Raw genomic sequence first — 492446 nt, forward strand, 5'->3', positions numbered from 1 at the left:
TCTCCGTGGGCTGCGTGTGCTATTGCAGGGGGGGGGGAGAGAAAGATCTTGTATGCAGAAGTAGTCTGGGGGGTTTAGCTGTGAGTGGGGGTGGGGGTCTCTGCCTTTCTGCCTTCCTCCCTCTGGGTTTTTGGTGGTTGTTTTTTTTTTGTCGGTAGGGCCAGGATGTGCTTACAGAGTTTTACTGGAATTTCTTCCTTTCTGAGGAGCTGCCGCAGCTGAAGCAGATTTTTCGGTGGTGGTGTTTTTTGTGGGGTTTTGGGATTTTTTTTTTTTTTTGGTCTGATGCAGAATCCTAATAGCTAAGCAGCCTCCCTCTTTCCTTCCTTCCTTCTACCTCTTCGGTATGTAGGAAGGCAGAGGCATCAATGGAAAGGCTGAAATACGTCTAGAAGGACTTCTAAATGCCCTTTTTTTTTTTTCCTTTTTTTTTTTTTGAAAGAGGAGGATAAATCCTGGTTGCCAGTCGGTTGATAAAAATGGGGTTCACTTCCTCCAGCTAAATCTTTGGACCATTTCAGAGAGCTGCTATAGTGAAGGATTCACGGTTTTTTTGCATCAGAGGAGCTGCATTGATGTTAACCATTTTTTTGTAAAATGGAGAATGAAATATTCACACCCCTTATGGAGCAGTTCATGTCTAGCCCTCTTGTCACTTGGGTAAGCATTCGTTTTTCCTCACACGTTATTCATTTATTTGTTCATTGTTTGAAGATAAATGCCTAGTGGCAAAGAGTAAGGTGGAGTTAGTGTCGTGGTGATGGTTATGTTTTAGGTTAAGACATTCGGACCGTTAGCTGGAGGAAATGGGACCAAGCTGGAGGAATATGTGGCGCTGGTGGATGGCGTGTTTCTGAACGAAGTCATGCTGCAAATGTAAGTGTGTGCAAGCAGCGCCTTTGTTGGTTTTGTTTGGTTGGTTTGGTTTGTGTTGTTTTTTTTTTTTTTTTCTCGTTTCTCTTGAATGTTTTGCTTTCTTCTGAAATCTTCTCCTCTCCCCCCCCATACTTGTCTTAGTAAACATTTCTTTTATACTTGCAGTAGTCATATGATCAGGTAAGAGGAAACTTGGGAACATTGCAGATACTCTTTATAGTTCCATGTCGGAGTGATGTGTTTATAGGATGTGTAGGGTAATACTGGCTGAATCATGATACGTAGAACTTACTGGAAAATTGAATGGCTCTAAATAGTTTAAGAGATCTCCAGGAAGAAGCATAAAGGTGGATTCTACTGTAAGTCATGCTCACAAACAAAATTTTGAATACGTTTTGCTTGGCTAGTAAGATTTTAATACATATCTTGATTCATGTGACATACAAATTAAGGATCATACCTGAGTTGCAAAATGTTGCTCACTGAGCAAATGAACCATCTTTTAACGCCTTCCACTTTTTTTCACAGTTCCAAATTAGAGTGGATAGCAGTTGTGCAGTAAAGCTGATAGTTTAATTGAGAGTATAGAGTGTTTTTTTTCTCCATGAACCACAGAAGAAACGTTTTTACATGGTTTTATAAATCGTTTACTGCAAACTTGTGATTGTTAGAGAAATCTCTATAGTCAAAGTTTTGTTAATCGTAATTTTGACTGGAATGTTGCTAGCTCCTGTAATGCCAGAGTAACACATTTCTCAAGTGTGTAGTGATATAAGTATGTTAATAGTGTAAAAATATTTCTTCATACTTTTTTTTTTTCTTTCTGATATTTTAAGTCTTGACAGAGAAGTGCATCTTTTGATTGTATGGGTATGAAAAAATGTAGGCTTATGGATGACTGGATAGACACATCAGTGTGTGAGCTGCCTAAGTTGACAGCTGTTCCTTAGGAACACTGCTCAGTGATGGGCATCCCTTTTCTCTGTTTATAGTTTTTATTAATATTTAGTACTTCTAAACCTTTTGCTATTCACTATTCAGCTTGTGTAACCTATGTAAAAAGATCTACATGTTACCGCATTTAAGTTTCAATTTTCATCCTTTTGAAAACAATGTTTTCTTTGTCACCTACTTCTGTGCAACTAATACTTCCAATTAATTCATTTCTGTATTACTAAGAAACATGTCAGACTTGGTGGAACTGAACTTTTTAGAAAAAACCCTGAGTGAATTTTTAGCATATTTTAGTAAGAATGTAAAGTGATGCATTCACTGAAGCATATTAATTTTTTTTCCTTGGATTACAGTAAGTAACTTGTCAGTTGCGACCATACACTTAACATGTAGAGCTTCTGTTTGGCAAAAATGTTGGACAGCTGGAAGGCAAATTTAGTACTGGAGCAAAGTGATTTTGAAGAACATATTCTTGTAACTGATTTTTGTCAGTAATTTTTTTGACTACTAAGAGTATAAATTGAATGTTTAATGCAAAGCTTCCAAGAGGGACTTTTTGCCTTCTCAAGACACTGTATATTGAATCTGGCTTTGACTTTGTACATCTTTGACCTCACATTGTGATTACTAAAGTTTACTTAGGAGGAGCTGTGTGTGCATATATAAAAACAAATACAAGAGTTGTAAATTCAAAATCAAGAGAACAATAAAAAACTACCTTAAATTGGAGGTGCATTTAAAAGGCACAATAAAGTTTGTGTTACAAATATCTAACTTCACTAGGAAGATGCATTTTATTTAAAATAAATTGTACCAGGGGATGGAAATGTATTCTTATTGCATGCTATTTAGTATTGATGTTTCCAGAACTGTATTCTTATTTTGGATGAGTTTAGTTGGTTTTGGGGTTTTTGCCAGGATTGAAAGAGGGGAAAAAACGTTTTATGCTTTGCAGACAGATTCCGTCTCTGGTGAAGTCACTGTGGAAATGTGTGTTAACTTCTAGTCACTGAATATCCTACTAAACGTGTCTTCATTTGCAAACACATTTAAAAGATGCAGCTCCAACTAATCATCAGTGTAAATTATTTTCACTGTTTGCCATTTTATTAGTATTTATTTTTTCCCTTTCAGTCCTAACTAGCGTAGGTTGAGGAAGCGTTATAGTCTTGCATCATGGGCTTTGAAAAACAAAACATTTTTCTTCAGAATGTTTTTTAAGCTCTCTGTGACTTGCTTCATGTCAGAACTAGGGATCTGTGGATAGGGGCTCTGATGCTCTTAGAAGTTACAGAGAAATGCTGTTCTTGCAGAAGTCACCAGGCCAACTGTTCATAGAAATACATGCAAAGCACCATTAGAAGTTTTTTTTTAATGTGAGTTGGGTCGTTTGGTGGTTACTATTTGCAATAGTTTTGAGATATTTAAAGCAGTTAATGTTTTGGTGTGAGAACAGAGCTAGTGTGTGTGATGGTGGTGTAGATTGGTTCCTATGACTGAAAACCCATTGCAGCATTAGATTCTCTAAAAGGTGTTGAAAGCATAACAAGTGATGGCTGTTAGAGGTGCTGTGGTTGTGCTTTATGTATACATTAGTACTTTATTTTTGCCAAATGTGGAAATAACAATTTTTGTGACTACAAAAGTGAATGTTAGTAATGCATTCAGAATGATTTGTAAACAGTAACACAATCCAAAAAAAGTGGCATTGTTGCTTACAGAAAGATTTTTGTTCACTTGAGGGTTAATCGTGCCTTCTGCCAGCTACAAGTGAGAGTTTGGTAGTATAGCATTTGTTTCTCCTTGTGCTTGTCTAGACCAAATTTATTTCCAACAATTGTAATGATCCAGACAGGGGGAATAGATGTCAGCCTTGCAACAGCCTCAAGATAATGGTACTGAGATGGTCAGGTTGTCAGACTTTGTAGTACACATGAAAATTACACAGATTCCATTCGGTGTCCAGTTAGATCTGAAGAGCTCTGACTTTGCTGGACATGCTACAGACCAATTTTATTATTTTAAAAATATAATTTTTATTTTTAATCAAGGAGAGTTCCAGTGTTAAAATATTAGCTCCTAACTTGAGAAAATATCAGTTGCTGTTTAAATTAGGTCCAGTTCTTCAGAAGTATTTGGTTACCTACCTTATGCTGAGATAGAAACCCATCTGTTTTGCTAAATCTGAGCCTTTATCTTTGTGTTCTTTGATACAAAAAGGGGTCATGCTTCTTGGAAATAAATCAGAATGCAGTAGATCACTACAGTGGTGTTCTGTCATGGCAGGGAGGTGGCAGAACATACCAAGAATACTTCATACCTTTATAATACTTATATTATAATTTATGTCTTTACTATACCTCTGCGTCCTACTACTGAATTGGACAAATTTGTCCACAAACTGTTTGACAAATCCTGTTTGCAGAATCAGTGATGTGTAGAACCAATATCTGAAAAGGAGTTAATTTAATCCACTGTTGACTTTCATTACAGTGTCCATTCATAACTTATTATTGAATATATTAAATGGCTGTATCATCCAGACATGCTGAAAAACCCTTTTCTTTTCCACAGTGTGTATTTCACTGTCTGGATCCACATGCAGGCCTCTCATGCCCAGAGAATTTTCCAGGTGGACCAGCTGATTGTTTCCTTCCACCACTATGTTGTTATGTGCCTAGAATGTGGAGACTACTTCATTGACTCCTTTTCTGAGCCCTTGGTCTTTCGTTGTATGGTTTTATTCCAAGTAGTTAAGTATGCCAGCCCATGCTTCTGGCTTGCCTCTATCTTTCCCTGAAAACTGGACTCCATCTCTAGTGCCTGAGCCAGGTGCCTGGCTCTGAGAAAGAGCACAGGAACATGCACCCCAATCCTATTAACTCTTTCTTTTCGGGAAGTCCACAAAAGGCAAGTGGCAGCTTCAGCCAGGCTCTGACTGGGTGGGGAAGTGGAAAGAAGTTGGGGTAAAATAAAATTGATGAGTTTGGCAGTAAAACTATGAGTTTGTATTTTAGTAAAAAGTTAAATATTGTTAAGTCTTCACCTTTCTCACTTCCTTGAGGCTAATAGCTTTGATTTATGCCTTTCAGATGTGTTCTGTTGAGCTTCCATGGATGCAAAGTACTTGCTGCTCTAGTAGTTTGTGAGAGTTGTTAATCTTTAGAGTGTTTCTGCAGCAGTAGGGACTAGATTTTTTTCCTACAAAAAGCTGAATTTCTAACTTTTTTTTTTCTTTAAAGAAGCAAATTCCTTACAAAATTCCACTCCACTGAAACGTTCACCAAGGTCAAGATTGGAATTAAAACCTTCTGATTGCAGAAAAGCAAAAGAGTTTTTATAGGGTAACAATGGTTTGAACATCTACCTGCAGTGAGCTTTGATCTGGGTGGATGAAGTGGACATAGGCTGACAGCTGGCTTCTGAAGTGCTTGAGGTTTTGATAGATAAAGGTTGAAAAAGTACAGGTTAATTGTGGAATGCTAGGAGTGTTTGGTTTTTGCTTATGTCTGTATAACTAGGTGTTTCATGTTTGGTTTGTGGTTTTTTTTGTTTTGTTTTTTTTTTTTTTTCCGCAGCTGATGTCCATTCTCCTTCATTCTGTCTGCTCTGATTTATTTCTGTGTAGTAAACTGTTCTGGGGTTCACTGTTGTTTCTTCCACTATTTAGTAGATTAGGACATAAATTATCTAATCTTCCTCTGCATGTATACATCCACTTCTTTGTTCTTGTCTTTGTGTCCTTATTTCTTTTGGTAGTGTATCATTTATCCCATCCTTAAGTCTAGGATAGTAGGTGGGGTCAGGGAATAAAAGCCGAGTTAAAATACATTTTTTTAAAATATGTGCATACATTTGTAAAATAAATGTCTTAATACATATGGAGCCGCTCCCTTGAGCCTACCTGCTCCATGAGTAGCAATCACTGTTGCTTTATAGTTTTATTTTCAGAATATTTTGCATTTCACTCCTATGTGCTGTGGGGAGTGCCACAAGCATGACTGCAGGCCAGGGGAAGACCTCTCCTGGATTCACCACTGTGCTGTGTCCTTTGCAATTTAGAGCTGATGTCCAAGTGGCCTATCTAAGCATCATTGGCTCTTAATGGCACCCAGTGTTGAGGCTGTGTGAGCTTTCTGGTTCTGTTTATGGCTGACTGAACTATTTCTGTTTGCGGGGCTGACTTTACTCTTTACCTGCCTCTGCTACCACTGCCCTGGCTCCCTGTGTTGTAAGGAAAAGCAACACACAACATGTTTTGCTCTAATTTTTATACCAGAAAGGTCAGTTTGCCCAGATGGCTGAGCTGCTTTGAATTGTCCTACAGCATTGTCATATTTCTTAGTAATACAGCAGCAATACATTCCAGAGTTTTAGGTTAGCTACAAAGACTTAACTTGGACTGATCAACTTGTATCTTTCCTCAGCAAGGCTGTGTTTCGTGGCTGGTTTGGGGGATCTTTACACCACAGATCTTTGCAAAATATTGCTGTGCTCTGATCTTTTAAATTAAAACTCGTTTAGTTAACTGAGAGATTGGTTGCTGAATCAAGCACATTTTAATCCTTTAAGTTTGAGAAGCTTTCTTCTAGATTTTCCTCATTTGTTTCTTCTGTTAAGAAGGGATTTTTTAGCTTTGTGTTCTTTCCTATGTTAGTCTTATTTTAGTTCCTCCTCATTTTTCTCTAAGTAGCTGTTAGTTGCCTGACTTGTCTTTCTTACTGTACTGCTTTTCCCTATGTGATCATTATTTAGGGATCAAGACTTTTTTCTTTTTTTGGAATGCTGCCTTGTTAGAGCACATGACCTCAATGATCAGAGGTTATTTGGTAATAAGTGTCTGTGTTTGGTTTTTTGCTTAATTTTAAAGAGTCCTATATTTACGTCTTAAGATGCTGCAGAGAGGCACGACCCATTATTAAGCAGTATTTACAAAATACCCCCACATGATTTCATTGGTAGTAAGGCATTGAGTCAAAGCAAGGCCACTGCTTGACCCAGACTCCATTAATGGAAATTATTTGCTTACACTGAGGAAGAAGCAAAAATTACCTTATTGCATTTTTGTATTAGAGATAGTAAGGAATGAACTTGTAAGGAGCTTGTATTGTATTTCTGGCTGTTGAGTGAATCTGTGTGTTGGACATTCAGACGTATTTACAAACTTGCTTCCCTTTTTATAGTGATAGGAGATAAAGTCTGCTTAGGTTTATTACAGAATTTTATCTCATTTTAAGCTGCAGGGAAATGTTTGCTCTAGTTTTTGTCTTTGTTTTACAGACTGGTTTGAATCTGTAGGACTAAATGAGAATTCACAGCTTCAGCAAGGTTCAAAGTAAAGAATGAAATAAGTGAACATTTTCCCAAGTATTTCAAAGGAAAAATGGGTTTTGGTAATAGTAGAATTATCAAGTAAAGCAAAGTGCACACTACGTGGTGTTGGAAGCTGGTTAGGGTAGAAGAGAAAAACTTGCTGGTACAATCTTACTCATCTCTTGAGAGGGCTTTTTAAGCTTAAATAAAGACGACTGCATAAATGTGTATTGCTTTTAAATCCTACGTGTGTTATTTTTTCTTACATTAGTATTTTAAATACTTGGAAAGCACGTTAGCTCCACAGATGTCATTTACGTAAGGGCAGTATGTGTGTGTTTGCTTCTGCCCTGTACTTGCTTGCTGCTTCCTGTCTGTGGTGACAACTTTCTGGCCCTGTTCTTTTTGTGTAACTCCTTCTGATGTTTCTTCCAAATGACTACCCGTAGGTTTGCAGAATGTCGTAAAGGCTCTCACTTTAACGCCCTCTGATGTTTGGTATCAAGTCATGCTGCATCTTGTGATCCAGCTCTGTGAGTGCTTTTATAGAAAGAGCTAATCTCAGTGTTGTCACAGGACTATTGAGGGTGTAAATGATAGCAGTGCTTTAATGGTCATTTGCATTGAGGTATTAATTACAAAGTCCAGTAATTTTCAGTTACACTGTTAATTAGTATTGGAACGAACAGATAGTAATTAGAACTCATTTCAGAAGTAAAGGAAGTGCCTAAAGTAGAAAGCAAAACTTTTAGTATCATCGTTAGTACTTTGTTTCTGTGGTATGCCCATCTTCTTTCCTGTTTGTCCTTTGTAGACAGTATGCTTTTGCATCCTGTACCATCTCAGTTTAATTTGAAAAGTAATGCAAGTACTACAGCAGTCTAACTCTACCTTTTCATACAGTATTTGCTAGCAGGAACTGCAATTAAACAAAACACAAAACCAAAACCACAACAAGACAACCCTTGTAAGATACTTAGTTTTATGAAGTTGTAAAGTACGTTTGTCAGACTTTCTGGTTCTCATCTTTTCTCATAAAGGTTTTGTTGGTCAAGTTGTTTCTTCTAGGAATTCTCAATTATTTAATACCCAGGAGCGTTTCTTTTGTGTGACAACATCAAATATTCTGTGATGCTCTGAATCTTATGGAATTTTCTTTCCATCAGTGAAACTTCAGTTTGTGGAAATAAACTCATCTTTCACTAGCTTTGGGGCAGCTCCATGTTCTCATTGATTCCTGTAGAAGCTCACACAGGCTACTCAGTGCAGCGGGTAGTAACTCATTAGGTTCAATGACAATATCTGATAGTCAAGTTGTTTCATCCTATGGTGTGATAAAAACAGCTATTGCTCTGTAAGATTCAAAGTTAGGAACTTTTGGAGGGATCATACAAACAAGACCTTAACAAATGGAAAGGTGAACCATTTTATGTCCTATTTTCTCCTGCATTTTGATCACCTGCATGCATATTCCTTATTACTATTAAGGAAAAGACAGCAAATATATCTGGGCTCTTCTGTAATCTGATTTTTTTTCTTTTTTTTTTTAAACCCAGGGAGGGCAAGACTGAAGATCAGTCACCAGAGTTCTTGAATATACTATGATTTTTGTTTGGCTTTTTGCACATCATGTATAAACCTCATGAAGGGCAAGTGTAGCATCCTGCACTTGGGGAGGAATAATGCCATATATCAGTACAGGTTAGGGGGTGACCTGCTAGAAAACAGCTCTGCAAGAAAGGACCTGGGAGTGCTAGTGGACGAGAAGTTCACAATAAATCAGCAATACGCCCTTGTGGCCAAGAGGGCAAATGATATTGTGCAGTGCATAAAGAAGAGTGTGGCCAGCAAGTCAAGGGAGGTTCTCCTCCCTTTCTACTCTGCGCTGGTGAGGATGCACCTGGAGTATTGTGTCCAGTTCTGGTCTCCCCAGTTTGAGAGAAACGGGAAACTACTAGAGAGAGTCCAAGGGAGAGCCACGAAGATGACAATGATGCAGCTGGAGCATCTGTCTTAAAAGGAGAGGCTGAGGGACCTGGGGCTGTTTAACCTAGAAAAGAGAAGACTGAAAGGGGATCTTTTCAATGCATGTAAATATCTAAAGGGTGGAGGTCTTGAGGATGGAGCTGCGCTCCTTTCTGTGGTGCCCAGTGATAGGGCAAGGGGCAGTGGGAACAAACTAGAACACAGAAGGTTTCGCTTAAGGAGAAACTTCTTTCCTGTCATGGTGGTGGAGCACTGGAACAGGCTGCCCAAGAGAGATTGTGGAGTCTCTTTCTCTGGAGACTTTGAAACCTTGCCTGGATGTATTCCTGTGCAACGACCTAGATACACCTGCAGGGGGATTGGACTACATGATCTTCTGAGGTCCTTTTCAACCCCTACCTTTCTGTGATATTGTGAAGATGGGAGCATGCATGTGAGGGGCTGTCTCTTCACGCAAATAATAGCACTCAAAGTGAGACCATCCAGCAGAGCAGCTGTTGGTCAGAGCGGCCTTGAGGTTGTGAGGCACACAGCAGGTTCATACTGGTGGACAAGGGATAGACAGGGTTACTTGGCACAAAGGCTTGTGGCACTGCTTCAGATGCAGCTATTCTAGCACACTTCAACCTTGAGTAATTAGGTAGCTCCTCCTCTGTGATTGGCAACAAGAGAGCTTAGACACTATACAGCTACCCTGGTCAGATGCTGTAGAGCTAAGGCAGGGAGTTGGAAAGCTGTCTGCATATGTTCTGTATCTATTCGTACATTCTTGGCAGTGTGCCCTGTGATCTCCACCAGCAAGGTGATTTGTAGGCCACTTGGTTGTAGGCTTTTTTGAAGTAAGTGCAGGGCTTCAGCCTCCTGATAGTTCATGATGTTGGACATAATCCTAGGAAACAGGATTCTGTGCAAGGGCCGGAAACTAACTAGTGTGAGGCAACCCCTGCTTTGATACAGTTGCTGAACTTTTTTGCATGTATTGCCCATCTTTGCTAAGTGTAGAATTGGCCAAGTATCCTTAAATTGAGATTTTAATGACCCCTGGTTTTGTGGTAAAGGATATTTCAGCATACATAGTGATATCTTCAGGTGTTTGAGCAGGCTTCTGGAGAGCTACAGGACCATTTAACCTGTGCATTTGTTGCTGCTAGAACAACGTTGTCTCAGGGGTGTTTTAAAAGCAAGAAGCAGATTGTCATAAACACCTACTAAAACGGCAAGAGTGATTAGTAGAAATCACAACATTTATTGCTTATTGCAGGTTAGGATTAGTGTCCTTTTAGTGGATCCTGCATAAGCACAGAAAGACATGTCTAAATAGGATTCAAAAGTGAACACTTGAGCAACTCTAGAGCATACATCACTTACGTCTTCAGCAAGTCAGACTGTGGCTCCCCATTTGTAGTAATCATGTATGCATGGTGTAATATTACCTGGCCATTTCATCATTCAGTGTCATCAATACTTGCAGCCTCAGGGCTTGCATGTCTTGCATGATGCTCTCCAAGATGTGGAAGGATTTATTCTTACCTGTTTTTCAGATAAGATTGTGCCAATTTAGTTCTCTGTAAGATCCAGCAGTGGATGGTCTGTGTCATGAATTATTCTTTAGGAAACCATCCATTTAAGTCTATTTTTTATCAAGACAAATCCTAATGAACATGTGCCAGAGGTATAGGAAGAGTTAAGATTTCTTTTTTATCTTTTTGATAGGTTTAGCATAGAAGTACCCTTTGGCAGCAGAAATTGATTGTACTGATAGTTGCAGGAGGACTTTCAAGTATGCCATCTTGCACCAATGTTGCTAGAACATGCATGATCACAAGATTCAGATAATGATAATATGGTACTTCAGAATCTGCTCATTCTCTGATACTCTTAACTGCTGCAGACTGACCTTTTGTCTACTTTGGACCATGGTTTAGTAGGCACAGCAGTGTTGGATTGGACTTGATCTTAGAGACCTTTTCCAACCTTAATTCTGTGATTTGGCAGTTATTGATGATTTTAAAGTTGATCAGACAGTTCAGTAGTGAAGGCCAGCGCACTTTTTATCCCGTATCAAAGAATCCCAAAATGATGGAGGTAGGAAGGGACCTCTGGAGATCATGTAGTCCAGCCCCTCTGCTAAAGCAGGATCACCCAGAGCAGATTGTCCAGGATCACAGTGTCCAGGTAGGTTTGAAATTTCTCCAGAGAAGGAGACTCTACAACCTCTCTCGGCAGCATGTTCCAGTGCACCAGCACCCTCAGGGGAAAGTCTTCCCTTATATTCTGATGGAACTTCTTGTGTTCTAGTTTGTGCCTGTTGCCCCTTGTCCTGTCACTGGGCACCACTGAAAGAGTCTGGCCCCATCCTTTTGAATTTTGCCCTTTAGGTATTGATAAGCATTGATAAGATCTGTGCTCAGCCTTCTCTAGGCTAAACAGCCCCACGTCTCTCAGCCTCCCCTTGTCAGAGGTGCTCCAGTCCTCTCATCATCTTCATGGCTCTCCATCGGACTCTCTCCAGTAGTTCCTTGTCTCTCTTTAACTGTGGAGCTGGACACAGAACTTCATATGTAGCCTCAAAATATATGCAGAGGTGCTTCTGGTAACTTCATGGTTTTGATGTACTGATTTCTCTGATGTCGCTTAAAATGTTTAAAGAAAATTGGAGATTATCAGTTGTCATCCAGTGAAGGCCCTGGATTTATTTTAACTTTCACAGTAAAAGACACTGCTGTATTAAATTGCATTATGAACCACATTTTCTATATATTATTTTCTTCCTAATAGTAAATAATGGAAACCCTGCCTTATTATTAAGAATTTATTTTAAAATGGTGGTATCAATAATTACTGAAATACTAGGCAAAGAGCAAGAGTGAGCCTGCCTCAGTATTCCAATTAAGGAAAGTTTGCAAAAAATACAATGCAAGCAGCATTTATATGTAGAAGTGAATAGTGTGCTACTGTAAGCTAAGACGCAGAGAGTCACAGTCAATATTTATGGCTCTTTTGAGATGTACACTTGTGTAGAATTTTTTCAAACATTTTTTTTAGCATTTCATTGTACCTAACAAATACATTCAAACAATGTTATATTTAAAATTAGGGTGTCTTATGAGACTTAATGATTAAGTACCGTCAAGGAACAGATGGCATGAGAGGACACAACTGGCTTGCAGTCTGCATAGATTTAAGCCTGAAGCCATTAAGCTATCACATTCCCATTTCTGGTAGATTTTGGTCAACGAAAAATTAAAGACACATAATCCCTGATTATGTGAGGTCTCAATCTGTAAGTCATGACACTGGTAGTATTTCAAAAGCACTGAAGTTCCCTCTGTAATCAGGAGTTTTAAACTAATGCATTATTGGGTGAGATGCTCTTTTCTGTTTTTATTGCTATTGAAATTAATGTATTTTGTCATAAGTAGGTTGCTCTTAAATGTAAAATTGCTTAAGGGTATCTTTTACTGCTCGGCTTCCTATTGACTTCTGGACAGATTTGCCCTATTTTGTTAGGCTGTTTGCCACTGAAGCAGTTGGGTATCTCCATCTAATAAAAGCAGTATGTGTTGCCTTAAAAACGTTTACAGTCTAACTAGCCACTAAAATGTTATGTTTTTAAACCCCTATTTTTTAAACCCATATTTTCATTTGCATCTTGTGTTCCTAGCAGAATGTGCTAGTTTATTTCAGTGGTATTGGATGAAATGTATTATAATAAACAGAATTGTTTAGTATTAATAATATATAATTATTATTAAAAATTCCTGGCAATGAAAAATAATTCAACATGTGGATACAAGGAATTTATTAAAACCTGTAATAAATTAGTTGCCCCAAAACGTGAAGTGATTTAAAGACAGATGCTCTTGAGAGCAATGCAGACTTTGGTCTGATTTGTTTAGAACTTTATCCTTCTATACATATCCTTTATTAGATTTCCTCATTAGTTATTTCAGATGCTCAGTGAGAAACTTAGTATGCCTGTTCCTGGCTTGGTCCAGTCAGACAAAATTGATTATAGAAACCACATATAATGGAAAATGTGTAGCTGACATCACGGTGCATTATCTCCTCTGAGAAGGAGTTAAGAAATCGGTACATGAAAAGATGGATTATATTAACTAAGTTTGTTTATTTATTTCTGAATTAAGGAGACTGCTGAGCTCATTAGTGGGAATGAAGGCAGATTTATTTTTTTACGTAATGAATGTCCTTCTGAAGGACCTAATCACAGTTCTTTTGGTAATAGTACATGGTGCGAGAAGTGATCTCTCAGGCTGGTCTTGGCCATTCTTTGCAGGTCAAAACTGATAGTTCAAACATTACCTGAAAGCTAGAAATCAGTGACTGGATTAGGGTACACTGATAATACAGTGAAGGATTCTTCTACCGAGTGGCCTCTCTTTCAACATGTTGGTAATTTCAGTAAGTAGTCTATTAATACTTGGTATTTATTATAAAATAATTTAATAATACAGTGTGGTTAGAGTTAAATTACCATAGTAGAGAGGTAAGGTCCTGTTTGCACTGAAAGATACTGAGAGCACAGTTTTACTCTATGAAGAGTTAGAAACTACTTTTTTTCCAAGCAGAAGTTATCGTAATCATTGCTAATACATATCCATTGATAGTGTCAAATGCAACATACCTGCTTTGTTTGAAGAATAAGGAGCTAATATTACAATCTTTACAAATAAGTGACAAAATCAAAGAAATAATACTTCTTACTAGCTATAGTGAGTTATTGAGGGTAAATATTTTATACATTAAAAATTATTGTAGAGATTTTTATTGTTAGTACTGATATTTAAGTAACTTAATGTTACTGATCCTTGAGGAAGCAAACTTCTTGTTACCACTATCTGTCTTAAATCTATGCTGAAAAATGTTAAGGAAACTTTGAGGTTTGGGTTTCAGGTGGACCTGTCACCATAATATTTTGGAAAAATTTAAGATTATTTAAATTAGTTTATTCTGTGTACTGGTTGTCCTGAGGCTGACATTCTGATTTTAATTATTGACAGTCTGCATGACAGAGGACCATAAAACTAGAACTTGATTTTTTTCAAGTGGTGAAGATACTGTTTCAGAGCACATCTGTGGGACAGTTTTCCCAGCAAAATTCAGTCTCATTAAATCGTTTCCTGTAATTCATGCCAAAATAAAATGAAAAGTTGAATGCTTTCTGTTTTAAGATAAAGGAATGGATTTTTTGACCCCAAACAGTATAACTTCTATCATAAAAGAAGCCTGGAGTTTCCATAAAATGTAAGGAATATGTGTCAGCCTCTGAGTTGGTTTTTATAGATGAAGTTATGCACCATATGAAAAATAACCTATATGAGTGGAGGGGGATACATGGGGTGAATTGGTGGAAATAAAGGAATGTTGCTTTACTTTGAACATTCGTTGAAAGATTAAAGAAGTCTTTGCTTTGTGTCAGCATAAACTTTACAAGACTAATAAACCAGAATTTCTAATTATCTTCGCTAATGCATAGTTTGGAAGAGTTGATCCATAAGTTACTGGATTTTTAGTGATTGATCACAGAATCCCAGCATGGTGGGAGTTGGAAGGGACCTCTGCAGATCACCTAGTCCAATCCCCCTGCTAAAGCAGGGTCAACCAGAGAAGGTTGACCAGCATTGCAGTGTCCAGACAGGTTTGAAATCGTTTCATAACCTCTCTAAACAGCCTGTTCCAGTGCTCTTACAGGAAAGAAGTTTTTTCTCATGTTTAGATGGCATCTCCTGGGTTCCGATTTGTGCTCATTGTCCCTTGTCCTGTTGCTGGACACCACAGTAAAGAGGCTGGTCCCATCCTCTCGACCCTTTACCCTTAATAAGCATTGTTAAGATCCTCTCTTAGGCCTCTCTTAGGCTTCTCTTTTCTGGGCTAAACAGCCCCAGGTCTCTCAGTCTGTCATTGTAAGATTGATGCTCCATCCTTGCTGCCCTCCCTTGCAACAGTAGTTCCCTGTTTCTATTGATCTGGGGAGTCCAGAATTGGAAACAGTGCTCCAGATGTGGCCTCACTAGGGCAGAGGGCAAAGAGAACCTCTGTTGACCTGGAGGTGAAGCATAAGGATGATGTACTGTGGGACTGTTGCCAGGAATATGCTAAAGTGTTCTAAAAGTGCTCATGTTCTCTTAGCATCTTAGCACATCATTTGAGATGCAAATTCTTCATTTTTGTGCTGTGGGGAGAAAAGATGGTATTCAGGAGTGAAGTCCAGGTACAAGTATAATGACATCCTACAGCTCCTGATCTTTCTGATTTAAAAAAAATAATAATTCATATCATCATACAAAACACAAAGCTCATGTGCTGTATCTTTGGTACATGTAAGTCCCAGTAGTGACATACTGTCCTGCCAAATATGAAGGTGGCAGTGGTGACAAAGGTATGGAACTAAGAATTTGTGTCCTTGAAGTCTTGCACACTAATTGTGCTTTTTGATCCGCACCCCCCCGCCCCCTCCTCCACACAGCTTTCTGTTACTGATAGTTCCTGCTGTTGCTGAGGGGCTTCTTTCTGTGGTAATTCCCATTCACAGCAGTAGGATAGTGATTGTCTTAAAAGTGTATAAAATAGAGTTATGTTTACATAGCATTACGAAGTAGTGCTATGCAAACATTAAAAGTTTTTGTTCTTACAAGATCTGTCTGAAGTTTCTAGTACGGATTTTGAAAAGAGAGTAAAGATTGAGCTTTTATGACATATATTTTGAATTCTTGTGGTTGTACACTGATTTTTGTACTGATACTAAAATAAGAGCTATGAAAATATCTAGGAAACAACCAGTGCCTTCTGTTTTGAGTTCTCTGAAGGGAGGCTCATCTAAAATGTGCATTTGTAGAAATGCTGGTGAAGATGATGAAAAAGCCTGAAGATAATCCGATAGTCATTAAGACAAGAGATTAAGGGCCCAAATCGGCCTTTTGGAGATATGAATGTAGAAATACGAGACTTCAGCTGATCTCTGTGTGCCATCAGGTCAGCAGGATGTATCCTGGATTTTCTCTTCTGATTTTAAGAAATTTGAATGAATTTCAGTTTGGAAAGGAGTTCAGTTCTGTGTATTTTCAAAGCATAATAATTTTTAGCCCATTTAGTTCTTTTTGCAGCTGCAAATTGGCTGAATTAATAAATCCAAGGTGACATCTTAGTCACATAGATTAGGCTGATATATTCTAAAATCTACTTTAATTGTTTATAGTTAATTTTTTTAGGAACATGGTGATGCACATTTAGGAATGAGGCAATTACCTGTGTGAGAATCTGTGTCCTAATTTCCTTAGATTTATATTTCATATGTACAAGAAGAAAGATGATGTGCTTACTCCTTTTCTTTTTACAATGACTGTGTTTGGGGGAGGTATCTTTTATATATGATTTGACTTCTTTTCCCAGGGGTGTTTTTTATATGCTATTTCTATTCATGCATACAAGACAGTAAATTCTGATAGCAATAAACTGAACAAAATACATAAATTCAAACATGTTAAAATGAAAGAAAGCTGTAAAAGGCAAATAAAAGTTTGTTCACATAACTGAAGTTAAAATGAAAAATACACACATTTTGTCTATAGTGGCACTTCTACAAAGAGTATGTGTGAAACTACCAAGCAAAGTGATAAATGGCATCACAATAAATGATGATACTGCTGTGTTCAGTGGAGTAGAGGGAACAGCTCATTTTGGGGTGTTTATTACACCCTGCAATTGAATTAAGTATCCGGACAGAAATGTATGGATCACATGTCTGTCAGCGATCTTGTAGGATGAGGGGTTGGCAGTGACATTTCTTTTCCCTGTATTTGGTTGTGTCCACTACAATACTGAGGTAATTTTTATGTTATAGTTAGTTACTCCTCTTCCTGCATTCCTGAGTATAATCCTTTTACTGTCCTACTGCTGTCACACCAGGATCATTGGTGTGCACTTTTTCAGGGTCATTGTCTCTTACCAGGTTGCCATGGTGTTCTTTGAATTTTTTTTGACTGTGGAATTTTTTTTTAATTCCTCCCAATTTTTGCCAATAGCAGTTCGAGTAAGTGTATTCTGTATTGCATTGTCTAAATCATTAATGACAGTGTCGAATAAAACCAGACCCAGCAGACATACACCCTTGCAGGCACTTCCAGTTTGATAGTGAGAAGTTGGTACCAGCTGCACATTTATCCAATGATAATATCATTAAACAATACAATAATATAATTAACTATCAAAAGTTGCATTCTGCAGACGTATCAAGTATCTCTGTAAAAGTTAAGAAACTTCACATTGGCCATCCTTTATGAATTCTCTAAGCCTTTTGCAGGGTATTGTGGGGAAGTCGCGTTGTTTTTTTTACATCACGGTGAGTGGTTGTCACACTCTCTTGTATGTGGCTAATAATGTGGTATGTTAAGAGGTATTGAAAAAGGGTGACTTACCTGCGTTTCCTCAGATCTTTCTTTTCTACTTTTTGAAGGAAAAAGAGATTGGTTCTATGGTTTCCTCTCTGAAGCCAAAATAAACCAGAGAAAAAGTCTTGTAGTATGAACGACTATGTGATAAAATCCAGTTAATAATCCCTTTGATGACAGATTTCAATACTCTGTAAGGAGATGTAAAATAATTAAGTGTATGTTATCATGATGGGTTTCATAATTCTTACTGTTCTGAAAGTTAAAACTTGATGGTCTAGTGCCTCATGACAGTAAAATAGTATTGTGCAGTTTTTCAGATGTTCAGTAATGTAGCCAGACTGAATTCTGTTATTCTAATTGTCTGCATCAGTGAGAACGATTCTTGATGTCTTTAGTGTGTGCTGGAACGTTGATGTTAGAGCTGTGTTCTGCTTTCTGTGTTCCGTCAGGGATGGATGGGGCTTCTTGCGGAGAAGTGCAGAGCCACAAAAGTTTGTTCTTCTGTAATTGTGATGGGTGCTCCCAGTTACATGTGTTAATAGCCAAAAAGGGTGCTAATCTGACTAGCTCTATCAGAGACACATGGTTCAAGTTACTTCTTTCTGTCTTTTGCAGTCACTCCCACAACTCCTTATATTTATGTGAAGGGGAAAAAAAGGCATGGTAACAAGTTGTTATGCTGGAATATTGACTATATAATTTGTTTTATACAGAGAGTTTTAAATATTAATGTTCACCATGTGTAATTCTTTTTTTCTTTTCTTCTTTTTTTAGTAATCCAAAGTCTGCTAATCAGAAGATAAACAAAAAAGTAAATAATGATGCATCATTAAGGATTCAAAATTTGTCTATTTTGGTGAAACAAATAAAAACATACTATCAGGTCAGTAATTTTAGGTTTTGCCTGAAATTGATTCTAATTATGCTTTATAGTTACACCTTTAAAGGTAACAAAGCTAAGATTAATGCCTTGAGATGATTATATGGATTGTATTTTCTGAATTGAAGCAAGTTTTGAGCCCAGGAGAGAAATTATTGCATGTTTATTTGTACTATCAATGAATCTTTTTAAGACAAAATGGGATTAAATTTATTTGGTTAGAAATTCATTTTCAGTAGGAAAAAATCAATGATGTAATAATCAAACAGGAATGTGATGATTTAATTTAGACTTTTAAAATAGCCATTGAATTTTTGTGGGTTTTGTGTGATAGGGTATAGCTAGTACTGTGCCTTCTAGGTGCAGAGCCTGGACAGAGTCATGTACACATGGATACTCTGTAGTGGGACACCGGAGATATCACCAGCGTCCCTTACAGTGTGGTTTTTTTTAGTGCTCTTCCACACTTGCCTGCTCGTTCCTACCAGGAGAGTCCAGGTCTGGGAGAAAATCCTTTATCTGCCTCTCACAGTGCATTGTGGTAGGGCCTGTACTGATGTGTGCTTTCCCACCCGCATACACATGTAGTATCTGTTTTCAGAAACTCCAAAGTACAGTGAAAATTCCCAGCTGTCACTTAACTGCAGTGGTCAAGCACTGTACATCTTTACAGCTAGCACTTTGCACCTATGCCTGCTTTACATCATTCTTTTCTTGGCAGCTACCATATGTGGTATAAGTGCTGCCTGCTAAGACCCGTATGCTTTCCATTTCCTGGTGGTGGTCATTTTCAACCAGGCATTAGTGTCACTACAGCAAAAGGCACAAGCATTCACAGTATTGGTCTTTATGTGAATACAGAGCATTTTCTGGCTATACATTATCAGCTGGTCCTAGTGCTACAATATTAGCCAGAATCATTTGCATTTAGTTAGCTTAGCTTTGAGTGATTCAGGATTGGGAATGTTGTTCCACACCTTTGTGTTAGAAATAATTTTCTTAATTTTTTTTTTTTTTTGCGCTAAAAACCTGAATTGATAGAATAAAACATTCAAAATTAAAAGATGCTAGATAATGCAAGTTTTTTGGTTCCTCTGTCATCTTTGTTTTTGTCTGTTATTACAATTGCATCTCTTCTTCCAATTGAAGCTGCTTTAATTCTTTACAGCAGCCCCAACCTCTTACTAAGTCCCAATCCAGTCTCTTGAGCTTGTACATTCCCTGACAGCATAAAAGTGTGGAATTGTTCTGATTTCAGAAGAGCTAATCTCCTTTTAAGGTTTTGGTGTGCTTGGGAGGTTTGTTCTATGAGTGCTCTGTCAGCCTCACTTGCCAGATGGTATGTGTTTTTAATAAAACCAATGCTAGTGAGCTCTAAAAGTTTGTACAACAAGGCAGAATTTTGCAGATAGGCTTAATTTTTTTTTCAGGTTAAACAACAGTTAAATGTGTGAATTTTGGGACACACAGGTTCTAATTTCAGCAGTCATTTCAAAAGTAAACACAAATAGAGAGCAGTTGCACTGAGCTTACTGATGAAGTTAACACTGACAGAAAAGGTGGTAGACATCTTTGAAGCAAGGTAGAAGTGGTGTAAGAGAAAAGGTGGTATCATTAGTCTATAGAGGATACGTTTCTTGACAATCCTTGCTTGTACTCATTTATAATAGCATCGTGGAATTATTTGAGCTATCACAAAAAAACCAACAAAACAAACCATAAGCCACCAAGCCTTTTTGAAGTATGTGCTTTTCTTTCATAGTGGCTATAAATACTCACTGAATTCCTTATTTTATCTGTTCTTTATTGACTTAAAATTTCCTGTGGAGCATTTAATCTTTTATTTGAAAATAGTCTTTATCAAGATCTCAGAAGTGCCAAGAGCCAGAGTGTTGACATTCATGATATTTGAATAGATCAGAGTTATTTTCTCCCTCATAATTTGTCTTAGACATTTGCAAAAAGTACTTACAAGTCTGGTATCAATCAATTCATATGTCACTTCTAATGTCTTCAATTTAACTGGTGAGAACTTTCAAGTATAGCTATAGCTAGTAATTTCTAAAGGTTTTTTTCAAGAAATAATGCCATTTTAAAAATTGATATAAAATGGGACTTTTCTTATGTTAGATTTCTAGCTTACAATATGACACATAGTATGTGCCTTTTGGATGTGAAGTGGTGATGGTTCTGGAGTAAGTTGTGTTTGAATATGAATGTATTAATGAATCTGTCACTGTGGAAAAACAAAAAGCCTGCCTTCAGAGCTGCTGATAGGATGGCATCTGCTGTGAGTAAACATCTGGGAACAGGAGAAAGACTATTTTGCTACATAAGAATTAGGCTCTGTCTAGACTGGGGATTTGACCTGATTACAGCCATTAATGGCTGATAGAAACTCCCCATTGGTACAATCTATAGCATAGATAGAGCTGTTGCTTGAGTATGTGGGACTTACCAAACTAAAATTTGCATGCAAATACGTTTTTGTACCTTTGTATTCAGGATTGTCCCAGCATAACTGCAGCAAAATAACTGCAGCTTTCATATCTGTATTTTGGCAAGGCCACCAAGACTACAAATAATGAAATAGAGGAAATTGATCTATTGTAGTACAAATGCAACTTAGATACAATAAAATCAACATCTGTCAGTAAGTTAGAGAACACTGAATATTAATAATTTGAAGTAGTTTTGCTACATTCTGAGACACAGGGGCTTAAGATTCATAAGCCATCTCATTGCTATGAGGGGATTTTACTGTGTTGAGATGCTCTTGCAAACCAATAAAACAGGGCTTTTGTAGAAGTAATTTACACATATAATCTTATTAACTAGAGTCCAAATAATTAATATTGAACATACATGTATTAAGACTTGAAAAATTTTAAACTACTTATGTAATACTTGTTTCTTTTTAGTAGTAGTTAGCATTTAATGTTTGCTTTTGTTCAGTACATATGATTTAAATACTATTTTAATTAACTTTTTTAGGAGACTTTGCAGCAGTTGATCATGATGTCTTTGCCAAACGTATTAATAATTGGCAAAAATCCATTTTCTGGTAAGTTTATTTTTAAAATGAAAATTTATTTCGTTGTAAGAATTTACATTATTTCATTGGAAATAATAACCTTCAGCCTTTCTACAGACTACTTTAAGCAAATAAGTGGTTTGATAATGATGAGTGACATTTTCTTTGTTCACACCAAAGGTCCACACTTTAGAAAAATGTGTTCTTTCCACACCTCGAACACTGGCTGTCACTAGGAAGTTGATACTGAAATGAAGTGCATTTCCCAGCAACCAGTGAGCCACTGATACAGCAAAGTACAAGCTTCGTGTATTCCTAGCTACTGTGCTTTCAGCTTCCTTTACCTAAGCCATCCCTGAGAAAATTGTCAGTTCAGTGCATCTCACTTGATCTAACTCCTGTTAGCTAAAAGGGTTAGTTTGTTTTTCACTCCCCAAAATCCTCCTTCTTATCTTCCATCGTTACCTGAAAAATGTTGCAATTACCTTTTTGCTTTTTCCCCTGAACTGACACTGTCTTCTCCATGCTCCCACCTTCTCTGCTTCCAGCTCTGAGAGTTGCAATTTTCAGACCAAGAAAATTAGCCTGTGTGGACCCAGCTGACTATCCACAGCCACTTGGGAATCTCTGCACCATGCTCTCAATTCCAGAAGCACGGAGCAGACACACCTGGCCTGCATGGAGCCATATGGATTGGGCAGAATTTATTTACTTGGGTCTAATGTGTCCCAGGTGTTCTACTTCTGATGTTCTGAGGTGCTCCTCAGCAGAGAGGTTAGGCACTGCTCTCACAGGCTGTGTAGCTTCCCTTGGCTGTTTTAATTTATTTAAGATGTCTTATATGCCATGCTTTCATGTATGTGAGACAAGACTTTTCTCATAAGCAAGAAGAACCATTTGTGTTACCTCGCTTTTCAATTGCAGGATTCATAACTCTGATACTTTCCATATCTCATCTGCACATACCCCATTTATGTAGGTATCTTGATTTAATTATTTTTTTTTACTTTCTGCTTTTGAATATTGCTGCTTATGCTTCTGAGATTACAACTTTTTTTTATGTGTGTAGATGCTGTAATCTGTCATATGCACCAAGAAGTGTGAATGTGGTCTCTCCTTTTCTAAAAGGACAGAATGCATTGTTCTTTTTTTTAAGGTCTTCAAAAGACTATGGATTTTCCTAGAGATCAGATTTAGTGGGAAAACATGGAACCCTCTGCCAGATCTTAGTATTGTTTCTGTAGTGACATTTTTTAATCTCTTCAAGATACTGAGACAAAACGTGTTTTAACAATATTGAATACTGTAAGATGAAATTTTATTCAAAATGCAGTACAAAACCCAACAAAGATACTTCAGTATTCATTTGTATGCATAAAAATCCTATGCTTTAGTCATTAATAAGAAAAGTTCTTCCTGTTTCAGGACCTGAGATAAGTCTGTGCAGCTTCTGTGGTTTGGCAGCTGGAACCTCTACTGGTGTATGCATTAATGTCCTGAGGGGACATTATTTGATTTGGGAGAAAATAAGGACTTTAGCATAGCCCACATATTAAAAATACTTGTTATTATATGGACAATGCTCTCGAAGATGTTTCAGCTTCCTCTTTGAGTTCATCACGAAGTTTGATCTGAATCAGTAGATGGACTTGTTCTTCTGGGTTCCATCCAGAACCTTTCCCCTTTGAAAGCTCTTGCTGTGTCAACTTGAAGAGAATCTCATCTTTATAGGGATTCTTAAGTGTTTTCTGTTCTGGTGAGCAAGGCAAAAATCAAACCTCAGTGACCTTTTGAGGGACTTGCTGTGTAAATCTTGATCGCGAGCCCCCATAGCACAAGTCAGCTGTCTGATAATGATTTGAGCTTGGTCCACTAAAGCTTAGGCTGTGATTTTTTTTTTTTTTTCTTTTTTGGGTGAATGTCTCCCAGTTTTCTCCCCTTTGCGCTACCTTGCAAGCAATGGTTAGTAGAGAAGTACTAGGAGGTGCCAAATTGCAGAAGGCAAGGGCAGATAAGATTTCGGGAAGAGAACTGTTTCTATCAGAGGCAGTTAGCTAATCAAGGAAAATGCAGAGAATGCTGATTAAAAGAGGTCATCAGAGACTTTACCAAGAAACATTTCAATTGAGCTAATTGGCAGGAAGCCACTTTGAGGAGAAAATGGTAGAAGAGCTACAGACTGTGATCATAAATGTTAAGTTATATTATAGAGGAAAAGGAGAGAGGAGATAACAATGAAGCAAATGTTCTTTGATGGGAGAAAAGGTTTAAAACCAATTCATATTTCTGAGAGAGCAAGCCAGGAGAGGATGGGAGGCTACAAAGGATGTGAAAGTGAAAGGATAAGAGTGAGTGCAAGGAAGATCACAGTATAAGACAAAGTCAGGATAAAGTTCAAGCAGTGAGTTGGAGGGTGTGGAAGAGAATGATCTATTTCTGTATATGTGATGGAGAAAAAGGAAGAAAAGCATACAAGATAGTTGGTAGCAGTGGGTAGCTGAGGTTGTTCAATATTTTGCCGTGTTTCTTAAGGGAGTGTGAGGCAGAGGCATAGAAACAATATTCAGGTAGGCTTTTAAAAGTCAGTCAAGAGATACTGAAGCAGAGTGCAAAGGAGTGTCCCAAGAGGAGTTCAGGCATTGCTTAAAAAAACAAAGTGTGATGAATTTTTTTGGATCAGTGAATGTAGAGTGTGAGATGTTGGGATAGATTCCATCTACTAAAATATTCTGGTTAATGTTTACTGACTAAAACAGGCAGCCAGGTAGAATTCCCCTTCTTTACCTGAAGTAATGTTCTGATGAAACATCAGTGATGTTTCTATTTCTGTGTAAAAGACTCCACAGTTTGGAAGCTTGTATAACTGATCAAAGATCTTCTCTGAAAAAATGTTAATTTGATGTGTTCATTGGGATTGTATGTATCTCCCTCTAAAAGAAGCAGATTGAATCAATGTTGAGAACTCAAGGCTCTCTACTTATTATGATAATGCACGGAGAACTCCTGAAGCCATGAGGAAGGAGGAGAAGCTTAGCATCTGTCTTTCATCTCTGCTTTATGGGCGCAAGCTCGACTCTACTGAAAGCTAGTCAAAATAATTAAGAGTTCAGTATCCTTTTAGATTTTTTCTTGATTTATTTTTATTTTGATCAAAACTCCCTCATCTGTAATGTTTTGAGAAGATTTTTACATGTACTTGTCGTAGAAAATACTGTGGTGGATCAAATCAAAAGACAATTTTTTAATTGCTTGTAAGTGAGTGGTTGCATCTTACGTGAGGATTCATCCAAAACAGACTTAGTTGCTCAGTGTGGAAAAAGAATGAGAGCTGCCATTTCAGAAAGAAGATTCTGGTTGCGTTTTCTTTTAGATGCTTATAATAAACTTGTGATCATTGGAGGTGATCTGTGATTACCACTGAGTCTTTCAGTAACTTAGGTCAGGTTCAAGAGTGACTGAATACTTTAGTAGGTGACAGATGTTTGCTGTTTGGTATGTGGACTGAGACTGAATCTGTTGGCATCAGTAGTAGTTATACCAGTTGTGCTGCAGAGTATGATTTTGCAGAATAAAGGTCAGATTTCTAGCCAGACCCAGCATTATTGTTCTGGTAGGCTAACAATGAAATAAACTGCTGGCTGCAATCCAGAGTATGTTGTAGGTAGCCCAGTGGATAATGTTTTCTGTTTCAGTAAAGCAAAATTATATATGACCATGTAGAGTTTAATTCCACCTAGCCTAAGCATTTTTGCCACCCTTGAAGTGCTTTGCTTTATGTCATTTATGTTCTATGTATGGCATATATTTAGTATGAGGACAGGGAGAATTTGAGTGTGAGAAGTATGAATCATCTATACTAATCTGTAAACAGAGTTATTGTAATTTAAGATTCTTTAGATTAAAATACCAGATTTGGAAATGCATTTTGAATTTTTAGATATGCAGATGAATATCTAATACAGCTGTATAAAGTAAGTTAAATGAACTTGTCACCTAACTCTTACAGCTTGGAGGGTGGCAAATAATGTAAGCAATTTTGTAAATATCTTGAGATACCCAAGATTACAGTTGAAAACTTGATTGTAGGTCACCAAAGCACTTTTGAAAATGTCACACTAGGTTTTGCTTTCTCGAGACTCAAATGATGGTTAGTGATGTAAAGCTAGTTGTCAGTGCTGAAAGTTGGCAGTTAAATGGTAAAAAAGACTAAGGTGAAAGCAGAAAAGATGGAGTTTTATTCATCTTTTTGTTTTCTAAACTAGGTTAAAAAATTACATGAAAATAATAAGAAATGGGATGCTTTTTGAGGACTGGGGGAAGAAACTCAAATTACCATTTTACATCTGCCATGTTTTTTTTTGTTTTCTTCTCAGAGCCAGGTACTGAAGAAATAAAAAAACTCCTTCTGCTTTTACTTGGTTGTGCAGTTCAGGTAAGTTTAATTATACTTACGTGGGCAGGGAATTGTTTAAGTGAGTTTGTGTATAACTTCAACCTTCCTTCCTCTAGTGGTACTATTACATTTCTTGACAATCTGGGTATTTTTCTTCATCTAATTCAACTGAAAAAAATAGATTATTGTTCTAACAACTTAACTATGCATCTTGAACACTAGAGGTGGACACTGAAAAAATGCCTGTGGACCTCGCCGTCATAAAAGTTGAATAAGTAGCTATTTTTAGAACATTTTATTAGTGTCAAAAGTTGTTATAATTACTGTAACATAGCACAAACCAAGTGTTTACTGGTCAACAAAATTACTGGACAGTTGATCGTTGTAATTTCAACTTTATACTTTTTAGCTTGCAAATACAAAAGGGGGATGAAAATACTTGTGGTTTTATGTGTATATTTCTAAAATCATCATTTTTTAGTGTCAGAAAAAAGAGGAATTTATTGAAAGGATCCAAAGTCTGGATTTTGACACAAGAGCAGCAGTGGCAGCACATATTCAAGAGGTATATTGCTATTTTGTTTCTTTTACATTTTTGGGGGTGAAATATTGTATTGCAAGAAGATTAATTGCATTTGTTCAAAATCAAATAAATTAAATATGTGATCTTTATATATATTGTTTTTAGTAAGCAAAAAATGCCTTTATTTTAACTTCATTCACAAAAAAGATTTTGTGATCAGGCTCTTTCAGATTACATTGTTAAAGCATGTTGATTAATGACAGTATGTTGCTCCAAAATTTTCTTAGAATTACATCAAATTTAGTTACAATTCAAATCACATATATGTGATATGTAATAATATATATTACATAAAGTCAACTTTTTGCTTTTTATTTTGCCAAAAGTACATGGTAGCATGTTCGGGTAGATAAGAATCTATTCCATTGCATACAATTCCATCCATTTTCAATTTTTTTTTTTTATACCTTGTCTAGAGAATTTAACCCATAGAGTTAAAGCATTATTTTCTTTATACTTCCTTTCTACTTTTGCAATTAAAAGAAGTTTATTTTTCTCTTTCATTCTATATAGGTAACTCATAATCAGGAAAATGTGTTTGATCTGCAGTGGATGGATGACAGCGTGTTGACACAAGAGTATGTTGAACCTCTCTTGAAAAATATGGCATTACATTTAAAAAGACTTATAGATGAAAGAGATGAGCACTCAGAGGTATGGATGGGATGTGATGCTTAAGAGAAACATAAATATTTTTTTAAAGATTATACAGCTTACTGTTTTTATAACTAATACTTTGATGTATTTTCTGTTAACATACTTAAGCAAGGGTTCCTGACTACCAGAAAGTTTTTTCAGGTAGCTACAGTATGCATACTAGTTGTTGAATAGTGTGACAAACTAGAAAAGATAATAGGTGATGATCTTTCACATGTAACCAGAGTGTAAAACAACTTTAAATAACATTAATCTGTAGTTGAAAACAAAAAATCCAAAACTGTATCAACTGAAGTTTCTAACATTAAGTAACCTATCACTTCGAAAGCCAGTCACTGAAAAACGCCTGTTACATTTCCTATTGTACAGGTTTGAATGATCTGGAACAGAATCTATACTAGGAGTCACAATAGTTGTACTGTGTGAGCATCCAGAAACAGAAATGTGTTTAATAAAAGTGCAAGTTGTAAGTCATCTTTGTGGTCCTAGATTTGTCACTTAGAGTGTGGCTATGTTAATCCCGCAATTATTCCAAATAATTCTTTGTCAGTTAGCAGGTGTCTTTCCAGTTCTCAGCCTCAGTAAGAAAAAAACAGAGGAAAATGTGTGTGGTAATCATAGAATGATCTGGGTTGGAGGTGACCTTAAAGATTATCTAGTTCCACTCCAACTGCCATGGGCAGGGACACCTTCTTTTAGACCATGTTCCTTAAGGCCCTGTCCAACCTGGCCTTGGACACCTCCAGGGAGGGGGCATCCACAACTCACCTGGACAGCCTGTTCCACTGTCTCACCACCGTCACTGTAAAGAATTTATTCCTAATATCCAGTCTAAATCTGCCCTCTTCCAGCTTGAAGCTATTGCCCCATGTCCTGTCACTACATGCCCTTGCAAAAAGTCCCTCCTCATCTTCCTTTAAGGCCTTCCTCAGGTACTGGAAGACTGCTATAAGATTTCCCAGAGCCTTTTCTTCTTAAGTCTGAACAGCCCCAACTCTCACAGCCTGTCTCTATAGGGGAAGGTGCTGCAGCCCTTTGATTGTCTTTGTGGTTCTCTGGACCCACTTCAACATTTTGATATCTTTCTTCTGTTGGTAGCACCAGAACTGGATGTAGTACTCCAGGTGGTGTCTCATGAGAGCAGAGTAGAGGGGAAGAATTGCCTCGTTCATCTTACTCATCACGCTTCTTTTGACAAAGCCCAGGGTACAGTTGGCCTTCTGGGCTGCAAGCACACATTGCCAGCTCACGTTGAGCTTTTCATCAACTGACACCCCCAAGTCCTTCTCCTCAAGACTGTTCTTGAGCCACTCCTCACACAGCCCCAGCCCCAGGGCTGCAGATGCAGGACTTTGTCCTTGTTGAACTTTGTTAGGTTGGCTTGGGCCCTCCTCTCAAGCCTGTCCAGATCCCTCTGGATGGCATTCCTTCCCTCCAGCATGTCAGCTGTCCACACAGCTTGGTGTCCTTCACAGACTTGCTGAGAGTGCATTCAATTCCATTGTCCCTATCACTGACAAAGACGTTAAACAGCATTGGTCCCAGTATTGACTCCTGAGGGCCACCACTCATCGCTGGTCTCCATTTGGACACTGGCAAGTTCCTAATCCAGTGAGTGGTCCATCCCTCATGTCATCCTAGTTGGGTGATTAGGATGTCATCTGGGACAGTGTCAGACACTTTACAAAAGTCCAGATAGAGGACGTTGATTGCTTTTCTCTTACACACTGACGCTGTAACTCTTATCAAAAGAGGTCACCAATTTGGTCAGGCATGATTTGCCCTTGGTGAAGCCATATTGATTACCACCAGTCACCTCTTCTTCATTTTCCCTATGCCTTAGCTTTTTTGCAACGTGAAGGTAAAAGTAACTTTAAAATACAAGAGATCTTCATAACTGCATAACACCAGTATTTATATGACCAAATAGGAATATTCCTGTAGGTCTGATACTTTATTCAGTTGTCAAGGATGCTGCTGCTCACTGAAGAACACCAGTTTATTTAGTGATCTGTATTTATCCTCATGTTCAATTAATTTCTGCCCTTTAACCTCCCAATATGTTCTGAGCACTGATACTTATGTGGACCATGAATCTGTGTAGTGTAAGAGTAGCCAAACAGTACTGTTTCTTAGCTCTGATTATTTATTTGCTTTAGATGTAGAGGTGTATGTAGGGCTTCTGACTTAGGACAAAACTTCCGTTACTCTTGCTTCATTTCAGTCTTTGATTTATTAAGGCAGCGAGTGATTTAGTTTTTGACATAAATGTTTCTTTGTATTCAATTCTATACTTTTTTCCTCTTCTATTTTTTTTAATACTTAGACCATCATAGAACTCTCAGAAGAAAGAGACTGTCTCCGTTTTCTACCTCATTCATCGGCAGCACAATCACCTTGTGGATCTCCTGGCATGAAGCGCACAGAGAGCAGACAACACCTGTCAGTAGAGCTAGCAGATGCCAAAGCAAAGATAAGGAGGCTTAGGCAAGAGCTGTAAGTACATATGGATTGCAGAAGTGTGTTGAGAGTCATGGGGTTTTAAAATATTGTTGATTTCTTATAACAGTAGTACTCCTAGACTAGTTCTTCATTCTTTCAAATGTTGAATTGCAGGTTTAAATGCCTTTTTTTTTTTTTTTAAGTTACTGCACCCCAAAAGAGAGGCTTTTCTTTTTAATATAAGCATATTTGGTGACCAGTGTGACAAATACAGTTTCTCATCTGTTTTTCTTAAGTATTTACTGTCTTGACTATTATAAATTATATCGATGTTTCAACCATAAACATACCAAAATCAGTGAACAAGTGTTGTGGTGATTTTGTATCTTTAGTACTCTGAACTTTCTGAAAAACTAACTATGTCTGAGCAATCTCTGGAGCATGTTACAATACAGTAGTGGGTTCTTGGCTCTACGGAAATATTTTGTCTTTTAGAATACAGCTAATCTAATGCAGTGTTGCCTTTCTTTTATATATTTTGTCCATGTTGTTTGCAGGCAAGTTCTTTGTCTTTCTATTGTTTGTTATCATTAGTCAATGTCTGACTATAGTTTTAATATAGCTGTATTTGTATATGTCTCTGAGAGAATTGGTTTCCAATTGAAGCATTTATGAGGTGACATACTCAAGAAAATTTTCATCAGGCGTTCAGGTAGGGAGTGGACTGAGCCATGTCCTGACCAATCAAGGATGGGTGGCAAAACCATTCTTATTTGAAAGGAGATACTGCTGTACTGATTCCTTAATGGCAGCATAATTGAGTTACCTGTTGTTGGAAAAAAGAGTAGGAAATAGTCATCTATGGTTTAGATTTGTTGCAGATGGCAAAAAACCCCAAACATTAAAATAATTTCCTGTCACCCTACAGCAACGTCGATTCAGCAGAGTGAAGTGTCTGTATTCGGAACTTAAAATACAAGTAGTAGATCTGAAGAGATTCAATATGTATAGTAACTTGCCTGTAGTTCAGAAACAGTATAAGTAAAGACTTTTTTTAATCCAGTATATGTCATGGAGTGAAGAGACAGGCAAAACTAAATTACAAGTTAAAGGTAGCACAAGTCACAATTTTCAGCTCAGTGGTCTGCTCTTATGAGAGTTTGTTGATCTGATCATCTCTAGCTAGCTGGTTTGAGTATGTGGCTGATTTACTCAGAGGATCCCCTTCCCCCACTGTTTCTTGATTTTTCATGAAGAATAGAGGACAAAAAGATACGTCTCTTTTTTTCTGATGTCTGTATTATTATTATGTGTCTGTGAAATCAGCCCGCCCAGGATATTCTATAAACAGCTGCACCGAGAAAATTAGTGAAAAAATTGCTGTTATTAGTTTGATTGACAGTTAATAGATAGCCTAAACACGAACGCTGGTATGTTCTGTATAATTTAGTACAATCCTCTCTGGTCTGTAGCTGAAGCATGCAATTAGGGCAACAGTGATGGCTCAGAACATTTCACATTTTACACTCCATTTGAATTCAAGTTGTAAATAAATTTCATTTACGTGTAGCAATATATTTAAAGGTATTAAATGCTGCATATATTTCATAAATTTAAAATTAGATTACTTGTGGAGTTCAAAATATTCAGCTTAAAATTTATTTGTAATCTGCTGTTGGCAATGAATCTCATACCTGGGTTAATACACACTGCAGCTAATGCAGTTTTATACGGAAAGTCTGTAAGGATTATTTTTTTATAGGATGCAAAACAGTGATTTGAGGCTTGTAATACAGAAACTCCAGAACTGGAAATGACAGACCTAATTTTTTGTATTAAGTCCTGAGTGTTTTTTATGTAGAACAACAATACAGAAATATGAATGTTAATAGTAAAATTAATCTTACCATAATGCAGCTGTATTTGCATATGATTTCTGAACACATATGTAGAGGGAAAGCTTTATATCTGCTGTGGACAGTGGTGTTGCAGTGAGCTATTATACAGAGATGAATATTTGTAGGATGCCCACAAACTTTTCTGAACAATATGGCTGTAAAAAGATTATTTATTGTGAGAATGGCTCCTTTTTAAAACCAACCATTTTGGTTTTATGTAAAATAAATACATTTTTGATAGTATGATTACTTTTAGATCATATTATACATTTCAGTCCACTGAACTCTCTTGTTCCCCCCTTTCTACTATTTTCTTATTTCATACTTGCATTTAAAAATCTAAAAACATGTTTGAATATGTAATGAATATTTTCTCATTATCCACAATATTCGATATGGCAGGCTTTTTCATCAGTGAATACTGTTTGTTTTGAGGTGGAACTGAATTTTGAACATCAGCTATTTTGCGTCTTTGAGGAAATTAAATATTTCCCTTGCACATACTCAGTTGTTTAATGAACTCAATTTTTTATCAAAGTCATTTTTTGAGCATTGAGAAATGTTAGTTGAAAGTTAAGAATGACTCCTGTAAATATTGTAGCATTCTGTATCAAATAATTTTTGTTACTAATTTCTGAAATGGCTAACCTAGACATTGTATTGTTTCCATAAGATTAAAATTAATTATGAATCTTATTAAAGTTAAGATTATTAAGTAATATCTTATTTAATGAGTAAAGACATCTGAAATCCTTAATTCTTCTCTGTAAGGAAAAAAAAATTACAAGAGTGTGAAAATGTTTTTAAAATTAGCTTTACCTGATTTGTGACAGGATGCAGCTGTGGTCATTGATCAGCTCTCCTGGAAAATACTTGGACCTTTTGAGTGTATATTTTGAAATTAATCTGAGTTTACTTTTGGATGCAAATCCCCTGGTACATGTTCATGTGTGTTGTCTAGGTTTTTACCCTAAGAATCCCTTATCACAAAAAAAAAAATCCCTTCTTTTCTGCCCTGCAGAAACAAATATTTAAGGGAATCTGAAAAATCCAACAAAAAGTAGAAACTTAGATAACAAGTGAGACCTGAAAAACATCTAAAACATAATGGCATACCTAAGTTTTACACTGATATTAATGAAATTTTGCATTAAAAGAACAAAGTGTCACGAATGTCAGTATTTTGTTCTCAAGCTGATAGTTACCAAGTTTTGCAGTTACACTTAGCTGTTTTGTGTTTCCTCTTTAAAGTGAGGAGAAGACTGAGCAGTTGCTTGACTGTAAACAAGAACTTGAGCAGATGGAAGCTGAACTAAAGAGACTTCAGCAAGAGGTACGGATTTTGTAAATTTGTTGTTTGAAGTAAGTGCCATCACTAGAATGATTTCCTCACCTCTTTTTTGTATTAGGAAGTATGTTTTCAAGCCTTTTTTTTTTTTTTCACTGTGAACACCATCTTGTGTAATTGATTCTTTTATTTGATGTAGTGTAGTGGAAAAATATTTTGGCTTAAGTTAGTGTTTCTTCTCTTTCTTTTTTTTTTTGTTTCCTCATTCAAGCAATTTACCACCAACGTTTCCCTTGAGCTGTGTATTTCTCAAAAGCAATGCACCAAAATGGTATCTACTTGTGTTTATACTTTGAGTCTGTGTGTTGATAATGAAGGAAAACACCTTATTTGTTTATTGTTAGGATATGAGTGTATAAAATTACTCAAGGTTATTTGAGAATGTTATCTTTAAGAGAAAGGTGCTGTTCTGAAGTTGAGAAATGTTACATCTCTCTCCTTGTAAAATGCCAATGCAGTTTTCTTGGGAATACATCATCTGACTGAAACTCCAAAAATATTTTTTCTTTTACCTTTCTCAAAATTAACTCAAATCCTTCTGCATTAGCCCAGTTTAAGTGATAAAGTAGCTGTTTTCCGTCATCATGTGCTATCTAGTATTCTTACCTTCAATTTCTCTGTTTTCATATTTTCTAGAATATGAATTTACTCTCAGATGCCCGCTCTGCCAGAGTGTACAGAGATGAATTAGATGCTCTTCGTGAGAAGGCAATTCGAGTTGACAAGCTTGAAAGTGAAGTCAGCCGGTATAAGGAAAGGCTGCATGATATTGAATTCTACAAAGCTCGAGTAGAGGTATAGTAAGGCAAAAAACCCCACTGAATAACCATCATGTTTTGTTTGCTGTGGCTTTTTCAGTTATTTTGATGACTTATTGCAGCTTTTTTTTGCTCTGGGATATATGATAGTCAGTCTTCTGTGATCAATTACAGTTTTTAGGTAAGACTACTGTCATGCAGTTTCATTTGAAGTCAGTAGTATTTGGAATCACAGAATGATTTGGGTTGGAGGGGACCTCCAAAAGTTATCTAGTCCAACCCCGCTGCTGTAAGCAGTGACGTCCTCCACTAGATCAGGTTGCTCAGAGCCTTGTTGAGCCTGACCTTGAATATCTCTAGGAATGGGGCTTCAACCCTAGGCAACCTGATTCAGTGTTCCACCACCCTCAGAGTAAAACACTTGTTCTTAACATTCAATCTAGATCTGCTCTGCTCTAATTTAAAACCATTGCCTCCTTGTGCTATCACTCCAGGCCTTTGTAAACAGTCCTTCTCCAGCCTTCTTATAGGCCCCATTCAGGTACTGGAAGGTCACTATTAGATCTCCCTGAAGTCTTCTCGTTCTCAGGCTGAACAACACCAGCTCCCTCAGCCTGTCTTTGAAGGAGAGGTGTTCCAGCCCCTGGTCATTTTATTCACCCTTCTCTGGACCCACTCCATCAGGTCCATGTCTTTCCTGTGTTGAGGGCTCCAGAGCTGGATGCAGTACTCTAGGTGAAGTTTTACTGGAGCAGGGTACCTCTCTTGATCTGTTGGCCATGCTTCTTTCGATGCAGGCTAGGATGCGATCGGCCTTCCGCACTGCGCGTGCGGTCCAGCTTCTCATCCATCAGCATCCCCAAGCCCTTTTCTGCAGCGCTGCTCTCGATTTCATCTTCCCTCAGCCTGTATTGATATCTAGGATTGCCCCAACCGAGGTGCAGGACCTTACACTTCACCATAGCTCTAAGGTAGCAAGATCAGTAGAAGACTCTGTTTAAGATATAGAATGTAGATTGAGAAACTCAAGGAGGAGTTAATTAAAAATATGCTATAAGAGTAATAATAATTTATTTCTTCTCTTGTGGGTCAGCTAAGAGAAGGTAATTTTCTAAGTAAAGTGCTGAGGAAATAGTGACAATACGTGTGAGTGCAGGACAGTGGTGTTCCATGGAAAAAGGATACTAAAAATAGATACATTGACACCAGGCAAGGGAGACATACAGTTCTGTCATGATTTAGGAGTTCAGGAAACAAAGGGCCATCATTCTGTCTATAAATGGCAAATTTGTTGGGAAAATGTCAAGGTGACAATTTGTGAAAGAAACAATTATTTGTGGGAGTCAAAACTAAGGCAAGTTGAAAGATATTTTCAAGATAGTCATTAAAAAAAAGACTCCTAGAAAAGAACTTGAAATGAATGCTTGTTAGAAAAAATACTGTGTTGCCTAAAAATATTTTTGAGATACTGGTACGAAGCCCTGTTTAGGATAAAAATTACCCAAACCCAAGATATGAGGCTGAATTATAACACACAATATTGTTGTATAACTACTTCATTTAACATGGCCTCCTAGATTCACAGGCCTGGATGGGGTCTCAGGAACCATTCCATCAGTCCTTCTGTTTTAAGTATTATATCTTTTAATATATTCCTATACTACTCCAAATGAATGCTTGACATTAATCAGCGCTTTAAGACCTGAGCGAATCATCCACAGACTTTTTCTTCTCTGAAGACTGTGACATGTAATGTGTCTTCTAGCTCTTTGTGCTCTGCAGCCTTGACAGCATTCAGTTTTGTCTGTTCTCTGGGTTCTCTCTTAATTCGCATCTTCCTTTAAATGAAGTCTCTAAAACTGGGTCACGTAATTGGGGCTTTATCAGTTCTGAATGCAGTGGAAAGATGACTTTTCTGTATGCCTTCTTACGTAGTAACTCCTAAGCAACATCTGCTTAGGAGCAGCACATCGTCGTAGACGTGGTAACCTCCATATTTTCTTCTGACTGAACTGCCACATAGACATGATAGAATATCCCAAATATTCTAGTTACCGTGTCTGAAAAGCATCATACTACTGATGACCAACGATAAAGAGTCCTCTGGAAAAAGACTTCTTTTGGAAAAAGACTTCTTTCAATGTTTAGAAGTTAAAACCTTTTAATAAATACATATTTCCTATGTCATGGCATAAGATAGTTACTATTGATAAAAGCTACTGGTGCTGAGAGGGTAAAAACTGGAAAGTGAAAAGGAAATCTTAATGCTCAGTTGTAGATCCCTTATCAAAAACATCTAATAATAGCTGTAGTCAGAAATAAAGCGTATCACCTGACACAGGAGCTGTTAGCTGTGTAATGGGAAATGAGATGTTTTTTCCAAGCGAACTGCAGTGTAAAAATGATAGCAATAGACTGTAGTGAGAGAGAAGGTGTGGAGTACAGATTAAAGCATTGTGAACATCGTCATAGTTCCCAAGACTTTTGTTTTTTCTTCTAAGTTGGCCTGTTCTTAGCCTTGCTTGTGGAAATTAATTTTGTCATTTTACTATGTAATGTGAAATAATCTAATGAGATTAGAAGAAACTTTCTCAAGATAGACTAAATAGAGACCTCAACAGCTGTCATTGAAATATCCATGCCTGAAGAGTCTCCAAAGATGCCTTAAGATATCATTTCAAAACAAAGGCTAGTAGTTACTTCCCAACTCTGGATCTCTTCTTAGTAACATACTTTAAAGATGATACTGCTGTTCAACTTGAGCTCAGTGAGCTCCAGTGCTGTGATACACATTCTCAAACTTCCTCAAAGTTTTTGGCTGTTATCTGTATATGACATCATAGGTTAGCATAGATGGTCTGTTGGAGAATCAAGTCCTGCAAGTGGTGAGCAATCATCAGCCTGCCTCTATATGAGCAAACCTTTAATACATGAGCTATTTGAAAATGATCTTGCATAAATCTTACCTTATAAACTGTGTGTATCTGCTGCTGTTCTAAGAGAGACTGAAAGCATATGGTTAAAAAAAAAATGGGTAACTGAAAAGCAATTAGGTAAAGGAAAAGGACTTGAGAACAGTGGGAATTTCATTTTCATGGAATGCTTAGTAAAAAAAAAACCTAAAATTTGTTTTCACATTTCTTGGGTTATAAATTACGGTCTGATTTTTCAAGCATGCTTGAATAGAGATGGATGTTAATTAATTTTTTAAAATTTGCTTTGTTATAATCATTACAAGTTACCTTAATATTTGCATAGGAAGGAGTATGAAGGATAAATATTTATGTGATATTCACTGATCTTATTTTCAGATTTTGCAGCTGACTGCGTGCTGAAGTTTGAAAGTTCTTTATATCATGAGTAAAATCATTGATTATATGTTTTTACATACTGTGATTATTTCATCAGGTGCCATGAAAAAAATACTCTCTATGTCAATTAAAGCAGTTTAGGACCTTTGGACAGTGGCTGGTTGCATTTTAACAATGCAGCTGTATTTTCAGCATCATGTCCTGACTTCGGGCTTAAGAAGTTTGCCCAGTGGCCTTTACACCTAATTATGGCCTGTAGAAAATTACTCTCTTTTGTTCTCTGTTTCCTACAACCCAAAGTTCAGGGAGCTCATTCTGATACTAAGGTAAGTTCAGGACCCAAAAAGAATATCTCCAGTCTTTGACAGTGGCCAAAAGTAGGTGCTTAAAGATCGTGTAGTCCAACCCCCTGCTAGAGCAGGCTCACCTAGAGTAAATGATGCAGGAACATGTCCAGGCAGGTTTTGAACGCCTACAGACATGACACAGAGACTCCACAGCCTCTCTGAGCAGCCTGTTCCAGTGCTCTGCCACCCTCAAGATGGAAATTTTTTTCCTTGCATTTATGTGGAACATCCTGTGTTCAGTTCTTGTCCACTGCCCGTTGTCACTGGACACCACTGAGAAGTGTCTGGCTCCATTCTCCTGACACCCTGTAGACATTTATTAACCATTAATGAGATCCCTTCTCAGTCTCTTCTGGGCCAAACAGGCCCAGTTCTCAGCCCTTCCCTGTAACTTAAGTGTTCCAGTGATGCTTTCCTACTGTGCTCTCCCAGACGTCAGCAGTCACTGCTCAGAAAAATTGCACTCAGAGGTGGTGCTTTTGAGGATTCTGGCCTTCTCTTGCATGAATTAGGTGACTTCTCAACATATGTAAGCTCTTTGATCTGCACAGTCATGTAGAAGTAAGCTCCACAAACGGTGTGTGAAGTGCTGGTTCTTGTTTGTCTTGAGCCGGACACCTGTAATGTTTATTTGATGTCACCGTTTCTCTTAGCTGTAGTCCCTATACATGCAGTGCATCTTTCCAGATAGCAACTCAAATCACAAAGATGTTTATTGTTTGATGGTAACTATGAACACTATATTTATTCTTAAGAGTTTGGGGACTATCTAATTTCAGTTATGTAAAATTTTCTTCTCATAAAGATTTTATGTGTTAACAGTTATGTGAAATTGCTGTAATTTTTGTTGTTGTTAAATAAAAAGTCTGCTGCAGCTTCCAAATTGATGCTCTGGCATTAAAGCAATGTTTCTAAAACTACTCACAATGTGTATCAAATGTAATATGAATAATGGAGTACTTTTTTTGTGAGGGTTTGTTTTGGTTGCTTCATTGTTGCAGGAGTTAAAGGAAGACAATCAAGTGTTGCTAGAAACAAAGACAATGTTGGAAGATCAATTAGAGGGGACCCGAGCCCGTTCTGATAAATTACATGAGTTAGAAAAAGAGAATCTACAATTAAAAGCTAAATTACATGATATGGAGATGGTAAGTGTAAATGGAGGATGAAAAATATAACTGACATGCATTGAATGTAATTTCCATTTTTTATAAAAGAACTTTGAGTCAGAGGGGAAAAGGAGGAAGGTGTGTCTTGATTTCCTAATGCTTTTCAGATACAATTTCCTACAGTAGCTTTGTTTCTACCTGGGAAAGGAAGAACTGCAAAGGCAGATCTCTTCCTAAAGGCAGTACAGTGTTTAACTGGATAGCTGACATACAATGATAAGAACTATAGAGACCCATTAGTTAGAGCAGTAAGATTAATTTGGTTTGTTATGTCTGTCTGTTTCTTTTTTTAATGTTACGTGTGAAATAATTTTTAAGGAGCGTGACATGGACAGAAAGAAAATTGAGGAACTGATGGAGGAAAATATGACTCTGGAAATGGCTCAGAAACAGAGTATGGATGAATCCCTGCATCTTGGCTGGGAACTTGAACAGATAAATAGGACTACTGAACTTTCTGAAGGTAAGCATAATCACAGAACCACAGAATACATCTGTTTGGAAGAGATCTCAAAGATCATCCCCTCCAACCCTTGAACCAGTACTGAAGGGTCAACACTAAACCATGTCTTTAAGTGCCAGGTCCACACACTGCTTAAACACCTCCAGGGATGGTGACTCCACCACTGCCCTCTCTGGGCAGACTGTTCCAATGTCTGATAATCCTTTCTGTGAAGAAATACTTCCTAACATCCAGCTTGAACCTCCCTTGGTCAGTATGTAACCATTTCCTCTAGTCCTGTTATTTGACACTAAGAAGAAGCTGGCCCCCTCCTTGCTCAAGCCTCCCTTCACGTAGTTGTAGAGAGTGATACGGTCTCCCCTCAGCCTCCTCTTCCCCGGACTGAACAAGCCCAGCTCCCTCAGACGTTCCTAGTAGTAGGTCATGTGTTCCAGGCCCTTCGCAAGCCATACTGCCCTTCTGTGGACATGTTCCAGCACCTCAAGGTTGTTCTTGTAGTGAAGGACCCAGAGCTGAACACTAGTCGAGGTGTGATCTCACCAGTGCTGAGTACAGCGGGATGGTCACCGCCTTGTTCCTGCTGGCAGCCATGTTTCTAACACAATCCAGTATGCCATTGGCCTTCTTGGCCACCTGAGCACACTGCTGACTGTCAACTAATACTCCCAGGTCCCTCTCCAAGTCACAGCTTTTCAACCACACATCCCCAAGTCTGTGGCTCACCATGGAGTTTTTGTGGCCCAGGTGGAGGACCTGGCACTTGGCCTTAATAATGACAAACTGATAAAATAGAAAAATTGAAAGTTCAGAGACTGGACAGCATTAGGAAATTACAGGTCCTTCTAAAGTACAGAGCTTTGTCCTCTGGAGAGATGCAGCAGTTCCAGGCCGATAATGTTTGTTTGTTTTTTGTGGTTTTTACTCAATTTCATGTAGCCTTAGAGATCAGCCTATGTGAAAAGTCACTGTTCTTGTGGTTCTTGTTCAGTTAAGAAAGAACCGTAAAACCCATAAATACCTTAGAGTTAAATCATGCTGCCATTTAAAGTTCTATGCTCTGTAGCACAGATCATGAGTCTTACTTCACTGTTTTCAGAGTTAAGAAAGATTCATTGTGGTTTCTCAGAGTGATTACTTGCAGAGGTATCTGTGGTGAAAAATCTCATTCTTCCAATATAGCGTGATGGTCACATACTGGATCTCATACAAAGGATTTTGGAGAGAGATGATCAGGAATGAGCAGGAAACAAATCTCTGCTATAATTAGGAAATGTAGAACGAATAGAACGTTTATGAATTTGCAGTGTTACCTGTTGAATAAGGACAGCGATTTGTTAATCCTAACAAGCTGTATTCACCAAGAAGACAGTGGAGGGAACATCAAGGGTCTCTAAATCTTCTTAAGTCTAAAAATGCAAAGTCCAAGAAATCCAGGTAATAAATAACCTTTTTTTTCAATATATGTTTTTTTTTTCCTGCAGTGCCACAGAAATCACTTGGTCATGAAGTGAATGAATTAACATCAAGCAGATTGCTGAAGTTGGAAATGGAAAACCAAAGTTTGCTGAAGACAGTGGAAGAACTACAAAGTGCAGTGGGTTCTATAGAAGGCAGTAGTTCAAGGATTCTGAAAATGGAAAAAGAAAACCAAAGACTTAGCAAAAAGGTAATGATCGGGATATGTTTGAATTGTGTAGAAGTTGCCTAGTGTTGCTTGCTGTTTTCTTTCTAGAAGGTGATTTTATGAATTGCTATTATTTTGGGTAATGTATTACTGGGGTCTAAACGATGTTAAGGTGTTTTTAAGTATAAAAGAAAATGGCCTCAGAGAGGTTTTTCTCCTCTAATTATGTTGTGTGGGTTTTTTATTAATGATGTAAGAATGGTCTTGTATACGAGTGAGGGGAAAAAATATTAATATTGGGGACATAGTAACGAAAAGGGTTTTTGAAACTTGAGAATGTCATTTTAATCTTTTTAATGACTAAGCAGGGGAAAGTGTGTGTATAGCCATCATCAGGTCTTCACCTAAGCAGAAAGCTTGATCATATGTCCTCATTCATAACTGATAGAGCATGGGCAGAGGAATTGATGAGCAAGTGAATCAGAGGAGTTTGTCAGATTTATCTGTTCTGATCTGCAATATTTTGGTCTCTGAATTATGTGTATCAAAGAGAGACATTTAGCTAGTGGCATTTGTAGAGAATAAAAGTTGGGGGGAAATGGACTAATTACAGGGGAGTGAAATGTCTAAAGTTTTTGAAACAGCTTTTTCCTTCAGCAGCTATTTCGTATGTCAGACTATTCTTAGAGTGGGTAATGTATTCCATACTTCCATGCTTTTTCTGATGTGTTAAATGTGGTTCCCAGATGAAGGCTGAATACATCCCTGCTGAGGTGACTGAACTAGTTACTTCTCATTTGCAAAAGCCAATGAAAGTTCCAATACCACTGCAAAGCATGTATTAGTCTGCTAAGCAAGGGACCAGGAAAATCTGAATTGCAGAGCAGGAGGGAGAGGGAAGCAAAAAAAACTGGTCAAACATTAATGTTCTCATCTTAAGAAAAAGATGTAGTTCGGGTTCTGGCTTAACTGATGCCATACTTTTTGTGTATTTTGGATCAACAAATTGCTTCACGGAGGAACATTATCTGTTCTGCTACCTTTTTGTGATTTTTATTTCTCAGTATTATTTAGTAGCAATTAAATTTGTAATTCAAATAATTTGGTTTTTTTGGAGTATTGCCCCTGCCCTGCCTGGGGTCCAAGTTATGTCTGGACTCCTCTAGGATCGGGTAATATGGATGATGGACTTAACATAGAATGTAAACCTTCCAGCAGGTGTTTGTTTAAAAATGCAGTATGTAGTGCTTCTAAGTAGCTAATTACAACCTGCAAATGACAGAAATACCGCATTTAGTTATTTTCACATGTGAATAGTTTTGATGTCTTGCAGTATTGCAAGTTGGAACTGTTTGATGAAACAGCATATTTAATTCCTAAAGAATCATCAGAAGTATCTATTAAAATAATTTAATAACATTAAAAAGCATTCAACCCTTATAAGTTAAAAAGGGACTCGGAGGAGCAGTATAAATCTCACTAAAGTGGATTTTTAAGAGAAAAAAAGATGTTTGGGGAAATACACATAGCCTAATAAAATCTGAGCCTTTTTTAATGCAAAAATACTTCATAAAAACAGTATTCTGACCCAGGGAGAAAATTCTGGTAGAAGATAGTTATTCCTAGAAGAGGAGAATTGTTTGAGATAAAGAACAGAAAACTCCATTTTATTCTTTCCTTTAACCTTCTTTATACATTTGTATAAGGGTACCTCCAACCCGGCTAAGAGTAATGCTTTTTAAGTGTGTTTTAAAAAAGTGTTTCTCTTTCCTTAGCTCGAAGAGCTAGAGAATGAAATTAGCCAAGAGAAACAAAGTCTTCAGGACAGTCAAAACTTGAGTAAAGATTTAATGAAAGAAAAAGTACAGCTTGAAAAGACACTGGAAGCGCTTCGAGAAAACTCAGAGCGACAAGTGAGTAGCAGAATTAAATGTCTTAATGGTGCTTTGTACAGTCATTTTCTCATTTATACATTTTTACAAGCATAAAGGGGTTGTAAATGTAGCAGATTTGCCAAAAGGACACATCTGCAGCAAAACAGCTTTAGACGTACAGCCAGCAAGAAAACATGACTCATTTTTAGCTGAGGCTTTACTGTTTGAGAGTGGCTTTCATGTGCTGTGTGTTGGCTGTATTTGCTTTAGAGGGTGTAGCTCAGCCAAAATAGAAAATGGGGAACATTGGAGGTAAGCCAGGCACCTCTCAATGGAGGAAAACAGGTTTGAGGCAACTGGTCAGTGTCTGAAGTAATGTCAGAGTAGTAATGAGAATTACAGCAAGCTGTCCCTCAAAAGGACCTGACAGAAAGCTAGGTTGCTGCTCCATTGCTGACTCTATGCCTCCTGTGTCACTCACAGTCTTGTTTATCTGGGGTAGGAACCACCATATTCACCTGTACTGGAATGTTTTTTTGCTGTGACTTATAGGTGGACAGCAGAATTTATTTTTCTTTGCCAGAAACTGGGGCTTTGTGAAAGGTTTGAGCTGTGTTTGGGAGGATACTAGATGTCACTGATGCGTGGGTGCTGACACCTTCTAAAGGCTTTTGCAGAGCAATTCAGAGGACCCTTGGAAGGTAGCCACTAGGAAAAAAAGAGTTATGGAAACTTCTGGAAATCCTATCTTTAGTAATCAAGTCCTTTAGAAGTAGAACTGTTGTTTCTTGTATAAATTCCATTGATACTTCTTGATGAGACTGGCATAGTTTAGTTAAATTTAAAGTACAGTATTTTGGAATATAGAATATTGTATTTCAGAAATACTGAAAAATTTTTAAGGCCTTATTTAATCAGTAAATGAAATTCCAGACTAAAGAAAGAGAGGAAGAAAAGCTTGGCATTGAAGCTCTACTTTCATTTAAGGAGAACAGGGGGGATAATTTTAAAGAAAACATGCCAGCTTGTCTTGGTACTTTGTTACAGTAATTGATTTATAAATTGCATTAGAAGTGCACTCCAGGGGAAAAAAGGACTAAAACTTTCTGAAATAAGTTGTTTAAGTCTCAATTCAGCCATCAAAGATACATTTTTTTAAAACAGCTAGTAGGACTTCACCTGGATACTGGATACCTGGATACTTCACCTGGACTGTTTCTGCTTTAAAATAATATACTTTGGAGCTGTAATAGGTTAGCAATATCTTTCATGTCTTTTACTGTGCTGAACCTTAGTGAAGGGGTTAATTTTATTTCATCAAAAATTACAGAGGATATTTTTTTTTTTTTTTTGGTTGTTAAGTTTGGATTACAGAAGCAGAATTCTGAGGAAGTAGTAATGCATGTTCAGTAAGTACAAGTTTAGGTAAAGAAGTGTTACAAAGTTGTGGGTTTAGTTTCTCATTAATCATTTCACAGTAGTTTGTCATTGCTGGGAACAGAGCTGTAAATTATGTAATTAGTAGTTACGTTCAAACTTAAATATGAAAGAACAGTCTATGTAATTTTCTCAGTCTGTTTTTCATGGCAACTAGCATTTTTGCTTTTTCCAAAACAGTTTATTGTGGACACATCTCTTATGCTATGTTATTAATGTATTACTTAATATTGATCTAAACAATTTTCTGGATTTCGCAGTCTGTTGTTACATACCGAAATAATTTCAAATGATATAGATTAACTGAAAAACTCAAGAAATAGTAAAAATAAAGATGTATATCCTACCTTTTTCCTTGAAGAAGATCTGGGAATATGTTATCTAAGAAAATAATCCAGTTTAATGCAATTTACTTTTTCTGGTGGCTGTTTGAGAGCAGCATGTCCAAGGGATTTTTTTTTTTAACTTGAAAATAAATGTAATTTTGCGTTTCTTCCCAAAGTGTTCCTGACTGTGATCAGGATGCACTCATATCTCACAAGCCACCTCTGTTTTTTTACAAAGTGAAATAAAGACAGTTTTGTGGCTCTTGTTTCCTTCCATCTCAGGTTTGGTTGAGGACTTCAATTTTATTCTTTTTCAACACATACTTCTGGAAATTTCAGAGTTGAAGAAAAATAATCTAAATCAGGGTAAACAAAAATGAAAATGAAATTGTGTTATTTAACAATATCTTAGAGGAAGAAATGTAAAGAGTCACTTAGATGTATTTTGCTATCCAGCTTCCACCTGTGTACTTATGCAGTGTCTGTAATGCTTCAAATAAATGCCAGCAGAGTAAGAGAGATTTTTTTTAACCTAAATTAAAAGCAAAACCTGGTGTAATCTTACTATCTTAGAAGCTTTCACTTCAGATAGGGAAGTAGTTACTTATTGTTGTTCACCAAGCTTTACCATTTTTCTTCCCAAATTAGGTTAAGCTATTAGAACAAGAAAATGAACATTTGAATCAAACTGTAGCTTCTCTAAGACAACGCTCCCAAATCAGTGCTGAAGCGAGAATGAAAGAAATTGAGAAAGAAAACAAAATCCTTCATGAGTCTATAAAAGAGACCAGCAGTAAGTTAAATAAGATTGAATTTGAGAAAAAACAAGTCAGGAAAGAACTAGAACACTATAAAGAGAAAGGGGAGAGAGCAGACGAACTTGAGAACGAGCTTCATCATCTAGAGAAGGAAAATGAAACATTACAGAAAAAAGTTACTAACTTAACAATTACTTGTGAGAAGATAGAGGCCTTAGAACAAGAGAACTCAGACCTGGAAATGGAAAACAGAAAACTGAAAAAAACTTTGGATAGCCTGAAAAATCTCACTTTTCAATTAGAATCCTTAGAAAAGGAGAATGTACAACTTGATGAAGAAAATTTAGAATTAAGAAGAACAATTGAATCCTTGAAGTGTACAAGCATTAAAGTGGCACAGTTGCAATTAGAAAACAAGGAACTGGAGAGTGAAAAGGAGCAACTCAAAAAAAGCCTTGAACTCATGAAAGCCTCATTCAAAAAAACTGAACGCTTAGAAGTCAGCTACCAAGGCCTTGACACAGAAAACCAAAGGCTACAGAAAGCCCTTGAAAACAGCAATAAGAAGATCCAGCAATTAGAAAGTGAATTACAAGATTTAGAGTCTGAAAATCAGACTCTGCAGAAGAACTTAGAAGAGTTAAAAATCTCTAGTAAGCGCCTAGAGCAATTGGAAAAGGAGAATAAGTTGTTGGAACAAGAGACTTCTCAACTGGAGAAAGATAAGAAGCAGCTTGAGAAAGAAAATAAAAGGCTTCGACAACAAGCAGAAATTAAAGATAGTACTTTAGAAGAAAACAATGTAAAAATTAGTAATCTGGAAAAAGAAAATAAATCTCTGTTTAAAGAAATAGTTGTATATAAAGAGTCATGTGTACGCCTGAAAGAACTAGAAAAAGAAAATAAAGAACTCGTGAAAAGTGCTACCATTGATAAGAAAACCCTGGTCACTTTAAGAGAGGTAAGCAGAAACAAGCCTGTTTGTGACAGAGAGCAATTATATATGTATTTTTTTTAAAAGCGTTTGTATTTTGCATTTTTTTATGCTTTAATCTATATACTGTTCATATCTCTACTGGTTACAGTAAGAAAAGTGTTAGGTAATCAACATTTATGTAACACAATAAATGGAATCATATAACCATATTACACTTAATTCGTGGAGCTGTTAAATGAATGTTGTTCAGATTCTTCACATCAGTATTTGTTCTGGCTGAAACGTTTCCCCTTTACTGGGAAAGGGAAGTTCTGCAGAAAGGAAGGAATGAGCAACTACAGTGGATACCATATTCTAGTTAAAAATGTTACCTGTTATATCTGAAAGCTAACAGCTGGAAGGAGAGTTAACAGTGAGTTGTACAAGTCATGAAGTGATGAAAGACTTGCCTTGTCACTTCTGGAATTAAGACTCCATTATTTTATTATGTGATAATACTGTAATTTCTCCTGTGTAAGGACTTGGTGAATGAAAAATTGAAGACCCAACAAATGAACAATGATCTAGAAAAACTTGCCCACGAGCTTGAAAAAATAGGCTTAAACAAGGAGCGTCTCTTGCATGATGAGCAGAGCAGTGATGACAGGTGAGAATGTAACAGTGTAGAAATGAGAATCATTTTTATACATAAAGATAAAAGACTGGGTTTATGCATACAGATTTTAAGGAGCATTAATAGACCCAAAACAGAACTCAATATTCCTTGCAATTTGTCAGATAATTGATGTGCTTTTCCATTGAACTGTCTTTGAAAGTGAGCAAGTTAACACCTTTTGCTACCAAGAAATCTCTTGAAATATGTCAGTAGATGCCAGGTATAACTAAAATGTTTTATCTTGTAGTTAGCAGTAGGAACAGTATAGCAGTAAAAGAGGATAAGCTCAAAGTGTTTGGTTTGGTGTTGGTTTTTGGGTTTGGTTTTTTTTTTCCCTTTTTGACTACATGACCACACTTTTGTCACATAGTGGTGACTTTAAGCTGTCTGACTCTTTCTTTACAACTACTTCCTTCTCATTTTTCCTACTGAAAGGAAGTTGTTTGCATTCCCACTTAGACAAGGCTGGGAAATATCCAGTACTTGAGCATCTCAAAAACTTCACCCTGGCTCTGTCACTCTACCACACCTGCCACTACACAAAGTAACTGCTGTCCTGACATCTGTTTTCTTTACTGCATGTTGTGTGCTGCCTTTTCCTGCAGGGATTTAAGGAAAATTCATGACAGGAGAAAAGCAGACAAATGTGGGCTTCCTGCCAGTCTTTGTTTCATGATGCTGTTGTCATGATCTGTTGTTACAGAGGATGGTCATGAACACACAGATTGACTGTGGACCTTCTATAGCAAAAGATCACTGAACAACTTTTTTTTTTTTTTCTTTTGCAGTTTCCCTTTCTTGCTGCCAGTCCTCCATTACTGGCATGGTGCCAGAACCCTGTAGCAAGAGTCTGTTGCTACCTTGTGTTTTCTGCTAGTGTGTTTTATCTGCCTTTCTCATCTTACAGATCAGTTCTGTCAAGAAAAGACCTCAGAACTTTGACCAGTGTGATTTCTTACGATTTAAGCATTACTGTGTAGAATTCAGTGCGTAGTATGCTTGAATATGGTTGAATGTACCATACAAAGAAGAACCAGTACTTGAGCTGAGTTAAAGCTTACAATACTTAAGTAAAGAAGTCCAGCCTGAGCAATATTTTTCCTAAATCACATTCTAGATTCCAAGTGGTTAGAATGAGTGCTTCCAGAGAGGGAGAGAATATTATTCTATAAGGAATTTGGGTTTGTTTTTGCAAGTTACACTACATGAAAAGATTTGTGAGTCTGCTTTTACTTTTCAGTCAATGGCATTTGTCCTTTGCAAGTGCTCATACATCTAAAGATCAGATGTTGGGGGCTCACTTCTCATAGGTTAGTTGGCTTGTGACACTATATGAATTGTGACTTTGAACTATATAATACTAGTGTTTCCTTCACGTTTTACTGAATGACTTTGTCGGATCTATCAATTATAATTTGGAAGAAAATTTGGAGTTGCGTGTGTCTGTGGAATGGGGAGTTGCATCTGGCTTTCATTAGATACAATCTGTAAATAAACTTTTAACATACTCATGGCACTAATCATGAACCATTTAATTTCTTCCTTGCAGGTTAGCTGTGTGTGGGAATTACATAAATAAGTTAATTTTCTTTTGTTCTCTCAACCTTTCCTTACTGCTGTTGTAATAGGTGTTCCTTTTTCAAGGAATCGGTGCAGTGAATGTTGCATATTCAGGGCCAGGTATCAGGGTCAAGCATTGCGTACTGCTTGACATGCACTTGGCACATGTCTACTGCTGGCATTAGATTTCTTAGAACTTGGTGCTGCTCAGCTGCACTAAATCCACCTTTGTAGCCTTATCTTGTTGGTAGAAGATACTCAGATATCCAGCTGGGTATGATGTGTCCATTTAGGCTGATCTGTGTGCAGTAAGTATTACAGCTTGAAGCTTACCCAGAACATTATTTAAAGCCTACCTCTGAGCTCAGGTTTACAGACAAATAGTTTTATATGTGAAGGCATTTGGGCTATGCTATTACTTTGAGCTTCTCTTCGAACCAAAATGCGGAACAATGTTTTAACAATTTCATGTATAGCTGAAAGATTGTGAATGGGGAATATTGTTTTTTTAAATGATTGGTTTGAAATTTTGCTTTGCCACTATCTTGCCTTCCTATTATTCTCAATTCTTTTAATTAATCTGAAAGATACCTTATATTATTTCATAGGTGAGGCATTAGCAATTATTTCCTCAGGCCTTTAGAAAAACTAGATCATTATGGCCAAAATTACCACTCAGTGTATTTTTAGTCTGTCTTTTTGCCTGTGTTTTATTGTTGAATATTTTGGTAGCACTTCAGACTTTCTTCTGGGGCCTAAGTTGACCATGTCTGATAAATTGTTTTATCTTGCCTTTATGATGGCTGTAATCTTTAGAGAAAAGGTTGTACATTTTGACTCAGTCAATATAAAATCCCCAAATCTTAATGATTAGGTGTTCCATAGGTAGATGGAGATTTGGTCTCTGTTACTACGTTTTCCCTTCTTTGTTTTCTGCTTAATTGTGTAATTTCTTAGTAACAGAAATTCCTATTTGTAGCTGAATATATGCTTCAGAGCAAGAAGATGAAATGCTATCTATTCTACTACTCCTGGGCTGCCTACCATTTCTTAAGGCCCTGAGCAATTTCTTGTCATACCTTAAAATCAAAGATTCTTACCCTGCTGTGTGATGCTACTGGACAGTTTTCTACTTGTTAATTCCCTTGACATTGGTCTTCTGCTCCAGTTCCTGACTCGATTTAATGCTGTTGTCCATTCAGGAGTCTCTTGCAATCTATTCTATTCGCTAAACTGATAGTCTTCAACAGTCAAGATTACAAAGGAAGATATTAGTGGTTTGGTTTACTTTCTCCTCCTGTGGGGAGGATTGGAATGTTTTCCAGATTCTGAGAGCATGTACAGTGACTGAACTGCTTAAATTTCATTAATGAGTGTGGTTTTCAATATTACCTAAAAAGGACATACTGTTCTGAATTAATATATTCTAAATGTGAGCACTTCTTTCCCAGGCCTGTGATTTGGGTTTTTTATGTTGCCTCCAATGTAGTAATAGTAAATATGGGAAAAAATAGGGGAGTTTTACACATCAGGAGTGGTAACAGTCTTAAAATATCAGCAGCTGGGCTGAGTGAGCAATTTGCACATTCATACATCAAATTAGCATGCACCTGCAAAGTACTGTGTTTCTCCTCCTTCTCTAGTGCCTCCTCTTGTGATCTGGCAGGAAACAGGAATTGATGACAATCTTGCTCTCCAAATACTTCACATTCTAATTTAGTTCAGGTCCCTGCTGGATTCACTGGAGGGGAGCCAGAAGGAAGAGCGCTGTCATCATACAGGTGCTAATGAGCCAAATAAAGCCAGCACCCTACTGGTGTGGTTGAACGTGGCTTTTTGTATGTCTTGTGATTTAAAAGAAGGGTTCAAGAATGTTTTTGACTACCGTCTTCTGTTTGGTTTAGATAGAAGATGACATTAATACCGAGGTGTCCTCATGCTTCTGAATAGTCAGCATTCAAGCATTTTTTAATGTAGCTATGAGAGTGCTGTTTCAGAACATTTTCAATCTAAATACCACCAATATTTTTTTTTAAGTACAATTTCTTTGTGTGTGATGTATTGACCAGTAGGTACAAGCTTTTGGAGTCAAAATTAGAATCCACACTTAAGAAGTCCCTTGAAATAAAAGAAGAAAAAATTGCTGCTTTGGAGGCTCGCTTAGAAGAATCAAGTAATTTAAACCAGCAACTCCGTCAGGAACTGAAAACAGTAAGGAGAATGATTTTTTTTTTTTTCTATACGATTATACTCCTGTACCAGCTGTTGTTATTTCTACATTTGACCTTTTCAGCAGACAGCAAAAGATGGGCATTGTTGGGGTAATGTAAAGTGGGACAAAGGTATGACTGCTTCTTAGGACTGCAGTAATAAAGACCCAGAAATCACATGAAATGTAGAGTTTGTTCATTGGTCATTGAATATGTCAGGTGGATAAAAAAATGCAAACTTGATTTGATTTGGGATGCCAGAAGTAGTCACTCTCAGTTAATATTTGCTGATCTGTCTTGAAGAGCCTGAGTGGATGGGTTAAAAAAAGAAATAAAATCTCCTTGGTGGTAAGAATTTATTATAACATTTTGGGGATACAGTGAAAGCACTAAAATACAAAAGAAAATAGAGATCTGTTGTTCTTTGACAAGTGTTTGTTACGGCTAAGCTATCCCTATCCATAAATAATTTGTCCATCACGTCCCCAAACATATACAGAAAATAAATTTACAAATACAGTAGCACTGTTCTTTGAAAAGTAGTATTGTCATGTAATAAATTAGGATGTAGGAAATGGAAAATTCTAAGCCTAATGTAAGTTGTCCTAAATAATTTCAGGTGAAAAAGAACTATGAAGCTCTCAAGCAAAGGCAAGAAGAGGAAAAGATGGTTCAGAATTCTCCTCCAAGAAGTGGAGAAGATAATCATTCTGTCAATAAGTGGGAGAAGGAAAATCAGGAAACTACAAGAGAGTTATTGAAAGTTAAAGATAGATTAATCGAAGTGGAAAGGAATGTAAGATGTGTTTTTAGTATTACTCTGATTTTAATTATTTGTTTTGAGCCATGAATGATAGTATTATAAGGAAGTATGCCATTTGTCACCTAATTTATGTACTAAGCAGAATCTGAATTAAATCTAGTTTGTGAAGCAGCTGTATTCCACTCTGACAGATGCTGTAAAGCACTTGATCAGCATTTAAAAGGGAACGTGGAAACATGAATTTGCCCTTTTGAATCCACAGATATTTCTTAAATCCCTATTATAAAAGCCTTACTTACATGAGTCATGGAGATTTCTCTACTCTTTCTCCATAGGTAGAATATTAGTTACCCATTTCTTTAGTCTTAACCTGCAGTGCTAATACTACTGTGTGTTACTTTGTTATATAAAGTAATTTACTGTTCTGTTCCACCCTGTAAATTACCAGGGGTCATGCTGCTTTGTTCTGGAGAAACAGAGGTTTGTCTTGAAGTTCAGTAAACAGCTGTGAATTCAACTTGGGTTTTGTTTGTTTGTTTTTAATGTTCCAAGAATGCCACACTGCAGGCAGAGAAGCAAGCCCTGAAGACACAATTGAAACAACTTGAGACACAGAATAGCAATCTGCAGGCTCAGATTCTCGCACTTCAGAGACAGACTGTTTCTCTGCAGGAACAAAATACAACTCTACAAACTCAGAACGCCAAGCTGCAGGTAATATTTTCGTCTTTTGCTTTCAAAAATAAAGCTTTAAAGCTAATGGCAATCAGGTATTGCAAGTCAGGCTTCACTTCTGGTACAGACATGAAAAAGAAAGGAATCTGCACTAAGATAATATTTTGTTAATAAAACACAACATTTCTAGAAGTTGATTTTAATCCTTCATGTGTGTCCAATTTAAACTCTTCTATTTAGGAGAAGAGTAGATTCTCTTAACCGGTTTTCTAACTTTCTGTGAAGAGAGTTTTAAAAAAAAGTAAAAGCCATACCTAAGAGGAAAATCCCGATGTGATCCAGAAGTACAGCAGACTTGAGAAAAACCCTTTGAAAGCTACTTATATATGGGAGGATTGAATTCAGATAATTCAGAGGCAAAAAGGCAATGTGTGATCATGGGAATTATAAAAATGGTTGCCCAGAGAGATCTTACAGCAAAAATTCTGCTCTTCATATTTCAGTGGTGTTATTTAAAACATCTTTTTTTTTCCCCTCTGATAAATTAAATATTAATGGATCAAAAACTTTTTGGAGCTCTAAGAATTAAAGTTATAGAAAGAGGGAATACAAAGTCCACAATTCAGCAGAAATAGTAAACAATGAAACGATGGAGGGTAGATAGAAATGAGAGTGAATGAGTCTTTAAACAAGTAAACAAATAATGTTTTTTGTCAATGCCTCAAGTTCTTAAATCCTGCTTCTTTCTGGAAAGCAGAACACAGTTGTACTGCAGATGCACTTTCAATCTGCCACACTGAAACCTCATTAGTGCACAGTACTCCCCTTTGTGGCTGCAAGCCTGTGAACAAAGCAGAACGTTTGTGCACATGCTGTGTCTTGTCCAGGCTTTAAAAATCAGTGGATGTGGGCACGGAAATACATGATTTTAAACAGATGTGGATATATCCTTGGGATTCAGAACTCTGAGTATGTTGTAATACTATTTGTCAAAAAAATCAGGAATAGCTGTATAGTTCTTTAGTTGCCTCATGAACTGCACAACAATATCCTATCTGAAACCTGTAGAATAAATTCATAGAATCATAGAATCAGTCAGGGTTGGAAGGGACCACAAGGATCATCTAGTTCCAACCCCCCTGCCATGGGCAGAGACACCTCACACTACATCAGGCTGGCCAGAGCCTCATCCAGCCTGGCCTTAAACACCTCCAGGGATGGGGCCCCAACCACCTCCCTGGACAACCCATTCCAGGCTCTCACCACTCTCATGGTGAAGAATCTCGCCACTTCCAGCTTTATTCCATTCCCCCTAGTCTTATCACTACCTGATAGCCTAAAAAGTCCCTCCCCAGCTTTCTTGTAGGCCTCCTTCAGATACTGGAAAGCCACAATAAGGTCACCTCGGAGCCTTCTCTTCTCCAGACTGAACAGCCCCAACTCTTTCAGTCTCTCCTCACAGGCGAGGTGCTCCAGCCCTCTGATGATCCTGGTGGCCCTTCTCTGGACATGTTCCAGCATGTCCATATCCCTCTTGTAATAGGGGCTCCAGAACTGGATGCAGTACTCCAGGTGGGGTCTCACCAGAGCTGAGTAGAGGGGGAGAATCACCTCCCTTGACCTGCAGGCCACACTTCTCTTGATGCAGCCCAGGATCTGGTTGGCTTTCTGGGCTGCAAGTGCACATTGACAGCTCATGTTGAGCTTCTCATCCACCAGCACCCCCAAGTCCCTCTCCTCAGGGCTGCTTTCCAGCCAGTCACTGCCCAGCCTGGATTTGTACTTAGGATTGCCTCAACCCAGATGCAGGACCTTGGTCTTTGTCTTGTTGAACCTCATGAGATTGGCTTGTGACCACCTCTCCAGCCTGTCAGGGTCCCTCTGGATGGATCCCTTCCCTCCAGTGTGTCTGTTGCACCACACAGCTTGGTGTCATCAGCAAACTTGCTGAGGGTGCACTCAATGCCACTGTCCATGTCACTGACAAAGATGTTGAACAAGACTGGTCCCAGGACTGATCCCTGAGGGACTCCGCTTGTCACTGGCCTCCAGTGGGACATGGAGCCATTGACAGCCAGGGTGTGGCCATCAAGCCAGTTCTTTATCCATCTCGTGGTCCACCCATCAAACCCATGTGTCGCCAGTTTGGAGACCAGGATGTGGTGTGGGACAGTGTCGAAGGCTTTGCTCAGGTCCAGGTAAATGACATCAGTTGCTCTCCCCTCATCTCTTCATGTTGTGACCTTGTCATAGAAGGCCACCAGGTTTGTCAGGCAGGATTTGCCCTTGGTGAAGCCATGCTGACTGTACCCAATCACCTCTACACTATTCTTCTGTCTCACTGACTGTAGACATTTGAAAGTATTTGCACGGTGAATTGCTTTCTGCCTTTTTTAAAATGATTTAGTTGTTTTTCTATGAGCTTCATCAAGCAATGCATTTAGCAATGTATTTTTTTTTTGTCACCGAGTATGACTGAATGATGATGTACCCAACAGACTGAGAAAGGGAGGAGTTCTCCTTCCTTGAAAATTCAGCTATTTTGCTTCATAGCTTCAGGCAAGTTGCAAAACAACTGCCCATCAAGTCTAAATCAAAATGAAAGGTGAAATATGTTCATGAAAATAAGAGTGATTAAGTGCAGACTAAGCTGGTACACAGGGGCTATGTCAAAACTGTTCTTGGGCAACTGTAATTGTTCTGTTTCTTAAAATGCCTATAAAGAACATGCAAGAGGGAAGAGATATCTTAAAGGATAACTGGGACTTCTGAACTAAATGAAACTTGGAATTCAGTCTGGGAAGTTTCACAGCATACATTTGCCATCAGACATTGCTTCATTTCCACCGAAAGATTCAGCTTTCTCATCTGTAACAAAGAATGCTGTGGTTCCAACAGAAAGGGATTTGTTCCTTAGTAACAACATGCACTGGAGTGATAGATTTTTTTTCCCCCCCCCTTTAAATAGATACCCTGAGAGTATTAGAAGTCTCAGTAGTTCTTCTTGTTCATCTCTTCAATAGGAACGAGAAGTAAACTAGCTTGAATTCGGTCAGGTGACATGCACATTGGGTATCACCAGTTCTTGAAAGTATCTTTATATTACCTTTAAGGGAAAGCAAAGTTGTTGAAGGTGGTTTTTTTTATCTGTCTAGTACTCAGGGCTTGAATGTATAACTAACCATTAAGTTAAGACACAATTGTTGGAGAAACTACACTTTTCTGCAAGAATACTTTCCACCAGATCTCACCACACATGCATAAAGTGATCAACATACATTACTGTTCTTGGAAGAGAACCATGAATGGCAGTTCATCACTAAAATAGATATGAGTAGTTCCTTCCAGGTGCTATTATTTTATTTCTCTCTGGGTAATGGATGGATGGATCACACCGGCTTAAGTCTCATTGTAAAGGTTGCTTGGTTAAAATAAGTATTTTATGGTGACTGTAGATATTCTGTACAACAAAGATTAAAGAAAAAAATCCATGCCAAAACGAACATTCCGTTAGTCACGTCACAGACTTGGCCTTCATGGTAGGAAGATCACAAGCAACCCATTTCTCTGAAATATTTTGATGATATAGCTGTTGAGAGGAAATTGTGCTTCTCATCTAGATGCCACTTGAACAGATATTTGAAGGTAAATAGTAATTTGATTTCTTGCCTCTCCCCGGCCCCTGCCATTTTAAGCATGTATTAAGTGCTTTATTGCAATACTGCTATAAAAATATTCTTGGACTATTTTGCTTTGGAATTATTTACTGGGAAATAAGAAAAAAAGTATTCCCATTACAGGTTGTCAGGTAATGAAATGGCTAGAAGGTTGTTTAGCTGCTAAGGGTTAAACCCAAAAAATCTTCCAATAGAAAGAGATAAACAAAATCACCCAAATCACCCGGGCTATGACATAATTTCTAGCTCTTTTCAAATGTTTATGGCTGCAGGTCGAAAATTCCACCCTCAATTCTCAAAGCACATCTCTTATGAATCAGAATGCCCAGCTGTTGATCCAGCAGTCTGCTTTAGAAAATGAAAATGAAGGTGTGCTTAAGGAACACGAGGACCTGAAATCATTGTATGATTCCCTTCTCAAAGACCATGAGAAACTGGAACACCTGCATGAACGCCAGGCTTCTGAGTATGAATCTCTGATTGCTAAACATGGAAGCCTTAAATCTGCACACAGAAATCTCGAGGTGGAGCATAAGGACCTAGAAGATAGGTAAATACTCATGCATGGCTAAAATTGGAGTCTGAGTGAAGGGCAAAAAATGCCCATGTAATTGGTATGAAAGAAATTAGTATTACTTAAATATACCATTAAGCTCTTGAAACTTTGAAACATTACTGTTAAAAAAAAATGCATGTTTTCATGTCCTTCCATAAAATGTTAGAAATTTTTTCTGTTTGCAGGTACAATCAGCTGCTGAAACAGAAAGTGCAGCTGGAAGAGCTGGAGAAAGTGCTCAAGATAGAACAGGAAAAAATGCTGCAGCAGAATGAAAAACATGAAACTGTAGCAGCAGAGTGTAAAAAGCTTCATGATGAAAATGAAAGGTAAAGCAAAAGTCTGATATGTGTATTAGCTCTAAGCACTTGACTGTACAATCTAAATAAGTATTGTGTCCCCTTGCATTTCTCAATCCCTGATGCTGCAATTCAGGATATTTATGATCCATACCTTATAGCAACTCCACTATGTTAGGCTGTGGTATGGCTGTTGTAGAAAAACTGAACAGGGGGAAATAAAAGAAAAGAGAATAAAAGAAAAAAAACACAAGAAATAATGATTATATTCCAAGTATATTGAATTCCACGGAGCATCTTGAGCACTGCCCAGCATGCCTGTGAGCTGTAGAGGGAGCAAGCTGCTCTGCATGAGAGGCGCAAGATAACTGAGGTTAGTACCAGCAGGTGTAGAAGTACAGTGAGTGACAAAGCCCAGCTTTGACTCTTGCAGCTGACCTTAGCAAGTGGCATCTTAAAACTCCTTATGATATCCTCATTTGGAAATCCTGCTTTACTTTCAAGTATATGGAGAACCCAGACTGTGTCTTAAATGCAGAATGCATCCTTATGAAAATTAAAGTGAGGTGGCTTCCCTGCAGTATGTGGTACTAAGACATTTTTGTGTGTTTTCTGGAGTAGTATAGAGCCTTGGCAATTTGTGTTTCATCAGGAATGTGGGTCATGAATAGACTGTCTGCATGTATTCTTTTATGATGTCTTTTCATTCCAGGCTTACTCATACGTACAGTCAGCTCCTGAGAGAGAATGAAGTTCTCCAAACTGATCATAAGAATTTGAAAACATTATTGAACAGTTCCAAACTCGAACAAACACGACTAGAAGCTGAGTTTTCTAAACTGAAAGAACAGTACCAACAACTGGATATAACATCAACAAAACTAAATAATCAATGCGAGGTATGTGAGAATTATGCTCTTTTTTTCTGTGACTGATATACTTCTAATATTTGTATATTTTAGTATTATACATATTAGTATTTGTAGATTCCGAACATCATATGAAGTGCCTGAGAACTAGTAATTTAGTTTAGAGATAATGAAGTGGGTCTGAAGATTAAATAAAATTACCTGTTGTACAGGCTTATGTTAGGTAAACTGTTTAAAGTTTTTTAAAGCATCAAAGAGGCTTTTATCAGTTGAGTCATGATCTGGTTAAGTTTCCTGTTTGAATTGACTATCAGAATCCATTGTAGACCTAATTTTTTTTTTAATAATCTCATTATCTGTGTGTAATATGCTCACATCTATATGCATGTACCATTTCATATATTTTAACAGCTGCTTAGCCAGCTTAAAGGAAATCTGGAGGAGGAAAACAGACATCTACTAGATCAAATTCAGACATTAATGCTACAGAATAGAACATTACTTGAGCAGAATATGGAAAGCAAGGATCTCTTCCATGTAGAGCAAAGGCAGTACATGTGAGTTTTTAAAACAATCTAGTTACTGTGATTAGGACAGTTACACTAATACCTTTATTTTTTAGAAAAAGCTTCTGGTTTATATATAGAGAAGTTAACAAGTGTGCTATTTCTGAAATGTTCCTCTTTTTTAAATAAAATGTGAATTACATACGTAAAGAAGATATAATTCAAACTTGCAAACATATTTCTAGTTCTAAAGGATTAGTTCAACTTTGTTACTGATTGTAATTACTGATGATACAAATGAGGAATAGAAATGTTATTTATTCCTCATTCTACAACAAGCAAAGTTCCTAGGCTTGTTTGTAAACTTTTTTTAGTGAATGTGAGAGAAGAGGAAATGTGTTTGTCTAAATGACTCTGTTAGAGCCTATATGCACTCTATTTGAGTTAAAAGGGAGAAAATTCTCTTGTGTAATATAGGCAGATGGAGGGGTTTTTTTAAGTTTTATATTAAACGTGAAACAAAAGATTTCTTATTTGCTGTCTCTCATGGTTTTTTTTCAATAAGATAGAATAGGTAAGAATTCCTCATGAAAAGGGACAACTTTCAGATAAGATATTCAAAGGAGCATGTTCATCACATTACATGTTTTTGAAGCATACATTATTGTTCATTTTCTGTTTATAGTGACAAGCTAAATGAATTAAGACGACAGAAGGAGAAATTGGAGGAGAAGATAATGGATCAATATAAATTTTATGAACCATCTCCACCAAGAAGGTACTGATGAACATGATTTCAAAATAGAGAGATCTAAAGCATGACCTACCTGTTCTGTTCTAGCTGAAAATCAACATTTCATTAAAAACGAGGGTAGCAGAACCATGTCTGTGTTACTACACACAAACTAGGAACAGTCTGAAGGCAGAAGTAATGATTATAAATGTCATTAATATACTGTATTCTTGCTAACAGGAGGGGCAACTGGATTACTCTGAAAATGAGGAAGCTGATAAAATCTAAGAAGGATGTTAATCGTGAACGTTTGAAGTCTGTGACACTTACACCTACTCGCTCAGAATCCAGTGAGGGATTTCTTCAGCTGCCTCACCAGGACAGTCAAGATAGTTCCTCTGTGGGTTCGAACTCTCTTGAAGATGGCCAGACTTTAGGGACCAAAAAAAGTAGTAGTGAGTACTGCAAAGCATCTTCTTTCAATGATCCTTGGCTAAATTATTACAAATTAAGAGGTGCTGGAAGAAGCTATGTGTTTGGGGGGGATTTTAAAGATAATTTTTTGTCTTTAAGAATTAAACCTGAATTGATTTATTAATGACCAATTTATACTGACTTCTTGAAAGTCAATGAGTGGGCAGGAACTATTTTCTAGCATTTCTGTAGCTCTAAATGTTAAAACATATTTATCATGCACAATGAAGGAGGAGGCACTGCTCCTGGGTCAGGTGAGCAGAATTTTAAACATAATGTCGGATGCCTAGTACCCTTTCTTTGTTTCTCCCTCATCCCAGCATGAATCCTTCTCCCTGTCCTGAAAGTGCTTTCTAAGATGTGGCTGTGCCAACATCCTTTAGTTGCTAAAAAGGTCTGTCTGAACGTGTTCCTCCAGCACCTCATAAAACCAACAATGAATGTTGATTATATTTGAATATGCAATATAAAGAGTAAATGTAGAGATATAACATGTTAAAAAGATGTGAATTGTTATTAATCCTCAAGATTAAAGTGGCTGAGAAGGATTACAGAGGTGTGGAGAGACTGAATATTCCATACACATACACATAAAAGAGCCTGACAGCCATCATGTTAGGATGCCCACAGTATAAAAGGCCAGATTCTATGCAGCATGGACTTCATTAACCTATATTTTTTGTTACCCACTATTAGCATGAATCAAACTCTCTAATTTTACACAACTTGAGACATAATCTTAGAGCCAAGTTATCAGGATGTAATGATTTCATTTTAAAATTATGCACCAAAGCATTTTGGCTGTGCATGTAAAAGCATCAGAATATAATGTATTCAAATTCACTTAAAGTCTTTGAAGTACTATTTTAAATTCGATGTCATGAGTTCCAAAAGACAGCAGATCGATATTCTGGGCTTTGTGCCAGCTATGAATTTGCTGTTAGAGATTATTAAAGTCAAGTATGCTACACTCTTTTCTTCTGTTCTTCTTGCAGAAGGTTAGTCAAAGTTAAAACCACCTAAAGACACTATTTCATGGAAACTTAAAATCAGATTTGTACTTTTTTAATAACTGAAGAAAACAGTAAATTTGAGGGTATGTTTTTGTCATTTTACTTGCTAACTTGTCCATTTGGAAAACTTAGCATTTTTCAGTGTAAAGGTCTCTCAAGGTTCAAAATAGGTAGTTTTGACTGTTAAAGCAACTGTCGCTTTTACATGTAAACTGGAAGTCTGGTGGAATTCAGGAGTGACTACAATGTGGGTGTATTAGTTTTAGTCATGAGCATGCATGCTTTGGTTCAGATCATTTGCATCTGTGTCAACGACTTCATGTTCTTCAAGAGCTCTTTTCTCTGAGTTTTCTTTGCATGATACTTGGGACCTTGTAGTGTGCAGTTACCCTCCTCCTGAAGCCATGGTTGAAGTTACAGTGGCTGATCCACAAAAGGTTTGAATTTGGTCAGACCTCATTAATTTTCTACTCCATGGACCTTGTTTATGTTCCTCTTAATCCCAGTGTATTTGTCCACAAACTGGAAGGGCTGATCTAATTCTGGATCCTAACCATCTTCTATTACACATCACTATGGAAAACTGCCATTCAGTGATGACAATCTTACTGAGACAGTTCATGTCTCACAAAGAGAACATCTCAGTGTGAGATTACTGGTAATGGTGCATATTCTGAAGACCATTTCTTCTAGAATGACAGTAAGTCCTGAGTGTTGAAATGCTGTGGCCCCTTTCTTTTCTGTAATGAGTGGCTTGGCAGTGATGGCTTCCACTGAAAGCTACAAGAACTGAGCTACCACCTGTCTGTGCAAATGCTCAGGTATTGTAGCTTTCCACAATGGTTAAAGGCAGTATAGGCTACAGGAAGAGACAGATTCTGTTCCATACTGATCACCTGAATGGTTCTAGAGAACAGAGGTGAAATGTCCTGTGTCCATAAGAAGACAACAGAAGGCAGCTTACATCCCCCCAAATTGCAGTCACACAAATTGGTGATGTTCCCACAAGCTGGAGGACAGAACATCTGATACGGAGTGAACTTTGAGATGTATAGGTTTCCTACCCATCAGAGAATGCAAGAGTAGATACTGATTCCAAAAGGAATTCTCCTGCTGCTCTTACCAATAAATAGACTCTCTATGTCTTTGAAAGTGGTGATGGAGACCCTTTTCCTGATACTCGACATTTTGTCATGCACATGTATTCAAAAGACCTGTGCTATGACAAAAACAGGTGATTTTGGTGCAGAAAGCACTCGTCTTCAAAAAAGGCAAGAAGGAATACCCAGGCAACTACAGACCAGTCAGCCTCACTTCCATCCCTGGAAAGATGATGGAGCAGCTGATCCTGGAGGTCATCTCTAACCACATGGAAGACAAGAACGTTATCAGGAGTAGCCAACATGGATTCACCAACGGGAGATCCTGTCTAATCTGATAGCCTTCTATGAAATTATGACCAAGTGGGTAGATGAGGGAAGAGCAGTAGATGTCATATATCTTGACTTCAGTAAAGCTTTTGATACTGTCTCCCATAACATCCTCATAGAAAAGCTCGGGAGATGTGGCATAGATGGCTGGTCAGTGAGGTGGATTGAAAACTGGCTCCACAACGGAGTTCAGAGGGTTGTCATCAGTGGCACAGAGTCACCTTGGAGGCCTGTGGCCAGTGGTGTCCCCCAGGGATCAGTACTGGGTCCAGGGATCAGTACTGGGTCCAGTTTTGTTCAATATCTTTATCAATGACCTGGATGAGGGGACTGAGAGTACCCTCAGCAAGTTCACTGATGATACAAAACTGGGGGGGGTTGGCCGACACCCTGTCAGGCTGTGCAGCCATCCAACGTGACCTGGACAGGCTGGAGAGCTGGGTGCAGGCAAACCTCATGAAGTTTAATAAGGACAAGTGCAAGGTCCTGCATCTGGGGAGAAGTAACAACAGGCACCAGTACAGGTTAGGGGCTGCCCTGCTGGAAAGCAGCTCCACAGAGAAAGACCTTGGAGTGCTGGTGGACAGCAAGTTCTCCATGGGAGAACAATGTGCCCTTGTGGCCAAGAGAGCCAGTGGGATCCTGGGATGCATCAAGGAAGGTGTGTCCAGCAGGTCTAGGGAAGTTCATCAACCTCTCTACTCTGCCCTGGTGAGACCACACCTGGAATACTGTGTCCAGTTTTGGGCTCCCCAGTTCAAGAGAGACAGAGATCTGCTGGAGAGGATCCAACGGAGAGCCACGAGGATGATTAAGGGGACTTGAGCATCTCCCCTATGAAGAGAGACTGAGATCCCTGGAGCTATTTAGTCTTGAGAAGAGAAGACTGAGAGGGGATCTGATCAATGTCTATAAATATCTGAGGGGTGGGTGTCAAGTGGAGGGGGCCAGGCTCTTTTCGGTGGTTCACAGTGGTAAGACAAGGAACAATGGGTTCAAGCTTGAACATAGAAGATTTCACCTCAACATGAGGAGAAACTTCTTCACAGTGAGGGTGACAGAGCCCTGGAACAGGCTGCCCAGTGGGGTTGTGGAGTCTCCTTCTCTGGAGACTTTCAAAACCCACCTGGATGCATTCCTGTGCGGACTACCCTAAGTGATCCTGCTCTGGCAAGGGGGGGGTTGGACCTGATGATCTCTTGAGCTCCCTTCCAACCTCTGATACACTGTGATACTGTTACTACCCTGTTCTGCAGAGGCAGCCAATGTCTCACAGAGTTTTGGAAACCCTTGTCTGATTCCAAAGGCACTCTGGAAAGAAGGTGGTGCTGGTGTGGCCATTCATGTGTGTAACACAAGTTAGATCCTGTGGGTAGCATGGTTACTGTGTGCTCCTCTTACTGCAGAGATTAACCTTTGTTTTTGTATCCATGTTTGGTGCTTGACTCAAGAGTACCACAGATCTGACATCTTCTTTGTGCACAGCGTTTGGTCTCAGCAGGGATGAGCTTTCACATAGGAAACCCAGGGCAGGCAAGTGGAATTCTTTTTTTTTTTTCTCCAGAGGAAAACGGATTCCTCTTGCTAGCTTCCACATCAGTCATTTGAGATTCAGGAATTCAGGCTATTAGTAAGCCTGTCATCTTTAAATAGTAGTACCTGTAGCAGGCAATCATGTCATTGCAGCAGTAAAAGTAGGATGTTAGGTTCATTTTCTACCAAAATATTTAGAAGATGTCTTCCTAATGTTTTCTTCTGTGCATGACCAAAGGATTTTGAGGATTTGAATACTATATCTATACTAAATTCCCTCGAGTATTTCTGGAAAGCAGGAGGATTACAAAATGGGAGATTCTCTGATGAGTGAAGGAATTCTGCAGTACTCATCATTCATTCTCAGCTCAGAAAGCAAGAACATGTTCATGAACACTGAAAAGAGAAAGAAACATTAGGGTATTATAATTAGGGTTCTTCGATTAGATGATTACTAAGCCCCAAAAGAGTTCTCCTGCCATCCTGTCTTTAATGTCTGTTGGAATAAAGGTGTAAAGAGCTAAAGTTGCGTAAGCTGAACTTTGTATTGTCCATTTTGTTCCTTTCTGTAGCTTCATTATTCCACTGTTTTTGGCAGGACGTTTCTTTAGTCATAGTCTATGCAGAAATTGTTAACGTAATCCTTCTCTCAAGGTGGTTTCAGTTTACTGAGGGACAGGTTTCTGTGTATGATTTTCAGGATATCAATTGCTGCCATGGAGTTTTCAGTTTGGTACTATAGCTGAGAGGCCTATATGACTCAAATTATTCTTAAACATCCTGTGGGTATTTTTTAATAAGATTTGGGTGGACTTGTGTAATTAAGAGGAATCAGTTATTTTGTCTATAAAGTTGGAAACAGAAGTTACAAAAGAATCTTGTTTCCACCGTGACAGAAAGTAAAAAGAGAGCAGGATCACCTCTTCAGTTGGGTGGCATTAGCGCTAAAACTTACTTGCTAGAAAACTAGCTACTCAGATGCTGTGTCTGGTGTTCCTAAAGGGAGATGTATTCAAAGCTGTGCACTGTTACATGCAATTAGATACACACCATTGGTGTCTCTTTTACTGGAGTTTTACCAGCCTCTCTGCTTTTTTTCGAGACAGTCCACATCTATGTTTATGTTGGATTTGGCTTGTTTCCTAAAGATCTACCATAGGAGGAATGCTTTAGTGATCTGAAAAAAAACCAAACTAAACCAAAGAAGTAGTTATTTTGAAGTACCTGTAAGTCTGTGTACATCATTAAAAAAAAAAGACAAGTGAATAATTCAAAGGTGACGTCATACTTGGCGTACTCCTATCTTACACAGGTAGCACATGTGCCCTTTGCTTCTCCCTGTTCTTCCCCACCCCACAGTGTTAAGTACCTGACATAGGAGGGTGTTTACTGTCCCTCTCCAGTCAAGACAGAGTTACATTCTCCAACTGTGAAAACTTCTGGACACTTGTAGCTGTGCCAATCATGCAGTCATTGGAAGTTGTAAAATACAGTGTAAACTTCTTACTCTAAATGTAAGCACAAAACAATATCATGGTGAGGGAAATTTCTTTCAAGGTAGTTCATGTTCACTTGTAAATGCACACGTGTATATACTGCTGTGTAAGTTAGAAACTGCTGTATAACAAGATGAAAACCAAGGCAAATGACAAAGCATGTGTCCCAAAAGTGACTTCAGAGAGATGAAATATGCAGATCTTGGGCTAACAGATGGGACTATCCTGCTTTCATATCTGCATAAATAAGAACTTTGGGGGAATTTCATGGTGCATTTCTTTCTGAATCTTTACATGCCAATTGTTTGCATGTGGCTTCTGGATGCTTGGCAGTCAGCTGATGTCTCAAAGTGCAGGTGTCTGCCAGTCATCAGTTACTAATGCAAAATAGCTGAATCTAAGGACAAGATTAATTTGTCATTTCCGCCTCCTTTACTTTTTAATACTATTTGTAATTTAAACTCTGTTTCTCAGTATTACGTATCTTAATTTTCTCTTCGCCTTCAACAGATGTTACAGCGACACCCATAGCTGGATTTTCTTTTGCTGAATTTTTGTAATATTTGGTATTTTTTCAGAAAAAAAAAATTGGTGCATACCATTTCAGCCAATAAATCTTTATTTTATCTTTCTTACTACAGATTTGAAATGGATCATCTCAACAAAATATTAAAGTCACTGCACACAAACTGTAGATTGAACCTAAGGTCCATGTAATTCTTCTACAAGACAGCAGATGACCCAAATTAGTAATGAGCAAAAAATGTAACAAATTAAGACCAATAATAGATTGTGTCCTACTAGAGATGCAGGGCAAAGCATTAAAATGTGATTAACCTCAAAAAATAATGCTATGAACATAGATTAAGATAGAAGTACTTAGAGTCACTTTCATTTTAAGCTTTTTTTGTCTGATATTTTTTATGTTCAAGAAATGTTGCTTTCCACAGTAAAAACTATTTCTGTAATTATCTCAAAGTGACTTTTTTGTACCAAGAGCTTGGCGGTTAAAACTTCCAGACTGTATTACACTCTTCACCATTATTTCTGGTGCATTTCTGAGTATTTTAAAGTTTTCATATTTCAGTGTAGCTTTCATATTTCATGGTCACAAAGAAGCATGAGAATGATAGCTTTTAGCATAGGATATAGCTTAAACTCAGACATTCATTTCTGTCCTTAGTTTCAACATTTAACTTCCATCTGTTCTTCTCCCTTTTTTTCTTTCATTTCCCTGTTTCCGTTTTTCCTCATGCTATGACATAAAAGTGGTTGCACTGAAAAGACTGCCCTTTTTGAGGAACAGACCGAAGGAAAAAGACAAAATGAAGGCCTTCTACCGTCGCTCCATGTGTAAGACTTTATGACAGTTCAGCTTCTTTTAAATGGCTACACTGGCTTCCATTACTAATTTTTCACTAATCTCTCCCTGGACTGCGCTGTATTTTTCCTCCTATTTTGCAATGTGCAAGTCCTGATACAATACAAGGAGCTGGAGCTTTTTCTCCTTCCCGCCCCCCCTTTTTTCTTTTTTTTAACCTTGGCACTGAATACTTTATATATGTGCATATGTGCACACACGCAGACACATACATCTCGACATGCACAAGCACACTCCCACATATATATATATATTCAGTGCATTGTGATTGCATATATTTGTATATATAGCTGTCTATACACACGTCTCTATGTATATATAAATTTACAATGCACTCTGTTGACCTAAATGGTTCCAAATTACACGTCTCATAAGCCTTTTGTTAAAAAAAATCACTGTAATTTTTTTCTGTTTAAAGAAGGTGTAGAAAATAGTCCAAGGCTGTATGGTGGTCTGTCACTCTTCATCAGTTGTTGCCAAAATGTTGTACTGAGTTACTTTATTGTACTTTTTAATGAGGGGTGGACAGCTTTCTCTAGTTCTGTGAAGTAAAGGTGAATATCATCAGATGTCATCTTTTTCAGATCCTTTATTTGCTACTATGTAAAATGCAATATCCCTGCAGTAACCTGCACTGTACAAGGATCCCGTATCATTGTTGGCATTCTGTTGTATTAGCACCTTTGCCCATTTTATCCTTATTCATCCCATTTTATCATTTCCCATGTTATATCAAGGCTTCTAACACATCACTGCAGCACAAGCATGGCGATTATACCTAATAAAATCAGTGTTAAGAACCATACTGAGCTGGAGGAAGTCTCTGACTTACAGCACTTCTCATGCATTGAGCTGACGGCATGTCGTAACATGGATGATCTTGTGTTTAAATCTTCTGGTATTCAGTGCGCTTTTACTGCTTATAAAACTGTCAAACATTTTGCAATACAAAATAAGAACCAAAGCAAATACATTGACCATGCTTATCATTTGCTTTCATTTGCATCCCAGCCATGAATGACCTGGTGCAGTCCATGGTCCTAGCAGGAGGACAGTGGACAGGTAGTTCTGAACATCTGGAGGGTCCTGATGATATATCTACGGGTAAAAGGAGAAAAGAATTGGGAGCTATGGCCTTCTCTACTACAGCTATCAACTTTGCAACTGTCAACTCTTCTACAGGCTTCAGATCCAAGCAGTTGCTAAATAATAAAGGTATAGGTGGAAGCATTTTGCACTGTGATGTGACTATGTGTAACAGCAATTTCATATAAATAATCATTTTGCTTGTGTGTTTTAAAGATTGCTTTTTGCCAAAAAACTTAATAGCGGACTTGCACTGCGAAGATGATGAAGAGATTTAATAACTGCAGCTGTAAATGTTTCAGGACTACAGAATGTTCCCTAAGTAAAAATGGATTGGTTTAAAAAATATTTTAGTATGTTTTACACATGATAAATATTTCAATAATTTTAAAAAAATCTATTTTTTATTTTACATCTTCATTTATGTCTCTTGTGTATAGATACTACATCCTTTGAAGATGTAAGTCCACAAGGTATTAGTGATGATTCTAGTACAGGATCAAGAGTTCATGGTAAGATGTGAACCTTAATTAAACAAATTTAGGATGTATTATGTGAATGTTTACGAAGTTTGCAAAAAAACAAGTGAATGGCATCTTTAGAAGTGAGCATGCTTTCTGTGATCTGCATATCTTGTGAATGTATAATACCATTTCTTCAGATTATTCTTTTCTTTCTTTACTACTACTTCAGATGTTCTGTATCTCTGATAGAAAGTATCTATGAAGTGCATCTGAACAGGACCAAAACATTTTCCCTTTAAAAAATTTATTTGGAGTTGGTAGTAGAATAAAAGAAGTTAAAATGTCAATCCTAAAAAAAATCCAAAAACATCAAATCCAAATCTGGCCTGATTTTTCAATAGTTATTGTTCAGCAAGACCTAAATTTATCACTATATTCTCTGAAATCACTACATGTTCCTTCAAGCAAAGCTGTGAAGTGAAAGCTGTAATAGATTATTTAGAGGTGAAGTTTTTAGTTTAAACATGAAAAATTAGTGTGAGCAACAAAGTTTTTTCAAGATGTTAACAGTGCATTTCCCTTGTATTGGATAGGAGTACAGGACATTTTCTGTGCAGATGCTCTTGCTCCTCCTGCTCGTGGCATTTCAACAATGTGCAAGGTTCCTTGTCAAATCTGTTGTAAGTGACCTAATCATGAGCAGCTTTCTGCATGCCCATCCTGGTTTCACATTAACCAGTTAGTTTCAATTCTAAACATACACTCTATTTCTCTTTTCCTCTCCCCTGTACCTTACTATTCCTGTAGTGCCCTTTTCTAAAGTGTCCTCTTGGACTGCCTGGAAATCCCTTCGCTTTCTGATCTGTAAGAAACACTTTGTTGACAATGGGCATGCTCAGCCTGTGAAATAGTGCATGATTCCTGCCTCTGAGCATTCTGTGATCAGAATGTAAAGGTACCATGTCATCTGCTAAAATTTTGTTCATCATGCTGTATCCTAATTTTCCATTCAGCTTCCAGACCATCCAGCCTTGATAGTGGTAGAACATCCACTAGCAATAGCAATAACAATGCTTCTCTCCATGAAGTCAAAGGTATGTTGTAGGTGAATTTGCATACATCCCTCTTTTCCATTGTTTGCTCTATTAGATCATGTATATAGGTTATACAAGCAAAAACTGACTACGAAAATCCCTACAACACGCCACAGCATGCTTTTCTTTTAAGCATTTTATAGCCTTCATTCCCCAAGTGAGGAAAGGGTACAATTATTCATAGAACTCAGGTTTTTAATAAATATTGAAAGGGTGATATTATTATGTAAGCTATAAAACGTTTTAAGCCAAACCTGACCTAAGTTAAAATGCTACAAGGAAGGAATTCCCTCACTTTTTTGCTTGGTTTTGAGCAGAGAAGCTGCTCCATGGAAGTTGTTTTTTTTTTTCCCTCCTAGCACCCTAGTCATATGTAGTGCTGATGCAAGGCTGTATAGTGTACAATACAAACAGGACAAAATGGCACATGTAAACTTCTATATTTTGTTTTAAAAAAGATTAATAATGACCCTGGATTTAGCAATATTCTTCACATTACCTTGATATGTTTCTGTTTATAAGGGCTGTTCTAGCTAGAGCCCATTGTACATACTACGCTAGAATGCTGCCAACTCCAGACTTCATTTAGTATTCGTGTCTTGCTTTTATGAAACAGTATCAATTTCAGAATTTAGAGATGAAGGCTAGCTTAAAATTTTTATTAGTGTATTTTCCATTTGATTACTCCCTTCAGTAAAAGATCCTTTCAGATAGTCTTTGTCCCAGTTTCTCTAGAGTATCAGAAATTTCTCTGTCAACGATTTATCTTTCTTCTACTTAAGTTAATTTCTTAGTAGCAACACTAAGTAGGAAGTACTTGATTATTAATCAGTATTTTTAAAGCAATTTAGAAGTACTGAAAAATTAAAAGAACTGGTGTTGTGGGATTTATTTTACGTTTACATTTAGTACCATATGCTTCCTTCAGGTCACAGTTGTAATAAAACTAGAAGTAATAGCAGAAACTGTTGGAGAGGCAATATTCCTAAATAGTTATTGTCAAAGAACTATGTCAAGGAAAGTATTTTCTTTCAGTTCCATCTTTCATATTTCATTCAATGTAAAACTCATTAACACTGTATTAGAGTATGTGCCTCACCTCACAAGAGTGGAGGCATCTCTTTAGCCCCTTGGAATAGATACTAGGAAGGTGGAAGCCCCGATACAAGTAAGAGGTAGTTTTTTATTCAAGAGCTGTCATGACATGTTTAAAGAGATGTAATAGGTAAGTGAGAGGTGTACAACTGCATTAATAATATATTTGGGTTGAGTGAAAAATAAACATCTGGGGGTTTTAGCATTTTGAATTGAATTAACATTGTTAACTGAATCTGATAACATTCTGGATTTGAGGAAGGTTATACTGTTTAACAACTTCCATAAAATGTTCTTGTGGAATACTTAATGCCGTTTACCCCCAAAGCAGGTGCAGTTAACAATCAAAGCAGGCCGCAGAGTCACAGCAGTGGAGAGTTTAGCCTGCTACATGAACATGAGGCTTGGTCTAGCAGCAGTAGCAGTCCTATTCAGTATTTGAAAGGTCATACAAGGTCTAGTCCAGTGCTCCATCAAAGAAGGTCTGAAACACTGGAGGGTCGTGGAAAACAGATCAAAACTGGTTCTCCTGGAAGTGAAATTGTTACCCTGCAACAGTTTTTAGAAGAAAGCAACAAAAGTACCTCAAGCAAGGTTAGTTTAAAAATATTTTAACTACCTATTAGCCCATATATGGGCACAGAATTAGTAGATGACTTAAAGTGAGAAGAATTGCTTTAAAACTTTGTGGGGATTCTGGTTACACCTACATTAAGAAATAGTGTGGGGTTGCACCCTGATTAACTGTACTTGCTGTATTACACACAAAATCTTTTAGAATTTTGCAGTTTGACTCTTTCCTGGTTACTGAATTAGGTAAGAAAATTTATCTCCACTGCACAGAATTGTCCAGTGTATTGATGCACTCAGCAGAGTTCAGATGGAAGGCCAGAAACTCGGAGTAGGTTTCTTCCAGTTCAGTACTTGTCATCAATAAGAACTGTTTTCAGATTTGTCTTATGTCAACAGGAAGAAAGGTGCTTTACTTCATTCCCTGAAAAGAGATTCTTGTCTGCTTCAGTTTCATCTTTTTAACTCTACTGTACAAAAAACCTGACCTTGGAGCTCATTGAAATCTGAGAGGAGTAAGACAGTGTTTCTGTAAATCAATGATAGTTTGTTAGAAGCCCAAAATCTTGTCTATGCTCATATCCAAGTTTCTTCATCACTAATTCATGAGTAAATCTGTCCAAAAGCTAGAAGTGCTTTAGGATAAAGCAAGTTGCTGTGACTAAGGCCTATGAAGAGTAAGGATCAGATTCCATCAATTTTAATGATACAATTAAAACTTAAAAAATACTCAGAACTGAATTGATTAGGGTCATCTGTGACTTGAATCTGATTAAGTTTCTGTATTTATGGTTAGATACTTAAAAAGACCTTTCACCTCTGGTCTCTGACAAGGATTTTTATCTCTTAAGCATTAACCAATGCTAAATCACCCAAGTTGTCTACTCCAATGCTGTTGATAAGTACCAGAATCCATTTTGCAGCATTATAGAATCATTGAGGTTGGAGGGGGTGTTCACGAGGTCTGCATTCAGTCTTTTGCCAAGCATTTCCTTAATGCTTTTAGCTTAATTCTTTCCAAACTGACTCTTTTACCATTTTGAAAAAGACTGCAGTCTTTCTTTCTAGGTCTTAAGTCTTTTCTCCAGATAGAAAAGACAGGAAGCTGGCTTGTCCAGATACAAGTACCAAAGGTGCATAAAGGTTATGTACTTTGTGTCGCTTCCTAAGATTTTTGTCGTTATTATTTGAGTGTTTTGAGAATATAAACTTTTAGCTCCAGATGATCAGTACAAGTTAAAATAGTAGCCCATATGGAATTACTTGGAAGTATTGATGAGTGATGGCAGAGGGCAGGTGAATGAGAAAATAGACTTGAAAGTTTTGATTGTCTGATTTCTTGAGTTAATCAATATTGCAGGAACTAATTCCAGATAGTTGTGATCTTGACACCTAGTTTTCAAAGTACTTGTAACCTGTACGGAAGAGTCATGAATATGTACTGTAAATGTTTAATCTGCTTTTAGAACTGAGAAATTTAAAAAAACAACAGAAAAAACACCAAACCCAACCAATAAATCTTTTTGGAATTGTTTTTCATTTCTATCCACAAAGAGTGCTTAAGAAAAGGTCAAAAATTACAATTGAAAAATTTATAATATGTTTCATATTTTTGACAGTTGAAATCTGCAAGTGAAGAGAATCTTTTAGATGAAGTCATGAAAAGCTTATCTGAGTCTGCAGAGCTGGCAGGAAGGGAAAAGCTAAGAAAACAGCCATCTGCTGGTTGTGGTATTGTGAGATCATTAAGCGTGAAAACTACCGCTGATTTCTCAGATGGACGATCCATTAAACCAGAACAACTTGTAAGGCCTAGCCTTCGTAAAATTGAAGACACCTACTTCACTAGCTCTCCAATAAAATTTACATCAGGCACTCAAGGGAAGGCCAAATCAGTTAAAGAAAAGATACAAGTGACTGTTTCCCAGCAACAATCGAGAGATTGCAATCCTTACGCTACCTTACCTCGTGCAAGCAGTGTGATTTCTACAGCAGAAGGAACTACTCGAAGGACAAGCATTCATGACTTTTTGTCTAAAGACAGTAGGCAACCTGTATCGGTTGATCCAGCACCATCTACCGCTGACAGAAGTGTTCCATCAATCTCCAGTGAGTACTCAGCACACCAGTTACCTTCTTTTTTTCACTGTGTGGCTTACAGAGGAGATTGTGTTCCACAAAGTAATGCAGCTAATACAGTTAAACTACATAATCTAGGATGTAACTCTGATGTAACTAAGACTTCAAGAACAGAAAGGTCAGATATTCATGAGAGAACCTTGCTAAGCACAAGCACGTTTAACAATAAAGTCAGTATGTCTGGTAATGACAGTACACGATCAGTTACTTTGGCTCCACCATTCTTATCCCTTAACACTGAATTAGTTAGTAATATAAGTGGATTGCCTTCAAGATCTACATCAAAAACAACTGATCAGGCAAATCGGTCAGCATTTCAAGCAGTACTGAAAAATCAAGAGCAGTCTTCTGCTAATCCAAAATCTGATCATAGTGACCAACAGCCAGGTCTGACTAGTGAGTTTGTGGCTACCACCTGTGTAAACACCAGTGAGGCTGACTGTCCACTCCTGGTTTCTGAAGATAATCAAACTGTGTGGTATGAGTATGGTTGTGTATGATAAGAAGGTTGTATTATTAAGTCTTCATATGTGATGTATAGGTGTTCTCAGTGTTCACTGGATTTAGAGAAAGCTTCACTTCAGTGAAAAAAATACTTTCATGTTATATCTGTGGGTTGTTTTCTAAGAGAAATGGCATAGAGCTCAGTTTTGTACTCCAGCATGTCTGAATGTAAATTGTAACCTCACCAAAGTTTGCATGAAATATTAATTGCATTGTATATATTTTGCATGCCTTTAAAAGTATTTATAATACAAGCTATATTTTCATTTGTCACACATTACAGGTATTCTGGTTATTTCCTGTACATTACCAAGTGCATGTTAAACCAATCGCATGCTGCATTGCCAGAAATGGCACAGTGAGCAACATCCAGTGCTTTTCAGTTGTGCTCATGCTTTCAGATGTATCAGTAACACATTGATCCTGTATTTGGAGATGATATCCTTTAAAAGTGAGAGGCTAATGAAAAGAAGCACTTAGCTTTCAGTGTCCTACCCTTCTCATTTATGCCATATCCTGGCATAAATGCGTTTTGTACAAGGAACGAGTTACAGACTAGTAATTCAGTGCCTCTGGCGTGCACAATAAATATGAGTTGCTGTTCATACTTATTAAAACATTTTGACATTAATAAATACAGAGACCATTTGTAAGTCTAAACATAAATGCTAATTCTTCTGAAGAGGTACTAAATAGTCACATGGTATGCAGTACTTGTAGTGAAAAAATGAGCCTTTCCACCTTTTCCCTTTTGTATGCTTCGTCTTTCCATGGCTGGTGTACAAATGTGAAGCATATGGTCTTAGCCGAAGTCAAATAAGAGAGTTCTGTGAGACTCCTTGTGTTGTGTGGTAATAAAAAAACCTCTGTTGATTATGGTGGAAATTCATTTTTTCTTCAAGTAACACTAATATAGTAGAAAACAAGATGTATAACAAAAATAACAGAAAGAATTAAATTAACATAGTTAGATAAGAAATAACAAAAATTTTTCTTGCAGAATCATAAGAGTAGAGAAATAGTTAAGCCAATAACTCACTAATTCCAGCTCAAGAGAGGTGTTAAGTAATTGCTTTAAATGCCACTGTTTCTGCAACTGCTTGAAACATTTTAATCATAAAGAGTTTTAAATGGTATTGTACACAAGATCTTAGATATTAGCACCTTTTTTTGCAAGAGGAAATAGTTACTGAGTTATTGTAGGCCAAAATTGCATGTACTGTAAAACAAATGAATAAAACTATACGTAGAGGGAAAGTATTTTAAATTGAAAATAAGTATTAAAAATTATAAATGTCATACTCTGATTTTTCCATCTGAATTTGTTTTGTGGCAATTGTGTTACTGCTGTGTGGGTTGATTTTTAATTCCTGTGCTTAACTAGCAAGAGGTAGGTGTGCTATAAATGCACCATTCTCCAAGGAAAAGCAGTAGACATACCCTGTATTGTAGTCCATAAGGTCTCTATTTCATACAGCAGAACTGGTAATAAAATGCAGAGATAGCCTTTCCAGAGCTCCATCTACGTTTCAAGGTGTAGGGAAAAGGAACAAGAGGAGGAGAAGATGGGATATTCTGTGCAAGGTAGAATTACTGTTTTACAATGTAAAGCAGCCATCCAGACAGATATGCCTGTCTGCAGGCAGCCGTTACTACTGGGCCGATAAATTCTTACTTCTCCTCAGTATTCACAGCATGCTGTTAATTAATGCTGTGTTTCCTCTAGAATTGTCTCACACTAAAAAACAGAAATCCAGATCTGAAATACAACCTTAATTTCACCTGCATTTAGTGCCACGCAGCAAGATCCGTGTTCTGACCTTGGGTCAAGTAATTTGTCTTTGCTTCCATTAATCTGACACATTGAGGTGTGTTTGAATTAGCTTTGAGATAAAGAGCGCTGTTCTCTGAAGTGACGTGTGCATAAGGCATTTTGCAAATTATTTAACGAATTAGAAAACCTTCTTAGCTCCGACAGCGCTTAATAGAAACTCGGGCTGTGCTACCAGTGCCTCTGTTTTTCTGAACTGATGACAAGCAAGGCTGTGTCTTGCATTGAGACTGCGTGTTGTGAGCAGAACATGTTTTGTAGCTAGAGGTGGTGGTATCTTCTGTGTAGGTGAACTGTTCCTCTTGGAGAAATGGGATAAGTGTTCAGGCATGCTATTATCTCCTTTGCCAGCCTTGTCTTGCCTAGGTCTATGCACTGTCACAGCTACAGAAAGTTCAGTATTGTCTCCAGAGCTATTTATTACAAAATCTCCATCATGACCACTGAACCCTGAATGTAATCTTGAGCAAGGCCTAGATCTAAAGAATAATTTTGGAAGTTACCCCTGTAGAGTGAAGGTGAAGCTTGCTATCAAGGCAACAAAGTGTATTTTTCCCAGCTGCTGCCCATGGGACACTTCAGTTTGTATTGTTTCATTTCTTTTCAAAGTACTAAGCTTTAATGCACAAAACAAATCTGACAGTGAATCTGTATGCCTGATATTTAATGCCCTTTTAGCCTTACTCCACTGGGGAGGGGAACAGCATTAAAACAACTTCTCTGCTAAACACAAAGGACTTTGGAATACTTGAGTGTCTTTGAACATTAGTCCCATAGATTCTCTATGGGAGTTCTAGACTAACTTTGTCCAGATCAAGCTGCTATTTTGCATTGTTTTGTAATTTTTTAGTGAATTGTATTTCACTTCTGAGGATAATAACATTTGGTTCTCTTTCTTTAGCTCGAGTTCAGCTGCAGCAGCAAAAGCATGCTGCTAGAGACTTTAATGTTACTGAGAAGTGGTCAACAATTGTTTATTGTATAGGAAAGAAGACAAATGCTTTAATATATAGAAGGATTATTTTTCCTCTGCTTTTTGGTCTTTATGCTTTTAACAACACATACATTAGAGATGTCTCCTTTGGTCTGTGCTTAACTAGTGGAAGGTTCTGTGAAACTCTCTCACTGCTGCCCCCTGGCCATTCAAATAGATGACTGCAAACAGATGGTGCACTCACTCATTCCTTGGTCCCTGCTGTTTTTAAAAATGATACGTTTGGGCTTTGCATGGTGATGATAAACACTAAATACGTGGCTGCCAACCAAAAAAGCTTTTGTGGTTCAGGCTTGGTAACTTGCTTGCAGTTAAAGGTTTGCTTGATGTTTTGGCTTAAAGGAATAGTAAATGGAGATACTGTGTTCTGCACGTTCAAGCTGTTGCATGCAAAGGTCATTTTCTGTTTTGCAGAACTGAATGTGAACATTTCTGTCAGTGTGTTGTAGCAAGTGAAAATGCAAAGATGAGTTAAGTTCTCTGCTAGTTCAGTCAGCCTTGATTACATTTGTTTTTCTTGTCATACAGGCAGAAATTTATGGTTAGTATATCTAAAGGTTAAGCTTTGAGAGTAATACCCAGTTGTTCTTAATGCTAAGATGACTTTTAATGAGTATAGTTGAACAGGCACATCCAGTGAGTTTCTTCTACCCCTTTCCTCTCCCTTTTTCTCTGAAATTTAAAACAAAAAAAGTATTTATATATTCTTTTGCTCTACTAATAAGTAGAATGTATTTTAATGCATGCGGGTTTTTTAAATGTCCTGATAAACACAATGAATAACATGAAATGCTTTTCTCTGCAGATGTGGAAGCTATCCCAGAAAGCAGAAATTCAAAAAGCAGGTCTAGGGAGCAACAAAGCTCCTAATTCTATTGCCCACTACATGAGATGTGGGCCAAGTGGTGAGTTTCCTGCCCAAAACGTAAATGAAATTTCATTTACAACAAACTAACAGTATTACATGTAAGACCAAGTGCATATTGCATTAACCAGATGTAAATACCGCTTGCTTAACTGGCTTTTGTCTTGCTTATTACGTAAGCCAGAACAGGTTGTTTTGCAGCAGTTATTTTGCCTGTTTAGGCAGGGAACTGGATCCTGTTTAGCCTTTTGCCTGTAAAAATTACGTTTATTTCCAGTTTTTAAATCTCTTGAAGAAGAAAGTGTAAAGAAATCGGTAGTAATATTGAAGTCAGACCTTAGAAAGGGACATATAAATCTAAAAGAACAGTTTAACAAAGCATGAAGTATTCTGTTCTACATGGAAGCTGTCTTTTTATAAAGCTTGCCTTTGACATTCTGTCCTTCTCTTGACTTCATTAAAACATCTTTGATGCATGCTATTAGTGCTGTTAGTTCTGTTAGTGACTTAACTCTGTATTTTACATTTCTGCACTTCAAGCTTTTCTTACGTTCTTTTCTCTTTCTACCTTTCATCTGAACACAGAGAGAAAAGTGTCCTTCAGTATCTCAATATGAAGCCTTTATAACTGAAGTAACAAGACAGCGACTGTAGGATTCGTTAATAAAAATTAAGCGAATTTTTTACATTCTTCATGACTAGAGCAGGCAAGAAATAAAAACCTACCTATCTACCTACCTTCCTTCCTTGAATCAAGGAGCTCTACTGGAGTCTACTGCCGAAAATTTGTAGATGATCTTAGGAATTACTGCACATTGCACTGTTAAGGTCTACTGAATAAAGGACAGTTCTCATCTCCCTAAAGACCAAGAATATTAAGGTCTCAAGAATACTCCAGGGGGGGGAGGGTAAAAAAAAAAAAAAGAAATTCCTTTCATCTTCTGTTTAAGGAATTAGCCACTTATTTGCTTAAGCTTCTGCTTAGTAATTAACCAAACCCCCCGTAACTAGCAGTTTGTATTTACTTCTGTAATCTAAAATAAATGCTGTAGTATTTTGTTGAAATTGACTGTATATAAAGATCCAAAACCTCGCAGCTTACTGGCACTTCACGGCCTTATTTGGTTAGCATAATCTGCATGAAATTGCTCTTGAAAAGGTTTATGCTGATTTTTGTTGCGTACTGCAAGAGAAAAATTTGTTTACATCTGTGAAAAAGTTGGGTAACTAACAAAAGTGGGAGCGATGGGATGATCGTATTCTCTAGAAATTGTCATTTGTCTTTTCCATGTTCCCAAGTTACTCTGCATATATATGTATGTTCAGATGTTTCTGACAGGAAATTGTCAGGTATGCTTTTTCTATAACTTTTATTTTAATATAAGGCTGTTTTCATCAAATGGCATTTCCAGATTAAGACTGTCTTACAATGTTTGTGTACGGACTATTTTTTTTTTAATTGTCTTTCAACTTGAGCTAATTCTGGCTTAGGAGGTTTCTTGATGGCAAGGAGAAATGTAAATAATATCACACGCAGTTTACAATCAGTTCCCCTTAAATTTATCTTTTACTAGTAAGATACATTTTATTCATTATTGATTTCTATTAAAATCAACAAATGTCCTTGGTATATTAAATGGTTGTATACCTTTGTTATCTTGAAAGCATTTGCACAGAACTCGAAGTGTATGTGAAAATAGAAGCAGATCCAAAATGAATTATTAGCATATTCATGTATCTGCTCTAAAGGGTTAATTGTATGACATCCTAGCATCCCTTCTTCCAGCAGGCAGGTAGATAACTTCATCTCCAGCTGTCTCCATTCACATCAGTACAGGTAAGCATGACAAGCTAGCAGACTCCTGTAGGCTGATCACATAAGCTGCTCAGGTTGTGTAGTACTGCAGCTTCAACTCAGCAACACTTGATTGTTCAGACATGCAGGTTGTATCATTTTTAAAGTCTTAGGATGCTGAGGACAGCATGAACAGAATCATATTTCACTGGAGCAAAACTGCAGTTCAGAGATTCAAAAGCCATTCTAGCAAGTTTTATTTTCCTGAGATTTCGTCAAAAGGGGGAAAAAGAGGAAAGTTCAACAAGCTTTAAAGGCAAAATTTTCTTTTCTTCCTCAAGGTGATTTCTAAGATATTTTTTGTGATAAAAATATGCTGTATGATCTAGATCTAACCAGATTTTTTGGGTTTTACATTACAAATACTTGTTTCTCAGATTGTTTTCTCAGAAAATGTAAGCATCCATTGGTTTGTTGATGTTCTCCGTAAGTTTTGTAGAGCTTTCAACCATATATAACAGGATACCAAGTTGGAAGGGACCTCAAGGATCTTCAGGTCCCATTTTTTTGACTACACAGAATATCCATCATTCTTCTGAGGATATTTCTGGTATCTTGTTAAAATAATTGGTTTATTTTGAGTTACCATTTGACACATAAACGTTTTGGTCCCTTAGTGTCAAGACTTCCATTGATTTTGGTGGAAACATGGTGAGTTTTGCAGGTTAGCTACACGAATGAGTGGTCCCCAGGGTGATCTGAAGTCCAGCACGCTTCTAAAATCCAACTGTCCAAGATGGTTTTGTAGGCAGCCTGAGTTCAGTTCAGAGTAATTTCTCACCTTGTAACTGGTAACTGTGATATTTTGAGACAGATTTGGGACATCCAAGCCATGCACTGACAGCTATGAGATGTTACTGGAAGGGTGGGTGGGGTCATTGGCAAGGGTTGGAATACCTGGAAGCAATATAAATACGGTGTCTCACCTGGTTTCTGTGCCATTCCTGTACTACAGCATGGGCCGAGCCACAGAGACTAAAGGAATTGTTGTCATTAGAGAATTTCATAGAGGAATCTGGAATGCTGGTAGCCCTTACTAAAGGCAGAGCTGTTAGGGAAAAGAATTGAAATATTGTAATTACTAGGAAGATAGCTGATTTTAAATTATGGTATTTCCAAGATAATTTTGTCACCTGATTGCGACTGGATTCTTACGGTTTTCTTGACAGCAGAAAACTGATGCATTTCAAAGCATTCAAACTATTACACTGTAACCATTCAGTAACATTAGGATTTTTAGAACATGCATTTCTTGAATTAATGGATTTAAACTGTAGTGCCAAATGCTGCTTGTATTCAAAGAATCGGAGCAGCTGTGTGTGTTCAGGTGGATTCTCTGAGGCCCTGGGAATTGGGCAAGATTGCCATGGCATTGCCATGACTGCCTGGCTCTTTCCTAGGAGGAGCATCGCTGGGCACACAAAATCTCCCCTTGCCACAGATAGGCAACTTCTCATGTTTCATTTATTAGCTCAGCTTTTTCCTGTCATTAAGTTGCCCAAGGTTACCTGTAATAACTGCTCTGCTTGCTTTTTGCATATTATTCACACCTTCTTAAAGCATCTGGCAATCAAAGCCAGGGCATAGTTAACAAACTTTTAAATTACTGTTTAACTGAAACAGTTTTCCTTGTGTGAGAGGATCAGGAGGAGTTCAGGAGCAGAATTCACCCTGCTAGGTCAGAGGTGAGCATTAGGTCAGGTTTGTGTGCCAGTCTTAGCTGGTGCCTGTCAAAGCCACTCTGAGTAGGTTTCGCCCAACTTCCATACAGAGGCCAGAGCAGCAGTTGGGGTTCTATGTGCTAGATTAGCCAAAAGCAGCACTATTTGCAGACGTATGTTTGCATTTAAGAGTTCAGAACCTGTCTCTCCCAGCACTTCCTTTGGCCAAGAACTTTCAGAGCAGAAAAGCAGTCAGAAGGTTCTCTGTGCTTTGATGATTTTAAATTTCTTTTGTTCTTTCTTAATCCTTCTGCTCTGTGCCCTTAAGATCAAAATAAAGCAAAAACTAAATTTCATCTGGGATTTGCTTCCCATGTTCTGAAACAGACTCCTGGGGGCAACACGGCAGCTATTGACAGCATACAAGAAGAGTGCACATGGATTTTTTTACGAGAGTTGCCAAGTCTAGTTCAAGATGACAATGGAGGTAGTAGTACTATATAATGTGTGATTTTTATTTACTTTTCCTATCATCTGCTGAGGATTTAGTAACATTCCCAACACATTATTTCTAAGCTGTCTCTAAGACGTGATGCAGCCTTCAAAAAGCAGCTTTGTGTGTGTTTTCTACAGGTAGATGATGTTTATGTAAATAATGCTTTGATATTAATAAAATTGCCTTAAAGGAATGTAACTAGGTGTGAAACTAAAAGCTCTTATTTAAAACTGTAATTTCCTTTACATAGATTTTTTTGTTTGCCATTGTATACATTTATTATGTTATTAAAATGCAAAACCAAATAATTTTTTTCTTGTGTGTACATTTATACACACTTTATCTGGAAATGAATATTACTGGAAGGCTGTTGGTGTTCAGTGATGGCATGGTGGTCAGTTGGTGACATTTTCAGTGTTTCTTCCAGAAGGAAATCCATAAAGCTGTAGCAGATTTTTCCTGGATGTGTAGTTTGTGTTATTTGCATAGACCTGTGTAGCTTTTAACTATACACTGTTTTGGTATTACTTTAAAAAGACACTAATTTCATAAGTAAATACAAAATCATTCTAGGATTTGCCAAATGTAGTCTTTGAAGCTTTGATTTTGCTTGATCATTATTTTTGCTGAGACAGATCTCAGACTCCTTTGAGGACAAAAGCAGTGACATTTTGGGTAGTACAGATTTTGAGATTCATCAAGTAAACTGATAATTGTGCACATCTCTGTGAAATGTGATTTATATTTAAAGCCTTCTGGATGTAAAAACCTTGATAAGTCAAATTTGTGTTTTTTGTTTTGAAGTGGTAAAAGGATTTTAGTTGTACCACAAAATCTCCTTAAAGGGGAGGAAGAGTGAGTGACAGAGGGCAAGATAAATCTTACTTTTAAAGATACATAAGACTGTATTTTATATCCAGCTAATTTAATAATGTCAATCCAGAGTTCATTAATCAACCCAATATTCCTAAATACCAGATGTCTCTTTTATTGAATAACAAAAAATCACACGTACATGGATATCCTTCTAGTGACTCTTTCTATAGCTTCAGCATTTTTAAGTCACTTCTTTCCCATCTGAGCAAACTGCCATGATAGAGGGATTAGTGTCTTTCTGAGGTGGCGGGAAGAAATTAAAAACGGTGCATCGTTAAGTATTCTAAGTTCACATCTCTGAGAAGAGGTGCCAAATCATTCAGAACTGAAGAAAGCTGTGGTGAGGATGTTTGTGAGGTGACTTGCCTTTTGCACTATTTTTTCTTACTCAGTTAATACTAGATGTTCATTCTATAGAAGTATTCTTTATTTCCTTTGTGTCTCAACTTGTATTGACACTGTTGCTTGCCTTTAGGCGGTTTGTACACAACATTTTTGTTCAGCTGTGTTTAAAAAACCCTTTCCCCCATCCTCTCCAGATTCTGTCCCTTGCTTTCACAACTGCCATTTTTTGGCTTTGTGGAGGTTCTTGTTGCCACAGTATGTTTAGTGGACATCATGAAGTTTCTGATGCTTCTGTCTTCAACGTACCGTCTGTCTGAAGGGAAGTTTATTCATGTAGGCAAAAGAGAGGAGAAAGATTAGAGACTTTATTTTGAGAATAGCAGTCTTGTGAAAGTAGATACTTTTCTATACTAATTTTCTACTCCTCAACTGAAAGACAGATCAGCCTCTCCTTAACTTCGTACACACAGGGCTGTTTGTGTGTGCAGTCCTTTTCTCCTGAAGGGAGAAGATTAAGTACAGCTACTTGTAGCCTTCTTTCCACTTCTATAGGTGCTGATTATGGTGAAGCAGAGAGGATGCACATCCTCCATGGTCTGGCTAATCTGCAGAAATTGTGCACAAGAGTTAATACAGTTCTAGGCTGTAGTAATTTTTCTCCTAGAACATATTAAACCTGGTCAGGAACCTGCAGTAACATTATTCTTTGGAGTGTCTCTGCCAGGAGAAAGTCTGGTACTGGGGCTCACCCCTGCCCCAGCTGCTGATGGCTCCCTCCTATCTTCCCATCCTTAGAGAGGCTTTAGAAATAGGTGAAGCACATGCCTGTCTTCATGGGGCCATTGCCAGAAAACTCAGTATTTCCCAAGAAGAGGATACTGTGAAAGTGAAAATGTAACTAAAAACGTAGACAATCAAATACTTTTTCTGTAGTGTAGGTAAGCTGTTTTTTCCTAGCTAAAAATAGTAAAAAGAAAGCAACATGTAGTAAGGGATAAATGGGTACAGGGACACAACCTAGACAACTGTGCATATTGACAAGTATTTTAGAACTTTTAATTTAATTTGTTGTTTCCTAATGATGTTTTAAGCTTAAACCTTCAAGGCCAGTACCACGAAGGGGAAGTTCCAGTTTTATCCATTTTATTAACAAACTATAACATTTTTTAAGTAACACTACCACTACTTACTGGTTTCTTAGTGGTAGACTGCAAAAATGTCTTGTGCTTTTAGAAGTATTCTGTTAAATTTCTAATAGCCTGAAGACAGTATTTTCCCCTGCCAGATTATACAGTATAAACTTACACAGCTGAAAAAAAAAAAATTTTGGTTTTCAAATTTTATTTGTAATAAGATTTGCTTTACAAAATCTGTGTCTAGTAACAGGTATCTACTTAGTATCTTCATCAAAATGTAAGATGATGGGATCGTGGCCTGTTGATCTCACAAACTTCAACAAGTTGTCAGGGCTTAAACCCATAGTTGCAGAATTTGTCATTGGATGAAAATACACCTTTTCGTAGCCACCGTCCAGAAAGCCAGCATCCAGCACAAACCTCACATCCCCCTGGTCGCAGAAAAGGGCAAGGGGGGTCGCACAGCCCTGGCCCACTTTTAGTTTTTCCAGCATCGTGTTTTCATCAGCAAATCTTAGGTTTCCACTTCCAACACCCAATTTTTTAGCAAGGTCGTTTAAATTGATTTGCCGGTTGTGCAGAACACTCACCAACCAGAACCCTTTCTTCTTTTTGTCTTTAAGAAAAAGATTTTTACTATGACCTCCTTTCATGTGTTGGATGTGAGGCATCATTTCTTCAACAGTGACCACCTGGAAAATGCAACCAGTGTAGCATGAGACTCCATGTTCCATTAAACTTTTAGTTGCATACTGGCAGGGATCTTTTGTTAAATACTTAGAAAATACTGAATGTTACCCTCGGCCTACAAACTGTAGCCTTTTGTGAAGAAATTTTAAAAGAACGCCAATAAAATGTTACATACTGCTCCTGCACTGTCTGTCTGATGTATTTGCAGTTTAAAAACGTAAAAGTCAGCCCCGACAACCACTCCTTTTTGCATCTCCACCAGAGAGCTTAGAATGGAGCGCGTGTACTCTTTAACTGGGAGTTAGAAGCCTGGAAAGCATCCTCGATGCTGGTGATTTCATGGTGAAGTGTATGGGTCGTGGCGTAGCTCATGAAGCTGCCAGGGAAGGGGAAAAGGGATATGTGGACTGAGACGTGGAGGGGAAATGACCCACCATCTGCACTCAAAATAGCCCCTAAAAAACCCACGATCGCCTGCCACGCCTAGCACTGTAGGCCCATTTGGCGAGAAATTCCATTATGATAACTACACTACAGGAATCACGTACAAGTCCGAAGCCTGCCCAGCAGTCGGCTCTGCCCTGCTCGCACGCAGAATTTCATTTCCGAATTTAAAAAGGGCCGGAGGGTGCCAAGAGGCCGCGCGGCTCAAGCTGCACCCTATTCACAAGGGCCAAGGGGAAAATGGGGTGTCCACGACCCCTACCTCGGGGTGGTCGGCGGTGACCGTGGCGATGTCCAGGTCCCGTAGTCGCTGTGCCAACGCCTCCCGCAGCTCCAGCGCCGCCGCCATCACTTTCCTGCTCCAGGGGGCCGAGCGGATGGGCGGGAAGCGCCGTCGCTACCGCCACCCCTTCCGTCGGGTGGCGCCACGCCGAGCGGCCCTCAAAATGGCGGCTAGCTGTCGCGGTCTGTTTTGACCAGCTGCTGTGGGAGAGCTGAATGTGTTGTTGCCTTAACAGTTCTCATTTGGAAATTAGTTTGGATCTGAAGTGTGTGAATATAGGGTGTACTTCAAAAAATGAGCAGCCCTGGCCATCAGGTCTCTCGAGTCCTGGTGGATGACAGGACGTTGAGCCAGTAATGTGCCCTTGTGTCCCAGAAAGTCCAGTTGTATCCTGCGATGCATCCAGAAGAGTGTGGCCAGCAGGTCGAAGGAGGTTCTCCTCTGCCTCTACTCTGCCCTGGTGAGGGTGCACCTGGAGTGATCAGTTCTGGGCTCCCCAGTTCAAGAAAAATGGGGAACAACTGGAGAGATTCCAAGGGAGGGCCCCAAAGATAATGAGGGGGCTGGATCATCTGTCTTACAAGGAGAGGTTGAGAGACCTGGGGCTGTTTAGCCTGGAAAAGAGAAGACTCAGAGTGGATCTTAAAAATGCATATGAGGTGCTTGCCTTAAAATCAAACAGTGAAACAGGGTGTCCAGAGAGGCTGCAAAGTCTCTATCTGTGGAGATGCTCCAAACCCAACAGGATATGATACCAGGCAGCCTGCTTTCTGTGATCTTGCTTCACCCAGGGGTTGAGATGGTCTCCTGATGCACTTTCCTACCTCCACAGTTCTGTGATCCTGTCATACACCAGAGGCCAGAGCTTGCTGTTTCCTTATGGGCAGAAAAAGATGTCTGTCCCTCCTATTTTACAGTTCCACAAGCTTCCTACCATACTCCTTCAGGCTCACTTAGCTGGAGAACAACTATGTACTCCGTAACGCTTCTCTATATGACTTGCTATATCTTCCACACAGTTCAATATATTTCATGTCTTAATCTCTTTCCAAACCGATACCTTGCTTTGATGCACCGTTTACATGCAAAGTGAACTGTATTTGGCTCAGATATTGGTTTCAAAATGCACTTATTCCAAATAAGTTCTACTTTTTTTTTTAATATGTGCTTACTGTAATTTCAGATACTAGCTTGTCCATTTGGTGAAAATGCAGCTAAAATAAGAAATATTCAAAGCTAGAAAAATCTAAGATAAAGTATTTCATTAATGACACTAAAAATGAAAACTGTGTAATCGAATGTTTGGTTTTTAAAGGCAAACAATAATAATCAAGAATTGCAACTAAGAGACAAAGCCAAGCATTAGCCACATAGCTAAGTGGAAAATATTTCTACAACTAAAACCTTTGTCCTGACCTATAACATCAGAAATTACTTGTTTTCAGTTTGCCCTTCAGAAAAGCAGGCAATCTGTAATAAACCTTTAAATTAAACCACTACGAATGTATGGTTAAGAGTCATGTGGATAAAATGTGATCCCATGCTAATTCCCAGAGCCTTACAGGAGTTTATAGAAAGATTTCCATGCAGCATCGAGTGGAAGATTAACTCAGAAAGCAGATTTGCAGTACACCCTGGTGACTTTTGCATGCTAAATTTATCTTTTAAATAAAACGTTTTTCAGGTCAATCACAGGCTCACCAGTACCATCCTGTGAAGGACATGTTGCCCTCAGCATGCAGGCTGGCAGCTCTGTGGTGTCCATGTGCTTGTGCCATCTTTCTGCCCAGTTTGTCTCCCTGTGCAGGAACACAGACTGCATTTAATGCCATTTGTACAACCTTTGATATTTAAGATTTTTTACTGTGATCTATTTTTGAAATTAATTTTCCTATCTTATCTTTGGAGATGCTCTTGAGGGCTGTGTGCATTTGAAGATATCAGTACCTGGCACATTCATCAGCAGATGGTGCCACTGAAATAAAGGGCACGGTTTTTGTCAATACTTCGCATGAATGGCCACCTACCAAAGCAAGATACTGACTGCAGCAAAACACATAGTACTGCCTATTGAAAGCATGCAGAAAAACACTGGTGTGAAATACTACAACTCCTGCATTACAGGCAATGCATGCCAAATACACAGAGGAAATTATGGTCATTACTTGGAACGGAGGTCGCTGCAGTAGTGCCATACCACACAGACTCCAAAACTAAACGACATCATAGGATGGAATTTGGGATTATCTCTGAGTTTACAAATGGCATTGAGGAAATATTAAGGATTTTTTTAAAGCTACTTAGAGAGCTTCCTCTTACATCTATCATTGCAGAGATACCAAATTAGAAAAAATCAGCCATGTAAAGCTTTAGATTGGAGGTCGGTGGGGTGACATTGCGAACAAAAGTGACCATCTCCTGGTAGGTAGGAGAACCCCAAATGTAGTGTAGATATATTTAAATTTAAAAAAGCAAACACTAACCCCCCAAAAATCCACCACCACCAAACTAAAGCAAAACCACCCTAGCATGAAAGTCAATCCCCTCAGGCAATGTCCCCGCCCTCTGAGAGGATCTCCCGCCTCCTGTGAGGGGCGACCCCACCCCGCCCAAGGGTCGCCACTGCGCCGGCGCAGTACCCAGTCTTCCTCGGCGCCCGCGCAGTAGCTGCTTACCCCGTGTCAGGCGCAGGTGGGTGTTGGGTGCTCTCAGCGGGTCTGTGACTGTGGGGGCCAGGCCAGGTCGGCCAGCTCTGTCCCGGAGCGGGAGACAGCGACGGAATGGTATGAAAGGGCTGCGGCCGCGGGAAGGGCCGCAGCTGGCAGATCTCGGGGCTTGCTGGCCTCGTTGCGGTGCAGTCCCGCTCGCAGCGAAGTGAGGCTGTTTCTGAGACAGCTTTTCGGTTTTGTCCGTCTCGTCCCGGGTGAATGCGGTTCGTTAGGCGAAGGGTCTGTGAAGGCTGGTGGCTGCTCACGCCAAAACGATGAGCGTGAGAGCAGTATGGGTTAGAGGCGTGTACCTGTCCCGGACACTGGTGACCCAGGGGCCCTGGTAGTTGTCAGCTTAGCATGCATTTCTCCTCTCTCACCTTGACCTTATGTTAGTTTTTGGTGTATGCAGAGTCCGCAGGTTTCTCAGTTTTACCGATTATGCTCCTTTAATTTTTCTTTAGAAGGGAAAAAAAAACACCACCAGCCCGGTTGGTTTGGGGTCATCTGCCCACTTCCTGCAGGTATCTGGATACAAGAGGGCTTTTAAAGGAACGGCAGCCGTTCTGAGTAGGTACTGATAGCATTTTGCTTATTTAGAGCTGCTTGGAAGACGGTAGAAAGGCACCTTTGAGAGAAGACATAAGGCCACCAGCTTCATTCCACTTTCTAAGACTTGCTTTGCTTGCATAATTTTTTCAAAGTGCAGACAATTTTATCTGTCCATTTGAAGCTATAAAGGATTGCAATAAAAAGGTACAGAGAATGGCATAACTGAGCAGAATGACAAAATAGGCAACTGTACGAGCAGAGAAGATCAAATAGGAGACTGTGCAGGACAATTAGCAACATTACTGAAACCAAAGTTACGATGGTTAAAACAAGATGTGGGATGATCTTACAAGATGCATCTTGGAAAGCATAATTTGTAAGTCAGGGCTCGGCCTCAAAGAATGTCCATGTGACAGCATTAGTATTACTACAGTGCTACAGTCATTTAGTGATGGTATATGCTCATGTAAGAGATTTTGCAAAGGTGTTGCACGGGCTTGGAGCAATTGGGTGCAGCTGGATAACTGTCAGTATAGCATGAGGAGGGCCAACGAGGAGTCCCTCGTGTTGAGTTTATGAGGAATCCTTACATGGTGTTAACATGAAGTGGGGATTTTGATGCTTTATATGAAAAACTGAAAATAGGTGAAAGATTGTAAGCTGTGGCAATATTGTATCTGCATTGGGATAATGAAGAAAGGTGGAGCACTTAAGGAAACTGTAAAATTGGAACAGTTACTAGGTAGCTCAATTTTTTTCAGTGTTAAAAAGCCTATTTTGGAATATAGCATTTGTGCCTTGTGTTCTTGTCCCTGTTGGCATAGGAAAGAGTATCTTTTATCTTTGAGACTGATTTGAGTGTGTTCTTTGTGTTTTCAGTAAGGAAATGAATCGAAGGTTGATACTAAAGTTGGAAAATCTGGTCCAGTTACATGGTGCTTGCCGACAGCTGCATACTCTTTCCTACAAAAAACTTCACAGAGCACAATGGAAGCCTGTGCAGTCATCTGCACATCCTGTGTGGTCTGTTCTCCTGTATCCACAGTTCTGGCAAAATGGCAACCTAACCGGTGTTGCCTTACCACAATGCAGACATGTAGCTACAAAGGAGGTAATTAACAAAGCCCAGTAATTTATGTTTTCATGTGAAATTTCCAAGTGCAAGAGATCAATTTGAGAATTTTAATTGCAGAAAAAAAAGCTTTATTAATTAATATAGAGAAGTCAGTATAAATTTATGACAGAATGTACTTAATGTATGACCTATTGTGTCACCTCTTGTGACTCTCACTCAAATGTTGACCTAAAGCACTTATACCAGCAGCGTCATGAATCTTGCAGAGGCATGAAGAAATTATTATAAAAATTAAAATTGTGGATTCCAACCCTGTATTTTGAACAATTAAAAGTGAAAAAATACTTTGTAGTATGCTATGTGTTTAGATACTCAATATGGTGTGCTAAGTCACCAACTTATTGTAATTTGTTAGAACTATAGTCAAAAAGATGTTCACGTCGTATGACTTCAGACCGTTTTTAATATTGTTTTTACTATTTCTTAGTTTATGCTACCTATGTGTTCCTATATACATGTCTAATTCCATGTAGGAGACAAAAAGGAAGAAAAAGAAGATGCCACTGACAAAAGGTGAAGTGGAGATAAGGCAGAAGATGACTATTGAGGAGCTTGCACAAGCTATGGGTAAAGATGTAGGTGAGAGCCTGGTCTGTTGTTTGAGATTGAATGAAACACAACAGTTAAAATTAGTTGCACCACTTTCAGGAGTGGTAGAGGCCAAGATGTCTACAACAACATTAGTGGTTGCTAATCACACCCTTAGCAAGGTTGATGAAGAAAATGTTTGTAGACACAAGGGCAAATTAAAGAGAAAAAAAGCTGGGTCATCAAAATTACTAGTCAAAACACTTTAATGCAAAGAAGCCAGGAGTCTATTCTATCTCCAGCAGAAAGGCTTCAAATACATGTAGGCTCTTTGATAACTGTGTTTCTTAAGTCCTGAATTACTTTGGAAGAAAAAAAAAATGCATCCTGAAACCCTGTGTGTAAAGAATTCATGGCTAAAAAGAGAAGGCACAAAAAAGCTTCAGCCCATAATCCAATCCTTAGATATTCACCTGGAATCAGGAATCTTGGATTCAGGAGCAGTATATATTTCATTTTAAGAGTCACTTGATTAACTGAGAGCAGGCAGGACTTGTCTGGAAACAGCCCCCTGTTTAGGTGGCTAACCTAACACCTGGGTTACAGAAGCAGGTTTGTGCTTTTAACCCCATGAACCATTCCTGGTTCATGGTTGTATAGTGGCTCAGCTTGACCAGTCTTCAGTGATGTAGGAGGATTATTAGCATCTTGTGACTATTGGTACTTGAAATAATCCCATACCTGTATAATACTAATCCCTAAAATCTTTTAATCCATCTCCTCATTGAGGAGAGAAGCAGAAAGGTTTGTACATTTCTTAAATAGATGTGTAATGGTACTTCAATCAGCGTGTAACATTTTTGACTATTGCAATATGTTCTAGAAGAAAGATTAAATAGACACAGTTATCCCATTTCTTTCTTCTTCGACTATTTGATTTAGATGAGTTTCAGTAGGCTATGAAAATCTGAGTGAAAATAAGATTGTAACATTTAAATGAGGCAGTAAATTCCTGTGCAAGACTGTAGTGTAACAGGAATGTCTAGATCAATCTAACTAAAGGGAAAATGCACTGTGATGAAACATTAGCAAAATATAAACTGTTAATGAAAATATCTTAAAGGTATGAAGTGGGTGGATTTTTGTCCCACATTTTTGTGGATGTAATTCTTAAATGCCTTTATCTTTTCAGATCATATTTATGAAGCACTGCTGTACACAGATGTTGACCTTGATTCACTAGAACCAAATTCCATCTTATATGAAGACCATATCAAGCTAATTGTTAAAAAATCAGGAATGAAGTATAAATCAGCAAAACTGAAAGAGGAAAAAGAAAGAGAAAACACAGATGCTGTGAGAAGGTTAAGTTGAGAGCTATTCCTTTTGGCTCTTTTTGTCCTGTTTATTTCTGTTTTTTCATGTACTGTATTTTCTTTTTTCTGGTGGTATGGTGATATAGAATCATTTAGACTGGAAAAGATCTTTAAGATAATTGAGTCCCACCGTTAACCTAATCACAGTATAGTCACAATCTGATAATATTTAAAATGTCAGGTTTACTATTTTGATTTCTTTGATCGTAAAACTGATACTCAGATTTGATTTGTTTTAGAGGAGCTTTTTCTATGACGTTTTCTGAAGAAAAGCCAATTTTTTTTGCTATACTGTATTAATTGATGCAGCAATTAAGATGGAGTGCTAAGAGGGCTGTGTGGCATACCTAGGATTTGTGATCACAGTCAGGGGAAGTTAAAGCTCACCTGTTCATCACCAAGTTCTGGTAGATGGATCTTCGTTAGCAATATTGGGCATGCAGAGAACCCTTCAATATTACAAAGCACAACAAAAGTTGTTGTTTTAATTGCAGACCCCCCTCAGACCCAGCGGTACTAATCCCAAGACCCCCGGTTGTTACTATCTTGGGCCACGTTGATCATGGAAAAACAACCTTACTTGACAGTCTACGAAAAACTCAGGTGGCATCGATGGAGGCAGGAGGCATTACACAGCACATTGGTGCTTTTCTTGGTACAGTTGAAATGTACATGCTTGTATATTAAACAGTTTACTCTCCATCTTCCGTAATGGACTGACTTGCTGCCAGTTCACTGGGTAAAAACGTTATGACGTGAATAGCTTATGTGCAACCAGTGAAAAAGGAAATCATAACTTGTGATAACTGTCATAACTGCGTGGATGGAACTTTGCAGTCTGCACAGTTAAGATTATATTTAGACTATTCTGGATTATGAAAGACCCCAGGACACTTTTCTGAGGAGTTAAAAGCACATTTGTTAAATGCACCATCACAACAGTTATCTGTCTCCCTAAAATATGTTGTTGTTATTATTTAAGAAGTCCTCAAAGGAGTGATGCTTTATTTGCAATAGGTTAAATAAAGCTTTATGAAATGCTGATTTTAAAATATACTGTATGTATGTGTTCACAGTGTGTTTGCCTTCTGGGGAAAAGATAACTTTTCTTGATACACCTGGACATGCAGCTTTTTCAGCCATGCGAGCAAGGGGTACTAACGTTACTGACATTGTCATACTGGTTGTAGCGGCAGAAGATGGAGTAATGCAGCAAACTGTAGAATCCATTCAGCATGCTAAAAATGCAGGAGGTACGGTGTTCAACTTGTTAATACTCCAGTGAGTGGTAAGCCCCGTATACAAAGTTTAGTATACCAGGTGTGTGTTACTATGGAGTTCAAATAATGGGTGCTTTGCAAACTCTTACCTACCTCTCAAAACACTTGAACTGGAATCCAGAGAACTTGGGAAATAACTGTTATAGTCCTCTTCCTTCTTCCTAGGACAGGTGTTTGAAAACACAATGAATATTGCAGTAATACATAAAGATGTTAAAATAGTAATAGTTTTACAGAGCTTTAAGATTTGCCAAAGAAGCACTCATAGGCTATGTGTGGAAGATTTTTCCTTGTGGGATGTTCTCTCTTCCCTACTAGGGTAACTCCTCCAGCTTACTCATGGTAGCTCAGGCCTCAAATAGCAGAGAATAGACACCAAGTGAGATGATTTGTTCTAAGTGGTCATAACATGCTCTAACCTTTCATTGCAGTTGTGCAGGTAGAAGCAAATTTTGTTTGGTTTAGTAATGAGTTTGCTGTCTTTTTAGTTCCTCTTATACTTGCCATTAATAAATGTGACAAACCTGAGGCCGATCCTGAAAGAGTAAAGAAGGAATTGCTGGCTCATGATGTGGTGTGTGAAGAGTTTGGAGGTGATGTTCAAGCTGTAAACATTTCTGCACTCAAGGTAAAGATTTGGTGGAAAAAATGATGGCATCCTGGGTATTTAACACATGCATACAGTTGCATTTTTGTTTGGCAGCTGGAAAATTAGATGCTTATTTTCCTAGTATTGACACCTTACTATAAGCTAACTGCTGCTAGCTATCACCTGAATTATATGAAACATACTCCTGTTGTATTTTGAGGCTTGGGCCTTCACTGACCAATTACACCTTTCTTTTTTTTTCCTGGAAGTTTGGTGGATATTTGTCAGGTTAATCCTAATTGCTCTTCCCTCATTGTATGTACAAAATGGAGGTTGGTGATAATGCTATACATTAAAAGAAAAATTAAAGCGAGGGCAAGTATTTCCTGACATATGACTAATCACAGGAACATAGCTTTGTAGTGGTCTAAAAGATTTATCATCTTACTCTTGCTAAAACTGAATTAAAATCTGAAACTTAGTTTTGTGCTGGGTGGCCAAAGTAGCTTTGTCCAAACTGATGAAACAGCATCTTAGCCTTATTGCTGTCTTTCTCAGTGCATTCCTAGTAATTTCCTAAGATTTCAGGTGATTTTAAGACCTTTTCAAGCCATGCCCTTACACTTAGAATACACATATGTAAAAACGGTTTACATAGGAGACATTGTCCTAATTCTTGTAGATCTGAATCTGCTGAGTGACAGCTGGTTCATTTGATCTATTCTTAAAAATAAAATGTAATTAGAGTAAGAACAAAACAAACAGAAAATCAAACCAGACCAACAGTTTTGGTCTCTTTGATGTTGTGGAGTCTTGAGAGGGTGGTAAATGTCATCAAGTTCCAATTTGACTGTTCAGGTGTCATTTTGGATATTTTTTTTTTTTTTAGTTAGAATTTGAGTATTGCGTTTTATTCTATTTTGTGTGTGTGTTTATGGTTTTATACAGGGTGAAAACCTGATGGTTTTGGCAGAAGCAACTGTTGCTTTAGCAGAGATGTTAGAATTGAAGGCAGATCCCACAGGTCTGGTAGAAGGGACTGTGATTGAGTCTCGCAAAGACAAAGGGAAAGGGTAAGTAATCTGCAGTCTTTACACCTTCAACAAAACAATTTGTAGCAGTACAGAGATACTTACGTTTATGTGCTCTATACCAAAATACTTAAGTTTAACATTGAACTTGTTGTTGTTAGATAAAACGATAACATTTTCTTTGCAGTGTTTTTTAACTAAATAATTTAAAAGTTATTCTACAGCATGAGAGATGGGGAAAAAAAGTTATAAACTGGTAGGGCACAATTCATTGTATCACTGAAATGAAATACTGTAAGCAGAGGAAATACTTTGAAACGCTAGAACAGGTGTAATTTTAGATGTCATTAAAAAGTAGGAATGATGGTTAATAGTCATAGAATCATATAATGGTTTGGGTTGGAAAGGACCTTAAAGGTCATCTCGTTCCAACATCCCCGCCATGGGCAGGGGCACCTTCCATTAGACCAGGTTGCTCAAGGCCTCATCCAACCTGGCTTTGAACACCTCCGGGGAGGGGACATTCACGGCCTCCACAGGTCACCTAGGCAACCATGCATACACAGTCATTGGCAAACTGTGTGTAACATAATATTTTAGCCTTTAAAATACTTTTGTTCTTTTGCAAGTTCTCCCTAAAGGTATATTCTGCACTCTTTAAACATGCATTAACTCAATTCTAGAAAGTTGTTTGGGTTTGGTGGTTATTTTTTTGGTGAGGGAGTCAGTGTGTCAGATGGCATTTGTGAAATCAGTAACTGAATGAAGTTTTGTATTGATCTGCAGAAATGAGCACAGGTTTGGGACTTTATGCAAGTCACATTAAAACCTTTGTTAGTGCTCTAATAAAATGTGTCACGGAGATACTCTACCTGTGATCAATCACCAGTACGTTCTGTTTTGTGTTTACTTAGGTACACTAACAGTGAAAACAGGGAGACGAGTTACTTCTTTTTTTGTTTGCTCTTCACTAGTCCAGTTACCACATCAATCATCCAACGAGGGACTCTCAGAAAAGGCTGTGTCCTGGTTGCAGGAAAGACCTGGGCAAAAGTGCGTCTCATGTTTGATGAGAATGGCAAAGCTGTAGAAGCAGCCTCTCCAGGCATCCCAGTGGAAATCATGGGCTGGAAGGAAGTCCCTTCAGCAGGAGATGAAATCCTTGAAGTAGAATCTGAGGTACATAAAGAACTGTTTGATGGAAAACTTACAATGCAGTAAGATGAAATGGAAGGAGCTGCGTAATTAAAAAAAGTGCTAGCTTTCATTCTAAATATTCTAGATAATCCAATGAAAGACAAAGTCCAGGCATGGGTATTAAGAGAGCTGAACTAGATGTTCTGTAAGAGGAACAAAGATTTGCATATTGCTTATTTTCCACTGCCCCCCATCTCCCCCTGCTTTACAATCACATGAAGGAAGCAGGCTGCCCCTGGAATTAAAGATGAATGACCTTTGATTCATGCTTTTGCTTCTCATGTTCATTCCGCCTTCCTTCATCCTTGTTTGCAGTGTCTGCTGCTGTGAATGGCTTCTGCTGCTGGGGTAACGTGTGATGTGTTCAAACATGTTCTGTTTATGAAGGCACAGAATTCCTTTCTCATGTATATGATCACACTATCACCTTACCTGGAGAACAATAAAGTTTTTAGTAGTAACAGTGTTTAATTTTAGAATAACTAGTTTCTGACAAAATAGTGTGCATAAAATAGAACTTGAAATAGATGTTGCGAGAGCTGGACAAATAGCACGTGAAAGGATGAACACTAATTTATTCTCTTCTGCAGGCCTTTGATCATGTTGTAGCCTAGGGAGGAAGGTGTTGTAGTCCTCTGCTATCCTTGCAGCAAAATCAGTTGTTAAATGTAAAAGAAAATGAGTGAGCCTGTAGAGAAAGTACAAAAGGATGGAAGTGCATTATCGTGGAGGTTAATGCACTGATGCACTGCTTTAAAAGGTGACATGCCTGTCTTTCTACTTAGCAAAGGGCACATGAAGTTGTGTCTTGGAGAACCTATGCTGCACAGCAGGAGAGGATGAAAAGGGATGTGGAAGTTATTGAAGCAAAGCAAAAGGAGCACAGGATGGAATATGAGAAGAAGCAACAGAAGCTAGCCCACCTAACTTGGAGACAGAGGAAGGCGGTGCTGTATAAGGCCAACAAGCATCTCATGTTTTTAAAACCTAAAGAGAGAACAGAGATGGACAAAAATGTGCTGTCAATAATTGTTAAAGGTATGCTGTTCTATTCTGCTTACTGCACCATTGGTCTTGTGCTTCCCAAACACTCAGTCTGAAGCATAGCTCTAAACTATTACCAACATTTGTTACCAGATGTTTGGTCAATTTAAAACTGAACAGATTAGTGAACTCCTCTCAGTAAGTGGATGGAGATCACGAAATATCCAGAAGCCGGGGTGCACTTCCAGCAGGGCCAGAGCAACAGGAAAATTTGAGCCCTTGATCTCTTGAGGTCCCTTCCAACCTCTAATGTACTGTGATAGCCAGGAACCCTCAAGTAACCCAAACAACTGCCTAGATCTATATATAAACTAAAAAATAGCTTTTGAAAAAAAAAGGGTATATAAGCAGCAGTACTTCATCGATGAAATGGAGGACAAGAACAATTATGTGGCAGTTAGAACAAGAGGAACTTGGTTTGACCTCACAGTGATAGAAAAGCAGGGACAGCAGCAGCTGAAAAACTGTGCACTTGATCTGTAAATGATGGCAGACGTGGAGCCACTGGTCCTGTTGTATTCAGTTTGTTTTTGGGAATACTTGTTAGATATGTTTTAATATACTATGGAAAATAAAGTGATAATAATAGAATGGTGTAAGACTTGCATAGTGTGGAGTTGCCATGCTCTTAGTTCTGTTAGATATATACATAAAGGAGTGCTTCATTTATACCCACAGGTGATGTGGATGGATCTGTTGAAGCTATTCTGAACATTCTGGATAGCTATGATGCCAATGATGAATGTAAATTGGATGTGATTCATTTTGGAATGGGAGACATCAGTGAGAATGATATAAGCCTTGCTGAAGCATTTAATGGTGTGTATAAAAATCAATTCACAACTATGTCAAACTATTGAAATGAGTAGGTCTCATTCCCTTTCTTCAAGGGCTTTTATGACCTATTCATTGTGATACAAGTAGCAGTTGACGTGCAATAGTGGGCAAAGTTAACATCTCTCCTTTGAAGGGAAACGGTGGCAAAATGCTGGTTTTGCTGACCGCTAATTCTATCTGGGCTGCAAGTGCAACATAACAGAATAGGCCCAGCAGATGCTTTCACTTACTGTTTAAGGAATTATCTCCTGCAGCCACTGCTTACAGATTGTTTTGTTTGTCAGGTGTTGTATTTGGATTCAGTGTGAAAGCCAATGAAAGTATTAGAAAGCTGGCTGCTAAAAAGGGAATAAAAATTAAACTTCACACTATCATCTACAAACTTATTGAAGACTTAAAAGATGAGCTAAATAGCAGACTACCCCCATCTGTGGTGGAGAATACAATAGGTGAGTCTTCACTGACTGTTAATTCTTTTCCTTCACAATGTAGCATTAAGTTTATTCTTCGGTTAAGTGCTCCTCTTGCAACGAATGTATTTCCCTGTAGCTTTTCTTTTGTTTTAAAGCTTACTTCTATTATTTCCAGTTTGTTATTCTCCTAATACTTCTTTACAACTTTTTTTTTTCTTTTAGGGGAAGCTTCTGTTCTTGACACTTTCTCTGTAACAGTAGGAAAGAACAAAATTCCAGTAGCTGGATGCAGAGTACAGAAGGGGCTGCTAGACAAAAAAATGAAATTTAAGTTAATCCGTAACGGGGATGTTATTTGGAAAGGTAAGTGTAATTGCTACAAATGATGCGTTTTCATTCAACACTACTTGTTCCCTCTGAAGTTAGTGCAAAATGCACATATCTGACTGTAGGGCAATCCCACATGGAATTGCTGCAACTAGAGAAAAGCTGGAAAATGCCACTGTGCCATTTCCCAGACCGTTTTCTGAGCAACTCTGTTGGGAAAGCAGGAACATCACAGGATTCCCCTGCTGAAGAGAACTGATGTCTGCCTTTCAAGAGCTGCACATGCTCCTACTTTGTACATTATTCTTGCTTTCATTTTGCAGCTACAAGGTGAAACATTCTGTAAGAAGGGCAAACCAGAACACCTATATGCTCCAATGTTAGAGGGCTCTCTTTTATTTGATATACTTTCTCTTTATAGGATCTTTATCATCACTGAAGCATCATAAAGATGATGTCCCTGTAATAAAAACTGGTATGGACTGTGGATTGAGTTTGGACAAGCATATAGAATTCAATATTGGAGATAAAATTATCTGTTACGAAGAGAAAGAAGTTGAAGCGACAAGCTCCTGGGATCCAGGATTTTAAAATACATTAACACTAAAGGACATGTACTTTTCCTGGCTGGACTTGGAACTCTTTAAATGAGCTTTCAGAGATGCACATGTGTCTGATTGTAACAATGTTCTGCTTTTCAATGTTGTCAAGCAACCAGCTCACTTCACTGGAACGTGGGATCAACTACAATTCACTTAAACTACAATACTTCTGTTGACTATTGGTTTCAAACACCTGAGCCATTTCTTCCCCTCAGTGCTGCTCTACAACTTCTTGGGATGCAGTTTGTATTGTTAGCAGGACTCTACCACACTTTTCTCCAGCACTGACCCACGTGTAGACATGACTTAGGATCTCTCAATCTGTTTTTCCAGATCGGTACTTTCATGTTTAAAGAGACCACTTACTAGTTAATTAGTGTTACTTTCTCATTGCCATTGCTACCCATTATCTCCTTTGAAGGAGACTTGACTAACCAAAGCCACTCTTCAAAAGCAGCTCCTTCTTGTTCTAAAGTTGAAGTATTTCATACTACTTGGCAGTCAGCATCCCAAGTTTCAGATTTTTCTCAGCAGCAGAGAGTAACTACAGTGCTGCAGGAAGTAGAAATAAATTCTTAAACGACACAGAACTTCAGATTTTTATTTTTCTAGTACATTTACTTATCTTCTGGTTTATTGAAGCAGTATGTCAGACAGCACTTGCCACAGTAGTGTCTGTCAAAATGACTAGCCATGAAGACTCCAGCTCCGCACTCCTCAGAGGGGCACTCCCGGCGCAGACGACTGATCTTGCCATTCTCATCCACCTGGGAAGAGCAAAGAGACAACATCTCATATATGCATACTCTCCACCTTTTAGCACCTGTGGTAATATGAAGTATTTTTCTTTGACAAAGCGTTTTTTGTGAGAGTTACTACATCAAACTGCTTGAGGCAATATTCAGAATGTGTCCCATTTTAACAGTCAACTTTCTCTTCTCTTTAACAGGTGGGACTTTATAAATACACCTGGCTACATGCAAACTATTTACTGGCTTCACATCCCTCCTGGTGAGAGCTAGGGTTCTATTAGGTTTCTCCTAGAGTTACTTCTGCATACCTTATAGTACTTAAGCACAGCAAGCTTAACCTTCTTTCTCTTATGCTTGTTCTTTTTGGGAGTAGTGTAAGACTTCTTCTTCCTTTTCTTGGCACCACCACGAAGTCTCAGCACAAGGTGAAGAGTTGATTCCTATTTGGAAACACAAGGAATAGACTCAAAATGCTTTCTCAAGACAAGAGTAGTATTTACACTTTCTGTAAATAAAAATATTTATCTCAGCTGGCAGGATTCTAAAGGAATTTAAAAGTATTACTAAGTCTGCGAATAACTAGGCTCTAAACAGTGGGCTGCTGCATTTCAAACCCCACAATGTTCAATTGCTGTAAAATCTATTGTAACTATATTCCTCAATTTCAAGTGTGACTGTAGAATTTCATGATGTTACAGCCATGCTGACAGCTATTTCTTGCTCCTCCTTTATAGTGGCACTCACTGGCCTCACTGTCAGATTATCCCAGTAGAAATGAGGACTTTCCATGAGCCCCCTAAAGCAACCCACCACAGTGCTAAATGTCAAGCAACTCTCAGTGCTAGTCTTGACATCAATACTTCCCCACTCACAAATGCCACCCACCCCTGAATCAATCGATTTGGTTGAATCCACTTCAAATAGTTCATAGGCCCATCCACCAGGTCATTCAGCTCTGACAGCACCAGCTAGTTGGTATTGCACTGCTCCAGTCAGCTTTTCCTACTCACTTTCTGAATGTTGTAGTCAGATAGGGTGCGTCCATCTTCTAACTGCTTGCCAGCAAAAATCAATCGCTGCTGATCAGGAGGAATGCCTAACGGTGACATAAATCAACATTAAATGAGAAATGTGAACCACGACATTCTACAACAAAATAATTGGCTGCTGCAGACCATCACATCTATGCACAATATACACCAATGAAACAAAAAAAATATCATCTGTGTATCTTGAACTTACCTTCTTTATCCTGGATCTTGGCCTTTACATTTTCTATAGTATCAGAAGGCTCAACCTGTTATGAAACAAATCGACAGTGTGAAAATCCACTTTGCCTTTTAATTAGCCCAGAAAACACGAAGAACCACAAGGAGCTTCAGGCACACCGACTTCTGCAATCACGGCCATTTCGGCCCCAGTGAAGCAGTCAGTTCCGAGCAGGCCCAGCAAGTGGGGCCTTAAAGGCCCCGCGCAGCAGCAGGGCCGGCAGTTCTCCATTTATCCAGTTTGGGTGCAGCAGAAGTGCACCGCGGCCTGCAGGACACGAAGCAGCACGGAGAACACAGGGAGACCAAGTGGGGTCCTAAAGCCGCACGAGGCCGGGATGCGGCGAGGCCTCGCCAGTGTGCTGCTCCAGGATCACGGTCCGCGGACTCCGCAGGCAAAACCCTCACCGGCGACCGTTCCCGCCCACCTCCCCATCCCCGCTGCGGCAGCGGGGGATACGCGGCGACTCACCTCGAGGGTAATGGTTTTCCCAGTGAGGGTTTTCACAAAGATCTGCATAGCGAGGCAGGCACCTGAAGTGGAAAGACAGTGAGATGCGATGGGGCTGCGGGAGGGAGCCGGCACGGCCAGACGTGCAGCCGTGAAGACTCACACACAACCTGCTCGCGGAATGGCGGCTCCCCAAAAGAGCGCAGCACCGGCCTGCACGGGGTTTCCACCCGCGCTGGAGGAGGGACTGGAGGCGTGGTAGGACTACATCTCCCGGCTCACCCTGCCGCCGCCCGCTGTAGTGGGGCCTGTCGGGAGCTGCAGTTCCGGCCGCGGGATATTATGGGAGGCGTAGGCGGGAGAGGAAGTGGAGCCGTAGCTCCCAATATGCGCGGCGGATCGCCTGGAGCGATGGCTCTGAGGGGAGGGGTGAGGGTGCTTCTGTCTGCGTCAGCCTGAGGGAGAGGTGAGGGTGGGTGCGCCGGCTCTGTGCTGAGTAGGTGTCTCTGCAGAGAAGCTTTTTCCGTACTATGGCTGGGTTTTGTGGCCGCTTTTGGTGCTACGATAGCTGTGAGGTTTCTTTCGGGTGGCTACGTCTTCACAAGTCTGAGCTTCAGCGTAAAATGGCGGAAATCGGTGCCATGCCCTTGGTCCAGTCCTGTGGAGGCAGTTAGAAAATACCTGACTATGCCACCTGCAGATTCCCCAAGATCAATACCAAATTTATCTGTTTCACAAACAGGTGCTGGAACTGAAAAAAATCAAGAGGGGAAAAAAAGTATATCCTTGGCAGAATAAGAGCAAGATCTGCACTTATCAGCCTTGCAAGACACAGATGAAGCAAAGAGAGAAAAGGTGCAAGGCCATGTGTGAAAATATTTCTCATTTAGATGTGTTCCTTATGCCACATAAACTTTGGTTTTTGTCTTGTAGATTGAGGTTCTGTACCTTAGCTAATTATTAACATCGATACTGTTGATGCTGTGGTGAAGATTTCTGGATTTGAGTAGCTGCTTATCAGAGACATCTTTCCCCTAGCCACAGATATGCCAGTGTTTTGTTAGTTGCAAATGCTGGTTTTGCTGGGCCAAAACTGCACAACATTGTCACCCTGCAAGATTTTATCAAGAAAAATAAAGAGGTAAACTCATTAAAAATGAATAATGAGAACAATCAAGAGGGAAAGTATGAGACTAGACAACAATAGTGGACTAAGAGTTTCGTTTTTGAGATGGTGTTTTTTATTCCTGTTTAGTAACTTTGGAGGGTGCTGATGGGAAAATTAATGCTGCAAAAAGTGTTTCTTAATCATCTGCTTGAGATTATTTCAGTTCTTATTAAAAAAAAGTAGGCTCAACCTAAAAAAAAGCATGCTCTGGTGAAATGAGGACTTACTTTTTGTACAACTGCTAAAAAATCTTAACAGCATTTTGCTAGTGACCCCAGTAGGAGATCATGGGGGTCCTCAGATAATTTTAAGGAAGAATTTTCAGGTTATCATCTCTTCTAGTGTTTGTTGGTTTTATAATTTTATAGATTTCTAAAATAATTGCAGCAGGAAAAATATCCTTCGTATGTGTTGGGTTTTGGGAGTTTTTTTAAGTAAAAGTTGGGGTTTTTTTAAATAAAAGATTTTGATGTCACTAGCTTGTCCCCTGTATTCAGGCACATCAGTAAAGATCATTGTGGGGTTTTATGGTGAGGAAAGCGAGAGGTAACCAAGTAATAATGTTGGTATTTCATTTTTTCAGATAATTACTTCTTTCTGTTGGAAAACTGTCCTAGCACAGCATTAATTTGCCATCTCAGTCAATAGTGGATTAGAAAACCACTGGTTTCATTGATGTGGGCTACAATTCTGTCTTTAGTCTGATCTGATCACAAAACCCACATAACAGCCATTTTCCATGAGGAAATGAGCAAGAAAAGTAAGCACAGCAAAAATTTAGTAACAATCTTTCACACCTGAAATTGTCATTCAACTCCCATTTCAGCCTATAAATTACTTTCGACTCAGTGTTTGTAATGTGGACTGAACAAAAGCTTTTCCCTCAGTGGGCTGTACTGTGCATTCTCATGTTTTCTAGTGTTCCCACAGAGATGGGGGTCACAGTGTCACATTTGACAGCCCATCCCACTTGCCCTTACACACAGGTTCAGTCTGTGCTGAACAGCCTTTGAGGCAACCCTGACACTGAAATAGCTGTGCAAGCTCTGTGCTAGTTTCCAGCAGAGCCTGTAACCTGCAACCTCAGCACTAACTGCTTAGAACACACCGAAATAAACAAAGTCCTACTTTGTGGTAAGGTTTGTAAGTTTTCAGAGGGTATTTTTTTTAACAATGCCAGCCAGAAGTTCTCCAAGCAGTGTGAACTCAAGCCTAGAGCAGACAGCTGCAACAAACCACAGGGGCAGCAAATGCTAGGTCTTGAAACTGCTCTGCAGATAGACTAATGCTTATCTGCCTGGAGTCAGTCAGGAAAAATGCTTAAATTTAAAGATAATATTCCTGAAAATCAGATTTTCTGAATCCATGGATGGTTATTTGCATCTACTCTGCATCTCTTGGACTCCAGTGCCTGCATTTCCCCTGTCATTCTCTTGCTCTTAGGGGTGTCAGAATTGATTTTGAGTGCAAGTGGGGATTTTGGCCTTTAAGCTTTTATAATTAAACACTGTTTTTCTTTACAGTTTTTAATTTGATCAATTGGAATAGCCTTTTTTTTCCCCCCTCAGTTTTAGGATTTCTAATCATCTATAAAGACATTGAATGATTTATGCAGTATACTTAATAGGAATAGTACAAAGCTTATGAGGGCAAATGCAGAATCTGTACTTGCAATGTTGGTGTTTTGTTTTGGTTTGTTTTTTTTCTTAGATACATTGGAGCAGGTTATCCTAAATGATACCATCTGTACCTTGGAGAACTAAACCAAAATAGTATTTGCTTGTGTAGAAAATAAGCATGAAAAGTTATCTCAGAAAATGGTGCTGACTCACCTCACGGTGTGATGTGTGTGAGAATTCACTGCTTGAAGATGAAAAAGGTGAGAGGATAAAGGAACCTGTTTTCTAGTAGTTTTTCTGTGTAACAACAGAGGGAGCTTTTACAGCAGTCAAGTGAAGAAGCCTTCTAGCTCTTTGTATGAACTGTAGTGAACACTGGGCATGCAGAAACACTGCTGAAAATTATTCTGGCATCAAGTATCAGTCCCTTTTAATATGTCCATGTGAGAATGTGTGCATGTTTGTATTTTTTTTAACTGAAGATACATTCTTCATGTAGAAGAAAGTTGCTGTATTGTACTCTGGAAAGTTATGGTATGGTAACAGTATGCGTATACTTTCAATCCTGTTCTCAGCTTCAATACATCGCATCTCCTTCAGTGTAGTGCAGGTCTTTCAGGTTTTTCTGGTATTGTTTTGTTTTACTTTCCCAAACGTAATTTAAGATAATCTAACAAATCCTGCTAAAAACAACAAATGTCCACTTAGATCAAATTTAGGCTTCAATTACATGCATCCATCTATTCCGTGGATTGCTATGGGGACTCTGTGATTTGAGGACTATATTGTACTGTAAGAGCCAGTAGAGGAAGAATCATGCAAATCTGTCAAAGACTGGCCAGTTCAGTGACGCTTGAAGTACTGTAGAAAAAGGTAAGTTCTGTGACCCTGGGAAATAGGGCTTTGCCGGGATGCTTTTGTAGTTCTTAGTGGATCACATCTTTTCCTAGGTGAAATTTTTTTAATTGGATGCAGCATTTTTCCCTACTCCATGTGCTATGCTGAGGGGAAATTTCTAGCAGTTTTAAAGGTCAAAGGGCAGTCTATATAATCCTGTTTGCAGGAGAGGGGGAAAAGAGATAATACTGTCAAAAGAATCTGTCTTTTAAAACCTCCATTTTGAAGAACGTATTTAGGAATAAATTACTTAGATGACATCTGTGTATCATTGCATCTGAATTTTGGCCAGAATTACTGAGGGTGAACTACAAATTAAAAACGTAATTCTCCTTTGGGTGCCTTTTGCTATTTGTGTTATTGAAATCAATGTAATCCTGCTGAACATAGAATCATAGGATCATTGTTTTGGTTGGAAAAGACTTCTAATATTATTGAGTCCAACTATCAACCTAACGCCACGATGTCCATTGAACTACATCCCAAAGTACCATATCTACACATTTCTTGAATACCTCTAGGGACACCACCTCCCTGGGCAGCCTGTTCCAATGCCTGGCGACTCTTTACAGAAAGTCCAATCTAAACCTCCTCTAGCACAACTTCAGGCCATTTCCTCTGATCCAGTGTTACCCAGTGTCACAGACGGAGAAGTAGGAGAGCTGTCTGGTTACTCACTAGTAAGAGATTCTGAAACATTTTGGATGCTGACAGTACTCACATTTCTTTTTTTCTCTTATTTAATAATCAGACTCAGAATTTATTGTTTTCCCAGTATTTGGCAGACTTAGATAAAGCAGTGTGGTCCAAAATATAATGAAGTGGTTGTAAGTTTTAAAAACACTTCAAGAATTAACAAAATTTATGGGTACACAGCATCATGGTCCTCTGCAATTTATACTGCCAATCTCTGAACAGTTGACCTAATTCCTATAATTGGCTTAATTGGTGCACTGCACTCATCCCTTCAAATGCAAACTTCACAAAGGGGAGCCACAGTGTTGCACCTTGATTTACTGAAGAAATGATCATCTTACAAGACAGGTGCTGAATGGGAGATTAAAGATACTGGGGGAAGATGAAATGTTGTGGGGTTAGTTACATAGCTTGGTGCCAGGGACACTTACCTGAAGGAAGAAATTATCAGTTGGGCTTTCTGTTTCTGTCTTAAAACTGATTCATCATTCATCTCCTGTCTTTAAATTAATTCATTATTCACTATAAAAAGTACAAAGCCCATCCAGGATCCACTTCCCAGGTACATGCCCTTACATATACAAGATGGTTTTGCTCATTAGAGAGTTAAAGAAGTGACACTAATTTTATTGCATTCTTGTCTTTGTGAAATAGTTTTTACATTGCTCCAGCAGGTTTTACAGAGAGGAGATGGCTGTACCATAGATAGCTTATTGTATGCTCTAATCACAAAACCCTTGTGTGAGATGAAAGTTAGGTTTTGTGAAGTTACCAAAAGTAGAATAAAATTTTGTGATTCAGCTTTCACCAAATGCAAATGTGAGTTCGAGGGTATCAGTATAAAAGAGTTTGTATTAATAAACAGATAATTGATAAAGACATTAATAAGGATTTATAGTGATAAGAGTCCCATCAGTGACAGTCATTAAGACCTTTTAAGGAAAATGAAGCTATTCCATTGTTACATACTTTTAACGTGGTTTCTTCAGGCTTTTTCCATTATTTCGGGTTTTCATTCTAAGTTAGTTGTATCCCCATCAGCCAATTAACAAGTCAGAGAATGGTTGTGAGCAATCTTTCACTGGCAGAAGTTAACGATACTAGCATGATGACCTAGTACAGCAAATGTGCTCTATTTCCATTCTTCTGTAACACCACTGTAATCCGTGAGTCACACCAAGGATGTTTGGCCTTATGCCCTTTCCTGCACTGTATGTTATGACTCTGTGAGCCTCCCTTCTGGTTTTGAAAGCTCTATATACAGTCACCTGATCTTCATCATTGCTGACACGATTAGTCAGAAAGAGCTGCTGAAGAGGCAGCGCTGGATGTACCCGACCAATTAACTAAGCGTTCCCAAGTACAACTACTTGTGTCCTTGATGTATTAACATTGTTTTCACAGATGACTCTGGAACTTCCATATATGTTGAGAAATCCTGATAGTTCTGTTTGAAATGAATTGATGGAATCTGGTGTCATGTCACAGTGTTCCAGACTTCATTAATTAAAGCTTCTCACTGAATTTAGTAAGCCATAAATTCTGAACTGTGTTTTGCTCTAGTGATACTCACTCTGACTATTCTGCTGGATAGCTGTAGGTGGAAGTAGGTTGTCTCTGAAGACAACAGAACAAAAAAGGAAGTATTAGTTCCTGAGCCTTCGTGGTTGGGTTCAAGCTTAAACTCCAGTTATTCTCTGTTTTATGTTCAAAAAAATAGAGTCTAAAAATTATATTAAAACAGTGCTATAAATACAGTACAGGGATATAGCTTCCAAAGACAGATTTGATAAGCTAGAGTAAATGAATTTTCAATGAAGCTCACATTGATATGAAATCTAAAAGGTCAAATAATTTTCAGTATTTCACCATTAACTCCTGATGTAACTGGAACATCTAACTGCATTTCTACTTCAGAAGTAAAAACCACATAAGAGTGAAGTATTGAAGTATTGTAGTAGCTACACTCATTTAGGTCCGCAGTCCCTGATCTTTTGTGTTTTGCTTTAAGACTGGCCCTAATATCTGTTAAGATGCAGACAATTCTATGCCTTGTTTTCAAAATGACACTTTGCTCAAATGCAGGAAAAACTGCAGCCACCAGAGCAGCAAGTAGTCAGTGACAGTCATTTTGATCACAAACCATTGCAGGAGGGGGAAGGCAGCCCGTAATGTTTTATATACTGTAGGAACACAAAACGTTATAAGCTGAATGGTATTTTATTAAAAAAAAAAAAAAAAAGTCGTGAGTTTGGTTTTTTGCTTTTTAAAAACAGTATTAGAAAAGAAATCTCTGCTGGATATTTTGCAGAGATTATTATTTCTTGTATGGCTATAGCACCAAAGCTACCTTCTCATTTTACCAGATATTCTTCAAATACCATGGAACAGGCAGCAAAGATAAAAAGAAAGCAAAGTCCAAATGCTGAAGTGGATCTGGAAAGGTCATTGGTAGATGCTTTTGTTCTGGTTACTTTTCTGAATTCTAAATTGCACAATGAAAAGAAAAAGGGAGAGAGAAAAAAAAATTGCAATAATCTGGAATTTCTAGAGTGGGTTGTTCAGATTCCAGAGATTAATTACCCATCAATTTGTACTTCTGAGTTCTGCTAGGACCAGAATTAAATGTGGCTGTTTTGTGAGTGTAATCTTTGTGAATATAACCTAACCACCACTTCGACAGTCTTGAGCGTAAGGTGGCCCCAGCACCTAGTAAGGAGGTTACACCCAACTCAAGGCACCTACCTCAGCTGTTAATTTCCTGAGGCTGCTACCATTGCTGTCGTGCATTGCAGGGTAAGAACACAGCGCTGTTGTCAATAGCACACAAATGGGCCAGAACTGTGTCTCTGCTTCCCTCCTCAGCTGCAGTTGCTTAGGTAACAAGATTGTTCACTGGCAGAAAAGCACAGAAGGTAACTGTGAGGAGTAGGTGCAGAGAGATTTCCCAGGGGCTTCAGAAAGGACTGGAGGAAAGAGGAGGGAGAATATTGGTACAAGTATTATATAATGGTGCCAGAGGCTGCTTCAAAGTACTTCAATTAAGCATCTTTCCAAATTTCCTATTTGGAGTAGATGCTTTCCCTCTCTTGTCTTTTGGAAGAGGTCAGCAGGTTGAATGAGGTGCCTAATGTTAGCATTAATGTCCTCCTGCACACTGGAAGAGCATTCTTAAGGAGTTGTTTAGGTGTCCTTATGTGGTGAACTTAGTATGAGATGTCTGATACAGTCAAATGCAGGCTGAGGGCTGTGTTGGGCCAAGAGCAGAGCTGTTCCTGCACACACTTGCATCCTTCAGAGAAACAATGGAATCTCGGTACTCAAGCCATCTTCTCCCTGGGCTCTGTGATCTAGGCGATCACGGTATGTATCTCAGGGTTTTGGTTACTGACTTACAGAGTAGGGGAAGATGGTGTCTGTGTTCATCCTGCTTTAGGAGCTGAGAAATATTAAATAAAAATGAAAAAAAAGAACAATCCTCAGACACTTTCCATCCAGTGTTTCTACAAATGTATTTGCAGTGTTGGTACACTATCAAAGCTGGCAGCGAGGACTTGTTACTGAAATGTCTTTAGCTGATGAAAAATAAGTTTCTTTGTTCTAAACATTACTTCTTCAGTACTTATTGTTTTAAATGAGCTATTACTTTCTATTTCATCAGTAACAGAACATGAACACTCTGTAGGTTTTACAGATCTCTGTGTTTGCAGTTCTGATTTCCAATGAATTAATATTGATTGGCCGAACTAACATTAATTTTTGTAACATCTTATGAAGGATCCAGGCTTTCCTTCACATGCATTTTATTGCTGTTCTCCATTAGCTGTTTTCTCAAAAAAAAAAAAAAAAGTTTACAGTATGTCTGACACGCTTCATATGACAAAAAAGGCATTTTAATCTTCCAAAGTTGCATTGCAGTCAAAGTTGAATGGAATGATTTATATTATGATATTGTTTGGACCAAATTGTTTGTTTTTGTAGTAACTTTGGGAATTTCTGATATGAATTCATACAGTGATGCTTACAAAAATCTTGATTACAGCTGTATGATTAGTACTTTTCATGTTGGCAAATATTATTATACAATTAGTCCCTTTGCAGAAAATTTACATATGTTGTCTCTCATCTTAGTAAATTCTTCAGAGCACTGGTTGTCTTTTATTCTATATATAGCACCCTGCAAATGAAGTCTTGTTTATAATTGGGACACTTGTGCAGCAGGGTAATTGAAATCATCACCTTCTCCTGTATGTTTTCCTATTAAAATAGGTAGAGTTGGCAGGAGCAGAATGATGATATTAACCGTGTGGCACTGTGTACCACTCCCAAAGACTCCAGTATGCTGAGGGAAGTGGGTTTGCTTTTGCTTCAGAACAAATACTCAAATTTTCACACTTGTGTTCTCATTTGAAACTCATTTCTTGAAATGAACAGTTGTCTGAATTTGTATCAGTCCTGGCAGAGGCAATACTTTGGAATGAGATGTAGAGTTCAGAGTCCACAAAAGGAATAAATAGATTTCATTAGATCAGGGGAGGAAGTGGTAAGGTAAGTGGAAAAATGTCAGAAAGGAAAGAAGAGTTACTTTAAGAGTCACCAGGAAGGTGAAATAAAGAACTCTGTAATGAGAGCACTATGGAAAGAATGGGAGATCAGAACTGGCAAATGGGGCAATAATTCAGTGTTGGGAATCCAAGCAACTTAATTGGGATTTAATGTCTTGTGGCAGAGCACCCAGGATCTCACAGTGATGGAAATCTGCAAATTTGTACCACAAATGTGCAGTAGTATTCCATAAAAATGGAAGTTTCACGTACATAAGTAGTTGCTTTTGCTTTGTTACCCATTTTGTCAGTGAAAGAATGGATGGCTCAAGAACAGGAAGAGCAGAGAAAGAAAGTATTGTGTACATCTACTTGCTGGATAAGGAATTGGCTGGATGCTCACACTCAGTTGTAGTCAACAGTTCAAATGGAGACCAGTGATGAGTGGTGTCCCTCAGGGGTTGGTACTGGGACCAGTGGTGTTCAATGTCTTTGTCAGGGATATGGATAGTGGGATTGAGTGCACCCTCAGAAGGTTTGCAGATGACATCATGTTGAGTGGTCTGGTTGACATGCTGGAAGGAAGCAATGCCATCCAGAGGGATCTGGACAGGCCTGAGAGGTGGGCCTATGCCAACCTCATGAAGTTCAGCAAGCACAAATGCAAGATCCTACACCTGGGTCGGGGCAATTCCAAGCACAAATCTGGTCTGGGCAAAGAATGGCTTGAGGAGAAGGACTTGGAAGTGTCGGCTGATAAAAATCTCAGCATTAGCTGGCAATGTGCACCTGCAGCCCAGAAGGCCAGATGTATCCTGGGCTTCATCAAAATGCGTGTGACCAGCAGGAGGAGTGAGATGGTTCTCCCCCTCTATTCTGCTCTTGTGAGACCCCCATCTGGAGTACTGCATCCAATTCTGGGGCCCCCAATACAGGAAAGACATCCAATTGTTGGAGCAGGTCAAGGGAAGTGTCACAAAGATGACCAGAGGACTGGTGTACCTTCCTTGTGAGGACAAGCTGCAAGAGTTGGGTTAAATTATTCTGATGATGAGGAGGTATTCTTTAACAGAGTAAATATTATGGAAGTGTTGTTCAAGGGAGATTGTAGTTTTGTCCTTTGGGGTATTTTAAACTGAACTGGACAGAAGCCCAAAAAGTGACTAGTGATTTACTAAATGTTCTGTGTGTGAACATGGGTGATGCGGTGTCAGTGTGCTGTGTCATGGCAGCTGAAGCACCCTGGCTTTCTCAACGTTTTCAGCAGATCTGTTTCTTTAATTAGACTCACATATAAGTAACACTGCATGAATTTGAATCTGACTCCTAACAGTTGCATTCCAGGCTGGGATCTGAAGTGCAGTTGGGAACTGTCAGCTGCCCATGGAATATTTAAATAGGGAGGTTATATTCAGAATTTTCTTTCAGCACCATGTATGGGCATAGATATCTGTATGCATGAGGATTTATATGTCCCTCATTAGTTGCACATGTACTCACAGCAGTCATTTTACTTATTCTTAGGGTTGATCCTTCAGCAAAAAAAAAAAAATGTATGACAGGGTTTAATGGTTGTACACATGCTTCTGCTAAGCCCAGCTATTAAAAATAGAACTTCCAATTTCCATTCAGTGAGTATACTCAATTTATCTTCATAGCTGTGGTTGTAGGAACAGGTTTGCATTTTTCATTAGCTAATATTTCCAAATTGAGTTTTGCATCATTGGCAGATGATTTTAGAGATAATTTCTTCCTCATTCCAGAGCCAACATGTGGCAGAAGTTGTATTTGAAGAGGGACAGCTTAAATGGTCCTCTCATTCTAAAACATTTCTGGAAAGTCCCTTCTTGTAGTTTTAGGTTCTGTTTGTCACACATGAATCATGTCCAATTCTCTTGAGCCTTAAAAGAATGTCTGACTCTTATTTATTCTGTTGGCTTTTGAATGAGACCTGTACAGTTTGTTCTTTCTAGAGAGATGTGTGGTGCCATTTTATGCAAAGAGAGAACATGTCTGGACTAGGAAGAGGCACAAACTGAATCCTACATGCATGGGTTTCTGAGTTTTAGGGAAATGGGGATTCATAGTTTTGAGTCCAGATCTTGGCTCAATACACTTACAGCTTTTATTAAGAAGGTGAATCACTCCATCATTTTTCCAGCCTCACCTCCATCCCTGGAAAAATGATGGAGCAGCTCCTTCTGGAAGGCATCTCAAGGCATTTGGAAGAGAAGAAAGTTATCAGAAGTAGTCAGCATGGATTTACCAAGGGGAAATCGTGCTTGACTAATCTGATAGCATTCTATGATGTTGTAACTGAATGGGTAGATGCTGGGAGACCAGTGGATGTAGTCTACCTTGACCTTAGCAAGGCCTTTGACACCGTCTCCCATGACATCCTAGTGAGCAAGCTCAGGAAGCGTGGGATGGAAGAGCAGACAGTGAGGTGGATTAGGAACTGGTTACAAGACAGAGTTCAAAGAGTGGTGATCAATGGTGCCAGGTCCAGCTGGAGAGCTGTAACTAGTGGAGTTCCCCAGGGATCAGTGCTGGGTCCAGTCCTGTTCAACATCTTCATCAATGACATTGATGAGGGGACAGAGTGTCTGCTCAGCAAGTTTGCTGATGATACCAAACTGGGAGGCTTGGCTGATACAGCTGAAGGCTGTGCAGCCATCCAGTGAGACTTGGACAGACTGGAGAGCTGGGCACAGAGGAACCAAATGAGGTTCAACAAGGATAAGTGCAGAGTCCTGCATCTGGGGAGGAATAATAAACTGCACCAGTACAGGTTGGGAGGTGATCTGCTGGAGAGCAGCCCTGTGGAGAACAACCTGGGAGTCCTGGTGGGTAACAAGTTATCCATGGGACAGCAATGTGCCCTTGTGGACAATGGGATCCTGGGGTGTATTAAGAAGAGTGTGTCCAGCAGATCGAGGGAGGTTCTCCTTCCCCTCTACTCTGCCCTGGTGAGACCTCATCTTGAGTACTGCATTCAGTTTTAGGCTCCCCAGTTTAGGAAGGACAGGGACCTGTTGGAGAGGGTCTGCTGGAGGGCTACAAGGATGATTAGGGGACTGTAGCACGTGCCTCATGAGGAGAGGCTAAGGGACCTGTGGCTTTTTAGTCTGGAAAAGAAAAGGCTTAGAGGGTATTTAATAAATATTTATAAATATCTGAGGGCTGGGTGTCAGGAGGGAGAGGACAGGCTCTTCTCACTTGCTCCCTGTGATAGGACAAGGAGCAATGGATGTAAGCTGCAGCACAGGAGGTTCCAGGTCAACACAAGGTGGAACTTTACTGTTAAGGGTCACAGACCACTGGGACAGGCTGTCCGGAGAGGTTGTGGAGTCTCCTTTGGAGACTTTCAAGGCCCATCTGCTTGTGTTCCTCTGTGACCTGAGCTAGATTCTGTGATCCTGCTCTGGAAGGGTGTTGGACTTGATGATGTCGTTGGGTCCCTTCTGACCCCTGACAACCTGTGATCCTGTGAATCAGAGTCTTTATTGCTGGTAAGAATGACTGCAGACTTAGAGTCATATTCACAGTCAAGGCTAACATTTTGTGACTTAGGATCAACTTCTATCTAAACATGAGACATGTAGTGGGTTGGCAGCAGTATAAATAGATTATATTGTGGGGTTTAGTAGCTTAGGCAAAAAGTCACATTCAGCTGCTGTGATGATTTGCTGGTGGTGGTAGGAAACCTCTGAATATGGCAATCCACATCGCTGAATTTTGTCCTCTAGGTGTAAGAGGCAGGACATCTGGCTGCAGGTCATGGGCTTTTAATGAAAGGGAAGGTGCTGTCTTGGGTTTCTTCACGTGTTGTATTCTCCGCTGGGTGGGCTTTACTCACCCACCTTTAGCTGATATGGGTGGGAGTGGAGGAAGACTGGTTCTAGACCTTTGCTGGAAGTTGTGGGTGAATATAACTTTCACCTCTGGAAAGGGAAATGCCTGTTGGAAGTGAACATTAAACTTTGATTTGAGCATCTTTGGCATTAGAAGTGTCAGTAATTAATAAATTGCCTGCAGATGGCGCCCAAGAATACTGAGAGTCGAGAGTCACGGCACTCTGTCATTTGCTTTCATGTATTACCTGAACATTTTTTTAAATGCTTCTCCAAAGAACTTCCACGTGGCAACAAGCTACCTATGGCTACGTATGAGAACTGAAACTATCTGGAGGTTGGTTGTGGCAAGAAGTGGCTTTGCAGTGCTAGGGACAGAAGCATGGAGTAATGCCTGCAGCAAGAGGGAAAAAAAATCTGTGTTCCAGATGTGTCAGAAGCAGTGACTTGTCTGAAACAAATTCATATGGTAAATGAAACCCTTATAAAGCCTTGCAGAAGGCCAGTTAATTGGAAATAAATACTTGTTGGGGCTGTGGGGGTGTGTGTAATGTTGATGGTATGTCAGGAATTTTTTTTTTTTTTTGGTTAGTCATGCTTTGTAACATATGTTCATACACTTCCTTACTCTCATAAATACTGGAGAGAATAAGATGGGATGCCTAGATGTGGAATATTTCATCTCTTACTCCGAGCACTCAGGTGAGACACAGAGGGATTAAAAATGGATTAGATGAACATTCCTGAGGGAGTAGAGAACTCTGGGAACAGTGCTCTGGCCTATTAATTGTGAAGGAGGCAAAAACTGCCTGGCTTTTTCCTGGCTCTGAAAAGCACAGTACCTGTTACCTCATTTACAGCTTTCTTCTTGTTCTTTCTTTATTTATTTTTCTTCCTCCCAGTCTTTCTGTTTAACTGTTTTGGAATATCCAGTGTGTCTTCACAATTCTGTTTGGATGTCCTTTCTCTGATTTATCCCATGTGTCTTAACATGTCAGTAGGACTGGAAATAAAACTGTGACCCATAAATGAATACTAAAACTCTTGTGTAATTCTAATTTGTTAAGAAACACAATTTCACTTTTAGGCAATTCTGTAGAGCAGCTCTCTCTGCCTGATTATTTCAGAACTTTATTGTTGAATTCAGTGGGAGGGAAGTGAGGCCATGACATGTATATGCTTTGTGCACCCATTTTTATTTATTCTCATATATTTTCCAGATTATGAGTGTGGAGGATAGTGAGAGCATATAATTATTATGTGTTAATTAGTGCCCTAAAGCTATATTTAATTAAACTTTTAATAGCAACAGATTACATAGGAACACTGGTAACAAAGGGCCAAATGTCAGTGGCACAGTTTTAGCAGTTGAGTGTATTCTGTCTCCTGCCGAATAGCCTATTAAACCTTTTAGCATTATGCTGTCTGTGACACTAGGAGTTGGTCTCATCTATACTGATAGCTTTACTGTGAGATAGTAGCATGAATAGCCTTCATTAGTCCTACAGATAAAATCCTGCATGGTGCATGGAACAGAAGTTGCTTTACAATACTGTTTTCAATGTGTTACAGCATACAATGTGTTAACTACTTATGTCTGTATAATATCTAACATAAATCATATAACACTATTCTACTGAAGTTCCATGCTGGATTGAAAGTATAAAATTGGTGTAAATAATTTTATCTATTCCATGGCTTTCGGCAAACTAATTGATCCTTTCCTTTCCTTTGCCTCTTTTCTTCCATGTGTACTCTTTTAAATGTGCTCCGTAGAATTCTGAGTGTATTTCAGGATGGCACATGGAAAATGTACCACACTGAGAAGAAGTTCATCACATACACTTGTCAGAAATATTTTCTGAGCTGTACTGCACTTACAATGCAATGAAATGTTATCCTTTAATAAGGTTTGATTCCTTACTTTGCAATTGGTCAGAAATGCAGTATGCTCTTTGCCTATGCATCATGATTTGTTTCTCACAAACTGCTTTGTGGTTGTTGGGGTTTTTTATACAGATATTAGTCAAGAAACCAAATTTAGTTTGTTTTCTCAAAGTACAAGTGCTATTAGAGGCTTAAGAGTTACAATATTGCTCAGAAGCAGATCTCAAAGATCCTGATGGGTTGGGACTCTTCCTATGAAACTGCAGAGTGCAAGATACTGTAGGAATCTGCATCAAAAGCTTGAGCAGATGTAAACTCTTATTCATGGTAGGATGCCATACTGTGCTGATAAAAAAAATCAGACTAAAAGAGGTCAGAGGTAGCTGTGTAGTCTATGAATATTTAGAAGGTATTAAAAGAAAAACTGAAGCAGTAAACCATCTCCGACACTATGTAAAGCATTGCATCTCGTGATGAATACTTGGGAAAAAAAAGCCTTGTAAGACATTCTCTTTGAGTAGCTGATGCTTTTGAAGTTTTCTCTGCAGTATTCTTCTGCATAGTGCTTAATCATATTATGCCATAAACAAAGACAACCCTCGGCTTCAGTAAGACAGATCTGTGTTCTAGATGAACAGAACATTGAAATAAAAACAATCAGAAATAAAATATGCATGAGAGGGAGATCTACCCTGATTTGCCTATGTAAATTTAGTTCATTCCCCTGCTGTGCACATGGGTTATTATATAGCCTTTAATCATCTAATCGCATTCTGTGGGAAACAGCTCAGCAAAACCACATTGTGATTTCTCTTGTCCACACTTGTGATGCCATGCTCTGCAAGTGTTTACATTCCCACACATTGATTTAATGCATTTCTCTCTTTAGTTTCCTCCCAGCATAATTAAATTGTTCGTTTCCTACAAAGATCTATTGGTTCCTATGTTTACTTTCTACTGTGCTATTGGCCAGGGTTGTAATTGCTGCAAATTTCTGTGTTTTAGGCATCACAGGATCATAGATTCAGTCAGGGTTGGAAGGGACCACAAGGATCATCTAGTTCCAATGGCCATGCCATGGACACCTCACACTGCATCAGGCTGGCCAGAGCCTCATCCAGCCTGGCCATAAATACCTCCAGGGATGGGGCCCCAACCACCTCCCTGGACAACCCATTCCAGGCTCTCACCACTCTCATGGTGAAGAACTTCTTTCTCATGTCCAGCCTGAATCTCCCCAATTCCAGCTTTATTCCATTCCCCCTAGTCCTATCACTACCTGATATCCTAAAAAGTCCCTCCCCAGCTTTCTTGTAGCCCCCTTCAGATATTGAAAAGCCACAATAAGGTCACCTGGGAGCCTTCTCTTCTCCAGACTGAACAGCCCCAACTCTTTCAGTCTCTCCTCATAGGAGAGGTGCTCCAGCCCTCTGATCATCCTGGTGGCCCTCTTCTGGACACATTCCAGCATGTCCATATCCCTCTTGTAATAGAGGCTCCAGAACTGGACAGAGTACTCCAGGTGGGGTCTCACCAGAGCTGAGTAGAGGGGGAGAATCACCTCCCTTGACCTGCTGGCCACACTTCTCTTGATGCAGCCCAGGATCTGGTAGGCTTTCTGGGCTGCAAGTGCACACTGACAGCTCATGTTGAGCTTCTCATCCACCAGCACCCCCAAGACCCTCTCCTCAGGGCTGCTTTCCAGCCAGTCACTGCCCAGCCTGGATTTGTGCTTGGGATTGCCTCAACCCAGATGCAGGACCCTGCACTTGATCTTGTTGAACCTCATGAGGTTGGTTTGTGCCCACCTCTCCAGCCTGTCAAGGTTCCTCTGGATGGATCCCTTCCCTCCAGCGTGTTTGCTGCACCACACAGCTTGGTGTCATCAGCAGACTTGCTGAGGGTGCACTCAATGCCACTGTCCATGTCACTGACAAAGATGTTGAACAAGACTGGTCCCAGGACTGATCCCTGAGGGACTCCGCTTGTCACTGGCCTCCACTGGGACATGGATCCATTGACAGCCACTCTTTGGGTGTGGCCATCAAGCCAGTTCTTTATCCATCTCGTGGTCCACCCATCAAACCCATGTGTCACCAGTTTGGAGACCAGGATGTGGTGTGGGACAGTGTCGAAGGCTTTGCTCAGGTCCAGGTAAATGACATCAGTTGCTCTCCCCTCATCTCTTCATGTTGTGACCTTGTCATAGAAGGCCACCAGGTTTGTCAGGCAGGATTTGCCCTTGGTAAAGCCATGCTGACTGTACCCAATCACCTCTTCACTATTCTTCTGTCTCAGTAGTGCCTCCAAGAGAATCTGCTCCATGATCTTACCAGGCACAGAGGTGAGACTGACTGGCTTGTAGTTCCCTGGTTCTTCCTTCTTCCCCTTCTTGAAAATGGGAGTAATGTTTCCCCTTTTCCAGTCAGTGGGGACTTGCCCAGACTGCCAGGACTTTTGGAATATAATAGAGAGGGGTTTAGCAACCTCCTCTGCCAGTTCTCTCAGTACCCATGGGTGTATCCTGTCAGGTCCCATGGACTTGAACACTTTCAGGTTCTTCAGATGATCACGAACCTGCTCTTCACTTATGATGGGCAGTTCTCCCTTCTGGTTCTTGCCATTAGCTTCCATGACTATTCCAGGAGTGTGGCTGGAGGCCCTTGCAAGTGAAGACTGAGGTAAAGAAGTCATTGAGAACCTGAGCCTTTTCCAGGTCACTTGTGACCATTTCACCTGTTTCCTTTCTGAGGGGGCCCACACCTTCCCTAGTCTTCTTTTTAACCATTAGTATACCTGTAGAAATTCTTAGTGTTCCCTTTAACCTCCCTGGCTAGTTTCAATTCAAACTGTGCTTTGGCTTTCCTAACCAGGTCTCTTGCTGCTCGGGCAGCTTCCTTATATCCCCCCATTCTAGCTGTCCTTTCCTCCACTCCTTGTAAAGTTTCCTTTTAAGTGATAGTGTGTCCAGCAGCTCCTTGCTCATCCAGACAGGCCTCCTAGCATTCTTCCCTGCTTTTCTCTTTGTTGGTATACATTGCCCTGGACACAGAGGAGGTGGTCCTTGAATACTGACCAGCTGTCCTGGGCCCCTCTTCCCACTAGGGCTTTGTCCCACGACACTTTGGCTAGCAGATCCCTGAAGTGATCAAAGTCTGCATGCCTAAAGTCTGCATGCCTAAAGTCTTGGTCCATAAGCTTAGAATATGTCCTACTGGTTGCCCTGAGGATCTTAAATTCAACTGCTTCATGGTCACTGCAGCCAAGGCTGTCTCTGAGCCTCACATTGGTAACATGAAACAGAGCTGTGTTTCTTTTTCATAGTATAGTTCCTCATACACAGTTGGTATTCTTATGCAGTGTTTGCAGAGATACTGCTGTGCTTCATTTGCACATCTATCTTTTGGTATCTTGCTGGTGAGATGAAATTTTCTTTTGTCAGGCTTTCAAATCACCAGATGCTACAAAGGCAGTCCGAGAAGTCTAAGTCGATAGAAGACTTGTCCCCAAAGCTGCAGTTTGAGGAAACAGACAATAAATTCCTGGTCCCCATGTGTTACCATATGGAACAATGTGTGGTCTTCTACCATTCTTGCTGGGAAGCAGTGTTTGTGAATGTGAGCTGTTTCTGTTACTAAGATGTATGTATTCACTTTTGCAGGGCTTTTGTATATGGCTGTTGGTTGGTCTGATATGACTTTCAGGCTTTGATTTTGGGTAGAATGAACTGATTTTGAGACTTCCAAGGGGAAAAAATTCCAAACATCAGATGAGAAAAATTCAGTGCTTCTTCAACTGCCATACTCACTGAGGGAAGAAGGTACACAAATTCCTTTGGATTTCAGACTGCAGTTACCGCTAACAATGCACTTAGGGCATTCTGTGGCTGGCTACTGCTTCACTCAGCCTTTTGCTCCATGGTAGGCACTGCAATACAATCTCAAAATACATGTACTATTGCTATACAGTCTGTGTGTGTATCACACATGCATTGGTTTGGGTGTTCATTTTCAGAGTAGTGCATTCTGAATTTTCTTGTCACACTGAAGGCTTCTTCATTTAGGCTTACTGAGAAGAAATTTCACTGCTCCAGCTTAAAGGCTTGCAGAAAACCTTGCTGAGGTTCTAACATTTCCTGTTAGGTAATTGAGGTTATTGTAACATGCTGCTTGAGGGGCATACAAGAGAACAAACTCCATCTGATGTTCCAAAATAAATGCTGATACGTTTTTTTTTGTTAAAAAAAGTTTGTCAGAATATTTTAGAAACCAACAATTATATGCTAATATTTCTAGACAAACCGGAATAGAAATTAGAATTAATGAGTTCTCTGCAGGTACATCTGTCACATATTTAATGATAGGAGACATACTTAATACTCACAGTGCACTGCTAACATTATGCAACCCTTGTAAAAGCTCTCTGCATTAAATACCAATCTTGAATTACTGATAAAAAAAAAGAAACTTAGTTTGCAGGCATGACATCACACCATGTTTCTTGGACTATCTGTAAAAAGCTGTGCCTCTGTGGACTTGATGATGTCTGTGGGGCAGATGATGCCCCTGTGGACTGAAAATATCCTTGTGTAAAGCATACTTACAATTTAGAAGCTATGACCGCCGTAGCTCTGCTTTGCCCAATTGGGTACATGAGTCTGCAATTGCTGAAGCCTGAAGTACAGGTGATTCCTGGAATACAGGAAAGCAGCGATTTTCAAACATGCCTTTTGAGCTCCTCATGTCTCCTAGGATGAAGACAGAGGTAGATGCTGAAAAAAAAATGTATTAGCTTAGAGAACAAAGTTTAACCTGAAACTATTCTGTCAAATTTTCTGTGGATGCTAATTAAGTGATCTGATTTATCTCTGTTACAATTCTCCCCTGTGCAAAATTAGAAGATAATAATTGTACCCATCACAGAAGAAACTGGAAGAATAAATACTGTAAATACTCCCCTAGCAGTGAGACAGTGTTGATCCAATAGAAATATGCCTTATCTTTCTTATGATAGATTAAAAGAGTACCTGGTTAATATGCCAAGCTCTGCTGCCCTTGACACAGTACATATGCTAACAAAGGCATTCTGTTCTTTTGGCAAATGGTTAAACAGGCAGAAGTACTGGGCTCTTCACATCCGTCCTGTCTTTAAATCACAATATGGCCAGAAACAAATTGTGTTTGTGATTCATGTAACCTTTCTCCCTCCTTTTCACTGGATCAGTATGACTGTCATTTTGTGTCTCGTCTTTAAAGCAGGTTTTTTCTTGCAGACTAACATCTGGTCAGATGGACATCTTCATTGCAGATAGATCATCTTATCTCCGAAGTATGAATGAGTGACAAAAATCATCCATCAGGGTTCATTATTAGTACCTCCCCGAGGACTTTTGATGAATAACTAAGTTTCTTTTTAAGGATAGAAATAAGAGTTGTTGATAACAACTGTTAGTGTATCACCACAGTTATTGTCCCTGTACTGAAGAAACTAGTCTACTTCTGTTGCTGTTCTTTTGCTTTATTTTTGAGCTGTGGCATATGAAAAGACTGCTTTTTAAAAGGAAAAGTAAATCAAGGGGTGATGTAATCCTGATGTTGTAGTCCTACTAACTGTAGGCTGAATGCATGGGCCTTAGCAATTCACTGTTTTTCTCCCTCAGGACATGTCTGGACTGAAGACTGCAGTGTAGCTTAAAGGTGTCCAACCTGACCCTGAACTAGACTGTGCAGAAACAGGGAAAATCAGCCCATGGCAGCTTCTCTTCAAACAAGATGGGCTCGTTTAAAACTTGTTCTGGTTTCTACACATGTATCTCAGGCTTTAGTAAGGATCTGTCCAGTTCTGGTTTCCCTCTTTAATCTAGAGAAAATGTTATGTGTGCTACAGGAAAAGCTTTATCAGTTGTGAATAGGCAGGGGCAGTAGTTTTTTGTATAATGTCTTTACTTTTCTAAGGGCTGCACTAGCATCAGCAGCCAGGCAAGGAAGTTTGCTGAAGGAATCATGTCTTGTATCCATTATTCTTCTAAAAAGAGATGTTTCATCAAAACGGCAGTACTCTTTTGGTACTACTAAACTAAATTCCTGAGAATGATGAAGGAGGAAAAAAAATTAATTCTTTTGATCTAATCTGCAGTTTAATTAGGCATCCAGTTTTAAGTCTGGTTATGTTTGCATGTGGCTTTAGCACTGCTTTTAATTCAAAGAGCAAATGTGACCATGTTATTCTGTCACAGGCTTCTCTATAAATGGTCTTTAAGGTTGAAATTCCTGTCAGAAACATTCAGTAGTTTTCTTTGCAACCTTTATTATTTGTTTGTTTAGTATTCTGCAAAACGTGGGTAAGCTTCATTTGAAGTTAGTCATGTCGAACTTTTGAGACTGAGAATACTTTACACATGGAAGCAATATGGAATTATAAAGGAACATTTTTGGTGACTGTACTGTATGTCCTGCACTCTGGTAGGTGGTGATCAAATCCTCCAGAGAAAATGTGCAGGGCCCTGTTTTCTTTGCATAGGGCTTGTGTGTTTTAAGATTAAAACAAGCATTCAGAATAAATAAAGCCAAATTGATTTCTTTCTCCCTAGGCCTTTACACATCCAGGCCATCTGAAGCCTCGTATCAGCTGGTTGCTGTTCCTCTTTCTCAGAACTGCACCTAAGGGTTGGTTAAGGGCTTCAGGATTTCTCCTCTCTCCTTTCTACAAAACAAGATAATGCACTTTCCATACAATTCCAATTTGTAAGGACTTAATTGTAGAGGAAGTAAACTAAACTGTCCCAGTATTCTGCACTCTGCTCTGTTTCTGATCCTGGTTTGAGTCCTTTTGTGCCCCACTTTGGTCACTTGCTTGTTGGATATTGCCTAAGCATAATATGCTTGAAGTCAAATGAGAGCTATGGGACTAACAGAGAATAACAACCCAAGAGTGTAAAACTCCTGTGAAAAGACTATGTTTTGCTACTGTGCAGTTCATGTTTCATTCTGAGTCATGCTCAAACAGGTTCAGCAACTGTGCATTTTAAATTGGTCTAAAGGCGTGCTATTTTCATATATAGGTAGATGTGGAAACAGAGTCTGAAACAAATCCAAGTTGCCAAATATCAACTGTGTTCATTTTTGCTAGAATTAAAGCCTTCTGTTCGAGCCTGTGTATGTTTTAGGAACGTCACAGACAGTTCATCTGAAGTGATTTCTCCAGTTCTGATTCCTGTTGTTTTGCATCCCCTACTTTCTATGGAAAGAAATGAGTTCCTTCCAAGCTGACAAGATATTTAGGAAGAACAACTTCTGAACTTCTGTACTTGGTCATCCTTGTATTATATACCTCCTCTGGCTTTTATGTCTGGCATGGGCATCTCAGATAAGCTCCAGCTATAACCAAACTTCCATCTGCCTTTTTTATTTCACTAGTACTTGATTCTGAGAAACACATATGCATATCCATATTACCAGCCATCCATAAGATCCAGGCACACAAGCACACACTGCATATGTTAATAGTGTATCATATCTTGTAATTCAGCTTTCTTCTGTGAATTCATCTGTCTCCTACTGTCAGTTATCTGTATTGTATATTTTATAACAGGGCAGCTTATGCACTAAAGATCCTTATTGATCAGTCATGATGTGAAGAAGTGCTGTTCAGACTTGGGCTAGAGTTAAGCATAAGTCAAATCAAGGATAGGGCTGGCAAGTATTCAGGCTCAGGTATAATGCTGAAATCTACATTTATTCTAATCTGTTCAGATACGATTTCTGTAATGCAGCTAGTGGCTGAGGCTGACCTTAAATCCAAGGAATCCTTGACTGTTGGTCTGTTTCCAAAGCATTAATCCCTTTTTGTCTTGATTTTCTTTTGTTGCTCCTTATTCCTCCAGAGAACTTAATGATATTTCTGCTGCTGTTTTATTTTTCTTGAAGCAGGCTTTCCCATCACTTATGGATCATTGGTATTTTTTGCACTTTCTTTCTGAAGTATTAATTTCACTTAATCCTACTTCTGCAGTGCCCCATTTCAGCTGACGTGTAAGCACTCTTTGAATTGCATCAGTGCCACTCTGTCAGCCAGAGGCAGTATCCCAGAGTGATACAGGGCACTCCTACAAAGACTCTGAGCTGAACACGTAGCCTTCACTTGTCTCCGCATGATTAAAAGTTGGAAAGTGAGCACATAAATCTTCCCCGCATCATCATACCACAGTTCAATTGTTTAGTCAGTATGTGGTGCATTAATGAGTGTTACGAATATTACATCTGGAACAAAAAGGGGGATTTAAGAAACAAGCTGTGCTGCCCAAAATACCTGTCTGTGATCTTTGTAGGTAATGCCTTCTTTTATTTTAATAGTAGAATCTTAACAGGTAGAATCAACTGTCTGTTGCTGTGCTGGCAAGGCATCTTCTCCTATTCTGCTCCTTTCATTCATAATGTCCTTGTGTCATTCTGTCTCTCCTGTGGGCACTCTGAAGAAAACAGCTGCCTTCTCCCTGGGTGACTGCACTGGGGAGGTTACTGCAAGCAGGATAGGGAGGTTCCTGACCTAATTTGTGGTGCCCCGCCTTCTAGCATCTGGGTTTGGCAATTACAGATGAAAGTCCTTGTGAGTCCCTGGAGCTCACGCTCTGTGAGTGGACAGTGCTTGCAAAGTCTGATTACCTATGGAATTGTAAAAGACATTGGGATCTCTGGAAATTTAGTAGCATCAAATTCAAGAAACTCTGCAACGTACTTAGGAATTTTTCTGAGGATTATATGTAAATTTATTTCCGGGACATTATGGTTCACGGTTTGCCCATTACATGCTCTTCAAGATTTTAAAATAAATAAACAAAACCAAACCCAAAACAAACAACAACAACAACAAAAAAAAAACAACCTTCTTAAGATTTCTTTTTTTAATATAGCCATGAAAATGTAATTTTCTCTCTCACTTATTTCTTGGAAACAGCTGAATCATTTCTTGCTGAAAAGCTCTCCTGAATTTTTAGTCAATGGAAAATTTTCACACAAATATTTACAAGAAACTGAAGTGGTTTTATGGGAGAGTGACAGGCAGCTGTACAGCAGAATTCTGTGAGCCCAGAGTATACTACACACATATGAACATAACCTTAATGTTAGATTGTCTGAACATGAAAGACTTTTATTCTTTTAAAGGAATGTAAAATATTTTAAACTAATGTAATAATTTTTCACTAATAGTAATTGCGTTCATGTGAGTAAGCAAGGTTGGCATGTTAGAATTGTCTGTGTTACAGACATCTGGCCTTTTCTATAAATCTGACCAAGACAGCAGGTCATTAATTTCATCTAGAGTGTAGAGTTTGTATCTGCTTAGTACTGTGGCTTGAAGCTTTTCTGTTCATAGCAGACAACTGTTTTGCTATAAATTGAGATTTCATATCACATACTCAGCAAGTTTCTGTAGTACAAATTTTGTGTAAATTGAATTACACTAACACCACCTATAGATTCAGGGCTATCTTGTTTGCATAACAAATGGTCTTACATACTGTGCATAGTGTACGCTCACCAATTAGGCTTTCTATTCAGTCCTTTTTGTCTTTCGTAGAAAGAGGGAAGGTTTTTTCTTTGGTGGTACTATTGCAAAGAAAAGCTGCTAATGAAGGAATGATGAATGGTCTGATTGTGTTCCTCTTTGTATAGTTTCACCTTCATTTGCATTAGTACCAGGCACAGATCCCAAAGCTCATTTTTCAGTGCTCCTCTTCTTTGGCCCCTGCCTGCACTAGAACCAACCAAGCAAGCACATTTATTTATCTTCACCTCCTACAATACAGAATAAGAATACTTCCCTTCTTGAATCATTGAGGCCTACACGTGGTGAAATGTGTGCTGCTCTCCAAGCACTTCTTCTGTCTTCTGCTCCAGTTGATTTGGAGGATACACTTAATGCATCATCTCTAGGTGTGTACCCATTTCCTGCTGCAAGGAATAGATCTCTTATTTAATACCCACAATGAGTTTTGGCACTATAAAAATAAATTCTCCCACCTTAAAACCAGGGAAAGCACACAGACAGTGTGAAATAGCAAACTCCTAAATGATTTAATAGTTTAAATCAAATCTGTGAGTCCATTCTGCAGACCAAACAGCAGAGCAACCCCTTTTTCCCCATAGTAGCAAATGAGTTTACACCACCTGCATTTGACAAGTGACTCTTCAGTTCTGGACTTTGTTTCTTCCTGTTTTTTCCTGTCATTTTGAAAATATATAAACTCCAAAAAATATTTTAATTTTTTTTAAGATTAAAAAAAAAGAAAATGAAAGAATGTGGCCCTTTGTTTTCTGTATCTGTTTAGGGAACAAGCTTCATTTGATTGAATGCCAGGGAGAGGATAATGCAATCTCGCATTAGGCTTGTTTGCATCTTTTTCCAGGATGACAGTTTAAGTCTGCTGGCTACAGATGGCCTTTGACAGCTGACAACACTTGCTGTTATGCCAGTGTATGACTTCATCTGTGTGACACTGCATGTGACTGCAGCTTTCTTCCTCTTTTGCTTGCAGAAACTGTTCTCCATTTCAGTAGCACTAGATTAACACAGGTTTGCCTTACATGAAAGAGCCAGAAGCCTAAAACTGCACTGCTGCTTATGCTAGAAGAGACTGGGAGCTAGAAGTAACGGTACTGTAGGAATCTGTTTGTTTGGCATTTTAAGTAATGAACTTGGCCAAATTCGGTAAAGCATCTTTACAGCTTCAATACCTTTTAGAGCCAACAGTTTCTGATTCTGTTAAGGTTCACCTGGCCAATTAAGAGTTGCTGCTCCCATGCAGTAGAGTACTTCCCATGAAAAGAAACATTAAACTTTTCAGAGCTGACTTCTTGTGATGCAAAGCCTGGGGACCTGTGTTGGAATTTAGAAGTAGTTTTTGTCTCCTTTGAGTCTTGGCAGCCTCAAGCTGCCTGGAGTAGGTTGAGCTCATTCCTTTTGCTTCAGAAGCAGAAGAAAAGTAAGGTTTATATTCTAGATTTTTCTTTTTACCACCTTTGAATGGGGCTTACAGTTTGTTCTATTAATTTTCATCCTTTCCCAATTTTTATTCTGTTTGATCTAAACATGGTCCTAGGGCCTATTCCAAAACAGCTGACTTAACATTTGCTTTGGGAAAAAAAGAGTTAAAAATACTTTTATCTTTTCCTGAGCATTTTTATTGTTCCAGAGAAATAGAGAGCTGAGATACACATACAGTGGTATGGCTCACAGGTAGTTCATACACATATTGTAAAAGTAATCCATCTTAGACTGAGACTGGGAATGAAGTTTGTGAAATACCAAGTTTCATAACAGAAGATGATAGTCAGAAAGTTAAATGCTGTGCAGGATCAAAATTCCAGTCCTTATAGAACATAGCAGTGGTGTTCTTGGAGTGATAATGCCCTTGAGTGTTGAGTCTTACCCATTGTCATAAACAGTAAGCAGCCTGGGAGAGGAATAAAAATTACTAGCCAAAAATTTGTGTTCAATGTTACTAAGCAGAACCCTCCTTCCACAGAGCATTGGGAAATTCCATAACAATTCCAGAAAACAGTTTACTGAAATATAAAACTAAACTATTTTGGATAAGTAAATTGCCTCAGTTAGAGGGAAGTTTTGGAAACAAAATGTCCTGAGAAATTGATTCTGGCTCCATACCATAAGCAGGCTGAATTAGCCTTTGTTTGATGAATGAACAATCAGGGTGACATCCAATGTGTTGGAAGTGCTGAGTTATAGTTCCTGTACTGTTTTGAAATCCATTACCTCTTCTATCAGGCAGACTGATCCCTGGCATGTGGCCAGCTAAATGTCATCTTCACTGTGATGCTCAAACCACCCTCTTCACAGATTCACCTACCAAAATGTTATTATAAAGAGTCCTAATGAAACTCTTCTTCCAAAAGATCTTGGATCAAAAGAATTGGTTGCTTCTTGTGCCCTTGATCCTTGTGAATGTGGGTGAAATCTGTCTGCTCTCTTGTTTTGAGACTTAAGAATGTGAATTTCTCCCTTGTTTAGCCTGATCTTTCTTTCTCTAGTGACTGTGAAGTTGAGACCATGAAAAGGACAGAGAAGAATAGCAGCTGCTTGGCTGTGAGAAATCACTTTGCCTGGCAGTTTTTGAAAGAACACAGCCTGTTGCCTGACTAGTAGTGATACAAATGTTCAGGACTGGATTGACAGTTTGCAGGACATAAACCTGCTGGGAATAGTGAAATTGAGACATGACTTCTTTCCTTCCTTTGTACTCCTTTAGTGAAGGCATGGAGGGTGTTCAGCAAGAAGTTTCTTTCCTTTCCCAAGATAAGTCATTAGAGGACAAATCAAACTGAGTGATGAGGAGTTATTGGTATTGTTTTCCACTTGGGTTTCCACTTCTGCAAACAAAGCTAGAGCTGGTAAGTGAGTATGGTGTAGATGGCTTTCTGGGCCCTACCCAGAGTGCTGAGTCTCAAGGTGGCTCTTGCTTCTCCTAGGCTGAGGAGTGGCTGCATGAATCACAGAGTGCACTTTGGTGTTGGTTATATTGGGCCACTTTTTGTAATTCACCTCCTTTCCTCTCAGTTTGAGGTGCAAAATAATTAATTTCAGTGACGGTGAAGAAACAGCTCTCAGGGACAGTTAGGGGGCTACATTTAAAAGCTAATTAATCTGATGGTATCAGTACTGAAAAATGTTACTGGTAATCAAATATTGCCAAAAAAAACAGTGGTTCTAATCCAAGACATAACTATTAAGGAAAAAAAAAACTTTAAATGGCTTTCTAGTATGCTTATTCCCAGAATGTTGAAACTAACTTTTAGAACCCTATTAACTTGTCCCCTTTGGGTCACATGAAACCTGTATGATTATTCAGAGGCACTCATAATATCTAGGTGGGATGAATGTTAGAGCTAAGCTAAGAAGGTGCAGTTCTGCATATCAGCAGACCTAAAACTGTATCAGGTCTGAGATTTCCCCCACAGTATAGAATAGGACCTAGATCTGTTTATTTGTATTCTATAGCTGTGTGTGAAGCAGTACCATTTTATCTGTGTACTTAAATTCCCCTTTGGGGGCATTTTGTGTACGCAACAGGAGTGCACCTGGGATGAGCTTTGAAAATTGTTGGGCAACCTGCAGGCAAAAAGCATAGTAGGGGAAATGCATGAAAGGAAAACTACCAGATGCGAAAGAAAACCAAGACTGACTTTTTGCTTTGCTCTTACTGACACATGCTGTGTCGTAAGAATGTTCACATTCTTATGTTGCTGAGAAATGCTGTTATCTGCAAACAAAAACGGCTCATGTAGTATAGAGCTGTGTGTGCAGAATGTAAAGAGGGAGGTATCTGTAGTCAGCCTGTGAGAGCTTGCTACATTATTTCCATGCGCACAAAAAGTTACTTATTTTTTCCACTGCATTTACTGCCCTGAGAGGCAACCTTTCTGCAGTTAATTGATTTTCTGTCAGAAAGATTTTGTGAATACTCATCTCCCATATTCGTAAGTAGTAAATAAAAGGCAGCATTAAGTTATGAATTGTGTTCCAAAGCGTCAGTCAATATTGTATTACATTACAGCATGTGGAATTACTGCCATATTATTATATGGTCCTTTAGCCAGAAGCACCTAACTCAGGGTTACTAAGTATTTCTCCATACCCTTGAAAAAGACAAGTAGATTTAGTACTAGATTTAGTAAATTGTTACAGAATACCTCTAGTTAAAGTTTTACTGACAATAGAAATTTCATTCATTCTGTGGTATCTGCAACATTTGGTTTATGTCCATTTTTTGTGTCCTGTCATCCCTTTATTAACTCTCAGGTTTAAAAAAAAAAGAAGCTTAGTTATGGATTCCTTTCTGAGCTGTTCACCAGCATTTATCCAGTAAGGGCCAAGTGTTCTTGGAATTTTTTAAGTGTAGCCCTAAATGGGGAATGCTAAGACTGAAAAATTATATCCAAAATAAAAATTTGGTCCCAGTGGTGAAATAGCAGAACATTTTCTCAGGCCATAGCTGCTTAGTCAGACAACCTGAGAGTAATGGCCTAGTTCAACTGGTATTTCTGCAGTGACATATTGCAGAACTCACACCAAGGGGACACAGCTGGCTCAAGATTCCTAATGGAAGATCTTCACGGTAATGAAACATTGTCCACAGGAAGCTGGTGGTAGGCAGATGGCAGTGCACAGACTGCTGTGAGGAGTCTCTGCACATTCAAATTTCCCATTATATCTGCTGGGGTCTTCTGTCTGTAACAGGGGAAAGGGCTTTTAGCTGGGCTTAATGGACTCTGACTAATGACTAATAAGGAAAAAAAGATGAAGAATTAGCTCCTTTGTGATTTTCCTTTCCTTCTTTCATCCATCCTTGACAGGTTGTAAAGGGATTTTCTGTAGCTGCTGCATTTCACTGGGAAAATCAGCATGGTGTCTTTTTAGCTGATCAGCCAATATCTATAAGGTTTGTGCTCAGCTCTTGCACTGTAACCATGTGAGACCTTTCACTTACCAAGCAACAGTTCCTACTTGGGTGTCTATGGGAAAAAATTACTCCAATGCTATTCATCCCTGATGGAGTTACAAGACACAGCTGGCCTTATTGCTGGTGACCTACTAGGCTCTGGACACTTAGTTTTTGCAGGCATCATGAGTATCTGTCTCCTCTTTAAGTAGCTGCATCTGTGCACTCATAAACATGCTGCATGAACATTGTGGAAGAGAAAAAACTGCAAACCCTCCCATTTTCTGCATTGTTTTAGCCCATCTTCTGCATTTTTGAAGGCTTCAGATGTCCAGATATTCATTATCTAGAATATGTACAACAAAAAATGTTTTTGTTGATAAGCTTAAGAAATGTCAAATTTAAGTTCACCCATCAGGCTTAGCAGGTAATTCCAACTTCAAGGAAAACTCTGTGGAGTCAGTTCCTTGATGTCCAATGCTTGTGCTCTATCTACAGAGAGCTTGGCATATGTGATGTCACAGTGTTTGTAGGAAGTGTGTTTTGTCAATATTTTGCTTTTGAAGTCTTGAGAAAAGAATGAGGGAGATTAATGAACTGAGAATACTCCTGTCTATATAGGAAAGAAAAAAGAAACGTTTATAATTCAATTAGAAAGCAATGCTGTTCATCTTGATTGTATGTCCTTTCTTCAGTGAGGCTGTAAGGCCTCTAAGGCAGGAAAAGAAAACCCATTTAATACATGCAAGCTTTTTTCAGAGCTGAAAAACCTAAGAAGGTGTGGACTTTTTTTCAGAGTATATGGAGTCCCCAAACAGATGGAGCCATCAACTGCTTCCAAAAGCCTATGACGATTATACCACTACAGTGTGTTGAAAGTGAGAATGCAGAGATTATTTCATTGGGGATTCCTACCAGAGTGTCTATGGGAAGAAATTGTCCCAGTTCTGTTTTTTAAAATGTACTTTGGCAGGTGAAAAATATGTGAAGGACAATGGGAAATGGAAAAGAGAAACCTACTTTCATGGAAGGATATATGTGTAGACAGTTTGAGCTACCCTTTTTGGCTCAGTGTGCCTGAAACGTTTGAGAGAACTTTACATGGCATGTTTCTGAGACCTGAGTGATACCCTGGAATGTGTGATTGTTTATTTTTTAAACAAAACCCATTACATTTGTTAACAGTCTGTCATAACATTCTTGTCAGTTTGAGGCTCAAGCCAAAGAAATGTGTTTTATTTTGTATGGAGGTGATTAACTGAGCACACTGCAAGTGAGAGATTTTCACCTGACCAAAAATTGAAGTGGGGCAACACTGATCAGGTACTTGGACTCTCACAGGTGTATGAAGTTCTAAAAGGAGCTGTTATAAAAACCTTATCTGTGGTTTGCCAACATTGCATAGGTTGGTGGGGAAAGAAGATTTCAGCACTCTGTAGAGCATGACTTTATTTTCAGAGCTGAAAAAAATCTTTTGTTTCTTCCTTGGCTGGTGTTTATATATCCTTTTGTTGAAAGAATTCAGGTGATAGTACTTGCGGTTTAAATATTTCATTACTCTAAGAACATAAATATTTGCAGCCTGACATGTTTAAATATTACGGAGTCATTTTACCAAATCACAAAGCCATAAGTATTTATAGATTGCACAACAGATTAAATAGCCTGTAAATTAGCAATCTGTAAATACCTGTTGTTTGGAAGTGGCCTCCCAGCACACTTGCTTTCAATAGGCACTTGACAGAAAGCATCAAACAGCTCATTCTTCTCTGCCTTCTTTCCCTCTTCCACCAATCTGTATCTATATGCACAGAGCAGTATGACTTTTCCATATCATCCCTCATGGTACTGAATGAGAAATCCAGTGTTTTAAGCAATAAATTCACTTGGTTTAACTAGGTAACATATGGAGATAAACTTTATGTTTACAAAGGAAGTAAGACAGAAAGAACAGTAAAGCATGTAATAGTTTAGAACAGTGCCTTGTATGTTTCTGTTATATGAAGATTTAATATCTGTTGAACCCTGTGGAAAGATTCTCTAAGGAGTTGGGGAGTCTGGAGTCCAAGACTCAAAGCTCTGTGTCCAGCAATGAATCTTATCACTATTTACCAAAATAAAAATTTAAATCTGCTTTTATTTAAAAAACATCAAAAGATGAGAAAGTTTTTGAAGGAAGCAAGCATAGCAAGATGGGAATATCTATAGAGGGAAAGAAGAAGATGATGTGGACCAAAAGGAATGAAGACAGAGAGTGTTGAATTGAGATCAGATATTGCTTTTAGAAAATTTTCATTTTGAGGATTTGGATATATGTTATTTAAAAAACATTTTTGTAAGGAAATTTTGTAAAGAAAAGAAAGAAAAATAAGCATGACTTATGGCTAGGGATTGGCTATTGTTCCTGCCCCAAAGAAACTTATTTGAATGTTTTGTTTTCTTGTGGGAAGTTGCCCAGCATACTTTGAACTCAGCATCAATGTAGCAAAGTTTGAGCTAGCAGAGGCAGCTACTTCTTCAGAAAATGTAATGACTTACAAGAGACAGCAGCAGAAATTGCTCCCAGTGATGGTCAGAGTTACTCAGCATCATCATGTGACTAGGATAAATCAGTTCCCTAACACCATTTTCAGAGATCTGCTGGCAAAAGCTCAAACTGGAGAAGGCTCTGCTGGGGCAGACAGGTTTGTGAGATAATATATACTACAGCTGACTGAAAGATGACAATTCATTCCAGTTTTGGGGTCTTCCTTTTTAAAGCTATTGTGTGATGCCTACCTAACTATAGTAGAGAAATGAAGAGGCTGTTCCAGGCCGACACTTATGGACTAGGCTCTGGTTGCATTTACAGTCAGTAATTCTGTTTCTCCACAAGAAATAAGTGTAATAACATGGGCAAGCTTAGAAATACAGAAAAATCATCAAGGTTGTTACATTCAGTTGGCCTAAATTACACAAGTTAATTAATGTAATTGAAGTTTGCTGGTTTATTGTAGCTGAGGATCTGGCCAAAATAAGTACAGCATGTAGCATAATTGTAATTTACCAATGTACCTTCAATTAACAGAAAATTAGAAACACTTGTAATTGTTAGTGTATCTGGCAAATTACTCAAATTGGCTCAATCATTAATTCCTATTTCAAGTCCATCTGGAAAAAGCAATGGCAGATTTTCTGAATCAGATATATATAATTACTTTGATAGCTTTTGTTCAGCCATGAAATGAGACATTTGAACATGGCAGATCATCCAGAGTTTTGATAACGGTAAATAATGAAGTGGCAAAATGCTCTTAATACCCTATTAATTGTTTATAAGGCAAATACTTTACCTTTGTTGAAAAATACTTAACAGATATCTTAAGATGCGTCTTTTATTGTGCAGGCAAGAGAGGTAGTATGTCCAGTCTGAACTTGAAAACCACATTTCCAGCACTGATAAAATCCTTCAGCTTGGATGACTCTAAGAAGTTGTCAGATCTAACCTGTCATACGTCTACATGGATGTTCAGTATAATGCCACCATGTTTGTAAAAAAAACAAAACCAAACAAAAAACTGAACCACAAAAAAAAAAACCCACAACACAACAAAAAACAAATACCCCCCCCCAAACAACCACAAACAAAACAAAACCACAAAACCAAAAAAGCTGCCATGACACCTTCCATTAACTGAAGGACTAATTCATTGTCATTACCCTAAGTGAAATCTGTGTGCAACCACTGTTAATGTAAATTCTCTTTAAGAGTTCTGTGCCTCTCTGTATCAGCTTCCACCATGGGGAGAGTTCAAAAGGAATGAGAATATCCTGGCTGCTCCCTTCAGTATTTTTACTTTGTATATGCCAGTATTTCACTGATCATTTCTACAGTTGGACATTCCACATTTTTTCTTTCCGTAATGAGATAAATACTGAATATCGTACAGATCAGATGCCTATTGCCCAGGTTAAAAGGGGGAAAGCAATAGTGACTGAATTGTTAATTTTACTTGGTCAGAATTTAGTGAAATAATTGTCTTAACTCACTGCTTGGTATTTTTCATGATTGAAAAATATTTCTAATTGAAGGATTCTATCAGTAAAATCAAGTAAATCAAATACTTTTGATTTACTTTTGCTTTAGCAGGGAGGTTGGACCCGATGATCTCTTGAGGTCCCTTCTAACCTCTAATGTACTGTGATACTGTGAAATACCTGTTAAAGTGGTACCTATCCATCTTCTATTCCTTTTTAACATAACAAATATTAAACAAGATTGTACTTGGAAAAGTCTGAAGTTGTGGTATCTTTCAAGTATACATAAGTATCCTTGGATTTCAGGTATTTTATTAAGACTAATTATACCATCCCTTGGGGCTGTACAAAAGAATGGGAGCGAGTGTTTCAGCAAGTTCTCAGGGTTAATTCCTGAAATTCAGGTCCTCTCTTTGGAGCTAATTATTTATGCATCTAAGTATTACTGTTAACCAACACAAGCTCATTTCCTTGAGTAAAATTCACATGTACAGCTGAGGCTTGTCAAATAGTTTTGGTGCCTGTGTAGACATGCAAATCAAACCAGGCTGTAAACATTTTTCATTCCTGTTGCAATCCTGTTGCTCCAATACACAAACAGTAAAATATAATTCAGGAGAAACTAGAAAGTTAATAGCAAGATTTATTTGCCTACCAGTGCAAAAGGACCAGTCTTGATATTTCTGTAAATTATTAAAGCCTAATGAAAGTATCTGCTAGTGCAAGGCCTGTAAATAAGTAATTTTGCATTTGTGAAGTCAGAGGAAATACATTTGGCATAAACTGTTTCATAAAAATTTAGTACAGATCACTACCTGACAGCTTAGTTTATTTTGTATGAAAGACAATTCCTATGGTTTTGCATTGAGTCCTATCATCTTTTCAGCTGAAGTCTGAAACATTTATGCACATGAATTATTATAGTAATGTGAATACTTTAATAGAACTCATGCATATAAATATTTTAAATGTGGAGCCTTGGCCAGTGTAAATTCTTCAGAGAATCAATTATAATGCCTATTTTTTGGCTTATTTATAACATATACTCACAGAATCACAGAATTGCTTATATTGGAGAAGATATTTAAGATCATCAAGGCAAATCATTGGCCTAACACTGTATTCCTAAACATCTCTTAAGTACCTCCAGGGATGGGGACTTCCACCACTTCCCTGAGCAGCCTGTTCCAATGTCTGACAACTCTTTCAGTAAAGAAATTCTTCCTAAAATCCAATCTAAAGTTCCTTTGGCACAACTTGAGGCCATTTCCTCTTGTTACTTGTTTGAACAGACCAACCCCCACAGCCTCCTTTCAGGGAGTTGTAGAGAGTGAGGTCTTCTCTAAGCCTCATTTTCTCCAGACACTCCTCATAACACTCCTCATACTCTTTAGATCCTTCACCAGCTTTCTTGCTTTTCTCTGGACACAGTCGAGTACTTCAATGTTCTTCTTGTAGTGAGGCGCCCAAAACTGAACTCAGTGCTCAGTATGTGGCCTCACCAGAGTGGAGTACAGCAGTAAAACCACTTCTCTGGTCCTACTATTCCTGATAGAGGCCACCTGAGTACATTGCTGACTCATGTTCAGCTGGTTGTCCATCAACACCCCAAGGACCCTTTCTGCTGAGCAGCTTTCCAGCCACTGCCCCCCAAGCCTGTAGCACTGCTGGGGCTTGTTTTGGCCCAAGTGCAGAACCCAGAATTTGGCTTTTTTGCAGCTCATACAATTGGTCTTGGCCCATTGATTCAGCCTGTCCAAATCCCTCTCCAGAGCCTTCCTACCATTAAGCAGATCAATGCTTCCACCCAGTTTGGTGTTTTCTGCAAACCTACTAAGAGTGTACTTGATCCCCTCATCCAGATCACTGATAAAGATATTAAAGAGAACTGGCTCCATCACTGAGCCATGAGGAACACCACTTGTGACCATCCATGCGCCATTCACCGCCCCTCTTTGGGCCTGACTGTCCATCCATTTTTTTACCCAGTAAAGTACACTTCCATCTACGTCATGAGCTGCCAGTTTTTCTAGTACAGTGCTGTGGGAAATGGTGTCAAAGGCTTTACTAAAGTCCAGATAGACAACATCCACAGCCTTTCAAAACTTATCCACTAAGTGGGGTGACCATGTTGTAGAAGGAGATCAGGTTATTCAAGCAGGACCTACCTTTCATAAACCCATGCTGATTATCCTGTATGTGCTGTGTGATGGTCCAACTCAGGATGATCTGCTCCATCAGTTTTCCCATCACGAAACTGGCAGGCCTGTAGTTTACTGGATCCTCCTTCTGGCCCTTCTTACAGATAGGTCTCACACTGGCTAACTTCCAGTCTGCTGGACCTCCCCAGTCAGCTATGACTGCTGAAAAATGATGGAAAGTGGCTTGTTGAGCATCTCTGCCAGCTCTCAGAACTGGTGGATTTCATCTGGTCCCATAGACTTGTGTACATCTGTATAGTACAGCAGGTCGCTGACCATCTCTTCCTGGATTGTGGGGGGATCATTCTCCTCCCGGTCTCTATCTTCTAGCTCAGGGCCCTGGATTCCCATAGTACAACTGGCCCTATAACTAAAGACTGATGCAAAGAAGGCATCAAGCCCCTCAGCCTTTTCCTCATCTTAGTCACCATGTTTCCTCCTGAACAGGCCATGGAGGTTCTGCCTGGCCTTTCTTTTGCTGCTAATGTATTTATAGAAAGATTTCATACTGTCTTTTACAGACAGATGAATTTCTAGGTGGGCTTTGTACTTTCTAATTTTCTCCTTGCATAGGCTCACAGCATCTTCGTAGTCATTGTATGTGTCCTACCCCTTCTTCCAAAAGCCATAAACTTTCTTTTTTTTTTTCTGAGCTGCAGCCAGAGCTCCCTGTTTAGCCAGGCTGATCTTCTTTGCCACAGACTCGTCTTACAGCACATGGGGACACCCTGGTCCTGCACCTTTAAGACTTTCCTCTTAAAGAGTGTCCAGCCTTCCTGGACTCTTTTTTCCTTCAAGACTGCCTCCCAAGGAACTCTGTCAAGTAGTCTCCTAAACATGTAAAAGTCTGCCTTGTCAAAACTTCAGTGGCAAATACTCTTTTGGAAATCTTTTTTGAGAAAGGACTATTAAGAAAAAAAATTACAGGAGTTAAAAACATTGGATTTGTGTATGTTGGGAGAGAGACAAGACTGAAATTTTTTCAGATTACCTTGTCTGTGTATTTAGGAAAAGGAGGATTTTTTTTTTAACTGGCTCCATTTGAAAATAAATTCATTTTAAAGGTTGTGGGCCAAATAAAAACTAGTATCAGTGTTTATAGTCCTGTGGATTTGCATGTGGTAAATAAGCTTTGGACCACCTGACTATCAACAATTTGTCAATCTTATGTCTAGTTGTGATCAAGAAAATTTCTACTGAGCTTACAGTCATACCAATTAATTTCAGACCATGTCAGCCATCGACCTACTTTTTTTTTACAAAAAGAATAATTAAAGGAGTAGAATTTCTTCATTGTGTGGTTTGGTTGGTTGGTTGGTTTTTGTGGATGCATGGGAACAGTCACATATATTCTGCCATTGTCCAAAATCCTGGGACAAATCTTCCCTATTAGTTGAATATATCTGGATGAAGTTAGAAAGTCATATTAATACCTTATTCTACTGGACAGCAAATACAGCAATTGCAAGGTGTTTTGTTACGTAGGATTTCCTGCTATTACATCATTATTACTGAAATGTTTTGTAACACAAAAAACCCCTGCTGACTCAGGTAAGAACGATTTTATTTCTTGAACCACTGAAGTGTAAGCATCCATCAGGTCTTGTAACTCACATTTTCTGACTGTACTGGATAGAGTAAAGGGCTTCAGAAGCATCTTTCTGTGCCAGGATGGAGTTCACTTTGCATGCCTTGCTTTATTAAACACAAGAAGCACAACAGCGCTAGAAATCCCTGGCTGATAAGCTGATGCACTTTTTATCTGCCTGGAGCCTGAGTGACATCTTTGAACACTGTTGTATCTAAACAGCTTGAATATGTGACCTCATTCCTTAAATACCATTACTTGAACAGCTCTTGTTGCTAAAATAAAAGCAGTGTTGATTTTCCATTGTGAACGCTCCTACAGAGCCTCTGACAAGCACAACCCAAACCACACCTTCTTTTACTATGATAAAAAAGATTTCTTATTTGTAGCAATTACAGTGTACCTGTGGCAGCAATTACAGTGAAGGTATCTCTTGTGGTTTTATCACATCCACTTTATATTAACCTCTGTCACAGAAATCTCTGACATATGGAATAGGACTAGGAAATGGACCTCACGAAAAATGATCCCAGAAAGGTAAAGTGGGTGAGTAATTTTGTTTCCTAGTACTGACAAGTCATTTGTTAACTACTTCCTAAACTGAGGGAAGATTGGAGCTGAGCCAGACATTCCAGCAAGATGAAAAGAGGCCAGGATCAGCTTTCTTGGTTTGTGCTACCTTTTCAAAGAATCACAGAATGGTAGGGATTGGAAGGGACCTTTGGAGATTGAGTGCCACTCCCCTGCTAACACAGGTATGCCTAGATGAGGTTGCACAGGAACACATCCAGGTAGGTTTTGAAACGTCAGTCTCCAGAAGACACTCAACAACCTTTCTGGGCAGCCTGTTCCAGTGCTCCAGCACCCTCACAGTAAAGAAGATTCTCCTTTTAATGCTTTGAAATAAGCTGCTTGCCATACAGGCCTGTGTCAATACTTAGTTAAGTATAACCAGGATTTGAAAAACACTACCTGTGTCCTCCATTCAAACACAGTGATGTGTGTCTCTGGAAAAATGTCTGTAAGGTTTTTCCCATGAGCTGATATTTGGAAAAGCTGAATATTTACTGGGAAGCTGAAGTATGGACCTGTTAAAAAGCTTAGAATTTTTACCTATGAAAACCATTTTTATGAGAGGACAATGTGGAAAGGAAATAAAAAAAACATTCTGATTTTTGCCTATTGTTTAAACAATATTTTCAGTTAGAGTTTTCTGCTTTGAAATGCAGTTGTGACTATTTGCATATAATTGTTTTGCAGATGAACTTATGATTATAAATTGTAAATTTCAATCTGTTACATTGAAATAAGTGCCATGAAGGCCAAAGGGGTCAGAGAGCAGAAAGGCTATTCAGGTAATTACCACATATTTAACATAATTTAGACCTCTCCCCCTAAAAGCTGGCTATAATTTTTTTTAAATTGTGTTTTGTTTTCAGACTATAACCCAAATTTCTTCAAGTAAAAATGTTTTTAATATAAATCCCGCTCTTAGGTACAGTCCAGCAAATACTTTGCTATTAAGCAGAGTTTTGGACACTGGATAGGGCAGTTTGTGACTATGAAGAGGAATGCAAATATACAAGCACTGCAGAATACAGACCTGCTAATGAGAATGCTTATGGGTTTGTTTATGGATGTAGTGGTCAAAAGAATTAGAAATTGATGTAATCTTTGAATTATGTATTGCATACAACCAGGATTTACTCACTGAACGTTTTGCTAGACTGAAATAAAGGTAGATTACATGGATTGATTTATACTAAAGGGAGATCACTATTTTTCATCTTTTCACCTAGTAATATGAATTGCTATCAGTATATGCTTGTCACGTACTTCTTAGAGCTCAGTATTACTTTGTTAAGAGTGTGACTAGGAGTCACAACATTAATTTGTAACAACCAAAGATAGCCTTTACATAAAAATAAAGGACTTAAGTGTAACTTTGGATGCATGCTAGGGGGAAAAAAAGAAGGGAAAAAGACCCCTGAATACAGTCTTTGTGTAACTGCTGATCACAGTAGATTGGAAATTTCTGCAGGAGAAAGACAGTACCTGCAGTCAAAGTTGCTAATTAGCGGGGCATATTTGTATACCTGCTGATGAGATAGGGAGGACTCAGGTAGGCCTGTCTGGCACTTGGGAAGGTGAGGGAATTGTTGCCTTGGAGAAAGCACTTGGGTCAAAATTCCACAAGGCCTTAAAGGTCAAGAGGAAGCACCTTGAGACCAATATTGAATATGGCTGGCAACCAGGGTAACTAAGCCACTAAGGGAGTTATGTGCTTGCTCTGTCTGCTGCCAACAAAACCCCTGCCAACATCTTTTTGTAGTAGATGAAGTCTATTAATTCTGCATGCATGCACATGCAACAGAAAAGGTCTAACATCACACTGACTAAACGGAACAAAACATAGACATGAAGAAGGGCAGTTGCATCCGAAAGAGGCATGGAAGTATATTGGCAGTATTTCCAAAGAGAAAGGGGAAACATTTCACTCCTATGAGGTGCACTGGCTGTGTGCTGGACCAGAGATTCCTAGGGCTGAGAGCAGTGTGAGATGTTGTAAAAGAAATGCAGTTTAAACTGTATGTAGATAACCCAGACATTTTCTCTGTTCATACTGCATTAATTTGCAGACTTCTTAACACTTTGCATACAGAGGAGTCAGGTGCACTGACAATGCACAGAAGTGGCAGATAGAATAGTGGTAATAATTTTTAATTACGTCTTTGTGATACTTGACATATGAATGAAATTTAAGCTTCCTGATGATTTTATTGGAGCCATAGAGAAAAAATTTACAGACTGAAAGAACTGAAAATAGTGCTGAGAGTAGATTTGTAATGAGTGATTTAATGAAGTAGTTAAATTCACTGTGGAACACAAACAAAAAACTGTTTTTAATTGGAGACACTGAACAGTTTAAGCTTTCTATCAAATGTTCAGAGGAAGTCAAACACCCTGTTGTATAAAAAGCAGCTGGGACACGGGGAGAATGGCACTTATATCAGTGCTCTTTAAGAGGTCAATGACAATTTTAATTGATGCTATTTCAGTTCTGAACTGCTTGTTTTTAGAAATATGTGGGCTTTATTCAGGAGAATGTTCACCTTAGAACCAAATACAATGATTAGATGACATCTGTGGGTACAAGAACATGGGTGCAGTTAAAGATTGTTTTATGGGTACATCCCATTCCATTAATTTCTGAAAAATACAGAGAGTAGCAACATTCACTTCCTTTCAAAGACACAGTTAATAGTTAAGCCAGATACCATTAAGAATGCATGTGGCATAAAACCTAGTATGAGCTCCAAAAAGATTATAAGCAAGTTGCTCTAAAGGTTTGTTTTCTTGATTTTTTAGACTTTGAAGAGCCTTTTATGGCTTGTTCATTGTCAGCCTGAGATCATAGCATGGGCCTACTAAATCTGTCTCTTGATTTCTTTGGTGTCAGTGTTGCATACTTTCACAAATAGAAACTGTCTTACTAAAGTAGTGGGCTGAAGTTTGAACAACAGCAGTAATCCCAGTTTGGGTTTGCTTTCTTCAAATACACTGGGGAAGATTGCCGTGGGGTATTGGAGACAATAACAGAAAACACAATGTAACTAGTTTTGGAAGTAGAGTATTGCTAAAGTTTATCTGTGAAGAGACCTACTGTCATTCATTAATTAAAAAAAAAACAAAAAAACAAGAAAAAAACATTTCTAGCTTTTGGTCTTTGCTATGGGCTAAAAATTTGTAGGAGGTATTGAGGGTTTGGGGTTTTTTTAGCTTGTGGTATATGGATATGTGAAGAATGGACAACCCTTTGACCACTCTGGATTTTTTGTAGTCAGATGGTTGAATCCACTTCCATGTTCTGGTCATGTGTGGCAAATTTGGTATCAGACTCTAGCTTGGAGTATTATTCTGCACAGAGATGTCTTCTGATACTGTGTTTTTCATGTATGTAGCCCATGTTTCATTGAGTTAATTATGAACCTTTTAAGCCTAATTGTAGCAAGCCAGACTCTCAGTTAACATTAATTCCCAACAGTGAGATGACTTCAACAAAGCAGCCTCAATGTATACAAGCTGAGGATCTAATCCAGTAGCTTTGTGCATAAAAAGACTGGATCTGATAATAGGAACTTGCTAGACCTAATCTTTAATCAGGTTGGTAAAAAAATAAGGGTCACTTAATTTCTCTCAGAAGCAAATAGGCAGTTGCATGATTTCATACATTTCTGGGGTTCTCTTTTGAAAATAGTCTACTCTGCCAATGTCACTAACCTGTTAAGCTGCAGCAAAGTGTGGGCAGAGTCCAACATGATGACATTCAACAAGTTCAAGTGCCGGGTGCTGCACTCTGGCCACAACAACCCCATGCAGCGCTACAGGCTGGGGTCGGAGTGGCTGGAGAGCAGCCAGGCAGAAAGGGACCTGGGGGTACTGGTTGACAGCAGCTGAACATGAGCCAGCAGTGTGCCCAGGTGGCCTGCATCAAGAATAGTGTGGCCAGCAGGAACAGGGAAGTCATTGTGCCCCTGTACTCAGCACTGGTTAGGCCCCACCTCAAGTACTGTGTCAAGTTCTGGGTCCCTCAATTTAAGAAGGACATTGAGACTCTTGAACGTGTTCAGAGAAGGGCAACGAGGCTGGGGAGAGGCCTTGAGCACAAGTCCTACGAGGACAGGCTGAAGGACCTGGGATTGTTTAGCCTGGAGAAGAGGAGGCTCAGGGGTGACCTCATTGCTGTCTACAACTACTTGAAGGGAGTTTGCAGGCAGGAGGGGGTCGGTCTCTTCTCCCAGGCAACCAGCACCAGAACAAGAGGACACAGTCTCAAGCTGTACCAGGGGAAGTTTAGGCTCAAGGTGAGGAGAAAGTTCTTCATGGAGAGAGTTGTTAGACATTGAAATGTGCTGCCCAGGGAGATGGTGGAGTCACCATCCCTGGAGGTGTTCAAGAGGGGATTGGACGTGGCACTTGGTACCATGGTTTAGTAGTCATGAGGTCTTGGGTGACAGGTTGGACTTTGATGATCCTTGAGGTCTTTTCCGACCTTATTGATTCTGTGATTCTGTGATTCTGTATTCTTAGCTTGAGATTGTACTCATTACACTGCAGAGCTGGGTAAAAGAAAGCTCCCTCTGGAGAAACAAGGGGGAGATGATTTCTGCAGGGCTGCTGCATGCCCATAAAGTGGTCCATAATCCACAGTTCTCAGACTGATACAGCAGGATGTCAAATCTATTCTTCTGGTACTTCAAACTCACAGGCGTTGAGGATTATGTTAATATTGGTAGCTTTGTGTTAGGACAACATCAATTTATTTTTAAACATCCTTTTTTCCCCCCCTGTGAGCTGTGGTTCACATTGCTTTCCCAAACTTTGGTTACTTCAGCTCCTGAACTGTTAATTTCCAAGTTTAGATAATTTTGGACTTTTTTCCTCAGCTCTGTTGTGCTTTGTAGAGTTCAGGTGTAATCCTTCCTTCATGTTAAAGGTTTAATCATACTAACTGGTTTGCTTATTCCTATTATTACACATTCAATTGTCTTTTCAGCTTCTGTTTGTGGGTGGTGGGTTTTTTTTTTTGATTAATAGCAATTTGAGGATGAATTCTTAGTCTAAAAGTTTAATTCAAGTGCTATTCATAAATGCAGAGACTCAAATTTGTTATTATTCGTTAAATAAATGCACAGTTGTTTCAGAATATTGCATCATTTCGGGTAACACTTTCCTTGTTTAGTATCTTTATACAACTGGAAAATGCAGAAGGTCAGGCTGTAAAATCAGGCCTTGTCATTCTAAAACACTGCAACAACTGCCTCTTGAGATGTTCTGCAGCAGATTTTAGTCCTCTTGTGTTCAGATACACATAAGCAGCTGCACTTTAGCATGGTAACACTTACATGCACACGCCTGAGAATAAAACTGGTCCTTAGAAGTAAGTTTTGAATGAGAAGGGAGAGCAGAGAATAATAAAGGCTTGAATATATATCCAAAATAACATAATTGAGTCAAATTATAAATACATTCAGTGTAGCAAGGGAACTTAAAATAATATTTTTAGTTGGGTTTCTGCCTTATCTGTTTTTTCTGCTTGTAAGGAGGATTTTATGCCCTCTCATTTCTTCTGTCTTCGTTTCAAATAACAACCAAATCAAACTATTAATACGTTCAGTACAGGAGGGTAACCTGAAATCACATTTTCACTGCTTCTCTTCCTCATCTATTTCTGTGCTAGAAAAGGGTATTTCTTGCCCTTTCTTTTTTGTCTTCATATTTTACAATTTCGGTATATTGGGCTCATGATTAATTTCACTGTCTTTCTCCTAAACCTCTCATGTCTGGTCACAGGCCACTCTTTCAAAAACTTAGGAATACTCATTCAATTTTGTTCTTCCTATTTTCTTTCTTTCCAGCTGCTGCTGACTGACACTGCTTGGCTTGTCCTCCCATCCCACCTCCAAAGCACTAGGAGCTCCCTCAGCTGTCATAGTTTCTATGCACAAATTGCCACCTTTCTCATTTCCCATTTCAATCTGATCCTCATACAACCATCGCTGACAAGCCCCAGAACTCCTAGCTTCAGTAGCGTATTGCTCTTCCTAAGAAGATGACTTAATTCTGACACATGGACAGGAACAACCAGCTGTTCCTCATGCTTGCTATATTAGATAGCCATTATTTTGGGAAGAGTACCCGCACAACTTATGGCAGTGTCTGAGTTTCTGTGTAGCAGCACTCAGAACACGAATACTCAACATTATATCTTGCAGTAATTGTGTGGGTTCCTTATCCATGTATTGCCAAACCCCAAACCTGCCTATCTGGTCACATCCCATGTGATGCTGCCCCAAGTGACATGGCTACAAACACTACAGACACATATCCTGCATGTCTGTGCATTGCCAATACTCAGGATTTTAGAACACATCAGGCATGTGCTGACATGAAGCAGAATAAATGGAAATTAAATTGTTCTGTATCTTGTGCCATTATCTATATGGGCTTAATGTGAACTTGGGCAGCATGGGTTACCAGCACCTGGTTCAGCAGTGCTTCCAGCTGACATGTTTGGCCTGTTTGTGGAGTCGGGAGAAATCTGATTGAAAAAGGGAAAAAACAGCCCATCCTGGCAGAAGGTATTTATAACATCTGTATATCATGCAGGGATTGTGATCAGTATTGTGGGTGCATTGTGTTATGCTCTCTAAATAGGAGATTGTAGTCTTCGCCTTAGAACAGCTGAGAAGAATGCATAGAAATGTGTGCAATTAGCTGTAATAGTGCAAATAGCATATAATAGTATATGCTATCTGTTATATTCTGGTCTTCTTATGTTTTAAAACTTAGTGTTATGAGATACTGTTCTTAGCACACCAAAGCTCATATTTTACTCTTTTTTTTTTTTTCTTCAATGCATGTATGTATTTCCTCACTTGCATCTAGATCTGTCTTTCAAATCCAAGCAAAATCCAAAACATCTGCAAGAGAAATTAACTAATCAATAATGGTAGGTAGCAAACTGACTGCTCTTTTCCACTGACCTTTCTGGTTTGTTGTTACCTGATTTTTCCAAAACATCCCCACGCAGCATGTCTTCTATCCACCTGTTGCATTGTGTTTTGTGAACTGCATGTAGGAGGAATTGACTTATGAACATGCCAGTACGTTGCATAATGCAGTGGGCATTCCTTGACTGGGAAGCCTAAGCACTCCATATGGTAAACATCATCCTAATTAAAGCCAAACAGCCAGTCAGGCCAGGGACAATATATTTTGCTTTTTTGGTTCCCATTTATACATACATACATACATACATATATATTCCACACACAGTTATAAGTGCATAAATACTTAAAAGGAATATCTATAACTTGGACTGAAATTTCCAGGCAGAGAGGAAGACAAAACCCCTAACACAGTGTTTTTAAAAATTACATACTGGTAGGAATGCAGTAAAAATGTAAATGTCATTCAGTTGCCATTAATGACCTAAAATTGAACCTATGTATCATGTAGTATGTATTTATATGGGAGCACCTGATTTCATTGTTAAAGCAGTTCAAATAGCACTTGCTAATTCTGAAAAATATGGGAGATGACAACCTGTACTATTTTTAGGAATAATATGTCTATCTTTATTTGGTTGCAATTAGATGGACGCTATATAGAGAAGTAAGAACTAAGCAATGCTGGGCTGTTTTAGTCTGAAGGAACTAAAGTTAATAGTTTAAGCCTGTGCCAGTTGCCAGTGCTGACCTTTCTATTCTGCAGATCAACAGCTGAAGGTCTAGTCCATTTTAGCATCTCTTTTTGTTTTCTCCCAGCTGTCTTTCCTCTTATCCCAATGCACAAATTACTTTTACAAGTTCAGCATCCTGAGGCAGCCGTAGAAATAAGTTTGGCGGAGCCAGGGGGGAGGTTGGGGAGAAGTGCCTAAGATCAGGGCAGAGGCTGGGTCTTCAGAGAAAGTACCCATCACCCTCTCTGTGGGAAAGCCAGGATAGAAGTTGAGATTAAGTATGTTACTATAAAATGTGTCTTACAACCTTGCAGCCTTTCTTTTTATTATACTTTTGAAGAAAAATAAAGGGTACTTTGTTTCAAAGAAAGAGTTCAATACAACTATTGAACATCTGTATGAAGATGAGCAGTGAGCAATACAGTGGCGGTGATGATCTGGTGAGGGAATTTGTCTATAAAGTGGATTGAATTTGAGGATTCTTCTGAGAGAAGAGTAGCAGGTAAGCATAGCACTTCTAATTTACAGGCTAGGTAAAAGAAATAACAACTGGTGTATCAAAAAGATGTTTGTCGTCACTCAGTGAAGTTGGCTGTACAGCAGATGTAATTTGAAATTGATTTGTTGGGTGACGCTTTGGGAAAAAAAAAAAGAAATTTTAAGAAAATAATTATTCTAATGAGAAATATGGATGAAAAAGCATTAGGTAAAAATTAAAATTGCAAACAAAGGGAAATTAATAATGAGTAGACACCACCTTCCATCGTAGTTCATCTATATTAGCCACTTAAGTTCAGTCATGAAACATGGTGTATAGTGTATGCAGAAGCTGTACTGTCTGATACTCAGAGGGCCCAAATTATGGTTTCTGTCCTCAGTTCTGTTGCTGTCTGATGGTAGGACTAGGGAAGGACCTCCAGTACCTCATTTCTGAATGACAAGAGGGAATGGATTAAAGCTCAAGGAGAGCAGATTTAAACTGGGTATTAGAAAGAAATTCTTCAAAGTAAGGGTGGTGAGACAGTGGAACAGGTTGGCCAGGGGGGCCATGAATGCCCCCTACCTGAGGTGTTCAAGGCCAGGTTGGATAAGGCCTTGAGCAATCTGGACTAGTAGAAGGTGCACGCCTGTCCATGACAAGAGGTTGGAACTAGATGATCTCTAAGGTCCCTCCCATTCCAAACTATTCTATGATTGTATGACTCTGTATTAGCTTCAAAAAGGCTGTAATCAGTGAGATTTATTCAACATTACAATGGCATAATGCACAATTTAAAAGAACTCTGTTGAAACAATTCTGTTAGATAAATCTTAAAGACTGATAGTTCTAAAGTCTGATTTATTTTCTAAAGCTTGAAGTGAGTAAGATTTGTATGAGAAACAAGTAACATGTAGCTAGCAATTTCTAAAGCCAAACTGGTTTATTTTTTGATTTACCCAGGCATTTCTGCTGAGGATATCGTCCAGTTACAGGCTCATACATTAAAACTTGCATTGTTTAGCTACCTGATTCTATCTGATGGAATAAAAGTAGTTAATCTTAGCTAATAGCCTTCACTGAAGTAAGAATTTGATCAGATTTTACATGGTATTCAGGTAGTTTGTTTTTACTGCAACACATTAGTTTTTCACAATTTGCATTGAGAAGAGCAAAAACTATATATGTACTGAAAAAAATGCATTTGAAAATACCTTAGAGATACCTGCCAAACATGCCCTAGAAAGTCTGAAGAACCTTGCTTTTCTTTGGGAAATATAGTAGCCCTGTGTAACTTCTTTTTCATGTGCTGGTTTTTCAGGATATTTTCCTTTTGTTTCTGCTCCTTTTCACAGGATAGATAAGAGACACTTCAGCTTAGATTTATCTCTGTTTTTTTCCCGTCCTTGCCAAAACTGTGTCGGCACCTAGGTAATCTTCAACACAGTTACACTGGCATGACTCACCTAAAAATACATATCCATCTACAACAGCCAGGAACTAGTTCCAAAACCAGTAAAACTAGCAAATTCAGGTTTCCTATAGCTTCAGGTCTTACATTGTTTTCATCTTTATCCTGGAATATCTTCAGTCATTCTCACATCTCTCTTGTCCTCCTTTTTAGTTTTGCCATCTGGGCAAAAGACAGACGTGCTTGTAAATACTATATACCTGCTGTGGGCTTCCAAATGGAATGGGTAACAACTAAGTTCTCATGACCTGCCTCTTAGTCCTCTATAATTTAGCCAGCTGCTGATTTTTACAGAACTATCAGGAATTTAATATTCTTGAATCGTCTGACACTGTCATAGTTAACTGAAATTGTCCAAACTGTTCAGAAGCTGGAGTGTTTTATGTAGGGAAAGGTGAGGGAGATAAAAGGCTTCAGTGTATGATCAGCCTGATGTGATACTGAGAAAGCAGGGTAGTTGTGATGAATTTTTTTTTTAGCTGTCCTATCTTTGCTTGACCCAGATAAAAGGAAGAGCTCCCTAAATGCTCATAAGCAAAGAGCAGTAGTCACCAGCCTTGGTGGTGTACTATCCCTTCTGTCTTTGGAAGTCAAAACTGCACTGTGACCCCAAAACACCACCATAACTCAAGTGAAGACTCCAGCTGTTGTAGTTGGATGAAAGCAGTCACAAGGGACAAGTTATTAAGCAGTGAGCAAAGTGCTAGAAGATGGTGGGCTGGTGCCATCTGAAATCAGTACTGTGGCTTCCAGTGCAAACTTGGGCTGTATATTTAAGTTTCATAGTCCCAGGAGCAATGTCACCAACCTTGTTTGTACAGTAATTATGAAAATGTCACTACTATCAATCTGTTTACTCCTCGGGCATATTTGGCAGCCAAGGGAATAACACTGAATGTTGGTTACCAGGCTGTTTATTTTTTAAGTGGGTAGATGTTAATGCTGAAAAAGCAAAAATGGATTTTTAATTTAAATTAAATACACTTTTCTTTTTAAAAGGTAAACCAATTTAAATTCCAAAATTACTATAACTCTGATGAATTCCTAAGTTTTAAAAGAGTTATTAAAATAACACACCATCCAAATTCTCCTTCTGCTCTAAAAGTACACCTCTAACTTGTAAAACTGTTCTGCTTAATAAACTGGTAAGTGAATCGTATTTCTTAAATAGGTGAGGGGCTGAAGAGTAGGAATAGAAGATGTCTATATGTGGTGTTGAGGGACATGGGTTAGCAGCAGACTTGGTAGTGTTGTGTTGATGGTTGGACTCAATAACCTTAAAGGTCTTTTCCAACCTAAACAATTCTGATTCTAATATTAAATCCAAAGTGGGGAATTACTTCTATTCTGGATAATTTGAAAACTATTCACCATTAATTCTGATTACTTAGAAAGTTTTAGGAATGCTCACAGAGTTGCAGAAGTTCACATTCTCATGTATTTAAATTTTCTGCAGTGATTTAATGGATTTAGAAAGGGGTATTAAAATCATTTAGTGTACATAATTCTGACACAGTCCCATGACTTCGGTTCATTTTTGTTATTAACATATTGCATAATTTTAATAATGAAAGATAAGTCTTTAGTCTTTATTTTCACTTAGGTTTTCTGACTGACTGCATACTCCATCAGAGTGTCCAAACCTCACTCCCTTGACTGCGCAGAGAGGAGAGGGCTTCAAGGAAAAGATTTATATTAAATCCACACTGTCTGCTTGTTGGGAACTTTTTAGTCCTGTTCAGTTTATTGAGGTGAATTCTTATTTCATCGTCTCATCTGCTGCAGAGCACTGTCATTGCTTCGATTCAGTAAAAATGCTGGTATATTTTAATGATTCTTTTTCACTGTTGTAACATAATTTTTAATATTATGTATCAGCTTTGGATCCTTTGAATGAAAGCTTAAACGGACCAAGTTGTGGACTAGGAAAATATTACCTGGACGTAGGAATTTAAAGCTACAGCTAATGGCAAGTTAGTATTCATTGAAGTCCGTGTAGTTTAGAGCTGTCCTTAATCAGTCTTATTTATAAAGATGGACTGGCTTGCATCCAGCGGGCTAGCTGAAGGAAGTTTTAAAGGCTGTTTTGTGACAGATGTGAATCAGACCACTGTACAATGACATGATTATTAGGACATTTACTGTAGAAATGGACTGGTTTGATTGATGTGTTGGGTGATGTTTGGGCCATAAAAAGTAAGTGGAGAAATTTGCTCCCTCTAAGTCAGCTTATTGGGTGTTAGAAACAATTCCAGAATAGAAAGTGCCTGGAATACTAAAGAACATAAAAGGTTTAAAAAGCTGCAGTCAAGAAAATGTTTATTATTTCAGAGAAACTGGCTGAAAAGCATGCCCCAGAGAGCCTAATAAAGCTGAACCCGACTTGGTTACCATCAAGAGATGGTAATCCCTCTGTACTACTGATTTTAACACTTGTTCTGGCCATATGCTGCATTTGTATGAATAAACAAAGCAGTGATTTTGTCATAATATCCCTCTACTGATCTGGAAAAGAAGTACAGTGGGTGTTCAAATGGAGACAAACTTGCTAGGTAAATGCACTTGATGCCCAAGGCACTGCAGCACAGGCATAATCTGAAAACAAAAGAATCACAGAGTTTTATCCTTCCAGAGATGAAGGCATGATGCTTGATACCTGGATGACTGTACTTTGAGCTTAAAAGGAGGGACAAAAATCCAACCATCCTTGCAATTTTAACTCTATCTTTTTAATTTGCTACTTGAGACCAAATAGTTTTTTTTCTGTTTGATCCCACTGTGAAATGATAATACTCCATTTGTCCCATCACAATTATTTTCCTAGTCTATAATACGCTGTGATATCATATTACTTCTGTGTGAGATCAAGCAGGTCACAGTGGACAGAAAAAAAATCCAGCTTAGTGCAAGAGCCATTGTCAGCATTGCTGTGGAAATTCAGAAATTCACTAACTGAATGCTTTTCTTCCAAAATTCAGTACATGAAAGCATCTAACTTGCTAAATATCTGCAAAGTACATTGACAATCTGCATCTAAGAATTTTAACATATGTTTCTGAAGAAGTAAAAGAAAGGGTGTTTTGCAATGTAGTTTCAATACTGGAAAGTTGTAGTTTCCTTTGGTGTGATAATTTGATGTACTCCAAATATCTGGAACTCCCTTCCTGTTTCCCTTCAAGACCTTTAGTCACTTCCTTTTTCTAAATAAAAAACCCAAACCCTTTCACTTGTCATTAGCTAATGATGGAGTCCCTTTCAAATTAGTCCCATAAAATCAACTGAATTATATATAGATTTTTCCTATTTGCAGATGACCAATAATCACTGCAGTTAGCTATGTTGAGTTTCAGTGCTGTGTCTGTACACAGAATTTTACAGTTTTAAAAGTACCTTGTTGCCTTATATGTTAGTGGAATGCTAAAATATCATTTGCTTGTTTAACCAATAGATGTGAAAAATACGTTGATACCTAGGCTGACCGTTGGGTACACTCTGTCCTAAGTAGTGCAATATATTAAGGGAAAAGAATGGAAGTCTAAAGACCTCACAGGCAGTTCAGTGCTTATTGACCTGCTGGGAATTTTTTAATCTCCATCAGGAACACAGTGTTGCCATTCACTGTATTTATCAAAATACTTTGCACATTCTTTCTAGTAATTTCTGGAGATACAGAACATTGGTGTCTGTGCATTCTTGAAAAAAAGTCTGATCTGAAACTTCCTGTGTCTCAGCTGAGCTGGGATTGGATGCAGGGAAAAGCTGCTTGGAGGAGCAAGGAGAAATGTGACAGTGGAGTTCTTAAGCTTTAGCTTAAGAAAGTATATTCTTTTAAGCAGGCTGAGAAAATAAAATTCAAAGAAAGTAACAATTTAACTTGATGGTCAAAGTAAGAAAAGTACATTTGTCTCGATCAAATTAAGACTGGAAATTAGTAGGAAGTCTCTTATTTAGAAAATTATGTTATTTAGCCTCCCCAACACAAACAGCAGCAACAACCTAGCCCATGCTCAAATATTTGGATTCAGACAGCTCATGCAAAGAATATGATACGTTTCTCTGCGACAAGAGAGGACTCAGTTCTGGGAGGCCAGACAGTCCCTCCATGCATGTGTTGCCATCCTGTTTTTCAGAAAGCGATTGAAGGCTGGAGATCTCCCCCCGGGTTTGATGGTGCATACTCTTCCCTCTGCAGTTTTGAGACTTAGCTGGCCCCTCACTGCCTCCACACATTCAGGTATGCTAAGCAGAGCCCGCTTGGAACCTCTCCTAATGCATCACAGGCTGTCAGTCCTGCTTAATGGGGCTGCTCACCTGAATATCAACCTCTGCCTACACTGCTTCCCACATGGAAGTAACAGGAGTGGTTTCTTTAAGTCTTTGCATCTCACTGGTCTTGCAGTTTGCTTACACTGAACGTTTCCATGAACTACTTTATTCAGGCACACGTGTCAGCATAAATCATCTTTGGGTTAAAAATCCATAGTAATATTGGAATATTATTAAATAAAAAATTTTAAGTCCTTTTGGTCTAATTACAGTAGCTGTGTGGGTGGAAATCGCATCCAAACATATGCCCTTTTAGTTAAAGTGTTACCTGCAGGGCTTTGGCCAAGGTTCCTTCTCTGAGCAGAAAGAAACAGACCACACCAGAGCCTTACACAGAGCTAGACACCCATTTTTTCCTTTGTGAACAAGCTGCCATTTTTTCCCCCACCAAGTTGCACAATTCGGATTTTAAGAAGATGGCTAGATCTGTTCAGATTGCTGACTTAAGCTGATACGAGTGGCTAAACAATTTTGTCTCTTCTGAAAATGTCTCCTGTTTTACGTTTATTTATTTTTTTCCAGACATAGCAAATTCGGTTTTTTTTTTTTTTTTTTTTTTTTTAATCGTGTCTTGGTTAAAACTTTCATTCCCCTCCGAGGAAGGCGCTGCCTGGCTCCGCTTCTGATCGCGGGGGTGATGATCCTGCCTGCGAGTTGCTCCAGGAGAAACAGCGGGATGAGGAGGGGCCTGTCCCGCTCCCGGCCCCGCATGCGAACCCGCCTGCGGACCCGCCTGGGATGCTGTGGGACACACTCGTCACATCCAGGGTAAGACGATCAGTGCCTTCCAGCGCGGGTCTCTGAGGAGTCCCATGATAGTCCCCCCTTCTTTATGGAAGGCTTAAGGGTTTCTGGCCACTGTTAAAAACAAACAAAAAAACCCCCAATCAAACAAAAAACCGAAACAAACCCTCAAAAAAACCAAACCCGAATACAAGATAAAAGAGTAACTGCGCCTGGAAGAAGAAAGTGATGAATCACGACACGCACTCACAAAATGTCTGTCACGCTGCTGCTGCCTGCTCCCGGCCCATGGAAGAGGAACACACCCCCTACCCCGCCCCGGTAATGGAGAAAAGCTGCCCCCTCCGCGGGGCCCCAGACCGGCGCGCAGGTGGGTCCGCCCCAGCGACCACTTCAACCCTACCCCGCATTCTCGGGGCTGAACTTTATCCGACTTCTCCATCCCGGCTTCGCCATCCCCGCGCCCCTGCGGTGCATATTCATGAGGCAGGCCACACCCAGGGCCTCCCATCATTGGCTGTCCCGGGGTCCATTCTGCTTCTCAATGGCCGTGGCCGCCGTCACTCGGCGTTGTGGCGGGCGGGGCGGCGAGCGCGCGCCTCAGCGTTTCCACCACCGGTGACTCAACAGGGCGTGGAGTCTGGGTCCCGCAGCAGTAGCGCAACCCGCCCTGCCTCCTCCCCCCGCAGCGGGCAGAGACACAGCCCTTGTGCCGCTCACTCATTGTTCCGTCACCTCCAGGCACCATGGACGAGCTGGACCAGTCACCCCTGGTCTCCTCCTCCACCGGCCCGGCGCGGCCGCAGCAGCCCCAGTTTAATTATCAGTTCGTGCTCGACGACGAGAAGGAGGAGGAGGAAGAAGAGGAGGAAGAGGAGGACGAAGACTTCGACGAGCAGCTGGAGGTGATGGAGAGGAAACCCGCCGCGGCTCCCGTTCCTACCGCAGCCCTGCAGGAGCGGCCACCGCAGCTGCTGGACCTCGGTGGCCCCGCTGAGCTGCCGCGCCCTGCCGCTCCGGAGCCACCGCAATCCGGCTGGAGTCCCCCGGGAGCCGTGTCCTCCTCCTCCTCGGCCACCACACCGTCCCCCGCGCGGGAGCAGCCTTCGGCCCCCATCCGGCCCTCTCAGCCCCAGCCGCCCGAGCCTGCCGCCCTTGCCCCTCGGAAAAGAGGATCATCCTCCGGATCGGCTGGTGAGCGCCTCCGACCAGGGCCGGGGAGGGAGAGGGTAGCACTCCTTGCAAGCCGGGCGCTTTTCTCCGAATCGCTCCGGTTGTCGCTCCTCCCTGTCCCGTCGGGAGGGTTCCCTTTGTCTGCCGGCCCTTGGCCGCCAACTGCGGCATCGCTCCCTCCCCTCAGCCCGGGGCGCGGCCCCACTCCTCGTGGCCTCGCCGTAGATCATGCCGGGAAAAAAAAGACTCCCGTTACTCCTGTTTTATTTTATTTTTAGTTTCTTCTCTGTCCGTACTCTTTTTTGCTCTGTTATGCTAATGGCGAGAGGGGAGAAGCGCCGCCCCGGCCGCCGCCTCGCACATGGGCCGCCCGGGGGTGAGGCCGCCGCCTGGCAACGGCCGTGTCCAAGGGGGGCACGCGGGACAGAGCCGATGTAACGGCCGCCCTCGCCCCTTTGGGGACCCGCGCGGGTCCGGCGGCTTCGGACCCCAAATCTTCTTGCCTGCTTTCGCGGTCTCTCGTCGCATTGTCCCGTGCACGATTCACCCGCAGGGCGGCCTGACCTACCGGGCTTGGCGGCGGGGAAGCCAGGCAGCCCTGCGGCGGATAGCCGCTGCGGGCGGGGGAGGAGGGTCATACCGATGCTTTTAATCTTACTCATTTCAAACAAATTATCTCGCAGGGTGAGGCGAGGTTGAGGAATGAGGGAGCAGCGCTGCCCCCTTTCCTAAACCCGCCTCACGGAGCCTTGCGAAAAGTGAGGGGATGGGCATCTCTGCACGGCTTGGCAAAGCGGCCAGCCCTGCGGCCAGTAGTCCTTTGTGGGAAGCGCCGCTTTCCGGCCTCAGACAATGAACCTTAAGCCCCAAGAGGGGATGTAAACTAATGAAGTATATATGGAAACAACAAAAGGCGTACTGGCTGCTCTAGGTGTGGCACAGTAAAACGTCAACCTCACGTCCTGCTGGTGCCTCCAGGATGACTGCAGCTAGCCATAGCTGTCACTTGGAACTTGTCTGCGGTGGTCACTCCTTAATGCTGAGATAGTCTAGAGTTCAAAACTGCTGTAGTGGAGGGCGCGCCGCCCCCTGAGCAGTGGTAGGGCTGCCAATTGCGAATGTTTGTCTTCTTGTAAGATCTAATCCAGGAGCTGACCCCGCATGACTAATGTATTGCATGCGGATTGCAGTTGTGTCTTGGCTCTGTTTCTGATCAGCTCAAAATACAGGAGCTAACTTGAGGCCGTTAAAGCAGTGAAAATTTACACATCAAGGTGCCTTATTATAGTGATGGTGCATTCTTATCTTCATTGCTGTTGTCATTGGTATACTGTATACTGTTTGTTGTAAACTGGTATATTGTTTAGAAGATGCAGGATTTTGATAATATAATTTGATGTCATGGTATGAGTGGGTACGATACTTGAGACTTAATCAAAAAAAGCATCTGGAATGATAACATAGGCCTACTAAACTTGAATTTAGTTTTGTTGGGGGAGTTTCACAATGCATCTTATTTGCATATATGAGAGGACTTTATGGTTAGCTTTTTTACTTCCACCATTTAGAGGACAGATGATGACAAAAGCTTGCAACAGACTTGAGAGAAGAGATTCTATATAATGGGTGAACAGAATTTTATTTTTTTTCTAGGCAGGTTCTTTGAAAGGTTTGAGCAGAAGAGTATGGGTGGAATAGGATCAACCAAATCCTATTTGAAAAGTAATAATAAAAGTTGATTTCTAGAGCTGATTTGTTTTTCTACTCTGACCTCTGAAGGACAAGGCAAAGAACACAGTAATTCCTGAAATAACTTTTTTCTATTAGAATAGAGGAAATCTAACTTTGAGAGTAATTGGGTAGTGCAGCTGAGAAGTAGTAGCAGAATTACTGTATTTAATCAGTAGTGATTAGTTTAGATCTCTGGTGAGGAATGGGAGGATTGATGGGGCTCTGAGCAATCTAATGTAGTTGAGTGTCTTCCCACTTACTGCAGGGAGATTGGACTAGATGATCTTTAAAAGTCCCTTCCAACCCAATGCATTCTATGATTTCCAAAGACAAGTTGGTGTAACACACAATGCTCATTTAATGATAAGTTGGAATATGAGAGGCTATGTCTTAACTACTTGAAACTATTAAATGGGAAAAAATTGTTTTGGTAAAAGCATTGTCTAGGCATGAATACGTTGGTCTGGAGTACTTAGTTTCGAGCACATTAGATATCTGTTTAAACATTGAGCATTTTTTAGCTTTGCATCCAGCAGTTGGTGTTAAAACTCAATGAAAATTATTTCTTAGTTCAAATTAGTTCATTTTCAGTTTTGATATGAAATTGGCAAAGTTGATTTGATGTTTGCCACCTGTGTCAGAGTGACTATTACATGGATAGCTAGGTGTCTGGGATAGTTCCCTCTCTTCTGGAGTTAGTTTCATTTACTGTCATATTTGTTGTAGAAGTTCAAGGTACAACCAAAGAATTGAAGTTCACAATCTGGAAATTTTAAAAATATTTCATTTGCTTCATAATTAAACTAAGGCAATAGTGCTGCTTTTGGCCAGTATAACAGAGCAAATGTGAGGACTGCTTGGTAGCCCATTAAAATGTATTGTTTATATATCTGGAAGTGTTTTAAAAAGTTAATCTTTGTAGCTACTATTAGGAGTATTCAGGGTCATTTTTACAAGAGACTGTGACATAATAAGATGAAATGCACATTTCTGACTATCAGCAGCCTACCTTCTTCAGAACTAATGTAAATATTTGCTGGAGAAGAGAACAAGTGAGAGGACTGCAGTAAAACTTGCACTCTTGGACGCTTCCTTTTTTTTTTTTTTTTTTTTTTTGCTGCTCATGTGGGTAGGAAGCCCTACAATTCTTGAGGGATTACTACTTAAATGTTTTGACTACCAAAATTTACATACAGCATATTAGTCAGTCTTGGTTTTCCATTTAGCTTTATAGAACTTGGTTTAATTCATCAGTGTTGAGGGGAGGTTTCATGAATAGTTTGCTGATGTGCCAGACAGTGTCAAGACGAGGTCATCAGGGATGCCCCAAGCTGTGCTAGGAGCACATAAACATGGTGAGTTCAGCCTCACCATGTCAGACCTACCTGCAGTAGGTGGTGGTTAAATGGGGTGATCTATACCTGATTCTGCTCCTTCTCTAGAGTGTAGGGATGTGCAGATCCTATAATTTTTATTTCATATAATTTCTAAAGCAAAATATCTGCTCCTCGGATTTTTTTTTTTTGTGTTCTGGAGTTTTATGCACACTGGCACAGAGGAGTTGTGTGGCTTTTAAGGATAGAATGCAGCATGACTTGGAAAAAATATTTGTCCTTGAATACATTGGTGACTTTCATTTGCACCTTTCGTATACTGAAATATGTGTGCACTGATCTTCAATGTTTCTTTCAGATGCAAGACCCTTTCTCTTCCTAAATGTGGTCACTAAAGCTGTAGGGAAGATGGTCATAACCCAGTTGTATGAAAGGTAGAATGTGATTATTTTCCTATTGCAATTACCCTTAGAGTGGTGTAAGGGAGAGGAGAGTGACCAGCCATTTGGTATCATAAAGCTAGTGGGTTTTTTATTTTGTGTTTCCATCTTCTAAGTGAATTCACCAAGGGATGGTTTTATTTGGTTTTATGTCATGAGCATGTACATGTCTAGCACGATGGGCCTGCTTCTGTAATTCAGCTAGTACAGGAGTTTCTAAAACCAAACAGCTATTTTTTTTCTGTTAACTAGAAGTATGTGCAAGGATAGTCCTGCCAAATTTAATAGTACATTTGCTTCACATAGTCTTTGACTTGCTTTCCAGGATAAAACCACACATCTTATACCTAACATAATGATATTGCCCTCAGGGTAGTTTTGAATTATGCTGGGAATTTTGCCCTTTGGAGATGAAAATCTACAAACCACAAGTGAAGACCTGCTGTTTGTTTCCCCTTTTTTCCCTTTTCTCCTTTCCTTCTTAGCTGTTCTTAAGGAAGTTTGCAGCATGTCTGTGATGTGATGACTGTCTTGTCCATCCTGTTGTGTCACTACTGAACCTCTTATAGATAACCACCACCAAGAGCACTCCTGTAAGTTGAGGACTGTGTTTAAGCCTCCTGGTCAGTGGTTTCTCCTGCTGTCTGGTACAAAGTTGCTAGAAAAGTGTGAAGTCCTTTAGCCACAGCTAATCTACAGGTGGGTCAGCAATGAGTGTCATTGGAATATAAAAGGCTAAGGTCGAGTCAAATTTTGCAGCTCAGGAGAAGAGAAATAAGCTGTGGTAGCTGGTATGGTGAAAAAGACAATCTTAAACTAGATCTATAATTGGGAAAATATGGTTATAAGTAACTTGCAGATGTGTCTTATGTTATTTCAGTAGTTTGTGATGCATTTTTCTAGTGTAACTTTCCAGTTGGTTTATGTTGAGGATATTTTCTCTTTTCTCCTCCAGTGCCCGAGGTGGGGAGGATCGGGATTTTGGAGAGCACTGGTCTGAGAGCCTGGCTACTAGCAGAAGGCATATAGACATCAATTATTCTAACTCTAGAGACCCATGCTGTTAGAATTCAGGGTGAGGGACTGGCTTTGTTGCTTGCCACCCAATTTTGAGGAAGCTTGGTGGCTTTGCATGTTTCAGTGTCCCTTTTGCCACACCCAACTACTTGGTGGTTCTGGTCGGACTCGTCTGGCCTTTGTGTGCTGGAAAGGTATTGCAATAACAAAGGGCAGTTAACCTACAACTTGAGGTGTGTCTTGATGTTACTAAGTTATGTTTCTTTGTTTTCTGTTAATGTTTTGAATGAACCAGTGTTTCTTGAGCTGGCATGTTACTACAGTAACTATGAAGCTAAGATAAAAAATTACCAATGCATAGTTCAATGTGAAAACGCCCATTGGCATCTAGATAATTTGTAAGCAAGGGAAGAGTTACCGTTTTTTTGATGGCTAGAAAATGTAAAGCAACTTACAGATAAATTGTTCTGAGGTATTCAAATGCACTGATGCATGAAGTAGGAAGAAAACTGAGTATAAAGCTGCATTAGAAACAAAAGAGAAAAGCAATAGCTTAAAACTAGTGAGACCTATTCTAAGTAGAGAGTTGAGTATGCTTTCATGTGTGTGGTTGGTGGTTTTTTCCCTTGTTGAATGATCTAAACCAGAATTTACTCTTGTTTGAAAACACTATGTAGTGTTTTGTATTGTTTAAAACTTTAGGGAAGTGGGGCATAGCTAGCGCAGAGATCACTGGACTACATCTCTATGACATATGTTTGGTGGATAGCTTTTTAAATTGGCATTTCCATCACTAAGAACTATTACAATAGTGATAAAATAATGGGCTTATTAATATTCAGTCTGAGGAAAATCAAATTATCTCAATAGACTGTTTTTCTTTCAGGTGGAAACAATCAATCTACTAACTGTAGCTGTCAGATTTTAAATTAGAGATGTCTGTGAATTCCTGCTCTTCCCCATAGTTTTTAGTGGGTTTGTCTCCATTGTTTTCTGATGTAAATTGACAGAATATTTCTGGGTTTATCCCACTTTCTACCTTGCCCCTCCCCTGCCTTTCATGTAGAAGTACTAGTAATACCAGTTTGACCCTCTGTTTTTGCTGGAAGACTTACTCTGCCTTACAAATGTGCTGTGAACTTGCAGCTTCTTAATGAACAGGGCAATCATGTCATCAGCTTCATCAGCTAGGAAGAATATGTTAATTAAGATGTCTTTAAATAAGACACAGGACTGAGATAAATACAAACTTTTCTGTTGGCAGTTAAATGTTCTCAGTCTATTAGATGCTGTAAGTCCAATGTTGAAATCCTACTGCTTATCCACTTAGTACTGATCTGTGACAATTTTTCTTGAACTCTATTGCCTCTTTTCTGGCAGAAAATAAAATTCCTTAATGCCTGTCCTCTGTTCTTTGTGGGTGATAAATGCCAAGTCAAGCAGATGAAAGAGCATGTGTGAGGCCTTCAAAAGCAGGTTGTAGCTGCAGATCTGAAAGGAACAAATGAGATTTGGAGGAAGCAGAAAAACGTGGTAGTGATGGAAGAAGGGTTGCTTCTTTCTTTGTCTTCAGCCAAGTCTTTATATATTCATGCCTTCAGCTTGTGAAATACTGTTAAAGAGCAAGAAGATGAACATCTAGTGATTTTAAACCCATGTTTTCTTTAAAAGATTGTATTACTACATAAGAAAATAAGTTTTCCTGTGTATATGACTTGTCAGTGACAAAAACCTGAAGGAGAGCTGAAATATGTTTTGATCAAGAGCCATAATGAATCCTCTATTGAATGTCCGTGTACTTTTCCTTCTTTGGAGATGAAGAAATCTCATGCATCCATTTGTTTTTATTTTACAGACTATAAAGTCTTATGTCAGAGGCTTGTCACACAAGGTAATGTATTGGGAGTAGATGCTGAAAGAAATCAGTAGCATCTCTTCTCCATCCTTTACAGATTAATGCAGCTAATAAATGTATTATTCCTCAGTAATAAAGTTGCTAATCCTACATACTGCTTAATTTGTTTGATTGTGGGGAAAGCAGGAAAATTCCATCTGTACAAATCAGTGAAAAGGAATCTTAATGATTGGTGCAATTTCCAAAACTAAATTGGATAATGCCTGCGTAATGATAGGATTCGCATGGCTCTTCAGACCTCCTGCCTTCTGGTGTAATTGTTTAATTATTTTCTGCATTGTGACACTGCCAGAACCCAAATTTTGGTTACTTTATGGTCAATTTATTTTTCCAGACCCAGGCTTTTAGTATATTTTGGGATACAAATGCTGCCAAATTCTTGATACTTGTCTTTTAAACCATGTAAAGCTAACATGTGTTAGCAGTTGGTTTGATTGTTTCTTCTTGTTTCTTTCTTTTTAAATATATTAAAATAATTTGGTGACTGTAAATGCTGGATCTGTTTATGTGTCTGAGATTGTTCTAAATTTATTCTGAGACTTGTTAAATGTATTTGTGATGTTAATTATAGTTGTGATTCTGAAGTGTGGGTATTGCAAGGCATCAGAAATGGCCTGTGACTAGTTGAAGTTCATTGTTGTGGCCACCTGACTTTAATACAGGGAGATATTTACTCCCCACCAGATGCTAATTCTGCAAGCCAGCAGAATTCATGTGATTTAGTCTGTTGGTACACTTGGGGAAGGCATCAACCAGCCTTCAGGACACAGTTAATCTTCATGGCACTTATTGTGGTGTGTCTCTTTTATCTGTGAGCTTGGTTTATGCTCAGAAGCCAAACAGCTTATCTTTATTCTTCAGAGGATTTAATTTTCCTCATGGTAAGGCACCACTGGATTTCTGGTCTTTGATAGGTATGTGCATCCATCTTATTTCTGAGAAATCCTTGTTCTCTTGTTAAACTTGGTATAAGTAATATAAGTAAGTTTCTTTGGAATTGAGCTATGTGTTTTTTTTTTTTTTTCTTGTGTGATTACTTAAAATATAACAGAGTGTACTGTCCCTGCTCTGAGGAAATAGTGGCACTCATGTGGATGAGAGACTTTCAGTATGACCTCTAGAGATCATCTAGTCTAACCCTGCTGCCAAAGCAGGATCACTTAGGGCAGGCTGCACAGGAATGCATCCAAGCAGGTTTTCAAAGTCTTCAGAGAAGGAGACTCCATAACCTCTCTGGGCAGCCTGTTCCAGTGCACTGTCACCCCCAGTGTAAAGAAGTTTCTTTTTGTGTTGAGGTGGAGCCTCCTGTGTTCCAGCTTTATACTTGTTGTTCCTTGTCCTGTCATGGGGCACCACTGAGAAGGAATCATAACCTTCATGCTGACATCTGCCCCTCAGATATTTATAGACCTTAATAAGATCCCTTCTCAGCCATCTCACAACTAAACAGTCACAGTTCTTTGTCTTGATAGGTGGGATGTTCAAGTCCCCCAATCATCCTTGTAGCTCTTCACTGGACTCGCTCAGTAGATCCCTGTCTCTCATGAAGTGGGGAGGCCAAAACTGGACACAGTACTCCAGGCGTGGTCTCACCAGGGCAGAGTAGAGGGGGAGAAGAACCTCCCTAGCCTTGCTGGACTCGTTTTTCTTGATGGCCCCAGAATGCCGTTGACTCTCTTGGCCACAGGGGCACATTGCTGTCCCATGGATACCTTGCTACCCACTACAACCCCAAGGTCTTTCTCCATGGATCTGCTTTCTAGCAGGATGACTCCTGTACTGGTGCCTGGTTTTAGTCCTCCCCAGATGTGGTAGTCCACGCTTGTTCTTATTGAACTTCATGAGGTTTGCCTTTGCCCACATACCATTGGATGGTAGGGCAGCCTGATGGGATGTCAGCCACCCCTCCCAGTTTCATGTCATCAGCAACTGGCATTATGGAACCATCCTCTGAAATGCTGCTTGCATCTTGGTTTTTAATCAAAATGAATGTGAGAGTGAGCTGAGGCTGGCAGTTGGGCTGTGGCAACTGTGTCTGAAGTATTTAATGGTGATTTAAAAACACCCTTGTAGTGGGTACTTGTTCTGGCAATTTGGGAATTGTAATGGAAAGAATTGAAAGAGCCAGAATTAATGTATCTTCTTTTGTCCATCTGTTCTTGCTTTGGTTGGCAGTTGGGTATCACAGGACTGTGGTACTGTCTGCCTTGCTTTTTGCTCTGTAGCTGATGTAAGGAAGATGAAATGGTGTATGTGGTACCCCTGTTACTGTACACTTCATAGTAGGTGGACCTTGTAAATATGATACTGAAAAAAAAAAGACCAGTTTGGTTATAGATTTTTTTTTTTTCTTTTTGCTTAGACAATAAGGAAGCACTTGCTGGAAACTTGTGTTTCCATAAACAGTATATTTAAAGCAGCAAGCATTGTTTGAAATGCTTGGTTTTGAACTTGTTATTCAAAATAGATAAAGAAAACACGAAATGAGAAATCTGTGCAGGTTAGTGCAACTTGCTCTGAAAGTGACTGCACTTGACAGTAATTTCCATGAAGACCCCAGATGACCTGCAGCTGTTCTTGTTAATAATCAAAACTCCTGGATCCTTTTGTGATCCTAGCTGTGATCCCCTCAAGATGTTAAAAATGGAATTTCTCTGTTCACTTAAAACTTCAGCAATCTTCATCTGTAGCAACTTGCATACTTGCCTCAAAGATTTCCAAATACTTAGCAGTCTGAGATTCCTAAATGGAGAACTTCTCTTCATAAACTTACACCTATAACTAGAAGAGTCAAATGAGAAAACATAATTGCTTGTTGTGGCCCTGCAGTTTGATCTAATGGTGCTATTAATAGTCAGTATTCTTTATCTTTAATCCTATAAATATTTGGTGAAATACCATATTTAGAACAATTACATCCTAACAGGAGATGATTTAAATGGAGTTTGTGTAGGCAGCTGCTTTTCTCAGGAAATTCTTGCAAAGTTGTGTTCCCTTGTTTACTCTGCAGGAAGAATTCAGGCATCCAAGAACTTTACTCTCCTTGAAATAACTTAACTTCTATATGGCCAGGTATGTTGTCTTTGACACTTAATGCCAAGAGGTAACAATTTACCTGTAGATAATTTAACATCAACACACAGAGGAGGAGGAAAACCATAACTGTCCTTCCTTGTGGCTAGGAAGTGTGAGGATATTGCATTGGTGTCAAAAAGCCTTTTGAGGTTTTTGTAGTTCTTGAATCTATAAAAGAGTAAGAGGTAATGGTAGTACTACATACTTGCGTTTTGCTTGGAAGATGGTTTGAGAACAGAATTGCTGCTTGGGGCAGCCTCCACTGTGGGCAAATTAACGATGCCACGTTTTGGAGAAAGGAGACAGTTTCTCTTTCATACCTGTCTTAGAGGGATTGCTGCAAATATAACTTTTACACGACATACGAATCGCACCACAGATGCCATTCCTTTGCTTATTACCCTGTTTTATTGTTAAATATTTGTATTACAAGAGAGGTCTTTCAGAATCAATCTCCCTTGTGGTATGTCTGTAAGATGAAAGCAGTCCCCGTCTTGTTATTTAGGCATTTTGCTCGCTTTCTAAACATGCAGAGGTGAAGCTGATCCTTAAATGGTATTCTTGCCAGCTTTTTTACGAATAGTGTGTGTTCTCCAGCAGAGCTAATCCAGGAAATATTTTTTATTTTCTGAGGACTGAAACTGCCTTCCAGCACCCTAATAACAGCCTTTGACCCAGGCTAAGCTGTACATCAGGATAAAGCTTACTCAGTGTGTGGAAAATGAAATATTTAGATTTTTTTTCTTCTTCCTAATGCTGAGCTCACATGTAAAAATAAGGAAAATACCAGAACAACAAACTCACTTCAGCACAGACCTGGTGCTGATGCTTGGGAAGAAATAACATGCAAGAGCAGATGGAAGGGTACATCAGTTACCAAAAATCCAGACAAGGGTTAGAACTTGTACTTGCTGAGTTATTTTGGGGGTGGGGGAAGGTGGGATAGGAGGGTAGGGGCAAGATGATGGCTGATTTTTTTGTTGTTGTAAATTGCTTTTCTTGGAATAGCCAGTCTAGTAATTTCTTATTTTGAATATTCTTCTCTTTCTCTGGAAGTCTTTGTGGCTAACTTGGCTTTTTATTTCTTAGTTGTCTGAGAAATCTCTCTCCATTTATTTCTCTGCTGTTCTGTGCTGGTAGTATCAGTATCTTGTAACAATACCAGTTAGTGAGCAATAAGCAAACACTGAGAGTGTAAAATGACACTTCTTTGTCATGCTGGTGTCAGGTTTGTTATTTTTAAACATGTTGGCGCAGCTTATGTTTTAGCTGAAACCATAATACAAAGTGTTGAAGTGTCCATGCTAATGAAGGGAGAAGCTACAGGGTTGTTTGTGGGTGGCTCTTTTTGAGGGATTATTAAATGGCAAAAGCCAAAGTAAAATTTGCAGAATGTTTTTGTCTAAAAATAGAAGTGCAATCAGTATGAATTGCTTTGTGCATCAATTCTGTTAATCTTTCTCTTTGGTGAACAGCAGTTATGGAGTCTTTGGTTTGGTGATGTGTGGGTGTATATGATTGAATACAATATTAGTATTTTACTAAATGCTTTAAAATCACCTGTACAAGTGTCAATCTGTCAAAGTTCTCTTTTAAAGTTCTTGACTGGACTATTTCAGTAACCAGTAATAGTAATACCATTCACAAATAGGAGCTCTCTGTCTTTCCCTTAAGTGTAATGTTGAAGGTATGTTACTAACCTGCACCATTACAGGCTTTTGACATATATAGTTCAGAGTAATCTGGAGATTTCATGTTCGTTTGGAAGTCTAATCTTCTGTGTTTCATGAAACAAAATCCGTCTTCTGACGGAAACAGTAATCGTTCACCTTTCTGAATTTTTTGTTACTATTTCTATGAACCGAAGACTTCTTGGATTGTCTGGTTTTGGGTGAAGGCCCACGTACATCAAGAAAGGAGCTCTGAATCTCTACCTTTATTTGAAAATCTTGCTTAGAGCTTGATACATTCTGATTATTTTTTCCACTTGATTCTAGTAATAATGTACTATTGTTTCAGTCATGCAGTTTCTGCCACTGATACACAAAAGGAATAGTCACCTTCAGTGATCTGTCCTCCTCACTACTTTTAAAAATTAGGTTATTCCACTAAACATGGTATTTTACCCCATTTGTCAGCTATTACCAGTGCTACCACTTGAGTAAGGGGTGGGAGGAGGCAGCAGATTCTCTAGAGTGCTCTTTCTGCAAGTGTTAGCTGAAGGGACTTCTGCATGTTCCTTGTTGTGTGTATGCCTTTGTGCCTGGGCTGTCTTCCTATAATGCCAGGTGGTGGTCTGATAGATACTGAATTTTCTCATCTACCAAATCACCCCCAGAATTTTGCTTCTGGAAGGTTTCTGCCTCCAACATTACAGCTAAGGATTCCTCAGTGCAAATGTCATTTTTGGGAAAAATACTAAGCCTTTCAGCATGTCATTTGGATTACAATCTGAAGAAAATGGTTTATTTAGCCAGAAATTATGCTGATGTTAAGAGTTGTAGAGGTCTCCTTGCTTACCTGGCATTGTGGTACAGGGCCCACAACAGGAAAAAGTCTTTCTATCTTCTTCCTTTCAGCAGGAAAAAAATGCTTTTCTGATGTGGGTGGAGGGAAAGTGGGTGGTTCTCCTTGACTGCTTAGGAAATACTGCTTTTATGTAATCTCTTTTCACATTCCAGCTATGTGTGGAAAATAAACTTTGGGTGTGGGCATAATACCCTTCCATTAAGAGAACCTGGGAATTCAGTAGCTGTCACAGCTATTGTGTGTTTCTGTGTTGAGTAAATGGAATACAGAGTGTTTTAATGGAGACACTGAAAAGTGACGATGCTCCTTAAAACTGGTTTCCTAACCAGAAACTAACACCTTTCTCTGAGGCTGGGAAGCATTAAAGTAGCTAGTAGTAACATTTAAAGTTAAGAATTTTTGGTGAAGATTGCAGTTGAGCTTTGGACACCCAGGTGCACTTTCAGGAATTTGTACATATTCCTCTTTGATTCCTTAGCCCAGTGGACTTTGTCTTCTTTCTTTGCCCTCCTTTTGTTTCTACATTTTTAGCACCTGCACTCCATTGACTATTCTTGGTTTCCCTGTGAGATATTTTTCTGTTGGGCTGTCAGTTCTCTCTTCATGTTTCACAGTCCAGTCTCTTCAGGTCCATTCTGCTTTTTCTCCTCTTTCCTCCACTCCAAAGTGTAGCTCCCTTCCAGCAAATAAAGTTATGCTGCTCTGTCGTGGAAGAGGTGAGAACATGTAGTTTCAGCAAAGGTGCAGGCTGAGGAGTAGGCTCTGCCAGCTTCTTCCTGAACTGCTGCATCACAGGTCCTTTGAGACTGAACTTGGTATGTCAGTGCAATGCTCCACAGGGAGCATACCATAGGTTGGTAAGAGATGGGTGGTGGTAGGTTGACACTGGCCCAGGTATGGAGTATGTGGACACTGATACTCCACTGCAGGATCGACATCCAGTACACACATGGGCACAGTTCTGTAATCAGGAGGTGTTACCTGTTTGGTCCATCTAGGGATAGTGTTGAGAGAAGAGGGAGAGTGTGCTGCTGTTTGATGCAGTCCCTGAGGCTTGCTAACCTAAAACCTAAACTTCATCAGTAACCCTTGATGTACCAGGCACACTAGAAACTGAAGAGAAACCTCTGATGTTCGAGCTAAAAGACTGAGGGATGCAGAGCAGCTCTCTGGACTGATTAGTCCCAAGCTGTGTTCTCACTGAAGCCTCTTGTCTTGTTTTCCATACCAGGGGCCTTGCTAATTTATCTCATGGGGTGGTGGGCCCCTTGTGAGCAATTTGCTTGCAAAGAGATCCCAATGAGCCAGGGCATGTAAAATGTCATAGACAATGTCAGATAACATACAGTATTAAAGTTTGGGATTGCCCAGCTTCTGCCATCATGCTTTAGTGAAGGATGGTGACTTCCTTAGTTTCAGAGAGGGATGTCCTTCCTTACATTCACTTAGCTCTTTGAGTGGAAATTGCAGAGCTGTGATTGTTGTGCAAAACAGTAGGATTAAAACATTCAGCAAAGCAAAATATGCTCCTTCAGTCATGGTAGAGGTGGCTTTAAAAATGATGCCTTCATTTGGAAACTTGCCCATGTTACAGTGCAACAAAAATAGGAAAGACATAAACATAAAGCAAGTAGTATAGTAATTTACTGTTACCAGTTTGGTCAGTATCAGTATCCCTGATCGATGCTCTCATTGTGGGGAGTTTCAAAGACTGCTTGAGTCATTTTAACTTTGCACAATTTTTGGTGGAGTCTCTTTAGTGCTGCTGTACACATGCAAGTTAGGAGAACCTCTGACAAAGTGAGCTGGTTAAGGACATTGTATGACTGTCAGTGCCAGGTGTTTTTTTCTGCTGCTAGACACTATATCTGCTCAGTAGTGTGGAAGTTGTGATAAAGAACAGAGGAGCATCTTACTTTAAGATTGGTAGCTGCCATAGGAGGTGGAGATCCCCGAGCTGCTTCAGTAAAGATCCCGTTGTACACAGAAATCTGAGCATTGTCTCTTGCAAATTACCTTTCTTGTGTCTAGATCTGTGGTTCTCTGTGGGTGCAGATGTTGACTGTGTATCTGTTGGACTTACTGGGAACTGACTACTTGTGCACTTTCTCCCCTCTTCAGCCTACCCTTTATTTCTGCTGAGGTTGTTTGTTTGTTTTTCAGATGAGACCCTTTTTGCTCTTCCTGCTACATCTGCGCCTCTGATGCACTCCTCTGCAGGCAAGTTCTTTCTGCTCACCTTCATCTGAATACATCTTACATTTCCAATCTGATCTCATTAACCCTTTCCAGTTAGTCTGCCTTTACTAAAAGTCAGCATGGGTCCAAGAATAGCCTGTAACATTTTTCAGTTTTCAACTTTTCAGTTTATCTGTTCAAGATTTTCATACACATTCATTTCTTTGTGGTAAACTGTTTCATAACCAAGCTACAGTCATCTGTAAATTCTTGGACCCTTGATGTAGGAGTCAAGTTGATACTATTAACAGGTTAATGCTCAAAAGCGTAGTTGCTTTACTGATTCACTGAAAGATTTAATCCATTGTAAATTTCTGCAGTATTTCATGTAAGTAAAATATGTACCTGTAGTATTTAATGTTTTTCATTAGCTACAGTGTCCACCAAATTCCCATTAGAAGTGTCAAAAAAAGAGTTGTTACTGGCATGCACATTTGTGCATGTTTATGCACAAACATACACATACACCCTCTCTCTCTTTCTCCTTGCCACCCCACCTTCTCTCTCTCACTTAATATTGCCTCTTCTACTTGGATGCTCTCTATTTGTCTGGCATCTTCAGCTTTACTGTGATCTTTTGCTGCATAAAGTTGCTGCTTCTCTAGCCTCTTGTGTACTTATCTGCTAGAAGAGGTGAAATAGAATAGTGTACTTTAACTGATGCTTTGTTTTAATGGCTAATAGTATTTACGGTAGAACTTGGGAGAATCTTTTAGCAACTAACATCATGTGAAACTGTCATGAAAGCTTGCACTGACTTTAAGAGCACTTGCACTCTCTAACTTTGCTTTCTGTCCATCGTCACAGAAAAAGTTATGGACTTGCAGGAGCAGCCAGGTAGCACTAAGTCGCTTGATCAAGAGGATTTTACTGCAGTCCCGCTTGATACTGCTCCTTCTCTTCCCTCCTCCTCTATCTCAGCTGATCCCTTTAAAGAGCATGCAGCCTTTGATACACTCTCAGATGAATTACATGCAAGAGGCATTTACAAAGAAAATGCAAGTGAGATTTATAAAGAAACTATGGAAAATTCAAGAAACCCATTTCTTGCAGAGAGAAATGAAAAAGACATTTCAGAAGTTAAATACTCAGAACCTCCATTTGCTACAGCAGAAGCAGCCATTTTATCTCAAATGAAGGAAGAAACACAGCTAGAGGGCCCTAAAGAATTATGTAATCTGGAGAAAATGCCTGCAGAGCAGCTCAGAATCTCTCCAGAAACTCCTCAAGGTTTGTTTGAGAAAGATGAGGAAGATCTCTTTTGCAATAGAGGTGATGGTCCTGGTGAAAAAGGGACATTAAAAGAAGATCCTTTTAGGAGGGAAGAATATGCAGATTTCAAACCATTTGAGCCAATATGGGAAGTAAAAGATGCTAGTCATGGACTGAGCAACATGAAAGAGGGTGCTGGAAGTAAGATAGATGCCAAACTAGAAAGCAGTTTAGATGAGAAATACGGTGTAGATATGCTGAATGTGCAGAAGGATTGTGAAAGAGAGAGTGAAGGCAGCACTGAAGATTGTTCTTTCCCAAGTACCCCCGAAGCTGTAGAAGAACCTTCGCAGACTTACATCACTTGTACTAAATTTGAATCCTCCCTGAGTCCTGATGCTAACAAAGTCAAATCCCTTTCTCCACTAGAGGAAGGCACTTCAGAAAATAGAACCGATGATGAGAAAAAAATTGCAGAAATAAAAGCTCAGATGAGCACAGAACAAGGTGATTTTAGCACTCAAGCAGTTGGCAAGCAGGAAGGCCAGGAAGCTGACTATGCTAAAATGGAGAGTTCATCAACATTGCCATCTGACACTGCAGCAAATATGCCTGAAGGTCTTACTCCTGATCTAGTACAAGAAGCATATGAAAGTGAAATGCATGATGTGGCATGCACAAAGCTTGCTTATGAAACAAAGATTGATTTAGTTCAAACTTCTGAGTCAGTACAAGAGACTCTGAAACCTGTGACACAAATCTGTCCCTCATTTGAAGGGTCAGAAGCTGCTCCATCACCAATATTGCCAGATATTGTTATGGAAGCCCCACTGAGTGCTGGGACCACTGGTGCCGAAGCATCTGCTGTGCAGATCGTAGCTTCCCCACTAGAAACATTTATTCCTACTGCTAATTATGAGAATGTAAAAGAAGAGACTGAAAAACCTCCCTTATACCAAGAGGCAGTGAATGTACCGCTCACACAGGCCCAAGAAGCAAAAGAGGCATTAGCATTTAAAAAGCCTGATCATGAAACTAGCTCCAGTCCTGAAGATCTAGAGACTCCATATATATCTATTGCATGTGACTTAATAAAAGAAACAAAAGTCTTGGGTGAATCTGTTTCTCCATCCTTTACAAATTATTCAAAAACACTGGTAACAGAATCCATTTCTCAGGATGTGCCTGAACATGAGGAACTTGATGAAAAACCATCTCCACAGTTTGGAACATCTGACCTGTTTAATAGCCAGGTGATACCTGACTTTACTGAGAAAGTGAGTGAAGATCTCTCCCTCACCTTAAAAAGTAAACCAACTGAAAATACTCTAACTGATGATGAACAAGAGGAGCAGCTGGTGGATTCAGTAGCTGCCATGGGCAAGCCTTATCTGGAGTCTTTCCAACCTGAATTGGACTCTTCCAAGATTGTTGCTGCTCTGCTACCTGAGCCAACACCTACAAAAATAGTCAAGGAACAGAAGATTTCTCTTCAAATGGAAGAGCTGAATGCTATGGCTTATTCATCTGATGTATCTGTTGCTAGGGAGCCAAAACCAGGAGGCAATAAAGAACCCTCACCCATGGAGTTTTCCCCAGTCCCCGTGGAAGAAGACTTCTTGGTGCTAGCTCACCCCAAAACCACTCCTGAGTTTGGGGCAGAAGCTACTGATAGAGAAGTAATGGACAAAGATGAAAGTGAAGAGATCAGTAAGGCTATGCAAGGTGAGAAGAGGCAGTTGCCTTGCCCAGAGCTACCCTGTGATCTGTCTATTAAAAATGTAGAAATAAAAGCCAAGGAGGATACTAATGTCTTGAAAAAGTCCTTGGAGGCTGTGGACAGAGAAGTGCCTGAAGTATCCATGACATCCTTAATAGCCACAGATACCTCATCTTCATCTGCTGAAAAAGAGATAGTCAGAGTAGTAAAACCAGAAGCTTTTGGGAAGGAATCCGAGCAAGAAGCTGCTTCTGTTAAAGAAAAGGAAAAACCTACTGCTGTATTTTCAGCAAAGCTGAATAAATCTTCAGGTAATCTGTGTATTGCTGTCTTGCAGCTTGGCTTGTTAATCTGCATAATTCTTTAGCTAAATTTAAGCATGTCATGACTTACTATTTTTCTAGTCATCGTCTGTAAACTTCTCTGTGTAGGCCCGAGGGTAATGTAAAGTAAAGTAAAATGTTAGTGCCTGCACTTTTTAACCTTATTCTGATTACTTCAGTACTTTTTTTCTGTTTATTGAGGATGAACTCACTGTCTTCAGTTTTCTCCTTCAGTTCTCCTTCTGGTGATCTGTTGACAGAAAAATAAGTCACTACTCCCTGCAAGCTCTTCTGTGGTTGTCTACAGGCTGGGCATTGGGTGGCCTCCCAGACAAGCTCTTGATATGTGGTAGTAAGCCAAGGATGGTGTTTCAGTCTGCTGTATTAACATGATTTGAAGAGGCATTTCTTTCTTCTCATACATGGTTCAGACATCACACTTTGTGAGGAAATGTCCTTGCTACTGTACGTGTCTGAAGTCTGGAAAAGAACCTGTGCATCTCTACTTCACTGCTGACTTGCACCTTGTGTTAGATGAAGTTTAAAATAAATAGTGCATGTGGGGAAGCTTAGTGTTCAGATTACTCAGTGGCCATTAAGAAGCTGAGTATCCTGGAAACACTAACATTGGTTTATACACAGTACAGATGTTCACTTCCAATTTTCAGGTGGAGCTTATGCTTCAGTGCAATTTTTCTTCAGGTAATGTGTAATTAAAGTTGCTAACAGAAGGATAAGACCATTGTTGCATTCTGTTCTCTAAACCAAATGCCTCATGGATGTCTAGCTCATTGAGATTAGAGGGGAGTACTTTGCTTTTTGATATCATAGCCTGCCACTATTACTTATTTGCATTCCTGCTAAAAAAAAAACACCTACTGCAGGAAGCACAGTGACTGTTCTAAATAAACCCAGATATTAGGTTGACTCAGCAGTAGTATATGTGTACAGTAGCTGCAGTCTACAATTCATAACATACTGCATTCCTAATGTATGTCTTCTACATCAAATGTGTTTTGAAAGGGAATAAATACCAGGTGCACGTTGAGGGGAATGTCAGGATGTTGGTGCAACTGAAAAAGGGTTTGGAACAATAATGTAGAAGATGAAAATTTTATGTTTAGCTTTGCATGATACTTTCCATTACTCCTGTCTCATGTTTTCTATATGTACAAGTGGGCAGAAAGGAGGCAGTTTCCCTTTTCCCTTCTAATGAAATGTCAGTGATAACTGCATTGTTAAAGCACTGTTAATGTTCTGTGAAGACTTCTCTCTTGCTCTGACTTCTAGAACATATCACTGTCTAGAGAACAGCAGCTGTGTCTTATATTTCATGTCAAGAGGTTAATTGTGTAAGGATCAGACTATGTGGAAAAACTCCCAGTGTTAAAATTGGTATAGTAGCTTTTTTGGTTAGTTCTTTTTAACAGGAAACCTTTGCAGAGGTGTCCTTAGTCACTGCACGTTTTTAGCAGAGTGGGGGTGGCAAATCACTGCCTGGGGAAGAAAGATTTACTTCTGGGTCTGACAAGGACAGAGCTGCTGCTCCCCTGTCTATGGGAAACTGCTGAAGAAGCTGCACGTAAAACCATTTTTCATAGCAGGAGAGAGTTGAACCATGCCTTCATTCTCCCATTTGGTGGCATAGTGCTATGACAGAACATGCATCTGTCCAGCACTGGTGTTAGTTGAGGGGTGGGAGCTGGGTCCTGAGCTACTTACATGGGAAACTGAGGAGCTGTCTCCAGTTCTTCTGTCATGGTCTTGCTTTCTCTGTATAGCAATTCAAAAAGTAAAATCGCACATTCTTTTAAAATACTTTTTTGTTTTACTCTGGAAAAAACATTTAAGAATATGGTGCAGTTTCTGGTTGTTCTGAATTTTTTTTCAATGTGTGCTGTTACTTTTTTTTGCTCACTTCTGTAGTCCATAATACAGCAGAATTGTATTTCTGACACCTGCCTGAAAATTCTTATGACAAGCCCAGAACCCAATCAGTTATCTACTTCTACTACCACATTACATAAGCAAAATTTCAAAGTATCACTAAAGAACTAACCCATACATACATTTGTTTTTCACACTCTGATAAGAGGGATAATACATCACAAGGCCAAGAAGTGGGTTTGTGCATGTTTCACCTTCTGAGTCTACCTTTAGGTGGTTTTTTTTTGTGTGTGGTGGTTGGCTTTTCTTTTTCTCTTTCAGGAAGATAGGAAAAAAATAGATTTTACTGTGCCTTGAGACTTCTGGTAATCATACAGTGTGACTGCATGCCTGGTGCTTGTTAAAACATTAATCTGGACTGTCCTGCTGGCAAGCTTACACTGAGGTTCTTGAATGCTTACTTAACAGTGCTATATCCTGAAAGCTAGCCTAATGCCAACATACCTATGGGTACCTGAGAGTGAAACTTCGAGCATGCCAGTGCACTGCAAGAAACTAACAGCAAGTCTAAAAGGGTTGCAGATGTTTTTTAAACTCCCCTATTCCAGTAAAGGAAACGTAAACCTTTGAACAGCCTCCTGGTTAGAACAGGGCTTGCTTAACACTGCCTGGCAGACCCTTGGTTAACCAGTTTTATTTTGTAATGATATCAGAACTCAGGGCCCTCATGTTTCATAGCTGTACAACTTTAGAAACAAAACCATCCTGACCAAAACAAATTAGAACTGTAGTTACCTATAAAGAGCCCTGCCTTGTAAGGCACTCTTATTCATCATTTCAACAGCAAATACTACCCACCCTGCAACACCAGCAATTCCTGCTGTCTCGGTTACTGTGGTGTGTTTGTGTGTGTTTTTTTTTCTTTTTCCCTTTTTCCTCCCTTCCTTTCTTCTGGCAGGTAATCCTGCTGCTTTTTTCTCATGCCCACCACCCTTCAAACTATGCACTTTTATCTCCATAAAAACACTGTATATTAAGATGCAACTTCAGAGTGGGTGTTTTCTGATCATGCAGATGATGCTGACCTGTGCCACAGCCGGGGCAGCTCCAGCGTTTGCTGGTGGGATGTGTGCCTATCAGGACAGTGCAGCAGGGACGAGGGAGGCAGGGTGCTCGTAGAGGAGGGCTTTGATGCCATCTGGTGTTTGTATATGAAAGGTAACTCCTGTCCACTTGTCTGTCTTTCAGAGGATTCCATCCCAGGTGTTGAGGAACTTGGAATTGTTGATACTAGTTTAATATTCTTAAGAGCTGAAAACTGAATGTATATACTATGTACCTTAGCCCTTAGCCCTACAGATTTATTTGCTAATAATGCCGTATTTACTTTGGATAGGGAGCATTAAGTCTCCCAAATAGGTTAGATAAACTGTGCTTTCCATAAACCTGTTTTTGATCAGTGGGATGTGAAGGATTTTTTTTTTTTTAATATTGAACTACAAAAATCAAAAGTGTATTGCTGAAACCCTGCCCCCCCCCCCCCCAATCTAAGCTTCTGACCGTACGGAAAGTTGTATACCAAAATATAATCACATTATTGATTTAAATCACTCAGTATAGTCATGTTGAGCATTACAATAATACATGAAAACAGCACTGAGATCTTTATTCTGAAGGCACAGTTAGACAGAGGCTTGTGTTTTATGGTTTGAACATCAAGCTCTGTAGACATTAATTCAGAGTATTGTATGAGTTTAGTGTTCTTGTTTTCACATATGCTACAGGGCACTGAATTAGAGAAGTGCAGCTGATTACTAATATCTCACCTTTCTCAGGATTTCTGGAGGGTACAGATTCAAAGGTGAAGCATAAGTGAAGTCTGGTTGTATTATTTATGTGTTCTTTGATGCTATCAGGTAAATAATAATAAATGGAGTCTTCTGTTCTAAGGGTGGAGAATTTGCAGAGGAGAAGGAATGAGGGGGAACCCCCCACCCCCAATAATTCTATGTGAAATTTTTCTGAAATACCTAGTTCTGTTGTGTTTCACTAGAGCTCTCGCATTGCCCCTGTTGAGAGGTAAGGGCTTGTTTATATAGCTAAGGCCACTAACAAAGCCGGACTTTTGGAAGTTACTCGTAGAGGGGCAGAATTAAGGAGATAAGGGAGTGTCTATGGTTAAGTTACCGGCTTTCCCAGGAGCATCAGATGAGGCTCTAAGCAAGTGTAGAGTTAGGTAGTCATCCAAAATGCTCTCCTGTGGGAAGTCAAGAACACTGCAGTGCAAAAATGCTGTTATCAGTCCATCTGTTAGAGTGATTTAATGTCTATGTAGTGAGTAAGCATTCAGTCTGCAAGCATGCAGCCCCTTTGAATGTAGGTGTGTTCAGCAGAAAAACATGTTTAGAATTGATTGTGTTTGGTTTAGTGGTCTGGATGATTTATGAATACCAGCCTTTAAGTAGCTTAGTAGTTTGATAGTTTTTGTTTAAGTATCGATGTAGAAAGATGTGCAGTTTGCCTAATAAAACAATGAAGCTTACACAGCAGTTTGCTGAAAATGCCAGTACTTGGTGTATATCTAGAATTGAGTTACGGGAGTGTATCGTGCCTCAAATAAGAGAGGTGAGCACAGAGGTCTACAGAGTTCATTTTGGGTATCGTTTGCCTGGCGCGGTAAGGGTGAACATTGAGTGTGCAAGGAGTAAAGAGGTGGATCTGTAGGGCAGGGAGAAGCTCCTGTGGAGGAAGTTGGGAGTTAGCAACCCATTTGAGATGTGAAGATAGGAACTGGTAATGTAGGCTCTCTGTTCATTCACTCTGGCTGATGCTGATTTGCTGTGGCTGCAACAAAATATCTGTTCAGGACAATGTACTGTTTTAAGTATGTCATATAAATATGCAAAAGCAAAGAGGCTTTAGTTGCGTACCTTTAGAACTCCATAGTTAGGAAAAAGAGTTCTGAAAGCATCAGGTTTCCAGTTAATTCAGAGACAGTGTCGTCATTCAACATGTGGTGGGAGAACCACAGATTTTGGTGGTTTCCAGTTGATTTTGAGAATTTCAGCTTAAAGACAAGCTTCATACTTCATTTGTATAGTGAAACTTCTCAAGTTTTCTTGTGCTATTTGAATATATACTTCTCACATCCCTTCTGTAATGTGTGTTTTTGATTTGCCTGTTGAAATTATAAATTAAATGCATATTCTTAAGAATACAGGTAACTGGTCTTCCTGTCAAAGGAGGCCTTAAATTTATGTAGGAATTAAAGCAATGAACAGTGCTTTCAGGTAACTGTAATAATCTTTCTGCATGAAAGATTGTTCTAATGAAAAGTGAAAACAATTTCAGGACTGAATCAGGATCTCCATCCCAGCCAGTCTGCAGTATTTTTGTGGAAATGAGTGCCCTTTTCTAGTTCTTTAGAGAATGACACATTGAATTTTTAAGAAGCTTTGGAGACGAGTAGTTTTCAGCATTTTATTGCCAATCCCAGATCTTAAGAAAAGCCTCCAAATGAGAAGAGTAGTCTATTTTATTTTTCTTCAGCAGGGGTAGAAAATTGAGTGCTCCCAGATCCTCTCTGCATTTTGAGTTTCTAGTTGATGCTTTTCTCACCTTTGTGCAATGCTTTATACTGTGAACATACATGAAATAACAAGCTTTCAGGTTCTTGGTTTTATTTAAATGAAGAGAATATTTAATTGTCAGGTCTGCAGCTGACAACATAGGATGCTGATATAAAATAAAACAGGGAAGGTGTTTGATTATAGAAATTGGTTAGAGAGCTAGGTAAGTTTTTCTCAACTCTCCATTAAGGTGGTTAAATATGACTGAGCAGTTCACAATGGCTAAAGATAACAGCAAAAAGATATTTTTGGTGTTCTTTGTGAGCCTCTTGCTTTTGTTACAGACACAGTAAGGGAGAGGTGTGTTAGACAGATGTCGCTGTTAATTTTCTAGGAAGTTAGGCATAAAATGAAGATGTAGATCTAGGAAGCTTGCAAATGCGTTTTAACTACTGTTAGAAAAGCAATCTGTTCAACACTTGTGACTAGTTTTAGCTCCTATCCACTGGGAAAAGCTGCTTAGGGTGGTTTGGCTTTTGCTGAGCCTGCACTGGCCTTTCCTAGTGTGTTGGTGGCATTTCCAGTCCACTGGCATTTCCCAGTGTACTGGTGCTGCTCTGCCAGGAGAAGCCAGCTCTCTTCGTACCAGCAATTTCTTTCTTAGCCTTGCATCTTTTCAGTCCTATTGGCAAGCAGTAAGAGGCAAATGGCTGCACCAGTCACAGACTGCATTTTAGTCTTGGTGGCGGAGCCTTCGCAGCCTGGTTATAGCTTGCACTGCGTCAGTTGTGCTCCACACCCCACGCCGTCAGCTGACCGGCCTCCTGCAGCACCAGTGCAGCAGCAGCAGACTGCAGACGCTGCTGGGGAAGCCCATGTTTCCTATTCTGGGCTGTAGATTTCTTCTCTTACAGCTCTCCTCTGGGTATGCATAATTGATAATCACAGCTGGAGGGTAGATCGTGTGTGGAGAGATGGACAGTCAGCCGAGCAGTTGGAAGGATAAGGGTATTTTTCTTTCACCTTTTTCTCTTTTTTGTATTTAAAGCTTAAAGATGCTGTGGGTGGTTTTTAGCAAACAGTGTCTGTAGCATGTATTTGATTGTGCAATGTTTCCGAAGGTATAAGATCTATTTGTACTGTGTGCAAAATTGTAAAATCTGTAGGCTAAAACAGGTAAATGAGAGCAATGCAGAAGAATAAATTATTTATGTAGGTGAAATAGCTTGTGTGACACTGCAGATCTTCGCAGTCCTGCTGAATGTATTTTGTTTTGCTTGTTTTGGTATGCACTGCATAAATACCAGCATAATCTGAATTTAGTTGACGTTCCTTTGAAATTCCTAGATTTTTAATAATTCAACAATTCTAAAAATTAACTGAAAAGGTTGCAGCGTCTGCAGTTCAGGTAGTTGAATAATTTTATGAGGAGAAATTGCGTGCAGACTACAGCAGGGTGGTGTTTGGTTCCCCCACCCCCTGTTTGCGTGTTTGGAACCTACCCTTAATCATGTTTTGCTTTGGGCTTTTTTGTAATTCTGTTGGATTCTAGGTAAAACTCTGATTTTTCAGATTTTGCAGCCTTTATATCAGTTTGTTTAGGTAAAGAAGTAGTTAATGTTAAATTAGTGTGGTACTGACCTTTGTTCCTATAACCACCAATGGGAGATTGCCAGTGTAAATCTCTGAGGATCATTATATTAGTGCTCAGTGTGTAAGAGTTTAAGCCTTATTTGAATGTGTAATCTTCAAACTTCTATCAAGAAGACAAGCTTTAAAAAATTTTTAATCATCTCTGGATACCTTCTTAAAGGGCCCTGTCATGTTTGGTAATAGTGGTTTGCCTCTAATAACTGTTGTTCAAAATGTGTGGGTTTTTTTTCCACTTGGATGAAATTACCAGCTGTCTAGAATCCATAGAATGCTCTATCAGACTCTATGTAGCCAAAAAAAAAAAAAAAAAGCTTTGTCCCTGCAAAACAAGTTTCAAAAAAGTACTAATCTTTCATTAAAAGGCTGTAAAGTATTAAGAAAAATATTTTGCGGTGTTTATTAATAAGATCTTTCTTGATTGCCTTTATGTCAGGCTTAAAATTCATGGGGTTTTGGGGAGTGGGGGAAGGGGAAAGGAAAGGATGAGATTAGAAGGTTTTTGTTGAAATTGAAATACCTTTGGATATTCAGGCCAAATTTTCAGGTTTTCTTTTACAACCTGACAAACAGGGTTGGTGTTGATTTTGCCCTCACTACAACTGAAAGCAGACATTTCTGAGCCTAGAATTTGAGGCCTTGAGTCTGTGCACTTCGAAAATGTGGATTTGATTAGTGTGTAATAGAACTGTCACCGCATGAACAAAGCAAACCTGAACCCTAGCCTGTGCTACCGGACAGGTATAAATGTGTATTTTTGCTGGTATAACTGCTTCAAACAGCCTTTTGAATTTCTCTTCCCCATCTGTTTTGTTTTTACACAGTGGCATCCCCTCAGGTGGAGGAAGCTGGTTTAGTGCTTATTTCTCCCTCCATGGAAGTCCCTACTGCCTTGAGGTTTAATTATAACTTAACTTGTAGAGAAAAGGTCTAAAAAAATTGGAAGCAGAAGCGAAAAGGTGGTTTTCTGAGGAAGCAGAAGAATCTGTTTCCTATCTTTTTGCACCTGTACTTGAAGCTTGGTTTAGTGTGATTTCTGGTAGTTTTTGTTTATAATGAGATGAAGATGCCATGTTTTATCTGTTCTCCTTCATTAGGTCAGGCTTCAGTGGCATGAAAAATGATTAGTAAAGTTCAGGGATCACACTATTCATCTTGCCCCAAAATAAATATAGAAACAAATATTGCAACATACTTCTTTCCATGCTAAACAATAACCTTTAAAAAAAAAAAAGTAATGATCAAATCTAAAACTAGAGAGGGAAGAGCCCAAAGTATGGTTTATAATTAAACCTCCCAGCTAAGGCAGTGCTTTGTAAGTAATATAATCCTAAAGTTAGTCTTGGTATGTGTTTCTTGTGCTGCGGCTGTAGTTGAGGAACAGTAGTTGAGCAGTAGTTGAGGAACCAGCGTAGTGAAAGTGGTGCAGTCTTTGGTATTGATTAATGCCTGTGGTATTGATCATCTAGATCAGCAGGATGAAATAAGCTTACCCTGAGGATAGTGTGACTTTTATTTTTAGCACTTTTAAAAAGACACGCCTCTGTGGAGTAATTGATACTAAAAAGCAGCATTAACTTAAATTATGTCAATAAATTGTCAGGTTTTAATGGCTGAATAATGCTAATGGTAGGTGGAACACCACAGCTGCACCCCTATTTTATCCCAAGGTTTTTTTTTTTTTTTTTGTTTTAATCATTAATGTGCTGAAAATCTATGTGAATTCTGGCTCAAATGAGTTAAAAGGTGGAAAAGGTGCAGCCCTTTAAAAGTTCAAGTTTGGGTTTTGGTGGTTTGTGGTTTTTTGTTGGTTTGGTTTTTTTTTTTTTTATTATGAGCTATCAGGGCTTCAGAATGGTTTTCCCAGTGCATACGTCCACAGGTATATGATTAAGTAGAAATAAAAACAAAATTCTGCTTTGGCTCTTTAATATTTGCCTTTTGGAGAGGACAATCTGCAGGTCTTGGTTTTTATTCTAGCTTGTCCTTGTGAAATCTTTGTTTTTATTGCTAAGGACTGTGGGGCAGATGTGCCAAGTCTGAAATGCATATGATGCAAACTTGTTTTCTGACCTTTCGGATACAGTTAGACAAGCCTGTCTTGGACATGCCACTCTTCCTGTCTGTCCCCAGGACAGGGAAACGTATGTTGGCTGAAGTCAGCTCCACATGCAGTCATGCTATGCCAACCAGTTTCTCCAGCCTGGGATTTTGTTGTTGCTGAATTGCAACAAGGCAGTCAGGGACCAAACTGGCTTCTAACACATCTGGTCAGGATAAAAGCAGGCTGGAATTTTGTGATTGGGATGTCAGCCACATTTTTAAATGGTCGTTTTGTCAATCCCCTGTCTACTAGTGGTGTTTATGCCTGGCAGATTTTGACCGCTTGAAGGGATGGTGGCTTCTGCTTGGGATTGGTCTGTCTCGAACTCAGGCTGCCCCACACCAGACGTGACCAGGTTTTGAAAGTGAAACTGCAGGGTCAGATCTAGATGCTGTGTAAAGATCAGTGGAAACCCTGAGATCACATTTGCATGAATATAGAGGCTATTTGGCAACTGAAAAATGCCCCTCTAAACAGAATTTAACAGCCATTTGCCTGTGTGTGGTTGTGTAGTGTTTCTTTTTGCCGGTTGAGAGTTAATTTTCTTCATGGCATCCTGTATGGTGCTATGGTGACAGCTGTCACTGTGCACTTCAGATATATTTGAAAGCTGCATATTCTCAACACTTCTGTTATATTTGTGTTGGTACAATGCTGGCCGTTCTTAAATTGATCCAGAAAGGCGCTTACTTGTGCTCTGACACTATTTTTACCATTATTTGCAGCATATATAAGCTTTTCTGCTTACCTTTCAGATTGCAGAGAGGTTCTAGTGTGATGGCTGTTGTTCATACAGCGTTTGTAAATCGTACACTGTTAGCGTTTCTTTTTTTTACCCTTCCTTCTCCTTTTACACAAGCAGCCTTTCTTTGGCGCTGAAACCCGTGTTTTGTTCTGTTCTTGCACGCTGGATAGAGAGCAGTTGTTCATTGTGCGGGCGAAGCCCTCGCTCCGCAGCTGCGTTCCAAGGACGCAGCGCGGGGCAGCCATTGGCAGGGCCAGCGCGGCCTCTTGGGGCTGGCTGGCTGCTGGCGAGGCGGCAGTTGCGTCTGTCTGCCGCGACCTGCGAGCGCCCCGGCAGGAAGTGAACGGGCTAGGGGCAGTCAGCTGTGCGAGCTCTGGTGCAGGCGGGCACGCTCAAGATGGATGCCAAAATGGGTTAGTTCCTTTTTCTTGGTTTTCTTTGATAGACTTGAACTAAACTCGCTCGAGGCTTTAATTTCTCTGTCTATAAAAAGAGAGGGTTACCTGGCTCAGTCTTTTTTAGAAGAAAAATACCAGGCTGAATATACTAAACTACTTGTTTTTGTCAGAAGTGTGAATTACTCAGTTTTAAGCTAAAGGTCCGTGAGAGAAAGAAATTACTTTGCAAAATGCAGCACTTGCTTTAAAAGCAAAATGTAATTGGATGAGTTCTGCATGTAAGGCACAGATGCTAGCAGTACTATTTTTAGATGTGCCAAGTGACAGTTCGTGCTTACCAAATGTAGGCAGCTGTTCTTGCTTTAGGGTAGGCCTGGAATACTTGAGTTAAACGTGTGATATTATAGTTCATATTATGTAAAATAAAGCTTAAAATGGTTTCCACAAGGAAAGGTAGCGCCTGGCAGGGCTGTTCCTGAGAGTTTTAAATGTGCTGTGAATATCTTGTGTATAAATTAAAGCCAGAAAGCTGCATCTAGTAATGCTTCTAATACTTTCTTTTGCTTTATAAATACTAATACCTGTTTCTGATCAACTAGAGAATATAAATAAATTTCCTCACTCTCTGGTACTGAAAACTACAAATGACTTACAAAACTGAATTTTTCTTTGAGGAATTTACAGTGAAATCAGGTATGTTTCACTAAGATGAGGCTGATGTGGAGACAGGAAAAACGCTTTGTATGCCTTTTAAATCTGGTCTGGGAGCTAGCTTTTAACTTGAGGATATTTCATATTGATCACTGAGAACAAAAGACTTGAAGATTGAGTGCTAGAAGCCTTTTGTTGGCTTTGGTATCCTTTAATTCTAGGAAATTTACCTTTCGTTTCTTGTGTTTTGAGAACTGTTGTACAGGTGAATTACTGTCTTTACATTCCTTGTGACTGGGTTCAAGTATAATGTGTCATTGCTCGTAAAAAGTGATCTTGTCTACAGAATTAATGCTGTCTGCAAGTGGAGAGGAGTAGGGCTCATACTTTGTGTCACACGATACGAGCGAGAGCAGCAGTCAAACTTGAATGTATGGATAACTCAAATGGCAACAGTTAAAATTAAAGATTGTAATTGAAGCAAATGCTCCAACAGAAATTAGGTTTTGTCAAAGGTTTCTTGCATGATTTAGGAGTACAAAATCCACCAACTTCCCCCCCACCCAAGACTGGCTTGAAAATCTCACCCAGGGTTTAAGGATACTTGCAGATCAATTTATGTTTACAGTTTACAACAATTTTTAGATCAAGATCACATTTTCATTGGTAAAGCTCCTTTTATGTGGTAAACTTGCTTAACTAAAGTGTACAGAGATGCTAATAGACACTTCTGTGATTAGAAACAAAGCCAAAGAAAATGTTAAATTTAGGGATTATAGCCCATACAAAAGGAATTCTGCAATGACTTAATTTTTGTTTGATTTTTTACAAATACTAAAGAAAAGTTGTCTTGCTTAGATCTTTCTTTGACAGGGAAAATAAAGTGCAGCTTTGTAACATGAAGAGACTGCAGAATAACAGGTCAGCAGGGTGCATGGGTAGGTTTGGCTGCAATTTGACAAGGACTTTAGATAGGTGCAATTCTGAGAGCAGGAGTGTCACCTCCTTCAGCTGGCTGCTCTATCTCTCACCCCATATGTTTGTGGAGTCACATGGTGAACTACCACCAGAATCTGATCTGGCTGGCTGCTTAGGTTTTATTTTATTATTTTGGTGCAGTAGTTGTCAGGGGCATCCAGAAACCCAGGCTGGTTCTGTATGGCTGCACAGAGGAAAGGAGTGAAATTGAGTGGTGGTGGAAGGGTCAGGTTGTTTCTTTCTCAGTAGTTTTGTTTGCGATAAATTGAAGATGTTCATGCAATGGTAACCTGGCTCTGTCCGTAGAAATGCAGGAAATTTCTATTGAAAATGTGAATTAAATATTTGGATAAAATATTTTGCATTCTGAAAATGGCAGCTTTAAATTTATGACCAGGGCTCTTATCTTTGCTGTGTCTGATACTCAGTATGATTTCTCTGCAGAAATAATTAGGAGAGGACTTGAGCTTCTGAAATTGCACCAGAGCCCCAATGATGTTTTCCTGTTGTACCCACAAAGTGCTTATGCAGACTTTGCCCTGCAGAGGCTACTAAGCTGTTCTGTGATTCTAAATATTTGATGTTGGTGCATTACCAGATTTTCAGCCTGTAATAGTAGTCAGGTTTTACTTTTATTATTTTCTTTTGCAGTCATTTCAAGTAAGAACCTGTTCTGAATTGTGATACACTGTTTGACATTGTTTTACTATTTTTGGTGATGTTTAGAATGAGAGAGGATGACTAGACTTGTGGTGTAATAGTAGTAATTTCTCTCTCATTTATCTTGAGTTCTGTACCTGATCTGTTGCTATTAACCAGCACTTTAGATGCAGAAGAGGAATTTGTTCTTGTGACTATATAGTCAGCCATGGAAGTAGAAATCATGAAGAGCAAATTATGTTCTGTGTCTCAGGATGAATTATAACTGGGTAGGAGCACTCTACTCTCCACTCTCAGCAGTGGAGAATGATGTTGGTCAGATTTTATTAGTTCAGCAAGGTGATCAACTAAATGCATCAGCACCTCAAACAAATCTGCAGTGGGTGTATTAAGCCATTGCCTATGCTTTGTGGAGAGGCAGAGTTTTACTCTTAAACAGTGATGCTAAAAATGGCATTCTCTCATGAAGGTCACTTAAGGAAAAAATAAACTTGTTTTACAAATGCTGTATTTTGTGTTGAAGCACAGCAGATTTAGCCTGGATTGAAACTTCAGTGAGGTTATTTCCTTTTGATGGCTTATTCTGTCACCCAAGGTAACGTTATAAACTCTCATGGGAATGAGTTCAGACAAAAGGAAACAAAATTAACTGTTAATGAGTCTTGAGCAGTGCCTTTGTGCCCTTGCTTCTGTCAGACTTACAAAGATATATTGGTATAGAGTAGTGTCTTGTCATCTGTCCTAACAGAAAATCGAAATTGGTCTCTTCAGTGAGTGACCTCCACAAAGAAATATGAAATGAAGCAGAAACTGCTGTGGTTCTGGTGCAGAACACAGCACAGGAGATGAAGAGATTAATTCTGACGTTGCTTAAGGGTAAAATTGTTCTTAAATTGTAGCAATTAGATTTGAGGTAATCTTGATAACAATAATCCAAGCAATCTGAAGTCAAATGCACACTGGGTGCTGAAATAACCTATTTCTAGTTGTCATTTCAGCTCTGGTTTGACAGTGAGATTGCAGGTTCCATTCTTGATGACTTTCAGCAGTCAATTGAGTCATGTTTTACTGTTTTTGTATGGATGCAAAATGTACCTTGTTCTAATTTCTTACTTTTTAAAAAAATTTTAGTTGTCGACCTCCTTTACTGGCGAGACATTAAGAAGACAGGAGTGGTGTTTGGTGCCAGCTTGTTCCTGCTGCTTTCATTAACAGTGTTCAGCATCGTGAGTGTGATAGCTTACATTGCCTTGGCCCTGCTTTCTGTGACCATCAGCTTTAGGATATACAAGGGAGTTATCCAGGCAATCCAGAAGTCTGATGAAGGCCACCCGTTCAGGTGAGATTTTTCTTTTAATTAAGACAAAGTGTGTTATTGGTGCTATTAAGAGTAGTGGATGACATATGCCATGAAATATTGCATAATGCTATAAGGAGTCCTGTCCCATGACTACTCTTTGTTCAGGTTTTCCCAGTGGGAATACCCAATGGTAAGGAACATGAGCTGAGCATTTGGTCCAGGGGATTTCCCATGGAATGCTAGGGTTTCTCACATTAAAAAAATATTAAATACTTCAATCCCTACTCCTGCTGGCCACACTATTCCTGATGCAGGCCAGGAGACTGTCTGCACTCTTGGCCACCTGAGCACATTGTTGGCTTATGTTCCGATGACTGTCGACTGGCACCCCAGGTCCCTTTCTGCTGGGTGGCTTTCCAGCCACTCTGCTCCAAGCCTGGAGCATTTATGGAGGAGTTGTGACCAAAATGCAGGACCCAGCACTTGGTCTTTTTGGCCTTGGCCCATTGATCCAGCCTGTGTAGGTACCTTTGCAGAGCCTTCCTACTTTTGAGCAGATCAACACAGTTTGTCATCTGCAAACTTGCTGAGTGTGCTGTCTGTCCCCTCATCTAGATCAATGATAAAGATAGTGAAGAGAACTGGCCCCAATGGTAAGGTCTTCAGAATGTGAACCAATGACAGGTGATGTACAAAATTGAAAAGAACACTCAGGAGATGCAGAACTTTCACTGCAATATATTTAGCAAAAATTAATAAATGTAGCAGAGTGTATTTTGATCTTTTTGGAACTTACATTTTAATATTACTCTTAAAATTGTTGGTTAGTATGTAGCAGCATTGCCGTGTTCTCCACATGCAAGGCTGCCTCATCACCAGCAGAATCCATGTTCATTGCAGCCTGCCCAGATCAGAAATCCAGAAACATAGACTCTGAATTCTAAAGCTTGAAGAGTTGTATTCATGGGATTAATTTAAGTCCTCAAAGAGGACCTCTGAGCTCTTTGCTTTAAGTGACGAGCTGTGTGTGCTTTCCTGCAGTATCAGAACATGGTATTTGTGGTATTCATCCCTTCCTGTGTTGAAGACAGTGGACCCCAATATTGCATAGCTGTCTCTTAAGAGAAAAATTTAGTCATGTGTTAGAGTGCGTGTTTCCTCTTACCATCCTTGTCCGACACTGCTCTGACTTCCTTCTCATGAATCAGTGTAATGGTTCAATCTGAACTTCCCATGTACCTTTCAGAAACTCCTGCTTGCCTTCCTATTTACAGCTCTCAGAAATGGTTTTCCCAATTATTTTTGTTCTCCTCCTGTCATCCTGAGTAAGGCAAAGTAAAATGTTCTCTTCAGTTTACCTCCATTCTTCCCTGACGGTGCATTGGCTCAGTTACCTAACGGAAGGCAATTGGTGCCTACAACAGCTCTGGAACAAAACTCTGAGGAGGGGAAAAAAAAAGGCAGTATATGCTTTCAAACTTAGATCTAACATGCATCTGTAGTTTGCAGCAATATTCAGTATAGCACTTTGAAAGACGTATCTTGTGTAAACTTTTTGGGTGGGGAGTGGGGGTTGTTGTTGGTTTGGTTTGTTTTTTTTTTTTTTTTTCGTCGTCATTGCCTGTTTGACCCTCCTCAGTCACCACATTAGATTAATTCCCGGATGAAATCCTGTTTGTTCGAACTACCCAATAGTGCGCTTCAGTATCCAAACAGCATTTCCCAGTTTACCACTAAAGTTTGTTCTTAGGAAGAATAAGCAAAATGTGTTCTACCTGTGCTCTTTCTGCAGCTTGTTTCTAAAAATACTGGTAGTCCTAAGAAATTTACAGACATTCTTGTCCAACATACCTGGCTGCTTACTATATATTTGTGTAACTTCAACTACAAGAAGGTTATTTTTACTTGAATTTATTTTGCCAGTGAAGAGCACATCCATGAGATCAAATAATTTTTTGATTCAGTTCCTGTGCATCTTGCTTACAAGTTGAGAAGGTTGTGAAGAAAGCCAAGTGTGGTAGCAGAATGTAGCCTTGAAATAGTCAACCTTTGTAGTTAAACGTTTAAAGTATCTTAATTAGTTTTGGATTTGCTACAAGGCCGTGTTTAGCTTTGCCTTAAATGATGTACATAGGAGCCTCTGCTGTGCATGTTTCAATTGTAAGAAAATCAAAGGCACTGCAAAGCAGAATCCCTTCCAAACAAAAGTTTAACAACTGTAGTAACTGTAAAATGAGTGCTCTGTTACAGATGTGCTGCATTGCTTCTCCTCCCTACAACATGCAAATTAAACAAATTATTCTCTATTTAAAGAGTCTAAATTGCCACTGCAACTTCACCAGATAGGAGCTTCTATCTTGCTGTTAAAAGAGACACTGTCCCTAAGAATTTTTTTAGCAAATAATGAAAAAATTGCCATTTTACTGTGCCTTGATGTATTAGAGCTTAATGGTAACTTCGGAAGTATCTTCCAGAGGTATTAATGGATATTGCTTTTGTAGGACTTTCTGTTTGACAAATGAAGGAATCTCGAGGTCTGATGGTATATCAAGACCACATAATAGCAGCAAAATGCAAGATTGGCACACACTCTATACCCCCTCCAGCTTTTCTGTCTCTCATTTTTAAATGCACATTAGTGTTTTACTGGAGTATAGCATATGCTGAGGAGTAAGAAGAGACTTTCTAGACCAAGCATCCCATGGGGTAGCCGTGCTGGGCACTCTTGGCCGCTAGCCTGCTAAGTCTGTTCACACACACACATTTAACCAGTGCAGCCATCTTGCCTAGCCCAGGTAAGCCTCTGTGTGTGACTTGGTAAATGCACCAGCACAATGTAGCAGTGAGAGAAACATTTCCTTCTTGTCTTCTAAGACGCTGGGGGTGGCTTATGGTTCCTTTTACCTTCAAAGAGCAATTTTAGTCAGTTCTGTCCTGTCAGTTCTGTCACCTTGTAGGTGTATCCTAAGAACAACTTAGATTGATACTGTTTGTATAACATATATTGATACAGTTTGGTACCACTGTTACAGTAAAGTTTCATAAGCTCTTTCTTGCAGGGCTTACTTGGAGTCTAATGTGGCTGTGTCTGAAGAGCTTATTCAGAAATACAGTAATGTTGTGCTTGGTCATGTTAATGGCACAGTCAGAGAGCTGAGACGTCTCTTCCTAGTTGATGACTTAGTGGATTCTCTGAAGGTAAGTTTGCTTCAGCTGTGGACAGAGCAGCCTTGTATAAATACATCCCTTGCTGGCCCAGGTTTGCAAAGCCCAGTAGTCCGTATAAACATGAATGAACAATAGCATATTTGGCTCTGTGCAAGTAAATGAGTTTTAGTTTGAAGGTAATAAGCCTTTTTGTTTTTTCAAGTATATCTTTTCTCTAGCCACATTACGTGGAACAGGAAGTGCTGTGTGCAGTAACAGAGTGGATAACTTTATCTGCACTTTGCCATTATAATACTGAGCTAACATTCATCTATGCCTCTTGAAAACCTGTGCTTTGGGCTAGACTGCCAGAGGCTGGTTTTGTTGTGTTTCTGTCCATAAATGAGAGTGGTTAGCGTACAGTTATGTGCCTTGAACAGTGGGACTTCTTGAGTCCACTTTTTGTTGGAAGAGTGGGGACTGAGCCATGTCCTTGTTTTACCAGGAGGGTAAACATTTGTTTCAGTCCCTGAATTTGGGTGTGAATAGCTGCTGCTTTTAGTGGTACGGATTACTAAAATGGGGTTTGTAAGTTCCTCTGCCAAAGGCATGTAATACTGCCTAACAGGTCTATTTAGTATGTCCAAGTAGTATTTAGTAGCATTTATTGAAGGTGGTAGAGCAAAGAGAGAATAATAAGATGAAATAAGAAAACTCAACCAAAAGAACCCAACAACAAACCCAAACCAAACAAAAAATAAAATAAAAGAATTGGCCAAAACCCTTCAGTTTTGTTCTGTGGGAATTACATTCTCTTCTTTCAAACTAATCGTCTTTCTATGGTTTTCAAATAATTGTTTCCTTTACTGAGTACAATATGTTGTCCATTTCTTTTTCAGTTTGTTTAATCTTCTTGAAATAAAGGTGCATTTATCTTCCAGTAAATCCCTTACTTAGTGCTTTGTAAAGTCCTTTGAGTTGTGAGGTTGGGGGACGGCCTTTCAGGTGAAACCTGGAGAAAAAGGAAAGCTGTAAAAGCCTTTGTGTTTGTGTAATAGAAATCGGAGGTAGATCTTGAGATTTTACCCAGACTTTCTAGATTCCAGTTTTTCATTGTGCTCCAGCTTAAACACAGAGTTGCACCAGATGCTGTGCAAATCTTCTGCTGTTAAGTCCTTTCCCTCTGGAAACAGAAAGATTATAAGGCTGTTGGATTTTTACCTGGGGTTTGCTACTCACGTTAAGAGAAAGGAAAGAGGAGATGGAATATGAGCGTGGAGTTTTGTGTAACCTTCCTGCTCCCGAGGAGTTGTGCAGTAATTAGTTTGCTTTAAGAGGTGGCTGCGCATTCTTACTTCCTGGACATGACTGGTACTGTGTGCAATCGTTTTATGGCAAAACGGCTGAAATAAGGCCCCTATTGTCTGCACCTTGCCAGTGTTTTTCACACAGCAGTTGCATTTTGATGGTTAAAGCACCACTGCCTGTTGCTGTGATCTGTAATGAGCTGTGCCTTCATGCTTAAGTGACTGAGTACTTAGGATTCATCTCTGCAACATCTCAAGGCCCCAGTCTTGATGAAAAAGAACTGCATTTTGATAACTTGAACTTGGCATCTGTTTATGTGTTTTTAAGGGCATTGAGTCATGATGTTCAAAGAAAAGTAATTTTGCGTAAGTTGTTTGGGTAGGGTTACACATCATCACACACAAAACTTGTAGGCACAAGGTCGCTTGTATTTCTTTAATAATTAAGCCCTTTGAGATATGTTCCATCATCTGAGTTACAAGAATTTCTGCACCATTTGTTTTGAGATCACAGTCCCTTGCCATAAAGGCAAAGGAAGCAGTGAACAGCCAACTGCTGTTTCAGTTAATGCTGTTTTAAAAATTCGGCCTTTCAGAGGAATTGTTAGAAGTAGAAATCCAGTCAGAATGCCTCCAAGGCACTCTAATCACTTCTAAAGTACTATGCTGCATAGGAAAGACATGTTTATTCAGCTGAACTAATTGTTTCCCCTCTCCTCTTCTGACATTTGAAACGTTTTATGTAGGTTAATTAGTCTAATTTATGGTAGTTGGGAGCAACCCTTATGAAACCAGGGAATGTCAGGACAGTTCACAAGCACAAGTTACTGATTTTGAAGAGGTTTTGCTTGAGGAGAACATTAAAAGATGCTGGGGTCTTATGTAATATAATGGCCCTATTTTAAAAAAAGGGAAAAAAACCCTTGCCTTGTGTAGTTTAAACATTTCAGTATAGGAAACAGCAAATTTGTGTGTAACTGAAGTAACAGAGCCTGAACACAGAAAGTGTCTGCAGGTCAGTTTATTATGTGTAATAGTTCTGGCCCTAAAATCTGTCTTGTTAAGATATTTTTTCTTTCAAAATTTTTATTAATGCTTCAGTCATGGAAGGCTTAAAATGGACTCTAAATATTTATGTAGCATAACGAGAGGTTCCTCACAGCTCTTGAGGAGCCCTTGCCAGAGAATCCCACTGGAAACTGCTTTTTGCTGATACACAGTGCAGTGGGAAGTGTTTGAACACTGGGGCAGAGTTTACTTGACACTGCTCAGCTGATATTTTGAGAAACAGGGCTCTTTGTATTTGAACTATATTTAAAAGAACTAGTACATGGACACTTCTGGATTTGCCATTAAATTGCAGTATGCTTTGGGTACTGGGGAGTCATTGGAGTGAGACAGGCAATAATTTGATTCAGTCACTCAGATGTGCTGTTTTCCTTTTTTGACATACTGTCATGTCTAGAGTGAGCTTGGGCCCTGTGCTTTCCTTCTGTCCTGAGTGTGTGGGAAGAGCAATATTGTCTTCGTAGGTCAGTCCTGGGTTGCCTTCTGCTTTTTTTTTGTTTGTTTGTTTGTTTGTTTTCCCTGTTCTTAGAACTTTAAGTGTGTAGATGTGGTTGAGGTGAGCCTTTTTGCAGGTCTAAGGTTCTCTGAGTTTGACTCATTTATAAGGGAAAAAAAAAGGAGGCCAATACAAAATGGGAACTGTGGGAGTGAGATCAACTCCTCTTAGTTCTGGAAGTGTTGTTTTAACTGTCAGAAGGGTGTGAAGAGAGGGGGAGAGGTGTTCTGAGGTTTTTGCCGAACTCCCATTTGCTTTGCTAGCCACAGCTTTCGATAGAGGTGTTCCTGACTGATGAGGATGAGGGAGCGGGGTGGTTTCACTGGGACCAGCGCTTCCCTCTCCCACCAAGTATGAATAAGCAAGGTGGATCAAAACCAGCATGTGCAGCACAGTTTGTCAATAGACTCTGCTGCTGCTCTGGAAGGACGTTTGGAGCATCAAATCCTGTGTCTGTCAAACGTTAACTCCTGGATTTTCATCTTTCTTGGGCCATAAATTCAATGGTCATTAAATAGGATTGGGCAGTTCTGGTAATTGTGGGACTTTGGAACTGATTCATATCTGTTACATAAACTCACATTTTCTGACTTGGCCATAGTCTTCAGAAATATTACCGAAAGCTCACCCACCCAAGGTGGTGCTTTAGCTTCAGTAACTGTGCATCTACCTTCAGAAACTGCCTTGTGCAGAGATCTTAGGTAGCTGTCAGGATGCTGTGCTGTATGTCCTTGAAGGCAGCATGTCTAATTTACTGAACGTGCAGCCTGCAAGAGTCACCCTGAATGATCACAAACTAGGAGGCTTTTTGCTGTAGTAAAAATTACTGATTTCCTTCCCTCCCCTTGGCTGAGGAGTGCTTAGATTTGCTCAGAAGTGTTTGCTTCATTAAAATGCCTTCTGCAAAGGAGCCGGCAACCAGCTCTCAGCCTGGCATTGTGGAGAGCAGAGCTGGGCCAAGGTTTGAGTAAGTCATAAGACAGTTTACGGAAATTATTTTCTTTCTGCTTTTTTTCTTGATAAACTGCTGAAATCCAGCAGTGGGAGTGCAGTTGATGGTAGCATTGCAACCTTGTCTGAGGGGTTACCTGTGTGCCTCTGAGTGCTGACTGTGTTACATTTAGAAAGAACTGACAGAGTTACCTTGTTTGTAATTAGTCACGCTTGAATTCCGAATGGCTTTGAGTGAAGGTCTTGAAGTAAACTTAAATTCCCTACAGGGGTCATGCAATTAAAGTGCTATTGGTTATCATGCCCTAATTGTTGAATGCTGATCTTCTTTGGTTTGGGTATTTTGCATTTTTGATAAGATAAAAATGGATGTTTGGATACGTAACTTCTGAGTGACTTGGCTGCAAGCTAGGTCCTTGCTCACACCCACAGTCCTTTGATACTAATTTTTTCTTCCCTTTCCAGTACTTTGTAGCCATATTTTCCTTCCATGTATCTCCTGATTACAGGGAAGAGCTTCTGAGGAGCTTCACCTTTGGTTGTTAACTATGCCTAGATGGGTAGAAATAAGAGCTCCTCTCCCTGATGCCCACAGCAGCTTCCCCCTGCTCCACTATTGGTGTTTTGCAGTGTCTTGCACAGCAAACTAGACATGCTTATTGATTACAGGCTTGAGGGTCTCCTCTGTGTGCTCTGTACAATGCAAAGCATAGTGCAGTGCTTAGCAAGAAACAAGCACTGGTAAATCCTCCATGTTTGACATCCAGATCCTGGCTGTTGCTCAGTTCCTTTTGCAGCGCTAGAAAAAAATGGGAGGAATCCTACACAGAAATAGAGCTGGCAGCCTTCAACCCTGCTCCCAGCCTAGCATAGGTCAGAGGTGTGCTTGGGACACTCTTCACCTGGCATAAAGCTGAGGGACTTGAACTTCTGGAGATCTTTGTGCAGAGCAAATGAAGCGTAGTGGAGCCTGGACAAGTGCAGTCAGCAGGGTGATGCCGGGTGAGGAACAGGGGCTGTGTATGAGTTTTAGGGGCTGGGTATGAAGCCAGCAATTTTGGCAGTGTGAGGGTTTGGGTGTCTGTTAACAGACATGGCATCTTTGCTTCTGAATTAGTCTCTGACTTAGAGCCAGCTTACCTTTTCTGGCACTGTTAACTTTCTTTCCTTAAATTTTTAGTATTCAAAAGTCAATTAAGCCAACCATGCCAGGTTACCTTCCCGACAGTTTTTTTTCCACTGATGTGGCAGAACCCTGTGCCTAGTCTAGGCAGCAGTTCACTGAGATTTTTGCAGAGCTAGCATGTGATTGTGATAGTTTGGTGCCACTGCTTGCGCTGCAGCCCCAGAGTGGATGTGGTTGTGTGTTGTCTGCTGGGCTGGCATACACCAGTGACCTGCTTTCTTTCTGGCTCTGCTACCGAGTGCTGAGTGCCGTGTTGTGCCAGTCCTTAACTTCTCACTTGCCTGTCTTGTTCAATCCCTGTGAAGATAGGGTAGGAATTGTGCTTGCCTGTCATTACTTAAAACACAGAGTTGGGAGGACTGTATAAATGCAGAGAGCATTGAGCTGCCGTCAAGTACTGAGAGCTTTTGGTCACTGCTGACCAGCCCAGTGACCTAGACACAAAGAGGCCACATAGTGTGGTAGTGAACCCTTCAGCCATCTTGTCACTCGTCTATAATTCCACAAGATTTACAGGGCTGAGTGGAGTTTGGGGTGTTTCAGGTTCATGTGTTTAGAGAAGCTCTCCAACTAGTTAGTATGTTGTGGTATGACAGACTGAGCTAACCTACTGTCTTTTCCCTTTCAGTTTGCAGTGTTGATGTGGGTGTTCACTTATGTTGGTGCCTTGTTTAATGGTCTGACATTACTGATCTTGGGTAAGTGTTTTAAATTGTGTTCAAGGCCTGCTGCACAAAATAACCCTGGAAAAGAACTGAAGGCTACTCGATACTGTGAGGCTATTCCTATGTTTTTGAGTGTGTTGTTGAGAATGCAGCAAGATGTTACAATTGTGTGCCTTTTTTCTAGGATGTTGATAGCACTGCGGAACAGACCATTCTGACTTGTCTGAATTCCTTGAGTTTGCTGATTTTTTTTTTCCAGACATTGTATCATTCAAAAGCATGTTCTGTTGTATTTGTCCCTGTCAAAGTTAGCCCCACTGCAGTGTGACTTTAGAGGCGGTACAGGGCTCTGTCCCTGTCCCACTGCAGACAGTTTTATTTCTTGTATCCCAGACCAGGCTGCCTTCAGGTGTCAGAAACTGACTGATGTTGGCAGAAGCCTAAGGTCTCCTTTGGAAGAATTTGCATAACCCACAGTAAAGGAAGTGAAATGTGACCAGACTTACTGTACTGGTAATGAGCCCTGGCGGACAGCCCAGCTTCTCCTTTCTAGAGATTATTTAAATTACTGACCAACAGTTTTTAATGTGGCTCTAGTTATTTTTCTTGTACCTTTTTGAAAAAAAAAAAATGTGGTGTGGAAGGTAGTCTTTGTTTTACCTGACCACCATCCCTTTTGTCAATATTTACATTTTTTGATGTCTGCCTTTGCAGCTTTGATTTCGCTCTTCAGTGTTCCTGTTATTTATGAGAGACATCAGGTAAGTGTTTAAGATGTCTCACTAAATGCTTTATAAAATAGCTTTAAGGAAAATCACAAGTGAATAAAAATGAAATTAATTTCAGTCTTTGAAAATCTTTAAAGCTTTTAAAATATAGAGCAGAAGTCACTGCCAGGGCCAAGAAAACAAATTAACTGTGAAGTTCAGACTGTGTGTGTTTTCCCCTTGTTTTGGATGGAAGTCTAAGAAAGCTTCCCCAGCAAACAGTTATGAAAAAGGTCTGATTTAGCTTAGAGGTCTTCTCTGCTGATCCAGTTTGGTCAGGACTAAAGCAGCAGTGGAGACGGTGTGTTAAGGCTGATCTAAGTCCTTTGAAGACAGTTTCTGAAGAAACCTCTTTAGTGCTGATGTTCAAGATACGTGTCCTGAAGCCCTGGCGAAAACAAGAGATAGGAGACATGATTGGCACAGTCTGGTGCTTCTCCTGTAGAGAGGCTGATATAAAATAAAAGGATATGGAGGAACCAAAATAAAATGTGAATGGTTAAATTATTGCCAAGCTTGAGCAGGGGCTGTCTTCAGCAGGTGATAGCACAGGAGGGAGTAACCAGCTCTGGCTTAGCGGATCCCTCTCCTCTTTCAAAAACAATGCTGCTCATGGAGGCCAGCCTGGGAAGGGAGGAAGATGGCAGGGCCTCCTGGACTCCTCTGTGAGCTCCTAGGAGAGAAGAGAGTATTCTGCAGTGAAAGGAAATCCTGTAGCTCTGAGGAAAAATGATGGATCATTTGTGCGGCTTAACACGGGCTCCTCAATCCTCTTGGCAAGCTTGAAGGCTGCTTGCTGAAGGCATAAGCTGTTTAACAGGCCCAGCCCACCTAAGCAGCTTTCCTTCTCCATGGTGCATAGAGAACTGCCCCTCACCAAGGACCCTGGGTGTGCATGCACATATTGGGGTGGCCTAGGGAAATGCTAGTGACTGGTTTGGGACACCCAGAAGCCAGGGATGGACCTATTTGGGTACTTGGCCACTACTCCCTGTGGTTGAGTGTGTTCCTCGAGGCATACAGTAGCACCCACTGTGGCTGAAGCTGTGGGAGCTCTGGCTCCATCAAAACTGGGAAATAAACTTGGGGAGGGACCTTCCTTCTGTGTGGCAGAGTAGCTGTTTCTAAGAGCTGATCTGGAACATCTGTCATTTTCCATTCCAGGCCCAAATTGACCATTATTTGGGACTAGTGAACAAGAATGTCAAAGATGCAATGGCTAAGTGAGTTGTGGTTTGTGTGTTTTATTTATTTCACTTTATAAGGAATGTTTACAGTTTGTGCTATGTGTGATGCTATATATTACAAATTCTTCACCTGCACTAATCCTGAGAGGACAAAGTCCTTTGTTGAACTTTGGAATGGTTATGATACCAACTCCTCTCTTGCTGATGCTAATCTTACATTGTTTCTAATAGAAGTCTGTGTGTTAGAGCCATTATCAACACCTGAGGCACTCAGCAGTTGCAACTGAGGGTGAATGAAGTCATTTAGTCATTTCATTACTTTGAGTGTAATAGTTTTGTGTTGCTGTGATAATTATTTCTGCATGTTGCTAGTTTTAAGACTCTATTTACACCTTTTTTTTGGTCACTTAAATGCTGCTGTTTTTTCTCTTGTAGGATCCAAGCAAAGATCCCTGGGTTGAAGCGCAAAACTGAATAAAAAGTCTAAAGCAACTTATCAATAGGAAGTTCATCTTTTAAGGGGGAAAAATACTCATTTGGATTTACATGGGGAGGGTCAGGGCATAGCAAACCCCTTGACATTGCAGTGCAATTTCACAGATCTTTATTTTTTAGCAACGCAGTGTTTGAGGAAAATAACTGTTTTGACTGCCATGTGTTTCATCATCTTAAGTATTGTAAGCTGCTATGTATGGATCTAAAAACTAATCATCTTTCTTTATCCTGTGTGCAGCACTGGCTAATACAAAAGATTTGGGAAAGCTGTACATTTTGCTTCAGCAGCAGTAGTTCCTGCTGTGTCCCAGAAGAGGTGTAGTGCAGGTGGAGTGAAGGGTGACACTTCGCAGTTTGTGCACTGTGTATGGTCTGTGTAGGTTGATGCAGATTTTATAAAGAGATGTTGTAGAAGAATTATTCCATCTTAGCAAGTTTTTGGGAAACCTTGCCTTTTTGGTATGAGTAGAGCTGTATTGTGATTTTACTGTTTTATCAATTGCCTATATATATATATATATATGTGTGTTTCACAAAGCTTAGATCTTTCAGCTGTTCCACAGTGCTTGATACTTCAGAGAACTGACTGGTTTCTGGACTAGCTCCATAGCTCACAAGCTTGAAAACCTAAAATGTCTCTGTAAACACTAGCATCTGTTTAAAACAACAGGAGAGAAATGAACAAAGGACCCTTCACAGGTATTAAAATTACAGCATACACACTTTGCACAAACGTACAGTAATTGATCTTCAGTTAATAATTCTACAGTCTCTCAAACTCTGATAATCTGTGGACTGAATATCTAATGCTGCAGATGGTGTTTGGAAACTTAAAACCTTGTTATGCAAGAAGTAAGTCAAAACTTCTACACTTGCAGTTTAAGCTGTATTGAACTAAGTCTGTGGAATGCATTGTGAAATGTAAAAAAGAAAAAAATACAAAAAAAGGCGCAAAAACCCCCAAACCCCAAGTATCAATAAAGCTTATAGACATAAAATAATTCCGGCATTTTGCTTTCTTGAAGCAAGTTTAATATATTTGTGTTTATTTTAAGTTCCTCATGATTATATATATCCATTGTACATGGTGGTGGAATTACTGTGTCAGAAGTATAATGATGCGTGTAGGTGGATTTTTCGTGATACTTTTTCTTCTGGTGTGTGCAGAGTGAAGCATTTTGTTCAGTTCTGCATATGGAATTGCTGGCCCAGTGAGGCACAGGTTGTGCAGCACAGGCTCTTGCCTCCATGCTGAATACTGGAGGCCCCTGTATTGCCACTGCTGGCTGAGCCAGCAGCTCAGTGATGCTTCAGTGCTGTGAGTTTGTTAGTGAAGTGTGAAATGACGTTCTAGTTTCTGCTGAACAAGTGAAGATCCTTGGTTTCTTTTCTTTTTGAGACAATGTATGATGCCCTGTTTTAGACTAAAGGAGATTGGAAAGAAAGTCACAATCTTTTCAGGTCAACTTGTTGAATATGATTTAAAGGGATTGAATACATTGAAAACTTGTATCCAAATTTATTTGAGACAGACCTTTTCGTTAATGGCATTTTGACCATTGAAAAATAAATTCATGCATTACTATTTTAGTTTACAATATATTACATGATTACTTCTGAACATTTTATACATAAAGTCAAACCATATATAAACATACAAATTTTAAGTGTTTTCCTGACAGACACTATTGCTTAAGATATTTTGCACCTCAGCATTGAATCATTTGTTCTGCCACACAACTGGTTTGAGTTGGGATACAATCAGTGTGAAAGGAAGGTAAACATTGTTACAACATAGGCAAGGAAGGTGCTTAGTGACATCACCACCTAACAGGGTTACATGATTTGAGCAAGAAAGTGTCTTTAAAAAAAAAAACCGTGCGTAGGGCCTTCTGTTGTATCTGACAAACTGATCTTCTGTGTAGTAATATAAGGCATTAATAAATTCCATTTTAAAAAAAGGTGATTCTCTGAGGTTGCTGAAGCACTTTTGTGTGTTAAATGTACATTGATCCACTCCTCCAACTGGGTCTTCCTTGCAGCCAACAGCCACCTTTTTATGCAGTGGGTAGCTGCGCAGCAGAAGTGGATTGGCAGGAAGTCTCCACAGTTCACCATGCCATTGTCCTGAACTGGGACTAAAGCACTAGTTAACATTTCTTTTCACAGACTAAATGTAAGCCTGTTTTATTTTGGCCTTTACTTTTGCTTAACAGTCAGTCTTCTTAAAAGAAAGGTAATTTCAAAATACAGATGTTCTTCCAAGCCAGAATTGTTTACACATTACCCACAATTTCCTGTTGCTGGGATAAAGTTGAACTTATTTTTCGTTCTCCAAATTCCCCTGTTTCTGTAGGTTTGGTTTTGACACAATGCTTGTTGGCAGACATTGAGCAGCTTTACTTGCCTTTTGTGAACATCTGCTCCTGCTCTCCACTTACACAGGGAGCCAACTCTCCTTTCCACCTGCTACCCTCCTGCCCTGTGATCCCACAGCCAAGGGGGCTGCATGAGGTGCAAGAGGAGTGATGATGGGGAGAGGAGTCCAAATTTAGCAAAGATTATGCTTTTTCTCAAGGACAGGTGAATTTCTGGAATTGGAGCAATTTATGTTCTAGTTACAAGCCACATGGGAGTAGCCACAGGGAGGAGACACAGACCCCCCTAATGCCATACCAGGCATTCCTTTGGATGGCTTCAGGAAGCCCCTCTAGGAGAGGAAATAGTCATTCTTGGAAGCTTTCAAACCCGTTCTTAAGCACAGTAGACGGGCACTGCCTCTGACAGTAGTTCCCATGGACAGGGAAGGGCAGGAACATTTGGGGAACACCTTCCTCCCAGTGTGTTCACATGTCCTTAACCAACTCTCCCCATGCTCTCCCCCTCTACTCACTGTTGGAGCTAACCCTCAGATTGTGGCTGTGGTCAAACTATCCTCTGGAATCAATAGTGAGCAGCTTATCAAGAGGGGTAATGCCATCAGGAATTTGTCCTTAGAACAGCACCTAGCTACTTGCTGTCAGAAACACTTTGGAATTCACTTGTGAAGGTATTAGAAACCAAAGCAGAGAACAGGGATCAAGGTAAGTACACAGCTGGACAAGGTGTTAACGGTTAGCCCTCCTCTGTGAAAGTTATAGCACCGTGTGTTGAAAGCAATTGGTGGGAGGCAAGACTATAGCCTGTACTTCCAGAAAATTATTCAAAGGCACTTCATGGATAGAAAAATCTGCCAAATATTTTTATATATATATATATATATATATATATATATAAAAAACATAGACTTAAAAATACTTTGTTCCTTTGATTACTGAAAGCTGAAGTGTGAACCCCAGCATGTTCCTTAAGAACTTGCAGTTTGCTCAGTGTACCAAATTGGAGTTTTAAACAGGTGTGGTTAAAACCCACCAACTTGAGCAACTGTTCAAGCCACAATTTTTGAAATGATGCAAATGAAAGGGCTCAGACTGTTCCCTTTTCAAAAATGGTTTGAATAACACAGTATTAGGCAAAAAAGCAGCTTTGAGGGGATTGTTACTTTTGTTACCTGGCCTGCTCAGGTTACAAAAGGATTCTCTCTTCAAACTTCAGCTTCCTTCTCAAGACTCTGGTTCTTTCAAATGCAAGATCACATTCAGTAAATTCCTGTAAGTAATCTGAAAAATGGGTTACCATGCAGCATTGTGTGGCAGTTGCAGCAGCCAGAGGGGTAGAGGCATTCATGGCTGTCCAGTCCAGAGCAGTCTGTTGGTGGTGGCAGCAGCAGCAGGAGTCTTCATTCAAAGACAGCGCCATACAAATACGCTACAAGAAACGGACTGAGAGCATTATGTTTGAGTGACAGGCTCCGTTAAGTACATGCAGGGCTATGAATGCAGAGCTACAGCAAGATGTCAGGGAAAGCAACATTAAGCCCTGGGGTGAATTACTTAGCAAACGCACTTCTTGTTCAGGAGGGGGTTAAAAACATTGTAACATAACTACTGTGTGTGTTAGTAACTGCCTGGAGGTTGGAAATACTGTTCTGTTACTCTGTGTAGTTACACTGTGAATCAAGAAACCCTCATTATAACTATTACCTTGTGAAATGGCAGCTGATAAGCTTTTATAAGTTTATGTAACTTCTACCCTGGCTGAGAATTGAGGTAAATGCAGCCTCTCTTCTTCTGCAGACACTTTGACCTGACAGAACTTTCTCCTTGCTGCAGGCCTTGCAGGCTTAGTGAAGGGAGCCCAGTGTCAGAAAACATACATCAGTGTTTAGTTTCCTGCTTCTGGAAAAGATGAGTAGTATCATTCATTGGGAAAAAAAAAAAATCAGTCAATCCTGCAGTCTCTGGTTTGTATTTTTCCTGCTGAATAAGCAGTTGCAAATACCTCATTCTTAAATGTGGCCTTCTGATGCTTATTCCTGTGAGAATTTGTGCCCCTTCATTTCATACCTTGTTCCTTTTTGGTTCTTCTATGTTCTCTTGTTTAAAAAGTCTCTCACAGTGTGAGAGACTTTTAGGTTTTATTCCTCATCTTTCTGAGCAGTATTGGAAGCTCAGACAAGCCAGGGGTGGAGGGGGATCTGGCAGAAATCCCATGGGCACACACAGACAGAGGCTTACCTTTGTTTTTTGTGTGTGTGATCTGCCCCCCACAACCCCCCCCCTTTTTTTTTTTTTGGTGTTGTTTAAGGAAAAAACCCACAACAACCACAAACCACCCCAACACAAGCTCAAGCCTTCTGTTATTTGAAATGTCTTTCTAAATGTCTTTCCTGTTCAGCCAGAATTCCCATCCCAGCCTTTGCTGGGTGTGAGCTATTCAGTTATTTTTGTGTGACTGACACCCCCACCAGCTGTCTTTCTCTGATCTGAATGTTCTTCAGATGCATGAAGCAGTTCCTGTGCCAGCAGCCAGGGCTCCTTCAACTACTTCTGGGTGACCAGAGCCTCAAGTGGTCAGTGCTGCTGCACAGCAGCTATGGTACAAGTATGCCTCCCATCCTCTGTCTGCTCTGTTGCAGGGAGCAAGGCAAGGAGCTACATGGCTCACACCTGGTAAACACAGGAACCCAAATCCAAGATGCTTTACCCAGTAGAGATGACCTTGTGAATAGCACCAATAAGGCACAAGTGACTAAAAGGCAGTGCGTCCAGAGTAAGAAAAGCTGAAAGTATCACACAGCAACAAGCTTCACTGAATGCAGAGGGGCTGAGAATGCTGTCAAATGCTTTGCTATGGGCACACACAGATCAATTTTTGATCATATCAAATAGTTACCTGCAGTCATCTCCTCCAGTACTGATGACATACTTGTCGTCATGAGAAAAGCGGATGTTGGTGACATGGGCCGAGTGCCCAAAATACCGCTTGTGTTTGGCCTGTTGGAAAAGGAACAGAAATTCAGGAATGCAGTACTGGCTGGAGCTGGGTGGAGATAACCTGTTGGACCATGCTGTTGGGACATATTAACAACTGTCAGAGAAGGTGTCTGGGAGAAAGCAAACGGGTGAGATTAAAATAAAATACCCACTTACAAACTTTTCTGTGCATGGGAAATCAAATAGTTTCACCAGACCAAAGTCATCTCCTGTGACTATGTTTAGGCCAGCATGGGTCACACATGCACAGTTGACATCTGCTTTATCTGCGTTTCGTGGCCAAATTCCAATGACTTCATCTCCAAGAATGCTGTTCCAAAACCAAGTCAGAAAAAAAGAGTGTTAGGTCATATGACATTGCACTGAATGTAATCTCAAGAGGGCATGACAGGACCATACTCTTTTTGTGTGACTCTGAAACCATCTCTACCCATAAAGGCCGAAGTTTACTTCCTGTGAAACCACTTGCATCATTTTATACAAGCAGCTTGGGCAAGCTACAGTCTCCTCCTTTCCTTCTGCACATGCACATAACCCCCCCACAGGGATTTTTGACATCAGTGTTCTCTTAGCTGTAAGGTCTTGAATGAGGGGATGCTTGTTTGGCTGTAGAGTATTTCTTGAAATAACTCTTCTTCCCTTGAAGTTCCTTTACAGTCATTCCTATTTTACTCATGTATTGGCTGATGCCTCTGCCCCACTCCCACAAGCTGTCAAGAGTCCTCAGAAATGAGGAATTCGGGGCAGATTTTTCTGCTTGCTAGATAGCCAGGTAGTAAGAGTAGGAGGGTTCTTGCCTTCTCTTCAGACCTGCCTGTGTATCACCCACTGTTCACTGGCAGAGCCGCTTTTGGCCTCTGTCACTTCTACAGTAAGAGTACAGCTGAGGTTTTGGCATCACTTGGAGGGTCCTATATGAATCCGTATCAGGAACGAGAATGTAATGGTACCCACAACTCCTTAATACAGTCAGCTTTGCTTCTGCAGGTTTGCCCTAGGGACATTCCAAGTGCTTCATTTACACAGGCTGAGCTTAGTTCTGTATTAACAGACATCCCTGAACAGGTGGAACTTTCTTCCTGGGTTGTTTTACCTTGTCCACGTGGCCCAAGTGATCTTTTCTATTAAAGCAGGATCTGTTATTTGCTTTCCTAGTGGCACCTCATGAACTTGACGCTTATAGGCACCTGTTGATACCTGAAGGTAGGAAAGGAAAAAGCTATTAACTTTGCCATAAATACATAATTTCTTTTACTTTTAAGATTTCCAGCACTGATAGGCTCAACAGATTTTTATCAGGAAATAAAAATAAAAGGTCTCTTTCTTTCCTAATTAGTTAGAGTTCACTCTATGCACTATGAAGTAGTATCAGTGTTACAGGATGACACAGCGTACTGCACAGCTGACAGCTTTTCCCTTTTAGTTATATAGTCCCTGGTTTATCTCAACCCAACTTTACTAAATCAGAAACATTTCAGAAGGAAGCCCCCCCTATTAATCCAGCTATCATATGCACCCCATCCTGAGGAAAAGGATAACTAATTCTGTTTTGCTATAATCCATTATTTATTTCTTGGTGCTGTACCCATTTCCTCAGAATGAGAGAATACTTGGCCCTTAGCACACTAACAGATACAGAACCCAAGAGCAGCACCTAAGCACTGAGAAGTAAAGAGCGGACTTTAAATATTGCTCTGTGAACATCCTACAAGGCAATCTGAGCAGTCCAGCCTACCTCAGGAGATTTAGGGACACTCAAAGTTCAGAATAACCTTGGAAAGTATCCTTCACCTCTTCTGGCCTCCATCCTGTCATTATATCTGATAATGGGTAGGACACAATAAATACAAACATGGGTCTACTGGAGACGTACCTGAATGTACCTGCTGTCTGCAGAGAAGTCCATCTGTATGACAAAACTTGCAATGTCTTTGCAGTACCCTATTCGGTTTAGGGTTGTACCTTGAGTGAGATCATAGAAATCTACAGTATGCTCTTGTGAACCTACTGCCAGAAACCTGTTGTCTGGGCTGATCCTAGACAATAAAGCATAGAAAAGGGATAGAATATATTTGTTCAGTGCCAAGATTTTCTTTTGCTTGTTGTGTTAGCATTTTCTTTTTTCACTGTAAATTGAGATAGAACCCAAACCTTGATGCTTAATGAATAGATGAGGAAGATTGAGAATCTTGTATGTAGTGAACTGATGTTAGCATTGTACTTGCTTAATGCACAATGCACACTAGTTCTTGGTGAGAGAGCGACAGGAACTGCAATTTTAAAATGTACTCCAATATTAATTCCTATTATCACAGCTTGACGGTGTACAAATTACTATATTCAAGTGGATATAACTGATTTAATTGGGGGGGAGGAGCAGAAGATAGATACTTTTTAGGTATATGTAAATACATGCTTTAGGTATCCATGAAGCCACCAGTCAGACAGGAAGTGCATTTCACAATTTCATGCAGGCTTCAACAAACATGGAATAACAAGAAAACCTGGAAATCAACGTGGAACATGATGGACTTCTTTTGGGCACGGGCTGTATATTTAGAGAACTTCAACTGTAACGTCTGACATACCTGATGTCCTGAATTGCAGACTTCCTGTCTCGCTTTTTGCCCCAAACCTTAAGGCTGTTTACAAGTAAAATAACAAATTCTCCGTTCTTCATGCCAATTGCAACCATTTCACCATCAGGACTGTATGCAGCGCATCTTGCTGGGTGACCTAGATTCACTTTGTTCAGCAGTTTCTGTGACAACAAAATCAACAGGCTCATACCTCCCCTGAAGAAAACTACCAAGCAAATGGGAAGCTTCCACAAAAAGTATAGAACTCTCTTATTAAAAACAAATGGTCTGCAGTTATTTCCAAATAGAAATCTGAAATTTCAGCCCCCCAAAAATCACATCCCACCAGGCACACGTCACAAAACAGACTTCAAAGTATAGATGTAATTCAGTTGGGAGGTTGGTATGTGTATTTATCTTGCTGCAGGGTGATTTTGAGTTTGACACCAGAAAGAATACTGTAGCAAAACAGGCTGAAAAAAACCCCCATTCTCTGATTTGTCCTAAAAGTGATTTTGGTACCACTGCTGAGCAGGGTAGGCTTTTTCCCCTTGATTTGCTATGTGAAAACATACTAGGATGTTCTTGCATTTTCACTTAGCTGATTGCCTTGATAATATATTCACTTTCCATATTATCCCTGTTAGCTCAGGTAATTACCTTTAGAAAAGGTTTCTGTAGACTAGCATGGGCAGAAACCTTTTTGTTATTTTAAAACGCTTTTATTTGTTATTTTTAGAAAGTTTGGTGTTATGCAATTGGATTTGAAAGGAAAAAAAGTCTTGAACTACACATAACCAACATGCTGGACTCTAAAGAAAGACTCCAGAAAGGAAGGAGCTTATTGTCAAGGATAGTGACAGGACAATCTGTGTCAGCCACTCTGTTGGCATGGAATTAAAATGCTTCCTTAATCCAGGTCAGCCTGTACATTTAGATCAAAACAAGCAATACACCACAAGAGGCACTCCATCAGCCTGCAATTCTCTGCAAATGACTTCCTTTTGGAAAGAGCAGCATGCTACCTCACCAAGGAGGTAGAACAGAACTGTACCAAACCAGAACAGTAACACTGCTCTCTCTACATGTCTCTCTACATGCTCAAAAGTGTGTATGTAGCTGGCACATGGTTCAGCCAGAATAATGCCCAATTGTATAAAATGATCATTTTTAATCATAGCCTTTTAAATTCAGTAATACTCACTTTGTCAGCCAGGTCCCAGATCCTTGCTGTTCCATCATTACTTGCAGAAATAAATATGTCTTTTGAGGGGTGAGTTGCTAAGCCCCAGATTTCCCCTTCCATGTGACAGTCTATCAACAAGTTTGAAGCAGCATTTTTTTCTCCTACTTCAAGAACTTCTCCATCTTTTGTTCCCACTAAAATTTTCCCCTGTTTGTAGCCACAAGAAAGAACAAGAGATGGGCTGTCAGTAAAACAGAATATATCAATAGTGGTGAAGTGCCAATGTGTTGCAGAAAAATCAAACTATTTACAGACATGTTGGCAAAGTGTGGTTCTCGTATCATATTTGGCCATTAATAAAAAAATTAAAATGGAGGTTAAGTGCAGTTAAGACTGTTTAAGAGTACCTTGTCTGTACTTTAGCTAGACTGTTATCATCTAAATGGCAAGAGCTTCCTTGGCAAGTACTTGGAAAAAGCACAAAATGGCAACATGATTAGAAATATAAGCCTAAATTCAGACAGAGCATATCAAATAAAGACAGAGCATGTCAAAGCCTTGAGACTTTATACACAAGGTTAACTAGAGGCCCTTTCATGAAGTGTTAGATAGGACAGCCACCCATCATTTGCAGCAACACTCCTGAATCATCATCACATGCTCCTTTCACAATGTTTACAGGTACAATTTAAAGACATGCAAGAGTGACTTTGGCATGTCATTTTACTCCATTATTTCTATTGTCTTCCACTTTACCAAAACTCAACCAGTAGTTCTCAGCAGCAACTTGTTTTATTTGTGACTTAAAAAACCCCTAGAATTCATTTGGCCTAACCGAAGCACCCAGGCTGTGTCTATGTTTCATGGGAAGTAAACCTTGTAAAGCAGGTTCCTAAGATCCTTCTGTCATTTGAAAAGAAAGACGAGACAAAGTCCTACCCTGGTGAAAGACACTTCTACACTGAGCACTGTCCTTCAGAGGCCTTTCCCTCTCCTTGCTGACTGTAACTGCAAGCACTAAGCATGTGAAATGGGATCCTCATACAGTTTAAAGCCCATTGCTGAGCTCAGGACGACAAATAACAAGATGTCAATAGGTAGGCAGACAAGGCCTCCTCCCATAATTTTACAAAGCTCTTCTCTATGTCTGCCACTCAACCTCCACCAAGAACAATAGGCAGTGCAACATTTGCTGTGGCAGCTCACTCACTTTTCCTCTGCAGACGGAGCGCACACACTCGATGAGCTGGCCTGTCTCAAGCTGAAATGCTCGGCACCGTTTCATCTCTTGATCCCAGAGTTTCACAGCTCCCCCTTCTTTAGTGCTGAAAAAAAGTGTGCAGTGTTACCCAGCCGACCCTTCAACAAATCCCACGTGTAAATCCCATTGGTATTCTTTTTGTTGAATCGTAAAACATACAATGAATCACCTTCTACTGTCTATAAAGGCACCTCACTCTTGTGCAATGTAAAGAATACAAATCTAAATGCTATCACACTTCATATTTTACACAGTATCAGGCCTGCTGTGTAACAATCAATTTGTTCTCTTAAGCTCAAACTCTGCCACCGAAACATGCCAGGCAAATACGTTACTTCTAGTACACTGCAGCACTGAGTAATCAAGAGTCTCCACTAGGACAGGTTGTCTGTAGTATGACAGGATTATAAAATTCAGAAAACCACCTTATGCCAGGCTGGCAGGATCTTATACAGGTGTTCACAGCAACTGCTGATTTGAAGCATAACACACATTACTGTGACCCTTGGGTGTCTTGCTTTATTAGTCCTTTACTTACCACGGCACCTGAACACGTTACATAAAATTTGCATTGAAACTGCTACACAACAGATACTATGGATCTCTGGGATGCACTGTGTCTAAGGCATTGGAGAAATAGAAAAACAAGTTTTGCAGTTTAGGAAGATGATGTGTCTTACGGTCTCTCTTTCCCTCCTGTAACGATGAGTCCATCTCGAAGAGTGGTATACATTGTGAACACTGGCCCTGTGTGAGCTTTTGCCACAAGTCTTACCAGGAAATGATCCTTCCAGACGTAAACATCTCCATTTATGGCACCAGTAAATGTAAGGTTATTCTGCAAATAAACAGCAACCACTTCTGATATAGTAAATACCTTAGCATTTCTCTTCAGCTTGAAGTACAATTCTTTTAGCTCCTGAATTTCCTGGCAAAAGTGAACTGGACTGAACTTAGGCATTAAAACCATCGGCATTGAGAGAATGAGTTCAAGGAGTTGAATGCCTGCACTCTAACGGTGTTTCAGATGTTTTAAGAATATGTGTAGGACACATTCACCTCATCCACCTCATCTTGAGATCTCTCAGACACGTGCTCTATCAGTGTCCTGCTGGTGAGACAGATGGCAGGTTACCCCTGCTGAATTCTAAGTGACATTTCTTTGAATCTGTATCAGTCAGAATCTCCGGACTGGCAAGGACCAGCTTTGAGATGTTGAAAATCAAGTGTCTAAACTTAAACACAGAACTAACCCAAGCAGTTATCTACTTTATGTACCACAGCAATAGTGTCATTACTTATAAAAAGCCATGAAACTTGCTCTAAAGGCTTTATTTACTCTTACATATACTCCTGTGGTGTGGACTTCCAGTGGGATTCAGGAAGCAAAAACCATCCCACAGTAATGACACATGCTAATGAAGCAGGGTTCATCTGATTTTGAAGCTCTTATTATTTTAGAAAAGAAAATGTCTGTTTCTACTTGGAAAGCACAAACAATTTGTTTGTTCTAGTATTAAATTCTGCTTTTTAAAAATAATTTTGGGAGCCTTCACTGTCCATTTCATCACCCCAATTTTACACTGGACTAATGCCATCAGAGCAGAAAGAAATAATTAGTATTAAGCAATTTTTGACAACAATCTCACTTATTTGGACAGAAGGATGAAGATTTGGGTGCCCAGTTTTATACACTCCCATTTCACACAGTAGTACTATTGTCCAGGGTGGACAATTCAAAGAAGCAAGGGGCTTCTTTGAATTGGTGATTGTATAAATTATGCTTAACCTTTGCAAAGGTAATTTCTGTGGGGTTTCTGATGAAGCAGAAGCTATTTCAGACCTTAGCCTCATGGTAACACCACTCTTTCACTGTTAACATGCATTGTTTTCATTAACTATGATGCTAAAACATGGTGCTATGGTTCTTTAATGAGAACACTGCAGAGTATTATACACTAGCACATGTCATACCAAGTACTGTTAGCAGAAAATAAGGTGGCAGAGCCTACAAAAAATTAACACCACCACATTTTTTTCTAATTTAACCAGCAAAGTGCTATGCAACTAGCAAAGTAAAGAAATAAAAGCCATGGCTGCTGAAGCTGTAGGTATGCACAGACATTAATACAAAACTTTCACTAACAGAGAAATCCAACCCTGCTTAGAAAAAGTAGACAGGCATACAAGTTTTAAATTAAAATTTTAACAAACAAGCAAGAGCTCCATGGTCTTGCACTGTCCATACTACTGGATTTCAGCACAGGACACTGACACTCGTGGTTTCACTCAAAACGTATTATAACATTCTGTAGCAAGTAATTGGAACTCACCGCTCCAAAGGCAACAGAAAGCATGGTTTGCATTTTGGCATCTTCCATGGAACCAATGACTCCTTTCTTATACAGCAAAGCACTGCCAGCTAACGTCCAGAACTTCATGTGTTTTACCCCAACAGACACAAACTGAGTGTCTGAATCTGGGCGAAACTCTACAACGAATATCCTCTCCAGGTGCCCTCCCCTGCTGGCAACTTTGGCCCCTGTTTTAATTAGGTAAAGATAAAAATAAAGTTAAATTTACCTGCAAAATTAATCTTTGATACAATTTTATAAAGTAAATTGGCCTCATATTGGATTAGAGAACTGTGTCCCAGATTCTGAACACTAAGCAAATCCCATTTAGTGTATCAAACATCTTAATTCACACAACCTGCAAGTTGTCTACCTACTCCATTTCAGAGACAGCAAGAAATGCAGATTTAGGTCTTCAGAGCATGATTTGTCTCCTGGGTCAGTGCAGTAACAACACAGAGGTTTTGTATATCCTCAGTGAGTTACCATCCAGCAAAATCACAGGGACACACCTAAGGAGATGATGTGCTTCTCCTCTCCCCTCCATCATTTCTGAAGATGTCAATTCCTTTCTGTAAGTTACTTCCCAAAGGCCTATCTATGGTACAGAATTCCAAGGCCAAGTATTTCAGGAAGAAAAAGAGAATACTTCCTTTAATTTCATGGAACTTTGTATTAAACAACATTATTTCCTTAACTTACTTCTATTTGCAATAGAAGCATAGAAGTTATTTTTCTTATTCATATTTTCTAGGACTTTGCTATCTCCTTTGATTGATGTTGTGACTTACGGAACGACACAAATATATTCCAAACGCGTGAAATGCAAATAACTGTACACAGTTCTGCAAAGCTGAAGGAAGACAATTTTCCCAGAGTTACCTTCCTGCCACCTCCACACTGTGATAGTATGTTCTGGATCAACTCCCACTGAAACCAGAAGTTTGCCAGTTGCACTGAAGTTAACATAGTTGACCCCTTTGGTATGGAAGCAACGTAGCATTGAAATCGTCTGCTTACTCATAGCATCCCAGATGTGAATTGTGGGCGTTGTACCTACATGCAAAAAGATGTGTTAAAAGATAATTAATTCAGCATCTGCAAATCTTCAATGCAAAATAAACGTTTTCAAGAACATTTAACCTAAACAGACATTTTGAAGTTGTGGGGTTTTGCCTTGTTTAAAATTAACACTAATAAAAATAAATAAAAAAATAAATAATACTAGTTTGCAAGAGATAGGAGGAAATCGTATTTCGTGAAGGAAGACAAATTCTGAAAGAATGACATAACATTGATGAAAACCCTCATGCAAAAGAAACCATCTGTAGGTGTTTCACTTGTATCTGTGATTCACACAGATACAATGAGGTAACATGAAACTTTTACAGAACTCTGCTGACTAAAATTCACAAAGGAATCAGCCTTACCTGGGAATTCTGTCATATCACCTGCAGTGTGAGAGCAATGGCAAATGAGGAAGCACCAAGGGAAAACAATAGGTGAAATAAGTCATGTTTCTAATGCTGAAGTGTCAGCATCAGCACCAGAGGGAAAAAAAAATTAAAAATTTGAAAATGGATATGGATTAAATCAATAAAGCAAATAAGCAGGAATATTGTTGAACTTTTTTTGAGTATATTGCTTTTTATACACAAATATTGCAACAATATTTAGTACCTTTTAAGTTTTAAAAATGGTATTTAAAAGAAATGCTAAAGACATGCAGTTTTTAACCATCACTAAATTTAACAGTGAAATAAATGTGCAGTTACAGAGAACCCACCAAACTCAGCAGCACTGATTTCATGGACTCTTATTGACACAACAGAAAACCAGCCTTTAACAGTCACCTTTTCCGTGTCATCAAAATCAGTATTTTGAACTGTCACTCTCACAATACATACAGATTTTGGGAGTTACTCCACATTCAAACTGAAATGACAGCAGTCAGCACAGTGGCTTGTCAAGGCATTCATCTGCGGCATTTTCCTGTCCCTGCTTAAGTTCTTAATACAGAAGTTACGGACTTGAGCTTCCTTCCAGAATGATCTAAATTAGAATAGGTGAATTATCCCAGCATTAAGCCAGTTTAAGTGAAAACTAACAGATTTTTCCAAGGCTTGGAAAAAATGATCCTGCATTTCCAATACAGCATTTACTCCTGCCGAAGGCCCTAGGGAATTTATCATCACTTTTCCTGTAAATAATAAAGACATAAATACTTCTGGTTTCACAACTGGTCCCTTACACATGTTGTAAATTCTGTTTTGCACTCTGTTTCTTTCCTTTTCTGTATAGCTTTTGTACTTCTGCATAGGAAATAGCAGTGAAAATAAAATGACAAATAAGTGCTTTACTGCTAATCAAGTGCCTTGAATACAGGAAGAAAAGAGGGAATTCTATAAATCTTATGACTACAGATTAATGAGATGATGTAGTGCAATTTCGCAGAGCTTCCTATACTGCAATTAACTCTAAAATCCAATGACTCACAAACAGAGATGAAAATCCTGAAGCTGGATCACCTCTTTAAAGTCAAAGAATAAGTTTGAGGACAGTAACACTGGTATGCCCTGGTAAAATTCCTACACAGAAAAGCCCAGATCAGTGCCCCTGATAATACTAGAGCACAACTTTACTGTATGGTAAGTCACCTACCGATCTGGCTGGTAGCCACAACATTTTTATACTTTGGGTGCTGGTTCACAGTTAGGCAGAGAATGTCATCAGTGTGCTCCAGGTAGAAACTCTGACTACCTATTAAAATTCAAACATGGTTTTATTCACAACAGTATTAAAGAAGCACCACCAGTGAAGTACAGAATATCAAGAGTAACTTTTTCACACTGTCTTACATCAAAATGTACCCTTCCCTGGAGCAATGCTTTGATAACTCAACATGAGACTACAACCCAGGGTCTCTCCTCTGAGAAAGCCATTCCTGCATCTTCAGCAGGGATTTTAGCAGATACAGAGCAGGTTTTTATGACACTTCCCAGCTGAAGCTTCTACCTGCTGAACAGAACAGGATGGCTCTACAGGATGACCTGAACAGAAGGAACTGTCATTATGATACAATAGTAATCTAAACTTTTTTTTTGCATTATTTATCAAGATGAAAAATGTGAGAAAGCCACAGTAATGTTAAAAAGTTAAGACTTTGAATCAGAAATATTTCACTTCTACATTTTTTTATCTCAAAACATTGTTTACCAGTAGAAAGATTTTGAACTATGCCTGCGGCAGCTGTGTGGAAAATAATATCAGCACCATCGTTTAGGTAGTGAAGGTTGTTGCGGCAATCAAATCCTCTGTATCCAAATACATGGTCTAAAGCCAGCTCCTGAGCAAGTAAAACAAAAAGAGAGAGTAAGAGTGAAATGAAAGAAGCAACGGGGAGAATACAGAGTTTGGATTCCCATAAGCACAGTTCTAAAGTAAAAGCTAGAAAAATCTTGTAGAATGACTAAACAGTAATTGATCTGTTCTAATTTGTTGAGGCATGACATTCTCACAGACAATCTACAATGCTTTAATTGATCAGCTAAGGCACTGTATTTATATTATTATTTCTTTGATAATTCAGCCAGCTGCAAATGTTTTGTTTATAGATTTCCATTCAAAATATACTAACTTACAGAAAAGGCCCAATTGTATTACTCTGCCCATCACAGTTTAATAGCTATGTGGTATCAGGTATCTGCAAATATCTTTACTTCTGCTTGAAGAGTCTTCAAAAATCATTCCTGTAAACTGTCAAATTTTAACACACCAAATTCTGGCCTTAAAGTCCTATAAGAAGCAAAGCAGGCTATGAATAACTCTGCATTAATTGAAGGTGTAATTTCAGTTTATAGCAAGCAATTGCCAAGAAAACTTCCTCCAGAACGACTGTCATGGTTAATGGATTGCTGTTATAGTTGATTTTTAGCCCAGAAGACAGACTTACTGAATCTGTCCTAAACATAATTACAGCCCCCTTGGGACAATCTGAATTCTTGACAGACCGAGCAGTTGTTGCCAGTTGTCCACACAGATCACAGACTATCTTGTTCAGCACATTATGCAGAAAATAGTTGTCTGGAGGGCCCTGCAGCTTGGGGAGAACTGGATGTTCTAAAGTAAATGAGCAAATTTCATCTTTCAAAATTCTGCAAGTGATTTTTCCTGTATGAAAGTGCAGTTTCTGACTGCATCCCTTGGGGTTAGGTAGCAAGGGTGGTTCTGCTGTGGTTGTCCATACACTTTGACTCCACATGCCCTTCAAATTAAGAGACAAATCTGGGGTTTGGAGAGATCTGGTATAACTGGTAAGCTTTAACACCCTAACTCAGAGATTCTTTCTGACAGAGGTTGTTGTCTTGCATCTTCTGGTGTTCACCAGCAGAGCTGAAGGCACTTTCTAGAAAGTTCTTTCCTTTCTCTTTATCCATGACTTTAGCTGCCCTCAAAATAGAGATGAATTTTGCTCATCGCTTATTACTTCTAAAGCAAAAGAAGAGGTATTAAGTCTGACCTCAACCAGTTTCTTTTTTTTGTTGATATTGTTTTTTTGCAGTTTTTCAGGTTGAGGAGCAGCTCTGCTAACTGGTGGCCTGAAACGAACATTGCAAAAAAAATTAAAATCGACATGTTGGAAAGCAAAATAAACCTTCAAAAACACAGCAGATGTTTTGAATATGAACAGGAAATGGCCAAGTGTAACTCTATGGGCTGAATTCCCAACTTTTTTTTCTTTTTTTTTTCTTAGAGCTGTACAATAAACTGACTGAAATCATACACACTTTGATGGAAAAAGCAGAAACAACACCAATTATGATATTGTGGATGAGTGTCAGGACAGACCACTGTAAAGCAATTTAATTTTTTTTTAATCATAATGATTTAAATACATAGGAAAAATCCTTCAATACTAAGTGACAGTACATTGTTGACTTCCAAAAATTATCTAAAAGACTTTCTATAGCTGGCAGCTGACCTTTCCCCAGCCTTGCTTCTCTAAGAAACCCATCACAAAACCTTGGCATGACTTCATTAAAATCTTCTCAAAACCATATTAGAGGTAAAATGGTTATGTGTTAAAATACATGAGTAATTCATCCATGTCAATTTAACAGACACTAAGGCCAGCAAAGCATTTTAATAGAATTACAGTTGCTAAATGTAGCTAAAAATGTAAATGTAGAACACAGACTGAAACAAAACTCGCTTTATGCAAATGGACTTCAAAGACAGATAACCTTTACTGCTACAATTGATCCTTCTGAGAAAACAAAAAGAAGTCACCAACCTGAGAGAGCTCATGCTCTGTAAATTAATGACCTTACAAAATCAAAAGCCTGTTGCACAGACTACGCTTTAGATGACCATTGTGTTAATTTAAGCATAAGGATTCTCCCTTTCCATGAACAGAAATCCATGATGGCGAATTCTAACCCTGCCAATGGCAGAAAAGAGCCGTAAGTATTGCACTGGATTACTAGAGAAATCAGCCTGCAGAAACCTGGCGTAGATTCTTTATCCATCCATAATATACTCAACTTACAGAAAAGACACAATTGTATTAATTGATCTGGGGCAGAAGTGGTGATGGCTGTAGAATGAAAACTGATAAGGTGAAATGCTTCCTCCAAAACCTTACTTGATGGCTGCTGTTAATAGTACAAAACCCACCCCACTGCATGCCTTCAAACTAATGGCAAATTCTGGAGAGAGGGGTAAACAACAGCAGGGTTCTGTGAGTAAAAATCCAAAATGCCTGGCTTCCAGTTAGTTACTAAACACTCACAATTGGAAAGCGTTTCCACAGTTTAAGATCCAAAAACAGGGGCAAACTTGAATTATTCTGTAAAAATTAGATTGGTCTTGTCCTTATACTGTAACTACCATCAATTCTCATTTTGCAGAAGTTAGCTGCATAAAAATGAATTCCCTTTTGCGTAGAGGGAGCTGCCTTCACTGGAATTGCATTTTTTAATGGATGGTACTAAAGGCAAAAGCTGACAAAATGCGTAACTAGAACACTTCATGCAAACACATAAAATACTTATCACGAGAGTAAGTAGCATAAAAACCTGAGCTCTAAAAAAGACAACAAAGCTGGAGGTAAACACACCAACCCACTTTTCAAGCAAACAAGCAAGCTCACTAAGTGCTAGCACAGAACATTAGGCAGGTGACCTTGTGACATTAAAAGAGCAAAAGAGTTACCTTGATCCCCTTTGTAAGCAGCAAACAAAGCCAAGTAAGAAACTTAATACAGTTTAGGTGTACTTCTGACCAATTCACTCATGCACAAGCACGTTTAGAGTTGATCAGTCATTCCTTTGTGGCACAAAACATGCTAGTTAAGCATGCCAGCAAGAACTAAACCAGAAATTAAAAGAGTGCACCAGTCTAGAAAGTTGGAAACACAGTACCCTGGCAGCCCTGGGTATTTGCTGAACTACAGATGTGACGGAATAGAGGGTCAAAAAGGGAGCTGCATCCATGCTTCCTGCACACTTTATACTGCAGGAGAACACGATTCCAAACGTGTGTTTGTTTTCAGGTGCCTGGCAGGGATGGAAACTGGTAGAAATGGAACAGCCTTACAAGCACTGTGGAGAATTTCACACAATGGATGCTTGTTCTCTGTCCTAGCTCAGCCCGCAATTTAGCCTCACAATTGTTCACTGGTAGCCAACTTACAGGGACAGTTTGTACTTTTTTGTTTAAAGGGAAACAAGTACCTCTGTTTCCTCTGAAAGTGGAAGTCACATTACATAACCACCAGTGGTAATTGGACCAGTGGAGAAGGGGTGGAGGAAATTAGTACAAAACTTAATTCTCTTACCAAATAAAGGCATTATGTGACTAGAACAGCAAAAGCCATTTCAGCCCAGATTTACTAAGGTCTTTGAATCAGCACTTATGGAAACAATAATAATTTTCTTATATACTTCCTAGTTTTTTTTCTGTTTTAGTCTAATTTTAAAATTTATTGCTTTTACATTTCTTTACCTAGGAGTTTCAGATAAAGTTCATGACAACAGCAAGCTGAAAGTTTTTTATGAAAGCCAGAGAACACTCCTGCTGTGATATGATTGATAATTACTAGACTGTAAGCACAAGATTCAATTTGGAAACATACACACACACATATATACTTTTGTATATATTTAGTCACAGTACACACAAACAAAAATCTCGTGTACACTCATATATACAGGTATACACACGGAGGTATGCATTCATTGCCTTATAATAATCTTACATGTAAAGCAGCATCAAACTGTTAATATTTTAAGAAGTAATTTCATTTGTAACAAGTCTGTGACTACACCTGATTGATTCGGACACATGAGAGGGCAGTGCCAAGACCAGAAATTTGCAGTGTAGCAAATTACCTTTACCCTTTTTGACCAGTGCAACCTGTACATTCACACCAATCTGTGCTTTTTCTGTGCTCAGTGTTGTTAGTACTTACTTGACAATTCCCTGCCTCCAGAGGAAAGCAAGTTAAAACACAATACAAGCATTAACGGTTTCTTTCCAGTAATTTAAAATAAAAGTGGGGTGAATGAGTTCCAAGAAAGACAAGATACAGGCAGACATTAGAGGGCTTTCAGTTCTTTAAATACTGTGAATACAGCAAATAAAAGTTCTGTTACTAATGATTATCTTCATGATAACCTTACACAGGTATGCACAGTTACAAAGCAGTTATTTAAACTGACAAAGTCTAACCTACTGTCTTCACAGGTCTTCATGCAGAAACATAAAATGGTGCAAGTGACCACTGATTCGCTCTCACCTAAGCAAGAAGGCCACCTGAAATGGCCAAGACCCATGAGTAGGAAGAGAAGCCTAAATCACAGGTGGGGTGTACAGGCAGCACCAGGGCAGAGAATAACAGATGGTTGTAGCAAGGGCTGGGCAGCGGAGAAAATGGAATAGGAGTCTGGGAGAGGGGGGCACCTTGAGGAAGAAGAGACATGTGATCTTAGAGTAGAAGTAAAGAGGGGGGGGAAAAAAAAGTTACATCAATTCAGACAAAAAATAAAGGACAGAAAAAGACCAAATATCATTACCAAAAAATCATATGGGACAGGAATAACCAACTCATGTTTTTAGAGCACACAGCATAATGTCTCTCTGGTAAGAGACGCTGTCTGCATCAGTAAAAAATGGTGAGACTACAAATATTCTGTTCTAAGGCCAATGGGAACAGAATTGGACCTTCAGAAACAATGCTGCATAAAAATGACAAATAATGAGGTTTGGAGCAGGGGCAGGTGGACAAAAATGTCTTGGCACCAAGAAGGTGACAGGCTGGGTCAAGTAGAATTGGGTAGCAAAGAAGCTGAACAGAGCCCAAAAACGGAAACTAATGTGTGCAGTTAGATGTCTGCTAACGCAGAAGAAAAAGACTTGGATGCTACACCAAAAATCAAATGAGCAGGACTGCTCCCAAGAAGAGAAAACAAGGTTCACAGGAAGGTAAGACGATCTGTTGCTGGTGGGTTTGTTTGGACAAGAGAATTACATACATAGAAGATTTACATGCTGCCACTTTTCCTGTACATCTTGTTTGTAACAAAACAACAAAACAGGAGAGTATTCAAAATGAAGAGACACTACTAATACAGTGGTTCAAAAGAAATCTGAAATAATACCAGGGGGAAGCATTAATTGTAATCTGTATTAAAATCCTAGCACTGAAAAAGCCTTTAGCATGGCTACAGTATTTATGATTTCATATGTATGCTGATGCACTCTTTAAAAAAAATGAAAAGAGGAGATACTGCATAAGGTATGGTGGTGATAGCCATCTGAGTATTGGGTAAGGGAAACTAGTCATTGCATTCACATGGCATTCTAGTTCAGTCTCCATGTGAAGCAAGCAGAAAAGCAGATTAATAAGGGTAATCACTTCTGAATGAAATCTGAAGGTCTTTGTTTTTTAACAAGTTAATTGTTCTAAGGATCTTTTAAAGCTGTTAATCTGAGTACCTACTGTAACAGGCTGGCCCTATGGCATAGAGACCTGCCATACATAATACACCACACAGACAGGGCTGGCTGGAAGATCCCTTAGTCTCCTTTGCCTAAACCAGCTTCAAGGAAAACACTGTAACTTGTTTTCAGCAAAACCTCAACTTCTGGGTTTGACCTAAAAAGTTTTGGACACCTTAGTTAATTAGACTTCAGGAGAACTCTTTCCATGTACTATTATGACATCAGAATCAACCCAACTTTAACCCATTTGGGAATGCCTCTCTTTCTTTATGCTTTTTTGGGGGGGGGGGGGGGTTGTGATTGTTTGAGAGAAGAGTCTTTTCCATGTGATTTGTTATTTCTTACATAAATTCTGACCTGTTTTGAAGATGTGCTCATTGTATAAATAAAAATATTCAACCAACAGCTTTTGGGTTGGAGGTAAAACACAACAGGTAGAAAAAAAGCAACCTTCCCCTGAAGAATGAAGCACAGCTCTTTTGATCCATCTTGGTCTAAAAGCTGCATGATCACCTTCAAAAAAGCTGGATATTTTGCATCAACCTCAGTGCAGAGAGTGCTCAAGGTTCAGAGAAATGCTGGTAACACATTGGGCATTGTGACAGTAATTTCACCCCTCAATTCCACACCTACAAAGTGTAACACAAATGAAGACAATCTTTGGGCCAACTTTGTGCTGACCTGTGGGAGAAGCACAATTGACTCAGTTCAGAAGGTTGGCAGGGACCACAAAAGCACCAGTCACAATGTATGCAATGTATGTATGGGGTCAAGTGTGGTGAAACCAGCATGCTGCCAAATTCCATTTAGGACCTATTAACTTGACATAATGCTGTTGAGAAAGTAAAAGTGCATATTCAAAAGGATGCTATTCAAACAGTAGGTTTCTGCTGAAATAAGCACGGAGTTATTTTCTCCACCCTAGGGATGTGTTTTTCCAGACACACTTTGAATAGTTCCCATCTACACGTAAGTACACCACAGATTCACATTCAAAACTTTTACATTGTGCCCGCAGACGTGTGCATGTAAAAGTGCATGAACAAACCTTGTAGCCATGTCTAATATTTCAGTTAGTGGCATAAAGGCTTGTACTTGCCACTTGTCAGGGCTATTTTGAAAGCTTATATAATTCAGCGGATGTTGTAAAGAAAAAAAATAATCAAAAGAATAATATTTAAAGGGGAAAAAAATCCAACTTCTTAAACTTTTTTAGCTTATCATCTTTATCAGGACATATGATTACAAATGATACAACAACTCTCAGACAATTAACTTGGAGTGAGACCAGCCACTACATGTTAAAACAACAGAAAACTGGACAAACATGCTAATGCTGCGTTTTGTTTTTCAGTAGCAGGTATATCACAAGAATTTTCATTTACACAGACTCATGCAAATCAAAGTAAATGGAAGCTGCAAGCACAGGATCTATCTTAGCAGTTAGTAGAAAGCATAATGCAAATGTATCTTTGCCTTTCATATTAGTAACATAAATAGTCTTCACAGAAGCGTGTTTGACTTTTTAGCATATGAACTCTTCGGCAGTTAAAATGGTCCCATTTCAAAAGTTAGCCCTTTTCTGAGCTGAAGAACAGTTCCTACGTAACAGTGGAGCTTACAATTGTCCTGGATTGTCTGGGACAGTCCCACCAGTGACCAACTGGTCCCGTGGTGTGGGAGCACTGCTCTTGGAGCTCCCACACTGCGAGACTGCTCCTGCAGCTCCTCTCATTGGCACCCCACTTCTGTACCACAGAGGCAGAGCAAAGAAGGGGATACCAATCAGAGGAGCAAAAAAAAGGAAGAGGGAAAGTAAGGGCAGGTAGGGGGCATAGGAGGACAGACATGGAAAGGGAGAAGAAAAACAAGAAGATTGGGGAGAGGAGAGAGAAACGAAAATCAGTTAATCATCTTAATCAAAAGCATGGACTAATACAACTGCAAGACATTTTAAAACTCTTCCTCAGTCTCATATCTCCTGTTGTTTTTCCATCCTAAAGGTGTAACTGATGACAGAGACATTAAACTTTGGGTCTCCTACGAAAATACCAAATTATGATTTATTTCAAGTCCTGCAAATAAAATCCATCATGTAACTTCTACATTCCTCCAAGATATTTGCAGAATCATTATTCACATTATGTAGATAAATGAGACAGGGAAAGTACATTTGATAAAGGGCTTTATTTATTCTAAGTTTTTCATGTACAAGTTTTTTGCCCTTTATAATCATTAAACTTCTCTGACCAGTTTGCTTAGGTGCTCAATACCATGGAGATCTGGAGAAGACCAGTGTAATCTGGATTTCCTTTCCACCTTGCTGTATTATGCTAGGCCCAGAGCACACACTAGGTAGTAATGGAGGGTGCAGAGCAGCTATCTCAAATGTACATCAGCTCTGTCCTCCTACTCTTTCTAATGGGGGAGAGAAGGGACAAGAACTGCTGGATCCTCTTTTCTGACTTGGGAGTTGTCAGCTCCTTTCCAGAAAGGTGGAAATTGTTGCAAAGGTCTGCACTCATAACCAAGTACTGCCTGCATTGGCTCTCAACTGCACACCTGCAGTCTTCTCAAGAAACACATCACAATTCCCAAGATCAACCCCCTCCGGAATTGTTAGTGACTTGTTATTTCTACAGATATCATAGAATCATAGAATCAGTCAGGGTTGGAAGGGACCACAAGGATCATCCAGTTCCAACCCCCTGCCATGGGCAGGGACACCTGTGATGGTTTGAAACTATCTTTTTAATTTTTCCTTGCAAAGTTCTAGATCAAGCTGGCCAGAGCCTCATCCAGCCTGGCCATAAACACCTCCAGGGATGGGGCCCCAACCACCTCCCTGGACAACCCATTCCAGGCTCTCACCACTCTCATGGTGAAGAACTTCTTCCTCACATCCAGCCTGAATCTCCCCACTTCCAGCTTCATTCTATTCCCCCTAGTCCTATCACTACCTGATATCCTAAAAAGTCCCTCCCCAGCTTTCTTGTAGGCCCCTTAAGATACTGGAAGGCCACAATAAGGTCACCTCAGAGCCTTCTCTTCTCCAGACTGAACAGCCCCAACTCTTTCAGTCTCTCCTCATAGGAGAGGTGCTCCAGCCCTCTGATCATCCTGGTGGCCCTTCTCTGGACACCTTCCAGCATGTCCATATCCCTCTTGTAATAGGGCCTCCAGAACTGGACGCAGTACTCCAGGTGGGGTCTCACCAGAGCTGAGTAGAGGGGGAGAATCACCTCCCTTGACCTGCTGGCCACATTTCTTTTGATGCAGCCCAGGATCTGGTTGGCTTTCTGGGCTGCAAGTGCACACTGACAGCTCATGTTGAGCTTCTCATCCACCAGCACCCCCAAGTCCCTCTCCTCAGGGCTGCTTTCAGCCAGTCACTGCCCAGCCTGGATTTGTGCTTGGGATTGCCTCAACCCAGATGCAGGACCCTGCACTTGGTCTTGTTGAACCTCATGAGGTTGGCTTGTGCCCACCTGTCCAGCCTGTCAAGGTGCCTCTGGATGCCATCCCTTCCCTCCAGTGTGTTTGCTGCACCACACAGCTTGGTGTCATCAGCAGACTTGCTGAGGGTGCAACTCAATGCCACTGTCCATGTCACCGACAAAGATGTTGAACAAACAATGTGTATTGAATATTTCAGATTCACTCCTACTACTACAGAAGCACAGAGTCCAGCTGCCTTATTCTAGCAAACACAAAGGTAATAACAGAAATGCAGCTATAATAAAGAGGAAACTAAAACAGCCAACTTCTTGAACCAAACTGTCTCCTACATAGCAGCTTTGTATTATGTAAGCAGGGAAATAACTTTTTAAGCAGCAATTAACCTTCTGAATATTACTATTTAAAAAAATAAACAAAGTGAGCCTTAAGTCTTGGCCCTCAAGAAACAGCTCATAAGACAGACCCAGCTATTCATGTCTATTGCTTGAGCTGGAAGCTTGGTTTTTTTTCCCTCTTCCTTTCCTTTCTTAAACTCTGTAATTCTGGATTTCTACCCACTATACCTCTGAACAATTCACACTTTTTCCTTTCTCAAACACAATGAAAATACAGTAAGGGGGCTTTATTATTAGAACCTCACTGCACTTTGCAATGAAGTGAACTGGGAGTTATATTCAGGTCCTCTGACTCTGCTTCTATTAATGGCCTCCCAGGTCACAGAATCACAGTATCAATAAGGTTGGAAAAGACCTCAAGGACCATCAAGTCCAACCTGTCACCCAAGACCTCATGACTACTAAATCATGGCACCAAGTGCCACGTCCAATCCCCTCCTGAACACCTCCAGGGATGGTGACTCCACCACCTCCCTGGGCAGCACATTCCAATGGCTAACAACTCTCTTCATGAAGAACTTTCTCCTCAAGGTTATAACATAGTTGTCAAAATTCAGGCAGTGTGGACAGTGTGCACACCCCATCACATGCAGTCTTTGGGGTATTCAGGCAGACACATGGCACAATTACTAAGAGGAATATTTAGAATGTTTTCTCTAGATAATCTTCCCCCTCAAAAGACTACCAGGTTTCCCCACATACCTGCCTGAAAAAGAATCTTGGTTCCCTTCTCCATATCTGAAGAGACTGGGAGAGTTTACTTTCATGTGCCTTTCGCAGAAACTGTAAAGCTTTGTGAACTGGCTTTTGTATCACTTGTTGCCATCTCACTCAGCCTTCTGCATAGACATCTCAAGACTCTACGTCCTGAAGACCTGATGAAGTAAAACTCACGTTTTTCTGAACACTGACAGTTGAGAACCTTTAGGCTTTTTATTTCACCTGGCTTGATCATTTGTCACTTTGTACTCTTGTAGGTGAAAAGTCAGCCCAGTGCTTTCAGGAAGCTTTTAGAATATGGTCAGACAACCCCTTTGTTAGCTGCTGCATTTCTTTGTATTCTCAGAAAAGATGGAATCTGGCACAGTTCTGAAGTTTGCCTCATAATTCATCTGTCTTATAAGAAAAGTTGGCTTCACTCCAGAGCATTCATAATTGTGTTAAGATTCTGCATAAACTGTGCACATATTGGTACAATTTTAGACAAAAATGGAAGTCTTTGCAGCTGCAGAGGCTATACTCATTAGTCCTATCTTACTGTAGCCAAGCCCCAGTACCTTTCACAGCTTAAGACCCTATCCTGGCACACCACTCTCAGAAACTGCAGTTTTGCCTAAATCTCACCATAACATTTCTACTTCTAATTGTCTGACTACAAATTCTGGTAATTTATATTAATTTGATGAAAAAAAAGGGAAGTGTAACCATATCTTTGCCTAACAAGCTATATATGAAAACAATGGGATTCCAAATACCAAAGATGTGATTATATTGAAGTAGCTATAATTGGAAGAGGACATATAGAAAACACATAGAATAGCTGTGACTCTTTAGCAGAAAAGATGGAAAGGACAGTTACAAGGGTTTATTTTTAAATTATTTTAAAATGAAGGACAAAATTGTTGATTACATAGAGACAATAAGAAGTAAAAAGGATACAGTGCCTGTTAAAACTTCCCTTTTGGCTCTCATCAGTCTAAAACTTGTTATGGGACAGATTATTCCTTCATGCTATTTTCATGTACAGTCATTATGAAGAGACCATTATGGCAATGGAAGGCAACTTCACCACAGAGGAGCTGTCTAACCATTTAATTAGCCCACCAGCTATGAACAGAGTAGGTAGTGTGGAAGCACTAGAAGATCTCCCAGCTTCAGTGTTGCTTTGTAATGTTGGGCAGCACAAGCCCCATTTTTCCCACATTAGGGATTACCAGTGTTAGTGTGGCAAACTGGAAGCCTCCTTCCTTTGTCTTGTAATGTCCTGCTTTGGAAGTACAGTATGTTTTATTGAAAAGGTTCAAAGAGGCCTGTTAATTTCAGGGCCTTAATTTCAATGCCTTCCTCTACAGCAACACAGCAGGTTCAGCTCGATCGGCTTAGGCAGTGCAGGACTGAAAATGTGAACAGACTCAGCCTGAAGTGTACATGGTAGGCTAGTACACTCTGAAAAGCAGGGTACTTGCTGGCATCAGATGGCAGACCCAGGGCCAGGTCCAAGAGAAGGAAAGCTTCGTAGCAGGGAACCAAAGGGACTGCAGTGATTTCCCTCTCCTAGACTGAAAAGAGTGCTGAAAAGCTCCAGGAGAGACTAATGCTTATGCTCACGTTGTTGGGAATTCACTAGCACAAACCACTTGAAAGCTCAGCTTAATCAGTCAGTTAAACTCCTTTTACAAGTTACTTGAGCATCATCAAAGCAGAACAAAGCAGCTGGAAGGTGCAAGGGCTTCTGGTGTAAAACATCTGGCCACTGTACCACTGGCATTTGTTATTTCACATGTAGTAAGAATTTAGTGGTATTCACCCAAAACAAAATATTTTTCCCCCTTTTATAACTCAATCTCAAAACATTAACGTTTGCTAGATAACACACTACACCTTTTTATAGAAAAATGCAGAAACAAAGACTCAGAAGTTGGTACACAGAGTTAGAGGCTGTCTGTAGCAATATTCTATTTGCCAACGATCAGCAAGCAGCTCTGCAACAGGAAGAGCAAGAAGGCAGCTCTACATGCTCCAGAGAGGTCTCTTATTGACGTGCCGGCCATTTCTGCACACAGCTTTCATCTCCTGCAGCACCCGCAGCAGGGATCCTACAGTGCACCAGTGCTTCCTTTTGCAACTGCTCTATTCACTGACGACTCTCTATCCTGTTCTCTAACTAGGGCAGGATCCCTGTGGGGAGAACAATATGCCATTGCATCACTGGCATTGTTACTAGCCACATGTTCTGGATAGACTGAGGGGAAACAACTAAGCTTAAATTCTTCATGTGAGTTAACCTATAGCAGTTATTTCTTTTTGTCAGTGCCCAACATTGAACAAAAGCAATAAAACACATGATAAAGAACGCTTATAAAAATAAATTTTATCAAAAGAGACAGCATGGATTCACAGTTGACTCATCAACTAGATTCATGGGTGTAGATTTACTGCTCCGTATTACAGAGAGAAATGTACTTTGCTGGTTAGAGATACTCCTGTTCTGTCTCAGCAGTCCTGTCCCAAGCAGTTTTCACTCACCCACTCCCCCAGGTCTGTGTTTCACTGGACTGACCTCACTGTCTGTGCTTAGCTCTTACCTCTTCTCTTTTCTGTTATCTCCACTACTGTTCTCATTCCAGCTTCTTTTTTTTCCCCACAATAATTCAGCATAAGGCCAACATGTGTCATAGGGAATTTCAACATTAACAATAACAAAGTGGTGCAATTATAAGCAACTGAAATCTTCAGTGAAAACCTCACTGAAAGCCTCACCTACTAAGTATTTACATGCTCACCCTATCACATACACCCTCCTGCAGGCATATGCACAGCTACACATACTAATTAGGAAAGAGTATAACTGCTTATGTGAACAGCACAGGAGAACACAATGCTCACAGCTGATTTACTTACATACACATATTTTTCACCACATTTACAATTGTACCTTGTGAGGACTATTTTAAATGTTATCCTGTGAATGATAAAATGCCTTTCTTATTTTTAAGGACTTATTTTAGCTAAATTAAGAGATGCAATGTACATTTGGAAGCAAATGCCTTTGTGTGACATACCTCTCTTCTACTGAAACCTCCTTCAGCTGCTGATGTGGTTTTGTCCCTTCCATTTCTCGGATGCTTACTGCATAGATCTTAGTGGTATAGTCAATTGCTTTTTCTCTTGCAACATCACTATCATAACCTTAGGAAAACAAAACATAAAATAAAACAAACTACCCTTGTTTCATAGTGGAAGAGTGAAAAATAAGATCTGTAACAATAAAAGAAAGGAAATAAATCCTTCCAAGCTCTCCCTACACTGGACTTTAGCACATGAAAGTTTCTTGCCCACTTCAAGTTAAACGCCCATGTGAATCTGTGGAATGAAGACTAAATTAAAGACTTGTTTTATGCAATCTTTTTTACCTCCATCTTCTTCTGCATCTGTGTCTGATTCTTCACTATCAACCAGCTTACTCTCCTGAATGCCCAAAAATTCTCTGGTCCAGATCATCAAAGCTGTATCAGCACCACCTACAGTCAGTAGCACAGAATCATTGTGTAACCACCGCACGTTGGTTACCTGCGCGCTGTGACCCACATACTTCTTGAATTTTGCATGCTGGCCCTGTAGCACAAAGAATTCACACATTAGCAAGCTGACATACTGCTAATAGTGTCTTCCTTTTCTTGCACACTTTCTAATGACAGAAATACACATGCTTATTACCTTCACTGGATACGAAAAAAGCTTCACAAAACCAAAATCATCTCCCGTAGCTAACAGTGTTCCGTCTTTGGTAAGACTAGCTGCGTTCACAACGGTGACATCGCTGTGCATGGGCCAAATTCCTTCACAAGTAGGGCCCAGAACACATGTCCAGGTGTCCCACTCAATCTTCTCTATCTGCAATCAAAATTTACCCAAGAGAAGTAATCTTAATACATAAAAAACACACACCGGTTCATGTATATACTTTCCTATGTTTCATATTAACTGAAGTTTTAGAAAAAGTTCAGTGTTTCTAGCTCCTTAATACAAACTGCATATCTTTATCCAAAGGCTTACTTTCTGTCTTCCCACTTGCCCAAGGTAGAGCAATGATTCGGAAACAAATCTCAAAGGTTTCCTAAGGTGATAAACATTGGCTATTTTGTAGAACAACTGTGTATTCCAAGTAATCAACACCATTAAAAGCCAGGTCATACTGTTTAAAGGTGGTTTGCAACCTGTATGCACACCGAGTACCCAGCAAATGGGTGATTGTTCAGTAAAGGAGATTCTGGCAATGACTGCTATTAAACAGATAGTAAGTTCAGATACACAAACAGAAACTTGTAAGTTCTACCCTTTTACAAATGTTAGGAGAGACACTGCATAGAATGATTAAATAATTCTGACCACTGTAAATATAGTATTTTAAAAGGAAAAAAATACCATTTGAAGACAAAATATGCTAATTTTCAACAGCCCACAATAATAACTTTCACAGTAAAAAAATCCAGTAAGCATAGTTCATACCTCAGCAATTCTTATAATATGCCTTTTCCCCCTTGGTGCTTCAAAAAATAGTTGTTCTTTCGCACCAGAATTGACTTGCAATAATTTTCCTGGATATGAAATAAGAGTTTATTATGAATCTTATTCATTATTATGAATATTAGGAACTTTCTTCTTAGTGAAGATTTCTGGGGGTAAGCAAAGAAATTATCCTCCAGAGAGTTACTCACAACAAAAGTAAAAGAGATGCTCAGAATCACTCTCATAAAAATCCTATACTCCTGATTCATGACAGAAGCAATAATTTAAATACCATCCAACAGCTTTTAAACAAATTAAGTCTTGCAGCAAATCACTTTCTTCTGGTAAGAAATGTTTTGCTTGTGTTGTCATCATCATGATAATGGAAAGTTAGTATTACAAAAGCATATGCTATTAATGTTCATAAGAATTTTGCAAGAGAGCTTTCCCAAAACACTGTAGGCCCCTACCTGTTTTTCACTAACTGCCATATAGACCAGCTAATGCAGCAAACTGTCCTTTGCAGATGAAGTTTACCATACCCATACAAATACTGTGATCTTATGAAGATAATCATGTATGCAACTGATAGTATGTTAGCAAGCTTTTGTGCATGAAGAAGCAAAAAATGCAGGTTTACAGTATCTCTGATAGAAGAAAATTACAGACATTCTCCTGATTTTTCAAATTAACAACTCTACTCTAGAGTTGTAGAGTAAGAAATCCTGTAAATATTTAATACAAAAGCAAGTTCTACAACATTTAAACTGCGTAAGTGCCAGGGAAAGCACTCTGAGAAACGCTGGATGAGACTATTTGCTGCTATGCACGTGTGCAGCTCCAGCATTGCTGTATTTTGACTGGGCACCTTGCCCTTTGTTACACAACCTACATTCAGTCTGTTGGAACCACTGACAACAAGAAGTGTAATATGGGGCTACAGCAGTGCCATGTCCATCCTTGTAACACCTGTATAACAAATACAACTTAGTCTATTAATCCTTCACATCTAGAAGTTCAGTTATAGTTTCCAATGAGTACCATTAAGGACACACTAAGAATTTTCAGTGCTCTTTTATCTGCACATACAGCACATCAGAGAGCTGGCTACTAGAGGTACAAAGATACACAGGCAGTATCAAGACACGTTGCTATTACTGTGTGTATAATTACCAGTAGTTAGATTACCAGGCTGTCAGCAGGCACACAGTGCTAACTCAGCTGCAGCATGGCTTACTAGCTCAGAATGGCAACTGGACCTGAATGGATTATGAAAGGAGGTTAGCTCATGTCATGGTAAGTGATCTTGTACCACATTTTAGGACTAGCACAGCAAATGAAGCAGAGTTCAGACACACAGGTGGCTCCACACAGAATCATATTAGGTTTGGGAAGGCTTATTTGCATGAGCTCATTATCAATCCTGCTAGACTTAATTAGTCGTGACAGTAAGTCTCTCTAAATTCACTGCAGTGATTGCTATGTCACACTCAGTAAAGAAGTAAGGACATTGGACGTAAAAGGTGGAAAAGAAAAATGTGCCACACGCTACAAAAATAAAACAAAAACAGGGGACAGAAACCCAGTATTATGTTCCTAAGTGACATTTTAGTCATATGCTGTCAGCAGTGAAGTACCATGTGCTCTGGTACAAATGCTACAAGTGTGGATGCATTGCATCAAAAAATGTAATTGTGCTGAACCCATATGGCGCCTGACGCTGAAAAATCATTTGCATTAGTAGTTACAGCTTATCTCAGTAACTGGTATGAGCATAGTTTTCTGATACTCCGTTTTACTAGCAATTTTAATCTGTATCTTTAGTCAAACATTTTACCTCTTGAGTCCCAGTCAATGTGGGTGATGTAGCTAGATGCACCTTTACAAATGCCAACTCTTTTGCTGGTAAGTACATTGTAAATATCTACAAAGTTGTCGTGGGAAGCCACAGCCAGATACTTCCCTGATTCTGCAAAGAAGAGACCCAGATATTATTAAAGGTGTACATGTTATAAGTATTATTGTCATACGTTTTTATTAGTGCATCCAAATGCATCAGTTGGGATGGGTCCCATACTAGGCTCTATACAATCACACAGAATTGTTAAGTATTTAAATGTTTACACATAGAACACATAGAAACCAGTGTACCTTCTGAACATTTAGTCTTCTGTCTAGTGGAGAAAAATCAAGCTCTAAGACAAACAGTGCCCTTCCAACTTATTATCTGATTATACCTCGTGAAAACTTTATATCTGAGATCATTTCCTTTCTGTGGTGAAAAGAGACCATGTCTTCAACGGTGTCAGCATTGACCACCAGAAAGCTCCCATCATTCAACCCTACAGCCAAGGCCTTCCCATCAGGAGAAAAGGCACAGCATCGTCCACCTGTAACAGAAAATGGAAAGGAGCAACTTAAGGTTTACAAACTTATTTGACTGAGAAAACCATTAATAAACTCCAGCAGAAAGGCTTTTGTATCAAGTACATAAATGTTATTTAAGAAAACCTGTATCTATTATGTGAGAGGAAGAAAGATTAATGTTTTACTAAATGGGAATGTACCTGCTCTGCATAGACTGTTCTGAGTTGACAGTGGTAACTTGACCAGTCCTGAAATGGGCTTAGGTGCAAATACCACTTTCCAAGTATGTCTAAACACACCAATGACTGAAATAAACATTTACAAACCCAAACAACCAAATACATAGCAAGGATACTCAGATGGAAAATTCAAAGACTCATGGCAGAAGAACAACATGTCTTTCAGGGATACTACACTAAAGTTTCTTCATTGTATGATTGAATAATAGTTCCTTTCGGGTGGAGCACATTTAAAAGAGAAATGTGGTACACTTCCTCCACTTTTTGTCTTAGCATTATTTCTGACCATGCTCTCTGATACATCTATCCTCATCTGTCCCTGAGGTCACCTCTCCAAAACATTTGATTCTTTTCTCTCAGCCAGTTAGAGTTCCTGTGCTCTGGATCTGTCACTGAAAATGAAACACTGAATTTGCATCATAAAATTTCCAAAGGACAGGGGTAATTTTGACAAGGCAGCATTTCCGCATGGCTCATCTCATTTTATATAGAAGAGAGGATATGAAAACTGTTCATTTTCAGAGAAGTTGGATTAACACACAAACTCATATTGCCACTGAAGGTTGACTGTGCTCAACATGCAGTTTGTCTTCATAAGTAAACTTTAATGTCAGCAACAAATACGCTGGCCTTAAGTGTTCTTATGAAGGCAAATGATTCTGAGGTCAACTCATTCTCCTTGAAATCAGAGTAAAATATATTAAAGTTAATTTTATTATTATCCATTACAATAGATTAGAGTCTTTTTTCTTTCTACCCTTATCATTGACTTGGCACATGCCAAAGACAATTTTTTCCTATGCTTCGGATTTCTTAATGACTATGTCCTCTTCCTCTCTAATGCCTGAAATGCACACCAAAAGCAGAGATGGAACTGTTACAGAAAGAGAGTAGAATCATTGCTATCACAGAGCATGGCTAAATGAGAATTACCCTTTTTGAGTTTCCTCACTGCCAGCATGCGATGCTGGGATGAAAGTTCCCAGATTCGTAGTGTTTTATCATCACTTACTGTTGCACAGACAGGCAAAAGAGGATGAGCTGCCAAGCCCCAGACTTCTCCTTCCATATGTCCCTAAAGGAAATTATTTAATAGAAGAGAAAATAATGCATTTAGGTCAACATGGTATGTTCCAAGCACTTGCTATGTCTCCTTTCATGTGTTGGGCAAGAAGGTTTTCACTGTCTCCTCTCAAAAAAGCTCCACGTTCAAAGAGACCTGAATGTCTGGCCCATTTCTTCCAATAACTGTCTAAAATAGACTCTTCCATAACTCCTTCACTACTATGACCTGTAATTCTTGTTCTTCCAATGCTATTTCAGACTTGAAACAAACAGCAAAGAATTATGCCTCAAATAGGACTTTATCCTGTAATCCTAATATGGGCTAATCTGTCTTCAAGGTTCATGCAATTTTTTAGCTTCTGGAGAATGTCTTTGCCCAACATACACATACTTTTTTTTTTTTTTTAATCTTTCCTCACAATTCAGTTTTCAAACTTTTAATCACTCCTCCTGTTCTAGTCTTTTTTTCTTGTTGCATACGTCTTGTTGGCACTGCATTTCAAGGTTAGATCTTAGCTGGATTTCACTTCGGTAACTGGTGTTTTTGTTGAGATGTTGAAATGCCATCAACAGAAAAAGGGGAGGAAATGGCATGACACCTTGATTACACTTTTCGTATTTTCTGTTGTGGCTCAAGTTCATGCATGCAAGAATCACAGAATCACAAAATGGTATGGGTTAGAAGGGACCTCCAGAGATCATTGGGTCCTAGCCCCATGCCAAGGCAGGTTCATCTAAAGAAGGTCACACAGGAATACTTCCAGGCAGGTTTTGAGTATCTCCACAGATGGACACTCCAACACATCTCTGGGCATCCTGCTCCAGTGCTATATCACCCTTAAAGAAGTCCCTCCTTATGTTTAGATGGAACTTATATATGTAATTTAAGATGGATGACAATTATAACACTTCTGTTCACCAGAAAACTCATAGAAATCAGGTAATTTTAAGGGAATGTTACTATCTTTCATCATTAGGATGAGACTGCAATTTCAAATTAGTGAATGAGTTAATTGGTAAACTACAACTGCTCACACGTAGATCAACAAGGCTGTCATGAAGGCAATACAAATCTGAAAGATTACTTTTTGTGATCAGAACTAACTGGAAAGAAAAATACCAAAGAAACAACCAAAGAACTCTTGGTTTTTGTTTTTGTTTTTTTTTTCTCCTGTAAAAAACAATGTTAATTTAGTCAATTATAGGAAAAAAAAAGTTAAAACTCGACAAATTATAATTCAGTAAATGATATACACAATGTTCTACATGATGAGATTACAATTATTCAAGACACTAAACAACATTGAATACATCAATGGATATATATGTGAAAATTTTTTAATCAAACTTTGCAAAATACCATCTTGCAAAAAGAGCTCTCCTTATGCTTTGCACATCTGCAATGACAACTGTGTGTCACTGCAGAAAACTGCCATAAGTCTACAACATTTTTTCACACATCAAAGTATAGGATCCTTCAGAATACACTACATTATTTCAGTAAAATCATGTAAATTGAACCACACTGTCAAATAAAATGTATTGTCTTCACTCTTCATTTTTCATTTTGATGTTGGGTCCTAAACTAATATGTCTTAAAAACTCATAACAAGTCTTATCAGCCTTTGAACTTAATGGACTGTTTGTTCCACCTTCACAGTTAATCTCAAAGTAATTCACATAAGAAAGCATTGACTTCTGCCTGAGCAAAGAAAGCAACACTGACCAATAGGATTAATGAAATCAGAAAGAAAATGCCTGAGGAAATCTTATCAGATCTTGTATTCTACAGGAAATATTTTGACATGGAAGATCCACACGGTACCTGGACAAGTAGAGTCATAGGGCCACTTTTATCAATTTCAAGTATCTCTCCATTTTTAGTTCCTACTAATATATGACCATGTCCTAGACTGATAGCTCGGATAGAGGGATTGTCTTCTAAAAGTAAACCTGAAGAATACAAAGACATTAATTTTAGGGTTTTATTGTGAAATCAAGAGTCTCGTATCATCTACAATTTATACAGCTTATATGATCTGTAACTGAAAGGTTTAAAATTATGAACCATGAGATACACTTGCCTCATCAAACTATCGTGTAATCCAGAGAATTAATTCCAAAGAGGAGACCGTATGCTAGTCTGTATTGTGGGTCTGTATTGTGGCAATATAAGGACTAACATCTGACTGCTTTCTAAGGGGTGACAGTGTATAAGGGGTTCTGATACTCCAGCACCACAGACATTAATTCTGTCATTATCTGTGAATATCACTTTACAGACTTCCACATCGATGCCTGGGGAAGTACAATTGAATAGGTTTTTTAAGTCAGAGTGACTCTGGTCCCACTACATGAAATCTGGCCAGTTGAGGAAGCTGCTAAATAGAACAGATTTTGGAAATGCAGACTCACAGGCTGGTGACATTTCCTTTTAGAATAATGTCTTCAGCAAAAACAAAGCCAAATGTCACGGAATAGAGGAAACAGCAGAACAAACTATAAATGGCAAAGATGGTGTGAAATACAACCTGTATCAAACAAACCAGAAAAATTCCAGCACAAAATTGTAGTAGCGTATTATTGTTCCTTTGTGTTCTGGTTAAGATTTAATACCTATTACCACCATTTTGCCAGCCTTCATGCATATAGTCCTTAATAAAACACACTGAAACAGAATACCTTTAGAACTAGCAGATAATGCTGCTCTTTTAATAGCATACGTCTTCAGACATCTTTCAAACATATCATCCCAGAGTGCCACAATTCCATCCTTTCCACCAGTTACAAACCCCTGTATGATCACAGTATGAAAACACAGAAAAATGTCAGCATTTACATGTTGACATTTAAAAAGACACATCCAAGGGCAGTATACATTTTCCTTTGCATTTTGTTCTTTTGTCTGCTTAAAAATACTGAAGCTTTTCTTTTGAAGATTTATTGATGCCACTGAAGGAAAATACTTTTGCTATCTTGAATAATTCACTCATAAACAAAACCTTTGGATATCCGAAAGTCTTGCTTGCTTAAGATAAGGTGATAAAATTATTTGAAAATCTATGTTTTGAATTTTGAGAACTGATAATGCAAAATATTTTTGGGATCAGGTTGAAGAGTCAATGAACATTATCTGTTACTCTCCTGTGGTCTACAAATCTGAAAGTGACATGTGTGAGCACAGTAAGAAATAAATTCAGCATAATTAGATCAGAAAACTGTTGCTCATGGAAAGAGCACATATAACAGGAGTTTACAAGTACCTATTGAATAAAAAAAGTCATTAATATTGGGTTTGTGATTTAATCACATTCAGAGTCATCCACTGTAATTTGGTTTGTGTTATGGTTTTGATTATCAAAGCACTTTCAATGCTAGCGCAATGAAGGGCAACGTATTGCATACATATACAAAACCAGAGCCACTTCACTGGGAGATGAGTTAAATTGCTTCCACAATCCAGTACTGCAACAAAAATAACATAAGATAATATATACCTTATCCAATGCGTGCATGGCAAACACCGGTCCATCATGGGCCTTCACTGTCTTAAGCAACAGAGTATCCTTCCAGATAAAAATGTCTCCAGTAGCTGCACCAGAGAAAACCAAATCTTCTATTCGCCCATAGGAAACGCTCATCATCGTTTCCAATTTACCAGTTGTTCCAAATGTTCCTCGTTTTGATGTAAAGCCTCCACCTGCAATATAAACTAAAGTAAGTCTCTTTATATTACCGTTTGTAACCACAGTGCTGTAAAGGACAAATGTCTACACCCCATCCCTGAAGACACAGTATGTAATAGAAATACTGAAAACAGTGCACAAGGCAAAAGATAGGGAAGACAAGCTATCAATGAAAGTTTTGAAGCAGTACAGGCTCTATTCTCAGCTTATCTCCAAAGAAATGATACGTTTTGGAGAGGAATTGTGTAAGAATTAATGCAATGGCTGGCAAAATATTTTTAGCACAGGATACATACAATTACAAAAGAGTACAGGCAGTGGTATCCTTGCCTCAAGTCATCACTGTATTTCACAGGTAACACCAGACTGATATTTTCAATTCCACTGAGCAAATCTCAATTCAAAAGACACCATTTTTATTGCAAAGAGACTATTTGTGGAGTAAGACACCGCTTAATGCAAATTCTTGTTACCAACTTGGCAAACAGCAAGTCAAGTCTATTTCATTACTACAGAAATAACCTAAATAAAAAATGCAGGGGCGGGGGAAATATATAATTTTAAAATTGAGAGCACCTGAACCACTTCAATGTTGTAAAGTACAGGAACTTCTTAAAACTATCTAATTTTGAGTTGTCTTGAGTTCTATTTTTAGCTGCCCTTGTGCTTCCTTACCTTTGCTGAGTTTTACACATAGAAGATGCCCTCTGAGATATTTTTTACCAAGTGCTTGTGAGGTGTATATATATAATTCAAAGTTATGAAGAACAAAAAATGCAGTCCTGAATAAAAGATATCCTCAATCAGAACCCAACTTTGCTGTCTTTCTCAGTCTGACAGAACAGTCTAGACTGAGAGCTACTGCCCATTCAGAATATTTTTAGTTGTTAGTTTGCAGAATCTTATCTTTCTTTAAATAACGGAAAACTCATTTTCATTATTTAGCAAAGGAAACAAAATTCCTGTATCATACAAAAAATGTATGACTTTGATTCTTGTGATATCACATTGGGATTTTTAACCTGCTGGATAAAACATAAATTACTGCAATTAAACTTCTGCAAAATACCTGTTTTTTTATTTATTTTTTGTTTTGCCCAGGCACATATATTAAGGTCTATTGTTAAACCTATCTTTCCAACCTGGCACCTTCAAACATGCACGTCCATCTCTGGAAGTCACTTCTGATGACTTAAAAACAGCTCTATCCGAAACCTGCATCATTGCTCGAGTGTTGCATCATGACCTGAAGTGCAAACACTAAGGGTTTTCATAGTGTGCCAGAGGTACCGCAGATTCTTAGTTACCAGCTAGCATTTTCAAAACAAGGGCCATAAGCTGCCTAAGTGAATTACAGGACTGCATGTTTTCTGAAAACCATGGATACTTGTGTTCAGGAGAAATCCTTAATAGAATGAACTACAGTTAAAAAAAAAACAATTAGCTGGAAATGACTGCCAAAGAGAAAGGATTATTGTGACATTTGCTGATTCGGAGGAAGGTTTTGAGCTGTTTAGTATTTTTATTAACTATATAACTGCCTTAGAAATAAAACAAACTCCAGCTGAGAACATGACATCCTTATGTTAAAAAGATACACATGCTCAAGTAAATTAAAGAAAGACTATTCAGTACAATACCTGTTAGCAGCCAAAACTTTATGTGTTTTATCCCAACCGTGACTAATTTGTCTACATGATGTGGATTACATTTCACTACAAATATTTTATCTTTATGGCCCCTGCAATAAAATTAAAAATAAAAATTAAAAATCACAGTAATGGTTGACTTAACATTTTAAACTAATTTCTTTTAAATAGGCATTCCATCATATTGGACTATCCAAAGAGAGCCTTTAACAGGGAGAGTCTAATCATCATGACTGTCACACTTCTGGTGCAAATCCAACAGCACGGATCTATCAAACTCTGAGGATTGGCAAAGGATGTCTGCATCATCTCTATCAGTATTACCCTACCTGACAACAAGTAGTGCTGTATTTCTAATCACAACAGTTGAGCCTTGGAAGCCTGACCCACAGAGCTGTCAGAATGTCTTTCAGTATACAGTGTACAGGAATTAGACTGCAGAAATGTGGTGAATAAAAATTGTCTCCTGCTGAATTGCAGTTCAGATAAATCATAATGAAGAAACGGGAAACAAAGGTCAATGCAATTAAAAAAGGTATAAAGGATAGCACAAATATTTAAATGGAAAATAAGTCAATGAATATTTAAAATCCTCTGTCAAGAAAAATAAGGAAATCTTTAATCTACTGTGCTTCAAGAGGAAAAAATAAAATAATTGTAAATGGTCTGGGCTGGAAAGGACCTTAAAGATCATCTGTTTCCAATCCCCCTGTAACAGGCAGGGACAAATACTACTAGAAGATTCTATTATGAAATACAAAATTGTAATTTAAGAAAGAGTTCATTCAGCAGCATATACACCTTCAAATTTAATTCTCAGGTAACTGAAGTTATTCTTGTTTGAGTATGTATTTATGGGAATTTGTATGTTTAAGTTTCACTGTTGCAAAAATAAAAAAAAAAAAAAAAGGAAAATCAAACCAAAAAGCCTACTTTGTATCAGGGAATAATTTCTAACTTGGTATTCTATAAAACACCAAGAACAAAAATAACTAGCTTTTTGGTACTAATTTTCAGGTTTTGTACTATGATGATGCCACTGTAGTCTGACAGGTTTAGCAGACCTGAAAAAATCACATGGTTCTGACAACCCTCTTGGTTTCATAATTTTCTTTTGGTGAATCAGTCTAGACAAAAAAACTAGCCCTTTACACCTTTGACATTTGAAGTACATCATCTTGCAGCTCCCTCCTCCTCCTGTTCCTCCATTTTGCCATAGTGATGTGCTGACTTTTGGTTCAGGCTAGTTACACTGCTTCTTCTAGCAGCGTATAATCACACAGGCAAAACGTACAACCCTGAGGTCAATATCAAACTGACTGCATCCCAGTATGGCTGTCCACTGTGACAAGCGTGTCTGCCTGTGTGATGGGATGAAGATTGCTGCCCTAGGAGTTCCCGATGGGGTGGCCCACCTGTCTCCCCAATTTCCTGCAATGGCCAGAACAAACTGCAAGCCTGTGTCTTTGTGTTGCAGAGGACCATCACGGGACATCTGGTTTCACAGAATGAAGAAAGTAAAAGAGCATATGTTCCCTGATGTAGACTGTAAATAAATTTGACAATGCTTCCCTCTGCTCCCTGAGTGATTGCAGTCCACTAACATGAACTACTGGAATCAAATAGGAGCAGCACTGCATCAGCTGTGCTGATGGCATGAGAAGCTAGTGAAAGAAGCTCAGATACATTTTGATTCTAACAGTGTATACTTACTCGATCAGAATTTTAATGAAAGTAGACAGAGGACTGTAAAGTCAAGATACGGAAACAAGCATTTATCCAGTGAGCAATTAAAACAAATTGATACAGTCTGAATGTTGTGACAAGAACACTGAAAAGTCATGCTGAAATAAATCATCCTAAGAAGATCAACCAATAAGAATATTCACAAAACAGAAACGTAAGTAAGTACAGAACAGACATAATGAATGTTTGTATATAGTGAATGTACACTTACTTTTTTAGGTTTAGCCCTTTAGATTAATTATTTTCATTTTTTTCATTTCATTTCATTTCAAGAAGGTTGGAATTGAGTCCAACCTGTCACCCTAAACCTTATGACTATCTAAACCATGGCACCAATTGCCACGTCCAATCCCCTCTTGAACACCTCCAGGAATGGTGACTCCACCACCTCCCTGGGCAGCCCATTCCAATGGCCAACCACTCTCTCTGTGAAGAACTCTCTCCTCACCTCCAGCCTAAACCTCCCCTGGTGCAGCTTGAGACTGTATCCTCTTGTTCTGGTGCTGGTTGCCTGGGAGAAGAGACCAAACCCCTCCTGGCTACTACCTCCCTTCAGGTAGTTGTAGACAGCAATGAGGTCTCCCCTGAGCCTCTTCTTGTAGTTATATATGATTGTAAGGAGGTATCCTTCTGTTCTTGTCTGCTAATGACATGTGAGGGTCATGTTTAAAATTTAGATGTAAACTGCCCTGTCTTGGGGGAGTTTCCCTCTCTCTTCATGTCCTACTGTGCTTACCAGAACAGGAGACTTGCCTTCAGAAACTGCTAAAACATAACAATAATTTAAACTGGAACTTTTTAGAAGCTAATTTTTTTGCTATGCTTTCTGTGAGGACCACGCATACTTTCAAAGTAGTAGATCAGCAATAATAGTAGATAGAGGGGGTACATCTAGTATTACTCACTGAAAAGACCCTAAGTATTTAATCTTCTTGTTTCAGTAAAAAGAGACAGATAGTCCATCAATCTTGTTTTATAAAGCAGTTATACTGTTTTCTGCTGACCAGTGCTAGCTCCTACATGGTTGCAGACAGCACATGAAATTAAATCTTTGTCTTTTTAGTACGCAAGTCCATGCTTACAAGATTCTTCTATTTTAACCTCAGAGGTATTTTTTTTGCATTGCTGGACAGAAATCAGGTTTTCAAAAAGTCTGATTCACATAACATGTACAACTAGATTAGCAATTCAACATTTTGAAGAAAAAAAAAGCAAATGTGTAAATTTTAATCCAACCCTCTACCCAACATTGGTCCCTTCAAGCAATTGCAAAAGCTTCCTTACTGCAAGGTTATTAGCTAAGCTTTCTGTTAGTGACTGCAAAAAGCAAACGCCTCAGAAAATGCTGACTCAGAAGGAAGGGAAGAACAGCAGACCTTGAAAAATCTACTTATATTAGAAGGAACATTTTTTTTTTCTTTGTTTATAAAAGTGATCTGCATATGCATACTGATGGAGCCCAGCATATAATCTAATACAGAAAAAAAAGACATCTCTGATGACTTCTGTCATGAATCAGGAAATAAAAGTGAGCAAAAACATTAACTTGAAAACCACTAAATGAGCTTTAGTACCAATGCAGCTATCAAAAAAGAAAGACTATGGAATTCCTGACAGAAACGGATCAGAGTATTTCCAAACCCCACGCTGTGGATCCCAAGGTTTTTAATCTGGATGTAAGTGCTTTGAAACACCATTCTGTTTTCAGAGGTGGTCTGTTTTCTACTACAAACAAAGCAATATATATGGATGATATTAATTGGAAAAATCTAATCACAGGACACATTTATACAGAGATATAATCTTACCTGGTTGTAGCTAGCTTTTCTCCTTTTTTCCAATCCCAAAACACAATGGCATGGTTATCATCTAGCCCAACAGATGCCAAACATTTTCCATCAGCTGTAGAAAAGGAATACTCAGTGTTAAATGTGTCCGGTACTTAGCTGAAAATGTAACAGGCAATGGGTACCACAAATACATTGCAACCTGAATGTCAAATGAGGTGTTATAAAGGAAGCAAAAAAACAACAAAAAAAAAGAAAACTACTTTGAGAGCCTAGGGTTCAGTACCTAAAGCAATCTGACCACAGAATTAGATAAATGAACTGAGAAAGCCAGTCAACCTGCCCAACTTCATAAGATGATTGAAGTCTGTATCTGCTGAAAGTTCTATCCACAAAGAGAGTTTATATTGCAATATTTAGCACTAAAATGAACACCCACTGGGTGATAACACATCAGATTGGAATCCGTAGATTTTGTGGAGCCCTATCCTAATCCATGACCTAGCCTTTCTCTTCTTGACTAACTTTAAACATAGCCTTATCAGAGATAAAACAGGTTCTGTTAGAGGTCACACCAAGACTTTTCTGCTTGAATTTTCACTGGATGATTATAAGAGAGGGTATTTAAAAAAAAGCATTCTTTTGACTTTTGACTTCATTAGCTCCTATGATGTCTGTATGACTGACCTACATTAGATTTTTTTATATTTGTATTCCTTATCGAATGACTGATCTTTCCCAAATGTAGACACAAAACACTCCAATGTGTAAGTACAAAGAAGGTATGTGGGATCAAACAATACAATGAAAGTTAATTTCCGAAAAAATCCAAAAATCACCTTACACTTTATTTGAAATACTTATGATCAGATGATGCTTCTTTTCTCTTGCTTAAAATCATGACAAGAATGTTTAGTGTATAATGAAACAGGTGGTTAAAAGTTAATAGGCAATGAGGTGAAACTATAAATATGACCGAAAACTGTAAGGCAAAAATTAACTGCTGGCTACCATCTCTTCTACTGCAGGAAAGACACACTGCTACTGATAATGAGAAGAAGAAAAGCAAGAACAGAATATCATATGTAAATCAACAGTACCTAGGTATCCTTGCTACATCTGTGAAATAATGACATGAAAGCCCATTGTTAACAAATGTTTAGAGACAAACCATCAGGAAAAAAATTTTTTTAAGAACTAAACCATGATTGCTGAAGTGTATGACAAGAAAATTGAACTTTAAAAGCAGGAGGTGGTTATCTGACTTTCTGTTAACTGAAATTGAAAGTAGAGGATGTAGAGAACTGGGGCAATGGCCAAAAGTGTGAATGAAACAATGACTTGACAGCGCTACTTCTTGTAGAAGTTAAGAGATGTTACGGACTTTGTGCTTAAGCAGGAACAGAAGGAATGCCACTGGTATAAGCTACTCTGTTTTAGAACTACAGAAAAGGACTTGAGGGTACTGGTGGACAAGAAGCTGGACAGCTGCATCCTGGGCTGCATCAAAAGAAGTGTGGCCAGTGGATAGAGAGAGATTATTCTGCCACTCTGCTGAGACCTCATTTCAAATACTGTGCCCAGCATAAGGGAGACATGGACCTGCTGAAGCAGGTCCAGAGGAAGGCCACAAAGATGATGGTGGATTTAGGTTGGACATAAAAGAGGAAGCTCTTTACAATGAGAGTGGTAAAATACTGGAAGAGGTTGCCCAGGGATGTGGTTGAGGCCCTGTCCCTGGAGATATTCAAGATCAGACTCAATGTGGCCCTAGGCAACCTGATCTAGGTGGAGGTGTCCCTGCTCATTGCAGGGGCATTGGATGAGATGACCTTTGAGGGTCCCTTCTGCCCCTGTGCAATATGTGAATCTGTGAACTGCTTCAGAGTTCACATGTGGCTGAATACGTCCTCACAGCTAGATTGTGCTCACTGTATTTAGTGACAACGCAATGAGAAGCAAATCAGGGAGAAGAAGAATCATGGAAAGAGCCAGAAGTTCACAGCTAAATGAAAGAAGCTGAAAAAACAAGATAGAAACCCAAAACTGGGCTTATTAGAAAAAGAAAAAAAAAATGAAGACACAAACAGGGAGATTCAAAAAGTTGATGAGAAAGAAAAGGAGACATTCAATAATAGTTTTAGTGAGATAATATTCTATAAAGATAGCTGATACAAAAGCTATATAAGCATTATGTATTATTTAAGAGGTATATTTGTGTATTATGATGGTGTTAATTATTTTTAGAGGTAACTCAATTATGTAAATGGAACACGTTCGCAAAATTTTGTTAGGAAGAGTACTTCTGAACTTTATTTACCTAACACATGAGGTTTTATGCATTTACATGGGCTATACACTCTGATTAATACCCAAAATGATATATTTCAAATTAACCACCAGAGGGCACAACCAAACATTGCATGATTGCAATTAGAAGATGTGAATCTTGGCATCATCAGACTGGTCCTACAATCTACTTTCAGGGCTAGTTTAAACATTACCGTGTATCAACAATTTCACATTTGAATTCCAGCTCTTGGCTGAACACCAAGACTGAAGAGAGACTGAGATCCCTGGGGCTGTTCAGTCTTGAAAAGACTGAGAGGGGATCTCATCAATGTGTATCAATATCTGAGAGGCGGGTGTCAAGTGGATGGGGCCAATCTCTTTTCGGTGGTGCGCAGTAATAAGACAAGAAACAATTGGTTCAAGCTTGAACATAGAAGATTACACCTCAATGTGAGGAGAAACTTCTTTACAGTGAGGGTGATGGAACACTGGGACAGAGAGGTTGTGGAGCCTCCTTCTTGAAACTTTCAAAACCCACCTGGATGCATTCCTGTGTGGACTACCCTAAGTGATCCTGCTTTGGCAGGGGGGTTGGACTCGATTGATCTCTTGAGGTCCCTTCCAACCTCTAATGTACTGTGATACTGTGATACCAAGACTCCTGTTCTGATAATGGAACATGACTCAGTTCCACAGACCTATCTTTGTGGAAGTAAAACTTCTTCCATGTAGTCCTGTCCCATAAATGTGATCTATGTCCTAATGAATTCTTACCACATTTCTAGAGAGAATAGGAAATAAACGGTCTCATTGAAAAAAAAAATCAGAGTTAAGAAAAGTTCAGCCAGAATAACGTCCTTTTACTCTTTAACTACAAGAGAATGGATTTGCAAGCACTTTTATAAAGATGCAAAAGTATGTAACTGATCACCATGTGGATGATGTTTGTCTGAGCTGAATACAGGGATCACCTTTTGAGAACGAAGACAACTTGTGTCATCCATCTCAGAAAGGCAAATAGGAGAAATGCCAGACGGCTGTCATTTTTACTTCTGTAAACTCACTGAAAAGTCTGAAGAATTTTATGAGCCTACAGATAACATTTCCATCTTACAAGTCACCATTCTGCCTCCTTTTAAATTATTATACTACTATGCAGTCAGCTAACAGAGTCCTAGCTGTGCACTTGTGTTATGTGTTAGACATCGAAAGAATCAATTATTGACCAGTTGACGAAAGGCCCAGGGCTGACTTGACTATACAAACACATTGCTTTTATCAAAGCTGTCAGCAAAAATTCGTGTAAAATTTGTATTGGTTGTAAAACTGGCTAGCCATTAAGTTAACATTTAATGATTGCTTTTTAATTAATTGTTTAGATAAATGTAGGTTGTGGCTTACCTGAAAAATCCAGTGCGCACACTCCTCGTTGATGCTGGCCTTTTAGCAATGATAAACATTTCAGTGTCTGTGTGTCCCACACGTGGATAGCAGCATCTCTTCCAACCTAAACCAGGGAGTTAACTGGGATATGTGCTCATAGAAGTACAAAGCACATTATTATCAGTAATTAGCACCATCACATCTACAAAACACTCTAGAGATAACTACTTTTCCACTTGCCCTATTTTATCTTTTTCAAGATCTGTTTTCTCCTTTAGGGAAATATCAGCGGCTAGTCTTCAAAACACTAGTATTCAGTATCATATTAATGATATAATTTATCATAATATGTTAATATATATACATGCAGAACATTGTATTCATCACCAGGTATCAGCAGAGTGCCCAACATAAAATAGTCTTTATCTGAATAAGGCTTTTGAGTGCTTCTACAGTAGTCCAGAAACCTCCTAGGATGCGTATAAAACAGTTCCTGCATTCTACAGATGAAAGCAGAAGCTCAAAGGGAATGTAAGATTTTTTTTTGCAAGGCCACAACAGAAGGCTGGCAAGTTTTTTTTTGTCATATAGGAGTGATTTAATAATCACCTTAAATAGCTTCCAGTCCAGTACTCTCAGCTTACCCATATTTAGGAGGAAAAACTAACTGAAGGACAAGAGTACCACGTCTTTCCTAATTACATGTTGTAAGGGAATTTATTTCCACATTTTGCGAAGATCATCTGTTCTAAATACCCACCTGTCCAGTAGCAACATAGTCTTTCACTGGGTGAATGCTCAGGCTGAGGATGTCATCATCGTGACCGAGATAGAGCCTTTGAGTGTGTTGTTGTCTGTTATATACAACAGCTACAGCAGCAATATGATACACCACTTCTCCAGCTTGTGTGTAGAACAAGTTATTTCGACAGTCATAACCTCTATAACTGAAGTAAACACAAACCAAGTTACATTCCATTTCAAAATTATTCTGGTAATTTGTGTAACAAGTTATGAAAATAATTCGTGCATTAACTTGAAAAGAGTACAGCTGCAGTGTCAGCATCAGCTCAAAAATACCACAGCACATAGGCAGACATAGATTATTCCCACCAATAGCAGGCATTCACGGATTTTTTTCATGTGTTGCTTTACATCTAACTCCTAAATTAGTGCTGAGTTAACAACAAGAATACATAACTCGCATAGAATTGTGTCCAGATCAGTTTTACAGAGAACTGGATTCAAGCAGAAATCTATCATAATCAGTTTAACAGAATCTTTGCTCCAGGAAACATAAGGTGTAGTTAACAGCTGGTTTAAAATGTAATTATATAAAATGCAATGCTGGTGTGTTATTTATTATATGGCTACAGTATTATAACTGCCTCTTGCTCCCTAGCAAACACAACTGAAAAAAGAATATTCCAAAAATTACCCACAGTAATAATGGCAAACAAATTAATTTTAAGCACTAAAAAATGTTTTGCTAAACACTCCGATGTGAATCAATTAACACTTCTGGGCTGTTTTTACAATCAGAAAAAAACAAATATTATCTAATATTACTCTACCCATGTATAAACTGCAACTTTAAGCTGTCCTCAGGTGCTCGCTCTCTTTTAAGGAAGGGCACAGAATGGTTTTTCTCTTTACTTTGCTGTTTCAGCTGAGGTAGGTCTTCTTTGTAAACCTGAAGAATAGTTGTTGAAGTTAATTGTACATCTAAATATTAGCATCAAAGTAAAATATTAGTATTACATTTAATACATGTTAATGTAACTTTCAGTAGTTACAACACAGAGTTAGCCCCTATTGGTCCTTACAGAATTTCAAAGAATGGTGTTTTCCAGTCCCCCAACATGTGAATGGCCCAGAACATTAGTCTGGAGTAGCAGAGAGCATTTTTTTCTAGAAGATTCCAGTGTCACTGGAAAGGAATTTAAATATTGACTGGAACTCTAAGTGTCTTTTAACTTCACATGTATTTCAGTGTATGTACTCAACACTGAAGATAATTAATTCATTCTATCTAGGGATTATGGTGAAATATACAGTAACCAACAGCACTGATTTGCCAGTGACCAGAATCACAAAGTAGAATTGCAGCACTTTACACTAAATACACAAGATAATATACCCTTTAATCTTTCATAATGACGAAACTTGCGGCAGCTGCTAAAGATGTTTGAAGCAACTTCAAAGCCGTGACACCAAACAAAATCCAATACAATACTGAAATAAAGGTTGTTTTCTGCACCTACATTCCTTGGGTATTGCAAAAGGACAATGAAATTACCTTTCTTGTGGAAATCTACCTGACTGCAAAGATGCAGTACTGGATTGTGTTCATATAACGAGCTGAGCTCTGGCTACCATTTCAAAACAGAGCCATAACACATTGTCTCTCACTCATATGTCTTGTACTTGATCTTGAGCATTCTCATCTAATTATTCCTGCTCTTCAGTGAATGCTACCAGTGAAAGAGAATATAAGGTCATAATTTTCTAATGAATCCCAAATTCTAGAATCCTCTATACTGCTTCAGCCCTAACAAAAAACAAAACAAAACTAAAAAATTAATCATAGAATCAGGAAGGCTGGAAGAGACCTCAAAGATCATCAAGTCCAACCTGTCACCCTACACCTCATGACTATCTAAACCATGGCACCAAGTGCCATGTCCAATCCCCTCTTGAACACCTCCAGGGATGGTGACTCCACCACCTCCCTGGGCAGCCCATTCCAATGGCCAACCACTCTCTCTGTGAAGAACTTTCTCCTCACCTCCAGCCTAAACCTCCCCTGGCACAGCTTGAGACTGTGTCCTCTTGTTCTGCTGCTGGTTGCCTGGGAGAAGAGACCAACCCCCTCCTGGCTACAACCTCCCTTCAGGCAGTTGTAGACAGCAATGAGGTCACCCCTGAGCCTCCTCTTCTTCAGGCTAAACAGTCCCAGCTCCCTCAGCCTCTCCTCATAGGGCTTGTGCTCAAGGCCTCACACCAGCCTCGTTGCCCTTCTCTGGACATGCTCCAGCAGTTCAACATCTTTCCTAAACTGAGGGGCCCAGAACTGGACACAGTACTCAAGGTGTGGCCTAACCAGTGCTGTGTACAGGGGTACAATGACCTCCCTGCTCCTGCTGGCCACACTATGCCTGATGCAGGCCAGGATGCCATTGGCTCTCTTGGCCACCTGGGCACACTGCTGGCTCATGTTCAGCTGCTGTCAACCAGTACCCCCAGGTCCCTCTCTGCCTGGCTGCTCTCCAGCCACTCTGACCCCAGCCTGTAGCTCTGCATGGGGTTGTTGTGGCCAAAGCACAGCACCCGGCACTTGGATTTGTTGAATGCCATCATGTTGGACTCTGCCCATCTGTCCAGCCTGTCAAGGTCCCTCTGCAGAGCCCTTCTACCTTCTAACAGATCAACACCTGCTCCCAGCTTGGTGTCATCTGCAAATTTACTGATGATGGACTCAATCTCCTCATCCAGATCATCAATAAAGATATTGAACAGGATGGGGCCCAGCACTGATCCCTGGGGGACACCACTAGTGACAGGCTGCCAGCTGGATGTGGCACCATTCACCACCACTCTCTGGGCTCGGCCCTCCAGCCAGTTCCTAACCCAGCGCAGAGTGCTGCTGTCCAAGCCACAGGCTGACAGCTTGGCCAGGAGTTTGCTGTGGGGGACAGTGTCAAAGGCCTTGCTGAAGTCCAGGTAGACTACATCCACAGCCTTTCCTACGTCCACCAGGCTGGTCACCTGAGCATAGAAGGAGACCAGGTTGGTGAGGCAGGACCTGCCCTTCCTAAATCCATGTTGGCTGGGCCTGATTCCTTGGCCATCCTTCAGGTCTTGTGTCCAGTTCTGGGTCCCTCAATTTAAGAAGGACATGGAGACTCTTGAACGTGTTCAGAGAAGGGCAACGAGGCTGAGGAGAGGCCTTGAACACAAGTCCTACGAGGACAGTCTGAAGGACCTGGGATTGTTTAGCCTGGAGAAGAGGAGGCTCAGGGGTGACCTCATTGCTGTCTACAACTACTTGAAGGGAGTTTGCAGGCAGGAGGGGGTCGGTCTCTTCTCCCAGGCAACCAGCACCAGAACAAGAGGACACAGTCTCAAGCTGTGCCAGGGGAAGTTTAGGCTCAAGGTGAGGAGAAAGTTCTTCACAGAGAGAGTTGTTAGACATTGAAATGTGCTGCCCAGGGAGGTGGTGGAGTCACCATCCCTGGAGGTGTTCAGGAGGGGATTGGACGTGGCACTTGGTGCCATGGTTTAGTAGTCATGAGGTCTTGGGTGACAGGTTGGACTTGATGGTCCTTGAGGTCTTTTCCAACCTTATTGATTCTGTGAAAAATAACTCTGTTTTCAAAGACATGTTTCAGCTAAGTGCAGTGAAGGTGGCCATAGAATAGCCTGCTGAACAAAAATGATTGAATAGTTTCTTGGGTGCAGTTCCATAGTGCCTACATGACAGAAGCACAGCAGATTTGGTGACTGAGTTCAGAAAGCCCATAGTGACAGAGCATAAATCTGAATGACCAGGTTAAAGAGCGGAATGGCATACATTCATTTCTGAAAAAGACTAATGCAGTAAAGATACTTATTTGATTTGTTTTCTTCTTGCAAGCAAGCAATCTATCTTATTTCAGAACACACTTATACTGAAAAGAGAAAAAAAGTTAAACATATTAAGTGATTATTAAAGAACACTTTTACTTGGTTCCCATACACTAGGGCAATTTTAATTCCTGGACATTGCTGTTCTTGGCAATAAAAGAAGAATCTGTCACAAAAATTGTATTATAAAGGCTTCATGCTCATTGAAAGTATTCTGCTTTGAATATGCAGAGGTCATAAAAAAGCTCCGTGAGCCATATTCTACAAAGTGTGATTCTAAATTTGAAAGGACTGAAACGTCTGCTCTAACACATATCACAAGAATGGGGATAGCACTAATATCTCATGTTTAAATGTGTTCTTTTTCAGATAGATCCTCTTTCTAACATATAATAGTATATATACACTGTTATGTTCTTCCTACCCCTTTTAAATTCTCATCTCCAGCTGAAGTAAACTCTGGTTTTATGTATATTAGTTGCACAAGCAGCTGAATACTGTCAAAACAATCTTCTCATATGAATTAGATGCAAACTTCTTTTACTTATCTTTACTGAACAGTCAGCATAAATTGTCAGGTAATTGCTACAGTGTGTTAATTTACACTCACCTGGCGATCATAGTTGATTTGAGCTTCCTGCTCAATATCAGAATCTACCTCTGGCACATCAGATAAATCTGAATCTGATTCTTCACTGTAGGAATCAATGCCACCCTCTACATTAAAAAGTAAAATAAAAAAAAAAATCAATATATTGAACACATCTAATCACAAGAAGATAGCACATAATGTTTTATATAATGTAGACTATGTGCAAAGCAGTATTCAAGAACTTCAGAAGGTTAAACAGCTTGCAAAAATCATGGGGGCTGAATGTGTCAGTTTTCATTTCTGTTTCTTGTGTTTCAATGCCTGGGGCAGAAAGGCATTTAAAAAGACTTGCTGTAACATAGGTGTTTTACCAAATTGTGCAGGTAAGGTATGAAGTTTTGCCCAATTGTTGAAAAGCATCCAGTTTCCAGTAGCTGCCACTGTAGTTCATATGGCTCTGGTAGAATATTCCAAGTATCATGCATTTAAGGAAAAAAAAAATCTAAAGTACAGTGTTACAGTGGAGAGCTGGAATCCCCCTCCCACTCTGACAGTAACCAGGCTAGCTCAGTCCAACAGCAAATGAAGCTGTATTTACAGGCAAAACTACAATCTATGATGAAATGCAGAGAATATGTATAAATATACACTATCCACAACATTTACAAATATGTAAAATTAACAGAGAAACACAATAAAGCCCCTTGGGCCCCCCAGAAGAGAGGGGTCATGCTTCTTTTCCTCCCCCCTCCCAGAGCAGGCAAAAGGGAAGAAAGCCAAGCAGCAGAGAGAGGTTCATTAAACTTAGCTTGTCAAGGTCAGTATGCAGGTGTGTGTTATCTCCAGCCAGAGAAGAAAAGAAGCAGGCAGACAAACTGAGTGACTGAGAGACTGCCCATACCTTTTTTCGAGTACTGACTCTTAAACATTTCTCTCTCTCCAATAGAAGTGTTTAGAATAATCATTATTTTGCTTTCTCACACCCAATAGTGATTTATTTATATTCTTTCACTTTTCTGCTCAAACTTTGTGAAGATTAAAGACACAGTCTTAAAACCATCACATACAGCTACCACATGTATATGTGAAATAGCAATGAAAAGAAAATGAAACAATTCAACATGTGTAGTCTGACTTTTGAATGCAAGTTAGATGCCTAATTTTGAAAACTTGATTTGATCTTATCCTCTCCCTCTAAATGTCTTTTTTTCCACACTACTTTGATGAATATTACCCATGTATTCCTAAACAAACCTCATTACAAACTGCCAAAGAGTTTTTAATGCCTGAAACAAGCGGTTTTCTGTGAAAAGTAAAATGTCCCAAACATACCAAATATACATGATTCAGAGGATTATAATTCAAAAATTTCTGTTAATCCAATGAAAATTTTTCCTCCAGTGCTGCATTCTATGTGGATTTTATATAATAAATACCTTGAAGAGATAATTTTTACCTTGTAGAGATGTTTCAACGATGCTGTCTGTTATCCCTTCTGGAATAAATCGCCACTGAAAAACGGAGTGATCAGCACCTCCTGTACTCAAAACCCACTGAAAATCATGGGACCAACGGACATTGGTTACATGTGCCGAGTGGCCAACATATTTTCTAAATTTAGCTCCTAAACAAATCAAACCAGAATTTGTTAGTATGTAAGAAGAAAGACTAAAAGTCTAACTCTATTAGTTACATGGTTAATGGAAAGTCTAAAAACTCTTAAGAAACCTAAGATTTTTGATATTAAAAGTAATTATAATATAAAAATGGCATAAAATAATGCAAATTATATGTTCACGTCAGCAGTACTGTACTGTTTATAGGTATGTACTATCTATAAACAAATTCAAGTTTACTATCAGAAAATACACTGCTCTGATATCAAATTAAACACCGAAGATCATGGAAAGCCAAAAAGGTTGCTTTATTTACTTTTGCTGGGTTTATGCATAGTACAGCACAAATCCTGAGGAAATAACCTGTGTCAAAAGCCTGCTAGAGATATGAAGTAAATAGTACACACTAAATATTGCATTCTTCAGATACAAGATACTAGTTTACCTTTCTTCAGGCATGGGAATCTGAATAATCTAACTAGCCCAAAATCATCTCCAGTCACTAGCGCTGAGCTGTTGTAATTTCCATCCACAGAGTTGACATCTGTAATGTTTGTATACTTTGGCCAAATTCCATTCACTTCAGATCCTATCACACAGGTCCATGAGGCCCAGGGAATTCCTTTGATCTCATCTTTGCTAGTTAGATGCTTCCCAGCTGAAAATATGCACATGAATAATGTTTAATAATTTGTTTTTCAATAACCTCCATTTCTTTTAATCACATTTTTCTGTGTATTCTTCTTTGGATTAGAATTTTAAGCCAAATAAATTACAAAGATTCACAATTTTACTTTAAGTAAGTATAACCTCACGGTATGGTCTCTGTGGTATTTGACAACACCACACATTACAAGTACTAGTGCAGCTGCACACAAACATACTAAAAACATACAAAATGGGAAAAATGTTAGATATTTACATAAGTTCCAGTCAAGAAACTCCACTTGCAGATATACTATGTATATAATTTTTTGTTGTTCTCTTCAACATGCAGTTTACTTGTTCATATCATGAGCCACTTGTAAACTTACAGGGCATCTTGTAGAAGAGTCTCTCTCCTGCACCATCATTAGTTTGCAAGAATTTACTGTCCACAGACCAGTCAATATGAGTTATAAAACTGGAAGATTTGTTGCATTCTCCTATTTTTTTGTATCGCTGAGCAACTGCATAGATATCCACTGGGCCATCGTTAGAACCCACAGCAAGGTAAGAGCCATCTGGTGAGAATTTCATTTCATGTATCACTTCTTTTCGGTCTTTAATATGAACTACCTCTGTCATGTCTCTGCAATAGCCAATAGTGAAAATATGAACTGTAAGCCTGTGAACATGAAATCCTGTTTATACTTTAAGTATGAGGATAATTTCTACAGCAAAAAGCATATTTCACGGAAAAAAAATTTTTTGGAGACGTTTCTATTGCTTTCATTGGCTAGAAGCATACTTTTAAAGAGAAAGTTAGAAACAACTTCACCTGTCAATGATACTATTTATATTATTCACATGATTTTAGCTGCAAAACCGTTAATTGTCTCGTCTAAACTACATCAGACAATTATTCTTCAACAGAACAAGAGAAAAAGAGTTCTGTCTATTTTTCCCAAATTCTTCAGTTGTAAGGAAAGAATTAAAAAAAAAAAACAAACAACAAATTAAACCCAAATCTGCCCTTGAGTCAACTGAACAAGAAGCCAAGTCACAGTGCCATTAATTTCCTCTTTACAAAGACAATCCATACGAGGTTATACACTGGGCTGCAAGAAAATTTTGTGAGGAAGAGTCTTCTGCAGGTTTTATACTTCTGTTACTCTCCATTTTAAGCTTTTTAATACTTTTCCTGATATTTTTAGAAATGAATTACTGCCAGCACTATCAAATTCATTAAAATACTCAAATTTATTTAGAAAACAATAGATTTTGTTAATAATATCTTAAAAATGCTGTTATACGGCACTGTTACAAGCAGAGTCCTGAAAGGAGAACAATCTGTAAACAAAGATTTCTGGGTGATGCCAGTACTAATGGTAGGGTTAATACCACAGATGGCCAGGATCTTAAAAAAAAAAAAAAAAAAAAAGGCAAAACAATAATTTTGTTACAAATTAATCTTAAAAGGGTGAAACAGTAGGAATTTTGTTGTAAAAATTCTTATTTATTCATGGTAATTTTTTCCTTCAAAAAGTGTTTTGGGAAAAATGAAAATATTTTTATCTCTGCCTTATTGCTGAAAACTGGGAATATAACTATTCCATAGTGGTAATTAGTGCTACTGAGAAGAGCAGATGAATTATTCCATAGATCCAGACCCTTCATGGCCAAGAAAAACAAAAACAAAGCCTCACATCACGAAGTGGATGACTCAAAAAAAAAAAATGTCAACAAAGAACATTGCCAGGGTCCTGTACCAGGGGCGGCAGATCTGTTACCCCATCACGGAAAAGGACCAGATGAAGAAGTGATTGCATTCAGGTCCTCATGCAAGAGTGCTGCTACCCTTCCATGAATAATGATGGGTTTATCATTACGACCCTTTGCCAGCTGAATTGTGAATAATAGTAGGTATCAGGCCAATTAACAAAGACAAGATTACTGTGAGACAAAGATTAACCTCTTTAGAAATATACTCGTCTTTGAAAGGATTTTAAATTAATGAGCAGATCTGTTGTGTTCAAGTCATTAAAGCAGTATGTTACATTTTCACCGATCTTCCATTGATTACAGGCTTTCCCTACCTATCAAGCTAGCAGTTCAAACTATTTTAAATATGCTCAGTGAACACGAAGCAAGGCTGAGGAAGCAGCAAGTACTTCCAAGTATCAATTAAAATAGATTCTAAGGTTTGAAATCATGCTAGCTTGGCTGTTTCACCTTATAGACAAGTGTATGCTTAATCTGCTTTTGTGTATCATTCATGATAGTATTAATGGACCCAAGCTGGAACATTAGAAGTTCTACCTCAATATGAGGAAAAATTTCTTTACTATAAGAGTGACATAGTAATGGAACAGAATGCCCAGAGAGGTTGTGGAGTCTCCTCCAGGCACCCTAGGTATTCATGTTTTGGCACAGGGGTTGGACTCTGGATCTCTGGAGGTCCCTTCCAACCCCTACCATTCTGTGATTCTATGATTGCAGACAGAAAATGGCTGCTGCTTAAGACACCTTCAGGCAGAAAAAGGCTTGTCATCTAACATAAAAAGCAGAATTCATTTGTATTCTGCAAATGCTTAAAAATGTCTTTCAATCACCAACTATTTTGCCTGGGATCTATTCTCATACATGACAGGAAATAAACCACCAAGGAGATGCCTCTCAAAACTGTGCTCTGTCATCTACATTTCTTTAAAAAAAAATAATCTGTATAATTTCAGAATAAAAAAAAAAAAAAAGAAAAAATCCTAAAGGTTCTCAACATTAAGACCTAATATTTGGAATCCACTAAAGCACAGGTTTTCTCCTCATTCCCAAATTCCCACATTTTAAATCACCAAGTGATATTATGGAAACGTGCTCAATTTTTACTCTGTTTCTGATAAAATACCCATTGATGCTTTTTTTCTTTTTATAGGAATAAAATATAATCTGATCCTGAGTTACTTGGAAAAAAAAAATCCTACTAAATATAAGAAACTAATGTGAGGTTTTCTCATTTTACCTTACTCGAAGCACAATGAAGGAGCCATCCTTCATTCCAAGTGCTAGCTGTGATCCATCAGGAATGAAAGACACACTCCGCACCGCTTCCTCCATATTACAACGAGCTATCAAGGCATGGTCAGCCAAACTCCACAATCTGCATCAAAGGAAATTGAAACCAGTAGCACATTTTTCCTAACTGCTCTATATTTCTATGTCATCAAGAGTAACTATGAAAATTCCAACTCATCAGGTAAAGGCCCATATTCATGCACAATATATATTAAGATTTTATAATGTATTGAGTTCCTTACAGCCATGGAAGCCCTGACTTGATCTTACAGAAATGTAGTTTTTAAGCACTCAACTGCTTATCAGTCTAGCAGATATGAGAAAGAGGGTGTAAAATGACTGCCTGAATCGATACACAGACACAGAACTTTCTGACACTGAAAACGGTGTTATCTCCAGACTTCACTGATCTAATAGAATTCTCCTCAATGGGTAATAAAAATGCAGTTTCTGTAGATAGGAAATGTCAAGATGGATTAGACTGCAATTGCATGGAAAGTGAAAGTAACACTCAAAAAGTATAAATATTCCAACCATGGGGAAAATTGTTTTATGAGAACCCTGAACAAACTAGCAGACAAAACATGCATGCTGATTTGTTCATTTACATTATTTCACATAAAAAGAATCAACCAATGAATGATGTCATAAGATGGAGCAAGGCAAATAACACACATATTTTTAAGAAGGACTGGAGGAAATTTCTCAGATCACTACAAACTGGTTATCTGTTCTCAGTATTATGAGAGATTTAGGGGGAAAAAATAATTAGAAGTATGGAATAAAACACATAAAAGACCTTTTCGGGGAGAAAAAAGTCAGCAATACCCAACTACCTTTATTTTCAGTGCTGTAATTTAATGCTTTTGTAAAAGAGTCATAAAATATTCAGTAAAATATTTGAATAGTAGTATATGTGATTATTGGCTGAACTCGAGAAAAATGACAGTTTTTACGAGAACTGTAATGTGATACTGGACAAAGTTTTCTAGCAAATTTACAGAAAGGCTAGAAATGGGGTACTACTGAGAGTTCTAGGGACAAGCTTTGGAATAGTAACATTTAGGATTTTCACCTGGCACAGAAGATGAGAATGCTATGGACAGCAAGCTGGGAGGCACTGTGAACTCAGTGATGGAAGAAGTTTCTTAATTTTAAAACAAGCAGACATGGAATGAAATTTAACCAAAGTCCACACTTTTAGAGCCTTATGTCTAGCACTGTGCTTTAAAGCTTAAACACAGGTGGAAGGAAAAAAAGGAGTAAGATCTCACACTATTTTTCTATTACAGAATGACTGTGATCCACTAGTGAAATGCAGACAGGAAAAAAGAAATCTGATCCTAATATATATATATATGGGTGCTATTCCAGGAGGTACACAAAATAATAGCACATGACACAGTGACCTCACCTGTATGAATTATGACAAGAAATCATAATAAAAACAGGAACAGATGTAGTAAAGGATTATTAGGATGATTGAGAGAATGAACACAGTAATCACATTAAAGAAGACCAAAAGAGTTTAACTTGCATGCTTTGGTGAAACAAAGGATGGGAAAGGATAGTATTGCTTCCAAATATACATCAGTAGGATAAAAAAGGAGAAAAAGTTATGTGCCATGCTGGGACTAGAACAAATAGCAAAAATAGAACCTGAAAAGAAGAGGTTTCTGACTACCTCACCAGTGACATTTAGATACAGCCTTAACGTAAGAGTAACAGGAGAAAAAAAAAGTTTGATAAATGTAGTAAAATGATTAAATAATTTGACTGCCTGCACTAAGGAAAGATGACCTGTGCATTTCTTTTCAATCACAAATCCTTTGGGTCTTGTAAGGTTAATGTTATGTGGATCAGTCTAGAATCAACAACCCTGAACAATACTGGTTACCTTTTAGGCTGAGAGAATTCAAGGGAGAAAGAACTTGAACTGGCTTCTCTGTGGAAGAAATGGCAAGTACCATTTCCTGGCAAAAACAACACAAAAAAAAGATGGATGTGGGATGCTAAAACTGTTTTCAAAGACAAAACAGATGTAGGTTCAGAAGCAAGAATCTTAGCAGTCTTGCTAGAAAGAATCTATGAGCTCAATACAAGAAAGTACAAACCAGAAAGGGTTTGGAAAGATTTCAAAGGAAATGTCCGGATAAATTTTGCCTCTAGAACGTAGCTTCCTCACAAATCACTTAGTTCAATCCATTAGAAGAGTAATTGCAATACATGGTAGTACAAGCAGAATAAGTAGATTGTTGTTAAAAAAAGGAAAAAAGAACCAAACCTTTCAAATTACTGGAAGAGTAATTCTAAATATGAGGTTTTTAATTTTATAACACAAAAAAAATATTTGCGCACATACAGGCATCTGTATACACCAGTGACAAAATAAAAGCCTACCTTTGCTTAGAAGACTAGAAAAAATAGCTTTTCTGGCAAAACACTTCTGTACACTTTTTTTTTTTTTTGAAAAGCCAGATAAATTAACTATTTCCATAGAAAAAGTGCATGCATTTTCCAAGAAGATAATAATGTGGTTTACTACTCTTTGGAAACTTTCCTGTGCATTTGTTTAAATGACTGAGTTAAAAAAAAAAAAAATCAAACAAGCTCATGAAGCTTTATTTTATTAGTCAATATTCCAGTCTTTTGGTCATATACCTGACAGGTGAGTCTGTTTAGTGGAGCACATAGTGATTACAGACTCCCAAGAAGCTTACTAGCAACCACTTCATCTGCCGAACAAGCCACAGCTGATGACAAAAGCTTTATTGCTGCTTGGTTTCAGCTGATAGGCAGGAAAATGCTCTGCACAAAAAAAAATCAGATAAAGAAATATTCAAATGCATAATTAATGTAATAATAGCTAAAACAATGATAATAATCATAAGAGCACCACTCATTGAGGCTTTATGTGCACAAAGAGCATGCTTGCACAGCCTTTCATTGAGGGGCACAAGACTGTCGAAGCACACTGTGATCCAGCAGCACACTAACCAGCCTGAAGCCAGAACTGAATTACCAGGCTCACCAAAAGATGAGTCCAAGACAATAAACCCAAAGTCTTAGCCTGGCTTATTAGCTCGAGGGCACTACAATGCTAATCCCATCATTCCAGCTCTTGCTCCAAAACTGGCTTGCAGCCTACCAGAGGGCAGGCAGTGTCAGTTTGTACCTAACAATAAAACTGTGCAGACAAACCGAAGCAGAAGAGACTATTCATGCATTTTATCAACAGAAAGAAATAAGGTGTAGGAAACAGGGAGAAAATATGATTGTATCGAACAATTGGCAGTTCTTTTAGTTTCACTCTTTAGATTTTAACTATTGTTAGAAAGAGATGAGGGATGGCAGGAATAGGAAACCAGTGCAAGTAAAGCGGTAAAAGAAACTCCAACTGACCAGCAAGCTTTGGCAGAGGTGAATCATAATGTGGAATCTGAAGGAGCACAAATTAGAAGCTATATTTGTGGTCAAAAATAGATTTTTTTTTAACACTGAAATATGGCCAAATGGTAGAATCCACATGTATGTTTTTGAAAGAAGTTGACTAGTGGTCTATAATAAAAGCTGTTTGTAGTTTATTTGAAAACACACAATCACATTATCTATATAAGATGAAAAAGCAGTCATTATCCATCTGGGATAGGGTTGGAAACCTGATTGAGGGGTTAGAAATTAAGATAGTAAGGTGAGAAGAAACCACTAAGGAGGAAGCTATGGAAACTGGAGCTTGGGAAACCAAGCTGTCATGAACCCTATTTTACATGATGTGCTGCAAGGGATAGGGCTTCAGGGCAAGCCCTGGCAAGAACCACAATGTGAGGAAAGACTCAGGAGAGTGCCATAATAAAGCCATGACTTCTGAAAATCTCTCCAGTCCCCATGGGTAGCTTTGGCAGTTAGAAAATCTCAGTCTCTTTAACTACAGGTAAATAATTAGTCACAATGGGCAAATTCTACTGTAAAGTCTATTAAGCATATAAAAATTGCTTAGGTTTATTCAGAAGCTTATCAATTTGCCAAATTTTAACAAGAATAGGGAACATCCTTGACTTTGTGATAACTTCTACAAATACATGTACAGAACTTCAGATCCCTGCTACAAAGGCTTGAGGCACAAGGGTTTCAACTAAATGTCTGAAAGATCTTTTTCACTATGGTAAACTAGTGCATTTTCATTAATGTTATCTGGCTTTCTCACTGAATTTGGTTTAGATCAGATTTTCTAAACACTCAAGGCTGAGGCAGATTCCTGCTGTGTAAGAATATGATCAAAGGTTTTAGGTTCATTGCGTAGTATTAACAGAAGTATGAGGTGACTATTCTCCATTTAGATACCTGCACCTGCTGTTCAGACCTGTAATGAACTCACACTTAAAGCAGAGTCTATAAATCCAGCACACTTCGAACACAAATTCTGGTTACTTTTACATGATATGTGGAGCCAGAAGAGAAAAGGCAAAGCTGCTAAGAAAAAAATGGAAAAAAGAATGTTGTCTTAATGGAGTCTTAACATAGTGCCAGAAAAGAAATACATCACAAACTAACGTGAACGAAAATGAAGAGATAATAAATAAATAGATAAGATCTAGCCTTACCGTACAGATCGATCATCACTCCCTGTGACTGCTAAAGGCTTCTTTGGATGGACTGCCAGGGCCCAGAGCTCCCCTTCACAATGACCCTGCATGATCAGCATGGGTTTATCTCGCTCTCTTACTAGCACCTCAAATATTTCACTGTCCTGTGTGCCTGCTAAAAGTCTGTCTGCTTTCCAACAGACACTTCGGATGGACAAACCTGACAGGAGACAGAATGATCTTAGATTAATGGCCATCACAAGTGATATAGTGAAGATCATTAACACTTAGAGTTAATTTATGACAACTGTTGACACTGAAGTTTTCTAATACATCAGAGCTGACTGAAGATCAAAAAAGTTCTGTAAATTACCTCCATTTGATAGAAAAGGAGAAGGGTCGATTCTGTGTGTTCAACATTCCTGTTACCAGTTTCTGAAAGGATCAGGCTCATATGCTTTGCATACACCTGAGGAACTGACTTGAAAAAACAATTCAGTTTCCCATCATTTAAAGATTTAAATTTTAGATTGGGCATGGTTCCTGTGATAGAAGCTGCTTCTATTCCTTTTTTTGAGTACTTTATCTTCCTGCACAATAACATTTTAGTGGTGAGTTTAAATGGTTTGTGCCCATGTTATCACACTTCGCCACTTTAGTCCCAACTGATTTAAAAAAAAAAAACAACAAATAATAATAATAATAATAAAAAAAAAATCAAACAACCAAACGACCCCTCCCCCCCAAAACAACAAACCCAAAACTGCAAACTTGTAATTGCTTTGCGTAACTTTTAGAAAGCTTGGTTTTACTTCCATGAATCAGATCCTAACTTGGCAGGTTTTTTTACTAAGTACAAGCTTAAAAATACCCTCTTTGAAGTTGACCAATTTGACAGCACACTCTGTTTGACTGCCTGCAGCATTTGTATTTTCTGTTCCAGTACATGAAAATTAAACTTTGGATAATGGGTCTAGATACTGAGATACAAATTAATTTGTCTGTCTTGTAGTCAAGGTCAAGCATGTCATCACATTACATGATTTGGAACCAAATATGCTATATTATATGCTATCATATAAATAAAATACATTGTAGGCATTTTGTGTGATTTCTTGAAATGGGCAAATTAATCTTCATTTATTGTCTTGTCCATTTCCAGTACCTTTTAATTTTGATAATTTCATTTTGTGACCTTGATAAATTTATACTGAAGTTATGACTCATCTCTTCTTGATACATGCCAAAGGCCACGCAAGGAATGAAGTTAAGATGTGACGTGGAAAATGGCTGTTGTTAAGGTTTAGAATATAAAGCACATCATCTTTTGAGGTGGGAAAGGGAACACTTTCTGTGAGTAACTGCATGTAAAGAAAGATTATCTATTACCAGATTTTTATTTTCTTTTAACTAATATACAAGTGTGTTTAAACATAAAAGGCAAGCCTATGATCAGACTGATACTGGTGATGCATTTTATTTAAAAAGCGTTCAGTACCCTTTGGTGCAGGATGACTAATGAGTGAGTATGTACCAGAGGGTGGAGATGTCTTCCCAGTGCCCTAGAAAGAAGTTTTAAGTTGAAAGCTGATGCCTTGGCAAACTGCTTTGGAAAAAAAACAATTATTGGAGAGAAGGGACAGAAGATCATAAGTAAGCAGTTAATGCTTCCACCATTGCTTGAAGTTACATACAATGTCTATTAGCAGTAAGTACTAAATGAAAGCAATCATCAGACAGAAACATAACAGGAACATCACAGAAAGATTTGTATCACATTGAAAGTACACAGAGAGCAGAAACCCTGAATCTGGAAAAAAAGATTCAAAATCTTCAAAAGTTAGCGTGACAGGGTCAAAGTGCATGCTTGGATTTTATGACCTGAAGTCATCTCCAAAGTCTTAATTCTTTATCACTAGCCAAACCAGCAGTTGCACTGCACTTTTCACAGATTCACCATCATGTCTTTTTGCTGTTTCAGTGATTATACCCATGGGCTCACCTTCTTTGACTAAGCATTGATAAAATTTTGCAGACTTGCTTACATCAGTTTCATGCCATTGAAGCAAGCACTTGGACAAACATAAACCTGAAGGATTTAAATGATTTGGAGACAAAATTTGGACAGGGTTTCCTATTTTAATTTTTAGAAATAAAATAATTTATCGTTTTTATACAATTTGCTATCACTTATATACAAAAGACTAAATGGCAACTCAATTAATTTTCTTCGAATGGAATTTTTTTCTACTTTTGCCAAGTATGAAAACGGCAAAACCGCTCCTACTTGTAGCTGCCATTACAGTGGCTGGATTTACTCAGATCCTCTCAGCTATATGTTCTGTATTCTACAGCATGTAGCAAATGGTAGAAATAACAGCATCAAGTTAGAATCACTCCACAGCATGTCTAATGAGAATTCACTTTCAATAAGCCCTTCCTTGATGTTGAAGAATAGCTAGGTACTTTCTGCAGACAAGAGACATTTATGACAGCTCTGTAATATTATAATTTTGAAGTAATAATTTACCACAGAAGGTAACTACAGTCTGTTAAAAGTAACTGAAGCCATAAAGCCTGTTTTGCTTTGAGTGTGGACATGTCCCACGCAGCAGTAAGAGCTACTGTGGCCTCACATATGTGAGGGATAAAGCTTCTTCCCAGGATCACTTCACAAGACCAACGAAGCTGAAGATGTAGGTATTGTGTGAGCACTGCATTCTCTGTGCAGCGCTTCATAGGTTTTATTCTTTTATTAGTAATGGACTGATATGCAAGTCTAATATCGGCTAGAATGATCTAAGCCACATGTACAGGCTTATTTCTCCACAAGTTTAAAAAAGTATTTCTAAATTAATTGAAACTGCTGCAAATGCCCAGAAGGTACTGCTATTGTTTTCTAGAAAGGAATGTTAAACAGATGATTCTGGCCAAAAAAAAAGCCCTCAAAGTCAGAACTACAGAGCAAAGGGACTACTGGTTGGGTGTCTTTGACGACTTTTTTTGAGGTCTTAAATTCCATGAGTTTACACAAAATGGATGTGCAGAATTTCCAGAAGACTAAGATCTTGATAAAGCATGCATTAAGAGCTATGAAAATTATAAGCTCTCTGAGCGTTTAATCATAAAGTGACCACTGGAAGTGCAATGAGATTCAACAAATTTGATGGTCAAAAATTTAATAACATTTTCGCTACTAGCTATGCCAAGTGCTAATATTCCAAATCAACCTAATGGGCTGCTGCTTAGATGCTCAGCATCTTTGAATACCAGGCTCCAGAACTCTCAAAAGAGTTGCAAATAATTAATTGCATTAAAGGTCAGCTAACTTTTTGTGTTTAATTAGGTTTTATTTATGTACTATTTGCATGCTGAGGAGCATCAGCAGCTTATACTATGAAAGAGGGAAAACTCTTCAGGCTACATCATTGTCAGAGGAAAAAGGGAATACAGATTTCAAAAGTAAACAGTCAAATTAAAAAAAACCCAGCAATATGCAGACATTTATGCTTCAGATGAAACTGTGTCATAATCCATTATCCAGATGTGTGAAAAAAACATTAAAATAATAGCTCATTACCTTTGTATCCTTGTTCAGTCTCCCTCAGATCAATTTTAGTAATGGGTTTGAAATCAGTGTCCCATAACCGAATGCAACCATCTCTCCCTCCAGTGGCAAAACCTTCCTCACAAGCATACATACTAAAAATTCCAGCCTGTTAACCAATAGCATAACAAGTCGTAAAGTTCTGTACAACAGATTCAAACGCACAAAGTAAATATTTTTGAACAGATGCTTGTTAAAGGCTAGAAACTGCCAGGCAGTAAAATGTTGTCCATCCAGAAAGCAAACCAGCAAGCACAGGGGAATACTTTTATTTCAAGTGCTCCCACGTCAGTGATTTCGTAGAATTTTTTGAACAAATAGCTGCAATACAGCCTATACGCAGATCTTTAAATTTGGTTAAGCTATCACTACAAGAACTATTAAATAAATAACAGAACACTTCAAATAAATAGTTACCCAAAATAAACAAAAACAAACAAACAAGCAATACAAATATTCTTACAGATGCGGAGATGACTGAGACATTCTTTCATGAATTCAGTTCAGACATCATTTGGAATCTGACAGGAACTGAAAGAGTGTCAATTCATTCTCTTTGTTGAAAGACAAACTTCTATTACAGTTTGAATTTCCTCTTCTCTTTTTAAAGTGCCTCATTATTAATGACTGTGCTGTGCTACACTGGAATAGCTTGTGGAATGCAAGCTGATTCAGTATTTTAGGAAAACTCAGTTAAGATACAAACTGAAATGCATGCACATTAATGCAATTAAGAGAAAACCTCAGTTTTCAAAGTGGCCTTGTTCAAAGTTTTAAATTAACTTTTATAATAATTACATAGACATTAGAAATTGGGCAAGAGAATGTATATTAGCCATAGCAAAACTCATAATTTACAAAACACATTATATAGAAATATTGTATTTAATCATTCTAGGGAATTTAAATAGAATAATGCAAACAAAATTCTCCAAGAGTTTTTGACAAAGGTATATCAAAATTATTGCAACTGCACATAACAACAACCTGGCAATTACACAGTAGTATCACAGGTAAGGGGTCCCACTGATTTCAGTCTGACTGCTTTGATAAATCAGTGATTACTTCTATAAGCGATTACTCTCCTGTACCCTTAGATCTCATCTGAAGAGCTACTATGAATCTTTACGCACTGCCAGCATAATTGATTTTGGGAGGCCAGTAAAAGCTGCTAAGTTTGCAGGATTTTTGCTAGAAGGTTTCTAGAAAACAAAATACAGTGACAACTGTTAAATTTCAGACCACTTTCCTAAGAAAAATACTGTTTCCTTTTGACCAGAAAACCTGTGCTAGAATGCCAGTAGCCACAATCATATTCCAAACAGGAGTAGCTCTCAAATATATTTGAGGCAAGACATGAAAATCTTGCTGTGCCTTTGCTGCAGCAACAACAGAGACATACATTTATTATATTACAGTGGTCAGAAATCTAACGTGATCCTTTACATTGCCCTTTCTCCCTGTAATTTAAAGTGCTCCAAGTTAGATGGTGTTGTTATGGAGCCAACGGGAGTAAAATTGCCTAGGAATAGGGTCAGAATGCCATTCAGAGATTAACCAGGTTTACTCCATATTGATACTTTAATGAAAGGTCAGTCTTCAGCGTTGTGAACTTTAATGCTAAAATTCTATTCAAAATAAGATCATTTGGTTACCAACTATTTCTAAGTAAACTGATCAAAACTTCAGACTTAGCAACTTCACGCTTCAGATTTAGTGTGCTTTGTCAAATCAATGCTATGAATATCAGTTGTCATTATCAGTTCAGCAGCTAGCATCTATTGATAACATGTAAACAAACTATACGATTACATCTAAGTTCTTAATTGATGAACAGTCCTAGACATACCTGAAACAGTAGAAAATCTTTGTAGATAAGTGTTTGAGAAGTCTTCTAGTTCAGTGAACAGTTAATTTCAGCAATGGCATTAAAAACACAACTTACACTATGTGCTGCTTGAATCGTGCGGACTAAGTTTAGCCCTTTCCATACATAGATGTCTCCATTTAAAGCACCAGAGTATGTGACATCTTCTTTTGCACATGCTAAACAAAGGATGGTTTGGAGATCTCCAGTTTTACCAAATATTCCTCGCTTTGCTGTCAGTGCATTTCCACACAGTGTCCAAAACTGAAATGGAAATGGCAAATTAGAAAAGTGAGGAACGGCTGAGGGAACTGCAATTTTTTAGTCTGGAGAAGAGAAGGCTGAGGGGAGACCTCATTGCTCTCTACAACTACCTGAGATTGAAATGAGGTGGGGGTCAGTCTCTTCTTTCCAGTATCAGGTGATAGCACAAGAGGAAATGGCCTGAAATTTTGCAGGGGAAAGTTTAGATTGGATATATTAAAAAAAAAAAAAAAAAAAAACTATGGAAAAAGCGGTCAGGCATTGGAATAGGTTACCCTGGGAGGTGGTGGAGTCACTGTCCCTGGAAGTGTTCAAGAAATGTGTGAACATGGCACTTGGGGACGTGGTTTAATAGTCACGGTGGTGTTAGGTCAACAGTTGGACTCCAACCGAAACAGTTCTATGATTCTATGATTTGTGCTCTGTGATTCATTGCCATGAGACAGACACCCTGAAACACCAAACAGGAATAATGAAGTGTCTGACACAGATACATAGTGTCTATCTCACTCCCACTACAGGCCTACACCTTTTAGTGGCTACATGCCAATGTGTCATAATTTTTGTACTTCCACAGAACTCCTATAAAGCTGAATTCCAGAAAAATCCTTGAGTCACCGATTTTTATTTCACATCCTTCTGTAATTCAATTACATTTTCCCTTTGCCTCTTAACATAAGCCAATTTATGAGAAGGCAGTGGGAATGCTTCCCCCACGGCTTTCCATCTGTGAGGAATACATTTGCTCTCTTCACTTCTGGTTAACTGTAGAAGGGCAGGAGGGTAGATAGCAGGCTTAGAAAATGGATGGAGTAGGATCTTGAGCTCAGTGTGAGATTCCTTAGCTCCTAGGCTTTACACGGCTTCTAATACCAGCCTGTCCAAATGAGCCAATAGAGCAAAAACGCTAAAGGAATAAATGGCACTATTCCCAAGTATTAGTCTCGGTTCTCATAGTGATACAATTACTTTAGGGTTGTTTCTTTCCTTTGTTGCAAGTTAAAGTAACCATCACATTCCCAAAGCCTACAGACAGAAGTACACAGACTATTGTTTGAGCATCACTGCAGGGCAATATCTAATCATCTCCCCCCTCCAAACTCCCCCCCCCCCCCAGCATGCCTCTGTCAATACGTATTTGCTTTGCCCAGCTTTATGTATGTTCAGGGTAATTTCAGCCACTTTAAACAGAATACAGGTGCCAAACAAAGACAGGTTTTGGAAAACAGCTTGTGGATTACAACAGATGGTATCACTGCTGTCAACCATCCAGTTTGAAAGCAGCGGTGGTTTTAAGGGCACAAGCTTGTCAGTAACCACGACTAGAGATATTAACTGTTTTCCTAAACTTCTAGTTAAAGCACTTCCCACCTCAGTCATGTGAAATAATTGCCATCTGTTAAGAATGCATTTGATGAGAAAGAAGAAAACCAGAAACCTGCAGTGAATATTGGCAAACAGAAGGATTTCTTTCTAAGATTTTCACAGACAAGAAAACATTTTATCCTAGACTTTTACTATATGTCTAGGTTCATACTTAAATCACCTCCAGAAAAGGTGACCTAGAGGGAGCAAGTAGAGAGGCACAAGAGTTCTTATCTGTTCATCTCTGCATGCCTTCTATACCTTCTCTGTGGTGTTCCTACAAATGCTGGTACCATGATAGGCCAAACAGCGGTTCATTCAATTGATACTTTTAACTTAGTTCCTCCTATAATTATTCAGTGACCCTTAAGGGATTCTTGATTAGAGAAATCACTATAGGATGAGACAATTTAGGTGGAATAGAGAGGACAGAGAACCCAAAAATTACATAATGATGAAAATTACACCAAATGATCTCCCCATCTCCTTAAGTGATCTCACTCAGCCACTGCTAAGTTTCTAAATAAACTTCAAACAAAAAAAGGCTTTGCTAAAATGTTACAAAAATAGAGACAGAAAAATACAAACCATCCTACATTTAAAGTCTTCGTTATCCAAGAGGACACATTTCTACTGAGACTTTTATGTACTTTTTAATAAGTAAACAATAAAAGCTATTTACCTTTATGTGCTTTACTCCACAGCTGACAATTCTATTTGGCTGATATTGATCCCAGGAAATATCAAATATCTGTCAAGAAATACAGTAAGCTGATATTTTAAATTATACAGTAATTACATCTAGGCTCAGTTCACTTTTACCAAATTTTAGACATTATTTCTGTTGCAACATATTACTTAAAGAGAAAGAACACTACTTAGGTAAATTTGTAATCTTTGTAAACAAAGATTAAGGCAAATATGCAAGTTTCCTCACACAGTTCTGTCAACACACCTCACTCCTGCCTTGACACTACTAATCTATTCCAGCTCCAAGATGTTATTGAATAAACAATATTTACTGTGTTAAATAAAGTGGGAATTATGGTGTAAGCTAATCTTCCTCAACTTTAGGTATGAAAGATTGGTACACTTATCTGTATCCATTATTTTAGGTAAAAGTTACAGTATGTATTTTAACCTGATTAAAAAAAGACTCCAGTGACAAAATGGGTATCATTCACCTGACATAATCTTCAGAGTTCAAATTAAATTCTTCATTCTGATAAATGTTACATTTATAGCAAAACACATCAAAAATTGAAGTATCAGATCCTATATAGCTCACCAGCACAAATTTACAGTGTATTCTAGGACTATGGGATTATACCAAACGAAAAATACTGCATAAAGTTTGGAAACAAGAAGTTTATATTGCTGAAAATCTGGGCCACAATACATCAATTTTAGACTTTTAATTTCTGGCATTCAGCTTTTTGGTGTACAAGATAAAAACCAAAGAGGTGACCACAGTCATTAGTTCCTTCAGAAAATGTTACGTCATTTTACTGCTTTTAGCTCTTCATCTGTTAAGAATAAATCAGAAGAGAATTTCAAATTGCTTTATCCAAATATATTACCTTAAACTTAACCATCACTCATTTTATACACAAGGAAGAACTGCCTTCCTGCAAAATATTTATGTTCTTTATAACCGTCAGGATTTACAGTAATTCAAGTACATTTTAAATGCTGTTGAACACACAAGATATTTCACCTACAGAAATGCTTTATAATTCCTCAACAATAAATCATCAGAATTTGTGGCCTAATTAGATATGCATCATTTCCCACCCCTTTTCAGAGCAAAATCTCCCTTTGCTGGTTGTGAAAGTCTACTAGGACTAAGTACTTCTCGCCTGTACTGGAGTCTTCTGCTAATTCAGAACCTGATCTTGTCAGTAACAAAACTTCTACTTATGTAACTGGGAAGTGAATCACTTCTGAAAGAGAAATTTGAATAACAAATAGGAGTCTTTTGAGTTGTAAACACTAAGTAAAACTACCTGATTTATTTAGATGATACAAGATCTAGACAGACTGTATGTATACAAACTACGGGTTTAGTCTGCTGCTTTGCATACATAAATACTCAAAAAATACCTCAATATTATAACATTCCAATACATTATAATATTATAATATGGATAAAAGTTGTAGAACGTGTGTGTATTTTAATGTATGCATCCTTGTGTGTATACATGTTGAGGAGGTATTTTGCTTGTTATTAACCAGTTCAATCCTAATCCTGAATGATAGTCTAAACTCAAACCTGTTCAGTTCTCGTATTTACTGTTAATAGATACAAAAAGGAGTATTTATCCTAATTATGTTTCTTCTACAGGTAATTGTTTTCAAAATAGAATGTACATAATTAACATTCCCCACAGGAGAAACTGTATTTTGGACATATTCAGAAAGAACATGATCTTTGTCCAGTGAGCTAGCATTGAACATCTCATATGAAGAGTGATAGATCATCCTAATCACTGTGTACTTCCAAAGCATTTCCTCCCTAGGCTTACTAGAGTCAGATCAAGAATCCATCACGCACTTTATTTCCTAACAGTGCTTTGTTTTATGGCTGGCAGAATGCGAATAAATAAATACTTTGTTCATTATTTCAAAAGCCAGGTAGAATGATCAAAATTATCTTTGCATTAACCTACTATATTAAAAAAAAAATTAAACCCTTTTGCAACTCCCAGACAAAATTTAGTGAACCTTTCATACAATTACCCTGTCTGAATGACCAGTAGCTGTTGCCAGTAGTTTTCCTCTCTTCCAGTCCCAAATACACACTGTATTTCTGGCATCCAGTCCCACTGAAGCTAAACGCTAAGGAAGAACAATAGTAGTCCAGTTAACAGAAAAGTAACTCCAAAGCCACTTTACTGTAGTTCAGATTATTATGTGTACAAATTGATTTCCCCACATGTGACTTGTGTTCAAACAACACTGCAAAGGAACCATCATATCCATTGGTACATACTGCCTGTCCCTTCTTCTCATTGTCCTCTCAACTTCTTATGATGAGGAATTAACAGTCCCACTGAAGCTCCTAAGCATTTTGCTCTGTTACAGGAAAGACTGCACTTCACAACCATGCAATAAATGAAACCTTTATTTTGGCCTCAGAGATAAAGATTAGCAGATGAACCACCTGGTCTACACACACATGTTTTCAGAGACTACAATGAACAGATCTTTTCCTTGAAGATTTCCTTCAAGAAGATGATTTGCAAACTGAATCTCTTCAATTGAATATCCTCTAAATAAATGTCACCTGGATTTTGGCTCAAATTTTCAATAGGCAAATTGTTTAAATTTTGATGACTTCTACAATAACACAAGTGAGGTAGCAAAGAAAACAAGTATATTTAAAATGCTAGATTAGAAAAATACTAATTGCAGTAGATTAGAAAAATACTAATTGCAGTAAGGCTAATACTAATTGCAGTAAGGCTAATACTAATTGCAGTAAGGCTAATACTAATTGCAGTAAGGCTAATACTAATTGCAGTAAGGTTATCAACTACTGTACAACAGAGAGAATAAATCATTATTCACAAATAAACAGAAGGCTCCAGTTTTCATTCCGTTACAAAATAATTCAGAGACAAGTACTCTGCACCTTTTCATACCATGTGTAAGCATAAAACCACAAACTACAGGAATGTGCAAGACACCAAGTAATTGAAAGGCTGGATTATGCTATGCTACATCAAAATCTGTTTGAATGTTTTACTTAAATCTGTCTCAAACGTGCACTGAATATTTGTATTTAACCTAAGATGAAACGCTTCATTATTAGACATATGTTAATGAAGGAAAAAGCAAACTACATATGACAACCTCAATTTTTTTTTTTTTCAGAAAGTACTATTATCATAGCAAAATGAGTTTCATTTGCCCTTGAGCAATCTACGCCTACTCAGGCCTTCAGAAGTAATGATCAGAACACAAGGTATTTTTCATGGAACCTTCACTGATTCTGACTTTTTCTTACCTCTTTTATAATCACCATGGAAACCCTGGCAGTACTTACAGTATCTTAGATTCGTGATGCGAACATCAGACCAGAACTGTAACTACCAGTCAGGGAATTACCATTAATGGTGCAGATGGACAGTGAAAGTACTAGTGGAAATGAAGAAATACTTTCTACTTTCTTTTCCCATAGGTCTACTACGGAAGGCCTCCTGCTGGCAGAAAAGTGACAGAGGCTGAAGTTCCATTTTGGATGAAACATTTCCACTTCTAGTCCTTCTTCTAGAAGATAATTTGACAGAATTCTGTTCAGAGAATTCACAGAAGTACCAGAAGAAAATATCTGCCAAGCAGCTTATGTGCATAACGAAACCATTATATTTAAATCTGCACAGATTTAGAAGAGCTGGCTAAAGAAGCCTGATGCTACCTAATGCCAAACTTAGAAATGTATGGGTATATTACGGCAGTGCTCTCCTAATTTCATTTAAAAAATAAATAAATTAGTTTTAGAAAGAACACAAAAAGGGTTAATCTAAAATACTCAGAACAGAAATTGAGCTGTCTAATATTAGCAAAATACTTCAATATAAAGGAGATCATCTTTGCAGGTAATTCTGTGAAGAGCAGATGTTAGTATTCTTATGGAGCCACTGTAGTTAACTCTTAATGCAACAGAAGACATTTTTAATTTTAGGTAAACTGACTTTGGCAGACATTTGAACAAAGTGCAGCCTCCCTCTCACCAAATATCATCACTTGGTCTTACAGAAGAAGACCCAACTAAACTGTATATTTTTAACCAGTAGTAGTTCTGCATGATATTCAGCTCCCATCAGTACTTATACAATACAATATTAATTACAGATGACATAGAAAATAGGAAATTTACTCAAAATATATTTGTCTCCAAATTTAAAGATGTATTGAAGGTACATAAAGGAAATATCTAAGCCATCCTCTGATTCAAGCTACATATTGATCTTCTCCATGTATTACAGAACAAACGCTGTTTACTTTTCATTACCAGTTTGTAGTACATTATGCCTGGGAAACACTACAGAGACAACTAAGATGCCTCAACGCTGTGCTAGCTGAAGTCCAGCACGGAGTACTACTTTAGAACTAATTCACTGGAATGCCTGGAACAAGTATTACATTGTTTCTGGTTCAAGAAGAGCTAATTAAATTGGCTAAAATATAAATCCACTGTCATTATTATGAGACTCATGCTAAATCCGCATACTGGAGCTGCACAACACTCAACACAGCAGTTATATTTGGAACCAGAAGCTGTGCACCATAAGCTGACTTTATGGGATCCAGTTCAGGTACAGAAGCAGATTCATCTAGGCTTTTCCTCAGTCTGCTCTTCTTTAGAGAGGGAACAGCTGACAGAGTTAGTGGAGAAAAGAATACATTTCTGATTGCATCTATACCTTAGTTGATTGTTGAATTTATCTGTGTTTTTTGGCTAAAATTTTTCTTGGATATTTACAGACATTCAATATGAAGGAATTACAGGTAGGCATTAGAAGGAAAAGTGCAAGTAATGTATGCGAAGTTTGCTTTGTCCTATCCCAAGATACCCACTCCCTTGGGCACACTGACTAAAACTGAAACTGCTAGCAGCTCTGTATTCTAAATACTCAGTCTTTCTGCCATGCTTTTGGCTCAGTATAGCAGCTTCATCTGCAAAGCCAGAAAGAGCAGCAAAAAGCCAAGATACATTAACCATATTTATGTTTTCCAGCATTGGTTCCTCTCCAAATATAAAAGCATTCTGTGCAAATTTTTATTTCCAGAATAAACTGCAGTATTTCCAGCACTTCCAGAAACGGAAAGTTACTATTCTGCAAGGTCAACCCAGCAGTAAGTTCAGGTTTTAATTACAGAATGCACCCAGCAGGATTTTCAGAAGACCCTCTACCTTTAACTCATCCAGGCTCAGCCCTTGGTGAGTCTTTTCCCATCAAGGTGCTTAAACAGGCTTAAAAAAATAGTTTATGCACTAGACTTGCAAAGTTAAAAATGAGATAAAATTTTAAGAACAGGTATTTCTGAATTAATAATATTTAAAAAAATATTATAGCATTCAAAATTTTGCTCTATGGATTTAGGGGTTTTCTCGTGTGATTTTTTAATTTATTCCACAATTTCCAGAAACACCTTTCTTTAATTAGAATCAACACATGAGATTTCAGAGGAAATAGCTTTACTTTAAGAAATCTTGAAAAGGATGGTTTTTCAACCAGGCTTAAAATAGAAAGCTAGTTCAAATTTTTACATAGTGCTGTTTAGTAATTCAAGCTACCCAATGGTTTTAAAAAAATGGTAAAGGCAATTGCGTATGCTGGTATCCTTCAGTTTTACCTTTAAACAGAACACACACAAGACAATGAGCAATATAAAGTAATTTTGCTTCATGTGAAAATACATTTTTTGCACCATATGGCCAGTTCTAATCTCAGAAAGATTAATAACAAGTGTGGTCAGCTTTAAGTGCAGATAGGCAGACGATAATAAAGCACGTCTCAACAGATAGCTAACCACCTAGTACATGATTTTAAGAAAATCCAATGGCAGTTCTGACCCATTGGAACTCAATTCTGATGTGACAAAAAATATAAAACCTAGAAGGATCTAGAAAGGATCTAAGTAAGAATCCAGGTATCAGCTAATCTCAGCATTCCTGAAAATGTTTTAGCAACAAGCTATAAAGTATGACCGCAAGGTTACATCAGAAAACACATCTAGATATCAATGAGAAAATTGCATAGATAGTTTTAGTATTATCTATGAATGTGAAATATTCCTCAGGTATACACGAATTGCAGATCTATTCTGCTCATACTTCATTCACAACAAAATGCTTTTAATAGTCCGCTCCCAGGGGAAAAACAAAATAAAAATCAGTGTTCAGCTGTAAACAACCCACTATTTATTTTTTATGTTTTAAATTTGGTCTCAGAATACCAGATAATCAAAGCACATTGTACAAAGTCACACTCTGTGTCCTAACCCTGTTATTAAATTAAATTGGCTGTGCACCCCAGCCAATGAGCCTCTCCTACCAGTGAGCTTACTGGAGCTCCTTTGCCAAGAAAGCTGTGCAATTGGAACTGATCTCTGTGAACAGTAAGTGACAAGTATGTGGTGAAGCTATTATTCTGAGGCCAGAGAGGGTCATTCCTTCTGTGATTATTTGTCCTACACCAAACGCCTCAACTTGAACGCTAGGTTGCAATTTTAATCTCAAAACCAGTTTCTTTGAAAGAGCTTTATTTGCAGCCCTTGCATGAAAAATTAAGTTGTAATACCAGTTTCACTACTACAATCGTATAGGTACTTAAACATAAAATGCTTTAATATGCATACGTTCTAGAATCAGCAATCAAACTAAACTCCAAACACAAAGAAAGAAGATATATACAAACCTGGCCATCTGAATCGAAAGCTAAGCAGGCAACTCCATGTGTATGTGCATCCTTAAGAACAGACACAGTCTGTACACGGTAGGAATCCCATATGCAAATGTAAGGATCCTTCCCAACCTGCCCTGTAGCCACTAAAGTTTTATCCGGGTGAACTGCGAGGCTGAAATAGAACACAGTTGCAGTTACCATATGCTTTCTGAATCTGTAGTAGTATAAAACGTGAAAATAAACAAAAACCCAAAAACCTTCAGGTTGTGGGGTTTTTTTCATGTTCTCAAAAACTTCAGCTCCTTTGGATTCACTGGAACAAACTGCTTTCAAAACGCAGTTTATGCCACTGTTCACTTAAAATATGTTTTACTGAGACCAGCATGGCTAGTGTAGAATACAGTTTGTTGTGTAATAATATTTAACTAGAAAAATTAAGGAAAATTTAAAATAATTTAGTATCTCTGATTAATAATCTGAATGAACACACAAGCTTTCAGTCCTTCAGTGGATGATTTTCTACAATTTATTCCTCTTTTACACTTCAGCTCCAATATTCTGAAATAGGGACCAGTGGCTGAATAATGGGTATTTTTCACTATGAAAAGTACATGGAAGAAATCCTCTCATCTTTACATATTTAAAGATAGTAATCTCAGAAGAGACAGAGAAATCAATTGTTTCGTCTGTATTTGAAAAACAATGACAGATGTATTAAAAGATCATTTAGCTACTGCTGCCTGATAAGAAATAATGCTTCTTGTACCTTTATTAGTTTATCTCATTTTCTCTCATAGCCAATTAGAAACAGTACTTTGCACAAAAATGCCATATGCAACTTTACTTCTACTACTTAAAGCCAAGAAAGGTGCCCATGTTTCAAAAACTGCTTTCTAGTTTTCAGTGATTAACTCCACCAGTATTCAGAAGAATGGTTTGACCCATTCTCTTATACCTTTATTAAATGTATTAAACATTCAATCCTTTTCTTCTCTGTAGTATTGGTACAGAGACAAGTTATGCACGTGTCATTCTAATGCAGGCTCTGTTAGCAGAATCTAACTATTTTCATATTCTTCAGATAGGAAAATGTCCTTCATGGAATCCACAGAATCCTTCTCTCTCATCTCTGCCTAAATGTGAACACTAACACTTACCTTCATTTTTTTTAATGTTCGGAACATTTCTCTTAGATGTCAACCATTTCCCAGAAACAAGCAATAGCAGAATTTAAAACAAATATGTATTTTCCTCAACATGCAACAGATTTTCATTGTAACACAAAAGACTGCCATTTAGCAAACTTCACCCCGCCTTAACAGGAAGAATGCAGACTACCAGTAGTGACACAGTACAAGAAGCTCCTCTTTGCTACCCTTTAACGTTTGAAGTATTCTCTTTGACAAACCCCAGAAAATCTAGTTTGAAAATCTAGTTTGGGGTTGTTAATAATAAAAAACCCTCTATAAGGTCATATGAATATGAAAACAATTTTATACTGTTATCCAAGAAACAAGTTTGAATAACGTCTGACCATGTGAACTACAGATGGAACAAGGAAAAAGATCCTACTAATAAATTGACGTTCATCAGATGGCTTAGGGAAGCTGAATATTTCTTCTGTTCCAGAAGAAGATAACACTAATAATATATATATATATAAAAAAAAAAAAAAACAAAAACACAAAAACACATTAAAAAGGAAGTTTCACAGCGTATTTAATTTTTTTCATGTTAAAGAATCATTCATGCAAAAAGAACAAATTTTAGCACAATGCCCAATATCACTGTTTTACCTGCTCATGCACATGCTCATTCCCCCTTCCCTTCACAGGTCTGGATTCTAGATTGCACTGGTGTCAACTAGTTAACCTCAATTCAAAATCTATAAATGGACATAGTGGATGACTTCACCATGCTTAAGCTGTGATACCTATGATTAAGTTTCAGTATTTTTCCTCAATAATAAGAATCAGATGGAAAAGATTGTTTTGGCTCATCTATCTCACCACTAGAACAGAACTGCAGCTTAATTACATCTATCAGTGGTTTACAGTTTGGTTTTCACATACCAGAACTTCCTATTTTTTATTTCCATTCCTGGATATAAGGTTAAAAACAAGAACACATTTCTTACTACATAAAAGTCTGTACTAAATGTATCTGTGTTTTTGTTGGTTTGCTGGGTTTTTTTAATGCATGAAGTCAATTAGTCGGGGAACTATAATTAGGCACTAATATCAGTTTTTGGCAGCTCAGTAAATAGTCCGATTTTTCAGACCCGTTGAGGACATTTGTCTTCCGCTAACAGCCTTTACAATGCACCGTAACAGCCTACGCTCAGTCTGGCTGTTAGATAACCCAAGTGGTTATTTTTGGCAGACAGAACAGTGGGTTACAGAGCAAGGAAACGGAGTCCAATTTCACAAACAAATCTTGGTGATGGCTTGATAGCTGTATATGACTTACACGCTTGTTGTGTACTGAAATACAGAACTTGTATGCGCAACTATATGATACACCTGCTAGATAGGTCCCTTCCTGCCTCCAGACTCTCAAGATTTCCTGCTGGCACAGGTTCTATGATCTAACTTGCCTTTTAATGTACCAACTTCATAGTTCGTGTTTTGAACTATTAGGTGCATTTATTCGACCTTTCTAAGCATCCATCCTATCCAGTATCTATACCATTTATAATAATACCACATCGCTATTTGCATCACTGGAAAATGCAGGAATACTATTATATCAATGCAATATGAAAATATCATTCAGAATAGTTGAAGCATTCAAACATCAGCTATTTATGGTATTGAATAATATTATTAGGAAATTACTTCTTATTTTCCAGTAGGAAGTACATCTAGAAACACAAGTCTTTATTATGCAATCAGACAGTTTTCTGCAAGTCACAGGTGACAGGTCTGCAGACATCTCTTTGAAATGTACTAGTGTACCTCAGAGATGTTGGACTGATATAAACAGCTGGACTACTGAAGACTTCACTCCTCTGAGCAAGCAATGAATTTCTACCCTCCCACACTTCCTACACAGCTTTTCCCCCCTAAGCCCATACTGCTTTGCCCTGCTCATCTACTGGAGTCTGCACACTCTTATCAGCAGATGCACGCTTGCAGACTGATTCTCAGTATTGAGAATACATGACAGTTCCATTACCTAATGACAACAACAAAAATAAAGTGGGAAAAATAAAATCAAGACTTGTATCTTAAAACTGTGAGCATTTCCCTTAAATACAATTCACATAGTTCTTGTGTTTTTCCCATAAGCACTCTATACAAACCATTCAAACAAAGGCTTTAATCTCAAGGAGCAGTGAGAGCAGAGCTGCTCCAGGAGGAAAGCTGAGCAGGGCAGCCATGGTGCAGGCAGTTCCCGCACTGCAGTCCCACAACATCTAAGTATGGTGGGCAGAAGTGGAGGCTCTCTCGCTGAAGAGCTGGAGTGGAAATGGAAAGGATAGAAGTAGCAGCAACTGCTGCTGGTACTGCTTGCTGCTAGCAGCAGTCAATTCACCCCATGACTCAACCTTTTCTCGGTGGGAAGAGCACATGGAGGGTAAGTGGCAGAGATCAACTGCTCTGGAAGTGCACCTTCCCTTCCTGCCAGGGAAGGCAAAGAAAGCAAGGGTATTTTTGGCAGTCTGCTCTTCTGAGCAGCCAAATGTTTTTCTGTGTGAATAAATCTGTGAATTCCTAAAGTACTTTGCTGCATTTACAAAAAAGGTCTTTAATAAAAATATCTTGGATAGGCACCCATTGTAAGCAAACAATCCATTGAAGAATAACCAATAAACTTCAGATCAGACTTTAACCTTATTACACCTTATTAAGAAAAAAGTCTATTAGGAAGAAGAAATTTCAGGAACCATTTTCTTTTCCTTCCCTTCCAAGTTCAACAGTTCTGACTCCAACATCCAAGGCTGGAGCCCTGTTAATTTATGATAATTAAAGATGCTAGTCATGCATTCCAGCAGCAGGGTCTGATGAAATGCTTTATAAAAGTCACTAGCGGATCCATCTGGTCTGGGGGCCTTGCCAGATGGTAAACTCTTACTACCTCCACAATTTCTGTTACAATAACACCCTTCTCCAAGATTTTGTCTTTTACAACCACATGAGAATTTCATGGGACTGAAAATATTTGTTTCTTGTCTATATTGTGTTTTGGAGGGTGGGGATGTCCATACTCTTGTATTTGTATAATACAGATCTCAAATTTAAAACTGAGATGGAACAAAATAGAAAAGATTAGGTATGGAACACAAACTATTTCAAGTAGTTGAACTGAATATTACAAATTAACCGAATAGTAAATTATAATTTCTATATTTAAATTGTTCCTTCCAAAACTGCAGATAGACCACTTTTTTCTTCACAAAGCACATAGTCAAGGAACAGAGAATTACAGCTGCCAGAAAGAATGGATGACCAGGAAAACAAAAAAAGGGTAAAGGGACTTGATGGTTGAGAAAGAGAAGTTTCAAAGACAGAGGAGAAGGCTCAGGGTGGGTTTAATGAGAGTCTTCCAGAACATCAAAAGCAGTTCTAGAGAAGGTGGAGATATTCTTTTCACAAGGAGTGAGACCATAAAGTGCAAGAAACACAAGTTGCTTCATGGGAAATTCTGTCTGGATACAACAAAAACACTCTTCGCAGAAGAACTACAGATTGGGATAGGTTGCCTAGAGAAGTAGTAGAATCTCCCTCATCGGAAATGATTCGAGATTTACCTGTCTTGACAGGACCCTGCATGACCTAATATGAAGCCATGCTATCAAGAGAAAATTACACTGGATGATTCTTCCAAACTAGACTTTTCTGTGATTCCAAATACTGAAATACATCATGAAAGTCCAGAGTAATCAAAATAAAAACGTATCTTAGCTCACAACAGTTTACTTGCATTAGGTAATTGCTCCTTGATGCTGTAAAAAAGAGGCAACCCCTGTTATCTTTAATGCATACATGCAGAATTGATTCGTGGAGTTCTTGTAATGGGTATATCAGATAAGAGACAAAAGTTTGAAAGTCACTACTCTGGGTCTTCTAAATATATCACTGCACCATCTTATTTATCAGGTAGTCAAAACAATTTTTCACTACAGCAGCCAGTGGCTGAACATTTTTTTTTTTTGCAGTCTTGAGTGTATAATTTTTCAAGGTATGTGTCCTGAGTTAACACAGCCTGCTTCAAAAACCCCTCTCCCCACACACAGATGGGAGGGAAAGTAACACAAAAAAAACTCTGAGTTGAGATAAGGAGTTTTACTGGAAATGAGATAACACAATGCACAATTACCATAGCCTATTTGCAAAAAAAAGCACAGCAAAATGCAGAAGCAGCAGAAGTCAATGACCAGCCCCCTCCCAGCTCCCCCCCGCCCCTTCTGATCTGCAGCCAGCCCAGCAAAAAAAGACCAACACCCCAAACTGGAAACCAAAAGCAGCAACCAGAACAGGAAGCCTCTCGTATTACAACCTGAACTTCAAGTCTCATAATATTTTGCTCCAGAGAGCACTTTCATTTGGAAGCTGGCATGATGACAGCATAGTACTGAATATTAGCAGCAGATTCAACTCAGCCCATGACAGCATGTTTTCTATTTAGGAAATGCTATATTAAATTAAATAAATTTATAACCATCCTATTAAGTATTCTTTGGCTATCATGAATCAAGTAAATACACGTTTCATACAAACTAAAACTATTTTCCAGAATGTCACCCCTCACAAAGAAGAACTACTTTTTTAAAGAGGAAGTAAGTACTTACAGTCCTGAACAAAGTCAATGCTGTGATTGCCATCTACCTCTTGACAGCACAATTCATGCTCAGCGCTAGGGTTGGATGCACCTTAAAGCAGCACGCAAATATGATGCTACTGTAAAATAACTTTAGTCACACATTATTCTCTACTTCAAGCTGTTTCAAATTTGGAATAACTTTCCCGCTTAGACAAACCTTTACAGAATTATGCAGTTTTATGTAACACAATGATGTACAATGGAAATAAACATTTGGGGAGAAATGCAAGGCAAATTTAAAATTAAATTCCACAGCAATGCACTTACTGTTTGTATATGATTAATTCTCTTCAGAAATAAGTGAAAGAATGTGTTTTCTTGCTCAAAATCTGCTACATGCCCTACAGCTTAGCAGAACACAGAATGCAGCAGGGCTTTCCTCAGAATTCACGTCAAACTTCTTGAAGTACTTAGGGCACTGACTGTGCTATGCCTGAATGACAGATAAATAACACAACTACTTTTTTTTCTTAAGATTTTCTCTGTAGCAAAAAATATCTCTGAAGAAAAAAATATTTCCAACAAGCTCCAAGCCTGCTCTTAAATAGGCCATTACGTGCCAGTAGGTATTTTCTTCTTGGTTGCCTCCTTCTGCTCTGCACTGTTAGTTCTCAGCATGGAAAGCAGTGACACTTTCAAGATCTTGACAGGTCAGCAGGCATGTCTGAAGACCAGGGAGCTTTTCAGCTACATTTTACTGCTCACAAAATGCTAAGGACAAAGCTGTCTTCACATGTCACAGAATACAAACTCTTTCATGAATTCCTCATTTCACAGAGCAAAATTAGTTTCTTTCCTCAGTTGTGCAGTTAAAAAGGGAGACTATTAATCATTGTACAGACAGACCAGTATTATCAGTAAATGAGGCAAGATGTGGTGGACCTGCAGGAAAAGGGGAAAACAGGAAAGAAAGGAGACCTCGGAAAATGGAAGGGAAGAAAGGAACAAACATAGCAACCTGCACAAACCCCATTAGATCACACTGTAAAAACAGAGATGAATTTTAGGAAAAAAACTGCAGGAATTTGACAGACTTACTCTGTTATGCATATAATTTTATGCATATAATCCCCCAGATTACTTCTGAAACATAAACATCACAGCTCTTATTTGAGGAAAATCAATCTCCTGTTAATGAAGGAAACCGCTACTCATGCACATGCACAGCTCCCAACCTTTTGCTCTTCCAGTGCAAGCCTGTGACTCCTATGAGCAGCAAAGAGCTGGCAGGTGGATCATGCACCAGGATAACCAATTTTACTTGGCACGTACCGCAGTGCAGGTGACGGAGGCTAGAGGAGTGCACTGGAGGCATATGACACAAGTCTCACTGGGACAACAGAGACAGCACAGATGTAGCAGCTCTGATACACACAGGCTCTGTGTGTGCATATGTACAATACAAAGAATGCACACGCTTGTACAGCTGAATTGCTTTTCACACAAGTAAAAATAGAGCTCTAGTAATACTTTTAAATATATAAAACATTGACATGCTCTTATTGCAAACACTTCAAGCACAGAAGGTATTTTCCCTGTAAAAATAAGAATGCAAGTGTTCATGGAAAAAAACACTCAGTAGAGCAATGACATTTACTGACTTGATTTTTACATGGTGATATCGTGCTTATACATAACACAGAACAGCATATTCATATAGAAATATGCTTTTAAGACCATCTGGCAAATAAGGTATTTTTTAGGTCTAAGTTCTTGCTAACCAGCTTGCTTTCCCCTTCCATATTCCCTGTGTAGGAACGGCACAGACAGATAGAGGTTGCAGCATTTCTCATCATTCTGCATTGGCTTCCTACCTAGAATAAGTCATTGCAGGCTAACTTTGTCAGCATCAGTTTCTGAATCTGATGGTCTGCCTCAAGACAGCTGCCATCTGCTTGTCAGAGGAAGTAAACACCTACAGTTCTAACTGAAGTCAGTGTAGACTGATTGAAAAATAACTGTCTTTGGCTTGGCATTGGTTACTCAATTTGGCCACTAACTGTGCCAAACTTTAATCATTCATAAAGTGGATGTGCAGCTTGGCTGGTCTTAATAAAGGTCTTTGAAGCATACACACATTAATAGCTGTTATGCCAATATCTATTTAAAGTGTCCTAGGAATGCAAGGGGCATTTTGATAAGGATTTTATTTGTGATTATTTTCCAGAACTCATGGTGGTGAAGAATAGTGGCAGAAGCATGCAAAGTAATAACCACTCCTGCCACTCTGAAATCATTCCACTTTATCCTTGGGAAATTACTACTGACTTGCTCCCTGTGCCAGTGTTTTTTATTCAAGCCTATGGAGTTATTCCTCCATATTTCAGCAGAGTTTATTTTGCTGCTCAGTACTTATTATAAGCCTTGACAGATCAGGCCCATAAGGCTGTATAAACAACACAGCAGAACATGGAATCTGGGGCTGCACCATGGAGATACAGAAGGATTACAGACATCAGATTGAAAGAATAAATTGGTTTTGATCAAGTGATTACAGTTTCCCCAGGAACAGGAGGTGGAAAAGCAAGAGAATATAACTCTTAAAATTAAATGTTTTGAGCAAAAGTGTTCTGCACTTTAATTAAGGCTAGCTCTGATTTATACTCGTGCATCTGTACACAGAAAACTCTGGCAGATTTAATAAAAGGAATGTCATTGCTGAACTGTGGTTCCTCATCACACGTGGCTGCAGCAACACAAAGGTCACACAGCTCTCTAATGATGTCTTTTCTTCATGCATATTTATTTCATATATGTATATGTGTCACGGATAGCTTGCAATTCTGAGCTTCTGACAATGAAAAGAAGACATAGGAGATTCTATCCGAAGCCTGTTTAATGACATTGAAAGGTACGTAAAATCATAGAATATAAGGTTGGAAAAGATCTCTACAATGATCCAGTCTAACTGTCAACCCAATACAACCATGCCCACTAAACCATGTCTCAACACGCAATGTCTACACGTTTTTCTAAACATTTCCAGAGATGGTGGCTCCACCTCCTTCTTGGGCAGCCTGTTCCAATGCCTGACCAGCCTTTCAGTAATGTCTCATAATATCCAACCTAAACCTCCTCTGGAGCAGCATGAGGCCATTTACTCTCATCCTATTGCTAGTTACTTGGGAGAAAAGATTGACCTACACTTCACTACAACCTCCTTTTAGGTAGTTGCAGAGAGCAAAGAGGTCTCCCCCTCAGCCTCTTCTCCAGACAACCCCAGTTCCCTCATGAGACTTGTTCTCTAGACCCTTTACCAGCTTTGATACCCTTCTCTGGATATGCTGCAGCACCTCAGTATCTTTTTTGTAGTGAGGGGCCCAAAACTGAACCCAGTATTTGAAGTGTGGCTTCATCAGCACTAAGTACAGGGGCACAAGCACTTCCCTAGTACAGCTAGTCATACTGTTCCTGATACAGGCCAGGATGCTGTTGGCACTTTTGACCACCTGAGCACACTGCTTACTCATGTTCAGACAGCTGTCAACCAATACTCCCAAGTCCCTATTCTGCCAGGCAGCTTTCCAGCCATTCTGCCCCAAGCCTGTTATGACCAAAGTGTAGAAACAACTGCTCACATCCTCATGAATTACACTTTTTGAGCAAAAAATGATCAAGATAAAATATGCAGTATTTCTTATTAACTGCACTACACCAAACAGACCTTACTGTATATTTATATACACAATTTATATATATATACACATAATTTATATATATAATTCTGAACTATACTATTACATATCAACTTCAGCTTTCACATCCATGCAGTTTCCATCAGTGTCTACTTATATTTGCATTTGAGACCATTGCAGCATGCTGCAGTATCTGAAAATAACCACCAAAAAGACACAACTATGGAATTTCAAGAACTTTTCATTTATAGTATGGTATGACCAATTTTCCAAGACCTAAAGGTATACTGGAAAGAGGATCTTGGCCTATGCTGAAAGAAGGAAGGAGATGCTGTTAAACAAACATGAGCTAGGTAAAGTTGCATTGATGTATGGAGTTTTGCCAGAATAGCTATAGTACTTTTTCTGGTCTGAAATAAAACCTTTTACTGTATAAAGAGAGCAGGAAGCTACCAAAGCTGTAAATTAAAAAAGGAAAGGGTTTCAGCTTTGTAGACACCTGAAGGATTTCTGCATAACCTCTTGCTACTTGGTCTCCTATTTTGCCCTGCTTGAAAATAAGAGGTATGTAAGTCTGAAAATCCTGTCAACCACTAAAAAACAAAAGGTATCAAGGCTGTAGACATGTAAATAAACACTCAGGACAGATACACATGGCACTTCTTGATTTAAGCTATGTGATTTGACAAAATTCAGTAAGATGGAGCTCAACCAATCAGTTGTAAAGAAAATTATAATAGGATTGGACATTAAAACAAGAGGGTCTGTAAAAATCTACATTCATTGTCTCTTGTTAAAAAAACTCACACTTGGACAATAATATTGTTTGCCTAGGTTTGTCTTTAAATGTTTAGAAGAAGTAAGGACAGTAAGCCTTAAGCACATGATTCTTACTTCAAGTGGAATGAATGCATTGGCTTACAGCTGCATCCTCCTCAGCTATTACTCTCACTATGATGTCATTAGGCAACATTTTGAGTGCTAGCACTTGAACACAAAGAAGTAGAGTAAAAACTTGATTCAACAACATATGAGCTGCATTGGATTGATCAGAAGCAGATGATGATTTTTTACACAGAAAGTCTACCAGAAATTATAAATGAGGCAATACTAAGTGTAGCTGGAAGAAAAGACGCATTTTTAGATTTTCAGTCCTACTGAGAATGTTTCTTTTTCCTCCTTTGAACATTGCCAGCTGACATTTCTCCATCTCAGAGAAACATGAAGTCAAGACAAGCAATTTGGCTACTTTCTGAAAACACAGTATCATACACTGTGTGATCATCGCATCACAGGGAGATAGAAAAATTTTCCTGTGCTGGAGAAGGTATGAGATTGGCTATGCTGTCTTATTATTCTGAGTTGTATTTCTGCTTCACCTAAACTGAGACACCTTGCTAAAAAACTGCAAAGAGGAAAGAATTATTCATGCCATTTTGCTGCAGTTAATTGAAAGCCTGTGTTCCATTTGGTTCTCTGAGAAATGATCTTTCCCTGTGTATTAGTGGTTGAAAAATGGCAGATTGTACAGAAATTCTACATCTTGTTTGGAGTGGTGAACTGAATAACAACAAAGATTGCATTGGAACAGGAAATACTGCAGAGCATGTAGAAACAATAACATAAATATGGGTCTATACTCTAAATTCTAGTTACCATGCTTCAATGACAAGATCATTTTATTAGTCTTCGGAGCATTCTTGTCAGGCTCCAGAAATTCTTCTTCACCATCTAACTGTGTATAACACAAACACAGACACTATTCCACAAACCTCAAAGACTGCTTTAAATGCCTAACCAAGTAAAAGAAAGAAGCAACTTCACATGTGAATTTTAGTATTACACATGCCAAAGCAAAATCTAAAATCTTACTTTGCTTTTGCCTTTTAGAATCTTATTGAAGAGTGTATCAGCTCTAAAAACGCTATTTTTTTTAAGGCTAATGTGGACACAAGCAGTGCTTTCAGATGAGAAATTGTAGCTCATCAGGATTAGAAAAAAACAAATGATTTCTTAGACTTCTGTAAAACCTTACTCTTGAGACTGTAATTCCAAAAATTAGAAGCTAATACCAACCCATAGTCATGGTTTGAGTTGAATCTGCTTTTCTGCAAATAGGCTAAGGTAATTGTGCATCTTACCATCTCATTAAACTCTATCTCAACCCAGACTTTTTTGTGTTACTTTCCTTCCCGTCCATACGTAGAGAGGAGGGATTGTAAGAGCAGACTGTGTTAACCAAGGACACACGATATGTAGGAAGAATACAAGCACTTCCTTTAATCTTCATTCTACCTGTTTGAAAGCATATTAAGGTTATACATATGTACATAATAACGTATATACAACATAAAGAGTATGTACAAGCAAGGTAATAGACAGTCTATACTGACACATACAAGATCCAGGTGTCTCTGCTCTGCCACCAACACCCACCAGGTCTGCAGAATGTCCTAAATGTCTCTATTCTATAAAGTGAGGCATCATAAATTAGTGTCACCAAAAGCAATAGAAATAATAGATAAGAAAGGTCAAAGAGGATCAAGCTGTCTATCTTAATGAGTTAAACTTCTGTCAACTCTTGTTATGTGGACAGTGATGTTTACCAGAGAAAGTAAAAGAACAAGATTAGAGTGCCCTGTGAAGCTTCTCAAGACACCAGACAAACCCATTATTTGGCACTGCATTCATAGATGTGCAATTCCATAAAGGAGAAGGACGTACAATGAAGTTGTCTTACTTAATACATTCAAGCTTTTGTAATGCCAGAATATATTTCATTCTTTATCAGCTTCATAACACAAGCTTATGACAGTAAATACAACTCCCGAAAGTTAAACCAACCAAAATACTGTTTTCCCCTATTTTTTTAACGTAATCATGTTTTAAGTACATGATAAAAAGGAATTTAAGACTTCAATACAATAAATCTGCCCAATACAAATTGCTTCAACTGCAAAGTCTATGGTATATACCTTCTACACAGCACACTCAGGGTATAGCTTTTAAAAAGTACAAACCAGCTTCTGAGCTGACATGGGTATTCCTGTTTTGTGTGGTTCTCTTAGGGTAGGCAAACAGGCAGCAGACATATTTCAAGTAATGGTGCATTGGAGGAACTCCCATATTTGCCATAGAAGGAATGACCAAACTAAGGATAAGTTTGCCCTGAGTTCCCTGATAGTGGTATCTAAGCTAGTCAGTTTAAAATATCTCCAGGGACATTATAGTCTGCATTACTAACACACTTGCAACTCAGCCAACAATACAGCCACCAATATTTTCTGATTACATTTGTATTTTTGAAAACAAAATATTAATACATTCAACTCGATTGACGGGGCAGGAGCTCAAGTGGTGTTCTGCTCAGTTCCCTCAGCAGCAGTGGTGTACACTGAGAGGAACAGGAAAACCCACACCATCAACAGTTGGCTTAGGAGATGGTGCCAGCAGCGGAATTTTGGCTTCTTTGATCACGGGGCAACTCTTACTGCACCTGACCTGCTGGACCAAGATGGGTTGAATATATCTAGAAAGGGTAAGAGGGTGCTGGCACTGGGGTTGGCACGACTCATTCGGAGGGCTTTAAACTAGGTCTGAAGGGGGTGGGTGTGGAAACCAGTCTCCCTGGAGAGGAGGGAGGACCACACAAACTGGTGAAATCAGCAGCCCAGCCGAAGTGCATGTACACCAATGCATGCAGTATGGGCAACAAACAAGATGAACTGGAACTCCTGGTTCACCAGGAAGACTATGATGTAGTTGCCATCACAGAAACATGGTGGGACGATTCTCACAATTGGAGTACTGCACTGGGGGGTTATAAGCTCTTTAGGAGAGACAGGCAAGGGAGAAAAGGAGGAGGGGTGGCCCTGTATATTAGGGAATCCTTTGATGCCTCAGAACTTGAGGTTGCAGAAGAAAGGGTTGAATGCTTGTGGGTTAAAATCAGAGGGAGGCCACACAAAACTGACATCCTGGTTGGAGTCTGTTATAGACCACCCAACCAAGACGAGGAGGCCGATGAGATATTCTATAAGCAGCTGGAAGCTGTCTCAAAATCATCAGACCTTGTCCTTGTGGGGGACTTCAACCTACCAGACATCTGCTGGGAACTTAATTCAGCAGAGAGGAGACAGTCCAGAAGGTTCCTAGAGTGCATGGATGACAGCTTCCTGATGCAGCTCTTAGGTGAACCTACCAGGGGTAAGGCTCTGCTTGATCTGCTGTTCTCAAATAGAGAAGGGCTGGTGGGAGATGTGATGGTCGGAGGCTGTCTAGGGTGCAGCGACCATGAGACAGTGGAGTTTTCAATATGCAGGGAAATAGGGAGGAGCAGTAACAGAACCCTCACTTTGGACTTTCGGAGGGCAAACTTCAGCTTGTTCAGGCAACTTATTTGGAAATTTCCCTGGGTAACATCCCTTAAGAAGAAAGGGGTCCAGGATGGTTGGACCTACTTCAAACAGGAGCTCTTAAAGACACAGAAACTGGCAGTTCCCACATGCCGTAAGACGAGCCGGCGGGGAAGACGACCGGCCTGGATGAGCAAGCAGCTCCTGAAGGATTTAAGGGAAAAAAAGAGGGTTTATTGCCTTTGGAAAGGGGGGGAGGCAATTAGTGATATGTTTAAGGATGTTGCTAGATTGTGTAGAAGAAAAATTAGAGAAGCAAAAGCACAGTTAGAAATTAAACTGGCCGCTTCCGTGAAGGACAACAAAGAGCATTTTTATAAATATATTAATGCTAAAAAGAGGGGCAAGAGGAGCCTCCACTCTTTATTGGATGTGGAGGGTAACATTGTAACTAAGGATGAGGAGAAGGCTGAGATTCTAAATACCTTCTTTGCCTCCATTTTCAACAGTAAGGCAGGAGGACTTCAGGATAACTGGCCTCCTGAGCCGGTTGATGGGGTCAAGGAGCAGTGTTGTACTCCTGAAATCCATGTGGAATTAGTTCGAGACTTGTTGAGTCACTTGGATATTCACAAGTCCATGGGACCTGATGGGATTCATCCTAGGGTGCTGAAAGAGCTGGCAGATGAGCTGGCCAAGCCTCTCTCCATCATTTTCCACCAGTCCTGGCTCACTGGAGAGGTCCCAGAAGACTGGAAACTGGCCAATGTGACGCCCATCCACAAGAAGGGACGAACAGAAGAACCTGGGAACTACAGGCCTGTCAGCCTGACCTCAGTGCCAGGGAAAATCATGGAGCAGATTGTCTTGGGGGCAATCACTGAGCACCTGAAGGATGGCCAAGGAATCAGGCCCAGCCAACATGGATTTAGGAAGGGCAGGTCCTGCCTCACCAACCTGATCTCCTTCTATGATCAGGTGACCAGCCTGGTGGACGTAGGAAAGGCTGTGGATGTAGTCTACCTGGACTTCAGCAAGGCCTTTGATACTGTCCCCCACAGCAAACTCCTGGCCAAGCTGTCAGCCTGTGGCTTGGACAGCAGCACTCTGCGCTGGGTGAGGAACTGGCTGGAGGGCCGAGCCCAGAGAGTGGTGGTGAATGGTGCCACATCCAGCTGGCAGCCTGTCACTAGTGGTGTCCCCCAGGGATCAGTGCTGGGCCCCATCCTGTTCAATATCTTTATTGATGATCTGGATGAGGGGATTGAGTCCATCATCAGTAAATTTGCAGATGACACCAAGCTGGGAGCAGGTGTTGATCTGTTAGAAGGTAGAAGGGCTCTGCAGAGGGACCTTGACAGGCTGGACAGATGGGCAGAGTCCAACAGGATGGCATTCAACAAATCCAAGTGCCGGGTGCTGCACTTTGGCCACAACAACCCCATGCAGAGCTACAGGCTGGGGTCAGAGTGGCTGGAGAGCAGCCAGGCAGCAAGGGACCTGGGGGTACTGGTTGACAGCAGCTGAACATGAGCCAGCAGTGTGCCCAGGTGGCCAAGAGAGCCAATGGCATCCTGGCCTGTATCAGGCATAGTTTGGCCAGCAGGAGCAGGGAGGTCATTGTACCCCTGTACACAGCACTGGTTAGGCCACACCTTGAGTACTGTGTCCAGTTCTGGGCCCCTCAGTTTAGGAAAGATGTTGAATTGCTGGAGCATGTCCAGAGAAGGGCAACGAGGCTGGGGAGAGGCCTTGAGCACAAGCCCTATGAGGAGAGGCTGAGGGAGCTGGGACTGTTTAGCCTGGAGAAGAGGAGGCTCAGGGGAGACCTCATTGCTGTCTACAACTACCTGAAGGGAGGTTGTAGCCAGGAGGGGTTTGGTCTCTTCTCCCAGGCAACCAGCACCAGAACAAGAGGACACAGTCTCAAGCTGCACCAGGGGAGGTTTAGGCTGGAGGTGAGGAGAAAGTTCTTCACAGAGAGAACCTCATTTTCATAGAGAAATAAATCCTCTTAGCTGTGCAAATCAGCATCTAACTCTCAGAGATAGAGTGTAACAATGCAGATTCCCAACTAATTGTTTCACACAAGGGTGACTGTAATGACCTCTAACATCAATATCTAGATTAAGACGTTAACAGTGAAAACAGGAAAAAAATGCAAGCTAAACAGAATTAAGAGAAAATAAGACAGCAAAGAAACTTTCCACTTATTAGGCAAACGTCTCTGAGATAGCGTAGAGAAGAGAGACCTTTAGACAACCCTTAAAGAGGTGACTATGGGGTTATCAGTCAAAGCAGATTGCCGCAGCTGCACAGGAGTTTGATTGATAACTACAAAGTCATCTCCTGAAAAGGCCATCCAGAAGCACTCGTTTTATTCACTGTGTCAGCTGAGCTTTCTTTTCACAACATTGTAAGAAGTCTAATAAATTTAAGAAAAAAGGGAAAATTATTAAATCAAGACAGTATTTTAAATACAAATGAAGATTATAATTAATGTTGTTCATAGACATTTAGTCTTTATGTTCAAAACTTATGACATGCTGCCAACTTTTTCTAGTAACTAAATACCTCACTGGAGTTTTTACTGCTTTTTGAAAGAGCTGATCAAAGAGATCTCCTAAAATTTCAAAATAAGAAAGGTAAAATACTTGGCACATTGTATGAACACTTGGTTAATGGGAAGTCCCACATCAGTGAGTAATCCGAGATAGGAGACACAAATGTACTTTGTTTTTAGTTCCATCAAAGCTATTTTATTTGCGGTGGTGAGTGCCAAAGGTAACAAGAAACTGGTTGTAGCTAACTGATTCAAGGGAGCCAGAGAAACAGTTGAAATACAACATTTTAGGAAGAGTATGCTAACATTCACAGAGGAATAGTCATTTCAAGAGATAACTCAAAATGACATGCAAAATGCCATGATCTGTCTTCCAAAGAAACAGGATCTAGATATCCTCGTGAATGTAATGTCGCCAGGAAACCAAAGCACAAAGAACAATTCATGGTTGTGGCTATCACTTCCCCACCCCCCAGCTATTACTTAAAAAAAAAAAAAAATTAGCACACATCAGTGCCAAAACCCCCCTGCTGTCACAATACAAGACCTTACATGTTTTTTACTGTTTCCTAGGAGCCTTAAATTCTGTCACAACTCAGAAAAAAATCTTAGGTTTGCCAATAATGAAAATATAGCTCAACTGGTAGTAACCTGTGCCAGCTGTAAAAAATGCTCAGTTTCAGGGGGGTTAGGCTGATTAACTAGTTAAATCTGATAGGGATGAAGAAGGCAGAAAAAAAGGTGTGTAGTGAATGTCACTGTCATCATGCTTAAAGTGATTCGTACCAAACTAAATGACAAGGTAAAATAACATTTACCTCTAGGCAGTAGGGAGTCCCATAGATACAAAATGAAAAATAACAGATTCCAGAAGGAAACCAGGAAATGCAATACCCTGCGTACAAAGAACATTCTGAACAATTCCATCAAATAACTAACACAGCAAGAAACATTCGAAAGAGCTGCCTTATTTAAACAGCAGCATATTCATACTTGATTTAATCTGTCCTCTGTCGAAAATACTATGGTGTCTACATTTAGCTTCTGTCTGAGGCTAAACCAAAGCAGTTTCTCTAACACCTCATGACTCCTCCTCAGCAGAGAAAGGAAATCAAGAAAAGGAGAGGAGACCTGAGGTCTGAAATGAAAATGGATTTGTTGAAACAGCAAGACTAATACCAACGCCTATATGAAGTTACACTCAGCCCAGCAAAGGGACAGTGATCACAATAAACAAAAAGGCAGGCCTCAGAAGAAGGAAGAGGAGCAGGAACAGAACACTCCCCTGCAGGAGCTGAAGCAAGAAGCCCCTTCTTCAGCAAACTTTCCCTCTTATACTGAATGTGATGGTTCTGGTCTGGGATATACCTGTAGCCAACTCCAGTGACGCACCCTGGCTGGCTTAAAACTACTAACAGCCCGCAGCCCATAGCTGGCCGGGATTCTGTCCCAGCAAAAACAGGACAAATGGTTATTTCTAATTTAAATTATCTTCTGACCCATCATCAAGTCTAACAGTTAACTGAAATATAATTGTAAAATTGTACTGATGTAGACACAAGTGCCAAAACGTTTCTTGCTCAGATAAACGGACGCTGCTCTTTCAGCTCTCTTACACGCAATTCAGAGTTAGAGTCAGTGTCCACTGAATCCCAGAAATTTGTAAAAAATTTTCAAGGGAGCTTCATTAGTAACTATAAAGATTTTGGAAAAGACTAAAAAATTTTAGATTTCTTGTGTTTGTATTTTACAGTTAAAAATCTACACCCTAGTTCCCATCACAGCACAGAAATAAGCCCTGGAAATTTAAGTATTTTCTAGAAATTTCAGACATTGAAGAGTAACATACTTCCAGACTTTTAAAATTATTCATCTGTGTTCACAGATCAATTCCTATGTTCGCACATACGGTAGTGCCCACAGAGCCATCATGATCACTGAAATGCAAATTCTGTCTGTGGCAACTCTACAGAAAGAAATGGCAAAAATAAAGATGAAGTTTGGAAATGTAGCATGTTCTATGAATCAGGGTGCTTCTCCTGTGCCAGATATAAAGTGGAGGGGCGGAAAAAAGCTATGAAGGGAAATTGTTCAGTACCTCTAGGTAACAAATTTGGTAGAGGTTTGAATTGCCTGCCTGGAAACAGGTCTCTCTTGACAGCCAAATAAACTTGGGCTCCTGACTTCAGTTTCCCAAGTAGCACCTAAACTAGATAACATGAAGAAATTTTGCACATAGCCTGTGGGCTTTGAACAGTGAGTCAAGTATTTGCATAATCTGACTTGATATTAACTTATTCTGAGCTATGCATTGTTGACAGGATTGTTTTATAGTTGCTTAGAAAAGGCATATTGTTATAAAATGTAAATACAGTAAGTTTCACATAAAACTAATGTCATGTAGTTAAATTAACATTTTATATAAGGAAATCAAACTTTCAGTATTAAATTTCTGAAAAATCAGTGTCACTCTGCAAGGGTTCATTAATTTTCATGTGCTGGTGAATGACTGGTCATACATTCAAAAAAAGATATTAATAAACCACTTCAGCTTATTTTTCCTTCAGTAGAATTAGCTGCACTAGGAACCCTCATAATATAGGAGAGGACAAACCCATAATATAGGACAACCCTTTATTATTCAAAACATACGTATGTTCTATTTTTTAATATACAGTTATTAATTATCTATGTAGTCACTAATTTTATGTAGTTTATTGCATGTGCAGCTAATCATGGACACAAATAATAAAGAGCAAATGTTGTAGTTACTACTCTACCAAAACCCACAAAAGGCCATATTTGAGAGAGAGTACATGGAATTATGACTTTTTATGCAAGCACTATGACTCATTCTTTTGCCTACTACTATCTATCATTTTCTCTTGACTTTTTAGCAAATTGTTCAAAGCAGAGATTCTGGAGTTTTGCTTTCTGTGAAATTTCAGAAAGCAGGTCTCATCAGAGACCTTTTTGCAGTACTTCAGTACGGTGGTGGAGAATGAAGAGTTTCATGCAGTTATGTAATTGCTTGGCAGCACATAATTTCAGGCAGTTATAATCTGTTTTTCTGCTCGTCCTCATCCAATACTCTGTTTTTTCTCTAGTTTATGGTATCACAAGTGTTACAGGGTTTTTTGTCTCCTACATCACAGTAGAAGAGACAGTAGGCTTCATATCACAACTCCCAGGTTAATCTAAACAAAATATATCTTCCTCTTCGTACCATCATTTCCATTTACTCAATAAACACGTAGAAAATGGGTTCTGCCAACAGCTCAATACAATACTTGCCTAAAACAGAACAGAGCATTTGAGCATAATCCCAGTGTAAGAAGAGGGAAGTGTTTCAGTCAAGGGCTAATCAACTTCATTCAGTTTGGTTTATCAGACTTGCAGATTCAACCACATGATGGCAGACAGCCAAGAATGTGACATAGCAATGGACTTAATTGTGTTCAGAGACAAAGACACAGGCTTTTGCTTCACTGATTTAAGATACTAGTTGCAGAGCTTTAAAAATACAGGCTCTTATAGAAGATGGCATGTGTCCTTGTACACAGTTCAGATACCTACTTGCTCTTCTATTCTCATAGATTTCCTGAGAAAATATCCTGTCTCCATAAAATACTGACAATGAAACTGCACCCATGCAAGACGTCTATTACAAAAAAGCATATCACACCTTATTCTTCAGTATAAACCTAAGTTAAAACACACAATGGGCAAGCTGTCCATAATTTACCCCAGTCCTGGCATTTATTGTTAACATGAGCCATGGATTTTCTGTACAATGCATTATATTATTATTTATAATTTCACAGGTAATTCATTAATCTATGCTACAATAATTATTAAAATAGACACAGACATAACTAGCTCAGTGCAAAAACTGAAAACTGTAGGCTTTTGCCATATGTGATTTTGAAGATTCATGATTGTAGAATTCCTCTCTATGCCTAGGCAGTAGACAATAAAACAATAGGTTCATATTGTGCTAAAAACCTTTAACAGTACCGACATTTATCACCTTCTGTTTTTTCTGGCTACACGAAGAGGGGAATTTTTTTCCATAGATTCTATCATAACGATACTGCTGGCATCTTATAACACCTCTTTATTGCCTGCTTCCTAGTTCTGCAATGCAGCAGTGATGCCTTGGAGGTATGAGACCTCCATTAGCATAGCCAGTAGCTGCCACTCTACCAGCTCTGCAAAATATAAAAAAATATATTCTTTCATGCTTTATTTTATTTCTCTTTCCAATAAATTAATCTCCTTACAAGAAGAAACACAATCAAATTTATAAATCTGAAAATTTAATAGAAGCCAAGAGAAAACATCCCTGGAGGTGTTTCAGAGAGGCAGAGATGTGGTGCTGAGGGACATGGTTTAGCACCAGGCTTAGCAGAATTAGAGAATGGTTGGCCTCAATGATCTTAAAGGTCTTTTCCAACTAAAATGCTCCCATGAATTCTATGAAAAGTATTAAAACAAAGCAACAAAAAAATACAAACCCCTCAACACTCTATCTCAAAGGAAGAAATTACTTTATTCTCTTCAGAAAGTAATTATTCATTAATATTTTTTTTGATAAAACTATTAGTGTTCTGCCAGGGAAGACTTGAATTTATTAAAGTTAACTTCAAAAATGATATAATGATAATTTAAAAGGATAAAAGAAATTTAAGGTAGCAAGCAGGTTTAGGCTGCCATACAGACTAGGACATTAGACATACAAGAGATGTTTTAGTATCGAAAGTTATTTTGTTGGCAATTCATCTTCAGCTAAAGCAATTCATGGAAGCAGCATCAAAAAAGAGCAGCAAAGTAGTTTGAAATCTGTAAGCTATAGGAATAGCAGAATAGCCATAAAATTGTATATTAGTGATAAAAATTTGTGATATAAAGTGAATAGTGAGATTCGTTTACCACTCAATTAAATAGAATGCAACTGACAATTTACTGCCTCCACACTCTTTCCAGTAATTAGAATTTTCCTTTTAGCTAGCTGGATAAAACTCTAGACACTGTCCAATATATTTTGCTCACAGCAAAAAAAAACCAAACCAAACCAACCAACCTATAATTTTTTATCTCATTCTATCTTTAGATAAAATTTGAGGGACTTAATTAAATGCAAATGTCATTAAAATGTAAGTATCTGGAGATCATTGTATCAAAATTCTCTAAGATTTTTAATTTTGTCCTTCACAGGGATTTTTGACAGAGGTCCCTGATCATTATCTCATCTTAGTTCTATTTCTGAACTAATAATTTCACTCAACTAGGAATATTAGCGTGTATGGTAATTAAAAAACCCCATGACAATTAACCCAAGGAATATAGCATTACAATCTTTGATTTAGAAAGGTGTATGCAAGCTTTAAAGACCTACTGAAATCTGTATTAGCAGGGAATAAAGCACCTTCACCAATCCACTGCGTAAATTCCAACTACACAGAATCATGGAATTTTAAGGGTTGGAAGGGACCCCAAGGATCATCTAGTTCCAACCCCCCTGCTGTGAGCAGGAACACCCCTCCACTAGATCAGGTTGCCCACAGCCACATCCAGCCTGACCTTAAAGACATCAGGGCATGGGGCTTCCACCACCTCCCTGGACAATCTGTTCCAGTGTCTCACCACCCTTACGGTGTACAACTTCTTCCTAACATCTAATCTAAACCTACCCTCCTCTGGCTTGGATCCATTGCCCCTAGTCCTATCACTACCTGACACCCTAAAAAGTCCCTCCCCAGCCTTCTTGTAGGCCCCCTTCACATACAGGAAGGCCACAAGAAGGTCTCCTCGGAGCCTTCTCTTCTCCAGACTGAACAACCACAACTCTCTCAGCCTGTCCTCAGACTGTGGAATGACAGCCTACAGAAGACAATTGTGTGGATTAATGTAGTTACCTACAGTTGATGGCTATAGTTAACTTAATTTCTAGAATAAAAGCCTTTTTTTTTTTTTTTTTTACAGGTGAAAATACCACACTGCATCCCGAATTCTTCAGAAGTTCAGCTCATCTTGACCCAAAAATGTTATACTCTTACTTTGCAATTAATACTTGCAAGTAATGTTACTAAAGACAGTCTAAGAGTAAATGACATTTGCAATTATCTCTGCACATGAATTTCTGAAAACATGCAAAGACACAACCGATTTTTGTGTAGATGCATCAATATTAGTGTGACTATATATACAGTATATTTACTAGTCAGCAGCTTTCATGTAGGATTCTGTCTTGCACACCCAGATCTGTTAAAAATAATGAAGGCACTCAAAATGCCAATAAAAATTCAGTAAAATCCTTTGTAACAAGAAGTGTTATGCAGACAAAATAATGGGGTTGCTACATCTCTCTCAGAGTAGTTTATTTCATATTGTACTACCATTGTTTCAGCTTATTCCAATCTGTCCCAAAAGAACAGACTTCAACACCAGCACTAACAGAAATATCAGTAATATACAGCATACCAAAGTTCACTGTATTGCTAGACTGATTAAAGAAACTTGATGTACTTCATATCAAAACCACCTGAGTACACACAAAACACCTCAATCATTCTGAACTCTGAATGTGTATAGAGCAACACGCTCATCAGAATTTAGAATCACGTAGTCCACCTCTGACTGATCAGTGGATTCACTATACTGTCAGTAACAACTTAGAACATCACCACAATGCACAGTCATATAAATAGCAATGCCTCTTTGAGTGATACTTCATTATTAAATTGTTCTTAAACTTGCAGTTTTGTTTAGCATGTAAAGTAGAAACAATGTGAAAACTAAACCACTAACTTTTACTTCCAGTGTGTTTGCACATTGTGTGTAAACCTTTCCCTGTAATACCAATGACTCCAGACCAAAGCACTGTGATGTTCTTCTATGGATGTGTCCAATATCACTGTACCTGAAGATGCAGAAATTTTGAATGATGTTTCCTCCAGAGATCTCTTGGGTTGCTTCATCATGCAGTCTTCAAGACAGACACAAATATGTGGCTATATACTTGGCCTTAAGCCTTTTCTTAAGCTTTGGAGGTCTCATTCAAGTCCATTATAAATACCACTTCTAAAGAAGAATCCAAATTCAACACATCCATCAGACATGTTCTTGGGGTTGAAATCATCTCAAGAAAAACAAGCTGGTCTTCCAAAGAAGAGTTTTTAAGTGGGGAAGTCGGATTTTTGCTATTTACCAAGGTTCCTAAAAGCCTGAGCAGTAAGCAAGTGAGAATACTCTTTTCAAGATCTTACTAGCCCTCTACTTTTTATACAGAAGAATTCTAACACTTCCAGCTGTAGAAAGTTCACAGGCACTAGGCACAAGCTGATACTAAAGTCATTGAGGACACTTCATGGAAGTATTTATGGTACCAGAAAACTGTTCCAGCTGTTTGTCCTTCTACACAGACATACCAGAAGCACTGCTACAAATACTGCTGCCATTCCACCTTGTTCAAGACTTTAAAAAAAAAAAAAAAAAAAAAAAAAAAAGTAACTATCTCCCTCAAACCAAAAACCTTCTACTCCCAGGCAGATACTACAGCAAAATAACTTTTTTCTGCAATGCAGTACAAACCCCAAGCCCTCTATCTTCTGTTTTCAAAGGAAGTGCAGCCATTGTATCCTTGAAGAAAAGTCCAAAGCACAGACTACAGAAGCATACACCTCCTCATTGCACAAGTCTCAGCTGCCAATTTGTGTGGTGAAAATGTTAGCAGGACATTTGTATTCCCTACCAGACAATCCTTTCTTGAGATACCCAGTTATGAGCAAATTACAATTGGCAAAAGTATGAATTTCTAATATTAATTGCTGAAATACACAAAATTATTTCTCCATTAAGTGTTAAAAGAAAGAAGTGATTCTTCCTGCAGAAAGCCTAATCAAGACCTGCAAAAAAGAAAGGAAGTAGCTGGAAATTACCTAGATAAATGTGACATTCATTTAGTCAGTAATAAAGACAAGAATAATAGTTCATGGTGGTTGACCTCTTCTGTCCTACAACATATAGTTTATAAACTTTGGTAAAAATTAGAGTTAGTATACTTTTGTAGGAGGTTTTAGAGTAGAAAATGGTAATAAAAACCATCTTCCATACATTTCTCCCCTCCCCCCATCCTTCTTAAATTATCTAAATCATTGAATTATCTAAAAAGATAATTTGGAATTAAGTTCACTCATATTAAAACATTTTTCATGAGTTTTCAGCCTGTCAAACAGTGGTTATGCACCACTACCTGATGATTCCTAGCCACCTTAAATCAAACAAAACCCCCCAAGAATTTCAGAGAGTTACTGCTGAGAAAAAAAAATACACTAAGTTTAATTCCTTAAGATACTGTAAACAGTGGGGGGAACAGGGAAAATAACATGAAGGAGAACTTTCTAGCTGCAAAATCTTGATAAAGGACCAATGCATACCAAAATCCTGGTATTTAATAAACTGGATGACAATTAATTGCTTCACACAAATCCAATAAAAGATGTAATACAGTAGATGATAAACCTGTCTTTTTTTCAGCTGTGAAAGATAACAACATAATAAAGAGCCAAACATTTTCTACAGGAATACAAGTGCTTCCCATTTCGTTGGCCATGTTGATTTATTTTCTGTTTTGAAAACGAGTTAAATCAATCCGATTATTTAAATGCTCAAAACTCCACTTGTGATTTTTAATAACAAACATCTTTTCACTTGCCCAGACAACCAAGTGAGATGTGACTGGACAAGCAATAAATCTCACTTCTTGTTCTGTTGCCATATCTGAGGTATCGCTGGGAAGCAGGGCCTGGTCTGTTTAAATACTGTAGCTGAAGGACAGCTGTTCCCACAGATTGCTGCAAAAGCCTATTGAGTTTGTCTGCATTTTTAACTCATGTATGTATTTTTAAATCATGTTCAACAACAAACTGTAACTATATATTCCAATATCTGATGCTTTAATACGGATATTTAAGAAACAAATATTTATAGCATCTCATGCCCCAGTAAAGACTTAGAATCTAAAAGCAGCACAACAATCCAGCAATGCAAAAAGAGCAGCACCAGAATTTCATGAAATAAATGGCATTACCCCCGTTTTTTTGAGACAGAAAGCAAAAGGAACAACAAGCTGATTAGGTGAGCTTTTTATGGAGATTAATTTCTTTAATATGGAACTCCTTTAATAAAACGGTTCCCAAAGCACATTAGCGTACATGAATCTCAGATTCTGCATCACCCTAGCTGTTCCAAAGCCAAGCCTGTAAAGGTTTACTGGCTTTGTACGGGAACCTGCACAGCATTTGCTTAAGACACAATATCTGAAATTTCTATGGTTGAAAACCTGGGATGGCTTCATTGCTACTCTGCTGTCTCTCAGGTCACTACAGCAGTCCTGCACGTGAACTTTCTGTGACTAAAGTCAAGGCTTAGCAGAAGCTACAGACAGACAGTCTTCCACGCGCTTACAGTAAGAACTTGAAGATCATTCTGTAGCAAATAAATGCTGTCACTCACCATCCAAATGGTGGCAAGTAAACAAAAAAGTATTTTAGATCCCTTCAAATAAGCATGACCCTATCAACAGTTATATTATTATAATAGACAAATTTAAATAAAATATTAAGTACAAATCAGATATTTGAACTCAGTTTTTTATTTGCTTATCTCTGCCATCCATTTACTCAGTCCAAAATTACCTTTACTACAGTCAGCAACATATGACAGCAATGTATTTCCTTTTCTCCCAGCTGCAGAAAGACAAGAAAACATTCCCCCACATTCCAGTATGCATACTGTCTCCTGCAAGTTTTACTCTACAGCACAAACCACAGCCCAGTAAATCTCCTCACCACTGGTACATCCGCGTTTTTAATCTCAATCTGTCAGCAGAGTGGAACAAACACCCCAGCATACTTACTGCAATATTCTGATAAATCCAACATTGCTATTACATTGTAAGCAGCCTTACATAAATAACATGCTTGGCATCACACATAACAGGAAGGCTTTCCAGGTACCATGCCCAGGCAGTAAATACTACAGAGAGATCTGAGGAAGGGAGCCATCTCTCATGGCAGTCCACCTTACAAATGACTTGCTTGATCATAACTGGGATGCAAAACACACCTTTGTAAATGCACAATACTACAACATACCAGGTAACACAAGAAACTGGGGTATATAAAAAGTGCAGGTGAAGTCTTCAATATGCTGTCAAAGGCATTCCCTCAGTAAGTTTTGACATATTCAGCAAAACAGTTAAAGAGTGCATAAATTCTTGGAACTACAAAAACATGTAGATGCAACAACTCTGTTATCACATCACTGGAAAGATTTCTCAGAGAGCTCTGTTTACAAATGAACTCGGTAAAAACCAATAAAACCCACTGCACTTTAAATTACAATGAGAATTATCTCAACTGTTGGGTTTTTCTTTTTTTTGCCTTTTATTTTGTTTTTGTTTTAATCCATGTGGCTTTTACATGCATAAATCACAGAAAAAGTAGAGAACCGCCCCGCAACTGAGAGAGAAAAGAGGAAAGATCTAAGTGCTTTCTGTTCCACAGGTAACGCATGATAATGGAGTAAAATCTTCTGTTCTTTTGAAAGTGCTCAGTTACCGTCAAAACTAATTATCTAATTGTGCAAGTGGCTATACTAAATGTTAAATCTACATTTGCATCAGTTCTGTTGAAAGGCAGTGATGCTGCATGAATTGCAAGCCCCTCATTAATGCATGAACTGACAGCCACTGCAATGAGCTGTTGCAGAAGCCCACTTCTAAATAGTAAATAGTACAGCTTCTGAAACCTAATCCTGCAAAGCACAGATGACTGAACTCAGTGAAAATCAGTTTCATGTGTCATGATCTCTCTACATGACACTTTCTCCATTAAAATGACACAATAGCTACATAGTTAGCTAGTTTCACATAGTTATTATGCACTAGCTGTGGTGCATCTAGGTCCCATTTAAAGAACAATCGAAGGTAGGGCTCCTGCACAAGACACTCCACCATTGCTCTGTGGTCTGTTAATGCAGACCTGTGGGTAAACTGTAGGGCTCACAGCTCAGGGAAAGGAGGAATGTTCTGATCTTCACCACTCCTGAGCTGATATGAAGTTTATAATAAAAGAGCATGAAATACAGCCTAACTGACATGTCTTTTTAGTCTCCAAACAATTAACTGGTTTTTGAGTCCTGCTCGTGCTGGACCCAGATGTTTCATTCTGTGTTGAAACTACAGTTATCCTACAGAATTCTGATCCTGTTGCAGATCAGAATCCAAGTTCATCTTTCTAAACCATTAGTTGAATGTATAGTGAGTCCCCCAAAATATCAGTGAATTTCAGCAGGTGGTTGCTAGTTGTTCTTAAAGAGCAGAACAGAGATATGTGGTGTCAAACAACAAATACCAGACACTCAGATTTTTTATATTCTCATTGTACATTTTAAATGTGACACTAGTAAAAGCAGCCTCCTAATATGAGATGTCTGAAAATAAATGGCACAGAAGTATACCATTTGGTTTGGTGAAAGAGGTGATGTCAAGTACAATAATTTTTCCTCAGCAGGTAGAATACTAAACAAACAAAAGTAAAGAAAAAGCAAAAGAAGATGAAAAGGAAAAGAGAGAGAACTGAAGCATCATTGTCCAACCAAAATCCAGTGCATGTATGCAGATATGTAGTTGGAAAAGACCTTTAAGATCATTAAGTCCAACCATAAGCCAACTACCATGATCACTAAAACTATATCCTGAAGTGCCACATCTGTACAATTCTTGAACACCTCCAGCGATGGTGACTCTACCACCTCCCTGGGCAGCCTGTTTGAATGCCTCACCACCTCTGTTTTTCCTAATGTCCATTCCAAACCAACACTGGCACAACTTAAACCCATTTCCTCTCATTGCTAGTTATTTGGGAAAAGACCATCGCCAGCCTCACTACAATCTCCTTTTAGGGAGGTTTGTATTAATGAATTATATTTCTAGTATTTAATGAGAATTCAAACATAAGCTCAGAAATACACAACTCTGTACATAGATTACACTTCATATCCCATAGGGCATCAAAATTTGTGTCCACACAACACAGACAATTTTAATTTAATTTCATGATACTGCAGATGCATCTAAAATACTTAATTCCTCTCTGAAGTATCTCAGCATTCAAGTGTCCATTTAAACACCTTTTTGGAACTCCTAGTATCTTTGAAACAAGAATAAACTTTTATTCACATCTAATATACTTCATAAGATGCTACTCTGTAAAGCATCATAAAGAGAAGAACACCACCACTAGTAGCATACACAGCAGCCAAAAGCTCTCATTAGAAGTAGACTGCTGTAAACAGGCTAGGCTTCAGAGGATTACGCAACTATGTGATTTTGCTATTGAGTGTCAAAACTGAGTTTAGCAGAAGTTTCCACAGTATTACTGCACCATGAGTCACCTGGGACTATTCTGGTTTCACAGCATCAAGGGAATGCTTCATTCATGCTGAATTTGGTGAATAGGGTTGGCAGCAGTTAGCTGTGCCTGGAAGAGCGTCATTATCAGGCAACATCCTTTATAAGGATGTTCACATTTCTGTCATCAAGTAATAGAGACAGAATTAATTTTCTATTTTACTGATGTAAATTTCTGTATTTTGGACATTTGATTTTAAATCCTACCTTGCACTCCATAACCACATTTTTATTGTGCTACTTTGCAAGCTGTGGTATAATATTCCTATATGACAACACCATCAATTAAACCGACTGTTTCGGCAGAATTTGAGAGAAAGACAAAAAACCGGTCGGATCAGGACCAAGACTCGTGCTTCTGTAGCCATCTTGCACTAGCATGCTTGAAAGGGTTTTTTAGCTAAACTTGGTTTTGAGTGAGATATTCCAGACAACATCTAAAAAAATCCTAGTTTGACCCCTGTGCCAGGCTTATGGCACTCTTGTGCTGCGTTTTGCTGAGTGTAAAGGAATGCTACACATACCTATAAAACCTCAGTGAGCTGGGGTCCCAGCTCTGGAAAGAGCAAGGAGCCGGATCCACAATTTTGCAGTACTGTTGCACTAAGATATTTCCAGTGCATTTCCGTATTGAAACAAAACACTTTGCTTTTGGCAAAGTGCAGTAGAAAAACTTACCTTCTCTCATTATTGCAACATTTTGAAGCTTTGCTACAAAAAATTAATAATAACGGTATCTAGAAACCCAGCTTTCACCCAGCCTGCTGGTGACAAATCTGAGCTGCTTTAAAATGAGAGATACAAGCTGAGCTATAGGAAGCAAGGACGGAGTATTCTGCTAGCGCTACGTTCGCCTCCTCTCTTTCCTTTAAACCCCACCCCACCACCAGCAAAGTCAGCCCCCTTACCTGATAATATCATCGTTGTGCCCGAGGAAGAATTTCTGGCTGTGCTCTCTGGTGTTGTAAACCACGCCGACTCCAGCCACGAAGTAAACCACCTCTTTGCCTGCCGTGTAGTACAGGTTGTTGCGGCACTGGTGACCCCTGTACCCGTAAACCCACTCCAGCCGGAGCCGGCATCTAGGAGCTGTCCGATCCGCCATGATAACCAATCCCCTCTCCCCACAAGCACACACAAAACCTAGCGCTGCCCCTCCTTTCCTTAACTCCTTCCCCCTTCAGGGTTTTCCCCCTTTAAAACGTGAAGCAGTCCCTGCCCAGTTGCTGAAGCTTCAGGTGGCACTTTCGAGTGACGATCTTAAATAAAAAACGCATTCGTGGATCAGGTCTGCTCGCGCCGCGCTACCACCATAATCTGCTGCTGCTGCCGCCCAGGATGAGCAGCCGCCGTTTCCCCGCTCCTGCGCGACCCAGGCAACTTCTTGAGGGAGAAGGGAGAGCACAAAAATACACCTACATAAGCAACAGACAGGGCTTTTTCTTTCCGAAAGCAAAGTAATTTCTGTGCGTCACCACCACCACCTGCCAAAGGCTCCCTTCTGCGTCTCCCGTATTGCACCTTCTTGGCTTCCTGCACGAAGCTTCCTGGGTGCTCTTCTTTTCAATCTAGCTATCTTTGGACCGTAACTGAAAAAGACAAAGCAACAAAACCCAGGTTTTGAATTGCAGAATGCAGGTGCATTTAAAAATGCAAAGGGACTACTTTAAGGGGGAGGACCCGTGTTTGGATCCGTTCTGTGGCAGTTGTGACTGGTCAAGGGTCTTCTAAGTCTCTTCATACGAGATACCATTGAAAAAAAAAAAAAAAAGAGAAATTATACACAACAGTCAGCATAAATATGGTAATATTTATGCACCTTTCCTTTTCCCCAGCAATGCAAAACTTCCTCTTTCAGACTCTACATCAACTGTGTAATTAAAACAATTTTATATTTCTATTTTTCCATCACAAACCACTCCAATTTGCCATGAAGTAGTAGGACCTTGTGCTTTTATTTACTGTTATCCTTTGGATTGATATTCCCAAGGAACACATTTCCTTGCTTGTCTTTTTCTTCAACCGAGAGTAGCTGCTGCACGTTGTTTGTGGTAAGACATCCACCACTTCACAGTATCACTCAATAAGAGAGTAAACCTAACCCTCCAAAACCCACAAACCTGCAACCACAATCGCAGGGAAAAGAATGCTAAAATCAGAACAGCAAACCCAAAGATTCATTCACAGAGCATAGTGCCAGATGGAAGGGAGGATTAAAGTACCCACTGCAAGGCTAACCCCTTTAGCTTTTCCTATACAACACGCCTCACACTCACCGTCTGCCCACACCCAAGGTTACAGCACTAGTAATACTCCCCAGGGTCCCCGGGACGCTGGCAATATAACCCGGAAGCGCCACGACCCGCCCTCAGTTAATTACGCTCCACACCTGAAGCAAATTGGCATCACACCCAGAGCAACAGTCTCCAAAAGGCTGTATTATCTCTCGCGGCCCCCAAGCCAGCAGTTCCTATCGCGATCAGCCTGGCGTTGTGCCCAGCACCCAGGGGCGGGAGAGCGGGACGCCTTGCTGAGAGCGGACCTGCCTCCGACGCCTTAAGGCCGTCCACTGCCCTCTTCCTCCTCACGGCAGCGCCGGGGGAACGACACTCTGGGCGCATGCGAGGGGCAGAGGACTTATTCTCCGCCCCCCCTCAATGAAGTGGAATCTGAGGGGACAGCCGCCCTTTCCCCGTGCACACCGGAGGCAAGCGCACAGGATGCCGACGAGCAGCGGGAAGTGACGGCGCTCCAACAGCGAGTGGGCGAGCGAGGAAGAGCCCACGCCGTCGCCTATGGAGACCGGCTTTGGCTGGTAACAGCGGCGTTCGCCCGTCCCGCCTCATCCTTCGCCGCGCCCCACTGGGCCGCGAGTGCAGGCGAGCAGGACGCAGCCGGAACTGCAGCTCCCAGGATGTCCTCGCGGCGACGCGCGCGTGGTTGCTGTGGTGACGGCTCTGCGATGGGGCAACAGCCGCGGCGTGAGGTGGGGACGGCGCGCGCCGCCCAACGGCCGCCCGCAGCTCTTCCCGCCCATTTTTATTTCTTTTTTTTCGAGAGGGCGCGGTCGCGGCTGGGTCTCAAGCGGCTCCTCAGGCCCGGGAGGCCCCTCAGCTGGCAGCGGTTGGGGGTGGGCCGGCCTCCCAGGGTCAGCTCCCTACGTCTGGTGGAGGCAGCGAGCCTGGTTTTTCATTTGTAATCACATCGTAGGTTACGTCTGTCATGCACTTCCGTCATCAACGTGAAAAAGGGCGTTAAATGTTGAATACAAGGTCACACACAACCTTCCTTACAATGTCATGCCTTGTCACGTAAGTCACTCGCCCTTCTACACAATCAAACCCATCTTTCTGCTTTTTCACAATTGAATCCAAAAGTCTAACAAGAATTTAGAAAAATTAAGATACAATAAAATCAGTCAACACTGTTTGCAGACAGCTTTGTACTGCATTCAGTTGGTTTCCCAGCAGGTAACCTGGCAAAATCTTAGCACTCGTACACCGTCTTGTTTTGTCTAAACACACAGAGCCATTAAAATTATTGATTATTGTTGAAAAGTGCCACAATCCATTACTAGAAAAGCCCTTTTCAGAATGAATAACATAGAAAAGAGCAATTATGTCTGTGTGCTGGTTGAAAATCTCTTGGCACAAATACTTTGTTTTAATTTCCCTTTGGTGATAGGGTAGGTCTTCAGTAGGACAGGTCTATAGTAGGATAGAATGTGCGGTGCACCTGTATAAAACACCTCCTGTTCTAGCAGCCGTTGAGGAACGTAGTGGCAAAGGCTTTTAATTTTTTAACACTGTTATTTTCTTAAGTTAAAGTCAGCTCTGCATGTAATTTTTATTGATTTTAAATTATATATATTTCAAATTCATACAGGGTGTAACACTTTTATGAGCACCTTTGAGACTATCTCCCACTCACTTAGATAAACTTATTACTGAAATTTTTAAAGTCTCTAAGTAATTGCTAAATCAACCCTCCTTTTAGGTAACTGTTTAAAATATGTTTAAAGGAATAAAATATATTCAACTTTATAAAACGTTCATTATGACTATATTCAACTATATTAATAAAGAAACACATAAGGGTTTCCGATGCTTGATTTTGTGTTGTTTTTTCTTACAAAATTTATTCTTGGAAGAACCCTGTGATGCCCCTGAATAGATGTTTTAAAAGCAAATGGTTTAATATTGTCTTTAAAACAAATGGTTTAATACTGAGCACAAATTTCTGTCCAATAAAGCATGTCCTGAAAGATTTCTATTATCAACAGCACTAATAGTATGATAAATTATCTCTGAACATCAAACTGCTGAGATACAATTGTAATTAGAAAATAAGGCATTAATTCAAGTCTTGACACAAATACAGTATTTTGTCACTTATGGCACTGTTCATTAGGTATGCTATGGTATTTTTAGTTACCCAGAATGCAAGGAACTATTTACACTGTTCTCTTAGTACTATTTTCCTCCCATCACCAGAAAACTGCTAGTAAATACCGCTAGCATTTTGCCAACTTAATCTGCTCACCTCTCTCCATTGGTCACATAACAGACGTGGTGGTCCCACTGATGATGCTGCCAGTCAGCTAAATGTAGGTAGGAGCTTTACCTTCCGGAAGAGAAACTTCATGTAACATCTCACATTCTTGTAGCCTCTAGAGGGCAGGAGTAAGAGCAGCTTTAAAGACGCTGTTTTTCCTTACCCACAGGTACACAAATCCACCCGTGCTAGAAAGCTGAGCCTTGTATTTCATCCGTCAGTAAAACCTTAGAATATCTCTTTTTTTGTTTGTAATATTTACTATGGTCAAAGTGTGGAGGCATTAAACAATAGCCACTGCTTTACTAAAAATAAATATTCAGTTTTAGAAAAAACCCTGATTTGTTATAAATCATTATTATTATTTTACCATAGCTAGCCATGAACCAACACCCAAAGAACCTTAAAACAAAACCAAACAAAAAATGTTACATTAAATGTGTGAAACTGCAAATTCAGCTTGATTTGTTTTTCCAAGGACTTTTGGACATTTTTCTGGTGATTGAATTACCTTCCACAGTGAGTTTTATGTGTATTTTTTCCACTTAAAAGAAAAAGAAAAAACATTATTACTTTCCTATTAGGAGCTTTCTTTTTAGTATCCATACTGGGTGTAATTCTTTAAGATCCCTTCCAACTCAAACTGTTCTATGATTCTATGAATCTATAAATCTAACTGAATATAATTCTTGAGATAAAGGCCTAAGAATATCAGCTTTATTGTAGATGGGCAGCTGTGAAAAAAACACAGGGAGTTCTTAAAAGTCCTTAATATCACAAATTGGTTGGACTCCATGATCTTAAAGGTCCTTTCTAAATATGAGGGAGAAACCTAAACAAACCAAGACAGAGTGTCAACCTCAGTCAAAAAAAGCCATTTATGTTTAAAAAAAGAGTAGTTTGAACATATTTCCAATCATAACTCTGTAAAAATCAACAAAACTTAATGAAAAGATACATAAAAATTTCCAACAGCACCAATGTTACCACACTCCACACCAAAGGGCTGCTGAGGTTTTTGAGGGGTTCATTTTTGTGTGTGTGTGGTTTTTTGTTGTTATTAATTTGTGTGTGTGTTTTGAAGCATGCCTAGTACAGAAGACACCAAAAAACACTACATCTCAGATTATCACCACCCTCTGTGATGTATTCTGCTGACTCTGTACATATCTAAGGGCTGTGAATGAACCTTGAGATTTTCCCTCACAGAGACATCTGTTACGTCCTAGATTTTTGCTACACAAAATACCATTCATAACTTATATTTTTGTGGATGAATGTACAGCAGATGCATGGAGATGGCATACTAATTGGCTATTTCAAAATAAATATTTCTTATCGGAGCTGCAAATAATTTAAATTATATAAAATTTGTAAGAACTTGAGGGGAGGGATCAGAAGCATGAACTGTGATCTGTTTGTTTGTTGCCTGGCATTACATTAATCCAATCCAGACTGATGTCTTGCAGTGATTTTATAATTTAACTACAAAATATTAACAGAGGAATTTGCTCTAAGATCTTATTCCTTGTGGGTGGAAATACTGATTTACATTCATGAAATACTAAGATGTGGCCAGAAATAGTGTCAGAAGAAAAAAAGAGTAAAGAAAAAAACTGAGCATTTTCCATCTTCAAATGCAAAGCTAGCCCATTTCTGGAAGATCAGACATCCCATATTCCTTCAAATCCTGAAGAGAACGTCCTTCTGACCAATGATAACACATGTATTTTGCTGCATGTCTAAGTGCAGTCCAGTACTGCCATGTACAGTAGATCAATAAATCTCATCTGTCTTAGTCTCCTGTGCTCACCCCTGCTGAGAGCCCAGCAGGACGGAGGTATAGCATCATCCACAGAGACTCCAGAAGCCTCAGAAGCAGTGTGGCTGAGCCCATTGTACACCTGCATTGCTACCACCATATAGCTCTGCTGTACCTCCTGCCTGAAGGGGCTCCAGACCTAATGGGAGACCTCATCTCTTAATAGGCTACTGCCTGCCTTTATCCAGACATGCATTTGGGGCTCGATTTCTGTAATCCTTTCACGGACTCCCAACAATCAGTTTAAAAGTGCTATCAGATCTTGCTCTCATATTTTCTGTCATGGTAAGGATGGTGGTCCATGTTCTTTACCTTTCAGTATCCTGGTTGCCACACTTGACTCAGCTTCCTTCCTATGATGATTCATCTGTCTAAATCTTGCCACAAATTTACATACATCTTTTGAAATCTGACTTTTCCATGTTAAGGAAACTTTCATTCAAGCTCTTAATTCTCTTGAGTGCACAAGTACTACTCGGTGTATTGCTAAGGTGGTAGCAGATCTGTCACAGCTAAGCATTTCTCTGGATACAGTGACCTCTCATGGATAATACTGGTAACTCTGGAAACAAGGAAAATTATGTTTCATCTAGGTGTGGGAGTAAAAGAATAGCAATTTTAATACAAAACTAGTAATAAAATTCATGTTAGGCCCAGATAATTGTTACTGTTATAACATAGTGACCCCCCTCCCGCATTTCCTGTAACACTTAAAGATTATTATGTGAAAATCATTAATACACAAATAAATTATATGTCAAACATGTAATTAAACTGCATTGTAGATTTGATGTTCACAATCTCCAGCTTCGTCAGGATACTGAGTTTCAGAAGAAAGGGAAGATCCATTACAAAACATAGAACTATGCACAAAATCCTTCCTTTCATACTTTACAGAATAAATTTGTATTTTATTGCAAAGTAGACAAGTTTGGGTCTCCCAGTCTTCTATTGTGGGACTCTTTTGCACGTGTGGGGAGCATGGGCTCTCCCCCTCGGCTGCCCATGCTGGCACTGCATATGCTGCATTATGACACACTGCAGATGTGACCACGTGGGCTTGCTGAAGAGACTCTGCTGCCTTGGCTGCACGGAGGAGTGACTCAGATGCCAGGCAACAGCACACACACCTCATCTAGGTTTGCTTCAATAGTATTAGCACATTGTCAGAGATCTCATCCCACTAGGCTGTGATCAGAATGCAGAGCAACAAAGGGCACAAGCCAAATGAGAAGTGAACCCCCAAAGTTCTGTGCTTTTTGCATTTAATTGCTCTGTGTTGTAATATATTTCTATTGGCTTTCACCAGTCATTCAAGGTACTGCAGCACCTACAGACTGCACTGCGGGTTTGGGTTATGCTTTGCCTTATTTGCACTTTAATCTTGTTTAAAATGCTTTGAAAAAAAACAAAAAAAACAAAAAAAACAACAAAACAAAACAAAACACAAAACCAATAATGCTCCAGAACCAGAATATTCATCGAATTGCTTTCACAAGGCTAAAGAAAAATTCTTGAAAACAGTTGATAAATTACATTCAGCAGTAAGGAAGGCAATAAATTACAGACTCTCAAGCACTGCATACTACTGACTCAACTGGCTCAGAATTCTTGTAGCCATGGGGACAAGCCAAATCCAAATGCACTTGAGATTAATGCTTTCTTACCCGAGTTTTGTACTGCCTGACCTCAGAACATAACTTCTTGAGAGCAGGACACAGAAAAGCAAGCTGCATCCTTCTGGTAGTCAAGAGCCCCTATTCATTCCTCCTGTTACCAGGATGTGGCCTTGATTGTTCAGCCCACAAGTAGAGCTGTAGCATCAGGTGAATTCTGCATTTTCCAGCAATTTCTTAAGTCAGTCATTTAGCACACCCTGACTTTCTGATTTTTTTTTTTCTTAATGAAAAGGACTAACATTTACTCCAACTCATTGTGATTTAAGTTTCTATATTTATTCAGCTACCTGTGATTAGTTCAGGTAGAAAAAAAGATACACATACAAAAGCAAACCTGGATGACAGCTGAAAGTTATTTATTGCAGAAGTGTATTCTTAATGAGCCTCCACACTTCAAAGTCCATTTTCTGTGAACTCAGGCATGAAGAAGACAACATGGGGAAGTGAAAAAGCTGTCTAAAACACTACTTCCCAGGATAAGATTAACCATACATTTCTTTTACTTCACCACTGATCTTCCTCATAGAGAGTACAACCCTATAATAAAACATGTTCCCTAAGCAGAGCAGATTGATGCAAATAATCTGTTAATCCATCTAAAAGAAAACCCTCACACACTTAATTCCTATGGCTAATGAGTTTGGAGCTTTTTCCCTCATTGTACGTATATGGAAAGGACCCTTCAGATGCAGCTCTCTGATACCTTCTCTTATCTTAGAATGCAATACAAGGCTTCCACCAATTCTCTCTGCACAGAAACTGCACCTGTACAGTCCAAGCACTCACTATTGTTCCTCAGCAACTTGAAATCCATTCCTAAACAGAAAAGATTTCGATTCAAGTAGTATTCAGGAAAAACTTGCAGTAAGAGGCAAGATAAACAATAGAAATAATTCTGAAGTCATGTTCAACCACAGCACTACAGGATTACACACAACTGGTAGTCAAGATCAATCTGTTAAGTTACTCATCACAACTTAATTGCAGTAATAAATACCGTAAGGCATCAATGTTTTTGTGTAATCAGCTAAGACAAATACTTCATATTCTCTTCTAATGTTCAATCTCAGCTCTTTATATTTTCTTGAATTTTACAAGACTAGTGGTTTATTCTACATTTGAATAATTAAACTGGAACAATGTAATATTACAGGAGTAAATACTCATATGCATGAGTATTGTTTAATAATTAAACACTCTGGAAAACAAGGAAGTCCCAGAAAACACAGTATACTCCTTTAAAAGAAGACACTGTATGGGTCGTATGTTCAGAAAACTACCATGGAAACACATTAGTTTGCAGTTTGTCTGCTTTCCATCTAAAATGATATTTGAGTGTATTTTAATAATAAAAAACAAAACAAAGCAAAACAAAACCCAGATTCCTTACACTTCATTGCGTTTAAAACTTCCAGTGCCTATTAGGGCTTCCTCACAACAATGTTCTTTTGCTGTAAACCAGCACATGGATTTTTACCCCAGCTGAGCATGACGTTCAGTAACTCATTCAGTTGCCCTAGCTCTGCTAGGGTTATTTATCACAAAAATACCTATGTCAAAATATTTTACAAAACACTGCTTTTATTCTTTCCCTCTTTATTCTGTGGCACTTAATTTGGGGGACAGGGTGAAAGGGAGGACAAGTTGGAAGTGAAGGGAAAGGGAAAGTAAAGAAAAGTGGGAAGAGACAAAAGAACGATTTCAGTATGAACTTCCAGACAAAACCAATGGAATTCCATTTGAAGACATGAGTTTCAGTGCACAGGAGAGATGGCATTTTAAAATAACTTTATTTTTTATCTTCTTTCAAAATTATGATTTAACATTTTCAGAAATGAAATAAGAAACTTAACCAGCATATTTAGTTTTAAAAGCATTTAATGACATAGCATATATTTAACAGATAGGGTAAAAGTCTAGAGGTACAGTTCAATACAACTGAAAGCCAGTTCCAGTACTACTCTTGACTACAGGCCCAGTCATTGAAAGTTCATTCCTATTAAATGTAATTTTTGATTGTGCAGTAAGATGAAAATTTCTCATTACAATAGTTACAGTGACAGAGAAATGCACACTATGTATCAAATAGCAAGGTAATGTAGCAAAATTATAACACACAGTGCTGCAGCTGACAAGCAAGTAACCATTTGAGTAACATTACTTTTCCAGTAAATGCTTCAGTTCCACTTTTACACTTATCAATGAATTTAAAGGGTTTATTATACATCTAGTCTTATTATACTTTGTACTAGAATTATCTGAAACATACAATATAATGTATTTCAGGAAAAAAAAAAGAAATTAGAGATTATTTAAAACTGTATAAGCCTGCCAATCCACTTTGTCCACCAACATTCTTATCTGTCATACTTGATGCAGAAAAGCTTCAGGTTGTGTTAATAACTGATGCCAGGATATAAATGGTTTGTCTGTAAGTTAATGCATACCTGCACTCTGTTACAGCAAAGATAATGCACTATCATTTCAATAAACATTAGAACTGTAATGGGAGGCTCTACTAGTCAACACTCAGCATAACAACCTTAAATGGAAGTGAATGTTGTTGGAAATTTGTACATTGGGTTTCGATGTGCACAGTAGATTTGAGAGCACCGCTGCCTTGCATACCAATAGCACTAGAAGTGGGTTATTTTCCAAGACAGCCTCACAAAATTGAGGAACAGTTTAAATATTAAGATCTAATCTACATTAACTTCATTAAAAAACCAAACCAAAACAAAACAAAAACGAAAACAAAACCCCAAAAACAGAAACAACAAACCCTCCAAACCTGGTTCTCCTCCTACAGAAGCTGCCCAATGCACCTCATACATTTTTAACTTTAGATTCTTTTTTGTTGGCTTTTAATTTCAAAACGTTCTATAAATAAAAAAATGTCAATCACATTGAGGAACATGAGGCACAGAGAGTAACGTATTGGTTCTGAGCTCGCATGCTGGAATTCCACTGGAACGGTCAGAGAAGTGCAGCGTGTGGAGATGGAGTTTCACTTCTTTTTACCAAAAAGGCTGAATCTTTTCTCTTTGTCTTTCTCTTTGTCTTTCTCCCGCTTGCCTGGGCTGGACTCGCTGGTTATTGTGACACTGGCAGGCAGGGTCTGGGCACGACTGGAGGCTGGAGTGCTCTGGGTCGTTGGGGACACTTCAATTTTATCAGAAGAGATAGCTGATGTGATGGCCTGAATCCATGTGTTCATCTCCTCCTTTAAGAAGTCCCAAATGCAGAAAGCTGTTACAATCCATGTGCCACACAACCTCTCTAATTCACGCAACATTGTGGAAGGGGAATGGAAAGACGTGGAAATGAAAGGGAACACGGTCCTAACCCATCCTCTGGCACTCCTCTGGTTATGCTCGGGCAGAAGATGGCTACTGGAAAAGCCCTTCTGCCCTGGTGGTGAGCATCTGCATCTACACCTTACATTCACGTATGCACCAGACTGACTGAAGACAGGAAATGCAAACAGCCTTGAGCAATTTGCAGCTATTTCCCCCCTGTTTTACAACAGCAAAGATATCACATCAGTAATAAACAATACGGAAAACAAACTTACATCATCTTTGGCTTGGAAGAGGTATTCGTTGCCATCAGTCAATCTGGAAAGAAAACCACCGTCACAAATTTTGGTTAGTAGCAATCACACTGCTTCCACTCCTGCTTGTGTACCTACACTACATAATCAGAGAGAGACACAAGGAACTGGATGGAACAGTCACAACACCTACAGATGCACAAATACATCCCAACAGCTCCTGGTTTGGTATCTGGTACTGTCCCCCAGAGGCAGCCAAACACACAGCATGCTCAGGTCTCTAGACATGCCTACGATAGTGGACATGTTCCAGTATGTCAGGGCACACTGCAGAGCTTGCCGTCTTCTGCAGCTGATGACTTCTCTGTCAGTGCTTGCTCTTCTAGGCAGATCTTTTAACTTTAAATGCAGTAAAAGAGTTTACTCAATACTTTAAAAAAGACAAAAGTCACAGGCAACATCCAAATTTTCAATGGCTTTTGTAGAAACCTAGCAAATTCTGCAGCTGCTCTGCTGCCCTAACTACTGTGCTGGTGACTCAAGGTACTATACCATGTATTATTTATGAGTAGCTGCCTCTTCTCACACTGAAGGCCAGAGTCTCCCTTCTGTTTATTTCTGTGCTGATTTTACTTAGATGGTTTAACTGGGATACATTTAACAACGCATGTGAAGATATATATAAATTAAAGGAGTCTGACAACACCCTATCAAGCATCTGAACAAGTTGGTAGCAGGGTCAGTGGGAGCTGTATTGCAGGCTTCCTAATCTTTCCCCACAAAATTAAAGCATTTCAAAATCTCTATGAAATGAAATTAAGTATTTAACAGTAAAATGACAGAGACACACTAGGAAGAAGATAATTATGCTTTTCTTTCTTCTTTAAAAGAAAAATATTTCCAGTATAGTCCACAGAGATACCTTTCTGTGAGACATCTGCCTGCACTTGAGAGCTGCAGAGCCTCAGCCTCTCCCATTTCAACACAGAATCACAGAATGACAGGTTGGAAGGGACCCCAAGGATCACCTGAGCCAACCTTTCTAGGTAATACAGTAATTTAAATGAGATGGCCCAGCACCCTTTCAAGCTGAGTCTTAAACCTGTCCAGTGTAGGGGAATCCACTATTCCCTTGGGAGATTATTCCAATGTCTAACTGTACTCACAGTGAAAAATTTTCTTCTGGAGTCCAACTGGAATCTCCCCAGGAGTAACTTACACCCATTCCTCCTTATCTTTTCCATGTGACTCCTTGTAAAAAGGAAGTATCCATCCTCCTAGAAGCCACCCTTTACGTACTGGTACATGGTAATAAGGTTTCCACCAGGCCTTCTCAAGGCTGAAAAAAACCATTTCTCTCAGCCTTTCCTCGTATCTCCTCTGTCAGCCTAGAGGGACAGACTGGCCATGCTCAGCTGGTGAACGCTTTGGGGACTTTCATAATGAGAATGAGTAAGGAAAATATACTACACACAATTACCTGAGAGCCTTGATGCAGGCAACAGGGTACTATAGAGAGAAGTGCAATAGAATTTTCTATCTAACTTTGTGTTTGGAACAGTATACCCTTATGTTACCAATTCACAGGAACTTAAAATGGTATAAAGGATGAATCACGTAGCTGCAGGCCTGTCTTCAAGAAAGCTAAATTTCCCTATATGTTTTCTGTATATTTCCATATACACTTCCAATAAATTAGGATTAGAGGATTCCTGTATAAACATAAATCATGCCTCTCCCTGAAAAACACATCTGTCTTGGAATCTACAAGCTGATCAGTTCATAAAGTGAGTCTCCACTGAGAATCACCTAGCAGCTGTGTAATAGTAAAGTATTTGTAAAACATGTGCACTAAAAGTTTGATCATTTAAACACACGATTTTGGAGGGAAAAGCCTTATTTTTTTGACCAGCAAGTACTCCACATGCTTCAAAATTAAATAGTCTGAATCTACATGTTCTAGACCTATAAATGTGACAGATGTATTCAGGAGTCTCCTAAATCCATGCTGAAAAAATGCAACAAGAGGCTTGACTTTGAGAAGAACAGAACCATGAACATTCATCTCTTTTCCATTAATTCCAGAGGGAGCAGTGAAAAGCCCAGCACTTTTAAACACAGGCTCCTCTCTTTAGCTTGACACGTTTAGTCTTGTCCCAGATGTAAACTAGCTGCACAGATGATTCTGATACTGTTTTGTGCTTGCTACCTTTGATAAATATACTGCATTTCAGTACTGGGAAGAGCTTGTTCAGAAGGGCAGACACTGTGGTTAATATTCATGGTCGTTCTTGGACTAGATCCTCCCGTGAATTCACACTATGAACATCTCCACCACAGCTTAAACTAAAGGCAGAAAGCTTCAGCAGATTTACCTTAGCTTGAACACATGCTTTTTCTTTTTATAATCGACCGCTACTTCACAGACTGCTTCTTTCAAGCTGACAGGAATCTCATTGTGGTAGGGGATGCCAGAAGCAGCAGCTTTTGAATCCTTGTAGAAACCCATCTCTTGGTTGTTTATGACACAGTACACGTTATGCCATGATCTTTAAGACATGGAAAACAACAGAAGTATTTATAAATCTAATGTTCTTGCTTGCAAAACTAAAGATACCAAACACAATTATGTCTATAACATACTGGAGGCTAGTTGAACCCCAGGAGGTGAATACAGCCTACACTGTCCTGGAAACTGCAGACTGTGAATTCTCTCATAAAAGCAATAATTTGGAGCCAAATGGAATAGAGACCTCCAGAACCCTCTGTGACAGCATGTTTCCTAACAGTGGGAGGACTATTAGGCAGCCCAAGCAGTTTGTATACTTGGGAGAGAAACTAATCAGTGTTTTAATGACTACACTTCCTTGCAGAAAAAATTCTCATTGTGCTATAAACTAAGAAACAGTTGCACCTGAAATCTCTGATTGTTACAAATACTCTTGGTGGCATCACCCATGTCATTCTCTAATACAGCTATAAAAATCAGTGATTACTAGAAATAATTGTCCGCAGACATTAGTATTGGTGGCTGTCACTGCTTCCACATAGTTTTCTGGTGTAAACAACTCTAGTTGAATAAAACTCATGGTGGTACCATATTCATTCGTGGTCTGCACTCAGCTCTGCTGAGTGCTTCAGCACCTACCAAATCCCTTGGATGCTGGTGTAGCTCACCACTTCCTAGTCAACATTTCCTTGACAGCCAAGTCACAAATCTGGTTTCAAGAGCTCTCTCAGGCCAGGAAGGACACCCAGTCTGCTTTTCCAGCACAGATAGAAGTTTTGCCTGTTGATAACTGCAGGACTGGGTCCTTAGGAATGGAATCAATTAAGGCACACAAGTCAGCTTCACCCGCTTTTCTCTTCTGAACAGATTGCAGAGTAGGTGGAAAGTGCTAATGTGCAAATAGAAAATGTTAGAAGAATATGGATATTTCTATCCTCACACCTACATATTTTTTCTTTTCTTGTAGTAATGCACAACTTGAGAGTCTGGAATAAAATCCCACTACTGCCACAATGTGAAGTGGGGAAGTTGTGGTATCTTTATGCTTTAGTTTTCCACCTTCCAAATATGGCTAATGCTGCACTTTCTACCATGTATCTTTAGATTAGAACTTCATCAAATACAGTGTTCAACCATGCATACACAGTTCCTACAACAATAGGAGAATGAGCCTGAGAAGTCTTTAGCAGCTGGGAGAAGATGACAGCAGCAGGGTTAACATTTCCTGTCTTGTATTATTTTATCTTGTTGAGTTACGATGCAAGTATCTCCACTAAGCACTTTACCTGCTTGAGGCTTTCTTGCTGTGTGTCTCCCACTCGTGTTTGCGATGCAGGAAGCCCTCCATCTGAGCTGAAGGAATCTCTTGTGTTTTGGCTGGTAGGGTAGCAGCAGTCTGGGCCTGAATGGCCATCTTGGTTTTGCGGTCTGATGTTGGAGAAGGAACTGGACTAGACTCTTTCGAACTCGTCCTCTGCTCTGCAGCTCCATTGACCATTTCGTTTGTTTCTGCAGTTTCTGCCACCTAGGAACAGGGGAAAAAGTGTTCAGCTTGAAGACTCACAACACTGAGGTATCTTGCAGTTAATCTGTTTCCCTGCACAACGTGGCTGTGTATAAACTTTGCCTGGAGAATGACACAGGCCAGTGAGTTCTTTCTCACACTCCATGGAGACACAGAAGGCCAAGGAAATTAGAAGGTATGAATGGATTAGTACCAATTTTATAGGTGGAGAGATGGGAAAATAAGAGCAGTTAAACATCAGTGTGAATTTTACTGTGCTTTGCTCTGCTTGTCAATTAATTTTCTTTTATATATTGTTATTCCTAAAATGAGAGCATTCAATTCTGTTGCTAAGTATTCAAATGATTGGGACAGTAACAGTCACACTTTCTGCAAACCTAGAGGAACAGTAGAAGTTATACACATCAGCCACCTTAAATACATTTATGGCATTACTGGGGTATTAAAAGTTCATAATAGGTATAAAGTCAGAGAAAAATCTGTCAAAATTGCCCAGGAGCATTTACAAAAATCTGTGCAATTTATTTGTTTCTGTAAAAGCTCCTTTCCCCCTTTTCCCATTCCCCTAGTGACACAACAAACTCAAAACATGCAGAAATTAGAAAGATTACACCATGCATTTCATCTCCACCATCCCAGTTAGGATATTGGATCTTAAAGACAAGGGAAATGAGGTCATATGTCAATTTATCAAGATCTTTTTCAGACGTTCGTTATTAGGTGGATTGGATTTGTGTTAAAGGAACTGAAAACCACCACAGTCACACAACATCACACAGCTATTTACCCCCAAACAAAGACAGAACCAAGGCCTTGCCCATCACTTGCTTTGTTGATCGCGTTGCCTGTCGCACTGTGATCGAGATAGCCTAGAGAGCAGCCATGTTTCCAGCAGCTCTGACTGGTCAAGCTGTCGACGTCTTCAGGAGCCATTCATCCCAAAATCATTTAAATTGGAATCCTAATGGCTATAAGCTTTTGAAATGCAGCTTGGTCCCAGTTTTGTTTTTTTTTCCTTGTACCATTACTTTGACATGTAGAGCCATTGGTAGCAGCTCGGGAGTTACACAACCAGTGTGTATTGTTATTATTATTAGCAAGTTGCTAAAGCTTAGTGCTGCTAATGCTCTAGTAGATTACAAACATTCTGGACTGTTTGTATGCAGACAAGCAGGTATTTGCAAATGGCACAATAATTAGACATTCCCACTTCTGCACATGGCCTGGACAATTCAAAAGCAGCCGAATTATTATGCAACAAACTAAATTTTGCCACCTTTTGCTAGAACTTCTTATACCTGCCAAGTATACATTGTTGTACCTCACACTTTTGTACCTCATATATTGACCTAGGAAGATCTACGTGTCAGCTTGCTATGACCATGGGAAGGATTGGTTAACTGCCTTTAAGCAATCTAGATCTCCAGAGTACAGACACTGTACCACTGAAACAAGGAAAGAATCACAGCTCACATTCCACTTCAGTCATATCTATTTTACTCTGTCCTTAAAGACATGGAGCCTTACAGCTTAGTTTATGAGAGGAAACATCTGCCCTGCACCATTATCTAGTCAATGACACTGCTTCTTCACAATTAGGATAAATCTAAGCCATCAAACCTCAGTATTTGCATCCAAACTCAGAATATAACAAAAATGGTGTATTAAAGAGGGGAGAGGCTGAAGATTACCCAAACACTACCAGCACAGCTACTCTAACACAGGTAGTGAAATGAATTGAGAGTGGTTCACCAGTGAAAGCTCAGTTAATCAGTCAACACCAGTGCTGATCACCAGTGGTCAACAGATTCTGTTCAAGAATAACGACAGCCCTTGTGGGAAATCTTTTTGACCAGTAACAGTTACTGAACTTCAGCCTCTCTGCCCTTCAACTGCCTGACACACAAAGCTTTTGTGACCAGCAATGAGGAACCACACAGAACTCAGTAACTTATATCTCAACACCTTAAAAAAAACTACCCAGAACTACCTATTACCTAAATCAATGCTGAAAGGAGCACATTTTATATAGTGATGCTGGCATGATGAGAAAGTATTACTGATTTGGAGGTACCTATAACCACTAATCTGAAGTAAACCAGAGCAGTTTCAAAACAGCAGCCTCTACATAGCTACTTAACATGGTTTTATGGGAAACGTGTAATTTGGTGCTGCAATCTGCAACCCTGTGGTTTTAGATGATAACTGCCAACTTTATTCAGACTTGTAACTTCTACTTAGAATTCTAACGATTGTAAAAGGGCATTGAAAAGCTTTTCTGATGCTCTTTCAGGTTTTATTTCCTTTTCATGTGTTATCTACAATTAACAGAAAACAAGCAAAATAAATCTGACTCATGAACAGCTATGTGAAGAATGTGTCATGAATATAGAGAAAAAACAGAAGCTAAACAAACTTTAATGGAAACATGCATTGGGCATGCAAGACAACACAATGGAGAACAAACATTAACAGCAAACCCTACTGTTAAAACAAAACAGTTATCACGCACACAAATACAATTTTCTTAATTGTGACTGAGAGGTTAGTTGCAGGTGCTTTAGTGGCTAAACACTACTCTTGAGATACTTAAAATCAGGACTGTAACATGCAATGAGACAGCTGGTGACAATGACTGGAGACATCCCTGGGATTTTCAGAGTGCTTGAAGCAATGTTACCTTTAATTTAGTTCATCAACTTAAGGCTCTGTACCACAGCAGGCGTGTTTGCCTTTTGCAAGTACAAAAAAATGACAGCCCATACATTGTTCTGGCACTGGTACCATTTTAATATGTTAAGCCAGTACCACAGGCTGAAATAAACAGGTGAAATCCTACACTTCTAGTGCCTAAAATCATGATATTAATCAATAACCAAATTAATTGTTCCTCATTATAAAAGCATAGTTTTTATCTATGAGTCTACTAATACAAGTTAAAAAAAAAGTATATCTATATACATTACTTTTACATATTACTTTTTAGCCAGAAAATATCTGAAGGCTTCTCAGGTGGTGGTCTGAAGCTATGGCTACATGGCTCTGAGAACTGCCATACTCTCAGGGGCAGAGAGAGCCAGCACTGGTGTAGATATTCACCAGATAATCTGCACATATTTATATGGAATTTTTAATAGCATTAAGAAGCTACATGTTGTTATCCTGACAAAAGAAAAAAAAAAACAACAAAACATGCATCATGAAGTGGAAGGACAAGTTACAGCAAAAGTACAAATACTGAAGCACATCCTTTTGATGGCCTTTCTCCCCTTACAAGCTCAGCCAATACAGAACCATTCAGCTGCACTGCTCAGCTAGCTGTCAGAAGCGTGAATTCTGATCAACAACAGCACACCTTGTGCCTCGAATCAGACATAATATGGTTGTGTACATCTGATGTAGTACAACACAAGATGCAATGAACTGAGCTAAAAAGCTCTCCTGAAAGACTCAAGTGCAGATAGTGAGGATTAACATGGAAACACAGTAGGTATCATGGCAATAAAATAGAGAAGCAAACAGGTGATGTGTAAGGTGATGTAACCAACAAGATGATGATCTGGGATGGGCTTACAGGCCACCTCATCTTCCTTGCCACAACTATATATAACTGCATAAAAATCAGAATGTGCAACAGACAGCTCACTTAAGGAGGAAACAAAAGGCTTCATTTAAAGAAAGAAAAAGGTAGAACTGCTCAGTAGCCTAAAGCATTGCGAGAGTCTGGGATGGGCTCTTTCTTTGAAAGATAAACTGATGGGGAAAAGCATTTCCTCCCAGAGTCCTAGACTGCAACCCACATTTCTTTTGCAGTACTGGTTATGAGCTCTAATATATCCATGGATCTGAGGCTGCCAGGAGCCTTTCCTGCACTTAATATAAACCTCGGAGTGAGGTTCACAAACAGAAGAAAAAGAAGTGTCATTTTCTTTACCATTGAAAGAATTAATTGAGCCAAGTAAGCTCTTCAGGGAGGTAATGGAGAGGTTAAGCCAGTTTTAACTACTGTGTTGCATTAACTGTATGTACATATTTACCACTATGTTTATGGCTGCACAATAAGATTGTTGGCATGCATCCTGACTCCAATGGGCCAGCTCAAATCAAGAAGGAAAGAATAAGGCATGGACATTCAGCATGTATCTATATAAAGAGCTGGGATTTTGGACCAGCATATTTTATTTCATTTTTAAAGGAAAGCATCAAAAACTCTCCATCAGGGTCTGCATCCTACTCTCATTTATACCACTGTCTCTCCAGTGTGACTAAATTGAATTGCTGTTGTGCTAATTGGACAGGTCCAAGGCAAAATGGGGCCCAAAAATACCTGTTCAGCAAGACCACAACTCGTCATGAGGGCTAAATACCAAGATAAATCTAGAAACTAGTTTTTAATGTTTTATTTCATGTTTATTTTTATCTGCAGTCATTGAGTCCATTCTGCATGGAATGTTGTACAACTAACCTTAAGGCTTTTATCTGTCTATAGCTAGAACTCTCCCCTCCCTCCCAGCCTTGACTGCCGAGCTCACTTGCATGTGTTCTTTTTGGCCTTGTAAATAACTCACTTGCTAATGCAGCTGATTTAATAATGGTGCCGTGCTGAAACCTGTTAGTATAGCTCGATGCGTCATACCTGTCAGATTCTAGTTCTCTTCTTCATTATGATGCAATCTCATTAAATCTCAATTACTCATATAAAGGACGATTTAGCTGGAAAATCTTAATACTATTAGCAACATGAAAAACTCACAGTCAATAACATGAAATAAATGTGTCACCTTAAAGTAACTGAGTGTCATTGGGGAGATTCAAATAAACAAGAATTAAAGTGAAGCAAATATATATCCAAGGGGCTGCTAATTAAATAAAAGTCAACCGATGGGAAGGAAGAGAAAAGCAGCAGGGAAATCTAAAGCCAAAAGCTGAAACCAGTACCAATAAACCATACTGAAAAAAACATGTCTTTTCCTCCAAATGATTCTGTGTCACAGTCCAGACCACGATCGGTCATTGGCTGTCCGTCTGCTAATAAAGTTTTTGTAGTTTTGGTAGGTTTGGGAGCGGTAACTAACCCGTGGAGATTCCTGGTCTGATGGCAAACCATTTTGGGAAACCTGCTCTCCTTTTGTCCCATCCCTGTGGGGAGAAAGGTAAAAGAAAAGAAATTTTGTGAAGTTCTTGAAAGCCACCTATCTTTTCCACCAAATGAGTTTTTCCTAGTGAATATGGCACACCTTAGAAGGACAATTTCTTAAAATCCTGAGGCCCAACTGAATAAACCCAGAGTTAAGTGAGATCAAAACAGACTTCCCTGAAAGTTACCTTACAAACAAGTTTACTCCTATCACATAAGTAGTTTTATAAATCTTAATGTTCCATGGACATGGCTGGAAATCTATCTGTAACCGATACTTGTCAAAGAAGAAAGCCAAAATTTTTCAGAGATTTGAACTCCTGACACAGGGGTTCTAAAAGCAGCATTCTTACTTCAGGGCCCAGTACAGCTCAGCAGCTGTAACACTCTGTCATGATGAAAAACAGGAATGTTTGACTTGGTAGTCAGTTCAGGTATCTGGGAAAGATCCTGTCCCCATAAACCACCAAGTATTCTTGAAAAGGGTCACATTCCAAAACCCCATGACCTCCAGGCTCTCTCTTTACAATGCATCTTCAGCCTGAGAATTCTGTCTGTACACACTTCAGCTTCCTGCACCCTGGGCTTACCACTGCTGCTGGGAGTCTGCATCCTCTGCAACTTTTGGGCTGGGCTCTGGAGTGGATGGCTGTCTCTTTCTCTCCTCTTCCTCCTGTTGTCGACGTACTTCCAGCAGTTCCAACTGAGAAATGAAACATTTTTATGATTTAAAAGCACAGTACATTTTTTTTACTGACATATCTAGAAACTAAAAATAACTGCCTATGTTTCTTAAGCATTACTGAAATGAAAGCTTGTTGGAACAGAATTTGAAGGCATCAGTCTTTAAAATTATTAATTACACAAGGTTTGTGGCATTAAATTTTTATGTAAATGCTTACAGTATCAAGAGGAGGGTCTGGGCCTGGGCAGCAGCTCATCACTGTCCATGTTTCATTTCTAATTAATTCTATTAGAAAAAAGCAACAAATACAAAAGCAGCCCAAGCTATTAAAATGCTGAAAATTTACATCCTCTTGTCTGCTTGCCATACATAGAAATAAAGTGTTCCACATGCAAACCTCTGAAATTAACCAGCTAAATAAAACCAGTCTGATTTCTGAAGATGCCAGGAAACTCCATTTTGTCTGCAGCTGTGATGCCCAGTCTGTGTGAAAAATAAAGCCACTTCAATTTTGGCATCTAAAGGAAAATCATTCTCCAAAGGTGGTGACATGCTCTCCAAGCATTAATTACTGACATTGCAGCTGTTCTCAAAATTATTGGTGGTTTGTTTTTTTCTGTGGGTTTTTTTTTTGCTTATTATATCTTTCTAGGGGACAATCCAGCCTTGTACTGGAGCAGTCAGAACACAACATTATTGTCAAACTTCCCTTCTCAGCACTGTCTCCTCACACTTTAACCAAAAATCATTTCAAGTGTTTGGATCTGGATCTTCTTCCCTTAAAGTAATTTATCACTTAAGCTTCTTCCTTGCAGGTTGTTGAGTTTAAAGGAATCTGAGAGGGTTTTAGTATTGTTTGGAACAGGAAAATTCAGGCCCTGAGTGACTGATAAACAAATAGATCAAATGGAGATGAGGCTGATGATGCTGAGAGTTACTCTTAACAATCAGCTAGCACCAAAATGAAGGGCAGTGGCCAAATGAGATTGCAATTGCCTACAGCACTCACCGTGGTCAGTCTTTCAAGTGCTGCAAATCTCTCATCCCAAGTAGCTGCGGATTTTTCAAATGCTTCATGCCGCTTAATAAGTTTTTCCACTTCATCAACACTTTGACCTATTTCACGACTGGAGAGGTAGGGCTCCTGTCCCAGCAGCCAGGCCTCAGCCACACTTGCATCTCTTGAAAACTGGTGCACCTCCAAAACTGAGCAAAGAATGTACAGGTATAGGTGCCATTAACATCAAAAAGAGAATCACACAGTCATCAGGCACCTTCTGAACTTACTTAAAGTCCAGGGAGAAAAGTAAATGTAGTTAGCTAAGTATCTTCCTTAACTAAGCTCAATTAAATTAATCACTTAAAACACAGAAATTTGTTCTGCTTGCTTTGAGGAAAAATAAAAGTTAAGTCCACCTTAATTTCACTTATTTAATTTTGGATTTTAGTGCTTCCTTTTGGTTCTTATCTGCTGTAGCCTACTGTTGTCTGCTGGGTTTGTTCCTCAGACTGGCCTGTCTACAGAACAGCTTGACTGTAGACTGTAGTTACCTGCAACAAGCAGTATTTCTGTACTTCATGCTTGTCTACAGTGCTACACGTTTCTTTCCTTCTGTCTTCACAGCTGAAATAAATCTTCCACTGCTTTTTGGTGAATAAGAATGTGAAAACACCCAAACTGAGGGAAAATTGTATTTCTTCTAGCTTGCAGAGGCTCAGAAACAATGACATATGTATACATAGCAGCCCAGAATCCCACAGGATGACTACACCGCACTTATGTTTTCAGAACCTGGACAGATGCCTGCTGCAAAGGCTTCAGTCTGCACATGAGATGTGGTCACCTCTGAGTATCAGAACTGGGTTATTGGGCTGGTGTAAAACTTGTAGAAAACTGCAATGCTTAAAAGTAGACATTTGGTCAGGAAACTGCTCATCACTACTCTAGCCTCTGAGATAACATAGGCATCTTGTGTGCAAAAGGTAGCAGGGCTCTACCTCTCCCTGTTTTTCAGTAGTGCATGCTTTGCAGAAACAGCTGGAATGTGACACCTGCAAAACACAGAAGACCTGTTTCATCTAGTTTCAAATTTGATCACACAGAGTAATACATTTGTTACAGGTACCTTGATTTCCAATTCTCTATTATTTTATAATCGAGAGGTGTGAATTTCAAGCACACTTTCAAGTACTGTTAATAAAAAAAAAAGAAGGAGCTGTAGGTTTTTTCAACACTCAGAAAGACACAGTGAAGAAAGGATTAGATGTAGTCCTGCCCCAAAGAAATCCAAGGACATCCTTACTCAGTCTCAGCCACTCCCATCGGTCTTCCCATTTGTCAATCATTTCTTTTCTCTTTTCTGTCAGCTGCAGCAGCTTCTCCTTTATCTGGATTGAAGAGGAGAATGCAGGACTGTTACACAGTAGGCTCACCCCACCACAACACACAACCCCTTACCACCAGCAATAACCAAAACACATTGTGCTAGATTGCCAGGAAGTGACTTAAACTGACTGCAACAGCTGTTATTCTGTTCAAAGTATAAACAAACATAACCTTTGCATTAAAATATGACACTTGCACAAGCATTAAGTATCTGTTAAAACTACAGCACCAAGAGTGTCTGATAAGAAGAGCATAACAAACAAATTTAAATGGTGCAATCATGTATTACATAAAGCAAAATGCACTGTGACTGTTACAAAAAGCTTCCAGATACTTGAGCTAACAACACTGACATGCCTGCATAAGCCTTGTGTTATTCTCAAGGTGAAGATTGGCTAGCAAAACTTCCCAGTGCCTGAGTGAATGTTTCTCTGAGGATACTTCACAAACAATGCAGACACTTCAATGCAGACACAGAAAATATCACCTCCCTGAGGGGGCAATATCTTATGGCATTTGGCTATCTTCCTTCTGCCAAAGGGAGGCAGGAAAAAACACAGGTTAAACCTCTATCCTCTAGTCTAGACAAATCAGAAAATAAATCAAGGCATTAAGCAGATGGATATGTTTTTCTCTGGATTTACTCCCTCTGAGACAAACTTCTTTCTGCTCCTTCTCTTAGCAGGCCTCTTCACATGTTGCAGTTCCCCTGTACAAAATTCATCCTGTTTTACAGTTGCCTCTCAAAGAAGTTACCCTTCCAAAGACAACCATCCCAGAGCTTTCTCAGCTGAACTAACACCTTTTCTGCATTTCCTGGACTGAAAATAACAGTTTTAATTTGGTGCCATCTCTGCTATCCAACATGAATTCACACAGTAAAATTTACACACTAATTTCACAACAGCAATTGAGTGCAACAATCCCTGAAGTAGTGCATGTTGTTATAAATATGAAGCTTATCAATCTGTAGATTAACACAATGCAAGTTTCTGCAGCTGAAACAGAATCTATAGGGCAGCTGCGCTGCAGTTGCTACACGCTCCAGAAGCACGGTACCTCCTCTGATGCATAGTGTTTTCTTGCCAGAAGAGATTTGCCAAGCTCAATGCAGGTAGTAAAGCTGTCATTCCGGGCATCGATTTCTGCTTTGATGCCCTGGTGATTGTTCATTAGTAGTTCCACAGATGAAACATCCCTAAAATGATCAGTCCATAGTTCAGACACATGTATTGCAGACTTAACAGCTGTTACATTTTCAAACAAATAAACTAGCCCAGAATGACACAACAAAAATGTTAATTCCTAGATTGCCTTTATAGTTCAGGAAGTTCCTTTCCTTAGGAACGGCACCCTTCTGGTCTGAAAGGGAGACAAATAAACAAACGTGTGGGATTTAATCTCTTTGAACACAATTTTAGACTGCAATTACCTCAGTAGCCCCCAGCCTCTGCTGGGCAGCATTACACTGTGTTTTTCCCTCTACTGACCTGCAGACTTGTCTTCTGATGGAAGAGAGACACCTCACATACCTTGGCTTTTCTTGGGCTTCTATCTGCCGGATAACATCTTCCATCCAAAGCATGAGATCACGAACCATGCTGAAGAAACGGAATTTATCTCCTGTATCCACCAGTCTAACCCTGCGGCCCTCACAGGCATCCAACAGTGCCTTCCATGCTTCTAGGACCTCGTTTTCCCTCTTCTGGATGTCATCAGCTTTGTCTCCAGCATAGGCAGCCTGAAGGCGTGCAGCATCCTCCTGCAGCTGTCTCACCTGGTATGTTTGTGTAAGAGAGAAACGTCAGTGTTCAGATACTTTTGAGTCACAAACATGAATACATTTTAGCTCCCAGTTCATCATTTTAATGGCTTTCCAAAGGCACTGCAAAGATATTTGGTCTGTTGGTATTAAAAACGTTTGTTCTATTATTAAGTGAGTACATTCCTTTGAAAGTGAGTGCATCCCTTTGAGACTAGTTCTTAGAGAAGACTCTTGGTTCAAAAGTCCCTGAAATAACAAAGATTTGCCATTGCCTAAACCTCCTGTAGAACTGGGTGTCAATACGAAGTGACTGTTAAATGTCAGGACAGATGGGGACCATTTTCATCAGCAAATTTTCAATGCTGCTCAGGAACTCCTGTATCAGAGCCACTACCCTAACAGGGTAAGAAAGACGTATTATGACGACAGAGAGGTTTTTTCCAAAATGTAGATAATGACTCCAAGCAGAAGAACATTTGGAAATTCAAAGACCTTTTTACTATTAGTATCTCTTTTCCTTCCAAAAACCTGTCTTGGAACATCAAATGCCATTTCTTGACTGTTTCATGTATTTTTTGAGCCAGAAATCATTCCGTTATCTCTTGTCTAGTAATTATGTCTCCTTTTTTAAAAGCAAATATATAAAAAACAACAACAAAAAAAGGTTGAACACCTTATTAACAGTTTTCTAGCTACAGACACAGAGATGAGACCACTGATCCATTTTGGAGCTCTAGCCATTTCACCCAAAAACCACCCTAAGTTCTTTCGCCACAGATCTGTGCTATGTAGTTTATGCCTTGATGGTAATTACATTTTTGAGACTGAGATTGGTGCTTTGTGAGTGTCTCCCATTTATGTATAAAATCTACAGCTTCTGAAAGTAAAACACTCAGAAAATCAAATGGTTGCAATATTTCCTTTACTCTAGTGCAAATAACTATGTAAATTGCAACGTAGAAAAGAATTGGCAGGCAACTTGGCCATAAAAGCTCTCTCTTCCAACCTGTTGAGATAAATGCAGTCATAATTCCTCTATTCATGCAACTTTTCTCTTCTAAAATTCTCTTTTTTGGCAGCTGAACATTGGGATTTGGTTTAGAATTCCATGTGTTATATGAATGGCTGCCACCTTCTATTTAACATAACTTGGCTTCAAAAGATTTACAATTAGATCAGATGTGGCTGCTTTAAAAAAATATTACCCTGGACTATCGACTTTAAATCTCTTCAGACTGCAGTTAGGAAGCATCATAAAAAGCAGTATTTAGTCAGAATGGCCAGATTCATAAAAGAGTCAGAAAGCCTCTGAGTAGGTTTAGAGACCCCCTTTGCCTCTCAGAAAAGTGCCAAGCAGAAGAGGTTGGGGCTTTGTGGTGGTTTTTAAACAAACTCGCCAAGAAAAACCCAACCAGGTTTACAAAGCACTTCATATTTGCCCCTGTTCTCCAAGCACCCTTCAGAATATTGATTCTTCCAGAGGATCGGATAGTCATGTCTGGTGTTCACTGAGGGGAGCGAAAGTGACGTAAGGAACAGGGAAATCTAAGGTGGCTTTCAGCACAATCAATATAATACCCAAGAACAACATTACGGACAGAAAAATGTGAAACTTGTATTTCTGCTACCTCTGGTACTTTAAAAATTCTTCACAGATTTAATATCTGTTCAATGTCTGTCAGGAACTGATTAAAGAAACTATATGTTAAATCACATGTAAGCTATTTTTCAATCCCATCAGCCACACAATGTACTGCTGATGACGCTGCTTGAGGCAATCATCAAAGAAACATCTTCAGAGAAGTGTGTTACCCTTGTGCCTCTCCATCCACACTCTCTTCCTAGATGCAAGGCAAGCTGAGACTATCAGGGGCTGCTTTATTTTAAATCAATAAAGATGCTCCCTGCCTCTGTTTCTTCCTCAATCAAGGACAGGAAATGGAATCATGTTAAAGAACAACCTACATATTCAGAAATCTGTGTACGTATCGATTTCTGGTTTAGATCAACTAATTAACGCAATGCAATGACTGAGAAGCAGAAAGATAAGAAAATGACACAGTTGAAGTTATTCCCACAGAAATACACCTGGAAAGCACCTGGAAGCACTCTGCCAAGCACCTGGAAGCACAGAGGGGCCGAGAGTAGCAGCAGTAGAACTCTGCAGGTCAGGTTCCTATACCCACAAACAGTGCCGTTCACTTGCTACACACCTGGGTGCCAAGTGCCTGGATATCGTGCTCAAATGTTGTGTGCATTCTCTGTAGTGTTTCCACTGTGTTTTGGTCTCTACCAAGCTCTTCAGGTAGTTTCTTATGTTTGTCTTGAATACGCCCTAAGATCTCCTTGGCATCATGGTAAAATTTGTGCAGTTCATAAGAGGCTGCTAGAATTTGTGTTCTTGTGTCAATGAGCTCCAGAAGATCAGCCCAGGCCTCATTGAGTCCGTCCTTCCACTCTGCAATTGTCGCAGCATCTGAATGTCCAGAGTTGATGAGCTCATCTGCCATGTGGTTAACAGTATCAACACGCTCCTGTCCAATGTTTCCAGTGTCTCGGGCAAATTCTCGGAATCGCTCTTGCAGCATCTGAAACGCAGAGTAACAGACTCATGCATGGTTGCAGTTACAAACTTATCTGAGTGAACCAAGCAAGACAGCCACCCTTTTAGACATCTAGCTTCCAGAAAAGGAAGGTCAACCTGCAGCCACATCCAAGGAACCTACCGTGACATGCTCGTAATCCTGTCCTAGCTCGTGGGATCCTGCTACTACCTCCCGTTCAGCAATCCACTGCTCCAGGTCATCCACCTCACGGTTAAGCTGGAAGAGTCTGTGTCTCTCATCCAGCTTGCCCCGCCTCTCTTCAGCCAGATCCTTCAGGCCTGCATACAGCTTATCCACTTTGGACTGGCGCATGCTGATACGCTCACTGAAAAATAACAGATGGCATTTAGTCTTCATTGTCTTTCAAAAATAATGAAAGTAAATGAGAAAAAAAAAAACAGAAGGAATTAAAATATCTCTTAGGGTATTTAATCCATAGAACGCAGGTGTGCTTCATGCATGGATCTGATTCAGACACACTGGACCCATCCTTTGCCAGCACAGTTGCCTACACTAGCTGGAAAACTTCTCTGCCCTGTACATATAAATCCCCTGGCTTTAGAGCAGGATGCTGAGAACCAAGCTCTCCACCAAGCTCTCTCTGACCACAAATCTTCCAAAATTAGAGGCAGGATCTGAGCTGCTGAAGCAAGCAGCATTTCATTTCCATTCAAATTCTGCTTCAAAATTTAGAAGTACTTGTGAGTTTCTTAGTCTCCAAAGATCAGCATTTCCAAAAATGATTAATATTTCTACTTGCTGTACTTTTTTTTGAGCTGTATATCCCTGTCAAATTGATCTCCCTCTGCCTCGCAAAGTTAGGTTACATTATCCCAGTACTGTCAGCTCAGACAGGGAATTCACTCTCAGAAATTCTCATGACCACAAGAGAGTGCTTCTGAGTTAAATAACAATCTTCCAGAGAGTGTCTTTCCTACCCTTACATCTATGAAGGCAGAACAGTTAAATACATCAGCCTCTTAGCCAAATCAGCCTTGCTGCAAAGCCAAGGGAGAATTCCGCTTGCTTCACTGCAGCTCTTAAAACAGTTAAGCTTCCCAAATTCTTCCACAGGGTAAGTGATTTATGAAAGTTGGGATAAATGCACCAAAATCAAGGTGTTAATGTGCCTCTGTTTAAAGCTTCAGATTCCAGTCCCTGATTCTGCCGTAACCTGAGAGAGGAGGCAGATCTTGGCAAGCACTGCCCTAAAACAGAAGGATAAATGACTGTGATCCTGTGGGCTGAGCATGGTAGTTTGTTGCAAGAGTGAATATGGACCCTTCCTAGTCTCACAGGATTGTTTTACCTCTGTACAGCTCAGCACTGCTGCCAGACTTGGCAATACTAGCATGTGTAAACGATATAACAGATATTTATTGAAGGTGCCCAGTACTGTCCAGAAATCAGCAGAGGCACACACTGACACTGCTCAGGACACTGTCTCTGGCCAAATCAGGTGGTCCAATATGCATCTTCAATTGAGTAAGGCTGAATTCCCCTTCTTCTGTACACTCTTCTAAACTGCTTAACCTTTGCTGTAGTTTTTGTGTATCAGAATGACCCCTGTGAAGTGACCAAAGTACTAAAAGAATGCATAATCCAATTTAAAATGGCAGTTAATACCTTTCTGGGTGATTATCTGCCACCAAAGTTCTGCTGGTCTTTGAAAGCTGGTGCACAGTTTCAGCATAGTCTTCTACAGCTTGTTCCAAAATCTGGTGTTTCTTCAGCATGGACACTGCACTCTGTTCATCCTGTAATGGTGACAAAAGACGATAGCCAAGTCCCCCACTCCAGAGAAAGACACCACACACGAAGTTCAACTTGGTGTGCAAGCAAAAAGTGGTAGCTGGAGAGATTTATACAGGAGTGGTCCCAAGTACATCTTGAAGACACATTGTTCTGACAATGGTGTATTAATAGTTGAGTTCACAGCAAACAGCACCCACATAAAGCAGAGTAACAAGTGAAAGAGTGAATGCACCAGCCTGTCTAGGATGCAGAGCAACGTTACATCAGCTGTGTATTGAGCATACTGAGTTTCGTCTTCTATGAAGCTCTTTGTGTGTTTACATGCTAGTGATTGTGCAGAGCTCAGAAAAATGGAACAGTTTTAGGCACACCACTTGTCAGGCTTTTCAAGAGCAGCATGGGTCAAAGAAAAGGAACCCTACAGAGCCGATGCCAAAGGATTCTCCCCTTAAGTGTCTGTAGAAATTCCAATCGAGACCCACAGAATGTGTTATTCTGACACAAAGCTGAGGTTTATTTTATCAGGGTGGTGAACACAGAGCATTTATGTAAATAACAAACACAGCACTGTCAACACCTCCTTGAAGAACTGAAGTTTATGTACCCTTTGTATGGTCTGATGCTCTTGTGATTTCACATCACTGGAAGTAAAAGCTGATGACTAGTGGCACTAAAAGAGTGACCATCAGCCTGCTACAGACAGTGGTATTGTCCTGTTACCAGTGATTCAAACCTCACAGAGAATTTTACCTAACAGCACTGTACTGGTAACTCATGCCTTACTGCAGAGGAAGGTACACAGTTGCTGTCCACAGTCTGAGAGTGCTTTACTGACTCAGCCCATCAAGGCCTATATGCCACACTATCAAAGATGCCCTAACAGGTAGAAAAGATGATCATTTGAGGTTTCACAAGGGAATTAAATTTGTTTATGTCAGCATTACATTAGTGACAAATTAAATTATGTCACCTGTCCCCCTCTAGCTAAGTAATTCAAACTGAACTAGTGTCACTGCAGAGCAGCTCACCTTGGCTTTCTCTTCTGACATCATGTAGAGTTCCTGCTCGCTCATCCAGGCCTCAGCCTCAGCAGCATCAAAGTAATACTGCTGTGCTCTGTGCGACTCCTCTAGGCGCTTGTGGCGTTTCTCTGTCTCCTCAATAAGAAGGTTCCACAGCTGCTGCAAGTCTGCAAGTCTCTGCTGAATTGCTTCAGCATTAGGACTACTCTCTGTGATAATGTTCTGACTCCTCTCAAAAATGTCATCAATACGAGGCTGATGTCCCTGGATTTCTTTCTGAAGAGTCTACATGGGAGAAAAGCATACTGATAAGATATTGCACCAAACAAAAAAACCCTTTTCAATCCTTTCTCAAGCTTTTCCTTCCTGAATTAATCAACACTAAGGAGAAGTAACAGGTATGGAACTCTAATAGCATGCACTTACCTGATTTTTCTTTATTAGTAGCTGCACAGTTTGAAGATTGTGTCCGTGATCAGTAGATGTAGCTATAGGCATCCTCTCTCCAACCCACAACTGAAAGTAAGAGAAGAGTAGAAGATATGATTTCAAGCAATCCCAGATACAGTTAGGTCAGCAGAGGAGGGCTGGTGTACATAAGACGCAAAAAGCAGCATTACTCTAATGTGCTATTAAGATATGATTGAAAGGTTTTTTTCCTGTGATAGCTCTGAATAGGTGTGACATTTTCTATTGTTTGGGGAAGAGGATTTTTTTTTGTACTCACAATTTCATCTTCCACATCCCGGTTGAACTGGTGGATCTCTTTGGAGGCCAGCAGGTTTGCCTTTCTTTCATTCAAAGGCTCCAACAACTCCAAGAATTTCTTTTCTACAGTAAGGCGTTTGCCATCTACTTCATCTGTACTCTTCCCTTCTTGACTTAAAGCCCTTGCCTGGCTTTGCAGCTCCTCTATCTCCTTCTTACGAACATCCATTTGGTTCTCTAGCATCTAAACAGAAACATAGAAAAAAGGTCCTGAAAAATGGGATAAAACCACAGATTCACAACTGTGGCCACCCACTGATACCCCTCAGTTATGTGTGTTTGTGCAAATGGTGAAGTTGTTCAACCACACGGTTGAATCTCTTTTAACAGTCATTCACAAGTTACCCTGAATAACTTTGGAGCACAGCTAATGGCACACGAGAACTTCACTGCTACCTGCTCTTCTTGCTACTCCTGGCTGCTTTTACAGCAAGGAATCACAGACCAAACAGCTTCAGACAAGTCTGAATCACAGACAGGAAGCCACGTACAGAGAGGGAATGATCAAGTGACTGGAGGACTACAGTGGCAGACAGAATAGAGATATATAAGGTAGAGATTTTACCAAGAAATGTGTGGCTGGTTTGTTTCTGGCTGTATTTCTGGTTCTCCTTAAAGATACATGAAGCAACAGGAAGAATGAAAAGCAAACAAATTCTTATATATACTGAAAGAATCCCCCCACTGTTCCTTTAAGTGCAGATATCTCCTGTCTGCTCACTCTGCAACCTGTGCTCCATTTACCTGCTGCTTCTTCAATAGGATGTTAACACTGGTGAGATCTTTCCCATAGTCATCTGACTGAATTTGACTCTCCAACCCATTCAGCCACTTATCCAAATCAGCACAGCTCTGGGTGAAAAGTTCTGCCTTGTTTGCATCAAAGAGACGCTGAGCCTTGGTCTGAGTAGTGGATTCAAGCTCTTCCCACATCTGATGGAGACCAGTCAACTTCTCTTTCACCACAGTTTCAGTCTCAGGTTTCTCTGCAATGAGCTGCATTCCCTCCTGCAAAATAAAGAGCAACAAAATGGTATCTCCTCAGGAGCACTCAGAGACTGTTAGTGAAATTATTCTGATTAACAAACACTCAGAATTCCTCATCTGCTGGCAGTATCAACCACTCATCTTCCATCTCAAAGTATCCAGTGACTCCCTCCAGAACATCAGCTCTCAGGTCTGTCCATGCCAGGATTTTTTGGCATCGGGAAGGTCAAGCAACACCTCCTTTCTCTTCCCCACAACGTGTTCCTTTGTGGGAGCTCCTGAGGCCACTGCTCAGATGAGAGCGGAGCTGACTGCCTCATGCACCTGTATGACAGCGGAGGAGGAAGTGGCAGCTGAAAGACGTGTGTGCATCTTCCGTGGCCCAACTCACTGGGAAAGCAATGAAGACCCAGTGCAATGCAGCGAGGCGGAGCTTACAGCACCAAAACTGAGAGGGAAGAGGGTTACGTTGATGGGCTATAGCAATAAACATAGGTCTAAGATAGTACAGAGAAGAGCCACCTTTCTTGGGAAGCAGGAACCCTGTATCTAGCACTAGTAAAGCACTTGGACTTAAGGTATCTTTTTGTCTTCACAAAGCCTGCATTAGTTTTGGAAATACTTCCTTTAATCTCATGATACTTCTACCTCTGTTCCTGAGTCATGCTGACAAGGGACAAAACATTTGAGACGTGAACACTTCTCACAACCCAGCACATTTAATAGCTGTAACCACTGGTAGCATTACATTAGCCCAGTGATTGTTAGCTGTGGCTCCATACAATCTGCAATCTTATATTTCAGAGGTGAGGTTGTATTAGCATCACTGAAGAAGTACTTCCAGCACTAAGAGCAGCCTCCTAATTACACCATTAAAGTGTATTGCTATTTGCAGATCACAGAAAAGCCTCTAATGGGATACAGTGCCAAAGCAGGAGAGGAAATGAGCAATTAAGCTAACTTACACTGAACAGAAACCCACTGTCAGAGCTAAGGACAAGACCTCCTTCATGTTCCAGAGCTGGACATGAGAAATGGGGGAGAAAAGAGTATAGCTCATCACAGCGCATTAGAGCCTTCAAAGTAACTTGATACAGAGCTGTGAATCTTAATCACAAAGCTGGCTGTACTTTACCTCAGGCACTAAATTCTGCCTGGGGACAGGCAGTCTGATTATAGGCCTGAATGCCTGAAAGACAGCATGGCAGCATGGGAGTCTAAATTCAGTTATCCACCCACATTCAGTTATTTCCCAGGAAGTATTTCTACTTTATTACCTCAAATCACAACATTTGCCCCTTTTACCCTCAGGTATGGAAACTAGGTTGCACCTTCCTCCTGACAGACAAAAAAGACTAGCCAAAACTAAATTGGGTCCTTAGCCACAGCCTATTCTGTGAGAATGTCTTGGGTAAAGATCATTTAACATCAGTAAAAAATAAAACAGGTTAGATGGAGACTGTACAACAGATACTTATCCTAAAGTAATGAAAAACTCCTTTTGCCTTAGCTGGAGAAAAGATTCAGGAAGCAATTCTACAGAGGAACAGATCCTACCTCTGTGCATAACCAATTTTCACAAAGAGGAGGGTATTTTTAGGACTTTTTTTTAGTTACCTTTTCAATCTTCTCCAGCCATTCTTTGTTGGATGCAAGTTCTGCCATGAATGCCTGGTGCTTCAGCCATTTGCTATGCAGGTTTCTTGCCTCATCATAGGACATATCCTGGGCTGTGAGCATCTTCTCATTGATCCAGAGTGAGAGCTGAAAAAGAAAATACACATTTATAGTATGAAAGAATACTATCAAAATGCCAATCCCCAGTAGGGTTTTGGTAGTCAAAAGTTTTCTCTTCCCATTATGTAACATCCAAGATCAATTTAATTCTAATTTTCTGCAAATACAAAGATGCTGAGAACAATTTCCTGAACAACATTAGAAGAGAATCAATACTTTAAAAGTACAGTTTATTTGCCATGGGCAAACAGAACATGAAAATGATCATAGCAGCCAACATAAAATTTCTTTCTAGGGTAAGTCTGACTGCGTTATCTATCTCCTGGGTGGGGATAGAAAACACATTCACAGGAATGTTTACAGAAGTTGAAAAAGACACATTTTCTGCATGTTTAACATTGCCTACCCAAGAGGAAAATGTCAAAACAAATCTAAGCTTTGTTTCTAGAACACCACTTCAGCAAGGCATGCTGTCCTGCTGAGGAAGCACCATGACAAGGACAGTAACAGCACAGGCAAGACTCGCCAATTCCCTGCTATGTGCTTGGGATACAGGGCAACAAATTCATTTAGCATTTACAAGGCTTTCTTAGATTGTCCCATAAAGGCATTGTCAAGCTCCACAAAAAGGGAAAACTTATCAGAGCAAACAAAGAAACTCCTCATCTGATCTTGCTATCAAATCTAAAGTGAAAAATGTTCATGTTAATGAAAAGCTCTGTGGACAGCCAAGTTTACAGTTATAACAGGCTACTGTGCTACTTAACAATCAAAGGCTACATTAAGGACTACTATACAACCCCAAATTAGTGGTTTTATTTCTGCCTTTCTGGGTAGGAGACAGTTGCTATGCTGTGCAAATTGCACTGTTTGCTTTTAGTCAGCCATAGCATTAAGACTTCTGATGATTTAGAAGTGCTTCCCAAGGAAAAGTAGTTGTGTTCACACTAATGGATAGAGTGAGCTGAGACACGGATGATAGGTGGTGCATGGCAATGGCTCTCACGATAAAACCCCTATTTCTGATTCCCACAATGTTGTTATGCTCCTTCTGATAACACAAAAGTGCAAACAAAGCATATGAGAGCTCACAAAATCCGTTTTGTATAGACAGCAGTCACTAAAGTGGCTATCTTCAGTACAAAAGTAGATTAAAAAAAAAATTCTCTAAAACAGTGCCCCAGATTGACACTTGGGACATTTATTTCTCCAGAATATCCTAAGTCTGTTGTTAACACCAGCAGAGCTATCTACTGGGTTCCTCTCATCCTTTGCACCTATACCGCAAAGGTTTGTTTCTGCTCTCAACCCCCTGAAGACTGTAACACTCTGCAATCAAACCCAGGCATGAACTAAGAGCAACACAGAGACAAAATCTTTGTGAACCTGGCAGAGCAACAAGGGAGGGTGAAAGAGCACCAACGGCTGCTGCACTTCCCAGACATTGCAAACACCCAAGTTGACACAGCCTATCTTGCGGCCTAAGGCTCACAGACATTTGCACTGCGTGACAAAACCTGCTGGCACAACCCCTGAACTGCCAGAAAACTTCTGATGTGTGGAGTCTTGCCAAATGCTTTCACTCCAGCATCCCTGGAGAAATTAGTCCAGATGGTGCTGGGATTTCTAGGCACTTACAGGGAAGATCAGCTTTAATCTCCTCAAAGGTGAACTGTGAAAGAGCAGGAAGTCAAAGAAAACTAAACAGCAGAATTTCACATCTCCCCTTCTCAGGATTTTCTGCTGTCACTCTTTATTTCATTCACTCAGCAATTTAACATTCATATTTATGAATGTGAGAAACAGACCGAAAAAACCACACCCCAGGATTAACCTGTGACAGTGTATCTCTGACTACTAACACAAGAAAATCTGCTCTGTGACCTGGAGGATATGTTTATGATTGCTGAGCTCTGGTTATGACCACTATCCCGTCACCTCCCCCAGCACTGCTGACCCTGCTCATCGCCCTGCCTGTGAGTCAGAGGCAGGAAGGAGCAAGAGGCAGGAGGCCACATTTAAATGATGCTTCAGCACAGAGTGACAGTTGAGGAAAGGCTGTCCTGGGGAAGGAGCACTGCAGAAATACCCTTCCTTTCTACAAGCTACAGATGGATGGGAAACCATCCCCAAGGCAGTGGGCAGGAAGGCTGAAGGATCATTGCCAGGTCAAAGACTGGTTCAAATTTGTTTTCTAATGATTCTCAGCTTCACAGAGATGAGCGACGGCAAGGTATTCCATTGGCTCCTGTGCACCCAGCAGGACAGTGCTGCTCCATTCCACGATCCCTCCAGCCTCACTGAGATATGAGTAATCACACTAATGTAAATTCTAAGTCTCATTGTGGCTGTCTTCTTAGAAAACAGCCACTCAATTATCATCAAGGCTATTGTCTTCTCAGAAAGGATTAGAGAAACTCTTAACATTTCGGTATTGTGAGCTCTGTCTTTGAGCCATACAGTTGAGACACCCATAGTTTAGCAGCTGAAGAGAAACAACTGAGAAGACACTGAGAAGCCAGACATTCAGGCAGCCAGACGCTAGAGCTTTTATGATTGCCTTTTTTTTTTTTTCCAATGATATAGGGGAAAAAAATCCAGATCCAGGGAACACAACCACACTGACAAAAAGGCTAGAATAGCTCGAAGAGCCAGAGGGATTTTTGCAACAGAGGTGTTACAGAGGAAGGAAGAAGATGCTGCTAGTAAGCAGAACTTTTGCTAATCTGTCATGTTTTTATTACCAAGGAAGAAGCAATTTAACCCAAGTTCATGGTTAGCTTACGTAATGCAGGAAAACAGAGTGCATCTAGGCAGCGAAGCAGTAAACATCATTTGCCCAGTTTACACTCATCATTTTGTTTGTTTGTCAGAAGCTTCAGCTGTGGGCAATCCCATTCAGACACACTGCTGTGATTTCCAGTCTCTTGGGAGCTGGGTAAGACATGCAGCCCATGTACTGACTCCTGAATTTAAAAGCACGTCTTTGTCATAGTCAGCTCCCTTTGCAAGCTTCAGATAAGGACAGTTAGTATTTAATGCACCTCACAGGCAAGGCTCTTTATCAGCTTTCAGTAATGCATGAAATAACCTGAAAATTATTTAATTCCTCATGCTAGGAACAAGATCATTCCCAACATTAAACTGTTGCTGTCAGTGTCCATGTAAGTCACTAGAAAGTCTGGAAAGGATTTCTTTTGTTAAACGTTATAGTACTTAATTTTAAACACAGGCAGACTATCAGATAAATAACACATTAAAGGTGATCCAGTTTAACCCCATTCCCTTCTTCATCTTAACTTCCAGTTTCTGACTATTTTGCAGAAATCACTTGACCTCTCCTGCACTAGGCCACATGCATATACACAGCTGAAGTGTATCACAGTGCAGTGATAATCCCACCACATTCTACAAGATTAATTTATACTGCATCAGAAAATCTTCACTGTTTTTGTCTATTTTCCCTGTCCTTAGCTTAGATGACAAAAGGAAATTCATTTCATGAGAATAAAACCCAAAGAGATTAATTTTTGCAGTTTTGAGCAGGGTTTTTCGAGTTGTTTCTTTACAATAAATACTACTGGATAACCTGACTGCAGAATGTTAAATATTCCAGTGCATAAGGGGTAAGAATGCTCCTCTGCAGGAAGCAGCTTTCAGCAATGAAAGGATGTAATTTACCTCTTGACAATCCTGAAGGAACTTTTGAAGATCCCTGTTATCTTTCAGTCTCATCAGAAGTTCACTGGCTGCTTCACGGTTCTTCCTATGCCTAGTCAAAAAAATAACAGCAGAGACAAAAACCATTGTAACAGGCATTTAATGCAAAACCATAATTTGTTGATTCCTGTCACCTCTCTGGGATATACCTGTTTAATATGTATGTGCAATGTGGCTTTTCCTGCCTGTCAAATGAAGGGCATTTCAGACCTTTACTTATGCACGTCTTTTAAGGTGCTTACTTAAGTTCAGCATCTATTTGTTTTTTATGACCAGTTAAAATACACAGGGAAGTCAGCAGGGTTTTACAAGTGCTATGTACAGAATTTGGCCTGCTAATTTGAAGACCACAGGAAAGTTCAGACTGTTTGCCAACAAACACAGAGACGGATCTGCAAAATTGCAACAATAAGATTGCATGTTCTGTGGTTCTTCCGAAGCATGTACTTGCTGGGATGCTCTTTATGACCTTTGCTCAGCACTTCCTTCTCCTGAGCAAAATTGGTTTGAATCACCTTCCAAATGCTGTATTTAGCAAACAGCAAACAGAATACACCAGTGTGCTCTGCAAATAGAAGCTTTACCCATGTTGTAACATATTTCTCAGAGCATTTAAGAGTAGATAGAAGAAAAGAAAAGGTTAGTCTAGAAGACCTATTTTTAATTCATAACTGTTTGCCCTTTGAAGGATGAGTCATGCTGGCAGTCTCAAAAGCCCTCAGTGGGTTCTTCAAAAGGCCATGGTTCCTCAAGAGCTCATTCCCAAGGCACCTCTGAACACATTTTTAACTCATGCTTGACTTGGAGTAGTTATCCCTGTTCATTATTTATGAGATGGAGGAAGCAGAGTAAAGAAGGTAATTTTTATTTACTGCTTGTAAATCCATTTGTGTTAGATTTGTCCACACTTCACTGTACAGGGCATTAAAGTGAAATATTGCTGCCCCTTGTAATAACCTGAAATAAATGGGGATAGAGAGCTGGAAATTATTTCAAAGGGTGACAGTTTATAAGATGATCTCAGCACATACTAGCAATAGCTAAATAAATCCTTGTTAGTGGAAGTCTCCAGAGACTCACAATATTCTACAAGATTATAAATTAAATGTTGGTGACAACAACTGTATTAAAATACCACTTTTCCTGATCTACTGTTAAGTTACCAGAGCAAGCTATCTGGCATGAATTCAGAGACTTTACAAACACAGGGAACACTTAGGGATACATTTGACATAAAAGCATAAGGTCTGTAGGCAGAGGAATAGGACAAAATACGTCACAGGGATACAAATTGTTTCTCTTTTGTCTCAACAGCTTCCTCTGAATAACCAGGCAAGTAGCATCTATATATAGCTGTTGGTCAAGAAAACTGATTTACAGATCAGATGGTGAGGAAGACAAGATGTAACTATCAAAAGCAGGAGGCTGGAGTCCAAGACCATGTAATCTTCAAGTTTTGACAAGGATTATTTGACAGCTCTTTCTTGACTGTTTTTTATATGGCTGGGCAAATATAGTGAATTACTCAAGTTGCTAAAACGAAGCGAGGAACTGCTTGGGTGATTTTACCTTGATTATTTCATAGATCTAAACCCAGATTACATCACAGATTCATGTATTCTAGAGAAGACAGAATTTAATTTCTCTGAAATTAAAAAGGGAATTTCATCACACTTATTTGAATAGAGTTAAAAGTATAAGTAACTTCTTATGTTGAGAAAACTGGTGTTTATAAAACTAGCAAAAATATCCCCCAGAGAGCATTGGAAATACTAACTTCAAGACCTTTGAAGGGAAAACATGCAGGGGTATCCAAACCAGATGATGACATATCTTTTTTTTTTTTTTTTCTCAGCATAACAAATACGATCTTTAGCACCTAGAGCTATTTAACTGTGAAAGGTTGGTTGGTTGTATAAGATGACCTGAAACTCAAAGACGGGTATTTTTGGAGGATAAACAGGGCTGAACTGTAGCAAAGTTTAAACAGGATACTTGAAGATGTAGCTGTGGTATTTGAGAACAGACATTGCAGGAACAAGCAGGAATTCCTGTATTTTCATCACAGAATTGATGCTACTTTATATGGGAATAAAAGAATAACAGGATAGAAGAAGTAATTTAGCCTGTTCTCCTGCTTCAGTCCAGCTATATCTAAAGATTTTTAATTACTCATTTATGTTTCTCTAAAGTCATTAAAAGCTTCAGTGACAGAGACTTTAGAACTTCCCTATACATATACTGAAGAGGCAGATCCAAGCTAAGCCAAACCTATATGGTAAAGAGAGGGTAGGGAATATACCATAGTCAGTTAAAACATGGAGGGGCATCTTCCTTCCATGGCAATGTCAATGCCATGAAGAATCGAAACCAGAAAAAAATAAATTCTGTTCAGCATAAGGAGGTGTCTGACTCAAATTAATCCAAGAGCAGCACCAAAATGTGCCACAGCTCCTATGCTGCATCCCCAGAGGCCCCTGAGAATGCTAACAATGCTGAAAACTGACAGAAGCACTTGTGGTTTAACTGTAAGCCTGTGGGTTTCAAAGCCTGTGCAGGAATATGCAACTGCCTATTATGAATAGTGAGATATAAGCAAGGAAGTTTTAGCTTCCTCAGTTATTCTAGCAAACAAGAGGCATTCATTCTCCTTTCTGAATGGCCAAGAACAAAAATTACTCCTGTTCCTTATGTTGCAGAAAACAAAACCTGATAACAAAACCAAACCTAGATCACAATCTGAGGCAGATCTGCCATTGTCTTCAGACTAGGTCTACTTGCAGAATCAGAGAGGCCATGTGTAGGCACACAGACTAAGGCAGTCTCTCTACACTCTTCCAAGAGAAAACGCAGGAGAAAATGCATCCCCTCTGGCTGGCAGAAACAGCAGCAGAAGACACCAAAGCAGAGGCAACTGCACTGGAGAGCGGCTTCTCTCCTAGCTGGAAAATTTAACTAGTGATAGCTTGATTCAAAACCATCTTCTCTTTCCCTCACTCTTTCTCCATCTTATTCCCATTTATTCTTCCCTGTGAACAGCACTAAAAGAATGTGCTGAAGTGTTTTACCTCTTATTGCACAGCTCCACTCTGCCTCTGCACTCTCCTTCCTTAGCCTGATATCTACCATGTATGTTTAGATGGTAACCATTTTGGAGCTGAGCCTGTCTGCTGTACCAACACACAGTGGAGTCTCCTCTGGAACTGCTTGAAAGAATGACTGTAAAAAATACTACTAACAATACTAAAAACTACAAAGAGCTCCATATGGGAAGTATGGAGCCACTGCACATATTTGTACTTGTTTGTTTTGGTCCTTTGTTATACATCCAGGTGGAGCTTGGTTGGGAGAGCAAATCTGTGTAAAACCAAAGAGGCTTCCTTTGCTACCACTCCCACTACACCCAACCCTAAGGCTTTGTTCTTGAGGCTTATCAGCCCTACAGATTCAGAGATTAATCACACGGATTTCCTGAATAGCAGTGCACTGGATGCTTTCTGCAGTGTTCTGCATAAATAGCTTTGGAATTGAGGAAGTGTGGTGGAAAAAAGTGGGCTTACAAAATACAGTCTTTCAGACTTGCTTGCCATTCAGAGTAGGAACTCCAGCACACATCCCACAGATAGGACAGGATGGCCCAGGTGGCCAGCTGTGGTGCCACAGGACAAGGGGGACATGGAGGACTAGTTGCAGCATAACTGGAGCAGCAGGAACATCTTTGCAGAGCATGCAGGACAGAGGCTGAAGCTGTCTCCTACTTGAGCCACCTCAGAGAGGACTGTAAGAAGGAGCTGACAATTTGCTGCAATATCCTTGGATGCTGTCTTTTAATATTCCAAAAGTTGCAAAAAGAAGGTACCTGACCATAAGGCCAGGCTCAAATCATCCTGCATAAGTGCGTGTATTTGAAGGAGGCCTACAGGACAGCTGGAGAGGGAGATTTTACAAAGGCATCTAGTGACAGGAGGAAGGCTAATGGCTTCAGATTGGAAGAAGCTAGATTTACATGAGATGTCAGGAATAAATTATTCACCATGAAGGTGGTGAGGCACTGGGACAGGTTTCCCAGAGAAGTCGTGAGGGCTACCACCCTGGAACTGTTCAAAGCCATGCTGGATGGGGACCTTGAGCAACCTGGTCCACTAGGAGGTGTCCATGCCCATAGCAGGTGGTTTGGAACTAGATGATCTTTAAGGTCCTTTCCAATGCTAATCATTCTACAATTGGAACACCTCTAGCAGAGGACATTGGAAGTCAGAGAAGGTGAATAAAAAAAAATTAACTTCCTAGCTTTCACCTTGACTGGTTTCATGTAATCTTCTCTTCCTGTACTTTGCAGACTCTTTGGGATCTAAAGAGAGTCCAGCTGGTTAGAAAGAGAATGAAAACGTGAAGTATCCTGGGAGTTTGGCTGTCAGAGGGTTCAGAGACCCTCAGCAAGCTCTGGGAACAGGAATATTCACTCTTCTTGAATCCATGAGCAACAGCTACACTGGGTGCATAAACAGTTGAACATGTTTGCCAGAACAGAAAATGCACACCATTTTATGAACTACTTCAGTTCAGTTTCTCCTTGGAGATGAAGGCTTCTGGAAAGCGTTGTGCTTACTGGCAGTGGGAGGATGCAAGTCTGACAGAAGGGTTGTCAGTGACAGTTCTGTAGGAGCTTACTGCTGTGTTCTGATACTCATTCTTGAAAAGTGCCTTGACAGACCAAAAGCAGCTAGAGCCATGAATCATAGCCATCAAATCTGTAAGTTCGGTTATCAAAGAAACTTTCAACAATCTACAGCCACCATGCCACAGCTAAAGAGACAAAGCAAAAGACTTGTTCTAGGATGAAAGATGTATTTGTGCCAATGCTGCCTAATCAGATTTCAGAAGGGCCAGACAAGCTGAAAAAGGTGATCAAAGCTTAGTGGGTGGGGTAGATACAATGCCAATTACACTCTTGAAGAGCCACATTCCTTCCTCAGAAAAACGACAGGAATATATTATTATAATTAAATCAGCTAGGTGGTAGCAGAGGAAACAAAGAACCAAGCATAGCTAATTCTTACAGCACCTGCTATAACATAAAGTCTCTCAATATTCCCAAGAATTATACATCAACGCTCCCTACAGCTGAATTCTGGCTAGTGAGCTCATTACCTTGTTAGCTTCTAAAAAATGGAAGAGGTGATGTTTAATTAAGATTAGCCCAGCACATTTTTGGAACATTACAGTTCCTATTTTTTCACGGGACAAAGAAAACAGTCTGCAACAGTAATTTTCTAACATGTTGCTTTGCCTCTGGAGACTTGTAAAAGGTCATCTCTCTAAGAACAGAATTAGTATGAAAAGCTCCATTGCCACCATCACCCTGATCTTACCTGTCATCAATAGAGTCCACTTTCTCCTGGATTTTGTCAGAGTTTATGTTCCCATCACTAACTAGCCTCCTGCCAGTCTCTACCACTGCATTGATCTTTTCTTCATTGGCATCCATCGTGGTCATGAAATCCTCCTGTTTCTTAATAGCAGCTTCTGCTCCTTCCAAGGTAGTGGGCATTTCCGTGTGTGCCAAAACATACTCCTGTGATTAAAGCATAAAGCAGAGATAAAAAAACAATGCATTCAGGCTGCACTGTGTGCTCCAACAACAGATTCAACATGTGAAACTAAATATCTCCCATTATCTAACTAGAAGTTAGACACCAACAGCAAATTACAGTTTAAAAAGGCAATGTTTCGTTTGTAGCCCTCCTCCCAAATGATCTTCTTTGTGGATTGCTTGCAGTATATGGTGTCAACCTGTAGAAATTAAATAAGGTTTATCTTGACCATTTACCTGGTTATTAAGAAATGCTTCTGCTTGCTTAGTATCTCTGAGAAAGAGCTGATAGGCATGAGACTGAGAAAGAAGATTTTGCCTGTTCTCCCACATTTTGTGAAGCTCATTCCATCCAGTGTCCAAGGCTTGTAGGCGCTGGCGTAAGAACATGTACTGAGCGTCAGTTTGCCCTTGTGTCACCATCTCACCCATATCCCTCATTTTCTGATAATCTTCCTCATAATTGTTGATTTCGTTTTTAATATTCTCATGCTGAGTGAGCAGCTTCTCAGCCTCTGTCAGGGTGTTTGGCATATCTTCAGATGCAATTGCAGTCTGTGTTCTGGATAGCCAAGACTGGAAGTCATCCAGGTCTCTCAGGAACTGCTGCAGTTTGCTTGCCTCTCCAAGTGACTCTTCCCTGTTCTTCAGGGTGGTCTTCATTTCTTCCCATACATCATTGATTTCTGCAAGCCGTGAAAGGATGGCTTGTGCCTGGTCAGGATGTTCTGATTCCAACTTTTCTGCCTCTTTTTGCAGGTCGCTTAGCTTGGCTTCAATGGCTACCAGGTCACGCTCCATGCCTGTTAGCTTCCTCTGCAGGGCCATCACTCCAGCTAGATCATTGCCCAGATCTTGTGTGGATTCAATCACTTTAGTCTTTTCCCTGATCCAAGATTTGGTTTCATTACATTCAAGATGGTAGTTCTGGATACTCAGAGCAGAGAGCAGAGCATCCTTCTTCCTATCTACCAGCTCTCTGAACTGACTCCATCTGAAATGTGTGAAAAGAGAAAACCAGAGCAATTGAGGTACGTGTATAATAAGGGAAAAGGATCTGGCAACATAGTTGAGTGAGCAGTTGTTGATATTAGCTGGCTAAACCATGAAATAGCCTAATTATTAATGCTTTTTTCAGTCCTTCCCATATCAATAGTTTCAGCAAAACAACTACTAACTAAGCTATGGAATATATGAGAATAAGACAAGCACCACCAACAAAGAGTCTTTAAAAGTGTGATTCTTCCTCAAGCAAATAATTGCTAGTTACAGCTAATTTTCACACTAAACATACTCTCTTGGTTTATTTTGAAGCCAAAAAATGAGTGAGCTCACACAATATTATCTTGGTTTTGCTTTTATCATAATAGCCATTACAACCAATTCCCAGTTCTCGAATCAAGGTACTGATTCACTCAGGACCTGACTGAAGTCAATAGCAAAACTCCATCTGTTATTCAAATATTTGAAAGACACACCTCTTTTCTTTCTCTACCTCGAAGATATTTCAGGTAATAGTATAAGAGTATCTTAAAACACACATCTAAGAAACACAAATGACCCCACTGCACTTGTTTCAGCCACTGTCACGTTGATGAGCATGAGGCCTTTCCTCACCTTGTGTTGAGTTTATCTTGTTGTGCTTTGATCTCCTTCTCACTTGGATGGCCACTGTGCATCAGCTGTCTAGCAATTTGGTTCACCACTGCCACACGGGATGCCTGATTGTTCATTTCTGGTTCTAAGCTTTCAAATCTGGAGCAGAGTGAAAAAAAAAAAAGGAAAGAAAAAGATCACACAGGCAATTAAAGAATGTGAGCCACAGGCAAGCTGAGAAAGTATCTGGTGTAAAAAAAAAAACCTTTCACCCAAACTTCCTGGTAAAGGCATTCTCACCTGTGCTGGATCACTTCCAGGTCCTCCAGCTTCTCTGGAATCTGCATATTATTCAGCCACTTCTCCTTTTCATCAATCCAAAGCTCACAAGCATCTGCCTCACTGAACATCTTATAAAGAGCAAGGGTATCCTGCAAGGCCTGTTTACGCAGCCGAGTCAGCTCAGCAACCTCCTTGTACCTCTCCTCTATTCCGGACAACCTGCCTTGCACATCTGGGGAGCTGGCGTGTTCCTGTGGTAGAGCCTTCGCTTGTTCATGAAGTGTGTCAATGGTTGGCCGGTAGCTTGCGATCTCTTCAGCCACATCTTTATGTTTCTTGACCAAGGACTGAGTGGAATATTCATCATGGCCAACATCATTGCTGGAGACAATTTTGAGGATGTCCAACATCCATGCATCAATGTCATCAGCATCAGCCTGGAACTGGTGAAGGAGAGAGGCTTCCTCCAGGCGCTTCTTTCTAATGGCAGATAACTGTTCCAAGTTAGCCCACTGCTCCCGGATATCTTTAATTCTTTCTCTGATTTTCTCAGACCCAAAATGCTCCTCCGCAATCATGTCTTCACCTTCTTTTATCGCCTGCTGAAAGTGGCCACTACGACCACTCATTTCGTCTTCAAATGCCTTATGTTTACTGAAGAGACGGACAACACTGGTTAGGTCCTTCCCATAGTCATCAGATGACAGGATCTGTTCCTTCTCCCTGATCCAACCCTCTTCTTCAGCCATTTCCCAGAAGAATTTCCAGAGGCGCCGGGACTCCTCCAAGCGGGCCCGCCGCTCAGCTGCAAGCTGGCACAGCTCTTGATAGCAGAACTCCATGTGAGCAACACGGTCCCTGATAACCTGCGGGTCACACGGTTTGTAACCTGTGTGGATAGAGAATGCACTGATTTTCAACTCTACATTTTCACGCCTACAGCTGGGGCACAGAGCTCTTAATTTCTGTTTGCTCCATCTATGACATTCATGTAATTCTTATTCATAGTTAGTTGAATAATTCATAGTTCATGAATTCTTATTCATAGTTAGTCTACTGAAAGTAAGTGTAAACTATTCAGATCCACCATACAATAAACACAGAGCAGAAAATACTGTTCTTTTCATGAAGACAAAAAATAAAATGAAAGATATTCATGAGTGTTGTCAAACAAAATTCACTACTCCAGATTTATACCAACTTCCCACACAACTTAACAAAATGAAGATCCTTTATCCTAGTTAATAACACTGGTTTAGGAAAATCACTTTTATTTAGCATAAATATATCAGACTGGGTCAAATAATCTGTGTTATTTGCATTAGAAACACAGCTGGAGGAATTAATGGTGACCACTACAAAGTTACAGCAGCTGCTGGTTAGGAGCATGACATGCCACACAAAACACAATGCCATAATAGACTCTTGAGCACATGATCAAATTAATCATTGACATAGTGAGTAAAGAAGGAACAAATGAAGCTGGACTCTCTTATTCTGGTGCTGAATTTAACCTAGTGTGTTCTGCAGAACTAATGAGGCTTACAGATAACCACATAATTAAGACAAAGAAAGATATGTTGGCTGCTAGTTACCTTCTCCATCGGTGGCAAATTTCTGAGCAGATGCATTGACCCCTCTCACTCTCTCAGCCTGAATAGCAATGTCAGCTTCCACAAGAGCATGTTTCTGTAACAGGTCCTCAACTCCCAACAAATGTTTGCCATAGTCTTGAGACAGCAGAAGCACCTGATCAAAATAGAATAGGCAAGCAAAATGGGCTGAAGGCCATGAACTGTTTCCTTAATGGCTACAGGCATTATGTTCTCTGTTGTTAAACTGACTTAAGTCTATAGAAACACCAAACCCAGAAGGAGAGCTGTTTCAAATGTATAGAGATATGAATTTGACACAATAGTTTTAAAATCACTGGTAACCATGAAGAACTTGAGTGCTCCTTAATGCGCTTTTAAGTCTACAGTGATGAGAAGCTACAATAGCTCAGCAAGACCAAGAGAAAGCACTCAGTCCAGCCCCTGTGAGCTGCCACTGAGCTACACACATCTTTCTTTCCTCCAACAGCTTCCAGGTTCTTCTGGTTGATGGACAAGAACAAAGACATAGTCCTCTCCCTTCCCAGATCCCAGCATAATAGGCAGGAAGAAATCCATACTTTTCAAAGCACAGAGGTGAAGATGTGAGTTGTTCCCCATGTAAACTGTGATGGAGATTATTTAATTCCCTTTCACCAAAATCATCATCCCTACTAAAGCACTGTGACCAAAGCCCTTACGAGAAATGCATAAAGGTGAAGAGTAGTTTTTCATAGGAGTGAACTTGTTCTTTATCCTTTTTTTAAAAAAATTGTCATAAAATATACTATAAGGAATTTGGTAATGTTCTTGAATGCGGATCTTCTGCATTGGTCCAAATTAAATCAGAGGGACAAAACAAACCTTAACAATTTACAATACGGGACATCTATACATTTTCAGAGTTTTTGGTCTACATTCTCACATGACACTCACCTTCATCTCGTCCATCCAGTCCATAATGTACAGCATTTCCTGGAAAATCTTTTGCAGACCAAGATTCATCTCCAGCCGCTGTCTCCGTGCCCTGAGCAGCTCCAGGAGATATTCCCACAGCCGAATAACGTTGTCCTTTCTTGCAGTTATGCGTTTGATATCATGGTAATTTTCAGTCTCAAGCTCCTTTGCCACTGCAACCACAGCCTGCACTCGCTCTTCGTATGCTGCAATGTCTGTTTCAATGGCCTCATGCTTCTTCGTTGCAGCCTCTACTGCTGGGAGGTCAAAGCCAAAATTATCCTGTGAAGACAGAGAGGTTTTTTTCAGCAATGGCTGCTGCATAGGAAAGCTCTACTGCTCTAATGTCATCACTGAGCAGAACGCACTTGTTAGCAAATCTGGTATCTCTAAGTGTTCTGAAAAGCCTTTTCTAATAAAATCAGTGATACTTGTGATAACCAGAGAACTACTGATAAAATCAGAGGTAACATTTACTAGCAGAATCATGGTGGCCATCAGGACTAGACTGGACAGTAAAATATGAGGCACAGGGGAGGAAATGTTCTCTTGGCAAGAACTGCATCCTGTAATTACTCATGGGAATCATTTTAGTCACACACACAATCTCTGAAAGCAGCACCTGAGAAACAAGACGTTGATTTTCACTCAGCCAAGTTTCTCTCATAGCTGCCTTGCGATCAAATCTGCGTGCAAGTTGTTCCAGTTTCTCTTGTCTGATGAGCTCGTTTCGCAGTGCCAGTTCTCTTTCATGTTCAGCTTTTTCCAGTCTCTCCCAGGCCTGAAGATGTGGAGACAATGCACACATCTCTTAAACACACATTCTTGTACGATTATGATAAATCATAAGTCTTCTTTGCATGAAATCTAGACTTAAGTAACTGCAGCCAAGTTTCATAAAACTGGTTTGTTTATTTATATGCCAACAAATCTGGTTTGTATTGGCTGGCCTTACACCTTGGCTGCTAACATAAGCACATGGCTTAAAATTTGTTCTAATTCACTTGTTTTCTGAGCAAGGTATTACAGTATATCAGAGGTTGGAAGGGAGCTCAAGAGATCATCAGGTCCAACCCCCCTGCCAGAGCAGGATCACTTAGGGTAGTCTGCACAGGAACGCATCCAGGTGGGTTTTTAAAGTCTCCAGAGAAGGAGACTCCACAACCCCCCCCTTGGCAGCCTGTTCTAGTGCTCTGTCACCCTCATGTTGAGGTGAAATCTTCTATGTTCTAGTTTGAACCCATTGCTCCTTGTCATATCACTGTGAACCACTGAAAAGAGCCTGGCCCCCTCCACTTGACACCCCTCAGATATTTACAGACATTGATCAGATCCCCTCTCAGTCTTCTCCAGACTAAATAGCCCCAGGGATCTCAGTCTCTCTTCATAGGGGAGATGCTCAAGTCCCCTAAGCATCCTTATGGCTCTCCGTTGGATTCTCTCCAGCAGTTCTCTGTCTCTCTTGAACTGGGGAGCTCAAAACTGGACACAGTATTCCAGGTGTGGTCTCACCAGGGCAGAGTAGAGAGGTTGATGAACTTCCCTAGACCTGCTGGACACACCTTCCTTGATGCATCCCAGGATCCCATTGGCTCTCTTGGCCACAAGAGCACATGGCTGTTCCATGGAGAACTTGCTGTCCACCAGCACTCCAAAGTCTTTCTCTGTGGAGCTGATTTCGAGCAGGGCAGCCCCTAACCTGTACTGGTGCCTGTTGTTATTTCTCCCCAGATGTAGGACCCTGCACTTCTCCTTATTAAACTTCATGTGGTTTGCCTGCACCCAGCTCTCCAACCTGTCCAGGTCATGTTGGATGGCTGCACAGCCTGACAGGGTGTCAGCCAACCCCCCCAGTTTTGTATCATCAGTGAACTTGCTGAGGGTACTCTCAATCCCCTCATCCAGGTCATTGATAAAGATATTGAACAAAACTGGACCAAGTACTGATCCCTGGGGGACACCACTGGCCACAGGCCTCCAAGGTGACTCTGTGCCACTGATGACAACCCTCTGAACTCTGCTGTCAAGCCAGTTTTCAATCCACCTCACTGACCAGCCATCTATGCCACATCTCCTGAGCTTTTCTATGAGGATGTCATGGGAGACAGTATCAAAAGCTTTACTGAAGTCAAGATATAAGACCTGTTTATCTCAGATGTATTCTCTTGAGTTCATTTGGTTTTTCCCTTCAACAAAGCCTAACCTGGCTTAACTGTGTAGGATTATTTGTTTTTAAAAAGTCTTCTGCGTGCTACTCCCAAAGAAGCGGATTCTATCTTCCTCCTTTAGGAAACAAGAATTAGGGATTCATGCCCTCTCACCTCCAAAATCAACATACACAACTGTTCTTCCTTACGTCACTTTGGAAAACAACTGCAGAAGTTCATTATTTTTAGTGCACCTAAGTCCTTTATTCCTTCCAAAGCCAAAAGTGATTCACATGCATGACATGAATAATACAAAAAGTCTTCAAAGTATGTCAGAAGCAAGCTAATCACCTCTCAGATCTTCTTACAAACAGCAAAAACACCCCAACTCCAGATTCTTCTAAACCCTAACAGATGTAAAACTGCCTGAAACCCAAGTATTTTAGGCATTCACAGGCACAGAGCTTAATGCAAACAGGAGAGCAGTGCATGATTACTACACAGACACCCACAACAGCTGTTCTGGGACTGCCAAGCATGATCAAACACAAGTGAGGAAAGGTCCCAGTTTTACGTTGCTTATTATCCTTGAGAGAGCTTGCCAGCTCCGCTGTTCTTCTGCCAGCTGCACCAGCACAAAAAATAGCTGCAGAGACCCTGACAAAGAACCCACAAGACTGGTCATGGTGCTTCCTTCCCTCTCCCATGATGCAGACAGTGGGCAAACAGGGAGGGCTGCAATACCTAGATACTGTTGCTGCTTTCTGTTGATTAAATCCTAATAGCCAGGAACCCCAAGGAGCAAGGCACCACTACTAGATTCAGAACCAGAATGACTGAGCTTTTTTTCAAGTACAGAATGTTCCAGTACTAATGCTGAGGACAGCCAGGGATTTGGTTCAGAGCAGTGGATCTGAGCTGTAAGACAAGGTCACCCCACCTCATATAGCCCTTTTGATGCCCCACATCAAGGCTGGGATAGCAAATGTGTTTCTTTCCAGCATGCTGAGAGACTGAAAGAAAACAACAAAATTCTGAGTCGCACAGAAGAAGCTGGCTCAGTTTACCTTATTAATGTCAGAGATGAGTTTGCCCTCCCTTGGCATGTATACTTTCTGATTGTTGGCTCTCATTTTGCTTTGGATGGTAAAAAGCAGCACTTCTAGGTTTCCTTTTTCTGTAAATCTAAACAAAATTTTGCAAAACAATTGGGTTACAATGAACTTTTCATTGCCATTAAGGTATTATAAAGCACTTTCATAAAATATTAACACTACAAATGGACAATTCAGATAAACACCTTTATCTTGTGTGCATGCTGGAAGCAATTAAAATGGTCCAAACATCCCCTGGAACCAGTTGTGTCAAGCAGCAAAAGAAACATCACAGAAATCAGTTGTCTGTATTTAGATTTAAACCCCCTTGGGGGAAAAGAAGACTGCATTTTTTAATGCTATTACATGTGTTGTCCTAGTTTACTCTATCAACTCAAGAAATGGAAGTTTTATTTAAAGCCCAGCACAGTCAATACTTTCTTCCCACTGCTATCCCTGAGTTGTGCGCCTGGGAAATAAACAAACTCCATGGGCACTAGGGAGTAGACCACTATTTTAAAAGATGTCTGGCTGCTCTGTAATGGTTTGGATTGTGATTATTATCCATTAGAACTCATATTAGACAAAAATAACAAACAAATCTGATATCATAATGCTAAAAGAAACTTGCCAGAAACAAGTTGAACAGTTTGGGTTCTATCAGTTTTAGTAAGCAAAGCTGTGTTTTACAAGGCCAGACACACTCCCTCTTGATTTCTGATATGCAGTAAGGTTCTTTTAATATCCGTGTATTGGTATTGTACACTGCTAGCAAGCATGACTGGTGCAATTACTAACATGGCATGTTGTTACCACTCCTATTATAAGGCAGGCATCTAAGTGAACTGACAGCTTCCAGGAGGCTGAGATCCTGCAGGTCACACACTTTTTATCTGCACATTACATAACATAAAGCAAACAGGCCCCAATTAATAACAGTGTGTGCCAATTAGAAATGTGGTATCTGAGTTTGTTCAGAAAAACACATTCTTAAACCAAGATTAAAATTATTTGGATGTGTTTGTTTCTTAAAAAAAAAAATCAATGACTGCCTAAACAAAACAAGACCACTGTTATTTTAAGCCAAGATTAAAATTACTTGGGTGGTTTCTCTACTGTGCGGTAAGTGTTGAATGCCTGTAGTTGCTGCTGCACACCAACTAGGGAGTTGGCAAATTTGCGATTGTTGAGGATGATAATGGTCTGTTCAATCCACTCAAGAAGGTCAGAAGCCAATGATTCATATTTTTCAATCATTTTCTCTGTTTCGATGGCATTGTCAAGCACCTGCAATGAGCAACACAACATAACATGAATAACAAGAACAGTGCTCTTCAGCGTCTTTTAAATCCAACAAGCTACATAAAAGAAGCTGTTGCGAGACCTGACTTATGAATCAGACCAGTCACTCCTGAGTGCCACTGGGGCTGGGATCCCTGGGCAATGAGGGGGTCTGCGTTTTTCAGCAGTGAATTCCCATGATCCAAACAGAGGCAACAGGGACAGAACTGAGGCTCACAAAAGGATTCATGTTCAGTCTGCCAGCTGTAGAGATGGGGGCAACTCTGCCAAAGGGACTGCATAATTTTTAACTGAAGGACTTTCCTGGGCTCCAGAAGAGACAGAGGATCCAGAGAATGAGAAGCAGTTAATGAGAAAGGAAGAGCAGCAACGATGCAAAATTAACAAGTAAAAATAAAACAAAGGCCAAATGTTTTCTAATATGAAGCAACTGGAAATTAGCTGCTCCTCACATTCACATAGGAATATTTAACATTCAAAACACATTCAAAGGCAAAACTGAAAACTACCATAAAGTGGACTCTTAAACTAATACCCAAGAGGGGAAAAAAATCAGCACTATTTAAACTTGCAAACCTTTCCAATGCGTTTTCCTTCAACAGCTAAAGCTTTCATCTTGGAGAAGTAGTGGTAATATGTGACCACATAGGTGATGATTGACTTCTCATCAGGATGATCAACACTGATATCTGCAAACCAAAGAGTTATCTTAGCACACTGAGGGTGCAGGGGTTAAAACAATACAGCTAATTACACCACAGGGATGGGTGAGCAATGGGTTCAGGGGCAGTTCAGCTCCTAAGATTTATGTCCTAATCAGAAGTAACTGAGCATCTTTGGACTGGTTCTGGATTATTTGGTGTTGTGCAGTATTGAACTCTGTCAATCTTGTCAGAGGGGGGTAAATAAATAAGGATTAAGGGCACTCATGCTACTGCTGCTCACTCCTCTGCAGGAAACATCTTACATTCCCTCTTTCTCTCTCTGGCTCTATCCCCAGGTGAGTCAGAAGCATCCAACTGCTCTTTAGCACAAAAAGTTATCACAAAACTGTGCCCTGAGACACAGGGGGCTGGGAAAAAAGAGCCCACAAAGAACCATGAAGTGCTGAAACTGCAGGAATTCTTACCCTCAGGGTCCAGAAGCTTAGTAAGACCAAGGTGCTGCTCTGCTAGGTTAAAAGCATTCTGCAGATTGTAGTGGGCATTTGATTTCTTCAGCTTGTCAAAATCAATCAGATCAGGCCTAGACAGGATGGAAAATTCTTTAGATTTCCCAAACCACAGTGCAGCCACCCTCAAATGAACAAAAATCTGCAACCCTCAGAAAACCTGGCCTCTCATGCTACCAAGGTTTCACTTGCCCATCAGCCCTGGGCCTTTCAAGGGCAGTATTAAAGGAATGAAGTAACGCCTAGCACATGCCATGGAAGAACCTTGCCCATGGCAAAAAACAACGCATAGATTAACAGTGGTAAAGGTGACCCTGGAGAAGAAAGGTACGAAGTTGGGTTACACAGTCTCTCCTCATGCCCACAAATGTGTGCAAGCCATCCCAATAACTTCACCTGAGCTAGCCAATGAGCAGCATCCCCAAGTTGTGTCACCCTTCTGCAGGGATTTCTTTCCCCTACAGGCTGCTGTTGTGTCCCACTCCCAAATTCTAGGTGACCAGACTCAATCATCAGTTACTCAATACGGCACAAGTTTTCTTCCAACCTGGTCAGTCACAAACCAAAATAATTGTGTGTATAATTTATGGTCTTGAAACCAAACACAACCTGTTTTGACTTGTGATGTGAGAACTTGTTGCACAGATGAGCTCATAGTGACTACAAGAGCCTTAAAGCTCTAAAACAAGGCTTTCTCCTCTTCACAGATCTTACAGTCAAGCTGTAAGGTAACTGCAAAACCCACTGCACGCTGCAAGAGCTCAAGCTTTCAAAACCCACGAAGACATTTACCCAGACATACCTGTGCTTGTGTATTAGTGCATTGAAAGCCATCCCATCCCTCCAGCTTGTTGTGAAGTTGTGAATGTTGACATTGGGGTAACTGGCAGAATAAAAAACAAAGAGAGCAATCAGCACAGCATTGCTGCTATAGCTCTGCATACTCTGTCATTAAAAGCTGGTTGCAAGAGTGACACGTTTATTGTAGACCTACAGTATTACCACGGGTGGGATATATTACCATGCCATGATACATGATCTACCATTATGACTGTTCTTTAATCAGAGACTGACACTAGAAGTAAGTGCCACTTGCTTACTCTTGCAAAACCCTCAGAACTGACGTCCTCTCCAGAGACTGGCTCTAAATGAACTACAAAGTAATCACTCAAAACCACAACTTTTCAACTTGCTGGCCAACCTGCAGCCTGTGAGGTTTCAAATCCCTCCAAAGTCTAAGGCATGCTCCTGATTTAGCTTCTGGCAAAAAAGTTTTTTCAGGTACTCAAAAAGAGCAGGAACAACTGAAGGAACAGAGAGGAGCAAAATCTTTTCTGATGGCTGCAGGTGTCACAGGAGCAGTGCTAAAGTTTTCCTTGAAATTGTCTGCTGTCACAACGCATCGTCAAGGACTGAGCCTCAACACTGCCTGACTTTCGAAGCACATGAGACAGCCACCTCTGTGCCCTGTGGGCACAACAGAGGCAGAATTAATTTGGTGATCTGGGTATTTTGCAAGTTTCATTGTGGGGAACATATTGATCTCTACAAGTGGATATTTAATGATGCAAGAAGGTTACTGTCAGAGAAAGACATTTGGAAATATTTTCATGTACACTGAACGAGTGAAACATTGATGGCAAGCAACTGAAGTATGATTTTTTCGCAATAGGGCGAAGAAAGACTCGGTGTCTTAGTGTATATTCGTGGATTAGCAAACTGATACATTTATCACACAGCATTAACATAATAAATTCGGAACTTTCTGACTGCCAACCATCAATTTACTTCTTTTGGTCAAATCCACTTAAGGAGAGATATATGTTTGCCAGTTTAGAATTATTTCAATAAAAAGTCAAAATGCCGTAAGAGCTTTAATCCACACTCACCCAGCTGTCTTCATCTGGCACCACAAAAGCAAAGCATCTTTAGCAGATTTCTTCTCCTTATTGTCCTCGGTTTCGACACTGATATCTTGGATCTAAATTAACACAGAAAATTCAATTATCTCTCTGAGAAAACACATTGTTTGCCTTAATTTAAAAGGTAAAAAGAATTATATCAGAATACAAGAAACATCTACTATGACAGGCGGGGTAGAAGCAGATGAATGCTCTTCCTCATTTAAGAACATTCATGTCAAAAGAAAGTTTAATTTGCCTTTATTTTACTGGAAGATTAGTCTTTGCTTAGCGCACTAACAAACAGCTTAAACTTCATGAGAAAGTTCATTTCCAGTGTTGAAGCAAACCCTGCAACTACAGCATGACAGTTTCACCTAGTGAGGTGTCTCCTCCTGAGCGGATCCAGAAGCCAAAGGGGTGCAGCAGGCTGGGTGCTCCTGAGGGGATCCGCAAGCAAAGCTAACAAGAAGTGTCACAGTTTTGGAAGTTCAAGCTTGGAAGAAATAGTATCTGCCCTTAGCAGTACCATAACTATATATTCGAGATTCTAGGCTGTTAAGTCAGTTTTTAAAATGAGAAGGGAAAAAAAAAAAATCTCTTTTTATGGATATAGCTATATATTGTTTTTTAAAAAGAATATTGTAGCTTCAGTGAAGTTCCACTGCTGTCACTGAAAGTTAGGCAGATAGGAAACACTGAGCAACACCAAAATTAAGAGGATGTTAAATTTATTGAATATTTATTACTATGCTATTATAATATATATCATACACATATAAATTATAATAAATAACAGTAATAAATATTCAATAAATGTATTGTAGTTCATGTATTTATTATATATAAAATTATATGTAGTATTATTATATATTCCATATTAATGTATATTAAAATAATTTATATATTTATTATATAAATGTATTATCCTTTCTGCAAAAGCACTTTCCAGTCCTTTTTAGGTGAAGCACAATTAGTATGTTATAAACAAACATAGAACACTCAGATTTGTGTGTATCTGTGTATGTATACATCTTTACCTGGAATCTCAGGATAATAGTCCAAATAAGGCCAAGTGTCAGCCTGTGATTCCCATCCACAATATCATGAGATCCCATGTTTTCCAGGTGCACTCTTTGCTCTTTCAGGAACTGGAGGGCTTTATCAACATTCTCCAGGCAATGGATGCGCATCCTTCCCTTAGTTGGTTTAGGCTAGAAGGAAAAAACAGAGAAGAAAAACATGCATTACTGTAGATGGAAGGAAAATGAAAAGGGCTTGTTAACATTTCAGACCAGCAGGTGCGCTCCTTGCATCTTACAGAGCATTTGCTCAAGGATAAAGGTAGCACACCAAACCTGTGACGGACGGGCCAGTGTCCTAGACCTGAGCCACACACACATTTTCATTTGCTCTTCAAAGTATTTTGCTGGCTTGCTTCCTTCCTTTTTTTCTGCCTAGTACATTCATTTATTAGCTGGAAGGTAAATAAAGTTGGTCAATTGAAGTAGGATAAATAGTATGAAAGGAACAATTTCTTCACAGGAAAAGAAGGCCCAGTGCAAATTAAAAAAACCCCAAACATTAACACATTAACAGCACAAACAAGCCTGCGGTAAACTTGAGTAAAATGAAAGCAACTTTGTTCTGCAGATAAGGATTACAGCACAAATTGCACATACCCCCTCTATGCATGTACCATGCACCCCAAATGCATCTTCACAGGATAAAGAGCCATAGCGGGAGCGGGATCAAGAGTGAAGTGACGTGGTTGGCTGCAACCATGTAAAGATCCCTTGCTGACAGTGGGGACAATCCAGGATCAATCCTTTGATGGATCCATCCATCACCCAGGAGTGCTGGTAAACTGGACCATAGGTTTAATTTAATCTTGCAAAACACAGGTAGGAAGGCTCTTCCTGGGGCAGGAGAGGGAGCACCCAGCTGCAGGGGAAGGTGGAGGCCCAAGATCCTGCTCCAGCCCATTTCCACGCCTGAGAGCCTGAAAGCAGCGGTATGAGGTGTTCCCAAAACACAAGAACAACTCTTAACTGTGGCCGTGCAGTGGTATACCTGACTGTCTCCTATACTTCGACACTGCTCTTCTCATTTACCTCTGCAGTACCCGCACTGCCTTTAATGACTCAAGTTACTGAGCAGAAAATTATTTTAAAAGCTCTTTTCTTGCTCTCAGAAGCTCCAGCCCCAAGGTCACAGACCTAACACCATTCACAATAGTTTTGTTTAGTTATTTAATGTCTGCTCCCACCCACACTGTATTACAACATAATCTCTGATTAAGAATCCAGGAAACATAACCTTCAGGTTTTGGGAAGATTTTTATTCCCACAATCACAAAGCCTGTCCATGAAGCAGAAGAGCACACACAGTAAACATGAACAGAACTCTACTTCCTGTAGAGCAGCAGCAGGCTGACATGTTTTCCTAGCACTGCAGCACTAGATGCACTTTCTGGCTCAGAAATTCCCTATGGGGACTGTGACAGCTTACTAGCAGGGTCATTTAGGCCTGTTGAAACTATTTCTTAATGATCCAATAAGGCATTTCAGATGTCACCTGGCAAAAAAAAAAAAATGTTGGGCACCCCACGAAGTCAGAAGGTTCCATTCTTCTGTCCCTCTGCACAGTTTAACACACCATTCTGCACTTGCAAAACCACACAGTCTCCAGATCACAGAGAGAGGGGTACAGCTTCCACCTTTGTTGGGCTAACAGATCCAGATATTAACCAGAGGGAAATAAAGCATGCTGAATGTACTGCTTATTGTATTTACTGAAACTCTGAGTCTTTGGATGACCTTTGAGCATCCAGGAATTGTAAGGAACTAACTATTCCTTTACACAATTATGGAAGAAACTAAGCTAAATGCTAAATTTTATGCTGAAAACAATTCTCATCTTTATTTTTGTTTGGGAGAAGGTGGTCAACAGTGAGTGCACACAAAATCACAACTGCCTTTTCATACTGGCTGGATTCTTCTCTGCTTTGCTCAGTGAGACTACTGCATGCCACCACTTTCTCTTCAAGCACTGTGCTGTATAGAAGACCTAATGTAGTAAGGGCTGGACTAAACACTGGAATTAGGAACAAAGATGAGCAGAGGAAGATGTAGATGTTGCCCTTACTGGATGCTCTCATTTTGAGTTTCTCCAACACACATTGAAGGTCTCTGGGTTTTCATTATCAATAATTACAACAAAGTTTTGAAAAATGCAGGGTTTGTGCAAATAATTGTTGTCTTACAGGGGGCAAAGAGCAGTCCTGCTTCCCTGATTAGTATCCTAAATCCCAGACTGCTCCACAAGCATGTGGCTCCAGCTTCAGATTCTGAATCCCCATTTCAAAAGTCAGAAACCAACTTCCATTTCTTCTACAGCAGCAAACATACCACCCTAAAATCATTCTCTAGGATAGTTTCTGTTTGTTGGTTTTTTACCATTTGATGTTTCTTGTCTTGATTTTAAGCTTTCTGCCCTTTAGATTCCTGCTTATGTGTCATGGGGATGTCGGAACCTAATCAATGCCAGCTAAAATAAATTCCAAAAGGCTGGAGAACACCATCAAGTGGATGCTATGTGCTGATCCTCCTGGAATAGTTTTGTGCATGTGTAATTGTTTCACGGTTTGGTGCATTTCGTTATCTGCATCCTTGTTTGCAGGCGAAGGTGAGGTGGAATATACTGTTCAAACAGAGACTGCTGTCCTCCATCCTGAGACAACAAAGCTACAGAAAAAAAAAAAAAATCTGTGGTGGTGCAGGCAGCTGCCAATGTGATATGCAAAAGATGATGCAAGCGCAGATCTAGCAATCTGACCAGGTGGCTCCTGCACTCCCCCCACCTCAGCAGTTGCCTAAACTCTATTTGAAATTTCAAAAACCTGAAATGAAAAATGTAAATGAATCATGCAGCAGGAGTCACATGACTGGCCTGAGCTTCACAGCTGCCATCTGACTCTGAAAGTCAAATCTTGACAGGCATGAATGAAGATTTATACATAGGTGGCACAGCTGCTGTCTGAATCTTCAAGCACTAGGGCACATTGGACCCAGTTACTCCCATATGAATAACATCTACTACCTGCAGTGAATGTGTGACACCTAATACCTCACTGAAGTAAATTATTGGGTGTACAGAGAGACTATTTGGGCAAACTGTAGTTGAAAAGCACTAAGATTAGTTACCCCCATCCACCTCCAGTGGCTTACACAGGGTACTGTAATGCATGTCAGAGTTTCCTGACCCTCAGAGATGCCTTTGGAAATCTCCTTCCCTTGCCTGCACAGACATTACACTGCAGGCCATATGTTCAATCCATTACCCAGAGTCTTAAGTCATGGAGCTTCCATTAATAGGAGTGCCTGATGACAGGCGATTACATAGTCACAACCTCATGTAGCCTTAGGTCTTAGCTAAAGACCTGTGTTTCTTTGAAAAGATTGTTTTAAATAAGGTAGTTAAGAGCACAGCCATCATTTAAGGAACTGAAGGAAAAACTGATACCCAGCCATTTCCCAACACCCAGGTTTCCTGTCATTCTAGTAGCGTTTGTTTTACTACAGGAATTTTTTTCTTGACCACTCCCTTGTCTTGGTATCAAGGGGGCTCTCTCAGCATACACAAAGAATTTGTCCGCTTTATTTAAACTCATCTTAGATAGTCCTCCAACAAAAGAAAATCTAAGCCTTACCTATCTATCCTAGTTAAATCAAGTACATCCAGCTGTCCTCCACAACATCCCAGCATGCTCCGGGGAAGGGAGAAGGATGTTCCAGGTCTCAGGCTGGCAGGCAGCCTGCACATCTGAGTACATCTAAGTCACCATTACCAAGACCATTTAAGGGGCTGGAGAACTCTGCACTATCATATTCAGGAGCAACAAGTATGGAAGCACTCAGCATCTCACCAGCAAGGATTCTGACTGAAGATGTTTGAATGCTGTCTGGATTCAGCTGAAGCAATAGACTTCTTTCCTTTAATACATACAAATCCTTTTTCAGTGCTGAACCCTCAGTGTTCAGTTTTGCTGTACTTCAGATGAGTCAAGGACTCACCAAAAACCCACCTGAAACCAAATCAAAACTCCAACAACGAATATTAATGAACACTTACAAGTCTCTCTCCTGAAAGAACTTCCAGAAGTTTGATGAGCATCCTTCCATCACGAAGGTCGGTGTACAGATCTGTAATCCTACATGACACACGTGCCAAGTGGGAATTAACCCACTTTGTGAAGGTCTTCTTCTGAACTGCCTCACGCTCATCTGTTAGGAAAACAACACAGTGTTACTGAAAACAAATCACCAGTGACTCATGTACCTAGATGAGAATGTGATCTTCAAACACATTTAATTAACCGAAAGGTATGGCTTGTCTTCTTAGCAGAACTGTTGAAGAAACTGGGACTTTCCACTGAAAATCCTGAGAATCCTTCCTATTTTATGTAATTTTCTAAAGTCAGTGGGAATTTCACTAAGTTAGCATCTATGGAATAAATCTGAACTAGACTAGTTTTCTCAAGGTGTAAAGAGGTGTGCAGGGCAGCTGTAATGTAAAAGCCATCTGGGACTCATCAAACTGTGCAGCAGTTTGATAAAAAAGTTATCTTCCATCACTGGAAGAATAGGCAAACTTCTCTTCCCAAATACATATACAAATCTGCAACAAATCCCCTGAAGGATTAAGACAGGTGTGGTGGCTTGAAACCCACCCCTCCACACCTCCCATATTAAATTTGCCAGACCAGCTCAGTTGGAAGCAAATGGAAACTGTATTTACAAGCAAAACTACAATCTACGACGAAATGCAATGAATATGTACAAAATATACAATATTTACAGGTATTTACAATTAATAAACAGGACAAGGACCCCCCTGGTCAAAGACCAGGGGAGCAGTAACCACTTCCCCCTTACTCCCCTGTACAGAGACAGAAGCAGAGAAGTTAATACTAGTCAAAACAATGCAGCCAAGGTCAAGCAGAAGCCAGTTACCTCCCAGCCCAAGGAAGTGAAAAGAGAGAGATTGTTTTGGGAACCAAATCTTATGGTAGGTATCACTCCAATGGGATTGTTTATAATTATTGTTATTTTCCTTTTTACACCCAATAGTGATTTTTTTATATTTTACTACTTTCTGCTCAAGATCTGTGAAAAAAATTTAAAGGCATAGCCTAAAACTACCACAACAGGTACAAAAGACAGCAGAGACCAAAGTTTCCCATTCATGTTTTTCCCTTCTCATTAAATATTTATTTGCAGATTCAACATTTACACAATGCTAAAATTAACTTTTCCACAACTGCATGTTTGAAGTAGATTCGCATATATTTAAATCCATTTAAAAAAATGGGTTCTTTCCACCTTCCCTTCCCAGAGCCTTTCCCAACTGTTTATACATGAAAACACTGCCTTTGAGAGCTCTTAAATGCACAGGCTCACTACAGTCCACATTAATTCAGAAACTCCTAACAGCTATCTGCCAAGCCAAGAACTCTGAGACAGAATATATTATACATCTCTGTGGTTAAATTCTTCTGCCAAGGGCTTTAGATGAACCTTTTCCTTGTTAGCAAAAAGCTATTTCACTGAGCTGGGAGCTACTACTAGCCAAATCTTTCAAAATACAGATGCTTGAATTTGGACTCCCAAATCTCAGATTAGACATGCAAGTTAAAGTGGTTTGTTCTTCCAAAAAGCTGAGCATCTAAGCCTCTATTGATCTCTTTAAAGTTGTTGGCATATTCAGAAATATGATGTGAAGTTTGGTAAATCCTAAACCAAAATGTAACATGTCCAGCTCTTAAAACTGTTGTTTGAAACAGAGAAAACATTAACAATGGTGCAGACCAACGGAGAGTTTCTGACTACCCAGCAATTCAATGCATGCTGTCTTTTAAACAAATGGATGTCCTCCCTTTCTGACAGTGCAGCATGGTGGGAGCATGACCGCAGCATGTTCACAACCAGTGACAGCCTCCACACCTGCAGGACCTTGAGGACAGCAGCAAAACCCCGATCTTGGTGACAAGGAATGATAAAGAAGATGAGGCTGAAGAGAATAGGAAAAAAACAAATAAAAAAGTAAGAAAAGAAGTCATATAGTAGACCAGTGGTAAGGAGGAGACATCTGACAGTAGGAGTGGGAGGACAGAGTGGCATTTTGGTGGCTGTTGGCACCCTTACATAACCCCCACCCTAAGATTTCAGTTCCTTCTATTTCTGAATTTACTCTTGCTATCCATATGTGTAACACACTGAAACTGTCCCGTTTCCAACAACTTTTACCTGTCTCTACGGTGTGAAATTCAGAAAACAGGGCTTGGAAAGATGAAAAAGGTGAGGTTTGTGATAAAACAGCAATATGCTTTGCATAAATTGACAGTTTGTGTAACTTTATCCTCCTGCAGTATGAAGCAGAGGTTAGCTCAGATAAAGGAAGTGAATCTGGAAATCAGCAATAACTGTGGCTTGCTTTTCAGTGCCAACCACGGTTTCGTAAAAGCAGCAGCACAGGCTCTCCCAGCTGCCCAAACCTCATCCCACTGCTCTGACCCTGACAATGCTGCATGATGCAAAAAAACCCCATGCATCTGGAAATACATGACTCTCCAAGTAATGGTTTAGATATAGTATCTACTAACAAACATGTATTTCATGAACTATTTATAGCAAGTTCCTGGGAATGCTGCATCTGTGTCTAGTAATCCCTGCTTTTAGTTGAAGTGTTGGGGCCAGTTCTCTTTAATATCTTTATCAATGATCTGGATGAGGGGATTGAGGGCACCCTCAATAAATTTGCTGGTAATACCAAGTCAGGTGTGAGTGTCAGGCTCCCCAGGGGGGTTGTGGAGTCTCCTTCTCTGGAGACTTTCAAAACACACCTGGGTGCGTTCCTGTGTGGACTATCCTAAGTGATCCTGCTCTGGCAGGCGGGTTGGACCTGATGATCTCTTGAGGTCCCTTCCAACTTCTGATATACTGTGATACTGTGTTAACCTCGTTGAAGGTCCAAAGGTTCTACAGAGGGATCTGGACAGGCTGAATCGATGGGCCATGAGATGAGGTGCAACAAGAGCAAGTGCTGGGTCCTGCACTTGGGTCACAACAACCACACAAACACTCCAGGCTTGGGAAAGAGTGGCTGCAAAGCTGCCCAGTGGGAAAAAAACCCACCTGAAGACATTGACAACGGCCAGCTGAAGATGAGCCAGTGGCATGCTCAGGTGGCCAAGAAAGTTAACAGCATTCTGGCTTGTATCAGGAATAGTGTGGCCAGCAGGACTAGGGCAGTCATCGTACTCCTGTAGTGGCCACTGGTGATACCACACCTTGAATACTGTAGTTTTTGGGCCCCTCACTTGAAGAAGGACATTGAGGTGCTGTAGCATGTCCAGGCAAGGAAGCTAGTTAAGGGTCTGGTCTGAAGCTCAAGTCTTATGAGAAGTGGCTGAGGGAACTGGGTTCTTCAGCCTGCAGAAAAAGAGGCTCAGGGGAGACCTTCTTGCTTTCTACAACTCCCTGAAAAGAGGTTGAAGTGAGAGTCAGTCTCCTCTTCCAAGGAACAAGCAACAGGACAAGAGGAAACAGCCTCAAGGTGCATCATGGAAAATGTAGGTTGGACATTAAGAAAAATTTCTTCCCCAAAGGACTTTCAAGCCCTGGAATAGGCTGCCCAGGGAAGTGTCCCCTATACTTGGAAGAACATAAAAGATATGTAGATGTGGTATTAGTGGTTTAGTGGTAACCTGGCAGTTCTGGGTTAATGCTTGGACTCGATCTTAAAAGTCTTTTCCAACCTAAATGATTCTATGTTTTTTTCTTTAAAATGAGTCACAGAAGGAAAACCTTGCAATAGTTAGTATTTCTAAAGAAAATTCCCACAACAGCTCAGCAAGTTGGTTTAATCACTGTAGTCTCTATACAAAAGCACAATATTCAGAATCCCTGTGGTTGCTTTCATTCTGAAGAGAAATGAGTATCCTATGATCCTAAAACCAGTTAGATATAGAAAATATTATGTAAAGCTAAAATGCTATCAAATATCATAATGAAGCTATCTATTAAAAAAAATCTTCGCTCAAAAGTTATTAACAGCCCTCCCAGTAGGGATTCAGGGGCAAAGCCCTGAAGAAGTTCCAGTGACAATTCTTTCTCTGTGTTGCCACAGCATCCTTAAGCACACAGAATTATCAGTAGGGAGAGGATGGGAACAAAGTCTGCAGGCTCTCCCCTCTAGCTTTGGTAGCTGGGTGTTATTAGGTTTGTTTTCTTCAATCTAGTTTAAATACAGTTGCTGCCTCTCCCCTTCTGCCTTCCCGTTTCCCCTTTCTCTCTGTGGTCCTCCATTTCCTGTTTACAAGAAGAGGTTGAAGGGCTTGTTTTTTCTGGCTCTTCACCTCCACACCCACCCCATGCTCACTCTTGCCTTCACTTCTCTCACCTTATCCGCACCCATCCTTTGCAGTGCTGGCCTCCTCCCTGCTCAGATAAAAAGAAGTGTAAAGATCTCTACTGAGACCACAGCTACAATGGTTTCAGTGATGACTCCACATGCTGTGCCTACTGTCAGCTCTTGACATGTCTCAACAACGTCACTGCTCTAGCCATTAATAACTTTTCCTTTTCTTTCCATCTCTTCTCCAATTCAGAACAAGAACAGTCAAAAGCAGTGAGAACCTGGGTGCAGCCTCCAGCCCCGTGGGAAAAACCTGTGGCAACGCAAAGAGCCAGGCTCCCTCCTGCTCACTGCCAACTTTTGGGGACAACCAGCAACTTATCTCAGCAAAATGCCACCAAGGAGACACAGCAGCTCTTTCAGCCTCCTAATGGGCCAGTCACCCAGGAAGGCCACTCTTTATCATATACTTGGCACAGGCGGAGCTCAGCTCTCTAATTCCTTACAATATTAGTGATGGAAACACCAGACAGGAGAAGGCACAACCATTCTTACCCCTCTGTCACTTAACTCCTGTTGTGCTCCCACAACGTGGGAAAGTAAAACAAGCCTGTTTTGAAAGTCAACCAACCCCTCAGTCTCGCATGTTAAAACCTCTCCTGATTATTTCTAAACGGTGTTTCACAATGACTGCAGGTTTTTGCAATGCTTTTACCAACCCTTTCAAACTGATAAACTGAATTTTTCTGCTCTAGGGTTTCACGTTAAAACATGCACAGAATTAAAACCAGGGAATCTTGGTTCAGAGAAAGGTGTAACAGCTCTGACAGCTCAGTGAAGCACCGAACACAACTGTGACTTTTACTATGCAGTGCTAAGGGCCAGGTGCATCCACGAATGATGACATCAACGACTTAACATCAGCAATGGGCCCTAAAGCCCTTTTTATGAACCTCATGTGATCACTTGGACAAATGTCCTTCATACTTTCAAAAACACAGTTTCAGATTCTAAAGATTAATTAAAAGTAGAGGATATGGGTGGAGCTCCAAGTGTCCTACAGCTTGTGAAAACATTTGTTTCCCAAGGGTAAAGAGAAATCCACACCACGCAAAACATGCACAGCAGGAAAACGGAAGCTGCTCTAACAGCAGTATTGATAATAGAGAATCCAACTTATCTTGAAGCAACACTGGGAAGGAAATTTCCTTTATGCGGAAACCCCTACGACAATACTACTAACACACAGTGGCTCACAAACCCCAGCTCTGTGATTGTGATAAATCAAGGACTGACTTTGTTTAGGAGTTCAGTAAATAAACTGGAGTTTGTACACTGCAATTCGCATAACCAGGGCTGGATGGGATCACAAGCAGACATCTAGCGCCTTCCTTACTTGAGAAGAGGAATTTCTTCCTCTACTAACTGGATAGGAAAATATCCTAACAAAAATGCAGTTAACTTTCTGAAGAGTAAAGCCAGTGGCATCAGCTGCTGAATCCCTAGTGTGGCACAATGGGAGTGGGGGTCACATACACCACCCTCCCTCCTGTCACACGCTCAGCTCTGCTGTGCCAGAACAATGGAGAATCTGCCTTAATAACTACCCTGGAAAATTCAGAACCTGCAGGAGCTGCCTGAGAGAAACGTGGGTCCCTGTGACTCTCTTGCTGTTCCCACATGCCATAAAGCCTTATCAGCTGTGGTCCTTTCACATGACCACAGCACTAACTGCTGCCGTGGCAGAGGTTACCTGTGCCTGTTCTAAAAACAGCTTGAAGACGATCTGCTCTTTTCCATACTGGTCAAACCACATTTTCAACAAACTGACCTTGAATCTGTTTCAAACTGAATGACAAATATGTTTGGCACAGGATGCTGCCAGCGTAGCAGCAGTAAAACAACTTTCAGTGTGCAGCAGCTCCTGCCAGTCCCCGGATACAAAGGCATCTGAACAGATAAACAGTGAAAGGGGTGTTCTCAAAGGAGCTGAGATGCTGATGAAGGAAACAGAGAAGTTAGAGCCTCTTCAACAGGCAGCTTGTACTGTGTTAGCAATGTCTGCAGATCCCTGTAACGCCTCAAGTAAGTCAAATTAAGGATGAGTTTTAAAAGCTCTGTCTCCTGCAGGTTTATACCTTGCTTGATTTCCATGCTGAAAGTCTTTTTCCCAGCTTAAAATTATTTTTTCACTATAGCAACAAACACAGGCAGAGTGCAGCCTACATGGAACATTGATAAACACTGACTCAGAGAGCAGCTGAGCATTGCTCCAGGAACACACCACTTCTGCTGATATCCCCAACTTCCAGAAATCCCTGGATCACAACCTAGCTTAACCACGAAAAGAGAAAACAGCTTCCTGTCATGGGACAACATTCCCATGACTACAGGTTTTCAGGGCACAGGATATCACTCTAAGTTTTCTCCTAGATGCAAGGCTCTGGAGTTAAACAGCCAGTAATACTCATAATTTCACAAATTCCAGTGGTGGTCAGAAGTTTTTGTTGAGAAAGATGCCTTCACAAGTGGCAGATCAGCATGAATGCATATGCTGCATTGTTCTTAACCACTTGTGGTAGTAACCAAAGAGTGATACTGAACACGAAATAATTCCAATATAGGTCTGACCTCTGTTGTATGAGGCAGGCCACAGCATGGGCTTATATAAAAGGACTCCAATGTACTCCTGCCCATCAGACAGGACCACATAAGAGCTCCTTCATTCACCATCCTGGTAACACTTCGAGAAAGGAACAATGTAGGTCATTCCTGATGCTTAAATTTCCCATTTAAAACAAGGGCTGCATGCTCAGGGGAAGGGTGGGGACTACCAGCAGCTGGTCTGCAATTCCTGTGTGCTCCTGACAGCTTAGCAGGGCCTGAAAGTTAAACTCACACACATCTTACATAGAGAGCATGATACATGTGGGTGTGATGCTCAGAAACACCAGGTGAATTAAACAAAAAAAAAAAACCAAAAAAACCAAATCTCATTAATTTTTACTTCAATCTCATGACTGAATAAAATGGAGGAATAACTGCAGCTGATGGTTTTGATGCAAACAGGATGTATATGTTATGCTTATTTCATGGCACAAAGTAATCTGTAGTGTGACTTCCCCATCAGAAATGGTGAGATCATGTCAAAGCTTTTACATGCTCAAATACGACTTAGAAAAGAACTTGAATGCCAGTGAGAAAGATGACAAAGCAACACGGTGATTTTGTTCCTGATGTGTTTAGCTGGTGATTTTCATTAGACGCAAAACCTTTGCACTGCTTTCCTAACTGCTGCACAGACTATTCAGGGGTGGGTTCAGCAATTCAGTCTAACTAGGAAGCACTGACCAGCTTCTAAATCCCATTAAACATCTACCCTTCTCTAATGAACATTATAGCACATGTCTACTTTCACTGCTGAAAATGCTCTGAAAAAAGGGAAAAATATATAATGCAGCATGTGGAAAAAAAAACAGTTCTATTGCTTTCTCTCTAATGTCACTAAATCTCACTCACACAATAAAATGATGCACAAAACAATGTCTGCTAAGCATCCAAGCATTATGGGGTGTGGAAAGCCAGGTCCCTTCATTGTCTCTATTTTTACACAAGGTTTATGGCATTTCAGTGTCAGAAATACAAAAACAAGCTTCCTGAAAGCAAGCTTCAGATTCACATAAGAGATTGATGATATTCAGATTAAACTGCTTGTTTAAACCTCAGAAAAAATGTAATGTGAAATTGTGTAAATATCTCCCACATCATGCTCAGCTCCCTGTAATGGAAACCACCCTGTCACACAGCCCATCTTACAAACATCAACCATTCAGGGTTTTTGTCCGGTACTCAAGGATACCAGCTGACTTCTTGGGGGCTTTGTATGAAATGCAAAGCAGCCACAGAAATGCAACCTTTCTACTGGATGGTTTAACACTTTTAAGTCCTGCTCGTGAAAACATCTACACTCATCTTCAGCTTTAGATGCCCTCATCTGCCCTGGTTTCAATATAACCACTCACATTGTTAAGTCCATTAGGAAAGAAATGTTCAAGAGGACCAAGGCCTTATCTCCAAAATATAAGAGAAAGACATTACAAAACTATTTTTACAGCAAAAGTACAGTTGAATAAAGGAACAACTTTATGAGCTAATAAGCATGCAGTATAGCATGCAAATAGATGTCCTTTTAAATACAGCATGAAAAATACCTCAGTGTTGTCAGCATTTAACATAAAAGGACACAGATGTCTTATGGCTGATTTGACGTGAGTGGCTTGCACATGTTGCCATTTTTTCCCTTTGTGTAACAGACAAACCACTTAATGAAAAGGAGCATGGAAAAATCATCGGCCTGTCCCAGGACACTGACTGTGACATTCCCACAGAAGAACAATGAAAACTTGAGGTCACTGCACTATTTCAAGTACACACAATCTTGTGGGGTCTTCACAGTTTCCTTGAAAAAACATCATGAGCATAATGCAGGGAAGTGGCAGGGATTTCTAGAGGGAGAAGATTGCTGTTATTTTCCACGCTTGCCCAAACCACTGTCTGATTAGCAGTATTAGCAAGGGTGAGAGCAAGGCTTGGCACAGGCAGAAAACAGGCCAGGTACTTCACTATGTAAGGTCCATCTTATTTTGTTCCTATGTTCAGCAAACCCAGAAGAATGAAAGAACTTTTACAGTGGATTCCCACTTTTCTGTAGGAGGAAAAACAAAGGTAGGAGGGAGGAGGTGGTTTTTTTCAATTTGTTTTCCTTCCAGAACTCCTCCCTCTCTCTGCAGATACAGTTAGTGCCAACAGTTCTCACAACACTACAAGCAATCTGCTACTTTTACAGTCCAACTCTGTGACCAGCCTGGGATCCTCCTTATCTCAGTATTTGGAAATACAAAGTTGTAACTGTTAGGCAAACATGAGTCAGAATGGGATGGGCATTCCCAGGACTCAGTAGTCACCATGAAGACAGAAAAACAGATGCTGAAATCCATCTTTTACAAGCAAAGCCAGGCACTGGGTGGGGTCAGAAGATCACAGCAGCATGCACCACCCCAAGAGAAAGGAGATCTGATGGTGCTGAAAGGCTGGAGGTAGATAAGCAAAGGAATTTTTAAAGGGATAGCAAGAAGAAAGCTTCCACCATGACAGTGTGCGGACACTAGATCCCCACAATAGGTTGTGGGATCTCTATCCTTAGGGATATTCAAATCTCAGCAGGATAAATCCTTAAGCAATCTGATCTAACATTCAAGTTGACCACGCTTTGAGCAGGTGTACAGGACCAAATAAACTCCTCCTCCAACCTAAAGTATTCCATGAGTCTATAAAATTTAGCAAGGTTTAAGAAGACTAGGCCAGAAGACTGAACTCCCAGTACTCCTATGGAATCCCACTGAGGGATTTCAGAGAGCTGAGAGACCTTTACTTTCTCATCTGAGGCACAAGTTGAGACTCTCCATGGAGAGAAAAGCCATGTAGTATGTTTCAGCCATGATTTTCTGAAAACTCATTGCAGTCAGAAAGAAGAACAGATGACAGAAATACCAAATCTTTGTTGGCAGCATGTTTAAATCTGATTCCACTTGAATAACATAAAAGCATAAATAGAAAAATAAATAAATTATTAATGCATTTAGTCCTTTCAAAATATTAACTCTCAGTGCTAAGAGATGCTATCATTATAATTAATTGCTGTTAAACTATAATTTTCATTAGCACAGAAATATTTTAAATCACTGTGTTGATTTAGGATTAGTACTAGTTGATTTTACAGCCCTGCTGAATAAGGTGTTTAGTTCATTCAGTTCCCATGGTCACACACTAATTTACAATTGTTAATAACATGCTGTATTGTAGCATCAGATGCACTGCACTGTGCTGGCAGGTTGCTGAATAAAAGCCAGAACACCACAGGTAAGATAGGCCATGGCTCAGCAAGCCTGAGATGATCTAGCTAAATCCCAAATGTGAAAGCTGAATGAATAACAGCAATAAAAACATTGCAGGTAACAATAAATGTCACCTGTATACTTGTGCAGCTGAAGGCACCACGGTGTTTATAACATACAGTCATTTCTAAGAAGAGAGTTTTTAAATGAATGAAATTAATGAGATTTGAAACAAACCGCTAATAAGAAGCATTAAAGGAAAAATCCCTAATCTTCTCTGGCTCTAATCTGAAAACCCATCATGCAGAGCTCCAACTGAAGTTGTGGAGTTGTTGTCTTTTGAGACTGGCAGCATCAATGCCTCCAACTGCTAACTTGCTAAAGAACAGCTCCAGGAAACTGAACTGCAACGTCATCTTATGTTCACACACATTCCAATCATCACTCTGTACATTAAAGAGCTTTTTCTAACAAACACACGTGGTGGTTTAAAAATTAATAATAATAGCAAATCTTTCTTTCCATGACATACCTGCTTCCTTGGGACGTGTGAGGTACAAGTTGCACATTCTAATTCCTCACCTCAAAATTTTCCTGCTGGTCAGTTGGATTCCAAACCAGAAGTCATTCATTTACTGGTCTGCTTTTGTGGGACCGTGTGGCATGTTTAAGCAAAATAGTTTCAGCCTCCGGAGTTATGCAAGAATGAGGGAAAAAAAGATAACTTTCCCACACACTACTTGCTGCCCATGCAAGAGCTTTCAAAGCAATACCAGAAAAAAAACCCTCTTTGTTTGAAACTTGGAAGGTTGGAGATTTAAAGGGTGATGCAAATTTGAAGGAATTAAGCTGAGTAAAATTATACTTTGAACACCTTAAATGTGTATCTTCATCCAAAAACATCACTTTACTAGTCTTAAAAGTGGACTTGTGAGTGTTACTGATTGTGTAATGCATTGACTATGTAAACTGGAAACCTCTACCTGGGCACAAAGGTACAGTTTCTGTTGAAGCCATCCATGAGAGCACTGAATAATTCATCTTCATTTCTTTCTTTCATTTTCAGCACACTGAGAAAACTAAGTGCTGAACATCATCAGCTCAGCATAATCAATATAAGAAGCACCCGAACACTCTTGATCAAAGTACTTTCTCTGATACTTCTAACTCACACTGCACACTGCTTTCTTCTCCCTCAAAATGTGAAAGTGGTGTTGGGTGTTTTTATTAAAAAAAAAAAATCAAACTATGAAATATGACAACTAATAAAGGAAACAGCACAGTAACTACTGAAAGCTAAGTGACCGATTAATGATCCAAAGTGTCTGTTGATGTGACATTAATGCCATTAAAAAAAAATTCAGGTGTTGGTTAAGCACAGAACTATTGCACATTTGCCGTACACACATGAATGAGTAGGCTCTTTGAACGAAGACTATTTGTGTGCTCATACCCATCTTACTCGTGTGCACTGCCACGAAAATGTATTTACAACACCTTGTACACACTACATGTGCTTTATCTGCATGTTCCTAGAGCTCAAGGAGCTTCAGGATTTTCAGGTCTCCAAACTTAGGGCATGTTTCATGGGCATGCCTACATTAAGATGTTTAGGCATAAGAAAAACCTCCATGAACACACTTAGGAATATGAAGTCCACAGTGGTCTGCAGCTGATGCCAGAGAAATGCTTTTAAACTTGGCAACAGGAGCTAAATCCAAAGGAGGAAACAGCTTATACAGCACAGAAAACAAAAGGTGTTCTGGTATCAGGTAGTTCACAAACATACACTTGAAAACTCTGCTAGGAACTGGTTGGGATGGAGACTGGAGAGGTGAAGGACAACCCCATAACACCCCACTGAAATGGGTACTTTGGAGATCACACCAGCCAATCCAGTAATCTTAGTCATTTGGGGAAAATGGGGGGAAGTTCCCTCTCAGATGTTTTTTTCTTCTGTATTGTTATAGCCAGTGCTGGACCCAGCCCAGAGAGAGCAGCTCTCTTGGAGCCAGTGCAGGACTACTCTCCATCCCTATGGAAGTTGCTACTGCCTGTACATGATGCACAGCTAAAGATTTTACATATTAGGTGTCGATAAGTGTCGTCTGCTCGCCAGAACACCTTGCAACTGCTGTTATTTATCAGGGACTGGCTGGCGCCAGGCACAGGAGACACATAACCACCTTTCAAGTGGCACAGAGCATCATAGGTGCTGGCAAATATCAGTGTAACCACCTGTTAGGAGTAAATGTTCCAGTAAAAAAGGATTTACATTGTGGGAATTTTATATATCATACCCTATCAGGCATCATTATTAACATATTTAATTGGGGGGAAAGACAGAGAAACTTCTAATAACATGAGCAGCAGCAGATTAATGAAAAAAATGTGTCGTAACTTCATGTCTTGCTCTGTGAGGTCCTTCCATAAGAACCTGGGCAACAGCTATGAACAACCACATCCAGATGCAATCAGCAAAATCATCTGCTGTTAGAGGCTAATGGATTATAAGTGTGCTTGTAGAAGTGACAGTGGCCAGGATGTCACCCAGGAAACAGTCAGGAAATTGTCTACAGGCATTGCCAATTGTCTAAAACTTCTTCCTTGAGCTAGAAGTGAAACATGGCTTCCTGTTACCATGAGAGGTCACAGAATCATAAAGGTTGGAAAAGACCTTTAAGAGTACTCAGACCAACTGTAACCCAGCTATCATGACCACTAAACTACATCCTGAAGTGCCTCATGTACACAATTCTTGAACACCTCCAGGTATGGCAACTCCACTACACCTCCATGGGCAGCCTGTTTCAACACCTCACCATTCTTTCAGTAAAGAAATTTTTCCTAATATCAAATCTAAACTTCCACTGGCACAACTTAAGCCCATTTCCTCTCGTCCTGTCACTACTTGGGGGAAGAGACCAACACTGGCCTCACTACAACCTCCTTTCAAGTAGCTGTAGAGGGGAGTATGATCTCTCCTTAGCCTTGTCTACTCCCAGCTACACAACCCCAGTTCCTTCAGCTGCTCCTGGTATGACATGCTCTCCAAACTCCTCACCAGCCTCATCATGAGGATGAAATGCAACTCCCACCCCACAGAGTGAACGAAGCCTGTGAAGACAGAGAGGGAATAGGGTACAATTTACCTCTAAGAAAGTAAATACAGTTCCCACAGTCACAGCTAAAATAGTTACCAATATCCCTTTTTCCTCCTCCTCTGGGCTCAAGATTAGACCAGATCCAATTAAGACTTCATCCACTTAAAAATACATCACATATCCGAGGCTTTCATCAGCCCCAGCGTGCAGGGGCACAATGCAGCCCCCTTGACACTGAAGGTGCAAGTGGGTACACTGGTTTGCACTGCGGTTGCAGACAATGCCATCCCAAGGAATCACATATATTTAAACCATTTAAAGGTAGGTCTAACCCAAATTATTGAACTCCTCATGCATGAGAAGAACAGAAAGGTCAGAAGTTCAGAACGCAACCAATACCTGATGTTTCTAGAAACCTCCCCTATTTATTCAGAGCCTTACTTAATTGGCATTCCATAATGGCTATTTACTCATGCCCAATTGCAATCAAAGTACAGTCACATCTGCAATTTCAGATCAGTCTCATTCAGTAGATTGCCAGAAGACTGGAAAAAGCTGAAAAGTGAAACACACCCTGAAAAAAAGGGCCACTACACTAACAGACTAAGTCCAGTTTCCCTGGAAATAACTGTGGCAAGATACTAAATTAGATGCAGAATTAACCATTATCCAAAGGAAACCATTGTTAGTTGACTACAGATGAGATGGCAATGTTTTTGTCTTCTTTTTTTTCCTGGAACCAAATCATAATCAGATTTTACTGCCAAAACCAGGAAGCATATCTGGACAAAATGAGCATCAAGAACTGGACTTTCGGTGGTTTTTTAGGAAGGGGAAGGCTGAACTAAACATATGGTATTGATGTGAAGAAGTTGAAACCAAAGAGGAGTTCTTATTTGAGAAGAATGGAGGAGCAGAACATAGATCCAAGATACAAAATCCCACAAGTGAGCCCCTTGGTTTAGATTATCTGAGAAATGGGATCTGGATATTGGCTAATTTTCTGAAGAGTCTGCCAAGCCATTAAGTTAAAGTTTGGTATCTTCATAGAGGTGGGTATTTTTCAGGAAAAAATCTGGGCAGCCAGCATTTCTGTTCAGCTAAATTCTTAAATCTCTCTGTAACAACCCATTATTTTGTTTAGCCTTTGCAGGCATAAACCTGCCCCTTGCCTGTGCTTAAATTGCCATGGTAACACAGATAATTTTTATACCTTATCACCATGCTTTTTTCACTCTTTGGTGTGTAATTTTCTAGCTATTCCACCTGAAAGCTCACTTCTGACAGAACTAAGACAAGAAAACTTAGAAAAACCAACCCCAAGCCCAAAACAACCCTCAGAAACCTGGCCATTATGTCAACGTCCAAGGTAGAGATGCTTGCCATTGCAGGGCCAGCGAATACAATTCCTGTGCAATGCTATGTGGGATGGTACTTTTCCCATTTGCTAAGATAGGAAGTATTCAAAAGCTGCAAATGAGAAATCATATTTATTACCTCCTGCCCCCTCCAATAACCTTAGTACATATTTGCTAAAAGTAGTTTAGGGTGGTACAACCTACCAATTACCTGTCCAACAAAGGACTGACCCTGTGTAGTATCTGTCATGTCCATGTAACTGGGGCTGTGCTTTCAAGAGTTCCAGCTCATCAACAACCCAAACTTGACTCAGTGTGGAGTTACCAGCATTTCCAGTTATCTCATGAAAAGGCCACTTGGTAATGCCAAATGTTTCACAAGACCTTTAAAAAGCCACAAATGTGGCCCCTAGACTATGCCACTGTGACTGCCTGCGTGTCTGCTCAACTGTACTGTTCCCCTCCAAAACTGAAGGGCCTTTTTCTTTAAGCTTCTTTCCAAGTTAAACAGTGGGGCATTCAGCTCAGCTACAAGACTGGTTAATATTAGTTTGGCTATAGTAGTTCTCTTTCAACAAAGGAGGCTCTCAGCCTGGGATATCCTTGTTCCAGCACCAAGTGTACAAGATCTTTTGTGTTAATGTGGGCTCTCCCAGCCATCGTGACCTTAGGCTGCTGCATCGAAAGTCACAAGCATGAGTGGTCACCATCCCTCTTGTGTTTTCTCCTCTGAAAGAAATGCACAGATTCAGCGATAAGCCTTTTTGGGAGCAGCACACAATTTTAGGCTTACGTGCCCACCTTAATTACACACAGGCTACTACAGAGGACAGCAGGGCCAGAATTACTTTGGGTGCTAATTATGTTCGCTTCAGTGTGTGAATGAAATTACCCTTTTAAAGATGACTTTTGAGGCCTTCACAAAGCACCCCGACTCCCGTCAGGTGGAGAGCACACATTAGACTCTTCTCCTGCATACCAGGCATCACCTTACTCTTCTTCTACTGAATTTCAGAAATGTTGGAATGTAGAGTAATCCACAAGCTTCTTACTCTCTCCACCCTTTACTTTGAAAGGACTAATTTCGAGTTGGGAGGGGAGTTGTTTATGTAATACTTACTAAACAATTTCCATCTTTGGAGTCATTAGGTCATTGAGAACAAGAGAATTACCAGCCAGCCCCTGATATAAATTTCCATATGAAATTCCAGATTTGATTTCTTGTGGGAGGACCAAAGCAGATTCTAAATCACCTGTTTTCCTTTATTCTACCTCCTCTTCCACAGCTATTAAAGTTAATGGCTTAACAGTTTTCCCAAACCTATCTGTTCAATGAAGATAATTCATTTTCATACAAGGGAAAAATATGTCATTGGCATACTGTGCTAGTTAATTGCTGACACTTAATACTTCTCAATTTAACTTAAGCAGGAACAAAACGGCTTTCAGAACTGTTAGTAATGAAACTTTCTTAGATTAAATTCAGCCTCCCAGCCGAAGGGGTACACCTACCAAACCCCACATCCCTTGCTGGGATATCACAGAAGAGAGGTTTAGTACAGGGAATAGGAAGGGCAATTCTATGAATCATACCACAAGTCTGCAATTTGATTTTCTTCACCATTTATACTTAGCTTAGGTAGCATTTCATTCTTAACAGTCAATCAGAAAATAGAAAGACAAAACAAACAAGAAAAAGGAAGAAATTATAAAACAGATCTAGGAACCATCCTGGAATGAAAGCCTACTGTTGTTCTGGCTTTTTATCACCACTTTCACCTCTGTCCACAGTCTGTTTTTATTGCCCCATTTTCCAAAGAGTTAATAGCAAAACTCACAGTAGATTTCAATGGGGCTCTAGGATAGGAAAAATATTTGGAATAGAAGCCTGTACTCCTACAGAGTTACAACATGCCTACAAAACATTAGGATGGTCTGGAGCATGGACCTTATTTGAGACATCCAATGCAGAAACACAAAAGGATCAGTTCCTGTGCTATCACAGGCAGCTGCTTTTCCAGCTCTGCAGAGTTCACAGGCATTCACATCAGTTAAGAACATCACACACGTCATTTTACTGTTCTAACTGGCAACAAATCACCCCCTGGGTATTCAAAACACCTTACTGTCCCATGTGAAAATACCTGCTTGCAAACTTCGTTTGCTTCACAATTACAAAGCCACTGAAAGTGCTCCAAAATTGCCCTTTAAAAAAAGAAAACTAGGTTCCAGAGTCTAGAGATTTATCTTTGCTTTAAAATTTAGTTTCTTATGCACACAGTCAAAAAAACAAATATTACAAACATAACCTAACTAGAAACTGCAGAGAACAGGCTACAAAATAACTGGAGGCAACAGCTCAGAGCTGTAATTTTCACAGTTATTTCACTGAGGAGACAAACCCAATTTAAACCTGCTGTCAAAATTTCTTATTTAGTTTGTGGGAATTTTTTTCAATATCAGGATTGGGAGAGAATAAGAGTGAAAGGTTTGAAGGGCTTTTTCTAGGTTCTTCATTGTTTTCATAGAAAAAGCTATTCCAGAATCTTCTGTAAAACCTTCTTCTGTGGGTTTTCTGTAGGCAAGAACTTACAGAATTACAGAAGTGTGGAGGCAAAGGTAGATAGTTCGTGTGTAATAAAATTAATGACAACACATGTGGTCACTGAAACATGGCTTTCATTTCTGATTGTGCTCACCTCATCAGTCCCTGTCTGAAGGAAGCACAGATTCCTTGTGCCCTGCTGCAATATTCAGGACTAGGAATAAATTACAGTGTCTGTAACTGAATGCTTTTTGCTTCTGGAAAGGGCAAAAATAAGGTGGCTCTGAGTATTCTTGTCTCGCTGTGACACTGTGCATCAGTTCTGTGCTACAAGGGGGTGTGTGAAGAGTCAAAATTCAACTAATCGGTTTTATGACTAGACAAATTCAAGTCCTAGCGTGTGATTTGCTACAAACGTCTGTTTTAACAAAGAAACTGGATATGTTATTTACAATGCCCACCAAGTCACGTCCTCCAAGTTAAATCCTTAAATTATTCACTCAATTAGTTGGCAAAAATTGTTTCTATAACCTGCAAATTTGAAATATTTCCAGAAAAAGAAGACTTTCACCAATATTCAGATATATCTTTGTTTCAGATTGCTAAAATGCCCTAAACCAGAGTCTAGGAATCAAGTACATTAGCCAGAAACTTTCCATTGGAAAGAATCAAGGCCCAGATGTCACAGAAACGCACAGAAATTCAAAATACTGCATTTGAGATCACTTTAAAACTCTTTGCAATTCAGACAAGTCTTCCAACCATGTAGTTTGTGCTCATGTGTTCACCAAAACCAGAAGACTGAAGTATACTGTGACACATGCAGGTTTTGGAAGTGTAAGCAAAATTCACCACAGGAATATCAATATATTTGCAGCTTCAGTAGGTCTTGAAATGTTGGAGAAGAAAAAAAAAAATCCATGTAAACCAGAAACATTTAATCTGGAATGAAATTCAGCCTTCTCGAGTTTCACCTTTAACAGAAATTACCATGACAAGAAATGCCAGTGACCAATTTGGTAGACAAAGTAGGATGCCCTTCAGTTCCATAATCACTGCCTGTAGCTATGCAGGTCACTGCTCACAAGAGACTGAAACCCTTTAAAAGGTAAATCTTGCTGTCCTAGTGCAGGACAGCAGCTCAGCAACTCCTGCAAATCTGAGCTCCCTATCTATCCTTAGGCATAGGGCAGGAATTTGAGATCAAGATTTCTTGCAGAACGGCTGTGGGGAAGCCTTGCTTTAGAACACATAAAGACAAACGAAGAGGACAATTTTCCTGCTATTCTGCAGCCTAGATAGAAACCACTCTATGCATATGCATCCCAATATTATCAAAGCTGATTATCATTGACCACTTAAAACTGCGTATCTCTTTATGACAAACAACACAGATCAAACTTCCTTGGATCATTGCAGGTGAAAGGATTACATGGCCAAGGAGCTCCCCTGCCCAAGGGGACTGATATCAGAGCAAGTTTTTTGCCTCAGACATCCCAGATACTCATACAATTACATTTTGTTTTCCAGTGCAAGTAGTGCTATGTAGCCACAGTCAGTCTTTCATTGCCATAAAACAGTTTAGAACGAATCTAAAGGCAGGTTAAACACCTCTGATGGGAAAGACTTTTCTTTCCTATAGGCTTACTCCAGTGGTCACTACATCAGGTGTCAAGTTTTTCAAGCTATATTATTTCTCACATGGCTCAAAAGGAGTAATATAGTAAAGGTGCTTCCACCTGGGCAGCCTGCTCACCAAAACACATCAGACTTACACTAAAAATAAAGTTTCCAACCTGAATAAGCAAAATCAAAATGTCCCACCTAGCAGGGCACACCACAGAGCTCCTCTGAAAGCTGGCCTTCTGCTGCAGATTTATCAGGAGCACAAATCTAGCTCAGCCCCATCCCCCAATATTTTGCATTCCTAATTACTGCTGGAAATTTCACACCTCAGGCACAACCTCAGAGCTGAGACCAAACTTTCCAAACACACTGCAGGAGCTGATAAAGTGACCAAGCTAGTAAATTCCAGGACTGTCAATAAATCCCACGTTGTCCTGTTAACCAGGTGGGAAGGAGCCTGCAAGCAGCGATGATAGCTGCTTCCCTGTGGCACTGACACTCCTGCATTGCTGTGGAAGGTGATACAGCAGCAGGAATCTCCTTCCAAATTCCTGGCTTGCATTAATTTCTTCCTGCCAACTCCTACAGCCATGCCAAGCCAATCCACAGGATCCAGTCCTGTTCACGTAGCACAGGTGACAGCCTTGGTTTATAACATATCTGGTTTGCTTTTCATTTAATTCCTCGACTAAGCAAGACAAATTTTCTGCGCAGACTTACACTGCACAAGGCGTTTTCCACAAAGAAGTTTTGGGGCTCTGTCTTTACTTGCAGAGAGCTACTCCAGTCCTGCAACATGATCCCCTTCCTACCAAACAAGAGGCCATGAGAACTAAAACTCCACACCTAGGTTCACAATGATAGCAACCGCTGATACCATCTCTCACTTATCATACCAGGACCAGGAGAACTAACCATAATAAGAACTTACTGAAGCTTAATAAAATTAACAGAACTTGCAAAAGCACTTTTCTCCCCACAACTACACTGACATTCTGAAAAGGACTGAGTGTGCCGAACTTCTCAATTGTTATGCACGAGGCTTCAGGGTTTCTTTTGACACAAAGGCAGTCTTGATTCGCTGCTAGCAGTCTCTTCTGCCACATCCTGCTTCATTCCGGCCCATCAAGGGAAACAGGAGCTCCAAGGTGACCCTTCCCAGGTGCAGAAAAAGCCAGTCTGGTCCCTTCTGTGTAGTCCCACAACTCACACCAGCTTCACACCCCAGTGATGAGACAAGGGCTGGAAAATCTGCTTTAAATGCCAGGTTGAATAACAGAGTTTCCTTACAATCATTACTTCAAGGCATTTAGACGAGAAGGAATGTAGGAGTGCTTTGGTAATCACTTGTGATCTGAACTGGCTTTGTCCCTAGCATTTTAGGGCAGAATTAGGTTGGCTCCTCTCTTTCTCTGTGAAGTTGGCAGTGTCTAACATAATCTACTTTAGAAAAGAGGAGATCAGACAGAGTTGTAATCTACACACTGCTGATTCACACGCCTGGTTCACACAGGGCCCGAGCACTTGCTCTGTGTTAGTCAAAACAATATATACCCAAGTGTGTTTTTTTGAGGAAAACTCAAAACTTTCAATAGATCTATGCAGTACCTCTATAATACTAGATTGTATCTAGTGCAAAGATGTAGACTCACACGAAAACTCTGGGAACTGTGAAAAATGAGGAGCAAATATCTACTGCAGCCAAGAAGGGTGAAACAGTTAAAAGGTGGAAAACACAAAAGACAACAAGGCAGGAAAACTTAAAATGGTACATTTTACCAGTAAGCAAAGGAGGTCTGAAACGTATCTGTTCTTACTTGTTTGTGGAGTTTCAAAAGTAAAAATGGTGATAAATTTTGTGATTGAAAAATATTACATGTATTCACCCTAACCTTGATGGGTCTAAGTCTGGATACACTGAGCAATGCCCAGTGGCACAGAACACTGAGTGTTTTCACTAGAGCCTTCTAGCAAGAACACAAGAGTCATCTCAATGTTTTACAACTACAAATTAATGGCTTTTTAGATGTTCTTCAAACAAAAAGCCATTAAAGCAAGGGAAGACACCTTCTCTGTCAGCAGAGTTAAGCCACTCCCTTTACAGCACACAGTATTTTGCATGTTATGCAGCATTTCATGGAGTATCTACTGCCTAATTTAAAACATTTCCTGTACCTAAATTCCACCCGGAACAAGATCGTTGGCAGTAATATTTTTCAAGCCTGTATTCCTTCTCTCCAAGGAGTAAACAGCTCTGGGATGGTCTACAGCAAAGTCCCTCCTTTCAATTACAGGAGAATTCACTGCATTTTCTCTTCTTTATTAGAGGAAATTGCAGTACATTCAGGGAGATTATTGCAATTTTTCTGGAAGTTTGTTTTTTTGTTTTTGTTTGTTTTGTGTTTTTTTTAAATCAACCCACTGCATTCCACTGAAGGGAAAACTTACTTTCTGCACTTTTCAACACTGCCTGCTTTCCTCTTTCAATATGATGTAAACACACAGATAATGGATTCCTGAAGCAATGACCCTGAAAATGATAAAATCTGTCTTCTTTAGACTGCTAACCTCACCAGCAAAGAAAGAGGTGTGACCAGGATTTTTTTTTCTCCACAATTGTACCTCATTCTTTTTAAAGCAAGTACCACAGCCTAAGATATCTAACAGATATCCAAGATAAAACCTCTAGCGAATTCCCTTTTGTGTTTGCAAGGTCAGAGCTTGGATTTTCCATGCCTTGCCTGAGGAATGTCTGTGTTCCCAGTGTTTAAGATGCTGTCATTTTATCTTCTTGTATCCAATAAGCAGCCATTACTGTGAGCTAGTTTACAAGATAAACCAAGTACTGTGAATGAAAAATATTTTTTCCTTCCCTCCTTAAGCCAGCAAATAGGAAAACTTTTTGCCCTAACCAGGCTCTTCCTCCCTCTCTAACAGGAACCACAAGGCCACACTTGTGGCACAGACCAGAATAAAATAAGAAACACTCACAGAAGGGGTGAACTTCACTGTACTCAGGCTGCTCCGGGATTATTTACTGAGTCACATGGATGTAGAGGAGGAGAGGTTTGGTTTTGGTCAAGAATCCTTTTTTATTTTGAAACTGTTATGCTAGAGTTCATTCATCACTGGGGCATGCCTTACACAGAGAAACAGCAGAGCTTCTTTTACTATGTTTGAGGCAGGGCCCAGTCCTCCTCCACTGCCCTGCTAATAATCTGGGTTTCCAGCACAGGTCAGAGGCCTACCTTATCCTTTACAGGACCATTTCCCAACAGAAACGTCTGTTTTCTCACACAGACAGAGAATTTAATGGAAAACATTAGCCATTCTCCCTGTCTGAAAGCAGAGTGATGCAAAATGAAGACAATTTGGAGCGTTTAACTGTATGAAAGCTTTCTTGGAGATCTTCTACAACATGAGCAAACTAATTTATTTGGAAATTATGCAATGGTCTTTCAAGAAGTTAAGCCACCCGCTGTTACAGGAGATACAGAGAGGATCAGAAAAGGCTCTCCTACTGCAAATGACACCAAACAAAGTCAGGATTTTATGATTAATTTCCAGAGGTACAACTGTATTTTATTTAAAGATAAAATAAAGAGAAAGATCACTTTCTCACTCCCTCCTTACTGTTCTCAGCAACTTGGTCTTGTTTAGTCCTCATCTGTAAGGCTGAGTGGCTCTGAGGTTGGACATGAATCTTAACATTGTGTAAATCTAAGGACACCTTCAGAGAGATAAAAGCCACATGGTATCTCTAAAAAAACACAAAGCTTTTTCCCACAGCACCACTTTCGGCCTCTCTCATTAACACCTTAATGCAAGGAGAACAAGCCCAGACTAACATGCTTATGGGGATCATATCATAGCAACATCTACCAAAAAAACCCAAAAACAAACAAAAACCTGCACAGGTTTGGCTTACCTTGTAACTGCTTGAATCTTCCTTCTAACTGGTTATAGTTATACGGCACCTGAGCTGCATATCCTGGGGACAACGGCCCAGGCATACTGGTTGATTTTTGTAATTCCATTTACAGGTACCACAGGGATACGATGAACTGCAGCATAAAGGAACCACAGGTTTCTCTACCACACATCCATGTAAATCCCAGTTTCCTCAGTAGTTTGGCTTCAGTCCCCAGAGAAAATGCTCTCACTGAGCCGTAAGTAAATAACAGCTTCGGTTCAAAATCCAGCAATGTGGGTTGGCAGTGAGTTGTCTGTAATGGATTCAAACTTAAAGCACCACGAGGGTTTTCCCTGCTCCACTACATGCAACTATTGAGTGCTCCAATCTGGTTTCAAATGCTTGCCTGGCTCTGGTGAAACGAAATCAGATAAAAAAGGCAGCCTGCGATTCAGCCCAAAGTAAAAGCACGGAGCCACGCGCTGCCGTCCTTGCCAGCGCCTCCAGGAGCGACGCACACCTCAGACCTTTCTGCTGGTTTGTAATATAATCAGCAGCCGCCTGGGCGCGGGCTGATGTCACTCGATTACCATACAGCACCGTGGAGGAAACGCAGGCTGTACCAAAGGCGAAGGGGCGGCGGAGCAGGGAAAGAGGAGGGCAGCTCATCCAAGGCTGCAGAGCTCTTCCGCTGGGTGCAGCCCACATTGCACTGAGCCCCAGGGGACAAGGTGGCAGCAGGGTCCCCAGCCCTCTGCTCCCAGTGTGCCGCCGTGGCCGCATCAGACAGTGGTATCTTCCTGAGCAAAGCTGGTGGAATTACAATCTTTTGTTAAGAGCCTCATGTAACGGAAAAGTCTCAGATTACTATCAGATGAAAAGGAGGGCACTTTTCTTTATTTATCTGCAAGGCTGTTCACTTGAAAAAGTAACACACACACACACAGAAGCTCTCATTCAGTATTTAGCAACGGACGCAGAAAGATGTACGCTCCAGCACACTGAGAACAAACGAAGGCTTTGTGAAAAGGTTCGTTAAACAGCCAATTCCTGTCACTTCAGTTTAGGTTACTTGTCAATATTGAGGATTTTGACATCTCCTGTGTAACGTGGGTCCTTGCCCATTTATCAGTACACTGGGTATTACCGGAAGATAAATGGTTGTCTGGGCTATGCACTGGAAGGCTGTAACATAAATAAGGATGCCTTGCCACTGATTGGCACCTTAATACCCTGCTGTAAGACAAACATGCCTAGCAGCAGCAGGGCTTGGGACTAGAAGTCAGTTTCTGCAGATGGTATTAGGCAGAATATGTCAGTTTTCCCTTAGGGATAGGAACTTCTAGCCCTCAGTAATCAGTGAAATTAAAAGGTCAATTCCATATGCATATTCTCAGTATGTAATAATTGCTTAATTTTTAACGCTGCAGATAACTCACACAAATGCTTTCTCTTTTTGTTTTCTTCTTTTGAACTTTCAAATTCCTTTCCAGTGGAATCCATGTTCTCTTCTCCTCCCACTCTGTCCCCTCATTAAACATTTCAAAATGTTGCCTTTGTTTTGTTACTGATGTTTCACAAGTCTTTAGTCATATAGTAATTTCTGTGAGGGCAATTTCTGTGGGAGAAGCTCAGTCCCCCTCCCACTGACTTGCTGCAGCCCTAGCTCCCGCAGGCATAAGGTGGAAATTCAACTAGCCACTACCAACAAACCAGATGGCAAATGTGCAAGAAGTCCAACCACAAATGCTGCTAATTTAGGAAGAAGTAATGGAAGTCAACACCTCTCATCTGAAGGTGGGGCTTCCAAAAACATGTGGACTGTTCAAAATGCCTGGCACATTGCTCCCAAAGTCATAAATGAAGCCATACATGTTTTAAGTGTAACTACACTGTTTTACTTAAAACAACAACGTAATCCTAGTCCGGAGTTTCTTACTATATTAACACAGGAGGGCTTTTACCATTGTAGTTCAGTGAACCCTTTTCTATCAATATAGCTATATTTACACAAGATTTTTAGTACTATAGCAGATGTCAAGTAGAGCCTAAAACATTTGTGAAAGTTGGCCTTTAATCCTTTCAACACTTGGCCACTAAAGACTATTAGGCTGCCCAAGACAGTTTACAGTGCCAGGTTAAAAAGTGATTGTCCACTGGGGCAGTTAAAATGCAGCTGTACAGGAGGCCAAGGTACTGGAGGCTTGTACCCTAAAAGCATGTTTCTGAGGTGCAAAGAGGATCCAAGGAAGCACCTGCACTTATCACAGTGGCAGGCAGGATTCTGCTTTCACTGATGTGGCACAGCAAGTCCCCATTCCTGCTAAACCTTCCCCTGATTGTCTTCGTACAGCCAGATGTCCCTCCAGAACACAGCAGGTACCTAAATGTAATAGTCATGACCATGAGATTTCAAGGCTGGGGTGGAAGAAAAGAAGGGCAATGCTAAAATATAAAAGGCTCCCAAGTTTACAGGACAGAGCCTGCTACACTGAGCCATTAATCTACAAATGTGAACTCCCTCAGTGCTTGAGGAGCACATTTCACCCAGCACACAAGTACAGGCTTATTTCCGTCACCAGCTTTTTTTCATGCAGATTTGTACCAACATTTGCCTGCACTGCCTGACCTATGTTATAATTAAATGAAGCCCTTCCCCTGGAGAGCAGGCAGGCAGCCAGGCCCTACCTGCAGGCATATCAGCTCACAACTGTCCCACCTTCAGCAAACAGGTGTTGCTATGCAAGCTCAGAAGGCAAAACTAAAGTCCAAGTGACTGGCAGGAGAGCTGGAGCATTTTTAATATCATGAAAGCCATAAATCAGAAGCCAGGAACTTTTTCCCAGCTGAAAGTTTTCCCAACACCTTTGGCAGGCAACACATTAATGTACCTGGCCTTCATTTAAAAAACTAAAAAGCAAAGTATTACAAAAGCAAAACATTAAAAATAATCATTTGGCTTTGATCTATATAAAAATATAGACTGGCTTTCCCCAGTTCATCATAAAACATTAATTTTACAAGAATTTACACTTCAGATTGTTCCCTGTGGGAAAACTGAATCTGCTAAGATTAAAATTCCCAAGAAATACTGAACAAAAGCTGGGGTTTTACGGCTTTTTTGGCCCTCTCCCCTCTTTATCTCCCTATTTCTGGCCTACCCAGCAGCACTAAACATCACCTTAAAAATAGAAGGAATTGCAGTAGGTACGGAGTAGAGCAGCCTACACAGTGAGTAGGGGGAAAGCTAAAGGAAAAAGTAAGAATTTGTGTTCAAACTGAGTTTACTTTGTTCAGGGTTTGAAAAACAAGAGGCAAAAAAACCCTATACGTAGTGAAGAACTCACTGTGAAATTCTGACCTCATTTCAGCTACTATCCAGGTTGGCATTTGGGCTAACAACAGGTCCCCAAGCAATAGATGTGACAGACTTTGTTAATGAAGGTATCAGCTCCTGGGGCTGGCCCTGATGGCCAGGTGCTGCTGACTCATCTTCCAAGGCATTACTGCAGCTTTGCTGGGCTCTGGCATACATTTTGAAAGCTTCGTTTCACAGGTTGGCAGAAATTCAGCAGAAAATGCAAAGCAAAATGGGGATCTGTGAAACACTACACCACATGTAGCAAGGCCCCAATTTTATTTGAATCCCATCAATCCTAACACATTCACTTGCTGTTGACTCCAAATTAGTAAACCTGAGACCTGTTTACTGCTGCTGTGTAGCAAATGCACAGAATCCATCACAAGGCTCTCACATGTAAAGCCCTCTTTTATACCTGGTCTCTACTAATTTTCTCTGTTTCTCTTCAACAGACTCTTGGCAGTACAAAACATATTATAGAGGAGAATTAATGTTTTAAAGGTCATAGATAACTTTTACAATCATAGAATCATTTTGGTTAGAAAAAAAACTTTAAAAATCAACCATTATCTAACTGTACCAAGTCTGGTGCTAAACCATGTCCCTCAGCAGCACATTTCTTGTCTTAAATACCTCCAGGGATGATAATTTAACCACCTCCCTGGGGAGGCCGTTCCAGTGTTTGATAACTCTTTCAGTGAAGAATTTTCTTCCAACATCCAACCTAAACCTCCCCTAGCACAACGTGAGGCCATTTCTTCTCATCCCATCACTTGTTTCTATAGAAAGGAGACTAACCCTATCATTGCTACAACCTCCTTTCAAGGAGTTGTAGAGACTGAAAAGGTCTCCACCAAGCCTCCTTTTCTCCAAGCTATACAACCCCAGTTCCCTCAGCCACTCCTCAGAAGACCTGGTCCAAATGTAACTTATCAAATCAACACAGCTTGTAATTCATCATTGATTACAGCAATGGAGAAAAATAAGGCCCAAATAATATATTAAATTAGTACATTTAATATATTACTATTACATTAGTAATATATTAAATTAGTACATAATGTACTAATTAGTACATTAAATTAGTACATTAGGAAGAGAGGGGATTGTTGAGCGATTTTTCTCTCCCTCTAAATTTGGATCTCACTTTTCTCCCATAGCTGTGAAAAAAAATTGTGCTTGCATTCTGTGAGTTGTACCTCTCCCATGGTACTTCACTGGAAAGGTAATGATGGGTTGCATTATTTGTGTACTTGTTAAGAGTCAATAAAAACGCAAATCATTAACCACTTAACCATAATGCAACTCAGTTAACATGATCAGAGCTTTGCAAAGCTTCAAGAATAACAAGAGGTTGATTACAATAATACCGTACAAGTGATATTTAGAGGCAGGAGCTTAGCTCAGAAGAGAAGAGGATCTGTCCTAGGGTCTGTCTTTGCATGGTCCTGAAAACTGCTGCTGAAGTGAAAGGGTTCCCTCCACAGAGGACAAAACTAATGTTTCTGTAGAAAAAACTAATGTTACATCTGGTGAAATTACCATCCAAATTCCTGATTATTAATGCGTCTAAGATTGAACTAAATTATTGCTTTCTCAAGCCAAAAGAAATCACTTCAGAAAAACTCAGGGAATCCTCCAAGAAAGCATGGACACAAAACCCTCTAAGAAAATCCTGGCCAAGGATCCAGTTCATGACTTGTTCAAAGAAAATAACTGGTAAGTGTGCAATGGTAATATTACCCACACAGCTTTGCTGGAATTGGAAGAGTTAAAAATTCTCCATCAAACCACACTATATTCCACCAGTGAAGTCAACTAGTATCAGCTGGCTTTACTGGGTCAGCAACAGAGATAGTACATGCAGTGGGGGGGACTCAAGTGTCCAAAAAAGAGACACCTTCAAAATACATTTGCTTAATGAGTATGTGAAAACCCAAGAAAGCTCTGCACAGAACGTTCCCTAGGTACCATAAAACAAATGTATGCTCCATACTGTTGTGCTCTGAGGGAAAGATGCGATTTTACAACTCCAGGAAAGGCGACCGTCTGTCTAATGGGAGGTAGAATGCACGCCAGAGCTATAGTAATTACAAATCTGGTTAATCATCACCCTTGCCTTTCCTCTTTACTCTTATTTGTTCTTGTATATTCTCTAGTTGGTAACTAACTAGAACAAAATTATAAGATAAAAAGGATGATTTATTAATCTAAAATGCCACAGAAATCACATAACATTTGCTTTTCTCCTTAAAGAGGGTAAAGTTCTTACACATCCCCTTGCACCACAGTTCTAATCATGTTTGCCTTCCTCAGCTTCTGCTGATACTACATATTACAACCAAAATCTCTCCCTATATAGAGAGCAAGAAAAGATGGGGTTTGCTGTGGATTGCTCTAGAATGTGATAAGAAATAACGATTTTTATCATATTTGACAATTTGCCTAATATTAATCCTGAGGAGCTAGCTATTTTCCCTCCAGTTTATATCTAAGATACTGGAACACTGAGAGAAGCAGCCCACACACTAAGCAGAAATTAGCATGCCAACTTAATTACCTCTTCTGCATGTATTAGTGGGAACCAAACCATTTATCTCACAAACCTGCCATTTCCTGCAGTACTTAGTAACTGCCTCAGAAGAAGGTGAAACAAATACAATCAAAACAAGAGAGCTTTTAGTAAGTAACATTTCCATTTTAGAAAGTATTTCAATTTTTGTCTTCAAAGGGGATTTTAGGTCATTGACAACTTACAAAGTATTGGTCCTCCAACTTCCTTCCAGATATATTCTGTGTGATCATGTGGCCCTGGGAGCACCCATGCAATCAAAAGGCAATTGAAAGGGGCAGATGAAAAGCAAAAGCCAAAGATTTTTATTATAGAAGGGTCTGTTCATGTTTTCCTTCTGCCATGTCCAGGCTGACCTTCCAGCACCTCCACACTGAGTCCCAGGCAGAAGCCAGCTCTGGCCTCCAGATGCAGCTGTAGGATGTGATGTCTGAGACCAAGGCAGCACGAAACCTTTTGGAATCTTGTCACAAATCAGGACATAATATCAACTTATTTCTGAAACTGGGTCAGTTCTACCTGGTTTCAGAGTTTTGGTTTACACAAGTTCCAGATTAACAGGAAAGTTGACATCATTTTTGTAACAGTGTGTCCTTGCTAACTGCCAATAGTGGAACACTTGCCAGGACAGCACACAGATAACAGCTACAGGAGGCACCGAAATAATAATTTGTGTTGGGTTGTATTCAAGTCTAAGTGGATACTTCTGAAATGTACTGCTGCCCACACTCTATGAACTCATCAAAGCAGAGACATCATCCTTGAAAAACTGTATGTACATTTATGGTGTTTGTTTGTGGCCCATGAAATGCACTTGGTTTGCTTTCTGACTTAGATGAAAAACCCTTAAAAATCTCTTAAAACCAAGCACAATGCACAGGTGACATTTTGGCATGAAAACACTTCCTGATTTTAATTCAGAAAATTCTTTTTTATGGGTTTTAATGTGCTTTTTTGAGAAACTGGAATTATTTTCATTGCCTCTCCCTCCTTTCCTCCCCTATCTCAATTGCATCTATGTTTGTATGTAGGAGAGAGATTCCCAGCCTCCTTTTTCTGTTCTTCCTTTTGCAGGATTTTATCTTTTTTCAGTTTGACCATGAGCACAGAAGATGCAGTGTTGCTACACCATAATCACTCAGGTATGAAAATTCAATCTTCTGCTACTCCTGAACAAAATGGAAATTGGTTGAAAACAGGTGGAACATGCTGATCCTTTACAAATCTCCATAAGCTAGAGCATTTATTTCTACTATTTCTCTTGCTTCACAGAGCTAGAACAGAAAGCATATATACTAGCAAATACAACCCAGCTGTGTCCAGTCACATTCATGTGTGGCCACTTTAAGGGAGAGGAAAAGAACGTACCCCTTCACTATGCCAGTTCCAAAACTGAGGGAGCTAAATTAGAAGCTTCTGAGGTTAATTGGGGTCCCTGCAGAATTTTATCTCTCTTACACCCAAGCAACAAAGTTCCAGAAAAAGCTGAAGCAGTAAAGGCTTGTGCTGAGCCTACTGTTCAATCAAAATGGAAGAGAAGGAAAATGTCACGGGGAAAAAAAAAATGTTGGAAGGGTTGGGGTAGGTTTTTTTTGTTTAAATACACTAGCTGAAAGTTCATGTTATTCTCTAAAACTTTTAGGAAGAATGCCAGACACTAAAAACTGGAACTTGGAAGTGGGTTTTCATTATCTTCTCTACTTGTCTGGTCCTCATTCCTCTTCCTGTTCTTTTTGCCTTTTCCCCATCAAGGCAATTGGTCTCAAAGCAAGATAGGTTTCTATCTCCCCAGGGTATTAACTCAAGATAAGAATCAAAGCTCTGATCCAAGGGAATGATTTCATCACTTATCTTTCACCATTAGAACAACTCCAATTTAACAGAAATTAAGACACATTCTTTAATCCTGCATTGAATTCTACTTTTCAGAATGCTCTGCTAGACATCATTTATACTTCAGGGAGTGCTTTCATGCAGTATCCAAGCAACAAATAGAAGGAAAAATGCAAAGCACACTGCATATTTGATAAAATAAAATAAAATAACTACAGAAACATCACTAGCTAGATGCTGAATACATGAGATGAGAATATTCTCTTCTGTGTACACATTTTGTATGCAAAGACTTCTTTTAAAGTACAGACTCATAACTTGGTTTTACAATGCATCCACAGCCAAGCTCATTCCTGGTACAAGCCCTAACTTAAAAAATAGTAATAAAATACTGCCATGAAATCCTTCCCATTAAGATGACTCAGCAAAGTATATAAAAATCAGTCTGATTACTTCAGTGAAGGTTCCCATGGCTTTTCTGCATTAAATGTCCCTAAAACATTGATCCCAACAGCAGAGAACAGTCTCCAGGTTTCCCATGACACGCCACTATGGGTCATATTCCCAGCTGGTAGAAGTCAGCATGGTGTCACAGAATGCAAGAGAGAACGCCAAGATATACCATCTGACAATCTGGCTGGTAGGTCTCCTCCTAAACCATCAACTTCAGCATGATTTTACCCCAGTTCTACTACTGTGCCTGGCTCAGCTCTCACTAACTACACAGAAGGCATTTCACAGAGAGTATTTCACAGAGAGTATTTTTCCCTTCCTTGAGCAGCAGGTGCAGCCAGAGTGTTTTACTCCACAAATCCTGCCCTGTCTCTTCCTGCTTCAGCTGATGCAGAAGGCTGCAATCACTCATCCCAGTGTTGTGGGCAGCCAAAGCACATCCCCTGGTGTGTTTACGCTTTCCTGATGCCATGGTGATGACTGGATGATGCAAACCCGAACAGACAGGAGTGCCTGAGAGTTAAGGCACAGTTCTCATCTAAAACCAGTGCAAGGAAAGAAGCACACTGTGAAAGTTAGCGCATCACCATTGTGTCTAATACCCAGGTGTGGTCAAGTATATTTACCTGCTTGCAGGATTACCTTCACAGGTATTTCTTTGGTAACATCCTACATGCAGATATGTGTATGCACACATGCACAATGAGTCAGCATATATACATGGGTTTTCCAACTTCTTCCTTTAGGTATAGATGGCTTTCTAATCACTTCTTAGCTACAGTACAGAATTATCTCACACCTTATCTTGCTACATTACTGAATTGCTGCACAAGCACAGAGTCAGCCCTTTGTGAATTAGGACTGGAGTTCTTCACCAGAAACCTTGAGAAGCACACATAATACCTGTATTCCAGTCCTGGAGCTTAATGGACAGGAATTCAAAGATCTAGAGTTGGATCAGTACAGGTTCATTTGCTAACAAAATGCTGGGCTTTCTCATCTACATGTCCAACTCAATATTGCCTAGCCTTCAAAGAATTTAACTAGAGACATAAAATGATTGCAGCCATCAGACTTTCTAGAGCGGGGCTGCCAGTAACTTCTCTTATCCTGTTCGATCCCCAAAGAAGCAAAATGCCTATTGTTCCAGTCCCATGTATCCTGACTGAGCAGCATGTGCCAGATTACAGTTATTCACCAGGATGCAATCACTTTCATGCAGCACTGTTACCAAATAATCACAAATACTGTCCCTGAAGCAGACAAGTATGTGTGATTCTGAAAAACTCCTAAGTTACACTGAGTGGTATTGTTTCTCAGAAGCTCAGTTCAATGCTCAGGAAGCTGCATTGGACCACGGATCTGGTATAAGATTACAAATAATCTGATTTACATCTCCATGTAGTTTGCACACTACTTGTTTGATTCTAAAGAGAGCAAACACAAAAATATGGATAAATGAAAACAAAAGATATCTTACTACAGCAATGAGATACAAATGTCCTCTGTACCAAATTAAATTTCTGACAGGATGTCACTGAAAACAAATTGTTCGCATTTAAAGTTATTTTACATGTCATAGACATACAGTGACACTTCCGTTTGGGTCACTCTACTGATGATCTTTAAAAACCCTAGAAACAAAGTATCATTTATTGTCTAGTTTTTCCTCTTTGCTTTATGTGCAGTTCTCCACCAGTAACTTTAAAAGCAAACACATAAACCAGCAGTGACAGATGGGCTAAGCTTTTTCTTGTTTTCCAGTAAGAGCACAGTGTTTATCAGCAGTCACAGTCAGCACAGTCAGCAGGTGACACAGGTAAGTACAGCAGCTTCTCCCCTGCCATGGTCTTTCCCTTGACGGCTGCATGACACAGAACACACAAAGTAACAGATTCTGGTAATGTACTGCAAGCCTAGAAACTACAGCTGAGACACTGCTTTAGCAGTAAAATCCAAAGGGAAAGCATCAGGTGATGTCGATGTTTGGAAAAACTTTTGTTGAAATAATTCCACCAGGTCATATATGAGCAAAATATTTTTTTTTAACTAAGCCCATTCATGCTCATCTGAGCAAGTCTGCAAAGGCCTCTTGCTGATGAAAAAAATCCATGAACTAATAACCAGCACTGCCAGACCAGTGCTGAGAAGATGCATCTGCAGTTTCACTGCTCTAAGGTTTTTTTTCTGTTTAGTGTCATGTGAATCCTTCACATGCCCTTCAAACCAGATTTACAAGCATCAATGTACTGTTGAGTTATTTTTCCTTAACCACTTGCTGTTACTAAAATTAGGGCACTGATGCTCCAAGTCCCAGCTAGCTCAGGTAAGGGATATTCATGAAATGCATTGCCAGACATCTTTCTGAGCATGTTCTTTCAAAGTCAAAGATTTACTTTGGGATTTTTGTTTGTTTTGGCTTTGTTATTTGTTTGTTTTTTACCTGAGACCTGAAACTTCATTCTTACTGTGCAGATTTTTCACTCAGAGTGAAACAGTAGAAACTTGCTACTTGTGAGAGATATGCTAGGCAGCAGGGACAAGCACATGCATATATCTGAAGAGAACTACAAGTGGGATCTTTCCTCTGGCTTGTTTTGTTTTTCCTGAGTTTTAAACTGGAGCTGCGGGGCAATGGCTTAAACATCAGGGCCAAAAGCAGAAACTAGCCCCATGTACAGTATCCAACACTTTCCCATTTTAAGTTTTCTCTCTTTTTTTTTTTCTAATCCTTAAGAAATGGGTATTCCACTGTATTAAAAACTTTTCAATAGTATAACTTCAAGAACAATTTGAAGGATTTTTCCATGTTGCTCCTGGGAAAATTTAAGTTACTGGTGTGAATTACAAGCCTAGTTTCTCTTTGTGCAATAGGGGCAAATAAGGAAAGCAGCACAACAAATGCAATCTCCTTACCTATGTTCCCCTGTAAGGCTCATGAACATTGTGACACACAGCACTAGCAAGTATTTTGACCTGTGCACAGTCATTTGGGTGGAGCTGGAAAAGGAATGCGCAGCTTCATCTGTCCTGAGCTAAGAAGACATGCCTCTGTTATTTCACAAACTTTGAAACTCTTTTTGATTCATACACCAGTCAGCTGAGTCACAGACCTTCTGGTCACTTGGGTGAACCCTGTAAGCCCAGAGGACAAAAGATACTGATGTCTGAAAAAACTTGTGTTGAAATAATTCCATTAGCTCATATATGAGCAAAATACAAATACAAATTAATGTACAAATTTGTACAAAAATACAAATGACCATAAAAGCGAGAAAACTTAGACAAGTGTTTTTTAATATTGAATTAACTAACTGAAGAAGTGGAAAGTTTTGGAAGTGACCATTCTCACACTACTTGAAAACAGCATCTGAGACATTAAGCATGGTACATCTGAATGTTACACTCCCAGACGGAGTGTGAAAAATTCTGCTGAACAACTGAATTGTTTCTTAAGGCTTGAAAGCTGGATGCACCAAGGAGCTGCACAGAAAATCTTGTTAGCTAATGGTCCTTGATAGACAAAATCCAAAACTTGACGATTTGTGATTGAAGAATTTTGCACAAACACGGTATCTTTCTGGCTTCTACAGAGCAGGGAGAATTACCTGATCTTCCAGCAAGACCTTCTGAAGAACCACAGAGAACAAGGACAGGTGAAAGACGATTTCCTACAGCGAGGTATCTTACTTTACAAAGGAGAGATACAGTTACTTACTCCTTGTATCAGTTGCAGAGTGAGATAGTTCAACATGAACTGCAACAAATCTGGTTCCATATCCCTTCAAATCTTGATTCTGATTGAAAGCTGAATTCCCAAGTGATTTATTTGTATTCATCTGAAACAATCCTTCCCATTTTTGTTTGCATTGTGTGCCGAACACTTTAATAATACCAATTTATCTGCTGCTGTGCTGACAGTAGTGCTTTTCTGCTATTCTTAGATCATACCTGCTTTAATTGAGCTTTTCTCCAATATACTCTTAAGTCCACAGATTGTTCTGACCACCATTTCCTGCTTTGCTCTTTAAATATTTCAGCATTCTGATGGAATGCAGGCCCATTATGATGCTTTCTGAAAGACAGTATCAGACTCTGGCCACAGAACTTCTTGCCTACTCACTCTACCTTTCTTTACCTTAAATGAAGCAAATTTCATTTAAATTACAGTAAACTAGAATCAACATAAGATGGAAGTATCACAGGAGAGGTACTTTAGGATTTATTTAATGTAGACAGAAGATGCTTGCACCAACAGAAAGATTCACAGTGAGTATAAAGTCATTAGGCAGTGTAAAATGCCTAGGGTTGTTCCATATTTGAATACAAGAACTCGCATCTTACAGAGAGGGAATAAAGAACTAGTGTCTAATCTGTTTTGAAACCCTTCATACTAGCACCAGGAGGTAATGATACTGTTGTCAGAGGATGGCCAGTCTTGGAGATGTGGGAATATGCTCATACCTGCCAAGAGCCAGCACCTATCTGAGTAAATCTGAGCCCTGCAGGTGATGCACAACTACTTCTGTCTGAGAACATGATAAAATTCACCCATAAGAAAGTGATGGTGCAATAAACAGTCAAATATATGGGGTTTAGAACACAGAAGAGCCTCCTGACATCATTTACTGTGGCTTTGGGTGCACTATCAGCCACAGGCTTTCACACAGCAATTATCATTTCTGATCCTGTGATGAGCAGCTGAATTAGAGCACACCTTTCCAGAAACAGCCTGTCTCAATTTAAAAAGCATGATGACAGATTATCACTATCCCAGCTTCAGGCTGCAGCTGTTAAAAACCTAGAAATGCTGTTCTGGGGAGATGCAAGGGAAGATTACCCACCAGGCAACATAGCCAAAAATATATGTTGAAAGGTGCCAGCAGTCCCACGGCTCAGCCTTTAACTGTAAGCTTTGATTCACAATACAAACCTCTCATGGTTCCTCTCTCCCTGCATCACAATTAGGCTTTCAAGCAGTGCTGTAGCAGTGCAGTAGGATAAGCCACATTTTTGCAGCATGCAGCATTCTCAACACTAGCAGCAGACAATTACATATATGAAATCTATCAAATTAAAAAAAAATGTATGAGTAATCCTTATTAAGAAAAAACCCCACATAATACTCTGGGAAAAAAGCTTAAACATGCCTCTGAATTGAACCTCTAGCAAAATTATTTGCTTTGACTTTCGTATTTGTTTTAGACTATCTAAATAATTCAAGTACTTTCCTTACATTACTTCTCCTTGAAATAAGAGTTTCATGTTTATTATTCATTACTCAGGTGGGGAGCTCTGCTTGCCATAAAAGTAAGTGGAACAACCAGCTGCATTTAAGGCTAGATCTGGTACCCAAATGTGGCTAATGAGCTTTGTCCTAAAAGCACTTCCCACCCAAGGAGCATAATATAACTACAACCACTAATGTGGCAGAGTAAAATACTGTTCCTTCCTCAAGCAAGATCAAACTATGAAAAACCCCAAGTCAAGGGTATTCTACCACCAATCTACCATCACAGGCATCAGTCTGTTTCTGATCCCTCTGAGCACAGCCCTGTTGCAGGTCGAGCATTTAACCTGTACCTTCAAATGTACGCTGTGATGAGAGCTGCTGTAGTTAAGAGTCTTCTAACAACAATGAAATTTAGGCATGTGCTTCCTGCAAGCAGCTCCATTAAGTCAATACGATTGCTATCCACAGTTAGAGTTATATGATCTGCTCCCTGCCCACCTGTGTGAACTACTTTATTTCCCTCTTGCTCAGCTCCAAACTTGATCCTGCCCCACACCTGACGTGATTAGATTCTGCATCTAATGCTCACCCAGAGCCAGCATAAAGAGGAGAAAGGTCATGCTGCAGTCCAGAGTCAGTCTCATTGGAATCACAAATGAAACAGATGATACCTTTGTATCACTACGGTTAATAGAATTGCTTCCATGTGTTACAAAGTGTTGGCTTTAAATATGTTCTAGTAACTAAAACTTCACTAGCAAAAAGCTCAGCATATTTTGAGCCATTTTCATGCTTACAGTATGTCCCACGCTACTGAGACATTTTGTTCAGAGGTCAGGAATGTGGGCATACTACCATAAGAGTCAGGAAATCATTTACAGAACACATAAAAATTGCTTTGTGGGGCAATGCCTCAGAGTTGAGAGGACATGACATAATCTCCTTTCTGCATAAACTAATGTTGTTAATGCACAGCCTTTAATACACAATGATCAAATATTTTAAAGAAGACCAAATCAAATTTCATTTCTCTGCTGATGAGAGTGTAACTCAGCGGAAGACAGCACATGCTTCAGAAGCTCTGCTTCCTCAGAAAAATGTGTAGTTTCCAGGATTATTTACTAAATGATAATTATCTCCATCTACCACATTCCTCCATTTCAGGACAGGTAAGATGTTTTGAAAATTTCCAAATGCAGATACTTTGAAGCAGAATTTTGTTATCCTTCTCATTTTTAATTTTTTTTTCAAATCTTGAAAGCAACATCACTGTCAATCATAGAAACCAAACCAAAATAATTTGAATACGTAGCCAAAATAGTTAGTATCTGATGAGATGAATGAGCCAAGAGACTCAGTACAACCTCTGCTGTCCTGTGCTTACACTGAAGAAGTCTTCATAGTAAACCTGAACAGGTGCAAAAGCCATGTATGAGCATATTCTGCAAAACAACATTAGATCATCACATTCCACTGATGTCAATGCATCAAACAATCTCAAAAATTATTCAGTCAAGCTGCCCTTGACCTGAGGAAAATTTGGCTCTACTTTACAGACAAGGGGCAGACACTGAAGAGAGACAGTGTCCCACACTATCATATATGTAGAGTATCAGAGCTTTGCTCATGCTTACCAGCTAGGGCCTTGATGCGGGATCGTTCAAACAGTCTAGCAGAACTGTTTTCATTGTCCCAGTCATCGACATCCCAGCGGTTGTTGACATCGCTGTACTGCTGCTGAATTTCAATGTTGTCGTAATCTGTTGCTACTGTGGTCGTCATCCTGAGTCTTCTTAATCTAGTCTCACCATCAGATTCTTCTTAATAACCTCTGTAAAAGAAAAATATGGAAGAACAATTTAGACAATATACATGGATTGGAATAAATTAGTAAAACTTGAGCTCAAGACTTCTGCTTTCAAAAATCAATTGCTTTTACTCAAAGCCTGGGTACAAACTCAAGAGTAGGTTAGATACCAACTAGTCCTTCAGCAAACAACTGAATGCTTCAAGTCATCTTTAAAAATTAAGTACTTCAGCAAGATTTCAAGCCAGTAGTTTTGCTGCATCCTGACTGTCATGTTCAACTCTGCACATGAAATGGTGCAATAAGATACTTTCACAATTGTTATTTTCAAATGCAGCCTGTCAGCTTTATAAATCTGTGAAAGCTGGGTAAAGCATATGGAGCCATGGAGAACTCATCTAAGAAAAAACTGAAGTGCAAAGAAGACCTCTCAAGGCCTTTATGAAATGGTGCAGATTCTGACAGAAAAAATGCAAATGCTTAAAAAAGTCACATGAGCATTTGAACAGCATTTAACACAGGTCTGGAAAAAACATTTCTTTCTTCACTTACAAATACAGAATTGGTGACTGATCCTGGAAATGGAATTAATCCAGATAAAACCAACTAATTGATGCATTGCTTTGAACTTTCCCTAGCAACAAAATGGTAGCTCACCAATGCAAATCTTTACACTACATGAGGCTCTCCGCTTTCAGGCAGTTGGACAGTTAGCATATTCATACTGTTTTCTAATTGGAATTTACATGTATTTACCAGCACTAAATATAAAAGAGCTTAACACTTTCTTCTAGGAGAGGAGAAGGGAGGTTATAAATGGCTGCTAAACCAGAGGCTATGAACCCTGCAGGAACAGCTGCTGACTTGGGATCCAAGGTTCTCCCCATCACCAAGGGTGAATAGCAGCTGTGTTGCATCCTCCATAACTCTCCAAAGTCAGTGCTCGGAGAGACCCTAAGGGCTGACCCTGAGGAGCAAACACACAATTTACCTTTAGAAATTCATAATAGTTAAAAAAATGCAGCTAAGTATTTGGGAAAGGGGGCATGGATAGATTTTAATAGAAACGGTTGTATTACAGGAAGACTTTAGAGATTTTCCTCAGACACTCTCCTCATTATTGTGGATCCATCTGTTTATTTCCCCCTGGTGTCACTCCTGTGAGAGGAAGTACTCTTAAACAGCCTCTGTACTGTTGAAAATAGCCAAACAGAGAAGGGTTCACAGCCTGGATTCACAAACGCCACACTTTCTACCTCAGTAGAAGCTGCAGAGTTAGATCCCACCCAGCCCCGGATGAGGCCCTGCGAGGCAGTTTACACCCCCGAGGTCCCCCCAGCAGCAAGACCAGCAGCAGCAGAAGCCGCCGAGCAGGAGGAAATACCCGGGTGTTGCCTACCAAAACCGACCTCACCGGGTACCTGGCAGCGCCAAGTGGGAGTAGCCGAAGACAAGCGGCAATCAAGGCCCCGCCGGCCCCTGTCAACCCGCCCTCTTCCCGCCCGACTCGGCCGGCTGGTGCCACCTGCTGACGCGGGGGAGCAGGGCAGGACACGGCATCTCCCCACATCCCTGCGTCACCACAATCCCGCGGAAGGGTTTTACCAAGCCCACAGTCCAGAAAAACCCGATATCCCGCAGCTGACATCAACCCGGCTCACAAGGGAAAAAAGACATATTTACTGTCACTGCACATTCAGTTAAGAAGCATTAATTTTCCAGATGGTGCTAGGATAAAACACTGGGGTTGATTTTCTCCTGTTCCCTGTCATAGATGTGGAGGTTCCTTACACGTTCACTTGCAAAATAATCCCTTCATTTTGCACAGAAATGGGAAACAAGCTCAAGGCTGTTACATAAGAAGCTGTTACCGAAGTCTGTTTGTGAGCAAATCATCTTCACAAAAGGTAGGAAGAAATCACTTTAGTTATGGTAAGCTGCCTACAGACTGGAAGAATATGAGGAAAACTTGCTCTGGGAAAGGGCTTGAAAATTATAACCATTTGTTGCACACACCCAGGCTGACATTTTCCAGCAGGTCCTTCCTCAGCTGGATGGATTCTGCAGCTACCCAAAAAAAAAAAAAAGAAAAGAAAAAAAAAAAAAAAAAAAGGATGGGGCAAAGATGGGGGAAAGGATTAAATACCACTGGAAACATTTCTGCACAGCAGCTGATGCTTATCCAGTCCCAGACAAAAGCCTCCCATTGATTTCTGTACACAGGCAGAAATCAGGGTTAATTCCAATTAAATCCATGGCGTATCCATGGTATAAACAACGGGTGGAATCAGACTGTTCTACAGCATCGGTTTCAATCTTTTCAGCTTTCTGTATTCATCAGCACTCAGTGAGGAGGAGATGTGCCACTGAAAAAGCAGCAGCTCAAACTATAAAAATAAAAGCAGTGACCCTAAAACTGAGATGCAGTGACATGACATGCTAATTCAGTATAGATACTACAAGCTACCAAATTTATTTTAGATACCACAAGTTACCAGATTTATTTCTGTATCATTTGTGTTAAAGGTACACATAACTGGACCCAGAATACATTCAACTATAGCTTGGGCCTTATCTCTTCTCTTATCCTTCCTGAGCATCACACAAGCAAAATCTATCCTAGATAAAGCTAAACTGAGCATGAAATGAGCCTATTATCCTACACCTACAGGGTTACAAAACTTGCACCCTTGTTCTGATTCTGCAGAGATACTGACAAAAAAAAGCTCACTTTTTAGGGACCAACATGGCAACAGCAGAGAGGGGTAGCAGGCACACACTGCAGGGATAAAAATAAGCACCTTTCAGTAAAGCACTGCTGTGGTGACATGAGGGTAACACAGTTCATTCCTAGCTGAAACAGGCTGCCCTGCCTTCCTCCAAAGAAAGGCCCAGCTACATGACGTGCAACCACCACTGTAAACCTGGGATGAAAACCAATTTTTTCTGCAGCAGCTCTAGTCCAGTAAAACCTCCTGGTGCCTCTAGGAACAGGAGGGAAGATAAACTCCAGCAGAAAACTTCAGGCTCTGTGTCATGTATGTCTGCCTTGTCAAACAGAAACACCAGCATCATCTGCAACTGCCCAGAGTAACAGAGAGAAATGGTTCAGAATTTGTCTGGAGCTCTTAATGTAACTGAGTTCACTATTAATGACCTTGACTGTAATCTGTCATCCATAAAATCAGTCCTGTTTGAAGGCACTGTGTGTATATAACATATACATACATGTGACACATATTTACATATTTAAGGCCTGAAACATTACTTGCAGTGACTGCTCAATACCATAATTTTATTTAGTCAGACCTCCACTGCTGGATGGTTTCAACAAGTACTTTGTGAATACAGATTTGATCTATGGACTGTGTAGTCAGCGCAAAGTGGGAGACAGTTGTATTGTGCCCCATTAGCTTACTGCAGCACTCTGCACTCATGCACAAAGCATCCACTAACACCCTTGCAAGAAATCACCATAGAATATGTGGCACCAGCAGAAAGCACAGGGACAGAAGAAAGCCAATGTTCCAGCAGGAACGACCTTTGCAATTTAAACATCCTGACTTGGCTTTAGGCTGAAATACTAATCTAATAAAGGTATGATGTATTCTGTGGAGAACGACGTGTAACGTGAATTTCAGCTGTCAGCATCCTGAGCAGTCTTAATACAGAGGACTCCAAGCAAAACTGTTCTCAGAATTTGATAAACACAAGCACACAGATAACAACATATTTTCAAAATGACAGGAGAAATGCCCAGAGCCACATGAGCCTGGCCTTAAAAACCTCCAGGGATGGGGCTTCTACCACCTCCCTGGGCAACCTGTTCCAGTGTCTCACCACCCTCATGGTGAAAAACTTCTAACATCCAATCTGAATCTACCCATTTCTATTTTTTTCTCCATTCCCCCTAGTCCTATCATTACCTGACAACCTAAAAAGTCCCTCACCAGCTTTCTTGTAGGCCCCTTAAGATACTGGAAGGCCATAATAAGGTCTCCTTGAAGCCCTCTTTTCTCCAGACTGAATAGCCCCAACTCTTTCAGTCTGTCCTCATAGGAGAGGTGCTCCAGCCCTCTGATCATCCTGGTGGCCCTTCTCTGGACACATTCCAGCACATCCAGATCTTTCTTGTAATAGGGACTCCAGGTGGGGTCTCACCAGAGTGGAGCAGAGGGGCAGAATCACCTCCCTTGACCTGATGGCTATGCTTCTCTTGATGCATCCCAGGATGTGATTGGCTTTCTGGGCTGCAAGTGCACACTGGTGGCCCATGTTGAGCTTCTCATCCACCAGCACCCCCAAGTCCTTTTCTTCAAGGCTGCTCTCAAGCCAGTCACTGCCCAGCTTGAGAATGGAAATTCTTCTGAACTCCAGCACCTAGACACATTGTGTTCCCCCATCAGAATGAGATTCTAACCCTAGCTTCCCCATGAAGGAAACTGGCCTGATCACATGTCAGTAGGGACACCATCAGAGAAGCTCAGGGCTATATGCAAAATGACATACATATTCAAACACCCTCACAAGTCAAATTCTGCAAGCATTCTTAAAACACAGCTTAGAAACTCAGAGTTTTACAGAACACCCAGACTGAAAAGGTGAAGTCCTTTGTGTAAAGCTTAGAAAGATTAGAAAATTCATGTCTCAGTTCTGTTCACTCCTTAATCTGAAGTCTGAGGAGCTGTTTTCCAGCCTGTCTCCTTGCTTGGAGACCACTGCTTCATGTGATATCAACTGCAACATGGTCTTTAGAGAAAGAACCTTCCCCTGTCCTGACAGGGCAGTATGGCAAACAATCACTTACATTCTGGCTTGTTTCTTCAGCTGCTAAAGCAATTATAAAAGTATTAATATGGCAAGGCTTTAACTCCCTTGACCTCCAATATCCTCTCTCTCTTCCTTGCATGCAGGGCCTGGCTCCCAATCCCACCTTTCTTTCAACAAATAGAACCATGCTGTTTCTCCATCTTCCAACCCAAGAGGGCTCCATGTTTTCGTATCTGCTTTCCTGGTGGCTTCCTGAGTTAACACACTTTCTGGTGCTAACTCTACTGGCTGTCCATGCTCTAGGATGCAGAGGCTGAGATCTGAAAGCACCCCAAAAGGTCACAGGAATAAGGTGGACAGGCTGTGCTACCAGGGAGGCAAATGCCACAATCAGCATGTAGGGCACAAACACTTCAGGAATGCACAAACAAAACAAGACTGAAGCCTCTTTATTCCCAATATAGGCTGAAAAAGCATGTGAAGGTCAGTAAACCCATGCAGTCTGTCCTTCACAAGTGAGGTCTACTTCCCACATCTCTGTTAACTCCACCATTTTAAAGCCAGCAACCAGGGAGTTAAGAGTGGTTTACAGGCTCCCATTTTCCTTCTGAGGTCCCCAGAAAATCATGCTCTAGGCCAAGAGATTGAAACATATTGCATAAGCATTGAAACAACTTCAAAAAGCATTTGTGCTGCTCACTGTAAACAAAAAATACAGCTCACTGTGCTGGAAACCCGAGTGCTTTCAGCAGGGGTGACCATTACACTCCTGTGACCAACATGTGCAACATGCAGGACAATGATTCAAACTGGTTCAGCAACTGCAGTGCTTACAACTAAGCCCCCAGTGTTCTTAGCCAAGAGCACAGAGGAACTAGTAATGACTCAAAAAATGTTACTTAGTAAACCTTAACCAAATCTCAGCTTGAAATCCCAACAAACACCAATACCATTTTCTAGTCTGGGTCTCTCTACATGTAATGTTAGAAAATTTCACCCGGTTTCTCAACCATAATCCAGCAAATTTGTATTTCAGCATTTTTCCTGAAGACTCTAGAACAAATTAATTGATATATAGGGTCCAAATTTGACCTCTGTAATCTGAGGTAGGTCCACTCAGACAAGGATACAATCCATAATGTGTCAACATTATTCGAAGTGCCTCCTAAAAACAGAAATTATGTGGTAGGGGAAGCTTCATATTAGTTTCATCCAAGATTACAGACATAACAAGAATCGTGGGGTGAGATTCTACGTTTCTATGCTTCCCTTTGGAGCATCTCAGACTAGATACTGCCTCTAAACTATCCTCTAGAGAACTCCATGACTCTCCATCAACTATATACAAACTAGGAAAAGACTAAACCAGAAAAAAGAAACAAACAAAAAAACACCACCACCACATTTTTAGGTAGAAAGTGGCAGGATTTTAAAAAAAGGTTAATAAAGAGGAGTATAAAAATGGAACAGAACTCAATGCTACCACACATACACTTAAGGGTGGAGTAAGCACCAAATCCCTTATGGGACTGCCCTTCCTTTTCCCCTCATCACTTTAAGAATGTAGAACACATTTTGTCAAGCTGCGCTAATGGAAGGGTAGTGGGGAGGGCCCTGGTAATCAGCAATTAGAACACTTCTAGTGAGCTATATTCTTCCACCTCTACTGAAAGGGAAAGTCTACAGGGATCCAGGCTAAGGCATGATGGTGGCATGGTTGGCAGTAACTTACACACAGAGGCACATAATACAAACAAGGATTGTGTTAATGAAACTCCACGTACTGGGAGTGTTAGTCCCAGGTTTAAAGAATACAACCTCCTTATTCAGTTTTTAAGCAAAACACAGAGTACTCAACCTCCTTTTTCTCAAGTAGTTATAGTTCTCCTTCAATGATCACTGCTGGGCAATGCTCAAACAAACTGAATCAGGGCTAAAGAACATTTAGCAGTTTTGTTAAGATTAAGGTTTAGCTGAAGTACATTACATGTTAGTCCATGGCTGCTCAAGTGAGTTCCATGGATTGATATGGCTTCATTCAATCTCACAAAGCCACCTTTATATCCAATGTGGCCAAAAGAGATTTAACTCAGCATCCAAAAACTCTTGTCTTGTGAAACATCAACTGGGCATCATCTAAAATCCTTCATCCTATTTTCTGCTTCTAAGGAATCAAATTAAAAAAAAAATCACATAGATTTCCATTTATGCAGCTCTAAATCAGCATTAGTTGCTTTTAAAAATCACTTCCATCACCTTCATGTGATCTTTCCTAAGTGAGTTGAATTACTATAGTATCTGGGAGTGTCCTGCTGTGCAAATGGATTAGCTGGAAAACAACCTGGAGGACCAGCTCATCCACTCTGCTCTGCAGTTTCTCTTCTCACCTCCACTCCTGCATCTATCATTTGACAATTTCCATATCCCAGTTAACAGATATCCCATCCACTTTCAGAAAAAGCTGTGTTTCTGTGTAGGGTAACCCATCCAGAAGGTAGCTTTTACAAAGACTAGACCAAATTAAAGTATTTCTATGAGGCAAAATTCAAGTGTCAGTTCCTACATTTTATTTGAATCTGTCAAATCTGCTATTCAAACTTGGCAAATTATTCTGGTATTTGACCATCCAAAATCAAATGCAGCTGGTCTCTTTCAAACAGAAAAGTGAAAAACGAGTGGCAGAATAAGGAACTATATTCTGGACAGTGACTGGAATAGCAGCCTGAATGTTGTTAGGGCTTTACAAAACAAGTAATACATGTTTGTACACCTGCATGCACTGATCTGTGGCAACCAACAGTTGGCATGCCAACACTTTTTCTGAGGAATATGACTGTCAGCAGGCCAAGAGCCTTTCACTTTTACAACCCATATATTAATTTTACCATAAAACACTTATAGAGAACACTTTGACCATGGAACTGCCCAAACATTTTGATAAATAAAGTAACTTAAAGACCTTCCGATGGTGGTAAGTAAATATAAACAATATGTTTGGCATAAGTACTACAAAGGTGCTCATGGTTGTGGGCTGAGTGAAGTCAACAAGAGGAAATCAATTGGGGTTGAAATAAAAAAGGATCCAGGTCAGTTCAGTCCCTTCTGGCATTATGAGAACGACCTTTCTTACATAGGGTCTCACTGTCAAGATAACATTTCTTCTGATACACACTTTAGCTTTGGCATAATTCAGATGTTTCAAGGTTACAACAGAAGAGACAAGGAACTGAAAATATCACTGTTTCCATATTTAAGAATAGACACGGCATATTTGATAGACATGTCATGGAGATGAGACAGTGTCTCAAAGGAGCATTCAGATTGCAACCAACCTTGTGATATTAAAAGCACCAGCATCATTTGACCCTTTCTCAGTCCTGACCATCATAAAGGTGCACTTTCCAAACACTTCTAAAGAATCCAGCTAAAAGGTGCTCATGGATGGGTCTTTAAGCTGACGGAGAGCACCTGAGACATCTTTCCTCATGGTCTGGCAGGAAAGAACGCTGTTGTATTTCAACAGTTACCAACAGCTGGATTCCAAAGAAATTACAAAAAAAATTCCTTCCACAGCCACCGAGAATTTAAAGGACAATATTTAGTATTACCATGTTCTAGAAGCTATCTGTGGGTTAACCTTCACCAAAAGAATGTGAAAATATAGGGCAACTGTCTACAGTGGTATTTACCTTTTTCTTCTGTAGAACAAAACAAAAAGTCTTTCTTAATATTTTTCGAGTGCACATGCTGAGCAGAGCTCCAATGAAAACCAGTTACCTTCAGAAAGGAGTTTCCCATTTTCTGGTCTCTACTCTCTCATGACCCAGCTTATATGAAACAGAACACTGAGCTTTGGAAACCAGCTGTGTGTCAGTGAAGGACTGAAAACTGAGATGCTCCCACTGCATGAAGTCTGTCAGACATTTGGTTCTTCTTTGAATGAAGGCATCACTGTCTGTACTCAGAAACTACAGAAAAACCTTAAAATCTTGACCCTAGCCATGACCCCAACTTGGCAGGAAGTCCTAGACAATCTGAATGTCCTGGATGACATCACTGTTTATTTTGACAGTACTCCAGAACTAATGCCCCAGCAAACTGGCAGTCTCAGGTGGTACCCAGCCCATTGCAGACACTGACAGGCACCATGGAAACAGCAGTGGCTGAAGTGTCTGGCTAGCCTGAAGCCTAAAGTGAAATATTCCTTCAGAAAAGATGTAAAAGTCAAAGTCACTTGATGGTTCAGTAAATACTGTCATTGTGTATGTGTGATCATGTAATTAAAGGTAGAAGTTTACATCTGTTATATTAATTTAAATGAAGAGAGCTACAGAGAAGTTTCTGGGGACAGGAGAGGGAGTGCGCAACATGCCTTCACCAATCATAACACCAGAACTGGAGATTTCTGCCTCAATTCTCACTCCTGCCAAGAAGAACTCGTACAGAAACAACAGCCATGAATTATATTTATGAGCAAACGTTTGCAATGAGAGGACAACTAAGCTTGCCTTTGCAATGTGTGAATGCAAAAGCTACCTCAAAGCTGGCTACAGTGGATAGACACACTTACATCCACAAGCAGATTCCTTCTCCTGCGGCTTCTCTCCGGGAACCTGAGATGTGATAGTTCTGACCTCCTTACAGGAGAAGGATTGCCAAGTAAACAGGCCTGAGGATTTCACCAGCCAACTGCTGTCTCTCCATTTCCACACCCCACCCTTCCTAGCCTTGTTGTTAATCTATCTTCCAACTTCTCTGATGGTTAATAAATGTGCATAGCCAACTTTGGGACTAGGACCATGGACCAAGGACACAGTCTGTACAGAGAATAAAAAACACTATTTCCCAGTGCTGTTGCCCAGCTGCTGGAACACTGTAAGGCCAACAGGCACAGAGGAAAAAATGCGTGCAGCAAAAAATTGCTTTTTTGACCAAACCAACGCTTTGAGCACTGAGACATGTTTGATAAACTGGAACAAAATGAGAATGTAACAAGATATAACAGTTACATCAAGCTAGAGAAGGAAATAAGTCTATGGAACCTGGCCATAATGGTCCACAGGATTTAGATGTGCACCCAGGCATACTTGCTGGTAACACGGCAACAGACAGGTCCCAGCTCAACCAACATGTATTCAACCTGTAGACGAGTAGGAGTAAATCAGAGCCTCCAGAGCCTCTGCCCAAGCTCTGTGTCATTTTCCCTCCCTGGATGTCTCCTTTCCAGAGGGAGGAGCACACAACTCCTACCTAGGTGATGCTGCAATGCTGAGCTGTGCCACAGCCAGGACAAGATGCAGCCGTGGGAGGCCGAGCATGCTCATGGCTTGAGAATTCAGGTGTGTCTATGAGGGAGAAGACACAAAACCAGGAAGTAATCTCAAGATATACTACTTTAGACCTAGACAAACCTCCTTGGTATTGTAGCTTTCTTTTTAAGGGCAGGGAAAGGCTCCATCACTCTCAGCTAAGGAGGAGAAATTCAGGAAAGAAAGACTGTGTGGAGGCCACCTCCTCTCTCCTGAGAGGTGTTGGTCAGGGGAGGCCACCTGATGACAACTTTCAGGGAAGGAAGAATGAGACTGAGTTGTTTTGGCTCTGCCTCTCAGCTGCAGAGCAGCAGTGGGAAACCGCACCCAAGGAGACGCCTAGGGAGAAAAGGATGTTTTGTTGTGTGGGCTTTTGTTCTGGGCTTTGTTTATTAGTGATATTTCACAGCCAGGCAGGCAGAGCATGGAAGCAAATTAAAGGGCCAGCCTGAAAGAAATAACCTGCTACATGGTTACCAGGTTTTGAATTAGCAAACAAACAAAACAGATTCTGGGGGTGGGAATGGGAAAGAGGTTTGCTAACATACTTCATAAGGCAACAGCAGGCAATATAGATAAAGCAATAACTGGTTTCGGCAGCACACTAAACTCCAGTCACCAGCCCATGACGGAGAAAACTCAAGTCCAAACACACAGAGACTCTCATTAAGAGGAGACACAAGACAACACTAGTTACTGCGCATCAATGATCTATCTGCTCTCACTTGGTCCTAGCACAACAGACTCCAGAGACCTCTCTAGCTGAGCTAAGTCTGCTCAAACCAGAGATGATTAATCAGCTCAGTGAGGTCTGGATGAAAAACTGTTCTAGTAAAGAATTCAGTTTTGAACAGTGTGGTTGTCCCAGAGGAGGCTCCTCAAAACCACCCCAGAAGAAATATTTCCTCAGATGTTGAAACCCAAGTCACAGCTAATGTCTTGCAAAGCCTTGCTGCTCAATGGCCAAACTCTGAGCAGTACTGCAGTGTGTTATAGGTACCATACAGATTCAAGATGTTATTTTTTAGGGAAAATAAAACCAGAATTACTAACAGAATACAACATATTTTGCTTTGGTGAGATTATGTGAAGACAGTTGGTTTGAGAATGCCAGCATTTCTTTGTGTTCAGAACTGGATGGAAAGTGAACTGAGAAACTGCTCAGTTTGATATTAAATATCCCACTTGAAAACATGCATGTTAAAAAATTGGTCTTCAATTCAGCACAAACTGCAAGATGGCCAGCATACCCACCACTGATGAGCTGAGAAGGAATGGCACTGTCCCTGCACATCTGCACATTAAGCCTCTGAAGTGACTACATCCTCTGCCCCTCTTCAGTGGTGCAGTATCAGAGCACTGCATAACCTTTAAAGTATTTCTCTCTGAGTCCTGGATTTGCCTACAAAGAGCCCACAACTTTTTTACTCAGATATTGGGCTGACAGGTGTCCACAGAAGGCCTTGGACAAGGAGGGAGCATGCTGACAACAGGCGTGTCTCAGCTTCTCTGGTGTGAAAGTGCAAGCACTGGCATGTACACACAAAGCCCAGCACCTGCAGCTGCTGTGGCCTCGAGCACAGGGTTCCATTTCAGAATTCCACAGTCATTTCCCCTCAGAGGGACAAGGTCCTCTCTGTGTACATGCACGTTTGACTAGGCAAAACCAGAAGCAATTTGAGAAGAAGAGGAAAATGTCAGCAGTCATAAGAGAAAAGCACCAAGTTAGATAGCATATAGCATGATTTTACCAGGCCAACACAATTTCTGGTTCAAGTCACCACACAGAGCTTGAGCTGCTGGTTCGCAAAGAGAAGGAAATGCGTCTCTTCCTCCCCAGAGGAAACAAAACACACATCATCCACTCACGAGCCTCCTGGCAGAAGATATAAGAGCATCACATTCAAACTGGTCTCTTCACTTCCAAACTAACCTGTAGTGGGTTAGTGGGTACTAATCAGAGGAAGAAGACAGGTAAAACTGAGCACACTGCATGCCCACACAAAACTTTAAATGGACACCAGCTGTTAATTCCTTTCTACATTCTTCACATTTTTTTTGGCCAATTCCTGACAAGACTAACAGAAACCTTTCCCTTAAAACTTTCATCTGATGTATAGATAAAATAGTCAGGTGTTTTCAGACAAGGAAAAAAATTATGTATCATTATGTCCTTAATTTAAATGCATGCCTGCAGGTCTTCAGTGCATCCCTGCCCTTTGAAATGGGTTAAAGACCCTTAAGGTCATTTAAATTAAGTCAATTTGTTATTCAGGGTATTCCTGACCAAAGAATTTGAGATGTGTCCTGGGAGGAAAAAGCACACAAGCAAGAATTTAAAATCCTGGGAAATATGATGATGGATGCAGAGCAAAAGCTACATCTTAAATAACCTGGGTCATTAATTTAGTTTGTTGATGTTTCCACTATGGCTAAGTCTTTAGGGTTTTGTGCTGGTATTTCAGTGCACATCCTTACATGCTGCTTCCAGTGAGATAAAAGATTTTCATCGTTTTATATATTAAATACTAATGACTCTTTCCAGGTCTCTCATGTCAGCTTGCTAATATTTGACTGCCATCTTGTATGCTTTTGCACATTTTGGGAAAGGGACGGCACTCCTGCAACTACATAAATTGCCTCAGCTGCTTTACAGGACCACCACAATATTCTTCTCCCAGACTTGATGACAAAGCACTTGTACTTAGGAAGAGCATGAGGAAAACCTAGAAAATAACTTTGGAAAAAGTGGCAGCATCACACTACCAAAATAACAAAGTTTTACTTGAAACATCCCTCCACCTCAGAGACTATAATCCATTTTGGCTCATGTGAGCTTGATGTACTCTGCAAGGTCCTGGACTTTGCAGCAGCCATAGCCTTGTTCCTCCCAAGAAGCTACTCCAAGCCTCTACAGGCCCTCCAGCCAAGGAAGCACCCAGAGCAGCGAAGCTGCAGCTGTAGTGACACAACCCCTGGACAGCTTTACCCCAGCTGACCCCAGCAAGCCTGGATCCTCAATACTCAATTACTGAAAGATGTTTCCCAGGCACCAAGGCTAGATGAAGGGCTCCCCAGCATGCTCTCCTCCCCAAGAAGTGCCCAGATCAAGAGGGTCCTCCTTCCAAGGTGTACATGATTCACAATTCTAAACACTCTAAGTAAAACAGGCAAATAATCAAACCAATGACATTGAGCTCTTTCAAAATACAGAACTATTGTTATTGGCACTTTGTTATAAACAGCTTCTGGCAACATGTAAATACAGCTTCATTTGTATACAGGGGCTTTGCTGGTTTGGAACACTCAGGGAATGAAAACAGCCTGGTGACAAGAGAAAAAAACAGTCATTTGGTCCACGAGCTTCTCTGCATTGGACCTTACAAGCAAACAGCTCTACTGCATATGGTATTTTCACAATGAGCTCTCAACATCGTGTGAAGCCCTCAGGAAAAAAACACAAACACATTGTGTTTCTGATGTGATCAGTCGGTTTCAGTTGGTTACCAGTTGCAGAGCCCCAAACCTGCCTATGCATCCGCCAGTCAACAACAAGCAGCACCAGAAACTGAAGGAAAACCCCCATAAAGCAATGATATGTTAAATATCTGATTATTATTTCATTCTGATTTGAGGTTTTTTGTCTGGGAAACAGATCCTCAGTTGGCACATACCCAACCCAACAGCTGCACTGCTTTTCTACTTCCACAAACACCCTCAAAGTTGGCCAAAACCCTGTTTGTGCTGGCAGACACCCAAGATTTTATTATTACGTACTATTAGTTCATAGTGAGAAATGTGCACTACAGGAAAAAAAAAATCTGGAGAAGCTAAATAATTGGGTACAGATGTTGAAGATTTATGAAGCTCTATCCACTGGACAGTATCTCACATATTGTTTCTATCACCTGTTTGCTTTCTGAGTTTTTAATAAGATAACTATGTGTACTATCCTGCAAGAATATTCTAGAATTCCTCCTTCAAAAACCAGTAACTTTTGATCTCCACTTGTCTACTCTAAATAAAAATCTCTCTTCATAGTTCTATAAATGCCACTTGATATCCATTTCATATTTAAATAAGACCTTGGCTGTTGTTTTCATTATCTGGCAACTTTCAAATGCAATCAGACTATTTCGTTCTTTCTTCATGTCCCAAAAACTAAACCTGACAACAAATCAGGCCAAATCCCCAGCAGTTAAAACTCATGATAAAATATCTCATTATCCAAAGACACTGTTCTAAATATCTAAGCATTTTCATCCTTTTTTCTCTTTTTCCTGTTTACTGGCAAACAACATCTGCTCAACGCCTTTGGGGACCATTGCTTCCCCAGTATTACACAGATGACCAAACCCTATCCAGGCTAACACTCAGGTGAAACTGCCTACAAAGTTCACCCAGTCCCAGTAAGATTTCTCAGTCTTGGTTCAATAAATTTATTCTATAAAATACTGTGAATGTGCAAAGTACTGCAGCTGACAGCAAAGACTATGAAAGTAAAAAGGCAATAAAATCATTGGCATTTTTCATAACTGGCATGTAATGGTTTTGCCATTTCCAATGACATCATGGGTGTTTGCTTTCCACCAGCATCAAATGGCAAAACAAGGTATGTTCACATTGTTATTTTGCCAAGAATCTACAACAGAGGATAAATCAAAAGAAAAAAAAAAAAAAAAGGTGCCATTTCTGCAAGCCAGCACATGTGACTGCTGACATTTCTGCACCAACACTGTCAAGCAAGAAGCATCCAGGCTCCCTCCCTTCCTTGCCCTAAGCACACCTTAGCTCAGTCAGATAACCAGACATTGCTCTTCAGCTTTCCCACAGGCCACAGCCGCTGATAAACTTCCTGAAAAATGATTTCATCTTTTCCAATGATGTAGCTTACACAACACAGATTGTATGAAGGTCATGACCTCATTACAAATTTAGACACTCAGTTCTTGTCTGAAAAAAAATAAAAACCGTAGATCTGGCAAATTTGGAGGGTTGGGAAAAAAGTCTATGGAGATTAAGTTTTTCCCATAGCTTTGAAATAGATATCACCAATCACAGTGGTACTTTTGGTTCAAAATAAGTTTAAGAAAAATTTTTAGTCCCCATTTACACAAACACAGACAACTACAGGCTTTCTCCCATTCATCAAACTGGATAGTGTGGCAGATGCTCCAATGCCATGCATAGTCATCCTGCCTCTATATTAAACATGGATACTGAAGATACCACACTGGTGGAGTCTGCCCAACTTCCCTTTCTGCCCTAGGGAATTCAGATGGCAAAAAGCAACATTAAGAAATTGCAAGTACAGAGAAATTCTATTTACATCATGAGGTGTTGTGCCATGGATGCTGATGCAGTAAATGACTACCCATTCTCTCCACTTTCTTTGTGGATAAACGAAGTGAGGAATCCCTTCTACCACATACTGACTCCATTACTTGAACAGTTCTTGAGCTGTTTCCAACAGATGGACTGACAGCCTGTTGTTTCTTTTAAGTGTGCAAGAAGTGACTCTGAAAATGGAGAAATTGTGCTGTTTCCCTCAGAATCCATACAGATTACTGAAATCTGCTCTGAATTCCAACCTGAAGTGCGTAAGTAGAATTACACTGAATTTATCAGGGGATATTTGATTGGTTGGATTTTGTTTTTCTTTTATCAGATTTGAATTTGACCATCTGCCTCCAAGGTGAAAAACACTAAAGCACCATCTTTAGTATTAAGCTTCTCTTTAGTTCTGGTTTCTTGATCCACGCTCCCTTAATTTGGGGGTTCCCATGGAAAACTCCACCTTTTCCATGAATTTCAGATCTTAGTGCCTTTAATTTTCTTGGGTTATGGAAACAGAAATTGATGAAGTGACTTTCTTACAGGAAGAAAGAACCTGTACAAGACACCAATCATTTGCCACTGAACAGGTTGGTCCTTATGTCAATATTACCTAATTTCATGCGCCTACAATAAGAACAAAAAATTATAGTAGACAACTTAGGGTACAGTTTGTGAGCTGTACAAAGTGCTCAGCCACCATAAGCCAATTTCTGTTCCTTTGACTGCCTTGAGATAGACTTGATCAGCTGAAGAATGAAAGAATCCCAGGCTAATTCTTGTTGCTTATGGCAATAGCATAGGGCCAATCCAGAGTAAAAGAATCATTATATCATTTTCTTGGATCAATGGAAACAAAACATAAGATGGATACTAAACATCAATCCTGAGGAAAGGTTATATCCCAAAGATACTAGCAGGGAGATAAAGAATCTGGTTGGTTACAGGTCAGAAATAAAAGCCCGATGAGTGGAAAGCAAACATTTCCAGAATACAGCTCCCTGTAGTCAAGCTGAGTGATCACATCCATGTTTAAAATAGCTGAGATAACGCAGGTCATAACTCACTTTATCACACAAAACATCCAGTACAGAATTTGACATTTCAAGAGCAATTTTATGAATTATCCTGTAAAACAGCAGTACTACCTCTCACATTGTAATAGTAATAAAAAATTAAATTTAACAAAATCCAGAATCAAGCTCTGAAATTGTGTGGAAAATAACAATGGCAGGTTGTTTTCATTCTTCTCTGCATCTTTTAAAAGTATGACAGGGTGATATAGTCATGCAGACACATGCTTACCACTTGTCTGCAAGTAGTAGAACCTTATTTATATTTTAAAATAAAAAGCTAATGCTTACACATTTCAGATTTACACCTGCAGATTTACAGCAACAAATGAACAAAAAAGGTAAGCATAACAGGGCTGAAGCAAGTTAGATAGTGCAATCCTGATCGTTTTCCACCTAATGACTGTTTACTACACAGTCCTTTTAAATGCTTGGCAGCTTTACAGATCTTCTTGCTTTTTCTTTCTCCTACACATCACTCTAGACAGCCATCTTAGGTGAAGAAAAACCTCCAGAGGAGTATGATCTCTGACATCTTTTCAGGCTCTAAAAGCTTTGTTTCCCAGGGTAAATCCTGAGCATTGCTTCACTTTCAAGGCAAAAATAAAATCCTAAAGCTTTCAGTGCACTGCCAAGAAAGAGCAGAGAGAAGAAAAGAAACAAACAATTAAAAAAACCAAAAAACAAACAAAAAAAAAAAAAAACCAAAAAACAACCCCACCACCAACCCAAACATGTCTTTTTGGAAGGATTGCCAAATCACCTTTGGTTTTACAGTTTTAATGGCAGTGAGACTAGGAACAGATTTTGACATATTGCACAGATCCACCCCCAACAGTTGTTTCAAATGATATTCACTGTCATTTGGGATTTTTTTTAAATGGAACAACTATTAGTGATGAAGACTTCCAAATCTTCCCCTTCCCAACCAGCTGTGCTCTCATGTCCCTGTCGTAACTTGCATGCATCTGAAGAAAGCCCAACTCTAATTACCAAAATGCAGCGTAACAGTTCATTAGTGAAAGTGCAACACTACTATTCACTTCTGGAGACCTCACAAGTTGTGTGGGAATGGCAATTGTAACATTCCCAGAGGTCTCCTGGAGCCCTGACGCCCATTTTCTCAGTGGTCCTCTGCCCATGATGCAGCTTGCAAGAATCTGCTACCAACAGTCAAAATGAGAAACAGCACTGAAAGTGGAAGGAGTGCTGGAACTGAAAAGACCCAGTCAGTCCTGTGTCCTTTTGTAATGGGAAGGATGGGAGCAGGTGTAAGACAGGTAGACAAATACGGCACCAGAAGTTCAGGGGCACCTGCAGCTCCCAGAGAAAATCTCAAATATAGAATGACTTTCACATGGCTGACATTTTGTTACCAATTTGGAATTTTAAACCTGATTAAGAGGCAGTGCAATTTATCCTTATCCGGCACAAATAAAATGTCTGTATAAACACAGAAATACAAGGGGATGCAGCAACAGGGCCAACTGTTACTCACATGAAGTGCAGCATGCTCAGTATGCTGCAGTCCTGTAAGAAACAGAGACCCTCTCTCATTAACAGCACCTAAGCCACTGATAGATGTGAATGAACAGGGGACGCTCCGACATCCTAAAGCAGACAAAATCCCGCCTCCCAAAGCATATGCTAAAGGCCTCTTTCTCCTGGCATCACAGAAAAAGTGAGATCTGAAGGATGGTAGATGTCACAGGGATAAAAAAAAATCATGACCGATTCAATGCACCACAATCAATATCTTAAATGAAATCAGTCAAGCCCATATTAAAATCAGGTCAACAGTAATTAAAGCATCCTTATTTAGAATAGAAAACCCAGCAAACGCCTGGATCAGTGCATTCCTCAAAGGGAATACATTAATGGCAGTGTTTTGAAATGCTTGATGCACTAGTAAGAGGCTTTAATACAAAGCTCAGGATTATACCATGCTAGCTTTTCAATTATTATACCCTCCATGAAAAACCAGGCGCTGTGAAGACAGCAAGAGGTTAAAACAGCCCCATGATCACTGCTTAGCTCTTTCTTTTCCTGAGGATCCTGCTGTTAGTTTCTGCTTGTGCAACACTTGGTATGACATCTGGACAGAATGAAGCACTCAAGGTAGAATTTTATACAAAACATTCTTGTTAGTGATGGCATCAGCATCAACACAATGTACAGAAAGAAGCCTCAATAGGAACAGTAAAATTGTCCCCTCATTTCTAGAATGATCTGCTTGGTTGACTCCATTTTAGCACACTGCCTTACCGTACACAATGATGCAACCATTTCAATTCCTAAATGAGCAGAGTTTGCTTTCCATGCATAACAGGCTCAGCTATCTTGAAAGCAGGAATTTCCCTGCATAAAGCACATGCAAGTAAAGGCAGTAAATAAATAAATTTAAGTGAGGCTGGGGGAAGGTAGTGAGAGGCAGAGTACAGTAATGGGACTGAATACATAAAAATGCAGAATTTTTAGCCTGCCCCTGGCTGCTTTTTCCAAATAGGCCTCTCAAGGAAAACTCTGCAATCTCTTTTCTTGAGGGGGCAATGATGAATGCAGGCTTTATCTGTGCTGCCTTTAACAGCTGCCCCAGAGAGAAAACTCAAAGTTCCCAGGCCATAGGAGCAAGCTGGCACACAGCAAAATGGAGGCTGGTGTGCAGACACTTGCAGGCAATACAGACATGGCATGTGCGAGCCACACAGATGCATGAGTCACCCTGAGCATCCCTCCTGCAGGCTCTAGGGCAAAGGCTGTGACCCACTCTGGCAGGAGGAGCAGCCTGACAGTATGGGGAGGGTCCAGCTCTTTCCTAGAGAACCCTCAGCAGGCACAGGATGCCCAAATCCTGAGGATTTCACTGTTCTCTGACTACAAGCCAGTGATATCTACGTGCAGAGGATGGAGGCTAAATGCTGATCCTCAGACAATGCCACAATGCAGTCTTTATACAACAACATGTTAATGGCCATAACACACAGATACAGCACGGCACAAATGGGAGCTTTCCTGGCTCTAAGAGGAGCTGCCAGTAGAGCAACAGTCACGTTAGCATCCTCTGTAATCCATGAGGACTATGTCACTGCATCAGTTCGGGTTTGGAAAGATGTCAAAAGAAAAGGTTACCTGCAGAATTCAGGGTTTATTTTTGTCCTACTGCAATACTATCAGTTGCGCTCTCCTCCAGCATTTAGGAGGGACAGCTTACAGCTCACACAGACTGACAAAATGAAAGAGAAATCAGTCAGTTCTTTCAAATATTCATTTCTGACATTCCACAGAACTAATGTAAGTTCCAGGCAAGCAGAAAGAAGCCTTTCCAAGGTAGCAGTGGATCAAAAGAAAACAAGTTCTAGGCAACAGATGAACCTACACTGTCCATTTTGGTGCTCACTACCCTGCAAGTGCCTAAAGTAGTTCCTTCATTCAGGTATTTCACAGTGATACTGTGCACAGTAACTACTGAAAAAGTGCTGTAGTGATAAAACACTCTAGTAACCATGACATAAAGATACTTGTGCTATCGCTTTCTGGTTTACCAATATTGTTATAAAACTAGCATGAAAAACATGTTTACTACCTGAATTATAAACAGCAAGAGAAAAAATACTCATTGTCCAGAAATTTTAATTTACTCTATGTAGAACAGACTGTAGAAGGAGAGACCCAAACAAGCCATATTTGACACAGATAGATTAGACAGATGGTACAGTGGGGTATAAAGGGGATTTGTGCTTGCTTGACTTTGACATGGCTGAATTACTTATTAATTGCAGACAGAGAAGAGTTATGCTGGATACTCTACAAAGATTTAATGCCTATTAAAACTTCATACCATTCAAAATTATCATACATTCTGTACAACAGAATAGGGATTGGTTTTCAGCCTAATTCTGTTGCATACTTTTCAGAGCCTATCATGATGTATTTCAATATTGAATGGATATAAGCAGCATAAATACTCGTAGTAGGCTGATTTGGGCTGAATTTATGCAAGAACAGGGAAATTGATTGAAAGATTAATAGAAATTCTGACTTAAAACAAAGCCTCTGAATTCCTGAGGGCTGCTGAAACCCCCCAACTTCCAAATGAAAGCACTCAGCACAACAGCCCTCTGTATTCATCTGCTCACTTCACCAGCGGCTGCTTTCCGATTCCCTCAAGATCCTGGCAAAGCAGAAGATTAAAAGATGTTACTGCAGGGAACAAAGGAGGGGGTGAAAGTCAAAATCACTATCAAATTTCAGGGGGGCTATCCAATCCCAAGTTAACACCGGGAGCCCACACATATGGAGGTAACACAAACACTAAACATGGAGACTAATTTAAACCAGGCTGTTTCTCCTGAAGCTTATTATAAGTTAGAATACACATTTCTGGCACCTACTGTAAACATTACAGGTTCCATTCAGCATCAGTGCAACTCTGTGGCTTGGAGCAGTCATAGCTGGATGGGTTTGTTGTATTTGAAAGCTGCAATGTCAAACAACAGCAGGAGATGCAGCAAAATAAGACACTGCTCCTAACTGGCCAAAAGCAGAACAAAGCAGTGTATGGGTGTGGGTTACAGAGCGAAAGGGGAATCTGGAGAGCAGGAAATTACAGAAAGCTTCAGATTCACAGTCTCCTCCCAATGCCAAAGGAGGATACAATGAGATCATCTCCCAATCCAAACAGCATAAAGGGAGAGTCTTATACAGGTGTCAGTCAGGAGTAACTCAACAAACTGTCCAAATTATTTAGAGGAGCAAATAAACAAACAAGGTTTGTGGAAATTGATACATTCATTTTACCTCTCTGTTAACAATGTAGAACCTTTCTCTACTGACTTTTGCCATCGAGTGCTAGAAGAACTCTGTGCCCACTTTGTTCTTGTTAAAAGAAGGCAAAAACGCTGGACACTGAGTGCCCCTTTGACACATGCACACGCTGTACTGGTGAGAGAACACAGAACAGAATAGGGGGAGACAGTGGTAACTGCACAGCTACTGCACAGAAATCACAGGAGCAAAACCAACAGATTAAATAACCATTTCAACTGAGGAGTTAAAAATTTGCAGCAGCGTCCGTTTAGCATCAAAACTAGCAGAAAATATCAAAAGTAACACTTTTATCCCTCAAAGTTCTGTAACTACACCTATCAATTGGAATAAAATGGACAGCACAGATTCAAAACAAGAGTAACTTTCTTACCTGCAGTGTAATGCTAGAAACTTAACAGGTGTTAGATGCCAACAATTCCTATCAAAATGAATTTGGTCTCAGATGTTCCAAACCTAAGGAAAAACTGCCTGAACAGTCCAGTTTACAGCAGCTAGATCTCTAGTGTGGGGTTTTCAGGACCCCTCACAAGGTCAGAGCAGACAGAAGAGAGTTATCTTCTCTGCAAGATTTCAACCCATAAAAGATTCTACCCAGCAGAAAGTGGACATGCTTGAAGTCAGGATGCAAAACATCATTGGGAAAAGAGAAGCCCTAAGAGGATTGAGTGGTCACAGGGATGTGCAGGAACTCTCTAGCCCCATGAATGCTGCCAGGGCTTTGCTTTTTCTCTGTTTTTTCCCCCAGTTTGGGCTTTTTCCCAAAATCACATGGCACCTGAGGGCACGTGAGCCCACACAATACAGCCAGTGCCCCAAAAGAAGCGCTGGCTGCTGCCCTGCTTGCTGCTCTGTACTATCCTACTCCCCAGATATCCCATCTGTGTACTGGAAACTTGATTTACCACCCCTCACCATGATCCTAATTTCTTTACTCTGATTGACAAATTAAGACAGATGAATTTGGCTTTAGATATTCATACAAAGATTAGGAGGGAAGAGGTTCTGACTCAGCAAAAGCAGGGACATTTTAGAAGCTCTGTAGGAATTACATCTTGGGATTGCCAGCTCTTGGAGTAGATTTTCTTTTATGAAGACTAGCTCAGCTCCCTCTCCTTCCCCTTGAATCTGATATTAATTTAATCAAAGCAAGCTGAAGACAAGAGTTCTGCAACCTAACCATACCGAGAACAGCCAGCCATAAACCTAAACAACTTTCTTTTTTCCCCTCCAGAAAAAGTATTAGAATTTTCAATTCTGCTCACCTTTACATAGCTGCTCTTGATTTTAAGCTATTTGAAAAAGTCAAATTTGAGGCATTCATAAAAATTAAGTCACTTAAAGGCCATTGTTTCCACCCTTGAAGTACATTTCTGTTGGGCAAGTATCAGCTTGCTTTAGTATAAAGGCTGCACCAAGTAAGCTTGTTTTTTACCAATACTTGTAAATTCAGAGAACAAGGGAGGCTATTTCAGAATGGAAAAATGCCCTACCAAAATGACCTTCACAGGAGCATTTCAAGGCAGTCACATAGATTGCAGTAACAAAAAATGGGGAGACAGAAAAACATCTCAGAAGCCAGGACCCGGTCAAACAATGCTGAAGTGCATGCTGTGCAGGAATCCAGGGAGAGTCCTCATTTCAAACCTTTTTCCAGGATAGATAATGGATCTATTTCTCAGTCTTTGCAGAGCAAGTCTAAGATTTATGTGCAGCCCTTGGTAGAAGAGCACACATGGCATGCCCAACCATTTATTTGGATTGTTTTTTTCACTATGATTAAATCACTGCTCAGGAAAGAAGAAATGGGAACAGATCCTAAAATAATCATTCCAAGATCTGATTCATGTTGCTAAATAATTGGTGTTTGTCAGTGAAAAATGAGTACTGAAGTCAAGGTCCCTTAAGCTATTTCAGATAATTTACTTCAGTATATACCAAAAGTCATATAAAATACATTCACAACTCCACTGCAGCAACTTGGGCAACTACTGGCAGGCTCATGAGGATCACTATTTGATTCTTGAGACCATGTCCCACCATATGCTTTTTCAAACTAAACTAGATAAAAGATGCTCAGGATATCAATCAGGGAACAGTGAAGCTAGTACCTGACAGGAGGCATTAAGGTCTCCCACTGAGAGAACGAGGAAGTGCCTGCACATATTCTTGGAAAAGCACAACCTGCAAATATGTCTTATGCAGAGCTGACATTATTCAGCCATCTTCTTTTTCCAAGATAACTAAAACGTAACACAGAATGAATAAAAATTAACTTTCAGGAGGCCAGCTCTGTGGTTGCAGCCTACAAGCATGTTTTGCCCAGATAACAATGCCAGCATCCAGAATTTAATCTCTTCAGTGTGTTACTGAATAAAAATAATGCACTTAACTGCCTGCCCAAGTACACATCTAACAGCGCATTAGAAGTACGTCAACATCTTTGTATTTAAAGTGGTTAATAGGACTTAAGTAAAGACATTAGGAAGGGATACCAATGGTCTGCAGGTTGGTTCTTTGTACAACATACTGTACACAAATCACTGACAGACATTTCACACACATCGGTGCTACTTTCCAAAGACAAACTACTATATTCTGCCTTAATTACTAAGGGTAACTAATAAAAAATACCTTTCTGTATATATTCAAGCCAAGAAAGCTAGCTCTAGTGTGAATACAGGCACAAGTTTTAGATCTGATGAATCTAATACAAATAGACATGCTTAAATAATACCAGCTCTGCTTACATCAACATTGTCTTGACCTGATCAAGAGAAAAAACACTAGCTAATTTAGAGGCCCTGAACAGCAACCAGAGGCCTTGGTAAAACAGGACCAAAAAGTGAGGGCTAGAAATAAGACCAGCCACAACATCCCCTCCTCTCTTAATAGCACTTTTTTCCCCCTAGTATTTCATCTGTGACTGAAATTCAGCTTGACCCTGTGTCTTTGGGTTTATGTGCTTCGGGCTTTGTTTTGGTTAGAGAGCAAGTTTGGTGAGCTGTAAAGCTGTGGCCAGAGAAGTCTGGTTTGGTGTCAAGACAGGTGGGAAAACACAGAGGGACCTTTCCTTTCTTGGAGCAACTCAGAGAGGTGGGAACTCCAAGCCAGCTGCTCAGCACAGAGAGGGAGCATTAGCACCACTGAAGGACTGTGATTCCTCTGAGATGCAGCCAGACAGGCTGACGACACAGAGATTTGCCATGCCTCTTCACTTACCACCAGTCGTCAACCTGATCGCAAGTCACCCAATCCAAAAGGGCATTTCTCCTGGGGTAAATCCAGGACAAGCCCATTATGCCACATAGAACAATATCAGAGACCAAAATCATTCCAATTTTCCTTTGCTGGGACCCACTCTGCCCAAGTGTGAGCAGTCTCCAGCTAGAAGACACCCACCTCTGTGTCCCAGAGCACCAAGCAGTAAGGCATGGGTGTTCTGCACTCACTGGCGAGCTGGGCAGGCTGCGAGGGTCCAGATGTGGAGGTGGGACAAGCCCTGACACTCCTTTGCTTGATGCTCAGCCTTGCAGCAATGAGCTGCCTCAGTTTCCCTGTTCCAGAAAAGGTCAGTAGTGCCTGGCATGCCAGCAAAGTCCTTTGTGAAACAAAACAGGGAAATACACAGCAAGCCTGACACACAAGGACTGCCGGGAAATATCCTGCTCCAGTTTTCTAAGAGGACTGCAGCTCGTAATGGATGACTATCAGAACGATTTCCAGGAAAATGCAACTCGTTCAACCAAAGTTAAGTTGATAAATGGAGTATTACTGCTGGTCTCCTCCCTACCCACAGAAGCCAAGTGAGAGAACAGAAGGAAAAGAAAGGTCTTGGCACTTCAAAGGCAACCGGAAGAACAGCACTCCCATCACTCACCTGGACCAACAGAGTTATGTGAACAAATTAGAATTTCTTTTCCAGCAGAGGACAAACTCAACCCCTTATTTTGTCTGACCAGTGTTTGTTGAAAGCCTTTCTAGACTTCATTTCCATGATAAAAGGTGTGCATTGTTTGGCTCCTTCCCTTGCCTCCTAGGATCATTGAGATGACATTCAAGCCACATGACAGGTACAATTTTTCCCCATTAAATATACAATGGTAACTTCTGTTTGTTTGCCCTTTATTTCACCTTAGAGGAAATTCTCTTTTCCAATACATCTTTTGCTGATGGCAAGTTTAAGGAAATTATTTTGCTGAATTTTTTTTATAATTAAATTTTACATTACTTGATGGACAACAATATTGGGGAAAAAAAAAACACCTGCCTTTCATTTGCGTGTTCTTCCAGCATGTAGGCTGGGGATATCAGCACATTGTACACACGTTTGAACCTGCCAAACCCTTGATCTTCCCACCAAGCTCATTCACCCAGATTGTACCCACTCTTGTGAGTGGCCTCCCAAAAGGCAGTTAGTGGCTTGCTACAATTTTCAGTCTTCCTGCCATAAGCACACAGGGTTCAACCCATAGTCTCCAGAGAGGAGGCAGGTCTTTCTTACAGGCCCTGCCAACAGAAAAGGGTGCTGCTGCCTGAGTTGCTGTTATGCATCCATTGTATCAAAACCAGATCAGAGTCTTGTCCTGATGAATGCAGTTTTCTATTTTTGCATTCTTTCTGCTCCATTATTTCCTCCATTTAACTTGAGATACTCTCCACTTTCTTTTGATCTATTTCCTGTTTCTTTCCTTTTTCCACCCACTGGTACTCTTTGTTCAACAAAGTTGAGTTGGAGAAAGAGGGGTGAAGAAGCTTCCACTAAACTGCTACATAGCTCCAGTATTGGGAGCAAACCTTTGACACAGTGAATATTTAATATCTTTAAAAGAATTGCTCTATTCTGTATTTTGAAGGTTTAAGATCTGAATATTGGAATTGTAACAGCAGTTGCAAACGGAATGGCCTATTTTAAGTAAGGTGCCTGACTTTATAGATGATTTACAATCACAGCACTGTAACACAGTGAGAGGCAACGAAGGAAGAGACTGAGACATGGGCAACTGTGTACAAGGCTTGCACTTTCCATGTCATTTTTGGATTCTGCACGGAAACAGAACTGGGAAGATTTACTGTAGTCTCCAACAGAAACCACCATGCAGCAAAAGCATAAAGTTAGTAATTATGACAGCTGCTAAAACCAACCAGGCGTAACCTCAGGCTACAGCTAAAACTGGGGCTAGGAGGTAGGCATACACTGCAGTGTGACTAACTGGGACAATAGCTCCTTCTTTCCTCATCCCCCAAAAATCCTTGAAATAAAAAAATAATTTAAATTAAAACGAACAAACAAAAAACAACAACAAACCCCCCACAACCACCAAACAACAAAAACATCCAACAAAAAAACCTAACTCCACAGCTAAAATTAACTATAGGCTTGTAGAAAGATTCCCTTAGTTTCATTTCTTCTGCTTGGTTGGTTTCTTTTTGCTATGATACTCAAATTATAAAGCCTCCTCTCCCTTTCTGTTGATGCCACAGATAGCCTGTAGCCTTCACTCTGAAACTAGTAACTCAGGAAAAAGGCCAGAAGGTTTTGTTTGGTTGGTTTATCCCCTCAGAAAATACAACTTTTAAACAGTACGCAGTTGTACACAATGCTAATACTAACTATGCTACTGACCACTCATTACACTTCCTAGAGACCTCTGCAGATCAGATCACAAACTTCAGCAACCCTCATTCAGGCCAGAGTGAACTAGCTCAGTACTGGCAGACGAAGTTAATTCTTCCTTGTCAAAGAGACCTGGGCCTACCAGCTACAAATCCACAATCAAAACCTGTCAAGTGTGAGTCACCCCAACACAATCATTTCCTCAAACATGTCCCTTTTTCTGGAAATTGGCTCATCAGTCCTCATAGCAGAAACCCAAACCCAAGGCAAGGCTGACTGGTCATTCTGCTGGTACAATACCAGCGCTGCAGGAGCAGGAAAAGGCTGTTACACGATTACTTCACAGTAATATTATTATTTAAAAGAAAATAGGCTGCAATGAGTTTGGACATCAGGCTGTTATGCATTATCCTCTAAGACCACATCTTCTGAATGCAGCAATAACAGCAGAGGATTTTTCAAATATAAAAATTAACAGTAGTTATCTGCAACAACGTCCTGAGATTCAGTCACCTCCTTGTGCTGTAACCCTACAAGGGTTACATGTACCAGTACAAAAACCATTACCATTTAGAAGCAAAAACTAGCAGATATCTAGCCTCTGATTTCTGATGCATTCTAAAATCTTGACTTAAAAACTGTATTCTGCCCTGAGAACTCAGGTGAATGCTGCAATTTCTTCCAGGCACTTACATCTGAAAGCCAGTGGATCTGGAAGTGCTAAGACCATCAACACTGCAGTTTCAGCACCCACCAGTCTTCCACTTGCCATTTTCCTGAGCTGAACCATGCCCTTTAGGTTGACTGCAGAATAGAGTTCCAGTGCTCTGAAGTCAAATACCTGCATTTTCCAGGCAGCAGCTGATGAAAATTGGAACCAAAGTGGGTGGATTTTTTTAAAGGAAGAACAATTTATTGCTTCTGATGACAACAAGAATGGGAAGTTTTCCTTAATTTTAACAATGAAAGCAAGGAAGGAAACCACATACAAAACAACCCAGTCTACTACTATACACTGAGGCCAATTCAGAGAAAAAGAAATTAAGTGGTGTATTTCATCAACTACTTTTTTACTACTACACAAGTAAGTGAAGTACTTTCTGTTTCAGGAAAACAAGATTATCATTTAGAACACTGGAACAAAACAAATGAGTCTGCCATTTGCAAGAACAATTCAAAAAAGAATCTTTTTAAGAATGTTCACTGGGACCAAGCCCCATATTCCAAAAGCACTTGAGTGGAGAGCTGCAAAAATTCCAGCTTCCACCCACTACAGTGTCACTGGTAGCACCTTGACACAAAGATCTCCTTGCTTGAGAAAGCAGATCACCCAGAATTAGAAAGATTTGATCTCAGTACAGCAACATGAAGCACAGACAAAACACACTGTGAGGGCCTACCTTATGTGGGCCTACCTTTTGCATGTTCAAGAGGTCCTAATCTTACAGGACAAAGAGCAGGTTCATGCTGGGGTCACGTTTCCCACCTCAATATCCAGAGCCTTGAGCTTCTTTGCCAAACTAGGGCCATGGACATAGGGTTCAGATAGAAAAATAACAAGAACTACAATCTAATACCAACACATACATTCCCTCAAGACCAATTGAGTTTATTCTGCAAATACTTCTGATCAGTATGGAAGCACTGGAAAGCAAAAAACAAATTAAAAATACGGTTTTCTGTGACAGTAATATTTGCAGGATAGTTATTTATATGTAATTAGAAGCATAAGAGTAGTTTCAGGACAGTTAGCTCAAAGTGAATCGCCCATCTATTTAATCCTTGAATAACATGTTTGGAATGCAATTTGGAAATTCCCCTCTGATAAAGGAGTCATGCTGCCTGCATACTGACCATCTCTCAACACTCATTACCATTAAACATTTCAGTCGTTCAAAATTGCAACATTTTGATCAATCAACAAAACAGAACATTAAAAATACACAGAGTTATTTTTTTGTTTTATATGCTTTCATATCCTCCTAGCTCTCTTTAGAGCATCGAGTGATACGATGGCCAAGCCACTAAACATCAGAAAGGATATGCATTTATATTAAAATACACATAAAACTTTTAAGACTGCTAGAGGCACCCATCTAACTGGGTTTGGGGAAAATTAATTTCAGGTCCAAAGCTCAAAGCTCTTCCGTGGCTCCTTGGCATCCTGCCACAGCTTATGACAACCAAAAGTTAAAAATGAGAACAGCCGTACTCCCATTAAGGCACCCTGGAATCATGTGGACATGCTGCTCTGCTCATTGCCCTTAAGGTGACTTGTAGGTTCATCACCCTATGTCAGGAATTTGAGGAACTTTGTAACTCTTTGAACCCTCCCAGCAAGCTGAGCCATTTCAACTCCAAGTGATTCACATTATTTTCAGCTAGTCAGTAACAGCTGTAGAAATATCTCTAAAATGGTTGACATGCTGTCCACCAACTCAGTGCTCCACCTATTGCTGGTATGTCCATGTGGTCCTCACCTGTCAGCTCTGCCTCAACAAACAGATCTTTAAGTCCTTCACAGTGTTTCATTTCCACTCATTTAAAAGAAAGTCCTAGTTAAAGCAACCAAACTCTGGTTTATCTCAGCCCATCAGCATCTCTAGATCCTGTTATAACCCTTTATACAGTGTGACCAAATGCTGATCTCTGTTACACATGCCTCAGCACCATAATCTTACTCAGGAGTTCCTACCCAATTAGGATAACTTGGACTAAAAACAGGAAAGGTAAGAGCTATGGGCTCCCTATCACTCACACCTGCCCACAAAGAGAGTATCAGCATCGCTGACTCCTGGAGTTACTCACTGACGTTTTGGTATCTTTTCACATTATTTACAATCCTTACATTTCTAATGTGGTTCAGAAATGTAACTGAGCAATATAAAATGATCTGAGATACATTCTGTATATTTTTATACAAAAATAATTTAAAACCTCAAGCCGCAGACTGTGATGATGTAAATCAGGACAGTTTCACATGCTGGGATATAGCTATGTAACTTGGCACAACCAGGGATTCAGAGCCTTCGTTCTGTAGCATCACGAAGAAGAATCACCACATTGCAACAGCAGAGAAGGTCCCTCTTTTCTTTCTAAACAGAGTGAAGAATACAGTTGAGAGTTTCATTACTAACCTGACACACAGTATAGATCATGAATACATTATTTTCACTTCAATACTTATCTGGAAAAAATATATTTAAGTCTTTGTGATATATGCTTAACTTCAAGTCACCTTGTTCTTGTTTGTCTAGCATACAGCAGGAATGGATCTATGAAAATAACCTACTCCCCCATCTTCCAGCTCCTCGGGGCAATTTAACATATTATTAGCCATTATTCACATCTCTGACGTAAACTGTGCAATTTTTGGAATTTTTATGCCTCCTAATACATAGAGATAATCAGAAGGTGTGCAAGACAGGAAAAGACAAAGTTCACTGAAACTCATTTGGATTGCATGTTTTTTACCTTACCTCTGTTTATCTTTTACCTGAGTTTTATGCAAGCCTCGCTCTTCAGAGCCAGATCCTGACCAGCATTAAAGCTACTTTATACACTGTGGCAATAGGAAACTGCAAAGCTGGCTTAATGGGGCAGACAGGGTCAGGGAATCCCCCTGTTGTGCAGAGCTGGTGGATCTGGTACACCACATCCTCTCCCAAAACAAACCACCATGCCCCACTTTATTCTGAGCTGGTGCAACAGCCCTTCCTTTCCCAATGCACTGTAAACCACATAATATAAAGCAGCCTGGCAGCTGCTGCTGTGCAACAGGCTAAAGAAGTCTCCTCCCCACAGACAATCTCAGACGCTGTGGCACAGGGGACAGAAACCTGCTCTTCTCCAAGCACAGTCCACATGGTCCTAATTCCTGGGGCCACAGTTGGAAGTTCTGGTATAGGCATGATAGGAGAGATACATCTCATGGTCCTCAAGAGCTGAACTGATCCCAGGCTTATAGTGCAGATCAGGAGCTGATAGGTGTTTTTTCACAGATGAAATAATCTGTTTGCCTTTTCAAAAGTGCAGCTTATCCTTTGTCCTGATATCTGCATGCACCAAAAGCCACGACTCTGAGCAGCCCAGACTTTCTCTTCTGAATCTCACTATTCCCTAACATTTCCACTTTTTCCTCTTACCAAGTTCCTAGTTCAGGTCCCTGCAGCAGTGCAAATGCACATCCAGGGAACAGTTATTCAATCCATATTTTCCTACAGCAGATCCTCATTGGAGCTAAACACAACCACCTGCTGACTCAGTATATTAGAACCTTGTTCCAAACCATCCACTGTCCCAGCCCCCACACTTTCCTCACACTATCCCATTTAGAAGCTAACTCATCCTCTTTCCGTAAGAAACTAATTTAGGCATCACAGGTTTTAAGTTTAAATGGCTTATGCCAACAACTAAAGCTTCACAATCAGATTCTTCTGTTGACATAGGGATAAAAAACAAATTTGCTTATTTTTACCCTTAAAGAAAACCATATATGGTCTGCAGTGGTAAACCATCGTTCAATTTAATATTCAAATATTGTCTGCTTGCATCCAAAATCCTGCCACCAACAACCAGTTCAGGCATGTCTGAGGCTGAACTGATTTACCTCTGCCTTCATACTTCCACACAGTGCAAGACAAATTTGAAGACAGTACTATTAACCCACACTAAGATAAAAATCCATCTTGTTTCTCATTCAGGTAACAATGAAGATTATATAAACAGCTTTCCCTAAGCAGGGGCCATGGGGTTTGTGCTTCACTTGTACGGTTTTAATGCAGCTTTTTGCCTCTTACCTGCTTTCAGATAGACTTGAGAATGACCTAAACATTCTTAACATGCAGACAAGAATACACTACCAAAAAGAAATCCCTCTGAACCCTGAGTCAATAGTCCATTTTTAGGAAAAGAATTTGTGCTAAAATGAGGTAAGTGATAACTTTCCAGAACTCCTGTTATCCAGAGTACTATTTTAGGGAGAGTGTGACTGCATTCGCGCTTGTCGCATAGTCCTGCTTCCAATCTCCTGGCAGATCCCCAGCACATTCCAGTATTTAATGCACAACGCTTGTTGGGATGTAGGCCCACTTATCACCCAGACATATTGACTAAGACTTCCCCACATAAACCGACCCACCCTTTAAGTAGCAAGAGGTCACTCAGTATGGTCAGCCTTCAAAAAAGTAAAAAAAAAAAGTCAGAAAAAAGCTTTTTATTAATGCCAAAACCACTAAGAGTATAAAATCCAACAGGCTCCAGTGTTTGCTTTATCAAAACTTAAAGACTGCAAAACAGATTTTCAATTGGTGCCAACCAGGGTAGCTCCACCAAAGTCAACCAGATACTTTTGGGCTTAGGATTTGGCTTTTAAAATTACAAGAATACATTACTCCACAAAAAGGTTAACGTAAAAAGTTAGCAATTAATGTGTTCACTTTTTATCATCATGAAACTGTAGAGAATTATTCACGGTAGTATGCACAGAAAACAGTCACAATACTTTAAGTTACAAAAATGAAGCAAATGTTAAACTGTCTTTACCACATATGGACCCTATGTGACAAGGAATAGCTGTCAACTTAAACTAAACTGCATCATGGCAGTTTAAAGTCCATTTTTTCCTCCCAACCCATCATTTCCGAGTCAAGGTGACTGATGGACTCTTCCAATTGCAAGAGATGTGGATCCTGCACAAGTGGCAGAGAGGGAAATAAGATAACCAGCTTTCCTGACTTCCTCACTAGCATTCCTCCCCACATGACACCGGGTCTAATAAAGGGTGTGCTACTGAGTGATCCTCCTACATCAAAATACCCACTGACTTCCAGAAGGCAGATTTAGGCCCAGCAATACCCCTCCAAAAGCAGAATAATTTGCTCGTAAGAGGCAAAATCTGCTATCTCCAAGCACTGACTAAAAAGATTAGCTGTATGTTGCTATAAATGTATACACAGCTCACACACAGGAGCCACAAGCTACCCACCAGCACACAGCTCTCCATCTTCAGAGACTGGCTGTAGATCACCCTTAAACATCTTAATTATTTGTTTACCAAGAGAAAAGCTAGCCAAAGCCTTTGGGAAAAAAATCTCATCATTAGTTTAGCTACAGTCAAAAGCCAACATTTTCAAACTCGGATGTCCAGACTAAAACCTGTGGGTGTTAAAATAGATTTATCTACATTAAGTTAAATTAGATATGGCAGGCAGCACCTTTTCCTTCTAAGCCAAAAACAATAGAAAACAAAACAAAGCAAGAAAAACACACACACAAAAAACCCCACAAAACCAAAACCACAACACACACACAAAAAAAACAACATTAAAAAAAACCAATTAAAGCAGAGGAGCTACTTGCTATAGTTAGCTGGAGCATTTGGGGTGTCTAGGTACTAAGTAAAACTGATTTGATGTGTGGAAAACAGAAGCATTTGATCTATATTGCACAAAACTGTATTTCTGACTCTTCCATCCTACTAAAGTAATCAAAAATCACCCGATTTTACAGTGGGCTCCAGACCTGCCCCTTCAGGCAGCACTCACTGTACCCTAAGAAACAACACATATTGACAGTTTTCTTGCCCTTGCAAACACAAAGCTCTCTTTTATCATGTAAAAGAAAGAATCAAAAGCAGATACTCCATGCCATTCTCTAATAAATCAATCAGTACAGAATGACAATTAATTCAAGATCAAACAGCAGTAACTTACAAAAACAAAAAACGCAGATCCAGAGGATTACTGTTTGATGGTAACAAGTTCCCACAATGCCTCGTAGAAGAACTTGACCATGTACTTGGGACTGTAACACAACCGCAAACTGAATCCCATAGTGAAGATTAAACACCTCCCAAAGATGCCTATTGGTCTGGCCTGGGAGAAATTTCTGCCTGGTATCAAATTCAGCAAGTGGTATAACTTTAAAACATCAGAGCCAAACTTTCAAGAGAAGCCTGGATGTCACATCAGACAACCAACCACCCAGCTCCCTGCCTCACTCCTGCCAGCCCCCAGCACTAACACCTCTAAGTGGTAAGAAACAAAAAATAAAACTCCACAAAATTTAGAGTGAGGTGTGGTCATTCCTGACTACTAAAGGCACCCAGTTGAAGCCCTGAATTGTGAGTTTTAGCACAGTCATTACATTAGTGTGATGCTGTGTTTTAAGAAACCTCACAGCAAACTTAAAGACAGAACTAAAGGTCTGCAGTCCCTATGGATTGAGGCCAGAAAGGATCACAACAACCACTCAACCACTTTGTAAAGCGGTACTGGGCAGATGAAGTATAAATGCTTTACTCACCAAGCTGGCTACTTCAAATACATTAACCTATGTGCCATTCCATCATGTGGGCAATGAAGCAGTATATAAAAGCCTGTTTTCTTTAGGTCTGCATAGCATCATTTCTGATTACATCTTCCACCTGCTAAACCACATTTTTTTCTTTATGTACACAACTACGTATCTTCACAGACCCAATATACTGCACGTACCCTCCTATAGACCCATTGGCACTGGCAACTAGCAACTGTCTACTGCCAATTAAAGCCCATTTCAGGGATCAGTCCACATTCTTGCAACTGTACTGAGTTGTGATTAACCAAACTAAACCCAGTGGTCACTCCAGTAACATTGAGCTATCAGTCAATCTCTATTCCTTTCTTTTAAATAAATAAATAAATAAATACCCCTTTGTTACTTCGCAAGACTTTTTCAACAGCAATCCAGTTTCCGCAGTTACTTGGTGCAGCATTCTTGTTCCATATTCTTAGAACTACACTGACTCCAAGCAGAATGGCTTTAACAGAGAAGTGGTTTCCTCTTGTGGACAGCTGTGCATATATGAACAGAACCAGAAGACTGCATCCAAGAACATCATCCCTGAATGTGTTTCACAGATCACAGGCAAGCTACTCAGCAGGTGTAACTTCAGGATCTATTGCCTTCTTCAAAAAGAGAACAGCCAGTGTTCAGAACCCCAGTAAACAGAAAACCTCTACATTTGGCACATTTACTTGAGAACAGTTCCATAGCAGTATATTTTTGGAGCTATGAACAGAGTGTTAATGGCACACCTCTCCTGTTCCAACGGCATGACTGATATAACAAGCCAGTCTATTCGTAGTATCTAACAGGTGTGTGTTATCATCTGCTGGAACAGGATTTCCAGAGAGTGGTTCTTTTTTCAGTTCTTGCTGCCTTCTTGATGTGAGGGGTTACTGAACAAATCAAACCAACACATCATTTCTTTCTGAAGTTCTAATATTTAGCACATTCAAAAGATTGCACAAGAGCATAGTTATGTTTCTCTGGTGGTAGTAGTGACAAGCCAGAAAGATTCCTGGTGCGCTAAAAAACATGCAGCTTGAAAAATAAAAGTAACTTTGTGTAAAGAGAACAGCAGGAGCAAAGTGAAAAGATGTGAAAAGGTAAGAACATCCTGAAATTTTCAGTGTTATACGAGAGAAAAAAAACACCTGACAGAGAAGAGGCTGAGAAAAATATTAATGGTGCTGAAGAACAACAGCTCAAGCTATTCCTCAACCTTAATCTATCCTTGGCCATAGGAAGATTGTCCAATCTCTGAGCACAAAAAGCATATACAGATCGGTGTTTATCTTTTCCAAATCACATACATTTTACTGCAAGTAGAAGTAACATTTTCAGATGCACACCCATCCTCCTCAACCATCTTTCTCAAAAAACTATAAAACCCACTAAAAACTCAAACCGTCAACTAGCAATACCTAGGGAAGTTTTTTCCCCCATGCAAAACTGGGCTTTTTAATGAGGGATGGACAGTAAAAAAATGTGTCTGGGATTAACAATACACACACACACAAAAAAGCAAGCTGGACAAAATAGAGAAAAAGCTGCCTACGTAAATATATAGATTTGATCTACATATTAAAAGTTAAAGTTGTTAAATAAGTTGAGATTCACTAGGCATTAGAAAAATTCCTGATACGTAATGAAAAAAGGGGTACAGACATACTAAAAGAAAGCAAAACCTGGAAAGGTTCAGCTGTAACTGCAACATTGTGTTCATGTTCATTAGAAAAACTAATTCACATCAGATCATTTTAAGAGTAATAATAAAAATCTGATAAATGAAAACAATATGTAGGGGGGGAAAAATAACAATCCACAACCAAAAAAACAGTGGAGAAAGCAGTCTGCAGTGTGGCCTCTTTGCAGAGCTTGAGTTCTACCTCGCTGCCATTTGGCAGTACACACATTTCAACTCCAACACTTGCTTCACCAGGCGAGTGTTACTTAGTGGTAACAATCAAACACAAGGTAACATCTAAAGTGTACACACACTAGAAAGCAAAAGGAAAATAGATTTTCACATTTCGCATCTCCATGACAGACTGCCACTGGTTTAGCCTGGGAAAATTGCTAGGAGCTTAGGCAGAAGTAAGAGTCTGGAGTATAGGCAGCTGCATCAGTTGAGAACATGAGCAAGCCCATGGCAGAAAAGTCCTATATGGCTCTATATAGTTGACATCATGGAGCACTGCTCTGGTATCATCTGAACTTTCCACAGCGTGGTGTGCCTCACACACTACAGAAAACAGCCTGCACTGCTCTTCTTCACAACCCCTTCATTCAGCTGAGAGGGCTGCTGGTGGCTCCTTGCTCTGACATAAGGCCATCCAGTTCCCAGAGCCCCAGCACTGCAGTTTGCAAAGGTTTTCCTAGAACCGTGAAATGGCGAGCAGGAGGCCTGTGGGCAGAGATACCAGCCTGGACTGGATTTAGGAGCTGACTCATGGGAAATGGGCAATGATAAACTATTGTACTGGTTTTTAAATTGTGCCCAGGTCAGATGACTAAGAAACGTAGGTGCCCGTAGAGATTAACTGCTTTAAGTAACTTTTGCAGTCCGAGCCTTAAACATCTGCATAAATAGACGTTCTCATCTGTGTTCCCCAAAATACATCCATGTACACCTCCCTAATAAAATATCATCCTTAATTTACAAGTAATTCAACTACAAATATTAAATCCTGTAACTGATCCATATGAAAAATAAATCCTTAGCCAGGTGATGTAATATAAATGAGCGCTGCCCAACAAAAGAGGTTTAACTGATTACATTTCATCTATGTTGGAAGAAAACCAAAACATCTTTCATGAAATGGTTTGGTATGTCTCCTTGAAAGCTGCTGCCTGAGAAACCTGCAGCAGCGTTCTGGTCTCCATACAGATAGCATGAGCATTTTGTCCCCAATCTGTTCACTTCTCTCTTCCAACCTAAATGATTCTGTGATTCTGTGTGAAGGCAGGGTTGGGTAACACACAACAAATCCAAAAGCTGCAGGATTCATGCCACCACAGAGATGAAACAGCATCTCTAATGTTTTTTGTCACAGAACCTCGGCAACTCCTATTTCATCCAAAAATGCTGCATCCTGCTTTAGTGAGGATCCTTTACTGCACATAGCCTGCATTACAGAGAAATGCCAAACAGGCTGCCACTCCATAATCCAACCTCTTTTCAATACGAAGTCTATACTGCTGCACAAAATCACAATACATTCCCTACTTATTGCATTTATTGCCTATCTAAAGCTGGTTGTGACACATCAGTGAGCCTGCAGGTCCATCCCCACCACCCTACAACCACTGCTAAGTCATGTAGGCATCACAACAGCCATTGCTGTTTTACCAAGTAACAGCGAGAAAAAAGAACGGCAATGGAAAATAACAACAATTCCTCAGAAATTCCATCTAGCCACCATCATCCGCCCTTCCTAGCTCTTTATCCCATTCCATTATCATTTCCCAGTCTCTCCAGAGCCTTTTGAGTACATGCAAGTCCTTCTTCCAGCTGAGATTTCCTGCAATGGCCTAAGGAGTCAAAGCCTCCCCTGACATTTTCACATGGCTGGTATCTCTCTGAATAAATTATTCTACATGACCTGCCTCTGTAACCCTCAGACTGGGGAGCATTGTTCCCCAAGATGTCTTTCAGCATGACACATTTACAGGGCTGAAGAAATAACAGTATTTTTTCTGAACTGGCTAGACAGTTCAATAAGCAGCTTTCATAATATTTCTCTCCTGTCAATAAAGGTCAAAGGCTGTACTGAATGCTCCAGATCTTGACTGGTTTTGTTTATTACAGTAATCCTGCTTCTGATTTTGAACATGTGTATGTATGGACAATATTAAGTACAATGTAGAAATACAGATTGCTACTCACCTTCTTTAAACCAGAATGCAATTTTACAGACAATTATCAAAATCGTAAATCCAATTGTTCACTATGGTTTTGTATTAACACACCAAAAGCAAAAGAAGCATCCTTTAAAAAAGGCTACCTAAATAAAACGTCAGACCCCAGTACCATGAACAAGGTTTTTTTCAGAGCTGCTGCAGTCTCACAGTATCTACAAGTCTGCCATATTTTTTTTGTTAAATCAGGCCTGTCTCCATCTAACTGCAAGAGCTACCGAGAAGAGATAATGAAATCAAGCCCATGCATTGTGCCTTTTAAATGTGCATTCACTTAAGCCATACAAGAAACCATCAAAGCAGCGGATGAAAGCGATCAAAGCAGCCCATCTCACGATGGCGAAAAGCAGACGCTACTCGGTACCAGCATTACCCCCAATACAGTGCTCCCACCGCACAAAGCACCGCAGCGGGAACGACCTGACAGCCGCCCGCTCGAACCCCGCTAGCAACAACCGGGCCGCCCCTCCGTACCGCCTCCCCACGGGGGCCTGCCGCAGCCCACCACCCCGCCGAGCTCCCCCGCACCCCGCCCCACACACCGGCCGCGCCGACGCCGCCCGCTCCCGCCTCCGCTCCAAGGGAAAACGATAAAAAAGAGTAAAAAATAATTACATCTATATTAAAATAAAATAAACCGCGAGTACTAGCGGCCCCGAGGGGCAGCACGCCAGCAGCTCTCCGCTCCGCACCGCGGCGGAGCGTGCGGCTGCGCGGCAGAGGCGGCACCAGCAAGGAGGGAGGGACGATAGGGGCGGCGGCCGCGGCCCCTAGGGAGAGGCCGGGCCGGGGCCGCCGCAGGGCGGGGCGGCTCTGCGCCCTGACAGCCCGCCGCGGGGGCGAAGCCCCATGCCGCGGCGACGAGCTGGGGAAGGCCGCACCCGGCCCGCGTTGCTCCGAGGCTACTGATTACCCCCCCGCTCGCTTCGGCCCAGCGGATGGAGGCTGCGGTAGGGTTGCGGGAGCCGCCCGCGGTCACCTCTCGGTACACACGCACGCACACACACACACACACACACACATACACGCACTCCGGGAAGCGGGGGACCGCGCCCGGCTCCCGGCCCGGCTGCCCCTACCTCCTCTCCGTTGCCCGGGCGGCGGCTCTCCCTGCTTGGCGGCTACAGCAGCAGCAGCAGCAGCAGCAGCGCCGGCGGCGGCGGCAATAGGGAGTGTCCGGCGGCTCCCGCAGCCCCCGCTGCGCTGCGCTCCGCCCGCCCGGCCGCGGCGGCTGCGAGGGGCGAGGGGCGGGGACAGCACGGCGGGGCGGGGGCGAGGCGCAGCCCCCCGCGCCCCTTCCCTCCCTGCGGAACCGGCGAGTGGCCACCGCCCTGCGGCGCGGGAAGTAGTGCCCGACCCCGGCAGGTGTCTCTGGAGCTCTCCCGGAGCCGGGCTGTCTTCCCCTTTCCCGCGGCTCGCGGGGGCTGTCCCGCTTTTCCCGGTAACGGCGGGCGAGGGTCCTGTGGAGCCGTGCCTGGCCTTTGATGCCTCACCTGGTGCTGCTGTCTGGCTTCGTCCTGACGTCACCCCCAGGTCTTGCCCCTCTGTGCAGCAGCCACCCCGCAGGCCCTCGCTCACAGCCTCCCTTGAATGTTACCCTCTGCCGCCAGCTGTTCCTAGCTCTCCTCCTGCCTCACATTTATTTGGTTGTTGGGTCTCTAGACTTCACGCTCCTCCTCCTCTGACAGCCTCTCCTATCGCAAAGACAATGTTGGCTCACCCCCAGCATCCATTTCCTTTAGTGATACTCTCCTGCTGCTCTGTCATTCCTAGTGGAAACCCCATCCTGGGTTTGACTTCCTCCTTTGCAGAGTCATCCTCTCCTGCTTCAGTCCTGCCACGTTCCTATGTAAACAGCCCCCTTCGCCAGTGTCACCCAGACCCCTGGAAATTCAGCCCTAGCTGCCCTTCTCCTGCATTTTTCTTCTTCCTCCCTCTCTGTGCAGGATTTTGCCTAAATCTTTCCAGAGAAAATCATTAACACACACTCCAGTGTGCCTTCCCTCCTCCACCCACACCCTTCTTCACCAAGTCCAGAGGTGGACATTTCTGCTTTGAGTTTCCTTTGATAATCCTGGCCCCTCCACTTGCATCTGTGTCCTCATCTCATCCTCTTTACAGCCATTCTCATTCCCCTCCCCCTGCTATCCCTAACCTCTCAGAATACAGCTATGCACTATTGTTATCTTTTTTCAAATAGAAAAACAACAATCCACCATTGGTTTAATAAGCGTTATTCTCTTCTCCCCTGATTTTTATCCCCACACTCACTTCTAAACACAGTATTTAACTGCTGTTTGGAGTTCCACTCTCTTTGTGCCTGTTTCAAGCTTCTTCTTATCAGCCTTCCACCCTTTCACACTCAGACACTTTGCCAAAGTTTCTAATATCCACTTCCTGGTGTTAATTGCTGGAATATTGCTTCGTTTCCATCCTGTCAAAATTATCTTCCTGGGTCTTTTTGATGTTTTGTTCTTCTTTGGTTTCCAAGACTTCCCTCCCCAAGTCATCTCCTTAACGCTCCCTCGGTGCATCCTCCTCATACTCCCAACTTCCAGTGGGAGTTCAAATGAAACAATCTGTCATTCCCTATTACTTAGCGTTAGGTGAATCCACCCCAGATAATATCAACGTATAATGCAAACACCCAGTAACAGTCTTCGTGTGATCTACCTCTCTGTTTCCAGGACTCTTATCTCACTCAAATTAAAACCTCATTCTGCCCTCTTGGCATCTACAAGGACAACAAACCACTGGTTCAACACATACAAAAGAAAGCTCCTAAACCACAACCAAACAGGCCAGCAATCTATCTGCTATCTCCTGTCCTGGTCACAGCAGCAACTATCACCAGCCTGCTCATCATCTGGGTTTTCTGGTCTGGACACCATCCTTGGCTGGACTTGCCTCCTTTCTTTTTATCCAGGCCAAGCCTAAGACACTGTGCACTTCTTTATTTGTGCAGCATCTTGTACAATAAGAGCCCAGGATTAGGGTTTCCAGATGGACATTAGAAGGTTCTTCCTTCAATGTAACAGAAATGGTAGTAGTAAAGAGGTGAAAAGATTCCCTTTTTAAAAGAAATTGAACAATAACAATTCCAAGCAAAATCCTTCTTAACCATTACTGTAACAAATGATGTCAGTTGCTTCAATCACTTTTACAAATTTTATTTGCAAAGATAAACAAAAGGAATTAAAACAAATTTTCCAGCCTTTCTGAATTTCTCCAGACAGTGATACCGAAATGAGCTGGAATATCTGCAGGATTAAGAGACTGCTCCTGATCAACAGGTTCACTAAATCTGGCCCAAATAACATGAACAGTTCCACACAGTTTCTTTATTATGTGAACTACATGTTAAAATATTTTACCAAACCATTTCTCCTAGCCCAGCTAGAGTTTTGCTCTTAGGAAAAGCTGAATAATTTGTTTGAGAAAAATAAAAGCTAGCAAGTGCCTAAGTGTATGTACTTTCACATTTCAGGCTCTGAAGGATGAAATTCAGATGTTGCTTTTACTGTAGCCATCAGTACTAGGAATTCAGAAAACTGAGTAATGTGGGTACATGTATAGATAAATAAAATTATTCAAATGCTAGGATGTTGAAAACATCAGGGAAAAAGAAAACCACATTCTTCAGTCAACTATTAACATCTCTCAAGCAAGTAGGAAGGGAAAAAAAGACTTTGAGCTATGGGAGTGAGCAAGAGCACCCAGCATATTTTAAGATCCTGTCTGTCTTAATACACGCAGTTCAAAGATGGGTGGGCCAATTGATTATCATGGAAATAACTGGGTAGGAATGTATGCCTGAAGAAATGAGAACCAGAATAGCAGGGGTGTTGGGGGCTCCAACCAGTTATCCCAGTTACTGACAGTCATTTTTATCTTTCTAAAGAGCTCACATTTTGTAAGGAACGAGGCATGTATGAATGTTTTACCAATGATAGTCAAAAGCAGCATCTCCAGGTTTGACACAGAGATGCTATTGTCATTTTAAAAATGACTGCAAATATTTCTTAGTATTTTCAGAGTGAAGCTTCAGTTCATACAGGTAGAAAGCCAAAACTTACAACTTTGTGACAATGACCCTGGGAATATTTAAGGGTTAAAATACCAGCACTTTCCAGTACCAGCAAGTAAGCCCAGTTAGACAAACAGGTTGTTCACAGTGATGGCTACATTCCCACTCCTTTAATCAAACTGAAAGGATCAGAATGAATGGCCATGTTAGAAACTGTTGTTAAATGAAGTGGAAAGGGTCAGCAACGCAACACTAGGCAAAGTCACTCCCCTCCTGCCCATTACTTTGTAGTTAGCTTTGGCTTGGAAGCCCAAGGTTTTTCTCCTCTCATATACTTTGTCTATGAAGCCATGGATTTCTTACAATTGAAGAAATAGTTCATCTTTTTATCTTTCAAAAATCAACTAAGTCATTGTGTTCAATAATATTGTCTGGTCCTCATCCCACAGAAACATGCCCATATATATTAACACCTTCATCATGAGGGTAGGTGTATAAAGGTAAACACATCCCAAAATCTCCAAAAGATTATTTTTTCAGAAAAAAAAAAATCACAGTTTAAATAACCTAATGCATTGTTCAAAACAAAATGAAATAATTTAGTCTGAAGTTTTACTCTTTTCAAGATCTAGGGCATTTCAGTCATCTTTGTGTGAACTGAAATTGCAAGAGGGTATTTCCAAAAAGAAACAAAAGCAGCAGATCTAGATTAGATATTAAGAGTCACAATTGTTACTAAAAATAGAAAATTTCCATTTAAGGACAGTGGCAATGTCCAAAAAGACAGAAGAAATGCACACAAAGACATCTGGACTGCAATAAAAAACTTTCTAGCTATACCATTAAATTAGAAAAGTACTGCGTCATCAGAGAGTTCCAGTTACACAGGTTCAGAGTATGACAGAGATATGTTTCTCCCACCAGACACACCTTCCCTCCACCCATAGCACCTTGTTTTAAACACAGAGTTAGACTCAAAGGCACAAATCTAGACTAGTGTTTTGTCTTCTAGCAGACTTGGCAAGGATCTTGAGAGGAAAATCAAAGATGGACAATAATCTGCCCGAAGGAAAAATTCATAACTTCCTTGCTATGTCCACAACTTGGCTGGATGCACAACAGCTTCTTTAGCACAAGCATTTCATCACAGGATCACAGGATGTTAGGGGTTGGAAGGGACCTCTGAAGATCATCAAGTCCAACCCCCCTGCCAGAGCAGGACCATAGAATCTAGCACAGGTTGCACAGGAATGCATCCAGATGGGTCTTGAAAATCACCAGAGAAGGAGACTCTACAATCTCTCCAGGGAGCCTGTTCCAGTGCTCTGCAAACCTCACAGTGAAGAAGTTCCTCATCATGTTGAGGTGGAACCTCTTGTGCTGTAGTTTATATCCATTACCCCTTGTCCTATCACAGGGTGCAATGGAGAAGACCCTGTCCTCTCCCTCTTGACACCCAGCTCTCAGACACTTTTAAACATTTATTAAATCCCCTCTCAGTCTTGTCTTCTCCAGACTAAAAAGCCCCAGGGCTCTCAGTCTCTCCTCATGAGGCACATGCTCCAGTCCCTTAATTCATCTGATAACCCTCCATTGGACTCTCTCGAAGTAGATCCCTGTCCCTCTTGAACTGGGGAGCCCAAAACTGGACACAATATTCCCGGTAGGGTCTCACCAGGGAAGAGTAGAGGGGGAAGAGAATCTCCCTTGATTTGCTCACACTCCTCTTAATGCACCACAGGATCCCATTGGCCTTCTTGGCCACAGGGGCACATTGCTGTCCCATGGATAACTTGTTATCCACCAGGACTCCCAGGTCCTTCTCCACGGGGCTGCTCTATCTTCCTGACAACTCTATGTCTTCTCACATCTTACAGAGGCACAGCCAGCTCTGTGCTACATCCTTACCTTTGATAACACCTTGTAGCAATGCATTCCCTGCAATCTATTTACCAGTTTACTTCTCTGTTCCCAACAGCCACTGCCAGGAGAAATGTGTTAAGATTCTCACTGTCTGGTTCTCTTTCTCTTTATAAGCAGCCCATGAATCTGACAAGCCCAGAACTTTTCACCAAGAAATATCTTCACGCATAGTACTTCATAGTATCTTAGCCATGGGCGCAAAAAGTGTGCAGGACACAGGCAGGGTCTCCACTGGTAAGAAAGAGACAGCAGGAACATGGAAACTCTTGGAAGCTCTGCTCTCAGGCAATGAATGTATCAGTCTAGGAAAGTTCTTGCTGAGCAAGTCCTGTTTCTTTCCATTAATCTCCATGCTTCCCAAACACCTCTAGTAATTTGTGCCTACCCCACTCCACAGCATTTTTTCTCAGACATTTTCTCTACCATCAGCTCGCATGAGCTTAGGGCCTACTTCACATGCCCAAAATCCCAAACCCTGGAAAATGACAAAAACATAGGGCACTTACAAAAACCTTTGCCTTAGCCTTAGCTAGTTGCTGTCTCCTTCCCACACCATCAGAGTCAGCAGTGGAAGTGCTGACAGTGTGAAAAAAGACGATATTCCTGCTCTCTGTGCCAACATCACGGCAATCCTCAGTGTCCTGGCAGGAGTCCTGGTGCTGGGCCTGCAGCACTGTGGAGGGACAGGAAGTATTATCAAGAACTGGCAGAGGCACAGGGCCAAAGTACCACAACATCTCTTGCAGACATTTCCATTGTGTTCAAGTCAGTACATTAAAACATAAAATAAGTGTCTTGGGACCTACTTGTATATCCTGCAGGCTCCATAAAAAAGAAACGTTATCACAGAGAATGTCTACAGCTGCAGTCAAAGGTATGCCTGAAGCTGCACAGAAACAAAATAGGTTTGCCCCAGCTAGCTCATACACCAATAAATAGCCCAGCTGCAGCCAAGGCCCAAGGGCAGCTGCACGAAGCCACCCTGGAAAATAGGGTAACACTCGCGTCATACTGAGCTGCACAGTCCCAGGGCCACTCTGCCACCACCACTCAGCTAGTGAACTTCTGCCTGGTGCACAGTTGCATGTACAGCTGGAGATGTGCACTGGGCTATGGACTACACATTCCCTGCAAAAGCCTGACTTTTACTAAGGAGCACTGAATGGGTAGGTGGAAGTTTCTTGCCCCTTCATAGTATCCTTTGTGGTGCAGTGGTTTGAGGAATAGGCCCATGCCCAGGTCCTTCTCCACGGGGCTGCTCTATAGTAGATCTTCCTGACAACTCTATGTCTTCTCACATCTTACAGAGGCACAGCCAGCTCTGTGCTACATCCTTACCTTTGATAACACCTTGTAGCAATGCATTCCCTGCAATCTATTTAATTCTTCAAAGGTTATGACTTTTTATCCAGGTTATTTTTATGAGCTGTTGACAGTAGTGGAAAAAAAGTTAATGTAAATTTTACATAGCCAAACAAACTGGAGTTAAATCCAGTTGTTGGCTGGTCGCAAGTGCTGTTCCCAAGGGCTCAGTGTTGGGGCCAGTACTCTTTAATATCCTCATCAATGATCTGGATGAGGGGACTGAGTACACCCTCAGTAAGTTTGCGGGTGACAGCCAGCTGAAGATGAGCTAGCAGTGTCCTCAGGTGGCCAAGGCCAACAGCATCTTGGCCTCTATCAGGAACAGTGTGACCAGCAGGATTAGGGAAGTGATTGTGCCCCTGTACTCAGCACTGGTGAGGCCACACCTTGAGTACTGTGTTCAGTTTTGGGGCCCTCACTACAAGAAAGACATTGAGGTGCTAGAGTAGATCCAAAGAGCAATGCAGCTGGTGAAGGGTCTGGAGAATAAGTCTTCTGAGGACTGGCTGAGGGAACTATGATTGTTTAGTCTGGAGAAGGCTGAGGGGAGACCTTCTCTCTCTCTGAAAGGAGGTTTACCGAGGTCTTCCTACTAACAAGTGATAGGACAAGAGTAAATGGCTTCTAGTTGTACCAGGGGAGGTTTAGGTTGGATATTAGAAGAAACTGCTTCAGTGAAAGGGTCAGCAAACACAAGACTTGGCTCCCCAGGGAGGTGGTTGAATCACCATCCCTACAGGGGTTTAAAAGACAAGATATGTGGTGCTAAGGGACCAGCCTTGGTTTAGCACCAGACTTGTTTGAATTAGATAATGGTGGGAATCAATGATCTTAAAGTTCTTTTCCAACCAAAAAAGTTCTATGATTCTATGAAACTGGTAACACTAGCTGATGGAAAATCCCCTACCAGCCTGTCAAGACAGATTGAAACGCATGTCAAAAGTTACATGCTACTTTTTGTCTCTCCGAGCAGAAGCTGCACAAGGATGCACTCAGCACACCTATTCTTACTTCCTGGCAAACACCACATTGTGCTCTGGTCCTGGGTAAGCAACAGTTCCAAACCCACAGGGGATCCTTTGCAGCAAAACTGAGGTTTGGCTTTCATGAAAAAAACACAGGTTTCTGATTTTGCAGGCAATCCAGTTTCTTAAATAAGGCTTTTATCATGGGGAAAACCCAAAATAGCTATTAGGAAAGTCTGGAAAGTGGGACAGCTGATGGGAAGGAGAGGCCCTATAAAATCAAAGACTGCTCATGCTATTTTTCCCAATCTCTAAGCTCTTTTGGAGCCTTTGTGTTACATGGAAAAAGTCAGCACGAAACCAGGTGACAGCATAGTGATTTTCTCAGACAAGGATGAACTTGAAGCACCTGACAGACTAGGATATGATTTTTTTTTTTTTTTTTTGCAATCACAGTCAAGATATTACAAAGCACTTTACAAATCAATGGTTCGGTAACCTCTAGCAAATGGAAGCCTAGAATAGAAAAATGCACTGTAATACATGACAAGAATCTGATGCCAGAATTTCAAGACAAAAAATAGAGAGAGGAAAAGATTTGTGATTGCAGCTTTCTGCTCAACTGCCTGGAACTCAATGGAAAATGTATGTCGTTATGGCCTAAATTCATAGAAGAATGGTTAATCCAGGGTTAATTATGACATTGAACAAAACCAAAGCCATGGGTTACATAAAGTATGTTTTGTGATACAAGGAACTGCATGATGCAATTCATATAAGAATGTCAAAAAATGTACTGAGCTGGACAGAAGTGTTTTAAGCACATGTGCACACAGAGTACAGCCCTTTTCCCAGAGCACTATACATGACCCTGTGTATACCTAACCTTGCTCCCTGCACAGAGACTGTAGTTGTGGTGCTAAAGGACAGGGTTTAGTGGTGACCTGGAAGTGTTTGGTTAATAGTTGGACTTATGATCTTAGAGGTTTCTTCCAAGTGAAATGATTCTATGATTCTAACCATTTTCAGCTCATATCCACTGGTGGACATTGAGCAGCTCCACTGCTTTACTGATGTAACTACAATTAGAATCCAACCCAAAATTTTAGAGAAAATAAATGGGGGTTATTTTTTGACAAGCAAAACCACACTATATTATGGTTCTTCCCCAACCTTATAAACACAGATAAACCCCACAGAAACAAACAGTAGCTCTGTTTATACTGGAGGAAGTTGTAGCTTGTCAGGATACAGTTCTATAAATAATTAAAAAAATAACCCAGTACATACTGTGTGTCCTTTTGAAAAGGAAAATAATAGAATGGAAAATTCTATTTTCCCACCATGCACTGAAAGTCATTGCAGTGCCTGTGACACACAGGCCTGCTGCACTAATGCCTGCTGAAAGTTTCCTTCCATGAGCTTTGGATTAGGCCCAGGGAGAAAACAGAGAAAGTGATCAACATCTTTCCAATGAAGGTGGAAGAATTCAGTGTGCACTTTTCACTTGGAATACAAATCTATGTACAGAGCAATTATTGGTTTTATAATGTACAATATGAAAGGAAAATAAGGGTTAAATGTAATGACAAAGGAATACAGCATGAAAATGCAGGTTGTTTTTTGTTGTTGGTATGGTTTGGGGTTTTTTGTTGTTGTTGGCTTTTTGTGATCTTTAGTTATTTTTTATTTCATTTTAGAATAAAATTAAACCCCCCTGATGGTAACAGTGGTAACTCTATGCACACCTATGTATTCTGCTTCTGCTGAAGTAGACACCTTGGGTTGTTTGTTTTTTTTTTATTCTCATGAATAAGTGCAAGTGAACAATAAAAATGTACACCACAGAACTATGTGGTATCTGTATTTTGTTTGTAAAGCCCTTTCACCAAACATGACTGTTAGGTCTAAACAACTAATAGCTTTGGGGATGAGAAATACATTATACAACTTTTCACCCTTCAGGTTCTAATTTAGCAGTCAGAAGACAAGTATTGCTTCTAGACAGCAATTCTGATGGCCACTGAATGCTTCCCATCATCCAGATGCTGACAATACACTATGATCACTGGCAGTAAATAATACATGTGTAAGTGGTCCCAGCAGGGCAGCTGGGGAGTGAACAAGTTTCTTGTTTCATCAGAGATACCCCAAGAGCCAGACTAAGGCATATTAATAAAAGGATACAGGAAAAAAATTATCAAATCTCTCACTCTTGATTCCTTACAAGCCCAGACATGGTCCTCCAGCCAATGAAACTCTCAAGCCTAAAACACCAGATGCTTGTCCTCTAGGAACAGAGTGTGTTTTCAGTGAAACTAAAGCAGAATTTGTGGTACCTCATCTAATTCTGGTCATGATTTCTCTTAGGATGCAAGTCATCCTGGACCTCTGGTGGGGAAAAAAAAAAAAAAAAAAAAGAGACTCAGTTCTTTGTTTTGCCCCAAGACGTAAGGCAGTGATGACACTGTGCTGTTACTGCTATCTGCTGGATTGTTCTGTTTTGTCAGGAGGAGATATCATCCTTGGGAGACTTGTATAATAGGTGGTCTGCACTCATCCAGGGCAAAATGTTGTTACTTTAGGAAGCACTCCAGGGTAGGCAGTACCCTTCCAGACCCAGTTTCCTTTGTTCTCTACCTTGAACTAGAGCAGCTTCATAAATCTGCTTTATTTTCTGACATGCTCTGTGGAATCCAGAATGTAATGCAGATGAATAAATGTTTGGCTTACAACTTGGCCTCAGCTCTCAAATGAAAATCAGTCCCACAGTAAGGGACAGCTCAAGCTGAAATAATACAGATTCATTATTTAACTAACAAGGACTCTCTTTTGCCATCTTTTATGGCTTGCAGTTCTCATCTTCATTAGGCCAAGCTGTTAGGCAGCAGTGTCTGACAATGGTAGCAATGCCAATAATTCATTTATTTCTCTTTCAGTACTTGAGACTATTCTGGTCTGCTCACCCTTGGAGTTCTGGTCACATTTCACTCATTTTCCTTGTACGTTTTGCTGTTTCTAAGGCAGCTGATATTTATTGACTTATAACCTTGAACTGCTTCACACAGAAAGCAGATTGGACAGTGCCCTACTTCACACAGTTGTTACTTAAGAAGCTAAGATGGAAACAAGTTCCAGATTCAGACACATTCTTACACAAATGACAAATTTTTCAAAATTTTTTTGTCCAAGGAATCCATGCGGATGAACTGCACTCTGCAGAGAATTTCCACATAGCAACAAGCACTCAAAGCTGCTTAGAGGGTGCCAAGGACAGTGCTGCAGCTGTGCAAGGGAAGGGTCATTTCATCAGCCAACAGCAAGGGACAGAGGCTTACAAAGCTGCAGACCCCATGATTGCTACATGGGTCAGTTTCAGCATGTTTTCAAGAGGCTTGTTTAAAAATAGGATGTCTCTTTTCGTGCTGGCTGATCAGGAAGCTGAACACAGCAGGAACATGCTGAGGACATTGTATACTGCCCCAAGTGAACACCTGGGCCCACATTACTTGAGGCAGTTGAATTTGTCATTAAAATGCTGTAATTTGATTGCAATGGCCACAGAAAGCAGACACGTCACAGCAGCATAACGAAAACTTGTGCATTTGCCACCAGCTCAGGTCTGATGAAAGATTTCAGCTGCCAGTACACTCGCAATTAACTGTACCAAACATGCCAATCAGACTTCCATCTTGTTTAAGGATCTCTAGTAACACTTCCCTCCTTGTCTGTATAAATTGCCACATGATTCTGTACACAGACAGTAACTCCTGCTCTCAGGGAATGGCTCTCAAGCTTTAAACCAATTTCAGTGGCTTGTAATGAAGAGCTGGTTTTGACGGAATTTAGATTCTTTCAGATTCTTTATGCACACGCATCCCACCTGGGGCAAATTGATCTGTCTGGAGCCAAAAGAGCAGAGAGATGCCTAAACTTTTCAGACTCCAAGAAGGAGCACACTCAAAAGGATGGAATTTGCTCAATCTTTTTCTTCAGACAACATTTCTATGAATCATGTCCATGCTGTTTTCTGTTCCAGGACAGAACTAAATACCTCACTACTGGAGGATCAAGTCACTGCAAACATAAAGAACACTGAAATCAGTGAAGATGTGCTGATCTATTTCATCAGTGTTACATATTCAGAAATCTTCCTAACTACCTTTGACATTATCACAAGGGAAGAATCTGCATCAACTTCCTCTCCTATGCTCTTTTGTTTTCCAGGAGCAAAGGGTGACATTACTCCTGTTACCACTTCTGTCATGACTAAGTAATTAACTATTAGAGCCATTCACTTTGGGATGTACTCAGATGCCATGAGCTCTCTAGCAAATACCACAATGAAACACATTTCTGAAAGTGACCCTGTGGCTTCAACAGGAACTTCTGGCTAGATGAAAAAAATATTTATTGAGATTTGATGACCTATGCTGTGGAAACTGTGCTAGATAATCCTGGTGGTTTCTTCTAGCCTTAAAGAAAAAGAAAATACACATACACTTCATTCACTTGATTTTTGATACCCACATACTGAAGAGTCACCTGTCGATAGGTTAATGCAAAAAAAGACTGTTATCTTCAAGTAGAACAGCTGAATTCTGTATCTTTTCTTCCTAAATTCTGAGAAAAAACCCCTCAGAGAACCTAAGCAGGAGGAATGTGTGAAAGGATCAAAAGATTTATTAGGGGCAAAAGTGCAGATGTTCAAATCCAACTCCAGTTTCCCTGACCTCCTGTTTTCAGGAAACTGCTAAGAACTTCATTATTGTTGAAAATTCTGCCTTTCAGTCACTGTGGGCTTTGGCCAGCAGTTCCAAAAAGATTTTGGGGAAGAGAAAGACACAGATGTGTGTTTCATGTGAAATGAGGCTAAAAAAATCACTGTAAAATAGTCCAGGTTTGTTGTTGCTGTTATTCCCTCCTCTTCAGTTCAGCTGAACTAACAACTGAGTTATGGAAGGAAGCTGAAGAAGTCTTCTCTGATTCCCTACACCCCTGGGGAGTTGTCCAATTCCTTCAAAGCATTAATGAAAAGACCTCTTCACATCCTTTAGTCTAGGGACTGTAACGTCATAGCTTACCTCTTTAATTCACAGCTGAAAGTTTGTGATAAGAAAAAACAGGAAACAATCTCACAAATAAACAAAGACATGTTCAGGGTGGATCCACATCCACCTAAAAATGGAGACTTTCCATTATGGAATGTACCTAGTAATAAACAATATCTGCTTTTCACAGTAAAGACATATTCATTCAATGTATTTTTACACTCTAAAGTTCAACAGAGCCTCCAATTAGATCTTTGCTACAGCTCAGAAAAGCCAATGGCAAGAATGATAACCTCAGTTTCCATTCCATGGCTGTATAAAAATATCTTACTCTCTATTAACTAAAAATAAAATAGAAGTATGACAAATATACTTTAATTGTGCACATAATGACAACAGGTAAGACCACTGTAGTTAAGAACCTCTGTGGCCCTCCATGAGCCTCTGTCTTTTCAGGTATTTACATTTTTTTCAGTACCTGTAACAGTTACAAAAAAAAAAAAACTGTTTGATTGCTACTCACCATCGCATCTCAGACACAATTAAAAGGTTCAGTTTCTTCATTGCAGCATTGTAGCACCTTTATGCAGCTGGCAGGACTGTAAGGAACGGAGACAGATGACTTTCAAAGGCAGGCAGATAGTAACTGCCTGAATACGTAGGTTTCTCATACACATTCCATGCCATCACTAGCTCACTGCAGGCCAGGTCCCTGCTGGCCTCACTGGAAGTTCCCATGACAGACCAACTGCTGTGTGAGTTTGATTTGCTTCTTGCCCATCAGATTGTGCCAGCAGAGCAGGGAGCCTGCACAATCAGAGCAAGTCAATGCAAAATAATATTTAGAACCTTATTAGCACAGCAGACTTTAACATCTCCACTTCTAACAAGCCAGAGACTGATTTGGGGGTTGAGGTAATCTATCACCATCTAAACACACACACTGATGAGTCTCTTGACCCACATGGCATACACATGAAAATATACCAGCCTCAGGGATGATTCTCCTCCTCTCTGCAATGGAAGAGGTTGCAAAGACTCTGAGAGCCAGCACTGCCCCAAAGGAAGTGCTTCTGGAAATAACAGCATTTCTGAGAGGCTCACGTCATGCCGCCTACGGACTCGAGCTGCAGCATCGGCAGCTGCACCCACTTTCCTCACCCACGGGCAGCCTGCTCCCCACATATGCCAGCAGGTGTTTGTGGGAGATGAAAAGGAAGCAACTGGGCTTTGCGAGGCTTCCCAGTTATGCCTTCTGACAAAATACCATTTCTGGAATATACTATTACAATTGAGCTTTTCATTTGTCTCATTTTAAATAGTTCAGGCAAAAGCTGAGGGATTAGGGGGAAAGTTATATTACTTAAAAAGAAGAGCAACAGCAACTCTTTCCTGGTGAGGACATTGATTTGGAGAGAGACTGCTGTGCACGCAGTGAACTTTGGCTCACACTCCAGCTAACAAGGGTTACAGCATTGTATCACACATTGTCCTTTCCTGACAGAGCTGGTAGAGTAGCTGCATTGCCAGCACTTATATTTTTGTCAGGAATTGTGAGATATCTGACATTTTTTCTGAAGACCCTGCTATTGGAGTCAAGTAATTACATAAGAATATCATCTCTCTTTACAGGTCATGGTGTTCTACCTATCAAAGAAGAATCATAGAATCATTTCAGTTGAAAAAGACTTCTAAGATCATTGACCTAACACCACCAAGGCCATTAAACCACGTCCCCAAGTGCCATGACCACATGTTTCCCAAACACCTCCAGGGATGGTGACTCCACCACCTCCCTGGGCAGTCTGTTCCAAGCTGACCACTCTTTCAGTAAAGAAATTTTTCCTAATATCCAAACTAAACCTTCTCTGGTACAATTTCAGGCCATTTCCTCTCATTCTTTGACCAGATACTAGGGAGAAGAGAATGACCCCCACTTCAGTCCAACCTCCTTTTAGGTAGCTGTAGACAGCAATGAGGTTTCCACTCAGCCTCCTCTTCTCCAGACTAAACAACCACAGTTCCCTCAGCTGTTCCTTGAAGACCTGTTCTCCAGACCCTTCACCTGCTTCATAGCCCTTCTCTGGAAATGCTCCAGCACATCAGTGTGTTTCTTGTAATGAGGGCTCCAGAATGAACCCAGTGTTCAAAGTGCAGCCTCACCAGTACCAAGTACAGGGGCACAATCACCTTCCCACCCCTGCTGCCACACTCTTCTTGATAGATGCCAAAAGGCTGTTGGCCTTCTTGACACATGAGCACACTGCTGACTCATCTTCAGGCAGCTGTCAGCCAGCATCCACAGGTCCTTTTCTGCTGGGCAGCTTTCCAGCCACTCTGCCCCAAGCCTGTAGAGTTGTTTGGAGTTGTGACCCAAGCACAGAACTGGGCACTTGGTCTTGTTGAACATCATAGAACTGCCCTTGCCACATCCATCCAGCTTGTCCAGAAGTTAAGTTTATTTTATTTTTTAGCTTTAAAATGCATTCAAGTCTTCTGAAAGATGGACATCTGAAAGGCAAATATACGAGTTCACCCACCTTCTTTTTTTTCTTCAACTTCATGAGATTTAAGCCGACCTAGTTTGGGGGACTTGGAACTTCAAGGCTAGCAACAGTGGTGGTGAAATGAGTGGGTGATCCAAGCAAAGAGGACATCCTCCTCACAAAAAGCTCTCTTCTCCTCTGTTATGAACATAAATAAACGGAACTTCAGTGAGTACAGGGAGAAATCCACTAGTCTACATTGCAAAATGGTTGGGGTTATCTGGCTATTTAGGCTTGTGGAAACAAGATCTTCACACAGCCATCCAAAATGGAAATCAAAACAGATTCTCACATAGACAAAATTCTTATTAGGAGAGTGGACATGAAACTCCAGTTAGCTCTTTGCCTCTCAGATGAACCCTTCAGGTCACAGTTGAAGCCAAGTACCACATGAGGGTGGAGAAGCCCAAAAGCCAGTCCTAGGGCTGCATCTGCACTATGCATAACCAGACAGCTACTGGTGCTGTACATAGGACTTTCCATAAATCACCAATTTAATTTTGAAGTATGACTTCTCTGTAACTAGTACATCTTGTACAAAACTGGTTAACTCTATGCCCTCAAGATACCATAAGCTTCTCAGCATATAAATCCCAGACCGTGACATCTAAAGAATGCTTGGCAGATCTAACAAGAAACATAGCCAAGGTAGATGTCAAAGGTATTTGTTAGGTTTCCAGTCATCCAAGAATATTAACACCCTGCCCATACCTAAAAGGAGTAAGATTTTTGTTGTGCTGGAGACAGTGCATGAAGACACATTTTTTTGTGTTCCTTAAAATGCTGCTCTTGGTAACCACATCCCATTTCTCAGGACAGAATCTTCTTCCTGTGTGCACATAAATGGAATTATCTGGAATCCGAAATAGCTGAAAAAAGAGAGTTTCTCTCAGGTGACAGCCTACCATTTCTCAGCTCCTGTTCACTGCATATCCCTTCAGAAAATGCCACTGATGAAAACCAAAAGAGAATCTGCATTTCCAGTGCCTTGAACTCACAGAAAAATAGGAGGAGAAAGGATTCCAGCAGACTGCTCAGCATATGTCTCAGCCCTAGGGCACACCTAGACCTGTGTTTGAGATTCTTATTTTGACAGGGCTTCAGTCACAGCCTCCATAACGTTCCCTTCTTTCTCTATGCATCTCTTCCACTATTGTAATTCTAAATTTGCCCTAAAATCCAGCCCAAATGGGGGCAACATGCTAAAGCAGGATAGTTGGGTTCCCATACTGTACTGACATCCTTCACATTTTTATGGGCATGACTTCATCACAGGCAGTGGTGCAGTTTTGCTAACAGCTAAGAGTCTCACCAATACCTGACGACATCAGTGAACAAGCTGTGGACAAGCAGACCAGTGCAGAATCTTCACTCAGTTTTTGCAGAAATCAGGACATCTTTTCATAGAAGTGCAATAGTCATCTCTTAAAGTCAAACTAGATTTTACTGGATTTTACACAAAAACACTCCTGTTTACTCTGGTGCAGTGAGGGAGCAGCATAAGCTGGCTGAAAGAGCTGGGAGGAGCAGAGCCCTCCATGCCAGAAGATAGCAAAGGCCACAGGATCTGGCTCCAGCTCATTGGCCTGCTTCCCACTCCTCAGGGCTGACAGATCTCCACCCAAGACACAGCCTGAGCTATGTACTTTCCACCCCTTTTCAAAATGCCAGCAGGCTCTGGCTTATGTGCTAAAGCCCCACATGAGGCTGGGAACTGGAAGGCTTCTCCCAGCTGCACTCCCTGCTCCTCTAGCCTGAACCCTGGGCTGCTGACTTCTGGAAACTCCCGAGCAGAAACTGTCTGCCTCCTGCCCCAAGATCACTACTGGGGATGTGGTGGAGTTGTCTGCTCCTAGGAGCACCTTTCTGTCATGGAGGATGTGTGCGAGAGAGAGGGAAGAGAACTAGATACAGTAGGAAGAAGGAGAGGAGAGAGGAAAAGAGAGGAGGTCCTCCTGCCAAATGCATTTTCAGGTTTTACTAAAGAGACAAATCTTCCTCCCGTGATTGACTTGGGCAGAGCAGTTTAGAAATGCACCTAGGACAGAGAGGGCCCACTTGGTACCAGATCACAGCAATACAAAGCTCAGTCTATAAGGCAGCTCAGCATTGACAGGACATTACAGGCCAGATTCCGTTCCTTTATCCCATTATTTCTGCCTGTGTCTGGGCTGCAAGAGAACTTTGTTGTCACGAGGGACAAGCATACGGCTGAAAGCCAGGATCAGCTTCCTTTTTACCAGCCCATTTACACAGGGAAGGCTGGAAATGGGACCAAGTCAAAACCACCTTCTAGCATAATCTAGTCCCTGTTGACCTTGGAACTCCAGGAGTAATTTGGGCCCTACCCAAATGGCCCCTCTTCTGGCTTTTCCTGCAATGCTCATGCTGCCAGGCCACAATTGATTCATCTGCCACCAAGACAGTAGAAGTTTTTCTGCTCCTTTCTGCAGCTCCACATGCAAACCTTCCTCTAATAGAAACAGCACAAAAGTTGTGGCAAAGAACACCACATGTGCAAATGCTAGATTTTAAGAATCAGAGACCTCACAACTATGAATAATTGCATGAATGCCCCTCTTACACAGGCCACAATGTTCCCATCACCGTTTTCTTCCCCAACAACAAATCCTGGGTAAACCGGTTTACATTTTGGTTAGACTTGTCTTCCTAAGAGACCTAGGAGGTTCCAAGGGAAAATAATTCATTAGTCACTCGTTATGCACACTATTATATTATTGCAGCAATTACCCTTCCTGCTGAAAAAAAAATTCCTCAGAATGAAAAATACTAAACCAATCCTCTGAGTTCAACTTTTCAGCATCCTCTCCCACCTCCACAGACAGAAGAGCTGCTTGTGCAACTTCTAGCGCAGCCTTCTTTGTATTTGAGGCTCATTTTTCCATTGGGCCCCAGCCTTCCTGTCTCCAGGAAAAGCATTCTCCAATAGCAACAAGTAGATAGACTGTTTTCTCTTTTTTCTTCGTGTTACTTGATGCCTGCCTTTCTTCTCTTAACACTGTATTTCTCCTATTAGCACTGCATTTCTTATTTCTCTGCTGTTTGTTGGTGATTTTTAGTTTTTCCTGCTCACAACTATGATACCAGGCTGTTTCCTAGCCCTGGCAATGCCCATTTATCTAGGCACCCTCAGGCTCCATGAAGCATATAGTTCATTCATGCTGTTCTATTATATTTCTCTCGGCCAGCTCTCACCCTGACACATCCCTAAAAAGTCTGTCTCCTTCCTCCTCTATCCTTTCTAAATGCTTTGCCTTGCTACTTGCTGTCCTTCATGAACATCAGATACCTAAGTGCAGCCTGTGCAGCAGCAGCTGGTTAGACACAGTTCATGCAACCCCAGTTCAGCTTCCAAGCTGCCTGTCATCACTGGATCAGGCCATTCCATGCTTGATGCTCAAGCAGTCTGGTAGCTTTCACTCAGTGAGTCATTCAAGGCTTGTTTCATTACAAGCCCTCCAAACCTTGAAGTGTATCCAGGACAATACATATCCAAGAACCTCCCCTACATGAGCGGATCAACAGCAGTTGTGAGTACTCACAGGCACAATGTTCAGTGGTATCCCGGGAAAAGCATTCAGCAGCAGCAACTGTTGCACTGGAATACTGCTGTGCATTGCCTCCTGAGTGGGCCTTGAGCAGTGGGCTCCACCTACCACTGTGGGCTTTGCAGATACTTTCTGGTGGCACAGCAGCACCAAGATTCAGGAACATAACGCTTCTGTGGAGAAAGTATTTTAATGGGTTTTAGATGTTCCTTCCCGTGGTTTTACTCAACCTAACCCCTCTTCTGCCTTTCTCTGTCCCAGTCTCAGATTCTTCCCTCTTCTCACGTTTGGCTCTTATTTTTCCCCTCTTGGAAAATCAGTGCTGGTCCTAAATCCCACCTCTGCACCCACCTCAGCCACATCTCAGTCACTTGCCTGTATCTCTGATTAGGTCTCCTTCCCTTCTTATTTCCATCTTCCAGCTAAGATCAGTCTGCTTTCTCTTTCTGCTTGCTGCAGCTGCTGTAGCAGCTGGGGAATCAGTGAAAGAACAGGAAATGGAGTTTCCCTGAACTATATAACTCACAACTTTTGCCCATCAGTAGGAGGAATAATTGCCATGATGGTCTGCGCACAGTTGGGCCTGTGCCAGAACATGCTTAGTGCCAACAGACTCTTCCTGACTTCAGCTGACAAGGTCTAACAAGTTTTTCCTCATTAGATGGTGTTACAAGTTTTCTGAGGTTTTAGAATAACTATATTTGGTCTAATTTCACTGAAGTGGCAGACCACACATCTGTGGTAACTGCCTTCCTAAACAGCAAGTCAATGAAGTTTAACCAATCTATTAAAAAAATCATGAGAGATACTCGATTGTGAGAATGAGATGAACTGCCTTAGCTGAAAGTTAGAAAAAAACACAGTGAAAGCAAGTTCAGCTTGAGCTTGACACACAGAGCAAGACACTTGAATATGAAGAGTTCAAATTTGACATTTGGCAGCTACTGAAAAAAGGGAATTGAAAGTCTAAGACTTTCCATCCATCCATGTCATTTTCTGGCACAGCCACCTGAACTGTCTATAGTATGTTTTCTTAGCAAATGAAGCTTTGGGGGAGATATCAAAGTCTTAAGATAGCCTCTGCATTCAGGTTTGCTCCTTAGATTTTTAGAGACTTTACTAGTTACATTATTTGATGAAAAACCAAAACCTGTTTCCACCCCTCTGATCTCTGCTCTGCTGCAGCCATTCACACTCAGCCATCACCTTAGAAAAATTACAGACAATTAGTTCCACAAGATGCTCTCCTCTTTTGCAGTTCTGTTTAGGAAATTTCAACCATGTCAAGCTCATTCAAGTATTTTCCTACTGTTCAAAGCCAGGCCCTGTGTCTGTCACATCAAACTGTGCTTTTGCCCCCCTCCAGCGATACTAGAAAGGATTTTCCTTAACCAAAATCGAATGTCATGCCTTCCCTCTGCTGAAAAGAACCAATGGAAATTGATTGCTAAGTCTGAAAGCCCTGTCACTCACATTTCCTAGGACAAGCACCTTTATTTATCTTCTGAGACACACAGCTCAGCCATGCAAACAACAAACACTTCTGAGCAAGGTAAAAAACCTGCAATTACTAGCCAAGAATTGTCTGCTGAAAAAGACTGAGTTATTCTTACAATCATAAGAGAAAGAAACGAGTGTAAATAACATTTAACCCACAAGCAGCCAGCTGAATAAAAACTATGGCTACACTTAGAAACAGTAAAGTTGGTGGGAAAATGGCCTAACAATTTAAAGCAGTCCTTTTGTTTGTAATTTAAAGGTGGAGCAATGCATAGGCTCAAGCAATGTGAATGCCCTCTGTGAATCTGGACCTATCTGTGACTTTTTCTAGCCCCATATATTGCTGTCCTGGAATCCAAAGCCCTGAGATCCTACATCCTCTCCTTGGGTTTAGGCACAGTAAATCACCCAGTCACAGTCACACACTAAACACTGAGGAAATTAAGAGATCTCCACACCCTATCCCTTCCCTGACTGCTTGGAGCCTCACAAATCCCTTTTAGTCCCTCTGAAGTAATTGCACTAAGATGTCCTGTCATCATGTAGAAACTCTGCATTTGCACATTATGCTTCTGCAGCACTTCTGCACTGACTTGCAGAGGGAGTACCAGTGCAGTGCACAGCTGCTCGCAGGCTCTGCAGCATTTTTCAGCAATGAAGTGACCCCTTGCTCATCAGATCTAGTAACACTGATCCGTAGGCTTTGATGGTTATGGATGTTGGTATGCACACACAGCTCCTTTGAGACTGGAGAAGGCTTAGCCAAATGTTGAAAATAAATTTGCCTTATCATCTCAGCTTCATAACGTTTTGCCAAACTTAACATTCCCAATCCTTTTGTGAGGATCTTTGCTCATTCCTAATGAGGACTGACATGCAGCACAGATCTATCACTGAAGCGCTCAGACTGCTCATGCTATGATCATGACAGGTGCTCCTTTTGTGTGGCACTAGGGCTGTACTGCTGACACCACAGCACTGAGACATTATGGCACACTCGCTTTAAGAAGCCAGAAGGGAGAGCATGTGGAGACAGGAGAAGAGGACAAAGTGAGGCTGTCAGTGCTCAGCAGCTTTGAAGATTCACAGCTCTCAAGATAAGGTTTTCAAGCATCCCAGGTAATTCAAAGTGCTGTGACTTTTAATTGCCACAGAAAGAGCTGAGCACACAGACATATGCCTTCAAATCTGTTACTTTGATCCTAGTGCCCAGATATGACACTGCCACAAAATAGCTGTGAACTGGAAAAGCAAATGAAATGTAAATGAGTATACAATCACCTCACTTGGCTCCAGGATCTATTACTTACCCCCACTGACTCTGAACCAGTAGAGGGCTTAACAAAGCAGCACTCAATCATTAAGGACATGTGTTTACCCTGCAGATGTGTTTGGGTGACTTGGCAAGTTGTGTTGTAGGAAGGATATGGGATAATTTATGATAACAATGGCAAGTATGTGTTGTTCCTCTAAATTCTGCTTATTGGCCTCAGATCCTTATCTTTTTGACACTCAAGAGCAGTTCCTTACAGATGCTAGAGTGCCTTGAACTGAGCTGTCACTGGGAAATCTCAAGAATTGAAATAAGAGTCTTCTTGCACTGAAAAACTCTCTGTGGACAAGCAAAATGCTCTCACCTGTGCCCTGGAAAATAATTCATGCTATACTGGACCAACCTCTGCACAAGTCTGAACAGCTTCAGCTTCTGCTGAAGTCCACATGAGTCACTCCCATGTATTTCAGGTTTGTCTCAGTGCCTTTGCTGTGGTGCTCCCAGGAATGTGCTTTTTCTTCTCTATTTCTCTCTCTCCACTTGCTTTGATTAGCTTCAATACTGCTGAAAGTGGCTCATTCACCACTGCCTGTACTCACACGTGCCCACAATATTCTCTTTCCTGTCCTGCCTCCCTGCTGCAACGTAACACAAACATCTTGTGGTCCCCCTGTCTGGCTAAGAAGGGGACTTACATGTTGTGAACACAATGTCACCCCATTCCAGCATCACTAAATGCTCATGGAAAGACTCAATGACTTTGACAGTTATTTTCTTTAAGGTCTAAGAAAGCTGCACCACTGTTTCACTGATGTAAGCCTGTATCACGGCTTTCCCCCCTTGCTGAATTCAAACCAGAAGTGCACTCTGACCAGTGGTTCATTCCGAGCCACATTCATCTTTGCTTTGATTGATAAGGTTTCACAGCATTCTAATCCACATGAAGCTGTTCAAGAGATGGATCTATTCCATGTAGGCTTTTCTTTTAATTTACCCAGGTGCCCTTTGATCTTGTGAATCTCTGTATTTAATTATGTGAACTGAATGAGCTTCATATCATATCTCCAGCTGTACTTTGCTCATGTCTTGCTTTTCTTTTCGGTGTGAGGGAGGAGAGTACAATTCTTGGGGGCAGAGCCTCTTCAATTTTAATGTGGTACAAGTGCAAGAATAAGCTCACCTTCAATTGCTCCTCATTGTTGATGCATGAATAAACAACTGGCAAGGGAAGTAGAACATTACCAAAAGGTGCTTCTAGATGAATAGGTTTGCTAGCTATAAAGGGCCTTGGTGATTTCCTGGCGCACAAAGTCCTGGTGGTATTGCCCTGCCACTTGTAATAGGCATAAATGTAGTACTTGACAATTCTCCTCAACTGCTGAAAAATAATACAAAAAGTTTTTACAAGCCAGATTTATGATAAACAAAGAAAGTCTACATTGCACCATAAACTAGCAATCCAGAGCTAGGATAACTACCATTTTGCACCAAGCAAAACAGGTAGAGAAGTGTGATACAACAGAAAACAAAACTAGGAAAAAATCTTCTTATTTCATTTCTGTCTCCTTGGCTTAACAGATAGTTTGACCTCTTTTATTTGTACCCTAGAACATCCTGGGATGCACTGACAGTGATATGATCATGTAGACTTAAATTATCACATAGACAGGTGAGGACCAAGATCATTGGGATCTAGTGAATTACTGCTTGGGACCCCCTAGGCCAGCTTTATACAAGCTTTGTCCCACCAGAATTGCAAGAGCAGCTGACTTGAGGATTTGGCCAAATAGGTTGGATCCCAAACTAGAGAAGGACCTCATTTCAGTACAGCAGCTGTACTGTGGAGTTCAGCTTTGAGTAGGAACTCCAGGCAGCCACAGCTGGGCTAGAACAAGCTGTCTAGATACTAGATCCTATTGTCAAAGTAACAGTACTTCCAGCTCAACATGGTTATCCTGCTTATTAGCTGAACTAGGACCACTTTCAGATTAATTGTTTTTAATCTCTGCTTGCAGGGAACTGAGCCTTTAAAAGACCCTGGAATGGGCCAACTGGAATAGACTGTTACATTATATATGTAGCAGCTCACACTTGGCAAGATCTGTCCCCTGGGATTCAGGCACCAGCAGAATCACCTTTACCTGGGTCTTTGAGCCACCACTGAACAACTCTGGCATCATCCTAACTCACAGCAGTAATTTACATCATTCCCTAATGCACAAACCCAAAATCTGTGTCTAAAATTAAGTTTCTACATTAGCTATGCATGGTATAGCACATTAAAAATGGATACTCCTTTCAGGCTCTGACATGTAAGTAGGGAAATATATTGCTCAATATGCACAAAGTACTGAAATAAAATATCTATTATCTGCATGCCCCTGTTTCAACAGAGTACTACAAAACATGGTGGTGATTAATCCAGCAGTATTTGGTTGTCCTGTCATAGACTGTCCCTGTTGGTGGGTTATGCACACAAAGCTTTTGGGAAGTGAGGTCAGTGAAGTGGCTGACCATCCCGTGGTATACCGAGTCTCACGTAGCAGGAACAGGTCTTTAGACAGTGGAACAAACTGTACCCATTTCTCCTTTGAAGGTCATACTGGCCAGAAGTGCAGGAGCACAGGAAAGCAGGCAGTGGCAGAGTTCCCACAGCAAGCGTGAAGCAGGTACTAGGAAGTTTTACTATGGACTCTCTGAAATAATGAACTGAAACCTTTTTCTCCACAGGCAACAAGCAGTACAGCAAAGCCACAGCAGAACCCTGTGCCACAACCCTAAAGGCAGAGGCCTTCTCACCCCAAGAATTTTCCCCATACCCAACATTTCTCGGAAGGACAGCTTTATTAATGAGTTCCCACTTGCTATATCTGACCCTCACACGTGTCATTTTTGATGAACCAAGGGGGCTGCTGCTCTCTTTCTCAATGTATTGTCTCACATAGAGAAAACAAGGCATTGTTTTGTCAGTACACACATCTTGCAGCTCAGATCATTGCTACGGGTTAAGCATATGAGGAAAAATCATACCCAAGGCAGAGATAAAGTGAATTGGAAGCCCCATTAATGGAGACAGCAAAACATAATACTCATTTATCTGTTGTGGATCCACACTTCCTTTAGATTGGACAGACTGTTTACAAACATATTTCTTAACATCTGTGAATAGTGCAGGAACCAGCATTATTGAAAGAAAACCAAAAAAGGCGATGCCTCGTGTGCTGCAATGTGATTAAACTGTTTTTCAAGTTCAGTTAGCTGACTCACTATCTTAACTCACTACCGAGCAAGTATCAAAGCAATTCATGGGATATATAGGCAAACACCTACTCTACTCAAAGGATGAATTCTGCAGCACGTAAAGATGCAGGCATGAGTACATGAGATGTGCACAAACCAAGCAAATCTGACTTCTCCAAAGGATTTGTACCAGTGATTTGGTCACAGAAAAAACATGACTTACTAAATGCAGCTCTCACAGTAATCCTGCAGCCCGAGACTCCTCTTCAGAGTAACCTGCTAGACAACAGGTCTTTGTGACAAATACAGGAATCTTTATTAGACCTTTATTAAATCTTCTATGCACACACCCAACTGTCTGTTCTCACTGAATTCTTCACACAATCTCTCAAGCTGTAATTACTATGGTCTAGCCTCATCCACATCATCCTTGGTGCTGCAGACTCACTGGCCCATTAGTGATACAAGCTCCTGTAACCTAGGAGATCAGGAGGCACTACTTTAGATGAATGGTAGAATATTCAGAGACATTTCCTGAGATCTGGATCTTGGCCCTGTTTAATACTTTACCACATCAGCAGAACAGCTAATAAAAGCTAGGTGTGGCTGGTGCAGTCAATCTAGTAATACTGCCACCATTGTTGTAGTGCCTTGGTACCTTAGATTCATGACAAGCTTTCCAGATTCCTGCAAAGTAGGAAGAGAAGAAGTGCTCAAAAATTGACTAGCTCACACTCACCATGTGGACGGGGAAGCTCAGAGCAAGGAATAAAGCACTGATCTTCCGAGTCCTAGCTGAATGCTTAAAGCCAAATGCCCATCACTCTGTTCTAGCAAATTCCTTCTGCTATTTCTGGTAGGGAGAGCCAAAGCTTCCAAATCCATTGGCTTACAGTGGTCTGAGAAATCACTCAGCCTAGAGATACAGGCCATGATGATATCACCAGGGTATCTTGCTTTTGCAGTGTTAGTATGTAAGGTTAATGTATCATGTAAAGACATGATGTAATGACCCATTTCTGTGACAGGAATGGCAACTGCTAGGTGAAAATAATTTATAGATAAAGCATTCCAAATATGCTAAAAGCATTATAAAATCACTCACTATTAATTATTTAAATAAAATTATTTTTCTGTAATTTGTATGGCTGGAACTACTTTGCTGCTAAAGATGAACAAGTTGACACGCTCACAATAGAGCAGTGCAGAAGCTGTTTTTCTGTAATTGAATGAAGCTCATACCCTCTGCCCACAATACTGTAAACCACTCCTGTGAGCACCGTCTGTACCAACAATTAGCAATGGCAGAAGAAGGTGTTGATTAGATTTCCTTCCATGTGGTAAAACTCTCTGCAGCAATGCAAGAAACCCAGACAATGCATGAACAAACATCTGAAGGTAATTTAGCCGTTGTATGGTAAGAGTCCTGAACATGATGCAACACAATGTCAAGTAAAGCCACTCCCCTAACAGCAGGTCTGTTACATCAGCCAAACGCATAGACTGGGCTAAGTCATAACTCTCAAGCCAAATGTCTTCAGTTCAAATCAATATCCATTGTTTATCATAGAAAGTAGCTTTGATTTCAAGAGACATTTTCTGGGCATTTGTGTGCATTATGATCATGTTGAAGAGGGCTGTAGGGAGCCTGATGGAGCTTTGGGAGATTCAAAAGTGAAAGGAAAGTAACAAGACACTTTTCTTATCAAGCAGCTATTCAGCAGTGGGATGAATCATTCTTGAATTGCCCACATTCCACTTTGCCATCTCGAGCACAAGCCCTATGAGGAGAGGTTGAGTTTAGCCTGGAGAAGAGGAAGCTCAGGGGAGACCTTATTGCTCTCTGCAACTACCTGAAAGGAGGCTGTTGACAGGTGGGGGTTGGTCTCTTCTCCCAGGCAACCAGTGACAGAACGAGAGGACGCAGTCTCAAACTATGCCAGGGGAAGTTTAGGCTCAAGGTGAGGAGAAAGTTCTTCGCAGAAAGAGTAATTGGCCAGTGGAACGGGCTGCGCAGGGAGGTGTTGGAGTCACTGTCCCTGGAGGGATTGTATGTGGCACTTGGAGCCATGGTTTAGTTGTCAGGTGGTGTTAGGTGACAAGTTGGACTTGATGATCTCTGAAGTCTTTTCCAACCTGGTTGATTCTGTGTGATTCTGTGTGTGATTTGCAGTGAATAAAATATTTCACTGGTTTCTCTGAAGAAGCAGAGCAGCTGAGACCAGCATCTATGTTGCACACACCACCTTCATAGACTTTCCACTGTCTAGTGCTGTTTCCAGGCAGTCCAATCAAGGGAGGAAGGAACAGGGAAAGATTCAAAGAGAACATGAATAAGATCAGTGGCAAACCTGTGTGCCACACTCACCTTTCCTGAGCACCCAGCAGATTAACTGCCCCTCGGCATCTGTAAACTGCATGTTCTTCTGAAAATTAAACAAATTAAGATTAGTATTTTTTAATGATCCCATTGCTCTCATATCTCCTCTCAAGCACTGACAAACATGTTTCACATAGAAAAATGTCCTTCTTGTAGGACAAGTGCAGGGGGATCAGAGACAGAGGGAAGATGACAGGCACAACTGCATTGAGCTGTGCAATGAAGGGGTTCTGGATCACCTGAAGAGCTCCCAGCAAATCTTTCTCTTTAGGTGCTGCTTCTTTCAGCCAGTGATCAGGACAGCAGCACTTACTCAACAGGATGGTTGCCTAGAGTAAACTTTACACATTTTGGCCCTATTGCGTTCATTAGCCATTAGGTTTGATGTTTACTCACTTCATAGCAGATATTCCCTGCTTTCACCCCTGGTTAGAACTGCAGTGTTTCACAGACACTGTGGCTGGACAAACGACTTCCCCTGCCATGTGCAGTAACAGCAGTTGTATTCATAGAAGAGTTCTAGTAGGAACTCCCATGGGTCACAGCCTAATCCCCATTGATTTGTGCCAAAGAAACGCAATGACAGGGCTGTGTCCTTTTTCAAAGACTGCAGTTCTGTCCTGCTCTCATCACTTACTACAAATGGGAAATGTGTATTAAACTGGGGCACCATTCCTTTTGTTAAGCTGGAACCACTGACTTTGCAATTTCATTAACTTGCAACTTAGATGAAAGCCACAGTTCTCTGAGACAATTGGAACAGAAAGTGCCATTACAGGGTTGAATCCAACTGCTGTTAAAGCCCGTGGCAGCATTTCCATTGACTTCAACCCTGCCCTATAACTAAAGATTGACTGGAATAGACTTAATAGTATACCTTAGAAGTTATTTTGCTTCTAAAGCATGTTCTGTTCTTACTGGTAGCTGCTGCTGCTTTATTAAACATGCTGACCACTCACTGCCACAATGCAGACAGGTAATGCCACGCTCCCAAAAATGTGAGGGTACATCCCAGCTTAAACGTCAGTGTGATATAATGCTCAAATACTCTTCAGGCTGCTTCACAGTTCTTTACAGGTAGCCAGGCATGGAAGAGAAGCCAAGCTCTACCATTAGATGCAAGTAGCAGCCTTGTAAACACAGTCTTAACACTGCAGTTTTGTGACTTAAAGCCTAGTGCAAGACACCATTCCCAGCCTATGACTGGCGACAAGCCATAGTGTTGTGTATTTCAGCTAATTTGGCATTCATATTACAGAAACATACAATTAATGAACTTGCCACTGGATTAGAAGCAGACGCGTCCTCGTGAAGCACCAGTCAGCTGAGACCAATTACAATCATTGATTAAGTGGAAGAGGTTTCAGAAATTCACTAGTCCAACCATACAGATGAAATCTCACAAATTCTGTTAGATCAGTCCTATAGATAAAATATGGCTAATCATTCACTGTCTTCATTCCACACTGAAATGCAGAAGTCCTGAGTAAGGCTGCCTTCAATTTACCTAGAATGCAGTTTCCTGCACAACTGTGGCATCTTCTTCCATGTTTCTTTTCAAGAATGTCCAACCTCACAGAGCTCTGCCTATTCAAGTCTGCAGACAGGTTGGCAACCCACATCACAAAGCAAGAGACCGATGACCCAGGCATAGCTTCTAAAGGAATTTCTTATGATTGAGTCCCTACCAACATGCACAGGTGTCTAACTACCTAATTCCTACCCACCACCCTGAACCAACTCTCCAAGGATTTAAAAAAAAAAAATCTGTTTTCCCTGAGCCTCCTCTTATATTTATCTTTTAAAATGCTACAGAAAAACACATTGACACCTTATCAACAAGAGCTTCTCACTTCCTGGGAAGAAAGCATGTAGAGCAAATGACATCACCGGGAAATGCAAGAAGCCTTAGACATAAGCTCTGCCATGTAATGGTGAACTATACCAATCACAAACTGAGCTCACTGAAAGATACTGCTGCTTTCCATCACCTTAATGAGGACAGAGGGCTTCCTAGTGCTGGTAGTCTAGTGCATGAACACTTCTGAAGCAGGATTAGAGAGGGTGCTAGTGCATACCTTCCAGTGAAAACTTCTTTTGGGCTGAAAGTTGAGGCATTACATATTCTGTACAGTTACTACACATTCTGTAAAGTTACTCTGCTAATAGGATCCATGTCACCAGAAAAGACAGCATAGGCTGTCTACTTTGTAAAGGTTCAGTAATACAGATGACAGCTGGACTAGCTGAATTTTAGGTTTCTTTCCAGACTAAATTGCACTGTATATAATGATCCATAAGAAAAGAGGGTGGAAGCAACAAATGCAGCCACCAATTCTCCTTTATCCCATAGTTTTTCTAGTGTTGCTCAACATTTATGCCTCATTTAGATAGCTACAATTCTCCAGACCTTAAGTAGACACACAAATATTCAGACACAGAGGTAACAAAGACCTGGCAAATGACAGACTATACAGTGCAATAGCACGAAATTTGAATACCAGGCCAACACTTTCTCACTTTTTCCTTCATTTTGTCTCATGAAAGCAGCACAAGAGAAGCCCAGATCCCACTCACAGCCCTGGGAGAATAGCAGTGGGGACACTGCCTAATATTTCTCTCACCCTGTGGTGGAAGCTGTCTTTTTGGGTGCAGAAGGATAATCTACATCTCCTCACCACACCAGTATGGGTGATTGTAGGTTGGGTTGGTGCCCTACATGAACATAACAACTGTCTTTATCCTCTTATTGTTGCCTTGAAGGATTTTTTAGCTCACAAATGAACCACAGAGACAGTATGTAGCACAGGTTCTAAAGAAATTCCTCAGGACCAAGCTCATCACAATACAGACAAATGTCACTAGAAGTCGGTACACACTCTGAAGACTCAAGTACACATTCTGGACAGTAATACTGGGGACTTCTGGTTTTAGTATCCACTACAAAAGATCCTAAAATACCAGCACATTTCAAATATTTTACTATATATTTTTAGGCTCTGGCTCACAAAAATCTCTGATTTAAAAAAAAAAAAAAAGATGAACCAAGACTCATCTTTTCCGCATTGCATTTATTTCCTAGTAATAGCCCATAGTCAGGTCAAAATCTGTGAGAGAAAGCTTAGAAGCCTTCTGCTAGATCTCTCTTACAAAATTCCTCCCTTGCAGCTTCCCTCTGGACTGAAATTTTCTACCTGGGAATAACCCATGAAGGCCACTTCTAAATCTCAAAGAAGAGAACAGCTCACTGGGGAGAGTGAGGGAGGTGTATGAAGCAAATACCTTGCAAACAGCAACTTGTACGTAGCGTTCTGTCAAACCTAGCAGAGCAAACACCTTAGAGCAGTAAACGACTCTGTTCCACAGGAATGGAGCCCCAGAGAATGACTAGAGGTACAGGGGTTTAGGCTAAATTGTATCTATCTGAAGAGGCAAATGGAACAAGAAAGGATTTATCCCAGATTCTATAACAGAAGACTCTGTGTGTTATATTGTTTGATGATGTCACTATAGAACACAGAAATGTACTATTTTTTAATTAAAGGGAACTGTAATTTCTCCATATCTACAATGACTGCTGAATTCACTAATGCTCAATGAAAATAAAACGTGTCACTAATGGAACAACGAATCTGCTGAAGTAACAAGCTTAGAAAGCAGGGAAGACAAATATACTTCAGTAACAGATCTTCTGAACTGCACAGCACAGGGACACAATCAAACAGCCAATACAGTTGCTAAGAATTCACCAGAGAAGCTCAGAAAACATGAAATATCTTCAAAAAATAGATCTGATACAAAGAAGTCCTCAAAAAATTAATGCATGGGTACAGTGGTACAATACAGAGCAGGATGGGCACTGGACTGTGCATTTATAGGCTGATTAATGCAATAATTAAATTCAATATAAAATAAACTACTCAACATGCTTTTAGGGAATATGAATCAGAGCCTGGAAACATTTACTCACATAAGCCATGAGTAGCAATGTTACTCGTGAGTAGAAACCAGTAACACTAGTAAGGATTTAGACAGTCTGACAACTTCTACTGGAATAGAGACAGTATAATAGTACTGTAATAACAGCTATCATTAATCTTCAAATTATTCTCAATGTAATGAAATAAACTTAACTCTGAGCTTGTCCATAGTGCCTGCTGATTTGTTAGATCATTTTTAAATTCAAGAGTACAAGTTCCCTCAGACTCCTCCTTTATGACAGGGGTTAATAATAGTCCAACTTCATTTTCAAGTGAGACTGACTATCCTTTGGCTTTAATGAGCATCATTATACTGTCTTAATACAACTGAATAATAGACATGCCTAATGGTTGTCCTGTGGCAATATATTTTCTGATTTAATTTGTCAGATACATACCCTCTTATCCTCCAATAGAAATTTCTTCATTATTTAAAATAATAATACCTGTGCTTCTAATGATATTTGCACTGCTGGGAGAAGACAAAATTAATCTAGTCAGGAAGGTGTGCTGACATTGACAGAGACTCCACGAAACTCCAGATGTGAGAGAGAAATGTTCATTTATGCTGGAAAACAGTTAGTGTGCACTGTGTACTACTTGCACAAGACTATGAACAAGATGGGCCAGGATCAAGGTTCAGGTACTTCTGAAACGATAAAATTAAAGTTGGTTAGTGAAAATGGCTCTGGGTATTCATGAGACTGAAAAAGCATTACATGCAATGGCAACATCCTCTCTATCATATTAATGTGGTCTTCCATTGATTTTAACTTTGACATTTTTTCTAAGATATCTTATCTAAAATTGTACTTTGTAAAACTTAGCAGTAAATTAACACATCTTGGGGATCTGTGTGTGTAATATAAATATCTGAGTAAATATAACACTGGGCTTCTGCTACTTTATGCATCCAAAGAAAGTACGCCAGAGTGCTAGAACTGTTTTCCTCTTTTTTAGCAAGTACATTGTTTAACAAGGTGCTTGGGATATTCTAACCTCATTCTCTGTCATTGCAGGAGGAGTTGAATTTACAAAGATTATCTGACAGCTGTACAGAGGCATTCAGATTTCACTGTGCTGACCTCTGAGGTCTCACAGCATATGTTTACTTAGAATATACTAGATGTCCCAAAAGGCTGAAATTAATTTCAGGATTGGCTCCTTATGCCTGCTATCTGTGTCAGAGTGTAAAATGGAGTAACACGGGATCTAAAGCACCAAGTAAATACTGTCTCAAATAATTTTCTTCCAAATGTTCAAGGATCATTTTCTGATTTCACTACCAGTCTTTGAGAGAAAAACTTATAAACCATGTAAATCTATCAGGATTAGATATAGTTAGGACAAGCATGTCTTTTTCGAAGTAAAATTTGAGCTGATTTCTCATTACTCTCACTGTAGCAAAGTGCATATACCAGCCCCTCCAGCTAAGAGGGGGAGTTTGAGTACAGCTGATAATAACTCGGTTTTGTTTCATTTATGAAAAGCTGCAAGTTAAATTTTTGAGCTAAAATATTGAGTCTCTCTGACACAAGAACAGAAAGTAAAGTATGTTAGGAATACCAGTATGGGGAAATATTCTTAATAAAACTTGTCCTTCAAATCTTTGAACAATTGTTTTCTCTTCATATTGGGGTAAAGACTAAACTATCTGTAATATGAAAAAAAAATCAGACTCAAATCTTATGCAAAAGCATCCTCTTTTCCCTCAACAAGGCTTGCACCAAGGGTTTGTCTTCACTAGCAGTAGAAAGCAGGGACATATTATTTTTGCATTCCTGTGGACTGCAGCAAATTGTCCCTCTTGGCTGTCATTGTTTCCTATGGAAACAACAATGGCTTCCATTTATCACAAGCTGACACCACATGGCATGCAAAATTATGTTTCAAACTGCAGCATCCAAAGAGATGGTGTAAATAAAAAACATGTATGTAAAACACCTAGCAAACCAGCAAAAAAATAAAAGGAAAAGTGTAAGTGGTTTGGAAAATGAAGAACCTTTTCACAAATCGCAGTGACTTTTATTTCTAACCAGCAGCTCTGAAAGTGTGAACTAACTCAAAAATCATCTTACAGAATGTACGGGAAGAATCAAAAGGCTGATGCTCCAGGAGAGTCAGTGGAATTTCACCATTAAAAATGGTTCTGATAGACATACAGTTTTCTAGAGACATCAAAGCATGATGCAGCTGTTAGGATGTCAAAGAAGTATTGTGTTCCCCCCAACAATTCACTGGTGTCAGCTTGTGTTTGGTGGTATTGATGTTAGAATAAGAAAATGCACTAGCCTAGCACTGACTCTAGGCTCTTTTTGTTTCAGTTACTGATGATGGTATCAGCATCTGCATGTTTTTATATACAGTAGGTAACCCCTTACTCATCTTTTGAAAGCCTACGTTTCATTGTAGGATCTAATGGTCTCCTCCCCAGCAGGGCAGCCACTCAGTTGTCTGAGAAATGCCTGAACTTTTCTGTCCTCTTGCAGGAATTCTGGGATATGCCTTGGCTACTTCTCTGATGTCTGGTTTTGATAAGTGATATTCAGAGCCTACTGTCTCCTAGGAATTCTGCAGGAAGAGACCGGGTGAGGTCATTTGGCTTTTCACTGAATTTCCTTTCTCTGGTTTTGGCCGTTCTGGTGAACATGGTCCTCTAGCACTCAGGAGTATTTCTGTTCCCTTAGGAACTATCGACCACTTGCTGGTTTTATCTCTGCATACACAAAAACTCCACATCACTGGAAGGGGAAACAAGGTTGACATTAACCAGGGGAACATAAGCAGCTCATAGACGCAGCTGTGAGCTGAGTTCATTTATTAGCTCAAGTGCTGGCAAAGTTTACGCTTGTTTCTAGGCCTCTCTACTGGCCATTGGCCTAGGTCCGAATAGCTGAAGGCAGTGGAATAATAGCTGGTTTGTCAGCCCATTTTATTCATGAAATGGGGCATGGCAGGAATGCTTGGAAAGAAGCAACAAGTAAAGGAAAATGCATCTTATTTTCTCTGGTTCACAACCGCTCTGCCTCAGAGCGTCTGTGACTTGCATACAGCTCTTCTGTATGGGACTATTCATATCAGATTTAATTTCTTGCTACACAAGTTGCTATGGATATGATTCTGAACTGCTGCTTTTGTAGGCCAGGAGATTTATGACTGCATCCCAACTGATTTTGATGATCAGAGACACGCAAGATTTTTTTTAAATGAAAACAAACATATCCTGCATTTCTTAATGTATTTGTCACAACCCAATCCTGTATTTTGATGATTCTTGAGGTCTGTCAGAGCCTGCAGATCCATCCTCTATTGACACTGAGTTACTGATTTGTAAGGAACACACAACCATACATACAAACTCCTAAGAGCCAAGGCCTGGCAAATCTTACAGGTCTGTATCAAAGCAGACCCTTATCCATCAGCTCTTGTTCTAATCTTATTCATTCCAGCTTTTTCAGGTGCAAAGACAGTTGGCTTCAGTGAAGTTACAGCATAAACAGACTCTTTAGAAATCCAGATCATATGATTTATGATTAGGTTATTGTTTATCAAAGCCACAGGAAGCCTGGGTGCTAAAATACACAGAAATACAAAAAAGAACATGTACAACTAATACAAAAGAGCACACTGTTAATATTAACTGCAAAGCGATTCTAAATCACCTGACAACAAATCTTACTATTCAACAGGCAGCCAGAAGTTCTGGGATAAACACACTCCTTCACCTTCCTGGACATTATTAATCATACAGGATGCACATTGTCTTACCTTTCCTCAGATGAGTGTTTTAGCATAGTCTCTGGCATTGTACTGACTAAAGGACACCCATTCCCGTAAAATCTCTGCAAGACTTTTGGATGCTCCAGGAGGTACAAGTGGAACTGCAAAATGCAACATTGTTAGGGAGTACTTGTACTGAGTGATCCAAGGTAGCCCACACAAACATGCCATGCGCTGCCCGAAAGAGACACAATTAACTGCTTTTCTTGGACTGCTGAAGTTACCTTGCCAGACAAGTGAAACCACAACGTTTACCCCAGGGGAAGCAGGCACCATGAGTCAGATACTCAGCTGTGCTTGCACGTGTCAGGCAATGCAATGCATTGTTGGGAGACAGCATTGCAAAATGTTTTCAGAGCTGTGGTTTTACTGGGGTTAGGATGAAGGCCAGACTGGCAGATTTTGGAAAAGTGTTTCAGTGTGATCACTTCTAAAATGCAAGACAAAATAGGCCTGTCAGATCACTTGGCAAGTACATGAACAGTTCTTGCAGGATCTCTCTTCGTGTTTTCCCATGGATATTTTGCCTCTTCACATTACACATCCCCTCTTTGGGACAGTTTAGAAACTGCATCATCAATGATTCGGTACCAGCTGCCACTACACTTTTCTCAGCAATCTTCCATGCAATTTTCCATCCATTAACACAGCAGTATTGGCCTCTTAATGAACATGAATTACTTTCACTGTTAATATTTAATGAAATGCAGGCTGACCCATTACTCTGCACCATGATACACCGAGGCACAAGAGGGTTTTGAAACAAGCAAATGTCAAGCACAAAATCTTCAAAATGACCAGCATTTTTGAATTTTCAGTTTGAGGCATGGCGCAAGACCAGATCCACTGATGGACAAGTGCTCAAAGCTTTCTGAGAAGCAGGGCTGCTTTAGGTGTTCCAAGTGAGTCAGGCTATCTCACTAATCACTGTTGAAATGTAGGCCACTGCACTTCCATGTGCACAGTGGAAACACAGCTGTTAGAGTCGCTAGGACACAAAACCTTCAAATAAACTCTGAATGTGGGAGCAGAGATGGAACAGAGTAAATTATCCCTATTATACCACTAGCAGCATATGAACAGATGCTGACTTACTGCTATGCCATTGATGGACCAAGCACAGTATCTGCTGTAAGATCCCACTCTTGTTGAAAAATATATATGGCAATAATGATATTCCATTAACATGCAGAGACGTATCTATGATTAACTAGGTCACTACATAATTATTAACTTCAAAAGAGCACACTTTCTCAAAAAACACACAAAAGAACCATAACTAGCCTACATTAAGCGTTCTGCTACTACAGCCAAACTGATTCTACTAACTGAACCAGCTAATTCAAGGACATTTATTTTAGTAACATACACCATCATACAAAAATAGTGGTCCATGGGCTCCATATAGCAAGCCTAGGTGTGATAACCTAAAGTCCTTTGTTAGAGTAATAGCAGAGGAAATAAGATATGGCATTCAGAAGACAGGGAAACAGCGGTCAAAGACATGAGTTCCTCAAGGTCATCATAACTGACAGCATGTGCTTAAGCACTTGGCCTCCAGGCATAGCAGGCTAAGAGGGAACGCCTGTGCAGACCACGACTGGAAATTAATCTCCTGATCTTCTCACAAACTGGTTGCCTCAGTGAGGTTGTGATAAACACAGAGCAGCTTGCTAGATATCGAGAAATATACTGAAAATTGTTAATATGCTGGAAGCAGTTAATCAGTACTAACATGATCCTGAAGATAGAGCAGCTCTACGTGCAAGCACAGCACTCGCAGGTGTAGGCCAATCATCTTCTGCTCAGCCGTCCTGGGTAATGACATGTAACAGCTCACACTAGGTTTTACTAGCTAAAGAAGGGGAATAGTAATACAGCTGGAAGTGCAAACCTAAATTTTGAAGTTCCTACAGAAGTGTGCACACAGGTACACTTCCAGCTGGTCATGGAGCCCTAAAAGTTTAAACTTGAAGCATGCCTGGAGCTAGGTACAACTTTATGTGCAGGAATGACACATTTAGAATGAACACTCCTTTATCTGTAGAGGAAAGGAAGTGTTTCATTTGGTAGAACTCTGAATTGTCTGACTCCCGATGATAGTGTTTAATAACTGAATCTCTATGTGCAGTTGAGGAAGGCCTTATAATTGAAAAATAAAATTAGATGGAAATTCTAGTTCCAAATTTTCACACTGGAATACAGAGGTAAGGAGCATATTTCTATCATCCATGGTAGTAGCTGCTGGTACAACACTGCTCTCAATTCTACAGACTTTCCTTTTGCTGCATGGAAAACACCATTCTTTAGAGACAAAGTAGAACCTGAATTGCTCAAAACCACATTATTGAAACTTTGAGTTTGCATGGTTTACATAAAAGTAATAAGGATTTTTTTCCTCAGGATCTGAACACCTGCACAGAAGATTAAAACTACTTTCTTAATAAGTAACTCACAAAGTAAGTTTTGTTAGCTTTTGAATACATTATCTAGCCTAATTAATTTCAGCACATCAGTTTTGCAAATTAGTCTTCTATAAAAAGAAATTTCTCTCAGTGGAATCTGAGGCATTAAAAAATCTATTCATAATATAGTATGTAAATATTCCAACAACTGAAACCACCCATGCACATGACTGAATAAGAAGAAAAACTAATTTGGCTGCTTTCCTCTCACAACACAGCAAGTCATCTAAGGAAAAGACATGCATCCTTGTCTTTCACCACTCTGACGTTTCAATCCATATGTGGATTCAATCCATAAGTCTTACATGATGAGGGTCATCCCCAAGACAATTCAACAATATCATTGCAAACATTCTAGAGTTAAAGTGCTAACCTAATTCTTTCCCTATGTTTCATGTGTTTGCTGAAGGGTGATTTGATATATTCATTATTCTCACCTAGCAGAATAAGCATTGCTGTAGTGATCTGAATGATTCTGCCTGCTGTGTCACACAGTTGCAAAGGTTTTTTTGGCTGCAGAATTAAAAGCTTGACAGTTGCTCACAATTTAGGGAGTGAAAGAAGGTATTTTATACTGAGATTATCCAGAAGAACTGGCCTGGCTGTGACATGGAAAGAAGCCTGTGTCTCTCCAACAGGCTGCCTGCATGTCTTTCAAAGAGGGATGCACACACATATGCAGATTTTGTACTGCTGGTGCGGGTGCTTCAGGAAGGATGCAGAAAGTCTTCATTAGCTGGATCATACAAGGTAGCTTTACTCCAGTGTTGGTTGTCCAGGGAAATGTAGGCAGCTGGGAAACTTAGAGAATATTTCAAATTGGTGACTTCTTTGTATGTTAAAAATACCCTCTCCCAGCAATCTTTAACTTATATATTCCCTGGAGTACATACATACTTGTGTTTGATACAGTAGGGCCTTAGCATGAAGAAATCTCATTGCTGACACTTGAAAATGGTATTAATATGCCTCTAATCTGACACTTTCCAACCTAAAAACAAGCAGATGGATTTGGGTAGGTGCAGAGCATCTCTAAAAGTCTATTCAAAGAACCTGCATTCCAGCTGAGCAACTTAAAAAAACTAGACCTAGCTGTTAAAATATCTCTAAGGAGCTGGATTAAAAAGAAGGGGAATCCTTAGAAGCCTCAGCAGTCAACAGCCCATGCAGCTAAGATAGCAGGCAAACCAGCACCAGCTATTGTTTTATTGGATTCCTTTGTGGGAGAGAGGAGGGTACTGAGCAGGAAGGAATTTTTATGCATATATGCATAAACAAAAGAATTTTATTTTCATCTATGTAAAGTCAAAACATACTGGAACCATAAATTACGTCCTGGGTAAGCGCTCAGAGTTTATACCCTTTTAAGGAATCCAGCCTAAAGTTAGCCCTCCACTTCCAAGGTATAATCTTCCATCACTGTTAGATGCTGCTGCCTGATCACAGCCAGACAACTGGCTCAATACCAAGATCATAAATGTGCCAACATATGGAAACAATTGCTTTCCTTTTGATTGGAAATGACATGTTCTGGGTGTGTGCACAACATCCCCCATCAATCATCCAAAACAGTTCGTTATTTGGACTTAAACTTATTATCCAATAGAAAATCCCTGGAGCCTTATTCAAAGGGTTGGAAAGATATTTACACACCTCAGAAAGCAAAAGAGCCTGTCCATGGCTGTCTGAGCCACACTGTATCCTGACTGGGCTTGATTCCTTCTCTGTACAGACCAGCACTGATGTTGCTCAGCTTTATATAAAAGCAGCTAAATCTTGAAGTTGTACCTGAATATTAAGGCTGTGCTGGCTGCTTGGGACTCTAGAAAATCTCCCCACAAAAATCTTTTGCAGTCTCAGCAAAAGAACTGAGGGGAAAGGTTTAATAGTGAATATTTTCCCATAGAATACATGCTTTGACACCAGTAACAGCCTATCTGTCTCCATGAAGTTGCAATGGTAGAAGGCCTGCAACAGAAGAGAAAAAGTAAGAGGATTTTTGTTGAACTCACATGGCTGATGTAGACATGGAGATCAGGAAAGCAAATTCCTGCTGAAAATCTGGATCAAAGTTTTCTGGGCTCATAATATTTCAAGAGAAATAGGCTCAATTCCCACCTTTCTATGGTCTTCCAGCAAGAATAAACACACAAGTCTCTCAAAGGCAGATTTTCAAACGTATTTAGGCACTTGAAGATGCAGACAAGAACCACATAGGATTTATAAATGCATCCATGTAAGCTAGATGTTTACCAGCACCTGTCCTGTGTCCTATCTGCAAGAACATTACAGATGCCATCTATTCAGACTGCAGCCAAATTCTGCCTTCAGTTATACACCCAATGTTTCCATGTGAGCAAAAGAGAGGAGTGAGCTCATATCTAAGGATGGGATTTAGCCCCAAGTAGAATAGGAAAAAGGATTTGGTGCCTGACAAAAATAGGCTGAGTGCCTTGTCACCTCTGACAAATGCCTCAGATGGCATAGCACAGATTTGTGGTGGTGCTATTAAAAATAGACCATATTTCCACAGAATAAATGGATTTCTTGTCACAGGTAGGTGGGTAGCACTTCCTCACTGGCACTGAAAACGGGTCTCAACAGGGGAACGAACCCTACACTGTTTTGAGAATTTATTCCTAATGCATCCCTTCACTGGTATTCATTGAGGAGCAATTCTAGGCTAGCATCTGCAGGCCACATCGTTCCTCATCCACACTCATTCATAAGAGCTGCTGAAATTAAAGGAGAAAGAAAAGATGCCTGCCATTTAGAGCACAGGTTACTAAATCAGACTCTTTCTTGCTAAAAGCAGGGTGTGAGACCCTCCTGGGTTTCTATGTTTTCAATTATATAAAATTAGTTCAGACTCTCACCTGTATATACTCACAAAGTCAATGGTCCTTGCTACAGACAAGGATCTAAGTAGTAGCTCTGATCCACTGCTTCTGCTGCTAACTAGTAGCCAATTTGCTTTCCTTTACAGTCTTTCTGCATTTATCTTTTGTAAACAGAGAGATCGTATTAACAAATAGCACTCAAAGAACTGATTTAGTTGTGAATATAAACTGTGATGAAGGCCACAAGACAGAGAAAACAGACTGCTTTTCTTCTCATGAAAGCTGATCAACTACATGAAAGGACCATGGCCTCTTACTCACTTTGGTTTGAAAAACCAGAAGCAGGCAATCATGTTTTCCAGCAGATACTGCTCTACCACAGGCGGCACTGCTGGCAGACCAGCAGTTGTTGGGTGTGTACCACACAAAGAATACTTTCATTTTTTGGCATGCTGTAGCATTGCTGAAATACCAAAGACCATGGCTAATTAAGTGGGGTGATGGAACAGAATGATTTGATGATAAGATTTAATTGGTATGAACACTCTCATAGACTAGTTATTGTATCCGTCGGGTAGGGCCAGACATTCAGCTGCATTAAGCATTTCTCAGCTCTTGCTGAGAGAGTAAAGGGCACAAGGTTGCCCTTTACTTGTTCTGGGTCCTGGGACTGCTCAGCGACAGAGTTAAATGGGAGCTCCTAGAGCAGACCTGCACTGCCCAGAGACCATGCTGCGCAGGGCAGGACTGCTCAAGCTGCTTCATGCCAAGAGTCAGAGCACAGACCAGGATCCAGTCATTAATTGTCTAAATGTTGCTTTTAGTTGATTTTTTTTTTCTTTTTCATAATAAAGCTGATTATATAACTTTCTTAATGAGAAACAGAGCTTGGATAAGCCCTGGAACATAACAGAATGATACTTGCTCCACAGTTTGGCTGACATCAAAGAAACAGGTTCCCTTCAGTATTCCCTATCTGTACCTACAAAGCAGCTTTCCACAAGTCTCCCAGTTGGAGCTCCAGACTGCACTAAATTGGTAGTGCTGCAGTCTCCAAGGATACAAACAAAATCTATTTAAGGGCTCCCACAAGGCCAAAAATCATTGATCAAAGCCACTGAGCAATGACCAGGGTCATATTAGGACCAGCAAAGTAGTATTGCCAAGGGGAAGGGGGCTTGCATTTCAGAGCATTCTCCTTCCTCAGGCATGGATGGATAATTGCAGCATTCTGTTACAGGCCACTTCCATCTGCCTTGACACATGGCCAACATCAAACAGGCGTGAGAGCCAAGATCTTTCCTAGAAGAGCACAAAAATTTTTGCCACAAGGGTACTTGTTATTTGTGTTCAGCACATTCAAGTCACCAAGTCAAGTTGGGCAGCATGACACACAGAGGAGTGCCACAGGCTTCAGGATCTTCCAGGTAAAAGTAGATATAAGCACTAAACTAAAAAAAATCATTCTACCTTTCAATAGCTGTCTCTGCTACAGCACTAACATTTTGCTGCAGAAAGAATGAGAGAAATGTAAGTAATTCCATAATTGTCTCTTTCACCATTCTCCTCAGCATTTAGCAAAAGTTGTCATGGTTTCAAATATGGCTTTTTATTTTCAACAGCACAAGCTTAGCCATATACAGTAAATCTTAAAACACTGTTTCATAACTCGCTCATATTTGGCTATGGATTCAATGCAAAATGGGCTATACAACTAAAAAACTTGCAGCAGTTTGGTTATAGCTAGAGCTATTTGATCTCCTAACACCAAGTGATGCTGTATATATAAAATACTACACCTGTGAGTGAACTATTGGCTGTGATTTTCACTCCTGTACAGTACCACTTGGACAGAGACCCCCTGAAAAGTCAAAAGTACTGATTTGTTGAAAGACCTATACCTGTCTGTATCAAGACATTCTTTTTCTCTGTTCTCTTCCACTATGAGAGAAAAAGAACCGACAACTGTTAGTCTCTTTGCCCTCCCACCCTGCAGGAAAGAAAGCCAGACATGATAGATTTTGTTCTAATGTAAAAATAATACTTTCTTCAAATGCCATTGCCCTCCCTTTGCTGCCAGAGACCTTGGGAGCTCCAAAAGCTGCCCAGTCAGCATCACCTTTGCTTCTGGCCTCGTGGTGTCTTGAGGAATGAATCTGCTTCATCAGTTACTAAAGAGCAAGCAGCCCCTCCCTAATGCAGGGCAGCCAAGAAACAAGAGATTGTCACTCTGTAAAATGAAACATCTCTCCTTCTTCCTCTCTTTTTTAGTTACTGTAATTGTCAAGGTTTGTTGGAAGGATTTTAGCACTGCGTAATCTCTGCCCTACTCTCTTCACATCTCAGATTGCTCTGAACTGCTAACTAGGGAGCCCCTCTCTCTAGACTTTAAAATCTGAGCTTCCTATTAGCCCACAGAAACTATGTATCTCAGAGGATCAGAGTACTTTCATACTTACTTCAGGCATACTAGGCTCTGATAGCTGAGAAAATACACTGAGTTCTTAAACGCAGTATAATCTGTTGTGCTTCAAAGTGTTTTCTGGCATTTGAATAGCAGTCTGTGTGAGAAATTGTATTAAGTTGAAGACAATGCAGTTCAGACACAACACTCTGGTCTTCAAGACTGATGCTAGATGCTTGCCATGCTACTTTCTTGGAATACCTTTTGGTGACAGCAGCAGTATCACGTGACCCTCCTGGCACAGTCAGTGAAGGTGTTGGCTCCCTGACCAGTTGCCTCAGAATAAATATGCATGGAACCAAGAAATGCAGAATGTCATTTGCTCTCCAGCAAACTCCTCTTACAAAAGTAACTGGTGAAAATCATAGCAGCAGTAGTTGACCAGTACTGCTGTTCGAGCTCATTGGCTCACCTGTTATAGACGTGCTTTTGGATGAGTCTTTCCCACACACACAAGTCTGATTTTATGGAAGACTCAGATCCCCAAACTCCCTGTTTAGAGAGAATAAAACACCAGTCATTATGCTGACAAAACATCAGCAAGAGGGAAAGAGCCTGTCTGAGCAGTTTTCTAAAAATTCGTCTAGACTTGTTCTCATTAACTTGTTTTAGAGGTGGCTAGGAAAAAAACCATGAGAATCTGTTCTGCCTGCCTTGAACCTTAGTGAGGCTGCTCTTCACTAGCACTCTGTTAGTCTGTGCTGCAGAGAGCAGTACAGCAGCCACAAGCAAGCCCTCAGGTAGGAGGGCATTCACTCAGCTAAAGCAGACACTGTGAACATTTGTCCTCTGGCAGCAGAATTTGGCCAAGGCCTCTCAAAAATATCTGGTATCTATATGTAAAAACAGCTTAAGCATATTTTTAAAAAATAAGTATTTCCCCATGTGATAACTAGTAAAGGTTTTGTTTTTACATGCTAGAGGAACAGTTACTAATACAGAGTTTTTTTAATGGGTGAACTTTGCTAGCAGAGGTATTTAGATTTTATAGCTATTTACTCAGGTCAGTGGATAGACAGAAACACCTCAAGTGGTATCAGTACAAACACAAACTGTTATAGGACAGAGACAAAAATTGTACCTGCAGGGACGTGCTCCCCATAAAGCATAGTTTGAAAAAGGTATGTTATTTTCTATTTCTGAATATAGACAAAACAAAAACCCCACACACCTTTAGACCTGTTTTCAGACAGTAATTATATAACAGTGTACACAGTGCAATCCAATCAGGTAACATTATCTAATACTGGAGAGGAACTTTGAGAGTTCTCACCTATTCCACACAAAGGCTGCTGCTGACTGAACTTGGGTAGCAAAATCAATTCAGACTGGCTCCTGATGATCAGACACTTGGGTGCCCTGTCATTCAGTGGAATATAATGATACACATGGTACTCCCCAGCTGGCCACCAGTGATGCTTTAAAATCAGAAGAACATGACATTCCACATACACAGCTAAACACAAAGCTGTTATTACAGTGTTCCTAAAGAGTGCCCTCAGAACACTGTCCACCACAATGCCACCCTGCCACTGCTGCTAAGTCTGTTCTGACACCTAATACTAGCCTTTCAAGGAAATAAGTTCTGTGGCTACATTAAGTCCCAAACTAATTTTAAATCTTAATTCTGGGTTGCTCTATGGTCTCATTTAGATGTTTAGGGTTTTTTACTATGGTTATTTCATGCCATGTATATATCTACTACGATTCTGAAAGAGGAAGCACAAGTTGTTCAATATCTGTTTTTTCCTGGTGTCTTTTCATCCCACATAGTATATTGGCTCATTTAGTAACCTGGCATTGCAGTTAATTATCTTGTGTAATATGGTTGAGGATTACTGTACTACTGGTGAACACAGGCAGTTTACCTGGGAGAGATATAAAGTCTCTATTGATAATTATTGCACATAATTTTTACACATAAATATGAAATATTCCTTAGGTATTTGGGCTGAAATACAAAAGTAGACAAGGAAGAAGATTTTTACACCAATCCATGTATTTCACTCACTGATAACAGTTAAATATATTTACCCCAAGCCAAGAAAAAAGAGCATTGGTTAAGAAGTCAGTAGGCCCTAAATTATATTATTCACTGCTCTGAAACCAGAACAGGCCTCAGCACAGTTATTCTGGTATAAAAAGGCACAAATGCGACCCAGATTCCTGGGCTGAGATTATTAAATGTTGTCTAGTGCTTTATTCCTGGTTTACCTCTGGGTGGTCCCAGTGCCAGCTTTCTCAAGTGATAATGACTTGCTAACATCTCATTTCAAAGTTTTTGACCATTCTTACCCACTGCTTTCAACACTGGTTAGCTGAGGTCTCTACTGCCTCATCAAATCCTCTTCTCTTTGACTCCGCTTTGGAGTATTTCTTTCAACTTAGTAAATTTTCCCAGAATCACTCAACTGCTCTTTGTGACTCTCCCCAGATATTCTCAGTCTCACACTTCTCTTTTTTTTGTACTGCTCCATGATGACATCTCTGATCATACTATTGACACGTTAATAACATGCAGTTACCACTGTCACTTTCATCCTTTTCTCTGTAATCTATCATTTTGATCTGACATTCCTTCTCAGTAGAAACCAATTAGAAGCAATTAAGTCCTTAAGTTACAAAGAGTTTTCTGTTACATAACACTCACTCAGCTAGTTCAGCCATTTCAAGGGGATAGTGAACTGTACTTATATTACAGTGTTAAACAGGGGGGAAAGAAAGATGTTAAACTATACAGTTAATGTTTTAAAAAGGAAATGCTCTCCATCCAAATGCTATTTTCTGATAAGAAAGGAAAACTATTATGTGTGCTGTAATTTGAAGTCAGTTTCTTGTGTTGGAATACTCAGCCAGTAAAACTTCATCCAGTTAAGTTTCCAACAGCAAGCTTCTGTAGTGAAACATCAAAGTAACTGTGGTAGTTTTAGGCTATGCCTTTTTGACCCACCACAATAATCATTAACCTTACTGCTGTGCTTGAAGGATTGGCATATAAATTGGGCCCTGTGTATGCAAATAGACAATGGAAAGCCAGTCTTTCACATTAAAATCTCTTCTAGCCCTCAAAGAATGTCTTCCATTGTCTTTGATGGAAGAGGGGGATCAGCCCTCTGAAAACTTTCCAGTCTAGTTTTGTTTTACATACCAACTCTACTTACATATACATATCTTTTATTAGCAGATTTTATTGGACTTGGCAAAGACCACAGCTTTTCCTTTAGTGTCTTTCTGACATGTAGCTGCAGCAGTGTATGTCAATTCTGGGGTGTTTACTGGGTGCTTTTGTTTGTACAGTAGCCATGCTGGTACTTTTTTGTATTTATATATGCAATATACATACATTCTTTCAGGGCCTCAGGAACATAGTGTTGATAGGACATCCTGATCACTCAAACAAACATGCAATTGCAGGTGAGTGCCATATGACCCCTTCTATGTATTCACTGACTGTATCTTAATAATAATTCAGGTTTTGTCCATTACTGCCACCCTCATAGAGCCAGAACCTCACTGCTCAGGAAGTCAAAAGCCAGCTCATTTTCAGAATGATTAATTTCTTGGGAAAATAAAGCCCCAATCACTCTTATCCAGGCTAAAATTAGTTATTCTTTCTGCTCTGACACTGAATTCTTATCTCTAAAACATAAGCAGAAATAGCAACAACATACATTTAATACCTGTTTTTTTTCCTTTTAAATGGGTTTAAAAAAGACAAGTTCTTTCTCCTCTCTCAAATTTGGCTCTTCCATCCTATGATTATCATGCTCACCCCAACTGAACCTGCTCCAGTTCAGTTTCTTGAACATCTTGTACATTCTTGACTGTCAGACTGAGCACAGTACAATAGTATTAACACTTCTCTGTCTGCCCTGGGAAGACCTCACGTGGTGCTCCACAGGGGTGGATATTTCTATTAATACAGTCTTTCAGGTCATTCTCTTTTCTGCTCATCATCTCAACACTCTCCAGATTATGTCTTTTAAATCAAGCACATTTTCACTTTACAATGTTAATATTGAACATGCACACATGCACAAGTATATGTGTGCATGAGCTCAGTGAATTTGATGAACTTTTCCATTACTTGCCACACAGCTCACTGACTTGATTCATCAGCTCTTTACTCACTTACCAGTTTCTGAACCAGGACCCATCTTTTTCAGATTTACTTGTAAGTTCTCATGTTACCCAGGAATTACTGCATCCATTGCTTGTAAATCCGTGTTAATTTGCACTACCATATTTTTCCTGTCTAGAAAAACAGATGTATTAATAAACTTGTCAGTAAGTGCAAGTTAACTGCTATTCTTTTTTTCCATCTATTGTAGGTTCCTAAATGAAGTAATAATGAAATCTTGTCACTGGGTGAAATTAAGTGAGAAACTTGCAAGAACGTTAGACACTGAGCAGCATATTTTAAAATACAGACTACAAAAGAAATTACCTTTTTACTGGAATTCAGACATTTTCCTACCAGGAATTCTGTTTCATTTAAGGCACAAACCTTTTCTTCTTGTGCATGTCTGGCCACTGCTGAGGGTAAGCCCTTGGATCTTTCTGCATTTCTAAATCATCCATATTTCTCAAGCTGCCAAACCTTACATATTCCAACTTCTATACATCTTGTACATACATACCTTGCACATGTTGTAAGATCTATTGTGCATATTCTATCATATTTTATTGGATAAAAATGAGTATTCACATTTTCATGACCTTACTCCTGGGAGTATTTTGAGTTTTTTCAGGTTTTGGTTCATTTGCAGTTTACCTGGAGACTGGATGGGACAAAGCAGGAAGTCTGGAATGGTGTAACAACCTGGATGGAATACAGGCGTTATCTGCATTACTTCACAGGGAAAGAAAAGGGTTTAGAAGAAGCTCACATATTTTTTGGTTTAGTCAGTTCTTGTCCATTGTTCTGCCATTCCCCTCAGAAATTCTGGACACATGAAGAAGCCTCAACAGAGGTCTGTGGCAAGATAAAGCATCACCACAATGGTGACCACACACTTTCAGAGATCATCAAACAAGCTTTTCACCGTATGCCATTACCAGATGTGCGATTGGACCTGAGATCCAGATCATAGGCTAGAGAATTCAGTCCTACCTTGTTGACTCCCTTCTGATACACAGTAAATCATCACTGGGCTTGCAATGAATTCTGGGGAAGGCAGAGATAATGAACTGGAAAAAGCCTGGACAATAATCTTCTCATTAATCTTCCAGCAGATGTTTTTGCTTTTTTAACTCAATACTCATATCCCTGCCTGTCTGCTAAAGTTTTATTAGGAAGCAATCTCATTCTACAGTTGTACACAAACACAAAATATAATAGATAATAGAATAGATAACAGAATCTTAGAGATCTTTCAAGGTAATTTAGTCCATCCCTCTTGTGGTAAGCAGGGATACCTTTAACTAAATGAGATTGCTCAGAGCCCCATCAAGCCTAACCTTGAATGTCTCCATAGATGGGACCTCCACCATCTCCTTGGGCAACCTGTTCCAGTGTTCCACCAGCCTCATAATAAAGAACTGCTTCCTAATGTCCAACCTAAACGAACCCTTCTCTACTTTAAAACCATTTCCCCTTATCCTATTGCTACATGTCCTTGTAAACAGTTCCTCCCCTTTTTTCTTGTAGTCTCCTCTCAGGTACTGGAAGGCCGTGTTCTTGTGTTGAGGGCCCTTCTTGTGTTGAATGCCTCTATGCCAATTTTGCACACTAAGTCAGGGCAATCTGTCATATATTTATTCTTCAGGACCCTTTGCTCGCCCCATATTGGGAAGTCCTGATGTAGGAGCATCTCCAGAGCTATCTGGGGTTCACCTGTGGACACTACTTGCCAGATTTGGGGATTTAACAGGTCCAAGTTTCCATTACAAAGTTAAATCCCCTCTCAAAACACCAGTATTTGAAGTGGTAGAAAAGACCCCAGAAGGTCTAGATGTTATTCTGCAAGATCTAGACTGATCTGGAATTAATGCAATTCATCTATTCTGTGGTTCTTAATATTTTCAGCTACATTTAGGATATCATAGTGAAAAAAAAATTAAATAGAAGGATTTTCTATACTTTCCAAGGAAGGATTTTCCCAGCTGAAGCTCCCAAATGTAGTTGAGTAGTGTGAAATAATAGGTGTTATTAACATTTATATTTCTGCCAGGGGAGGTGAGACCTGTGGTATTTAGAAAAACACATAAAAGGTCTTATGAAAACCTAATTTGTGGAAGAAATGAGGGAGGAAGGAGCTTAGCTTTTAATCTTGTAATGAGGGTCTTACTAATGAAAAAGAAAATCCTTTAGAAGGCTTTCCCAGGAAATACCCTGCTTCATAACATTAATTTGTATAACATCCCCATCTTTTGGATTTTTAAAGCTCTTTGAAACTGTTTTCATCCAGTGTGTAAGAGAAAAAAGAGGGTAGGAACAAAACTACAAAGTAGCTAATTTTATAGAGGAAGTTTGAGCAAGACCTCTACAGAAGGGAAAAAAAAAAGAAAAGTAAAAAAGACAAACATCTCAGTTCCAGTCCCCAAAACAATGCTCTTGAATTTCAACTTCAGATCCCACTTGAACAGTAAGATTCATGGAACAAATGTTTTCTCTTCTGCTTCTTTTTCTGTTCAGATTCTTTGTTTCTTATCTGCCTAGCCCACCAGTGCCCAGTTCGATGCCTGGAACCTATAGATTCTCCCACAGTTTGCATAAGAACCACAGAATCATTTTGGTTGGAAAAGACCTTTAAGGTCATCCAGTCCAACCATTAACAAGCACTGCCAGATCACCACTAACCCACCTCCCTCTGTACCATATCTATACGGCTTTTAACCCCCTCCAGGGATGGTGAGTCCACCACTACCCTGGGAAGCCTGTTCCAGGACTTGACAACCCTTTTGGAGAGGAAATCTTTCCTAATGCCCACAACACAGCTTTTGTCTTACACCAAGCCAGGAGCCCAGAGTCCTGAGCCAGGCTCCCCAAAGGGCAACCCAGAGCATTTCAGTGCAGATTCAGCTCTCCAGCACTCCCAGCCACGACACCAGATGCTCCTCAGCTCTGTCACCAGAAATCACTTGAGGTCTTAACAAAACCATCAACACAGCACTGGAGTCACTGAGGATTTTTTTTCTTACTGCCTCAAATGTATCTTAAGAAGAAGTTCTCCAAAACTCTGTGATGGTCAGGTCCCCAGAAGCTGGGAGCTTAAGGCAAGGATGGACAAGGAACTTGCACATTGAGTTGCTCTTTGCAGTTTAAGAAGCTAAAGAAGGGATTTAAGCAGTGCTGAAGGTGAATTACATAGGCTTGGATTATGTATGTGCTGTGCTTCATAACCATCTGCTATGCTTAGGGGAGGTTTCTACCAGCACAGAGTTCCTAATACCTGCTTTCTTCTCATGAGTCAACCACCCTTGGTGTTCACAGCCTCACAGGATGTGAGGGGTTGGAAGGGACCTCTGGACATCTTCCAGTCCAGCGCCCCTGCCACAGCAGGACCATAGAATCTAGTGCAGGTCATACAGGAATGCATCCAGACAGGGCTTGAAAGTCTCCAGAGAAGGAGACTCCACAATCTCTCTGGGCCGCCTGTTGCAGTGCTCTGGGACCCTCACAGTAAAGAAGTTCCTCCTTATGTTGAGGTGTTACCCTGTAACAGCATTGTACTGTTCCATTTTAGATCCAGGTCTGCTAGGTGAGAAATCTCACCTTTGTTCCTGAGAGCTTAAAGCTGGGACCCTGCACTGGAAAGAGGAGGTGGTGATGTGTCTGCTCTCCTCTTGAGAAGTATGTAGATCTCCAGGGAGCGTAGCACCTGTGAAGTTCCAGAGATGGTTGGTGAGCAGAAGGTGATGGGGGATGAGCACTTGAGGACGCTGTGCTGTGTCTAAGAGCCCCCAGCCCGGCTGCTAGTGCACCATTGCTAGCAGAGTCCATCTGGGAAACCTGAGGCAGCAGGACACAAATGGGATTGAGCCTTGGGGAGAGCAGGAGCTCAGCAGCATCTGCACTCGTCCTGCCTGAAAAGCTCCAGCCCAGCTTGCTCCCCAGGGTGCTGTCTCCTTGCCTTCCCGCTCACTTCTATACCCAGTTAGTTCATACCCCCATTTCTTACCCTGGTCTAATCAGCAATTAGTAGAGAGCCAGAGACCAGCTCAACATGGAGAACTAGGCAGAGGCTTCCTATTTGGTTGTGAGGAGCCATTTACTGAATAGACTGTTCATGCTGACTGCTGCAGTTCTGGAAAGTGAGGGAATGTGTATTGATCGAGATAAATGGGCTTGACAGATGAGGTTTCTCCCTCTTCAGCAGTCAGAGATGGAATTCAGGATAATACGTATTTGTTGGTCTTATACACACCCATGTTGCCTGACCTCACCATTTTTGGTTTCTCATGCTGGTTAGCTGCACTACTACTTTGTAAGGAAATCAGTGAGGTTACCCTCCTGCACTCTGCTTAGCATCTCCATCTAGTTAATTTGACTCAAGTAGAATGTGGATGCTCACAGCCTTGGAAAAGTGTGATGGTTTGAAACCATCACAAAAAGCAAGCAAGCTATACAGAGTATTTCTTCTGTAATGCCAGCTTACACTCAAAGACAGGTTGCTAGTGATTCCGCCTCAAGCAGAAATGAGTTTAAAAGGAAGCCTATGACCTCCAACACAATGTTTCTACAGCCAGACTCAACTTTCAATTCCTGAGTAGACATTTAACCATGACACACAGAGCCCTCTCAGTTTTCACTGCCCTCTTCGAGGCTATTCTTCTTGTGACTGGAACATTTGAGTCAGTACTTCCTTCAAAATCCTTGTTTATTCCTGAGAAGTAAGCTTAACTGGAAAAGAGGGGAAAATAAGCTTAAGTTCAAGAGTAAAAGGGAATCAATTTCATTAACAACTCACCTGCAGAAAAACAACTTCCCTGGTAAATTTCCTCAGTAGATACATGGACACAAGTTCAAATTTTCCTGCCCATTGCTTACCAAAAACCCATTTTCTTTTTTAAATAAAATAGGGGAGTTAAATTTACAGCTGAAGAAAATGGCCCTAAAGGTGCCACTGGAGTCACTTATCTGATCACAGCTTGGTATCACTGGAAGGATTTTGTCATTCTGGTTTCCCGAAGAGAAGGTACAACAGTAATGAGGTGACACACTGGCCTTCCACTTGTTTGTTGATAAGTCAATTGCCACTGAAAGGATTGCAGGATGTGTTCAGAAACGGATTTAGTGGGGGCCTCAAAGAAGGAGATAAAGGTAGTTAGGGAGGGATAGTGAAGTTTCAGGACCCTAATGACACTATTTACTGTAAAGTGGATTGAAAAAAAGTAAGATAGGTAGTTTTCTCTGCTTGGATTAAGCTTACTTGACTCTGACCCTCAACTGACTGGTCACCAATTTCCCTAAGCCTGTGCATACATGACTTTAACTTTTTTAATACATTTTCTTCATAATGAAAGAGCAATTTGAGCAGATGAAATAGCAATAGCGTGCAGCCCTAGCTCTACCTCTGGCTTGTGTTTTTTTACCCATGTGTTTATTTTATTAGGCTAGACAGGCACTTTCTCTTTTCTGCATGCCTGGATAATGCAATCCCCAGTGGTGGTGTGCTGTCAGGAAGTATCACCCCCCCAGCATCCAATGGAGTGTGGCTGTTGAGGAAGGACCTCTGAGAGAGACTGCAACTACAGCATAAGCAAGAGCCTGAGCCATTAGTGATCACTATCAGCAAAAATGGAATAGCTAGAGGAGAGGAATGAGGAGGGAGGAAATATAAGACTGTTACACAGGGAGCTGTATCAACTGTAAAAGCCTGAAATAAAACGGAAAGGCAAATCCCAGAGGGACAGGGGAGAGCTACAAAGGTTTCTGGGAGTTAGTAGACTGTAAAACTCTAGCTGACCTCAGACTCAGGGGAACTAAAAAAGACTATCAAGGCAGTGTCTTGAAATTAACTCTTAGGATGCAACAACTCTAATCTGAAGCAACAAAGGACTGGAAATAAATAAATATGGAAACAGCTCAGTGGAGAAAAACCTGTACCTTATACTTTATGTTACAGATACTGTCAAGATGCAGCTCTGTAACATAATTTAGGACTCCCTGAACTGTTTAGGGTACTTAAATTTTTTAAATTGGTCC

General features: G+C 39.9%; 7 protein-coding genes across 19 annotated transcripts; 3 read left to right on the forward strand and 4 right to left on the reverse strand.

The window, feature by feature from the left end:
- Positions 1-597: 597 nt before the first annotated feature.
- Positions 598-76256, forward strand: CCDC88A (coiled-coil domain containing 88A). 3 transcript variants are annotated; one of them, XM_054383341.1, is made up of 32 exons: positions 598-660; positions 776-876; positions 18315-18423; positions 21415-21484; positions 25828-25886; positions 26329-26412; positions 26944-27084; positions 29414-29583; positions 32679-32760; positions 33412-33570; positions 38193-38339; positions 38679-38823; positions 40305-40489; positions 42223-42360; positions 44733-45803; positions 46298-46425; positions 50064-50205; positions 50824-51000; positions 51520-51681; positions 55592-55869; positions 56061-56204; positions 56887-57073; positions 57455-57600; positions 58235-58327; positions 58523-58737; positions 65498-65581; positions 66621-66824; positions 67136-67207; positions 68173-68253; positions 69677-69942; positions 71538-72027; positions 76192-76256. In XM_054383341.1, the coding sequence occupies exons 1-32, from the start codon at positions 598-600 to the stop codon at positions 76254-76256; spliced, it is 5658 nt and encodes a 1885-aa protein (XP_054239316.1). The 3 variants fall into 3 exon arrangements, with proteins under 3 accessions (XP_054239316.1, XP_054239317.1, XP_054239318.1); XM_054383342.1 differs by having other exon boundaries at positions 50067-50205; XM_054383343.1 differs by lacking the exon at positions 65498-65581.
- A 6496-nt stretch (positions 76257-82752) lies between these two features.
- LOC128969041 (prolyl-tRNA synthetase associated domain-containing protein 1-like) lies at positions 82753-84103 on the reverse strand. Its single transcript, XM_054383724.1, has 2 exons — positions 84017-84103; positions 82753-83312 (listed from the first exon to the last, which is right to left on the reverse strand). Exons 1-2 carry the CDS (start codon positions 84101-84103, stop codon positions 82875-82877), a joined length of 525 nt encoding a protein of 174 aa, XP_054239699.1. The 3' UTR covers positions 82753-82874.
- Positions 84104-86702: 2599 nt separating this feature from the next.
- MTIF2 (mitochondrial translational initiation factor 2) lies at positions 86703-97744 on the forward strand. 2 transcript variants are annotated; one of them, XM_054383899.1, is made up of 14 exons: positions 86703-86728; positions 88177-88408; positions 88906-89011; positions 90153-90324; positions 90831-90991; positions 91413-91589; positions 92105-92244; positions 93154-93278; positions 94211-94415; positions 95219-95471; positions 96156-96296; positions 96599-96763; positions 96950-97090; positions 97476-97744. In XM_054383899.1, the coding sequence occupies exons 2-14, from the start codon at positions 88184-88186 to the stop codon at positions 97643-97645; spliced, it is 2181 nt and encodes a 726-aa protein (XP_054239874.1). In that variant the 5' UTR covers positions 86703-86728; positions 88177-88183; the 3' UTR covers positions 97646-97744. The 2 variants fall into 2 exon arrangements, with proteins under 2 accessions (XP_054239874.1, XP_054239875.1); XM_054383900.1 differs by lacking the exon at positions 86703-86728 and adding an exon at positions 86889-86911.
- Positions 97745-98233: 489 nt separating this feature from the next.
- RPS27A (ribosomal protein S27a) lies at positions 98234-100348 on the reverse strand. Of its 2 annotated transcripts, none has more exons than XM_054383902.1 (6): positions 100298-100348; positions 100149-100210; positions 99651-99705; positions 99419-99504; positions 98717-98848; positions 98234-98423 (listed from the first exon to the last, which is right to left on the reverse strand). In XM_054383902.1, exons 2-6 carry the CDS (start codon positions 100194-100196, stop codon positions 98274-98276), a joined length of 471 nt encoding a protein of 156 aa, XP_054239877.1. In that variant the 5' UTR covers positions 100197-100210; positions 100298-100348; the 3' UTR covers positions 98234-98273. The 2 variants fall into 2 exon arrangements, with proteins under 2 accessions (XP_054239877.1, XP_054239878.1); XM_054383903.1 differs by having other exon boundaries at positions 100291-100345.
- Positions 100349-153038: 52690 nt separating this feature from the next.
- RTN4 (reticulon 4) lies at positions 153039-198181 on the forward strand. 5 transcript variants are annotated; one of them, XM_054383617.1, is made up of 10 exons: positions 153039-153095; positions 153375-153511; positions 167695-167751; positions 168577-171012; positions 184798-185005; positions 188026-188164; positions 193750-193819; positions 194501-194547; positions 195718-195776; positions 196176-198181. In XM_054383617.1, exons 1-10 carry the CDS (start codon positions 153064-153066, stop codon positions 196216-196218), a joined length of 3228 nt encoding a protein of 1075 aa, XP_054239592.1. In that variant the 5' UTR covers positions 153039-153063; the 3' UTR covers positions 196219-198181. The 5 variants fall into 5 exon arrangements, with proteins under 5 accessions (XP_054239592.1, XP_054239591.1, XP_054239593.1 ...); XM_054383616.1 differs by having other exon boundaries at positions 153039-153511; XM_054383618.1 differs by lacking the exons at positions 153039-153095; positions 153375-153511; positions 167695-167751; positions 168577-171012 and adding an exon at positions 177416-177488.
- A 1836-nt stretch (positions 198182-200017) lies between these two features.
- On the reverse strand, positions 200018-302898 carry EML6 (EMAP like 6). 2 transcript variants are annotated; one of them, XM_054383408.1, is made up of 44 exons: positions 302702-302898; positions 272952-273111; positions 268264-268362; positions 266207-266275; positions 263974-264159; positions 262002-262137; positions 258440-258641; positions 253786-253923; positions 251159-251415; positions 250570-250782; positions 249965-250132; positions 248527-248633; positions 244865-244983; positions 244051-244237; positions 243309-243414; positions 239637-239730; positions 236074-236174; positions 234245-234447; positions 233430-233541; positions 232573-232700; positions 230616-230757; positions 229314-229466; positions 228914-229045; positions 227077-227165; positions 226285-226461; positions 225981-226182; positions 225630-225756; positions 216462-216476; positions 215204-215212; positions 213510-213588; positions 212207-212336; positions 211652-211750; positions 210421-210441; positions 209873-210046; positions 208970-209178; positions 207317-207474; positions 206586-206700; positions 205394-205582; positions 204199-204371; positions 203484-203646; positions 202704-202807; positions 201767-201920; positions 201510-201610; positions 200018-200042 (listed from the first exon to the last, which is right to left on the reverse strand). In XM_054383408.1, exons 1-44 carry the CDS (start codon positions 302896-302898, stop codon positions 200018-200020), a joined length of 5922 nt encoding a protein of 1973 aa, XP_054239383.1. The 2 variants fall into 2 exon arrangements, with proteins under 2 accessions (XP_054239383.1, XP_054239382.1); XM_054383407.1 differs by lacking the exons at positions 210421-210441; positions 215204-215212; positions 216462-216476.
- An 8656-nt stretch (positions 302899-311554) lies between these two features.
- Positions 311555-440526, reverse strand: SPTBN1 (spectrin beta, non-erythrocytic 1). 4 transcript variants are annotated; one of them, XM_054383418.1, is made up of 36 exons: positions 440422-440526; positions 400582-400778; positions 362772-362923; positions 358679-358852; positions 357627-357718; positions 356540-356620; positions 355696-355811; positions 355143-355255; positions 354364-354551; positions 353238-353355; positions 350646-350804; positions 350003-350305; positions 349070-349223; positions 347493-348363; positions 347214-347351; positions 345834-346590; positions 345376-345578; positions 339965-340055; positions 336164-336310; positions 334304-334567; positions 333519-333743; positions 333218-333307; positions 332798-333076; positions 331641-331771; positions 330135-330339; positions 329622-329996; positions 327176-327420; positions 326703-326841; positions 325561-325645; positions 324267-324463; positions 323163-323275; positions 322511-322574; positions 317197-317435; positions 315777-315950; positions 313423-313465; positions 311555-313071 (listed from the first exon to the last, which is right to left on the reverse strand). In XM_054383418.1, exons 2-36 carry the CDS (start codon positions 400727-400729, stop codon positions 312856-312858), a joined length of 7089 nt encoding a protein of 2362 aa, XP_054239393.1. In that variant the 5' UTR covers positions 400730-400778; positions 440422-440526; the 3' UTR covers positions 311555-312855. The 4 variants fall into 4 exon arrangements, with proteins under 4 accessions (XP_054239393.1, XP_054239394.1, XP_054239395.1 ...); XM_054383419.1 differs by lacking the exon at positions 440422-440526 and adding an exon at positions 440008-440044; XM_054383420.1 differs by lacking the exon at positions 440422-440526 and adding an exon at positions 439471-439488.
- Between the last annotated feature and the right edge of the window lie 51920 nt (positions 440527-492446).

The sequence above is a fragment of the Indicator indicator genome, chromosome 9 (assembly GCF_027791375.1).
Source record: "Indicator indicator isolate 239-I01 chromosome 9, UM_Iind_1.1, whole genome shotgun sequence".
In the NCBI taxonomy this organism is placed as follows: Eukaryota; Metazoa; Chordata; class Aves; order Piciformes; family Indicatoridae; genus Indicator; species Indicator indicator.

Excerpts from the sequence above, each read along its gene's own strand:
- EML6 (XM_054383408.1), bottom strand. The coding sequence starts at position 302,898 with ATGGCGGATCGGACAGCTCCTAGATGCCGGCTCCGGCTGGAGTGGGTT. Across the intron at positions 206,701-207,316 it reads ACAGGAGGGAAAGAGAGACC|CACTAAAGAAGGGGGAGCTG; the intron begins GTAAGACACATC and ends ACTTTTTTTCAG. Across the intron at positions 200,043-201,509 it reads ACTGGAGGAGATGACTGCAG|CGTATTTGTATGGCGCTGTC; the intron begins GTAACTATTTGA and ends CGTTTCTTGTAG.
- SPTBN1 (XM_054383418.1), bottom strand. The coding sequence starts at position 400,729 with ATGACGACCACAGTAGCAACAGATTACGACAACATTGAAATTCAGCAG. Across the intron at positions 346,591-347,213 it reads CAAGATAAACTCAACACAAG|ATGGAGTCAGTTCAGAGAGC; the intron begins GTGAGGAAAGGC and ends CACACATTTCAG. Across the intron at positions 340,056-345,375 it reads GTGGACTCTATTGATGACAG|GCATAGGAAGAACCGTGAAG; the intron begins GTAAGATCAGGG and ends TTTTTTGACTAG.
- RTN4 (XM_054383616.1), top strand. The coding sequence starts at position 153,064 with ATGGACGAGCTGGACCAGTCACCCCTGGTCTCCTCCTCCACCGGCCCG. Across the intron at positions 171,013-184,797 it reads AAAGCTGAATAAATCTTCAG|TTGTCGACCTCCTTTACTGG; the intron begins GTAATCTGTGTA and ends AAAAAATTTTAG. Across the intron at positions 194,548-195,717 it reads TTATTTATGAGAGACATCAG|GCCCAAATTGACCATTATTT; the intron begins GTAAGTGTTTAA and ends TTTCCATTCCAG.
- MTIF2 (XM_054383899.1), top strand. The coding sequence starts at position 88,184 with ATGAATCGAAGGTTGATACTAAAGTTGGAAAATCTGGTCCAGTTACAT. Across the intron at positions 92,245-93,153 it reads TAAACATTTCTGCACTCAAG|GGTGAAAACCTGATGGTTTT; the intron begins GTAAAGATTTGG and ends GGTTTTATACAG. Across the intron at positions 97,091-97,475 it reads CGGGGATGTTATTTGGAAAG|GATCTTTATCATCACTGAAG; the intron begins GTAAGTGTAATT and ends TTCTCTTTATAG.
- CCDC88A (XM_054383341.1), top strand. The coding sequence starts at position 598 with ATGGAGAATGAAATATTCACACCCCTTATGGAGCAGTTCATGTCTAGC. Across the intron at positions 25,887-26,328 it reads TACTTGGTTGTGCAGTTCAG|TGTCAGAAAAAAGAGGAATT; the intron begins GTAAGTTTAATT and ends ATCATTTTTTAG. Across the intron at positions 42,361-44,732 it reads GAGAAAACTCAGAGCGACAA|GTTAAGCTATTAGAACAAGA; the intron begins GTGAGTAGCAGA and ends TTCCCAAATTAG.
- LOC128969041 (XM_054383724.1), bottom strand. The coding sequence starts at position 84,103 with ATGGCGGCGGCGCTGGAGCTGCGGGAGGCGTTGGCACAGCGACTACGG. Across the intron at positions 83,313-84,016 it reads TCACCGCCGACCACCCCGAG|GTGGTCACTGTTGAAGAAAT; the intron begins GTAGGGGTCGTG and ends TGCATTTTCCAG.
- RPS27A (XM_054383902.1), bottom strand. The coding sequence starts at position 100,196 with ATGCAGATCTTTGTGAAAACCCTCACTGGGAAAACCATTACCCTCGAG. Across the intron at positions 99,505-99,650 it reads CAAGATCCAGGATAAAGAAG|GCATTCCTCCTGATCAGCAG; the intron begins GTAAGTTCAAGA and ends TGTCACCGTTAG. Across the intron at positions 98,849-99,418 it reads CTGACTACAACATTCAGAAA|GAATCAACTCTTCACCTTGT; the intron begins GTGAGTAGGAAA and ends GTTTCCAAATAG.